This window comes from Camelus dromedarius, chromosome 30 (genome assembly GCF_036321535.1).
Source record: "Camelus dromedarius isolate mCamDro1 chromosome 30, mCamDro1.pat, whole genome shotgun sequence".
Taxonomy (NCBI): Eukaryota; Metazoa; Chordata; class Mammalia; order Artiodactyla; family Camelidae; genus Camelus; species Camelus dromedarius.
Genome location: NC_087465.1, coordinates 7738 through 584453, shown reverse-complemented (window position 1 = coordinate 584453; position 576716 = coordinate 7738). Strand labels below are relative to the sequence as shown.

The window sequence follows — 576716 nt, the reverse complement described above, 5'->3', positions numbered from 1 at the left end:
TCCCCACGTCCTCACCTCACGTGCTGCTTGCGGACCTCTTGATGACAGCCAGTTTGACAGGCGGGAGGTGATACCTTGTTGTGGTTTTGACTTGTGTGTTCCTAATAATCAGAGATGTTCGCCATCTTTCATGTGCCCGTAGGCCATCTGTATGTCTTTTTTGGCAAAAATGTCTGCTCAGGCCTTCTGCCCATTTTTAATCGAGCTGTTTGTGCTTTGAGGTCGAGCTGTGTGAGTTCTCTGTGTATTTTGGAAGTAGACCTCTTGTCAGATGATTCCGGCTTTGATCACCTGAAATTTTCTCACCTGGGCCTTTCCTGTTAATGTTTCATTTTACTGGTTCTGCATTTCAACCCCAGGACTTCTTTGGTTAAAAACAAATTTCTATTCCCTTCTTGATGTTCCTCTTTTGGTGACATGACACCGTCATATTTTCTTCTAATTCTTAAGTGTGGCTTCCTTCAGTTCCTTGAATATCTGTATTTAAATGTATATTATTATATGTTCATATACGTATAAAGTTCGCAGATGGAGTTGAGCTTGCCAATTAGCTGCCCTTAAAAAAGATGATTCTGATTGTCTGTGTGGCCCAGGGTGATCCCTGGGGTCTTAAAAGTGGATGAGGGTAAAGGAGAAGCTTGTGCTGTGACAGAGGAACAACTCAGCCTGCGCTGTTGGCATTGAGGTTGGAAGGGGCTGGGGCCAAGGGGTGAGGCAGCTTGGAAGCCTGAAGGAGGGGCACAGACTGTCCCCCAGGCCCTCCCGGGGGAAATGCACTTGCCATCATCTTGACTGTAGCCCCGTGAGATCCAGGTCACGCTTCTGAGCTGCAGAAACGCGCGGGAGCAAGTTTGCGCTGCTTGAAGACACTCGGTATGTGATAATTTGTTACAGCAGCAATGAGACACTAATACAGGGGGAGTGGAACAGGCCAAGTTAAAACGCCGCAAAGCTCACTGTTTTTACTGAAATTCAGCCACTTTTCTTGAATAAACACTCCGTGGATTGCTGTAATCCTTTGGATAATTTCCAGAGTCCTGGAGAGGCTGATTTTGCATTTCCCCCCAGCGTTCTTGTTGCTTTCACGAAGGAGTGGATCTTTGGAGGTTCTCATTTGCCTTTCCAGAATTGCTTCCATGAGGGTGACAGTTTTAAAGCGGTGTCTGCTGAAGTCCTGTGACATCTGCAGGGAGTTTACAAAGGCGTCCGTTGTAGGAGGCAAAAGGACGGCCAAGCAAGGCTCCAGGCCTTCATCCAAAAAGCGCAGCGCACAGCAGTTCTGTTATCTGGTTGATACACTGGCTTCCACTGAAGTTGTGCTGGAAGAGTTTTCTGTTTATTGAAAATAAACAACTTTGAAAACTCTGCTCTGTCCTCTTGGCCCGCTGCTCACGGGGCTCTTGCAATCACAGTGAGGCTTGTTACGAAGCTGCGGGACGGTCACGGCCTCGGCGGGGACGTGCTTGCCCTCCGTGAGTCAGTGTGTGGTTCCGAGCAGAGATGCCGACAGCGGGCGCCCGACACGGGAGCGTGGACCTGAGCCGTCATCCCGTGGAACCGCCAACCGGCCAGGAGCTGGCGGCTAAATCAGGACGTGCTGGGGTGAGAAATGCCAGTCTGAGCTGAAGAGACTAGACAAGAGCATAAGAAAATGACAGCCCTGGGCGGCAGGAACCGCGGTCACGCCCCAGAGAGGCCTAGAAGGAGCGGTCACACGTGGAATGTGCCAGCTGGGTGGTCCACGCAGCCCGTGGCCCCCAGTTTGCAGGGGCCACTCTTTGTTTTAAGTTCCATAGTGAGTGGCAGCTAAACATTCTCCCAGAACTTTCTGGAGTGACTGCAAAGAACCACGGCAGAGTCCATGTGAGGGGAGGACCCACGGCCGAGGGGTCTTGGGCTCGGGAGGTAAAGGCCCCTCCTGGAAGCAGAAGCTTGTGAGCTTGAGAAGCGTAGGACTGGGACACCACGCTCCCTGAGTGTCACTCTCAGACCTGTTTCACACCCACTTCTAATCAGTAGCTGTGTGATCTCGGGGTGACACGGGTTAATGTCCGTGCACGCCTCTCCCCACCCTGGGAAGACGGCACCGCTCACCCGTCGGGAGCAGGCGGGACGGCGCGTGCATCCGGGCCGAGCACCCAGCAGGGCCTCCCCTCCCTGACCTGCTGGGTCCTGCCTTGGTCAACAGTCCAGTCACAGGAATCAGATCCTGCTGGAAGTGACGTACACACCCAGGGAGCCAGTGTGGCGTCATGTGTGGCACCTGCGTATCCAGCCGTTCTGTTAAGTGATCACTTCCGGATGGATTTCAGGGTGGACTTTTATCTTCATGAGAATTAGAGTTCGACTACTTGATAATGTCCTTTAGAGAAGGTGTGAAAAATCAGCAGACAAACCAACGATTCTCCTCAACGTGAGCCCAGCTGGTGTCGGCTTCAGCTGCAAATTTTTTTGGTAAATTTCTTAGTCAAACTCAACTCTCAACTACTGAAAATGACTACTAGGTGTTTGTAATAATAATAAGCTGGACGGATGCCCTGGGTGGAAGTGTGTGAGGGCTCACCAAGCCAGCTCCCGGGAGCGTGTGACACCGTTCATCCTACAGGGGACAGCTAGGAACCTGCTCCCCAGAAATGTCCCGGGAGAAGGTGACCCCTGAGAGAGCCCTTGCAGCAGGAGGAGGGGCCAGGAGCAGTGCCCTGGAGGCCAAGGGTCTACACGCCCACCGACCCCAGGTGCCCCCTTCACCAGCCGCCTGCTCACCACCCACGCAGACACCCCAACGTACAAGCCGCCCGCTCCAAACACCATCACAAGGCATAGAATGGAAACTACGCTCTCCTAAAGGGCCTCAAAAACCTACTCTCATGCACGGAAACCCCTAACTTTCAAAGAACAGTTTGTGCTCTTGGGAAAAGGACTTTAAGAAAAGTAAGTGAAATAAGCCAGACAGAGAAATCCAACACCGCATGGTGTCACTTAGGTGTGGAATCTCAGAGGAACACGCAGAAAGTCAACTCGTAGACAAGCGTGTGCAGGGGCATGGGCTGGGGAGCAGGTGGAGACGTCCACTCTGGGGTGAAGGCAGTACAGTGACCACAGCTGGAGCACGGTCAGCAGGACCGCAGGTCCCCAGGAGGGCAGAACCTGAAGGAAAGGGCAGTGTGTGAGGGACGGTGCGGGATGCTGCCGTGCAATGCCCCGAGGCAGGTGGTCTGTGCGCACGCCTCTCACTCAGCCCTCCGCGCCAGACTAGACGAGCATCACTCGTCAGCCTGCATCTGGGGGACCGCAGCGCAGAGCCAGGCAGAGCTGGCTGGACCCAGGCAGTGGCTCCTCATCGACTGCTGGGCCTCAGAGGCAAATCTTCCCCTGAATCTTCTCTGCTGTTGCCATGCTTCAGGGAAGGAGCCGTTTTAGATCCTGGCCAGTGAAGAGAGAGCCCAGAGTCCCCAAGGACAGCTTTCCCATCGTGGTCTCTGCTGAGACGAGGCATGCAGCAGCCTGCCCGACACCACCACCCACGTCCAGCGGAGCCCCAGCCAGCCGGAGAGACCGACAGGAGACCCCCTCGGTCCAGAGTCTCCCCTGCGATCGTGCCTCCCCGCCCGGCTCCCTGCCTGGCCGGCAGCAGGAAGATGGGCCGAGGTGTCACAAACAGGCTGCCGGCCGGCAGGAAGGCGCAGCTGGGGACCGTCCGACAGCGGGACTGGACAGCCCACGGTTGAAACCAAAACCAGCCGGCCTGGGCAACCTCATTGTGGGACTTCCCTCTTGAGAACAATGTTGTGATTTTAAGTGCTCTGTTGGGTTACAATAAAATCATCAAAAAATGAAAACTTTCTAGCTCATTAACCCTGATCTCTTAAAATAATAACTTAAAAGTTTGCTGAGGAATGCATTAGGCCAGGCGGCATTTTCGTTGGGATCACAATTCTCGCTGAGAACTCCAGCCTGTGCGCTCTGCTCCCTGGGAACGAGCAGCAGGCAGCAGGAGGGAGACGCCGGGTCAGCGCGGGGGCCCCCGAGGTGAGGTGGCTGCAGAGCCCTGGCGTCTGGGGGCCCAAGACCGGACACCACACCCCTCCCGACCGCCCGCAAGTCCAACTGCATTAGCTGCAGGGGACGCGCGTCCCTGGTCTTGAGGGCTTCGGCGTGTATCCTTCTCTTTACCCCGTCTTCTGCCCCCGGCCGGTGAGGGCCGGGGGGGACCTGCCCCGTCCAAGGAACTGCGGGGTCAGGACTGCGCTGCTCAGTCTCGGGCACCCGGTGGGACCAGGACGCTGGCGGTGCCCCTGCACGCGGACCTGTTACCGGACAAGGTTTCACTCAAAGGAGGCAGAATGACGTGGGAGGTGTGACTAGTGTGGCCCCCTCGCTGGCGTCCCCGCCCCATAAACCCTCCCCCGGCTCCCAGCACTTCCCGGTTTCCAGCACTTCCTGCAGTCCTCCCGTGTTCCCACTTAGGCCGCAGCTCCTGGGGGTGGGACCTAAAAGTGACATCGCAGTGGCCGAGGTGTAGCCAGTGGGCGGTGAGGCACCCACAGCGAGTCTTAGTCAGAGGGAAACGGTCCCTGGAGAGAGGTTCTCCAGGGTGGGAGCTTCAGCGTGTGACAGTGCCTCCTTTGCAAAGAGGCACAGAAGCTGATGGGGCATTTTTAACATTTGCTTCCTCAATATTCCCATATCCTAGTTGTCATGGCCAACACGTAAATATTAACAATTTCAGCTGAAAACGTTCTGTGTATGTTCTGCGCCCTATCCGACCTTTACATCCACTGAACGGATTCACCCCTCACCCTCCAGCGCAGGACGTCTTGGGAGAAGGGGCACAGCGGACTGGAGCCTCCAGCTCTCCCCGAGGCACACTGCTAGGGGCACTCCACACGCCAGCCCCACAGGGGGTGACCTCGGCTGGCCCGGCCACAGCGACTCCGGCATGGACACACCCAGCCCTGCCGAGAAATTCCAGCCCCAGGCTACAGCATCTGCATTCACCCACTGGGGTGTGCGCACCCTTGGGGGCCAGCCTGGCTGCCAGGTGACCATGCAGGTGGTGAAGTGGTGCAGGGGATGCAGGGGGTGCAGGTGATGCAGGTGGTGCAGGGGGTGCAGGTGGTGCAGGGGATGCAGGGGGTGCAGGTGGTGCAGGGGGTGCAGGTGGTGCAGGTGGTGCAGGGGGTGCAGGGGGTGCAGGGGGTGCAGGGGGTGCAGGGGATGCAGGGGGTGCAGGGGGTGCAGGTGGTGCAGGTGGTGCAGGGGATGCAGGGCATTTTGAAGGCAGCCCTTCCCTCATCAGAAGCCAAATCCCCAGGTTCCCTGTTGTTTTCCACCTTCACATAAAGACAAAAGAGCTCATCTTGACCAGACTTTGGTTTTTTGCAAACAGCACAGTTTTAGAACGTGATGCTTCACAGGCTGCATTTTCCCCTGTGACAGATGTGCCTCCCCCAGGAGCCTTTCAGGGGCCTCCTTGCTTTAATAAAACAGCCACAGTCTCTGAGCATCCTTACATGCTGGGCATTTATTACGTGTCTTCTCATGTAACCTTCCCAACAATCCTGTGGACTAGACATCATTATTGTCCCCGTTTCACAGATGAAAAGCTAAAACATCAAGAGGTTAAAGAGTGGACTTGCCCAGCTCACAGCTGGCGAGGGGGCTCTGGGGGTCTGAAGCAAAGCACAGCCCATCCAGGCGCCTGGCCAGAGCAGCAACCAGGGCAGACTTGCCCCGGTCACAACCGCAGCAACCCCAGGGGAGTGATGGCCAGCTTCTCCCCTCCCCACTCCCGCCCCCCAGCCGTGCTGCCTAATTTAGTTTAGTTTCAGAGAGTCAATAAATTTATTATTTTAAAGGAAAATGAAAACATTCCAGAAGAACATTTGAGTATAATTTCGAGCTCAAAAGAACACAAAGATCACTTTACAAAGAAGTTCTATGATGAATGAACTCTTCGTGGGGGGTGGGGAGAAGGAGGGAAAATAAAGTTGGATTTCCTTGGGATCAACTCAGCCCTTTAATTCCGATCCTCGGTTACTAAGAAAACATTCTCCTGAGCCGCATTCCACCCCCTGGTTTTATCAAACAAGAAACTATGGGAACCTTCACCCAAACTGACTCGTACTTTATTCTACAAAATCATCAGTTTTGCTATTGTTCTTTCAATAAATTTTTAGGAAGGAAGGAAAACTAAATTCTCCAGAATTCAAGATCTGGTGACAGACGTTGCTGTCTCCTGGGCTCCCTTTGTGAACAACCTCAGAATAACCAACGGGAGCATGCATTAAAAGAAGAGAAAGAAAAAGAGAGAGAGGGAGGGAGAGAGGAAGGAAGGAAGAGAGAAGGAAGAAGGGAGGGAGGGAGGAGGACTCTAAGCAGAAAGTAATACAAAGAGACATACATTCACAGGGAAAGAGGAAGTGTCAGCTGACCCCCCGTGACAGCTGAGGTCTCGGCTGTCCCCTCTTCAGGCCGCTGCTCCCTGCCACCCACCGTGGGTCTCTCAGGCCTTCCCCTCCCTGGTCCACTTCCCTTCTCACCCTTGCCTGGGAAACTTGCACAAAAGCATCCCTTATCTTCACACTGATGACACCCGCACTTACATTTCCAGCCCAAGCCTCGTTCTTAGGTTCTGGTCCTGAATCTGGAACCATCTGCCAGCATCCCCCTCTTGGGGTGCCTCGCACGGACTGCAGCCCAAGATTTCCCAAACTAACCTCCTCACCCTCCACTCCTCCTGCTACCCCACCAGCTCTGCAGAGCTCCCCTCTGACCTGCAGTCCATCCTGACCCGCTGAGCCTTCCCTGCAGCCCAGCCGCCCACACCGTCCCCAGGCCCCAAGCACAGGGCAAGTGCTTCCTCTGTCACCACCATTTCCCTCCCAGGTGGCCTGACCCGAGCTATTCTCCCTGTCACCCGGCTGAGGTGCGCCAGCCCCCAGGACAGCCTGGGTCCACCTCCTGGGAGGCCCACGCCCTCCCGGCCAGCACTGCTGTGCTGTGCCCCTCCGGACGCGGACCGCTCGGTGCAGATGCTGCCTTGTTCACGGTTCAGTTCACGGTGCCTGGCACACCTGAAAAATCACTCCACGTGGGGTGCGTAAGTGGATGGGCTGGGATGGGGGGTCATAAAGGAAGCCGGGATGCCCCCCTGAGCATCCTGGCCCAATCTGCAGGACTGCAGAAGATGGGGTGTGGGAGGCCTCCCCACACCTCCCCTGGGCAGCCCTAGGCCTGCCTCCTCTCCTTCCCCTCGTTGCCACAACCTTCAGCCAGTCAGAAAGCTGTATTTCTGAACCTCTAAGACTTTGATTTGGCAACCAAGTACATGAGCCTGTTTCACCGGGAAAGCAGTTCTGTTTCATGTTCGTCAGTCCTCACTGCCCTGGCCCCTGGGGATGCAGGGGGCAGGGGGAGGCGGCGGGAGGGGTGCACAAACTCCAGGCAGCGGGGGATGCCGCTCCCAGGGCTGGTCTTGGGCACCCTGGCTCGTCCGTCAGGAGGAGTCGGAGAGAAGCGGGAGGCAGCGTCACCAGGCTGCGCGTGCGCGGGAGGAGTGTGTGGGGCGGAGTCGGGGGCGACACAACACAGTGTCCTGAAAGCATCTGCAGCCAGTCCTCAGGTCAGTCCACTCCCAGCCCCTCCTCTAGGCTGTCCCGCCCGCCCTCAGCCCCCAGGGCCAGGCACCAGGCACCTACGCCCCAGGGCCCACTGGAATCACGAAACTTGCCAGTCCTCAGCCTGCCGCTCCGCCTGGCCAGGTGTTTCCCACAAAAGCCACAACACAGCCACTCCCTCCAGGTAACTGAGTCCAATCAAAGTGCAAACACCAGCTTCCTCCCTCCGGATCTGCACCTGGCCTCGCCGCCCCTCACCCAAGTTTGTGGTTAAGACAGGTGGGCAGCCCAGGGACTACAGTGTCCAAATCAGGATGGCCCCTCTCTCCTCACACTCATCACTTCTGGCCGGGTGACTTACCCTCTTGGGTGTTAGCGAGCCAACCACCTTCTAGATAAAGAAACAACATTCCTGTTTCCTCGGCTCTCAGGTAACGGCTGTCGTCTGCCCCCTTCACTGCGAAAGGCAGACATCTGTTCCTTCATTACTTCAAACTGTCATTTAAATCTTCAGTCACAATAGCCCATTACAAAGGTCTGAGGCGTTCCTCCCTGAGCCAAACCCCAGGGGTGGGACGAGCTCTGGATCTGGAGTAAGAAACTGAGTCGCACACCCCCCATGTCTCCTTGCCGCCCTCCCAGCCCTGAGGCTCCACGTCCTCACTTCCCCAGTGGAAGCAATGACGCAGGCCCCACAGGGCTGTGAGGACGGCGGGAAGAGGAGGTCACGCCAGCCCTCCAGGGAGGCCACAGGGCTGAGCTGCCCAGGTATGGGCTCTGCCATGGCCGTCTGTAACTCTGGTGACGGCCTCTGGGCTGTGGGACTTAATGCCCCACGTTGGATGAGAAATTACGCCTGAATTATTTCAGTCCTGCTCACAGGTCAAATGGGACACAAATGCTTTCCTGTTCCAAACCTAAGATTTGTTCTCCTTTTCCCAGAACTCATCCTTCTGTGTCTTGCTTCATGAGTTCTAATGTAAAAATATTTGGGAGCTTTTTCCCAAAAAAAGCTGCCTCAAATCAAGAGTTTCTATAATTTAATCTGGTTATGAAATCCCTTCGGAAAAATAACGGTGAAAGCTTTTCAGTAGGGAAGTTACATTGTGGGAAAATGATTTTGCTACTTACAAAGTCAGGTTTACTCCTGAACAGTTAAATGCACACCCAGAAATTTAAACATCCTGAGGTGTGGCTCTTCTCTGAAGGTCACCGAGCTGTGCTGGGTTTTGGGGTCTCCTTCTGATGACGTAAGCAGATCAGACCTTTATTACCCAGAAGAGCCACCTCCAGATGCTCCCGACGGGGGTCACGGCTTCGCGTCAGATGACGACCCTTTCACCGCGGCCACAAACATCTCAGCAAATGGAGGCGCTGTTCCAGCACAGGAGCTGCTGCTCCAGATGTGGTCCTCTTCAAAACCGCCTTTCCGTTCTCACGTGAGAGAGTCAATCACAAGTAGTTTACAGCACCGCGAAGAACTTAAGTTTCAAGGAACAAAATACGTAGAGTCTTGGCTTAGCCAGAAAACGATTTCTGTGTTTAACAAACCGTCCTTTGTGGGGAAGATAATGACAACGTGGGGCAGGATCTCCCGGAGGCACCTGAGAAATGCTTCCTGCTTTGTGTTCCAGAAACGGGTCCGCAGTGCCGATTCATCCTGAGGGACTGACTGACGTCCCACATCCGGACCGGAGCCCCCCTCCCCTCCCTGCTCCCTCGGTGCCTCAGTGACACCGGTTCCCCTTGCCCACCCATCCCTGCAAGCTCCTTCCATCTGCGGCCCCGGCCCACGTGGAATCACCCCTAACAGTCCAACGATTCTGTTCTTCCCAGTTTCAGTGCAGTGACTTGGATCTGACCCCATGTGCCCCTGAGCCCAGGTAACAGACTCTCCGTGTCCAACCTGACGGGGGTCCAGGGACCCAAAAGTGTGTTGAGCACCCAGCCCTGTGCTCAGGGTAGCAGGGTGAGGACCCACACCCACTGGGAACCACAGCTCTTTGGGGGCAGACTAGCGCATCCAGATTCTCAACCAGATCTGAGACGGCCATGCCCAGGGGCCGGCGCACAGACAGACACCCTGCCATCAACTCTCACACAGAAGTCTGTGTGACCCCCGAAGAAGCGATTTGCGACCCCAAGATTAGTATAATCAGTGTTTCTTCTGCTGCTCCAAACTCCTCGTTGTAAACCCTGGGTATCGGTGTGGACTGGGACAGAACTGAGGCCAGCGGTGAGAAGGGGCTGGAGTAGGGCCGTGCACCGTCCCGAGGGTTTGTTTACCGGGCTCCCTTAGTGGCTGTGCAAGCTTGGGGTTTTTGCAACCCCGTCCACGCGCAGTTCAGTCATCTCAGGGCTGAGTCGAGCCCGTGGGCCTGGGTATTTATTTATACTTCTCGACCCAAGGTTAGCTCATTTCACAGCAGGAACCATGATCCGTCCCTCAGAGCCCTGCTCTGTGCACGGGGCACACCCGGACTCTGGACAGGACAAACATTTGCAGGAAAACCAAAACCAGTTTTCTCAAGAGGCGCCTTTAAGCAAAACCTTCATCCCTATCTCAGCAAAGGGAGCTTTCCTCCTTGCAAAGGTGATGAAGGAGGCTCCCTGCCACAGGAAAGGTTGGGCTGGATCCCGGTGTGCAGTGCTCCTCCTGCAGGGAAGGACCAGAACTGAGAAGGGAGTCTGGCTCATGGAGGGGCCACTGAGGAGGCCAGACTCGGCCAACCTACCTCCTCTTTCCTTCTCTGTGTGTTTCTAGTCCAGTTGCGCATTAGCTGCCAGGCCCGTTTTGTTTTGTTTACTGTTTCTCAGTATTAAAGCAGATTCAAAAGTCACAGGCAGATCAGATGCTCCCTGGCGAGGGCAGGGGCACACCATGCAATCGGCGGGGACGCATGTACAGGTTCCTCGCTCCTCAGCTCAGGCTGCGGACTGGACAGCAAAGGTCGCAGCATGTGCAGCTTCAGGTCAGACATTTTCTCCCCCTTAGAGATCTTAGCAGCTGTGAAGGGGCCTGAGGGACCGTTTCATTGGTAGGACAAGCACTCGAAGGGCTGTCAGTGCGGGTCACACAGCACAGAGAGGCATGGTCAGTGTTCACGCTCCTCGCCTCACAATGTATGGAGGAGGACTTTAATCAAAAACACTCCACCCCTAGTCCTGCCCGCACAGGGTTTTATTTACTGTCCACAGATGGGAAACACCCGAGCGTGAGACCGTAACCTACATCTGAACATTCAGCTCCAGGACTTCATATACAGCCCTCCCTGGACACACAGCTGTCCCACGGGCACTGCCCACGTCCCATCCAAAGCGTCCCTGACCTCAGGAGCCAGAGCCGGAGAGCCCCCCAACCCCACCCCCATGACTGCCTGGCCCTCAGTCCTCGTCCTCCCGACCCGACCTCCGGCCCAGCTGTCTCCCACTGGCCACACTCTGACCCACCCTCCTGCTCCCCGCTCACAGCCCGGGGGTGCCGCGAGCAGGTCTGTCCACCCTTCTCACCCTCTGTGGCTTCTGACCCGGTCTGGCTGGCAGCTGTGCCCACCCACACCCCCTCCCCAGCCTGCACACCCAGGACACGGTCTTGCCCACCTGCACAGCCCTGACGCGCAGCACGGGACCCGCTTCTATTCTGTGCTTTTAAGTACTTGTCAAACAGACACAGGCATGAGTGACAGAAAGATGTTCTGGACAGAACTGAAAGCATCCTGGGTTTCAGGTCACGTGTCAGGTCAACAGCTGCTTCTTAGGTTTGCGCAAACGTAAAACAACAAAACAGAAACGGAGCTAAAACGACCTGTGGGGCGCCACACCGCCATGCGGCCAAGCAGACCCGCGGCTGCACCCTGAGGCTCTGAGCCGGCGGTGCTGCTCCTGGCGACCAGGGCACGCAGGGAGTCGGTGCATCAGCCTGGCCCTCGAAGGGACGCAGGCACCGGGCCTGAGTCACAGAAGGCCCCGAATGTGTCCTTTCACAGCTCAGAAAGTCCAACAGGACGTGAAGTCAACTGCAATCTGTTTCCTCCACAGCTGCAGACGGCCAGCCCGCGAGGACTGACGCTGGGCTGGAGGCGGAGCGGAAGCCCAGGGCTGCCCGTGGAGCTGTCGGGAGCTGTCTCCTGGCTGGACGCTGGGCTGGGGAGGAGGACACAGGAGGAGAAAGCCAGCCTGGGTCCAGAGGCTTTGCCACTTTCCAGCATGGCCTGAATCTTGCAGGTTACACTGATGACAGGCCTGGATTTGGAGACTGACTCATAACCACTCTAACACAGAGTCTTCATTCAAAAAGTCATTTTCATAGACAAAATAAAAATCAGTGAGTGAAAAGTAAAAGCAAGTCTATTCTTCACTTTGAAAAAAGCCCTAAAAAGACGACCTGGGGGTGGTTTGGACTCAGATTCCCAGCCTCTAGAACACACTTCCTGAGTTTCTCCTCTTCACGGGACACAGGGACTCAAAGGGTCTCTGTCCCTGCGCTGGGGGTCAGAGTGCGCCACACCCAGCCGGGGCTCTCAGCGCTGCAGCTCAGGGACAAAGGACTCCGGCCCGAGAAAGCACTTGCTTCTGTAGCATCACTTCCCTCCTCCCCCAAATGGCCACTGTTTGGATTACTGGTTATTAAATCAGAGGGGCAGAAACCTCAAACCCAGTTCGGTTTTCATGGTCTGCATACTGCTTGCTTCCCTTTCGCTCATTACTCAGCTCGGGAAATTACAAGAAAGAAGTGGCCATTCAGCCCACTTTGTGGGGTTCAATCTCTGGCCACTTCTCGGCCAGAGCCCTTCTTTCTCAGCTCCCTGAATTACTGAAATCGAAAGGGCCCATTTCTCCACAAATACTCCAAAATGCAGAAGGGAAAGCCCCCAAGTAAGAATAAGACAAGAAAACAAGATCCAACATCTGCCACCCACAAGAAACTCACCGCAGCTTTAAGGACACACCGAGACGGGCAGCGAAGAAGTGAAGAAAGACACTCCACGCAAAGGAAACCGAAAGGAAGCAAGAGAAACTGTATGTACATCAGATAAATAGACTTTAACACCAAAGACTATAACCGGAGGTAAAGAAGGTCCTGATGTAGGAAGATCATGATAAAGGGGTCAATTCCTCAGTGAGATGCAACTTTACTAAATGTTTCTGCACCCAGCATAGGAATGTCTAAATGCACAAGACAAATTTTAACGGATGTGAAGGGAGCAAGCATCAGAAGGACAGCAATAACAGAGGATGTCATACCCCCTTTTCAACAGCAGCTCGTTGACAGACAGAAAACCAATAAGAAAACATAGGACGTAAGTTACCTGCTAGATCAGACAGACCTAACAGACATGTGCAGAACACCCTGTCCAGTATCAGCAGGACATGTGTTCTCTCAGGACACGTGGGGCTTTCTCCAGGACAGATCCTGTTAGGCCACAAGACAAGCCCTAACAAGTTAAGATTTATTAAGACTGAGATCACATCAAGCACCTGTTCTGACCACCACGGTAGAAAGCTAGATCTCAATTACAGGAAGAAAACTAGAAAACTCACAAACACGTGGTGATGAAACGACGCGCTCCTGAGCAGCCGACGGGTCAAAGAAGACATCGAAAGAGAATTCTTTTAAAATCCTGAGACAGAGGGAGACGCCAAGACGGTGGAGTAGAAAGATGCATAGCTCACCATCTCCCACAAATGCATCAAAAACCACATCTGCACACGGAGCAACGCTCACGGGACACCCACTGAACTTTGGCAGAACATCTCTTACAATCAGAAATATAAGGAAATCCTCACAAAACCAGGTAAACAACAAGTTTCTACTGTGCAGCACAGGGAACCATATTCAGTATCTTGTAGTCACCTATGATGAAGAAGAATATGGAAACGAATATATGTATGTATGTATGACTGAAACATTGTGCTGTGCACCACAAATTGACACAACACTATCAACTGACTATATTTCAATCTTAAAAAAGGGAAAAAAAAGTCAAAGTTTGAAAAAATAAATACAGACTGTGTAAAAAACATTAAAAGAAAAATCTTGAGACAAACGAAAAAGGAAACACAACATACCAAAACTGCAAAAGCAGTTCTAAAAGGAAAGTTTATAGTGATAAACACCTACATTAAGAAATAACGAGCAGTCCAACTTTAACACCCAGAAGAGCTAAAAGAAGAAAAGCAAGCTAAGCCCAAAGTCAACAGAGGGAAAGAACAAACATCAGAGGAAAGTACGTGAAACTAGGAGCGGTGTTTTGAAAAGACGAGGCAGACAAACCTCACCTGGAATTAGCATAAACGAAGGAGCGAGGACTCAAGCCCATAAAACTATAGACGACAGAGGAGACTGTACGACTGAAAACCCATAAACACAAAGGACTAGGAGAGACTGCTACGAAAAACCGCACACCGATAGGCTGGACAGCCCCGAAGAAAAGGATAAATCCCTAGAAACATACATCCTATCAAGATTAAATCATGAAAAAGTAGAACATGTAAACAGCCTGACTTCTAAGCAAATTGAACCAGCAACCCAAAGTCTCCCCACAGACAAAAACCCAGGACCAGATGTGAATTCTACCAAATATTTAAAACCTTAATACCAGCCCTTCTCAAACTCTTCCAAAACTGGCAGAGAAGAGGACACGTCCAAGCTCATTTTGGAGAGGCCACCAACACCCTGACAGCAAACCAGACAAGGACGCTACAGGCAAAAGGAAAACCACAGGCCAATGTCCCTGATGGACACACGCAAAAATCTTCAGCAGAATCCAAGCAAACCAAACTCAACAGCACATCAAAAGGGTCAGACACCATGGCCAAGGGGATTTATTCCTGGGGTGCAGGCACCGCATTAACAGGATGAAGGGCAAAATCACTCAAGCATCTCAATAGGTGCAGAAAAAGCATCTGACGTAATCCAACATCTTTTCATAATAAAACCCTTAACAAACTGGGCATGGAGGCGCTGGACCTCAACATGGCAAAGGCCACATGTGACAAGCCCACGGCTAACCTCATCCTCAACAAAGAAAAGCTGAGATTTTCCCTCCAAGGTCAAGAACAAGACAAGAATTCCCATCATCACCACTTTGATTCAACACAGTCTGGAAGTCCTGGCCAGAGCAATTAGGCAAGAAAAAGAAACAAAAGGCATTCAAATCAGAAAGGAAGAATTAAAATCGCCTCTATTTGCAGATGACATGATCTATATCTTTTTTAAAAACCCTGAGGACTCCACCAAAACCCTTTTAGAACTAATAAACAACTTCAGTCAAGTCCCAAGATACAAAGCAACATGCAAAAATCACTGGGTTTCTGTACATTAACAATGGTCTATCAGAAAGAGCGATTAAGAAAACAACCTCAATTATTACAGCACCAAAAATATACTCCTTGGGAATGAACTGAACCAAGGAGATGAAGGACATGGACACTGAAATATAAGCCTTTGATGAAAGAAACTGAAAAACACACAAATCAATGGGAAAAGATTCCATAGTCATCGACTGGAAGGTTTAATATTGTTAAAATGTACATACTACCCAAAGCAATCTACGGATTCAGTGTAATCCTCACCAAATTCCATCCTGGCATTTTTCACAGAAATTGAAAAAAATAGTCCTAAGATTCACATGGAATCACAAGAGACTGCAAGTAGCCAAGGTAATCTTAGGAATTGAGAACAAACCTCAAGGCATCATGCTTCCCGATTATAAAATAATTACAAAACTACAGAAATCAAAATTGTTATGGTGTTTGGCACAGAAACAGATACATAGATCCATGTAACAGGATAGCCCCCCCAAAAAAACCAATGCATATCTCGTTAATTAATTTATGAGGGAGTCAAGAACATACAAGGGGGAAAGAAGAGCCTTCAACAAATGGCGATGGGAATTCTAGGAAGTCACGTGCAGAAGAATGAAACCAGACCACTGGCTTACAGTGAACACAAAAGTGAACTCAGAACGATCAAAGACTCGAATGTAAGACCCGAAACCATAAAATTCCTAGAGGAAAACATAGACGGTAAGTTCTTTGACATTGGCCTCGGCAATTTTTTTTTTCAATTTGACACCAAAAGCAAACACAAGCAAAAATAAAATAAAATAAAGTAGGATTACCCTAAACTAAAAGCTTCTGCACAACAAAGGAAACCACCAATAAAATGAAAAGGCCATCTGTGGAGTGGAACGTCTCTGACAAGGGGTTAACATCCAAACTGTGCAGGGAGCTCACACAACTCAACAGCCAAAAAGCAAAGAACCCGAGTAGAACGTGGGCAAAGGGCCCGAGTGGACACTTCTCCAAAGAATGGACATACGAATGTCCAGCAGGGTCTTCACCAGGCGCTCACCATGACGAATCACCCAGGAAATGAACATCAAACTGCACTGAGACGTCGCCTCACACGTGTCAGATGGCTGCCATCAAAAAGACAGATGCTAACTTGTCTTACATCTGCTGGTGGGAATGTAAACTGGTGCAGCCACTGTGGGAACCAGTACAGAGAAAGGCAAACATGCGCAGAAACTCTGCAGTAATTGTACGTGTGACCGTATTTTAAGTGCAAAGTTCGGGAACTGTCCTTGTGACTTTTTCTGAACATTCCCGAGTTTGAACGACGTGGGAGCAGAGAGAGGCCTGGGCAAGGCAGGGGCCAATCCTGTCCACCCTGGCTCTACCCGTCCGTGTGTACGTTGGGGAGGCACCTGGACCTCCCACGCCTGCTGCCTTCAGTCAACGTTCAGGCAGTGCAGTCGAAGTCGGCGCTCTTCCGACCCGCAGAACTCCCGCCACTGACAACCGAGGCGTCGGTGCAGAAGTCAGTCTGCGAGTCTGAACTTATCCTTCACTCCCAGGCGCACTTGCTAAGGACAAACCACCCCCTCCCTCCAGCAAAGACCCTAAAATCCATTAAGAACACAGATGATTGAGTGAAAGTTTAGTCCTTCCCAAGTGTTTGTGAAGAAAGATTAAAAAGTAAAGTTGGAAAGTGTAAGGTTAAAAAGGATGTAAAAGAGAACAGTAAACCCTCACTTGTACTGAGACCTGCATTCTAACATCTTCCAAGTGTCCACAGTCCCCACAGAGGATATCAGTAGACTTCCTGCCTCTGCAAACCCTCCCCCGCCCTGCCCTCCGTGTGTGTGTGTGTGTGTGTGTGTGTGTGTGTGTGTGTGTGTGTGTGTGTGTGTGTGTGTGTCACAGCGCCGGGAGAAGCCTGGCAAGTCTGCCTTGTCCAAAAGGGAAGCGAGAGTGGAGCTGGAGGCCCAGGCTTGAGCCCCTTCAGCTCAGAGCAGGTGGGAGGTGCTCACCTCATGGAAAAACAGGGAAGATGGGGGAGTCCAGCAAGCCCCGGCCTCCACACCACCAGCATCCAAAACGGTGCTGCACAATTGATGGAGACAGTGACAACCCTGGACAGAAGGAAACTGATGGATTATGTCCTGGAAACTTTGCATAAGAAGGCAGGAAATTGGAGAGTATATTTCAAAAAGATTGTCACCAAAAGGGTTCAAATTTTAAAGTTGCTATATAACAAGTTAAAATCTCCACCATCCAAAAAAAATCACTTTCCTAGAAGAGTTTATTCTTTATGATTCTGGAAAACCGACCTTTTATTTGCCAACTTCTCCATTTTTCCTCCAAGAGGAGTAATGCATAAATTCTAACTATGATTTTTCTTTATACCTCGAAACTTGGTTCCCATGCCTCAGATTTTTCAAAGTGGATTTAGGTGCAAGTGCCCTAAATTGGCCAGAGCCAACTTTTATTGAATGTTTACCGTGTGCCAGGACAGCACGAAACATTCTATTGGAACGATGTAACTTGGCCACGGCGGGGGCGCGCGGGGAGGCGACCACTGGCGTCACTGCGGGTGATTCATGAGGAAACGAGGCTTGGAGGGGTGGGCAGGCTACCCAAAGCCAGACAAGGCTCCCGTCAGGCCCAAATCCACGTCCGCTGACACCACAGCCCAAGTGTCCCCCGCCAGAAGAGGGTGGGGGAAAGGGACGTGAGCACAAGGCGGGGACTTAAGTGTGGGCCTTCAGCTATTTCCAGTTTCAGCTCTTTCTGGAAAGGTGGGAGGAAAAGAAAGGTGAGGAGCCTCGAATGGCCCTTTCCTATGTTCCTCGTCACGGGAAACTCAGTACTTCCCTGCTGAACTAAGGATCCGGCTCTAAGTCCCAGGGGGCCCAGGAGGGAGCCCCCAGCTGGCCCCTTGTCCAGCCCGGGCGCGTGCAGGGGCAGCGGAGCTGCTCACATCGTGGGGCTGTCTGGGACCAGGGCCCCCCCACCAGCGACGCAGCTGGGGCAAGCGGAGAAAAGGCAGAGACGGATGAGAACAGGGTGCAAAGCACTCGGGGCTCAACACCCTGGAGCTGCAGGAGCAGTGATGGCCAAGGACCAGCCAGAGAGAGACACAGGCCGTGCCCGGGCCGCTGGCACTGGGGCCACTGCTCCGGGCCCTTCACTGGGAGCTGGCTGGCTTCAGGCAGGGCCTGCCCAGGAGAGGCCGGCCGCCCAGACCCATCCCCACCCCTGACGCTGCGCCGGGCCCGGGGCCCCCTTCCCCAGGCCATGCCCAGGCTGCACCAGTGCTGAGGCAGTGCTCCCTGCTGTCCCCAGACCGGCGCCCTCCAGCCTTGGGCAGCCTTGTCCCGCCAAGGTGGAGCCGACACCAGGAAGGGGGCGTCGCAGAAGAAACGGCAGAGCTGTCCCAGCACACCGGACGCCATCCCACCTCACTGTGGACGTACCATTGTTTATTCCTGCTCTCAAGAGAGCGGGCCCAGCAGGCCTGCAGCAATGTGTCAGGACGAGAGACTCAGCCTGCTCTTCCCTAACCCAGAGGGAAAGCAGGCGCCCTGAGCAGAACAGGGAAGTTCTAGCACAGCATTTTCTCAAGACTCTCTAATGTTGGTGATTTTCTAGCTGCCTGAGACAAGAAAGTGGTGTCTTGGTGGATCAGCTTGGCCCTCCCCCAGGAGCCGGGGAAGAGGCTGGGTCACCTGGTCAGGAGACGTCTCTGCGGACACCGCTGCTCCCCTCCCCTCCAAGGGGATGAGCTTCCTGGTGCTGGCAGCCCGAGGACCAGCAGGGCCCCAGCCCTGGTGCTGGTGAGACTCGCGGCTGCCCCGCAGCCCCCTCTCCCCCAACAGTAATGTCTGTCCCTCAGTCCTCTGGGACCTAAGTGTCACCACTGGCCCTTCCAATAAAAGGTAACTGGGGGGCCCAACACAGACCTAGACGTAAACCAGGGTCGCCTGCTGCCTGAAACCGTCAAAAGATTGATCTGTCTGACCCCATGCTTTGGCTTGGCTGACACCCTCAGTGAGACTTGGTGGAATCCTCAGGTGGTGGTGGCCTCCCCGCTCCTGCCCGCTAGCTCCACGGAGTGTGGACTGTTCATGGTCAGCTTCCGGTGGGAGTCTGTCCTTTCTTTAGTCAGCGTCCATCCAGACAAAAACCAAAGACAAATCCAGAGGGAGACCAAAGTCCTGTCATGTGGGGTCAAGCCGGGAGGCCCTGCACTGGAGTGTCCTGCTTTTAAGGCATAGCCCTGGCCTCAGCCCCTCAGAGCACACTGCCCTCTGCCCCCAACTCCCAGGCCAACTCCTGACCTCCCCAGGAGTGAGGACCGTTGGGCTGTTCTCTGGCCACCCTCTGTAGCTCAGCCACCACCCTCGAGCTAACGTAGAGTGAGCGTTTATTCCAGGCAAGCGCTGCCCTGTGTCCCAGGGCTCCAGTGGTACCCCAGGCTCAAGGTCGGGGGCTCATGAGCAGGTCAGGGGACCAGACGGCAAAGCCACTGTCCAGCAAAGCAGGGGCACAGCTGCCAGAGCCGGGCCACTACTTCACTGCAAGTGGCCCCAGGGGCTTCTCCGATGCGATCACAGAAGCAGACACCAGCAAGAAGGCAGCTGACTGGAAGAAATTTTCTGGTGGAGGGGAGGGAATTCAGGGGATACTGAGGCAAGAACTGCAAGAGGGGTGGTCGGCACAGGAGGGAAGGGGGTGAGAGGTGAGGTCAAAGTGACCAGACATCTCTGAGGTCACCTGGCTCTGGAAGAGACAGCAGGCCCTGGGAGCCGTCAGCTTCGTGTGACCTGACAGCCTGCTTCACCCCGTGGATAGCAGACCAGGGGGACACGGAGGAGAGGACACCAGGCGGGGGAGGGCGGAGGGGCTGCTTCCTGGGCGCATCTGGAGGTGTGATGGGCTGGGCACAGAGGCAGAGATGAGTCAGTGTGACCTCCTGTGGGGCGGGCACGGCCCCGTCCTCCGGACGCTTCAGCTCCCAGGCCCCCTCAGCAGGAGCTGGTGAAGAGGTCGCCCGCCCAGCACACAGGAGCAGGGCTGGCCCGTCCTCTGGCAGGAAGACATTCAAAGGGAACTTTTCCTAGAATTGTGAGTAAAAGGGAGCTGCTGAAATGCAGATTGACTTTACAAGGTGCATACTGGAAATGAGGGCGGTTAGTAGGTTCCTGCAGGACTGAGCGGTGCTCAGCCCTCCCAGGCGGGGCGGGGCGCGGCGGCGGGCGGGGCGGGAGGCAGGCGGGAGGCACTTGAGAGACTTGCCTCAAGGGCAGAAAAGTCCACAAGCACGTCCCACCCAGCCCCCCGCCCCATCTGCGGCAGAACAGAGTTGCCAGAGAGTGAGACTATTTGACATGAACAGAAGGCTGAAAGCACCCAGATGTGGCCAAGATAAAAGAATCCACCGCGCTTGTCAGAGACGGTGGAAAGTGGTATTTCAAAGGCCAACGGGACACACACACCCTGGGCCTTAAAACTAGTAAAGTGTTTCACTTACTTGGTGCCCAGTCCACCCACCTAATGAGGGGCCTGGCCAGACCTGCCAGCTCACACTCCAGTCGGGAGCAGAGGGGCTTCTGGGCTGGTTCTGCCTGTTCAGGAATACCGCGGGCGGAGGCTGCAGCTCCCTCAGCAGCCCTGCCTGACGCCCAGCACGTGCTGGCCCGGGATGAGCCACGTGCCGGGACAGCATCCGTGAGACCCAGAGCCCGGGGGACCAAGAGAAATCACACAACAAGAATGAGCTGACATGGAAAACAGCCCGCTTCTCTCAAAATCACACAAAAAGTCAGAATTCCCGAGTGTGCCTTATCCCCAGCCAGAGCTCTGGAGAACTACAGACACCCCGTGAAACCATTGTGCATGGCAGAGAGAGCAGAACATTGTGGTCTGAGAGGTCTCGCTTTGAGTCCCAAATATACCTGCCCCCAGGTGACCCTCGAGATGCCATCATAACTTTTTGGGCCTCAGTTTCCTGGTCAGTGAAATGGGCACAGCTCAACTCACACCACCGTGTTGTGAGAGTCAGCCAGCCCTGGGAGCTCCTGGTAGTGTCCACTTGCCCCTAAGCTGCTAACTGGAGGGCACACCAGGGTTTCAGGACAGGGAGCTCCTCAGCCAGGACCCTAGACTCAGGTTCTCCAGGCAGGATCACAGGGCAGTCACCACATAGGGAAGAAATGGGGCATCTCTGTCCCAGCAGAGTGGCCTCTGTGCCAATCAGCTTTGCGGGAATCCTGCTCAGAATTTGTCCAGTTTGCAAATCTGAGAGGAATCTTAGTGTCTCTAAGTATCGTCGTAAAATTCACAAAATCTCCAGCTCAAGGCTGGAGCAGCAGATGAGGGGAACCGCCCACATCCCGTCGGGAGGAAGGTGGTGCGCGGTGCCAGCGCCGCTCCCACCGTGACCGGAGCGTCCTCCGCCCCGAGGGGCGTGCAGCGCGCAGAGCGGACCGGCGGGAGCGCGTGGGAGGACATCCTGCACGGAAGACAGAAAATAACGGCGCCGTGGGGACCGCCCCCTCCTCCGAGCCAACACGGGAACTCGGGAATTTCCCCAGCAAGTATCCAGGTCCGGTTCGTCAGCGTGTCTATGTGTTTTCCAAGCAATTTTGCATAATTTTGATAAAAGGAAAGAAGGTACAGATCCAACACACACCCGCGCGCGTGCGCGCGCACACACACATGCACACATATGATGGCGTTTAAGCTTCTGCTCGCGGGGTGCCCGCAGGACAGATGCTGGCGGAGGGCACTGGTCTGTGACCCGGGTGGGGCCGCCCTCGGTACCCGAGCCGCTCCTGCTGTGTTTGGGCCCGGGCTAGGGTGGGGGGAGCCCCCCACAGCCACCCACCAAGAAGCGGCGCCGCGTCGGGCCAGCGCTCCCCTGACCCTCCAGGAAAACTGCTCCCCGGTTTCACCGACTAGACTTCTCCCACCTCACCTGCGGGTTAGACCCTCAGGCGAGGAAGCACCTGTCGGGGGAACTGTCTCAGTGTCTCAGGGGAGACTTATTTTTTATCCCTTTAGGAAAAGTACGTAGGGGTTTTCTGGCACCCTTGGCTGGGGCCGGGAGCCTGTGCGCCCGGCAGACCTGTGCGCCCCCGGCCGCAGCCTGCACTGGGCGGACACCTCCCCGGAGCCTCCTGGACCCGGGTCCAGCGGGTGGACCGCGCCTGCTCGTGTCTGCGTGGCGGCCATCCGCGAGAGGCTCCGCGGATTGATTCACTTCACTGGATTCACAGGTTCCCGCTTTCTCCCCCAACTTCCCACCCAGGACCCTGCACCCCAACACCCCCTGGGGTCTCCGTGCAGACCCCGCCCCAGACACTGCACTTTCCACTTTTCACGATGCAAGTTCATTTTTATTTGACCAGACATTACAAAATAGTCTTCTCTCTAAGCAGCACGCCTGACTTCCACCCCTTCACTGCACCCTCTCTTCAAGCCTCTCCTGCCCCTCTCCTTCCCTCCCTCCCGCCACGCCTCCCAACCCCTTGAGCACAGGCCTGTCCAAGGCCCCCGAAGGCCATCATGGGGACTTGGAAGCCCAGTGCTCCATGGCCCTGTGCAGGGTGGCCCTTCTCCCACCTGCTTGCAGCAAATGTGGCCAGAAAGTCTGTGCTGGCTCTGCCTGCACCCTCTTCCCTCTGTGTCTACAAACCCCCTCCACTTCAGGGCTTCCTGCGCCCTTCCTTCCCTGGTGAACATGACTATCCATCCACCTGCGCGATGGTGAAGTTAAAGGGACAGGAGGGGGGTGATGCTCCCACAAAACAAAAGAATCACAAAGGAAAAGAGTCCAAAATCCTCCGGATTTGGGGCTAAGCCTCCCTCCAAGCACCTCCTGAGTTCCCAAAGCCCATGGAAATATTCTGACGGTATTAATAGGACGCAGATGTTAGAGAAGGCGCCTTAGAATTCTGCAGAACAAATGACCTGACTGGGAGGTCGTCCCATCTCCAGGGACATTCCACAGAGGGCCCAGCTGATGGCCTGGGATTGAAACAGCATGTCACAGACATTCCAGCCACCAGAAAGCGGAACAGGGCTCCTCCAACCACGTATAAATCACCAGGCAAAGGGCAGCTCCCCCTACTCACCCCAGGCTCCCACCCCCCAAGGAAAACAGAGCCTGAGGACAGGCCAGGCTGCCAAGCCAAGCGGCTCAGCCGCCAGCCGCCCTGCGGCACAGATGGCGCCCGCTGACGCCGGCCCTTGCAGTCCGGCCCATGTTTTCACTTCACTGCAATTTGTTTCCGATCTTCAGTCAAATCCCTACAAGGCCAGGATCCCCCAGAGAGTTTATCCTTTGACCTTGTGACAATTAACGCCGAGGCCAAGGGAAGACAGATAAGAACGAAACTCTGCTGGTGAGAGGTGGCTGGTAGGGGACCCGGCGGGGCCTCATTGCTGAAGTCGACGTGTTATTTGTGAAATTATTTCCCATCCAATAAAAAGAGCGCAGTGTCTTTATGGAGACGAGCTGCCAAAGTAGAAAGAAAGTCTTCTTTCAGAAACTGCCAGGCCTGGAGATCCCTGTTACTGTGTGCTCAGAAAAGGACACAGATCAGCCAAGGCCGAGAACTTCCGCGGCCATCGGGGCCCCTTGCTGCTGGGTTTGGCCTAGGAAACCAGGACAGCAGGGAGGGGCCTGCCCAGGCCTGCTGGTCCCACCCCAGGGCAGACCCCAGGTGCTCAGACAGAAGCTGTGGCCGGGTTCGGGAGCCCCCGCCACCGGTGACGTGAGGATGGCAAGCAGAGGGGCTGCGTCTGTTCTTGCCTCTCGGATGCAGCACAGGGTCTCAGGGAAGGAGAGCACAGGCCCAGGTCCCCAGGCCCCACCATCTCCCCCACCCGCCAGGCACACGCAGGCGGGAGGCAGTGACGAGGGAGAGGGCTCTTGTTGATTCAAATCTTGGCTCCTTTTAACTCTCCTCTTCTGCCTTCCCAGGACAGCCCCTCCATGGGGCTGGGTCCCGATCTGAGTCCCAGGCGGGCAGGAAGTCAGCACGTGTGGTGGAGGGGGTGGGGAGGGCGGATACACTGTGCGCACACGGCTCGCTGGGGGAGCAGCCTCCTCTCCTGGAGACTTCCGTGGAGGAGGACACCGAGGCCGAGGCCGTGGGCTGCTCTGTATAAATCACCCCGTCCCAGTGGGAAACAGCCCAGAGCACGACGGATGGAAAGTGCTTCTGCCCACGCAGAGGAGCGGGCCAGCAAAAGAGGCGGGTTTTCAAAGGAAATTCCAAGTTGAAAAGAAACAGCCAAAATGATTGTCTCCCCCTGAGAATTCATCCAAAAGTGAGATGATCACCACCCAAAGCAGCTGAATGTTTGAGCTTCCTCAAAATTCCTCAGGAAGTAAAACGCTCCTTTGATAGTGGATGCTTACCGACTGCCACCAGCAGTCCTGCTTGGAGGTGCCAACGGGGTCCCCTGGGAAGTGCAAGGGATGGGGTGTCCACACACGCAGGGAGCGGAGGGAGCGGTCTGCCCGAGCATGCGGCCCAGGCCGGCTGGGGAGAGCAGCGTCCACACTCCGCCAGAAGGATGCCAGAGGCCAGGAGGAACAGGCGGGCCTCAGGCACAGGGGCTGCCAGGCTTCTGGGGCCTGGTCTGGGGGGTGGAGGGGACCACACTGCAGGCACCAGAACAGTAAAGCATGTCAGGGGCAGACTTTTCTGTCCGAATTTTTTACAGTGGTGACACACAGACAACGAAATTTGCCATTTTAACCTGGTCAGCGTGCAGCTCGGTGGCGCTAAGTACGCTCGCATGGTGCCACCACCAGCACCACCATCCACCCCACACTCTTCCTCCTGCAAAGCAGAAGCTCTTCCCCACTAAACACTCCCTTCCCAGCACCCCCCCCCCGGCTCTGTGTTTCGATGACTCCAGGGACCTCTCGTAAGTGGAATCTCACTTCAAGTCACACCCTCGAGGTTCTGCCCTGCTGTGACACGTGTCAGAACTCCCCTCCTCTCGAGGCTGCGTAATATCCCGCTGGCCGTGTTGACCACGCCTCCTCATCCCTCCATTCCTCAGCAGGGGCGGGCTGCGCTGTGTGCTGGCTCCAGGGAACACTGCTGCTACGGACGTGGGTGTGCAGGTATCTCCCCCAGACCCTGCTCTCAGTCCTTTGGGGTAAATGTCCAGAGTGGGGCAGCTGGAGCCACAGAAACGGTGGTTCCAACTGGAACTTTCGGAGGAGCCTGGACGCTGTTTTCCAGAGCAGCTGCATCACTGTACAGTCTCACCGACAACACGCGGGGGGTCCGATCCCTGTGCTGCGCGGCCCTGTGCATAACCACTCCCGGCCCTTTCCCTTAGCGACAGTGTCCTTAAGGTGCATCTTATTTGAACATACTTCTGCAAGGAGCTTTTGTGTTTTCATGCACGTGTATTCCTGACTCATGTGTGAGGACAATGTGGCATAGCTCATCGTGGTTCCTGGTTTTTAACCAAGCCCCACGCGTCGTGCAGTCCGTGTTCCCATGTGTCACCAGGGTGGTGCCAACCCTAGCCCCAAGTGCTGCACCTTCAGACCCCACACTCAAGGATCCACCTGGGGACGGCCGCCCCACCCCTGACCTGGCCCGAGGGTGCTGGCCTATCCTGAGCAGTGTCGGGTTTGCAGGTCGGTGGGGGTGGTGTGGGTGCAGGAGAGCTCCAGGAGGAGGATGCTCGGGGGAGCACGGCTGGAGGGCTGAGCCTGCAAGCCCATGAGAATTTAGACTTCGGCATCTGAAGGATGGAGCCCTGAACGGTCTTAGCAATCTCCTCGGATGCGGGGAGTGGCCCTGGCTCTTACACTCTAAGCACCATGTGGTGACTGCCTTCCTTCTGGTCCCTCTCTGGTCCCAGAAACTGCCCTGACTGGGGTTGACCCCAACAGGCCAAACCTCCCCGTGCCCTTCAGTCACACTGGGGAGCTCCTGCAACTTTTAAAACCCTATCAAAAGCAATTTTCTAATAAGAAACCACAGCTGGGGCAAGAATTGGGGATTTTGGTCACACTGGCGTGACATTTCAGTCTGTCACTGTCACCTGGGCTCACACTTGGAGTGTGTCAGGGCTACGGGTGGAGTCAGGGAAGGAGGGGCGGAGGGTCTAGAGGGGGCAGGTCTCCTGGGGCTTCTTGGTTCCCACCGCAGCCTCGCCCGGGGAGCCAGCAGTGTGGACGGGAGCCGTGGCCCAGGGAGACGCCAAGGCCACGCAGCAACGGGAGTAAGATACATGAATTATATGCGAACTAGAAATTAAAGTTCTGGACACTCTGTGTGCTTGGCTCTCCAGACCTGAGTTTCTTTATCTACAAATGAAAGTGACCACCATCGCTACCCGCTGTTCTGAGTGCCAGGCGCCACCCTGACTGTACGGAGGTTCCGCCAGGCGCGCGTCAGACAAGACCGCCATCACCAGGCAGCCCAGACCTTCGTGGGGAGAGACGGCAATAAAAATAAATATATTTCACACCCCCCAGTACACGCATCCAGATGTTAGCCGGGGACTCCCAGCTCCCAGCTCCCTAAGATCCGGAGAATATTAGACTCTACCTTGTGCTGAGACTTGTAGGAACAAACCGTCCAGGAATCTCCCCAAATTGTGTGAAACAAAGCTTCAAGGAACTTACCTGTCAAGGTGATCTCTGCCCCACGTCCTGCCTGCTCTGAATTCCTGTCCATACATATTTCACGAGCCACACCTTTCCTTGGTCTGCACACACACACACACACACACACATACCCACACCCACCAGCAGAGACAAGGTTTCACTGAGCATTCGGGAGCTATGGGGGGGGGGGTCACAGAGGAGCCGTGCAAACGTCCCTCTACGTCTGGTTTTCTGTGTTTGCTGCATTTCCTTGCCACCAGCTGTGCCGCAGGCGTCCCCTGGCCCCGGCCCCACCTCCCCATCAGCCCACTTGCTCTCATGAAACCAGTCCCAGCAGCTCCCAGGGCCCCGGGCTGGGCTCCTCAGAGGACCACGCTGTCCTGTCCTCCTCTGACCTCCCCAGGCCGCGATGCTATCCAGCGCCCCGTCCCTCCTTTGGACCACAGTCCCTGCCCATCTCTGCCCCGACGCGGGCCCTGGGAACTCATGCCCTCCACCTACACAGGAAAGGTGGGGCCCGCTCCTCCGTGGACCAGGGTCCTTCAGGCAGTCTCGCAGGCCTTGTGGGCCCTGAGGTCTCTGTCCAGCCACCCATCTCTGCTGATGCAGGCGTGTGGGAACCCCCATGGACAAGCTCCCACAGAGTGAAGTCCCAGCAGAGCCTGGGTGTTTTGTTGGCGGCAGGGCCCACCTGGCCCTCCACCCACTCCTGAGTAACAGGTCCCTTCTCGAGGCTTCAGCCTCTGCTGGGACGTGACGTGTCTGCCCGGCTCTCCCCTCTGAGCTCCAGACCCTCCTTGCTTCCTTGGGTAACAGAGTGCGCCCCACTCCACCTCCCATGAGGACCTCATGGCCTCCACTCTCTCTCGTTTTCTCTGGTCCCGTTTAGAAATGGCAGCCCCCAGCCAGGCAGGCCAGACTCATGTCCTTCCTGACAGCCCTGCTCTTGCCCAGATCTAAGTGACTCTGTGCTGAGACTCTCGGTGCGCGTGCTCCATGCACAAGACGCTGTCCACTCTCCTCAGGACAAAATCCAGACCCCTCCCCACAGCTTCACCCTGATCCCTCCCATCTGCCTAAAATGCCCTTCCCCCTTTACCTAACTCCTCCCCACCATCTACACCCGCGCTCAGGTGGATCCAGGTCCCCGCTCTGCGCTCCGACGGTCCATGCGCCCTCCTTTGACTTGTGCAGCTCAGTAGCGTGTGTGTTGCTCTGAGCGGGGTCGGCACACCACTGAGAACACGCAGAGCCCCCGGCCACCCAGCTGTGTTGGAGAGGTCACGACGCGGCGGCTGCGACACGTGGCGGGCACGCAGGACCGGGCGCGCGGGCCGCAGAGCCTCCAGTCCTTACCCCCTTCGCGCTCAGCCCGCTTGTGCACGTTCGGTAAGTTGTCTCCACTGGACAGCGGCCCCTCAAGGCCCCACCCGTGCCTGCTCCTCTCGCTGCCCACCCTCCCCCGACACTCGGCAGGACCAGATCCGAGTGGTCTGAATGCAAGGAGGTGGGGTCACAGCTCCCGTCCAAAGGTGTCTTCCGAGGGCTCCAAGCTGGTGGGTAAGATGGTCGTCTCCCGGCTTCTTGTCCCCTTGCCTCCGTGGCGAGCCCCTCGCCCCACTGGCAGTGGCGGAGCCTCCCAAGAACCCTGATCTTGTGAAGAGGGAGGGGGCACAGGAGCAGGCCATCTGATCGAGGGAACTTATGCTCCACGTGTGAGTAAAGTGATCACGTGAGGACCGAGAACAGCCCCGTGGGCACATCCCACACAGTCACGCAGCCCGAGAGGGTCGGGGACCCTCACTTTACAACACAGGGAACCCTCCTGGGCTGTGGTCACTTGAAGAAGCCCACTCACATCTTCTGGCTGCAGAGTCTTTTCAGTTCAACACGCCGGCATTTCTAAACGATGGCTTTGGGCAGACATCTCCAACGGAAGGGGGTTCCGTGTGCAGATGTGACCGGAAATCCAGGCACATTCCACAGCCCTGCTGGAGACCCTCTGAGGAAGAAGCCTGGTTAACACTTTGGAAAGGAATTTGACCTCCATACACCTTTCCCCATAAAATGCCCGCAAACCCTCTACAGAGACCTGGAGAAGCACATTCGCTTAATACTCTGGCCCCTGCCTTGTATCACGGTGTTAAAACCAGCACGAGCGCCCCCCTGACTCTGCTGGCTGCAGACTGCAGGCCTGGTGTCGCCCTGGAGACCAGAGGACCAGGGCCGGGAGTGGGGCCGGACTGCCTTCGGCCCCCAGATTACCCCACCACTCCGCTCTCCCAGAGCAAATGATTCAAGCTGTCTCAAGAGAAGACCAACTTCACTATCTGAGCGAAAGGGTTCACTCAAAATGGAAATTATGGAGACGACCCCCTAAGCGCTTTGAGTTTATGGAGGAACTTCCCTGCTGCCATGTGTGCTGGACGCCATAGCACCTCCCTGGGCTCCAGACGGCGCCCAGGAAGCGCCGCGCCCCTCCCGTGTTCCCGAGCGGCGACGGGCCAGGCAGCATCCTTCCCAGCTGGTACGGCTGTGCCACCGGTCCTCCGCCTCAGACACGCCGCACTCTGCTCCCCCCGCAGCCAGGAGGCCGTCACCCATCCTTCCTCACCCCCCACAGCTGGAACAATGTGCGGTGAGCGAAACCCAAAGCCTTCGGGTTCTCACCTTGCAGACCTCTGACGTGCCAGCAGCCCTTGTCCACCTGCTGCGTGCTAAGCCCCACTCTAAGTCTGTGCCCAGGAGCTCCCAGTCTGCCTGGGGACGTGACGCTCACAGAGTGCCCACGGACGCTATGTCCCCGTCACCATAATGTTGATGACGCCCCGGAAAACTGCGAGAGGGCTCACAGAACAGATCCGGCCTCTGGAGCGGCCAGACGTGTCATCGCAGCGCACCAGGGGCTGGGGGAGGAGGCGAGGCGGGGGCGCATGGGGGGCCGGCCTGGTGTCCCGACAGTGTCCTGTGCATCTTGGAAGCCACGGGGGACTTTTAGGAACTTCGTCCCCAAGTCAATTCGACTTCATTTAGACTGAAAACTCGGTCAGCAGGAAGGACAGCAAGGGGGAAAGCCTCTCTTTATCTGAAAAGGCGCTGGGGCGAAGGCGCGGTGTTCCTAAGCCACTTTTCTTGGGTTTCTCGCTGGCGTCTCTCATCTGGCAGGTGACACTGTGGTCCAAGCGAAGTCCAGGGCACCATCCCCTCTGCGCCCCCACGAGGATCGGGCAGGAGGCGGGGGTCCACGGAGCCTTCCTGTCTCCTCCTCGGCAGGGGACAGGAGAGTGTGCCGGCCACGCCGTCCCCCGGGCCGGGGCAAGGGCCCTCAGGAAGCTGGACAATACTGGGAAGGAAAAGGAGGAATCCGCGGCCTTGGGCCGGAGCCGGGCAGCCAGCCGCTGGGCCCTGGGCGCCTCAACCAGTCTCGAGAAGAAAAAAATTCTTGGAAGCTGACAGGGCAGCAAGTGAAAACAAAAGATTCTCTCTGGTAGGAAATCGGACAAAATGGAGAGAAGTTTGTTTTGTTTGGGGAGATAAAATAAGCAACAGACCCCTGACCTCGGGTCAGCAGAGCTCAGCCGCCTCCCCCAGCGCTGAGAGCGGCCAGAGGGATGTACAGAAAGGAGCTATTTGGGGAACCTGTCTTCAGCTCCGCACGGATCCTTCTGCCCAGAAGGCGGCACCGGTGTGCGCAGACTAACCAGATCCACCGTGACGAATGTACCCAAGGGAACCTGGCTCTTCTGACCCCGGAGTTCAGCGGGGTGGGGGCTCACTGGATTCTCTGTGTGGAGCCTGGCCCACAGGCAGGGCCCCCAGACGAAGCGCACTGGCCATCTTCCCTGAGTGGACGTCCTCGCTGAGCCAGGCTGGTCCCAAGTTTGCATTTTGCTTTGTGCCCTGCAGACCAAGCTCTGGGGGCCAAAGCTCGGATCAGGGTAACTCCAGACGGGAGAGCTGCCCTGCGCAGAAGACCCGGCCATCCCGCCCCCGGCTGCAGGGCTGTCGTGTTTGAAAAGAACAGACTTTGGGCCATTTGCCGTATACTCTGGATTCCCTGTTTATCCGAGAGCACTTTGCCAGCAGTAATTCACTGACTGCTCCGGAGGGCACCTACCGCGTACCAGCGGGGCGGAGCCGGGGCACTGCAGGAGGCCTGGTGCCCCCTCCCTCCGCCAGAGTCGAGGAAGCTGCAGCGGGGGAGGGCCCTCGCGGGCACACTGTCACACAGCCCGCTCCTGCGGGGGGCTTTCCCAGCCCAGGCTGTTGATCGGGGGAGCCTTAGAAATCTTCTCGGAAGATTTTGTCCCCAAGTACACAACCACCTTCACTCCAGCGGAGGGTGTGGCCATGATACTGGCCACTTTGGACATGAAACCATCGGACCATCTCACAGGCGTGGAATAAACAAAGCTCTCATGTGAGCAAGCAGTTTAGAGGATGAATGCAGTTGTCCAGACGGTCGGGCAAAGACACAGGCATTGGGACCGAGGGTATTTGAGATTCACTGTCAGGGTGAGAGGGCGGGAGGGCTGCCCTGCCACTGTACGCACCCAGGCAATTTTTAAAACATGTACCTACGTATATGGCAGCTCTGTTGAGATGTGACTCACATAGCGTACAATTCACCCAGGTAAAGTGCACAATTCAGTGCCTTTTAGTATAGCCATAGAGTTGTGTGACCAGAACAACAGCCACTCACATAGTGTCCTCATCACCCCAGAAGACCACCCCGCCCCGTCAGTGGCCACTCCCTGCTTACAAGCAACCACGCCAGCCCTACGCAACCACGAGCTCCCTCCTGTCGTACGGGTTCCAGGCAGAGCTCTACTGTGTCTGAGCCTCAGCGTCCCATCTGTGAGGGGAGGACCCAGGCGGGGTGGGTGCTGTATAAGCCCTCTCCGAGACAGCGCAGACCCTGACCATGTCATGAACGATGTGGGGGCCGTGCACAGGCCAGACATGGCATGGTCCTGTGTCTCTCCTGTGGGTAGAGTGTAAAACTCGCTTGATAAGTGAGGACGCAGCACAGGCTTCACTTTGGAGAGAGGAGCCCACCCGCACGTGGCCTCCACGCAGAGCACAGTCCAGGGCGGCCCCGAAGCCCCAAGCTGAATGCACCACTCGAATTCTAAGGACAGGGCAGACTTCCAAGAGACAGTCCCTCACCTGCTCTGGGGCTCAGTCACCGCCCACTCCTAGACTAAGGGGATGCCCCAGGCGGATGAGCAGATGGACCACGGACTTTGCATTTAAAAAGCTGTGTACAATTTTTAAAGGTTGTCTTTCCATTTACAGTTATTACAAAATATTGGCTGCGTTCCCCGTGCTGTGCATACACCCTGGAGCTTGTCTTACACGCAGTACTTGTAACCCCTCCCCCATCTCTGGAGTACACTGCCCCTCCCCTGCCACTGGCACCACTGCTTTGTTCTCTGCATCTGGGAGTCCGCTTCTGTTCTGTGATGTTCAAGGCTGTTACATCTTTTAGACTCCATACACAAGTCATACCACACAGTTACAGTGGCCATTTTTAAGTAAAAATTCGGTGGCATTCAGTGGCATTCACAATGCCACATAACCACCACCTCTATCTAATTCCAAAATATTTTCATCACTTCAAAGTAACAACTCTTACCTATTAAGTACTTTCTCCCCATCTCTTTCCCCAGCCCCTGAAAATCACATTGGAGCTCTCTATGAATTTCTCTAATATGTGAGATTCTGCATACTTCACATAAATGAAATCATACAGTAGGTGGTCTTTTGTGTCTGAACTCTTTCGTTTAGCATCATGTTTTCAAGGGTAATCGGCATGGTAGCGCATATCAGTACTTCATTCCTTTTTACAGCTGAATAACATCCATTGTATGAATGGACCACATTTGTCTGTCCATTCGTCCACTGATGGACAGCTGAGCTGTTTCCAGCTTCTGCTCATTGTGGCTAGGGCTACCAGGAACATGTGTGTGCATGTACTGTTTTGAGTATCCGTTTTCAATTCTCCAGGGTAGGTACCTAGGCGTGGAACTGTGAGGTCATGTGATAATTCCACATTTAACTTTAAGAAATCCCACGCTGTCTTCCATGGAGGCTGCACATTCTACACTCCCAGCAGCACTGTACAAGGATTCTAATCTCTCCACATTTGTGCCAACACTTGTTATATTCCATTTTTTTAATTCTTGCCATCCTAATGGATGTGCAGTGGTACCCACTGTGGTTCTGACTGGCGCTTCCCTGATGACTAATGATAGAGCATCTTTTCATGTCTCCTTTGGGAGAAGTCCTTGCTGGTTCCTTAATCGGGTTGTTTGTTGCTGAGTTGTAAGACTTCTTTATGTATTCTGGTTACCAGAGCCTTCTCAGGTATTTCTCCATTCTGCAGGTTCTTTTCTCTTTCTTGGTACTTTTTTTGGTGTAAAGACTTTCAGGCTGATGGTGAAGCACACGCGAGCCCCCAGGTTGCACGAAAGCTGGCCCAGGGTCCCAGGTCCTTTCGGCTAGAAAGGACCTGCCTCGGCTGGGTCCCTGCCGCTCTCTCCCAAACCCTCTCCTGAGCGCATGAGGGACCCCTTCTGAGTCCTGACAGGCAGAACACGAAGCTCCCCCGTGCCGGTTCCACCCTCCTGCGCACAGGACTCGCGGTCTCTCCGGGAGGAAAAGTACCCGTACCAGAAATCTAAGCGAGGGGGAAACCGAGTTCTTTACAAGGAAAGACAAGCCACAGGCCGGATCAGAAGCCTCCGCGGAGCATCGAAGCCCTCCTCCTTGCAGTTCTCGGGGACGCTCCCTCTCCCAGCGGCACAGACCCACCCAGTGAGAGCTCGGAGGGGATCAAAACCCCGAACGCAGGCCGGTGACACGGAGGCGGTGTCTGAGGAGAGCCGCTCAGAGGAGGCGGGAGGAGTCAGGCCGGGGACGCGGGGTGCTCGCTGGGGCACCACAGACATTCTGTACGTGCGTGTCCGCATTTTCTCGAAATTATCGGGGGAAAAAAGGATCTGCCAAGTATGTCATGACAGCAGCCAGGCGTCTGCAGTGGCAGCAGAGACTTCAGTCCCCGGGCGCACACCGGGAAGCGCCGCGACCGGCGGCCGGGAACTCTCCTTCATCAGACCGGTGCCCTGGGCGGAGGGACCCCGCGGCCAGAAATAGCTCCTTTCCTGCCAGCGACTCCAGATCGCAGTCGAGATAGGCGAGGAGGGGGCGCCCCGGGCGGAGGGGTCCGGGCCGCGGAGCCTGGGCTGGGGGAGGCAGGGCCCGGGCGGACGAGCCGGCCAGGGAGCCCTTGAAAGGATCTCATAAAAGTGCCGTTCGCTGCGCCCGCAGGAAGCGCAGGCGGCGCTGGCACACGTGGCCGCGGTGCTAAATTAACTGTTAACACAAATAATCAAAGTGCGAGACCCATCGCGCGGCTGGCGCCAGAGAAGCTGGGGGCGGCGGGCCGGGGTTGGGCGGGCGGGCGGCGGGGCAGGTGGAGGCCGGCGGGGCGGAGGTGGGGGGCGCCCGGGGCAGGGACCAGGGTGCAGTAGGCAGGGCAGGGACTCCCTGGGGTCCCAGGGTGGGTTTCAGGACGGTGGGGGACGCGCGGAGGGGCGTGGCGGGGCTCGCAGGGAGGTGAGCGCACAGGCGAGCGTCAGGCGCACGCGCTGGAAGCCCCGCCCGCCCTCGCGCCTGCGGGGGGGGGGGGGGCAGGACCGCGCCGCGGAGCAGCAGCAGGAGGTCAAATCCCAGGTCGTCGGTCTCCGGGAAGGCCTCGCGACCCGCCTGGCCTCACGTCTACATGCCCGCGCGGAGGTGGGGAGCAGAGACCTTCCGCGCAGCTCGCAGGGGGAGTCCGGAGAGGAAAGAAAGTATCCGAAACCAGCTTCCTGGGTCCACACTCCCTGTTTCCAACAGTAGGAAGGTCAGAATGTTTCTGTCACGAACTTTTTCCATACACCATGAATGCAGCCTTGCAGACAGAGGAACTCCCTGGGCGGACACGACGCACCACCTCTGGGGCCCCCTTGCCCGCGGGCTGCACAGGGGCCCTGGGCGCCCAGTGCCGGGGGGCCTCCCGTGGCCAAGTAGAAGGGAATAAAAGCCCTGCTCTAAGGAGCTGCAGAGGAGGCACATGCATGGCTGTGTCCTGGGGTGCCCGTCCTGGAATCCTGGAATTGGAGGGGCACTTCCTGGGAGGAACTGCCTTTTGGAAAGATTCTGAAACACCACCTGATTGATACCTAAGCTTGGGTGAGGGGCTCTACTCCAGGCGTGTCCGTAAGAATCAAACCAAGGAAGAATCAGAATTAGTCTGGCAAATAAAGGGCAAACAAGTGAGAGGCAAGCCGGCCAGCAGCCCAGGGCAGCCCCCAGCTCTGAGACGGCCACGCCTCTAGGTGAGAGCAGTCAGGCCACACACAGCAGGGCGTGCAAGGCTGAAGCCCTGGGTCAAGCTAGTGACCGCGCAGAACTGAGCTTTTACAAGATTTTAAAAACCTGATTTCACTTTAGTGCATTTATGTTCAACACATACGTTTATACAAACATAGCCAGTGAACACCAAAAACCCCCTCTTCAGGAAAGGTATTACAATGACAACATGGTGACCAAGAAAACCACAGCCTCTGGCTGGAGTCCCATAACATGTCCTAAGAAAGGGGGGGTTTGCTGAAACGCGCCTCCACTCTGTGGGACGGGTGGGGACACAAGTCCCACACCTCCCGACCGGGGACCCTCCTGAGAGTTGGCGGCGGCACCAGGATGCAGCCAGTGCCCAGGGTTTGAACCCAAGGCCACAGCTGGCGCCTGTGCTTTTTCAACCCCAGGAGAGAGGGAGAGGTTCCAGAAAGGCAGCAAGAAAGCCCCCTCCCCCCCCGCACCCACTGTTCATCCACTGTCTGCTGAGCATCCGGGTCAGGAGCCGGGACCCAGAAGGCAAAGGCACAGACAGGCTCCCTCCGGGGGTTATAGGGGAGGCGAGCTGAAGCAGCTCCCCAGTGGCCCAGGGCCGTCTGGTCAGGACTGTGCAGAGCTCCTGGAAGCGGTCCCGATGGCAGTGGCGACACAGCCAGAAGACGTGCTGGGTAACCCCGGCCACTCCATGGGTCGCCCACACCTGCTTCCACCCTGGAGGAGTCTGCGGGGCCCCCATTTTATAGGCGAGGAGGCCGAGAGTTAGAGGAATTAAGGGCAGCCCACAGGTCTGGCAGGACAGGGCAGACCTGGCTTCAAAGTCATGTCAGGTCTTGAGCTGTTTCACAGCCTGCTCTTCTCCCCTCTGTGTCCTGGCTACAAGGCAGCAGGAGGATCCAGCTGGTGCCCTTGGCCTGCGGCTGTTACGACACTGAGGGCAGGACCTGAGGGCGGCTTCCAGGGCACTCAGCCCAGAGGGCCCAGGGCAGGCCTGCATCCGTCTTTCTGAGCCCAGCAGGGCCACGCGGACTCACGTGGGCCAGTGATGACGGTGCTGTGGCCTTGACACCAGCACCAGGCCCTCCCGGCCGCCTCACGCTATCATTAGGGCAGCCCGGGGTCCCGGCCATGATTCGCTTTATGGAAAGGAGCCTCCAGCAGAAGCGTTCGTGCTCACACAGCTCAGACCTGAGGATCAGAGCCAGGGCTGTGGGCCTCCGACCTGCACTTTGGGCACGTGGTGCACAGCTCCCGGCAGAGCAGGGAAGGAAGAGCCCGAAGTCCCCCTCCCACTCCCAGGTGCAGTGATTCTGGGGTGAAGGGAGCTTCCGATTCAGCTCCTCCTCACAGCCATTTAAGTAGGTCAGTGAACAAGACACTGTCTGGACTCGCTCGGACCAGCTCTGAGCCCGCACCGGGGGACTCTGCGTGAGGCTGGGAGGGGCCTTGTATCTGTACTTCCCAGTTCTCAGGGTGGCTGGCTCCGGGCCCAGGCAGCCTACAGGGCCCTCTTCAGCTCCCCAGAATCTCCTAGGAGCAGCAGAAACGGAGCCACATTCCCAGGCACCTCACTGGCGTGCATGTCATGGGGACCCTGAGCCCGGGGAGGGGCTGGAGGAACCACCTGATAGGAACCACCGTGCGCAGGTGAGACTGTCCCACCCGACTGCTCTCTTGGCTGGGGACCCCGAGGGGCAGTTTGCGCCCACCCCCGTGAGGGATGGGATGGGTGAAGGTGCCTCGTCCCTGGCGCTCCCTGCACGGTGCCTGCAGCTGTGTGCACCCCCAGTTGCCAGTGACAGCTGGGTGACACCCCCAGTTGCCAGTGACAGCTGGGTGACACCCCCGACAGCACCAGTCACAGCCAGCTCTGGCGAGAGCCTCTAACAGCCTCCTGCTCACAACCGTTAGGACTTGCTGGAGGAAGAGATCCCTCGAGGTGAAATTTCAGATTCTGGGAGAGGCAGAAAGCCCTGTAAAGCCGTTGAAAATTCTGCATAATCATAGGAGTGTCCCTCATAAGAAAGCAAACTTTCAACAAATCAGACCAATGTGGTACAGAGGACAAAGGGCCCCAAGACCTGGGCCACAGGCCTGCCAGCCTGAGCGCTGGGCAGGCCCCCCAGGAGCGGCCAGCGTGCCTGCAGGGCTCTGCCTGCTGCGCTTGCAGGACTGTTCGTGGGACCCTCCCACTCTCGGGGAGCATGTGATGAAGGCAGCAGAGAGTCTCTTAAAAACGGAAACCAAATCACCATTCTCCCTCTGAGCACAAGGTCTGCCAGACCGTCCCAGATCCTAGGAACAGTTCTCCTAAAATCTCTTCAAGTGAGCGGCCTTAGATGGTCACACAGGCTCGTGTGTTGGAGAGTCACAGACACTCCCAGAGGCGGGATTTGGTTGGGTCTGCTGCAGGGGCCGCCTGGCCGCCTAGCCAGAGGAGCACCCCCAGACTGGCTCCCCCACAGAACCCCAGGAGGAGCTTCACCTGTCACGCCCCGGGCCATCCTTTCCCAGAGCCCCCGCGGGCCGGTTACCTCCTTCCCTCCCCCTAAGTCCTGCCAGTCATGCTCCCGGAGCACGGGATGTGGCCCCAACATCAGACCCCCCCACCACGCCAGGAGGTCCCAGAGCACACGGCAGCCTTGTGTCCACACGCAGCCCCGCTGTCCACTGCAGACTCTGAGGGGGAAAGCACGTCCTTGGCACCCTGGTGTCACCAAGAAGCGCCAGGCCTAGCACCCAGAACATCCGGGGTCTTCCTGGGCAAACCTTAAGACAGTAAGCGTCCTGTGAGAAAAGTCATGCCCACAGAAGGCCCCCGCCTGCCATGGGACCCCAGGTACCCAGGCACCACACACAAACCCTGGCAGATCGGTTCCTTGGAATTAAAGGCCTGAGACGTTCTACTTGAATCTTAAAATGTCAGAGTTAAGAATAAATCCCTCGCAGGCAGGATCTGTGTCTTACTTCTGTGCCCACAGACACATGAGCGGCACCCGCTAAGGACTGAGTGAATGAATGAACAGCCACGTAACAGGCCAGCTGAAGAAAAGAAGAGAAAAAGGGCAAAGCATTGTTAGTAAACAAGAAATCTGTGTCAGGTTTGGTTTTCATTATGCTGATGAAATGAGATAGTTGCGGCCAATCTAAACAGAGTCCTGTCCGCCCGACTTGAGAGGTGACGCAGAACCGAGAGCCCAGGGCTTGAACACGACCACCTGAAGTCTCCCACTGTCACTTTTCATGGGTCCTGCGTCCGGCACACAGCACGGCTTTCCCTCCAGGATCCACTTCTGTTCAAGCAGAAGCGTGGGGTCAGCTGAATTTGACACCTGTGAGATTCCAGAGGTTCAGAAACTAATGGAATTTAAGACAAAGGCATCTTTTTTTTTTTTTTTTCCAGAAACCTGCCCAGTAGGTCATCATGGATGTCCTGGCTCTAGAGAACGAGGGAGGTGGAAAGAGGTGGAAGGAAACGCAGTCGGCGCCCCGCGTTCTGACGGTGAGCACGGTTCTGCTGCTCTTAACGCCTGAGCTGCGCGCTTGCACGAGGGAGAAGAGCCCCCGCACCGACCGGGCCCTCAGCCAGCAGGGGTTCCTTGAAGCCTGTGCAGTTTGGGGGACGCTGGGGAAGGCCGGGGGGAGACAGGAGAAGCCCCTCCCCGGCCTGCGGCCCTCTGCCCAAGGCTGCCATCCCGTAGGATCACAGGGCAGCCCAGCCTTTTGCTGGCGGCTTGTTTTTTCCTGTCTAGAAATGAAGGGTTTTCCATTTTACTCTCCAAAGAAGCAAAAAGGATCACACATTTACCGTACCCAGCCCAAGGAAAATACTATCACAAACCAAATGAAATCAGAAAATAAAACAAAACGGTAAGAAGTAAAATAAGGCAACCGGTCACCAAACTTTCACACTGAAAAGAAAGCTGCCCTTTGTCTTCCCCGCTCCCGGCATGTTTTCATTCTGACTTCACTGTCGGCAAAGCCGCTGCCTTTATGGGGAGGCTGATCTGAACGTCAGAGCGAACATTAGAATGATCCCTGATGCCGCAGGTCCGCGTGGTCTACACAGAGCCCCCGGAAGACCCACGGTACTGAAGACGTCTCCACCTTAGCCGCGGTGTGTGCGTTCCTTGCCTTGGTTGGACTGGAGCACCTCAGAACTCCACTGCAGTCACTCAGGTCTCCGGAGAGCTCAGGAAATGAATTCACTTGAGATGGATGTAATTTACTTCCACTTTGCTCTGCAGGGTCGATAAGAATCAAATGCTTCAAACTTCAGACTTACCCTCGCCCTCTGCCAACCCCGGTCCCAGCACGCAGGCCCAAGTCTCTCCGTTTCCCACCCAACGTGAAGGGAGACACGGGGGATTCTGGAAGGCTGCCTTTTCAGAGAGATTTCAAAAAGGGTTTTTACAGGTTTTGTGCTTTTGAAGACTGGACAACCAAACAGAGACAAAGTAGTGCTCAATGCAGTGATTTTTCCTCTTACAACTTACTCCTCTAACTTAAAATAAGTAATTCTGCAAACCAGCCGTCTTGTCTGTGCAAGCTGAGCGAGCGCAGCTCCACTCCGGGCACGGCCTTCTCAGCAGGCGGCCTGTGTCCGGCCCCACCATCTCAGATTTCGCGCGGGCCGCGCTGCCCGACGGGACCGGCAAGGAGCCTTTGGTCCTAAATGCAGTGGCAGCGGCCCGACGTTTCCCGGGCTTTAGTGCAGGGCCCACCCTGCTGTTGCGGAGGTTTCGTGTGGGCTCTTTTTTCTACCTTTTATTTGGTGGCAGGAAGGGGGTGGTGAAGCGCGGACAGAAAACAGACTTGATGCTTCGTGGCCACACCTGACCTCTGCTCCGGTCGCTCCCGTCCCTGGGGCGCCTGTGTGGTCCGCACTCCGTGTGGACCTTCTGAGGTGGAGACGCTGAGCCTGGACTCGGTCCCCTGAGGAGAGGATGGATTTCCTCCCCAGCTTTGGTTGAAGGCGCATCTTGGGTGAGAGTCAGCCATCGCGTCCCGGCCCCTCCCCGCGTGGATTTTTTGCACCAGGACGGCCGTGACTCGTCTTGCCTTGTTTTCTGTTCAGAAGCTCTGAGCTCCTCCCCTCCGCGCGCACACACGCTCGCCCCGCTCTGCCGGCCAGTCCGCGCCTCCTGGGCGCAAACCCGGGCCTGGGCTGACTCCCGCTCGGCCTGCGCCCCCACCCCACCCCGCACCCACGGGCCCAGGGCGCACGGCCCAGAGCGGCCCCGCGTCATCTCTGCCTTTGGCAGTGAGCCTGGAAGCCCACCTGCCGCCTCGTGGGACACTTCCTTTAGTCGAGAACAGCGGGATGTTCAAAGGGGACAGTGCAGGGCCTACTGTTGCGCCGCACCCGCCCCCACCCCCCACCCCCACCCCGCCCCGCCCCTGCCCCCGCCCGCGCTGCTCTTCCTCCGGACACACCCGAGCGGTCCCGGAAGGGCTCCGGTCCCCGCTGCACATCCACCCCAGGAGCTGACTGGACTTTGTGCGTCTTCGTTTCTTGATTTACTGAGGAAGGAAAAAGTCTTATCTCTATTCTGGCCTATTCGGCACATTTTCACCAGCATCTGCAGAACCAAATGTACAAACTGTTTCAAGAGAGGCCTGAGGATTTTATTTCTAAGTTGTATCCGAGAGGATTGTTTTTCCACCGAGCCTCCTGCTTCGACGAGCTGGTTTTTCTACGACCTACTCTTGAGACCCTCGTCAAGCCCTCAGTCTCCTTGAGTCTCTGTTAATCAATCAAAAATGGAGTCTGGACCACTTGCTACTGTGGTGACTCCTGCTCTAAAACGCCATTTTCACCAAACTTTGAGTCGATCTCACCATAGTGGCCAGAGCGCCTTAAAGGCGTGGGAAACGGCGGGCCCCCAGGAGAGGGGCCAGGTGTCCGACGTGTGGCTCCGAGGACGGCCGCCTCCAGCAGGGACGCCCCCTTGGGACTTGCACAGAGGAGAAAGAACCCTCGGTCATCCATCCGTCCCGGGGCTTCGCCGTCCCCACCGCTAACGCTGACTGACCGCGCCGGGCTTTAAAAGAACGACCGTTCTCCTCTAGGAAGGACTGTGTTTGTATCCACGTCGTATGTGAAAGGCCCACGGCAAGCCCCCAGAAGCGAGTGTCCCCCCCAGGGCTCTGTCCCCCATCCCGCTGTAGGGGGTGGACATGGGAGACCCTTTCTCACCGTGTGGGCAGGAGTGAGGCCGTGTCCCCAGACACGTGTGGCCTCCTCCCACGTGACACAGGCTGGGAACAAGGTGTCGGTCTGTCCACCTCTCCAAGGGCTCCAAGGAGCAAAGGAGTCAGGGAAGGGTCCTCCTGTGCCCGGTCACCCTGCTGTCACACCCCCTGTGCCCCGGTCATCCTGCCGTCACACAAGCGCTCTCCCCACTCCTGGAGCTGGAGCTGCTGTTCCCAGTGTCCTGTTTCTGCGCAGAAGAATGGGGGCCCCTCCTGGGACACCTTGGTGCCACCACAGTGACACCCTTCACCACCAACGAAACCACAAGGACCAAGTTAGGAAGAACTGTGGTCTGTGTTACACACGAGTGGAGCCCAGGAGGCCAGGCAGCACAGCACAGATGCCAAGGGAGCAGAGGGGCGAGCCTGAGACCAGACTGTTAGCAAGGCCCCAGCTTCAAGCACAGGTGACTCGCCTGCCGCAGAAGACCCGAGAGCTTGGTCATCAGTGTGCGTGGGAAAGACCCGGGTCCCAGTGCAGCCCGCGCCAAGCTGCATGCTCCAGGAACTGGGAGAGGAACATGCAGAACCTCCCCACTCCACCGACGGACATCTGGTTTCCCTGACCGCGGGACCTTGACGCCCTCTAGCACGCCCCCGATGTCACAGCACATCACTGTCATTCTGTCTGCTGTCACTCTCCTTGCCGATTTCATCAGAACACATCTCAGTGCTCCTTTTTTCTACAAATGCTGTGACTGTTTTGAGTTTCCATCACCCAGGAGGAGAGCACCTTTTGGTGCCTGCCCCCCACGGAGGCCTGTGCCTCCCGGAACAACCCAGGACGTCTGTCCCACGAAGCAGCAAAGGAACCTGCAGGTTTGCAGGGTGAGCGAGGTGTCAGCTGGGCCCCCCGAGTATGAGCCCTCCTGCCCGCCGTGCTCTGTGCACCCCAACACTGCCTTGCACTGACTTCAGCCAGTGTCCCCTGGTGAGGCCAGCCAGGGCTTCCTCCCCCCTCCGCAGGTGGACGGCTCCCACACCCTGGCCCCCGGCCCCCAGCCGCCCCGCCCGCCCTCCCACTCCTCCATCAGTCACGCCCTGAAATCCTCCTCTCCCCGAAGAAAATCCCTAAGTGCGTTACCGAACTTTTGTCTTCTCTACTAGTGCTGCTATTTCTTTAAGACTCCGAGACGCTGATAAAAGACGTGGCCTCTGCCCCAGAGAACAGGCACGTCCCCCAGGGCAGCCTCGGAGCCCCGGCCCCTGATGCACTCTGCTCCCAGCCCAGGCCAGGCGGTGCCCGCTGCCCGGCAAGGGGCCCCGCGAGCGCCCTCATGTGGCGGTGAGACCGGGGCCGCGGGCTCACACTGACCTCCCTCCGCCCGGCCTGGAGGAAGCGGACGGACCGCCAGAAGAAACGGGAGGCGGGGAGGGCGGTGCTAGAGGCTGTAGTTCAACCTCATATTTGAGGCCTGGCAAGCGCACCCCTGGGACTCCTTGAAAACCCCCGAATCTTTTTCATTTTGGAGCAGTTAAGCCGACCCCAGCGTCCTGGCTCCAGGAAGCCGCTCGGCTCGGGGTTTTACTGCTGTTTCCTCTCCCCGTGCCAGGACCAGCTCCGTCCCGGCGTCCCGGTGCCTCGGAGGGGCCCACCGGCAGGCGCGGCGGGCGGGGCACATGTGGCTCCCAGGCCAGCGCAGAGGCCCCGATGAGCACGGTAATCAAAGACATCCAGCGGTAATTTAATAGTTCCCACCAAGCACAGACGCCAAGTCTAGCAGCCCCTCCCTCTGTGCTTAACCCTTAGCTCGAGAGGCCGCCCAGAAGGGGAGAGTCATCTGGGGAGTGGCTACCCCGGGACTCTGGTTTTTGGTTCAGCTCTGATGTTAGAGAGAAAAATGTGAGCTTTGGGAACGCGTAGGGATTTATACTAAATGCCCTCTGGAGCTCTGGCCCAGGGGAGCAAGGACCCTCGCCCGCCAGGGACACCAGGCCACCTTCGGACCGGACGGAACGTTGTCCACAAAGTGACGAGGGGCTGCCCTTTGCACAAAGTGTGTGAATCCGACTCTGACCCTCGGTGAGGGACCTGATCTACGAGGTTCCGAGGCCACAGCCCCACCAGGAGGGAGCACACTGAAGTGAGGGTGTCTCCCACCAGGATGGCCCATGACCATGGGGAATCAGCAACCAGGCAAGTGACACACGCGGAACCGTGAGCTCCAGAAGAAATCTGTCTTCCAGTCAGAAGTTCTCCTCTTAAATTACAATGAATTTCCCTAAAATTAGTCACCTACCACCGTCAAAACTCTCCGTATCTGGTAAAATCGCTGGCTGCTGTCACCCGCCTGTGACGTGTCACCCACATGCAGACTTAGGTTCGTCTGAGCCTCTGGTGTCCAGGCCTCCACCAGGCTGTCCACACACAGCAACAAGTGACAGGAGTGGGAGCCCCCGGGGGATGAGGGCCTCCTGGGAGATCACACACCCGCCCCTCCAGGGCCTGCTGTCCCACATCCACGCACGGCCTAACTACTCGAGGTCTGCGTGGATGGAGCCACCAGGTTCCTGTGACTGAGTGACCTCCGCCCTGTCCGCCCACTGAGAACAGGGCCAAGAGGAGGAGGGCTGCCCAGGCCTGGGCCAGGATGGAGGCCCCTACTCCGAACGACAGTCTGCTGTGGGCACCTCCCTCCACCACTCTCTGATGCGCAAAGTCCTCTATCAGACATAAGATATTCAATGCACTTTACGTCATACACACGTGGGTATGGTGTTTACTTGTTAATCTACACCTTATGGGAAACGCCCGTTTCTCTGCACGCCAAGAGGACTGCAGCTGTCCAGGGCGACCAGCGTTCCGTCCTGCAAGTGCCCTCACGGGCAGCACTCCACATCCTGTCCCAGAAGAGAACCACCTCCCACGTGAGACCAGGAAACGAAGTGATCACAACGAGAGAAAGCGCTACATCAGACGAATCTGGGCCTGTTTTTCCCTCTCCTTCCTTCGACATTAAATATTGTCCAAGAGAAAAGCATGACTCAGCATGGACCACCTGCCTCCAGTTTCTTTCTGGGTGAGCTGCCCCCCTGGTAATCAGCCTAACCCTGAAGCCAGTGTCTGTGTTGTCCAGAGGGGGCCTGATCAGCACAGTGTGGACGGGAGCCGCTCTGTCTGTTTCTTGGGCTTCCTAGAGACTTACAGTCTGGCCCCCACCCTCCGCATCCCCGGTGTGTCCGGCGCAGGGTGTCCGGGGCGGGGGCAGGTGCTCAGGGCAAGGGCAGGTGTTCCCCAGCCCCACTGTCTCCCCGACAGGCCCACCAGCCCCTCTGCCCGGAAACCACCATTTCTCAGCAAGCATCGCTCCACTTGGGTGGCAGAGTTGCTCGCACCACCTTTGGCCTCAAGCCTCAAACTCCACCCAGAACTTCCAGTAATCGCTCTGCACACGATGCCCGGGTGTCGCCCAAACCCACTTCTTAACACAGCTCCTCTTTTCCTGTCCAGTCACTCTTCCCAGAGCCTCCTCCGGCAGAGGCCAAACCGGCTGTGACCCGGGTCACGGGGGCTCCAGATCCCATGACCAAAGTCCCAGGCAGATCCAGAAGAGTGGGGGCCGGGCAGAAAAGGACTCAGCTGGGGCCCGGGGCCCGGGGCCCAGGCTCCTCCTCCCCTCCTCCCCTCCTGAGAGGCATCTCCTGCCCTTCTACCTCCACAGGCTTCCCACCTCCTGACTTCTCTCTCAGGTAAAGCAACACATTTACCTGGAACTCAAGACCTCTTCAAGCCAGTGCAGTAATTTTCCAAGCATTTGCATTTGCAGATTTTTATCTCCTCTCATTAAATGAAGGTCTGTGTCTTGTTAAGGGAATGCCTGGTCTGAGGGGAGGATTTCTGGATAAACCCTCTTACGCCTCAAATCACACCCAGTCCCATGTGCCTGGGTCTGCACCTCCCTGCGCCGCGGCCTCTGCCCCGGCTCCCAGCCTCCCCGAGCTGGGCTCCCCTCCCGGGAGACCACACAGGGGCTCCTCTGACAATCCCAGGCTGTCCTCCAGCACTGAGCTCAGGATGGGCACGAAGGAGCCTTGACAGAAGAGGGAAGGGGGTGGGGCCCAGAGGGGCTGGGCAGCCAACGGCTTCCTGTGGCTTGCTAACCTGCGCCGGATCAGACGCCCACGAGCGGCTCCTTGGTGCCTACTTCACCCCTATGACCCCCGTTTCCTCTTCTGGGAAGATTCTGTTACTCTAAACACACTCAACCTTGAGTTGAGGTGACCATTATGACCTGAACAGTGTCCCCCAAACCCACGTGTTGAAGCCCTGACCCCAGGGAGACTGTAGATGGGACACGAGAGTGGGGCCCTAACCCGATAGGGTTGGGGGCCTTGTGAGGGTCCCCCCCCAAGAACCTGCTTGGCCCGGACCTTGATCTGGGCTCTGGCCTCAGACCTGAGCAGCGGGGGTCTGCAGTCTGAGGGCCCATCCATGGTCGCGTGACCGCGGGGTAGGGGAGGGCGACTCCGCCGAGAACTCAGCTCCCACCACAGAGCAGCTTCTGTGAGGAAGCCCTTCCCAGCGCAGCCGTAGGCGTGATTTCACCTCCCTGAGCTAAACTAGGACCAGGAAGGGCCTCGGACGGCTCTGAATGAGAAATCGCTGAACACAACAACATGAGAGAAGCCACGGAGGCGCTGGAAGTAAGGTGGGTGGACAGCCCTCGAAAGCAGACCCTTCTTTTGACACTCAAGCCCCCCTCTGCCTGATTCTGTGGAGCTCAAGCTAAGAAAGGTTCTTGTGTTCTTCATGTTTGGAAGTACTACCCTCAAACACCATTATCCAACCTGAATGACTTTGGAAATTAGCTCTTGCTGGATTTGATAACGCTTCTTAATAAATTCAACTTAAAATTACAAGACAAAATTGTGCTTCCGTGTGACACTTCTAACACGGTAAAGTCACTCATTTCGTCAGCAGCTAACACTGTCGGAACCACAAGTGGTGCCGACGTGCTTTACACCCTCTCCGTGTTGCTCTGGGTGTCTGATCTCTGTTCCCACACAAATGGCTGCAGAGACGCATTTTTTCAGCTCAAACTATACTTATAGCAGAGATTCTGGCCCCTCGTTGCAAGTGCAGAGGAGATTTCCACATTTGAAAATCCACTTAAGCTTTCTGGGTCTGGAACAAGATAGTGTAAGCCCGTTTTTCTCTGCTGTGTCCTCTAAGTGCAACTAAATAAACCTGGAAATTATAAACAGACAATGTGACAAGAGGACTCAAAAGCCTGGAAAGCAGGAAGGGGCGGACTGGAGAATGGGGGGGCTCGAGGAAAAGCAACATGGCTCCCCAGGCATCTTGTCATCTGCTGTGCATCTCAGATGAAGGGCCCCGGAGAAGCCTGCAACTCAGAACCAGCAGAAGGCAAGGATGAAAAACATTTCTCACATCTCTCTCCAGCCAGAGGCCTGGGACCCAACTTCCTCTCCCCAGCCGGGTCCCTGGCAGGTAGGGCAGGCCATCTGCAGGGCCGCCCCCTCCTCCATCAACTGCACGAGGAGACCCCACGCTGCAGCCTCTTAGCTCCTGCCCCAGCCACACAAGGCAGCCCAGACAAGCACTGTCCTCCCCCGAGGGCAGCACCAGCGGGACAGCCAGGGAGCTCCAGAGGTGCCAGGAGGGAGAGCCAGACCAGAGGAGCATGGCAGAGGAGCTCCGAGGACGGACCTGATGCTGGACTAGCACGTCAGTGCCACATGCTACACTGAGCCAGAACAACCTGCTAAACGATCTCTTGAAACAAATGCAAAAATAGAACGTCTCGACAAAGAAACGAAGTTTCAAAAAAAGAATAGAATGGAAATTACAGAAAAGAAAAACACAGGAATCCAAAATTCTAAACTACTTGGTGGGCTCAGTAGTTGAGTGGTGAGAATTGGAGACAATGCACTCAGTGAACTCAAAGACCCTCACTCAGTAGAACTCCCTCAGTCTGAACAAAGACGGAAAATAGGCTTCAAAAATGCACAAACACTCAGGAATCTGTGGGATAATAAAAGATCCAACATTCACATTATTAGGTCACAAAGGAGAGAAGAAAGGAGTGTGGGACAAAAAACTTCCCAAATTTGGTAAAATACATAAAACAATAGATTTGAGACAGTGAGAGAAACCTAAATATAATAAACCCAAAGGATACACACAAACACATCAAAATAGAATTTTTGAAAACTAAAGACAAAGAAAAATATCTTTAAAACAGCCGGAGAGAAATGACACATGACTTACAAAGAAACAAGAATTTATGACAGCAGCTCTCTCACCTGAAACCCAGGCGGCCAGAAGAAGCAGCCCAAGAAATTTCGAGGGCCGAGAGCAAAAACTGTCAACCGTCCATCTTACACGAGTAAACCATCCATGAAGCATGAAAAGGAAATAAGAAATTCTTAGACAAAGGAAAAGGAAGATAATTTCTTACCAGCAGACCTATCCTGAGAGACTGGCCAAGTGAAGCTCTCTCCAAACGTAAAGGCAATGATAATAAAAGAAGGTTGGAAATTTCAGGGAAAAGAGGAACTATGGAGAGAGAGAAAACGAAAGCGAACATGGTACACTGATCCCTGATGGGTTACTTTAATCATATTTTGTGACTGAAGCAAAGTCTGTAACACCCTTTGATATGGTGCTAATGTATGTGGAGGAAATATTTAAGACAACTGAATTAAAAACCAGAAAGAGAAAGGGGACCTGAACTGACGTAAGGTCTATGCTTCATTAAAAGCGATAAACTGTCAGCACCAGTAAGCCGTGGAGTCACTCACGTACACGGCGACACGCACCACAGTCGGAAAGAACTGTGTACATAGTTACATGCTCAAAAATGCTATAAAGAAATCAAAGCGGAATTCTAACAAATGTTCAAATTAGACACAGGAAAGCGATAAATAAAAAGAAATGAGAAGCAGAGAGAAGAGGAAATAATTGACCTAAGTCCTACCATATTAGTAATTACTTTAAATGTAAAGGGCCTAAATACACCAATGAAAGCACACAGGCTTCCATCGTAACTCTCCCATCCAAGCCGTCACCCAAGTCCAGAGGTGCACCTACAAACGCCCCCTGGTTTTCCACGCCGCACCCCAACTCTAGGGTGTCACCTGCACAGCTCCCACCCCACCCAGTCCACAGCCACTCAACCCCAAGTCCATGAACTTCCCTCCACTCCTCTGTCTTCACCCCCCCATCTGCAGTGTCCCAGGCAGCCCCTCACATACAGGAGACCCGGGGAGCTTCAAGGTCGACAGGACCACGCTCGGTTCCATGTCACCTCCTCAGGAGCGAGACCTGAAGACTTTACAGACAACTCTATGCTTTCAAATTGCATTCAGACTAGGAACATTTAAGACTATGAAACCAACTGAGATCACCCTAAAACAGAACCTTTTTTACTTTTTTATCCTTAAAAAAAGCATAAATCATTAAAACCCTAAAAATACGTAGTATCTTTTTTTTTTTTTTTTTGTAAATTTGGTGCTTTTTTCCATAATCCACACAGATTTCAGAGCCAAGAGAAAAGAAGTGGGTAGTTTTTCACAGTGTTACACAGTCACAGGTTTCTCCCTGGACTGACACTCCCCAGGATGGGGCCGTGTCCTCACTCCACCGACTGCAAACCCGACTAGACTCCCCCTCCTGCCTGCACTGTCTCACCTCCCAGACCTGGAACCGATCCCTGACCACGCAGAGAGTGCCCCGACGCCTGAGATCCCTGACCAGGCAGAGGGCACCCTGACGCCTGAGACGGGTGTGTCGGGTCATGGGTGCAGCTGCCTCCTCCACAGGAGTGAGAGCTGAGGTTCACAAAGAACATGGCTGAATACACCTCCTCTTCATCCTTAAAAACCATAAGCTTCCCAAAACAGAATTCGCGACTGTTTTACCATTTGAAGGTTGAGAATAAAATCTTTCCATTAACACTCAAAACCCTGGGGAGGTCAGATCCTATAGCAGGTTCCTCATAAATCACCAGAAGAAGCACCAGGACTCGGAACCTGACTCCTTTGGAAGAATTCTTCCCCAATCAAAGGAATTGCCAGCCACGGTGAGCAGGCGGGAGGGAGAGGGCCGAAGTGAATGAAGCCCATCCACCCTGCGGTGCCCAGAGAGGCCCTGCGCCCTGCAGCCCCCACTCTTGTCCCTCCCAGATGGTCAAAGCTCGGACCCTCTCCAGGGCAGCGGGCCCAGGCCAGGCACAGGGTGAGGCCCTTCCCCGCGCACCCGGGAGGGCGGGTCTCCGTCAGCCGTGGCAGCCCTGGGGCTCACGCTCTTCCCTGCAGCTGGGCTTCCTTCATCCACGCGGAGTGTTTTCCACTCAGTCGGCATCGTAGTCTTCTCCACAGCCAGTGACAAAGCCAGCACGCAATGCAGCCCCACCCAGCACTGGCAGAGGGCCGACCCCAGCCACAGAGAGCCTACCTGACCTCCGCCTCTGGCCACTCCACCCCCCCCCCCACTTCCCTGTCTGCCGGAAAAGGGTCGAGCCGGCCCCACGTAACATTCCCTGGAGTGCCAGGCTTCTGTCCTCCAGTTAACATTAAAGAGGCAGACGTCTCGTTCTGGAAACACCTATGGGCTGGTCAGAACTGCGTGTGTGCAGAGGGACAGGAGTCAAACACCCCAACCAGCACGAAGCCCTGGAGGGAGGACCCCGCTGCCACAGGTGAAGTTAAACGTTTCACCGAATCGCCGTTAACTGCCTTCATTCCCTCTCGGATGGAAATCAACTCGAAAGGGCTCTGTGTGAGGAAGAAACGATTTCCTAACAGTCAGGAGTCTGACCTGCTGGAAAGCTGGCCACCCAGGACAGACTGTGCATCTGTCCCTGCAGACCCCTCCTCTGGAGGACCCGTCCCTGTGGTCTGTCTGTCCCCTCGGGAGCCGGGCCCCAGCACACCTGCCACCCGTCTGCTGGGGGCTCTGCTCCGCCAGCCTCCCATGCACCGTCCCCCTCCTGCCCCCCGTCTGGCCCAGATCTCAGGCCCTTCAGCCGGGCCCTCTGGGTGGGTCGCAGCCCTGAGGTGGGATCCGCTTCTGCCCCCTGAGCTCTGTCCACACCCAGTCGTGGGACGAGGCAGGCTCCCAGTCTGAGGGTCTGTCCTTCACGTGTTCCGTACAGAGTGACCTCGGGCCCTGGAATGAGGAGCTGCAGGAATTAGGTAATCAGACTGAAGCACTTATGTAAACTTGTAAAGGTTTAGAAAAATTAGACTAAGTCATTGGCAATTTATGCAAATATAAGAACTCATGAATTCCACTCCAAACAAATCCTTTCCAGGCACAGTGCAGAGGTGCAGAGTCACCCACACGGGGTCTGTCCTGCAGGGCTCTATGTAAGCATCACCTATTCACATAGGGTTACAGCTCCTTCATTTATTTATACAGAAAGAAATGCATTTTGCCTGGAGACACGTATATTCCCTTCCAAACATTGTATGTATTTTATGTGCATCTATGCACACCACGCACACGTGGTTAGTACGCTATACTTAGTATGCATTACGTGTAACAGTATGTCACGTACAGATGGTCCCTGACGAACGGGACCAGTGCTCTTGTGAGAGAGACCCAGAGTTCCTCCGCCCCGTCCACCGGGGAGGACGCAGCCCCAGACCCCAGACGTCCAGCCCCCAGACCAGGAGGCTGCGGTTCTGCTGTTCACACAGCCCCCGGAGCAGACTAAGTCACTACAAAGGGTCCCAGCCACGCACCCTCTCCTGAAACACATGCACACGGCCCGAGGGCAATACCGACTCGCCGCACTGACCACGCACACAGAACAAAATGTGCACCAGCCCCTCCATCTGGCTCCCCTCCTCTGGGAACGAGCTGTCCCACCCCCAGCAAGGTCCAGTTTCACCAGGCAGGAGGGCACTGGGCCCAGGCTCAGAGCGAGCGCCTCTTCCAGGCCGTCCCTGGAGCACCCCCTGCACAGGTCGCCTCCCAGCCCTCCCCGACCAGGTCCAGCCTCCCCTGGCCTCTGGGCCCCTCCTCCCTGGAGAAACGACCAGCCTCTGTAGCTGGGGACCCAGGGCTGGGCTGCCGGCCGCCCCACATGCTGCTATGGCCCCAGCTCTGACGGCCTCTTTGACTCCGTTTTCACTACTCTGAGACTTCCCTTCAGGCCACCTCCTGAGCGCCACACCAGCGCCTCCTGTCTCTTCACGTGGGGGAAGGAACATCGCTCCTTACATCTGCCCTCCATCACCAACGCCCTCTCTGGTGAGGGTCACCAGCCCCTCTGCTGCAGGAGCACCTCCCTCACAGGCTGCAGGTGCGCAGACCCGCCCCAGGGAGGGCCCCCCACACGTTTACCGCCTGCAGGCGTCACTTCACCTCGCTTCGCACCCACCTCCTCCCACTTGGAAACCCCCCAACATTAGCATCACTGTGGGGAAGAGAGCTTTCAAACACAGTTTTAGTAACTGACTCTGCTCTTCTGCTAAAATCGCTTCTGAATCTACACTAAGCGTTGCTGGTGACTCTAAATTCAAAACTTGCACTTACATGGAAAAGCACTGAATGTGACCGACTGTGAGCATATGCTCAAGAAATGCGTGTTCAAAGGTGGACTGTTGGATGGATGGACGGATGGATGGATGGGCGGATGGATGGGTCCAACACTTAGCACTTGAGGGAGGCCAGCGTCTCTTCACTCTGGTTGCAGCTCCAGGAGAGAGGTAGGAGGCGAGGGGCGTGGGGCTGCCCTGACCCAGCAGAGCCGCCCCTCACCTTGAGGACGCAGGTCATCTCCACAGGGTCTGTGTGTGGAGCTTCACAACGCAGCCACGAGCCACAGGGGCTCAGAAGACTTGAACTGATGGGATTAAATCAAGTGGTCATCGGGGGAGGGCACAGTTCAGGGGCAGAGCACATGCCTAACATGCACAAGGTCCTGGGTTCAATCCCCAGTGCCTCCACTAAAAGAAAGAAGTAAACAAATTAATAAACCTAATTACTTCCCTCCTTCAAAAATAAATAAAACAAATAAATTTTAAAAATAAAATAAAATAAAATGAAGTGGTCATCCTAACAAAAATAACACTGAAGTGCACCCGCCACACGTCTGTGCTCAGTGGCCACCACACTGGAAAGCCTCGTCCTCGCAGAAGCCTCTTTGGTTGGTGCAGGTAAGGCAGTTACGTTCTGTGGGACGAGAAACGTGAGGAAACCACTGAAGACCCCCAGGGGCCCTCCCCCGGGCAGTGACCTGCTCGCCACGGGGCTCTGGCCTCGCTCCAGCGTGACCAGTGCTGGGGTCTTTGGTGTCTGATGGGGAAGGACACCCGGTCTCCTCCAGGCTCCGGGCACAGAGCTCCGAAGCCCCTGGGACTTCCTGAGCGGTGGGAGCGTCTTTAGTCTTTCCTAACAAGGCCTTCAGACAAACCTAAATCTGTGCCGATGGGGCGGCTCTCCTGAGGCCCTGGACGAGAGCTGGCCAGAGAGACCAAGTCTGCAGTCAGCCCTGCAGGCGGGAGGAGCCTGGGCACCACCTCTGAAGCCAGAGTCTGACGTGGCCGGTCGGGTGGGCAGGGACCCTCCACCCGTGGGGTCTGCTCCAAACCGGGAGTCAGGGTCAATTCAGTCGGGGTCAATTGACTGGTCTGAGGAAAACCCTCTCAGTTTGAAATTGAGAAAACAGTCTCCAGCCTCCTCTCTCAACCAAAGGACCAAGGGGCGGCGCTGGGTCCCGGGGTGTCTGTGGGGGCTGCCCTGGGTCCAGAGGGCCATCTACTGTGCAGCCTGCAGCACGAACGCTCTGTGTCGGCGCAGGGTTAGCAGTTCCAAATGCCCCTTCCTTTTGCCGAGTCGACCTCTGGCTGAGCCAGGCCCAGCACAGCAGACAGCGGAGTGCGCAGAACCAGTGAGATTTTGTTCGTACGATTTATGTGTCTGACCTGAGAATTTGGAAAGAGTTTTTCAATTTGAAGTGGGAAAGTTTTAAATGCTTTTGCCAAAAACACGTGGATCACTGAAACCTATTCCCCACTTTCTTTAAATAAAGGTAGAATGAACCCAGAAATAATCACGCAATAACACAGAATGCTTTTCCAGAATCTTTCCTCCAAAGGCCCTGAGCACACACACAGGCTAGCCTGTGTCCCCTGGCCCCCTGTGGGGGACAGGACGGAGAGCTGAGGGGTGTGGCCCATGTCCGCGCCCTCAGGGGGAGGGAGGGGCCGCAGCACCTGCAGCATCTCACTGCGTTCCCTCGGGGGCCACTCCAGCCCCCACAGCCACTCACTCCTTCTGGCAGCTCGTTCCTTCCGTGGAAGCCTGAAAGCAGCTGACCTTCCAGACTCTTGGCTTCACGGCGCCGATCAGCCTCCCTCCCCCAGCGCGGCCCCCTGTGAGCAGTAATCCAACACTGTACTGGTCAGGGAATCCGGGACGCAGGGCCAGGAGGATGTGTGTACCCACACCTGCTCCGCGTACCCACACGTGTCGACACCACTGCTGAAGCTGACTTACGTCAACAAGGAGAGAGAGCGACGGAGCATAAAGAATGGGCTCAGGTGACCAGAGACGCTGGCAAATCTGCAGAGCCGACAGCTGATGTCCCAGCTCAGTTCCAAAGGCCGGAAACTGATGGGGAACCTGGAAGGGCCAGCCAGGCTGGAGAACCCTCTCTCACCTGGATGGCCAGCCCTCTGTTCTCTGCAGGCCTAGATGAGGCCAGCCCACAGCAGGGGAGCCATCTGCTTCACTCACTCAAAGGACCCAAATGGTAACCTCGCCCAAAACCACCCTCAGAGGAACATCCAGGACAACCCTGGACCAGGCAGCCGGGCCCCCGAGGCCGTCAGGACGACACAGAATGAACCATCACGCCGGTGTGCTGCCCAGAGCAGCACAGAGAGGGACTCGGAGTCCAGTGCTCTCAGTCATCCCAGGAAACTTCGGAGGATCCAGCAGCCACGACAGAGCCCAGGTCTGTGAGGCCCACCAGAGACTTCCTTCCTGGGTCCAAACCCCTACTCCGATGAGCTGGGAATCAATGCAGGCGAACGCGGGAGCTGTGGTTCTCGCCACGTGGGTGCACGGGGGGCCCACTTCTGAGCCTCCCCACGGGCCCCAACTCCTGTGGCAGCAGGACCTCGTGTCCCCATCAGGCACACTGGCCCTGCATGTGGGGCAAGCTTTCTTCCTGCCCCCACCCCTGAACGACAGTCGCACTCCCCGCCCCCGTTTCAGGAAAACCACGTGTGCGCCCCACACGTTCCCAACACTCCTGGTGGGAGGGGGCCAAGCGGCAAGGCCCCCAGAAAAGGCAGCACCCGGCCCCACAGCAGCAGATGCCCACAAAATCCTAAGACAGGATTTTCATCCAAAAGAGTGAGTCAAGGCCAGGCGAGGACGGTGCCTGGACTTCGTGGCTCCAGGGCCTGGCTGCCTGGCCGCCTCCCCACCGCACTGCAGATCTGCTCCTCTGAGCTCCTGCTCCGGCTGGCGGACACAGGCTGTCAGCGCCAGACCACAGAGTAGGTGAAAGTTCTGGACGCTTCACAGAAAAGCCAGTCCCTGTAAAACTTCCCGTGTGTTTCTGTTAGCCCCGAAAGGGAGGCTGTGTGCTCTGAGCCACTCCAGCTCTGCCCGTGCCACAGGGCAGCAGGCCATTGGGACGCCATTGAGGGCCCCGGGTGCCACCCAGTCAGGGTCAGTTCTCTTGAGAATTTAACCTTGGGTGTCCCAAGAACAAAGAGGGGAGACTGGTAAAACCAAACGTATGGAAGTCAATCACAGACAGTGCCAAAACCTCTCTGCCGCGGACAGTATTTTCCCCAAAGCTGGGAGCAGCGCGTTTCACTCGCTGTGTGCCCAGGAGGACAGAGTAGGATGCAGATGAGAGTGTGACCGCGGGGGCGTGTTCCCAGAGATGCACCGGCTCCCCTACGGGGATAGCCCCGCCCAGCTGTCACTGTCTCCCTCACGGAGAGCCGTGTGGCCCGCACCCAACAGGAGTGGATAGTAAGACAGCAACACTGCAAAAAGAAAATGAACAATTTAGTGAATAGAATTATCAGGAAAACTAATTTAAGCCGGGACCCACATCACCCTTGCCTGCCACTCAGGGAACCAGCGCTCCCCGGGAGCTGCCAACTTCATCCCAAACCTTTGGTCCGTCCACAGGTCACTCCTTCTGAGGCTTTCCCCACAGGCCATGTGCCTCCAGCAGCTGTGTGACACCAGCTGTGGCTTCTAAGCCCCCTGCTGCGCTCCAACCACCCTGGACATGCCCACGACCCCGCACTGGGCACAGAGTGCTTGGCCTCCCGCTCTGGCGGCCGAACAAGTCCTGTCCTCTTGCTGACTCCCTCACTGAGCTTCCTTCCCTGAAGTGGAAACAGGTGGTAAGTCTCAAATTCACAGGGCAGGTGCGGGGGTGGGGGAGCGCAGGGCAGGATGCCACTCCATCCGCAGAGCGTCCACCCGCGAAGCCGCACCGGAAGCGCTCCAGCCCCACCCTGGCGCCCCCTTTCTGCTCTTGTCCCCCAAAGGCGGCCGAAGCACAGCAGGTTGGAGGCAGTGACATCTGCCGGGCCCAGGCAGTACCCACCCCGATCCACATGGGTTTATGTTCTGGGAGCAGGGAAGATGTTGGGCAAACGCTCTGTGCAGCCCCGGCAGCCCCCGGGCACCGAGAAAGGGCATCAGGCCTGTCTGTGTTCTGTGACTTGCACCACAGGCCCTGGGCGGTTTGGCTTTTCCTCCAACTCCTGTTTGCAAAATAGCTCCCCGCAGGCAGTGAGCCTGGCTGGAGTCGGTGGGCGTCGGCCCCAGAGCAGGTGGTAGGGTGCAGGGTGTGGGCCGAGTGCGGGCAGGGAGGGGCACGGCAGGACGTCAGTCCTCCCTCTGGACGCTTCATTCTCCCCACCAGACAGGTGCTGCAGGGGACTCCCCCCCGCACTGACCAGCATTTCCAGGTGCAGTGGCAACGACCAGGAACTGGGCACAGAGGACTGCGAACCTGCCGCCGGGACAGTCACAATAGTGAATAAAGATGCAGAAAGAAAACCAGAGCCTTAAGTATAAGCTTCATGCGGATTAAGTTTGCAAAGCGATTTATTTCTTGGTGTGCCAGGAAGTTTACATGCAGATGCCCAGATACCACGTGGAGGATTCCTGGTGTTTCTCCGTAGGTACAGAATTTTCATCACACAGTTACAATTCAAACATACAAGTCAAGAAACATAGAAAACTCATTTTTTACCACCAACTCACTAATGTGACTCATGCACATTTGGTATTAAAAGCAGAGTTAAAATCATGCCGTGATCACAAAGCCCCCATGTCCGCGCACAGCTAAGTGATGTCACAGGAAGCTCTCACCTGCGTCTCTGAGCTGACCGACTTGGGCTGCAGTATGAAAGGCGTTCTGCAGCCTTGAGTCTCCCTGCTCATAAAGCAGGAAAGAGAGAGACCCTGGGAACTCTGCCGGGTGCCCGAGTCCACCCCACAATCTGCAGCACCCTACCTCCAGCGTCCCGGGCCATTTTTTAAATCATTCTGAAAATGACCACTGCTCTCTGAGTCTTAGTTGCATGCCTACCAGAAATGAGCACATCAAACTATTTCATCGTAAGATCTCAAGAAAATGTCCTTATTTGAGGGAGAAAAAAGACAAAAAATAACTCAGAAAAACCTGGGACCAAGATAAAATTTCCATCTAAGTCCCTCCCATGAGAGGACGAGACACCTGTTACCTGCTGTCCTCTGACCAGCTCCTTCCAGACGGAGATCACTGCCCCACTCCCACTCGGCTGCCCCGCTGCTGGGAACAGGGGAGCAGGCTCAGCTCTCAGCTGCCAGGTGGCCGGAGGAGGGCGCACGAGGCTCGCCCGCCCAGCCAGGAGGACACGGGGGACCAGGTGGCTGGCCGCTTGTCCAGAGTGAAGTCCCAGCAGCCAGCCCGGAGGAGACCTGGCTTGATTAACAGGCACAGAGAGCTTTCCTGACGCAGCCACCACCACTTCCGCCAAAGTGACCAGGAAACACCTTCACCGGGGGGGGGCTTCAGCTCAGATCCCAGGTTCACAGGAGACAGAGGGACAGCCACGCCCCACAGCAGGGCCCACCCCCTGCCCTCCTCCAGGTGACCTCCCCCTCGGGACAGGCCTGTCCTCTCCCGGCGAGCCCCGGACGCCCAGTCCAGTGCACCCTCAGCTGGACGCCCTCACTTTGCTCAGAAGAGTTTTATCTGCAGAGAAGGTCCCACTGCACGTGACCTGACCCTCCGAAAGGTGCCCCGGGACAGAGGAGCAGCTGGGTGTGCTTCTCCCTTGATTTGAGGGCAGCTTCGTCATCTCAGAACCAGGAGAGTGTTTCAAGGGAAGAGGCAACTGAGAGCATCTTCCTGGGGGCCAGATGAGACTGGGGGAAGCCCCACAGCTTAGACCTCAGGGGGGCGTCATCCGCCAGGCCCTCTGAGGATGAGAGGGCTCAGTTCCCAAGCGAGCAGCCCCTCTCACACACAGTCAAACATGCACACCCACACCAGGTCCTGGAACCCTGGCTCAGGAGTGACTCAGAGGCAGGCTTCCCACCGATGAGTCACCAGCACCAGTCCCTGTGCATGCTGGGTGTTCCTGGGAGGTCTTCCTTGCAAATGCTGGCCAGGCCTGGTCCTGCCTAGCCCATGAGATCACAGCCCAGGGCGGGGCCCCTCTCACCATCTATCTAACAGCGGGGACTGCACCCCACCTGCTCTTGGAAGCCTGTGTCTTCCTGCGGCTCCCGCTGCCCGGGACGCCCCTACCCTTCTCCCACCAGTGACATCGGCTGCACAGCCCTGTTTGGCGCCTCCCACGTTCTCACACTGTCTTCTGACTATTGGACCTGCTGTCCAAAGGTCTGGGTTCCTGAAGGCAGGGTGGATGCTGTCCTGTGTGGTCCTGCTCCGTGCAGAGGAGTGGGTTTCAGACAGGGCGGATGGGGAGCTAGCCACTCCAACTCAGTCCACTCTTGAACTAGAACCACTTCCACCCACTCCCCCTGCCTCAGCTGCTCTGTACACACGCATGTGCACACACAGACACATGCACGCATACACACACACACTGAACACACATGCACATGCCCACGTGTACACACAACACACACACGTGCACACGAGCTTGTCAGCTGGCACACGCGCTCCCTCAGGCCGCGCCCACCCCCCACCCCGGCCCTGGAATTCCCCAGGCCTACTCCCTTCCTAGGGTGAACTAATGTGATCAATTAATCTTTGCTAAAAATGTTAATAATTTTATGTGTCACATCTCTCAATAAACCAATAATATGTGTTAACAGAGCCCTTGAAAGCTCGAACCCAAAGGCCTAGGTAAAGTGGGAACTTCTGGCCCCAAAGGAGGCATGGGGGGTAGGGGTGGGAGGTGATCCTCACACCCGACCTCGCGGTGGGTGGGGGGGCCCTGAGTGTGCAGCTGACCCGGTCTAAGCCCCGTGAAAATTCATTCATTCACCTTCCCGGGAGGGGAGCAGGCAAGAGTGAAATGGAATGGGAAGGTCTGCGCCCTCGCTTCACCTGCTGGCTCTCCTGGGAGCCCAGCTTTAGGGGGGGAGCCCTCACATGGAAACCCTCCTGGGCTGAGATCGGGGCAGCACGGGCCTCTCCGACACGATACAGCCCCGCTGCGTTGCCATCTCACTGCCCACTGCAGTCTCAGGACTCTTCCCAAACACGGGCTCGGGAGCCGGACTCTGTGCCCGATGTCACGGTGGGGCCATGAGACCCCTGCACGTGCCACGATGCCCAAGCTGGCCCCCTCAGCCCTCCAAGCGCCAGAGTGCATGTCAGACATGTGCGTCGTGGAACCACCCCCAGGGCCAGTCTGGACATGGCGTCTCCGTCCCCAGCTTGACACATGACTGGAAACAAAGTCGGCCCTCAGCCCCACCTCCCCGATGTCACAGCGTGCTATGTGTCATCCACGAACGTAGTGGGAGACACAAAAGCCAAACTTCTGATCCACAGCGTCTACTTTCAAGGACACGTGTCTTCTGGGTCACAGAAATCAGAGGAGAGAAAAAAGTCAAATTTCTGAATCAACGAGGGAGGGGAGAAAAATCTCACGTCAGACACCGTGAACGCGCTCACCCGGCAGAAGCTTCCGGCTCAAGGTGCACACAGGGAGGGGGTGAGCTCGGAGGGCGGCCTCGACACTCGCCCATCTCACGTGGAAGAGCCCCCAGCACAGCACTGCCGCGTGGCAGTGACTTAGCATGTTCGCAGGGTGCTTCCTCCTCCCCCCTGTCCAGTCCGGAGTTCTCCAGAGGATTCTCAGCTCTGGGAGAGGGGCCCCGTCCCCTGGCCCTCCACGCCGGCGCTGCCTGACCCCCTCTGGGTGGTCTTTTTAAGACCAGCACCCGCTGCCTGGGGCCTTCCGACGACTCACTCCTGCTTCCGCCTGTCGCTGGGCAGCCCGGGGTCAGGGCGCCCCTCCCTGGCTGGCCCACCTGCCCCCCCAGGGTTTCCTGAAGTCCCTGGATTGATACCAACCTCCCTCTCAGGGAGGCTCCAGCCTTACCTGCGTTGAGTCAAAGGACAGAATACGCACCCTCCTAACTGGTCCGCCTGAGAGAGCCCTGTGACTTTTGAGCCCTCAGGGCATTGAGAGCATCCCTTTAAGGTTCAGGCACAAGCCCTCTTTTAGGAAATAACCCTTCACTCGTGACCTTGCTGGCGTGGGAAAATGAGACTCGACTTGCGTCCCTGCTTCTTACAAACCCGCCAGAGCAGGGCCTGCCTCAGGGACTGGCTGTGTCCGAAGACAGCCGCTCTCTTTTCCTCGTTTTCCCACCACTCGAGTCCTGCAAGCTGCCTCCAGGCAGGACGGTGGTGGACACGGGCAAAGGGGGAAGCAAAGCCAACGACAAAACGGGAGTGCAGGCAGGTAGAGGCCACTCTGTCACAGCCACCAGGTCACGCAGCTGCTTCAGGAGAGACGTCAGGAGCCCAGGCTGGGGCTGAGAAGGTCCCCACGCCGCCGGCAGAGCCGGCGCCCAGCAAGACCCGCGTGACCGCCGCTGCTGCAGCGCCGTCATCACCTCCCTCCTCTTCAGTAATATTCCCTTCAGGTTCCCTCTGTACAATTTTTTAAATGCAATCTTGAGCTATTGTACATTTTTATAATTTACTCTGATGACATATTTCTTTCCTGATTCCACCCAGAGAAGCTTTACTTTGTAAACAGACGGAAGGTTCTGAGACCAACCTGCTGTGAAGCTGAGACCTGTTCCTGGGGAACCAGCCCGGCCCCCGGTGGACAGTCAGCCCCGGACTTGCCCGTGAAGAGCTGGCGGGCAGCGGTGCGGACGTGCACGTGTCAAAGCAAAGTGCACAGACCCACCCCTGGCTTGGTCCTGTACCTCCCTTGTGATGGTTTTAGACGTGGTAAATGTCAGGCGATTTCCAAGTTAGGACCTCATTTCTTAGTATGCGTGGTGTTAAAGGGAAGAGGAAGTTCTAGAGCCCCAGAGGTAAATATTTCATCCTACTCAGGCCTCTGCCTTCACAGCCCAGAGCTACCAGCTTTAGGATAAGCCTTTACTGACAAAAGGCCGCTGCCACCTGCTCCTGGCTGGTGATGACTTCCTGCTTCGCAGGAGGTCCCCTTGGAAAACGCAACATTCTTACCTTTGACGCCCTGCAGCCCACGTAAGTGAGGTTACGGTTGCACGCCTGCATCTCCCTCGGCAGGACAGCTGAGTGCTTCGCGGGGCTCCCTCTGCTGGTTAATGAGGACCCCAGGCACCCACAGGCGCCGCCAGAATGAATCCTGCACAGGGAGTTTTTCATGGAAATCAACCAAACACAACAGCTCCAAAACTGTCAAGACCTGTGGAGGGTCTGCGACCTGCTTTCACCTCCTTAGTGGTTTGTGTCCCTCGGACGTTGAGAAGACCTGAGGCCCCCAGTCAGAGACACCGTCTAGGGCTCAGTGAGCATGTCTGACCCTCTGTGCCCCACCCCAAGTCCCCAAGTCTTACGTGCACTGGGCCGTGTCGTATCTGAGGCTCGCTGCGCGTGGGAGACCGCCGGGTACAGCCAGCCCGCTCCTCATCCCGGAGGGAGGCCCCACCCCACACTCTAGGTTACCCGCTGCAAACACCACGCAGAGAACCAGCCAGTAGGCCTGCGTCCCTACTGTCCCCAGCAAGACCTCAGTCGCAGAAGCCCATGGAAAACTGTCTCCACAGTAACGACCAGATCGTCATTACCGCTCATAACTTAAAGTTCCAATTTCATTAAATCATCGCAGAATTTCTTCTTCTTTTTCATAAATCCTTCCTCTTTTTAAACTTTCCACCACACTGTTAAACTACTTATTTCCCTTTAAAACCTAAAGTAAATACTTCATTACCTTTTATCAAATAACACCTGGTCTACTTGGTTGATTATAAATGAGGACTCATATTTGACAAAGTTTGGAAATTTTTAAAAATAAAATAAAATTACCAGCATTGAGGCTCCTTGTTTGCACATGAACACCTTCCAGAGTCTCTTTTGAAAAACTCAGGGCTACAGGATTCTAAACAGAACAGGCTATTACAGAACGGCAGAAACCCACAGATAAGCCCAGGAACTTCAACATCACAGAATTCAAAGCCTTAGGGTTAGGCAGAAACCAATTATAACATTTTGACAGCTGACTTTTATGTTCCTATTTTAGCATTAGCCAAAAATCATGAACCGTCACAGCGTAACAGCTTTAAATCAAGGAATGGTCGGCTTTCCACCGTTGCATAAACGTGCGGGCCCTGCCTTTACACACGACTGCGTCCAGTGTCCACATACCTCCCGCCTCCACACCTCGCCGTAAGCATGAGGTTGGGGCAGAAAGGATATTGATCCCTCGCTTTTGATCTTGAGGACACTGAGAAGCAGGGAGGTCAAGTGATGGATGGAGGTCGTGCGGCCCCCCTGAAAGCCAGTGGGCTCTTCCGGCCCAGGACCCCACGCGTCCCTGCAGTCCCGCCACCCCGGCGCTCCATCACGGAGGGGCTGGCGGCCAGAAATGGAAAGCCTCACTCAGACTTACTCAAGCTGTGAGGAATTTATAGGCTCTCTGGCCAAAAGGTCCAGGGGAGGGTCAGCTCACGCGGCTGGATGGAGGCCCCATCTGGGTGTTGCTGTCCTCTGGGTCACGGTCCCTGTCCCGCACCCTCATGCCGTTGTCCCCCAACCACCAAGGAGCGTCCCTGAGACCCTCCCCATGAGACCCAGCTTGGCCGGGGGTCACCGGCAGGGAGTGGCCCAGTGTCACCCCTCCACACTCACTCCTCAGGCTGCTTCACACCAATCCCCTGACCACCTCCAGGTGAGGCGGACGCGTGGTCTCCACACGAGTTACACCCCCGGCCCCCCAGAACCTTCCACCAGAAGGTAGGTGCTAGGATGACCCTCCCTCTACGGGTGCGGAAGCCGGGGTTCGGCTGACAGCACGTGTCTGATGCCGCCAGCTCCGAGGGGCGCCCTGGGTTTAAGCAGATAGGCCAGCCCAGTGCCCACATACTCACCCGTGACCCAGAGCCCCTTCCCGTAGGGGACTGTGGGGCCCCGCCCACCACCTACCCTCCCGGAAAGGCACACCTGGGACAGGAGGACCCTGAGAGGTCCTGCAGGGAAGGCACTCAGCCTGTCTAACCCACATCCCTCAAACCCAGCTGCTGCGGGGCTGTGCTGTCTAGGCCCCCAGAGAACGGCCCCTGGGCTCGCACACTCCGCCCCATGCTCCCGGCTGCTGCGGGGATGTGCTTTGTCACATGACTGCCCGATGACACTCACTGTGAGTCAGTTTTGGAGAGACTTTGTTTCCACCTGCAGCTTCCTTTTGGCTGCAAGCTCCCACGCAGCCCAGGGTTTCGGGGTCTGTCCCCGCCCCCTGCCCGTCTACCCTGCCTGGCTCCCCACCCACTGTCGTCAGCGGCACCACCGTGTGCGTCACCCAGTCTAGTCCTTCTCCAGGTGACAGTGCTGGGCGTGAAGGAACGGTGCTGGGGAGACAGAAACAGCAAATGCCTCAGGCGCCGACTTTTCAAGGACTTGCACAGGGGTGCTTACTTCCTGCACAGACAGCCTCGCGCCTGCAGACACTCCGGGGGGTGGGGGGCGCGGGCTCCGCATCATCAGGCAGCTGGAGCCGCTGGGCGGGGAAGGCGTGCAGAGGGCCCCGTGGCCCCGGGATGGTGTCACGACCCACCTCCCGCCTCCCACGGCCAAGCCTCCCAGGGCACCCAGGCCCAAAGTCTGTCCTCACGGCCTTGGGTTCCGTGAACGTGTGGTCAGACTCGACCACCAGCGTCGTGGCCTTTCTGGGCTGTCTGCTGCCCGGGGTGGTTCTCGGGCTGCTTGCCTTTCAAAGCGCATGGCTGGGAGGAGGTCGTTCCACCTCAGGCAGGAGAGTATGAAAGGGTCACTCGGTCCAAGGCGGTGTCCGGGTGCAGGCAGGTGCAGTGCCTTGGGCAGGGACCCAGGACAGAGGGACCTCCATCACCTCCCGCGAGCTGCTGGGTGTGCCCCCAGCATCTGACCTGCGCACGGCAGGGGCCCGTGTGAACCCATGTGCTTCCGCCCACAGAGGGGGGAACATCTCGGCACGACTGCCCATTGGCACCTGGTGGTCCCTGGCCACCCTCAGTCTCACCGTGACGCAGACCCGTACGGAGGGCGCGGTGTCTCCGTCAGCCTCCATCCTGGGACGGGCGGCTGTTCTCTTCAGGATGTGCAGGGTGAGTCCACTCGGCCCAGACACCTGTGTGACTGCAGCTCCACCATGCTCCCCTCCACCACTGCCAAACATCACGAGTGCGTCCTCGCCAGGGGCCCCAGAATTAACCTCGTGAATCCCTTCTGTACCACGGACTTCCCCATGATCAGACACCCACGTGCAGGACAATGTCCGAGCATATTTGTCCAGTAAAACCAGAGTCGCACACCCAGGACCCTCGGGAGCTGAGACACCTGTGGTTTGCCTCTGGGAAGGTGGCCGCATTCCGGGTGTCAGAGTCTCCTACAGACACTGTGGGAGTGGCAGAAAATGCAGACTATCAACCGAACATCATTTTCTTTAATTCTTTAATCAACATAATCCCATTTCGCTGGGGGCAGCAACAGACGCAGCTGAAAACACTCATGGCCCCCAGACTCTTCCGCAGCCTCGTGACCCTGTCTATGAACAGTGTGTGGTTAAATCAGTGAGGCCGGTGGCCCCCTGTCTGGCACAGAGAGGGTGACCCCCACAGACACAGCTCAAGCTGAGGTGTAAGATGCTGAAGTATTACTAGAAACGGCCCCTAAGGAGCCAGGTGAGCAGGACGCAGCAGCAGTGGGGCGAGCAGCACCAGGGACATGCATGTGGGGTTGCTAACGGCTCAGTGCCCCCTAAGACCCCGCCGTCATGTCCCCTGCTATTTCATCTCCAAGCTCAGGTCTTATTTGCAAAGTAAACCCAGAATCTTGAACTTGAATAAATGTCTTTACTCATCTGAAGGCCAACCCCATTTCAAGGGCCAAATATAAACAGCCTTTAACCCTCCTACTGATTTAGGGCAAAGGTACTCAGCACAGCCAATTCACTTAGTAAACACGACTGAGCACCCAACCCAGGTCCTGGAACAGCAGAGCAGCCCACAGTCCAGAAAACCGTGTCTGCATCACAGTGAGCAGAGCTGGCGGGGGAAAGGCGCTCGGGATGTTTATCGGCCAAGTGTAAGTGTTTGGGTTGGTAAAGCATGGCAGTGGAGGAGGTGGTGGGAACCAGCTCCCGTCTTAGGGCAGTTGTGACTCGAAGCGGAGTGTCCGTCCTGGGTCAGAAGGGTCAGTGACTTCTAAAATAATCCAGGGTTCCAAGGTTACTTTAATCAGGACTTCGTCTTCCTTTTATGAATTCTGAACTCCTAAATGTGCTCAGGGTTTGGATCCAAACACAGTTTCCATTTCCATGCCGAGTTAGAAACAACACAGAAGTGGAAAGTCGGGCTCACGAGCACGTTAAGCGCTGGTTACGAGAGACGTCAGCGGTTGCCCTCGTCTTCACACCACGTCTCCATTTCACAGGAAATCTGGTGGCACTTCATCATCCGTGGGCACTTATTAATTGCTTTCCTCTGTATACTTTACAACAGTATCTGTCACTATGGTGATTCCCTGAGAACTGAGCTGCTAAGCCAGCCAGGACTGCTTTCCCCTTCGAGCTAAAATTAACTGCTCGTGATGAACTGCGGCAGGAAACCCACTAACGTGTCTCCTCCAGCAGCAGTCACTTAAGTCCATCCCCACTGGGTGATGTGAACTATGAAGTCTCTGTGCTCAACACCCAGACCCCGCCCTTCCTGGAGCCCCCGCAGCCTGAGCTCCCCGCCCCAGAAAGGCCCCCCCACCTCTGCAGCAGCATTCACAGTCACTTTTAATGAGCAAATTCACACTCGTCCACCTTGGCTCTCCCTCTGAAATTCAATACAAGGGTCCCAGAATAACCCATCGTAAATTCAGCCCGTGGAATTTAAGTACCTGCACACAGAGGACGTCAGCGCCCTCAGCACTGCAAGCAGCCAGGAAGGAATCCAAAGTCCTCTCCTCGAAGGGCGGGGATACTACTGGACGTGATGGTGGGTTTGCATACAAAGTCCCCGACTTTGCACTTGCGCTGTGGTACTTGACCAAGACATTGAAATTAGTGACAGGGCTTCTGGGAAGACGGAGTAGGTGTGTCCTTCTCCACGGCTCCCCAAACAACAGCAGAGCCACTGGGCACTGATGTAAAACCCAGGGAAGGGAGAGGAGAGGCCAGACTGGCTGCGACCTCAGACCCAAGGGATGACATGCCTGAGTCCCCGGGTTCTCCTCCGGCCCGTGTGTCACAGACAGGGCTGGAAACGCCAACGGGCACAGACCGAGCTGCTGTCTCTGGGCAACAGACCAGGAGAAAGGCGGCCCCGCAAGACAGAGAAGCTTCAGAAAATACAACTGTGCTCCAGCCAGCATCGCAGGAAAACCACATCCCTCCCCCACGCCAAGCCAGCAAAGGCGACGCAGAGCTGCACTGTCCCCTCTCCCACCCCAAGGTGCCCTGTGATCCCAGCCCCCACATGGGTGTCAGGGGAGACCAGTGGGGAGCCTGAACTTGCACCCCACCTGGCAGTAAAGGGGCCCTCCCTCTGCCAGCAGGGGTGGGGCCGGAGGAGGCCCAGGGGGCTGTCAGGGTTTTCAGCACAGCCCAGCAGTAGCCAGGCCGCCCGCCACAGCACCAGTTCAGGGCACACGCGGGGGCGGTCCCTCCCCTCACAGCCAGGGACACAGTCATGGAGGCCCGGTGGGATCAGAACTCCCAATCCTCCCGAAGGCAATGAGGAGCTCCCCGTCGGTGTCCAGGGAGTGGGGAACCAGGACTTCACACCCACACCCACCCCACCCAGGGAATCACGAGGAGGCGCCCTCCTCCCCACACTGGGGCAGTGCCAGAGGAAGCAAACGAAAGGCAGAGGTCTCACAATGTAATAAGCCATGTACAGGTTCCAACCTGAATTCACTCGTCGTACCAAAAACCAGGAGGATCTCAAACTGGATGGAAAAGGACAACCTACAGATGCCAGCACTGAGGAGGCACTTGGCAGAACGATCTGACAGACTGTAGAGCAGCCAACATAAAAACACTTCAATGAGCAATAACAACACGCTTGAAACAATAATAAACAGAGTCTCAGCAAAGAGACAGAACATCTCAGCAAGAAATAGAAGAAAGAAGAACCACATGGGAATTTTAGAACTGAAAAATGTAACTGAAATTAAAAAACTCAATGAACATGCTCAACAGCAAAACAGAAGGCACAGAGGAAGGAATCAGGACCAGAGAACAGATCGATAGAATTTAGCCAATCTGAATAACAGAGAAATTAGACTGAAAAAATGTGATACCCACAGCCTCAGACTATAGCAAACACTCTAACATTTGTGTCACCAGAGTCTTGGTAGGAGAAGAAAATGGGTGGGTCTGAAACTCCCCCCCCCAAAAAAAATTGCTAAAAACTTCTCACATTTAGCAAAAGACACAGCTGACAGATTCAAGAGACTAAGTGAATCCCAAACAAGATAAACCCAAAGAAGTCAACACCAAGACCTCTTGTAATTAAACTTGTGAAAACTAAGGTGAAGAAAATCCTTGAAAGAATTCAGAGAAAGTCCACACCCACCTGTAGTGGGACGGAAGCCACATGATCATAGAGTTCTCAGTGGGGAGAGGAGTTCAGAAGAATCACCAGGTGATTCAAGAGCTAAGAGAAAAGAAGAGTCGAATGGGAACTCTACACCCAGCGACAAAGTCCTTGAGGAACGAAAGGGGGACCACAAGGTCCTCAGATGAAGGAAAGCTAAGGGCAGTCGTCATCAGCAGACCTGCCCTAAAAGAATGGTAGTGGAATTTCTCTAAACAGAAAGGAAATGTTAAAAGAGGGAATCTTGGGACCTCAGGAAGGAAGAAAGAACAAACAAAGCACAAATGTGGGAAAAGACAGTAAACTCTTCTCCTGTTGAGTATGTCATATCATGTTGTGTTTTTCTATTATACAGTTGAAGCAAAAATTTTAACAGTCTGATATGGTTCTAAACACACGAGGAGGAAACAGTGAAGGTAACTGTATTATAAAAATGGGAGGCTGCGGGGTTGGAAGTACAGTTTCTACAAGTCATTCCAACTGGCAAAATGACAGCACAGTGGCCTGTGAAAAGCCATGACATGTGTCCCATGGAGCAGAACACTGAAAATGCCACATAAAGAGACACACTCAAAGCCACTACAGGTGATCAAAACACAAGTCTCAGCAAATGTTCAGGGAGCCACGGGAAGGAATGTGAAAGGAGACCAAGAAACGCAGAACAGAGAAAACAATCAGGAACCAAAAATGTAACGACAGTCTTAACCCCTAAGATACTAATAAGTACATTAAATACAAACGGTCTAAACGTAGCTCAGCCATACGCCGTCTGCAAGACACTCACTTCAAACATCACGGCGCAATCACATTGACAGTAAAAGGAAGTACAAAATGTATCAGGCAAACATGAACCAAAGGACCGCAGGAGTGACTGTACTGATTTCTAACAAAGTGGGCTTCAGAGCAAAGAAAGTCACCAGAGACAAAGAAGGACATTACGTAACGATAAAAGGGGCATTCCACCAGGAAGACAAGGAAACTGTAAATGTGTGTGCACCAAATAACACAGCCACAAATATGTGAAGAAAAACAGACAGAGCTGGGAGAAGACATAAGCAATCCATGCTCACAGTTGGGGGCTTCAACACCTGTTTCTCAGCAATTGTTAAAACAATTAGAAAATCCGCAAAGACGTGGAAGATACTAAGGTCACCACTAACACACAGGTTCTAAGCAATGCTTGCAGAAGACTCCGCCCCACAACAACAGAATACACGTCTTCCAAGGACCCAGAGAAAACACACCAGGAGAGACCACAGCCTGTGTGCCATTTACAAAACTTCAACAAACTTTAAAGAATTGAAATCACACATTTTGTGATCCCAATGTTTGCAAACCAGAGATCATTAACACAAAAAGAGCCAAACACTTGGAAACTAAAAGCCCTGTAACACTTCTAAAAGCCCATGGGTCAAAAAGGATCTCAAGGAAATTTAAAAAATACATTGAACCCAATGAAACTGAAAATACAACATATCAAAATTTGTGGGACACAACCAAAGCAGTGCCAGAAAGGAAACAGATGTTAACTAGACACATACATTCGAAAAAAGGAACATTCCAAACCAATAGTTTAATCTCTCACCTCAAGAACCTAGGAAAGAACAAAATAAACTGAAAGCAAGCAGAGGAAAAGAAAGAATAATGATAAAAGCAGAAATCAATGAAAATTTTTTAAGTAATAGATGACATCAGTGAACAGAGCTGGTACGTTGACAAGATCAACAAAACTGACAGAACTTTTAAAGAAGAAAGGGAGGAAGCACCAACAGCGCTACCGGGAAGGAACCGGGGGTCCCCCTCCCCGCAGACACCCAAGGAGACTGCAGCCCTGCAGACACGATTGTGGCAAGTGAGATGAAGTGGGGCAATTCCTCGAAAAACACAAGCTACCACAACTCACTCAATACGAAGTTAATCCTCTAAATACTCTGTGACTATTAAGAAAATCTGATTTATAAATAGCAACTCCCAGAAAAGAAACCACAGGTCCCCGCGGTGCCGCTGGAGAACCTGCCAAGTACCTAAAGCAGAATTACTACCAGTTCTACATAACCACCCCAGAAGGGAGGGGGACACGTCTAAGTTCAAAATCAGACAAACGCCACTGAAAAAAACCACAGCCTAACATCTCCTATGAATGTAGGTGTAAAAATCCTTTAAAAGTACTAGCAAACAGAATTCTGCAATACGTAAAAAGAACTACACACGATGACAAGTGGGTTTTAATTCAAGGGTGCAAAGCTGGTTCAGTACTTTTAAATGTAATCATTGCGATCCACCATATTCACAGACTAATCAAGAAAACCACCTGACTGTACACAGAAAAGCCAGTTGGTAAAATTCAATACCCATTCACGATTTGTTTTAATCTCAGAAAGATGAAAATAGAAACTGTCTCTACCTGTTACAGAACAACCGCAAAACCCTAACACCACACCTCGCGGTGAACAAGCACTTGCCTCCTAAGACGGCGAGCAAGACACAGATGCCCACTCCTCCTCAGCACGGTGCTGGGAGCTCGAGCCAGTGCGATACGGCAGGAGAAGGGAACTGACGGGTGCACAGACCAGGGCAGAAAGGGTAAGACTGTGCCTGCTTGCAGAGCACATGACGGACACAGACAAGCTCAGTGAGTCCGAAGGAAAGCAAAAGCGTCCCGGAGCCGACATGTGAGCTCAGCAAGGCCACTGGACAGAGAATAAAGCACAGAGAAATCAATTGTACTTCTGTGCAGTAACAATAAACACCTGGATCCTTAGATTATAAATACCATTTGTGACCGGTCACAAACAGATGAATACTTGTAACAGAACATACTTGTAGGAGAGAAATTACAGACGCTGATGAAGAAATCAAAGATAATTTAAATAAACAGAGATAAATGGTGTTCATGGACTGGAAGACTCAAATACTGAAGACCTCATTATAATTTCGGCAAGATTTTTGTAGATACAAAGTCACTCAAAAATGTATATGAAATGACAAAAGAACTAGAACAGCTACAGTCTTGGAACAGACTGTGGTGGGAGAAGTCAGGCTCCAATGTCAGGACTTGCACACCCCGTGAGCAAGGTCGTGCGGTGGTGGCGAAGGGACAGACACACAGACCACTGGGGCAGGCTGAAGAACCCAGGCGTACACTCACACATCACATCCAGCTGGTTTCTGACAACGTTGCAAAAGCTACTGAACCCGTCACCTGCTTGGGAGAAACCCCATGGCCTTTCCTCCCAGCAGCGGAGTGAGCGGCTCATTGGTTCAGAGACCACTGAAGTCCACCTGAAAAAGGCAGTGCAGACAGGAGCCGAGCCCAGCCTTGTGACCTTGGAGAAGTCACTGGGCCTCTCTGGTCTTTCTTTCCCCACCTACAGCATGGACCTGAATGTGCCGTTGCATCAAACACCAACATCTGTAGAACTGGCCCCTCCTGCCCTCTGCAGAGGAGCAGTGCTCCATGCGCTGTCTGAGGGCAGGAGTCCAAAGGAGTGAGTCCCGTCTCCCGTCCCTGCTGTGGTCAAGGCTCCACACCCAGGTGGTGGTCTCTGCCCCCAGACTCAGCCCTCCGTCAGCTGGAAGGACTTCAGACGATCGCCGGGCAACCAGGAGTTCCTGACAGCTCTGATCCGCCCCCTGACCAAGGCTGGTCGAGTGACCTGGTGAGAAACGGAGCCACAGACTCAGCCACAACCGTGACAGCTGCATTTCCAGGGTATTTACCGTGTGATCCGCTCTGGTTTAAGAGCTCTGTGGAGTTTGAGTCTTTAAAGCAACCCAGTGCCGTGAGTGCTGATGTCGCCATTTCACATATGGACATAAAGACCACGTGGCGGCGGGAAGCCCCTTACGCACACGGGCCGCCCCAGCGCTGAGGGCGGGTGAGCACAGGCCTGCTCCAGCCGCAGGCCGCGCTCGGACCGCAGAATCCCCGGAAGGACCCTGGGGCTCCCTGCACTGTGTGTGCCCGCGCCCCCAGGGGTCAGCAGTCCAGAGCCCCCGGGCTCCACGGCACTCGCAGCTCACGCCAAAGGCCCCTTCCCTGAGCCCGGGTGTTCGTCTAAAGGCAGAGATGCAATACTCTGCTCCACTTCTTTCTGGGACCCCGGTACGAAGGCTCACTCCCAGCACCCACGCGGATTGTGTCATCCCTCACGATGGAAGGCACACCCACAGGCAGCCTGCACTCGGCCAGCGCCTCCGCCGCCTGGAAGCTCGCTTTGTGGGCGCCCAGTGTGACACTGCAGGGTCCAGCCCACTAATGGCGTAGCGTTTGCTCAATCTGGAGCGCATCTGAACCAAGCCCCCTGCAACGCTCTCCTTTGCTGTATTTCCCGTTGGCTCGCTTCACCAACGTCTGCTGTGTGTAGACAACATGACTTAAGACCGTGGGATGCCGTCTGTGCTCAGCCGCTCTGCGGACGGCGCAGCGTCCGGCCAGCACTGTTTATGTAAATCGGTGCAGCTGACACGGCCTTCGTAAACAGAGGCAGCACAGCACACACGCGGGCGCAGGAAATGCTTGTTTGAGAGCTGGCTCTGGTCCCCGACGGATGAGGAGCTGCTGATACTGCAGATCTGGGCTGAGCCGCATGCCAGGCACCTCCCCTCCCCCGAGGGCGGCCTGGCCCCCGAGCAGCCGAGGTTCTGGAGACGCGGCGGGGTGGGGGTGGGGGTGGGGGACACGGCCACACGACGCCCCAGGGCCCCCGCTGGCCACACAGTCACTGGGGCACGAGGGCTGGGATGCATTTCCCGACTACTGACCACGGCTCTGGACCTGATGGACAGCGTCAGGGGACACAGCCCTCCACGTCACCAGAGTAAGAGCCTCTCCCCTGCCCCTCCCCCCTCTGCCTGCCTCCCCAGGCCTCCACCCACTTGCTGTTCACTATCCTCCTCCCATGTGAAGCCCCTGCCTTCAACCCAGAACTCGGGATCCAAGTAAGGAAGAAGGAAGGAAGGACGCCAACCTGACAGATGGCAGGAAGGAGGAGGTGGGGGGCAGGGCGTGACTCGCCACCCCGACACAGCCGAGGTGACAGCACCTGCCTTTCTAACAAGCGACCAGCCTGGGGGCCGGCGACCGAGGTTGGGGGGGCACAGCACTCTCAAAAGGATGTCGCACCAGGTCCCCAGGCCTCGCCTGCAGCCGTGCAGGGCTGTGATCAGAGAGGTGGGTGGCCGTTTGCCATTGCTTCCTTTGACAGGAGGAAATCATTAGCTCTGGAAAGCACGGTCTGTTTTACGAGAGAAGTATCGCCTCCTTCCCAGAGAGTGGAACAATTGGCGGCAAATTTCGGCCCCAGAACATCGTCAGCGTCTGGAGGCAGACCGGACAGCGTCACACTTCTGGAGCAGAGGCTCCTTCCCCCAGGAAAACACCGTCCACGGGGGCACAAGGGAAATGAAGAAGTCCCATTTCACCCCAAACACACTCATAGTAACAGCACCCCACCATTCATAAGTCCTTTTCTGTACCAAGCACTAAAAACTGGACAAAATAGTTTCACACTAACAAACTGGAAAACACAGTGGTGTCCACTGAGCCACTTCACCTCGAATCGACAATTCTGCCCACACTCATGATCTCGCACGTGGACTCTCTCACCAGTAAGCTTTGTAAGAACATCCATCCACCAACTGACCAAGTACTCATGAAGAATCGAAGATTCAAGGCATAGCTAGGCATTTATCACAGCCAATAAACGATCACAACCAGAGTACCATCGTCAACAGGATGAGGCTGAGCACGCAGGAGATCAAACGTGATCACTTCACGATCAAGATTAGCCGAAGGTCCAGAGGACGGATTACTCAGCAGATAAAAATCTTGGAAACATCTAACCCTCTCTCCTCTTCAGTGAGGAGTTCCAGATGTCCAGACGGGGGGCGGCCAGCTACCACGGCCACCAGACCAGTCCGGAGAAGCCCCTCCAGCACCACGGTCCAGGGTGGGCACTCAGCCTGGGCTTCCCACGGAGGGCCCGCTGGCTGACCCGGAGTGAAAGCAGGTTTCTAAGAGGATCTTAAGAGGACGCTGCACAGTCCAGAAGCTTCCAGAAGACGGAAAACAGACCCTCCAGTCCGGGTCAAGTAAAAAATTTCAGAAAATATTTTTCTTCTCATTTAAATAGACGAGGAACACTAGAAACATCCTAGTGGCCGCTGCCTGCCAATTCCTGCAAAGAAGGACATGCTTGGACAACACTGAGCAGTTACAAAATGTTTACCCGGATAATTCACCCATAATTAGATCACACCACCAGGGCGGGCCTGGAAAGTACCCCTCCAGTTGACCCTCTTCCAACAAGAGTCAACACAACACTCATCTCAAAGGAACAGGCGTTCCTGGGGCCACAGTGAATGGCTCGGTTCCGGCCCTGCCTCCTGGGCACGTGCTCAGGGTTTTGAGTGTCCTGGCCATAAAACAGGGCTGACCAACCGTCCTCTCGGGGCTGGGAGGACGGGCTGGGGACACCCACCTGGCCTGGGCCTGCACACGGCCCGTCGCGCTGGGTGCAGCCACGGCGCAGGCGCCCTGCTCAGTCTCCTGGCCCGGCTGCCTGGTCTGTTCCCAGGACTTCCTCTGTGCACCTGCCCCGGGTGTGTGTCACTGCAGGCACCAGTTATACAGACCCACGCGTCCCACACAGGCTCCTCACCGCCCAGCCGAAGTGCCCCTCCCCTCACGTGTACACACTCACACACACTCACACGTACACACACGTATACACACTCTCACACTCACACTCCAGGACCCTGCACGACTCAGGAGGAGGCGGTCACACAACAGCAGTGCGTGGTCTGCAGCAGAAACGGAGAGGAAACATTGAGAAGCGGTCGCAGCAGTCTGTCACACATGTGCTGGCTCTAAAGACAAACGACGCAAGTTGTACTTGGTATGCCCTTGTTTTTTACTTTTTTTTTTAGTAATTTATTGTACCATAATTTGTGAAAACAGAGGCCTTGGATACATTGAAAACTGGAGAGAAGAAAAGCTGGCCGCCACCGCAGTTGAGCAGAACCTAACCTTCTGTCCACCAAACCGCAGCCCAGCACTGAGGCCGGGGGACCACCCAGGACTTGGGGGGCGTCTCTGTCTCAGCCCCTGCAAGGCCAGCGGCCTCAGTATGCAGACCTCTGAGGTCTCCCGGGGAGGGAGCGAGGGAAGCCTGAGATCCCCCCTCAGGGGCCCTGGGTCTGGCGTCGCGGGAGTGGGTCAGTCTGGCGCCGAGCTCTGGGCTCTGGCAGCAGGGTCACCAAGGGTGGAGCTGAAAGTTCAGGAAGACTCCGGCAAGTCAGGGAACGACCACACCGGAGGAGGGGGCTGCGAGCCTGCGGCTGATAAAAATGCAGGCCCGTGAACCCCCATCCAGAGAGGGGCCACCTCCTCCCTGCCCGCACGTCCAAGGCGCCAGGCGGATGGAGGCCGGCCTCCCCTCCGGGCCCAGCCAGGAGGCTGCAGTCGCTCACCCGCTCTTTACTCTCCCGAGGGACAAAGCCCTGAGGGACTTTAGGACTGCCTGGCAGGCAGCCCCGAGTGCATCCGTGGGAAGGCAGGCCCGACAATGTGCCTCAGATCCAAGCACCCGCCGCGGGAGCCGGCCGTCCAGGACACGCGTCTGAGAGCAGCTGTCTTCAGGCAGAGGTGCGTTCACTCGGCAAGCAAGGGCCTCCACGGCGGGATGGGGGACAGGTCCGAAATTCTGGCTTCTTTTCCCTTTCACACTGAACCAAGCTCACCGAGCATAGGAGTCGCTCTGGGAGCAGGATGAGGGCCTGCAGAGAACGTCACTTCTGTCTTAAAGGAGAAGACTATTTAACTATTTGTTTTAAGCACACGCTGTGCGAAGGCTTCGGAAGAGCCCCGGACTGCTGAGGTGCCGACTGCTCTGCGGGCGGTGCTGCGTCCTCGTGAGGGGAGGACGACGCAGGGGCAGCGGCCGTCTGTGCAGGACCTCTGCACCCGCGGGGCGTGGGCTTCGTACTGCGAGGAGGACTCGGCGTTGCCCACCTTCCTGTCTGAGGCCCAGGGCTGGGGGCCAGCCCAGCAGCCTCAGCCTCGACCCCGTCCACAGCACAGATTCCAGCTTCCGGGGACCCAGGCTCCTACGTCAGACCCATGGAGCCCGGCCCGCACTGCGGTGCCCCGAGGATCAGGGTGCCCGGGCCAGCCGGGCGACAGGCCCGACCCGGGTGGGGGCAGCACGGACCCGCAGGTGGGGTTCTCGGCAGCACTGCACCCCCCGGCAGGCTCAGGAAGAGGGTTCTTTCTGGGGGTTCACCCTCTGGAGCAGCACGCACAGGCTGCTGCTGACGGTGTGGACCCTGAGGGCCCGGGAGGCGCCACGCGGGGTCAGGCTGTCGGAACCAGCCCCCTGGAGCACAGCGTGTCACGACGGCACAGACCAAACGTCGTGTGCAGGCTCCAGGCTCAAAATGTTAGGCAGGTGGGAGCCCTTCGTTAGGAAAAGGAACACACAGTTACAATAGAGAGTTACGCTGAAATTTTACCAGAACAAGAAATCACAACAAGGTAAGTGAGCTCTGGGGACCCAGAGCCTTTCTTCTGAAAGTCCTTCCCCAGAAACCCTCGTGTATCAGTGCTTGCCTGCCTCCCCTCTGCGCCCAGGGCCCCCGCGTCCCCACCACCCAGGAGGGGGCGCTCCTGAGCCACAGAGCCGCCCCTGCGCCGGCGGGGTGGAGCACGGGGTCGGGGCTGGTGCACCGCCTACCCCCACGCCCGCTCTGGCCTCTCTGAGCCGAGCCCACGCCCTGTGTTGACAGTGGCTTTTCCATCCCCAGGAAAACCAGGGGAGCAGAGTGCAAATACCGGGCCCCACAGCTCCGCGTGTGGCATCTGACGTCAGCCTGACACAAACACCGAATGGAAGCAGATGCACGAAACGGGTCCTCGGGGTCGCTGAGTCCGGTCCCATCGCGCTGCCCTGCCCCCGCCTGGCGGCCCCGGGCTCCGCTCTGACTCGGGGAGACTCCAGACCGCGAAGTGCGCTGCAAGTGTGCACACACTCCTCGTCCTGACTGCTCTCTCCAGAGGCTGTTTCCGAGCGCTCCAGTTCCAAGTTTCAGCTCTGTCACATGTTCTGAACTCCAGCTCTTGCATTTACTTTAGGGCTGGGGCACCCCATCCCCGGGCGGGTGGGTGGGCAGCCAAACAGGGAGGTCAGGACTCGGTGTTCCCAGGCAGCCAGGGAAAAGTCCTTCCTCACGTCACGGGTCACAGCTGCTCTGGCCCCGCACGGTTCACCGTCCACCACCGTTCATGGCGCCCGGCGCCCAGGCGAGCAGGATAACGACCACCCGAACAAGCCGGGCGGTGGGTCCCTGCCCCGGGGAGCAGGAGCGGGTGTGCAGGAGCCGTCCATGCAGCAGGCAGCCTGCTCCAACCACCAAAGACTAGCGGTGCCGAGCTGTTTACAGCACAGATGGAGGCCCAGGACAGACTGTCATCGAAGGACTACCAGGCCTAACACAAAATCATTTTATTCACGTCGATACGACCCTCCTACAGCTGCGTGTCTCAGACACACAGGAAGATTCCAGAATAGTATTCAGTCAACAAGTGAACAGAGTGACCCCTTCCACACAGTGGGGTCTTGTCTGACTTTGATTTGCTTCTGCGAACTTCTCTCTAGATAGATACAAAAACACACACAACACACAAGATACAAGGTCTGCAATGAACAGTGAGCGTGCTTCAGATGGAGTGAAGCCTGTGGCGGCGGCTTCATGGGTGTGCACATCTGCCCAAGTTCACCCAGCTGCACACCCGAAATGCGTGCCGTTTCCTGCACAGGAGCTGCACCGCAGTAAAGGTGGGCGGTGGGGCCGGGGGGCTGGCGGGGCTCCGAGGAACCCCACGGGGAGGAGACCGGCGGGGGAAGGGCCAGTGTCACCGGCCCAGGCTGCACACGCCGGGGTGCGGGGGTGTCTCCCGGGGCCTCTCCTCGAGTTAGGGGATACGAAATGCAGTTCCTCCTGCGGTCCCCTCTCTCAAGTTGCTCCAAGTCCCCAGGCCTAGAGCAGTAACGGGGAAGGAGGATGAGGGGGCAGGATAGAGCAGGAGGCCCTGGGACAGACGTGGCCTGAGCTTAGAATCCGGACACCCGGCTTCAGGTGTGGCCTGGCGGCTGAGGGACGGACAGGTGGACTTCCTGGACCCCGACGTCTGACCCACGACGCACTGTCACCGGGAAACCCGTCGGCCACGCAGCATGGCCACTCCTCTCTGGGCTGCAAGGGGAAACAAACTACTCCTTGGCTGTATCTGGCACTTCTAGAGCCTGGTGAGTAGTCGCCAGCTCGCCAGCTTCCGGAGCCGTGCCACCGCCACCGCCCCCCCCCCCCCGCCGTGGGCGGCCACTCCCAACGCAGGTCTCTGCAGCCCGGCCCACCCCGCAGAGCCCCCGGCCGGCCCGCTGGGGTCCACTTCATGGACGACCCTCGCAGGAGAACGCACGCATGTGTAACTGCTGTATTTGCATCCCTGTGTGACTGACACCTGAAACGACAGAGACACGCCCACATTTAAATAACACGCGGGAACTCTGCTGGAACTCACCACAGTCCTTCCTCTCCTTGCTTCTCACAGCAGCAAGCTCTGCGGCCGGACAGCCGGGCCGTCAGGGAGGCAATAGAGAACTGCACGCAGGGCCCACTGGGAAGGCCATGGTCTTCCTGAGACAAGCGAGCGCAGCCGGCGGACCCTCCCTCCTGCTCCTCCCCCTGCCTGAACACAGGGTGACGTCTGGACAAGGAGCCGGCACCCTCGGAATCAGGGCAAAAATGGCAAACCGACCAGGGGGAGTGGGAAGTGCGAAGGAGCCGGGACACAGTGTCTGCACCAGCCCAGGTGGCCTCTCTCTGGACAAACGGAGAAGAGAGAGAACCAACGCTGTTTCAACACGACCCTCAGAGTGTGCTCCTCCCCCAAATGCAGCCCAGCTGTTCTGACGCCTCACCTGCCCACCCTGACCCTGTGTAAGATCTAGATCTTCATCCGCGAGAGTCAGGCGCTCAGCTCCACGTCACAGCCTGCAACCAGCACTGGCCAGGGAGCACCCAGCACTGGCCCGGGAGCACCCAGCACTGGCCCGGGAGCACCCAGCACTGGCTTGAGAGCACCCTCACTGGCCCGGGAGGACCCAGCACTGGCCTGAGAGCACCCACACTGGTTCAGGAGCACCCAGCACTGGCCCAGGAGCACCCACCACTGGCCTGAGAGCACCCAGCACTGGCCCGGGAGCACCCAGCACTGGCCTGAGAGCACCCTCACTGGTTCAGGAGCACCCAGCACTGGCCCGGGAGCACTGGCCTGAGAGCACCCAGCACTGGCCTGAGAGCACCCTCACTGGTTCAGGAGCACCCAGCACTGGCCCAGGAGCACCCAGCACTGGCCCAGGAGCACCCACCCCTGGCCTGAGAGCACCCTCACTGGCCCGGGAACACCCAGCACTGGTCTGAGAACACCCAGCACTGCCCTAGGAGCACCCAGCACTATCCTGGGGCCAGGGCCACAATGACGCCCTCTGTGACTACCCACGTGGCCAGCTGAGGTGTCAGCTCTGATTCAGAGGAGAGAGAGCAGATAGGCCTCTCCACAGGGAGGGAGGGGCGGGCGTGAGACAAGGTCTAACCACCGAGCCCCCAATGCATTCTCTCCCTCTCTCTCTCTCCCCCCAACACGGCCCACGGCTGGGGGAGAGCCCGTTACCCACAACCCGCATGACTGGCAGTGTGCAAACCTCACGCTGCCCAGCCAGTCACTGCTCCCCTCACTGTGGGCTCCCTGCTGCTCCCACATCAGGGGACCACAGTCCTGCTCTCGGGGTCTGCTGGGCATCAGTCCTCATCAGGGACACAGAAGCTCCTGGCGGTAAAGTCACCGGCAGTCGCCTGTTCCTCTGTGTTGGAACAGGGACCACCTCGACCCCACATGGATCCCCTCAGTGTGTGCAGAGGATGGCACTGTGCAGTCCACATGTGGGACCAAGGAGCCCACGCAGACGAAAAGCTCCCCTCACCGGCGTCAGGGTTTGCCCCATCCACCCAGCTCCCTGCCCGGGCCATGGTGCCTGTTTCCTCTGGCTCCAGACTGCCCAGCCCATCTCCTCCGGCCTCAGCTGGGGACCACCACGTCCCCTCTCACCTGAACCACGCAGGCCAGCTCTGTCCAAGGTGACCTTGTGCCATGCAGAGGGCTTGAAGGACTCCCAAGACCTGCAGGGCCCCGAGACCAGACCATGTGGCACCCTCGTGACATCCAGCCTGGCGGGTCTCAGTCCTCAGAACCGTCACTCTGGCTGACAAGACCCCCTCCCAACTCTTGCCTTTATTTTACCACTTTTTTCACACTCCAGCTCCTGCTAGCGGAGTGACCTTTTGAAACAAAATACAGAAACCTACTCGCGTGCCTGTGGCCTGCTGGACATCTGCACCTCCGGGTGACCTTGTCCGACACGTCGTCAGCCCTGGTCCACCAAGCAGACCCTCCCCTGCTCTCAAGTCTCCAACGTTTCTGAAGAATAGCACGATCAGTCAGTGTTCTCCCAGTCTCCTGTCCTGTCCTCTTAATGTCCTCACCAACACGCATCCCATAATCAGAACCCTGTATTGTAGCTATTTTGGTTTTTGATGAATCATAACCGAGGTTCCCATGTATGAGAGCCCCAGGAAATCAGTCCACACAGTCTCGCAGATCCCGGAAGCACTGAGTCGAAGGTGATAATCACAGAGAGCTTTTAAGTGACACAGACTCGTTCATTCCCCAGATTCCATTAGCAGAAGTAATCTGGGTTCCCATTTAAGGTTTCTAAGTGGAATTTACTTGTGGCAGTGAAAACCAAGAGACAGTTTATCACACACACACACAAAAAGGCTTTAAAATCAAACCAACCAGTATTCAAATATTGATGTTGGCACTTACTAACAGCAAATCACTCAATTTCTATAAAACTCTGCTTCTCATCTGAAAAAAAAAAAATGGAGAAAACCACCACAGCCTGGCAAGACTGACATGAATATTAAGAAAAAGGGCACCGTGTGACGTCTGAACACCTAACCAGGAGTTCCCTTCCCTAGGAAAAACAAGCAGTGAAAGACAATGAAAACGTCCCTAAAGCTATTAAATCTACCTCATCTTGTTAAAGAGATGTCACGTGGATGGCAAACCGCTGGCTTATACGCTTTCTTGCTTCCATATGCTACAAAAGCACACAACCGTGATGCAACAACTGAGGCATTTCGCAGGTGGACGTCTGGAGGACAGATGGAGGAGCCCAGGAGGGGGGTGTCTGCATGAGGGTCAGGCGCCCTAGGAAGACTCCTTCACACGAGAAGAGCATCCAGACCCACAGATGCGCCTGGATCCAGGGAGGACCAGCCACCGGGTCCGGTCTCTGTGCACGGAGGGCCCCTCCACCCAGCCTCCTGCGCTCCTGCCTGGCTCCCAGCGAGAGAGGACTGGACACAGCCAGCAGAAATCAAAGCTGCTTCAATTGACCTCCTCGGGACGTCAAGGGCACACGTCCACTCTGGTTACGAAGGGATGAAGCACAAGCCACAGGCAGAAACTCTCCCCAGTTCAGCGCAATCTAAGACCCACAGCCTAGGAGCTGGACCCATTCTGCTGGTCCTGAAGAGCAGGCAGCAAGCCAGAAGGGGACACAACGCCAAGAATACGCTTTCCGCAAGGGGTCTGGTGCAGGGCTGGCCCAGCTACAGCATCTCTGCCTCCGGCCCAACATCCCAGCCCAAAGGGGCCGCGTCCGGATGCTGCGCAGGTGTGGGGGCTGAGCCACTGCCCACAGGGGGACGCTCAGGTGTGAGGACGGACGGACAGTCACACGCGTGCGAGAACGGTTAACCTACCTTTTCAACCCGCCATCACAACACAGCAGACTCTTGGGTGGCAGAGCACTGAGCCGCAGGGGTGCCCACTCACCGGTCCTGAGGGAGCCGCAGGTCTGTGCCATAGGCGCCGCCGTCCCTGGGAAAACAGAGTCTGCAATCTCCGTTCACATCACTCTTAAATTTGCATTCGTGGGTCTAGACATACCACGCATGGAACACGACACCAGTTCTCCACATCAGCAACAAGACAGGCACTGTCTTGCAAACTGGTTTGTGTTTATAAAAATATAAATACAATAAAAATATGTATGATATTAGATTATCAGATTTTTTAAATTAAATTTAAATTTTCAGCTTTTTGTCAATAATTTTTATTTTAAATGGACACTCATTTTTGAAATTTGCATTTTGTATTTTAATTATTTTTAGTATTTTAAAGGAAAGATATTTTTCCACACAGGGAAGTATTTTCAATTTCTTATAATAGCATATAATGGAAAAGAATTTGAAATGAAAAAATATATACGTATGTATATGTATACAACAGAACTACTTTGCTGTATGCTGAAACCAACATTGCAAATCTTACACTTCAATAAAAAATCTTTTGGATGTAAAAAAGAAAAATCCTTTTGCAAAAACATAAAAAAATAATTTTAGGGAGAGAAGTAAGATGGCGGAGTAGAAGGACGCTTGTAGTTCACCCTTTCCCACAAATACACTAAAAAAATTTTTTAAAGAATTTCACACTTGTTTCAATTTACATTTTTATAAAAATATTTCCATTTTAATAACTGACAGCATTATTATTAACTGAACACACATTATGCAAAAATCTTTATTACAGCTATGTAATTCATGATTCAGCTGAAATAAGGCAAGAAAAAACAAGCTGTATGTGATAAGTATGTATTAATTGTGTGTATTTTACTTTATTATTCATTCAAACATCTACAGAGCACTCAGGTATGTGGAATAGCAACTAAACTCATCTTTGCTGTTTTGCTTTCAGTCACACAAAAACTGTAGCTTCACGTGTTTCTACTTTGTCATTGTGGAGGCGTGTATCCAGAAAAAAGAACAGAGTATGTACGCGTGGTAACCGTCTGTTAGTCTGATTTAAACTTTACATGTTACACGCGTGGCCCGCGAACCCCAGCCATCAGGGAGGCTGGATGGAGGGTCCACAAGATGTGGGGGCTCAGGCCACCAGGGAACCCGGGGCAGAAACACCCCCGAACTCAGAGCAGAGAACTGGGAACTGACGGCTCGCGTGGCTCAGAGAACCGGGCCCGGGAGGCAGCCCCTGGAGACTCCCAGAAACAGCAGGAAACCAAGTGTGAACTAGGCCCCAGACTCTGACTGTGTGGAGGAGACACAGGGAACATCCCCGAGCCGCTCTCTTTGTGGCTTTACTCCTACTCCAGGGCCACGTGGCCTGAAAAACAGTCAATTACACAGAGAAACAGAAAAGTCTCTCTCCTTCCCCAAACTTCCAGAATAATACGCTTTACAAACATTTAGGCATATCTTAATTCTGCTGCGATAAGCAACTTGGTATTCAGACGACCACCAGGTGAAATCCACGGAAAACCCACTGAGCAGAGCTCCAGGAGAGGCTGCAGGAGAGGCGGGCCACTCCTGAGATCCACGGGGTCTTCCCGCACACACGGCCTCTCCACCCCGGGGCGACCCCGTGGGTGAGCAGTCTTTACAAACGCAACACAAGCCCAGGATGAACTGACTTCTGCAGATGGCAGTCGGACCACCAGCTGGCAGGTAACAACACGCTCGTTTTGGGAAGCCCAGACGAGGCCCCACAGCCTCCGGAGGAGGCTGTCCCTGAGCGGCGGTCGGGCAGACACCCACGTGCAGGGGCTCAGCAGGTCCCACGCTAACAGGACGCGCGGCCTGGGGTGGACGCTGCGGCGCTCTGGTCACGGCCCTCCGTGGGGCCTCACCCGTCGTCTCTCAGGGCCCCTGGTCCTCCTGCTGTTCTCCGCGAGCTCACACTTACCTGATTTGATTTCATTTGTTTGGGGGAAGTGTCCAGATGACCTTCCAGCACAGAATGTTCTCCAGGAACCAAGAAAACGGCCCCAGGCGCACCCGACACGGCACAGGCCGCAGCCATCTGCCCCCCCCAGGACGAAATTCCCTCGCCAACTCCAGCCGCTGGCCCTGCCCCTGTTTTCAGTCTCACTGGGGTCTGAGGACCAGGGCAGCTGCGAACCATCAGGTGGTTGTGACTTGACGGAAAATTACGTCACCTTAACGTTGGTGCTCAGTGATGAGCTGAGAAAGCTGCTTCTCTGTGACACCCTGACTCACTGTATTCTTGAAGCTGAGCAGCCATGGAAGCCACGCACGGGACATTTTCATAGGACAGTCGCTCAAACCTTAGGCTTAAAAGGATGCCGAACTCGCAAGCAGAAATACGTAAGAACGCGTAGAGGGAGGAAGGCGTTCAGTGTATAATCTGGGATGAAGCAAATTTTTCACAGGAATAAAAATTCCATTAAACTGGTATATAAACCACAGAGGACAGAATCTGGGGGGTTTGAGGGGTTTTGTTTTTATGTTCAGTTTTGATTTTTTTACCTTTTGGAATAATAAAGAAACTTGAAGAAGATAAAAGTACGCTGGCAACAAAAAAGTGGAGTAACACAAAGGTTTTCGGAAAGATTAAGATTGTGGAGACCGGAATTTGTCCAGCTTTTTGTGAAGCGCCATCACGGTGAGTGAACGGGGCTTACGGGCCCCTCGGCCTGCGCGCTCTCCGCTGGCCGCCGCCCTGCACCGGGAAACACCCAGGTGACGCTGATTCACCGACGCTGAAACCGGCATTTTGTGTGACTGCCACGTGTCACAAATAGAACGCTTCAGCAAAAGATGCTGACTCATCAAAACGCAGGCTCAATTCTCAGCCTTCAGGCCAGACAGAAACAGGTGGTGGCCAGGTCTGGACCGGGGGCTGCAGGACCAAGGTCGCTGTCGAGGACGCACAGCCCAGCCAGCCGCGGCCTGGGGAGGAGGGGCAGGTCGGGGCTGGCCAGGGCTGCGGCCGCAGCAGGAGAGCCGGGGGCCGGCCATCGGAGGGGACGGCAGCACGGCACGGCTCTGTGTAGTGGCGACACTTCCAGGGCCAGGCGGCAACAGGAACGGCCATTAGCTGGAAACAGGAGTTTCCAGATACAAGGGCTGAGACCTTGGGGGACGCAGCAGGGCCAGGCGGGGGGTGACAGGTGATGGCCGGGGATTCACAGGCCGGTCACGTCCCCCCGGGAAAAAGCAGCACCAGCCAGGAACCGGCAGCAGCTCTGCGCCCAGCCACGCTCAGGGCTACCTGCCCGGGCGCCAGCCCAGCGCCCCGACCGGGACTCAGGCAGCAAGACACACGCATCTCCGCCTCCTGCAGGTATAAAGAGCCTTGAACCCTGCCAGGCACCCTCAGGTCGCCTCAGAGACTGGAGGGGACAGCACGCCGCCCGTCGCCCAGGGCAACGAAGGCACGGCCGACGGCTGCCTTTGAGGATGGACTCCCACAGTGACGAAGCAGTCTACGGAGAGCGTGACCTCCGAGGAAACCTGGGCTCACGCGAGCTTCCTGGATCCTTGAGTGACTGGAGTCTCTAAGACTCCAAGGGCGGAGGTCAGTAAGGTGAGCTTCTGGCTACAAAACCTCAAGTCTGACCAGTCACTGGGCTCTAACAGCACCCAGGAGGCGCCCGCTCCGAGGGGAGTGTCCGGGTGGAAGACCCTTTCTGCATGGAAGAGATCCAGACGCCTCAAGCATCTGGACGGGCCTTCCGGTCTGTAAACGTGACGGCAGGCTGACACCAGCTCCTGCGGACTGTGCGTGCAAATGCAGAGCCGGTGGCCTGGGGTCTCATCTGGAGCTCGGAGACAGAAACGAGGACCTCATGCAGGACCAGGAATTATTACTTGTAACACAAAATAGAATTTAAAAAGTAACATCTGTAGACACTTAGATGTGGTTTTTCATCTGGGGACTTGCTGGTCATCACCACGGGTCCTGTAAGGTCACACCCGTTAGCAGAGAGAATTCCACAGTCCAGACAGGGGCTGGTGCCAGGCCGAAGCAACTAGAGGAGTGAAGGGACAGAGGCAGCTGTGGACGCTCGGGGCCAGGAGCACCGCGGAGTCAGCCTCGGGGACCCAGCCTCCCTGCGCCTCGGTCCCAACAACAAACTGTCTCCCAAACTGAGACCCTGCAGGGCCCCTCACACAGGAGAGGACACACAGTCCTGAAGCTGCCATCGGGCCCTCGGGTGGGAAGGACGGGGCTGGGTCTCGGGAGGACTGTGTGGCACTACCCGCCCCCCGAGGGGCAGCCCTGCAGAACCTTTCCAGAGTCCAAGTCCAAGACTTCCCGCAGGGCGGCCCCTCGGTACTCAGTACTCCCGCTGCAGCCGGTTCTCACGAGGCGCCCGTCACCCTCTGGAGCCATGAATGTCTTTTTGCCCTGATTTTCTCTCATCCCCCAGAAGGGAAGCTCCAGGAAGCCCAGGCCACCTGTCTTGCTCGTCTGTGAAGGGAGGGAGCAGGCGGAAGGAAGGAGGGAAGCGAGCAGCTAAAACCGAGACATCCCGTCACACTCCCCCAAACCACGCGGAGCCCAGACAGCGACGCGGCTCAGTCTCGGCGGAGCGCTGCCCCGACGGCGGTGCCCGTAAACATTTACTGGCCGCCATCCAGCCGTGGCCCTGGCGCCATTTTTTAGTGACTGAATTTTTGTCTAGTAAAAGAGAACTGGCACGAAACCAACAATTAAAACATTAAAAGACTGTCGAGTGTTTTATTTAAACTTTTCCCAGTGTATTTTCTCCAGGAAATGAGCATTTCGGCCAGGGACCGTGCTCTGCCGTTTATGACTCATTCACAGATCGCATGTTTATCACGCGCTGCTGATGGGGAGTCGTTACCGTCTTTGGAAGGAGAACACACGGCGAGACAACTCCTTGAAGCTGGCTTTGAAATTCACACGGCAGTCCACCGCAAAGGAGCTCTTACCGCGCGTGGAATTCCCTGCGCCCTCAGTCCCCAGCGTGAACTCTGTCAAGCTGTGTGTTTATGTGCCGTTCACAGCAAGCCCTCCAGATTTGATCACCAGTGTTCCAAATTCTGAACACCCACCGTCTGCCCTCCCGGCCCGTCAGAACTTCTGGTGTTCCTTGTCCTCTGGTGCTGTACCAACCTCTCCTTCATTAGGAAGAAAAGGAAGGAAATAAACAAACCTAAATTCCTATCCCCACCAAAAACAAAAAACAAACAAATAAAAAAAAAAAAAAAAAGAGAATGAAGGAAAACTAACCTAGCTTGGAGGCAACCACCACACACAAGGTATGTTCAGAGGGATTCAAGGAAGATTGTGAGCTAAGAGAAGGTTTTTCTTGACGTTCCGTTCCGCAGAAATGGAGGGGGGAGGGGAGACGGAGGGAGCCCTTGGGGAGGGGCCGGGAGCCAGACCAGAAGCCCGTCTCCTGGGCGGTGCTGACGACGCCCCCAGGGGTCTAAGGCCATCGGCCCTGCTGCGCATCCCACACGTCCTCCAGTCGCCTGGCCCAGTCCCCCCACCCCAACCCAGGCCGTGCCTGGAGCAGGCGCAGGACCGAGGCGCCCACAGCCCCTCCTCCAGGCCCCACCCTGACCCGGGGCGGGCCCCCCACACCCCAGTCACCTCTCACACCTTCCCTGCTGGATGAGCAGGTTCTGACGACGAGGGAGAGAAGTGTCTGAGTCAGAGTAGGAGACGTGTTCAGAAGGACTCACAGCTGGCGTGCTGATGTGACTGATCCGCGCTTTGTGCCCCCTGCCCGGGGACGCGGGGGCCGGGGGACATGGGGGCCCGGGGGACACGGGGGCCCAGTTCACAGTGCGGTCGGGCAGCAGACCCTCCCTGAGGACGCGCGGCTCCTCGAGCTGACCTCTGTCTCCCTGTCCTCCCAGTCGTCTGCGAGGCCCCGCACAGCACACTCCTTCAGACAGCTCTCTAACCAGATCCAGTCAAACCCCTAGGAGATGCCACATCCTAGAGCACCCTTAGCATCCTGCTAGGGCTCAAAGGGGCTCCTGCACGTCCCAGTGTCTGGTCGTCCCCCGGTGCTCACACACACACGGGAATCTCAGCCCGCACACACACAACCCCTCCACAACCCTACGCAGCGTGGGGTCCCCAGTCACAACTGCTGAGCCCGGCCGCTCCACTGGAATCCAGCACACACCCGGCCTCTGGAACAATGTGAGTTCCCCAGGGGTGCGGCCTGTGGCACGAGGATTCCGACACGCGGGTCACTTGGCTAGTGAGCGGTGACAGAATTATCGAGGTTTTCATGTTTTCTTGCTGTGCTGAAATCACCTGTTGCCACTGAGATCGAAGTACCCAGGCCAAGGGTCACTGTCACTGACTTGACATACTTTTTCCCTCCCATGGCCTCCTTCCTGCCCACTGACCCCTGACCCTCAACCCCGCACAGCCCAGCCCCTCACACCTGCCTCGCTCTGTCCTGATCCGCACGCCTCCCCCTCACTCCTCTGTGGAGCTGCCTTTACCCATTCTCCAAAGTTCTTCTCAGATAAAAACTCTCCACACAGCTTTTCCAAGCACTTTCCCAGACGTGCTCCTTCATCGTGGAAACACCACACAGGCTTCACGTCTCCCCTTCCCACAGCCGAGCTCTGTGCAGCATCGCAGAGCTGCGCGCTCTGAGGGCGGAGAACACGGGTCTCGTCTCTGCATCCCAAGAGCCTCCAGCTCGACGTCTTTACACAGAGAAACAGCTGCTCGATGTCACTGACCTGACCATGAGCCATCAGCCGTCCTTCCTCTCTGGAAAACTGAAGTCTGCACACCATCCCCCGGGCCTTCCGAAATGCCCAGCTGCATTTTCCAGGTTCCAGGGCTGTCAATCACAGTCAGGGGAGTTGCCACTCCGAGAATTCCCAGAGAACAACAAGGTACAACATGATATCACACGTCTACTCTCTCCACACGTGTATTTGTTCATGAGTCCGTAAAAACTCAAACAGCCAAAAAACTCAAACAAGTGAGTACATAAATTGGAGCAAACAAACGCGGCACAAAGACTCCATCAGATAAAAACCTTGTTGCCCAAACAGCATTACCCTCAGAAACCCGGGCTCCCACGAGGCTTTGTCTGAACCACTGGCTCCCAGTCAGGATGGGCCCCTCAGTCCATTTAGCAAAGAACGGGTTTCACGTGAACCCCGACTCCAGCCAGGCTACCTTTCCTGGCACAATCAGCAGCCCCTCTTCTGAAACACCTGTTGTTAACTGCAGCAAGATCGTCACCTGGGCATTAACCACGTACTCACCAAGCACGCACTTTAAGCAACTTTCTAGGGACTGAGGATATAACAGCAACGAAGGGGGGAAAGGCAGATACTCTCGAAGAGGACAAGACAGCATCTGCACAGGAGCAACAGGGAAAGAGACAGCCTTGGGGAAAGAGCCCGGAAGCGCAGAGGCCCTAAACGAGACAAATCCAGGAAGACCCACACGGAGACACAGCACGACTCAACTGTCAGAGCAAAAGACCGGAGAGAACCCTAAAAGCAGCAGGGGAAAAGCAACTGACTCCACACCCGGGACCCCCACAGGACCAGCAGAGGTTTTCCTGCAAACTCCTTGCAGGCCAGAAGGGCGTGGCAAGATGCCTTCAAAGTGCTGGAAGGAAACCGCCAGCCTAGGCCACTGCTGCCAAGGCTGTCCTCATCGTTAAACGAGAGCCGAAGAGCTTTCAGACACACAAAGCTGAAGGGGCTTATCGTCGCGAGATTATCAACACAAGAAATGTTAAAAAGAGTTCTTCAAGCTAAAATAAAAGGGTATTAACTAGCACCAGAGAACGTACTGAGGATAAAGCTCATTAGTAAAGGTAAGCATGTAGTTATACTCAGAATGCCCTAATGTTGTAGTAGCGGAGGGCGAATCACCCACAACTGCAGTGAGAAGACTCAGACAAAGGTGTTAAAGACAGCTACAACAACCCGCAGCAGCCTACAGTGATTTGTTAACGAACATGCAACGTAGAAAGACGGAAACCATGACACTAAAAACATAACACGGGAGGGGGTGTGTAAACACGTGGCGCTTCTGTGTGCTTTCAAAGTTGTTTTCAGCTTAAAATAGGCTGTTATAGATACAACATGTTCTATGTAAGCCTCGTGATCACCACCAAGCAAAAGCAAAAGCCTAGAGGAGATTCAGGAAAGGCCACGAGAAAGGGGTCGGAGCGCACCGCGCAGACACACAGCTCGTCCCGGGGAGGAGGGCAGGAGGAGGAGGGCGCGGCGCGGCCACAGGGCGCAGCTCCTGCCTCTCGGGCTTTAACTCAGCTTTTCCTGCGACGACTTTCTCTGCCTCTCAGCGCACCAGGCACCCTTCTTTTTTAAACTTGACTAGTGGCTGCCTGGAGTTTACAATACGACTTACAGTTAGCCTGGGTCCATCAGCACCAGGACACCTGGCGGGGCGGTTCAGGTTCCTCAGAACAAGGTGCTCCGAACTCCTCCCCGCCAGTCCTGTCGCACTGCTGCCACTCGCTTCGCTCACCCAGCTCATTCTTACTATCTGTATTTTGTGCAGACTGTTACTAGTTAGAGGAACTAAAAGTAAAAAAGGTAAAACTTTTTATTTCACCTTTATTTACTCCTTCTCTAACGCGCTTCCTTTTTAAAGGCGGACCTGAATTTCTACCTTATTTTCATTTGCCTTCTCTCTGAAGAATTTTTAAAAGATTTCCCGCAAGGCAGGCTTACTGGAAGTAAATTCTTTCCATCCTCCTTGTCTGAGAAGGACTTTGTTTCAACTTCACTGGTGAAGGACAACTTCACTGGACACAGAAACACAGGTAAGCAGGTGGGTCGGGGGAGGTGCAGCTTGTCCTTTCGATATTTTAGGTATTTCTCTCCACTCTCTTCTTCTTTCAGGGTCTCTGGAGAGACGCCTAACGAAACTCTCACCCTTATTTCTCTACAGGTGAGGTGTCTGTTTTTTCTAGCTCCCTTCACAGCTTCCTTTTTGTCTTTGATCTTCTACAGTTTGACTAGGACGCGCCTAGATGTAATTTTTATTTTGTAATTTACCCTGCTTGGTGTTCTCTGAGCTCCGCGGGATCCATGGTTTGGAAATTCTCAGCCGTCGTCACTCCCACAGTTTCTCTGTTTCTTCTCCTCGTATCTCAGAGGAGTGTTCCACTACGTATCCGTTACCACTCTGTGACTGTCCTGCAGTTCTTGAATAATCTGTTTTTTCAGTCTTTCCTTCCCTTCGTTTTTCAGTTTGGGAAGTTACACTGATTCACTGACTGTTTCCTTGGCCATGTCCAGCTTGCTAATGAGCCTTTTCTATTTCTAGCAATTCTACTTCTTTCTAGAGTTTTGCTTCTCTTGCTCGCATTACCACCTGCTTCTGCAGGCTGTTCGCTCTTCCCGCCAGAGCCCGTACACGTTAATCACGGCTGCCTTGACCCCGAACCCCTGCTGGATCTGAGTCTGGTCCTGAAGCTAGTCCTCGTCTCTTTACTCTGCGTTTTTGGTGTTTTAGCAAGACTTGAGGTTTTTGGTTGAAAGCCAGAGACGAGGCGTCAGGTTGAAGGAAGTGTAGTAAACGGCCCTTTCGCGTGAGAGGTTATGCGCCTGCGGCAGGAGAGAGGCTGCACTACCTGCTCGTAGAGCCCTGTGTCGGAGCATGAATCTCCTCCATGCCCTGTGCTGCCTCCCTTACTGCCTGTGGCTTCCCTGCAGGCTCCTCCCCGGGTGGAGGCGAAGTTCAGCTGTCACCCTCGAGGGAGGGGGATGGGGTCCTAGAGTCCTGTTGTTAGGTTTCTATCAAAACGTCAGAAATACACATGTCACCTAAAACCCTGAAAAAGGAATAACTACCTCAAGGTGCTCATGTACAAATGCTTTATCTTCTGTAGACCCATTCTCAACCAGAGCACACCAGAAGCCTCAACACCACCACGCGAGGTGCTGGAAACAGCACCCCCAGGAGATGTCCACATCCTGAGTCGCAGAGCCTGCGAGTGTGGACTGTCACGTGGCAACGGGGAGCTAAGGGAATGGGTGCAACTAAGGCCGCTGGTCGGCTGACCTGAAAGCAGGGAGATTACCCTGGACTACCTGAGGGGCCCAACATAATCACGGGGGTTTCAAGAGTGGAGAGTGGAGAGTGTAGGCAGGAGAACCAGCGGGACTGACGTGCCGTGAGGGCGCGTGTGCTGCTGGCTCAGATGAGGGAGAGGCCACAAGCCTCCGGGGGTGCAACCCCCAGAGCTGCAGAAGCTGAGGACCCTGCCCCCCACCCCAGGCAGGAAAACCAGGTGGCTACATCTTGCTTCAGCCCAGGGAGACCCTGCCGGACTCTGATGTACAGAAACTCAAGATAACCTGTGCTGTCTGAAACCACGACATTAGCAGTAACCTGCCACAGCAGCAACGGGAAATAATATGCCACAACCGTTCATCTACAAAGTAAACATGTTTTAGAGTTTTTTTTAAAGTAACTTTTCAAATTCTATCTTGAATTTCCAGATTGCTGATAAAACTTTTCAAGAGTGTAAGATGCAAAAATACAGTCACTGTTCTTCTTAGTTTCCCCTCTCCCTCCTGCTGCCTCCAGTCTTAGTTTCCATGTTACTCTGAGTTGTAATTTAAGGTTAAGTTAAAGGACCACAAAATGGAAAGCGGTCACAAGTGGTTCTCTCAGATTCCCTGGATCTCGGCAGCAGAACCACGTGATTGCTTTTTTGGTTTGACCTAGTTAATTCTCTGTTCATTGGTAGCCTTTGAATTATAAACATACGACTTAATAACCACTTTCTATTTTCAAAAAATTGTTAATAGATCTTTGGATCAAAGTAAAACCAAACTCTAATGCATTAAAACTTCTCTTAAAATGAAAGGAATTTTTTCAAGCCTACTTTTAAAAAATAATTTTCTTCATCATGTCCTTTGCAGAGTGGTGCCCCCCCCCCCCCAGTTTTGGGTAGTCTTCAGTCTTAATTAAATCAAGTGTGATAAAATAAGTCAAGGCTAAAAAAAGCTCTTTGGATACATGTCACCAAAAACAACTTAAAAATTTATTTCCTAGCATTAATTGTGCACCTAACTGAAGTCTTCTTATCTTGGTTGTATCCCCGAAAACTATCTGTACGCGTCTCAAGGCTCACACGTCAGAGCAGGGGCAAACTACTAGCTCCGGCTAAAGCCTTCATTAAAAACACGCAGTCTTCTGCATAAAAGACAAAAATTGATTCGCTCATCTAGTCAGCGTAAGAGACGTCAAGGCCTTCCTGGAAAACAAGACTTTTTCTAAGACGAGAATGAAGAACAGACACACAATCCTCTGAAGCGCCGTGAACAGTCGTGTACGGCGTGTCACCTCGCTGTCACTGTGGGGTCACCTGGAAAGGTCGGCGGGCGGCCCTGCAGGAGCACCTGCTCACCCACCCCGGCTCCTCTGTGCCTCCGCAGAGCTGGCGCCCAGGACGGGAGCCTCAGGAACAGGGGGACGAGGCGGTGGAAGGCGCTGACTCGGGAGGAGGGCGGCAGTTGAAAACTTCTGGCAAATGCTCAGACCTAAAGCGCGCGGCAGGGGCGGTGACGCTGGACTTTGAACACGTCCAGTTTGCGGCAGAGGAAAGAGCACAGCAGAAATGCCCCTGGCCCTCCGTGCTGAGCACGGGGATCTGACCGCCTGTGACATCAGCACCGAGATCTTAGAGCCAAGCGTGACAGCATCGTTCTTCGAAAGGAGAGCACGGGGTTGGTCGGGACCGGGGAGTGAGGCCCGGGGCTCAGCCAAGGGACCAACCCGTGCGCAGCCGGCGGGGAGCGGGGCCGGGCCGGGAGAGCGCGCCTCTGAGCGCAGGTCCTCGGCCATGTCCTCGGGAGTCTGCCCTGGTTTCCGGCTTTGCAGGGGACAAACCAGAAGTCAAAACCTAATTCTATTCTCTCCTTTGAGGCTTCGAAGACAGCACAAAGCTTCCGTTTCCAAAATAAGACCACAGACATCATAAAAGACGGGTGCTTCGGTAAAAGGCCCCCACCTCACCTCTTGTCCAATTTTTTTTTTAGATAAATTTTGTGCTTTTCTATGAGAGATCCTTTATTCACAGAAGCTAAACTGCCAGACAGTGACGGGAAATAACTTTGTACAGAAGAAGGAACAGAAAGGGTACAGCCCATCAGAGATGTTCCAGACGCATGGCTAGTTTTCAAGGACTTGAAGAGAAAGATGTGGACACACTTGTGAAAAATCTAGGCTAGGGTGAGATTTAAAGCAGTTCAAGGCAGAGAAAAGCGCTGGGGAAATCGCACACAGGCACTATACACACACAGATCTGCACACGCGGGTCCAGTAACGGTGCCGAGTAGAGAAGCCGTGCGGACCAGAGGGTCTGGGACAGGCCCGGGGCTCCTCCCACACGAGTTCAAGAGGGTTTTCTTCCCTTGTGTCTGCGTGTATCCCTGACCCCTCGTCTTCCTCCTCGTTGGCCGTGTCTCAGCGCTGGAGTTCCCCTCCCTCCAGCTTCACTGCGCTGAGCATTTACTACCCAGGACACAGCCACGCAAGGGACTGGGCAACGGCCCAAACATTATGTCACACACACACATGTTGCCCCTGTGCAAGTGCACACTCGTGTCCACACGCAGACACGTGGTCACACGCATACACATTTCCACATGCGTGCCCATGCATGCACACACGCACATGTATGCACACACGCAGTCCCTTGACTATGCGAATCAGGGTCTAATCCCCTACACTATACCAAGTTATCCCCCACATCACCCCCACAGCATCCCCACGTCATCCCCACACCACCCCTATCATATCAGCCCCACGTCATCCCGTCATCTCCATCACCCCAACATCCCGTCACGCCACGTCACCACTTCATCCCCCACATCAGCCCCCACATCACCCCCACGTCGTCCTCCACGTCAGCCTCATGTCGTCCCCCACGTCACCCCCACGTCGTCCCGTCATCCCTCACGTCACCCCCACGTCACCCCCGTCAGCCCGTCACCCCTACGTCACCCCCACGTCGTCCCACACGTCACCCCCACGTCAGCCCCACGTCACCCCCACGTCATCCCTCACGTCACCCCATGTCAGCCCCACGTCAGCCCCACGTCAGCCCCACGTCAGCCCCCCTTCATCCCTACAGCACGGTGGCCCTGGCCCTGGTGTCCCCACATAGCTGAATAGACTGTCGGCATCACTAGCGGAAAGTTACACACGTAAGCGCGAGGGGGGAGGTGGGACCTCCGAGCTGTTCCCCGCTCCTTCCTCGGTCCCTGCAGCCCTTTCGTAAGCGCAGCCTCCCGCGTCACCGGCACATCAGCCTGCGTTCCCCACGCACCACGCAGTGCAAAGAGGCCAAAGGACGGACACACCTGGATGTGTCTCGACCACAGTGCTCGGGACACGTGCTCCTCTCTGCCCAACGGCCCCGAAGTCACCCCAGCGTTGTCGGTCTACGTCCAGGCCGCCAGCACCACAAAAAGCGGGCGCTTGGACCCGAACCTAACGGGCACTGCCCTGACCCGGTGCTGCCCGCCGCCCTCCTCCCGCCGTGCGCTGGGGCTGTGGTTTCATGCGCGGGACTGAACCCGGCCAGTCTAACTACCTCCTGCGTTGTAATTTCAGAAGCTGGAATTTCATAGGCACGGACACTGTTATTAAGCCTGAATCACTGGGAACCTCTGTTTCCGTGCTCTGGAGCCTGGATGGCAGCCTCGTGCACAAAGGCACTCAGTGCACAGCTTCAGCCCAGGAGGGAATTTTTTTCCTCAGAAAATTGAGGACAAACTATTTGGCTGTTTAAAAGCTAAAAATAAATATGGCTTACTGGTTCCAAACTCTGTGGTAGTTCAGCTCCAAGATCGTTGCAGTTTGGAAACAAGTTACATTTGGCAAATAATTATGCCACAAAGGGTCTAACTGCTTTTTCTATTTTAAATAACAAAATAAGAAACAAAGTGTTCTGATTAAAAAGTTAACAGCTGTATAGTAAATTCTCACGCATTTTCATAACGATATTAGTAACCTAGGTGGAGCCTTAAAAGAAGACCCTTTTAGCCACAGAAAATTACCCAACCGACCACAATATTTCACTGAACATTTCAGAGATCAACATACTGCATTTACTCAAATGAGCGTTCAAATCTGGATAAAAACTAGGTTGCGATCCTAACAGGGCCCTCTGTTCAGCGATGCAGAAACGAACAAATGGTTTCTGTCTGCTCGAGGCTCCCCACGAAAAAGAGGGAGATTTAGAACACGGATTAGCAAGTATAAATTAAACAGTTAGGCAATGAAGCAGTTTAAGTGTGTTTTGATAACGCAGCATCTAAGCCGGGCTCCAGGGTCTGCTGCCCAGTCCGCCTCCCAGGAAGCAGGGAGCACCTGGGGGACCCGGACCTGCATCCTTTGCTCCCTGCAGCCCCCCATCCAGGGACAGGGACGGCCTGTGGCCTCCAGCCCGCAGAGGCTCACCTGTGAGAGTATGCTCATTCTCACATTTGAGCTATTTTGATGTCAAAAGGCAATCATGAGAAGCTTTTAATCAAACATTTCATTTCTCTCATGAGGACTCCCCAAAGATGGGCTCTGCAGGGGTGAGACGGGAAGAGGGCTCCGGGAAGGTCAGGAGGTGGGTCTGCCCTGGGGTTCTGCCATCCGCCCTGCATGTCGCTGGGCACAGCACCTAACCTTCCTGGCTGTGGTGTGTTTATCTGTCAACACAGGGCCTGGACGAGATGCTGCGGACCCGTGCGCTCACTCCGGCACCCACGAGAGCGGGCACAGCCTTCAGAAGCCCATGTCTGACGGCTCTCCGGATGGCTCCTCGGATGCTAGGGAGAAATATTCACACCCTGTGGTTCTGGGAAGGCCCCAGGGGCTGCACTCCGCCTCCTGCCTGAACAGCAGCGAAACTTCTCCACAACTGTCGCCCATCAGTCCCCGAGGGCACTGACCACACTGCCGGCCTCCACTTAGGCTGTCCCGCCCCCTCTGCTCCTTCCGCTCCGAGGCCCCGAACCACCATGCGCGCGACCCTGGTGACTCTTCCTACAGCATTGCCACAATCTCTCCCTCTGTCCCAAACCCCAGAGCAGAGACGGGCGCTACACTCCAGGGACATCTGCGCCCCTGGCAGAACAGAGTCGGTGAGAACCCAGCTCCGCAGAGGCTCAGCCTGGAGTCGTGTTGCAACCAGAAGACAGAGGCCAAGACCGGATGGGCGAAGAGGTGGGCAAGACCACTGTGGGGAGGGCTCCCCAGCCCTGGGAGACTGCAGCTTGTTCCCACTGACCCCAACGCAAGGAAGCAGAAGCTGCAGCCAGGGAAACAGAGCAGCTTGGCAGCCCCCACTGCTGGCTTCTCAGAACTGCCGTGTCTTCTTCCAGACGAACCTCGGGAGAACCACAATTTAAAACTGACTTCATCTGGGAGAGCCGAAATTCTTTTGGCAGTTCTCTGGAAGGGGGAAAAGCCAACTAATTCCTTCCCTCCTCCCCCCAGGACAAAAAGAGAAGTTGCAACACAGGCTCCTTGGAGCCTGTCACAAAAACACTCGGAGATCTGCAGAGCTGCACAATGTGCACGTTTGGAGAAGCAATTTTGAGGCCAAGTAAATGTCCAGGGACTTTATTTAAACATCTCTTTGTCTTCCTGGTCAAACTGGCACCTCGGGATCACAGAAGAGGCCCTTGTTTCCACCCATCAGGAAACTGGGTGCAAAGCACAACCCTCCGGACGTCGCAGACAGCAGAGAACTTACTCTGACCTCAGGCGCGGGTGCAGAGTCCTGCCAGCTACTGCCACGAAACAGACACACTAGGCGTAATTGACAGGCTTTCCTCTGACAAACCCTCCCCAGTCTACCCAAAGCAAAACCCCCAACTTGCACAACGTCGTCAGACACCTGTCTCCCAACCGTGTCATACCGCCGCACACTGAGAGTGGAGTGTCAAAACTGGAAATACGCCGAGGAGGACCCTCAGTGCTGACAGGGGCTTCACACAAGAATAACTGGAAAATGACGACAGAGCACAAATGACTGAACCAGGTCAGGTCACAAGGGCAGGAGGGCTGGACAGTAGGTCCACCAGCCGTGAGCGTCCTGGGATGAGGGGGCCCCGTGAACACCAGGGGTCATCTGGCCCAGGCAAAGGGACCAGGGGAGTGCACACCCAGCTCGGGACATTCAGACCCTGGGGTCAGGCTGACCACTGGGCCCACCCCTTCGCTCACTGCTCCATTAGCCAAGCGGGTCAGGGTCATCCCCTCTCCCGTGGCCGGCAGCCCGCCGAGGCCCAGCGTCAGGACCTAAGCACGTGAGAAGCAGAAACTGACGGATGCTGCACACGCTGGTGTCCCCCTACCCCCAGCCCCACTCTGGTCTCAGACCCCCGACCAACAGCAGGGCTGGCGGGAAGCGGTCAGACGTCAGTGCGGGGCTTTGTCTGACCCACCTTGTAGATGATGAACGTCCCCCAGCCAAGAAAATAAGGCTCTTCACTCACAGAAACACAGCCCACTTCACTTCAGAAACACGTGAGTGTGAGTCGTCTGTACCTGATTCACACGTGTGCTCAGAGACACAGGACGTCTTCCCAGAGTAGGAGACGTCCTCACACGTGTGCAAAGATGTAACAGGCGGAGCCCGAGCACGTCTTCCAGCAGTGAGGAGAGCCACGCCCCAGCCGCAGCCACATACACCTGTGTCTGCCTGGACCGGGCATCCTCTCCTGGAACACAGGCTCCTTCACTCTGCACAAGGCAGGTACCCCCCTCTGCTGATCCCTCCAAGCCGGGAAAGCAGGCGTGCCCCTCCCTCCTCCCTCCTGATCAAGCCCGTTCCCGTGGGGCCAGCTGGCAGGACGAGCTGATGGTGGCGCCCAGCCTGAGGCCATCCAAGCCCGTCCACCAAGGCCAGCACCCTGTGACAGGCCAGACCGTGGTCCCTGAGCGCCCAGACCAGGCGCATCCCCACAGGAGTCGGTCCCAGCAAGGTTCCGGGTCACAAAAGAGACACCTGAGCCCAGATGTGTGGGCTGCTCAGCAGGAACCAGAGCCCCACAGGCAGAGCCTCACCCCCGGAGCGCGGCCACGCACGCCCTCCGCATGGAGCCTGGGCCTGAGTCCCCACCGCAGCAGGGCCCAGACTAGGCCGGGAGGGGCTGCTCCATGCAGAGGCCCGTCTACCCCACCGGCCAGACTGACAGCCCTGCCCACGTCCAGGAGGAACAGGGCACCGGCCGAGAGGTCACTGGCCCTCCGGCCACGGTGGGCACCCCGGCTAAGAGCCGCAGCAAACGGGAGCAGAGTTTGAACCGTACGGCTACTCCCAGGCAAAAACAGCGCAGCACGCTGTGCAGAGCAGAGCAGAGTTCCCCAGCTTCCCCAGTGAGAGCATCCACCGGCAGCTCCCTCTGAAGGACCACCTTGAGGCTTTCTAAAAACACAGGCAAAGCTGAGAAGAGGAGACCAATGCCCACAGACAGAAAGCCCAGCCCCTTGGAGCCCGGTCTTGTCTGAAGCAGGTCCCTGAGGGCAGACCGCCCAGTCACAGTGCCGCCGACTCCCCCAGCAGGGCAGGCCGATAGAGCCAAACCGAAAAGGAAGAGGACTTCCCTGAGCGACACCACTCCTGAGCTTTCCACGTGTGTTTACTTGATGTAAACTTGCTCAGCGCATGTCCCAAAGCAGGAAAGGCCTGTGTTCCCCAGGGTCTGACGTCACTGCGGGGAGAACAGTCCTGGCACGGGGACGCTGCACAGGCTGGCTTGTCTGCAGGCGTTAACACAACAGTCAGAGGCTCAGAGCTCCCCTGGGAACTCCACACCCTCTGCGGGCACCTCCTGGTTCTCCTCCAGCGCTCCGTCCACAGGGGCAGGTCTGAGCACCTCCCCAAGCCACCACTTTGAGACCAGATGGCCAGAGCCAAGATCATCCCAGCAATGCAGGCAAATGAGCATTTGCTGGTGGGGTGGTGGTCAGGCAGCCAGAGGGTGGCCTAAAGCTCCCACTGGCCCCTCCCTGGGGGTCAACGCCGGGATGTCCAGTGGCATTGAGGAAGGGGTCACAATCCCGCACAACCCACAACCCCGCACCCGAGAGGGCCACACAGGGAGCTCGTGGTTGTCAGCAGAAGCCCCAGCTGGCCTCCAGCATGTCAGGAAGACTGACCCCGGGTGGGAGTCTCTGATACAGTGAGTGTCTCAGTCCAACGACAGTGAAAAATACTTCCGGATTTAGACAAACACCCCAGCATCTTCCAGACCCCCAGTCTTGGTCTAGGATGGGCCCCAGTCATAAGACTGTCCTGAAGACTGACACTGGGAATTAACAGGGGGATCATAACTTCTCTAGCGTGGCTACAGACCGCTTCACAGTCTGAATCTAGGGCAGAGATGTGGGCTCAAGTAGGACCCCTGAGGGTCGCAGGCACTTTCCAGCGGGGCCTGCAGCCATGGGGTCCAGACCCACAGACCAGACACTCACAGGACACTCAGCATCGAGAGAGTGCTTGCTCTTTGAGAATTCAATTTTTAACATCCTTCTGTCCTGAAACAGCTGTCTTCCTAGACTCCTTGGGTCACAGTGACCATCCACGTGTCAGCAGACTAAGAATCAGAATCTGGATGCAGAGGTCTCAGAAAGGAGAGCAGGCCGACTGGGGGGGCCCGGTCCCGGAGGCCCAGGGCGGGCAGCAGAGCGGGTCGGAGAGAGGACCGCCAGGAGGGAGCACACGGCTTCGTTCAAGGGCAAAGACACCACCTGAAGAGACGGAGACTCGGTGTCACAGGCCCTGTCACTAAAAATTAATTTAAAACCCCTTATCTGCCCATCACAGGACAGCCCTCTCCTCGTTCCAGAAAGGCCATGTTGTCTGTGATCTCAAAACTGCTTTCGCAGTTTTCACTTTTGACCAAATGACCAGTGGTGAATGAACAGGACCCGACCCCTGCTGCTGCGCCCCCATCCTCAGGGTGAAGGGCCAGCCTGAGCAACAGGAGGGCAAGTCAGGTCGGGAAGAAAGGGAACGTGCTGGGCAGCTGGGAATGAGCAGCAGCAGAGAGGGAGAGGGAAGCGATGGCCCAGGAGAGCTGTCAAACCGGTGGATTAACACCAGGGTTTATTAACAGTTCCTACAAGTCACCATGAAAAAAAGACACACAGCAAAGGATTTAAAAAACAGGGAAACCCCCAGAAGGGGCCCACAGAGGTGACAGCCGCGACGGGGCCCAAAGCCCCCAGTCATCAGGGACTCAGGCGGACCCTGAAGGGACCTGCGCTTTCACACAGAAGCGCCTCTCCCAGCCAGACAGCCACGCATGCTACTCTGTGCAGCATCGCCAGTAACGGGGACCACGAGAAACCGAGCTGCCTGCGTGTCAGTCGTGTGGAGGGTTCAACGCCGTCCTGGGGGACCCTACGCCACCCATGCGGACTGACGGGAAAGCAAGTAACACACAGCATTAGGTTTTTAAAATACACTTACGTGGTTTGAAAAGTGTGTAAACACAAGAAAGGAACTTCTCCAGGTCTCTAAGGAGCTCATGTTTTGCTTTTGATTTTCTAAGTCTAGAATGGTGTTTAGAAACCTGCACTACTGTTTAATAAATGGATTTGTTAAAATGAGCGTGATGTCTGATGACTGGGTTAAAACGAACATTTCAGAACATGATGAAATTACTACAGATTCTTTCCTTGGAAAAATAGTATGAAACAAACCCTTTTATTTCTTGAGATCCCCTTAAGCCACAGAAGTTAATAGATGCAGTAATCCTCCTTCTGCATTTAATTACGTGTCCTCCTACTCCCACACCCAAAATTATTTGCTTCATTGTGTGTGCGGCCCTATTTGGAAGAAACAAAATTTCTCAGCAGGCAACCTGACCCGAACAAAAAGCACACGGGGCAGCGGTGGGAAACCGTGACACACGCGCCCGAGGACCCCGGCCAGGGCCAGCTTTCGGTCCGCCCTTGCTGGCAGCCCGAGTTGATACCAAAACGGTTTCCCTGGGCCAGCGTCTACGTCCTGTGGGGTCAGTCACCCTGACCAGCTTCACCCCAATGACGCTCCCGGTCAGGGGCGCCCAAGCCGCTGACGTCCCACGCTGACGGCTCCTCCTGGAGCGACAGCTGGACCGGAGCCCTGGCTGGGGCCCCACTCCTCTGCTGCGCTGACCACGGCGGTGCCAAAGCCCCCCGCGGCTCCCGGGCCCCTCGCCCTGGCCGCCCGCGTCGTCTGGACACGGCAGGCACTCCGGCGGCGCCTGCCGACTGGACACACGAGGCAGCGCGTGCGCGGCCCCTGCCCTGCAGTCCCACCTCTGACCCCCACTCCCGCCCGGGGCCCCCGCTCTGACTGGCGCTCCTACCCGCCTGCCTCGGGCTCTCGGGACACGGCCCCCGCAGACTGCGCGGCGCTCGCCGAAGCCTCAGCCCCGGGACCTGGGTGGCTGCGGGCTCCCACGGGGACGGGCGTGGGCCCGGCTCGGCGGGCCCACCTGTGCGCCGCAGGCCCCGCGCTCGGGCGCGCGTCCCCGCCGGCACCAGGTCGGAGAGCGCGCGTCGGGGCGCAGGCCCGCGGGCACGCATGCGCGCGCGCCACGCGCTGCTCGCAGCCTCTCGTCCCCGCGCGCGGCCCGAGCGAGCCGCGCTCCCTCCCACGGGCAGGCCGGCCGCGCGCGGCGCACGCTCCAGCTGGGCCTCGAGGCTCCCGCCCGGGCAGCGCCCGACGAAGAGCGGAAGGACAGAGGGAGAGAGAAGGCGGACCCCGCCCGGATGGCACACGCCCCACGACAGGGCTCTTCAAAACCAAGCGTATTTTGTTACAGTCCGGAGCCCCCGGAACGCAGGATGCTGGCAGCCCTGCACAGTCCCTGCTCACCCCCATTCTCTGACTTGATTCGTCGTTCCTCTGTCCTGCAAGCCCCTCTGCCGATTTCCAATCTAGTCTTCATCCGTATTTTTTTTCCCGTAAATTTAGGTATTTTTTTGTTTGCACCATAAAGTTAGATTGTAAGCATTTGGAGAGCAGCAAAGAGCGTGGACACGTCCATCCCCCACGTAACCAGTGGGCGTTAGACCCTCACTGGGTGGTGGGTCCTGAGCAAACTCTTAACTGAGTAACGGCCGTTGGAGGCTTTTTTAAAAAGCCTTTTCTATTGTGAAATATGACAAACATGTAGAAAAGTACACAAAACAAACGTCACACTCAGTGGAGTATCAGCTCTCAGTTCAAAGTGACCCCTCTCTTGACCTACATGAAAACCTGATTCATGCGTCCCTTTATAGTTTTACCACATAGTCATGATTCTGTCACCGAAATAATTAATAAACAATCAATACTAAGAATAGAAAAGAATTCTAACTGAGCCAAACTGAGGACTAGCCCAGAAGCCGGCCTCTCAGACAAGCAGGGTTTCCAGCACAGTCTCACGTGTTGTCAGAACAAAGAGCATTAGCAAGTCGAGCATACATTTCTTCAAGTTTAAAAAAAAAAACAGACAAGCGTGCGCACAGCAAGTCAGTGTGGCCTTGGCCCCTGGGAAGGGGGTCTTACCATTGAAGGAGGCCAAGAATTGGCATTTATTTAAAAAAAATTTTTTTTTTAAATCACGGACCTTTACTTCTGGTCAGTGTCCCCTTTTAATAATTAAAGTGGATGTATAGTGCACGTTTGATGGGCCACAAACAGGCTGTTTTAGTTAGCCTAAAATTCAAGTGAACTCATGTTTAAGCCAGCATGACTTCCCTACATTTCAGTATGTGAGCATTTCTTTTATCAATTCTTAAACAATACAGGTCAGTTTTGCTGGATTTTTAAAAACTTAACATAAATAAAACCACACGTATATGATCTCCTGTCTGGCTCTTCTCACTCCGCATGTTTGCAGATCCGTCAGTGGAGTTGTGTGTGCTTGTGTGTACATATGCTTGTGTGTATAACTGAATCACTATGCTATACACTAGAAACCAACATGGTAAATCAACTACACTGCAGTAAAAAAACAAGCACATGCCCAGAGGTGGAAGAGCTAGATCATACAGCAGATGTGTACGTAACCTTTAAAGAAACTGCCAAGCTAGTTTCAGAAGCAGTTGTACCATTTTACAGACCCACCAGCAACATATGAGAACTCCAGTTTATCTACGTCTGCCCCAACATTTGGTATAGTCAATCCTTTATAATTCAGACATTGCAATAGATGTGTAGAGGTATCTAACTTTGGCTTTTATTTGCCTTTCTGTAATGGCTAATGATGTTGACCATCTTCTCATGGGCTTTTTTGCCATCTGTATTTATTTGATACTGAAGTATCTTCCACTTCTGCCTATTTTTCACTAGGTTGTTTGTTTTCTTATTGGCAAGTTTTGAGAGTTCTATATATTTTTGGGACTAAAGATTTCTATCAGTATCTTAGTTTCCCACTGCTGTCAAAACAAACCACCGCAAACCTCGGGGCTTAAAACACACATATTTATTATCTTACAGTTCTGTAGGCTAGAAGCCTGAAATGTCTCATTGTTGAGCTAAAATTTGGGAAGGGCTTAATTACGGCTTTCTGCAGGCTCTAGGGGAGAATCTATCTTCATACTTTTTCCAGCTTCCGGTGGTGACCACACTCCTCCAGTCATGGCCCTTCCTCACATCACAGCACTCTGCCTCCCTTGTCCCCGTTTAAGTCCCCCTGTGATCACACTGGGCCACCTGGATAGCCTTATGTCAAGGTCATCTGATCAGCAACCTTAATCCCACCTGCAACCTGACTCCCCCTTACCATGTGACCTGAGACATTTACAAGTCTAGGGATAAGGAGAGAGACATCCTTGCAGGACCATAATTAGGTATGTGATTTGCAGATATCTTCTTCCAGTCTGTGGCTGGTCTTTTTATTCTCTAACAGAATCTTCTATAGAACAGAAGTTTTTTATTTCAGTTAAGTTCAATTTATGAATTTTTGTTCTATGAACACTGCTTTTGGTTTGTTATCCAAGAAACCTTGTCTAACCCCTTCAAAAACTTAATATTTTATCTTTTTTTTCTTCTAAAAGTTTAATAGGTTTTACATTTCAGTTTATAATCCATTTTGAATTAACATTTTTATATGGTGTGAGGTATGGGCTGCAGTTTTGCATAACGATATCCAATTGTCCCAGACCATTTGTTGAAAAGATTATTCTGCCTCCAGTGAATTGCTTTTGCACTTGTCAAAAATCAATTCTTGAGTCTATCTTGGACTCTCCATTCTCCTCCACTGATCTGATCTGTCTATTGATTCCAATGAATTCAGGCATCGTTAAGTTCTCCAGTTTTGTTCTTTCTCAAGGTTGTTTTAAATATTCCAAGTCCATTGCATTTCTACATGAATTTTCAAATTAGCTTCTCAAATTCTATGCAAAAAGCCTACTGGGGTCTCAGCTGGGACTGTGTAGAATCCACAAATCAATTTGCAGAAAACCAGTATGCTGACAGCAGTGAGTCTTTGATTCATGACCATGGTACATATGATGGAGCCATGAGCTGCCCAGACACTTGGTCAGACACTATCCTGGGTGTGTCTGTAAAGGAGTCTCTGGGTGAGGTTAACATCTGACTAAGTAAAGCAGACTGCTCCCTAATGTGGGTGCATCTCATCCAATCAGCTGAATAAAACAAGGCTGACTCTCATCCAAAATAGGATTCCTCCTGTGTGAGCCATCGAGCTGGGAAACAGGTGTTTTCCTGCCTTCAGACTCAAACTGAAGGCTCGCCTGATCCTGGATCTCAAGCCTGCCGGCCTCCGGATTAAAGCAACATCACAGGCCCCTGGGGGCCTCCTGCTTGCTGACCCATCCTGCAGACCTGGGGCTCTGGCCGCAGAGATTACGTGAGGCAATTCCTTGTGATAAACATTTGTGTGTGTACAATCTGCGTCTGTTTCTCTGAAGGATCCTTACTAACACAGCATCTGTTTATATCTAGACTTCTCAATAATACTTAGTAGTTCCCAGTGTACCCTCAATATTTTAAGATTTTATTATAAACAATATGTCAATTTATGATTTCTAGCAGCAGTTGGATATATAATATACACATAAAATAGAGAAACACAACCTTTTGTTATTGATCTTGTACCCTTAAACATTGCATAGCACATGTATCCATTCTCACATTTTTTATTAATGTCATCAGATTTTCTATACAATGACGTCTTCTGCAAGCAAAGGTAGGTCTACTTCCTTCTTTCCAATCTGGATGACTTTGTATTTTTGTTGACTTTATTTTTGGTTGGTGTTTATGTTTTTGTTTTGCCTTGGTGTGCTGGCTGGAACCTCCAACACAGCATTGAACACAAGTGGTGAGAGTGTCATCTCTGACTTCCTCCCAGCCTTGGGGGAAAACATTCAGACTTCTACCGTTAAGTATGCTGGCTTCCTTGGGTAGAGATAGTTCCTAGATTGCTGAGTTTTATATAAGGAATAGGTGTCAAATTTTTGAAATGCTTTTTCTATACATATTGAAATAACTGTTTCTATTTTAGTCTGTTACGTTGTGAAATACATCAGCTTTCTAGACAGTAGACCAACTTGCAATCCAAGGATGGTCATGCTGTGCTATCCTTTTTATACGCTGGTGGATTCTATTTTTTTTTAATTTAAATTATTTTTTAGGGGGCAGGTAATTAGGAATTAGGTTTTGATTTATTCATTGTAATGGAGGTGCTGGGGACTGAACCCAGGACCCTGTGAATGCTAGGCAGGCACTCTGCCCCTGAGCTATACCTCCCCCTGGTGGAGTCTATTTGCTAAAATTTTATCGACAATTTTTGGAACTATGTTAATTTCACCTAAATTATCATATTCATAGTAGTCTCTTATAATTCTACAACTGGTCTGCCATCTTACTAAGCTCCTTCTGTTACCTATTCCGTATTTCTCCCCCCTCCTTTCTTGCCTTCTTTTGGGTTTTTTTTGTTTTTTATTATCCCATTTCTCTCCTCCATTAGACAAGAAATTATATGCTTTCTACTTGTAGTGTTTACCTTCACTTACAGCATGCGTCCTGTATCAGAACAAATGAGAATTATGAACAAGTATTTCATCTTAAAGTTTTTCATGTTTTTGAAGCAACTGCCAATATATTATTCAGAAAATTCAAACCACTACAAAGCAGAAATACAAGTTATACAGGAACTATTTGACGAGAAAGAGACTTTTTTTTTTAAATGAGCTGGCAGACCTCAGAAAAGAACTGGAAGGAAAAAAAAATCACAAAAATGAAAGCAAAGTTGACAGCAACACAAATGATATTATGCATTGTCAAGACCCAGCGAGACACACAGAGGAGCAGAATCAGAGAACCGAGAAAAGGGAGCAATGAAAGATGTTAAGAGGATCAGGAAGGAAGGAACTGCTATGGAAGAACGGCAGGGGGAGCCCCAGTTACACATAAAAGGAAAACAAAAACCAAGGACAAACTAAATATTTAAAGATATAATTCAAAAAAAGCTTTCCAGAAATAAAAGAAACAAGTCTACAGATTGAAGAGGACCCCCGCTGTCCCAGGGAAAACCGACACAAAGCATTCTACACCAAGGCATATTCCAAAGCACCTGGGCCATCGAGATAAAAGGTCTGCATCCCTTCAAGTGGGGGCCACAGGGAACAGACGCGGCGGCCCCCCGGCCTCTCCACCAACGGTCCGCGCAAGAAGGGGCGCGTCCAAGGGGCTGCGCCAGGAAAAACGAAGCGCCCAGAACTTAACGCGCAGCCAAACTGTCTTTTAAGAACTAAGGCGAAAGACGGAAACGCCTCAGCCCCTTACTTCCTGCCAGTTTATCTTTAAAAGCCACCGAGGGTGAATGGCAGCCCACCCAACACAGAGGGCAAACCACCGCGCAGAGCGCGGCAAGTACCGAGCACGGAGAGAACAAGGGCGCCAGCTGTGGCTGCGGCGGCAATGGAAAAGCGATCGAAACTCGCGAGAGAAAGGGCGTCTAGGGCCGCCGACAGCTCAGACGACACCTACTCGGGACAGGCGGCCAGCCGCTGCTGTGCCCAGCTCTCCTGCCGTCAGGTCTCCGCCGAGCGCCGCCCACAAGCTGCGGCCGCTGGAGCAGGGACCCAAGCACCTGGTCCCCTCACCTTGGTCTGCAGCCTCTAGGAAGGGCTTCCCCACTCGAGCCCCTGGGGCGGCCCAGCCAGCCGGCCCTCGCAACCCCTGTGGCATCAGAGAGGACACTGACCCATACGGCACGTCCATCCGGGAGAATCCTGCACTGCGAGCAAGGCCTCGCCTCTGACAGCAGTTTCGTCTCTGAAAGCCAGCTCTTGCTGCACCCCCGGCCCTGGCAGGCAGGGTGCCCATCACAGCCACTCGGGTACCCACGGAGGTGGCTGGAATCAAAGACAAAACAACAGTGCTTGCAAGGATGTGGAGAACACTGCTGGAGGGATGTAAAATGGTGCAGCCACTCTGGAAAACAGGAGGCAGCTCCTCAAGGATCAAACATGGTTACCTGAAGACTCAGCAGTTCCACTCCTGGGTAACACGCGTGCTTGTAAAACTCGCATGCAAATGTTTGTAACAGCATTGCTTATCACAGCCAAACATGGAACCAGCCCAAACACCCATCATTCTGGAATGTTCTGGAATTAGACAGTGCTGATGTTTGCACAATCCTCCAAGCCTAGTTTAAAAGGTGAGTTTTAGGGTGCGTAATTTACGTCTCGACTTTAACAAGGCTGGCCGGTCCAGTGGAACCTCATCTCCCGGCCCTCCTGGCTGCCAGTCCTGTGCTCCCAGGCTGGGGTGGCACACAGCAGCCCCACAGCTTTGTGCAAAGGGCTTCCACCCCGGGAGCACCACCCGGGGCACGGGAGAGGGTCCCACTGAGCCCTGTCCGGCAGCGTTTCATACCAAGTTAGTTCAAAGGTGGACTGGCCTCCCCTACGAGTCCCACGTTGGTCCAGCCTCTCCCGGGCTCCTCTGAGAGTCAAGTCAAGTCTGTACTTGCGGTGGGCCCGTGAGCCATGTGTCAGCACCCACGTAAGCGAGTGCCTGAACGAACACCAACACCTGGCCCAGCTCACAGTGCACTCACTGTTCTGGTCAGTACAGGCACAGGGACCCTCCCACGACCGGGGAAAGCGCGGAGGGGGCCGGCCAGGCCACCCTCACTGTCTCTGTCCACGGCTCATGTCGGGCCTCCTCCTCACCCTCGGTGGGGACCACGGCCCACGGAACCTCCTCTCCCTCGGATGTCCCACGTCTACCCCCAGAGGGGAGAACAGGCCCCACTCCTCAGACTAAAGGAAAGAGGCAAACGGCCATCGTCCACCATATCACTTTCCAAAACCTGTTTCAGGTTATTCATGACTCATTACTATTTCAATCCAGGCCAAACATAAATATTTAGAAACAGAGCTGACGCCAAAGTTCTGAAGTCATCGTGGGGTTTTTATTTGTACCTTTACTCTTCTCTTAGAGGCAGTTCAGAAAACAAGCATATTTGGTAACAACAGGCGTAATTCTCAGGATGAACACATTCTTTAACTCACAAGTGGCCCATCTTTGACTCCTGCAGGATTCACCCTGACACAGCTGGTTCTGGACAAGCAGCCCACTGCTCCCTTGTCCAGTAACACATCTTGAAATTCAGTGACAAGCTCTTATTTAGAGCCATCATTATTACATAAGGAATTTTTTTCCAAAAAAAGGGTCTCAAAATTATAGAACAGTCTTATTCACCCAAAGAAACAAAGGTCTCAGATAAAATAACAATGTAACTTCAGAAAGAGAAACGTCTGTGGTGCTTGAGACGCCTTAAAAGGCTTTCTACTCAAACCCAAACATACGTGAAGTTCAAACTAGAGAAAAGGGAATGAAAACAAACCGTTTAGTAGCCAACACTGCAGACAACCTCACAGTCACACTTGACTACACAGTAAATTACAAATATCTGCCAGGTATCTATTCGTACTAGTACATACTGATTTGCCTTGGTCATTTAAAAACATTTAATCCCCCCCAAGAAATTTTTTTTTTAAAAAGAAATACACTGAGGTGAAGAAAACCCCAACCCCTCGCTGGCTGCGGCAGGGACAGGCTCAGCCCTCCCCACCGTGCACCCCACAGGTGGCTTCTCACCCTGGGCCCTGGCGTGGCGGTCACCCCAACCCTGGGCGGCCGGGCGTGACGGGGCAGCACACGCTCGGGTCCCGTGGCTGTCCCACCAGGAAGACACCGGGGAGGAAGACGTTAGTGTGAGAGTGAATTAACTGAGGAGGTAAGATCTGAACTTGGCTTTAACAGACCAGAGGACCGTCTGGGGTATAAAACCTGCCTGAAAGAAACCTCACTTGTTCTGCACGAGCTTGGGACAGCGGCGAGGAGGAGAGAGAACCATGACTGACGGGGTGAAGGTCTGGAGCCTGTGAGGCGTGCTCAGAAAGCCTGTCCAATCAGTGGGGTTCTGCAAACACACCACGTGGGCGCCCCGCCGTCTGCACCGCCGAGCGGAGGGCAGCGCTTACACGGGGACATCCGGAAGGGAAGGAACCTTCCTGACATGGCAACCTTAGCGGTGGGAGCTGGGGTGGAGTGACCCCTCCACACACGCATGCGCAAACATGCACATACACACGCTGACGGTGGATCTCAAAAATAGGGCAGGATAAGGGGGCAGAAGGGAGAATGTGGGAAGAGGGTGTGGGCTTGCACGGGCCACTCTGCACAGGGCAGGACGCCGATGAGCCCACACACCAGAAACACACTCTGAGCCCCCCACTCAACAGCGTGCTTCACGACAGGTACACTCCCATCACCACCCCCAAACACTGCTCCTTCACTCCAAGTGTGGCCACAACCAAGAGCAGCACGAGGGCTGGCTAGACAGAGTCCCAGGGCCCGCCCCACACCTACTGGCTTCACATCTGGGCCGCCCTGGAGTCTGAGCCGCACCGGTCTGCCCCCTGAACTGAGCCCTTTCTAAGGACACAGCGTCCACGCACGCCAGGGACACGGCCCTTCCGTGCCCCACGGGACCAGCAGCACCACGAAGCACTCAGTGCCACTCAGGACACGGTGAACGGCCAGAAATCACAGAGCTGGAGAGCCAACTCCAGTCTCCTCTCCCACAGGAGAATACGCGGGCTGGCCGAGCCTCACAGATTTTTTTTTGTTAATGACAGTGAAATTCTTCAATAATTAAAGGTCACCAAACACCAGGAGGAGGAGCAAAGCAATACTTAGGTGCGGCTGACCTTCCATGTAACAGACACGCCACACACTTGTAGCTGTTCCAGAGCCTCAGAAACTTAGTCCCAGGAGGGCAGGCGCTCCCGGAGCGCCGCCACCTGCCTTCGTCTAAGCCCCGGCGGGGGACCTGTGAGAACACACTCCTGGTGGCCTGCAGGGACCTCATACACTTCTACCAAGTTTATGAGTGAATGACAACTAACCAAATGAAGCCAAGTGACCAAAATCTCACAACTGTCAGTGGTGAGATCAGTATTCAGAACCAGTCGTTGAGAACTCAGCAGGGGAGTTATCAGCAAATATTGTTAACTTAACCCACATTTTAACTCTGACAGACAAAAACCAATTGGATGAACATTTACTGAGGTCCCCATCTGTCCAGAAGGCAAGGGTGAGGAAGATTCTCCTGTAAGCACCACATAGACATTTACCAAGACTGGAAACCCCTACTGCAGATGTACTCTGTGGGTGGCGGGATCAGAACTCAGGTGACTTCACTGTGACTACACTCAGGAGAGAAAGCTCAGTGAGGGTGGGGGTGGGGCCAAACTGCACATGTCGTCTCCTTCCCCAGCTTAGCACGTTCCTCAGCACACATTAACCCCACACAGGCTGCACGTGTGAGGTTTTACACTGTGATGTCGTTGAAATAAACACAAGCTTTGTAGCTTTCTTTTGCAGTACAAGTTACCCCTCTCCAAGGGACTTCACCCTAAAGACCTGTCGCTGGAGCCTCCAGCAGGGCCTCTGCCCCAGGTGGGGCGGGGAAGGGCGGTGTGCCAGGCACACAGGACTCGCGGGCCCCCAGAAGCCCACCTGTCTGGCTTCACCCACCCACAGAAGTCAACTTGGCCTGGGGTGCGCCAGCGCTAACGTGGCCCACACAAGCTCACGTAGCCTCTTGCAGAGTCAGCCCACCCTTCAGCCAGGAGTGTGGGCCTGGTGCAGACGCGTGTCTTAACGTAATTTAAGACGGAATGTTCTTAGGGTTATATTTGTAAACGCTGCTGTTTACTCATCATTCTGCATCAGACTGTGACTAAAAACCATTCGCAACAGTTCATGAAACCACACTCTACAGGGCCTCTTCAGAAGGGAGGGAGGGAGGGGTGGGTGTACGGCGAAGTGGCCCAGAGCGACCAGGCAGAGCCCCGGGACTGGCACCAGCCCCCTCACTGCCCCTCGTGGACCCCTCCTCCATCCTGTCTGTCTCAGAGCCCGCTGTACCGGCTTGGGGGCTGTCAGGGAGGGGAGCCAGAGGAGGTCCCCAGGCATGGCCGTCCCCATGATAACCAAGAGCTGATCACACCCGACACCAACCTGCAGCCGCCACAGTACTGTGTATGCTCGATCCTAAGTCAGCAGCCGTTCACAAGGACTTAACACAGGGAGACACATCCTGGAAAACACATCTCAATCTGTCTGCTCAACAGAAATCAGTAGTCTGTGTCACATAAAAAGCTACCTAGTTTCTGGCAGTCATAGTTTCAATAATTCTTAACCCAAACAAATGATTCTAACATTTCTTTGTAGCCAAATACATTGTTTTCCAAAAATGGTATTTCTAATAATCTTAAATAGCTCAAATAAAGAAACATCCAATTTTTGATTTTTAGTTTCAAAAAATATACTTTGCAGATATTTTTAAAAATTCAAAGAATATAATTAAATTATCAGAATACATTTATAAATAATATAACAGCTTTATTACTGTGATGGTCACCACCACCCCACTGGGTGGCCTGGACGTCAACTCTCAGAGGCCAGTAAAGCCAGGACCCTGTGTCGAGGGTGAGGGACAGACCTGCAGATCAGAGTGTGGAAAAGGGAGCAGAGGAAACAAGTGGTGGCCAGAGGGCACAGTACGGGGAGTCTCTGCACACCAAACGGTCCCGGTCACCTCTCAGGAGTACCCTCCAAACTCGTGGCTGGGGCTGACAACAGAGGGAGAGGATAAGGGGGTCACACCCGGGACGGGATGGTGGGGAAGGGCTGAAAGGAAGGCCCCGCACAGCAGGAACAGGACAGGCTGGTCGTAAGAACAGAGGGGGCCACAGGCTGACGGAAAGGGAAATGCAGAGGTCACAGGTGAGGGGTCACCGGGGGGGATGGGCAGCTGCAAGCAGAGGAGGGCCACTTGGTAGACAGTCACCGCATTCAGCACCTCTAACCACCAAGCCTGAGGACCCACTCCACTAAGCCTTAAGATACCACTGATTAAATGTGTCACCAGATTTAAAACGTTATTAATATCACCAACCACAGACCATTTCGTTCCTGTACAGGGCTACAACCGCAGCAAAGTGAACGCCACTAATCCTTCAGAATCAAGGGTTTAAGACAAAGTGGTCTCAAAGTGGAAGCACAACACTCAGGAGTCTTAGTTCTCTGGTTAACAGAACAGAGGTGGGCTCAACGCAGAACTGCACTCACACCAAATGAAGGTCAGATAACACAGCAAAGATTTCTTGTAGCAGTCTGGCAAGAGAAAAAAGGTAAGAAAAATTTTCGGTCCAGCAGCACACCACAGTATAGTCAGTAACAACAACAACAAAAAAGCTAAGAAGAGACAATATTTACATTTCAAGCAGAGATTAATTCAATAAAACATTCTCAATATTAAATTATTTTAGTTTAATTACTGTGCAATTGTGTTAACTTGTTTTATAATTTTATAAGGACTAAGAAGCTTATACATTTGCATTAACAGAGTTCTATGAAGTAAACAATATTTCAACAAAAATAATTCAAGACAATACTGAGTCCAAAAGAATTATTTTTCTCCTTAAAGAAGTCTATACGTTACTCAAGATCAGGACATCCAGGCAGTTAGAGTTTGCTTTTCTTGTGAACTCAATTATCTTCACTTGAGTATTAAAATTAATTTTTTAAGCTTATCGTCCACTTTAAATTTGACCACACAGCCATTACATTTATCCAGGTTTAATCACAGCGGCACAAAGACAATTCACAAGAGTGGCTGCAGCCTGGACGCCTGACAACCAGGGCTTACTCAGACAACGTGGCTGGAGAGCAGCAGGCAATACGTTCCTCTTTGTCAGGTGTCAGCTGTGAGGAAGACCTACTTTTTCCCCTCAAACCAAGGGCTGACAAACCACCAAGGCTGTAAAGCCGCACCTCTGTGTAATAAAGCATCCGCAATCACCATGCTTGCTGATCGCAGAAGGATGAGTCCTTGGACCCCAAAACATGGCATTAAGTATTGCGACTAGATTTACTACATTTTAACGAGGGTGTCCTGTCAAAATCTCTTTTCATTACACTGCACATTTCCCAGACTACTCTGTGAAGTTACCTATTGTTAAAAGCCTGTTCTCCCGCTGGGTTAGAGGAAAGAAGAAGAGACACTGCCCGTCGTCTCCGAGCAGCACTCCCACCGCGCGGCCACCACACTGGGCGAGGGAAGCTGCCACTCTCCATCAGCTCAAGGATTTGCTGCTTTACTGACCCAGGAACCTCACTACCGCCGGCTTCTCGATGCCAGCTCCCAGTCCTCCTCTGAAGGTGTAGTATTAACTTCATTTTGTGCAATCTTTTGGTCGCCAGAATCTCAGACAAAGGGAAGTAGCTGCTTGTCCCCGAACAAGGAGAAGACAAAAGAATGACACGGTGAGTCTACACGTGGAGCAAAGGGGTCACCGCCCGACCTCACGTGGCATTTGGTCAGCTACTCATTGGACAGGGTCAGGAAACCGAGCTCTCTGGCTTTTATCACTGATTTCATGAATGAACTTGCAGGAAAAGTCTCATGTTGATGTTTTACAAGTAAAAATGAAATGGAGCAGACCTTTGGGAATTTTTTTAGGTGAGAATGTCCCACTACAGATGTGAACACCATGGCAACCTCTTCACATCCAGTCATTTTTTCAATCATGTACTCACTCCACGAGTTCCTTAAACTCCCTTAACTTCACAAAATGATGGTTTTGACTTATCACTTATTTTCTGTGTCATCAAAAACCTCCATTAATTTTCTCTTCAGAAAACGCTCACGGTGAACCTTTGTCAGTGCCCCGCTCTACTCTGTAAATAACCAGCATCTTCAGCACGACCTATGGCAAGATTCCCACCTGCTGTTTAGTGACTCCAATGAGGCCTATTAGTTTTAGCATAAAAGATCACCTATCTGCATGCATTTCCTGACTTTTACTAAACACAGTGCTGGGTGGGAATTAACTGCTAACACTCCTGTCCAAGTCTGTAACACCCCAAAGCCACTGCTTTTCATAATGTTTCTATTTTATACACAAAATATACACACTTTCCAAAAACCTTAGGAGTTGGACCCTTTTTGTGAAAACAACCAAAAGCCAATCAAGTTGGTACTGGAAAATCACACTGATACTTACAAGAAGAGTGAAAGCAGTGTCTTTTGGATCCTGGGGGAATCCTGGGGGGCAACCCCTTACATAACCCCAAATCCTATTACTCATGATACAAGACTTTACCACTAGCACTCACATTCTTCACAACGTACGTAAGAACATAGTCATGTGCTCATTAAAAGAGCTAACATAGTTTTGACCAAAGTCTACAATTTCATGATGCACCTTCCAGAACTACCCAAAGCCATGACACACCAAATCTATTAAGGAAAATGCATGAATATTCTCCAGCGCGTCCTCTAAATTTTCAAAACAATATAAATTTCATACGTATTTATCAGTAATAATACATACTTAGTGGGAAGTATTTAAATCAACAAATTGGTATTAAGTAATCCAGACCAATAAACCATGTGCAAATCAAATTAAATCACATTCCAAGCACTTACTCAAATTTGAAGTGTGATAAATTCTTTTCAAAAGACAATTTAAAATTACAAATTTTGTTTGATACAACATTGTAAAATGACTATAACTCAATAAAAAAAAGTAAAAAAAATTATAAATTTTGTTCTATTTTACACCCAAAAGACTCAAATACCATCAACTCTCCTTACAAATGTTTAAGTTCCAAAATCCTGAAAAGTCACATATAAACCTAGAACAACAAACACCATCACTTTAAAATAGTAACAATATTTTTTCAAATGAGCAATTCTGAAAATCAGTAATTAAAACCAGCGAAGCACAGCACTGACCCAGCAGGACAAGTGGTTTACCTCCATGACCTTTATTAACACAGGGTTATCTCCTAGAGTCCTACCTGCCTGGACCTCTCAAACAAATTTCAAAAGCCATTTTCACAGTTCATTTAAGTTAATACCACCCACGCCTACAACCTTAGCCACTATACAAAACAAAGGAAAAACTGCTTCAAAACTGCTGTCTTAGAAAAGCTAGTGTCATTAAGAGCGGCTTCCCAGAAGCTCCTCCTGTAACCGACCAGCACGACCCAGGCTGCCAAGCGTGTCCTGACTGCCGGCGCGGCAGGCTCCGCCCTGGGCAGGCTCTGCCCTGGGCACTGGCTCCGGGCACGCAGACGTCTGTGAGACCCACAGTCCCCAGAGGAGGACAACGCCTCCTGGGCTCGACTCAACCAGCATACGCGGGGGGAAGCCCTCACAGCAGCGGGCACGGGGAAAGGAGGCAGGATGGGAGGACCAGCCCCGGGCCCCCAGCCCAGAAGCCACGTGGCAGCTTCCACACGGCGGTCAGTGCCCACGTGGGACAAGACACGGTCTCAAAGCGGAGAAGGTACTAGAGACTGACTTAGTTCATCAGCGACCACCAGACTCTTACATTTGATGTCGGTGTAATTCAACTTAACATTCAACCATTTAAAATTTTTAAGAATGTTTGCCAAGGTAATAGTTCATTTCAAACCTATTTTAATAAAGCAGACATGCATTAATTTAACGTATATATTCTCTATGTGTCACTTCTAACATCTCTGATAATTAAAGCCATGTTGAGATCAGTAAGTTTAGACAAAACGTTGCCGACTTGAAGGTATCACTGGCCGAGAAAAAGCAGCTCAGAGCCTTAACTATGAACGCACTTGATAAAAGCATGTCACGGTGTGTTTGAGAAGTCTGTCCCTGTTACTCGACCACCTTTCTATTTTCTTCAGTGAATTCATAAGAAAAAAGTATTTCAACAAAGCAGTACACCCAAGTGCTCTGAGAGGAAAACACGGACCAAAAGCCTCGAGTCACTTTGGTAAAAGCAGAGCAGGTGGACTACGTACCTGCCAACGTGGAGGAAAAGCGGGTGGACAGAATTAACCCCAGTCGGCAGGGAGAGTGCCGGAGGGAGACGTTATGCAGAAAAACAGAACGTACATTTGGATAATCCACAATCTGTGATTCTGTAAGAACTGCTGGAACTCAAACATCTTTTTAATAATATTTCTGGTGAAATCAAATTCAAACCGTAATACCTGGGACTCCCCCTTCTCTAAACAAGAAGACAAAGTAATCTGTCCTCTGAAATGCTCTGCAAACCCCAATTCACAGAAGTAAACAGTCTGAGATAAATAACGAAGGTGTGCATAGATGAAAAGCTGCGGGAACTCCAATTTCTGCTACCCTGGGAGGTGCTGTACACACATCAATGTAACAGGAACAGCGCGGTTTCTGATGACACGTTCCACATTTTATTTACAATTTAAGACTAACTGTAATCTCAGAATCACATATCCATACACTTATTTCCTTTTCGTTGATTTTACTTAAACGCAAATGCATGGTTCGCCCGACAAAGACTGTAAACAAGTATTTACCGCGTCTGTTACATGGAGCACAGGGGAACAGCTTGTAACAGAAATTCATCCACCTCCCCCACGACATGTTTTTATTATAAATACAGGTATCAAAACAAACCTGAACATATTTCTGATACTACTAGTAGTCAGCACCCACACCGCTTCAAAACTTAACACAGTCTGGGACAACATTCATTGTCCTGCTACTTCAGACAGTTTCAACGGAAGCTTTCTCACTAAGCAAGATGGACAAAGCACGCCACCTGGGGTCCTCCTTCCCGAGACCTCCACTCTCAGAAGCACGCGCTGCCACAGCTTGGACACTGCCTGCCAGGCTCTCACCTGAGTCCTACTCTGAGCGCTCCAGGCCTACGCTTGAATGACAGAGCCTGAACAAGACAGAAAGTGTGCTGTGTCTTCCTCCTGTGCCTGAAAACATAACGGGTGTACACATGTTAGATACATTCCTACAAACGTCCAGGTCGTGGTCGCCAGCTGGAACTGTCTGACTTAATGTGTGGGTGTTCTGCATTGTGATATTCGATCAAGACATTAACATGAGTAGAGGCTGCTGATTTAAGACAAGTTTGAGATCCACAAGAATTAATTGTTGTACGTCTGTCCTTCTGGTGGTTGTGGAAGCTTCATATTTTCCTTGGACATCATGAGACGTCTTAGCTCTTGAAGTACAACTTTAATGCTATATGAGTTTTGCCATTTTGCTAACACTGGTATGCTCCGTGCGTCCACCTGAAAAGGGGGAAAAGAGCAAAATTAACCACCAAGTTTAAAGTCCTTTGCCACCAATTTACTATACATATTTTACTAACAAGTGCTTTTAAAAATTCACAGCCAGGTTCTTCTTTTACAGAAATGAACATTAGAAAACTACAAGTTCATATGACAGTTAGGGGAAATATTCCTTCTTTAACAGCTGTTCCCTAAAAAGCTTGTGTCATTTTTCTGTGGTGGGTTTCGTGTTTGACAGTTAACATGCAGTGAGCTTTGATCATCAGAAGTAGATCTTATGTTAAGACAGCTACACTGTGAACAGAGTTACCAGTTCCTTCGAGGTGAGATAAGATCAGAAGGCACCCCCATCTCCAGCGACACCACTCAAGGTCTGGGCAGTACCCCCACCGTGTCAGCGGCAGGCGGCACCTCAGCTCTCAGACCCTGCTCTCCAGCGCGCGGCACTCTGTGCTAAGTCCATCTCCCACCGAGGGGGCTGAAAGGAGGGCTGCGTCCCCACGTAACTGCCATCACGTGGCCTGCCTGGCAGGTCCCTGGGAAACCTCACTCACGGGGTCTCCACTTCTCTGACCTCGGAACTCACCCACTGAGGACCACCTACTCCCCTACCATCCACCTCCACTCTGGCACTTGTCCAAAATAATCAGGGTCAATTGCTAAGCACCTCAGAGACACAAGCGTCTACGCATAAAGCAAATGAGCAACAAGGGTGCACTGTACAACACAAGAAATACAGCTATTATTTTGTGAAAAAAAAACTTTAAGTGGAGTATAACTTTAAAAATACTCACGATGTGGTACATCAGAGACCGACCCAATACTACAGTATCAACTATACTTCAACGACAAAATAAAAACTTTAAAAATTGAAAAAAATTTAAACCTGTCTGACACAAGCAGCCTGAGGCTTCGGAGGATTAAAAACACTCAGGATATGAGGAAGGCAGGCCAGTAAAGACGCACAGCCAACACCACACTCAACGTCACAGACGGAAACGAACTCTGAAGGCCAGAGCGCGACAAGGCTGCTGCTGCTGTCCGGGGAGGGTCTGGCCAGGCAGCCAGGCAAGAAAGTGGAACAAAAGGGGTCCAGACTGAAAAGACCAAAGGGAAGCCACATCCACGTGCAGAACACATGGCTGCACAGACAATACACAGGCCCCATCACGGAGACTGCGACCCCACACCGGGGCAAGCTGCCGGCACAGGGTCGGCACACCCAGCCGAGCCTGCGAGCGTGGAAGCGAAGTCCAGAAAACGGCACCATTCACAACAGGACGGGAAAGAGTAAAACACACAGGTAAAATGTAACAAAGCAGTGAAGGACTTGTACACTGAAAACCATAAAACACTGCTGACAAATTAAAGAGCTAAATAAATGGAAAGGCATTCCATGCGAATGGATCACAGGACTCACAGGACACACATGGGGAAAGGACACCTGGACACGCACCCACAGAGGAATGAAGCGGGGTCCCCAGCTCTCACCACACACAGGCTCAAACGGATCACAGCCATGGCAGTGACCTCTCAGAAGGACACAGGAGCAAACCCATGACACTGGGCAGAACACCTAATAAAGTACATTCAACAGAATAAAATGTAGATAAACTGGCTCCATAAAAATTTTAAATTTTTGTGTTGAAAACATCAAGAAAGCAAAGAGACAACCCACAGAATAAAGAAAATTCTTGCAAGTCATATATTTGATAAGGGACTCTTGTTCAGTATATAAAGAACTCTTACAACTCAATAATAAAGGCCAAATATCTCAATTAAAACGTGTGCGAGGGGGACTGCGGTTGACAGCTGCTATGGACTGCAAGACTGCATCCCCCAAACTCCTGTGCTGAAGCCCCCACCGCCACAGACTGGGACCAGGGACTGGGACTGGAGTGATGAGGTTCAGATGCAGTCACAGGCGTGGCCACACCATGAGATCAGCGTCCTTTTGAGAAGAGCGAGACCAGAACCTGCTCCTTCTCCCAGGAGCATGCAGCAAGCAGTCGGTTACCCAGGACGGGGTCTTGCCAGAACAGGACCACGCTGGCACCCTGAGCTCAGACGTCCCAACCTCCAGACTGAGAGAAGCCAGCCGTGGTTGTCTGAAACTCCCCCAGAGTGTGGTGTTTTGGTTGCAGCAGCCCAAACTGAGACAGCAGCTTTCACGGCGGCTCCTGACGATCTTCACCCCTGCGCTCACGCCCACTGCAGCCGCTCCTCTGGGTGTGGGCCAGGCGCAGGGACCTCCATGGACAGGACCCTGGGCTGCCCTACAGCGCTGAGTTACAGAGACGCGCTGCTGCCGCCCCGCTCCCTCTGGCTCCCACTCACCGGCTGCCGTGCTGTGAATGGCTCTGCAGAAAGGCCTGCGCGGCCAGGAACCAAGCGTGGGCTCTGGGTAGCAGTGTGCAGGATGCAGAAGCCCTCGGTCCAAAAACCCACGAAGAACTGAATGCTGTCCCAGCGCGTCCCCCGTTGGGAAGAGACCGCAGCGCAGGCCAGCATGCTGACTGCAGCCGGGGAGACCCTGGGCCACGGCACCCGGCGCAGCTGCGCCCTGTCCTGGCTCAGAGAGACGAGACAGCAACCCCTCGCCCTTGTGCGAGGGTCTGCATAGCCACCTCTCCAGAGGAGGTGAGAAACGGTCAATCTGCACGTGAAGAGCTGCTCACCACCACCAGCCCCTCAGGGGAGCGCATGTCACAGCACCCCGCACCTCCTGGGGGGCTGTCGTCAACACGACACGGTTGGCAAGGGTGTGGAAAAGCCGGGGCCCTGACCCGCCGCTAACAGGAGTGTCAACAGCACGTCCACTCTGAAAAAGTCTGGCCAAAAAGCTAGACAGAGTTTCCACCACCAGCAGTTCCACTTCCAGGGATGAATCCAAGAGAAGCGAGGATGCTCACCCGCACATAAGCCTGTACACAGACGTTCATGACAGCCCAACGTGGGAAAACCCAGATGTCCTCAAGGGACGAAGAAAACAGGAGGTAAATGAAAGCGCATATATCCATATAATCAGGTTATTATTCAACAATAAAAGGAAGACAACACTGACACACACTGCAACACGGATAAACCTTGAAAACACTGGTCAAAGAACCCAGTCACAAAAGAGCACAAGTTGTATGACTGCAAGTATGCGAAGCCCCGAACGGGACATCTATAAAGGCAGGACGGAGACCGGTGCCGCTCAGGGTGTGGGGCAAGGTGACAGCTGACAGGTGCAGGGCTTCCTCCGAGGGACAAAGACATCCTGAAACTGGGTTCTGGTGATGGGCCCACGGCCACGGCGAACAGTAACAGACAGGCCCTTTACGCTCTGAGTGCGCGGTACGAGCCACAGCGCGACAAAACTACTTAAAAGTAGAAAAGAGAAGTAATTTTTGAAGACTTCCGTCAGGAGCAACTGAGACAGGAACGCGGCCCGCAGGGTCCGCGCGCACTCCGAATGCCTCCTCTGGCGCTCTGACCTCAGGAGTGGAACCCCCTTGGCCTATTTTAAACACAGCCCATAAGTGAACAACAGTCTGTAAGTGAGGACAATACCAAGCTGCTTCCAAGGCAGAAACAAACACGTCCAGCTGTGAAGTTAAGTGACAGTAAGTAAACCCAAGTAACTGCAAGTCCTGTGAGCACCAACAGAGGGCACAGAAAGGCCAGGGGAAGGACAGAGAGAGGGGGGAGGGGCAGCGTGGGAAATAAACACCGGGTCACAACAGGCCTGCATCCATCAGTGCACGACGCACAACCACCTCCCAGACGTGAGACCTCACGGCACAAAGCGCTGGAAACCACGTTTCAGTGTGAACCACCCACAGGGAATAATTTCGCCGAGTTGTATTAAATAAATATAAACCAGACTTACTGAAGCAACATCCGTAATTCATCAGGTATTTAAATAATCTCAAAACATATAAAATTATCCTGGCACAATCACCGATGGTCAACGTGAAATTCCACTCTATTTATTTACTGGTCACAAAAGTCATAATTTAAATTCTTAGACATCAATCGAAAGGAAAACTAGGGTCTTAGCTGCCCAGCCTGTGCCCCAACAGCTGGAATCAGTATCTGTGTCTGTTCTCCAGGCCCTGCTGCAGCCTGACTGTAGGAGGGGCTGGGGGGACGGACACGGCCCAACCCTGGGGGGACAACTGGGAAGAACTCAACCAACCGGACTCAAGATGCCCCCCGACCCCTGGACTCAGCAGCGTTCCACTTCCTCCCACGGAACAGCCCAGGCCTTCTGGTCCCTCTCAAGATTAGCACAGAAACTGAGAGTGAGCACTCAAAGAGAGCCCCACGGCAATCTGACAGGTGAATCTTTTCTAAAAAGCCCTGAGCTTGGATTTTCTCCTTCAATTTCCTAGTAATTCATTTTCATCGAACTCGGTAAAAATACTGACCCACAGCTTACTGTAACCAACCGACACTCAGTCCTGAAAAGCCTGAGAAGCCAGCTCTAGGGCACAGGGGTGCTTGCACGGGGTGGTCCCTCGGTGGAAGCTGAAAACCTGAATGCCTGGCACATGAAGAATGGAGTATTAACTAAACAGCAAGAGAGGACGATACAACACAGCACGACACAGCACGGATGAAACTCAAAATTCCCTGAGGCATCAAACACGGTACAACACGGGGACACCGACGTGTGCGGTAAAACCATGCAGCCACGTGTGGAAGCGACAAACACCAAGTCTGCAGTGGGGTGGCTCTGAGGGACAGGTACACACAGAGGGAACTAGTCATAATGCAGCCTTCCTTTAAAAAAAAAAGAAAAGAAAGAAAAAGACGCTGCAAGTAAGACCAGGATGTAGTCAGATCTGACACGGAGGGCGCTGGTTATATCATCCGCTAAGGCTTGTCTGCTGTGTGAGAAACAATCCTTTTAAGACACCAGAAGTAAAAACAAAGAGAAAAAATGATAATTTACAGCAGCCGCTACAAAGAGAAAGAATAAAAGAGTGACTAACAGAGTAACAAAGGGACAAAACTGGGACCAGGGACTCAGGAAAGACTTCTCTGAGAAAGCGCTGCTCACAGAGCCGGGAAGGATCCGTCGGGACTGGCCAGCGTGGAGGAGATGTCCACACAGGACGGACAGAAAGTGCAAAGGCCCTGAGGCCAAAAGGAAAGGGTGCAGGCAGTGAGACCCATGTGCCCCCAGTGAGCCACAAGGAGGGGCGGGCACCCTGTGGCTGAAGCCACCTCAGGGGCAACAGGACACATGTGCGTTTTGCAAAGGTCCCTCTGACTGCTTGCTTTGCAAAGACTGGAGAGGGTGAAAAGGTAGAATCAGAGAGGTTGTGCAGGGGCCAGACGAGAGACAATGGCCAGCACCCCATCAGCGGCAACGTAAACAGACAAGCAAGACTTGACCCAAGTTCCATTTTCAACGAAGACTGACAGGACTCTCGATTGAGCCCGGGGGGCCGGGGGGCAGAGGAAGCGGCAGGATGTCCCACATGGACAAGAAGCCCACGAGAGCAGGTGACTCGGTAGGGGCGGGTCTGACATCTAATCGTGGGTTTCCTAGTTCCCACAACAGTGCAGAGCCCACCACGAATTACTTCATCTGCAGAGTCTGTCATGTGACGACGAAGCAGCAGCTGAGAACAGGTGCTCCTGGGAGAGAAGCCCAAGGAAAACGTCCTCATAGAGCAGAGCTGTGCGTCACGAAAGCAGCTCCCCGAACAACAGCCTTTCTGTAAACTCAGTGTCTCACAACTCTGCTTCTGCCCCCTCCTAACGTTGCCTGACACAGAGACCGCTAAGGATGCGGACCGTAATGCCTAGAGCAACCACTGCAGCACAGGAACAACAACGCCGGTCGAGAACTGCCATTTCAAAAGTAGGCCAAAAATGAGAAACACGTGGAAAAAACAGAAACCACAAAATAAGATAAGTTATTTAAACGTGAACGTATCAGCATATGGCACGAAAAACCTCAGTGGGTAAACTACACGCCGGACAGACTGGCAAGAGGACTCTGCGGTTAGGGAGGGGCCCAGGAGGTCTGGGCCAAGCCTCCAACGACCCTCCTGCAATCAGCGTCATGCTTTCCTCCAGGGCACCCAGCAGACAGAGGCCAGCCCACCAGGGCCAGTTTGGGGCCTGTGTACGAGGCTAGGACGCAGGTTGGCGGGCAGCGGGGTGTGCGCCCTCCACAACCGAGCGCGCTAAGGATGAGCGCGGGGCGGCGGGGCCAGGGTCCTCCCCGCTGGAGCGAGACCCACGAACATGGGAGAACGGACTCTGGAACAGGGGCTGCAGTGTCGGGACGGCCTGGAGGTACCGGTGTGAATGCACGGCTCTGGATGGAGGCTGTGGGTGGACGGGGGTGGGTGAGGAGGACAGGTGTACATGTGCACACACGGTGGGAGGCGAGTAAAAGCACGAAGAGAGTGAGAGAGTGTAAAACATCTCAGGATGCTGCTGGGGGAGGGCAAGCAGGCCAGGCTGAAGAAACGCATGCAGAACCTAAGGACACTGATGGCACTGCTCCTGAGACGGCGTCATCCGCACCACTATCACCGGGTCCCTCCGCACGTCAGGGCACTCTCAACGCAGCATCCCAAGAGCCCGCACTTCATGTCCTTGCCGTGAACCAAACACCGCACCAGAAATGAGGCTATTTCCACTAGCTTCCCTGTGTGAATCAGGGAGTGTCGTTTTGATTCATTTGCTTTAAACAGACGACCAAGCTCAACCACAATGTCTGCTCCTACAGACCTACTTGTTCCTCAAAGAAAAGCCTCCTCCTCATGAATATTCATCCTTTTACTCTCACCAAATGTACCTTAGCCCTAAAGAAAAATAACACCCAAAGAGAAATAATGATCATCTTCTCACCAGTAAGGATTCCCCTGGACCGTGACTACTGAAGTGGTTAATAGAACCCTAAGGGAAGGGCTGCACATACCTAGATTGGCACGTGAAGGATTCTAAGCACAGGCAGGTTCATGAGAGAAAAGTGTAAGATAAACATCTTTAGACTTTCAGGTGAACTAAGATCCTTAAAAAAAAAACCCTTCCTCTTGACTATATATTAATAGGTTACATGAGAATAAAAGGATAACTTTAACTTACCATTCCACTGGAATTATTTATTCCATTCATATTAATTTTGGTTACAAATCTAACTGATGGAGGAGCTTCTGGGTATTTAGGTCCACATTCTACTTTCAGGCTATATATTCTGTTTTCATAATTTGTCTGGAAGGCAAAAATAATAATAATATTCAAATGCTAATAAAGAAAGTTCAATATAAATGTACTTGATATCATGTGTATGATCAAGAATTTACTTGTCTAAAAATTTATATGATGCAAATGGTTAGGAAAAAATGCAGCAATCATACTTAAAATTAGAAATTTTATAAAATTAAAATAATTCTACAAAGTAATATCAAAATGATCAGAACTTGCTTTTGTGGTATAAACAATGTCTGTAACGAATTAAAAGGAAAAACAAATCACTTAAATTCAGATTTTACTAAAAAGTGTACCTTGTAGCTTGACTTGTGTCACATACATAAAGGTCCCCATTTGTCCAGGTCCCTCTATTAATTATTAATAATGCTTCCTTCTGTTCCCATAGGGGTCTGGCTGGACAATAAACCATGATTACCCCACTTGCACAGCAGTCAGTACCTTCTAGCAAAAGGGAAGGCACCGTACCACACCACCTTACAGCACGAACACAGCTAATGCATGCCTCTTATTAGCTAATTTACATTCTTACTTCACTGTGTGGGTCATTATCTAATGCAGATAGACAATAGCCAACTTTAATGTTTCTGTCTCATTTTAAAATAAGGCTTCGTAATCGAGAAGCCAAACACCCCCACACCGCAAACCCGCCGTTTTAAAGCCACTGGACTTCACGCTTCTCCCTTTTTCAGGGCTTATTTTCATGCCTATAATTACCTCTTTCATCCTCATGGCTTCTGCTCATTTGGTAAACTAATCAGTGCACAATTAAAACAAGAAAGTAAAAAAATCAATGAAAGCAACAAACTGAGTACCTGCTGGTTCCTAGACAAGCCCGGGGGAAAAGCAGCTAAGCAGCACGGGCTTCACTTTCCCACACTGATCCACAGCTTCTCTCCCAAAGTAAGAGCTCGCCCAAGCGGAGGTCAGATCGGAGTCTTTAAACTACCGTAATTTAAAGTGTATGCAACAATCTTGTATGTGTGTCATTAAATATTTTAGAATTTTATACAAGAGACAGCTGTACGAAACTCATCCAAATGTACTAGCAAAAGTCTATTATTAATATGCCCAGCACTTGGACAGGTTTGAAAAGGGTTAAACCCAGATGATCTCAAGGAAATCCTCTAGGCTGTGGTTCTCCAACAGGACACACATCAGCTTCTTTAGATAACTTGAATTAAAAGTAACAGTAATAATCCCAGAGAAATCCCATGATGTTAAAAATACTCAACGTACACAGAAGCCATCAGAACTCTCATATTTTGTTGGGTGTACAGAGTGGTATAACCATTTTGGGAACAATCTGGCATCTCTTACCAAGAAAAATAAGCATACACCTCCCCTACGATGTGGCAATTCCAATCCCAGGCATTTTATCCAAGAGACATGGAAACAAACCTAGGTTCACAAGAAGACTTGTAATCATGGCAGCTTTATTTGGAGAGTATCGTGAACAGGACTGATAAGCACACGATGGTGCAGCCACACTGTGAGATACCACTCAGTGATAAAAGGAAACACGCTGCCACGCGTCCTGTGTGGGAACAGTAGAGCTGAACCTGAGGCGTCCCGCTGAGTCCGAAGCAGCAGATTCTAAGCACACAGGCGGCACGACCCCCACCAAGTCCTGCACCAGGGAAGACTACCCTGGGGCACAGGAAGCAGCGGGGGTGGGGGTGCAGGGAATTTCTGGGGTGACAAGAACACTCTGTATCTTGATAGGGGTGTGGGTAGTAACAAGGTGCATTTGTCCAAACTCATGGTAAGATCTACGCATTTCACTATATGTAAATTATACCTCGATTTTTTTTTCCAAATAGAAAACCTCTAACTTAGCCTACAATGCTTAAACATCCTAACTTCTGACACCTTGGATTAATTTTATCGCCTCTGAATTTTAAATTAACAGCCAAGTCTTTCTGTAATTTAACGAAAGAGAAAGATAAAATAGAACAGAGAGTAGTAAAAGGAACTAATGTTTATCAATTATGCACTGTAGTCAGATACTCTCTTATTGTCTAATTATTAATTCATTTAATTCTCTAAACGTCTACAGACAGGTCTAGTACCTCCAGTTACATGTAAGGAAACTTGGGCAAGTTACTAAACCTCTGATGCTAAAAATATTGCTTCAGAAAATTTCACACACAAACATATGGAAAAACAAAGCTGCCAATTATATAAATCCAAATAAATACTAGAATAACATTAAAAACTGATATCCTAATAACACGTGAAAAGTGAGAAACAACTAACCAAGTAATAATGTTAAGGTGAGAATTCTATTATCCTAACTGGGCGTAGATACCTGAAGCTGGGGACAAAACCGTCCTAAATGTTCTGGCACCTTCGGAAGGAAACAACAACTAAGCCGAAGTGCGGCCCCTGCAGGTCTTGTTAAAAGGCAGCTGGGTGAGCGCTGGGACCACTCACCTTGGCCCAGCCCCACGCGCCTCACTGGGGGTGACACAAAGCAGAGGCGTCGGGCAGGGGCCAGTCTGGCCGGAAGGGTGCAGGGTCTCTCCAGCTGTGCCCTCCTGCACCACAGGAAGAGGGGTGCCCCAAAACTACCACCCCCCCACCCAGAGAGAGGAGGCCCCAGCAAGAGAAGCCCCAGGTGGGCGGCAGCCAGGAGTATCCTGTCTCGGGCCCCTGGGAACAGACCCATCCCCAACCCTATGCTACAACAGCCCTGGCCCCCACTGGGCACAGCGGGACCCAGGAGCTTCCTGTGTTCAGTGACACCAGAAAAGGTAGCCAGCTCGGGGGTTCTGCTGGTGACCCCAACTGAGTGAGAGACATTTGGGACTCAGGCTGTGGGACAGCCCACAAAATCACTGAGGCACTCGTACACAAAACACTCAAAGTTTAAAGTCCACTAGAGGTAATGGCTGGAGAAAAACTAAATCTAAATAATTTTAAATTTATACTCCGCCAGGTTGAGACTGTCCAACTTCAAGTTATTCATTAAGTAAGAATATTCATAAATTATAAGCACCTTTTTTTCCTTTTACCAGACCATGGTGATGATGTTCACAGGCAGTGAAAATCAAGGTTTTCATTACAAATACCAAGTTATAAAACATCAAGAATTCTAACCGCCAGTATTATATTTCCTTCCTCACATGTCTCATGGAAAAATGAGAGCCGTGGGAGGAAGAGAGAGTTTGTTAGTCTGGTTGAGTGCACAAATTTTGCAAAGGAATACCAGAAAATATAAAACATACATTAACTGATTCTGTAAAGCTAACATTGCTAATTACCTGGCCATTTTTCTTTTGTAAAAATCAAGAGGAAATCTAAATCACACCCAGCGGCAAAACAGCGAAATGCTCCCAACATAGGTAGCAAACAGTACACAAAACCAAAAACAAAAAAAGAATTTCAAATTGTGTTCTAACAAGTAAAAAACATCATAAAAGACATTATTTCAAAGACTCACTGCAAGGTGTGCAGCAAAGGGGCCTCTGAATAAGGAATGCAATGTAGGAAAAAGCTTCTCAATCTGAAAAAGACTGAGTAAAAGTAAGTCATAAACTTGAGAAAGACCTAAGCGTAAAAGACAATAGGTCTGCTGCCAGCAATGCTAGAAAGTATGTAACAAGAATCAGCCTTTCCTATAAATTCCACAGATGAAGAGAGTTCAGAGCCAGGACGTTCACAGGCGACTCCGCTGTCAGTGGCCGAGGGAGCTGTGCACGAGACACAAACCCACTCAGACACCCTGGTTACCGCACAGCGGGTTAGTAACACGTCGTGTCGAAATACATGGTTTGCTCTTCCCAGAGACCCTCGTCTCCTCACCTTTTCTCCTCTCTATCTGGAATGTTCTCCATCCCCATCTGAAATCCTACCAGCGAGTCCTTTAAGGCTCATTCCAAAGGCAACTTCCTCCACTGTCCAGCCTTGCTGAATTATTCCAGCTAGAAGAAACACATTCTGAAGTCCCGCAGTGCACTTTGTCCGCCAAGGTTAGACTCTGTCCTCTGTATTCAGTTCTTCTCTTCTACAGACCACAAGCTCTGACAGTGGGGACCAACCCCCCTCCCCGGCCTCCGGAAAACCACACACCACACTCTCCAGAGGAAGTGCCAGCAAATGCATACAAAATACACAACAAGTGAGGGATTATCCAGTGACAGGTTATCATGTTTATTTTAGTATCAACAGCAGAAAGCAAAATGCTTACTCTAAAGTAACAATAAATAGTAATAGAAAAATATGTAATTTCCAGCACTGACCCTTGGTGGCCCAATAATCATGCCTGTCCACCTGGTAAGTGTCATGTCTTCGTCATCTTCAAGGCCCCAGCTAACCGTACCATCGCCTACTCCTTTTTGTCCTTCTTCAAGTTCTTCCAACAAGCGAAAATTACGAGGAACTTTAACTCCTATACAAGAGAACGTCAGTGTAAATGTAAAAAGCTCGTAATTATCAGGGCTACACATTTTCAAATTCAGCTTTTCCCAAATTAACCTTTACAAAGTATTTCCCCAAAAGACAAAATTCCCTTTAAAAAGCATTGTGCCCCAGAAAATGCTGAATCTAAAAGCCCTTCAAAATGGAAACACTAGAGAAAACACTGCTTACGTTAACAGCAGTACAGACCATGCATGTGAATGCCTAGTAATCAGCTTTATACTAACATGTACCAACCATTAGGGATCATTGTAAGTGATTACTTTCCATACCTGAGATTTCTGTTCCTAGCCAAGAGCACTGCATGACGAGAAAGTTCATAAAAGCTCCGTTTCACTTATGTATCCCCTCCAATGATGTTTGGAGAGTAGACTTATGCCCCACCCACCTTTAGAAATGCACTGAGAGACACTGTCTTCCAGCAGCAGCCCCACTGTGGTCTCTCGCCGGCGCCCTGGTCCCGCCTGCCATGCCAGCAGCTCCCTTCCCACCTGGAGAACCCATTTCCAGGGGGGTGTAACTTTCTGGTCGATGTTTCCCCAGACTCGTTTACTGTACACTGTGTGCTATTTTAAATAAATTACCCCATTTGATCCTAAAAGCACCCAGTTTACAGTTGTGAAAACTGAAGTTTAAAGGAGTTAAGTGACCTTCCCAAGGTCGCACAGCTGTAAGTGGCAAATCCAGTATTAAAACCCTGTTCTAGACCCAAATCACTGTTAACCATTGTCACATAGAAAGCTCCCAGGCAGTGCACAGGGCCCAGGCCAGGAAGCAGACTGACCCATCCAGCTCCTGGTGCTGATGCCCCGACACGGGACCAGCACAGGTTTCTCTTCTACACAGGGAGAGAAAGCAGTTTCTACCTCACAGATCACTTAAACAAGGTAATCCATCTGAAACAGAATAAATGCTGACTGTGGAATGCTCGTTTCAGTACCCATGTTAAGCAGATTGCAAACCAACTCCTACTCCCCTCCGTCTAAGCTGTGAGAGTCCGAGCTCTCCGCACCACCCTGAGGGCCGGCCCTGACACGTCACTCCAAGCGGCAGATTCCTCTCCACACAGCCCTGGGCAAGCGCTCTTCCTGGGGTGTGCGGTCTCGGCCTCCACACACCCTGCTGCTGAGCACTAATGTTGAAGGAGCGTGATCCCCCTTCCCATCATGAAGTCGCTCCCCGAGAAAAACCCTCCATCTGTGTAGAACTTCGTTGCCTCCTTTTTATAAACAACTCAGTCAGATGACCTTTATGAGCTTCCAGAACTACAAAGCAAACAATGCAAATTAACGTTTCTTTTTACGTAAGTGCCATAAAAGCGACACACCTAGCGACTGCCCAACTTTTCACCATTTCTCTGCACAGCACTTTGGGGAAACAGTTCTAAGATTAATAGAACAATTATTGGCAATGCTAACATTTGAAAGGTTATGGCAGCTAAGACTATTTTGTTTTTAAAGAATAAGACTCAAAACAAACAAAAACCAGGGAGCTCTATTTCCAAGCTCAGGGATGGACACTGGCTGCATCTCACCCGACACCGATGTCTGTGAAGAGAAAAAGCCACCAGGTGGGGCTGCTGGTCCATGAAAGCGACATGTGCGCCACGCTGCCCCGGGATCGCTGCCACCTGAGCCCTTTCCTGTGTGCGGAGATGTGGGTGTGCTGCTCATTACTGATGCTGTTTAACAGCGTCAAAGACTTTAATCCCCTTAGTCTGGGGTCTTCATTTAAAGGAAAAAAAAAAGTAGCCCAGATACCACCCCTTTCTAAAAGATGAAACTCTTAAAATTTTGTCAATTTTTTAGGCCCAGAAGAACCTCAGAGATCATCCAGTCGAAAATCTAACACTTTAGAGGAAAGGGGGTTATCACCGGGGGAAAGATTAGGTGACAATCCTAAAGTCACTTCACTACTAGTTAGTTGACAAACCAAGCCCAAAACCCAAGTCTCCAGCTGTCCACTAACCAAGTCTCCTCCTTTCCACATTGCAGTAAACCCCCACCCATGAGAGGAGACCAAAAATAATATTCAAAAGCAAAACTCTGAATGCAAATAACCTAGAAAATGATTCGTTTTTAATGAATCTGAAGGCTATCAGATTCCTAATCATGTGCCCTTAATTCCCACAATACCAAAAACAAAGGCATAAAGACTGCCACCCAAAAACTAGCATGAGTCTTCTGAAATGCTGTATTTAACAAGAATAAGGATTTCCCATTTTTAATTCATAAATTTTTACCTTTTTCAGTTACGGGGGAAAAGCATAAATAAGACCATAAAAAGTAATGTATCTGTCAATCTACTGACAGAAACATAAGAAATGAAAGCAAATTTAGTATCAGTTTGCAATTAATCATCTAAATTAAGAAAGTTCTGAAATAACACTAAAAAAAAAAAGAGACAGAGAGAGAGGTCCAGGTGAATTCTAGTTCCAAATAACAGCGAACGGTCTGGGATACAAAACCCAAAAATACTTAGAAATAATTATTAACGTTTTAGTGTATTTCTTTTCAGGTTACTTCCCATACATAAAAACGTATGATTTCTATGTTTTTTCCCAGAATGAGATCATAACTCATAATTTTGTAACTTCCTCTTCACCTACTCAAAACTTCAAGGACAACACCTACAGGGATGGAGTGCCTTTCCTCCACCTTCTCTGCTCCCCAGCCCTCCTCAGCTGGTCCTCGTGACATTCGCTAAAAGCTTCACAGGGAGAAGTATTAAATCTCATCATGTAAATTTTGTTCCAACATCATCATTTCACTAAGAAAATTAAGGCTTAAATTACTAGGTTGAACCTTATGACCGAAACTGCTGATATTCATGCATCTTTTTAACCAAATGAAAGTGATTTCACAAGGTTCAACCTAACGTCACAGAGAGTGAGTGGGGGAGGCACTTCCAAAGCCCACGCTCTCAGCCATTGCTCTGCACTCAATGCATGGAGCCAGTCCTGGATGGCACTCATTTCTCTGGCTCCCGCTACAACACCCCCAACCCCTACAAATCTAACGGGACCAGGAACACATCCTGACCAGCTGTGGGGGCAGCTTTACAAAATTACTCTGAATGCTCTTAAAAAGAACCTTTCCGTATCTCACATGCTGGATGTGCTCAAAGCAAAACACTCCTGTTCAGGGACATAATATAACCATCGTTTTACGTTTTTTCAAAGTACTTCTTCTGAATGAAGGAAAACTCTTTCGAGGTATGAAGAGCAGACCCAAGACATGAAGTGACCCATTCAAGGGCATGGCAACCTAGTACTGAGTCACAAATGAATCCACGTTCCTCAACACGGGACAATTCTTTCCATTACTGTACGCTGCATCTTTCAGAAAGTGAAAAAGCAGGGAGACAACAAAGCGTGCACAACCTAAAATACATATATTTCAAAAAATACTCATTGGTGAAATACACTATATAAAGAAAAACACCGTGAAGAAAGTTCCAAAATTTTAAAAGTCCAAGAAATAGGGACTTACTCTCTGACTTTGCAGTGCTTAAAATCATGTATTAACAGAAGCTTGTATAAAAGAGCTATGTGAATAATACCTTCTAATTTTTCAGAATGTTAACACTCAAATATTCGTTTGGTTTTAACATTCTTTTCTTCCTTAATGGGATGAAACAAAATTACAAAAACACTACACACAGAGGAACACACACACATTAGGCAGCAAAGCACGGGGAAACCTGATTTGGCCACATCCACCGACTTGTACATCAATTCACCTCTTCGCTCAGGAAGCCTCTGACTACCACCAGATGCAGTCACCGTGCCAGGGACTAGACACCAGGAGGAGAGGACGGTTAGAGGCAGCACAACACAACGTGAAAACTCCTCTGGGAGCACCTAGAAAGGACAAACCCCAAAAGAAGGGATGGGGAAGGTCTCCTTGAGGAGGAGACTCTTTACATACAACATAAAGAACAGAAACCTCAACAGTACTCAGGGAGACATGAATTAAATCGCAACGACATCCACCAGACTGGCAGGTGAAGACTGGCGAAGCAGCAGAGGAGGAGGCTCGCCCATCTCGGCGGGCAGAAGAGCTGCACTGCTGCTCTGGGAGGACAGCGGTGACACGCGGAGATGCCAGGGCAGCTGTGGGGGGGTCCTCCCACAGTGAAAACTTAGAAACCACGCAAGCACAGCACAGCATAACCCACGACAGACCAGTGCTGCAGGCGAAATGAGAGCGGCAGAGCTACAAGCACCCGTCAGCGCTAAAATGTTAAAACGTGGTGTTTAATGGGTGCATGGTTTCAGTCTTGCAAAGTAGCCAAAGCACAAAGGCGTTTGTGGAATATACTCCAAAGTCAGGGCAGTGATCACCTCTGGGCAGAGGGAGGGGCCTAGGTGTCCTTGGAAGGGTATCACTAATGTTTTCTCAAAAAAACAACCTGAAGCAAGAATAATTTATTGGGGGGGAGGGTACAGCTCAAGTGGTAGAGGGCATGCTTAGCATGCACGAGGTCCTGGGTTCAATCCCCAGAACCTCCATTAAAAAAAAAATTTAAATAAACAAACCAAATTACCCACCCCCCGCCAAAAAAACAATAATTTATTAGCATTTGAGAGAGCTCGGGGGTGGGTGCATGTGTTTCTATGCATTTTTCTAGTGTTTAGTATCTTCCTTTTGAACAGAAAAGGAAGGATAGTTCCAAAACGAGGGAGAGAAGGGTAGGCAGTGTTTGGAGACGGCCGTTGAGTATAATGATCAAAGAGCCAGAACTGCCTGAAGGACAGGTGTGCCTTCAAATTCAGAGGGTACCTGCAGCTATGAGGATGCAGGGGGGTCTGAAGCACAGACCTCGAGGAGCTGAGGCAACAAGCAAGAAGAGCATCGTTGTGACAGAGAGCAATCAGGGAAGAAAGCTTAAATGCCTTAACCAAGAAAAATGTGGTTCATTATATTCTGTAATTCTGTGATTTTCTTTATTTCTTTCCAATAACCAAAATTAAACACCAGCTACTAGCCAGGACCTGTGCGAGGCCGGAGGCCTGGCACTGACAGAGTCTGCGTGTGCATCAGGGCAGCAAGACAAAAATCAGAGCATTAGAAATGCTTAGATGAAAAAGGCAACACGAAATTTTTATAAAGTAGTAGTTCTGCTCTACCACAAAACCAGACAGATGACCCTGGGCAAACAGTGGTTTCTTCTTACACTCTGCACACCGTGATGTAAAATGTGGGACTAGTTAAGCGACATGAGGGACCTCCTGTCCACCCCAACCTGGCTTATGAGCAACACGCAAAAGCCCATCTCCAGGAGGGGAGCCCCCTGGGCTGGGGAGAAAGAAGAAAGCCTGCTGCCAGGCCTCTGCCCTCCATCCCTGGGTTCAGAATCCTTGGTGCACCACGCTATTCCTAAGGCTCCTTCCAGACTTAGGGCTCTTCAGCTACGTGTGTTGGACCACTTCAGAATGTGAGACATGATCCTATCCTAAGAAGTTTTTTTTAAAAAAAAAGCAAAGGAGGAAAAGTAATAAATGTAAGTATAAAACTTTTAAGCTGATTTTTAAACCATTAAAACCCTATAAGATCAATAACCAGCTCCACCGAACAAGCAGTAAATGGGTAATACATATTTCATAGACAAATGTGAAATACAGCTGCTAACCCAACGAGAAAATTTTAAAAACATGCAGACTAAAACAATATAACATTATTATAGTTCCATAAAAGTAAAATTAAAACCATGGTAAACACAATGACGGAAAAAGTGGAAAACTGTATTTATCCACCAATATGCGTCACTGGAAATTGATCATACCTTGCTGAAGAGGTACTTTGACAAAATATAACTAGAGTTTTTCTTTATTTTTGTTTTTATGGGGGGGTTAACTAGGTTTATTTGTTTATTTTCATCTGGAGGAGGCACTGGGATTGAACCCAGGACCTCGTGCATGCTAGGCATGTGTTCTACCACTGGAGCTATACCCTCCCCTCTTTCTTGCTTTTTTGTTTTGTGTGGGTTTTTTTGTAGAATTTTTAAACATTCATATGGTTTGACTGAAATCGCCCCCAGAACAAAGTGCGAGGAGCGCAAAGGGCCACTGGAGACTGCCGTGAACAGTTCCTCCTGCCTCTAGGCACGTGCCCCTCCTCACCAGAGACAGGCCACTTCCCTGCTTGAGAATTTGGGCTGGTCATGACACTTGTTCTGAGCACGTGGCAACAGGGATGCTGGTGCGGTTCTGGGACGAGCCTTTTTGGAGGCCTGGTAGCTTCTGTTTGGTCCCCTTGGAAGCCAACCACCATACACAAGTCTGACCACCCAGACACCGTCACGAGGTGAGGGAAGTCCAAACAGGTCCCCTAGAGCAGCCGCGAGGACAGAGCCGAGGCACCTGGGCAAAAGGCCCAGCCCACTGTCACGTGACATGAGACCCACAGAACCACCCAGTCGGCCCCCAAATCATAAGAATAAATGACTGTTTGAAGCCACGATGTTTTGAGGTGATTTCTCACACAGCAGTAGATAACTGAAGGAGTAAAGGACAGGTGGAAAAGTAATCAGGACGAAAATGTTCAGCAGTATAAAAACATAAGAGGCCCACTGGCATACATTCAGTAAACCACGTCACATACTTAAAACAGCATATAATACCATCTTTAAGTACATGAATTACATTAACTGTGTAAATGAAAAAACAGGTCTACTAGCAACACATACCCCTTGACCATAATTACCAAAGCTTTCAACATACCTCAGTATAGACCCAAAGATAACCTGCAACTGATGCTGCAAACTCACTGGGCCTTTTTACCTTATAAAGATATCAACAGCACATTTCAGCGTAGTACCAGAAGCAACGACGGCGTTCTGTGCTGCCTCCGCACCGCCCTCTACCCTGGACTGCACACACTGCTTCCTCCCAGCACACCCAGGAACTCCCAGTGTTGGCTGTGAACACTCCGTCAAGGAGCAATGCCGAAATCATTAATTCCCATCCCAGATCTTGACTCAAAATAAATTCTGTTCCACAATCCTAAATGGGCCATCACCCCCACTGACTATTTCAAAAAAGCACTTAAAACCCTAACCTAGACACCATCACTGAAAATGACGTCAGAAATGTCAAGAACATACAACTACAGACATGAAGGCGTATGACTTACATCAACATTGATCACAACTGAATTATAACTTCAGATTCTGTGAATTTATACAAGTTTTGATTTAATAATAAAAATTATATTTACATATAACTCAGAAAAAATCAGTATATAATGGTCTTCTGATATGAAGGCTTATCGAGTACAGCAATTTTAACTTTTGTCTCTAAAACAAATATTGCAAAAAATGACTGAGGTTAAAAATTATCTCAATAGAATACATTTAAGTTTAAATTTATAACAAATTGCTTAATATTCAATTAATAAATGAGAAAACATGTTAATATGTTTGTAAAACCCAGTATTTTAAAATCTGGTATGTAGTCACCTCACTGACAGCTTTTTAACAATTTTTAAATATTGCCTTTCATCAAATCTTAGATGGCATCAACTATATGATGAATTTTTCAATTTTCTTTTTTAATCATAATTTTAAAAACTTTAAAAACACTGCCAATTAAACTATAGGACACAAATTCATTTCAGACACTAAAATGTTTTAGAATTGATGAAACATGATAGAAAAGATAAACCTGAAGAAAAATCTCAAGTTAAATGCTGTATAGCTGAAGCATCTGTGCTATGCCTTCTGAAGTAGAAAAACCTTTGGGTTAGAGGATTGCAAAGTACTTCATCCCGTGTTTTGGAGGCATCACTACAGCAGACTGCGAGTTGTGCTCCTGGGACTCCAGGTTACAGCCAAAGCCACCCTGCCCAGCCACTCCCCCACACTTGGCAACTATTCTTACAGTCGACGGGCTGTGCACCAACTCGGACAAGGAGAACACAGGCCACTTCCTGAGTTTATTCAATGAATGTATCTGAGCACAAAATACTCCTTTAGTCCTGCTTCACTTCAGAAAAGTAAACGAAAAGGAAAAATTATGAGTGAAACATTGTAATATACAAAGGGGGAAAGCTAGATTTGACTTAACTCATCTATTTCCTTATTATTAAATCACTTACATGGAAACTGTACCATAAGAAATGACAGCACCACAAAAGGCACTCAGTAAATACGTGGGACTTTACGGAGATGTTTACTTTCAGCCTCTGTCAATATTTACGGGCCCGTCCTGAGCAGGTGCTGCTGACATGAACATACCCCTTCAACTGGGCAGTGGCGGGGGGGGGTGAGAAGAGAACCGTGTAGGCAGGTGCATTCAAATGCAACGAGCTGACACCAAAGAACCTGCTGGACACCTTACAGATACCCCAACGAGACAGACAAACCAGAGGGAACACACAAGTTACTTAAATTCTCCAGGAAAGCTGCTAACAACGTCTACTTCAGAACTAAGAAGGAATGTTTCCCTTAGAATAAATCAGGGAGTGGAAGAAAGTCAGTCAACTACAGCAGCCTCTGGTTCCTCTCTAGCATGGATTTCCGAGGGAAGTGAGGACCCTGGGGAAGATGTGAGGTCTTCCTCTGATGGAGACCACGCACCCACCCACTCGAGTGTGTGAGGCTCTCCTGTGCCTCTGGGAGCTGCAACTGGAGACGACGTAAACTTCCCTCCAGGTCGCTTCTGGTAGGGTAAACACTCTACAAAATGAAAACCTTTTCAGTAACTTAACTGTATCCTCTCAGGTAACAGTCACATCAACAGCGCTTAGTAAACCACACCTGATAATCTAGGCGGCAGCTGACAACAGCATGAACGACAGACAGCACACCAAGCTCTACTGCTTGTACTTTTCAGTAACATTCGGTGGCTAGGCTGAAAAGTCTGTGGCATAGTTACAGTACTTACAAAGAATATACTGCTTGAAGCATGCCTGCTATCTGGCTGCATAACCGTTAATGTAAGGTTAAACCTCTCACCTGGCAAGGCAGGGTTTAGACCCCTACCCTCTGTCACGTGTTCATCATGTAAAATAGCCCTGACCTGGTCATCAGAACCATCAGTTAGAACACGAATGGCAAACCTCTTCTGCTGCTACTCCCAACGTCTGCCCACATCCACACAGCTCCATCCTGCAGACGGAGAAAACAAGCAAAATCATACTGCCCGAACTTCCCATAGAAAGGATGGGTAAGTAAGGCTCAGAAGACCTGGAGGCACACCGAGCATGGCACAGTAACCTCCTAGGCAGCAGAGGAATTAAAACACTGCTAACCAAGTTTCCAGGACACATAATACTGACCACTGCTGAAAAAGGTAATTAGGTTTTATTTTGGTTTCATTTTCAACCCAGATGCCTTACATAGACCTACCATCAAAGAAAAAAATACTCCATTTTTTTTCTGAGCCCTTCATAACTTAGAAGACATTTTATGGGGGTGGGTATAGCTCAGTGGTAGAGCTCATGCTTAGCATGCACGAGTTCCTGGGTTCAATCCCCAGCACTTCCTCCAAGTATAAGTAAACTTAAAAAATCTAACTACCTCCCCCCCAATAAAACTAACAAAAAAAAAAGGCAACAACAACAAAAAGACATTTTACAATCACCTGCATTCAGAAACGAGACCTCCACTGTAATAGTAGTATAATTAAGTGGTAAGAAAAATTTTTTAATGTTTCACATTACAGTATATCCTGCATGCGATCCGATCCTGGGACGGAAAATGCACATGAGGTAAAAACTAAAGAAACCTGAACACATTTAGTTAATGATAAATGTGTCAAGACTGGCTCATTAATTCTGACGAATGCCCCATACTAACGTCAGATGTGAACAACCGGGAATTGAATACAAGGTGCACGAGAACTCTCTGCACTACCTTCATGATCTTTCTGTAAATCTAAAACTATTCAAAAATTAAAAATTTATTTTATGTACTGCACATACTTTTTTAACATTAATTCTTGTGTTAGTGCCGGGATATAATCAAATTTTTGAATCACAAGTACTAAATACACTAATAAATTTCTATTCCCTAGAGTAATGTTTCTTAAGCTGTGTCATGTGAAACCATCTTGCCCCACAGGTGACTGTGTCTTGGGAAAGGGGAACTTAGCCATTAGGTTCTCCACCACAGCCCTGCTTTCAACCATGAACCATTTAAGAGTCTGAAACAAGGTTTCTGCTGGGAAGTGAAGTATGAAAGCCACTCTCAAGCCTAAAAGGGAGTAAAATTCCTAAATTCAGGATTATTCCAAAAATCATAGTTCCTCATGATGGAAAAAGCACTAGATTGAGTAAAAGAAAAAAAAAACTTGGATTCTGATCTTGACTCTGTTACTAGACAACTACGTAAAACCCTGTATTTCCTCAGGCCTCAGTTTTCTCATCTGCAAAACAAGAGGACTGGGTGGTAGGGCAGAGTGCGTTTCAGCTCAGAAGTCTCAGTCTAATTAGAGTCCCCCTCCCCAGTTTTTCCTCCAGTGAAAAGGGTAAAAGCATGTGACTTAAGATGACACACAATAAAAAATGTCTGAATAAAGATCAAAAAATATTTGCCAGGTGTTTTTCCTTTTTGGCCTATCAAACAATTATTTATCAAGATTAAATAAAAAACATGTACAGTACATCTATCTAGCTCACCTAATTTTAAATTTCACAACTACACAGGTACTCTTTCCCTCCCATGCTACCAGAAGCAAACAAAAGTATAGCTAATAGAAAGTATAATTTTAAAATAGTTTCAAAACATAGTCCAAAATTGCTTCTGCACTCCTTTCTCCCCCAGTTGGAGAATACTGTCAATGATATAAAGTACACAAAATGAGTAAGTGGGATATGAAATTGACCAGGGGGGTTTTTAGCAACAGTTTCAAAACAAATCTCAGTGGTTTAAGAAAACATCAATTAACTGCCTAAAATATATTTTTTAACTGTGCTAAGGTATCAAATTTTATAAATCTAAAATCAGTGTAAATGTAACAATAAGATACCTTAAATATAAACTACAAAATGCAAGATTCCAATGTACAATAAATATACTAATAATCAGTAACTTTTTATAGTTTATATTCAACTTCCAAGACTGACTATATGTGGTTAAAGTATCTGCCATTAACATAATCTAATCTTCTCAAAATATTTCTACACTCTCTTATATGTACAATATTAGAGGGGGAAAAAACATGTTTAAATAAAAAATGAAATCCACAAAGTGAAAATTATCAAATTAAAATATACCACTTCATCACTACATTTTCAAGAGCCTATAGGTAGGTACTAAGCACAACTCTAAAAGACATGGCCCCATTCACAAGCACATTCGATTTCAAACAGCAGGGTCAGTAATTAAAATTTTATTACTAAAATGTCACTCTTTAAATTATCCATGCTTTACTAATTGGTTCTGACCTCAAGTATACCGAAATACTTCCCCAACGCTAAAACTGTTCAAGATCTTACTCCAACAACTGTAAGTAATGAAAAAAGAATCTAAAAGACACAATTTTTCATTAAAATGGATGTAGAATGGTTATTACCTTGAAAGTATCAAACAATATACCCTGAAGCCTTCCATTTTAGCGCCTACAGAATTGAAAATTCGTTTTATTATGCAACGATGGCATAAAATATGACACTATTCTATAATCTGGTTTAAACAATAAGGATAAATGAAATCATATGTATTAACATTTTAAAGCTATAAAACAGCCTTTTAAACTTCACAACCTTTTAACGGTCAAATTCCTAAAACCTCAGTGTTAATACTTGAAGTCTGTATTCATAGGAAACCGAAATTGTGTTCAGCACGACACAGCAGTTGAACAGCTAATCTAAGAAGTCGCTTTTTCTTCAATTAGCTTCCACCTCGCTCTGCGCTTTTACTCTGCACCGCAGTTTTTGACTCAAATAAACACAAGACACACTCAGGTAAGAACGGTCCGGTCCGCCTCCGCCCACATCAAGGCGAGTCGGGGGATGGGATCCGCTCCATCCAGGACCCCACGCGAGCCCTTCAGCACCCAGGTGGACGAGGCCCGCCCCGGGCTCCTCTCCTCGCTCCCACACCGCCCGCGGGACCCCGCCCGCCGACCCCCGCACCGCCCGCCGGCCCCCGGCCAAGCCTGGCCCCCGAGCGCGCGGCCGACGGACGGGCACGACCGCCGCCCCGACGGCCGCGCGAATCCTCCCTGCTCCCCGCTGCGCTCCGCGGGGAGCCCGGCGGCAGAGAGGCAGGATTCTGGCTTCTCCCACACGGCCAGGCCGGCCGCCAGCGGCAGGCGGAGGCGCAGCGCGGGTCGGGGTGGGAAAGCAGGCGGCCGGCCGGTAACCGACCTGTGGAGACGGCCATCTTCTCCTGCAGCCGGACGCACCGCCCGCACGCACGCGACGTTCGCGCCACTTCCGGGAGCGCCGCCGCCCGCCCCGCGGCTTCCGGCCGGCGGCTTCCGGCGCGTCGCCGCAGACTCGCCTGGCGGCTTCCGGCTTCCCGAGACGCAGCCGCTAGTGCAGAGTAAGAGGTTGAAGGAAGAGCTCGGGGGAGCTGACTTGAGCCACACACCGGAGCGGAGGGCTAACGCGCGAGGCGGAAATGCTGCGTGAGGGGCAGCTGCCTGGGAGAGCCCGCGCCGGCGTGACGTCATAGGCGTGCGTCCGGGCAGGTGCGCGGACGCCGCGCGGGCCTCCCCGGGCGCAGAGGTGGCGCGCGTGTGTGTGTGGAGCTGGGGGGGCGGGGCGCGCTCTGTGTGGATCGGAGCCAGGAGTTCGCGGAAAGCGTAAAGGGCCCCTAGGGTTACGCCAGCTAGTGCGTGTTTTCTTTTCAGCGTGACATTGGAACATGATTAGAACCTCGGTCTAAGTCTAGAAAGTTCTTTCAAAAAGTGTAAGAATTTCCTAGTAATGAGGGAGCATCCCTGCGCCCCGGGGGAAGCTCCCCGCGCGGGTAGCCTTGCCGGCGGGGACGCCCTGATAGCCGGGCGACACCCGGGACTGCGGCCCCAGGGGTGGGGCGCGGGGACCCGCAGTCCCGAGGGAGCGGGCGCTGACCGAGCTCCGCCCGCCGCATCCTGGCCCCCCTAACCCCCCTGTCCGGCCGCCCCCGGCGCTCACGGTCTGAGCCCTTGTCACGCACACCGAGGGGCAGTTTCTGCTGGGTGGGGACCCTTCCTTCTTTCCGCCCTGCACCCCTGTTTACGCCGTGTCTCACACGCGGCTGAGGTTTGGGAAAAGAGAGCCTTTCTTAATTTCTGAGCTTGGAGGTCCGCTGCCTTGTCCTCCCATTGGGTCCCAGCCACGCCCCCTAATATGAAGTGACACTGCTACACGGCTTTCGTTTCCTTTTCGTGGTAGGGAGCCTCGAAGATGGCTCCCAGTGATCCCTTCCTGGCGTTCATGCCTTTTTTATTAAAGCCTCTTGCCTTTTGTGTGGGCTGGGCTTACTGACCAACGTCCAATGAATAAAATGAATGAAATAAGACCGAAGTGCAGGCATAGAGCTTCTGAGATTATGTTTTTAAAAAATTAGATTCCATCCACATTGTTCTTACTCCATCTGAGGAAGCCAGCTGCTATCCTGACAACTGCCTTACACAGAAACCCACGTGGCAGGAGCTGAGGTCATCCTCTGGCCACTAACCTTGAGAAGGTGAGGCCCTGGTTCATGAAGAGCTGAATCCTGTCAACAAACGTGGGGGTGAACGTGAAAGCAGCTCCTCCCCAGTCAAGCTTTCCTATGACTCTGCAGTCCTGGCCAACACCCTAATTGCAACTCTGCTAGAGACCTTGCGGCGGAGGAACCCAGCTAATGCTTACCCAGATTCCTGACTCACGGAAAATGAGATCACAAGTGTTTGCTGTTTTAAGCCACTACATTTTGGGCTAATTTGGATGCAGCAATAGGAAACTAATACTCTCTTACAATAGCCAAGACATGGAAGCAAACTAAGTGTCCTTCAACAGATGAATAGATAAAGATGTGGTATATACACAATGGAATGTTACTCAGCCATAACAAGAATGAAATAATGCCATTTGCAGCAACATGGATGGACCTATTATGCTCAGTGAAGTGAGACAGAATACATACTCTTATATTTTCACTTATATGTGGAATCTAAGAAATGAAACTAATGAATGTAACAGAAGAGAAGCGGACTCACAGATACAGAGAACAAAGTAGTGGTTACCAGTCGGGAGAGGGAAGGGGGAAGGGCAGCACAGGGGTAGGGGAGTAAGAGGTACAAACTACTATGTATAAAGTAGATAAGCTACAGGGATATATTGTGCAGCACAGGGAACATAGCCAGTATTTTATAATAACTTTAAATGGAGCTTGACCTTTACAGATTGCAAATCACTACAAATACACCTGAAACTAATACAATGTAAATCAACTATAACTTTGGTTTTTTTTTTTTAAGCTTTGTAAATTTCTCTTGAGATTTCATCTTTGCCGTGGGTGTTATTTAGAAGTGTGTTGTTCAGTCTACACTTGAGACTCATTGAAGAGTTTTTGATGTTTGATAATGTTTACTCAATGTTTGTAAGATTAGCTAATGTACAGTAACAGCAGGGAGTTTCTTTTTTCACTGTATAGTTGACAAGAAGTTGTATATATATTAAATGAAATACTACTCAGCCATAAAAAAGAATGAAATTTTGCCATTTGCAACAGCATGGATGAACTTGGAGGGTATTATGCTCGGTGAAATAAGTCAGACAGAGAAAGGCAAATACTGTTTGATATCACTTATATGGGCACTCTAAGAAATAAAACAAACTAGTGAATAAAACAGAAAGTAGCAGACCCACAGATGCAGAGCGCAACTGGTACCTGTGGGGAGAGGGAAGGGGGGGCGATACAGGGCAAGGGACTGAGAGAGAGAAACTGCTATGTGGAAGACAAACTACAAGGATGTACTGTGCAGCACAGGAAATAACAGCCAATGTTTTATAGTAACTAAATGGAGTGTAACCTCTAAAAATTGTGACTTACATACCTGTAACTTATATAATGTAAATCAACTGCTTCAATAAAAAAGTTGGTATGTCGGAGCAACCTTCGTATATATTATTAACATGCAGAGGGCACAAAAGGGAAAGACAAAATATTACCATTTTAGAGAAACATACTTACCAGCAACATGAATCAGTCTTCCCTTGGTGGATAAAGTTCAATTTTCTTTCATAACAGCTGCTGGTTAGGTAACAGAGTAGCTTAACATGACAGCAGCATTGTTCTAGAATCATTAGTATGTAAAATCAACAGTTTGGAAAGCACCTGGAACTCCACATTCAAAGCCTATTTCATGGAACTATTGTTCTTCATGAGAAGTAGAGTTTATGTAGGATTACCTATAGTCTGGCAATCTGATATTGAGGATAAGTGAGCAAAGTTTCACATGCCTGGAAGTTTGCCAAGCTGGCATCTTTTCTTCTGAAGCCTCATCTCATTTAAATATTAATTCTGAGCAAAATTTCACATGTGACAGTGGTTGGATGTATATGACCTTCCAGCTATTCTGCGTTTTGCAGCACACTTCAGTATTAAACTGCAGGCAGGGATGATTCGGCAAGTTCAGGTTCCAGGATGGTAGAGGCAACTGGGGCACAAGGTGCATTGTTGTAAGTGTTTGTAGACATTTACTGAGTACGTGACCAAGGATGTGCTATACCTGGTTCTGAAGCCTCTGTGATTGTCCATAATTTCACTTCTTTGCCTGCATTTACTGTATCCTTTCTTAATTTGCAAGAGTCTTGAAAGAAGCAGTCATTAAACTTTATTCTTGAGTCTGGTGTTGTTTTGCTGTAATAATGCCTGAAGAGGAGGAGGAGCATTTTGCCAATTAATTATTGATTCTCTAGTGCTCTAGCCTCCTCCAGAGCACCACGGCTCAGAGGAAAAGTTTCGTACACTTAAAATACACTTCACTGAGCTTGAGTTTGGCCCTCTGGTTACTTGAGTGTTAATGGGTCTGATAATGTAGAAATAGATCCAGTCCTCAGGGACCTTGTACTGCAGACCTGTTTGAAATAATCACAGCAGATAGCTTACAGAAACTGCTACTACAGATGCTCCATGCAGTTTTCAAATTGACTAACATTTTTTATCAACTGTTACAATTTTCCAGCTAAGTAAGGACTTTGCATTGTTGTGAGATTGTGCATTTAGGTTTCACAGTCCTAAAAGCCATCGGATCACACACTTTGCCTTTGGAATCCCATTGAAGAGCAGGGAGACTGTGCCAGAAGCTATGGGCATCTGAGCAGCAGAAGGTGAAATGGAGACTTGAATTTTATGAGCTGCAGGTTTCACTTAATCAGATACTTGAGTCGGAAGGCTGACGCTGTTCTTTTGAGGCAAATCAGGCCCGTCCTATGTAACTGCACTCAGGTGGTCCTGTGGAAGACTGGGCCTTCCCTGCAGGCAACCTTCTCTTTAGAAATCGTCCCTTCACTTCAGTCCTCAGTGCAAGGAGACTCTGCAAAGAAGAGGCTGTTCTCAGCGACTCCCCTTCAACGGGTGTGTGTGGGGGGATAGCTGGAGTCGTGTGGGGACTGGGGACTCGTCTGTGACAAGGGAACAGCACTGCTGCGGGGAGAGCGTGGTGCCTTGTCTGGGCGACGCAAGTGTCACATAAAACAGGGATCCCTCACCCGGTCTCTGCCAGAAGCTGATAAAGCTGGAAAGAAATAGAAGCAGATTTTAAAGTTTGTAACTTTCCGTTTGCTGTGATAGGGAGTAGTGAGATGAAAGAGTGAAGGGCAAACACCTGTGAGGTTTTAAATTTTGTTTTTAGATTCCACATACAAGTGAGATCAAACAGTATCTCTCTCTCTGACTTACTTCACTGAGCACAAAACCCTCTAGGTCCTTCCATGTTGTCACAAATGGCAGGGTTTTCTTTTTCACGGATGACTAATACTCCATTGTGTGTATACATCATAGCTTCTTTGTCCACTCACCTATCGACGGGCATGCAGGCTGTTTCTGTGTCTTGGCTGTTGTGAACAGAGCTGCAGTGAACGTGGGGCCCACAAGGTTTTGTAAGTTGCTTTTTATCTGGACAATTTGTAGCTGCCTTGGAAAAAGTCTCTGCCTTCATGGAGCTTACATGCTAATGGAAGCAGACAAACAGTAAACTCTTAAATAAATAGATATACGAGATAATTTCCAACCATGGTAAGTGCTAAAAAGAAAAAGGTGTAACGAGGTGAAGACTGACAGAGATGTCTGGCCGCCCTGTTCTTCAGTGCTGGCAGTTAGAACCAGGCCGTCTCGGGAAAGGACTGCTGCTCAGATCATGGGGCAGACGTGTGAAACCTGGAGGGAGCCTGGACAGCGTCGGCAGCTGAGGGCAGGAGCCTGGGGCAGGCAGAAGTGGGCCTCTGGACGGGAAGGTTGTGGTGTCTGTCCTGGGCCTTGAAGATGGGCCAGTTTGGCCACTGAAGGAAATCCAGGGTGACTGGAAGGTTCTGATTAGTCATGGGGTTCCAGAAGCAGGTGGGTCAGATCCCATGGTGTTCTGGTTATGAATGACAAGGCATTTCCATTTTATTCTAATTAGATTAGGTAACCTTTAAAGGTTTTCAGAAATGAGGGATGTAATGTCAGATTGTAGGCATTGCCAAATTGGAATAATGTGATTTCATTTGTTTTAAAAAGATCAGTCCCAGCATTCGAGGGCAAAGGGGATCGTATGTGCAGCTAACTCTCAAAGCCTGACGAGAAACAAGTTACACAGCCCCAGATTTTCTCCCCGCAAGGCATTTATAATTTTGGAGAAAACTAGTCATTTACAAGGAAGAGACTCAGGTGATCGAGTCAACCTCACTGGTAATGGTCAGGTTCACTGACCCCCTGACGTGACGCGCTGAGGACACAGCCTCACTGCCGCGGTGCGCCTGCCAAGTGGTGCCCGGAATCCAACCATGAAGACCTCAGGCCCGCCCCGCCACGCACGCTGGGGGTGAGTTGGGGATTGGTGAGCCTGGGCCAGTGCAGCGTCCCACCAGTGGATTGTAATTGCCCACCTCACGCAAGCAAGAAGCTACTCTGCTGGCAGCTAGAATGAGACAGTTGCCTGCAGCAACAGTTTGCCTCCTTTCAGGTTCTCAAATGATCACCTCAGTGGTCAGTGTTGTAAAAGAACTCACTGTAAACCCCTTGGATGCCCGTGCTACAAGCACAGATGTTAAGCTGGGGGACTGTGGATTTGATAGAAATGAGGTGCGAGACGCTGGTGCTGGTGCACCCATAATGGCCATGAAGTGCTGCACCTCAAAAGTAAGTCACCACAATAATCTTGAAAATCTGACAACTTACGGTTCGTGAGGAGAAGCCTTGGGGTCCTTTTGTTGTGTAGCTGAGGTTTTAATTACAACCAGGACAGCTGCTGATAATTTTAGCACCCAGTATGTTCCGGATGGCAGTGGCCACATAATTTCTCAAAAACCTTCACATCTTGGTGAAGGAATAAACAACAATTTCATATTTTCTTCCAAAGCAACAAGTGCTTTCTGAGACCTGAAAAGGGAAAACGGCCACAAGTGAAAAGAGCTGTGTTAAGTCCAAAAGGACCACCATCACGTCCACACATTGGATTGAAGACGCCAGCAGAAAACCGTCTTATCCATGGGGATGGGCACAACTGTAACTGTTTATGAGTCAACCTAAAAAGCGTAAATATGAAATGAAAAAGGTCCAAGATCTCCTAAGCTGTGGTCTACTTAAACCTGATGTAAGGATAGTTTTTAATATATAACAAGGCAAGGGAAACGAGCAAAGCTAAACAAATGGGACTACAAACTAGAAAGCTTTTGCACAGCAAAGGGAGATCAACAAGACAAAAAGACTGCATACTGAGTGGAAGAAGGTATTTATCAACAGTATATCTGAGAAGGAGTTAATATCCAAAATGTACAATAGAGCTCAAACAACTCAACATCGAAAAACAAAGCACCTGACTAAAAGGAGGGCAGAGGACTTGAATAGATGTTTTTCCAAAGAGGCCGTGCAGATACAGGCAGACACAAGGATGCTCAGCACCGCTCGTCAGCGGGGGTGCGGATCAGGACCACAGTGGGCTGTCACCTCCCACCTGACCGAGTGGCTGTTACCAAGGGACAAGCGACGAGTGTTGGAGAGGGTGTGGAGGACAGGGAGCCCTCGTGCACTGTTGGGGGCAGTGTGGATTGGTGCAGCCACTGTGGAGAGCAGTATGGAGGTTCCTAGAAAAAATTATAAATAGAACTACCATTCAGGCCAGCATTTCCCCATCTAGGTATTTTCCTGAGGAAAATGAAGACACTGGTTTGAAGGGATACATGCACCCCAGTGTTCGTAGTAGCATTATTTGCAGTAGCCAACACTTGGAAGCAGCTTAAGTGCCCATCGACTGGTGAATGAATAAAGATGTGGTCTGTGGAAAAAAAAAAAAAAGACCTCAGACAAACCCAACTTCAGGACATTTACAAAAAAAACTGGTTTGTATTCTTTAAAAATGTCAAGGTCATGAAAAGATAAAAGCCCAAGGCATGTGCCAGGCTGAAGAGGAGACGCCCGAAAACTAAATGCAGCTTGTGACCCTGAAGCAGAAACAGGCTATTTTCATTTTTGCTGTGAAAAACATTGTTGAGACAACTGATGAAATTTTAATTGTCTGTAGAGGGGGTAAATACTGATTTTTTTGATTGTTATGAAATTGTCCTGTGGTGGTTATATAAGGCAAGCTGGCTGTTTGAGGATACATGTGGTTTTTAGGAAGTATTTAGAGGCAAAGGGAAATCCTGACTGGAACGCAGGCTCAGTTAAAAACACATTTATGGATAATGATAAAAGCTGAGTTGAGAAAATGTTAACATTAAAGGAATTTGAGTGCAAGGTAAATGGGAATTGTATTATCCTTACAACTTTTGGGTAAGCCTGAAACTTATTTCAAAAAAGTTTTAAAAATTGAATTGCAGAGGTATTTTAAGATATCAACCCAGTTTTAGTATGTAGCAGTACTTTCTTAAGGTAGATTTCTCCTAACCTCGTGCTGGGAGTGGGTCATTGTGTCTGGGTTCCTCATTCTTCTTGCTGATTGTTGAGCCCTTGGGTGGAGTTGGTTGTATTTGTGGGAGACGCTGGATGGACAGTGTGTTGTGTAAGGTCGATCCAGCCAGTCTGGGTATCTTTCAGGGTCAAAATTAGAAGGAAAAGTTCAAATGCAATTGCATTGTGTTGTAGCATTCATAAGACATGTTTGTAGCAATTGAGCTGAATTGTCCTGGTAAGAAAACCCTAGTGTCCTTATTTGGCTCACGGGAGCGCTATTGGGCACTGACCGCTTGCTGTGTCCTGAGCACTGAAGGTTGGCAGAGCCAGGATCCCAGCCAGCACAGCCCCACCTGTGCTCACAGGCCGCCTTGTAAGGATGGGGGAGGCGCCTCCCAGAGTCACGAGGTGCACCCTCCACACCTGCACCTGCACCTCTGAGGGAGCGGCTCTCAGAATTCAGGGGCAGGTGGGAGGGTGGGCAGAGCTCTTGCGCGAACACACCCTCCCCTCCTCCCTCCCCGCTTTCTGGGGTTCTCGGGGTCCTGAATTTTTACAGGCTCACTCCCCCTTCCTGGGACTCTTCCCTCTAGAGACCCCCAGCAAGCTCTGCCGCTGGGCCCTGCCCTGGGGGTACAAGGCCCTCCTGCGTTCGGAGACCCCCAGACCGCTAGGCGGTTACAGCTGTGTCAGGAAAGGCCGATCCACCAGGACGGAGCCCGGATTCACTCACTCAGCTCTGATTCCCTTGGGGTTGGACTTCACCTACAGCTGCGTAACTCCCACACTGGTGCTGAATCACCAGGTTTAGACATTGGCGCCGGCCGAGGGCTTGATTTGGTGACAGCACCTGTTTCCTGGGTCATCTGCCGTTACAGAGCTGGCAGCAGCACTCGTCTAGCTGGGACCCTGTTCAGAGTGCTCTTTAGTGGAAAGGAAGGCCAGCTCTTGCTTGTCCCCGGGACGTCTGTCTTCCACTTGGGCTCAGGGAACTGGCCTCACAACTCCTGCACACAGGGTTGTGTGCTGCCCACAGCTCGGCTGGGGCCTGAGGACCAGTTATTTCCAGTCACTAGAGCTGGGAGCACAGCTCCCCAGACAGACTCCTCTGCTCCAGGGAGCAGGCTGGGGCGCCGCCCTCCCTCCGCTGATTCTGGAAGTGTGAGCAGCATCCACACCCTGAAGAGTTAAAGCCCGAGCGATTCCTGAGGTCAGAAGACTCAGGGGTTTTCATTCAGCCTCCTCTGCAGCCCTTGGTGAAACCCAGACTAACTGCCTCCTCCATCAGATACAGGGCAGCGTGAACCTGTGAGGACCACGCAGTGAAGGGGCACGCCTGCCGGGATGCCCTCCAAAGGCCACCTCCCAACACTGCGCTGCTCTTGAAGCACTCAGTCCATCACTCCACAGGCACTTCACCAGCAAAGGTCGACTCTGAAGTTACAAAAAAAAGGCCAACCTCATACAACGACCGGCACGTTTCAGGGCTTACTTACTACAGCAGTGTTTCCACATGGGACTTAATGGTGGTTTTGTAAGAATGGCTGCTAGGACTGAAATAATTTTTGAATAAAATGAAGTTAATTACATTTTAGTGAGTTTTGTTTGTGACTTATGTAAAGTACTGCCTATCAAGAATTTTCATGAAGGCGACATAAGCTTTTCTCTTAATGAAAAATAATGCCAGATAATCAAGTGTTCCTTATTCTATCATTTATTGAGGAAAGTTTTCATAGCAGAGTGAAGCAGCAGATGCTGATGAGGAATTCCAACACTTCCAGGCTCACAGCAGCGCAGAGGACAAGCCCGGGGACTGCACTACAGCAGGGACCGGTCCCTCATCACCTCACACGAGTGACCCCACGTCCAACACAGACCACGACCCAGACGGCTGTCTTCAAAGACCGTCATCCTGCTGTCTGCACACAAGTGCCTTTCAGCCATAGAGCTAAAGAAACGGCACTTCAAGAGAATGATCCTGAATGTATGGCTTATAAACTGGAAGAGCTTTTACTTAAAATGTTAACACGGTGAACACGCAGGCTTCCCGGGAAAATGGAACCCAGTTAGAGGACATTCATGGGGCCAAGTGACGACCTGAGGCCGTCCATCCAACGGTGCAGGGTAGTGACACAGCTGCGCTTGGGCATCAGAGCAGGCGCACCGTCTTCCCAGTCACCGTCAGGAAGTCGTCATCCGCCAAGGCGCGCAGGGCCTCCTCGAACATGTCCTTGGTGACGGCCTGCGGGGAGAAAAGAGGCTTCACACGTGCGGCCGCCCTCCCCTCTCAGAGACCACGCCCTTCCTTCTCAGGGCTGCACACACTCTCAGGCCCCGGCTCACAAGTGGTGAACGCGCACTGTGAGGATGGCTGGCGCTGTGGGCTCAGCCGTTCCCCAACAGCTCAACTTTCCTCATTCACGGCAGGGAACCCGAGTATCTCATCCTCAAACAAAGTGGTGTGGGAATTCTGACCGTTATCATCATTTATAACAGCAAAAAACTGTGAACACTAAATGTCCACCAGAGGTTAGGTAAATGACAGTAACACGTGAGGCAGAGTGAACACGTGATGAAGTCGATGTCACTATCAGAGACAATACTAAGAGTGTGTCGATAATTAAAAAGGATAAATAAATAAAACGGTTTAACTGTGACTGCCCCGTCCGCATCCACGTGGAAAGCCCTGAAAGGAGCCAGAGTTCTCACTGTGGCCCCTCCCTGACAGGTGACCTTACCTCTCCTTTTTTTTTTGGTGGTGGTGGGGTATGCGGTGTGTAATTTGGTTATTTGCTTATTTATGACAGAGGTTCCGGTGACTGAACCCAGGGCCTCGTGCAGGCCAGGCAAGTGCTCTCTGCGGAGCTATGCCCCTCCCCATCGTATCTTTTTTTACTTGAACAGTAAACAAAGGAAAGAAGTTAGGGAAAAAGTGTAAAGCAGCCCTAAGGGAAGAGAAAACTCTTAAACAAAAGATACACACGAACACTTACTACATCAGACTGCCCCCGAATATCTTCAAAAAGCTGCTGGTATTTCAGGGCTGGCATTTTGCCCTTGGACAAAATAAGCTTTTTCAGGGCTTCCACCAACTCTTCCTTCCGTTTACGAGAGGTGGCGCTCATCCCTGATTCAAGAGAAATTAATGACATCTCTGCTATAAGGAAGTGAAAATGTTTCAAGTTTCCACAAATACCCCTTTCGTCGTGTCACCAAAACAGGCCCGGGGGCCGTGATCGATGCCAGAACCGGTCCACGTCCCCTAGGCCGCCAGTCCCTCCCTCCGGGCGAGCAGCCAGGTGGGGACCCTCCCGTGGTGAGGACCCACCCGTGGTGAGGATGGAAATGTCCACGATGCCCGTGCGCGGGTCAGTGGCCGACTGCTTCAGGGCCTCCCGGTGTAGGCGCTTGGCCTCCTCCACATCAATCGCCTCGACCTTGCTGGAAAACCGCACCTTGGCATGAGCCTCCGCCAGGCGGATCAGCGACTCCAGCTGCCGGGGGTACGCGGACACCATCCCACGGCTGCTGCCGATCTTCCTCATGTCCACGTAGGCCTGGAAGGAGACAAACCCAGATGCTCACCAGCGTCACAGCCTCGGGGATGAACTCTGAACTCCCGCCAGGCTGTGCGTGTGGTGCTGAGGGGAAGAGGGCCTCCAGGAGGAACTGTCCGCCGGGGCTGTGAGCATGGCCTCCGGAGGATGCGGTGTGGTGGGCGAGGGGCAGGCCGAGGGTGTCAGGGAGCCGGTTGGCCTGTTCACCCCGGCGAGGGTTACCCGGGAAATGCAGGAAAGCTAAGTTGTTTGGGCTGTTCTGTGGATGATGTAATTCTCGTAGGAAAAGATGCAGGTGGGAAATTGCATCGTTTGTAACCTTCCCGGGAGCATTTCCGGGGCCTCCTGTCAGGGTGTGAAGCTCATATGAGGAGGCAGGAATCTTCTCAGGGTCACAGCGTTTGAACCTGACATGTATCATCACGCCCCACTGCCCACTTAAAAGGATACTGGGAAGTGAACATAAGCACTTCTATTTCATTTTTTAGAGAGAAGCCAGCGCAGCCCGGAGGCGAGTCAGGAAGTCCTACGTAGCATCACCTCTATTTCAACTCAGGCACTCTGGTCATAAATTCCCTGTGCTCACAAGTTACTTAAATACGAAAGGAGCACGCAAAGTATCCTTTCCCTTTTCTACGTTTGGAAAAGTCAATTTTGCGATACAAGAGGGAAAAATAGTTGAAGATGGTATGCTATTCTTGCCAAAATAACATGTCTGTGGGGTGTCAGCGTCCCAGCAGTGCCCCTGGCCACAAGGTACCTCGATGAGTGCCTGGCTGGCTTCCTGGCTCAGCCGGGGCTGGATGGTGCTGTGGGCGTAGGCGATGTAGTCCCTGAGCACTGCCATGTCCATGAACTCCTCCTGCACCTGCTCCTCACTCTGGTAGTACAGAGACACCAGGTGGTGGGCCAGGCGCCGGTCATACGCCTCGTCCTGAGGATCCAGCATGAGGAAGATCAGATCAAACCTGAGGAAACAGTGGAACGGTTTTCGTGGTCGGGACAACAAGCCACCTGCAAACTGGCATGTGTGTGACCCTGTGTCCCTCGGGGCCGCCGAGGCTGTCTGAAGAGCCCGGCCCCCAGGTCACCTGCTCCGTCCCCAGCAGGCGTGCTCTCAGCCCTTGGGCCCACCTGGAAACGACGGCACGTTACTATAATTTTGAAAACTGGGAGATGCAAATGAAAACACATTCAACTGTTTTGGGAAAAAGAAACTACTTGTCAAAAAAAAAAAAAAAGTCAAGTAATTAAAGTTGAAAATCCATTTATGAAATACATTAATCTTTGAAAAAACGTGTGATTACATGACTCCCCTTTCAGAACCTTATTCCCTGTACTATAATGGTTCCCTACAGTGGCTTAGACCAAGAAATGGGCTTCTGAAAGGATGCCAAGGTGAAAGATCCTAATTGCATCAAAACCCGAGCAAATGTTAAGGTTTTGCCTTGAAAACCTGTGACCAACCGAATTTGCAAACCTGCACTGGAGTGGAGTCTGTGACGTCAGCACGTGTCTCATCCTGGGACTTCCTTTTCTCAACCTCACCCCGCAGGTCCCACAACTGAGCTAAGTCAGGACATCCGCTCTACAGAAATACACTTTCCTACCTGGATAACAACGTGTGGGGCAGCTGGATGTTTTCAATGGTGGTTTTCTTCGGATTCCACTGAGACTCGATGGGGTTTGCTGCTGCCAGGATAGAGGTGCGGGCGTTGAGCTGGCAGATGATCCCAGCCTGAGAGGCACAGAGGGCCAGTGTGGTTAAAAGCCTCACCCCAAGGTGGGCGGACCTGTAAGCCACGTGGCCCAGCACAGGTGACCCGCTGGAGACAGCACCCTGAGCTCAGAATCACGCCAAGGGCCAAGTTTTAGATAAATGTTTGCTAGGACTGTGTCTCTCTCAGAAACCAAACCCCCTGCGCAAGATTTGGGATAAACTCAAGTTCTCAAATGCGACAAGTGAGGTTAGCACAGAGGAAACAGGACCCTGTAGAAAGTACGCAGAGCCTGAGCTGCAACCTGACAGGAAGTGTGTGCCCACCCCCATGGTCAGGGGATGGCAGGAATGGAGCGAGCGCACCTCACCTTGGCGACGGACAGCGTCTGCTGCTCCATGACCTCGTGCAGCACCGATCTCGCGCTCTCGCTCATCTTGTCAAACTCGTCAATGCAGCAGACGCCGCTGTCGCTCAGCACAAGGGCCCCGGTCTGCAGGACCAGCTGCCGCGTCTCGGGGTCCTTGGCCACGTAGGCGGTGAGGCCGACGGCGCTGGAACCCTTCCCGGATGTGTACTGGCCGCGGGGCAGCAGGTTGTGCACGTACCGCAGCAGCTGGGACTTGCTGGTCCCCGGGTCCCCGCACAGCAGGATGTTGACCTCGGCGCGGAACCTGCCCCTCCCCGTGTGGCTGAAGTCCTTTCTTGTCCCGCCAAAGAGCTGAAGCAAGATTCCCTGGACAGACAGACATGACATTCACCCGCGGCAAAGGCGCTTTCCTTCCCCTCTGCAGCTTTCACAGTTGGAAACGTGAGTGGGTGTGGGGACGGGGACACGGACGACACCGATGATAGTCGGCCAGGAACCCGGGCAGGCAGCAGGCACCCGGCTCTGCCCAACAGGCCGCTCTCACCCTCTGGAGTGTCTGCACCACCGGCACCCAGGGCTTCAGCTCCCGAGTACAGGTCAGAACCCGCATTACCTTCTTGATATCTTCGTGTTCATAGATGCTCGGGGCCAAAGCGGAAGCCAGCCTCTCGTAAATGTCTGGTTTTCTGGAAAGTTCCTTAAGCAGTTCCACTCGCTTCTCTGAAAAAAGTTTCTGCTCTGCTTCTTCATCAAGGCCGTGCAGGCGTTTTGAGTCGGTTTTGCGGTAGTGAATGACGTCAATGTGGGTCTTGTAGACGGACTTCACGTTGCTCACCCGAGGGTTCACTCGGATGGGAACAGCGCGGTAGATGCCTGAGGAGAGAGGCGGACACTGTCTCACCCGCCACCTGACCCAGCCCCGAGCCTGGCCCTCAGCCCGCAGGGCACCTGGGAGGGCAGGGGCGGCGAGGGGAGAAGCCGGGCTCCTGAAGGGCAGATCCAGGAAGGTGTCTGCGAGTCAGCTGGGCCCTGGCTCGTCTGCGCGTGACCATCACCCCACAGTCAATCAGAGACCACAGAGGCCTCCTCGCAGCCCAGATCCATGACTCGCACCCCAAAATAGAATTTTTATTTCTTAAACAGAATGCAGAATCTGATTAATAACTACTTGACTGAAACAAAACCCTAAACCGCTGTGCTAAAGCCTTGAAAAGAAAGGCATTCTAAAAAGCTCAAGTGTGTACAGCTGCTCACAGATTACTTCCCTCAGACACAACCAGTCTCTGGTGTGGGGAAGTGATGACCCGCTGGGAACAGCTGGGCCCGCTCTGCACCAGGCAGCCCCGGCACCTCAGCCTCTCCAAGGAGAACTTGCCCAACAGCTATCCCACATTCACCTCCTTTGTGTTTCAAACGAGAAGCCTGGAAATGCAGGACAGGTCAACTGCTCGCAACCATCCCTCCCCATGGCTTTCTCAATGTTGGACACCCGTCCTTTCATTTACTTAACAGGTTAACGTAAATCTTTCTTAAAACACAAGAACCAGTTCGCAGGTAACATTCTAGAACGCAGCGTTCTCCATGCCTGGGCAGATCAGGGATGGATGCTCAGTGTGGTCTAGGATCTTTACAAGCGCCTCTTCCCAGCACAGCACTGGTTAACACCTGTTCCTCCATGGTGTGTCCCACCCCCCTCCCCCACACACTGTCACCGATGCGGGAGCTGCGCTGGGCAGCGGCAGCAGTGGACGGACGACGGCATCCGGGGCTTCAGGGCGGGACCTCCCTGGAGGCCACACAGGCTTCCTGCCACACGTCCCCTTGGGAACACCTGCTGGGCTGCACTGCAGGGCCCACGGGATAAGAAGGCCCCCTGGGAGCCCCAGCTGTGCCCTGGACCTTCCATGACATATGCAGCCCTCGGCTGTGCTTCAGGGAAAGCAGCAGTCACCCCCGTCCCAGAGCCGCTGGCACAGGTCCAGCCTCGCCAGCACTGACACGGCTAGGCCCAGAACATGCAGCTCTGGGACCACACGGGCTCACATGGAGCTGAAGGAGGGCGGTGGAGGCAGCAGCCCCAAGCCAGCATGTCCCCGACCAAGTCAGACTGCACGGAGCCTGCCCCTCACCTGTGACGTGCACCCTGTCCCCAGGCTGGACCTTGTCCACAAGGTCGTTGTGGGCAAAGAGGATGACCGTGTGTGGCGTCTGCCCTGCGGGCATGTCCTCAGGGGACTCCTGGAGCTTGATCTGAAAGAGTGGGGAGCACAGCTGTCTCAGAACCCCACGAGCCTCCACTGCTGGGCTGAGGCCCTGCAGCCTCACCCCTTTGCATAAACATCCCTGTGTCGGGGAGGGGGCGGCAGCAGAGGGAACTGTTTTCTCCATATTGAGGCTCTGCATAAATGCCTATGTCTCCGGTTCCTTCTGGAAATTGCTTTCAGCAGGTCTCCTGAGTGAAGCACCTCCAGGTCCCTGCACCTCGAACACCTGTCTGTCCCTCAAGTGACGTCCCCTGACAGGCACCTGCCAAGCTGCTGCACACTCTCGAGGACACAGCCTTTCCCTTCATTGTGGGGGGCTGTACACACCCCAGTGAGCCTGGAAGGGCCCTGGGGGTGGAGCATGTGCTTCACCAATCACAGGCAGAGAAGGTGCAGGTTAGGGTGTCTGGGGTAGAGAGGCTGCGTGTTCTCAAGGGCCAGACAGCACATGCAAGGGTCCTGAGGTGGCTTCTGGTGGTGAGATGTCAACAGGTGTCTGGGCAGAGGCCTGTGGGGGCACTGGGAGCCTCTGGGCACCCCTGACCCCCGGCTCTCAGCCGGTGCCAGTGTGAGATGGAAGCTTATGTCAACTTTTAATTCTTCCATTAGCGATAAAGCTGAATGCTCTCCACACGTGCTAGTGTTTTCCTTACTGACTCCCAATAGAGGAAACCACTTTTTACAGCATTTTGAACACACTCCCTAACAGTAAAAAAAAAATTGTTTAAACATTGTAACAAATGAAAAACTTAACTCCCTGTGCATACTTGTCACTTCAATCACAGAAATGATCTCCTGCCTCTCTCCATTCATTTCTATGGTCGTTCATCTTCATTTCAAGATTTCTATGATTAAGGAGGCAAAAGGGCCAACTTCCTACACAATAAAGTTTGTGAGAAAAACCCTGGAAAACCTCTTCGGGCCTCTCCTTACCAGGGGAAGAGCTGCCAAATGACAAACTTTAACCAAATGCTTTTTTACTGATCTTGACGTTTTATATGCTTTTGCCTGAAATACTAAAAACACAGTCCTACCATCTTAAGTACTTCCCATAGAAGCATCGTGTATGAATTTTGACTTAAACTGAGCAGGCTAATTGGACCTGTTACAACCCTCAAGCTGCTCCCTGGAGAAGGCACATCCCTGTGACGAGGGTCTGAGTCTAATGTGCGGGGCTGGTGGCCGGCAGAGCGGCAGGAGAGCCAGCTGCGGGGCGGGGCACGCACCATCTGCTTGTCGGAGAAGACCGAGCGGTTGTGGATGAGCGCCATGCTGTGGGCCGTGTGGCAGCGCTCGCAGGCGCAGGGCTCGGCGATGCGGCCGCGGTCCATCTCCACTCGTGTTGTGTGGGCGCAGACCTGGCACTGGAAGAAGGCCTCCTGCATCTCCGGGATCAGCTGGGACGTCCTGATCACCATGCCGCTGATGGCGATGAGCTGGTCGATGTCTGCAAGGCAGAGAGAGGGGGCAGCTTGTCCACTGGCTGCTGCCCACGGCCCGCAGCCCAGCCAGGCGGGGTCCTCCCTGGGGCTGGACACCTGCCAGGGCGGGTCTGGGTCTGCTGTCAAGTCTGGGAGAACCTTCCTGGAGGTGCAGAGGGGCTGGGTCGGCTAGGGTCACAGGCAGGCTGCAGTGGCCAGGGCATAAACATCTCACTGGGCACCCTGAAGTCTGGCCTAGGATGCCCCTCCTGTGTCCACCTGCTTCCTCTTTACCCGAGACTACTAATGCCCGCTGAGCGAGGCCACCCGGAGGCTACTCGGAGCCGACCAAACCTACACTGTAGCTGTACCGGGGACTCCTGCACTGTTTCCGTGTCGGGCCACTCGTCTCTTGCTTTCCCAACTAGACTTCTTTCTTAAGCTGTAGGTGGGGGATCATATTTTATACTTCTGCACTGATTCTGATAAGAGCCTACTTAATAAAATAACTGTAAAATCGTAATAATTGGGCAAGTTCACCTCAAGATAGAGAACCATCCCTTTTACATAACTTCAGCTCAGTTAAAAGCAGGACCAGAGGACCCGTAAGCACACAGAGTAACTGAATCCGCTACGAGTCTGCCAGTTTATGGTCCGTCCACCATCACCATCACCTCCAGCTCTCCTAAAGCTTCGTGATGAAAGGCGGTTTTGTTTACTTTCATGTAAGGTACTTCCTGCTGTGACTATCACCTTCTGGATTCAGGTTCCTCATGTTCTTGGTCTTCAGTGCGTTGAACGGTCTTACTTGAATCTGATGTTCCAAGATTGAGTCAGGGTAACGGTCAAAGAAGATCTCATTGACAGCCATGTCGAAAGTTGGGATAACTTCCTTTAAAAACAAATACAAGGATGTCAAACTGTGTTCGTACAATCTCAGGGTTAAATAAAGCATTGCATGTTAGCAAAGTATAAAAGCAAAAGAAAATAACATAATCCAAAAGCGCTGCCCTGTGAAATCACACAAATGCTGTTTATAAAGCCTTGGGTGCAGCGAACCCCTCACCTCCGCCCGCGCGCACCTTGGCTGGATGGTGTGAGACGCAGCAGCAGTGTTTGCAGGACGTGCCAGCTGACTGCTGGCTTGTAATTACCGGCAGCTCTTACTTTCACGTCTCACCTTTTCTCCATAAGGACTGGTACCAAAATAGGTTAAATCAATTTATTCAAGTTTGTTAACACCTGCTCCCCATTTTGCAGATAAGGAAACATTCTCCGGGAGGTGGAAGAGTTGGCCCAAGGTCACACAGCTATTAAGCAGCAAAATCAAGATTTAAAACCAAGTCTGTTTGCCTCTAAAGCCTAAACGAAAATCAACGCAGCTGATGCTTTGTTGATAAAACCTGACCCCAAACAGAGACATGGGACTCTGGAATGGTTAATGTATCCCGTTAGAGACAGCAGAAGTATGTAATGCACTTATGAAACGTTTCCAACTAAGCACTTTAAGTCATCAAGCCTAACATGCAATGAATTGTAAGAATCACCACCGTTTTAAATACCGTTACACCACCAATTAAACTAAGGCATGCTATTGACAGTAACACACATCCCAATTTAAAAAATTACAGCAAAGTGCGGAAAAATGTTCCTGTTAAAGGAGAGGGATCATGGTCTTCTCGAGAAGTTTATGTGCTGTGGAGGCAAATTCCCTGTTACTGAGGAAACCCTGCAGATACTGTAGACATTTGCCATGGTTCACCAAGATCAAAGGGCAGACTCTCACCTGTGGATAGCAGGTGAGCTGTCTGTATAGGTTAGCGTCGAATGATTTTATGTGCTCACAGTTCACGTTTAAAAATGGCTCCCCAATAACATTAATCTATAGAGGAAAACAAACAAGTTATTTTCTAATTGTTTTAAAATATCTAATTAGAATGTTTAGCTAAGCGTATTTGATTACCTCCCCAAGTCGCTGCATGTACAGAGGTTCAGTAACGTCTATGCCAACATTTTCTTCTTCTTTAGCCAGAGGATCAATAAAACGCTGAAGAAATCTCTTGATGTAGAGAGAAAAACACTTAAGCTTAATGCAGTCAGGACTGGAAACTGTTCAAAATAAAAGGTTATAAACACTGGCGTGCATGTATCTTTTCAAGTTAGCCAAGACGTGGAAACATCCAAGTGCTCATCAACAGACAACTGGCCTAAGAAGATGTGACATACATACAACAGAATAGGACTCAGTCATAAAAACGAATGAAATATTGCTGTTTGAGGGAAAAATGGATGTACTTAACAATTCTTACACTTAATGAAGTTTGACAGAAAAAGACAATACTATGTATCTCTTAAAATATGACACAGATGAATGTGCATACAAAACAAAATAAATTTATGGTTAACAAAGGGAAGGAAGAGGGATAAATTAGAAGTATGGGATTTACAAACTACTACACATAAAATACAGAACAAAGATTTTACTGTATGGTACAGGCAACTATTCTCAGTCTCTTACAATAATCTGTAATGGAATACAATCAGGAAACAATACATGTGCGAATGAGTCACTTAGCTGTATACCTGAGATTAACACAATATTGTAAATCAACTAAACTTAAGAACAAAAAGTTAGGAGCATGTCAGTATTCGGAGGCAGATATGGCTTTTTTCTTCTTAAAAACTACACAAACATCAACAATTCTAACCCATGTAAACACCGACCCGTTTAAGTATTAGGCGTACTTGGATGTGTTCCTAACACCTGTTTCCCAGTACTTCTGGAATCCCGATGGATGACACATAAACCTCACCTGAAAACTTTCTTTGCATGCTGCCACGTTTACATCTGTCCCCCAAATCACGAGTTTTTGGCCCAAAGACTGCTCGCTCGCCACTATATCCTCTGCTGCCGGCTGCAAAGAAAAGGGCAAAGGGCAGGTTCGTGGGGACCGCCCACCTCCCGCCGCCCACGCGCGACCCGGGCGGCCCCGCACTCACCCCGTCAGAATGCAGGTCCACCTGCAGCCCCTTACGGGCCGACCCCAGGTCGGGCCTCTGCCGCACGGGCGTGCCGCGCACGCCGCTCCTTGGGGTGCCCTCCACCCGCGAGCTGGGGGTGCCGTAGGTCAGCGGCGAGCTCACGTCCAGGTCCAGAGGAGCTGAGGACCGGGCCCCACGGGCGGTAAGCGCGGGGACCCGACCCGGCGCGCCGTCCCCCGGGCCCCGACACCCCAGACAACGGACCCCAGCCCGCCTACCCGCCCTCCCAACCCCCCCCCCCCGACCAGGCAGCGCACCTGCGAGCGGCGCGCGGGGCGGGCTGCGGGGCTCGGCGCCGGGCGACGCAGGCAGCGGCTGCGGCTCTCCCGCCGACGGGGGGTCCTGGCCTGCGGGTTGGGAGGGGGACGCATGGCGGCGTTGGCGCGGGTGGACTGGGCTGCGCGGGCGCTGAGGGCTGCACTCGTCACCGCCCGCCCTCCCGGGACCCCGCGAGGCTCTGAGGACACCCGACACTCACGTGGCTGCGTGGGGACGGCCCGCCGGGGGCCGCGGCGGCTCGGGGTGGACGCCGGGGACGACATGGCTGCGCGACAGGAACGCGGGCTCGCGCGGACCCTCCGACAGACCCCCGGCCCTCTCCCCTCGCTCCTGCCTCTCTACCCCTCCGCCCCACGTCCCTTTCCGCCCTCCCCGCTGGCCCGACCCAACCCCACCTGATCGCGCTCCTGCTCCGCTCCAGCTGGGCCCGGGTTTCCCGCCGGCGGCACCGTCGTCATCGTCGTCTCCGCCCCCCGCGAAGGCCCACCAATCACAGAGGCGGCCTCGCGCGGCCCCGCCTCCGGGAGGCACCACTGCGCAGCGCAGGGGGTGGCGGGACGGCGAACTCGGCCGGGGCTCCCTTGCCCGGGTGGTCTCGCCCGCGACCGCTGGGCGATTTCGCGGGAAATCTGGGGAGCCCGCGGTTCGCGTTCAGGCGCCGCCCTCCGAGGGGCGTCAGTAGGAGGCTCCGCTCCTTTGTTCCGCGGGAATACGAACAACACCCCCGCCCTCCTGACCGGGGGCCAGCGGTGGCCCCTGACCCAAGCCTGTCTCTTTCTGCCCCGGGCGCTTGGTCAACCCCAATTCACCCCTGCCCTCCGCATCTACTTCTGGGGGTCGAGCCGTTGGATTCCTGCCTCTCCCCAAGTTTTGACGAATTGTGCTAAGTGTACAGTGGGCCACACATTCATAAGCCTGCCTACATTTCAGCGCACCTCTACGTCGCTATTTTACAGGGACACCCTCCGCGAAGGTCTTGGGCAAAGGGCCCGGGCACGGTGTGCGCACGCGCCGGGAGCCCCGCCCCTAGACCTGCAGTGGGCCCAGTCCCCGCGACTGCGTCCGCGGCACTTCCGGGCCCCGGACTGCTGTGCGCACGCGCCGGGAACCCCGACTCCCGTCCCCCGGGGTACTTCCGGGCCTGGGCAGCGTGTGCGCAGGCGCGGGCTGCGGCGGGCGTCATGGCGGATGCGAGGTCCGGCGTACGGGACTCCTTGCTGCAGCTGCAGGAGTTCTTGTCCGCCGCCGACCGCAGCAGCGCCTCGGTGGCCGGTTGGCAGCTGCTGCGGGGCCTGGGGCAGGAGTGCTTGCTGAGCTCCGGCCCCGCGCTGCTGGGTGGGTACGGTTCCGGGCTTCTGAGGTCCAGAGCAGGGTAGCCGGCGCTTGTGCGTCGTGGGCGCCTTGGGCGGTGTTTGAACTGGGTCGTCGGAATTTCTGTGAAGCGTGTAAAAGTGACTTGTTAGCTGCCTCTTTTCTTAATGGCAGAGGAAGGGTATTTTAAAACCAAAGGTGGTAAAAGTGGCCTAAGTTTGGCTGTCATTGCTATCCACGGCGAGGAGGGAGGACAAGAGGAAAAGTATTTCCTTCCATCTCAGTCTCGCCCAGACCTGCCAGTACCTTTTCCAAGCCCCTTTGTTTGCTCTCCCTACTTTTGAGAAGCAAGTCGTGCCGTTATTTAAGCTTTGTAGCAATGCCTGGGTGAGAACGTCTTTTCTGCTTGCAGTAAAACTGCCTCTCTTCAGGACTTTTTAACGTATATTACTGTGTGAAGATTCTTCTGTTACTCCCTTTCAAAACCACAAATGTGCAGCCCTTCTCCATGGTATGTCCCTTGATTAAAAGATAGGTGAGTTTTTTTTCCCCCCAAGAGATCATTGTTGAATAAGGTGAAGAAATAATGTAAGCAAAACCTTAAGTGTTGTGTAGGATCTGTGTGTTATCCAGGGTGTATTAATGGGGAAATTAAAAATCAGCAACATTATGTAAATGCTTCCTAGTCTGAGTTCCAAGTTAGAATTCCACTTTGTTCTTTTAGTAACTTGTTTGTCAAGCAGTTTCAAGGTCCCTGAATGTTCCATATGTGTACTTTCACTTGAGAGAATTACAGGACTGTATTAGTTTCCTATTGCTGCTGAAACAAATACCACAAGCTTAGTGTTTAAAGCAACACAGAGTTGTCAATCTCACAGTTCTGTAGTTGGAAGCCCAACACAGGTCTCATCAAGCTAAATACCAGGTAGCAGGCAGGGCCACTTTCCTTTTTCTGAAGGCTCTGGCGGAGAATTCATATTTTTCATTCTGGTTAGCAGAATTCAGTTCCTTGCAGTTGTGGGACTGAGGGCCTCTCTTTTCCTTGCTGGCGTTCTGTGATTCTAGAAGACAACCACAATTTTTGGATTACGGTCCCTTGCCTCCATCTTCAAAGCCAGCAGCAGTGGGTCCAGTAACACGCTTGGAATCTGTCCTCTCCTGTGTTCCCATCTCTTGTTCCTCCCTCTTCCGCTGGTGAGGGCCCATGTGGTTGCATTGGGCACAGCAGGTGACCCAGGAGGATCTCCCCAGTTTAAGGTCAGCTGATTAGCAACCTTAATTTTCAGCTACCATGTAAAGTTCCTGTATTCACAGCCGTGACACCAGGAGTTAGGGCTCTGGCATCTTTGGGGCCATTATTCTGCCTACCTCGTTCCTGTGGAACGTCTAGAATTTCCTTTTACCTCGTGGAAATCAGAAGCCTTAGGCTAGTGTTTCATCACTAATAAGACTAAATTGAGAACAGGGAACACCTTTGAGGGGGTGTGTGGAGTACTTCTTTGCAGCTCTCTTACTGGTTTTTTTGGTTTGTTTTTCCTCCAGCATTACAGACTTCCTTAGTGTTCTCCAAAGATTTTGGTTTGCTTGTATTTGTTCGGAAATCACTTAGCATTGATGAAGTAAGTTGAAGATTTTCATTTCATTTTTCTTGTGTATTTCTTCATGTTGAGGTGATTTGTATTCTTACTCACATTTACTATAATGTTTATTTTCTTTATTGTAGTTTCGTGATTGCAGAGAAGAAGCTCTAAAGTTTTTATTTATTTTCTTAGAAAAAATAGGCCAGAATGTCACACCTTATTCTCTTGATATTAAGGTAAGGATGAGAAAACATTGTATTATGTAAATAGCCATTTTAGCTTATGGTGTTCAAACTTTAAGCTTGGCTTTTCATTTTATTTCTGCCTCTCTTGTTGGGCAGTTTACTTATTTCTGCTTGACTGTGTTAGAAATGAAGTGGAGTATGTATTTTTTTTTTTCAGTTTACTAAGCTGAGTCCCTTGTCAGAAACTTACATTGTATTATGTCATATGCTGGTACTGCTCCTCTCAGATGTAGTTTTCGCTATTGTTGATTATAAAAGAGCCAAGTTCTTATTGATGATTTTGGTGTGTCTCCTTTTAAAATCTAGAATACTTGCACCAGTGTTTACACAAAAGATAAAGCTGCTAAATGTAAAATTCCAGCCCTAGACCTTCTTATTAAGGTAATTTAAAAATACTTCTAAGTGCATGTATTTTACATTAAACATGTAACTTAAACTCCTTTTGGGTTATGTTTTGGGTGAGATGTAGGGTGGGCTCGGATCACACTGCTGTCAGGATAAGATGCACACTTCCCAGCCATCACCCTTTTGCCCTCAGACCTTTTGGGAGGCAGAGGGAGAACTGGGGGCCGTGAAGGAATGATGGGGAGGGAAGTGAGGAGTGGGCTTTCACTACCCAGACCCTTCGGTCCTGATGCTTCTAGGAACTGCGCTCCCAAACCCTCCCACAGGAACGGATCTGTGTGCTGTGTTTTAAGTGGTCGGTGGGGCTCACTCCCACCTGTGTCGCTCTCTTAGCTGCATCTCTTTTTTTGTGTCTCTATTTTAGAATTCCTTTGGGTCTTGTTGGTCCTTAAGTGCCTCTGAGAGAATGGTTCTGGTCGTGTTACTGTTTTCTTGGGAAGGTGAAATTAAGTCTATATCCTCTTCCCCTCTGAAAGCCCGGTTTTCCCTCCACCTCCCAAACAATCTGGCTCGGTAGGAGTCCTGAGAGGCCAGGTGTGAATGCCCTGGAGACACGTGGTTGTGGAGCTTTGCTGTAAGCAAACAGTGCAGTAGATGGAAGCCTTTTGTTACTTCTTTAGACGATGCTAACTTGTATTCTTCTAGTTACTTCAGATTTTGAGAAGTTCTAGACTCATGGATGAATTTAGAGTTGGAGAGTTATTTAGCAGATTCTATGGAGAACTTGCACTGAAAGCAAAAATCACAGATACAGGTGAGGTGTTTTAAATGTTACTTAACATTTTAACAAATTAAGAACTTATTCATGTAAAACTTAGGTTTTTCTCCTAAGGATAACAAAACACAGTGTGTGAAGACTTCTGCTTATAAAAATTTTAATCTTTGCAAAATGATTTCTTTAAATAGAAAATTCACAACACATGTCAAATGTAATTTATAGTAATTTGCATAAACAATTAGGAAAGTGTGTAAAACTAGGTATTTTGTAAGCCTCATTATGAAACTATCTTGAACTTAACCTCTCATTTTCTTATTCATGCATTTTTGTTCATTTAATTTATCTAAATGTAATTTTAGGCCTTAATTTGTCTACAATTTATCTTTCAGTTTTAGAAAAAATATATGAGCTCCTAGGAGTATTAGGTGAAGTTCATCCAAGTGAGATGATAAATAATTCAGATACTCTCTTCCGGGCTTTTCTGGGTGAACTTAAGATCCAGGTATGAGAAACTTTACGACATTCTCCTCCGCTTCCGTGTGTTCGGTGTATTTTTCTCTCTTAATGAAGTCTTCTTCGAACTCCCCTTTCAGATGACATCAGCAGTGAGGGAGCCCAGACTCGCTGTTGTGGCCGGGTGTCTGAAGGGGCTGTCTTCACTCATGTGCAACTTCACCAAGTCCATGGAAGAAGGTAGTGCCTGACAGCACTTGAGTTTCTTTCTTTATTCAAAAACTGATAGTCAAAACGCATTACCTGTTTGTTTTTTTGAACTTTTAAACTAATTGTGGACTCACATGGGGTCGTGAGAAATAATCAGGAGATTGTGTATGTGCTTCCCCTGCTGACGGTGCCTTCCATGACTGTGGTGCCACAGCACAGCCTGAGGAAATCTGTGGACTCGGATTCCTCTAGTTTCACGGGCACAACCATGCGTGTTTGTGTTTAGTTCTGTGTAGTGTTTCCACGTGTGGGTTTGTGTGTGCGCCACCACAGTCAAGATCCCGAACCGCCCGCCACTGTGAGGACCCTTCCTGCTGCTGTTTCATAGCCACAGCCGCTGCCGCCACCTCCCGCTCCTGCCTCGGCCACTACTGACCCGTCTCCATCTTGAACTTGATCATTGCAAGGTTATACGTGTATCCACTCACCCACCAGTGGACACTTGGGTTGCTTCTGCTTCTTGACTGCTGTGAATAATGCTGTTGGAAAATGGCTGTGCACGTATCTGCAGCCCCTGGCTTTATTTGGGGGCGTATGTACCCAGAAGTTGGATTTCTGGACCTTGTGGTAGTTCTGTTTAGTTTTTTGAGGACTCGCCATAAGGTGGCCCACAGGGCTGCACTAACTTACACTCCTGTCAGCAGTGCAAATGCTCCCTACCTCCTCACCATGACTTGTCATTTTCCGTTTTCTGTAACAGCCACCCTGACAGGAGTGCAGCGGGGTCTCTGGTCTGCTCTCCATTTCCCTTACGGCTGCTACTGTTGAGTGTCTTTGCATGGCCTCCTGCTTACTGTGGGTCTTTTCTGGAGAAATGTTGATTCAAGTTCTTTGCTGACTTCAGGCATCTGACTTTCAGTTGTTGAGTTGTAGGAGTTCTTTATGTAGTCTAGTTATGACAGCATTATAAGCATTAGGAACTTCAATTCTTTTTTAAAGGCAAATAAAACTTCTAACCCCAAAATATTCTTTAAGAGAAAAAAATTTCTATTGGCTCTTTCTTACCATTTTTGTTCAAGTAATTGCCAATTTTTTCTATCTCCTGTATGTGTTTGCTTTTACTACGTTGGAACTTAAGAAATTGCCAATATCCAATGATTTCAACCTGTGAAAAGAGCAGTTTAGGTGTTTCAGCCTGTTTGCACTCACCCCTTCGTGGCTGCCTCTCACCAGGAGCGCTGGGGCAGCTCCACCTGGTTGCCTTCTAGCTGCTCTCTGATGTCTCCCGTATCCTTGGCCAGTTTCCCTTCTGTTAGGTTCCTGCTCAGAGACCTCCTGGTATTTTGGCTTTTTGAGGGGTGTGGGAAGGGGGTCTGAGATTCTACCTCACTTGCAGAAAGCTCTCCTGTCTGTGACCCCTCGATGCCGCCCCTCTGCTGGTGACTTCCTCTGGCTTCTGTGTCCCCGCTGTTGCAGCGCTTGCCGCCACCTGCTCTGATTTTCCTCTCTGTGCCCTGACTGGGCTGCTGGGTGACGCTGCTTGTTTCTGCGTCTTTGCCCTGAGCAGCGCACCTGGTTCACGTTTGGTGAGCAAGAAAAGTAGTAGCACTTACTGCTCACTTACTGTGTGCTGAAGACTGTTGTAGTCACACTGCACGGAAATGCCTGTAATGCGCTCTAAGGTAGGTGATACTAGCTTTATGCTGCAGGTTGGAAAGCTAGAACTAAGAATAGTACGTTGCCCCAAGTCACTCAGGTAATGAGATGGACGGAGTAATGACTCCAAAGACATCCTCATTCCAACCCCAGTGCCTGTGCATGTGTTGTGTCATGTTTTTTTTTATAAGAACTTTTTATTATTGTATAGAAATGAAGTTATATACAGAGAACAACTGAAGTTGAATTAAACTCGTACAAATATTTAAAATACTATCTTCACACCTACTGCAATATATAGGACACCGAAACACGTATACATGGGAAATAAAATAAAGCAAACCCAAAGCGATTGAGTAACATCCTGCAGAGTCGACGCATGCTCAGTAAACCATCGCAGAGGATTCCGCGGTGGTGCGTTGAGAAGCCAGGGCAGCCAAGGTGCAGGTGGGGTGAAGGATGCTCCTCAGCTGACCTTGATGTGAGGCTATCCAGGTGGCCCAGTGTGATCATGGGGGACTTAACGGGGATGAGGGAGGCAGAGTGCTGTGATGTGAGGAAGCCAGCTTTGAGGATGGGGTAGGGTGCGGCCCGGGAGTTGAGTCACCACTGGACTCAGGCCCCCAGAAAGGAGCACACCCGATGACACCTGGACTTTGTCACTTCTACTTTGTAAGTTGAGGTATAGCTGCAGTACAATACTGTGCCAGTGCCGGGTGTACAGCATAGACCTGACATTGAAACACCTGCCGGAGTGATCACAGGACATCCGGTAACTACCTGTCACCGTACAAAGTTACTATGATGTAATGACTGTATTCCCCGTGCTGTGCGTTACATCCGTGTCACTTTCTTTTTTTAAAATTTATTTTAACTTTAATTTTTTAATATTTCAGAACTTTTGTGACATTTTATAACTAGAAGTTTGCACCTCTTGTATCTCCCTCACCTGTTTTGCTCTCCCCCCCCACTTCCCTCTGGCAGCCGCCTGTCGGCTCTCTGTATCTGTGAGTCTCTCTCTGCTTTGTTACAAGTTTATTCATTTGTGTTTCAGATGCCACATGTGAGATGGAGTGGTATTTGTCTTTCTGTAACTAACGTCACTTAGCGTATGGCAAGACCTCATTCTTTCTTATGGTTAAGTACAGTTTCTATAAATATGTGTACGTAATATAATCACATCTTTTATCCATTCATCTATCTGTGGGCACTTAGTTTGCTTCCACATCTTGGCTGCTATAAATGATGCTACTGTGAACACAAGGGTGCATGTATCTCTTCTGATGAGCTGTTTCATTTTCTTTGGGTAAATATTCCAGAAATGGATTGCTGGATTGTATGGCAGCTCTACTTTTAGTTTTCTGAGGAACCACCACACTTTTCCCTAGTGGCTGCACCAATTTACATTCCCACCAGTGGCGCAGGAGGATCCCTTTCCCCCACGTCCTCACCAGCACTTGTTATTTGTTGTCTTTTTGATGACACCATTCTGACAAGTGTGAGGTGATAGCCCATGTGGTTTTGATACGCGTTTCCCTAATGAGTAGTGATGTTGAGCACCTGTTCATGGGTCTGTTGGTCATCTACACGTCTTTGGAAAAATGTCTGTTCAGATCCCTGCCCATGTTTTCCTAAGTGAGTTTCTTGTTTTAATTGTATAGTTGTGTTAGTTTCAGGTATATAGCAAAGTATTCATTTATACATATATATATTTTCTTTTTCATACTCTTTTCCATTATAGGTTATTACAAGATACTGAACATAGTTCCCTGTGCTATGCAGTAGGTCCTTTGGGTTCATCTGTTTATCTGTTTTACACATAGTAGTGTGTATCTGCTGATCCCAAATTCCTGGCTTATCCCCCAACACCCTTTCCCCTTTGGTAACCGTAAGTTTGATATTTGCCTTTCTCTGTCTGGTTTACTTCACTTAGAATGACGATCTCTAGGTCCATCCATGTTGCTGCAGATGGCATTATTTCATTCTTTTTTATGGCTGAGTAGTATTCCATTGTGTGAATATACCACGGCTTCTTTATCTAGTCATCTGTTGATGGACATTTAGACTGCTTCCGTGTCTTGGCTACTGTAAGTAGTGCTGCTGTGAACATTGGGGTGCAGGTGTCTTTTTGAATTAGAGTTTCCTCCAGATGCAGGCCTAGGGGTGGGCCTGCTGGATCATATGGGAAGTCTATTTTCAGTTTATTAATGAGCCTCCATAGTTTCCATAATGGCTGCACCAGTTTACATTCCCACCATTGCTGTGAAAGGGTTCCTTTTTTCCCACATCCTCCCCAGCATTGCTTATTTGTGGACTTTTTAATGGTGGCCATTCTCGCCCGTGTGAGGGTTACCACGTTGTAGTTTTGATTGGCGTTTCTCTAGTAATTACTGATGTTGAGCGTCATGTGCTGCTGGCCATCTGGATGTCTTCTTTGGAGAGGTGTCTCTTCAAAGTCTTTTGCCCATTTTTTGATTGGGCTTGTTTTCAGTCGTATGAGCTTGTTTGTATATTTTGGAAATTAATCCCTTGTTGGTCGTATCATTTGCAAATACTTTCTTCTATTCTGTAGGTTGTCTTTTCGTTTTGTGTATGGTTTCCTTTGCTGTGCAAAAGCTTTTAAGTTTAATTAGGTCCCATTTGTCTATTTTAGCTTTTGTTCCCATTACTCTAGGAGTTGGGTCCAAAAAAAATAACTGCTGTGATTTATGTCAGAATGTTTGCCTGTGTTTTCCTCTAGAAGTTTTACCGCATCTGGTCTTGCACTTAGGTCTTTTAGCCATTTAGAGTTTATTTTTGTAGGTGGTGTTAGAGAATTCCCCTGCCCCCTTTTTTTAGATGGGACATTGGTGTTTTTGATGTTGAGTTGTATGAGTTCATTGTACACTTTGGATGTTAACCCCTTATTGGGTATATCATTTGCAAATTTTTTTTTCCATTCAGGAGGCAGCCTTTTAATTTTGTTCATGGCTCTTTTTGCCACGGAGAGGCCTTTCGGTTTGAATGGTTCTGTTTGTTTATTTTTGCTTTTGTCATCCTCTCCTGAAGTGACAGATCCACAAAAATATTGCTGAGACCAATGTCAGAGAGTGTGCTACATCTGTTTCCTCCCAGGAGTTCTGTGGTTTAAGGTCTTACATTGAAGTCTTTCCTCCTCTGAGTTTATGTCTGCACATGATGTGAGAAAGTAGCCCAGTTTGGTTCTTCTGCACGTGCTGCCCGGGTTCCCCTACACCGTGTATCGAAGAGGCCATCTTCCTCCGCTGTGCACTCCTGCCTCCTTTGGCAGAGGCTGAGGACTGTGTGAGGACTGGTCTCTGGCCTCGCTGTGCCTCTCCACTGGCCCCGTCTCTCGTGTGCTGGTCCCACACTGCTTTGACTTCTGTAGCTCTGCAGTGCAGTGTGAAACCGGGGATCGTGTCTCCAGCTTTGTTCTTCTTCCTCAAAGATTGTTTGCCTATCTGGAGCTTTTTGTGTTTCCGTACCAAGTTTATGATAACCTGTTCCAGTTCTGTGGAAAGGGCCATGGGTGTTTTGCTGGGGGTGGCATTAAATCTGTGAGTTGCTTTGGGGCATATGGACATTTCCTCAGAATGAGTTCTTCCTACACGCAGTACGTCTCCGTTTATCCTTCTTCGGTCTGTCTCTCTGACGTCTTAGAGTCTTCAGGGGACACCTCTTTCACCTCCTTGGCTTAATTATTCTTAGTTGTTTCGTTCTTGCAGACGCAGTTGTAAATGAGACCTTCCCAGTTTTTCTTTCTGATAGTTCGCTGTCAATGCGTAGTGTAACTTCAGCTTTATGTGTATTAACTCCATATCGTGCAGCTTTACTACATGCATTTATTGTAGTAGTTTTTTGGTGTGGTCTCTAGGATTTTCTGTAAATAGTGTTATGTCATCTGAAAACACTGACAGTTTTACTCCTTCTTTTCCAGTTTGGGCTTCTTGTTTCTTTTTCTTGTTTAACTGTTGTGGCTAGAACGTCCAGTGCCATGCTGAATAAAAGTGGCGAGAGTGGGCATTCCTGCTTCCTGATCTTAGAGGAAATACTTCCAGCTTCTCACTTTTGAATGTGATACTGGCTGTGGTCTGTCACTTGTGGCCTTTGTTATGTTGAGGTGTGTCCCCTCTGTACCCACTGTATTGAGAGTTTTTATCATAAATGGGTGTTGAATTTTGTTAAAAGATTTTTGTGCATCTTTTGAGATGATCGTATGACTATTATCTCTTTGTTGAAATTCCTCCTGTGTTCCTGCATTCTTCTTCTGAGTTCAGTGAGCATTTTTGTGACCATCACTTTGAAACTCCTTCCTGGAAGGTCGCTCGTCTGTGTGTTCAGTCCTTTTTTAGGACATACTCCTTGGTCTCCTCGCCTTGCCTGCTTCTCTGTGTCTGTGTGAATTTAGTAGGTCGGCTGCACATCAGTCTCTGTGTGGCAGGTGTCCTGTGGGCCCCCCAGTGCAGCCCGGTCACCAGAGCCGGGCGCTCCAGCAGTGTCCCCTGTGGGCTGCACGTGTCCTCCGATTGTGGCTGGCTGCATTGCTTTTCATGCACCGTGTGTGTGCGTGGCCTCCAGTGTGGTTGCTCCAAGGCCTGCTGACCGCGGTGCCAATGCTCTGCTGTGCGGGGTCAGCCCTTGGTGGGAGGAGCCACTCTGGGGCCACACTGGTGCTGGCTGGAGGTGTCTGACACGGCAGGAGGTCCCTTTGGAGGGGCTCTGGAGCCTGCTGAGGGCGCCCGCCAGGATGGGCGGGGCTCCGGGGCTGCCATGAATGAGTGCCGGCTGTTTTGGGTCCACAGAGACAGAGCCCCGCGTCCCGCCTGACAGAGGCACCTCCCGTGGAAGGGTTGGTCGGTGAAGACGGGAGGAGGGTGCCACGCTGGCGGCTAGCGCTGAGCACTTCCTGAGGTTTGTCCGGTCGTGACCTGTGACAGCTGCTCTTTCTGTGTCTCCCCAGATCCCCAGACCTCAAGGGAGATTTTTGATTTTGCTGTAAAGGCAATCCGTCCTCAGGTAGGATTCATATTCTTCTAATTCTTTCACACTTGGGGCTTGTGATTGTCAAACATTGATGGTAAATTTTTTTTTAATAGATTGATCTGAAGAGATACGCGGTGCCTTTGGGTAAGACTCTGTGCTTGATGAGGTGGCGTATTTCAGATTATTAAGTTGATGCCTTGAGTAAACTTTTGCTTAAACTCCAGGTGAAAGTCAGTGGGGTGACACGTGTGATGCTCCTCTGCAGACACTGACCGGAGCTCTTGGGTGCTGGTGGAGATGCTCACACTTAGGGATTTCAAAAAAAATTACTTCAGAGCAACTTTTGGGGGGGTCCAGATTGTTTGATTCTGGCTTCATCTAAACAAGCCCTGATCCTGCCACTGACCCTTGTTGTGGGGTCACTGGCCAGCCGTCTCATGAGGAGGGTGGGGCGTCAGGTTGGGAAGGAGCCCTGGTCATCAGGCTGCAGTGATGAGGAGCTGCCTGGGCTCTGAGTCGTCCTGCTGTCAGCAGGGTGCTCTGTGTTTGCAGCTGGCCTGGGCTTGCTTGCCCTTCACGCGTCTCAGTTCAGCACCTGCCTCTTGGAGCACTGTGCTTCCACGTTTGAAGTCCTGTCCAAGTGGTGCAGCCACACCAACGCCGAACTGAAGAAAGCTGCGCATTCAGCTCTGGAATCTTTTCTGAAACAGGTACTTTTTAAAATGTTTCTATGCAAAAAATTTAAATTCCAGTCTTGTGCATGCACGTTGAAAAATAAATACAAGTTGCTCCATTAGCTTCCATAGTACTTAAAGAAGAAAGCTTGGTCCTCCGTCAGCCGCACGGGTGGCCCCAGGTCTGGAGGAGAGCTCGGATGCCAGACCCCATCAGGGCCTTAGAGCTGAGGCTGGACAGGAGTGGCAGTGAGAAGGCTGGGGGGGGGAGGTCAGGGCAGCCAGGTTGGCGGGCGTTGAGACAAGATGCTGGTGTCTCCATTGCTTCTAGATAGAGGAGGGTCCACCTGTGCCTGCATTTCCGTCCAGGTGGAACATGGGTGCGGAGGGTGAGTCAGGTTGGCAGTGCGTCTGTGGCAGCCAAGGAGCGTGTGCTGGTGGTCCTGAGTGCCCGAGGTGGCTGGAGAGGCCTGCAGGTCAGGTAGTGGTGGGAGTTAGGCTCTCTGGGTTGGCTCTGATGGAAATCCTGAATCACAGTGTTAGGGACGGTGGTTAGTTCACTAGCTGGTCCCTGGAGATCCAGCCCACTTGTGGTGCAGACAGTGTCCCACGGCCGGGGTGCTCTCAGCTCGTCTGTTGGGCTGAGAATGTTCATTCCCAAGTACTTCTGTGGACACCTGTCTTCATTTCTCTGGAGTGAACCCCTGGAAGCAGAACTGCAGGGTCGCACGGTGGGTGCTTGCTGAACTTCATGAGAAACCGCTGAGCCCTCTTTTGAGCTGGCTGTACCGTGTTTCTTTCCCACTGCTAGTCCCAGTCACCCCACGTTTTGGCAGCACCTGGTGTTGTCCGCCCTTGATTTTAGCCCTGTGATGGGTGCCCAGCGTCACCCCACTGTGCTTCTGATTCGAGTGTCCGAGGGGACTGTTGGCTGTTTCTTTCCCTGCAGTTGTTTTCCATTCTTGGGTCTTGTTTTGTGGAGTGTTCGTGCTGATGTTCTGCTGGTTTCAAAATCAGATTGTGTGTCTTTGTTAACAAGCTGCGAGTGTTCTTTATGCGGTCGGGGGACCCATCCTTGTCTAAAAGTTTTGGGAGGACATGGGGGCTTTGTGTGGGTCAGGGCGTGTGTTGCTGGTTGGCGATGCAAAGTGGACGTCTTCTTCCAGCCTTTCACGATTACCAGGCTTCTGTCCGTTCTCGTCTCCAGCAGTCTCTGTGGAAATTAGCCGTGCTTTCAGATGCCCGTGGTAGTCTCGCGTTGGGCGGCTGTCGCTTTGTGTGGTGAGTTGTGGTGACCTGCTCCTCAGTGCTGCTTTCCCTGCCTCACTTCATCTAGACTTTATAGTTTGTACCTTATTTTGAGAAATGAGAGGCCTTGTCTTTCTTCCTGATTGTGAGTTCGGAACCCTGTTCTCTGTTGTCCTGCAAGGGGCCTGATCTGTTGGTGACTCTGACCTCACTGGCCGTGGGCCTGCCCGTGAGTCACAGATGAGTCTGGGGATGCATTCTGCTTCGTCAGGGCCGTAACCTGGAGCCCCTGTCCTGTGCCTGCGTCTTGCTGCGTTTACATGGCCCCTTTCCGCCCCTGCTCTAGGAAGGATGCGTCGCGTGCAATGACAGTGCCACCTCTGAGCCTGGTGGAGACGAAGCGCACTTAGGAGTAGAAACTGCGTGGAGCTGCGGCATTGTGCTGGCAGTGTCTGACCGCAGTTCCAGCCCTGTCACGTTTGTACAGATCCCTCTGCCTCCTGTAAACGTCTCTAAACACTGTGCGATGGCAGGTTTCCTCCGCGGTGGCTGGCGACGCAGAGGCACACAGGAGGGAGCTGCAGTTCTTCATGGAGCAGTTCTGCAGGGTCATCAGGAACACGGACGCCAGCAGCAAGGACTTATCCATCGCCATCCGCGGCTACGGACTGTTCGCGGGGGTAGGCGTGGGGTAGGGGTTCCGCCGGAGGGCCAAGGGGATCCGGTTCCCTGGTTCTGAGCAGCGTCTGACTCTTGTGACGATGCTGTTCTTATTTGCTGTGTGCTGGGTGGTTCTCTCAGTGCTCGCTGTGTCCTGGGGTCGTGCGTAGGCGTTACCTCAAGTACGCAAGCTCTCCTGCAGGCTTTTAGGGATCTCAGTCCACTTTACAGATGAAGAAACCGAGGCCCAGAGACATTGGGTAACTCATGAAAAGACACACAGTTACAATGGACAGAACGAGACAGAACCCCAACGTGTAGGGTAGAAATGCCACGTTTCCCTGCTGCGCGGCCCTGCCTGCCACCTGTGGAGGGAACTTGTGGTTGAGGAAATGTGCCACCTTAGCCAGGGTCCTGACGACCGACAGGGCCGTTCAGGGAAGTTGAGAAGAGACGTTGCCACCCCCACGTGTGAGGGAGCGGGTCTGTTCCCAGCCGCTCACCCCTACGTGTTCCACCCTGACACGTCCTCATTTCCTTCCAAACAGTCCTTTCCCCTTTTTAGAAATGCTTCCTCTCCATTTCTCTCTGCTGCTCCTTTCAGCATACTGAGGGCAGAGGAAACGGTATGTGAGGGGACTCAGAGACAACCGAGAGCAGGAGTTCCCAGCTTCATACCTGTGGTCTAACCACCATGGACATGTTCGCAGTAGTTAGGTGTGAGCACAGGGCCCAGGTAGGTGTGCGCACGACTTAGGAGGCTGGAGTGTGGTGGACAAGGAGGAAGGGAGAAGACTCTAAAGAGATAAAGGAGCCAGAGCCTCGAGGAGACTGGACTAGACTTGAAGTCTGAAGCAGCCTCTGGACACCTGCAGCTGGGCAGTGGGCGGTGCAGCCAGATCTGTGAGTTAGGAAGGTGGCTCTGGGTGCTGATGCCACGTGGTGTGGTGGCCTGTCCCAGTGGGGGTTTGGTTCTGTCCCTTCTCTGGGCGACCGGCCTCCCGGGGTAGGGACGGCGCCTCATTGGTCTGATCACTTCCGTCTGCCCGGTGCCTAGAGTTCTGGTGATGATCTCCAGATGTTTTGTGTGCTGTTAAATATTTAGAATGTATTTATAGGTTATTTTCAAAGCATCTTTATAAGATGCACTGTATTTTTTCACCATTAAAAAGCTTGTTGATGTTTAGTCTATGATAATGTGGCTTAACACACCTTAAGTATCATTACTTGATGTTGGTGAAATCGGTCAGCATGGTTTTCCGTTTCCTAAAGCCGTGCAAGGCTGTAAACGCACAGGACGTTGACTTCATGTACGTGGAGCTCATTCAGCGCTGCAAGCAGCTGTTCCTCACTGAGGCGGAGACTGCTGAGGACCACGTGTACCAGATGCCCAGTTTCCTGCAGTCCATCGCCAGCGTCCTGCGTCACCTTGACACAGTGAGTGAGGGAGTTCGCTCAAGGAGGACAGTGTTAACTCCTCCATCTCAGCCTCTCAGACATTGTGAGGCGCAGGGCAGTTACATACCTTCATTTCAGGCTTCACTGGTGACAGTTTTCATTAGTATTTTGTATTGGTACAATTTTTGTCATGAAACTTTACTTCTTGTTCCCAAAGCGGGAATAATTGTTTGTTACTTTTAAAAATCTTTCTAAAAGATTGATTGCTGCTTGGGATAGAATTGCACCCAAAGTATCACTCAGTTTTACTCTGATTTTTTTAGGCAATCACAACAATGAATGGTAAGCCAATACCAGTAGATTAGATCATCAGCCAGGTTTATCATTTCTCTGACGTGTGTCTAGTTGCGTTACTTTGACCCTATTTGTCTTGCCCCTGTTTTTATCCCCTCCTCTGACGGCTAGTCTGCATTCATTTCTGGTAGGTTCCTGAGGTCCATATCCCTGTTCTGGAACATCTCGTGGTCGTGCAGATAGACAGCTTCCCACAATATAGTCCAAAGATGCAGTCGGTGTGCTGCAAAGCCATAGTGAAAGTTTTCCTGGCCTTAGCAGAGAAGGGACCCGTTCTCTGGAATTGCATTAGCACTGTGGGTAAGTTCGGAATGCATTCTTGTTTTTATGGTGATGAATGATGAATACGTAACATACTGTGTGATATAGATAAAAAACATCTGGTTGTCAAGTTCTTTTGTACCTTTGGATGCCTCTTGGAGGACTCCTAATGTTTTGGTGGACCAAGATCTCCATTTCTATCCTTTTCAAAAAAAGTTTTTTCTCTGCCTTTTGGTTTTGAGTCCTAACAGTCTAAAATTTAAAACTACAGATATTAACAAATGTAGGAGAAAATTGAGAAGTAAGTTAAATTTTAAAAATGACTCAATTTTGTTGAGTGGTTGTATTTTTCAGTGTTTCTTTCAATTTTGTTTCTATTTTCTTTTTTTTAGTGCATCAGGGTTTAATCAGAATATGCTCTAAACCTGTGATCCTTCAGAAGGTAAACTGAACCTATAATTTGAAAATTAGTCTTTTGCTGTCTGGAAGGTTAGAGATGTTGGACTTTGCTGTTTGTGAACATGCAGAAGTTGCCCTTTTATTTATTAGCTGTGCTTTACATTTTGGAGCGTGTAGGACGTTGTATCTATGAACTTTTTCAAGTGAATAAACGTCTACGTGTTGAAACATCCTTAAACATAACCTTACTGTTACAGACACACTTTTATGAAAAGGAAGATTTCCTCTTGAAAGTCTAGGACAGTATACTTGGGCACATGATGGAAGGCAAGTCTTAGGTGCTTGAAGTGACAGGAAATAGGATGAGACAGGGTTCTGTGTGAGAAAGTGAGATTGATTTTTTTATAACACAGGCCTGGGGCAGTGTTTTGAAACATTTGTTAGTACATGTTAGTCCAGGCTAGAAAAATCATGACTTTTTTCCAGCTTTTTCAGTATGCCTTCACAGTGTGCTGTCTTCCTTACTCAGTCAAGTTGAAGTCCCTGGCTGGTGGCTGTTGTAGCTCGGAGAACTCTGAAAATCAGAGCCCCAGCGTCAGCTTGGGTGTCTGTCCTCCCACCAGGGTGCTGAGCTTGAGTCTGAAGATGACCGTGCGTCGGGGGAAGTTAGAACTGGCAAGTGGAAAGTGTCCATGTGCAAGGACTACGTGGGCCTTGTTAGAAGTCTCCTGAGCTGTGACCAGATGACGGTAAAAATGACAGTTGTAAAGCCAGAGAGGTGCCCTGGCCCCTCTTTGCTGGTCTCCGTAGTCGTGCACTTTGCAGACTCAACTCTTTCAGAAGTACATGTTACTAACTTCCAGTAGTTTTTTTTTTTTTTTAAAGAACTTCAGGTAATGAAAAATTAAAACAGTATTAAGTTAGGATAAAGTGAGACTGGAAAAAATCAATTAAAAGGAACAAAATCATAGCACCTACTTAAAATTAATTCCTGTAGCTGAGTCCTTATTTTAGCTTAAGAAGCAGCTGATGCTGGGTTGTTCTTTCTGACAGGCCAGCTGAGGGGGTGGCAGAAGCGGGGCAGTGTGACCACCATGGGGGAGCTGCGCTCTCTGTAACAGTTAGAGAGAAGCCAGCTGGCTGATGGGCGTGCAGGGGCTGGTGCACAGCGACTGTTCCCCGGGGCGAGAGTGCGGCTCCTGCCTCCAGGTGCACCTGCTGTGGGCCAGGTCATGACCAGGGAGTGATGCCCAGAAGAAGCACGTTGTCAGCAAATCAGACATCCTGTCCTGTGAAAATTGCAGGGTTTTTTTTTTTACTGAGGTAGAATGGTAGATCAACGTTAATGGTTTACCTAAAGTATTTCTTTCTTACATGTGTTATTAGATACGAGGGCTTTGTTTTTGGAACAGTAGAGTATTTTACTTTTAAATAATAGATTTAGTACTTTTAAATCCATTCTGAGGATGGATGGACATTTACCCATGTGTATGTGCATATGTGGTTGTGCATATGTGCACGCATGTGCATTTGCACAAGCTTCAGCATATGTCCGTGTGTCGCACACAGACGTGTGTACGCACAGACACACACGCTCATTAGGGTGAGTTCTTTGACGAGCGCTGGCCTGCACCTCACCTGCCCCTGCGTACTTAGTGTGCGTTCCGCGCCTGGGCTGTGTCTGTGTGGCGCTGTCCCGGGAGTTGGGGGAGGTTTCTGCATTTTGCTGCTTTGGTTTGCACAGACGTTGCCATGATGTTAAGTACCCATGTGCATCTGAATGAACCATGATACCTATACTGATTCTTTTTTGTACAACATTTTGAAATTTACTGTTTTTCTTTACTTTTAAAGGATTCTTTTTTAGCAGATGAAGCATTTCTCTCTCTGAATTCCTCCCTTCAAAGTCTGAGTCGTTTGCTATATGATGAATTTATAAAGTCAGTTTTGAAGATTATTGAGAAATTGGATCTTACGCTAGAAAAGCAGACCGTCGGGGAACAAGAGGTTAGATTTGTCAATAATAACTTGCATCATCATTATACCAACTCTCTGCTGCAGTGTTTGGGGCAAATAGCACATTTGTAAACAGGAAATTGGCTTCTTTGGTGTTGATACGTGTCGTCGATGCTTTTCAGATGAATAGCCTGAAGTGTAGAAAACATTATCTCCTAGATTGTTCAGAAGTGATTTACGTGTTTAATAAGTTAAAGCAAAATCTTCTGGAAAAGTTGTCATGAGGGTAGTTTCTCATCCCAAGCAAGAGTCAAGGGTCCGGTCTTGTTTAGTGTACAGGCGGCTTTTTGTGGAAGGCGGGAAACCTGGGCCTCCTCTGGTTTATGGCCAAGGAGATGCCAGGCTCTGTGCTTGAGGCGGGGGCTGTGGGCAGAGGCACAGACGTTCTGCACTGCTTTCCTGGCCTGGGGCAGAGGTCAGACCTGGCGTGAGGCTGCCACGCGGAGCCTCTGTCTGCTCTGAGGGGTCTGAGTAACAGGCCAGGGTGTGGGCTCCGTGGAGAACACGCAGGCTGCTTTGGGGTCCGCTGGCTCTGGAGTGGGTTTGCGTGTCTGTGATAGTGCATGTCATCCACTGCCCTGACCAGAACCTTGCGGTTAAGGGGGTGCGGGGACAGAGGAGGGTTCTTTGCCATGTCCATGCTGCTGCACTTGTCATGTCCTGTGTCTACACGGGTGACGGGTGATGGGGACGCCGGTGTGTGGTCTGCTGCTCTGGGTGCATTTTGTTTATGCACCTTAAAAATCATGTCATTAACAGACACGCCCAGAGGGTCTCACCTGGGCTGTTGGCCCCACACCTGCGTCTGTGTCTCCTGCTCCCTGGGCGCGTTCTTGGTTCCTCTGCAGAGGGTCAGCTGTCCACTGTGTCATCCTTTCCCACTCGAGCCTTGTCCCCTTCAGCTGCGAGCCTGACTGCTTGGTCAGCGTTTCCACCGGAATCTGAAACAGACCTGACCCTGGTGTGCGTGTACCACCACCATTAATTATGGTGGCTGCTCCTCTGCTTCTTGGTCTGGAGCGTCCAGGTCCTCCATCCGGTCCCTGCAGCTCCTTTGAGAAACTGTAGCCCTGTCGTCTTTCTGTGTCTGCACCTTCCTTTCTCTGTGTTGCATCCCCGCTCTCCTGTGCTGTGGTCTGCAGGCCACTGTTCTTGTCCACTGTGCTGCTGGGCCGTCTCCACCTCCTCGCTTCTGTGTCCCGTCCTCTTAACCCCGGCCCTGGGCCGCAGATCCCCCGGTGAGAGACTCATGCAGTGTTTCTTTGGTGCAACTACTTTCACAGATTGGCAGTGCAGCTCCTGGGGTGTGGGTGGTCCCAACTTCAGATCCAGCAGCAAACTTGCATCCTGCTAAACCTAAAGACTTCTCAGCCTTCATCAACCTGGTGGAATTTTGCAGGTATTTAAAACATTCGATTCGTTTAAGAGTGGAAGTGATCAATTATTGGCTATAAAATGGGAAAGTCACTTGTGTAGATGTAAGAAATGAATTAGTAGGACTTAAATATGAAATCGCTTATATGAAACTTTAAAATATATCTAAATGTAGCAAATTTACCTTTTTGAAAAAATATATTTAAAAGATCTTTAGGTAGTAAAAGTAAGGAATATGGATACACCTGAAAATGCTCTATAATGGATTCATAGGTTATGATTTTTCCTTTTAGATGCAGGTACTGGGAATTGAACCCAGGACCTGGTGCATGCTAAGCACGCGCTCTAACCCTGATCTGTACCCTCCCCCCCATTATGATTTTGTTTTGATTATGTCCTTTATAATTTCAAAGCTGAATGAAAATAGTATGAGAATTTCTACATTAAGCTTTAAATCTGTTTTTACAGAGAGATTCTTCCTGAAAAACACGTAGAGTTTTTTGGGCCGTGGGTGTGCTCCTTTACGTATGAATTAATTCTGCAGTCCACACGGCTGCCGCTCATTAGTGGTTTCTATAAATTGCTTTCTATTGCTGTGAGAAATGCCAAGAAAATAAAATATTTTGAGGTGAGTGTTTCTGGGGAGACATTGAACATTCCTGTATTTCTTAGTTTGCACGAGTGTGTGCATGCATTATGAGATATGAGGGTATAGCATATTGCGGTTTTAAAATCTACTTATTTTATTACCTGTATTTTTAAAAACTGATGATGTGAGTGGCAATTGGATGATTTAAACAGTTAACTAAGCGTTTTTCTGTTCTGATTAAAAGCACTTGGTTAAGTGTGTTAGATGCTGGTGCCAGGGCCAGCATCCCAAGCCTCCCTGGGGAAGTCTTATGTCCTCTCCAGGCTCATCTAGTTGGAAGGCTCAGTGGCCTGTGCCCTGGGCCCCTGGGGGCTCTGGTGGTGAGCAGTGAGCAGGCGTCTCAGCTCCCAGGTGTGCTGAGCGGTTGGGGGAGTGGGGCGTGGACTTAAGCTCCTGCTTTGATCAGCCAGCACCTTCCACCTCAGGCTGGTTTCTCTCTGGCCTCTGCCTGAAGTGTTTTCAGGGCTGATTTCCCTTCCTCTCTGCTCGAGGCCCTCTCTGCAGAGTGAAAGTGGGGTCCCCTCAGAAGGAAGGCTGGGAATTGCCAGATCAGGACCCAGAACTACCTGGTTACCGTTCACTGAACTAATTCACTGTTTTATTTGACAGGGAGTTGGTCTGAGGAGTCAGAAGCAGTCTCCTGAGCACCCAGAAAAGTGTTCTTGCTTCGCTTTGTTTGCAAAATTTGGTAAAGAGGTAATTTTAAATTTATCCAGTGTTATCATGGGCTATTTAAAAATGAATGTATGTTGGAAAAAATCCTGGTGATTATAAATGGTCTAATTACTTAAAAATTGGTTTGCTTAATCCACATGGGGATTAAGGGACTGAAAAACATTAATAGAGTAAATCACTGTGCTTCAAAGTCCCCTGAGTTTTCTCAAAATAATTCGAGTGATGACAACTCAAAGCTAATAGATCCTTTAGCTTTTCCACATGATGGGAGTTAATAACTTAACAGATGAACTTTCCTGAGATGAGTACTTCGTTTTCAAACGAACATGGCTGCGTCAGATAAGGCTGCGTGATTATTTTTTTGTATTTGAGAAGACTGAGAATTGCAGGCCATATTCAGGTGCACAGCTCAGCTCCTGTCTCCTTTCTTGCAAAGGTGTCAGTTAGAATGAAGCAGTACAAGGATGAACTCCTGGCTTCCTGCTTGACCTTTGTCCTGTCCCTGCCATACAACATCATTGAACTCGACATCAGAGCCTATGTCCCCGCGTTGCAGGTGGGTGCGTCCCACGCGGAAAGCACTTCCTAGAAAGCGTGGAAATTTCCTGTGGCTGTCACAGTGGGCACTCTCCTGCCAGGCTCCCTGGTTCAGGGTCTGCTGCTGCCACGGGACGCTGGCAGGGTGCTTGGAGCGGAGGGCTGTGGGACCAGCCTGTCCCGTGCGGTGGGCGTGTGGTGGCACCAGCCGTCAGGCACCTGCCCTCCAGCCTGTCTGGGTTCTGGCAGAGGAAAGACTTCTCATTAGAGACAACGGTCTTAAATTCCCTGCGTTTCATTACTTTTTTGTGCTACCATACAGATGGCTTTTAAACTGGGCCTGAGCCATACCCCGTTGGCGGAAGTAGGCCTGAACGCGCTAGAGGAGTGGTCAGGCCGCATCTGCAGACATGTGATTCAGCCCTATTATAAGGATATTCTGCCCAGCCTTGATGGGTATCTCAAAACTTCAGCCTCATCAGGTAAGGTTTGGAGGAGCTGTGACATGCGTCTTAGAATGGCGGTGTTGTGACTCCTGGGACTGTGTATTTGTTCCTTCGTGACTTGAGCCCGGCACATTCAGGATACGTCTGGTTGGGTTTCTGTGGCCTCCCAGTTCATTTCAGTGTGATTGGGACATAGGAGGTATAACTGAGGTATTAAACCTGCTTTTTATTTTACTCACTTACGTCCTACCAAGATTTATAAAATCTTCAAGGGTAATAACTCTGCCTTAAGTATCTCGCACTCCTTATAGATCCTAACGTACTGCCTTGCGAAAAACCTTTTGTTTAATGCGTCAAACTGGGATTGAAACTATAAGGAAATCCAATAGTAATTTTATATTTTGACCTAATCTCACCTGATTTTTATTGGTTTTCAAATGTAACTGGTGAAGCGCTAATGTTGATTAAGAAGAACAGGCACGCGAGAAGTAGGGGTGGGGAAAGGTTAAAAAAAACTCGTCTGGCCAAGTCAAGAAAAGTAGTACGTAGAGCGAGGGGCAGGAACTGCTTGACCAGAGCGCAGCGGACATTGTGGTTAGTTGGAGCACGAAGCAGGGTCCACTGGAGAAGGACGCTGAGTGCTGGTGAGAACTTGCATGTTTCTGTCATCACAGTAGGAAGTCGAGTGTCAGTTTGTGAAGTTTCATCTGTGTAAATCATTATTTTGTTGTCCAGTTTAAATCCTGTTGGTTTGGAAACCGTAAGTGAAAAGTACGTGACAGCTGCACTCAGGGTCTGGTTTTTACCACACCTTGGTACATACTCAGATTTCATGAAGGAAGAGTCAGCTTTGGGATAGGAATAGCAAGTGTTGTTCAGAGACAGAAATGCCAGCTAGTTGATGTCTGTAGCTTATGAATTTAGATGTAGATTTAGGCTTTTAAAATTCACTTTTTATGAAGAGTGCTGTTGTTTGAGTAGTTCACTAAATGTACATGGGCTTGACGTCAGAAAATGAATGTACCTTTGAGCAGATATCTTCGTGGTACTTTTATTTGCTTTTTTGAGTTTAGTCTGTCAATTGGCTCATTGAAAAGATTTGTATTTCTTTTAAGTTAAGTTGATTACCGCAATTCTCAGCAGAGGATTTGTCTGTTGAACATGTGCACTCAGATAATTAGAGAGAGAGGAGGGAGGCGTGGGTCAGTCTGCATCTCGGCACCCTGGTCTGGTGGTCGCGTGGCTGTTAATTCCGATGGGACTTCACGATCCCCACACACCACTCAGGTGGTGGCGTCCAGTTTTGGCTCTGGAAAGAAAACTTTTGTATTTGTAGATTCTGTAAAAGGTTTTGATTCTTTTTAAGAAAGTTTAATGGAAGCTACACTGTGAATGTTCTTATTCCTCATGGAACTCTCACTGTGATAATTTTACTGTCCTTCGGTGATTCCTCCGAATCGATTATTACTGTCAAAGTGGCAAAGTCGTGGTTTTTCCAGCACCATCAGCCTCACCTAGTTGGCCCTCCGCCGAGAGGAATAACTTTTTCACCTGTTTATTTCTTTATGTTAGTAGGGACGTGTGGCTTCTTCCCTTTTCAGCAGGTCTAATCCTTCTCTGCTCTCTCTGACTTTGGAGCTCAGCTTGTCCCAGATCTGACCTGTGGGTGAGCGGTGGGAGCGGCCTCGCTCCCCTGGGCGGCCCCCTTGCCAGCCTTTCCTCAGTCCCGCCTGCCTGGTCTTGGGCATCAGCCCCTGTTCCAAGGAGCCATGTTTCTTTTAGTCAACAGTGGTGTTTAGAACTGAGACAACCACTATTAATGTTTTTCGCTCTAGGAGTTTTATTTTCAATTGTAATTTAAATTCGGATTTTAATGTCTGTATGGCAGTGTGTTCCCTTGTGTTCATCAAGTAAATGAATGGTGCTGTTTACAATGGGCTTTTGTTTTGTTTTGTTGGCAGATGAGACCAGGCATAGCTGGGAAGTGGCAGCACTTTCTCGGGCCGCCCAGAGAGGGTTTGACAAAGATGTGCTGAAGCATCTGAAGAGGACAAAGAACGTTTCGTCAGTAAGAAACCCCTTGTATTTTCTCCACCTTCAGTGATGCAGAGGTCAGATGCTCATGCGTGTGAAAATTAAAATTCTTCATTTAAAGTGTTAGTTATTCTTACAGTTAAATTGGGATACAGTCTAGAAGTAATTTCAGTGTATATTTAGCAATAAAAATGTGGGCTAGGGCAACTGGTTGTTGTCTTGGTCTTGCTTCCTTGTTGGTGCAGCGCTGTTGTGGGTGTCTGAGGTGCTCACTCACTGGTGAGCTCTGAAGCACGTCGTTCTGTCAAGGGAAGCTCTTGGCAGCTGGGTTTTTCAGTGGTAACCGCGTAGGAGCGGTGTTCTAGATGCGGCGAAAGTGATGTAAACAGAGAAAACTGAACTCGCGCGGGGACAGTTCCTCTCTCAGGCGTGCTGTGAGGAACGAGCTGTGAAGACCTTGGTGTGCAGAACTGACACTGCAGGCTAGGGGAGCGTCTCCCCCTGCCCGGTGGGCAGCTTTGATCGGGAGGCCCGACCGAGACGAGAGACGCTTCTGTCTGAAAGTTTTCTGCTGTTTTGTCACATGTAAGAGAAGCAGGGCAGTTGGAGGGCATGTCTCCAGGTTGTGCGTCTCTTTGCAAACACAGGACCCCGCCCCCAGGACAGGGGTCTCGCTGTGGCCCTGGGTCCCAGGGCAGGGCCGGCGCTGCTGTCACTGGTGACGTGTGCACTGTGCGGTGTGGGAGGTGCTGTCGGACCCTTCGCACCTCGTTAAACCTGGGCCCCGGCGCGCAGGCGTCCGCACCTCCTGCGTGATGTGACAGAGCGGGGGGTGCTGGGCTTGGGGTGCTCTGAGCCGGGAGCCTGGCAGCCCTTTTCCTCAGCACCACTCTTGTGATGGGGGAGTCAGATAGATGCCGCTGTTCAGGACCTGGCAGACGTTTTCTGTAAAATAAAGGGCTTGAGAGTGAGCCTCACTTGAAAGAAAACATCTGAGAACATTTGTTGCCAGTGGTAAAATTAAGGCTTTTACATGGAAATTAAAATCCTGTAATGCTCACCACGCACTTAACAGCATCTCGGTGCTTACCACGTGTGATCTTTTCGCGCGTACACTGAAGCGTGGCAGCACCCGGAGAAGCCGCGTAACCTGGTGAAGCAGGGTGTTGAGATGAGCAGGACGTCATGCCCCCTGGTCACACGTGGGTAGAGACCCACTCAGTGCAAGACAGACCGGTGGGTCCTCACGCAGTAAACTGCACAGATGCACTGACTGCACCGTAACTGAGCTTTTGGGCACTACTGCTTGTTCAGGTCGGGAGCTGTGTTGGAGAAACCACGGTTACCTAGAAAGACAATTAAAACACTCCTTTTCCAGCTGCAGCCACAAGTCTGTCACAAGTGTGAAATTGTGAAACTGCCACTTGCCTGAGGTTGTTTATTTGGGAAATACAGTTACTTTTCCTAAAAGTATGTCATTTGTAACATGTAACGGATTTAGTATTTTTTAATAAAATGATAACTATTTAACATCTAAGTTTTCACTCCTAATGTGCTAAATACTCGTAAATACAACCCATGTAAACAAAAGCTCTCTGGGGACCCTCAGTATTTTTTAAAGCGTTCTGCCAAAACTTGGAACCGCTGGCCTAAGAAACAGATGTCTGAGTGCGCTGCTGGAAGAGATGCGGCTTCCTTTCATGAATTTGCAGCCGAGTTAACCGCAGTGCCGTGCAGGGTGTGAGGATCCTGAGTCGTTTTCTTTCATGTCATGACTGTAATTTTTAACTCGGTCGTCACCATGTGTGTGCGTTTGTTCCCTTTGCAGAATGAAGCACTGTCCTCAGAAGAGATAAGGGTTAGAGTCGTACAAATGCTCGGCTGTCTCGGAGGACAAATAAACAAAAACCTCATAACAGGTAACCTTTCCTGAAAATAAGTTGACCCCTGTAGATGTATTTGTACTGCCATGTGGATGCATATTCTCATGTTTGTGTTTTCAAGTAAGATTACAAAGAGTCATATTTTGCCTCGAGGAACGCTTTGACTGTGCCCTGCAGCCTGCGAGGTCCGTCCACACGCCACAGTGCTGTCAGCTCATGGGAGTGCTCTAGCGTCTTTTCCTTAATTTTTTTTTTTTTTTTACCAAGTACCTGTTATGTGCCAATAGGCAGTTTTTAATTTAATCTTCAGAAACTTTTCATTGTTATAGCAACCTTTAACAGTTATTGAATATCATTTGGCAGACACTGTGGTAAACACTTTACATACATTAACTTTTTTTTGCCAAGAAAATAGCATTTTAATTTTGAAATGTATCAGTCTACATTAATCAGAGCATTTTCAAGCAGCTAGAAATATGTATCTAAAATAAAGAAGTTGTAACCATAAATCATAGCAAAGCTGGCAATATAACTAAATTGGAAATGAGTTTACAAAATAAATGAGAACACAAAAACATATAAAATAAGTGTGGTGCTCATTGCATTCTTTTGGGGATTGTTGTGAGCGGGAGAGGAGAGAGGGGTGCGTGCAGTGGGAGTGAGATGGCGGCATGTTCCCGCTGTTGGAGCGCGGCCCCTGACACAGGTCAGCCTGTGCGCAGTGACACTGTCTGCTGTCCTCGTCAACCTGGAGTCGCACATCTTGACTTTCCAGTGGCATCCTCATCATCAGTAGTCGAATGACAAAGCAGCGTTACTGCGTCACGAGCGCTCCGCCAGAACCTCCTGCTGGGGCTGGTGGCTGTTCCTTACCTCATCGTTAGACACGATGTGCAAGCTTTCTAGTCCCTGATAACATTTTCCCCTGTACAAGGACAAGCATTTATTGAAGTTAGTTTTAAAATTTTTGTTTTGGTTTTGTTTTTTGAATTTTTAATTGCAGTACAGTTGTCTATAATGTGTTAGTTTCAGGTGAATAGCAGAGTGATTCAGTTATACACACATATGTGTATCTGTTCTTTTTCACATTCTTGTCCATTATAGGTTATTATAAGATATTGAATACAGTTCCCTGTGCTGTACAGTGGGTCCCTGTTGTTTATCTTTTTTATATATAGTAGTTTGTATCTGCTAATCCCAAACTCCTAATTTAGCCCTCCCTCACCCCTCTTTCCTCTTTGGTAACCATAGTTTATTTTCTGTGTCTGTGAGTCTCCCATTTTTTGAAACAGAATCTAACGACACTCTAATATTAATTAATCGTTGTGTCAGGAATTCAAAGTTATCTTTTTTATATCTTGTATTCTTAATACTTGGATATTTTTAGATTGCTTTTGATTAGAATCACCATTTTTGATTAGTAAAAATTTATCTGTACTTTTATTTTTAAACTTTCATAGAAAGTGGACTGGTCACGTTTGGCATTTAGGAACTTAGAACCTCTATTAGGAAAACAAGTGTTATAAAGAGGTGTTTACTTAAAATATTGTTCATCTTTCATTTTCCACAGAATAAGCAGCTTTTACTGAACTTAGAAATTAAACATTCCAGACTGTTAGACTTGTCTAGAAGTGATTTTAGTTCAAGTCAGATTTGGGGGTAGTGTGTGGTGGCCACTTCGGGTCAGTGCCTGTCTGAGGGCCGGTTTCACTAGTGACCCTAACAGCCGAGTGAAAACGCGCTTCTGGTCTCTCTGAACAGCTGCGTCCTCCGATGAAGTGATGAAGAAGTGTGTGGCGTGGGACCGAGAGAAGAGACTCAGCTTCGCGGTGCCCTTCCCAGACATGAAGCCTGTCGTCCACCTGGACCTGTTCCTGCCTCGAGTCACGGAACTGGCCCTCTCGGCTGGAGACAGACAAACCAAGGTACTTCTGTGCCTCCTCACTCACTAGTCTGAGTCTGCTTGTGAGACGCGTTGTTAGGACGCATGGATACGTACTTCGTCACTTCTGGATTCTGTGTAGTCTAGTAATTAGAAACCATTCTGTTACCAGAAGTCTGTGTCATTGATAAATGGGAGTGAAACGCAGGTTGTCCCAATAGGGAGTAAGCTGGAGGAGCGCTGATGTACCAAAGCCCTTCGTAGGAGAGGGCACAGGGCGAAGGGCGTCTAAAGGTGACTTTTAGTCTGTGCTCTGTTATCTCCTCAGCCTGAGATGAGAAACAGGTAGTCTCAGGTTTGTATCTTAGTTTGTGTGTTTCCAAAGTTTGTGCTTTAAAAGTAAAGTTACTAGAAGTGGTGGTCGAGAGTGCGCTGACAGGCGAGCGGAGCTCTGCAGTGCAGCTGGAGGGACCCGGGACTGCCCTGGTCCCGGCGTGTAAATCCCCCAGATCTCCACTCGCACCTTCTGGACACAGAGCAGAGTGCACAGAAGTGCTGCTTCAGCGTGTTGCACTGGCTGCGCGGGGTTTCTCTGTGAGGGGCCGCGTGGAGAGAACGTTGACGACTCAGGCTTGTTGGGCCCCTGGCCTGTTTCAGGTCGCGGCCTGTGAGCTGCTGCACAGCACGGTCGTGTTCATGCTGGGAAAAGCCACGCAGATGCCTGACGGCGGCCCGGGCCCACCTCCGCTGTACCAGCTATACAAGCGCACCTTTCCTGTGCTGCTCCGACTGGCGTGCGACGTCGATCAGGTGAGTGCATGGTTTTGAATTTGAAACAGTTGCAAAACATAGGGAAAAAAAAAAAGTCTGGTTCAAGCTCCTCATGGCTGCACTTGGGAACCCTGCCGCCTGGCTGCTGCCCCTCAGGGACAGGACCTGGGGTTGGGACTCTTCAAAGCGCCTGGCGGTTTTTGAATATGTGCCACAGAGTTTGGGGGGAAGAATCACTGTTGTTGATAAAGTTTCTGAGAGTTGAGCATCCAAAGCTGAGTTTGCTGTGGGTCCTATCACGTTGGGGCTCACAGTCCCCCAGGAGTGAAGGAGAGGGGAGAGCAGGGCCGGAGTTGGGGAGTGTTGGCAAGTCGCCTCTTCCTCGAAACTTTGTGGACTAAATTCTCCATTCCTGCCGTGACCCAGGAAAAGTCAAATTCTCACTTAATTTCATGAAGCTAGCAGAACCCTGATATCAGGGTGCACATGCGAAAAAGAAATCTAACACAAAATTCGTTTAAAAATGTAAATGGGAAATTCCTCAGTGTGGCTAGGAGTGAATACAACCCAGCAGTGTATTAAGGTGAACGTGATTAAACAGTATTTGGGGGTGACACTGGAAATGTGTCACAGAAACAGATTTCAGAAGCAGTGATCCTCTCTGTGTAAGCCAAAAAGGCGTTTGTTTTGGTAAACCAGGAATAGTTTAGTTTTATCTTTAAAATGAAGAAGAACAGTTACGTGAATGTCACAGCCAGTCATCCCAGCCCTGCAGCACTGGAGCTGCCTTGGGCTTTGGGGAGGGATGGGGTGGGCTGGTCGCAGGCACCTCCAGCCCCTCGGAGCAGCGCCTGTGCGGAGTGGATGCTCAGGATGGCCGCCTACGTGTTTACTCAGCTGCCTACACTGGTCAGTCTCCAGGCCTCTCATCAGGCCCTGAGGTCCCTGAGGGCCAGGACGTTAGAAAGGAAGGAAAAAGTATTTTGACTATAATTTTTTAAAAATCTGGAAAGCTCAGAGTATTAACTGGTAAATCTAAGTATTAATAAAGGGTAAGGCTGATGAATTACAAAACAGGCTCTAGCATGCCAGAGCTCTCACACGCCTCCTTGCTAGTGTCGACCACCGGAGAACACGTACAGTCGACAGTATTCCGTTCATAACAGCATTGAGAGTGTAGCAATAAAGCGCCGAGAAGTGAGCTTCAGTGTGCCAGGCACACGCGTGCCTCACCAGGATGAGATGAATACGCTGTGCACCTGAGGAGTCGGCTTTTCCCAAGTAACTCAGTAGATCTGGTGTTGTCCCAGCAAAAAGCCTGGGATTAATTTCATTTTGAACATACAGAGTAATCTGAAAGAATAGTTGCTGGAGCCTAACCAAGAACAGTTTTGAAAGCGGAGAGAGCTGAAGGGAGTTGCCCTGACAGATGTTACGAAGCCGTGTTGGTCATAATGGGGCTGAACTGGTGCACAGATGTGTCGCTGGAAGAGGCTGGCAGTTGGAACGGGGACCAGCTGTGTACATAAAAACTACATGTGGCCGCCGAAGGGGCTTTTTAAGTTAGTGAGAAAGGGATCGTTTAATAAATACTATTAGTGCAGTTGCCTAGCATAGGAAAAATTAATTTCAAATTAGAAAGATTTGGTAGGAAAAACAACTATAAAGATATTACAACGTGGTGAATTCTGGCGTGTCCGTCCGGCTTGGGACTGTCTTTTTAACTGATGAGCTGTGCTAATTAATGTGGAAACGCGGCGGTGAAAGTGAAGCCTCTTCCCCCTGGGGAGAGGCGCTTCGCCCTCTGCAGAGAGAGCCGAGCGTATCCTAGATCTTTGCAAAACACGTTTTCACAAGTGTGCGTGTACTGTTTGGTAGATAAAAAGCAGGATCATGACACTCAGAAGCACTTTCTTTCATGTACAAAATGTGATTTCTGCTGCTTGCGTGGATTTGGTTGCCATTACATCATAGGCGACTTTCCATAAATTTTCGCAGGAAGAGAGATTTTCAAACAAGATATTGGAGGCAGATATATAGAAGAAAAATGTTAGTGTATTGATAGTTTTGACTTTGTAAGTGTTCAAAACTACCGAATGGCACAAAACCCACAATTTTGACATACACATAATGTGGGGAAAATTTTTGTCACATTTCACTGAAGATAAGATTTTTAAAATGGGCAAATGGGTAAAGAACAAAAACAGGTAGTTGATGAACAGGGAAGACATGGCCAAGAAATACGTTTCAGTTATTCAACCTTTTTAGGAAATAGGGAAGTTCAAATTCAGATGATAGATACCGTTTGCAGCTGCTGTCAAACACATTAAACATTGGCGGTGTTTGGTGTTTCCAGGCACGTGGGGAAAGGCCTGCGCGTCCTGGCAGATGGTGCTGTGGGCCGTGGAGGCTTGGGGGCAGCAGCCCTTGTCCAGGGAGGGGGAGCTCAGAGTGGTGTGTGTGAGACACTCATAAACTAGGGGTGCCTGCGTTTCTGACAGGATCCTGGCGACTGGATCATAGTGTATCCATACGCGAGGTACCAGGCAGCTGATGAACATACTGATAGAGCCTTTGTGTTTATATGAGAAGTACTCAAAGCTAAGAGGTTACAAAAGTGTGCGTTTATTTGTACACACATGTGCATGCATGTATTTAAATGTGCACGAATGAAATATACTGAAAGTTAACAGTGATTCTGAGTGTTACCAGTGGTTCCCTTTGGATGTAGGAATGTTGATGGTTTTCTCCACTTCTGTAATTTCTGGAGGGTGTGTGTGTACATATATATAATTTATGTACTAGGAATAAAAAGTTTAATTTCTTTGGGGAAAAAAAGTGATGCTTTAAGACCAGGCTGAACTTCCAAACTGAAAGGTAAGGCCCTTCCTTTCACTTTCAGTCTAAAAATTGCTTCAAAGTTTAGAAAGACAGTTTTTGGAGAGAAGTATCCGGCTGCAAGAGGACTCTTGCTTAGTGTGAGCTCCAATACGTTGCATGTGATTGTCGACCTGGTGTCGTCACGATGTGGGTGAGCTCGGTGCCAGCGGGGATGTGAATGCCCCTGGGTTTCCTGGGGATCCTGGAGGCCCGTGTGCATGAGACTGAGAGATGTGTGGGGCATACAGGTGGGGGATCTGCTTCAGCTGTGCTGGGAATGCTTTATTCTCCCTGGAGGAGAGGATCAGTTGCGTAACCGTTTGTCCCAGGCAATTCCTCTTGTCCAAAAGGATAACGAGACTTCTGTCCAGGCGTGAGAGACGTGGTGGGTGGTAAAGCCAGAGACCCCTGGTGCGCTCTGGGCCCTGGAGGGACCGTGCGCATTTGGGAGGGTTGGGGTGGGAGCCCAGAGTCCCTTCCGTCCAATCTCCAAGGAGTAGCTCTCTTTCTCCCTCCTTTCGGCAGGGGGAGGAGAGGTGCCTCTTCTGTGTGTCCTGTCTGCAGGACAGCTCTGAGGTCTGCAGTGGACGGTGACCTGCCTTTGGTTGTCACCACAGGGTGTGAGTGGGGCGTAATTGAGTAACGATGATGCCTGTGGTCCTGGAGGCCTCCTGCGCACATTCAGGATCGAATTCATCAGGACGAGTGTCTCAGCCAGCACATTTGCCCCGCTATCCTCCTCATTAGAGGAACCGTCGGTTTTGTATGCATATCTTTCTTTGCTGGACTCCTGCGAGGGAAAGAAGTTGGAACGTGTTCATCACGGAATCTAACTAGAGACACCACTGTGGTGTTACCGCTGAATTTTGCTCCTGCCGTGTGTGTAGTGGAACTCTGTTTGATACGAAGTTAACGTGGAGAAAATAAATTCTGATGGTGGTGTTCCTTCAGGTGACGAGACAGCTGTTTGAACCTCTGGTTATGCAGTTGATTCACTGGTTCACCAACAACAAGAAGTTTGAGAGTCAGGATACTGTTGCCTTGCTGGAAGCGATCCTGGTGAGTAATGTTGGTCCTGCTGGACCCACACTCAGCTTGAGCGGAAGTTCACTGTCAGGGGTCAAGATGGAACACTTGGCGGGGCTGCGTCCTCCCTTGTAGAGAATCTGTGGGGCCATTTTTTTTTTTTTAACATTTTTTTATTGAGTTATGGTCGTTTTACAGTGTTGTGTCAAATTCCACTGTAGAACACACTTTTTCAGTTATACAGGAATATACATACATTCATTGTCACATTTTTTTCGCTGTGAGCTACTGCAAGATCTTGTAGACCTTGTATGTATTTCCCTGTGCTGTACAGTATAATCTTGTTCATCTATTCTACATTTTGAAATCCCAGTCTGTCCCTTCCCACCCCCCACTCCCTTGGCAACCACAAGCTTGTTATCTGTGTCTATGAATCTGTTTCTGTTTTGTATTTATGTTCTTTTTTTTTTTTTTTTTTTTTAGATTCCACATATGAGCAAACTCATATGGTATTTTTCTTTCTCTTTCTGGCTTACTTAGAATGACATTCTCCAGGAGCATCCATGTTGCTGCAAATGGCGTTATGTTGTCGGTTTTTATGGCTGAGTAGTATTCCATTGTATAAATATGCCACCTCTTCTTTATCCAGTCATCTGTTGATGGACATTTAGGCTGTTTCCATGTCTTGGCTATTGTAAATAGTGCTACTATGAACACCGGGGTGCAGGTGTTATTTTGAAGCAGGGTTCCTTCTGGACATATGCCCAGGAGCAGGATTTCTGGGTCATATGGTAAGTCTATTCCTAGTCTTTTGAAGAATCTCCATACTGTTTTCCACAGTGGCTACACCAAACTGCATTTGTGGGACTGCGTTTTAATGAACAAAATGCCAAATTTCATTACTTAAGTGATGCTTTTAAATATCTGCAAGCAAAAATTCACTTTTTTTGTTTTGCTCTCCTTTTTGGGGAGATGGCTGTAGATTTGACAGGCTTCACTTGCATTAAGGCAGTGTGTGTGTGCGGGTGTGGAGGGTGAAAGGGGAATGAGAATGTTCTTAGACTTCTATGAGTTGCGGTATCCTCTTTTTTTTTTTTTTTTTTTACTATCTGTAGTGTAATAGTTCAGATTAAAGGGAATTTTTTGAGCTCATGCAGTTTTCTCCTGCATTCTGATTCAGTTAACTAACAGCCCCTAGAAATAGCAGCTCTCTGTTTGCATAGAACGATCCTGAGATTGCAGACTTAGAACTGTTAGGACTGGTCAGAGGTACACTGAGGGCAGGAGCAGTGGGGTCAGCCAGGGCCTTCCTATTTTTTCACACATTTTAGTTTTCTGAACCTGTGGGAATAACTTTGCCATTGATTTCTTTAAATGTCCTCTTAATTGATTTTAGCTGTTACTTCAACCTGTAATTTTGTTTGTTGTGCATCGACTGCAGAATCAAAACCCCCAGCGGAAAATATAGCACGTTTGTCCAAACAAACGTCCTTTAATTCCACGTTTTTGCAGGCTGGCTCCCACTGGAATCAGTGTCTCACCTTCTGTTCAGTCTAGGGTGAGATGTGTCAGTCTGGGCATCAGGACGCTGCATGTAGCACTGCCGTCCACCTGTCTGGCTTGCCGGGTGGGTCCTGGGCATCCCAGTGGTGTGTGGCTGTGAGCAGTCCTACTGCTCTCGGAGACCCCTTGCTGGATGCCACCTCTGGGCTGTGGTCGCTGCTGAACATTTTAAATCAGGATGGTGACATGACTGCACCTGCGGTTTAATCCCCTGCAGTGTCTGCCAGTGACTCCTGCCTGGGACAGATACGTTTAATTAAATTTAACTTGCAGCTTATTTCATTCAGATGGATTTCGTCTAATGTTTCCATTCCGCTTTTGATCCTTGAAGGCAGCTTAAGTCAGGACTTCACAGGGAGTCGGGTGAAAGATGGTGTAAAACGGGACAGGTGCAGAAAGAAAAGGTGGAGGGGAAGCGAGGGCTGGTGTGACCCTCGGCATGGCCGCAGTCCCCGCGGGCCGGATTCCCACATCTGTGCCACTGCTCCGAGGGGCCCCCAGCACCGCCCCCCGGTTCCGGGGTTCTTCCCCCTTCCTGAGTCCCGGTGAGCACTGTCTGCAGAGGTTTGGGGGTGTCAGAACCCCCGTTTCAGTGTCTCCGTACTTGTCCGGTTAAACTTCTCCTTCGTGCATCTCAGAGGGAAACAGAAACATCCACATTTCCTTAGCCTTTTTTCCAGGTGTTGAGGGATGGGCCCCCGTGGAGCAGCTCTGTGAGAGTCCACCACGTCTCTGCGTGGCTTGTCTCTGGCGTCACAGCTTCCCCGGGCCAGCAAGGACGTGAGCCTCTACCCTCAGTGAGAAGGCTGCTACGAGGTGGCAGCAGCCTGCGTTCTCAGGGTGCAGTCAGCTGTGTTTCTCAGGGAAAGGCTGCTTTGTGGTTTGTAATTAAAGTATTCTTCCTTTTTTCACGGATTTTTCAGTTTCTTAATGTGTTTAAAAGGAAGCGTCTCCACTGTGTCGGAAGGAGCTGGCTATTAGGCCAGGTTCTAGACAGTCAGGTTGCTTTGACTGGCGCCTGCTTTTCCTGAGCGGCTCTGAAGCAGTGTTCGTGACATGTGCCACTTGTGCTCAGAGGCAGACCGGGATATTCACTCAGTTGTCATTTTGTGCTTTGTTTCAGGATGGAATTGTGGACCCGGTTGACAGCACTCTAAGAGATTTCTGTGGCCGATGTGTCCACGAATTCCTCAGATGGTCCATTAAGCAGACAACACCACAGCAGCAGGAGAGCAGCCCAGTAAATACCAAGTCACTTTTCAAGCGACTGTACAGCTTTGCACTTCACCCCAGTGCCTTCAGGAGGCTGGGGGCGGCTCTTGCCTTTAACAGCATCTACAGGGAGTTCCGGTGGGTGATCCTCCAGGGGGCGGGGGGGGTGTGTGTGTGTGTAAAGGTCTTTATGTTCTTGGTGGTGACTCTGTGAAGTGGCTCAGTGTTTACGATTCCACGTACTCATGTATCAAGCATTTACTAAGTGGTGACGTTCTCGGTGCTGTGCTGTTTTCTGGAGATTAAACAAGGAGTCAAAATGCAGTTTGCATTCAGGAGGCTCAGGAAGTCCTGAGAACTGCATTCAAACATGGATCTACGCACTCTGGAAAGCACAGCAGGAGGTGTAGTGCAGGGTCTCCTGACACAGTTCACGTTGTTTAGGGGGGCTCCCTGTACTGTTTACACTTGGGGTGGGACTTAAAGGACGAGGGAGGCAGCCCGAGCGTTTCAGGAGGGGACAGGGCAGAGAGAGACAGGACGACGTGGAAGGAATGAAGGCGGTGCGCTCCTGGCTGTGGGGTGTGAGGTTTGGGTGGGAGCGAGAGGAGACTGGCCGGGAGCCTCTGTCTGCAGAGTTCATGGTGAAGGGGACTTCCAGAGCCCAGTCTGTGCAGTGGTGGGAGCAGGGAGGGGCACACTTACTGCTCCTTAAGTTCACCTGCCAGCAGCTGCATGCAGAGTGGGTCTGGGGGCCAGGACGCCAGTGCAGGGGTTGCTTCACTTCCAGGGAAAGACGGTCCCTGACCTCAGCTCGTGGAGCATCTGTTCACTGAGTGTTGCGGGGCCGCATGCTGCAGGGAGACCAGATGTCGCCCTTCCTGAAGGTGGCATTTGACAAAGGGGTAGGGAGTATTTCATCAGTCACACAGATGAAGGTGAAACTTACAGCTGAAATCGGGGCTTTTGAGCAGGGGTACCTGACTGCGGAGGAGTCCTGTCGTGAGGAACCTGACCTCGTTTAGTCAGAATAGCTTGGTTCTGGAAGTGGCAGCTGGGACAGCGGTGACCGAGTGTGACCGTGCGTGGTGGCTCACGCTGCCCAGAGCACCTGTGGTGACGGTTCTGTAACATGTGGATGTTGGACTGTGTTGCGCACCTGAAGCTGATGCAGTGGTGTATGTCAGTTCCACCTCCACTGAAAGCCCTAACCTGTGTAGAGTTTACAGACTCATGAAAATGAAAGAAGTTCCTGCACACTTAGCACCCAGGTTTAGAAACAGAATATTATCAGTATTTTGGACCCGCCCCTGCCCTGAGCTCACCGTTCTCCTACTGGAGGTCACTTGTTCCCATTTTGCCTTTCGGCTGGGTTGCCTGTGTGCACCCCGAGCACTGTGCTCCTGGTCCTGGAGAGCAGCTGCCGGTCGTGGGCACGGTGGGTGAGGTGGGTCGGGGTCTTCACTGTCCGGGACAGGATCCTGGGACACCCCGCTGAGCAGGGACTGGCATCCACTTCCCTGGGAGTAACGGGAGCCCGTCCTGAGGAGCTGGGTGGACCAGGTCCCTTGTTAGTCCTGGGAAGCAGAGCCCTCCAGGGATGTGTGAGGGAGACCTGCAGCTGACGTGAGGAAAAATGCTGTCCAGGGACGTGCACTGCCCTTTAATTTCTGCCCGCGGCTGTCCGAGTCAGAGCACGGTCGGCATGCTGGGCTGGGCCTGCGCAGGAGGGAGCCTCAGGAAGGGGGGGTGCTGCTCTGCCCAGCGTGTGCAGGCGCAGCACCCCCTCCCCGTGAGAAGCCGTCTGCGCTGGACGGGCCGCAGACGTCACTGTCCACGTGCGGCGGGTCTGGCTGTGAGAGGCCCAGTGCTGCTGTTGGTGCTGACTGCCTGTGGAGACGTGGAGAGCTGTCAAAACTACTGTGTTTTACATGAATGTGGATGAGGTACCAGGTTTCCTTTCAGCTGCATGCAATTTTAATGAGGTGCGTGGAGTGTGGTCAGAACAGCGGTTTTAAGGTTACGTCCTGTGAGTGGAACTGCAGGTGAGGTAAGTGCTTATATGGGAAAAAGCCAGGGCTCCTGGGTCTGCTCTGGACAAAGCTGCTTCTTTGAGAAGCGTCTTAGGTTGTTTGGGGTCTGAAAACACGTGAGCCGCTCTTCAGGACAGGTTAGTGGAGGCGCGCTTGTTGGCAACACGGCCTTCTTCCTCGTCAGGCGTGTTTGCTGCGCTCTCAGCTGAGGCGGCGTCCCTTGTGTTGCAGGGAGGAAGAGGCTCTGGTGGAACAGTTTGTGTTTGAGGCCTTGGTCACATTCATGGAGAGCCTGGCCCTGGCCCACGCGGACGAGAAGTCCTTGGGTAAGTCTCGCCCGCGCCGTGTGCCGCCCGCCTGCCTTAAGGGCGGGTGAGAGCTCCTCCCGGGGCCCCGGGGTGCTGTGCCCCGGCCAGGGCGATGAACGCGAGGGAGACGCGCCCTCCCTCCCAGACCCGGTTTGTGTGGGGCCTCTGGGCCTCCTCCCCCAGGCGTCACGTGCCCCGGCGGTCCCTCAGCTCAGCCCCTGGCGGGGGGCCCCACCGAGGGCACGGGGCGGTTTTCTCTGACGCTCCGGTGAAGCTGGCCCGTGGCTGTGGTGACACGACTGAAAATGCGGACTGCACAAGGTGAGGAAGGTCGTGACCTCGAAGATGCGGTCAGGGCTTCCTGCCCGCTCCTGACCTCAGCGAAGAAAGTAGTAGTTTCGTCGCAAGGTTGTGCTGTTTTGACCTTATGTAAGACGTGATTTTAAAATACCAAGTCAGGAGTAGGCTAACATGGCTGAGGAGTGATAAGTTACAGTCTTTACGGGTACCTCTGGGTCTCAGGGCCGGTGGTGGTCCCCACGTGGTCTGCGGGTAGGTCGGGCCGGGTCCACACCTCACAGCAGCGGCCACGAAGCCCCCTCTCACCAGCTGAGACAGACAGATTAATAAGCTCTCTTGTGCTTCCTGCTGGCAGCCCTGCTGTGAGCAGAGATGCATAAGACTCAGTCCTGACGTCAGTGGCTCAAGAGTTACTTTATCTCGACACCATGTGTATGTGAATTTTCTCAGAAAGTGAAGCTTTACTCTTAAAAATCACTGCCGTATTTTAAAAGCATAGAAAGAACCCTTTCCCTGGGTAGTAGAGGTCAGAATGAGCCGTGTGAGGCCCCTCCCCTCAGCGGCCCCAGGCCTCTGTGGGTGGCGTTGCTGCTTATTTCCGTTCTCCTCTACAGGAGCCGTGTCACTGAGCTGTAATATAGTTTAACCTACGTGAGAGGAAGCGGGGCTTGAGGGACTTGCACCCCTTATATGATGGATGGAAGTACACAGGCTCTGGCCTGCTTTGTGGGTCTCGTAACACCTGCAAAGCCTCTCGGTCGCAGAGCCGCGCGTGGGGGCTGCGGGTACCGCTCTGTGCGTCTTCAGTACGGGTTTCGTTTTTGGACATGCAGTGTAATTCATTTATTTAAATTTCATATTTTGAGGGATGGAAGCGTATGGACTGTTTTGAATAAATCATCTCTTTAATTAAAAGAGTAGGCCTGTAAACCCATAGACCCTCTTTGTCAGTGCACCCGCTGGCCCTCCCCGGAAGCTCACCTTCTCGTTGTGCGCAGGCACCGCGCAGCAGTGCTGTGACGCCGTCGACCACCTGGGCCGCATCATCCAGAAGAAGCACACTTCTCTGAACCAAGCCAGAAGACGGCGCCTGCCACGGTACGTGATGTTCCTTTTCTGTTTCTTTTCCCCGACATAAAACTGTTATCAGTTATTGAAGGAGAATCTGGGAGGAATTTTTGGAAGTATGAAGAGTCAGTTTTCCAAAGTTGTTAAAAAGCTTGACGTTTGGAAGTGCTGTAAGGTGTAATCTTGGTTGGAATGGTGGCTACAATACGAAAATTAGTTTTGAAACGTTTATTTTATTGCACTAATTTTGAATATGAATTCTATGTGGAGTTGCTTGACTGAAATATGCATGGACTGTCACGGAGTAAGTCTGATGAACTATAAGAACTGAAATGATGAAATAGTAGGGTTTTGACACACGTGGAATTACGGGATTATGAAGTGAAGCCACCCAAAACCAAGACTGGGTTAGTGACCGGCGATTCCCAGTCTTCACTGCCTTTCTGTCCCGGCAGGGCCTTGTTCTCAGACAGTGGGGAGCGCCGGGCCCCTCTGCGATCTCCGTGGGGCTCTGGGGGGCCCTGGTGTCTGCTGGCCACGGTCACTCTGCAGGGGCGCTGGAGACTGGTGACTGGGCGTTAACATCCCCTCTGGTTTTACAGCTGAGTCCTCCAGATTCTGCCGTTGACTTGTGGGTCTCTTCACGTCATTTGTGCTCAAATTTCGGCATCAGAATTACCTTGAGGTCTCATTAAAACAGGTTGCTCGGGGGAAGAGTGCAGCTCAGTAGCGTGCATGAGGTCCTGGCCTCAGTCCCCAGCACCTCTGTTAAAATAAGTAAATAAACCTAATTACCAGCCCCCCAAGAAACAGTAGAAAAAGGGAGAGCCGCACAGCTGGCTGGGCCCTGCCCTCAGTCAGCTCCAGGAGGTGTGGGGTGGGGGTGAGCACCTGCCTTTCTGCGGGGCCTGCGTCTGATACTGCTGCCAGGGACCACAGCTTCAGAAGCGCTGCTTTAAATCTTAACCCCCTTTTGTTTTCAGGTGCATGGAAGAGGAAATGTGAAAGTACTGGGTGCTGTTCTTTTAAGAAATGCTTTTTAATTTTTCCATCAGTTGAAAAAAAAGGATGCCTTTTTACATTTGGATTGTATTGTAATGATAATATGTTAAAAATGAATTGAATGCCTTTTATTGAAAAGGTTTCTCCATGTTTCAGGGTGGCAGAGTCAAGTTTGTGGTGCTCAGACTCTTGGGTCAGCAGAACGCTGCCTGTCGGGGCGTGTGTTAAATGCAGTGTGCTCTCTCCACACAGTGGGTTTCCACCCGCAGCATCCTTGTGCTTATCCGACGTGGTCCAGTGGCTTTTCGCCAGCTGTGGGAGGCCCCAGACAGAGTGTCGGCACAAGTCCATAGAACTCTTCTATAAACTTGTTCCTTTATTGCCAGGTACCGTGATCTTGATGTCCTGTAATGGTGGGCTTTGCTTTTTTGCCAGTCGTGTAGAGATGCACGTATTTAAAACATGATCTTTTCTTTATTTAGGTAACAGTATGTTTCTAACAAATACAAAAAAGTGTGTTCAATAATCATTACAGATCATTTATATGACAGGTGCTAAATTATGAGTGTACGTTTCTCAAGGATTTCTCATAGAGGGAAAGAAAAAAATGCTGTTTTGCTGTTAGAAGATACAGAGAAAGTAAATTTAAAATTCCTCAGTGGTTTTTTTTTTTCCACTGTATTTCGCTTTTCTCCTCCGTTTGAAAGAAACCGTGGTATTCAGTTGAGATGTAGACGTCCTGTTAATAGTTAATGAAGAACTTACTGTTTTCTTTCAATGTGTAATAACAGGCTTTCAATAGGCTCCTGGGTCTGAATGACCCCAGGTCACTGGGGTCAAAGGGAAGCAGTGCTTTTCAGTAGCTCTGGCACAAACCACTGACCTGTGCCTACAGGCCGGAAGCGACTTCTGAGTTTCTCAGGAGTGAACGGACTGTTCTGTTTTCTGAAGTATCAGCGAACCCAGGGTTGGTAGGACCTCAGGCGTGGGGAAGCTTGGCCCAGCGCAGACCCAGGCCGTGGCCCCTTCACGTGCACCAGGCCCCTGTCCAGAAGCAGGACGTGCTGTGTGTGCGTCCCGGGGAGCCAGTGGTGTTCAGAGGATGGCCCTGAGCACCCCCCGCGGCTCCCCTCTGGTCGTTGCGGACGTGGCTGTGGCCGTCGTGCTGCTCAGTGTTGCGTGCTGTGTGTGGCGGTTGTGTCATCTGCACGGTGTTTCACTACTCAGATCACAGTGTGTATGTGTCTGCTGTCACTGTAATCTCACACGTACAGAGAAGTGTGTATCTGTGGGTTTGATGTAGAGAGTTTAAAACCATTGTTAGTGCTTTGTACTTGCTTACTGCTTTTAGTTAATGAAGTTTGTTTTACGTGTTGTCGTTCTCACGATGAAATCAGTTGAGAGTGGGTGGGGTGCAGGGTGGGGCCTCTTTTTTTATTTGTAAGGAAACCGAGGCCCAGGCGTTAGGTAAGTAGGGCCGCCTGTTGGCCAGCGCCGAGGTTTCCAGGTGGCTCCCCTGCCCTTCTCGTTGCCTGCAGGGCTGCGAGTGTTTCAGTGAGAGGACTGGAGCGCCACCTCCCCGGTGTCCTCGTGAAACAGGACGCGCGTGCTGGGAGCCTTCCCTGCCCCCGTGTGACTCCTTCCTGACCTCCCCGGCTCCCACCCTCTGCTGGGTCCTCCCCCAGCGAGTTCTGAGGGACGGTCTTGGGTGTTTCTTTAGACGAGCGGTCCTCTGTCCTGTGGGAGTGTGGGGTGCCGGGTGCCTGGACACCCAGGCCTGTGGGATGCAATGTCAGGTGTGGGTTGTGCCCTGCCGCGTGTCAGGGCCTTTGGATGCTGATACCTGAGTAGGGTGTGGGCCGTGAGCCGGAGAGCGGTGGGAGGAGCGACCGCCGTGCTGTGTCCTTCTCCTCGACGTCTGCTGCTGCCCTCTGAGCTCTCCCTCGCCATGGAGTTTACATTCCTTACTCCTCTTCGCTCATTGTTGTGGTTTGATTTTCTTTGTCTAGTCTTAGCAAGAATAATGGAAGGTTTAACATTCCTGAAACAAACCTGAAATGTGGTACTAGTCTTTTACTGATGTAGCTTGTGATAGGTTTTTTATTGTCAAAAAATACCTGTTTCTTCTTTTGCATCAGAAGTACGTGACTGTTGCGGATTTTTCGCCAACTTCATTAGAGTCAGAGTGGTTTGACCTTTTCAGAGCCACTGGTTTCAGTGCATGCAGAATACACTTCTGTTTTTTTCTTTAATTTGGAAAATGACTAATACCTAGAAGAAAAACATCTTTTAAAAAGCAGATCATTTGACTTTATTTAATAAACACTGCACTTACTGTGTCATGGGTGCCTTTCTGGTCACTTTTGCAAATGTTAGTCACTTCAGTTCACTTAATCTTGGAGCTGGCCTGCTGGTACTGTCGTGGGTCTCAGTGTGGATAGGAAGCCGAGGCTGGGGAGCTTGGCCCCCATGGCCGTGAGCACAGGCCGGGTGGGGACCTAGTGTGTCCCTGCTCTTTGTGTTTGTCCCTTAAATTAGTCCTTAAGAGAGAAATATTTGAAGAAAAGACAGGCAGAGAGCATGAGTTTCATAGATGTTCAAGTGCTTTCCTGCTGTTTTAATGATGTTTACAGAAGCTAAAGAGAATGGCTGTTGGTGGAAATACCTTCTTGGCAGTTACTAGTGGGCAAGTGGTGAGGGCTGTGGTTAGAAGCAAGGTTGTCCCGGATCATTTTGGAATTTTACTGCACTGGTCAGGTGTTTGTGCGGGATTTTTCTGGAAACTACGTTTGAAGTGTGAAGATAATGCTCGTCTTGTTCTGGTCTGATGACATTTTTAACGTACCAGACTTTTAACTCTTGTTTTTTTTGTTATTGGGAGATGTTGTTTTTAAGTATAGTGATTACATGATTTTAGTTACATGAAAGTTACTTATATACGTGCTTTCATCTTGTTTCTTTTTTCAGGCAACAGATCCCCTTCCTGGTGGCTGAGAGACGTTATCGAGAGAGAAGGCATTTCCTGGGTCGTCAGCACGTTCGAGGGGGGCGGAGGAGCTCCTGACCAGCCATCGGGCATCCTGGCCCAGCCCACCCTCCTCCCCCTGCAGGGCCCGTTCAGCCTGCGGGCTGCCCTGCAGTGGATGGACATGCTGCTGGCGGCGCTCGAGTGCTACAACACCTTCCTGGGCGAGAAGACGCTTGGGGCAGCCCAGGTCCTGGGTGGGTGCAGCCTCCCTGTCCTCACCGTCCAGTCCAGCCGGGAGTCATCCTGGGGAAGGGGTCAGAGGGGCCTTGATGAGACAGCTGGCCGCCGGCCAGGACCGCAGCACCGCCCCAGGACCGCCTGCCAGAGCTCAGGCTCCGGGCACCTGTCCAGAGTCACTGCTACTTTCCTCCCTGGTCATGGGTCCAGGGGCCTCTGCAGTTTTGAGCCTGGGGCACATGGAGTCCTTCTGACTCGGCCCCGTGCTCTGCCTGTCCCAGCGGCGTCGCTTGCAGGGTGACTGTGTGGCGGGAGGAACTGGGCCCCTTGCAGGAGCATCCCCGGGACAGAGGCCGGGGCAGCCTGTCTGCGTCTCCTGGGGTCTCCCTGGACCCCTCTCTTGGGGCTGAACTGAGACTCGCCCCTCAGAAGGAGGCGAATGTTGGTTAAAGTTCCGCCGGGGGATTGGGGGCGGGGCTGGGGGTTCGGGACAGAGCCCGCTGGCTTCCAGCTCCAGGTGGACGAGGCGGGCACTGCTTGGGGCAGGAAACCGGATTTCTGCTGCCCATCCTGGGAAAGCCTGACTCCAGTATGAGCACGACCTGGGCCATTAAGTGTGAGGTTCTCAGAAGGGTAGGCCAGACTGTGAAGCTTTAAAATCAACAGTACTAGCTGTTCAGTTGCAAATAATGTCTTAAATTCACAGTTTGAGGAGGTCTCACGTGTCCTCATTTTGAAAACTTAAGGAAAAAGTGTAGGAAATACGCAGACCTTCTCCTCAGTCACACTCCCTGATGAGAAACACCTTAACAACAGTGTTGTGTGTACTTTTCCTGTACGCGTATTTAAGATTTTTTTTGATTTGTATACGTGTGTGTGATGAATTTTAAGATTTTTAGTTAATTCAATCATTACACACACGCTTTAATGTAATTTGCTTTTTAGAAAGAAAGCAATTACACTGGACGCCCTGTGTTGGCACACACGCCTTTATCTGTCAGTACACAGACTGCCAGGCTCTGTGCCTGTACCACACTTGGGTGGCCTCCAGGCTGTTTATTCACGTGCCCTGTGAGGGGAGGGAGACGTTAAAAACAATTTTCCCTCTTCCCAGCTTTAAAGTTGACCAACGGTTTTTTCTTATAGCTTTAAGTAACTGGAAAAGTTGAACTTCGGTCTGCTGTAGGTGTCGGCATTTCATTATAAAAATGTTAACGTTACTTGAAAAACATGTATTCGGTGGAACTTAAATACCGTAGTATTTTCATATTCAACCTTTTCAGCTTTGAAACAGTTTCTTTCCTGGGAACCTGCCAAGTCTCTGATGTGCGGCGACTGCTCTGCACCCCACCTGTTGTGTCCTGGTGCTGTGCGCTTCCGTGCTTGTGTTCTCACTCGCCAGCTGGCTGAGCGTTTGCTCCGGGTTATGATGTGCTGAGTTCTCTGTGCATTAGTTGTTGGTGCGTGTTGTGTTTGTTACCACCACTGCGCGGACGCAGGAAAACCTTGATAAATCGTTATTGCAGATAAAAAGTAGAATTACATGAATAGGATCCTTTTTTTTGTTTTATGTAGATTTTGGTACTAAAAAAACCTACGCACACAAACAAGTGCCGTATTTGAAAAATTCTAAAATGTGCATTTTCCCCTTTTACTGTGTCTGGTTGGAGCGTGTTGTGCTGCCCGTGGTCTGTTGGATTCAAGGATATTTGGGGTTTGAAAACATAATTCTTTACATATTTTCTCTCAGTTCTTTGAATATATATAGCCACCTGTCATAAAAGTTATTTTTAATGATCTGTTGGTTGGCAGTTTGATTAACTTTCTTTAAATCTGATAAAAACTGAATTGGAAACCGTAACCTTGGAGGATTCCTTAACCAGTCACCACCTTCGCTCACTCCCTCAACACACACAGCCTGTTGTCACTGTCCCTTCGTGTGGGGCTCCGACGTCTTCACGGTGGGATGGTTGCCACGCTCAGAGTGCAGGAGGAGGCCGGTGTATCCATCTTCTCTGTGTCACGCAGGAGGGCGGCCATGAACGGCAGAGGCCGGAAGGGAGGCGTGATCTGAAACTGATTCCCTCAGACGGCTGGTCACGCACACCTGTTTTGGGGCCACTAGCCTGACGTGTCTCTTCGTTGCCCCTTTGAAGGACAGTTAGGTTGTTTTTCATTATTAAAAGCCTTGCCCAAGTGAACATCCTCAGAAGCACGCCTTTGCAATTCCGCCATCACCTCATGAGGATAAAATTCAGTGCTGGATCAAAGTGTATGAGCTTTTCAACGTTTGGTAGAAATTGGTGTGCATATTTTTTTAAAGCCTTTGTTACGATTTACCAAATTGCCCTTCAAAAAGAGCGTGTTGATTTATGTGCCCTTAAGGAGTGTTTGCAACGCAAGACCTCACTTTGTGTAGACGTGTTATGACTGTGAGTCTGCAGTTGGCTTCTGCTCGGGTGGTGGTGATTTTGAAATGAGAAGAAATAACTGCCGTTTTATTCTGCTTTTATTGAACTTTCAGCATTTTGACTGAAAACGTATCATGCCTATACTTAACGAAGGAATTTTACATTAATCTTAGTGGGCTCAGAAGGAAGCATATGTAAATATTTCTTTTCTTTTAATTCTTAAAATCTGTTAATATTTCAGTGTAACTTTTTCCAGGTGCGGAGACACAGTCTTCACTTTGGAAGGCGGCGGCTTTCTTTTTAGAAAGCATCGCTCTGCACGATGTCACGGCGGCAGAGGAGCGCTCTGGCCCTGGGGCAGCCGGCGACAGGCCCGGCCCCCAGGAGGCAGAGAGGTTCACGTACAGCAAGTGCACGGTCGCGGTCCGGCTCCTGGAGCTCTCCACCACGCTGCTCAGCGCCTCGCCTGAAGGCTGGAAGGTAGGCCCGCCTGCAGAGCACGCGGCTGCCTCCTTGGGGCTGCCTGCTGCTGAGAAGTCACCTGTTCTTGGAAATGGCCGAGCTCCACACACACCTGAGACCCTCACCGTAAAGGCCAGGTAGTTTTCCCCAGGGTTTTACCGGCAAGTGCGTTTTACGCCGTGATCACACATCCGCCTTAGGAAGCAGGCGTCAGCCGATGTCTTAAAGTGTGTCTGTGAGCCTCGTGCCCACAAGTCACCCCTGTCCTGCGCCCGGGCGAGAAGCCCACGGCCGCTCCTGGGCCGGTTTCTCTGGGACAGCGCCAGGTGCCTGTTCCCAGTGGGCCGCGACACCACTGGGTCAGGTCTTCCTGCAGAGCCCACAGTGCCGCTGCCTGGCCTGGCGGGGACTTTGCCAGCCCCGACCCTGGCCAGGCAGAAGCCTGCTCGCAGGCTGATGGCTGCGTGGATTTCCCGGCGCCGACTGGTGGTGTGTCTGTGCAGCTCCTGAAGGACCCGTACCTTGCCAACCTCATGACACTCCTGGTGACCACGCTGTGCGCGCCCTCGAGCCTGGGCTTCAACGTGGGCGACGTCGCGGTCATGGACCACCTCCCCCACGTCTGTGTGGGCCTGCTGAGGGCCCTGAGGGCCACGCCGCTCCGGGCCGCGCTGGAGACGCGCCTCAGGGAGGCGATCCCGGCTCAGAGGTGGGCCTGGTCCTGCCATTCGTGGGGGCTGCAGGGACGGTCTCTACGGTCGCAGGCAGGTGCAGTGTGTCTCACCCCTGCTCGACTGGTCCTTCCCGGAATCTCGGGGGTGAGGCTGCTTGGGGCTTGGCCCCGCGCTGTCTCCTCCGTGGGATCCATGTGGGCCTGTGTTGGGCGAACCTGTGTCCGCTTTCGTGGGCAGGGCAGTGAGCTGGGTGCCTGGAGGCTGGGGATGCGTTACGGAGGGACACACAGTTTTCATTTTACTTGACGGTAAAGTCATGGTTCTCCTTCTGTGTCTCTGCATGGCCAGCATGGAGGAGCTCTGTGCTGCTGACCTGTGGGGCCCGGACGCGCACGGAAGCAGGGCCAAGCTGACATCTGTCCTATCCGCGTGCAAGCAGCTTCACAGAGCCGGCTTTCTGCAGGCCGTCGCCCCGGCTCAGGTACCACGCCCGCTGCCGTTACGCCCCTCAGCTGCTTCCGCTCGTCAGCCAGTTCATCCATGCAGAGCATGCCAGAGCAGGTTGCAGACATGCCTGCTCCAGACGCGTCCGTGTTGCCTAGAATACAAGGAAGGAAGGGAGTGTGAGGACTTAGGAATGTAACGCGAGAGTCCCCAGCAGCTTGTGAGGGCCTTCGGCCCCGGCTGCTGCCGCGCCTCAGCCGAGGTGAGAGGCGGCGTCCCCGACACCTGGAGGCAGTGCCGGTGTTTCCTGAGTGCCAAGTGCAGGGTTGCCTTTCTCCATAAAACACTCTGCTGCTGGATATTTCAGTGTTGCTCCTCTTCAGTCTGCAGATCAGCAGCACCCTCTTGGCACAAAGCTGCTCTCCCTGGTTTTCAGAAGCATCGCGCCTGGAGGTGAGCGGCAGTGCCTGCCTTCGCTGGACCCCGGCTGCAGGCGGCTGGCCGGGGGGCTTCTGGAGCTGGCCTTCGCGTGTGGAGGACGGGTAGGAGAAACAGCCCCCGCGCGCGTGCTCGCCCGACCCTGTGAGGTGGAACTCACTCGCAGGGCTCTAAAACTAGGAGCTTAGCTGGATGAGTTGTTAGCTGCACGAGGACTTTAACTGATTTATGTGAGGTGGCTTTTTTTCTAAAAGTTTTTTGGTTTTTTTTTTTAAGAAATAGAACAGCATTCTTCTTAAGCTGAGGTTTTGTCTGTCCCGGTTCATTTCTGGAAGGGCTCTAGGCAGAGGGCACTGTGTGGTGAAAGCTGACCTGCACTGACACAGCGACCTCCTCTTCCCTCATCCTTGGCGAGTCTTTGGGCGGCAGACTTGGGAAGGGCCCTGGGGGAGGGTTCCGGGCGCTCACAAAGTCCTCAGGGCCCTTTGCACCGTGCAGGGTCCCCTGACTCCACCCGTCTTCCCTTCTGCTGCCCCTGCGTCCGCTCAGTGCCCAGGAGTCCCCTTCCTAGATCTCCCCTCAGAGCAGCAGCCACAGGATGTTCTAGAGCCGTGGAGACTCAGGGGCCAGGGAAGAGTTCTTACCCAGAGTGAGACCTAGAAAACGGAGCCACGTGGAAATGCCCACGACGCAGACGTGGCCCCTTTAGACTCCATGCTTGTCCACTTCGCGGTTCACAGTGTCCAGGGCACCTCCGTACCATCACCCTGTTCTGTCCTCTCTGCAGTGTGAGTGCCTCGTCGGTCTCCTCCTGGACAAGACGGAGGTGTGCATGCCGTCCTCAGGGGCCTTCCAGAGGAGCGCCGTCAGCTTCTCTCACGGGCAGTACTTTTACAGTGTGTTCTCAGAAACAATCAACGCTGAACTACTGAAAAATCCAGATCTTGCCGTGTCGGAGCTCATGAAATCCTCTGTGGACAACCCCAAAATGGTAATGGGATTCTCCTGCAACAGTGCTGCTTACAGCAGGGTTGCTGTATTCCTGAGATAACGCATCATTAAAACAAAGTAAAGTCTCTTCCTGGAGCTTTAAATACAAAATCAAATTATGCAAAAAACAGCCCCTGTGAAGATTAGTGATGTTAATGGATGTGAGACATCAGTCACTGTTTCTGATCTCGGGGCCCCAAGTCTCAGGGCTGCTGTGTAGGGATGGAGCTTCGCCGGGACCTTCTTTGTGCACCTGGCCCGAGGCCAGCCTGCTCCGGGTCCCACCAGCTTCTGCCCAGTCTTCCCCGCGGCTGAGGCCTCAGGTCCCACGTGTTCCTGCGTGGCCCCTTCGCCCCCACGGAACCTCTGCAGATCAGCATTTAGTATTTGGGCGACTTTGGCTTGCTAAATGTATAAAGTCATGGAGCTTTACCTGGTCTGTAGGCACTCAGAAATCGTTAGTGCCGTAGTGGCGGGACTGCCTGGGGTTAACAAGCTTTTATTCCGAGCAGTGTTTGTCGCCTGTGGGTGGGGGTGGTGGGGCGTTGGGGTCGCTTTACCCCAGGAGTCTGCCTCTAGGAATTTGCCCTTGAAAGTTAGAAATAACAGTTGAGCTTTTAAACTGTTCAGCCTCACGGGGAAGCTGATGGGTTAAAGCCGTGCTCACCTCCTCCTCTTCGTCAGTCCCTCCGGTGCGACAGAATCAAGGCTGTTGTTTTGTTTTGTTTTTAAAAAGCATGGTCTTGAAGGGCACAGAAAAGGAGGAAAAGCAAGAGGGACAACATTTTGGAAGCTGGAAAGCAGGACAGGCAGTGGCAGATGTCAGAGTCGGAGGAAGCTGCAGGGTGGCCTTGTGGTGGGGGCGGGCACACCGGAGGGAGGGCGGGGAGAGCTGGGCGGACGTGGCTCCCCCTCTCCTGTCCTCGGGGCTCCCGTCCTCCGGGCTCCCGTCCTCGGGGCGCACAGGAGGCTGGAGGCGCTAATTCTGGGCATGGTTGAGGGTAAAGACACCTTTTTCTACAGAAGCACCTTTCGTGGGGTTAGAATCCCTGTTTATAATACACGTATTTCTTGAAGCAACAGAGTGCAACTTGAAAGGCTTTGCACCATAACAAAGGCACTTTATTAACTCCACTGGTGAGAATTCCAGTCTGTTCTTTTAAAATATATATATGATTTTACTGAAGTGTAGTCAGTTTACAATGTTGTGCCAATTTCTGATGTACAGCACAATGCTTCAGTCATACGTGAATATACATATATTCGTTTTCATATTCTTTTTCACCGTAGCTACAAAATATTGATTATGGTTCCCTATGCTGTACAGTATAAGTTTGTCTGTCTATTTTATATGTACTAGTCAGCATCCGCAAATCTCAAACTCCCAGTTTATCCCTTCCCACCCCTTCCCGCCCGGTGACCATAGGTTTGTTTTCTATGTCTGTGAGTCTGCTTCTGTTTTGTAAATAAGGTGTTGTTGTTGTTGTTTTGTTTTGTTTTGTTTTTTCAGATTCCACATATGAGCAATCTCATACGGTATTTTTCTTTCTGTTTCTGGCTTACTCCAGTTAGAATGACGATCTCCATCCGGGTCCATCTATTTTGCTGCTGATGGCATCATTTCGTCCTTTTTCATGGCTGAGTAGTGTCCATCATGCACACACACCACGTCTTGTTTATCCAGTCATCTGTCCATGGATGTTTAGGTCGCTTCCATTCAGTAGCCAAGACATGGAAACAGCTGAAGTGTCCGTTCTGTACTTTTATCTCCCAAGTTTACTTTAGTTCCTTAACTTTTCTGATCTTGGTCTCCTGCTGGTTTTTTTTTTTTTTTAACTGCCGAAGTGTGTGTATTCCTGTATTTTGCCCATTTGTCTGTTGGGGTACATTTTCTTACCGATTTGCAGGACTTTTTTGTGCAGGAAGGGCAGCGGACCTCTGCCCGTCCCGTGTGTGGAGGGCGCCTTCCCTGCTGGTGCTTGTCCTTCTCACTTGGGCTGTTGGTTCCGTGCAGAAGTAGTTGGTGTTTTCTGTAGTTAAAGAGGATGCTGGCCGTGTGTTACTGCGGCCACTCTTAGAAAGGCCTTCTCCTTCCCAGTATTGTCTTTAAAATCTGCCCATGTTTTCTTCTGTTACTTTTTATAGTTTCTTTTTTAAACAAGTATAAATAATGCAAAGGGCACTTTAGAAATGACGTTTTTTCCCTAAATGCTTACTTACTGGACATTCATTCACTAATGCATCTGTTCCTCACTAATTCAAGTTCCTAACTTTTTCAGATGCAAATCTCTGTACAAATTTGGGTCTGAGGTTGTATGTTTTAATTTGTTACTTAACCACCTGTTTCTCATCCAGTACCACATTGTTTCAATTCCAGCAATTGTAAGATACATTTTAACATTTGGTAAGGCAGTGTTTCTTCTTAGAGTTTTTGTTTTTAAGAATTTTTCAAGCTATACTTTTGCATGTTTATTCTTAAGACTGAAATTTAGAATCATCGTGTCACAGCCCTTTCCACAGCACAGAGGGATTAAACCAAGTTGACCTCTAAAAAACTAAGCCACTTTCTCTGTGGGGTGCCCCTCCTTTTATTCAGGTCTTCACCCGCGTTCTCAGGTCTTTCTCTCACACTGTTACGTAGCGCTGTGGTTCTGCTCGTCCAGCTCCTGCACATTTCCCACTAAGGCCATTTCTAGGTATTAGATGCAATTTAGTTGTAAACGGATTTTGCTCTGTATTTTCTCTGTAACAATGTGGTGTATCAGAAAGCCACTGATTTTATTTGTTTATTTTGTAACCATTCATATTAATGAATGTTTTTCTCCCCCATTTTCGTGAGATACACTTAGCACAACGTATTCGTCACAGGCGTGCAGTGTGCTGATCCGACACACGTGTATGTGTGAAACCATCCCACAATGAGTCTAGGCAACAGCATTTCACATAGTTTCGATTTTTTCCTTGTAATGAGAACCTCTGTACTCCTTTGGCAACTTTGAAATATATAATCCAGCAGTGGTGACTCTCGCCTCTGTGCTGTAAATCACACCCGCAAGCCCATTTGTTCATAGCTGGAGGTGTGCACCGTTTGACCCTCTTCACCCATTCTGCCCCTCTGCACACCCTCTCTGGCAGCCGCCAGTCTGTTCTCTGTATCTGTGAGTTGGGTTTTTTAGACCCTATGTGTAAGTGATATCACACGTTATTTATCTTTTTCTTTCTGACTTATTTCACTTAGCATAATGCCCTCAAAGTCCAATCTGTGTTTTAGTAATTGGCAGAATTTCCCTTTTTTGTGGCTAAATAATTCTCCATTTTATGTGTGTCTGTGTCCTGTGTCTGTGTCCCCGTGTGGGTCCCATGTGTCCTCTGTGTGCCTTTGTCCCTGTGTGTGTCCCGTGTGTGTGTCTGTGTCCCCATGTATGTGTGGGTGCACACGGGGGTGATGGTGACAGGACAGCTGATCTCCCCTCCCATCGAGAGGGCACAGCTGAGAAGACAACAGAGAGCAGGTTAAGCATGACTTCGTAAGGGACCATGTTACACTTCTGTGGGAAAGTCTGCATGTTAAGTGCTGTTCTCAGATTTGAGGAGTCGTGAAGTGAGCAGCTGCTCTAGAGCGAGCATCTTCGTTTTTCCAGAGGGGCTTTGACAGGACAGCCCGCTTTGCCGTGTGATGTTAGCCTGACGGTCGGGTTTCTTCTTCCCGCGACTGTTTCAGGTGAGCACAGTTTTGAATGGCCTGTTGGATCAGAGCTTCAGGGACCGCACGGGTGAGAGGCAGCAGGGCCTGAAGCTGGCGAGCGCCATCCTGCAGAGCTGGAGAAGGTGCGAGTCGTGGTGGGCCCCAGGTTCTGCCCCGGACAGCAAGACTGCGGTGTTGACCTTGCTGGCGAAAATTCTGCAGGTATCTTGAGAGACATTGGAAATGTGGCTGTGTCTGTTGCTTGCAGCTCTGTGACTTGCATCTTTAAAAATGTGATGGAGGTTTCTTGGAAAGCTCATTGGCTTGACAGAAATTTTAGGCAAGTGCTGGTGACCTCACATTTTATCCTTTTCCCTTATTTTACATCATTAGCCTGTGTCTTCATTGTTGTTTCCTGTGCTTTAGCTCTTTAGTGCACTTTCCACACATCGACTTTGGGGGTAGTTTTAAGATACTTCAGAGCAAGAATCGTTGAAATACAGTTGAAGTCCAAGAACAGATTTATAGGTCATCTCTGGAATTTAGAAAATTGGCAAGTGTATGAAAGGAGGTTGGGGGCGTAACGTAGAAACGCGCTGCGCTTCTGCTTTCCTCCTTCAGATCGACTCATCCGTGACTTTCAGCGCGACTCACAGCGCGTTCTCCGAGGTTTTCACGACGTACGTTAGTTTGCTTGCTGATCCGAATTTGGGTCTACATTTAAAGGTAAGTGAATAAAAGCATTTTTTTCAGATTACGTTCTCCATTATTTTCCCATTTTATATTTTTGTGTATCAGTGATACTGTCTATTTTTTATTACGGAAAATCTTAAACATACTCAAAAGCAGGGAGACCCGCACAGTGCACCCCCGTGGCCTCCCTGTCCCAGCACGCAGCTCCGCAGCCTCCGTCTGGCGGGGCGCAGTGAGATCTCTGCACTTGGAGGAGTTAACATCTGTCTTCACCTAAATGGTTTAAATTGGCGTTTTTGAGAATTGCTGTTTTAATGAATGAAAAAACTTAAACTGTGGCTCATTTTTCTGTTAGTTGATGATGTGGAATATCTCAGAAATTTTTAGGGACAAGAACTTAATAGATGCTGTGATTTTAAAGTCCTGTAACAGTTAGACTTTACCCTCTAGTAAAACGTGGCCTTCACGTGTGAGCCGCGCTTCTGCTTTCCGCTGGATCGTGAGACCCCTCTTTGGACTCGTCCGCTCAGTGCGGTTCACCGGGTCTCGTTCTCAGTTGGAGGCAGCCGGGGGGCTGGCCGGTGCCTGGGGAGGTGGAAGCAGCACCCCGTGTGCCCCTTAAGGTGATGGGAGTCGGAGTCGGCCCTCTGGTTGCCCCCAGGGTTGCTTGTGCCCCTTTCTCCAGAATTCAGGCTGCGCGGCTCAGCGGGCTTCGTGGAGGGAGACCTCGCGGCAGAGCCAGGCTCCCGGTCCTGATTCCACCGCGCGGCCTGGCTCAGCCCCCAAGGCCCAGACCGTGTCCCGCTGGGCTTGGTGTGTCTAGGGGCCCGAGGTCATTGTGGGGTCCACACGGTGCGCCCTCCGCACGCCTGTGGTGGCGGTCCCCTCGCTCATCCCGTGGTCCTCAGTCGGCGTCTTGCTCCGCAGGCCCAGGCCATGCCTCTGCTCCCATTCTTTGCTGCCCTCCCCGGGGAGCGTCTGGGGGAGCTGAAGCAGGTCCTCGAGGGGCTCGTCGCCTCCAGTTTCCCCGTGACGTCTGGGGAGCTCCCGCCGGGGACCCTGCGGTACAGCACTTACGTGGACTGCGTGAAGAAGGTCAGTTCTCAGTAGGAGCAGCGAAAACTAAACTGCTCTTGTTTTTCTGTTACGTTTCTTGATGAGGAGTATGTGGAACCTCCGGAGTAGAGAGTGTTCTGACTTGAATTCAGTTCAATCCATTTGAAAGCTGGGTATTTGTGGAGGCAGGTGCATATCTGAATCCTTTAGAACTCATGTCCAACCCCCCACCCCGTTTTAAAATACTTTTTGTATAGAAGTGCTGTGAAATACTTTGTGCATAATGTATAATAAGTTTTAAAGAATAATACCAAGAAGAGCTAAGAAGTGGAATGTTACCAACACGATTCAGTTTCTGAAGTTAATTGAGAAGTGGTCGAGAAACAGCTAGTGGTTACCGCCTGGCATATTCAAGGTACCGTGGGAGTTCCCCGGAACCCAGGGGCTCAGCCAAGGTGATGATGACCTCTGTCCTGGGTGGCTCCAGATCGGCCACGGGGACCCCATAGCTCCTCTCACCGGCTCTGTCCTGTGCACGCAGCATCCACCTTGTCCAGCGCCGCCGCTCCCACTCCTGTCTGTCTTGTCCCTTCTAGCTCGTGGGGGCGGGGGGGGGTCTGTTCTAGACCCTGCACGTGTTGACTCTGCGGACACACCACTGGCCACCACAGGCCAGCACGGCTGTGCATGTTGTCTTAGGTGCTGTACACTCAGCTGGAACTCGGGTGCAGCCTGTAGGAGGAATGAGAGTCACCACTGGAGGGCGGGCGGTGGTCCCCTGTGCTTGTGGTGGACGGAGCCCGGCTGGAGGAGCATGAATGTTATCTCTGTCCTCAAGGAGCTTGTAGGAGAGCAAGGAGGAAACCGATGAGTAAAACTCACTGTGGTGGATGCCAGAGTCGATGTGAGCAAGTTGTCTAGAGACGGCCATACTGGTGGTGTCCCGTCCACGTGTTCTTGTTGTGTGTCTTTTCCGTCACGTGGAGGAGAAAAGAGACGCCATACATTTTGAGAGACATGGTCTGATTTTCCTCCCGTCGGGTGTGGGCTGGCCTGAAGGACCCACTGATGACAAAAGCCTGCAGTGGAAGTGATGCTGGGACGTCCAGTCTCATCTTAAAGGCTTACAGCTTGCTCCTGGCCTCTCCTGGGTCCCTGTCTGAGGGGCCTGGCACCGTCCCATGCGAAGACAGGCAGCCCCCGCGTCCTCTGCTCCTGTCCTGTCTGGTTCTTTCCTTTCAAGCAAACAGAGAAGTTGATCGAATAGTAAACAAGCATCCCTGTAGCTGTCTCTGGATCCAGCAGTTTACTTTGCTAAGCTTGCTTTGTCCATGTGTGTGTGGGTCTGCGTGTGTCCGTGTATGTGTATGTGTGTGTGTGTCTGTGTGTGTCTGTGTGTGTATCCATGTGTGTGTCTGTGTTTCTGTTCCAGCTGAAACGTCTGCAGCTCAGCTCCCTGACCCTTCAGCAGTGCGTCCAGAGAGGGAGGCGGTGCAGATGTCAGACCCATGGCAAGTCACGCTCCTCTCACACCCTGTGTTGTGTTGTCCACGGTCATATTTCTCCAGAAGTTCCCTGTTTGGCTGGATTTTTCAAACCAGGATCTGATTAACAATTGCATCGAACTGTCATGTCTCTAGCGTCTTTTACTCTGGAACTAGTTCACCCTCACCCTTATCTTCCCATGACGCTGGGTTTTGGAAGAAACCAGAACACGTCGCGTTTGTCTGACTGTTTCCTCAGGGGGCTCCTCAGCCCCCACCCTCTTCTTCCTCTGAACTGGAGGTTGGTGGTGAGATCCAGGCTGACTTTCTGCGGCTTAACCACTCAGGAGGCACACAGTGCCCATCCTGCTGTTGGGACCTCACGCCTGGTGGCTTGGTTGAGATGGTTCCTGCCCCATTTTGCTATCGAATGGTGTGTTCTTTCTGCAATTTGCAAGTCACCGGTGGGGCGACAGCATCATGCTGGTGCCATCCAAGTGTCCTGCTCCCCAGCCATCTGCCATCCGGCAGCTGTCCCATCCACAGATCCTGAGGACACCTTCAGGACTTTCTCTTAATGTGTGAGTGCAAACCGTCCTGAACACCTGGAGAAAGCGTCCAGTCCAAGAAAGATGTAACCAGCAGGAAAGAGGGGGTGAGGAACGGCGTCGACAAAGCGAGAGAAGGTATCATGTGCGTGAAACCGGACAAGTAAGGCTCTTGGAAGTTAATTGTGCAGATGCCACATTCTGAAAACCTTTACAGCTCGGAAGATAACATTGAAGCTGTCTCCTGGAGAGCTGAGCAGGGGGTTGTGGAGGCAGCAGACGGGACACAGCCTGGAACCTGTGCTGTGCAGGGAGGGCCGGAGCCAAGGAGGTAGCCTCACGAAGGACCTCATTGTGAACTTGGGCCCTCAGCCTGGTTAGAGGAGAAATCTCTGCAGAGCTTAAGAGAATCAAGGCTCAAGTATTTAGTGAATGTCACTATTTGCCAGGCATTCATTTTATCTACAAAAATGACATGTTAGCATTTGTTGATCTTTGTGAAAATGTTGTACTTCTCTGTTTTATTTGAACTGCCAGAAACAAAACGAAAGTAAGCGTCCAGCAAGTTTGTCCTCATCACCGTCACTGTTGTGCTCGTCTCTCCTAGCTCCTGGACGCGCTGGAGCTGTCTCGGAGTCCTGTCCTGTTGCAGCTGATGACAGAAATCCTCTGTCGGGAAGAGCGGCATGTCATGGAAGAAGCCTTTCAGTCCACTTTCAGACGGGTCGCCAGAGAGTAAGTCTTCTGTGCTTGTCTGGGTGGAGCCTGGGAACCACGTACATTTTATTTCTGTGGGAAAGTATCTTTTCTGTCCCCCAAAACGAAGAGTGCAGTTGCCTGCTGTTGTTGAATTTTATTTTAGTTTGTCTTGTTTTTCTTTCTAAAAAGACTTCTATTATCAAAGTGTGACGCGTACTCAGGAGAGTGTCGCTGTACGCGAGCCTCCAGGTCGAAAGGGCGCCAGCGTCTCCAGCTCGGTCTCCCGCCGGCTTTTCCCCTTTCTGCTGCGGCTGTGAGTTGGGGCGGCCCCAGGGACCTGCTCACTTCCCCGTCTGCTGTGTGTCTCTGAAATGGGCGGTTTTCCTAGGCAGCTGTCGTAGCAGAGACTGAGCAGCATTAACAGCAGTTCCCAAAACAGATTTCTCCAGTCGTCTGGAGCACTTGGGGCTGCTGGGTTCTTCTGATTCTGACCCAGCCAGGCCCACGTGGCGTCGCGCCGTTGAGCCCGTTAGTCTGCCTCCTCGCTTGTGAATTTTGCTTCTGTTGTCAAGAACCTGGGGCACTCTCACTGTCTCACACCCCGGATTTGCCTGATTTTTCAGTTCTTCTCATTTGACTTGTTCTCCAGCCTGTGTTTCCTGTAAGTGGAAAGTCGAGTCTGAAAGCCCAGATTTGGGTTCCAGTTTTGGTGGGATTATTTGGTTGCGCGTCACGTTCGTGACATAAGGGGCACATGGTGTCTGGGTGCTGATGCTCGTCAGTCGTGTTCCTTGCAGCCTTTTCCTGGCGGTGTCAGCATCCGTGCACCGGTGTGGCCCCCCCCCCCCGGTCATGGGTTTCATCAGGAGCTGCAGTGCCGTAGACTCTGTGACGAGGAACTTGCCCTCACCACGGGCTGCACTTCTCGTGTTCTCATGAAATAAGGTGTGATGTTGATTTTTAAGTAAGGGCTTGATGCCATGGCTACTTCTGATTGTGGACATGGAGATTTTTTTCTTGATTGGCATCATTTATATTAAATATGTAAATACCCATGTGAATTTATCTTACTGAGTTATAATCTATGTATCGTAAAATTCTCCTGTTTTAAGTTTATAATTCAGTGACTTTTAGTAACTTTACCAAGTGGTGTAAAGCCATCACCACAGAATAATTTCATCTCCTAATAAGATCCTACCTGACCATTTACAGCCAGTCCCATTCCTGGCCCCAGGCAACCACCAACCTGCTTTTGGTCTTTATAAATTTGCCTTTTCTGGACATTTCATATGAATGCAATCACATGGTATGATCTCATGTCTGGTGTCTTCGTTCAGCCAATTTCTGAGCTTCATCTGTGATGAAGCGTGAGTCGGTTGTTCATTCCTTTTTATTGGCATTTAGACAAATACGTTGTTGTTAACCAGCGGTGAACACAACACCACGGCAAGGAGAGTATGCACTTCCTCTGAGCATGTGGCACGCTCTCCAGGGCAGCCTGCGGGTGGCCGTGGAACAAGCCTTCATAAATTGAAAAGGACTGAAATCTGAAAGAGTGTGTTTTCTGACCACAGTGTGGTTGAATTGGAAATCAACAGAAGGAAACGTGAGGAATCCAGAAATATTTCTAAGTAACCAACCAGTTAATGCTTCTACGTAGCTGTTGGAATTAAAGAAGACATTGTAAGAGGATTCAAGGAGTATTTTGGTCTGAATAAAATAAGAGTAAAGCAAATGTATGAGGTGCACCTAAAGCGGTGGTTGGAGGGGAGTTTGGGTCGTTAGCGGCTTTCTTAGAGAGTAAGAACGACCCTACGTCAGTAAGTGAACTTCCACCTGCAGCTGAACGGGCAGGTGGAGGGCACGGGTGATGAAGATGACGCTGGAAACTGGTGACTCGGAGATCAGAAAAGTGGTGGAGAAAAATCAGTGAAACTGAAAACTGGTTCTTTGAAAGCGACAGACTGGCAGCTAGACAAACTAGGGATGACAGAGAAGGTGCGGCGCCTGAGAACCGGGAGTAAGAGAGGAGGCATTGCCACCTCCTCTCAGATGAAGACTCGAAGGGGGTGTTGTGAACAAAGTCGTGCTGACAAATCTAGCAGCTTGACTGAAATGACAGGTGCCCTGAAAATCACAAGTTACCAAAACTACTCGGGAATAAGTGGAATATCAAGGAGGGGTTGTGGAGCTCAGGGACAGAGCCGGTGCCCAGCATGCACGACGTCCTGGGTGCAGTCCCCAGTCCTCCCATTAAAAAAAGGAAGAAAGAAGTGAATAAACGAACCTACCTCCCTCCCTCCCAAGACAGAAAAAAGTAACACCCGATACTGTTCTTCGGGAGTGGGGTGTAGCTCAGGGGCAGCGCGCATGCCTAGCATGCACAGGGTCCTGGGTTCAATTCCCAGAACCTCTATTTTAAAAAAACCCCTAAAATTACGCCCCCATTAAAAAAATTTAAAAAAAGAAAGTCCTAAGGAAGCCATTCAAAAATACAAAACTAATAAATGTGTTTGGTAAGGGTGTAGGATGTAAAATCGTCATACAACAATTAGTGTGTTTCTTACACACTAGCAGTGAACAGCACACACACACAGAGTAAGTGGAGTGTCTGAGAATGTATTTAACAAGCAAATAGTTCGAGTTAATAATTTAAAATCTTCCCACAAAGTAACTAGTATGTATACAACAGGTAAACAACAAGCTTCTGCTGGACAGCACAGGGAACCACATTCGGTGTCTTGTAACTTACAGTATGTGCATGTGTATGCATGACTGGGGCATCATGCTGCATGACTGGGGCATCATGCTTCACCCCAGAAACTGACTCACGTAACTGCCTGTAATCAGAAAAGTAAAATCTCCCCACAAAGGAAGGCTTAGACCCAGACAGCTTCACTGGTGAGTTTTTGTCGAATAGTTAAAGAAGAAATAATACCAACACTACATAAACTCTTCAGAAAGTAGGGGTGGGAGTAACACTTGCCACCTCGTTCTGTGAGGCCAGTGTCACCCTGATACCAACGCCAGAGACGTCACAAGCAAGCTGTGGACCAGTATCCTTCATGACTGCAGACACAAAAATCCTCAAAAGTACATTAACAAACAAAATTCAACAACATACAAAAAAAACTACACACTATAACCAGTTGCAATTTGTCCTTGGAATGCTGGTTTCATACCCATAAATCAATTAATGTTATACACTGTATTAAGGGAGAAAACAGTATTGTAGTAGATGCAGATAAATTTTTGACAAAATCCAACACTCCTTCATGATAAAACTGACAGAAGGTCATCTATGAAAAACCAACTGCCAGCACAATACTTAACAGCAAAAGACTGAAGGTTTTCCCCCAGGTCTGGGAAGCAGTAAATGAGTTCTCTTCTGCGTGGCCCGGAGCGGGCCGTCCTGCCCAGTGCAGCCAGGCAAGCAAGAGACGTGAAAGGCAACCAGCTTAGAAAAGCAAGAGTAGAACCTTAAGGCACCTGGTGCACGGCAGAGTCCGACGGGGCTGCACGAGATCACTGGAATAAGCAGTCACAGGAAGTTTGTAGGCTACAGGGTCAGTATCAAAAAAGCAGTGGTGTTTCTGTGCACGAGCAGAGAACATTCAACACTATTTAAGAGTATGATTCCATTCATAATGGTACCAAAAGTAGTAAAACATTTTGGAATAAATTTAACAAAAGCAGCATAAGGTGGTACACTAAAAATTACAGCCTACTGCCGAAGGAAATTAAAAGAACTAACGATCTAAACAAATGGAGAGACAGTCCCCGTTTCATGAATTGGAAGTTCTGTTTTGTTAGCACGGCAGTTGTACCCAAGTTGATAGGTTTAATGCCGTCTGTGTCAGAAATTCCCCGGGCCTCTGTTTTACAGAAATTGACCGGCAGTTCCTAATATTCTACGGAAATGCAAAATACCCTTAACCACCAAAACAATTTTGAAAAAAAGAGACAAAATTGGAGGATTTTCACATCCCAGTTTTAAAACTTACTCCAGTGGCACAGTTGTCTTTGTGAAAGTTAGTTAATTTTTTTCTAACTTTTTCCATTTTTAGAACTTTTAAAAACAAAACAGACATGCCATCGATAGCAGTCGTCATTCTTTTTGATGCTCAGCTTGTCCCACCTGTGGCTGGTGGGAGTCCCTGGACAAGACTCCTTGGTCTTCGATATTCTTTAGATGCTTTTTGGCTCGCCAGGTTATCCCAGGTTTATCCTGACCTGGAAGCAGCCGTTCCTCCAAAGAGCCACGTGGAATGGTGGTTAGGGGCGGCGACTGGGCCCTCGGCGAGCTCAGGGCTGCTGGGCTGCTTTGCTGGTTTCAGCAGACACAGCTGAAGAACAGGTTGGTTGTTTTGTTTTTTAAGGAAAAGGAAAACATTCTGGTACTTCCCTTTCGATCTTAACATTGTGGATTTCTAATTGTTTACCTTTTTTTTCCCTTTACATTGGAGTTTTTTTTCTTTTCAGTGTTGTTTGTAATAACGTTCCATCATTATTTAGTTGCTTTGCCCTGCAATATACCGAAGAACTTTCAGACATAACAACACCAGCATTACCACTAGGAAGAACCGTGGCTGGGTGAAGTTAAACCTTTAATTTTTTATTGTAATTTACTTGGAATATACTCTCTGAGGATATACAGGTTTTGTGTCCCCAAGTCACGTGACAGGTTTTCAATGTATGGTTATTAAACCAATTAGTTAGATATACTTTGCTTAATTTTCAGATCTTATAAGTGGTTTGCTTTTTCCTTTTGACCTAATTTTCAGTTTGCGGAGGTGAAACGTGTCCGTGGTCGGGAAGTCATGGTGCACCGTGTGCTGTCTTCGGGGGGGCCTTGCCTCCATCTCCGTCCCCTCTCCTCACCTCGTGTCCACTTCACATCTGCAGGTCACTCCACACCAGCCCTGGGGTGCTTCCACTTTCCTCTGTGTGAGCGACTGTGCGATTACTCCCTGTGCGGGGGCGTCACCGTGGTGCAGCAGCCCCGGGCAATGGGCTCGGCTCCAGGACCCACTGCTCAGAGTAACGGCGGAGCGAGTAGCCCTGTGTGTCACGTGCCCTCTACCCACGAGTAAATTCCTTAGGAGCGGGTTCTTAGTGTACGTGGAAGGGTCGATGCATTGGCTCCTGTGTGGAGCCCCCCGGCCCGTGCGGGGGCCGCAGTGTCTGCCCTCCCTCCAGCAGTGTCTTCACCGCCTCGCCGCAGGCTGTGTTGTCAGGTGTCAGATTCTCTCCAGTGCTATGGGTGAGAAGGGGTCTCAGCGTTGCATTAATTTGTGCTTCCTTTACCACGAGTGAAGTGGAGCATGTCCTCATACGTTTATTGCTCGTTTGCATTGTTTTCCAGCAAACCATCTGCCGACCCACGTTTGCTCTTCCCTGCCTCTCCTTGAGCTGTCTGTGTAGGGTGTGCGTCCCTGCCGTGCTCGGGGCAGACAGCTCCCCGGGAAGGTGTGTGAGGACAGCGTCCAGGGCCCTGCAGAGCCCTGGAGTTCCATCCAGCGCGCCCTGCAGCTTTGATTTGTATGACAGGATCGCCTTCAAATCTGGTATTTTTGCCCTGGGTCATAGCTAGCTTCTGAGCACTGAGATTTTAGAACTGGAAAGGATTTTAATGATCACTCAGTCCTAACCTCTTATTTTTATAGCTGAGGAAACGAACTCTGTGTTCTTAATCTATAGATTTATAGATTAAGAATTATGTAGGTGAGCGTTCATATGCCGTATTTCCCAGGTGAGTCAGTTTAGGGCCAGATGTGCGTATCTCTGTGTAGGAAGCAGGGATGGGGGCTCGTTGCTCAGGAGGAGACCGGAGGTTTTTATTTGGATTCTCGAGTTCATGTTCTGGGGATTGTGATGGTCTTCAGACCGAGACTCTTTGAAAGGCCTCCCAGTGTACTCCAGACACGACCAGATCAGAAAGAAAAAAGTCTTCTTCCTGGTGCCTAACCTGGCATGAAGATTCCTGGGGATGAGTGAAATGATGTGGTTTGTGTACAGATGGTTCTTGCACTTCGTGGTTTTCATACACGTGACCTTTAAAGTTGTTTTTCTGACTCATGATCATTGGCATTTACTTTGTAACATAGAAGGTGCTCAGGATATTTGTTTAAAGCGTGAACGTCTGCATGATTTTCTTTTCCCCAGGAGTTCACATGACACACAGTTAGACCTTCTGGAAAGTGTGTACGCAATGTTCCGGAAGGACAGCCTGCTTTCAGGCACCACTCGCCAGGCGTTTGTGGACCGAGCTCTCCTCACCCTGTTGTGGAGCTGTGGGCTGGGTGCTCTGAGCGAGTTCTTCAGCAGAATTGTGGTGGATGCCGTTGACATGCTGAGGTCCAGATTTACAAAGGTGCGGTGCCCCTGCTGTTAAATTAACCGTTGGTGAGGGTCCACGCATCCCTTGCTCAGTGACGTCAGAAAGTGCCCCATACCCAGCTGGGGTGTTGCAGCTCAGGGAGTGCTGCCTCTCCACAGTGGTCACAGCTTGCGGCGCTGCCCGGGGCTGCTGTGACACCACCGCACGTGTGGCTTAGAACCGAGAGACCAGGGCCAGGAGGCAGGAGTCAGCTCCTCCGCTGTCCTTGCTCTGGGGAAGTGCATTCCTCACTCTGCCGGCTCCTGGAGGCTCCAGCGCCCTCCTCCCTCTGCCTCTCTCCTCCCTTGGCCTCCTGCTCCTCTGTCTGACCTTGCTGCCCTCTCCTGGAGACACATGACTGTGTGCAGGGCCCCTTGGGTGATACCATCTTGGATCCTTTGCTTCATTTCGTCTGCGTCATTCTTTTTTGTCACATAAGGTGTCAGCCACAGGTTCCAGCCATTGGAGTGTGGGTTATTCAGCCTAACAGTCCATCTGCCCCAAGGGTTTCCCACTTGCAAAATATACATTTACCCCCTTGCAATGTCCCCCAAAGTCTAGACTCATTACAGCATCAACTTTTAAGTCCAAAAGCTCATAAATATTATTAGCACAAAGTCCTACCTCATCATCTGGACCACAGACATCAGATGTGTGGTTAGTATTCTGGGTGTGAGCCATGCTGGGGCAAAACCCTCTCTGTTTGTAGACCTGAAACACGAGAAAGAAATGACAGACTTCCAAAATACAGAGACAGGACGGGCGCAGGCTGACGATCGTACATGTCCTTACTCCAGGTAGGAGAATGTGGAAGGAAGGAGCTGTTCTTCCAAAGCAATTTTAAAATCAGCCGGCAGATTGCATTAGGTTTCAGCACTGGGAACAGTGCTCTGTGGCCTGACGCCCCTCTCTGGGCCGGAGCCTCGTCCTCAGAGTGTCTTGAAGGTCAGCATTTGTTTGCCGCTGAGTAGCTGCAGAAATCTGGAAACACAGCACCCTTTTTCTCACTTCATTGTGTCTCTGTCCCTCCCACTCCAGTGGGCACAGCGCTCTCAACAGCTTCCTGTGCTCGTGTGCACGTCCTGGAGAGTCACTCCCTCAGACAGCAGAGTCCTCCGCAGATGCGGCTGGGTGGTCCCCTCTGCTCCTGGCTTCTGAGAGAGGAGCATCCCTGAGTCACAGGCTGATTTCTTCAGCCACACCCTCCATCTTCTTGCCAAAGCACACTTTCCTAACAGTGAATCTGCTAATGGCGGCATCTTTACCATCTGGATAGGCTAAGAATGTCCCAAGGCATCAAACTCTGGTTCTTTTCGCCTGACAGTCCTTGTTGTAATTCGTTTGCTGCGCCTCACGTTTTATTAGCAGCAGCAAAGCAGCAGCCATGTACAACCTCCAGCAAATTTGCTTGGAAGTCTTCTCAGCTAAATATTCAAGTGCACAGCCTTCAAGTTCTGCTTTAGCGTGGCTTTGGGACACCATTCAGCTAAATTCTCTGCCGCCATGTAACAGCACCCTCTGAGACTTCGCCAGCAACGGCTTTCATGTCCATATTTCTACACGAAGTATGTTTATGATGGTGGGTGTTCTCTAAGGCATTACTGCTTTCTCTCCCACTGGCTTTCTCTTCCCTTCCTCCGGGGCCTCTGCAGCAACACCTATAGTATCGGGATTTGTAGCAGGAGTCTCTGCAAGGCTGTCTGGGCTTTTTCTGTCAGGGTGGCAACGTGTTTTCTGCCTCCATCCCTCATCCAGTTATAAAGCCACTTACGTACTTTTGTCATTTGCTGCAGTAGCCCCCAACCCTTGGTACCAAAAGGTTTCCTTAACCTGCCGTAACAAATGACCCTAAGCTCTGGGCACGGAGCAGCAGAAATTTATGGTCTCACAGCTTTGGAGGCCGGAGGTCCAAAATGAGTTCCACTTACCTGAAGTCAGTGTTTGCTGCTAGCTGAATAGAGCACATCGATACTGAGACCCATGTTTTGAACCCTGGGCTGTTGCTTATTGAAGTGCGTTAGCATCGTTGTTAAAGTTCTTTTCGATGTAAAGGACGCTGAGTATTAAATTTGACATCAATAAAATATTTTTCATGTTTGATAGGACCAGAGATGATCATTTGTTGTCTTTTTTTTTAGCTAAACGAATCCATCTTTGGCACTCAGATCGCCAGGAAGATGGGCTACTATAAGGTGCTTGAGGTGATGTATTCCCGGCTTCCGAAGGACACTGTTCACTCGCAGGAGTCTAGAGTTAATCAGGCTTTCCACGGCTCGTGTGCTGCAGAAGGAAACGAGCTCACGAAGACGCTCATCAAGTAAGGCTGTAGCTAACTGTGGGTCGTGCTTAGTCTGTCAGCGCGTCTTCTCTCAGTCAGGCCTTTCCTGGACCCCTTGTGCTTGCTTTGCAAGCTAGTGTTGGTTTTGTTTCACATTCCCTAGGGAAGCAGTCTCTTTTTTGGTGCGAGGTAATTAGGTTTATTGGTTTATTTTTAGAGCAGGTGCTGGGGATCAGACCCAGGACCTTGTGCCTGCTAAGCACGCGCTCTACCACTGAGCCACAGCCTCCCTCCAATTTGTTAGTATTTTTCATGCATACGTTTTTATGCAGGTATATAATGTGAGTAACTGTTTAAACACTGAATTTTTATGGTTTTCCTGTGTACAAGCTACTTAGATGGATTTTGATTCACCATGTTACTAGGTAACGTGTTTTATCCTATACACCTATTTTTTAAAAAATAAAGCTTTTTTTGTATATATTTTTTTTATTGAAGTATGGTCAGTTTACAGTGTGTCAGTTTCTGGTGTCCAGCATAATGCTTCAGTCATACGTGAACACACATGTATTCGTTTTCGTAATTTTCACCGTAAGTTACTCTAAGATACCGAACACAGTTCCCTGTGTTACACAGCATGGACTTGTGTATCAAATCTCTCTAACTCCCAGTTTATCGCCTCCCCCCGAAGCTCTTTTTCCTTCATTGTCTTTTTCCTGCTGTTTCCCCTCAGTTGCCTGGTGTGTGGTTAGCGGCAGGGTTTACAGCACAGAGGGGTTTAGTGTGTCTTTCTTTTCCAGTTGTTTGATGTGAAGGGAGTGCTGCCTGCTTCAAGCAGGTGCTGCATGAAGCGACTTCTGACGGGCCCCCGTCACTGTGGCCCCAGGCCCCCGACCCCCCACGGCGCCCCTCGGTGACCGTCACGTCCCCATGTTTGCACAGACAGGGGCCTTGGGGGCTGCGCTGTTTCTTCTTCCTCGGGGTCTTTGCACCCTCACGCCGGCCAGGCCCGCAGCCGATGGCTTCTGTCTCCGCGGCCGATGGCTTCTGTCTCCGCGGCACCCTGGGACCTGTGCCCTTGGTTCACTGCCTCAGTCCACCATCGGTCGCAGCTCTGGTGCCCCTTGGAGAGCCCCCGTGGTGGCTCCTGCCCGATCGTCCTCACTGCACTGAGGCTCGTCCTTCTCAGCTCTGCCTGCCCTGCCGCCAGAGCCAGGACTCCCCTGCTGTGCGAACCGACCGTTCCCTTTCCCTGGGCCTTGTCCTCGGTCGCAGAGGTTGGCAAGCTGCTCTGTGAAGGGCTGGACAGTAACCACTTCCAGCTCTGTGGGCATGTGGAGCGGCCGAGCAGTGTGGACGGGGAGGCGTGGTGGTGTCCATCTACACTGTGCTCGCATGTAATCAGCCCCGAGCATTGTGGACAGGGGCATGGTGGTGTCTGTCTACACTGTGCCCACACGCAGTCGGCCCCGAGCAGTATGGACGGGGGCGTGGTGGTGTCTGTCTACACCGTGCTCATGCAGTTGACCCTAGCAGGCAGGACGGAGGCCGGGCCACTCGGTGAGGCTGTCACCATGGTCACTGCTGCCGCGCCCTCCACCCCGCATGCGGGGTGGCGCTGACCCCTGGAGCCTGTGGCCTTTCCTCTGCTGACTTCCAACTCAGAGTTCAGTTCAGATGCGTGATCGTCAGGCTGGGCTGCTGTCCGGCCCCTGGCCTGGTCTCGGCCTACTTGTGGCCCTCTACGGGTGGCCGCGGTGGGGGCACCCGGTATCCTGGGTGAGTGACGCCCCGCGCGGGGATCTGACTGCACCTGGGCCCGCCCTGCAGGCTGTGCTACGACACATTCACCGAGAACATGGCTGGGGAGGAGCGGCTGCTGGAGAGGCGGAGGCTGCTACACTGCGCCGCCTACAACTGCGCCATCGCCGTCTCCTGCTGCGTCTTCACGGAGCTCAAGTTCTTCCAGGGCTTCCTGTTCAGTGAGAAGCCAGAGAAGGTAGGCGCCTGGCTGCGGGTCCCCGTGAGCTGAGATGTCATCCCCCGCCCCCGCGTGCGCGTCCCGTCCCCTACCCGGTCCCGCCCGCGCACGTTGTCAGCTCGGTGCTTGTCCGACTCTCCTGGGGCAGCGTCATGTAGCACTCAGTGTCTCCACCGCTCACAGTACGGTTTTTGCATCTGCAGAATGTGCTCATTTTTGAAAATCTAATAGACCTGAGGCGCTGCTATACGTTTCCCATAGAAGTGGAGGTGAGTGAGATTTTTCTAAGTTAAAAACTTACCGAATGCTTGCAGAGAAAAGCATGTGTTACGCTGATATATACATACTACGTTCTCCACACTCAAGTCTGCCTTGAGCTGTAAAAACTGGCGGTCCCTTACAGTTCCATCTGAGATTCAATCCCAGGCACCTACGAGAAGTTCATTGTAACCCAGGTCTCCTTCAGCCTGTGAAGGAGAGAAAATGCCAGTAGAAGAGCTGTCAGGGCACATCCCCAAAGCTGTTGTCTGAGCAAGCTCCTCTGGTCAGAGGGGTTGAGACCCCCACCTCAGGATTAGGGCCCTGGGGCCCTGCTGGGGGTCCCGGCAGACCTGGGGAGGGGGCGCCCTGGCAAAGGGGCGACCGGATCTTAGGCACCCCTGGGTGGAGGGGGGCGGTAGCCGCGGCCTGGCACAGCCTGGGGAGAGGGCACTCCGATCCCACACAGCTGCTAACCTTGACCCTGCCTTAGTGGCTCCACTTCAGGTAAGTGGTTACTTCCTGCCTTTTGGAACCAGATTGGGAAGGTTTTTCTAGGCCTGTGTTCAGAGAACTAACAACAGATTATAAGAATAGCCTGGTTATTAAGCATTCAAACACTTGCCGTGTGTTACTTCTAAGCTTTCCAGCAGCTCTAAGATGTGCTGACCTGTTACAACTGTGCAAGTAGGACGTGGCCTGAGGGGCTCGGCCCACACGGGTCCCAGGCCCCGGGGAGCACCAGCCTCGTGGGCGTCTGTGGGAACCCTTTGTGGGTGTTTTTCAGGGCTTTTCCATTTGATAGAAGTTTTGATTAAAAATTAATAACTGTGGGGTTTTGCCAGACTGCTACAAAAATAGAAAATGTGTGACTATGATTCAAAAGAATTTTGAATCGTCTGCTTGTTTTTGCCTGATAGGTCCCTCTGGAAAGAAAGAAGAGGTACACTGAAATCAGGAGAGAAGCCAGGGAGGCCGCGAGTGGGGGTTCAGGTAGCACGCGCCCAGAGTGATGGGGAAGAGTCCAGTGGTTGGTGTTTGTTGTATGCATATTTTAGCAATATTTTAAACATCTCAAAACATTGGAGTTTGAACATTTTATCTTCAAGTGGCAAGTAGAATTGCACTTTGCAAGAAACCCAGTTGGTTGGACTCTGACGGTGTAGACGCATCTCAGAGTCCAGGGGGGGCTCAGGCCTGGGACGCCTTCCACAGGTGCAGGATGGGCTTGCTGTCTGTTTACTTGCTTTTGGATCATGTTTGCCTGTGATTTCGGCTTGGCCAGAAGTCTGTGGAAACACAAGCCCCATCCTGCCCTCCTGCTCCAAAACTCCCCTCAGCCACAGCTCCCTTGGGACAGCTGCCCCCCCTCCCCGCCATCCGCTCGCTGCGCCCTGTGCCCCAGGGCCTTGGCTGTGGCATCCCCTCAGCCCAGAGGTCAGCGTGGCCCGTGACCCTTAGTCTAATGCAGCCTCAGTAGGAGGTTCTCTGCCCTCCCTGCTTAGAATCAGCCCTCTGTCCCTCCACATGCTCCTTGTTTCAATTTTTGCTTAATTTTTCTTCATAGTTATTTTTTCTTGATTTGAGAATAAAACTTGGGTAAGTGTTCTAAATTCCTTATGTATTTTGGATTAGTTGTTTTTCACTGGCTTTTTTGCCACATTTATGTTATTTCTGGGCAAAAACGTGTGACATCAAAATTCTTAGTGTAAAAGGGGGTTCTGTTAGTGTCACATCCAGAAACTGGGTCCGGTTCAAGTTAATCTCTCTGTCCTCACCGGAGAGTGACAGCTCAGGGGGCTGGAGCAGAGGAGGTCCCCCAGGCCCTTTGGCTCTGTTAGCCCGGGAGGTGGGCGAGGACCGCAGGCTGGTGGCGCCCCGGCTGAGCACCCTCGGTGCGCGCACCACCTGGGCTTCCCCCGACTCGAGTGTTTCCTTCTCCCCCGGCAGGTGGCCCCCATTACATGTCCTCCCTGTCTTACCTGGAGGACAGCAGCCTGACTGAGGAAATGAGTCAGTTCGATTTCTCAACTGGAGTTCAGAGCTACTCCTGCGGTTCCCAAGACCCTAAATCTGCAGCTGGTCGTTCCCGGGGACGGGTGATTAAAGAATGTTGTTGGTGTTTGGAAGGGAAGGGGGGCCCAGAGGACCACGGGGCTCCAGCCTCCCCTCTTGGGGGGCTCAGGGAGGGAGGGAGGGCTTGGTAAAGTCTGGAGTCAAATTAGGGAGTTTGCAAAGGTTTTCAGACTCCTGAGGAGAAAAAGGGTAAACTCTTACCTGTAATCACAGCTCAGTAGCTGCACTTCCTACAGGAGGTGGTGACTGAGGCTCTCGGAGACCGTTGCTCTCAATGTGCTGAGGGTTCTGGGGCCTCCGGGATGCACACATCTGGAAGGATCTTTGTGTCTGCGCGGATGCTGTGACTGGAGTGTGGCGGGTGGGGAAGAGCCTTCCTGGGCTGTGGGGGGACGTGAGCTGGTGTGTGGCTGGGTAGTGAGGGGACCGCTGTGTGTCCTCGGTGAGGTTGCTGTCGTGGACGCCAGATCCTGGCATGTACCCACCTCACGGGCTTCTCCCTCCCAGGAGCACAGGGATGCGGTGACCCAAGGCGACATGCTGGAGCTGGAGCTGGATGAGCTGAACCGGCACGAGTGCATGGCCCCGCTGGCCGCCCTGGTCAGGCACCTGCAGAGGGTTCCGGCCGTGCCCACGGGAGGAGAGGTCTGTTCTGCCCCTGCCCCCACCTCGCTCTCCACCATCCTCTGTCGCGTCAGGACGGACGCTTAGCATCAAAGACCACTCCAGATTCTGCTCAGGCCTGATGTCTCATTGCTCACATCTTGCTCTGTCTTTGTCTCACGATGTCATGATGTGAAGCTGTTTTATTCCACTTTCTGAAGTAATTCTGAGTGTGTCATTTCAGGGTTCGGTGCCAAGAAATCTTCCTCCTTGGATGAAGTTCCTTCACGACAAACTAGGGAATCTGTCAGTGTCATTAAACGTCCGTCTCTTCTTGGCCAAGCTTGTTGTTAACACAGAAGAGGTAAGTACTCCTTCTGTCTCTAAAAACCCTTTGCAGTCACGTGCATCTGCTTCAAGGAGCCCACAGTGAAGAGCAGTAAAGGGACAGAGGGCGGCACTGCTCTGAACAGAGCAGCCGGTCTGCGTTACTTGCTCAGTGTCACTCTTCCCTCATTTTCTTGTGAGAAGTCACCCTTTTATAAAGTACGTTGGCAGGTCTCCTGTACCCGCCAGCTTCTTGGTTTACTGTGGCAGAGAAGGGGTGACATCATCCCTGTTAACTCCTCCTGAACAGCAGCCAGCTCCCACGTCGCTGCTCAGCGTGTCCGGTGGCCACACGTCGCTCTGTCACGCGTAGCACTTGGGCAGTGGGTGGACAGTGCTGGGGTCCACACCGCACACGGACGAGCGGTGTGAGCAGAGCCGGCCGAGGGAGGTGGGTGGCCCGGCCCCGTCGCCAGCGAAGGGGGCTCCTGAGGGTGCTGGGGCAGGCCCGCCGGCAGCGGCGCTGAGGCCTGGCCTGGGGCTGCAGCCGCCCTCCTCAGGGCCACGCCTGATTCCAGCTCCGGGGCTCAGGCGACAGGAACTCTGGATTCCACAGCGTCGGCTGGTCGGTTCCTTCTGGGAACTGCCTGTGGACAGTCTCCTGTGCACGGCCCAGTTGTCTCTCTGTGCCTGTTTCAGTGTGTAACAGTTTCCCTTTATGGACACAGTCATTGGATTAAGGCCCATCTCAGTGACGCAGTGATCGTCAGAGACCCCGTTTCTGAAGACGGGCAGTCACAGGTACTGAGAGGCAGGACTTGAGCAGCCTTCGGGGTCCACGGCTCGGCCCACATGGGGTTTCGAGCTCACGTTCCTGCCATGAGGACTTGATGGCAGACAGAAAGGAGCTGGTGTCTGTTTTCTGGTTCAACACGAGGCTGCTGGCCCACCTGTGATGTGGAGCCTTGGGGCACCCCGAAGGGGGCCCTGCGGCGTCCTGCACGCCTGGGGCTCGGGGGCAGTTAGGGCAGCGGTTTCGCAACAGGTGGCCATTGTCTTACGGGGGTGAGGGTTAGAGCTTGTATTCACATACGTTTTTAAAATTTGAACCTTTAATTTATCCTTTTTTTTTACAGTTCAATACCATAGTAATGAAGTTTGTATTTACAATTTATGGATGAACCAACAGACTGACATCAGGAGCGTTCATAGTTTTTTTTTTGACTTAGGAGCACATGATGAGAAAGGATCTGCGACCAGACAGAATTAACTGTGAGAGCAGATGAGAAATCCCCGAGGAAGCATTTGGGAGAAAAAGCAGGTGGCAGAGGTCACAGCAGACAGCCTCAGTTACTGCAGCTTCTGAACTAAAATCAAAGGAGTTTAGGTCTCAGGGATCCTGGGCGTGTGACGTGTGTAACGGGAAGATTCCTGCAACGTAGGAAGGAGTGGAGTGAGAAAAGTCATGTGCACCTGATTTTTATATTCCTGTTTTTCATACACCCTGTGCGTTTGCTCGAGCTTGTGCTGTCCACATGGGACGCGGTTGGTACAGAACACTTTCATTTTTATTTCTACAGGCACAGTCATATCAGAAAGGCTTAAGGGAATGATCAGTGAGAAATACATTTCTCCTGAACCACCAGCAGAGCGTTCAGCTGACGGCCTCCTCTGATGAGCAGCATAGCTGTTGGGGTTTACCTGTTTTGAATTTGGATCAAGTCATAATATTACAGCTGTGCTCAGGGAATCGTATCTTGGTCACGAGAGCCGCCCTCTGACCTTGGGCTCTCGCACTCTCTCCCAGGTCTTCCGCCCTCACGCGAGGCACTGGCTGGGCCCCCTGCTGCAGTTGGCGGCTTCTGAGAGCAGCGGGGAGGGGATTCACTACATGGTGGTCGAGATAGTGGCAACAGTGCTCTCGTGGACGGGGTCGGCCACTCCTGTGGTGAGAATGGGCATCCTCCCTGGAGTGAAGTGGGTCCTGCAGAGCCCTCCGCAGGGGCTCCTGAGATCCGGCAGCCCCCGGGTGCAGCCTGGCTGCCTCCAGCGGGTGGGGGAGGGCGGCTTCCCTGGGCCCTGCCAGGTAAAGCCTTTGTAGTCACCTGTGGTCGGATCGGAACAAGCTCGTGTGGGTTTTAACCAGGGCCCAGACTCCTCAGTACAGTACCCGCTCTCTTTCATAAACAGGCTTTTGGATTAAAAAGTGCTTTCCCAGAATGGAATGCGATAAAGGTTAATGTGGAATTTCTGTGCCTTTTTTAGGGGGTCCCTAAAGACGAAGTGTTAGCGAATCGACTGCTTCATTTCCTAATGAAACGCGTTTTTCATCAGAAAAGAGCTGTGTTTAGACATAATCTTGAAATTATAAAAACCCTTGCCGAGTGCTGGAAGGAGTGCTTGTCTGTGCCTTACAGGTACACGTTTACTGGATGTTGCCGTAGGTTTAAAGTTCTTGTACGTGTGGCGTGCTGCACATGATGGTCACGGTGAACCTTTGTCATCTGGAATGAGGGAAGCAAGGACGTAACCTGAAATGGAGTCTCTTTACAAGGTGTAATGTTGCCACTCACAGGCCACAGCCTCCGTTTGGTACTGGAAACACCTCTGGGGCCATCGCCTCCAGGCAGCCCTCTGTGCCTCTGGGTGTGCGGGGTTCACCCTCCCTTCCCGCCTCCTGCCCGCGGTTACCCCTTTTAGCACAGCCTGGGCAGGCCCAGACTTGCTGCAGATTTTACTGTCCACCAAGGGAGAACGGGGGCAAGTAGTTAGAGTGTAAGAAATACCCACCTGCCCGTGTTCTGGAGCTGGAGGAACCTGGATGTGAGCAGAGGGGCTTGGAAAAGAGAAAGGGTTTCTTACCCTGAAAAGTAGCCACAGAAGGTTTGTGTTTTTCTTCCTGCCTCGTGTACCTGACAGTCTCTACTTTTCCTTTCTGCTCATGTTTCAGGTTAATATTTGAAAAGTTTTCCAGTAAAGATCGTAATTCTAAAGACAATTCAGTGGGAATTCAGTTACTCGGCATCGTGATGGCTAATGACTTGCCTCCCTACGACTCAAGGTGTGGTGTCGAAAGTACGAAGTAAGTATTGCACTGTCCTGATCTGCTTCTTTTTTAGGGTAAAGTGTCCCTGAATCAGCTTGGAGGCTGGGAGTGTGGTTTAATTCTGATAAATGTAAGGACCAGAACCCATGTTAAAAATATTTCTACCTGAATTTAGATAGTTGGGTTTAGAGGTCATTTCGGAGAAGAAATGTGTGAGTGAATTGAATGAAGAAAGTGTATTTTTAAAGATTAAAAATTAGAAAAAATTAGAGTTTGTGTAGTTTTGTCAGACTAGACGTTAGCTGTTTCCGTTCTTGTTTTCTAAGCTGACGCTTTCTTCGTTTACTCCCAAAGGCAGCGTGAGCCCTGGGGAGCCTCATCCCAGGGCCAGGTGCACAAGGGGTGGCCACACGCTGCTGCCCTTCCCTGAGCTCTGCCGCAGCCGCAGCCACGCGGCTCCCACCCCCGGGGTCTCGCACCTGAGAGTTCAGTTACTTGGTAGATTTCAGCACGTGCCCCGAGCTCTCCACTTCTCTGGAAGGTCTCATGGTCTGGCTGCCCCAGGTGCCCCAGTGGCCAGGCAGACAGGCCGGCGAGCAGCGTAGCACAGATTCACGGGAAGCGTGGCCTTACCTGCGCTCAACGTCCTGCTGTCTGAGGCCGGGGAGCCTCCGCCCAGCATTTCCTTCTCCTTTCGCGTGGACGGCTCTACATGGGCTGGCATGTCTGATCTCAGGTCGAGGCTGATGTCCCGCAGGCCCGGGGTGGCTCTGTTCCCTGCAGCAGGTCCTGCGGCCGAGTCGCAGGCTGCGTGTCGTAGCCGCACAGGTGCCTTGGGGCCGTTTAGGCTCCTGCGTCCCATGTGCGCCAGGAGCGAGGCTGTGATGCCCTTGTGACGGCGGGTGGAGGGCTTTATGCGTGTTTTCTTCCCCGTTTGTTGCAGGTACTTTGAGGCTTTGGTCAGTAACATGTCCTTTGTGAAATACAAAGAGGTGTACGCGGCGGCTGCAGAGGTCCTCGGGCTTGTTCTTCGGTACGTTTCTGAGAGGGACAAGGTGAGTGTGCTCTGGTTGTGACTTGACGTGCCTTGATCCCCGTGCCTTCTGTAGGAAACCAAGTGGGCCTTCTGTGTTTATTAATATTTTGCTCTTTCCTACTGAGCTTTTTTGAAGGAAGACATGATTTTTTTTTTAAGCTCTTGGAAACTTGGCAGATATTTAAAGACTGGTAACTCGCTTTCATTGTAAAAGTCAGGACATGAGTGTCTGACCAGCTTTCATTCCTCTGCGTTTGGCCTCAGGGCCCCCTTGGAGGAGAGCAAGCTCTGAGCTCCGGGCAGGCTGAAGGGGACCCACCCAGGCCCCTGCCTGTGTTCTGCCGTGACACAGCTGCCAGACTGAGAGGGCTTCTCAGGGAGGGCTGCTGGCTGCCCGGCCCACACCGCGTCACCTTCAGGCCCCGCGCGCCCAGCACGGTGTGTCCTCGGTGACCGAGGTCACTGAGGGTGCGTCCAGCCACGTGGGCTGTGTGTAAATTGCAGGTTAACTCAAAGCTCCCAGGCCAACCCCCGGGGTTAACTGAGTGGGGCTCCATGCTGGGGCCTGCGGGGCCGTCACCCATCGTGACAAGGCACCCGGTGTCAGACTGTCCTGGGTGACACGCTGGGCCCTCGTCTCCCTCCCCGGCTCTGGGTCTGGCCCTCTTCCCTTCAGTGCTCCCCTGCCAGTACCCCGGCCACGTGGCTTTAAGAACGGCAGTGCTGGTCTCCAGGTTAGTGTCTCCGGCCACCCCTCCGCCTCCCCCAGAAGGAAACAGTGGAGTCTGGGCTCTGTCCTGGTCAGAGGGGCAGGGAGAGACTTGGGCGGTCAGGGGTCCCGAGGGCACCAACCCCGTGGCATACTGCACCCCTGCCCATTTCATCAATTAGGCATTTGTTGGGATTTAGAAGGAAATTAAATTAAGCTGAAAGGAAATAGACCCACTTGGGAGGGTCAGGCTTCACTTATAATTTACTTAGGGATTACCAGCTATTTTTGTAAAATAAAAAAAATTTTTTAACTTCAGAATATTACGACATGGTTCTCATGTCCCTAAATAGTGCTTTGTTTCCACCACAGATGGGGCACATTACAGCAGATCCCAGGTTTAAGCTCTCTTGACTTAAACTTGAACTTAATGGGAATAATAAACCCTTTTGTTTTACATAGTTCTTATTAATACCATAAAATGGCATTGGTTTAGCTCAGAAATTTGGCAGCAGAGTCAGGCCGAGAAGCAAGGGTCCCTCTGGTTCTGGCCACTGACCTGTCTCACCCCCAGGTCGTGGGCTCCGGTCAGGGCTGTTCCTCGTCTCACCCGGCCCCTAGGCTGGCGCTCCTCGTTGGCTCAGGCCCCAGTGCAGCCAGCAGAGGCCAGGCCAGCCAGGAAGCCCATGGGGACTGCGCACACGCAGGCACGAGGTGATGGGAGTGGGACCGGGGCAGACAGTGGGGCTCCCTGAAGTCCTGGTGCATGAGTGTCTGACCAGACACGTGGACACCGACGTCATGGAACGTGTCCTGAGCAGCATTTAGTCTCTGGTTTTACTCTCGCTTGTCAAGTGACTTGCTGGCCGTGTTTTGGTGTCAGAAGGAGGTAATCTTGTCCTCTGACTCCTGACCTGGGGCTTCGGCTGAGCCCGGAGCTTCTGGTCCAAGCCCCCTCTGGGGCCTCCGCCTGGGGACGCTCTCCTGGCTGGTCATGTAACTGCTCGTACATCTCTCTTCAGTGCTTAAACTAAGTTTCCACTTAACGTGTATTTGAGAAGAAACTTCATCTTTCAGATGCTGGCGGAGTCTGTGTGTGAGCTGGTGGTGAAACAGTTGAGGCAGCTTCAGAACACCATGGAGGACAAGTTCATCGTGTGTTTGAGCAGAGCTGCGAAGAACTTCCCTCCTCTCGCTGACAGGTGGGGGGGTCAGCCCCGCCCTCACCTCGCCCACGGGTGGGGGTGGGGTGGGGGTCAGCCCCGCCCTCACCTCGCCCACGGGTCGGGGTGGAGGGAGAAGGGGTGGGTGCCTCTGCTCACCGGCCTTCTGCCGCCAGGTTCATGAACACTGTGCTGTTCCTGCTGCCAAGACTGCACGGCGTGATGAAGACGCTGTGTCTGGAGGTGGTGCTGTGTCGCGCGGAGGCGATAGCGGACGTGTACCTGCAGTTAAAGAGCAAGGACTTCACGCAGGTCATGAGACACAGGTGAGGGGCACGGCTGGTGTGAGCTGTGCGCCGCCCCTTCCACTCGGGGCCCTGTGGGCCGTGAGGACGCGAGTGTGTGCGGTGGGATCGGAGGAGAGGTACCCGGGGCCTCGTGCCTCCTCTGACCCCACACCCGGGGCCCCCCCCCCCCCCCCCCCCGCGTCTCAGGTTGACCAGGGCTCCTTTCGGATTCAAAACGCATGGTTTTGAGTTTTGTACCTGTTTTGTCTGGTAAGGGGCTTCCGTTTATTAAATTTGTTTACTTATTTTCAAAACCGCCTAGTGCTGTTAAAGTAAATGTGGAAAGAGGGTGCTGACGGTGACTTGCCACGCTTCCCCTTCTCCATGCCCTGTTCCAGACTTGCCCGTGTGCGTTCCCACGTGGTGCCAGGTTCTGTCACTGTGTCCGGACTTGCTCCGTTCCGCGCTCCCTGAGCGTCTGCACGTGCAGGGCGCTTGGCTGGAGCTTTAAGCAGGGAGCTGCGGTGAGGAGATGGGTGTGCGCCCCTGGGCACCCAGACTGCACCCCTCCCTGTGTGAAGTGGGGGCCTGACAACACTTGATGTCAGTTTTTAAGGTCATGAATTCGTTTATGTTTACCTTGTTCTGTCTGACATTGTCAGGTTTTATTTTGGAATAACTTTGTTTTTATAGAAGAGTTAAAACTCAGTGCAGCCCCCACACACCCTCACCCGGCTTCCCCGTCCAACATCATCGTGGGGAATTTGTCAAAACCAAGGAGCTAACATTAGCACACTGCTGTTACTGAGACCAGACTTACTTGAATTCACTAATGTCCTTTTTCTATTCCAGGATCCAATCCAGGATACCACATTCTTAACTTATTTTTCATAGTCTAACCTGTAATAATCATTTTCAAGAATATGATTTTTACATAAATGTAATATTACTTGTTATAATAAACTTTGAAATATGGAACAGCATAGAGAAGAACTTTCCAGTCATATCTGAAAGCATAATAATAAAAGCTGTTAAATTTGTTTTTTAAAAATCCCTCTACTTACAGAGACGATGAAAGACAGAAAGTGTGTCTGGGCATAATTGACAAGGTGATGGCAAAGCTGAAGCCAGCGGAGCTCCTGGAGCTCCTGCAGCCGGTGGCAGAGCTGGCCTCTCACCCGTCCACACGGTGCAGGGAGCAGGCATACGGCATCCTCATGTGGGCTCACGACAACTACCGGTACGCCCTGCAGAGACGGTTACACTGCGTTTGCATGGAAGCACTGGGCTGCCAGCAGGCTGGAATGAATGTCATAAATGATAAAACTTAAAAAAAAAAAAAGATAATTAAAGCAAGATTACTTCAGTGTATTGAAATACATCTTTATTTTAACTCATTTTACATACGTGTGGGGAATATTCAGAGGGTGAAATTACTGGCTGAGTTCGAAGTGTAATTGTTCTCGGTTATTATCCCGCTAAGATCTGGCAAGATTAAGGAAAGAAACGGCCAGGGGTCCTTCTCTGGCAGGACCCCTTCCCGTGGGGCGGGGGCCCTGTTCTTCCCCACCTCCTGGACTGGGCCTGCGAGCCAGGTGCAGGAGTGGGAGGGGCAGATCCCCTCCCCTCAGTTCTGGGCAGTGTCTTCAGGGCAGAGCAAAAGCAGAGGACAGGAGCAGTCACGTGCTGTCCTGTTGTTACTGTTCTCAGCGATCCAGAGAGCCAGGCCGACGGGGCCTCCCAGGAGGTATTCAAGTTGGCGAAAGACGTGTTGATCCAGGGCTTGATGGACGAGAACCCCGGGCTTCAGTACGTGTCCCCTGGTGCAGCTGGGCTGGCGGCGCAGGGAGGCTCCTTCTCGGCCAGTGTGGGGTCTTCCCGGGGTGTTGGAAGGGTCTGCCTCTTGTTTTCATGATGTGTCATGGAAATGCACTTTAAATCCATGAAGACCTAACAGCCCCGACAAGTTACTCTGATGTGAGAGTCTGGAAGGAGTGGCGTGGCTAGCACTCTCTGCTGTGCCGTGAGTTCTAGCGTTTCAGGATGAGAACTGGCACGAGCCGGGCGTTACTGTGCCCAATTTCACCCGGGCGGCGTGATCGCACCACGAGTGTCCCGTCGAGCGAGGTGTTTGGAGCTTTAGAAATAGGAGGACTTGCAGGGTCGTCGGTGGAGACGGGAGTGTAGGGGTGACTTCTCACTCAGCCCCAGGTGTGCACATCACACGGGAAGGGCACAGACCTTCGTGTGAGTCTGTGTGTCCGCTAACTTTCAGCTGTACTGCGGTTTTTAATTCATTGAACTTCAAAAAATTGGATTTCATAAACATTCTCAAGTTATAAAGCCTAATCTGGTTTTTAACCAGGTTAATTTGAATATTTTATGTCCATATGAAGTTTTGAATTTTTTATGGCACTAATTTTTGGACTGAATTGTTTTAGCAAGGCAGTGAGAGCCTGTATATAGTTTCTTTTGAGGTTTTCTCAGTTTCGAAAATGGTGGTTATATACTGATCACTGAAACCTCCCCGGGGAGTGGGGGGAAGAGCTCAGTAGTAGAGTGTGTGCTTAGCACACACAAGGTCTTGGGTTCAGTGCCCAGTCCCTCCATCAAAAAAAAAGATGAAAATAAAAGAAAACTTCCCAGGTAATAGAGTTGAGAATAAAATCACCTAGTTTCTCACCTCTTGTTAAATAACAAGTTTTGGAACCTTCCCTCCTTCAGTGCATGCGTTGTTCCCCTGTGGACAGTTTTGCGTGTGGCTTCCCTGCGTTGGCTCTGGCAGGACATGAGCTGCAGTCCCCAGCTGGCACGCGGACAGTCCCCACTGGGAACATGGACAGGCTTCGTCCTCTTCTCTCCTCTCTGCCTTTCAGGTTGATGATTCGGAACTTCTGGAGCCATGAAACTAGGATGCCTTCGAATACCTTGGGCCGCTTGTTGGCCCTGAATTCCTTATATTCTCCTAAGATAGAAGTGCACTTCTTAAGCTTAGCGACAGATTTTCTGCTTGAAATGACCAGCATGAGCCCCGACTTCCAGAGCCCCGTGTTTGAGCACCCTCTGTCAGAGTGCGAGTTTCAGGTGGGTTCTCGTCCCTGTGATCCGAGCTCTCCCTGCTTGTGGTCGGTGTCGTCCGCTAGTGGTAAACGTCTGTCTTTTTCCTTCGGTTGAGGTGTAGCTGACACTCAGCATTGCGTTTGTTCCAGGCGCTCAGTGTGACGATTTGATGTCGTGTGTATTAATTACAGAGTCATCGTTACAGTTAGTTTGGCTAACGTCCGTCACGTCACATAGTTACGGGTTTTTTAATTTGCACTCTCTTGGCAACTTTGAAATGTACAATACAGTGTTATTAACCATAGTCACCGTGCTGAACATTATACCCCAGGACTTACTTATTTTATAACAAAGTTTGTACCTGTTGACCCCTTCATCCATTTCTCCTACCCACTTCGCCTCTGGCAACTACCAGTCTGTTCTCTGTATCTATGAGCTTGGGTTTTTGGGTTTTTGTTTTAGATTTTACGTATAAATAAGATCATACAGTATTTGCCTTTCTCTGACTTATTTCACTAAGCACAGTGCCTTCAAGGTCCATCCATGTTGCTGCAAATGGCGTTATTTTATTCTTTTTATGACTGAGTAGTATTCCATTAAATAAATATACCACATCTTTATTCAGTTATCTGTTGTTGGACAGTTAGGTTCTTTCCATGTCTTGGCTGTTATAAATGGTGCTGCTATGGACACAGAGAACAGACTCGTGGTTACGGGGTGGGGGGTGGGGGGAGGATAAATTGGGAATTTGAAAACTGCACCTCTTGGGGAGCGATGGAAGGGTTAGCTGTCTTGATTGTGGTGGTGGTTTCATGGGTTTACACATCTGTCAAAATTCATCAGATTTTTCATCTGGAATATGTATAATTTACTGTGCAGGAATCGTAACACAATAGAGCTGTGAAAAAAAAGCTAAAACCACAGTGCTGCTGTGACACTGGGACACATATGTCTTTTCAAGTTAGTGCTTTGGTTTTCTTCAGATAAACCCCAGAAATGGAATAGCTGGATCACATGGCAGCTTTATGTTTAGTTTCCTGAGAAACCTCCACCCTCTTTTCCGTGGTGGCTGCGCCGGTTTCCATTGCCACCGTGCACACCACGTCCCACTCTGGTGGGTTCTCTCTTGTCGTGACGACAGTGGTTCTGACGTTCCCTGGTGACGCTGTCTTCCTTCCTTTGCTTGGAGTCCAAGCTGTCTTTCTGAAGCAGCCACGTGTGCTCACCTGCTCTGCTCCCCTCCCCCTCCTGCAGCCGCTTCAGTGAGGGTTCACGCGTGGACCCGGCGCTCCCGTCCGTCCGTGGGTCTCCCGTCTGGGCGGGGCACTGGGAGGGGTTGAGCTTCCCCGCAGGTGGCATCCGGGTAAGGAGTAGAAAAGTGGTGCCTCCCCACGGCGCTGATGGGTGTTCTCAGTAGGTGGATGACTGCTTCGTTAACGCTTCTAAACGTGAAAGGCTCTTCAGCTCCTCTCACGGGCACAGGTGAGGCGCCGCGGTTCTGCTGCCAGGCGGGCGCGGCGCTGGAGTGCGAGCCTCCTGTTGGATGTCTCCTGTGCAGGAGTACACCATCGACCCGGACTGGCGCCTCCGGAGCACCGTCCTCACCCCGATGTTCGTGGAGACGCAGGCCTCCCTGAGTGCCCTCCAGACCCAGGCCCAGGACGGGGCGCGAGGGGCGGCATCCAGGCAGGTCCGGGCCACGCAGCGGCAGCTTGACTTCACGCTGACCCAGAGCGCAGGCGAGTGCTGGGCGGGAGCTGCCCCTCGGGGCGTCGGTGCAGGGAGGTGACGGTGACAGGAAAGGGAGGGAACCTCGAGAAGAATGACAGTCAGAGGAGAAAGGGCTGCGGTGTCTGAAGGACCAGCCCCGGAGAGGTACAGAGAGCGGGGCGGGTGCTCAGGCCACCCACCCCCACCCACCCCTGCGGGTGGTGGGCTGTCACCACAGTGAAGAGCGGGGGCCAGGTCTTTTCTGACTGGGAGAAACGGGGAAGTCTCAGTACGTGTCTGTTTTGTTTCGGTTTTGTCCCGAAAATCTGCTTCGTGCATCAGATTTAAACCTGCTTGCCTGGGCAGCAAAGCAGAGCTGAGCTCGACTCGCTCGCTGTTTGTGGTTTGCTGGACTGTCTTTCTCAAATGGTCCACCTGCTCCCTTTGGCCAGCACAGTGCGAGTTGTAGAGTAAAGTCGTTTTGTATAAGTGCTTCGATGTTTTCCTTGAGAGTTTTCACATTCTGTTGGTTCTAGAAGTCGGACCACTTGGGACAGTTTCAGTGGGAATTTTGTGACACTGATGGTAGAAACCACGGGCTTAGTACCTGCGGGTAGAGACACTGTCGTCCTCACCAGCAGGTGACATGGTTCCTATTGTCAAGTGAGGACTCAAGGCTTGGATGCCCCTGAGGTCCTGTTTTCTTGCTGCTGGGACGTGGCCCCTGGTCTGCAGGCATACATGGCACGTGCTGGTGGGTGGCAGGGCCAGCCTGACAGGCCTGTTTGCAGGGGGAAGAGGCTCCTTCCATTGGCTGACGGGGGGCAGTGTGGACCCACTGGGGGACGACGTGGACACGGCCTCGTCCTCATCCTCGTCCCTGCTGTTTGCCCACAAGAGGCCGGAACGGTCACTGCTGAAGTCGGTGGGACCCGATTTTGGGAAGAGGAGGCTGGCCCTCCCAGGGGACGAGGTGGAGCACAGAGCAGAAGGTGAGTGCTGCCGCGGAGGTGTGCCCAGCCGCCGCCTTGCTTGCCCCGCCTGCCACCCCGTCGCGGGAAGCCTCCCACTCTGCCCGGGCATCCCCGTGTCCATTCCTGGTCCCGTGGCTGCCCCACTCCCCCCTGGGAGCCTCGTACGGCCTGTGGCTGAGCACAGGTCACGTGGCACTGGTTTCCTGTCCTGCACAGCCATTTTTCCTGGGTGTTAGTGCTTATTTTCCTTAGGTGCTTATTAGCTTTCTGCACATCTGCTCCCACGTCTCCTCTGCATTTGGACGGCTGTCTCCTGTGTGGCCCCCGCATCCACCCTGAGCCTCCACGTGGCCGTGGTCTGGGGGCCACTCAGGCCTATGGCCTGCCCTTCCCCTTGGTTCTGTTCATTCTTCCCGTGGGCAGGGGCCCAGGCACCCGTGGGGACAGAGCTCTGTTCTCATCTGGTCTTTTGTGAGGACAGAGTCTTTGCTCTGGGAATGCTCTTAGGGTCTCCTCTTTTAAGCTAGTTTTAGGAAATGTCACCGAAGTGTCCACTTTTCTGGGCGTGAGGGCCCTTTCAGGCTGCCAGCTCCTGTGTTCCGGTTCTGAAATGTTTTTCCTTGGGTGGTTCTGATGGTGATTTCTGCAAGCCAGTTCTCTCTTCTTGGAATCCTGTCTCCACTGTCAGACCTAATGGATTATGCTTCTACTTTTCTTGTTTTTTATCCCTTTTGTTCCCTGTTCTAGGAAATCTCTGACTTGATCTTTAACGCATGCTTTTAAGAAACCCTGCTTTTAATTTCCACGAGCCCTTTTGGTCTCTGAACATCCCTTCAGTCCTTGGTCCGCTGGAATATCTGCTGTGACCTTTCTGATAAGTGATCACGTTCTGAATTTTTTTCTGGAGGGTCTGCTTTTAACAGTAGCTCTTTCCCTGTTGTTTTGGCTCCTGTCTTTCTCATTTGATGCTTTTTCCTCGAAGGTCTGGTGATTCTCGGCTTTCTGCTGTGTTCCAGGTGGGGCACTGAAGGGTGTTCGGAACAGTACCCGCACATGGGGGTGCTGACTGGCCTCTGGGACGTGGAAGCCCTGTTCTCTGCTGGTCAATCACCCAGAGGCCGGCATGCTCTCCTGCCTGCCAGCCGGGGGCCGCGTGGAGGGCGGCTGGGTCCCGGGGCTCCAGACGTCCTCCAGCTCGCCTGCCTCTCCCCTTGCAGGCTGACTCTGCACCCACACCCCCCTTCAGCCTTGTGTCCCGAGGCCCCGCTGTCCCTCCGGCCGTCAGGCTCTGTCTCAGGCGTAGGCCTCACCACCTGTTCTCCAACTTCCAGAACTGGCTGGCCGCCTCCAGGCTGGTCTTTGGGCCTCACGAGCTTATGTTGTTTTAAAAATAAAAGTAAACAAAGGTGAAAAGTAGATTAGCAAATTCTCACTTTTATTTTAGGGATTCTGGGAAGGAGGCAAAGTCAGCCACGAACAATGAACCTGCTTTCTGTTTTTAGGTGCAGATAGTCGGGCCGAAATACTGAGATTACGCAGACGATTTTTAAAGGACCAAGAAAAACTGAGTTTGATTTACGCCAGGAAAGTTGTTGTTGAACAAAAGCGGGAGAAGGTTTGTATCCGCCTCTGGAGTTTGGTTGGTAACAGCTGCTCTATCAGAGGACGTGCACTGAGGAGACAAGCCTGCCTGCTGGCCTGCAGCCTGGTCCCGGGGCCTCGGTCCGTGTGGCCTAGCATATGCATGTGCGGTGGCCCCGAGCCCCACTACAGCCTCTGCCCTGGGGCTGTGCTCCCCCGGGACGCCGGGCTTCCTCCTCGTGGTGGAAGCCTGACCGCCCGTCATCCCTGAGATTGATGTCTTACAGCCTCAGCCCCTCCGACCTCAAGGTCGCAGCCTCGACCCACCTGGGGGCCCACAGGCTGTGGTCGGAGGGGGAGGCCGTGCCCCTGGAGGTGCTGGGCGTGGAGGGAGTGTGGCCGGCGAGGGGACAGTCTGCTGCAGACACAGTCCTGGTGGGAATTAATAGTTAAACACCTCTCAGTGTGGAAGTAATGAGAGACTTTGGTTAACCATAGCTTCAGTGTGACACCCTATCAGTAATTATGACCGACTGTTGTAAAGACTGGATGGTGGCAAAAGAACTGTCTTGGTTCTAATTTAGTTTAAGGCCTCAAGCATGTAACTTCCACATCTGCGTGTGCCGTGGCCGAGCGGCTCTGCTGTGTCTTCCGTGAAAAGCAGACGTGCCTCTGTGCTCCCTCTGTCTCTGTAGCTGCAGCTCTGCAGGGAGGGCCTCGGGGACGCGGCTGCTCCTGGTCCAGTCTCGTCCCGACCAGGCTTCCTGAGGGTTGGAGCCGGGGTCGTGGGCAGGAAGTGCAGGGAGAGGCCTGGGCGGCCGGGCGGCCCTGACACCCCTGCCTCATCTGAGCCTGGTTTACGGCTCTAAAAAGTTTTAAGTCAAGTTCTCTGGTTTCAGAGGAACTCAGATTTCTCTGTGAGACACGTTTCAGTAATCTTCTGGTTTTCATGTGGCCGTGTCATTGCCCATGCGGTAAAGCACGCTGATTGAGCGTCCTGGATGAGGGCTGTCTCGGATCCACTCGTGAGGACACGCTGACGGTCTCACGGCGCGTGCTGCTGACTCCTGCGTGAGGGTTCTCACCTTCCCGTTTCCGTGGTGACAGGAGGTGCTGGCTGAGCTGAGAGTGAGGCAGGACGCGCAGGTCGTGCTGTACCGGAGCTACCGTCAAGGAGACCTGCCTGATGTCCAGATCCCACACAGCAGCCTCATCGCCCCGCTGCAGGCCGTGGCCCAGGTGGGTGCTGGAGCCTGCCCGGGGCGGCAGGGCCTTGTGGGTCAGCACGAGGGCTGGCCTGTCCCACATGTGTCCTGGCCCTGCTGCTCCCGGCTCTGTGAGCCTCTGTCCGGGGTTCTGCTCACACTGATCAGACGGGGCAGTCTCTCTTACCTGCAGCATTCGTTGAATGAAACAACGTGTAAGTTGCGAAGCCACTTAAATCATGGCTTATACAAACCCTTTCTGGGGGATCGGGGTTCTTCCTTCCCTGGGAATTTAGTAGCAGAGGGCTGGGAATACTTTTCTCACTCGTTAGGGGATAAGAATATCAGGAGTGAATGGCGTTTTCTAGCCGAGTTCCTTGACAGAAACAGGATATTTGTCCCTAGAAAGTCTGATTACAATCCCTTTGACTTTAACTGAAATAACTTTTAAAGTCAAAGAGTATTATATGTTAATTATACTAGGTGCTGAGACACAGTGCTCTATGTTTTACTGCACTTGAGTTTGCGGTACTGAAATTGTTTATAATAGGTTACATCTGTGTAGCCCATTACTGTTTCACAAGCTTTTAATGAATCAAAATAATTACATTTTGACAGAATTTGCAGAAGCAGCACACAGTCCTTTGCCATCCCTCCAGCCGCCCTCACAGCTGACGTGACTAGCGCTGTGTGAAGACCTAGAAACTGACATTGGCACTGAAAATATTATTTACTTCTACATTCATGTCTTCACTTAAAAACATAGACAGTGCCTCCCAGGAGCTGTTCTTAGAGGCCGTGGAGGGTGGCGCTGGGGTGACAGAGCAGGGCAGCCTGCCGTGTGTGCGGGAGGCGGCTGCTGGTGATGCCCGAGTTTCATGGCCCACAGATGGGACTCTAGGAGTTAAAGCTGGCGCCTGGTCATCTGAGGGTGCTCCAGGCTCTGCTCCATCCCTGAGCACCGATCTTCCCACAGCCGTGGGCGGCTGTCCCCTGGCCTGGGGCAGGGACCGCAGGCCCAGACTCATTCAGGCCTTGAGCTTTGAAGTCTGCGTCTCTGGTCCTGAAATCCCTGCTGTCATGCCTTTTGTAAGACTCGTGTCAAATGCGTGTCGTCAGGTAAACTCCAGACCTGCCCGTCCATGGCAGCTGCAGCTCCTGTGAAGCACAGAGTGTGTGTGTGGGTATGTCTGCGTCTCAGGTGAAGCTGTGACCTGTCCCCCTGCCTGTCCACAGAGGGACCCGATAGTCGCCAAGCAGCTCTTTAGCAGCTTGTTTTCCGGGATCATGAAAGAGATGGACAAGTACAAGACAGCATCCGAGAAACGCAGCGTGACTCAGAAGGTGCTGCAGGACTTCAGCCACTTTCTCAGCACCACTGTCTTCTTCTTCCCGCCCTTCATCTCCTGCCTCCAGGTGCGACTGCTCGTGCGGGGTCCTCGGGAGTCTGCCGTTTCCCAGGTTGAAACAAGGCTTTTAACAGAGCGGTCGGTGCCCTCTCTCTGGGCCGCCTCTTCCCAGACGGGTCGATGCGGTTTATTTGTATTTCAGAAAGGCACTTATCCATGACAGAATAATGAGAAATGAAACTTGGCACAAAGTTGTCCTGATCTTACTAAGCCAGTCCCTTCAGTGTCACTTGGCGCTGTCCTAGCCCTGCCCACTCCTGTGGGAGCTCCTGCTTGCACACGGGGCGGGGCCTGGTGGTGGAGGGGGCGGGGCCTGGTGGCGGAGGGGGCGGGGCCCGTGGTGAGGGCCCTGGTGGACTGTGCACGCTCCAGACAGTGGCCTGGCTCTGGGATGGTGTCTAGGGCAGCGCGGCTTGAGAAGAGAGCCAGTGCAGACATGCTTTCATAACTACCAGACCTACTTACTAGGAAATTACTTTCCAATGTATGAAGTGTTTTCTTTGCCGTTCAAAATTTGGATCGTTGCCAAGTCCCTCACAGACAATCTTTTGGTTTCATTTCAGTATTTTTGTAAGTACTTCCTTCCCTGGAGTAATTCAAAAATTACATTCTTTAATATCACTTACCAGTAGCTCTCGTTTGTAAGCTAACTGGGTGGCAGTTCCCTGAGATGAGGCACTCAGTGTCCCTGCGTTGCCCTTTCTGACGGGGCGGGAGGCTGCCAACGTCGTTTCTTCGCAGGCGTTAGCTGCTCTGCTGGCCTGTGATTCACAGGTAGAGCCCCTCCCTCAGCTTCTCCCTGAGACGCCAAGCATAAGGCTGAGCAGTTGCATTGATTCAGTCAGTATTTCAAAACAAGTTTCTCTACATCGTATTCTGAAGTGATTTTTAAAATCTGTATTTCTAGTTTTGTTCCTAACATTGATTTAAAAACTAGGTCTTCTGGTTGCTGTTGGGAGAGTCATTGACCGTAAGTAAGCAGGCAGCTTGTCGCCCTCGCTCGCTGTGGGCCCTGAGCCTGGGACAAGCAGCCTGAGGGCCTGCAGGGCCGAACTTGGGCCTAGACAGCTCTCCTGCCTCCTGTCTGGAGCTGCTGTCTGTGTGTCTGTCCAGGCACCGCAGGGCGTGGGGCCGGTGTTTGCAGGAGAAACCCCTTTCAGCCACTTTCCCATAACAGTCAGTGACTCCACACGTACCTCAGCTCGCTGCCCTGCATTTGTGCTATTCGTTGCTTGTTTGAACTTCATATAAAATTTTTATTTCTTTCACCACCAGCACCCTTGTTGAAGGTGTTGTGTGTGCAGAACTGTGGAAAACTGAAGTGGACAAGTGGCCCTTCGCCCGGTACAGTGAGATGAGTGTCCAGGCAGGAGCCCTGGTATTAACCCCACTGGACAGTCAGCACTCTGACATCTGGGCATCACCACTGTTCTGTTTTGGAATTTATAAGAAGTGAAGTCAGTTGGCTGAATTTTTTTGCTTAGCAAATCTTTCTTTATAGAAAAGTGTCGGCAAGATTACACACACAAGTTGATCTTGAACACGGACTTAGAACTGATCTCACTGTGAGCACCTGACTACGTATAAAGGAACTCTGCCCCAGTAAAGCTGTTTGTCTACTGAAACAGTTTCTCTTGGGCAAATAGGAATAAATCTTCAACTGGGTGCAGTCAGGACAACACTGTTTCCCACAGCGTCTGGAACATAGAAGGTGCTCAGTCAGTATTTACAGGCTGAGAGGGTTACTTGAAAATTAAAAATAAATTTGTTTTAAGGTATTATTATCCTACTCAGGCCCTCCCTCTCCCGATGACATGGTGCTGTCTCAGAGCTCCGCCCTCAGTTCAGACGGAGCCTTTCTGTGCTGTTAGTGGAAGCAGGGTTGTTGGAGTCTTGTCTCCTCCACCACCTGTTCCTTCTACAAGTGACAGACATTTTTGTTCGCTTGTTTGGAGAATCTGAGTTCTCCAAGATTCCAAATGTGGAGCTCAGGTCAGCGCAGTGGGAAGAGGTCCGTGTTAGTGGCGTCCGTGCAGGGCACTGCTGCGGGGAGGGGTGGCCATGGCGGGGGGCTCTCCCAGGGACGCGCAGGTCTGCTGTCAGGACAGGGCTGTCCTGCTGTTCGTACTGCTCTCTCTGTCGATTTAGGGTTTTTCATTATTTTTGTGTACGTAGAACTCTTAAATTGCGAGCCACAAAGTAGAGGTCAGTGTGGTGATTACTGGAGTCCTCCGTCAACATTACTAGTCAGCCCGGGTGGACGGAGGTGGGAGAAGCCGTGGGGAAGCAGAGGTGCACATGCTTTGGGGGACTGGACCTGAAATCTTCATGTTTTAGGTGCTTTTCTTGCGTCTTCAGGCTAAAACATTCCTGGAAACTGCCATTGTGTCTGCACATAAAGAATGTGCGTGAACGTCTCCATAGTCACAGTAGTTTTGCTGCTTTAAATTAATCCAGGATTGGAAGAAGTAAGAGGTCATTTCCTCCTTTGAGCTAATTGGATGTTGAGGGAAATTTAATGTAATCACACAGAGATGTTTGGCTGTAACACAGGTGGTCAGACCCTCTTCACTTCAGTTGCATGAAGTGAAGCTAGTGCTCGGCTTGTGTGGATGTGGTCACAGGGCCACAGCCTGACAGCTGCCATCTGTGCCTTTGCAGGAGGTGAGCTGCACACACGCCGATCTGCTGAGCCTTGACCCCGCAGCTATCAGCACCAGCAGCCTGGCCAGCCTGCAGCAGCCCGGGGGCATCCGCCTCCTGGAAGAGGCCCTGCTGCACCTGGCGCCCCGGGAGCCGCCCGCCAAGCGGGCTCGGGGGACACCCAGCCTCCCTCCTGATACTGCCCGATGGATGGAACTTGCAAAGTAAGCCCTGCGCCCCGACCCTGCTAGGGGCCCACAGTGATGGGACACCTCAGCTTCACTTTGACAGAAAAGCAACACATAAAGCTGACAGCAACGTGCTCCACGCCCCAGGAACTGTTGTCACTGCTGCTGTCTTAAACGGGGGAGGCTGGGCCGCGGGCAGGGCAGACTTTGGTTCGTGTCAGAGACTGGCAGTGAGGCTGGCAGGAGTTGTAGGACCAGGATTAATTTTCACCAGCTTCTGGGTTCTTGAGCACATTCCAAATTTTAGGGCTAGACAAGGGTGCCACGTAGGCTACCACAGACGTGCAGTGAAGTTACTGTGACAGTCTAACACGGAACAGGCTCATTTAATAAGTCAGTTTATACACTGTAAACCTATGACCTTTTCAGGTTTTTATTTAAATGCAGTTTAGAATAATTTCTGCCTTCTGTCTGGCTAAAGTTGTAAAATTTAATGGTGACTTCATTTTTAAGACTGTATTTTTATAAAACAAAAATAACATACATCTTTTTTAGCTAATATAATGTGTAACATCTTGATTTAATGTCATTTCATTAGAAAGAAGACTTTAGAAATACTGGGGTATCTGCTGATTTGGACTTTTTAAAAATTTGTCTCATAGACTGTACAGGTCGATTGGAGAGTATGACACCCTCCGTGGGATCTTCAGCAGTGAGATAGGAACAAAGCCGGTCACTCAGGACGCGCTGTCAGCAGAAGCAAGAAGTGACTATTCTGAAGCCGCTGAGCGTTACAATGAGGTAACACTGGTCTGCAGCCATTGTTGGCTGTTGCACTTTTGGCTGAATGGATTCAGAGCTTCATAACGTCTCAGCCTTATTCCCTAGCGTTTACACCAAGGTTAGTAGCGGAGAACGGTTTCATGGTGGCCAAGTGTGAGCTCGTCTTCGTTGTGCCTCTAACCCTTTCAAGAAAACATGGTTGAGCAAGAGAGAAGGCAGAGCGCGCTTCCTAGCAAGCGCTGTGAAACTGTCAGGCTGTTTCGGTATCGGAAACTCTCATGTCATTTCTCTTTGAGTTGGTTTTGGGAAGATGACTCAGCTCGGTTTTGCACATGTTGCGTTTGGGGTGAGGGTGTGGAGCAGGGACGTCCTGGAAGTTCGGGGGCTGTGGCCTGTGGGGACTGGTGGGGTAAATTCTTCTGCAGGTTCGTAAATGTCCCGTTTTCTCATTTTCACTCTAAGAACTTTCTAATAATCCACAGTATGTAAAGTAGCTTATGAGCCATTTAATGGCTTTGGTTTATTAACTGGCTTCATTGGTAGGGCTGCCTCCTGGTGGGGCTTTTATCTTCATCGTTGTGTTAATTCCTCCCAGGTTACTCGGCCCTCTCCTCTGAGATGGCGGTTCTGGGTGTGGGGGCTACTCCACCTCCAGGCAGGCGTTCTCATTTGTGCTGATGTAGCCTCTCCTCCACCAGGCTCTCAACAGACAGGAGTGGGCGGATGGCGAGCCCTCGGACGCTGAGAAGGACTTCTGGGAACTCGCAGCCCTCGACTGTTACAACCAGCTTGCCGAGTGGAGGTCGCTGGCCTACTGTTCCACAGCCATTGTTGCCAGCGAGAACCCCCCGGACCTGAATAAAATGTGGAGTGAGCCGTCCTGGCAGGTGCGTGGAATCCGTTCTGCGGTCACTGAAGGCCCCTTCTGGGTCGCCTGTGTTTCTCATTCATGAAGTTGCTTAAAGCGTTTCAGAACAAGGTGGTGGTTGTGACTATTAGGATATTTGTATAAACCGACTTCCCCCCAAACTCTGTGTTCTTGTTAGACTGCTTACTGCTTGTAGCTAACCTTTCACAGTAAGTGGGTGCCTTAGAAGTGAGCGTCACCTCCTGGTGTGGCCGCTCGGAGGCGACTCCTGCTGCGTCTGTGCCGGGGCAGTAGTCTGGCCCCTCGCACGTCGCTCTCAGCTGTGCTTGGAGCCCCTTGAGCCACACCCGACGTCCAGCTGTCTTTCAGCTCAAAGTAGTTCCCATTTTCTGTAGTTCACATCCTTGTTTACTCTGTGGTTGTAAAGTGAGCAATTTCAGATGAAAATGTTTTTAAAATTGTAGTTTTAGGTTTGAAGCATCCAGCGCCATCAGTTTGGCTCTAAACCTTGACCTGTTAAATTATACCAAAGGTCTTGTGGTGGTAAAAGCACGGGGTGACGCAGGTCCGCTTCCCGGCGTCACAAGCAGGATCTGTGCTCCTCAGGAGACCTACCTGCCCCACATGATCCGCAGCAAACTGAAGGGGCTGCTCCTGGGAGGGCGCGACCAGTCCCTGCTGACCTTCGTGGACGAGGCGGGGGCCTTGGCGCCCCGGCGCGCCCTGCTGGAGCTGCACCACGGCCAGGAGCTGAGCCTCCTCTGCATCCTGCAGGACGACATCGACCGTGCCAAGTACTACGTCGAAAACTGCATTCAGGCTTTCATGCAGGTAACACAGGTGCACCAACCCGAAACGTGCCGTTGCTGCGACGTCTCCCAGTCAGCACCTCATGCACGGCAGTCCACGCCTGCCCTCCTCCCCTGCACTTGTCTCCGCTGACCCCTCCGCACGCTGGCCTCTGTGATGGTGCCTTGCAGAGGTTCCACCTTCTGTCTTCCCTTGGGTTTCCTCCTCTCACTGCAGACCCTCCCCCCGAGCGGCCAGGCAGGGGTCTGCGGGCCGTGTCCCCACCTGGGTCTCTGCCTCTGTTGTCGGCTCGTTCTCTTAAGGCCGCGTCCTGTATAGACTCTGGTAACCTTTGTCACTGGCGTAAATTGACATTCACTGTCTTTATTTTAGTTTTTAAACAAATTTTAGGCTGATTAGTACACTCGAGAGGAAGTCTATTGAAGAAGAAAAACTGGCTTCTGTAGTTGGCAGTCTTACATCACAGGAGGTTGTCATTTTTAAGAATAGGTGTCAACAGAGGTGGTGTGTTCCTGATTTTATTGCTTTTATTGATTTTGTTGAGCCGAAATGTGACAGAAAGCCTACGTTGAAGCAAATTTAGGCCACGTGTCAGCTGCTCTGGTGGCCTGATTATGAGCCTCTTGAGGCAGGCTGCGTGATGCATTTGCAGCACAGTTGCTGTATTTCATATTGTCCTCAAGAACTGTGTTAAAATCTAAAAAGTAATCTGACTTGTAAACAAAGCTGAATAACTTTTTTCCAGAATTATTCTAGTATTGACGTCCTGTTACACAGAAGCAGACTCACCAAATTGCAGTCTGTACAAACTTTGATCGAAATTCAGGAGTTCATCAGCTTTATTAGCAAAGAAGGTATGTTTCATGTGTCCCTACTGTGTTTTTTCCTTTTATAATCATGGAAGAGTGTCGGCATGCGATCTTCTTGTTTAGTGAAAGCACACGCTTCTTAATGTGTGGCTTAGGAACTGCCTGGAGTTTATTGTACAAACACGCACTTTGGGGTGGTCGAAGTAAATGTTTAAAATGGTCGGGTGCTGTTCTGGGCACTGAGGAAGCTGCAGGTCGTGAGTGATCGGCACCACGTGGTGTGTGTGGCACAGAGGCGAGCACAGGATCCCACAGGAGAGGTGGGGACAGAACCTGCCTGGTCCGGGGAGCGGGGCTCACAGAGGGCCGGCCCGCCTGGAGGTGCTGCAGGTTCTGTGGGTGCAGGAGGAGGTGGGGGCCGCTGATGGGGGCCCCCAGGGTCCACGGGAAAACGTACGTCTTCACAACGGTAACGTATTTTAGTTGTAACTCTGAATTCCCATTTTTGTGCTAAATAATTAAAAATAGCTATGAAACACTTTCCAGAGAACTAAAAACTGGCGTTCAGAACTGTCTGCCCAACTGTTCTCAGGTTGAACTTGGAGAATCATCTGCATGCGTGCTGTCGGCGATGCACCGCTCCAGCAGCGAACTCTCTTTTCTTTTATTTCCTAGTTTTTAACCCTCTCACGAGGTGGAGTCTTTCTCCTCATGTTATAAGGGCTTAGATTAGATAAGTCACCTGAGCTCGTATGTGAGGAACCTGACTCCGAGCTCAGGACTGTCTGACCTACACTGTGGTCTCAGCACTGCTTTCCCTCCAGCAGAGAGAAGACCGAAGTGCTCAGCGTTAGCAGCATGGGATCTAAGTCCCACGCGGGTTCTCGTGAACTGCTCTTCCGAGGGCTCGGAGCCAGGCCGTGTGGGTGCTGCCGCTGTGACGCGGCCTTGTGCACCGGCCTGGCAGTGCCGACGGCAGGCGCTGCGGGTGTTCCCATGCCTGGCGCGCACAGAGTTGCCCTGTGGTGACACGGGTCAGATTTTGCCAGCCAGAAAACGGGTGCAGTGCTGTGAGAAACTTGTCAGTTTTCAGCGCTTTTTAGATTTTGGAATTGTGGGTGGAGGACTGTGGACCTGTGCCGAATGCAAAAACTCTTATTTTCTCATCTTTCCTCTGTAGCCTTAAGAAATTGAGTTTCACTGTCAGAAAATATTAAATGGTAACTTTGTGCTCCTGCTGTGAAAGTTGAGACAATGTTTTAATTTGGACAAGAAATTTGAATGAAGTTTCTGTTTACCGTTGGCAGCTGCACATTGTAAGTCGGTCTTTTCACCAACCCGTGGGATAGTCACACTCGAATATTATTTTTAGGTAATTTGTCATCTCAAGCTCCCCTTAAGAGACTCCTGAGAGCCTGGATGAACAGGTATCCGGACGCTAAAGTGGACCCCGTGAACGTCTGGGACGACGTCATCATGAACCGGTGAGATGTGAGCCTTTTGAGCTGAATTTGGATTCTTTTCTGAAGTTGCCAGAGTAGCGTTTCTCTCAAACTGTGATGTAGGAAAACGGGGGGTTTGAGCCTTGTGGGGGCCAGTTTCCACTGCGGTTGTTCTGACGAAGCTCCCTGTGGCTGCAGATGCACCCGTGGGGAGAAGCCAGGGTCCTGCTCCTGCCTCAGGGCTGAGTGTTGGGGGCTGAAGTGGCAGCAGAGCGGAGCTGCATCACAACTTCTTGTTCTGCTGTCACAACTGGGTTTCTGAGCCTCCCGCCTTCTGCCTCCCGCCACGCAGTTGTATTCACGCTTCCGCAGGTCTGAGATTATTTCACGCCCCGGGAAGTCTGCAGGCAGATGGTAACATGCATTTCAGAGACGAGGTTGTGATGATTGTGTGCAGATGCACACAGCATGCGGGACTGAAGGACTGTGACCCCGAGTCGTACCGTTTCCTCTGCTACTACAGCTTTTTAAAAATGTACTTTTTATACTTTTGATTTTTTAAACTTTTAAAACTTTTTATTTTGAGATATGTTCTTATCTGTAGAAAAGCTGCAAGAAAAGCAGAACTCCATTGTGCGCCTTTTACCCAGATTCACAGTTTTTAACATTTTGACATCATGCCGCATTAGCTTTGTTCTCTTTCTCTCTCCACGTACGCGTGTGTGTTCTTTGAGCCACCGCAGGGTGAGCTGCACACGAGCGTCTCTGCCTCTTACCAGTCACCTTCCCTAAGAGAAGGGCGCACGAGAGCCGCAGCGCCGCAGTGGCGTCTGTTTTCATTTCATTCTGCGGCCTCAGCTCCAGTGTCGTCAGCTGTCCCGTTGGTGAGCTTCAAAGCACTTTCTCCTCTCCTGGGATGGGACCCCGTGCAGAGTCGTGTTCGCATTTAGCTGGGAGGTCTGCTCAGTCTCCTTTAGTCGCGGACAGTTAGCTCCTCGGCCGTCCCTCGTGACACTGACACTTCCGAGGCGTTCACCTCAGGTTGGTTTGGTCTGTGTGTCCTCGTGACCGACTTCACCCCCAGGTGATGCACTGGGCCCGGTACTGCTGGGGTCCTCGTCCAGCGGCGCCACATCTGGAAGCACAGTGTGTCTGCCTGGTTTTGCTGGCGATGCCCACGCTCCCCCGTGTGCAAGGCCTGCGCTTCTCCCTCTGCAGCGGTCGTCAGCGTGGGAGACGCTGGAGACGTGCCGTGTCTCGCTTCTCGTAAGATGCTCGCTCACGTTCCTCAGCCCACGTCGTGTAGGGAGCACCCTTCCTTCTCCCCCATCTGCGTGTTTACTCATTTTCTCAAGTGTTAATTATCAACGTAGGAGCATGGATTCCAGTTTATGTCATGGAATGTAGTATTTATTTCGTGTTCAAGTTGTCCCAGATGTGGCTGGTGGGAGACCCTTCAAGCTGATATTCCAGGCTCATCTTGCAGAAGTACTCCCTTTTAATTCTTCTAGAAATGTTAGTTTTAGTTTCTTACCATTTAGGTCTATGGTCCAGTGGAACGTAGTTCTTGTAGATGGTACAAGATGGGGGTAGACGTCCACTGTCTCCATGTGGCTATCTGCTGGTCTAGTCCCACTCGTTCGAAAGTCTTACTTACTGTCATTGAATGGCCTTTGGCACCATTTTTTGAAAATCAGTGACCATGTGTGTGTGGGTCTGGTTTTGAACGCTGTGTTCTGTTCCTTGACTTACGTGTATCTCTTTTCACAAGATCAAACTGTCTTCATTACTGTTGCTTGACTCAGATAGGGTGGGGGTGAGCTCTCCAACTTTGCTTTTCTTCATAAAAAATGCGTTTATTTTATTTGTAGTTATATATACATCTTAGAATCTGCTTGTCAACTTCTACCCAAAAAAACAAAAACCCAGAGTTTGGGATTTGACCGACTGTAGGTCAGCTTTGGGAACTGCCGTCTTAACAACACGGAGTCCTCGAAGTCACGGATGTGGGGCGTGTCTGTTTACTTAGGTCCTGTTTAAGTTCAGTGATTTGTGTTTTTCAGTATGGAGGTCTTCGATGTCTCTTGCCAGATTTGTTCCTAAGTATTTAATGTTGTAAGTGGAGAGTTTTTCTTGTACTTTCCAACTATTTGCTGCTCGCATACTGGTTTTCTCACAGTTTTGTTTTGTCATGAATGGGTATTGAATTTCGTCAGATGCGGTTCCTGCATGTGTGGAACTGGTCGTATCCTCTGTCTCCTCTGTTGTGCGTACGTCTGTCGGGGCCGTGTTGTCTGCAGTGCTGTTCGGGCCGGCTGTCTCCTCACTGACTCTCTGTCGGGAGGCCCGTCCCTTGTTGGATGTGGGGTGTCGAGCGTCACTGCGTTGCTGTTTTCCCTGCTAGCTGTGCTTGTGTTTGCCTGGTACACGCAGGTGCTCCGATGCGGGTGCACACGTATTTACAGCCGTTAAGTTTTCTTGACAGATAGGCCCTTTATTGTCATGGAAGGACCTTCTTTGCGTCTTCTTGCTGTTGTCAGCGTGAAGTCTCCTCTGTCTGATAAGGTGCAGCTCACCCTGCTCCACCCGGGTCACTGTCTGTGTGGAACCTCTTTCTTGTCTTTGCTCTGGTGGTGGTGTCGTCATGGTGGAAGTGAGTCTCCTGTAGGCAGCATGCCGTCGGGTCTTGTTTTACCCGCTCAGCCATTCTGTGTCTCTCACGTGGAGAATCCGACCCCTTTACGTTTCAGGGACTCCTGACGGGTCAGGACTTACTGCTCCGTTTTGCTGGTCGTCCTCTGACGTCTCTGTGGGCATGTGACCTCTGGCCGCTTCCCCTCCTCTCCTCCTGTGTGATCTGATGACCTTCTGTTTGGTGTGCCTTGACTTCTTTATCATGCCCTTTTGTGTACCTACTGCAGGTTCATCCTTTGTGGTTATTACCATAAGGCTTACACAAACTACTTTGTGACACCCGGATTTAACAACTTAACTGTGGTAGTATTCTTTTAAAAAAACTTTTTTTTAAGTTAAAAAAATTTTTTAAGTTTTTATAGTTTTTAAATGTTGCTTTCCATTTACAGTTATTACAAAATATTGGCTGTGTTCCCCGTGTTGTATAAGACATCCTTGAGCCTGTCTTACACCCAGTAGTCTGTATCTCCCACACTTTATTGCCCCTCCCCCCTACTGGTAACCACTAGTTTGTTCTCAGTATCTGTGAATCTGCTTCTTTTTTGTCATATTCCCTAGTTTGTTGTACTTTTTAGATTCCACATCATACAGTATTTGTCTGACTTACTTCACTTAGCATAATACTCTCCAAGTCTATCCATGTGGCTACAATTGGCAACATTCATTCTTTTTTATGGCTGAGTAGTATTCCATCACATATATACATATATATATATACACGCACACCACATCTGCTTTATCCATCCATCTGTTGACAGACACCTAAGTTGCGTCCATGTCATGACGATTGTAAATAATGTTGCTGTGAACACTGAGGTGCGTGTATCTTTTCAAAGTAGTGTTTTTGTTTTTTGCAGATGAACACCCAGCAGCGGGGTTGCTGGATTACGTGGCAGTTCTGTTTTCACCTTCTTGAGGCCCCTCCCTGCTGTCTCCCACAGGGGCTGCACAGTGCACACCCCACCAGCGGTGCCCGTGGCCTCCTTTCCCACGCCCCCGCCTCATGTGGTGCTTGTGGTCTTTTTGGTGACAGCCAGCTGGCAGGTGTCAGGTGGTGGCTCGTTGTGGTCTTGATTTGTGTTTCCCTCAGGATTTATCCAGTTTGAGCTCCGCTAAGCTTCTTGAATCTGTTCCTCCAAATTTGGGGAGTTTTCTGTTACTGTTTTTCAGGGTCTTTTGCCCCAGGTTTTCTCTCTCTGTGGGGTGCCAGTCACACACATTTGAGACCCTGAGGCTCTCTTCACTTGTCTTCAGTCTGGTTTCCCCTCGCCCTTCAGAACACGTTATTTCTGTCGGGCTGCCTTCTGATGCACTGTTGTTTCCTCTTAAGTCAGTCCAGTGAATGTTCTATTTCAGGTATCGTATTTTTCAATAAAATGTCCATTTAGCTCTTGTTACACTCTCTCTCTACGAAGATCCCTGCCTTTTCATTTATTCCATGTGTATTTTCTTGGCCCACTGGCGATAGTTAAAATAGCTGTGTTAGGGCCCTTACATGACCCTTCCAGCCTGTGGGTCAGCTTGGAGTTGATGCCTGCTTCCTTGTCCTTTCCACTGAAAATGGATACGTTTCCTTGGTTCTTTGAATATCCATTAATTTTGGGTTGTATCGTAGCAAATGTGGATGTTCCCTGGCGTGGACTCCCGAGTTCCTGTGCGGCTCCCAGGACGACATTAGTTGCTCTGCCCGGCAGGCGGTCAGCCCGGTCACACTGAGACGTGGGCTCTGTCCTGCTCTCTGCTGCCTCAGGCTCGGCTCAGTTCTCAGTCAGCTCTGCACACACGGCGTCCGGTCGCTGCGGCCCCTGCGGCTTCATGTTGGGGGCTGGGGCTCCTTCTCCGGCTCGGACCCCGTTCCCACTGCCGTGCTCGGTTTCTCCAGGCACTGCGCTTCAGGGCCCGTCGGACCCTCGGTCCCCTGGGCGGCCTCGTTGAGGGCCCCTCATGGAAGGAAGAGAACAGGAGCTCGTCTGGTGGCGAACCTTCCACGGCCGGTGGGCCAGTGCGGGGGGCGCAGAGCTGCGTTTTGACCAGCGCTGCCACTGGTTAGCAGCAGCAGGACACGGGCAGGGCCAGACCCGGGGCTCTGCTGTTTTGGGGAAGAGGGTGCCCTTCCTGGCTTCCTTCTCCCGGGCTGACCCAGGAATGGCAGGTGCCGGAACAGTCCTGCCTGTGTTCACTTTGTTGCTTCTCCGGGGCTTCCTTACTCGGCCGCCTGGAGCGGAGTGTGTTCTTCAGAGCCAGGAGGAGGCCCCTCTCACGGGAGAGGACGTGTCCTCCTGGCCCCCACCGCCCTAGCCGTGAGCCCCGCTCACGCCGCAGCACAGCCTCCTGCCTCAGCCGCCCCTCCGTCTCTGGGCGGTACCGAGCACCTGGTTCGCACCAGCTCCCTTGCCTGGCCCTTGGGCGGGAGGGGGCGGGGAGGAGCGCAGAGCAGGTCCGTGACTGGAGCGGGAGATCCCGATGGCGTGAGACATGCCGCAGCGCTCCCGAGAGAATGGGAGCTAGCCCCTGGGTGAACAGAGGGTTAGCTGGTCACTCACTGGGGTGAATTTTCACGTTAAGGCCCCTCGTCAGTGTTACCGACCATGAAAATAATGGAAACAGAGTCACGGAGCCAAGTCGGGCGTGTGGGTTGTGAATACAGATGGCCTCCCAGCAGTGCGGCCTCATCTGTGCCATTCCGCGTGGCTCTAACCTGTTCGCTGCTGACACCGTCCACCTTTGGGAGGGACCTTAGATTTGGAGGAAAAAGAAAGGCGGTGTTGACCTGACGCACAACCCAGTGTGCTGTCTGCTTGTTAAGAGAGCAGGTTGTGACTGAATCTTTACCCTGTGGAGGTGGGAGCAGTAAATGGCACCTGGGAATTCTGTTGAACTATCCTTGGTGATCTTCCAAGACTTGGCTCATCAGAATGCAGCGTGACTCCCGCGCCGGGCGTGAGCGTCCTAGTCTGAAGACGAGGGCGGGTTTACCAGCCGCGCGCCCTCCGTCTGACCCTGCCCCGCAGCGGCCTGTGTGTCGGAGCCTCCTCTCGTGAGTCTGGCGCTAACTCTCGGTCTTCTTTGCTTTGCGTAGATGTTTCTTTCTCAGCAAAATAGAGGAGAAGCTTAGTCTTCTTCCAGACGGTGGCGGTGTGGACGCGGGCGGAGACGGCGGCTCCGGGGACGAGGTGGACGTGCGGGCCCCTGCGGGAGATGTGTGGTCCCTGATCGCCGGCTGCAGGTTCTCCATGAGGATGAGGATGGCGGAGAGCGCGGGCGAGCAGGTGGGCCCTCTGTCCTCCGCTGGGTCAGGGCTTCACGTGTCCTTCCGTCTGAGGCCAGGGACAGCCGTGCAGTCAGTGTGCTGCCTTTGTGGGAAAGTGAACTTGAGGAAACACTTCAAATTTTACAGAAAGCCTCTGAGAGTTTATCGTCTACCTATTAACCACTTCAGAGTGATTATTTCCTGTTACTTAGAAAGAAAACCTAGTACCAGGTTTGGTAAGTGAATGCTCACCAGTTAGGTATAAATTGTGTTTAGCTTTAGTTTGTGGAAGTGTATCATTTGATAAGATTCCCTTCTTGATGTAAGTGTGCTTTGCTTAAAGGTTGCACATAAACTGTCTGGTGTATTAAACTGTTTTTCATGTAGTTAAACCCTCTTAGAATGTTCCGGGGGAGCTTGCTCCTGCAGTGACCCTACACTGATGGCGACTGTACGGCACAAAATGTTACTCTAGTGGAAATAATGACTGTTTCTGTGTTGTGGGTTTAAAAGCTCATTTGTAGGATTTTCCTTAAGGCGGGTGTTGTGCCAGGAATCTGTGCATTTCAGCCCAGAGCAGCACATCAGTCCCTGCGGGGAAGGCAGAGGGTCAGGCTCCCGAGGACCCGCTCCTCCCCGTCTGTCTCTCCACGTGCTCTTGTCTCAGATCCTCCTTCGTGAGTCTTTGCAGCTCCCGCCTTGAAGCTGGAAACAGCCATGGATGTTTCCTGTCTTCCTTTAGTGAGAGAGTTTCTCACCAACTGTGTCCTGCTGCTTCCAGAAGCACTGGCCATTTCTCCTTCCATCTTATGAGCTCTGGGTGCAGCGGGCCTGGCCGTGGTCCAGGGCGCTTGGCTGTGGGGGTGCAGGGGGCTTCAGAAGGAAAGGCGACTCGTGCTCCCCACTGCTGGGTGGAGGAGGAAAGGGGGCGGCTCCCTGGAGGAGGAGGCATCTGGAATGGCAGGAGAGGAAGGTGCTGAGTCCAGTCACACAGAACCCTGAATGTGAGACCCTGGGAACAGCAGCGTCTGCGTGCGCAGAGGGTTGTTTCCTGATCCTGGTTTGCGGTGGACTGTGAAGTACGTACGTGGCCTGGAACGGAGGCCTGGAGCCTCCAGGAGGGAGGTTGCTGAAGGTCTGAGTAGCCCAGCTGCGGTGGAGGTTCTGTGGGAGACGGACTGCTGAGCGGAGAGACAGACACCACGAGTCTCGAGCTGGGCACTGGTGGGAGTGAAAACAGTGTGAAGTGTCCACTTAAAGAAGGAGACACAACAAGACGGAGGCGCTAGGGGTGACGAGGACGGTTGGGCCGTCACTAGAAGGCGCAGGTCTGAGGAAAACGTCTTTGGAAGCAGAATTGGAGGCATCGATTTAGACGACGTCCAGTAACAACCACCAAATGAAACAGACAGACTGCTCAGTAAAGCTCAGAACTGGGCCTCTGGTGACGCTCAAGTGCAGAGACCTGATGAGGGGAGGGGTCACGTGGACATCACAGACCTGACGCGGTTCAGAAGACACAAGGGAGTCTTTGCCACCAAACAGCAGGAGGTCAGACAACCCAGCAATGAAACGGACGAGCGTCTGGATCGACGTTTCTCCCGAGAAGACGCACAAGTGTCCACAAGCAGGTGGAGAGTCCGCAGGCCGTCGGCCAGGCCCACCATCCAGACGGCTGGGGTCAGAAGGAGGGTCCCGCGTGCGGGGGTCTGGGGACAGTGGCCGTGGAGACGCATGGAGCTGCTCGGACAGGCAGGCAGTGCCCACAGTGCCACTCCTGGGTCTGCACCCACACAGACGTTTGTACACAGAGTCTTTATTTTCACTCAGATTAGCAAAAAGAGCATTATTCAAAATAGCCAAAAAGTGGAAACAGCCTGGGAGTTTGTCTGTGGGTGAATGGCAGATCCAGTGTGTGTCTGTGCAGGAGAGCAGCACTCAGCCCTGAAGGGGGGAAGCTCCCATGCACCACCAGACACAGGACCAGCGCACCTGCTGCTGCCCTGGGAGGAAGTGTGACCGGAGGGTCCGGAGGCACAGGGAGGGCGGGGTGAGGGGCAAGCGCCTGTGGGCGGAAGGTTCTGGAACCAGATGGTGTGGTTGTCGCTCAGTGCGTGAATGTGTTGAAGACGTTGGGCTGCACTGACTGGGAGCTGTGTCCCCACGACTTGCAGAAAGACACCCAGTAACTTACCGTGGAGAGTCCTGGGCCGTGATTTTACTTCTGAATTGTCCCCGTCATTTTCTCTCCTGTACTGTGCAGGGCAATTTCTCACTTGCCATGAAACTGCTGAAGGAGCTGCACAGAGAGGCAAAGACGCGGGAGGACTGGCTGGCGAGGTGGGCGCAGAGCTACTGCCGGCTCAGCCACAGCCGCAGCCGGGCTCAGCGCCGCCCCGAGCAAGTCCGCACGGCACTCAGGACCGTCTCCCTGCTGGGTACGGCCGCCCCTGCCCCTTTCCGTGGCTGGTGTCCACCTGTCTCCTGGACTCCAGAGGCTTTCGGAACTCTTACTTCTCTATCTGTAAGATGAAGTGGAAGTTAAAAATGTTCTCTTTAACACTTAGTCAGATTTGGGGTGTTACAGTTTAATTATTCTGAGAACTTTGTTTACATACAAGAGCTGCCTAGAAAGGTACCAGGAAAGCCTTCTTCCTCGTCAGTGCTCCGTCTGTGACAACGTGGCCTTTACAGCTGAGGGTGTAGCGGACCCCAGGTCTCGTGTATGTGTCCTGGTTGCCCAGCAGGCCCCGCTGAGCGAGTGCCCAGCCTGGCCCAGACCCCACCCTGCGGGGCGGGTGCTGTGAGGGCCAGAGTCAGCCCGCCTGCAGTGCAGACAGAGACGCACCTTCCACGCGGACCCCAGGATGGGAGAGGCATCCGGTCGTTGGGAAGGGGGAGGAGGAGCGTTTGCTGAGTCAAGAGGACACTCAGTTCTCATGGGAGTAGTTGGCTGTGGTTGGTAACAGCCGTGTGAAACGAGCAGGGGTCCCGGTGATCACGCGTCTGAGGGCTGTGTCTGGCCAGGGACGGTCAGCCCACAGGTGGGCGGGCAGTGTGGCCGTCGGGGCTTGCTGGGTGTCGGACGTGGTCCTGGACCTCTGCCTGCCAGTCTCGCTGAAGGCCACACGTCAGTTTAAAAGCGGGGTTACCAGCGTGTGCGCGCAAGCACGTGGGAGCCTTTGTGGGCTCTGTGACAGTGGGAGGTGTTTTGACAAAATGCGGGATGACGCTTAAATAAAAGTTTCAGGGATTTAAAAAAATTTTTTAAAGTATTTTTTTTGGTGGGGTAATTAGGTTTATGTATTTATTATGATTTTTTGATGGAGGGACTGGGGAACTGAACCCAGGACCCTGTGCACGCTAAGCACACGCTCTGCCACTGAACCGTGCCCTCCCCTGTTCAGTGTTGTAATGGTTGAGCCTCTGGACTCTGGTCACTGCTGTGGGCAGAGAACACCTGTCATCAGTGAATTCAGGAATTTCCTCACCAGTGTCTGAAGTTAGTTTCTTAACCTTCAAGACTTCACTAGTTTCTTAATACAAAACAATTTTTGTGCTATGAATACCTTCTTTTTAAATTACAGTACTCACTTCTGAAAAAGTCGTGTGTGTGTGTTTCATGCAACAGGTGAGAACACGTCAAGCTTCTCAAGCAGAGACGGCCAGGCTTTCCGCAGCCGGAACGTTCTCCTGGGCACTGCATACCGGATCCTGGCCGACGCCCTCCGTGGGGAGCCTGCCTGCCTGGCCGAGATGGAGGGGAGCGAGGCCAGGAGAGTCGTGGGGCTCTCTGCGTGCAGTTCCGAGGACACGCGGGAGGTAGTGGCCCTGCGTGTGGCCCAACTGTCCACCGTGCAGGCGCTGTGTCTCACTTCGTGTTTTTAGAACGCACTTGACAGCTAAATGCAGCCAAGTTGCTTGTTGGAAAGTTGACACACTCCACGTGTTTCCTGTTTATCTTAATGATACCATCTCTGTGTGTGTGAGAAATGAGAAGCCTGTGTTGGATTGATGTGGACAGCTCTTCCACGATTCTGTCCGTGGAACTGCCCTTGAGCCGGGCCGATGCCGTGTGGGGAGTCCGTCTGGCCTTTACCGCTTTTTAACTGTTGCCGGCTTCGTGTGCTCTTCTCAGATGGCTGTGCCGACGCTTCCAGCTGGGGCGCGCCCCACTTCAGCTGTGTCCGTGCCTCCTGCCTCCACAGGGCCCCCAGCCCTTCTTAAGCCTGACCCGGGGCTGTGGGGCCCACACTGGGCTGGTCCCTTTCTGGGTGGTTCTCAGGGCTGCAATCGCACTGGCCTCTCGCCTACCCCAGCTGGGCAGCCCTCGCTTCTGCACGTAGCCAGCTTTCGTGTATTTATGGCCCATGGGTCACAGGCAGGAAGCAGAGCCCTTCCAAGAGTGTCAGGCCCACTCACAGGGCGCTGGGTCTCTGGATTGCAGGTGATCGCGGGTCTGTACCAGAGAGCGTTCCACCACCTTTCTGAGGCCGCACGGACAGCTGAGGAGGAGGCCGGGCCTTCTACCCGGGGCCAGGGGCCTGCAGCCGAAGTGACAGATGCTTACATGGCGCTGGTGGATTTCTGTGACCAGCAGCTCCGTAGGGAGGAGGAGGCCACGTCAGGTGAGTGTCGTATTAGCGCAGAGTCTTAGGAGTTTTGCCCGTCCTTCTGGCTTCTTGTTTGTCTTAAATGACACGTGTTCTGAGAGAAGAGGCAGGATGTTGCTGAGCAGCATGGCCTGTGCGCGAAGGGAGTCGAGCTATCTGTCCTTCCACTTGCTAAATGCAGTACGTTCATGGGTTGCTTGTAGCTTTGCTCTTACTGGCTTCTATGGTCTGCCTCTTGCTCCTGGAATAAATTCAGTAACCAGCAGCTCACCCTTGCGTTCCCAGCCCCGGAAAAATCTGAGCTTCGTGCAGAAGGCGTACCTGGTGAAGAGTTTAGCTTCAGGAGGAGTGGTCTTTGTCCAGCCTGAAAGTGTGTGTCTGGTGTTTGTGGAGCTTAAGTAGTTGTTAAAAAGTGAACAATGATGACCACAAAATAGAAGCCAAAAGGGGGAGATGTGGTCGCTGTTAAATCTGTGATTCGTGTCTGTGTGGGTTTGTTGACCGTTCTGTCTCCTTCCCTGTGCCCGGTAGCTGTTGAGTCTGCAGCACTGCGGACATATCCAGCCCTTGTGGTGGACAGGATGCTGAAAGCTTTAAAGTTACACTCCAGCGAGGCCAGGCTGAAGTTCCCCAGGCTCCTGCAGATCATAGCGCGGTATCCGGAGGAGACCCTGAGCCTGATGGCAGAAGAGGTCAGTCCTTCCGTCTCAGGAAGGGGACGGGACAGCTTAAAGACAGGGTCCTATTTGCCTCCAAACACAGACGGTGTGCAGTGACCACTGATTTTCGCTCTCTGCCAAGAGCATACGTCATTTAAATCTGCATAGAGGAGTGTTCATACTTCCGCACTGTTCTGTTCTGTGTGGTGTTGGTAAGAATGCTACGTCTGAGCAAGGACCCTGGGAGATGGAGGGCTGCTTCTGGGCAGACGTCGGGGCTGAGCTGCGTCTGTGATGTCCCAGGTGCCTTTTGCTCCGGTCACTGTTGAGCAGCGAGAGCAGGAGAACGTTTCAGGGGGCACCGGTGGGCCCAACCCGTCATCGGGCCCACGAGGGCCCCCGCCTCTCCCCCAGGGCCATTGGAAGGATCCTTGGTGATTCTGTGGGTGTTTAACCGGAAACCAGGGCCAGGCTGAGCTGACAGTGTAGTAGTGTGAAGGGTGACAGACTCGGTTACTTTGCATGATAGGTCTGTAAGCCGCCCTGGTCTCGGAGCTCTGGAGGGCAGTCCTCCGCGTGCTGGAGCCGTGGGCTTTTCAGTGGGTCCTCAGCAGGAGAGTAAAGTAAAATCAGAAATGCGGTATACGTGGGTTTTTCTCAAACAAAAGGAAAGAAATATTTAAGTTAGGATTTCAGTTTTCCCCAAGTCACATTTATATATAAGAAGAACAGCGTGTTGAGGGGGGAGGGGATAGCTCGGGTAGAGCGTGTGCTTAGCATGCACGAGGTCCTGGGCTCAAGCCCCAGTCCCTCCATCAAATAACTAACCTAATTACCTACCCCCAAAAACAGCAAAAAAAAAGAAAAAAAAAATATATATATAAAATTAAAATAGCACGTGGAGTGTGTGAGGAAACACATGTCCTGTCGGGTCGATGTCCAAACGCCTGACGGCAGTGGCCGTGCGTGGGGCTCCCTGGCCATCCTCCCCCCACTGCAGGCGTTGTCCACGCTCACTCCTGAGGCCCGTGTTCCACCGTGAGAGAAGCATCTAGAAAGGCGCTGGAGGAAAACCTGAGCAAAACTGGTAAACGGTCATGGAGTAGAGAGACAAATCCAGGAGCCGTAAAGAAAAACAATCTAGTCCTATCATGAAAAAATCCACATACAAAGGTAAAAGAAACTGGAGAAAAATATTTGCAACCCATACTAGAGACGGAGCGTGGACGCAGACCGAGCAGCAGAAGGCGGTCAGAGGCGGCGCAGGCTGTGCTGCCCGAGGAATGACGGAACATGCAGAGGAAGTCAGCTTTCACTTCTCAGGTTGACGATAAAGCTTGAAGATGGGCTGTGTCCAGTGCTGGCAAGGATTTTGGAAAGTAGTCAATCTAATGCTTTTAGAAGTGAAAATTTGAGAAATCTTCTTGGAGGGAAATCTAGCGATGTTTTTTGCGATGGTTAATGTTCAAATTACTTTTTACTTTTAGGAATTTACCCTGTGGGCACAAGCACAGAGAGGCGCACTTAGGGATGTCCGCTGTCATATTATTTGTAGTAGCAAAAATTGGAAAATACCCTAAAAATTCCTTGTAGACACTAGAATGAAAACGGAGTTCTGTACGGTTGTTACAAGGAACGAGGTGCAGCCCAGAGCAGCCGGCCAGCGGTGCCTCGTCTGAGCCCGCTCTTGTAGGGAAAGGTTCCAGAGCGGAGGCCTGACTCCCTTCCGTCCCCCCGTTACAGGTCTCGTCCGTCCCCTGCTGGCAGCTCATTGGCTGGGTCAGCCACTTGGTGGCCCTGCTGGACAAGGAGGAAGCTGTGGCCGTCCAGCACCCCGTGGAGGCCATCGCCGACCACTACCCACAGGCGCTTGTCTACCCGCTCATCATCAGCAGCGAAAGCTACTCCTTCCAGGACACTGCGGCTGGTCGGAAGAATGAGGAGTTCGTGGCAAGGTGATAACAAGGAGTCAGGGTGATGGGACCCCCGCAGGGCCGTGAAGACCGCGGGGTCAGCAGGCCAGGGGAGTGAGCGCCTTATCCGAGGGCAGGTCTGGGGTCCTCTGCCCCGGGGGTTATTCACTGTGGGATTTCTTCCCTTTGGTAAACACACTTCACCTTAGAACCTTATCTAGGAAGCGCCCTGCCCTGACGCTCATCCTCAGTGGCCTGCGGTTCAGACGGAGAGGAGCGCTTGGCTGGGGCTCAGGGAGGCCCCTGAGGCCGTCCCATCGCTTCTGCGGGTGACGCTCGCATGGGGACCGGGGCAGAGCAGGCGAGCCTGGTGGACGCAGTGTTTTAGCTGCCCTTCTCTGGCCAGAGCCGACTGGCCTCGTTCTCCTGAGCAGACGGGGTGGAGAAAGGCTCAGCGCGTGTCCCGGCATGGAGGGCTGGCTGTGCACACTGTCCACCCTGCAGTGCCCTGCCCGTCACCGTCTCAGCAGAGGCAGCTGAGCGCAACCAGTGCCTTAAAAGGAAGGAATGGGGAAGGTCTGAGAGTGTGTCCAGCAGGGGGCCTCTTCTCTCGTAACAGAACTTCAGAGACATTTATGAGTCAGACTGTACGCACCAAAACGCGGATCGTCCGCAGGAGGGTCTACTGTCACTAAGACCTTCGCACGCTTGGCGCTTCATCAGTTTCGGGTAGAATTTTTAAGTTGCTCCATCTCTGGACTGTGCAGTCTGGTGTATGAGCACAACTACATAAAATCACAGGCCTTGATCTTTGGAAGAAGTTTGATCACATAAACTTGGTAATTTTTTTGTTTAGGATTAAAGTTAAGCTGGACCGCAGGGGAGTGGTTCAGGACTTCATTACTGCCCTGGACCAGCTCTCTGACCCCGAGATGCTCTTCAAGGTAGTGTGGCGGCTTCCGGTCAGTCCGGCTTAGAGCAGCCTTATAGGCCTGCTTGCAGCCTAGCTTCACCTCCCTTTTCTTCTGCACAGGACTGGACTGAGGATGTCAAAGTTGAACTAGAAAAAAACCCTGTCAATAAAAAGAACATCGAGAAGATGTATGGAAAGCTGCGTGCGGCCCTGGGGGACCCGGACGCTCCCGGCCTCGGGGCTTTTCGGAGGAAGTTCGTTCAGGTGTGCATGATGCAGGCCGGTGTTCGTGTTTGCTGGTTGTTGGTGATTCTGGTGTGAAGGCGTCGTTGAGTTTGTAAACTTCCTTCAGATTCCTGCTGCCCACTAGATGCTGATGGCTGATCTGGGGTCAGATGGTGGCAAGTGGGCCCCAGGTGACCTTGGGGTGTGTTACATTCTGCTCCCCGTGGGCCGGTTCTTAGGTGTGAAGGTTACAGGAAGGATCTGGATGTCGAATGAGGATGGTACCTGCATTAGCTGTAGGCTAATGACCACGTGTGAGTGCGAGCCTCTTCGAAGGCCCACTCTGGTGCCCAGGAGGCGGAGGGTGGCCTGACCCTGGTGGGCACTGACTGCAAAACTGCAGCGTAGCTGCCGTGGCGTAGACAGGCCAGGACAAGGGCAAGGGCGTCGGTTTGGGGGTCTGGATGCGACAGGCTCCTCCTCCCCTTGCCCACGCTGTCTCCCGCCCCGCGTTGCCTGCACCCTCACCAGCCGGGAAGTGGGTGGCCCTCCCTGCCTGCGCGCCTCTCCTGGCTGCGTCGTGCTGATTTCTTTTTTCCCGTTTTGGCCAGACTCCCTTTTTTTTCACCAAACCTCAAGGAGTTTAGGAGCTCAAGGGAGAAGTCGCTCAGCCCTGTGGTCTCTGCAAAGGGGCGTCTTTGTCCCTCTGGGCTCAGTGAGGCTTTGTGTAGACAGACCTCAGTGCCCAGCTGCCCACCCAGCTGTGCGTGGCGCTGCCTTTGGTTCACGCCCTCCAGGGAGGCCCCGTCCCCCCAGCATCCGTGCATGCGGTGCCCACGTGTGGCCAGCCTCTCGGCGTCACTGCTTTGGGCCAGGTCGTCCCCCATCCTGGGTGTCCTTTCACCCTCAAGGGACACCTGCCCACTGGAGGGACACTGGATGAGGCTCTGTGGGGAGACCATGCCCCGAGTTAGACCCTCCCTGACCCCGGGGCAGGCGTCTTCAGCTCGAGGAGTAAGCCGGCGGTTCTGACAAGTGGAGGAGCTGTCTGTTGCCTGCATGTGACCAGGGCTGTGTCCAAAGTGAAGCTAAAACTCTAACTCTCTGCATGCACTTCACCTGATGACACATCCCGGGCCCCTCACACCCCACAGGTCGGCCCCACAGCAGCCCCGCCCAGGGAGCAGGGGCGTGGGCGAGCAGCACACTGGGTCCACCTGCAGACCAGGGAGGAGCCGTGTGTTATGCGGGTCACTTCTCCCCCAGTGGATTGTCTAAAATAGAGCATAGATATCATTTATACCAGGTTTGTGACGTGGGATTCATTCTAAATTTGGAAAAAAATTTTAATTAAAGATGATCAGGCAAATTTTGACAACTATTCAGTTGCCATTAGTAAAAATTTGGTACGTTCCAAGGTAAAGTTCTTAATTTTTAGAATTATAAGTTATCCAAATCATGTTTCTGCTGGTTTATGATCCAGAATAACGACTTGAAAAGTCCCCATTAAGGAAAGTGTCTTGTCTTAGGTTCATTTCTGTGGGATTACTCCCTTTATCCTGTACTTTGTTACCCCTTACCATAGTGGTGCAGGTCAGCGACTGGGCAGTGGACACAGGGGTTAAGGGCTTTCCCGAGTTTAAGGCCCCTGTTAGAACTCGGGCCTGGAAGTCACGCTGACCGCCGTCCTGCCCGTCTTCAGAGGCACAGAGAGGCACAGAGAAGCAAACCGTAGGCAGGCCGTGGGCTTCAGTGCGCTGAAACAATTCAAGGAACGAGAAACTGTCCATCTTAAAAGCACAGGAAAAAAACCTGTGTAACTGGGTACCTGTTTGTGATAAATATTCATAAGGCTAGTACCTTTTCAGACTTTCAAGCCATTAATATTTAAGGTAAATTATTGTTAATTTCAGGCTTTTGGGAAAGAATTTGTTAAACACTTTGGGAGTGGAGGTTCCAAGCTCCAGAGCATGACACCTGCTGACTTCGGCGCTGTCACCCGCACGCTGCTGGCCAAAATGCGCAGGGACGTGAGGGTGCCCGGCAACCTGCAGGAGTGCTCACCCTGGATGAGCGGCTTCCGGGCGGACTTCCTGAGAGACGAGCTGGAGGTCCCAGGTGAACCAACCTGCAGGGGATGGAGGGCGCCTGGAGCAGAGTCGTGCCGGAGCAAGAAAGGGCGATTTCGGAGCGAGAGCGCGGCATCGTGGCAGTTTCTTTCTTGCTTTAAAAAGAATTTTAAATTCCACATGTTTGTCATCATTAGGAAAATCTGTAATTGCTGTGAATAGTACACTCACTGAATGTCTAGCTTACATTTCTGAGTATAACAAGTGCTCAGGTGTCCATCTGCTAATAATGGTAACTGGTGATTTCCTCTGAAACTGCCCACATGCCACCCTGAATAACCTTTCTTCAGAAATAAGATACAGGCAGCCTCAGAGATACTGTGGGTTTGCTTCCAAACCACCACCACAAAGCAGGTTAAAGCAGGTGGTTTCCCAGTGCACGTAAGCTATGCCTACACTGTACTGTAGTCTGTTCAGTGCGCAGCAGCATTATGGCTAAGAGGACAGTATATGTACCCTAATTAAAGGATAATTTATTGCTAGAAAGCCTAACCATCTTCTGACAACTGAGGGGTGCTACAGATCTTCAGTTTGTGAGAACTGTGGTCTCTCTGACATGCAGTGGAATGAGGTGCACCTGCACAAGTGTGGTGCCCTCACCTCCTGGGATGCACGCTGGTCCCACCTGGAGCGACAAGGCGACAAGACATGGCTCACGGAGGGAAGGACGGTGACACTCAGGACAGACACAGCACGGTGGTCAGGCGTGAGCACAGTGTGATTTTCACATTCTGTGTCTTCACCCTGCAGTTTGCCAGACAAAAAATGTTCTAATATGGTGACGTATTCCAGTGATATAAGAAAACATATTTGGAGAAACATTTTGCTATTTTTAACAGTTGTGCATTGGATACTGTGAGTTTCAAGGAAAACACTGAAGATGGAGCCGCCTGATACGAGCTTGCCTCTGCTGGAAGGTGGCAGCTCCAGGCCATGTTTTTCCTGCATCTGGTGTGTCTGCCCCAGCAGAGTAGGAAGCTGACTCCTCTTAGTCAGATTGAGACATAACAGCTTTTTTTCAGAAGTCCGTTTTCTAGAAACGAAAACTTTCAGTAAAAAGTGTTACCATCATAGATTGATAGGTGTGTTTTAAAGTGTGGGGTGTGTAACAGGCAGTGTCCAAGCCCAGCTCCTGTGGTCTGTCCAGGGCAGTACGACGGCCAAGGGAAGCCGGCGCCGGAGTACCACGCACGGATCGCGGGGTTCGACGAGCGGGTAAGTGTGGGGGACCAGCCTCCACGGCTGGGTGGGTGGCCTGGGGGCACTTCCTCAGACATCAAAGACAGGACAGTTAACTTCCCTGCTGGCCTCAAGCGCACGGAGCTGTCGGGTGGGAATTCACCGGACGGAACGTTCACTGTCTTTCCGCGTCAGTCATGACCAACCCAGAGTGAAGCGTGCATGTCCGTGGTCGAAAGTGCGTGCGGGGAGCCAGCTGGGGACTCGCCGGGGACGCCCGACAGCAGCCCTGCGCATCTCCTCCCCCGAGGGTGCACCCTGTGGGGACGGTTGGCGGGCATTCTGGACGGCACCTCATATGTTCCCAACTGTTGAAGGTGAGAGTCATGGCTTCTCTGAGGAGGCCGAAGCGCATCGTGATCCGTGGGCATGACCAGCGGGAGTACCCCTTCCTGGTGAAGGGGGGCGAGGACCTGCGGCAGGACCAGCGCATCCAGCAGCTGCTCCAGGTCATGAACGTCGTGCTCTCCCAGGACGCCGCCTGCAGCCAGCGCAGCCTGCAGGTGAAGACGTACCATGTGGTGCCCATGACCTCCAGGTGCGGCGCAGGAGGCCTGTCGAGTTTCGCCGGGATGGGGGCATGGGGTGCGGGTCTCGGGAGACCTGGGGTTCCAGGTTTCATGAGACAGAGCTGAGCAGAGAGGACGCTTCTCAGCCCGCAATGTTCGTCCTCGGGGGACAAGTGAGGGAGGACCTGGGCTCGGGAGGGCAGGGTGGTGAGGCCCGTGTTCATAACTTGCTCTCCTTTCAGACTAGGGTTAATTGAATGGATCGAACATACTTGCACCTTGAAGGAGCTTCTCCTGAACAGCATGTCCCAGGAGGAGAAGGCAGCTTACACCAAGTGAGTGGGGTCCGAGGGCTCCTCCTCCGCCCTGCTTGGCCCCTGGCCTGTTGCCTGCAGTTCACCCCTGCTCCTCCTGGGACCTTCTTAGGCCCTTTAGTTGGTGCCCTTGGCCAAACCTGGCCTGTGCTTTAATCTGCATCTGGCTGCGTGAACACATGAGATGGAGTAGAGGGTTCCAAAGAGTGGTTGCATATAGCTTACCACAATTCAAGAAAATAATTAATCTTGAAGAAAAGATCGTTGAAAAAATAAAACAATAAGATGGGCAGCTTTTTTTTTAAAATGAAGTACAGTCAGTTACAATGTGTCAGTTTCTGGTGCACAGCGTCACGTCCCAGTCATGCACATATATACACATACATTGGTTTTCATCTTCTTTTTCATTAAACGTCATTACAGGATATTGAATATAGCTCCCTATGCTGCACAGAAGACATTTGTTTATCCATTTTTATATATAGTGGTTAACATTTGCAAATCTCAAACTCCCACGTTTATCCCTTCCCACCCCCTTCCCCTGGTAACCATAAGATTATTTGCCATGTCTGTGAGTCTGTTTCCATTTTGTAGATGAGTTCATTAGTGTCTTCTTTTTTCTTTTTTCCTTTTTTTAGATTCCACATATGAGTGATATCATATGATATTTGTCTTTCTCTTTCTGGTTTACTTCACTTAGAATGACGGTCTCCAGGTCCATCCATGTTGCTGCAAATGGCATGATTTTATTCTTTTTTAGGGCTGAGTAGTATTCCACTGTATAAATATAACACAGCTTCTTTGCCCAGTCATCTGTTGATGGACATTTAGGCTGTTTCCATGTCTTGGCTGTTGTAAATAGTGCAGGCAGCTAACACTTAACAAAGTGTTTTCTGTGTCCTGGTTACTGTTCTCAGTTTGTAGCGTGTGTGAAGTCATTTATTTTTTAAAAACCGACCATGTGAGGAGCGTCCTCCCCTCCGTGCAGAGGAGGTGGCTGAGGTGGGAGGCGTGCGGTGTGTGCAGGCTCATGACTCATCAGTCCCAGGTCACCACACAGGTGCTTTTTAGTTTTCTTTATCTTTTCATATTTTCCAAGTTTTCTACAGTGAGCTTGTATTTTTTAATCAAGAAGGTTTTTTTTCTTTTAACTTGTTTTTTTGTTTTTGAAAAGAAAAATATGAACAAGGTGGCTTAAAGACATTTTGAAGGAGGAGTTGACAAGTTTTGGTCCAGTGGCAGGATGAAGGGGAGGAAGTAGTCCTGAGTGGCTTCAGGGCCATTTCCCCACCATGGGAGCCGTGTTCCCATCCGACTCTGTCCCGGGGAATGGCTGCTGTGCAGGGCGGTGTTCACCACCTTTTACTTTCAGTCATTTGAGTCCTTTGGCTGTCCTGTCAGACGGACCCCCTGGAGTCAGAATCCCAGCTCTCACTCCGTGTGGACTCCCAGAGGCCTTCCCTGTCCCCAGGCCGCCGTTTCTGTGATGGGAAATTACGTAGAAGACACGTGGTAGACACAGGTGTCAGCGGAGTGTGGCATGCTTTTCAAACACGCAGTTGTGTAAACCACTTCCCACCACCTTTTAACCCAGGGCAGCCTCCTGCCGCTAAACCCTTTGCTGTTTTTTCCTTAACTCAAAGGTGGCAGTTTTCCAACCTAACGATACTCATCCAGTTGAAACTAGGAGAGAACTTAGATGGAAATGGAGTGTCTATTTACAAAATTAACTTAGTAGCAACTCAGAAACGGTTCACCTTCAGTGATTTAACTGCTAAGTAACATGTTGTGAAGTTGTTCTATTGTTAGATTTTTGGTTTTCTAAGGAAAACTCATTAAAGCTTTGGATACAAACCTAGAAGTGGCTAAAGATACAAATATCACATTGTGTCCAGCTGCCCAGACACTGTATTTTGTCTGTGAAGCATTACTGGAAACAGCTTTTCAAATTCAATTCAAATTCATTGTCATTTGTGTAAATACTTTATAGAATTTAACATAGACTTCATCTGTATCTGCACACTGGAAATGGAAAAAAAAAAGTGTAGCAATGTTTAAATAATGACAGAAGCAGAAAATCCATCTTCAACAAAGAGCTCGTGGTCCTTTTGTTCACAGTAGCGACTTGCCTGCTTTGTCCTGCGTGAAGGGTTCCTTCCTGGGGTCAGATGTGCAGACCGAGCGCTGGTCACTGCGCCCGTTCAGCCCCTCCTGTTCTGTCTGTGTGAAGCGGGAAGTTTATAGTATCTGGCTTTTGTGCCTGCCTTTCTGCATAGGAAATAGCCATGGTTCTTCAGGAGTGATGAGGAAGGAGTAACGAGGTATTGGAATTCTAGGTCCACAGGAGTGTGGGTTCAGCGTTAGTATCAAGTAGCATTAAGAGGCACACTTACTTTTCCTGCCTCTTCACTGGTTTTCAATGACTTCCTCCTGGTCTCCGGCCCTGAGATACGTGATGCCAGGTCTCTTCCTAAAGCTGATCCTTTGTCCTCTGTCAGCGACCCCAGAGCCCCGGTGTTTGAATACAGAGACTGGCTGACGAAGGTGTCTGGGAAGCATGGCCCCGGGGCTTACCCGCTCGTGTACAGGTGAGTGTCGTTCGGCTTTTCCTTTTTCCTGACGAGCTCCTTCTTCTCTAAGTTGCATGTTCACTTTTGTTTCTCAGACAGTTCTGCCCGACAGGGACTGTCAGGATCTGGTTATTTGATATTTGTTTGAGCTTCAGTAAAACAAAGAATTTCGTATTTCAAGTCACGAGAAGTTTGTTCTGAGACATTTCCTATTCTTAAACCCTAGGAGAGCCAGTCGCAGTGAAACAGTCACATCTTTTAGAAGAAGGGAGAGCAGAGTGCCAGCCGACCTCTTAAAGTGAGTGTGTTTCTGGCCCGTGGCCCCGGGGACGGGCAGGTGAGGGGCAAGCCTCACACCATCTCTCTGCAGGCGGGCCTTCCTGGCCCTGAGCACCGGCCCCGAGGCCTTCCTGGCTCTCCGCTCCCACTTTGCCAGCTCGCATGCCCTCCTGTGCATCGGCCACTGGGTCCTGGGCATCGGAGACAGACACCTGAACAACTTCATGGTGAGCCTGGAGACAGGAGGCCTGATCGGCATTGACTTCGGACACGCGTTCGGATCTGCCACGCAGGTCAGCCCGCCGGCTCTCTGTTCTCCGGGGCCTGGGGTCCCCTCGGGCTCTGGGAACCACCCCCCCGCCCCGAAGCAGTGGCTCGTTGTGGTCATTATCGCTGACCTCCTGCAGGAAGGGAGTATCTTGGTTGTGTGTCAGCCTCGTTCAGACAGGTGGTGGGGGTTGTGATGCAAAGTTACATAATCGGAGCTAAGAAAGCCGTGTCCTGCAGAAAGGGAGGACCGGAGGAGGCTGTATGAGGCCCCGTGAACAAACGTGGTGCGCCAGCCTCCCCGACACCCGACTCTGAGTCTGCGTCTCCGGGGCCGCACACGGAGCTGCATCACAAGGGTGACTGTGTTGACTGCTCCCGGGCACGGGGATCTCGCCTCTAAGGGGCTGGTTCCTGCGCTCCCCGAATGCGAGTAACAGCCGTGGCCGGCGTCTGCTCCTTCTGGCCGCCGTGTGAGTTCGCGTCTGCTGCTGCTTACGCGTCTTTCTTCCTTTTTAGTTTCTGCCGGTCCCTGAGCTGATGCCTTTTCGCCTAACTCGCCAGTTTATGAACCTTATGTTACCGCTGAAAGAAACGGGGCTGGTGAGCAGCATCATGGTGTGTGCGCTGCGCGCCTTCCGCTCCCGCTCGGACCTGCTCACCGCCACCATGGACGTGTTTGTGAAGGAGCCGTCCTTCGAATGGAGGGTACGGTCGTCTCCACGCACGTTTCACCTGTTTTACGAGTGACCGATCTGGCTTCTCCTGTTACCTGATGGAAATGCGTCGTCGTTACTAAATACTTACATTGTTTTGTCTGGCATGTCTCAAAATTAACATTCGGGGTCATTTGGCTTGAAAGTCAGATGAGGCGTAATAACCTTCATCTGGAGAAAAGCGTCATTTCAGCTGAGACCATTTCTAACCCTTTGGTGATGTGGGTTCGATTCCTCTGTGAGACACTTTCAGTTCAGTCTGTCCCACACGAGGTCTTCCTTGATTAAATCTCCAGGGTTCTTCACAACACAGCCTGGGGGCGGGGGCAGCAGTGGCGTCCATCGCAGGGAGTCACCTTTTAAGCCTGAGTGTCGTCCCTACAGCCGGGTCATCGTCACCGTCTCCTGTGCTGCCGTGGGTTTAGCGAAAAGCTGCAGCGTCTCCCCAGCGAGATGCTTGTGTGCTTAAGATCATTACTTGTTTGGTCTGTTTGAATGTGATCATATATTCTTTTGTCATAAGCGGAGAAAACCATGTTCTTTTCCTCCAGAATTTTGAACAGAAAATGCTGAAAAAAGGAGGATCCTGGATTCAAGGAGTAAATGTAGATGAAGAGAACTGGTACCCCCGGCAGAAGGTGCGCTGCGCCAGGAGGAAGTTAGCGGGAGCCAACCCGGCGGTCGTTACCTGGTAAGGTGTGACTTGTTGGGGAGGCAAGCCCACCAGGCGGTCGCTGCTGACGGCCACTGGGCGCCATGTGCAGACGCGGCCTCGCGGACCCGGGGGGGAGGGGCCGGCCCAGCAGGTCGGCCCGGAGCCCCCGCACCACGCCTCTGGACGGCGTGTCACAGGGTGTGTACCTGCACGAGGGACTCAGGTCCCATGTGCGCTTTTGTCCTTTCCAGGCAGACGTGACCCTGGTGGCACAGCCCAAGGTGCAGAGAGCACGCGGGGGTGTCAGCCAGTGTGTAGAGCGGCTCACCTTGGCCTCCACAGCTACAAGTAGGCGTTTGTAGAAATGATTCACAAGGGAAAAAAGTTCAACTTTGCAATTAATGAATAGTAAAAGGCGATCTCTAGTCTGCGGTCTGTTGTTTTTTTGGCAGAGGTGCTGAGACCGTTTATTGGTCTTTCCAACAAATGGTGAAGGAGTGAGGGTGGAACCGCCCCCCCAGAATTAATCCAGATGGATCAGAGCTGTAAGAGCTAAGAGTGTAAAATACTTAGAAACGTGGGGTAAATCTTCAGACCTTGGGCTTGGCGGCCTTAACTGTAAAAGCAAAAGCACAAGCAAGAAAGAATGAAACAGACAAATTCATCAAAATTAAAAGCCTTTGTGCGTCACAGGCTACCATCAAGAAAGTAAAAATACAGCCCACAGAATGGGAGAAAATATTTGAAAGTCATGTGGTTGATAAAGGACTCGCAGGTAGAGTACATTAAAACCCCTTACAGCTGAGTGATGAAATGACCAAAGGACCAGAACAGACGTTTGTCTAAAGAGACACAAGATGGCTGTTCAGCTCATGGAAAGATGCTCAGCACTGTTGGTCAGGAGATTAATGCAAGTCACACCCACCAGGCTGTGGCTGGTGAGGACGTGAAGAAGTTGGAGCCCTTGGATGTGGCTGGTTGGGCTGTAAAGCAGTGCAGCTGCCGTGGAAAGCAGCCTGGCAGCTCCTCAGAAAGTGACCCCACAGCCCCGTCCTAGGTGTGGACCCAGGCGGCGTGAAGCCGTAACCACAGAAGCTCGTGGACGAGTGCTCCGTTTCCCTGAAGACCCAGGCTCCTGACTTCAGGGTTATGGGCAGCAGAAAGTATTCTGTGTGATGAGAGGGGGTGTTTGGATAGGAGTGATAGCGCATGGCTTGTGTTTTTGTATGTGTTTAATCTTTCTCCAGTGACGAATTACTTCTGGGCCATGAGAAGGAACCTGCCTTCGAAGACTACGTCGCAGTGGCACGAGGCAGCAGGGACTACAATGTCCGGGCCCGGGAGCCGGACAGCGGGCTTTCAGAGGAGGCTCAAGTGAAGTGCTTGATTGACCAGGCCACAGACCCCAACATCCTCGGCAGGACGTGGGAGGGGTGGGAGCCCTGGATGTGAGGCCCGGAGGAGCCAGCAGGTGTGGAGCGTGCGGCATGTGGGAGATGTTGTAAACCTCACCTTTGCACATGGCACAGAGAAGAAATCTCGTATCATGAGTTTAATCAGGGTCGTGACGGAGAAGTGAATGCTGGTCTGGGTGGACGATTGGGTCATGATCAAAGATTAGGTTGGGGTTCATTCCCTAGCACCTCCTCCAAATATAAATAAACCAAATAACGTCTCCCTCATTAAAAAAAAAAAGTAAGAAAAAAAGCGAGAATACTAGGTCAGGGTTAAAACAGACCTAACAGAAAAGGCGTATCCAGGCCAGTGCAGGCCCCGAGTCGGACACAGCGGGTCACGAGGCTGTGCTCGGCCAGCAGCTCCCCGTGTAAGTGGCGAAGGAGACCCCGCACGTCAGAGCGACGGTCACGGGGGGCATGGTCAGCAGCACGAGGTGGTCACAGTCAAGCTGATGATGGCCTCTTACACCTAGAAATGACTGCATTTGACACTTAGGGTATTTTTGTAGGTTTTTTTCTTTCATTTTGTTCTTTCTCTTCTAGCTTTGACACTTTATGACAGACTTGGTCTCTAGAAGAGGACATATTTAGGAGAGGTGAAAACCTGGGTCTCGCTCAGACGGACCCTTGCTGCACGGATCAGTCCCATCAGGAAGGCAGACCAAAGTGCTTTCATCCCAGACTCAGGGTGACTTCAGAAATTCTGAGTGTGAAGGCAGCACTCAGCATTCCAACTCTGGGGAAGGAAACGGAGACCCGGTGTGATGTGCATCCTGCTGGGAGGTGACACGCCACCCGGAGCAGCAGGGCCGGGTCCCCCCTTGGCTCCGTCCCGAGCCTGTCCTCCCTGTCTGGAGCCATTCTCTGGTTGGCTTTGAGGTTTTCAATATTTTTTTTCAAATGTTTGTAGTTAGAAGCTCTCGTATGATTTTGTAAATCCTAGAATAAAGAACATTACAGTTTTTTCCCCCAAAGTAGTACATAGCTTTTGTGTAGTTTCAAAAGCAAAAATGTTCATCTTATAAATTACATCATTATATTACTTGACAAATGTATTTTGATAAATACAGGTTGAGTACATTATGGCACTAGAAGTAAACTTTACGTCCTCAAGAAATGGTGCCTATTCAACCAAAGGAATTTCATTTTTAAAGAAAAGTAAGTGATCATGCACATGGAAACTAGCACACACATGAGCAAGTAAGTATCTTTTGCTGTAGCACAGAAGGAACCAGAGTAAGCCACTTGGGACTTGAGTTGTTGTAATACTGTGTTTTCTACGACCGTGATTTTTGCTTGAGTCCTGGTAACGCGGGATTTCGTCATTAACTCAGTCCCCATGTTACGGGAAACCCTGTTCTTAGTGACTACCTCTCACGCCCGTCAAAGTTCATTACCAGATGACGGTGCGTACTCCAGCCTCAAAGCTGTCTGCTTCCGCTGGACCTGCGAGAGCACAGTGAGGTCACCCGCAGGCGCCTGGGGTGTGAATGTCCTCGTCACCCGGAGGGGCCAGATGTACTTGGTTTGGGAGACAGGCAGTAAAAACATCTCTGCTGATCTTAAGTGCATACCAGTAACATGAAGGGTGTTTTTATTATGCTGTTAAGCATTTTAATGTTTTTCAAAGGTGGAGGCCACACGCATTTTCAGGACTTTAAGAGTTTTCCCCCCAGGTGGGGCAGACGAAGCCGCTTTCCTAAACTCAACACGTCCTGGGGAGACAGAGCGGGTCACAGGAGCGCATGTGCAGGCCCCGGGTCCAGAGGTGAGACAGGCAAGGGGAGGGGCAGGAACGCGGCTCAAGGTCAGGTCCACGTCAGCCGCGGTCCTGCCGGACTCGCTTCTGTGTCACAGTCAGCGCAGTTGCCGCTGTGACGTGAATGGTCATGTTCACCCTGGGAGCTGGTTCTGACGGTATATTCAGTTTGCATATGAAACATTTGTTTTTTGACCCGAAAAGAACCCAGAAAGGTTCATACTTAAACTCAGTGAAGATGTGAATGATTCCATGCTTATGAGTATTAATTTGAGTATTTCATGGAACTAGAGACAAGCCCCAAGTTCCCTCAGGCCGGGACGCCTGCACACAGCACACAGTCACCATGATTAGACCAACTTTAAAAACTTTCTAAAGGGGGGTGGTTATAGCTCAGTGGTGAGCACGTGCTTAGCACTCACAGGGTCCTGGGTTCAATCCCCAGCACCTCCATTTAAATAAAAAAACTTTCTAGAAGAAATAAAAACTATTTCATCAACGTACGAGAACTTTGGGAGTGCTGGTGGCTGATGCCTGGGTGCTCCTGCCGAGGCGCACTGACCGTGGGGACCGTGTCTGGGTGGCAGGGAGCGCGCAGCCGAGGGGTCGCACGTGCTTCTTGGACTTCGTGCAGTTGAAGAATTTAAGGGCTGGCTTGTAGAAAAGCAGAGGCCGCTGGGATTTTGTCTGGGGCTGCAGTCACTCTGCAGATGGCTTTGAGGAGCTCTGGTATTTACAGTAAGTCTTTCACTCCACAAACACAGTGTCTTCCTTTGTTATGTCTTTTATTTTTTTCAGCAGTGGTTTGTGATTTCCATTAGTTTTCAGTCTTTCTGACTTTCAGCCTCCTTGTTTACCTTTACCCTTAGCCGCTGTATTCTTTCTGCTGCTGCTGTGTGTCTGTACGGACTGTGTGTGTGTGTTTGTGTAGGTTCCCAGGCTCCTTTCTGGGTTTTTCGTTGCTGGTGTGCTGGTCTTTTCTCCTGAAACTTCTTGCTGAATTAGCCTGTCAGCTCTGGTGCGTGTGTTGTGTGTTCTTCGGGGTTTTCTGTAGACAGGGTCTACGTGCTGCCCGTGACAGAGGCAGGTTTGCTGCTGCTCGTCCAGGTCGGGTGTCTTCTCTCTCCTTGCCCGGTCGCTCCGGCCGGGACGTGCAGCACAGTGTCGAGCAGCAGTACTGACGGTGGGCGCCCTTGTCTTGCTTCTGGTCTGAGGGGAGAGTTCTCTCTCTGGGGTTGTGTGGGTATGATGCTAGCTGTGGGTTTTCATCAGTGTCTTCTGTCAAGGGGAGGAAGTTCCCTTCTGTTCTTAGTTTGCTGAGTGTTTTTATCGTGAAATAGTGTTGAATTTTATCGCACTTTTTTCTGCATCAGCTGGAGATGAACCTGTGTTCTCTCTCTGTCGATGTGTGTGTCACCACAGCTGGTAGGAGACGTGCGGGGCAGACCTGCTTCTGGTATTTTGTCGAGGATTTCTGCATCAGTGTCCCTAAGAGACACTGGTCTGTAGTCTCCTCCTGGAGCTGCCGTCTCGCTCTGCTGTCAGGGTGATGCTGGTTTCATGGAATGAGTCAGGGCATTCCCCTCCAATTCTCTCTGGAAGAGGCTGGGAAGCACCGGCGCTAATCCCTTCAGCGCTCAGCGCTGCGGCGTTACCAGCGGGGCTGTGTGGTGCTGGCCTCTTCCTTCTGGGAGGTTTCTGATTGCTGATTAAGCCTGTCGTTGCAGATCTGTTCAGATTCTCTGTTTCTTGAGTCATTTTTGTTACTTTGTGTTTCTAGGACTTCTCGTGTGTCGGCATTTTTCTGTCTGTAAAGCTGGTGACGGCTCTACTTTCAACCCTGGTATTAGTTACCTGCCTTCTCTTCTCCCCCCCGAACCAGTCGAGAAGAGGAAGTGTCAGCTCTGCTGAGCGCTTCCGAGAGCCAGCGTCTGGCCTGCTGCGCCCCTGCTCTCTCCGCCCCGTCTGCTCGTCCGCTGGCGCCGGGCTTGGTTGGCTCCCCGCTTTTGTTCCTTAAGTGCAGAGTCAGGCTACTCGTTGGTAATCTTTATTTTTCAGTGTAGGTGCTAAAGTGTGTTGAAATAAAATTTACATTTTGAGGCAGGATAGGAAAAATTAAAGGTAAAATCTGTTTGGGCCCCTCGGTGCGCCGCGCAGCACACCCCAGCCGGGTCTCCCCTTCCTTCTGACGCTAGCAATGTCATTTCTGAAAAGAAAGTACTTCCCCGGCTTCGTAGGGGGTCGTGGCCGCTAGCGGGTATGGAGCTGTTCGCGTCCTCCGTTTCCTTACCCTTCCTCCTTGACGTTCTGACGTCACCCCTGCAACGGGGGTGCCAAGGGCTCCGACCTCACTGTGGGTCGCTCCTCCCCTCAGCTCTGTCGAGGCTTGCTTTCTGTATGCGGAGGGATTTGCTACGAAGCTGCTACGTCTTTCTCATGGATTGACCTTTTCATCGGTACGAAGTGCCCATTCTTCGTCTCTTGTAACAAAGTCAGTTTTGTGGTATTAGTAGCCAGGCCAGGCTCCTGTGGGTCTAAAATGCGTCACTTGTATATATAGTTGGATTATGTTTTTATAATCCATTCTGCCAGCATCTCTAATTGGTGAGTTTAATCTAGCCATATATAAAATGACTTCTGATTAGGAAGTACTTACTTTTATCATTTTCCCATTCGTTTTCTATGAGTTTCACCTTTTTCCCCTGATTTCTTCCACAACTCTTTTGTGTTGGATTTTGCTCACGTGTCATTTAAACTCCCTCCTTGTCCCCTCCTCTGTGTGTCTGCATTTTCTCCTGGGGGGTATTATGGTGCCTGTGTTCACAGCAGCGCAGCCCGAGCTGACGCTTGGCTGCGGAAGCCCTGCTCCCACGGCCCTCTGTCCCGCGTGACGCTGCGCTGTCATCACACAGACTGCGTCCTGGGTGTTGTATCCCCATTAACGTAGGTTTTTAATCACTGTTTTATGCATGTGTCTTTTAAATCATATAAATATATAAATACACATACATTTTTATTATATAGTTACCTTTGCCAGTGTGTCTGGGAAAGCCCTGTAATTTTTTGTTGAAAACTGGACATTTTGAACATGGTAATGCAGAAACCGTGGAAGTCACTTTTTCTCGTTTCCAGGGTTTGCTGTTGTTTCTGGAGGGTCACGGCTGCCCACTTGTAAACAGGCTTTTCCAAACTCTTTTTCTGCAGAGAGTGTATGTTCCTTGCCACGTGTGATGCCGGGGGTCTCTGCTCCACTGTTCCAATGATGAGCCAGTGACAGAGAGTTCCCTGAACACCTGGCACCAAAAAGGCCCCTCCTGCACTTGGCAGGTTGGTTTGGCGCTGGGCCGCCCCGCCCAGCGCGCAGCCAGGCCACCTGTGGCTCCACTGGCCCTTGACCTTGGAGCCCAGGGGCCGTGTGCATCCGGAGCCCCCCGAAGCCCTTCCTCCCGAGGACGCTCCTCCTCTCCAGGCTGCTGCTTCTGTCTGCTCTGTGCCGGTTGCCTGTGGGTGGCACGCGTCTGTAAGCTTCTGACACTTGCCTCCTGGAGGCTGCCTGAGCTGAGGGGCGACGCCAAGGGGAGCCTTGGTGCCGGCCCCTCAGGTCACCACCACAGCTTTTTTAGAACGAGGTCCATGTTGCCACTCCTGCCCCTCACCACCAGCCCCAGCAAGCCGCACCAGGGACGTCCCCTGTCCCTGTGGTCCGTGCTGACACACAGGAGGCAGAGGGCAACAGCGGGGAAACAAGTGCGGCAGTCCGCTCACCAGCTGTGCAGCTGCGCCTCGTCTCGTAGGTACCGCCCTGGTTCTGGGAGCATTTGATTAGGATCCAGGAAAGCTCTTCTGCCGTGGTTTTGCCAGCTCATCGGTTGCTCCAGCAGAGGCGCTGATTCCTAGGGGCCCTGCTCCGCCATCTCCGTGACGCACCCAGGTGACCTCTTTGGACTCGTGGTTTTCAAGAACTTCTACACCAGAGTTCCTGTGCGTGGCTGCTGTGTGCAGCTCACTGGGTAAGGCACAAAGATGGCTGTGTCAGAGGCCGGCCACACGGAGTTGCCCACTGAGAAGGGAAGGTGACACCCACGTACAAAGGTCCACATGCACAGGGAGGAAAACGGCCCCTCCAGGGCTGTGCCGAGCCCCCCAGCACTGGGAGAAGCTGCCTGTGGACAGGCCCAGAGGACCGGGGTAACTCCAGGGTAACACTAAACAGCACTTTGTGCGGTGATGGAAATGCTCTAAATCTGTTCAACACGGCGGCCACAGGTGGCCATCAAACCCTTTAAATGTGGCTAACGTGACTGGTACCTGAATTCTAAGTTATTTCATTTAAATTACAGTGGGTTCTTGTTACTCACATTAGTGGCGTTCTGTAAAGCCAGCTTAAACACTGAATTAGTGAACACTGGACCACTGCTCCAGGGGAAGCGCCAGGTTCCTCTGAGCCTCTGGCGGCCACCTTTCCATCGACTGGTCAGACAGCACCTTGTTTCAGGTATATTTGTCGTGATGTATGTTACATCCTGAGGACCTGCTTTACACCTGGAAGCTTGCACCTCCCGACTGGTCACCAGTTTTGCCCACCTTCAGCCCCAGCCTCTGACAACCACAGACCTGTGTTCTAACTGTGAGTTTGTTTTGTTTTCTTCAGATTCCACACATAAGTGAGGTTACGCCCTGTCTGTCTTTCTCTGACGTATTTCACTGAGCATAATGCCCCTAAGGCCCATCCATGTTGTCACAAATGGCAAGGTTTCCTTTTTTATGAATGCGTAACATTCCGATATACATACGGTTTCCTCTGCTTCCCAAAGTAGAGCATTCCTGGCATAAAGCAAAGCATATCCCCCACTTTTCCAAAGTTCAAGTCATGCCACTTCATTTTTACGACAAGTCCTCCCTTAGGACCTGTTTTCACCAACCACGAGAAATCCAGAGGAGTTCCACTTTTCTGAGAAAAGCGGTTAGTGTGCTAATGTAGGCCTTCAGTGAAAGTGCAGGGGTGGAACGCAGACTTCTGGAGAGCAAGGAAACCTGACCGCCTTCCTCCGTCCACCACCCCGTGGCTGGCGATCCACGTACTAGCTGTTAATGGTGCTGCGATGCGCACGGGTATGTATAGCTTTTCCGCTTAGGGTTCTGTTGCTTTGAGTGAAAACGCAGGAGCGGAACTGCTAGATCATGCGACAGTTCTGTCTGTGATTACTTGAGGAGGTAAGTTTCCCACTGGCTGCACCAAGTTACGTCCCCACCGACAGTGAGTCCTCTTCCCCACATTCTTGCCGCCACTTTTTGTGCTGTCTTTTCAATGACAGCCATTCTGACAGCTGTGAAGTGGTATCTCGTGTGTGTAGATTTGCGTCCCCTGATCAGAGCGTGACGGCGCCTGCACGTGTTCTTTGGGAGAGCCTCAGTTTGGATCCTCTGTCCATTCTCTGATCGTGTTGTTTGTTCTTTTGCTATTAAATTGTATGAGTCTTGTACTTCTTTTGGATCTTAGCCCCTACAAATACACAGTGTGCAGACAGTTCCTCCCACTTGGTAGCTGCCGCTTCATTGTGTTGATGGCTTCCTTTGCTGTGCAGAAGCTTGTTGGTTTGATGTAGTAGTACTTGTGTGTTTTTGCTTTTGTTGTGAAATCCAAAAAATCATCACCGAGACACATGTCAGGGAGCTTACTGCCTGTGTTTTCCCCTAGGAGTTTTATGGTTTTAGGTCTTAATGTTTGAGTAGCCAATCTGTTTCAAGTTATTTTTTTCCAGTGATATAAGATAGGTGTCTGATTCCATTTTTCTGCATGTGTTAACTTTTAACTTTTTTGTTGAAAAGATTATCCTTTGCCTACTAGATGTTGTTGGCTCCTGTGTCAGACACTCGTGGACCGTGTGCGTGGTGGGTAATTCTGGGGTCTCTCTGTTCCCTCGGTCTGTGTGTCTACTTTATGCTGGTTCCCTACCGGTTTAATTGCTGTTGCTTCTACTATAGTTTGAAACTAGGGCGTGTGATACCTCTTGTTTGGTTTCCCTCTCTCGTGACTGCTTTGGCTATTCAGGGTCTTTCCTGGTTCCATACAAAATTTAGGACCTTCTGTTCCTGTTTGTGTGAAAATGCCACTGGGATTTGTAGAGAGGTTGCACTGGCTTTGGGCCACATGGAGACTTTAACAGCAGCAGCTCTCCCGGTGCCCCTCCCCGTGTGTCTTCTTCAGTTCTCTTTCAGTGAAGTCTTGAGGGTTTTCACTCCAGATCTTCTGCTTCCTTGCTTAAGTTTACCCCTGTGTTCCAGGCATTCCACTGGTTTTGCTGCTGCTGTGAACAGGACAGTTTTATTTCCTTTGCAGATGTTTCTCAGTGTACAGAAGTGAGGCTTGTTTTTGTATCCTGCAAATTTACTGAATTCATCGATTTTTTAAATCCAACAGTTTTGAGTCTTTGGCGTTTTTAACATATAACTTACATCACCTGAAAGCAGTGGTGATTTTACCTTTTCCTACCAGGTTTGGACGCCTTTTCTCCTGCTCAGTTACTCTCACTAGGACCTCTAGTGCTGGGCTGGATGCTTTGGGGCAGTGGATACCCTTGTCTTGTTCCTGATCTTTAGAGTAAAAGCTTTCATTTTTTTTTTCCCATTGAGCATAATGTTAGCTATGGTTTTGTTACATACGGCTTTTATTATGTTGAGGTATTTTCCTTCTATAACCAATCTGCTGCAGGTTTTTATTATTATAAAAACATACTGTGTTTTTTCAAGGGCTTTGTCTACATCTATTGAGATGATCATGTGACTTTCATTTTTCATTCTGTTTAATGGTGCATCGTATCTATTGATTTATGTACGTTGAACCATCCCTGCATCTGAGGGAAAAATCCCACTTGGTCATGGTTTATAATCCTTTTGATGAATTCTTAACGTTTTGTTGGCTAAAACCGTCTTGAGGAATTTTGCGTCCATGTTCATCAGGGATATGGGCCTAGACTTCTCTTGCGGTGTCCTTGTCTGGCTTTGGTATCAGGGTAACACTGGCCTCGGAGAATGAGTTTAGAAGTGCTCCCTCCCCTTCAGTTTTTTGGAAGCTTTTAAGGAGGTTTGGTGTTAATGCTTTTTTAACGGTTTGGTCAGGTTCTCCAGTGAAGCTGTCTGGTGTCTCCTGTGTCGGGAGGCTGACTACTGGTCCAGTCTCCTCACTCCTTACTGGTCTGCTCAGACTTCCTGTTTCTGGTGCAGTCTTAGTGTACTTACCTGTTTCTTCCAGGTTGTCCACTTTGTTGATTTATGCTTGTTTCTGGCAGCATCTGCAATCCAGTGTATTTCTTTACTGTCCATTGGAATTCCTTGTCTTACTTACACTTCTGATTTTGAGTCTTCTCCCCTTTTGGCTTAGTCTCGCTAAGGGTTTGTCAATTTTATTTTTTTGGAAAATCAGCCCTTATTTTTATTGATCTTTTCTATCATTTTACTGGTCTGTGTTTCATTTATTGTGGCTGTGAGCTTTATTATTTCCTTCCTTCCGCTAACTTTAGGCTTACTTTTTTTCCTTTTTCTAGTTAAGGCATAAAGTTATTTATTTGTGATCTTAAAATTTATGAATATATGCAATTACAATTAAACTTCCCTCATCAAACTGCTTTTGCGGTGTCCCAGGGGTTTGGGTATGTTGTGTTTCCATTTTCACTTGTTTGCAGATACCCTTTGATTTCTTCTTCTGTTTTTTTTTTTTTTTTTGGACTTAATACACTCCTGAACAATCAATAGGTTGCTTGTTGTTTAGTTTCTACTTGTCTGTAGATTTTTCAGCTTTCTTCATGTTGATTTCTAGTTTCATACCACTGTGGTCAGAAAAGATACTTAGTATGATTTCAGTCTTTTTAGATTTACTGAGACTGACTTTGTGCCTGGTCACATGATCTGACCTTGTGAGGGTTTCATGTGCTGTGAGAAAGTGTGTTCTGCTGCTGGCGGATGGAATGTTCTGTAGTCATCTGTTAGGTCAGTTTGGTTTATTGTTTGGTTCAGGTCCATCATTTCCTTGTTGATTTCCTTTCGGGGTCATCCCTCCTTTGTTGAAAGTTAGTACTGAAGTTCCCTACAATTAGTGTAGTGTATAGTTGCCTATTTCCCCTTCATTTCCATTAGTATTTGCTTAATCAGGTGCTCCCAGGTTGGGTGAATATATGCTCTATAATGATTGTTACCTCTACTTGACTGATTGATCTTTGTATCGTTGATAGCGACCTCCTTTGTCTCTTGTTACCATGCGCATCTTTAAGTGTATTTTGTCTGACAGAAGTATCCTGCCCCCGCTGGCTGCTGTTTCCACTTGCATGGGATACCCTTTTCCTATCCCTTCACTTTGCGTGTACGTGCGTCCTGAAGGCTCAGGTGGTTCTCTTGTAGGCAGCATATAGTTGGGTCTTTTACACTATACCTACTTGCTCTGTGCCTCTCAGCCTATTATTTGCATTTGGAGTATTTGTTGATAGGTAAGGACTTACTACTACTGCCATCTTACTATTTGCTTTCTGATTGTTTTGTTTTTCCATTGTTTCTTTCCCTCTGTTTCTCGCTGCCTTTGTAAATTTGTTATTTTCTGAGGTGATATGTTCTGTTTTCCCTTTGCCCTTTTGTGGTTACCATAGGACTTACATAAAACATCTCATAGATAGAACAGTAAATTTTAAGCTGATAGCAATGACTCAAATCAAGATGGTGGAATAGAAGGACACAGAACTGACCTCCCCCCACGAACACATCAAAAATATACCTACATACGGAGAAATTATCACTGAAAACAAACGAGGTGGCAGAAAGACTCCTGTACAACCAAGGCCTCTAGAAAGAGCCACATGGACTCAGGTAGGAAGGTAAGAGAAGTGATCAGGTCGGCACCCGTGCCCCTGGGAGGGACTCAGAGGAAAAGGGAGATGACTCGGGCAGACATGCCCCCTGGGGAGTGCACTTCTGTAGCCACATATTGGAACCCTCCCAGCCTTGGGGTCTGACACATGGAAACGCCCCCTTGGCTGGTTGGATGGCCAGCAGGACTAGCAGGAGGGCTGTGGGATGCCTGGACTCTGCTGGTAAGGCATGTGTGAACACGTGCTGGGTCCCAGAGTGGGCAGAAGAGCAAACTGAAACCACGCTGCCAGCTTACTGGTTTCCTATAGCCAACTCCACGTGCACCCCAGCCTGGGCCAAGTTGATGTTCTAGCAGTTTGTTTGCATCACAGCTCCACAATAGAGAGGTGCCATGACCAAGGAGAAGCTTGGCCATCAGAAACCGTGGTGGCTTAAGCCCTAGGTGGCATCTGAGCAGGGAGCGGGACAGCCACGGCTGGTGATGCACAGGCAGTGCCTCAGAGGCAGACCGGGCCTCTGACGGCAGCCAGACTGCCGCACCCATGCCCTGACCCTCACCAAATACCCACACCAGCACTTTGTACCCCAGCACTGGTCCCCTCTGGGGCTGCGGTAGCCAGTGCTGGGAGAAGGGAAAGCACACCCTTAAAGGGAACTGAGAGATCTTGGGCCTGAGTTTCAGGGATTCTGCTACAACAACTTGGGGCCTGAGCCTGCCTCTGATAGGGTGTGATGGCCACTGAGCAGAAGGGAAGCCCCGCCACACACCTGGCCCCAGCTCTAGCCCTGCCATCTCAAGCCCTGCCACAGACCAAGGTGATGATAGCTGCCAGCACACCTTGAGGGAAGATGTGAATTGTGTTCACATCAAATCCAGCTCTCCCACCAATGCCACTGGGCACACAGACTGTGTAGGGACACTCCCACACAAGGACACCTCTTCAAGACCAGGATAGGTAACTGTTGCACCAAATTTCACAGAGACAGAGAAAGATGAGCAAAATGAGAAGACAAGGGAATTTGTCTCAGTTCAAAGAGCAAGAGAAAACCCCTGTAAAAATCAATTAATGAAACAAACAATTTACTAGATAAAGAACCCAAAGCATTAGCACTAAGAATGCTAATAGATTAGGGAAAAGAATAGGTGAACACAGTGAGAATTTTAACAAAGAACAAGAAAATTATAAAAGAGACCCAAGCAGAAATGAATAATTCAATTAACTAAAATGAAAAACACATTAGAAAGAATGAATAGCAGACTAGGTGATTGACAGAGAAGATGTGTAAGTGATGTGGAAAGCAGAATCACTGAAATCACCCAATCAGACCAGCAAAAAGAAAAAACAGTTTAAGGAATATTTGGGGTAACATCAAGCATACCAACATTCACATTATGGGGGGGGGGGGGTCTCAGAAGGAGGAGAAAGGGGAGAGGGTTGAAAACGTGCCTAATAAAATCATGGCTGAAAACTTCCCAAGCCTAAAGAAAGAGACATATCCTGGTACAAGAAACACAGAGGGTCTCAAATAATCTGAACACAAACAGACTATACCAAGACATACATAATTAAAATGGAGTAAGTTAAAGAGAATTCTAAAGGCAGCAAGAGAAAAAGACACACACACACCCCATCCCCATCCCCATATTGGCTGGTTTTCCTTCAGGAACTTTGCAGAAGGGAGTGGCATGGTGATATATTTAAAGTACTGAAAGGGGAAAACCTGCACCCTAGGATAGTCTACCCAGCAAGATTATCATTTAGAATTGGAGAGAGAACTCAGAGAAGCAAAAACTAGTTCAGCAATACTAAACTGATCTCACAAGAAAAAGGGTCTCTAAGTGGGAAAGAAAAGACTATATAACAAGAGTATCTAAAGAAAGGAAAAATCCCACTAGTAAAGACGTATTAAAGGCTGAGGATCAACCACTTAAATAAGCTGGTATGAAGATTAAAAGACAAAACTTGTAAAATCAAGTATAACTACAATAATCAGTGAAAGAATAAAAATGAAGATAAAATAACATCAAAACACAGTGTGGGGGAATAAAGTAAAAAATGTAGATCTTTACAATGTGTTTGAATTTAAAGGACTACCAGTTTAAAAATAAGTAGATACAGGTCAACATACAGGAAGCCCACGGTTACTACAAATAAAAAATCTACAATAGATACACAAAAACAAGAGGGAAAGGAACACAACCATACCACTAAAAACAAAACAAAACAAAAAAACATCAAACTATGAGGGAAGAAACTAAAAGGAAGAAAAAACAGGGTAGAACTACAACCACCACCAGAACACATGTAATAAAATAGCAATAAATACATAACCAGCAGTAATTAAGTGTCAATGAACTAAAAGCTGCAATCGAAAGACAAACAGTGGCTGGATGAAAAACAAGACCGAACTATATACTCCTTACAAAAGATGCACTTCAGAGCTAAAAACACATCCAGACTGAAAGTGAAGGTATGGAAAAAGATAATTCATGCAAATGGAAATGACAAGAAAGTTCGGGTAGCAATACTCACAGACAGAATAGACTTCAAAAAAGCTACAACAAAAGGCAAAGGATGGCATTATATAAAGGAGACAATACAAGGTATTACACCCAGTAACAAGTACACACCCAATATAAACACCTAATTTTATAAAGCAAACACTAAGACATAAATGGAGACACTGATAAAACAATGAGGGGGGATTTTAACACCCTACTTATATCAATGGACAGATCATTCACACAGAAAAATCAGTAAAGGCAACGTTGGTTTTTAATGACAACCAAAAGTTGGACTTAATGGATATCTACAAGACATTCCTCCAAAAACAGCAGAATACACATTCTTTTCAAGACCACATGGAATATTCTTCAGGGTAGCTAGCCACAAAGCAAGTCTCAATAAATTTAAGACAGAAATTACATCATGCTGAAAGCCTTTACTCTAAAATCAGGAAGATGACAAGGGCGCCCACTCTCACTTCTATTCAACATAGTACTGGGAGCCTAGTCACAGCAGTCAGACAAGAAAAAGAAATAAAAGGCATCCAAGTTGGAAAGGAAGAAGCAAAACTGCCACTATTTAGAGACGACATGACACTTTATACAGAAAACCCTAAAGTCTCCACCTAAACACTATTAGCACTAATCAATGAGCTCAGCAAAGTTGTGGGATAGATGATTACTACACAGTTATCTGGTGCTTTTCTATACACTGATACTGAACAAATCAGAACAAGAAATTAAGGAAACAATCCCATTTACAATCACATCAAAAAGAATGAAATACCTAGGAATAAACTTAACCAAGGACATGAAAGAACTATACTCCTCTAAAAACTACTAAACATTGATGAAGGAAGTTGAAAATGATACAAAGAAATGGAAAGATACCCCATGTTATTTTTTTAAAGTTTTTTTTTTAAAATGCAAGACCTTTTAATTTATTTATTTGGTGGGGGGAGGTAATCTGGTTTATTTATTCATTCATTCATTCCAGAGGAGGTACTGGGGATTGAACCCAGGATGCCATGCATGCCAAGCATGCACTCTACCACTAAGCTATACCTTGCTTCCCCATATACTTCATGTTCTTGGGTTGGAAGAAATAGCATTGTTAACATAGCCATACTACCCAAAGTAATTACAAATTTAATGCAATCATTATCAAAATGTCCATGACATTTTTCACAGTAATAGAACAAATAACTCTGAAGTGTATACAGAACCACAAAAGACCCTGAATTGCCAAAGCAATAATGAGCAAAAAGAATAAAGCTGGAGGTATCACATGCCCAGACTTCACACTATACTACAAAGCTATAAGAGTCAAAACAGCATAGTACTGGTGCAAAAACAGACACACTAATCAATGAAACAAGATAAAGAGTTCATAAACAACACACTTATGATCAAGGAATCTATGACAAAGTAGGTAAGGATAAACAATGGAGAAAAGACAGTCTCTTCAATAAGTGGTGCTGGTGCTGGGAAAACTGGACCGCTACATGTAAAAGAATGAAATTAGAACATTACTTCACACCATATATAAAAAACCAACCAACCAACCTCAAGATGGATTAAGGACCTAAATGTAATACCTGAAACCATAAAACTCCTAAAAGAGAGACAAGATACACAGAAAACTCTGGCATAAAACAATACTTTTGTGGATATGTCTCCTAAGGCAAAATAAACAGAAGCAAAAATAAACAAATGGAACCTAGTTGAACTTAAAAAGTTTTTGCACAACAAAGGAAACCACTGACAAAATGAAAAGACAGCCTCCTGAATGGGAGAAAATACTTGCAAACGATATATCCAGTAGGATGTTATGATCCAAAATTTATAAACAGCTCATACAACTCGATAACCAAAAAACTAACAACACAATTAAAAAATGAGCAGAACAGCATGGACTTACTGTACAGCACGGGGAACTATATTCAGTACCCCGTAATTGCCTATAATGATAAAGAATATGAAAAGGAATATACATGTGTATACACACACACAAGTAAATCACTATGCTGTACACCAGAAATTAACACAACATTGTAAATCGACTATACTTCACTAAAAAAGTTACTTGTATTATATTTTACCAAAGAGAAGACCCAAATAGACGTTTTTCTGAAGATATACAGATGGCTAACACGAATATGAAAAAAGTGCTCAAAATTGCTAATCATCATAGAAATGCAAATCAAAACCACAATGAGATATCACCTCATAACTATCAGAATGGCCATCATCAAAAAGTCTACAAATAACAAAAGTGGCAAGGACTTGGGGAAAAGAGAACCCTTGTGCACTATTGGTAGAAATGTAAACTGGTGCAGCCATTCTAAAAACAGTGTAGAGGTTTCTCAAAAAATAAAAATAGAACTATCATATGATCCAAAGATTCCACTCCTGGGTATATATTCGGAAAACAAAACAAAACAAAACAAAACAAAAAACACTAGTTCAAAAAGATACATACAACCCAGTGTTCACAGTAGCATTATTTACAATAGCTAAGATAGAAACAACCTAAGCATCCACCAACAGATGACTGGATAAAGAAGATGTGGCATATTTATACAATGGAATACTACTCAGTAGTAAAAAAAAAAAAAAAGAATGGAATTTTGCCATTTGCAGCAACATGGATGGTCTTGGAGGGCATTATGCTAAGCGAAATAAGTCAGACAGAGAAAGATAAATACTGCATGATATCACTTATATTTGAATAGTGGTTACCAGTGAGGAAGAGGCAAGGCAATAAAGGGGTGGAGGAGTGGGAGGTACAAACTACTGGGTGTAAGACAGTCTCAAGGATGCATTATACAATGTGGGGAATATAGCCAGTATTTTGTAATAAATGTAACCTTTAAAAACTATATAAAAATTTTAACACAATGAGATGGTAACACTTCACACCTGTCAAAATTGCTATTATCAAAAAATCTACAAATAAAAAAGTTGGCGAGGATGTGGAGAAAGGAAATCCTAGTACGCTGTGGGGCTGTAAATTGGTAGGATTGCAAATTGGTGCAGTCACAATGCTAAACAGTATGGAGGTTCCTCAAAAAACTAAAAATAGGGGGAGGTGCCAAGATGGCAGAGTAGAGACTCACAGCTTGCCTTCTCCCACAAATACACCAAGAATTACATCTACAGACCCAATGAATTGCACAGAACACCTACTGAACTCTGGCAGTGTTTCTCGCTTTGAAATATAGGAGGATTCTCACAAAATCCAGTAAGAGAAAAAAAGAAAAAGTAGAAGAAAATCGGTATGGGACTGGTCCCATGGGGAGGAAGTGGCAAAAGAAGAAAGGCACCCTCATGCTAGGATGCCCCCTCTAAAGTCAGGAGGTCACTGGGGACAGAAGCTGAGCTTCTGAGGCTCAGAGGAGACAGTGGTAGCTGCTTGGCAGACAGAACTAAGAGGAACTTGCATGGAGGGCTCCTGCAATCCCCAGCCCTAGATGTGAGCCGGCAGGGACAAGCCAGAACTGGCTGCTGGAGATCACTGATCAGCCCAGGGAGAGGGCTGGGGCCCACTGCAAAGAGGCAACCTCAGGGGACTGGAGGGCGGTGTGAGATCTGGCTGGGGGTGTGTGTGGAACAGAACAGCCTGGAACCCGCATAAAAAAACCACCACTGCTGGTCTGCTTGGGGTGGGGGAGGGGCACAAGACAGCCTCACCATAGCCCCTGTCTCCATTTGGCTCCACTGTTGGTTATGTTCTCACGAGAAGAGAGGTGGGGCTCGGTCACAGCCGCTGCTGAGGCGGGGCTGAAAGCCCAGTCCATACCCAGAGGTCCTACAGCTTCACAGGCTGCACTGAGATTTGTTTACAGCCCCAGGAAGAGAGGGTGCATTTGCTCCACTGGTGTCTTTGTGAACCTGTGCCTTTTGGACCAACAGGCAGTGAGCAGAGTTCAGGGTACACTGTTGGGGATAGTATGGGTATTTACAGCAGGCCAGAGTATCACTCCATACGCAGAAGCGGGGCTGGGGTCTGTGCTGATCCTGTGGCACATGACGGATTCAGATGTGTGACTGCATGCTCGCTGTGGTGGGCCGTAGCACCTGACATTGGAAGATCTGTACTGGTGGTTCCAAGGGCCCAGAACCTGGGGGACACCAGAGTGGGTGGCCGACACTCCCACAGCTAAGGTGGGGACAAAGGCAGCATCAACAAAGAGTACTTTGTAAGCCTGCATAACACGTGACAGACAACACCACAGAGGGCACTTCCCAGTGGGCATCTCCTGCAGAGGTATACTCAACAACTCTTCTTCCCAGCCAAAGGACTTCAACCCTGCCTACTACACACCACAGCTCAGAAACAGGTCTAGAAACCTCTATTCCAGCAACAGGGGAGCAGACCTAGCCCCTGTCAAGGCTGTGACAACCACAGAACAAAAAAGGAGGCCCCACTTAACAACAACCAGGGCAGGCTCTGATCACCACAGCACCAATCACACCCCCAATTAAAGGGATAACAGCCAACACACATGAAAGAAAAATGTGACAATCATCTATACCAAGAAGAGCCATCACAACGAAAGTATTAGATGCACACAGTCTACACAGGAATGCTCCCACTTTAAATGAAAACAAACAAACAAACAAAAGCCCTTCAAGGCCACAGTAGATAACTGATACTCCCACATCCACAGAGCCAGAGAAAAATATAAGTAAAATGAAGAAGCAGAAGAACCACTGCCAATTAAAAGAACAAGAGAATTCCCCTGAAAGAATGAACGAGATAGACCTCGAAAGTCTACTAGATCATAACACAAAAAGGGGGTGATAAAAGCACTGAGGGAAATAAGAGATTATGAATAGAGACAGAGAATGCTATAAAAAGGAATTAGAAACTATAAAGAGAAGCCAATTACAGTATGGAGATTCCTCAAAAGACTAGGAATAGACTTACCTTATGACCCAGGAATCCCGCTCCTGGGCATATATCCAGAAGGAACCCTACTTCAAAAAGACACCTGCACCCCAATGTTCATAGCAGCACTATTTACAATAGCCAAGACATGGAAACAGCCTAAATGTCCATCAACAGATGACTGGATACAGATGTGGTGTATTTATACAATGGAATACTATTCAGTCATAAAAAGCAACAACATAATGCCATTTTCAGTAACATGGATGTCCCTGGAGAATGTCATTCTAAGTGAAGTAAGCCAGAAAGAGAAAGAAAAATACCATATGAGAGCACTCATATGTGCAATCAAAAAATAAAATTAAATTAAATAAAAAACAGAAAGACTCACAGGCATAGAATACAAACTTGTTGCCAGGGGGAGAGAGGTGGGAAGGGACAGACTGGGAGTTCGAAATTTGTAGATACTGACAAGCATATGTAGAACAGATAAACAAGATTATACTGTATAACAAGGAAATATATACAAGATCTGGTGGTAGCTCACAGTGAAAAAGAATGTGACAATGAATATATGTATTTTCATACAGAACTGAAAAATTGTGCTCTACACTGGAAATTGACACAACATTGTAAACTGACTATAACTCAATAAAATTTAAAAAAGAGAGAAGCCAATTAAAAACAGAAAACCCAATGGCTGAGATAAGAGCCAAGCTGAAGGCAGTCAAAAGCAGACTAGACAATGCAGAGGAACAAATAAGTGATTCAGAATACTTGATAACAGATGTAACCTAATCAAAACAGCATACAGAAAAACAAGTGAAAACCAATGAAAGCAATATAAGGGCCCTATGGGATAATATAAAGCATGCCAATCTATACACAATAGGGGTCCCAGAAGAAGAAAGACAAAGGGGGATTGAAAAGGTATTTGAAGAAATCGTGACTGAAAACTTTCCAAACCTAAAGAAGGAAACATATTCAAGTATAGGAGGCACAGAGGGTCCCAAACAAGAAGAACTCAAACAGACGTACACCAAGACATATTATAATTAAGATGGCCAAAGTTAAAGATAAAGAAAGGATTCTAAAGGCAGTAAGAGAAAAACAAAGATTTAGTTACAAGGGAATCCCCGTAAGGCTTTCAGCTGATTTCTCTACACAAGCACTGCTGGCCAGAAGGGAGTAGCACGATATATTCGAAGTCCTGAATGAGAAAAAGCTGCAACCTAGGATACTCTATCTGGCAAGACTATCCTTTAGAGTAGAAGGAGAGATAAACAACTTCACAGACAAGCAAAAACTAAAAGAGTTTAGCAACACTAAACCCATCTTAAAAGAAATATTGACAGGTCTACTCTAAATAGAAAAGAAGCAGGAAGCTATAGAAACAAGAAAACCATATTTGGAAATGTGATAACTACAATGAATTGCAAGAGAATAAACGTGAAGATGTAAAAAAAAAAAAAAAAAAAAAGACATCAAAATCCTAAAAGGTGGGAGAGAGGAACCAGAAAATACACATTTTTTTCTCTCCTTTTTTTCATTTTTCTTTTTTTTTTTCCTTTTTTCTTCTTAGGATGTGTTTAAGCTTACATGACTACCAGTCTAAAGCAAACAGATATAGTAACGGGTTAACATATGTGAAAAATAGGGGAACCACATATCAAAAGCATACAATAGTCACAAAAACCAAAAAGAAACCAAGCTAATACAAAATAGACTTTAAAATAAAGGCCATAATGAAAGATAAAAGACACTATGTAATGATCAAAGGAGCAATACAGGATGAGGATATTACACTCATTAACATATATACCCCCAATACAGGAGCAACTAAATATATAAAGCAAATACTAACAGACATAAAGCGAGAAATTGATGGGAATACAATAATAGTAGGAGACTTTAACACCCCACTAACTCATTGGACAGGTGTTCCAGACAGAAGATCAATAAGGCAACGGAGATACTAAATGACAAAATAGAACAGCTGGACTTGGATGTTATTTTTAGGACTTCACATGCCCCCCAAAACAGAATATATATTCTTTTCAAGTGCTCATGGAACATTCTCTAAGATAGACTACATAGTCAGGCACAAAAAGAAGCCTTATCAAGTTTAAGAGGATAGAAATTATTCCAAGCATCTTCTCTGACCGCAATGGCATGAAACTAGAAATCAACCACAGAAAAACAAATGAGAAAAAAGCCCACAGCATGGAGACTAAACAACATACTACTAAAAAAACCAATGGGTCAATGATGAAACCAAAGAAGAGATTAAAAAATACCTTGAGATGAATGACAATGAAAACACAACCACACAAAATATATAGGATGCAGCAAAGCATTCCTAAGAGGGAAGTTCATAGCGATACAGGCCTTCCTCAAAAAAGAAGAAGAATCTCAAATAAACAACCTAACCTACCACCTAAAAGAATTAGAAAAAGAAGAACAAACAAAACCTAAAGTCAGCTGAAGGAAAGAAATAAAGATCAGGGAAGAAATAAATAAAATACAGATTTAAAAAAAAAAATAGAAAAAAAAATCAATCAAACCAAAACCTGTTTTTTTTTTTTTTTGAAAGAGTAAACAAAATCGACAAACCTCTGGCCAGGCTCACCAAGAAGAGAAAAGAGCATACAAATAAACAAAATAAGAAATAAAAATGGAGATTACAATGAACACCACAGAAATACAAAAAGTCATAAGAGAATACTAATAACAACTATATGGCAATAAACTGGACAACTTAGAAGAAGTGGACAAGTTTCTAGAAACATACAGTCCACCAAAACTGAATCAAGAAGAAGCAGATCATATGAACAGACCAATCACTAGAAGGAAACAGAACCAGCATCCCTGCAATCATGAAAAAATGCTCAGTACAACTAAGTATCAGAGAAATCCCAATCAAAACGACAAAGAGGCACCACTTCATACCAGTCAGAATGGCCACCATTCAACAGTCCACAAACTATAAATGCTGGATGGGGTGTGGAGAAAATGGAACTCTCCTACACTGCTGGTGGGAATGTAGTTTGGTGCAGCCATTAGGGAAAGCAGTATGGAGATTCCTCAAAAAACTAAAAATAGAGTTACCATATGACCCAGCAATCCCACTCTTGGGCATACATCCAGAGGGAACCTTAATTCAAAAAGATACATGCACCCCAGTGTTCACAGCAGCACTGTTTACAATAGCTAAGATAATCATCTTTCTTAAGAGTGGATCCCTTTGAGTTTATCCTGCTTGGCTCTGTTGGGCTTCTTGGTTGTATAAATCCCTTTCATAAAATTTGGGAAATTTGTGGTCATTGTATTTTCAGATATTCTTTCTGCCCCTTTTTCTTCTTTTAGGACTCCCATTATGCATATGTTGGTATGTTTCATCACAGTGTGCCACAGGTCCCTTAGGCTCTGATCACTTTTCTTCATTCTTTTCTTTTTATGCTTCCCTGATTGGGTAATGTCAGTTATCTTATATTCAAGTTTGCTGAGTCTTTCTTCTGCTTCTTTAGTTCTGCTGTTGTAACCCTCTAGTGACATTTTCATTTAATCTTAGCTTCAGAATTTGATTCCTTTCGATACTTACTTAATCTCTACTGATAGTCTCTGGTGATCCATTATTATCCTGGTTTCCTTTAGTTCTTTGTCCATGGTTTCCTTAGGTCTCTGAGCACATTTGAAACAGGTGATTTAATCTTTGGTAAGCCAAATGTCTGGGTTTCCTCAGGGATTTTTCTATTTCTTCTCTGTGAACGGGTCATACTTAGTTTCTTTGCTTGCTTCATACTCTTCCCCTTAATCCAGACGTTCTGAATATTATAATGTGGCAACTCTGGAAATCAGATTTTCTCCTCTACCCAGGGTTGCTGCTGGTGTTTTCTTCGGATTATTAGTATTTGTTTAGTGACTCTTCAGGACTGTTTTATAACATCAGTATTCTTCGTTGTGCATAGCCATTTAAATGTCTCTCTAGCTTAGTGGTCAGCTTGTGCTTTAATATAAGCGTTACCTTAAATGCCTGAAGCCAAAGTTTACAAGTATAGGGGGAAAAAAAGAAAAAGAAAAAGAAAAAGAAAAAGAAAAAGAAAAAGAAAAAGAAAAAAACTCTTCTGTTTTTGCAGACTGGTTTTGTGTTGGGGCATGCACTCCTTTAATGCTTAGCCAGGCTGTTATTAGTCCTGCCTTAGCATTACCTTCCTGAGTGAGTTGTATGGTGAAGAGGGGTTAGAACTGAAGGACTAGGGTCTTCTCAGACCTTTTCTGAGCATGCAGCCCATCCTGGGCCCATGCGTGTACTTCTTGATCCCCTGGTATTTAAAAAGCCCTTACTCCCCACGTCCTCCTTTCCAAACTCTTCCTTCCCAGGGCTTTTGCCATTCCTTGCTCTGTCCCTCAGGGGCCATGGCAGGTCCAAGAACCCAACCCCAGCTTTTTGAGAATAGAGTCTGTGTTGCTCCCTCTGGCACTAGCAACCTGCACCAGAGGTCATGCTCTGTTCTCATGACCACCATCATCCTGGAGAGTGGGGAAGTGCGAGCTGGACATCTGAAATGCCACGGCACTCTCTTGTTGCAATGCAGCAACTTCTTTCTTCATTATGCATTCCTCTGGTTGTTGTGGGTTTGGGGAGGATTCCAGAGCTCTGCAGAAGTTGACTCGGACAGTTTTGTCAGCTGTTACAGTGGAGGGATGGAACCCACATCACCAGCCTCAGCCACTTTGCTCCTCCTGCATTTTAAATGTACTATTTTGTACTCATATCAAGCATTCACTCTCCTTTAGACATGGATTGTAATAATGTATCACTCATGCATATGTAAACAGGAAAATATAAACCTGTTATGTTGCTTAAGATATCCCTAGACTTCTATCATGTTCACTGTTTGCCTCCTCTGAAATACTTTTAAACTCGAGAGTTACTGATGTTTGTATTTTTCATACAACACTGCTCTCTGCTCCATCCAGAGTGCGGGTGACAGAATTTCTTACAAGAGTGCTCTCTACTGTCATCTCCAGGACTTCACTCCCGGGCAGTGACACCATATGCAGGCAATGACAAACATAACTGACAGCTTGGCCAGTGGTGACTGTCATATGCACCCTAATTTCAACAGACTATTTTAAACTCTGCATCTAATAGTTGGCAATATGTATTTTTTTTTTCTGAGAAACCAGATGAGGAAATGATTAATTTGGCGAAAATAAGTCACAGAGAACAACAGAGAGGTACTATATGGGTAGGGCTCTAGCAGATGGAAGGATCCTGCCAGCCAAACAGCAGACGGGGTAAGCATGCACTCCCAGAAGCATCAGCCTGGCATGAGGCCTGGCAGGTTCATAAGATTTTCAGAGTTGAGTCAGTCAGCTGCTTGAGGTGGGATATGGATTTAAAGAAGTGGGCAGTGGAAGTTCACACTTGGAAATAAACTCCATTCTATTGTCAAAGAACCTTTCAGAAGAATCTAAGGAACAAAGCAGTCTGATGGTAACTTCGTCTTCCAGGTCTCTTGGCAGCTATCTGGAGAACAGCGTGGGGAGAACAGGGTGCAGGAGAGCAGACCCGCCGTGCCTTTCCTGGGTGAGCAGGTGTGACACATGTGCCACCACGGAGGTTGCCGGGGACCTGGGCTGTGGCAGGGCTGACAGGTGTGGGCTGAGGGAGGCTGAATCCACTTCAGAGGAAGTGGGCTGGGAAGGAAAATTGCTTCTCCTGGTGTTTTATTGCCAGGAACGTGAGACACCTGACTCACAGAATCAGGTACTTGTTCCCAGCTCTGCCTAGTTTGTAATCTGGGGGATCTGCCTCTTAAACCCCAGAGGCTGAAGTGAATGCAGAATTTTAAAACCATTACAGTAGGTTTTTAATAAAATATACAGGTTTTAGCAGCACCAGGGATGTATGACTCCAATACCCACATGCCTTGTTCTTTATGCCCTTGTATTTCCTTTTACAAAGAAATATATTGGGAATAAGGTTTCCTCCAAAAGTTTACATTTGTAACCTCACTACTGTCTGACACAAACACACAAGAGCATACCATACAGTTAAAATTATCCCTAAGCCAGAAGGTTAACAGAAGTATCTAATCTGACTGTTGGAGTTGTCATCTGAAGAGGGCGCTAAAGTCACAGTTCCCCTCCTCTTGACACCCGCACTGCTCAGAAACATTTCCAGTTTCAGACTTTAATTTGGAGAACTGTTCTTGCCCGTGTCTTGCACCCTATGAAGCATCCAAAAATGATCTCTTACAAAGACAGAGGTGTGGACCCTCCCCTTCGTGTTAGGAATGAGCTAAACCGACCCACTTCCTAACCCTGACAGAGCCCCAGAGCCAGAGCAGGTGCAGGCATTTCCAGCCCCTGAATATCTGAAGGACGGTGTGTTCAGAGTCCACGGGACGTGGACTGCAGGTGAACACCTCAGCTGAGCTCAACACAGTAACGACCTCGTAACAGGGACTCAAGGCTCCAGAGTTTTCAAGGAATGTTTTCTTACTGGACTACCTCCCTTTGACAGTTCTACACAGACCGCCACAGGTGAAAGATCCCCAAGGCTAAATGATGAACAACTTTGTATTTCTCTTGGATAAACAGACTTAGGGAAAGACAACAAGTGAAGACATGCAAGAAATGACTGGAACATCTACTGTCACAAAAGCTATACTTTAACTTGTTTTATTATATTTTTAAATAGTCTTTAATTTGCCTTCAAATATCATAACAAATCTATACTTTGCTGATCTATGACCTCTTCTTTCCCTCTTTCTGGAAAAGGAAAGAAAATTCTTCACAGGTTCTTAAATCTACACCCATCTTTCAAAAATATGTGCGCAGCATCTCTTTCAAGCTCAGTCCTAATCTGATACCTGAATCTACTAATCATCTCACTGAATTATTTTCAAGAGAATATGGTTCTCCGTATAAGCATTTCTTTCGCACTCCTTGACTGGAGAGGGCTTTAGTGACATTTTTATGGCTTCCAAAATAAATACGTCTTTTCTCTGGGTGTTCCTGGGCTTTACCCTTAATGGGTAATTAACAGTGTGACATGTACCTCGTGTCCCCTGCATAATTCTGGAGCGCTACGTCGTCCTTCTAGAAAACTGATTCAGTATCTATGGTGCGTCATTAGAATTCACCTCTGGAACTGGCCACAGACACTCCCGCGACAGTCTGTGGAACGCCTGATGTTGGGACGCGAAGTCCACGAACGAGAAAGGATGTGGACGGAGGCCAAGTGTGAACGAGGACGGTGATGTGAAAAATGCCTGCCCCAAGTTGTAGGAAACCTAACGAACAAAGCCAGCCCAGAGTCTCTTCCTGCATTTTTCAATGTGAAGAGCTAACCGGTTAATACTTTGTCAGGGCTACTAGTGTAAACCTTATCTTTCTCCTCAAGAAAGACCCCACTGCTCTGGATCCAAAGGCACTTCTTTCTGGAATACTCAACAAGGGGAAAAAAAGAGCCTGGAACTAAAAACAGGACTGAAGACACTACCGCAAGATGGCACTGCTCTAGTGGACCCGGGAGCAGCGCTGGGGGGTGCGGGGCTCGTGGGGGAATGAGCGTGGAGTTCTCGGGGTGATCGCGGGGCTTGCGGGGCTCTCGGGGCTGGCAGGGGCGTGGGGTTCGCAGGTTCCACTGGCCCCAGGCATGCAGGGTTGGAGGAAATACCCCCGGACCGGGCCGAGCCCCGCGCCACTAAGTCGAGACCCCTCCCACATGTGCTCTGCCCCCACTCCCCATCTCGGCGATCGGGAAGCACCAGAACGCGAATTCCCTGAAGCCGCGAGGTAGCGCCCCGGTTCCCGAGTCCCTGCGCCACCCTCCGACGGCGCGCGCCAGCCCAGGCCCCGTTCTGGTTCCGCCCCGGCTCCGCGGGCGCAGAGGACCCGACCCACCAGCAGGAAGGAGGAGGCGCGGCCGAGGGAGGGTCGTTCCCGGCAGAGCCGCGCGGGCCGCGCCGGCGGGCAGGAAGCGCGGGGGAGGCGCGCAGGCGGGGGTCCCGCGGTCCGCGGTCGGGGCGGGGCGTGCGCGTCAGCCCGGCTAGAAAAGGCGGCTCCCGGCCCGCCCGGGAACCGCGCTCGCCGCCGGCCCGACGCCGCCATGAGCGCCGCGCTTTTCAGCCTGGACAGCCCGGCGCGCGGCGCCCCCTGGTCCGCGGAGCCCGCCGCCTTCTACGAGCCGGGCCGCGCGGGAAAGCCGGGCCGCGGGACCGAGCCGGCCGCGCCCGCCATGTACGACGACGAGAGCGCCATCGATTTCAGCGCCTACATCGACTCCATGGCCGCCGTGCCCACTCTGGAACTGTGCCACGACGAACTCTTCGCCGACCTCTTCAACAGCAACCACAAGGCGGGAGCCCTGGAGCTGCTGCCCGGGGGCCCCGCGCGCCCCGCGGTCCCCGGGCCGGCGCCGCGACCGCTCAAGCGCGAGCCCGACTGGGGCGATGGCGACGCGCCCGGCTCGCTGCTGCCCGCGCAGGTGGCCGCGTGCGCGCAGACGGTGGTGAGCCTGGCGGCCGCCGCGCAACCCACGCCGCCCGCGTCGCCCGAGCCGCCGCGCCGCAGCCCTGCGCCCCCAGCACCCGGGCCGGCGCGCGACAAGGCGGCGGGAAAGCGGGGCCCCGACCGCGGCAGCCCCGAGTACCGGCAGCGGCGCGAGCGCAACAACATCGCCGTGCGCAAGAGCCGCGACAAGGCCAAGCGGCGCAACCAGGAGATGCAGCAGAAGCTGGTGGAGCTTTCGGCCGAGAACGAGAAGCTCCAGCAGCGCGTGGAGCAGCTGACGCGGGACCTGGCCGGGCTGCGGCGCTTCTTCAAGCAGCTGCCCGGCGCGCCCTTCCTGCCCGGCGCGGGGGCGGCGGACGCGCGGTGACGCGAGGGGCGCGCGGGCTGCGGCCGCGGTGTCTGGAGCCACCGGGCCGGACTCCCGTGCTCGGCTGGGACTCAAGACAGCTGCCGCGTGGACCCTAAGTTACTGTGACGGCAGCTTCTCTACATCCTACGCCTAGGATGCAGCAAAGGTACATTCGTAAAAGAGACTTTTGGGACAAGCCATTGTACTGTAGATACGAGGAAAAAAGACTTGAGCATGCACACATTTTTATATTGATTTTTACAGTATTTGTAAGAATAAAGACGCGTTAGACCAACCTTGAATCCTGCGCTCGCAGCCCTCCGGAACCCCGGGAAGGGCGCGTCTGTCCGGCGTGCGCCCCGGGGCCGGGTTCCTGGAAGATCGTCTCTTTGCTTCTCAAACAGGCCAAACTACACCTGCGGACGTGCTCGTTAACTTGCAGAGACCCCCCTCGGGTGGAAGGCGCCCCGGGAACGTGTCAGAGACCGGCGGGAGCGCGCCCCACCTCGAGCGGGGGCCCCAGGGGCAGGGAGAGGAGGGCTCAGGTTGTCCGAAAACCAGTCCGACTCGTCTTGGCTTTCATGGGATTTGCTTTCACTTTCTTCAGTCTTGTAGAGTTTCTAGCAGATTTTCAAAGTGCGTAAGATACAGAACGGTCACGTAGGATGGAAAGGACAGTCACAAAGCTACTAAAAACCGGCTACCTTGTCAGTACTTGTAATGTTTCAACGCTTAATCTGAACGACTAAATAAAGCCTTGCCTGTCCCCCGTGAAAGTGGGTACTAGGCAGCCTTTCTTGGTCTTGGCTGCTACGCCTATATTACGTAACCGATTAACCAGGGCCTGTCATGATTATATTGTCATAAGGGAGGAAACTAAATCTTTAGTGTCCAGAGATAATTAATCCACGATTTTACTTTTAACTTAGACGGTGAAAGATAACCAGGCTCTCCCGTTGCGAGCTAATCCTGGCTGCTGGTGCAGGACCCAGCAGGACTAACTGGACCTGGCAGTATCACTGGAGGGTTACCTTATCTACACTTTACGGGAAACAGCTTTAACCTCCGACATAGTTCCCCTGAACATGTTCCAAAAAATACTGAGCTGCAAAACGCTTAAGTTGGATGCTGATTGTAGCAGCGCAGTTAGTACCACGAGAGAGGACAGAGGCTTAAGCTTTGCAGGGTATTCTTTGGGGAATGTTAAAACAAACATTAAAGAAAAACACATTGAATCCTGGTAAAATCTGAACACTTTAAAATTACAATGGAACAAAGTAATTTTTTCTACTATATTATCTAAGATAAATATAAAATGAAGGCCTCAAGCGTATTTAAGCTTTAACAACATATTCCTAATTTTGCAGAAAGGCAATACAAAATATATAACCATAGAAAAAAGTATTTTGATTTGTAGTTTACCAAACTATCTTAACGAACATTTGCCCCCGAAAAATCAAAGTTCCATTTCAAGATCATAAAGTACATTCATTCTGCCCAGAGTTAACAAATAACCACCCTAAACTGCCACCACCTCGCAGCCACTCTGCAAAGTTCACAGATCCTGTGGCCGCGGCCAGTCTTCTGAAGAGGCTCTCCCCTCGCTCAGCAGCTCAACCTCCTCCAACCCCACGCAGCTGGTCGGGTGGGTGGTGAGGGACCGGACAAAACAGGTTAACGGCCCCACCTCCTTCCCAAGGACGCTCTTCACTTCATAACTCTGTGGGGACAAAGGCAGGCTGGTTAAAGCAAACAGCCTGGGACGTTCTGTTCCAGAGCACAGGACACCCACGACAGCAGAAGGCCCTTCTGCGGCCCACAACCCGGCTCTGCAAAGGTGAGAACAACAGGCAAAGGAAGGAACTGCTTTTCTCTGATAGCTGCGTTAGTTTTTACACAAAAATATGTAAAGTATGTTATTGATGTTGGTGGACGCAATGACGCACCTCTCCCAGTTGGCTGTCCTAGAAGAGGTGGGGGTTGGGGGGTGGGGCATGCCCTGTGTCCCAGCCGGAAGCATGCAGCACGCCTGCAGCTGACTCCCACCTCCCCAGTCCAGCCGCACTTCTGGTCCAAGGATTTCCGTTGCCCCAAACTTTCCTCCTTAAAGGACCCCCTTTCTTCCAGAGTTACACTGAGCTAAACACCTTCTGAGGCTGCTGAAAGCTTTCCCTTCACACTGTCCGATGAATATCTTAGGGGACTGGTTAATCCTGGGCAAGTTTCCTCTCTACATGTGTGGCAGGGGCACCAGGAGACCAGGCTGGGAAGGTGTGCTGTGTCCTCCTGGTCCCCATTTTTCTCATGGGGCTGGGGATGAAAATAGAGGCTTATTGGCCTTGTGGGAAACTGAAGCTCTAGGTGGTCACATGTTCTTCCGGAAAGCACCCCCCCCCCCGGCTCCTGCAAGAGGGCAGCATTAGGATCCCTCTCAGTCTGTGCCAGACACCTGATGACGTCTGTGGCAGCTCAGTGCAGTGCAGTGCGAACTCGCCCCTTCCGTTACCGGCATGGTGGCAGAGGGGACTGAGGCTGGAGGGTTGGATGACGTGGCCATTGCTGGCACATCTGGCTCCTTGGCTGGCACCTCACTGCCCTCACCCTGGGTCTGGGCTGGGTGGCCGACTGGCTTCTCATGAACAGAGTGAGGGGTAGGGGCAGGGAGTGTGTTCTAGGCCTGGTGGTGACAGACTCCCATCTTCCTGCCTGCTTGGGACCCAGACTCATGCCATGAGGGGGCCCAGGCTATACAGGGGTCTGGCCAGAGCCTGGGAAGGTCCCAGCCAACAAGGGCACAAAGGCCGGGGACTGACGGGCTTCCTTGACTCCAGCCCAGCCCTTGGGACACTGGCTGCTGCCCGGGGGAGCCTTGTCCAGGCTGCAGGGTTGTGTGAAGGGTAAGACTTGGAGCGCTGAGCCCAAGACGGTACATTCTGAAGCTGGGCTCCCCTGCATGGCTTGCAGGGAGTTCTGGCGTCCTCAGTAGCAAATTCAGGTTGGCGCGACCATGTTTCATGGAGGTGAGAGTCATCGTGAAGACAGGTGAAGGGAGGGAATGAGGGTGTGACTGGACAGGTGGAGAGGCCTCTGCCTGGGGCCTGCGGCCAAGACGTCAAGGTCACGGCCCCCTCAGTTGTTCAGAGAGCTTCTTAGGATCCCACAAAGGGGCCTGACTCAGTGGAGATGGCAGGATGAGGACAGAGACGCTGGTGAGGGAGGCCCCACTCAGGGCTGCACCTGTGTGAGGTCAGGGCGGGGCCCAGGCACCCACCCACCTGGGGTACAAGCACAGAACTCTTGACTTGAAAAAAAGCAGAAAATCCTGTCTTTTATAATGCCAGGTTTGGCAGCTACAGTTTTCTATAATAACTGTATTGTTTATAAATGGAGATTATAGATATTTTATATTTGGGGGAAATTAACAAGGAGAGGTTAAAATAATCACCAGCAAACACATATGCTGGTCATGTGAATGCATGTATCTGTGTGTGTGTGTAAAATGTGCCTCCATCTTCAAAGGTGCAATGTATTTAACTTTTCCTCCTGTGAAGGCCGGGGAAACAAGCTGCACATATCCTGTCCCTGCCATGTCACCCTGGAGATGTGGCACACACACCGCTGTCAGCTCCACCGCTTTCCTATCTGCTGTCTGACCTTGTTAAAGTGCAGGCCTGACCCCAACGCTCCTGTGTCCTAACAAGAAACCGCACATTTGTTCCCAAGATGAAGTCATGTTCTCATGCAAAGTCCTAATCTGATTCTTTGGATTTGGGTCCCAGAAGACGGACAGAATCCAGACTGGGGCCTTGTGGCCCATGTCTGCACCCAGGTCTGTCCTACACCACCGGTGTCAGCTCCCTTCCAAGATCATGCGAAGCCTGAGCATCTGGGGGTGCCAACCCCAGTCCCATCACCGGGCTCCACAGCAGAGCACCCCAAAGGGACACCAGGGCCCTCACCCTCACCCCTCACCCAGGGAACACGTGCACACACTCCACACCGTACATGCACGAGCACACGCATGCCTTGTGAGTAGGATGTAAGTAGCTGGGAAGTCCGGCATGTGGTAGGTAAGGCCTGCCTCCATCAGAGGGAGTAAGCGAATGAGGGCCTCCCCTGGTCTCCAGGTCTCTGAAGAGAGCAGGTGGTTGAGGGCCACTCTCCTGGGGGCCTAGCGAGGGCACCTGAGCAGCTGCAGGGCCAGCATGTCCTGTACACCGCCCCTCAGCCTTCAGCTGTGGGCTTCGTCTGGTTCCGCTGCTGTGTTCTCCTTAAGCGGGATGGCCCCAGCACCTCTCAACGTACCCTGCTCCCGGATCACCCAGACCTGCCGGCTGAAGTGCCTGCTCAGAGCCCCTACTGTGGGCTCTCCCACCCACTAGCCTCACCCAAGGGCTGACAGTCGTAGGAACTGCTGCCCCCGACCCGTCAAACACAGGGCCTCAATCAGAACACACGCAAGGTCCCTGTTGCCCCCACTGGGCCAGCTGCTGACTCTCTGGGTGTCCCCATGGAGAGAGCGACGGCCTTCTCTCTGTGAGAGTCTGTGAGCCCTCTGCCTCTCTGGTCGGGGTGGACTCTGCCTGCTGGGAGGCCGTGGAATGTGGTGAGATGGTGCTTGGTCGTAACTGCTCACTTCCACACAGTCAGGGACACTAGTTTACAGGCCCTCCCGCAGCTGGGTCTAAACGTCAGTCCCCACTGAGCAGCAGCTCTTCGGATGCAGGTTTGTGCTATGGGGGAACGGGGGTCACCGAGCTGCTCTAAAGAGAGGCGTGAGGCCAAGAATCAGCTGGAACTGCCGTCAGACTAGTGATCCTCCAAAATTCCAAGCTTGGATTTGTCCACATTCCGATTTAATTCAAACCGACCCCCGGTGAGGATGAAAGAGTGTAGGGGTTGCCATTTCCCCTGCCCCCATGTGCAGGGGGAGGCTGGGACGGGGCTGGCAAGTGGCCAAGAGGGCAGCCCAGGAGCCTCCAAATTCAGACTAGAATCAGAACCAATTTCGCCTTGGGAGCCTATCAGAGAGCCATGCAGATGGTCAGCCGCCCCTTCATGGCAACCTCACGAGCTGGCCCACAGCTGCCACCTGGATGTGGCCCTGACATGGTCACAGATACCTTTTGCCCCCTGGGGCTGAGCACTCTCTCTGGAGCTCAGCCATCCCACAGCCCACGTGCGAGGCCCTCAAACATCTCTCACAAGGACAGACCTCTCTCGTTCACGAGGGCCCAACATACACTGTGTTCAGGTGGTGTCTTTTTGGAAAAGCACATCTCACACCTCTTTGTGAAGCTCACACACTGACTCTCAGAGCTGACAAGCCAGATCGGGGAAATAACCACCAATCTGGCAGATGCTCAGACTCAAGAATACCCAGCAATTTAAAAAAAAAAGTGTATCTCAGACAATTGTTCCATTAACGTGAAACCATGCCAGGAGTTGAAACCTATGCTAACCAAAGCCGGGGGACAGACCATGTATCTACTGCAAGACCCATCAGGAAAGAACCTCAGTCTCAAAAGGGAAGGGCCCTCGTCAGCAAACGCAGCAAAGCCAGAGCCGTGCGGGGCGGTGAGAGCTCAACCCACGTGCTGCGGCCTTCACTGTGACTGTGGGTGCAGGAGTGGACAGCAGGACAGACAGGCACCTGTGCTGGCACCGGACTCACCCCATCCTCGCTGGCGGCAAACTTCAGGAGCGAAGAAATACTGTCCTGCAGCAGCTGCAATCACAACCAAGGGGCTAGGTTAGGACTCCACCACTGACTCACACCGAAAACACTCCCCTCCCGAGAACTGACGTGGGCTCTACACCACTTGCTTCATCGCAGAGCCCTGAGTGGACTGTGCATCTGACCCCTTCCCAGCTCCCGCCAGGCTGTGGAAAAGGGCACAGGGGTCCCGCCTGCCTCCTACCTGGACCCTGACTGTGCACTGGGGGCGCGAGGGGCAGTCCAGGAAGACCTGCAGGTGCCTCCTGAGGAGCGGAGAGGTAACCAGGCGGGAGCAGTCCCCACAGAAGAAGGTGCCCCTGAGGTTTGGAAACAAGATGCAAGGAAAGCGAGGAGTCTGGCAGTGCAGACACTCCTCGCACCCAACACAGAGAAGGAACTCAGGTCCCAAAACAGGCCAGCAGCAGCCGTGCTCAGCAGTGCGGCCACACACGTGACACCTGGAGGATGGAGGGACACAGGCAGGAGCCACGTCCACGCTGAACCAGTGGAAGCAGCTGGGACAGGAGAACCTCTTTAGTCATCAGCGTCTCTGCTCTGTCTTGCTTCTCCTGTCTCCACATGCAACTCAGTGCCCTGTGTATAAGGCCACCTCCAGGAGGCATCAAGCTGCAGGAGTCACGGGGGGCCAGAGGACCGGCTCGGAGAACTGGGTCGACACTGGGCCCGATGGGGGCGGGCAGGGAAGGGATGTCTGCTTGCAAAGGACACCTGTGCAGTCACCAATATGTCTCTCACCCATGTCTGCCCCGAGTTCTTTTCCTTCTGCCTGATAATAAAGGAGCTGAGGAAACCTGGCACCTCTTGAAGGACAGGAGGAGCTACAGGCACAGCAGAACCGGCGTAGAGGAAGAGAACTGCACTGTGGCCTCCTCCCTGCAGCTCGGCCTGGCCTGGTCCAAGGCATCGGCCCTGGGGTCCCGGCAGGTCGCTGCTGACCTGCGTTCTCCCGGCAGCCCTGCCGCATACCTGTCTCCTGGGCTCTGTTCCAGTCTCGCGCTGCCACACAGGTCACATGCAGGCCAGGAGAAGGCGGTGCTCTCGTCCACGCCAGTCACGGTGCCTGGGCCGGGGAGACAGCCAGGCTCAGGGTGGTTCTGCCCCGGCTTCTCTTTGCTCCTCAGGTCACAGACGGTTAACACCAGGGGCTCAGGTTGTGAGTTTATGTAAATGTTTCTCAGGTTTTTTTTATAAGTTCCTTTTATTGCACAAAATTACAGCAAGTTTTAAAGCTCAGGTGTATTACCACCTAACCAAGTATCTTCATCTTTGCCTTTTTCCAGATGGGCACAGACAAAGCTGTTACAAGCAAACCGTCACTGCACCGTCTCATCCTGCCCCGAGGCTGCTGCACGGCTGTGCCTCTGGGTCATGGCTCCCTCAGCCACGGCCCACACTGGCCACCAGGTCTCCAAGGTGCTCCAGCACCAGGCAGTGGGCATCTGTCCACTTGGCCTTTTCTGTGCTGGGCCCTTTCCTCAGGATAGACTCACACAAGTGGAGTTACTATGTCAAAGTACATGAGAAAGTATCCACAAGAGACACCCTGATGAAGGACTCTTGTCCACAGCGTACAAAGGGCTCTTAAAGCTCAACAAGAAGAATCAAAACAACTCGATTTAAAAATTGGCCAAAGACCCTCACAGACACCAGAGCCATACACAGACGGCATGTGAGCACACGGAAGGACGCGCAGCATCATGTTGTCAGGGGACTGCAAAGTACAACAGCAATGCACCACCACTGCACACGTATGACAACAGCCAGAGTCCAGACACTGACACCACCAAGTGAGAGGACTCGCAGCAGCAGGAACGCTCAGTCACGGCAGCTGGGGGTGTGAAACGGTGCAGCCACTGTGAACAGTTTGATGGTTTCCTACAAAATTAAACATAGTCTTATCATACGATCAAGCAATCACACTCCTAGGTGTTTACCCAAAGGAGCTGAAAATGTATCTCCACATAAGCACCTGCACACGGATGTTCACAGCAGCTTTACTCGTAACTGCCAAAACATGGCAAGACAGCCTTCAGTAGGTGAACAGATACAAGAGCTGTGGTCCATCCAGACAATGGAATATTACCCACTGATAAGAAGAAATGAGCTATCAAGCCTCAAAAAGACACGGAGGAAACTTACATGCAAATGACTAGGAGAAAGAAGCCAGTTCGAAAAGACTACACGCATGATTCCAACTCTGACATTTTGGAAAAAGCAAAGCTACAGTTACCAGGTATCAAGAGGGAGAGAGGGCTGAATGGGCGGAGCGCAAGGCACTTTAGGTCAGGACAGCTACTCTGTATGATATGTAATGACGGCTGCACGCCACACATGGGTCTAGGAACACACAGCACAACAGTGAACCCTGATGCAAGCTATGGCCTCCAGGTGGTGAGGACGAGCAGGCTCATGCCCTGTCTGCTGGGGGCGCTGATGGTGGGAGGCTATGCGTGTGTTGGGGCAGGAGGATTCGGCAGAGCTCTGCCTTTTGCTCAGTTCTGCTGTAAGCCTGAAACTTCTCTAAAACATAGTCTATGAAAAAAACATGAAATAAATACTAAACTGAGAAATGGAAAAGACCCCTCAGAGGTGCAGAAGGGAGGCCCTCTAGGCTGGCCTGGGGTCAGGGGAGGCTTCCTTAAAGGATGGACAGGAGGTAGGGCTGGAGGCAGGGTGGGCATAGCCCACCCGCTACTCGCCAGTGGGGCTAGAGGCCAAGCAGCCACAAAGGAAGGTGAGACAGCTATGACGTCAGCAGGCCAGGCCCGTCCAGGGTCTGGGTGGGGATTTTAGACTTGATGGTGGGAGGAGTGAGAAGCTAGAGAGGAATTTAAACGGGACTGAGTTGGTGTAATTTTCTTGGAATGTGCAGCAGTGCAGATATCCTCGAGATACACTGGCAAATCACACACCATCCCTGTTGAAAAGTGGTGAAATTAGACACTGGGGAAAAAAAGTAAGATGTGATCTAAGTTTCCAGAAAAATGGAAGAGTCGTCCTTCCCATTTTTTGGAGCAAAGAATTCCACTCCCAACTAGAACAAACATTAGGAGAAAATTTATCTGTAGAGGATAAAACAGAATGGTAAGAGCTAAGTAGGTTTGGTTTATTAAAATGCATTCATGCAATGCATCCTTGAATGACTTTAAAGTAAAAATAATACATCTTGATTTTGAAAAGGCTGCCCAGATAATTTCATTGTCCTTGCAACTCTAATCAAGACTGAGTCAAAGGGATGAAAAGTTAAGCCAATAAGAGCTTACAATACAGCCGGCAGGGCGTGTCTTCACAAAGCAGAGCCCAGGTGGGGGCTCCCTCCCAGGGTGTGTCAACACAGAGGCTCCCATGTCCCTGGTAGGTCGGCCAAATGAATTAAGGAAAAGAAAGCTGCTACCTGCCCTTTTAGCCTAGGATACTGGTGGGCGTAAAGAGCCTTCACACTTACATGGGATTAAGCAACTTCCTTCCAATTAAGGAACAGGAAATGATGTCACCTGGGGTCTGCACACCTTGGAAATCCCTACTGACAACCCTAACAGAACTCCCAGGGATGGCTGGGAAGTGTACTACTAAACTGCCAGTGTCTGGGACATTCACTTAAACCAGCATCAGAAGGAAAAAAACAATTTTCCTGAGCATTTAAGAGTTGTGAAGTCACATTCATCACTTGGCTGCAATTTGCTATTAGAAGACTTAACTTCCTTTGTCTCATGTACAGGAATCTCCTGTAATGAGACTTGGGAAGGTATATCACAAGAGGTGACTTTGCAGAAGGTCCTCCCAAGGGTCCAGCCCATAACCCTAACCTTCTCCGGTGAGGCTGAGGCTGGCCCCCCACTGCCCCCCTCCTTCTGGCTGAAAGGCCGGAGCTCAGGACCTTTTTCTCCTAGTTTGAGGTCGACCGCGGTTTGAGGACAGGACTCTGGCCGTGTGTGACCACGCCCCCTACGCAGGGAAGGCAAGACCACCCGCCGCTGATGAGCGGTTGGGACAAAGTAGGGAGCAGTTCAAGGAAGGGAAACCAACGCACACCTGTCCCCAGGAAGAGGCTAGAAGGAAGTCCCACAGCTCCGGGAGCCGATGTCTGCAGAGGGAAGGCCTAGGCACCACCGTCCTGGAGGCTCTCCTTCCTGGGACGTGGTATGGTTCTCAATGAGTGACTCATCAGCTCAGGGAAACACTCTGTCCTGCCGGGTCCTGGGGCTTGGGAAATCCTGAGGCCAGTCCACCTGGGGCTCTGCCTGGCCTTCCTGGGGCAGACCAGGCACCACAGGGCGAGGTGGGGGGGGCCACTGTTGCTTCACAGGAGTGAGGACACAGCCTCGCCTGGAGTTGGCAGAGCTGGATCTGGGCAAGCCCGCAGCTGGCTGGAGGGCAGGGAGCCTGTCCCTCTGTCTATCTGGGACAGTCCCACCCTGGCCTCCACCTTGGCTGGGGCTCCTGCACCAGAGGCCAGGCCAATCCTTGGTTTTTGCAGTTGGGCTTTGTTTTCTCTTAATCCCTAGTTAACTGGCTCTTAACGGAAGCTCTGGATGCTCTGTGATAACATTCTGTATCCACCTGATCCACTCCCCTGAAGTTGTCCTACAGCTGTGGGAGACCCTGCAGAACTTCAGCGAGACCCACCGGGTCTACGGTAAAATGGTAATGAAGGAAAATGATGTTGGTCAGAAACTGGATCTACAAAGGAAGACCATCAGAGAAGGAATAAATGAGGGTAAAGTAAAACCTCTAATCTTTGTTATTCTAAATTGATTGAAAAGGTAAGTTTATTTAAATAATGACAACGGTGTATTCTGTGATTAGAATGGTAGAGGTGTTACAAGGGACTGCAGGCAGGAGCTGAGAGCGCGGGTGCACCCTAAATAGGCGGTGTTTATTTGAGAGCAGACCTGACTGGTTGCAAGTGTACACTGCAAACTTCAGGCAGTTACTAAAAAGTTTTTTTAAATAAGAACAAGTGTTATATTGAGAGAGGAGAAAATGCAATCGGATAAAATGCTCAATTAAAATGAGGAAAGGCAGAAAGAAAGTGGAAAACAAAAAAGAAACAAGAGCAATGAGTAGAAAACATCTAAAAACATGAACGCTATTAACCTAATCATGTAAGTATGCACTTTAAATGTGAATGGCCTGAACACACAAAAGGGTCTGTGAGAGCAGACAAACACTGAGCCCCAGCGACGGTGAGTACAGGAAACTGACATCACACACGAAGACACTCAGACATCAGAGGAAAGGTCCTCCACGCTCCTGCTGGTAAGAGAAAGCCGGGGAGCTATATTAAGTTCAGAGGGACAACTTCAGGGCAAAGGAAGCAGCTGCTAGGGGTAGAGGGGTGCTACCTGGTGGTAAAGGGGACACTTCTCCTAGAAGACACGCCAGTCCGGGGTGTGTGTGCATCACAAGAGACTGTTAACATACGTGGCATATGTGAAGCCAATGATGGGACTGCAAGGAGAGATACACAGGCCCATGGCTGCACTTTATACCCTGTGCTTGGAGGCGTCAGGTCCTCTCTCAGTGACTGACAGATCCACAGGTGGAAAATCCTAAGGACGTGGCTGAACCGAGGACACCATCACTTGGCTCTAACTGATGCATACAGACGACTCCATCCAACAAGAGCAGAACACACCTTCCCCTCAAGCTCTCATGGTATGTCCACCCAGACAGACCACACTCTGGGCCACAAAGCACACCTTTACACATTTAAAAATACAGAAATCATACTAAGTATGCTTCTAAACCACAATGGAATTAAATAGAAGTCAGTAACAGAAAAATAGCTGGAAAACCCCAAAATATCTGGAGGTTAAACAACATGCTCTTAAATAACACACGGGTCAAAGAAATTTCAAGAGAAATTTAAAAATATTTTGAATTAAACGAAAATAAAAACACATCAAAATTTGTGGGATGCAGCAAAAGCAATGCTTAGAAGTTGATGGCACTGAATGTAAACCCTAGAATCAATAATCTAAGCTTTCATCTTAAGAAACAAGAAAAAGAGAAGCAAATTATAAAACAAGGTAAGGAGATTATAAGCAATAACAAAAATCAGAACAGAAATCGATGAAACCGAGAATAGGAAATCCACAGAAAAAAATCAAGAAACCCAGAAGTTGGTTTTTGAAAAGATAAGCAAAAATTAATAAACTTCTAGCAAGGCTTAATGGATAAAAGAGAGAAGAAACAAATTTACATCAGAATTGAAAGAGGATTCCATAGACATTAAAGGGGTAAGAGAGGAATGTCAGAAACAGCTCTGTGCGCCCAGATTTGATAATTAGGTGAAATGGAGAAATTCCTTGAAAGACACAATCAGCCAAAGCTCCGCAAGAAGAAACAGGGGGTCTGATAGGCCTGGGTCTACAGGCAGACGTCTGAGACACTTCAGAGACGGCCCACCGCTGTAAAGTGGCACCGCGGTACAGGGAGTCACACGCACCTTAAGGTTCCCAGGGCATGTAAAAGGGTGTCTGCCCTGTACTGCAGTCCACTAAGTGTGCAAGAGCGTATGTGTAAAAGAGCACATGCCTTAATTAAAAAATACGCTATTGCTAAAGTGTGCTAACTACCGGCTGAGCCTTCAGCAAGTTGTAATCTATGCAACAGTAACATCAAAAATCGCTGACCACAGATCACCATAACAAATATAATCATAATGAAAAAATCTGAAGTATTATGTGAATTACCAAAATGTGACACAGAGACCCCAAGTAAGCAAATGCTGTTGAAAAACAGCACTGACAGACTTGCTTGACAGAGTTGCCACAAACCTTCAATTTGTAAAAAATGCAGTATCTACAAAGTGCAATAAAGTGCAAAAAAATGAGGTAAGACTGAGTTAAAGAAATAGAATCAATAATTCATATCTTCAAAAACAGAAAGCACCAGGCCCAAAGGGGTTCACGGGTGAATTCCACCAAATGTTTAAGAAAGAAATTATACCAGTCCTCCCCAATTTCTTACAGAAGACGTTACCTTCCTAACGCACCCTTCGAGGACAGCATTCACCCAGTACCAAATCCACACAAAAACATTACATGAAAGGAAAACCACAGACCAACATCTCTCATAAACACAGATGCGAACTTCCTTAACAAGATATTAGCAACCTAATCCAACTACATAAAAAATAAGGATTATACCATAACCAGATGGGACTATTCCAGGTTTACAAAGCAGGTTCAATGTTTTTTTTTTTTAAAAATCGATGAATGTAATCTATCATATCAACAGACTGAAGAAGAAAAATCATGTGATCATTTCAATAGATGTAAAGAAAACGCTTAACAAAATCCAACACCCATTCATGATAAAACTCTCAGTAATTTAGCAATAGAAGGGGCATCCTCAACTTGGTAAGGAACATTTACAGAAAACCTAAGGTTGGAACAATCCAATAAAGTAGTTCGTGATTTAGGAAAGAGTGACTCACACCTGAATGATTCATACAGGGGGCCCAGAACAGTGCTGACAACAGAGCAGCCCGTCAAGGTTGGCTCAGAGGCACAGAAGGATCCAGGAGGGAAATTACAAAGGATGGGATGACCCCAAAGATGTCACCATTTTTAAGGATTTGGAAAATAATTAGGGTGTACGGCAGGTAGTGCAAGGAAAATAAAAGTCAATATAAAACTCCATAGAAAAAATTACACAAGAAAGAAAACAGAGAGTAGTATAATATTTTCCTATTAAGTGAAAAATATTTATATAATCATAATAATAAAAACACCATTAACTGATCTTCATATTTGAGAATCAACCTGTAGACAAAGTGCAGGATTTAATTATAGCTACAGAACAGAACACCATCAATCAAATATAAAGTATAGAAACTGGTTGGGGGGTAGAGAACAGTCAGAGAGGGGCAGGAGAGCTGACGTGCTCTTCCTTCAATGTGTAGAGTAAAAAGATATTAGCTTTAGCGGTGAAACAACGAACAAACAAACAAAACCCTTACAGCATATGTCACAACTAATGGTGAGAAAGCAGATGCTTGCTCCTTAAGGTCAGGAGCAGAGCAAGGAAGCCCCCTCTCACCACTTCTATCCAACAAGGAACTGGAAGTACGTGCTAATGCAGTAAGACTAGAAGAGGAAATAAAAGGTATACAGACTGGAAAGGAAGAATACTGTTTTTATCCACCAATGACAGTTTTCTGTGTAGAATACCCCAAAGAATCAACAACAAAAAACTAGAACTACAAAATGCCTGTAGCAAGGTTGCAAGATACAAGGTCAGAATGCAAAAGGCAACTGATTTCTTGTATACTAACAATGAACAAATGGCTTTTGAAACTAAAAACACACAACACCATTTACATTAGGGGTAAAATAAATGAACTACTTCGGTTTAAGTATAATACCTATATGAGGAAAACTATAAAATCTGTTGAAAGATATGAAAGGTCAAAATTAAGAGAGACATATTCTATGTTTGTGTACAGGAAGACTCAATAGTAAATTTTTTTCTAAGTTGATCTACAGATTCAACACAATCCCAGTAAAACCCCAGCAAGTAATTCTGTGTATACCAACACACTGATTTTACAGTTTATACGGAAGGCAAAAAGACCTGAAATAGCCAAGAAATTACTGAAGAAGAAAGAGCAAAGGTGGAGGACTGACACTACCCAACTTCAAGACACATCACAGGGCTTTAAGATACACATTATGGCTACCGAAATCAAGACAGTGTCTTATTGGTGAAAGAACAGATGTAATCAAATCAACAGAATAGAAAGCCCAGAGATAGACTCACATGAATATAGCCAACTGATCTTTGACAATCCAACAGAAAAAGGACAGTCTTTTTAACAGTGTTCAAACAACTGACACACACATGAAAAACAATGAATCTAGAAAGAGGCCTTACACTTTTCACAAAACTTAACTCAAGATGGATTACGGACTTAAGCTTAAAACGCAAAACTATAAAACTCCTAGGAGAAAACCTGGGTGACGTTGGGATTGACAATCGGTTTTTAGGCACAACACCAAAAACACAGCTCATGAAAGAAAAAAATTGATGGGACTTCATTAAAAGTAAAACTTCCAGTCTACAAAAGATACTATTAAGAGAATGAAAAGACAAGCCACAGATGGGAGAAAATGTTTGCAAAAGACCCATTTGATAAAGGACTGCTATCCAAAATATACAAAAAAAGCCTTAAAACTCAACAGTAAGAAAATGAACATCCTGAATAAAAAAATGGGTCAAAGACCTTTACAGACACCTCATCACAGAAGATATATGGACAGCAAATAAGCATGAAAGACGTTCTGAATCACATGTCATCAGGGAAATGCAAACTACACAGCAATGAGACACCACTGCACACCTGTAAGAACGGCTGAAAATCTCAGACCCTGAGAACACTCACTGCTGGTGAGGGTGTGGACAGCAGGACGTCTGATCTGTCACAAAGCTGTACTGGAAGCAAAGCCAACTTCGGTGGCCCTGCCTCCTCCACGGCTCAGGGGTCACTCCATGGTCGGGGTGTTGGCAAGAGACCCTCTGTTAACACGGCCCCTCTCCGGAGAAGTCACAGTGGACACTGCATGTCTCTAACCTTGGGCTATATTTCCTGAAGTTACCCTTTGGTCATCTTGTTTGGCCGCAGAGTTCCTGTCTCGGTCTCTCAGTCCTGTCTCTCTGGATGGGTTACTTTCTATGGTCGTCTCCCCAGCTGGAGGAATCACAGGGTCCTCCCAGTTGTACGGCTGCTCTGTTTAGGATGACGGCCAACATGAAAACGATCTAAACTACAGGAATATGCCCAAAGAACAGAAAATAGATGTCCACCCAAAGGCCTTACATGCATATTCACAGCAAATCAAAAAAATATGCATCAACCAATGAATGGATAAACAAAGCAGGTCTATCCAAACGATGGAATATTCAGCCACAAAATGGAAGGAAGCCTGAGGAATGTCTTAAAAATGTTTCACTAAGTGACAAGAGCCAGAAACACAAGAGCACACAGTGTACGAGTTCATGTCCATGTGTGTCCACAACAGGCTGTCCGTGGAGACAGGTGGCAGAAGAGTGGGTGCCAGGGCTTTGGGAGGGGTGGGGCGTGACTGCCGGTGGACACGGGTTTCTTTCTGGAGTGATGGAGATACTCTGCAGCTAGTTAGTGAGGATGTTGCACAACTGTGTGAATACAGCAGTGACAGCGAGCTGTGCATGCTGTAAGGGTATATTTTATCTCAGTTACACTGTGATTAAAAACTAGACTACCACTGCTTTCAAAGCCACTGAGATAACAAAAGACAATGTACAAAAGTGGCTGCACAACACTGGGAATGGACTAACGGCACTGAATTTCTCTCTTTAAAATGGTTAATTTTATGTTTTGCAAGTCTCACTATAACTTATTATTTTTTAAAATATGGGGTTCTTCAGAAAAATCAACCCTCCTCTCTCCCCACAGGCGTCTGTAGACTCCCCTCTGCTCACACCTCTGTGCTTCTTACTCACGGGCTGCAGCTACGAGTGAGTCAGGGTCCAAACCTCTTTGGAAGCCAGCTCTTCAGGGACGTACTTCCTCATAAAACGGTACTCTAGGCACTGCTGGTGCCTGTGGTCTTAAGATTCCAGGTCCCCAAGGCCTAAGTGGCATGGGCAGTAACTTTCACACAGGGGCTGCGTCCTCACCCTTCTCTGCTCTGAGAAAGGTCAGAGGATGGGATCTCCGCAGGCGTCTGGAGACCACAGGGTGTGGACAGGCTGCCCCAGGTCTGCAGGCATCTGGCCCTCACAGCCTGCCTGCCAGGGGCTCGTCAGCCTCCCAGACTCTCGACCACCCTCACCTGCACTCCTCCAGAGAGCCAGGCAATCATCTTCCTGCCAACCACCAGCCCCTGCTCTGCACCAGAGTCTACTCATGGTGCTGAAAGCACTGCTTCATTTAAGACAAAAACCTGACCATTCCACCTCCTCGGCATGGCCGGGGACAGCAGAGCAAGACAGAACCCGTGTGAACCACAGCCCCGTCTCCCCTCCAACGTGTGAACCTTATAGCTGCCTGGGCACCTCTGGGGGTTTTCCATGTGCCTTTCACCAGCTCTGCCTGAGAGACCCTGACGGCCCTGGGGCCACCAACCCTGCAGTCACTGGCTGCAGCCCTCCACCCGCAGTGGGCTGCCTGGCTGTGCAGTGGAAGCACTGAGTGTCTGCCTCCCCCATCAGCCCCAGGGCTGCCAGGGTGCATCTTATGTACTCCTTTGCTCTGAAGTCAGGTCTACTGTCCCTGCTTCAGAGATGAGACATGGTGGTTAGAGCCTGCTTCCTTAAAGGCCACTTGGCTGTAGCAGTCACATCTCAGTACTAACAGTGAGAGGAGCCGCCCAGAAGAGAAAATCCAAATGGCCTCGATGCACCGAACACACACCAGCACATGGGGACCATGGATCCAAGCACCAGTGGATCACAGCTTTGGCTGTTCGTACAGACCATCATGGGCTCAGGAATCTAGTGGTCTAGGGGTGGAGGGGCGGTCCCCCAATGTGAGTTTTGGAATTTCTGTACACTTTTTGGAAATGACTTTCACAGATGTTCCTTCTCTGCTCGGGTATCGCTCCCTCCGCACTGACTTCGTCATCTTCCCCGGCAACTTCCCTCCTGTCTAAATCCACCCCAGATCTGCTTCCCTCCCCGAGCTTCACCCCCACCCAGCTGCAACCCCAGGCCAACTCTGACTCTGCTGCACGTGCACTCGCCTCTCCTGACACCCTTCTCCCCCCCTCTCACCCCTGGTGCTTCCCAGCCCCCATCCCATCCTGCTCTCCTCCTGCCCCCACCCTCCACCTGCCCCCTGCCTGCTCCCTCCTGCCCTTCCTGCCCTCGAACACTGGAGGCTGTGGTTCTGTATTTGCTGGTTCTTCTCTACAGACTACGAGTCTGGGAGGCAGGAGTCACTTCTGATTCTGCTCCTTATGTATCCAGTGTATGGAACCTGTCAGGTGCTCAACAAACACTTGCTGAACAAGTGAACAGGTGAATATAAAGTAAGTGTGGTATTTAAGGAAACATAAATACCTCTTCCAGCAAGATCGACTACACACCTTGGACACTGCAGATGGAGTTGACCCGAGTGACAGAATCCAACGCATCCAGCCTCACAGGGCCCGGCGGCTCCCAGGCATCGGAGGCCACACCCAGGTGGGGCTTTGGAAGCAAGAGGACAGTGCGTCCAATACAAACGATCCGACCTGCCAACAGACACACCTCAGGTTACCACAGCTCTGAGCTCTGAAACAAGCAAGTTCTCTCTCCAGTAGAGACGTGTCCTTTGCAGCCTCCTGGGAGTCGGGGGCAGGTAGAGCTGAGGGCACCGCTATGGGGGCCCTGTGTGTGTCCAACACTGTGCAGAAAGGAAACCCAAAGCCCCATGCACTAAGCTGGAAATGCACACAAACACTAGGTTCAAATTCGACTCAGAAAGGCAGATTTTGTGCCATGTAATAAGTTATAAAGTGGAAAATACAGTCTAGGCAGGATCCTAGAGTGATTCCTGGGAATAAAGGGCTGACTTATCTGAGCACACAGTCAGGCCTCTGTATCTGCAGATGCAAACAAGTGTGGATTCAAACAATGATGGATAGAAAATATTTGGAAAAAGTTCCAGGAAGTTCCAAAGGCAAACTCCAAATCTGCTGCACACCAGCAGCAGTCCAGAGCACTGCTGCCATGTCAGGCGCTGTAAGTGATCAAGAGATGATTCAAGTGCAGGCTCCACGCAAAACCCAGGCCGCTTCACAGAAGGGCTGTGAGCACCTGTGGATTCTGATGTCCACAGGGGGTTGGTGCCGAGGGAAGAACGCATGTTACAATGTTCTAGCCTTTCCTTTGTTTTGAAAAGTGCTGCTCTAGGCAGTGGCTTCAGGTGGCTCCTGCATCTGTAAAAGCGTGACCCCAACAGACCACATCTCCTGCGGGCGTGTCGGCACTGCAGGGAGTTCTGGTTGTGTCCAGGCGGCCACTACAAGGGTCATGTCCGCAGCAGATTTGGGACGGGGCCAGTGGTTACAGAGCAAGACAAAGGCAGCAAGAACCCACAAAGCCAGTCTATGGCATCTCTCGGTCGCCACATCAGAGCTGTCAGTGAGACGAAAGCATACCCTGGTCTAGGAGGGCATCCCGGAAGAGGAAGCTCTGGGAGGCAGCCTCAGAGAGTGCGTCTTGGACTTCCGGGCCCAGCACGCACGAGGGGGCCACGCACACAGGCATGGTTCTGGGAAGGCCAGAGTTGTCCCCACGCTGCATTTGCAGAGTAACGTCAGTCACCACCAGCCATAGCTCCCTGGGCTCCAAACTGTTTACCTGTAATTCAAAGACACAGTCAAGGCTGTTAATGTAATAGCTACTCTTATATCCAAAATTATTTTTCAAAAGCAATAACCTTAGGTGATTATTATTAACACTAACAGTTTCCGATATCATTTCAACAAATATTTCAAAACATGCCATGGCCTCTGCACGTCTTGGTCACCAGCTGTCCCGGACACAGCCGAGCTCTGTGACGCCCAGCCTGCAGCTGTGTAAGGGGCTCCTTTACTGGGCGACAGTCTGCCCTTCCCAGGCCCCACTCTGCTTGACCTCTGACCCATGCAGGATGAAGTCATGCCCTCTCCCTCAACCCCACGCCCACACACCCAGGACGTCACCATCAGTGTCTCATATTCAGAACATGCACATCCTTCTCTCCTGCTAGATGTGGTTTCCTAAGGGTTAGGGACTGTTATGAACTGAATGTTAGTATTTCCCTCTCACTACCCCCACTCCATATGTTGAAGTACCAACCCTCAATGTGATGGTAATGGCAGAGGGGGGGCCTCTGGGAGGTGCTTAGGACATAATTAACATAATGACTTTCAGCCTTTTCCCCTTGGTCAGAATTCAGGATTCAGTAGATGTAAATGGGGCCAGGATTTGCCTAGGAAGACCCTTGAGGTCAGCAGGGCTGGGCCATGAGAACCTGGCTGGCATGAGGTTAAGTTGGTGTTGCTGGCAGGGATGGTATGGTCAGGCTGAGGATCCCATGTGGCTGGCTGATAAGACTGGGCAGAGGAGGTGACCAGCAAGGTCAGAAGCTGTGAGTTGAGTGGAGGAAGCAGCTCACATGGGAGGCTGATCACATATAGAAAATTAGACAAAGATATATTGAGGAAAATGAGAACCAAGTTTCTCACTGTTGTGTAAGGGAATTATAGATATGGAAATGAGACAATCTAGAGTCAGTTCTGTGGTGATGATCTAGAGTTGGAGGTACTGGTACAAAACCAAGATTTTAGGCTGAGAGAAACAAAGAAAGAATAGATATGGACTTGTATATATGTGTGCTTGAGAACACATGTATTTCCTTGCTCTGTCCACTGAGAGGACCTAGAAGCAATGACATCCCAGCAGCAAATGAGCCCACCTAATACCAGATCTTGGGATCTTGGCTTCTAAATGCCATTCTTCATTAAAATCACCTAGCGCTCCTTAAGAGATGGCTGATTACAGAGCAAAGAAAAATGAGTCTGAAGCATCTTACTGTGTCAGAAAGTAAGGAAGTACTGGAAGAATGATGAGTACACGTCCAAAGGACACAGGAGGCTGCTTGAATCTGGGGAGATCTGAGTATCAAAATAAACAGCAGTTACAGATCATAACCCATTGAACAAAAACTGAATCTACTGGCCCAAACTGAGATAATAGGTGAACGCATATTCAAGTCCAATCATGGAAATGAAAAGGTCCTAATTATAGCCAAAATAGAAAAAATTCTGGAATTACAAAATTACCAATTGACCGCTATCAGAGTAATAATTCAGGCAAGAATCATATAGATGTTAAAAAATGAGTAACAGTTTGATAAGAAATAGGACATTTATATATACAGTCTTAAACTATCTTCCCACAGAACATTTGTTACATAGTTGTTAATTAATAAGTATGAAATACTTATTATTTAACTTTAGAGCAGAGAAGCCTGCAAGACACCATCTTAATCAATTGATAACACAGCACAGCACTGGGACAAATCAACCGTGTGCCTCCTGATATGAACACACTATTTTTTCTGTGATGTTCCTGTTGAAAACGCATAACCTGACTCTATTCATGGCCAGGCAAATCTATATGAAGGGGCATTCTATTAAGCAACTGGCCTCTTCTTCAAAAATGACAAGGTCATAAAAGATGAGCAAAGATGAAAAAATGTTCCACTGGAAGGAGTGGGAGACAGGTCGCAGCACAGCACACAATCCTGTACCGGACTGAGGAGTTATAAATGGTTGTTTTGGAACAATTGGCAAGAAACACTTTAAAAACTGGTACATTTCTCAAAAAGAGTAAAGACTTCTTTCTACAAGATTATCTGAAGGTGAGAATTTATCTGACAATCTTCAAAGATATTAGATTCTCTGTAAATATCCTGGATTTGGCATATTGTCTCTTTTTCTGTCTCCCAGTGAACAAAAATGGTCTCATTTCCTTTGAACTTAACTATCAAATTACCTTTAGCATTGGGATTAAGAATAAAGTCAGAAAAAGACACAACCAATTGATTCAAAGTAGTACTACCAACCTTACTGTTAAAATTTATTGGAAATAGATCTCTTCTACACAAAAATACCCAATGAATTTTTGACAAAGTTGCAAAAGCAATTCAACGCAGGAAGGAGGCCCATAAACAAACACTGACCTCCACAGGCAAAGAATGCGCCTTACACAAAAACCAACTCAAAATGCAGCATGGACTCAGGTGTAAATAAATCTTCTAGAAAAGAGTGTAGAAGGTAAAACTTTGGGACCTAGAGCGAAGTAAAGAGACTTGACTTGTCTTTGACTTGACAATAAAAGCATGAACCATGAGAGGAAAAGCTGATGAATTTGACCACAAAAAATTTAAAGACTTTTGCTTTGCAAAAACTCCTGTTGAGGGGGAGGGTTAGCTGAGTGGTACAGATTGCGTGCCTAGCATGCACGAGGTCCTGGGTTCAATCTCCAGTACCTCCATTAAAGATAAATAAATTAGGGAAGATAAACCTAATTAACTTAAAAAAAAAAAAAAAAAGAGTACTCAGGAAGAAAAAAAAAACCTTATGTGATGAATTGAAAAGACAAATTATAGACCCTGAGAAACATTTGCAAATCACATATCTAACAAAAGCTTTCTAAACAGAATAAAGAAATTAAAAACTCAACGGTAATAATCCAAACCGAAAATGGGCAAAAGACACGTATTAACATTTCACCAAAAAGGGCATACAAATGACAAACACACAGAACGATGTTTAGGGTGGGCAGGGCCGGGGTGGGTGGGTGTTTATAGCTCAGTGGTAGAGCACATGCTTAGCGTGCACAAGGTCTTGGGTTCAATCCCCAGTATCTCCATCAAAAGCAAGAACAAACAAATGGGACCTAATTAAACTTACAAGCTTCTACACAGCAAAGGAGACCATAAGTAAAACAAAAAGACAACCTATGGAATGGGAGAAAATTTTTGCAAAAGAAACCGACAAAGGCTTGATCTCCAGAATATATAAGCAGCTCAAACGACTTAATAAGAAAAAAAAAAAACTCAATCCAAAAATGGGCAAAAGACGTAAACAAGCAATTCTCCAAGGAAGAAATACAAATGATCAATAGGCACATGAAAAAATGCTCAATATCACTAATTATCAGAGAAATGCAAATCAGAACTACAATGAGGTATCGGCTCACACCAGTCAGAATGGCCATCATTTAAAAGTCCACAAATGACAAATGCTGCAGAGGCTGTGGAGAAAAGGGAACCCTCCTACACTGCTGGTGGGAATGCAGTTTGGTGCAGCCACTGTGGAAAACAGTATGGAGATTCCTCAAAAGACTAGGAATAGACTTACCATATGACCCAGCAATCCCGCTCCTGGGCATATATCCAAAAGGAACCCTACTTCAAAAAGACACCTGCACCCCAATGTTCATAGCAGCACTATTTACAATAGCCAAGACATGGAAACAGCCTAAATGTCCATCAATAGATGACTGGATAAAGAAGATGTAGTATATTTATACAATGGAATACTACTCAGCCATGAAAACCGACAACATAGTGCCATTTGCAGCAACATGGATGCTCCTGGAGAATGTCATTCTAAGTGAAGTAAGCCAGAAAGAGAAAGAAAAATACCATATGAGATCGCTCATATGTGGAATCTGAAAAAAAAATATATAAAACAGGAACAGATTCATAGACACAGAATACAAACTTGTGGTTGCCAAGGGGGCAGGGGGTGGGAAGGGACACACTTGGATTTCAAAATGTAGAATAGATAAATAAGATTATACTGTATAACACAGGGAAATATATACAAGATCTTGTGGTAGCTCACAGAGAAAAAAATGTGACAATGAATATATGTATGTTCACGTATAACTGAAAAATTGTGCTCTACACTGAAATTTGACACAACATTGTAAAATGATTATAATTCAATAAAAAAAAAGTTAAAAAAAAAAGAGTGGTCATGGGTGAGAAGGGTGAAGAATACAGAAAACTGAAACTAGTTTGTCTCTCTTTCCTTTTAATAGTCTCTATTCCTCCCTCATCTATCTTTTTCTCCTTCCCTCAACCCTCCTCTTTCACTCCTCTACCTTTTAAATTTAAGACTGAATTAATACATGAGGAACCAGCCAGTGGAGCACCTCGGCTCTTCATTCCAAAGGTGGTAAAGAAGAAAAGTGCTGGTTTCAATTCTTCGTTATTTGAAGCTCCATTACAGCTTCTGCTGTATAACCTTTCTTAGACAAGCCCTTGCTTACTTTGACAGTGTACCTTGAATAAATTCAGCCATTAAAAAAAAAAAAAAAAGTTCAACACCATTAGTTCTCTGGATGAATCTCTGGAGAATTATGCCAATTGAAAAAAGAAAAAAATTTCAGAAGGAGATGTTAAGGGTTGAATTGGGTCCCTCCAAAAAAGGCCTACTGGAGTTCTAACTCCAGCACCTCAGAACGTGACCTTACTTGGAAAGCGGGTATTTACAAACAAGTTAAGATAAAATCATTACAATGAGCCCTAATCCAATGACTGCTGTCTTCTTTACAGAAAGGGGAAATTTGGACACAGATAAGCACAGAGGGAGGCCACGTGAAGACACAGAGAGGGGATGGCCACGCGACTGGCCACTACAAGCCAAGCAATGCCAAGGATGGCCGGTGGACACCAGACCTGGCAGAGCTGGCAGGGCCCTGCTGACGCCATGATTTCAGGCTTCCGCCTCCAGAAGTGTGAAACATTAATTCTCTTCGGTTTTAACCATCCAGTTTTTGGTACTCTGCATAGCCAGGCCTAGCAAACTAATACTGATGGACACTCCATGGCCTACTTATGTAACCACCATAAAATGACAGAATTATAATGATGAGAGCAGGTCAGTGGTTGCCATGGGGTAGGGCTGGGAATGGGGATGAGTGTGGCTATAAAGGAGGCACGAGCAAGAATGAGCCTATTTATTTTAAATGTGTATTTGTTTTTTACTGAAGTATAGTTGATTTACAGTATACAGCACAGTGATTTTATAGTTTTACAGACTATACGCCATTAAAATTTATTATAAGGTAATGGCTATATAATTCCCTGTGTTGTACAACATAACCTTCTTGCATATTTTATACATAGTAGTTAATATTTCCTAACCCTATACAGCTAATTTACGCCCCTCTTCAGTAACATTAGTTTGTTTTCTGTGAGTCTGTTGCTAAGTTTGTTGACTGTATACTCACATTGATGGAGTTTTCTTTTTAGCATGGGTCGATGTTGCATTTTGTCAAATGCTTTCTCTCTGTCTACTGAGATGCTTATGTGAGTTTTTTACCCTCCCTTTCGTTAATGTGATGGCCACACTGATTTGATTTGTGAATGTGGAGCTATCCTTTTGATTCTGGAGTAAATTCAAGTTGATCGTGGTGCATGATCCTTTTTTTATATTGTGGAGTTTGGTTTGCTAGTATTTTGCATCTATGTTCATCAGAGATACTGTAATTTTCTTTTTTTGTAGTGTTTTTGTCTGGTTTTAGTATCAGGGTAATGGTGGCCTTGCAGAATGAATTTGGGAGTGTTCTGTCCTCTTGAATTTTTTTGAAATAGTTTGAGAAATACACGTGTTAGTTCTTCATTACATATTGATTAGAACTCCCCTATGAAGCCTTCTGGCCCTGGACTTCAGTTTGCTGAAAGTTTTGTTGGTCACAAATTTAATTTCACTACGAGTGATTGGTCTGTTCAAATTGTCTCTTTCTTCTTGACTCAGTCTTGTCAGGTTATATGTTTTCAGGAATTTGCCCATTTCTTCTAGATTGTCCACTTTTTGGCATGTAACTTTTGTAGTATTTTCTGTCAATATTTCTGTGGTATTGCTTGTTATTTCTCCTCTCTCATTTCTCATCTCCTCGCTCTTTTCTTCTTGGTGAGTCTGGCTGAATGTTTAGGCTTCATTAATCTTTTCTTTGGCTTTTTTATAGTCTCTGTTTTATTTATTTCCTCTCTAATCTTTATTATTTCCTGCCTTCTGCTGACTTTGGGCTTTGTTTCTTCATTTTTTAATTCCTTCAGATGGTAGGTTTGAAATTTTTCTTGTTTCCGGAGAAAGCCTGCATTGTTATAAACTTTGCTCTTAGAACTGCTTTTGCTGCAACCCATTGATTCTGGGGTTCTGTCTTTCCATATTCATTTATCTTGGGGTATTTTCTGATTTCCTCTTTGATCCATTTTTTTCCTTCAAGTGGCATGTTTAGTCTCCGCGTGTTCGTTCTTTCCCCATCTTTCTTTCTGTAACTGATTTCTAGTTTCATACTGTTGTGGTCAGAAAAAAAATGCTTGATACTAATTCTATCCTCTTAAATTGGTTGAGACTTGCTTTGTGGCCTAGCACATCAGCTACTCTAGAGAATGTGCCATGTGCACTTGAAAAGGTGTCCTGCTGTTTCTGGATGGAATGTCCCATAGATACCTATTGAGTCCAAATGGTCTGTTCTGTCACTTAAGACCACTGTTGCCTTAATGATTTTCTGTCTGCGTGACCTGTCTGTTGCTGTAAGTAGGTTGTTGAAGTCCCCTCCTATCACTGTATTATTGTTAATCTCTCTGTGTCTGTTGGTATTTGCTTTACATGCTTCGGTGTGCTTATACTGGGTGTGTACATGTTAGTGGATGTAGTATCTTCTTGTACTGGTATCACGCCCTCCTTCATCTCTTGTTGTAGCCTTTGTTTTAAAGTCCGTTTTGTCTGATATGAGTATTGCTACCCCCACTTTCTTGCCATTTCCATCTGGATGAATTATTTTTCCATCTCCTCACTTTCAGTTTGTGTGTCTTTAGCCCTGAAGTGAGTCTCCTGTAAGCAGCACACTGAAGGATCTTGTTTTTTTTATCCAATCAGCCACTCTATGTCTTTTAATCACAGTATTCAGTCCACTGACATTTAAGGTAATTACTGATAGGTGTGGACTTACTGCCATTTTGCTACACGCTTTCTGATTGTTTCTGTAGTTCTTCTCCGTTCACTTTTTTCTTTTTGTTTCTTCTCTTATGGTTTCATGATTATATTTAGTGGCATGCTTGTGTTCCTTTCTTTTTGGCTTTTGTGTATCTATTGTAGGTGTTTTGTAGGTAAATCGATTTGTAGTTACCATGGGGTTCATATATGTTGACGCATAATTATATCTACTTGTTTTAAACTGACAGTCATTTAAGTTCAAACACATTCTAAAAGATCTACATTTTTTACTCCCTTCCCCCATACTTGGTTTTTGATGTCATGTTTTCATCTTCACGCTTTTCCCTTAATTGTTTATTGTAGTTACAACTGTTTATACACTTTTTTGTCTTTTAGTCTTCGTACTGGCTTATTTAAGCAATCTTCAACCCTTACTATATATTTGTGTTTCCTTGTGAGATTTTCCCTTTCCTATAGAGTCTTACTTCTTTTCCATTTAGAGAACACTTCTTTTAGGGAAGGGTTGGTATTGATGAATTCTTCTAGTTTTTGCTTCTCTGAGAAGTTCTTTCTCTCTCCTTTTATCCTAAATGATAATCTTGCTGCGTAGAGTATCCTAGATTGCAGGTTTTCCCATTTCAGCACTTCACATGTATCTTGCCACTCCTTTGTGGCCTGCAGAGTTTCTGCAGAACAATCAGCTGATAGCCTTTTAGGGGTTTTCTTGCATATGACTCTGCTTTTCTCTTGCTGCCATTAGAACTCCATTTAACTTTTGCCGTTTTAATTATGACAAGTGTTGGTGTGGGTCTGTTTGGGTTCATCTTGTTTGGAACCCTCTGTGCTTCCTGTACCTGGATATCTGTTTCCTTCAGGTTTGGGAAGTTTTCAGCCATCATTTCTTCACATACACATGCTTAACTTTCTCTGCTTCTATAAATTTTGGTGAAACAGCTACTATTTTGGTCTTGAATGGGTGTTCTTATGTGGGAGGGTCCCTACACGGACTGCATGGACCCATTTTGGTGGGAGGGCTGGATCTGATGATGATGCCAGTCCCATCTTTCCTCAGGCCGTGCTGGCCACTATCACCTTGATGGGGGTGTGGCATGTGCTTTAGGAGCCAGGGCCTGTGCAGGGTATGAGGCGAGACTGCCTCTCTGCTCAGTGCTGATCCCCAGCTTGCGCTGGTTCTGTTCCCTCTGAGTGTGTGTTTTCCCTCTCCCTGTACCAGGACCTCTGCCCCAGAGGAGGGAGTGATGAAGCACGTGGGGCCTCTGTGCTTACAGAGTCAATGCCCTTCCTATGTAGGCATCTGCAGCTGTGCTCAGACGCAGCCCCAGTTGGTTCTTTCCCCAGTCTTGGCCATTCCAGGCCCAGCGCTCTGATGTGGTGTGGAGTGAGCATGGCTGTACAGCTCGCCGGGTCTGGGCTGGGGTGCATGGTCAGTCAGTCATGGGAATCCAGCTGCTGCTCGGGCAGATCTCTCTACCCTGCCTGAGGGTCAGCCAGCACCGTGCACTCATGAATGGAGTCTAACTTCTCCAAATAGCCAAGGGGGCTTGTCTCCTGCATGTAGGACCCCAGGAACGGGGGGCCCAGGGTGAGAGTCCACCCCTGAGATCTCCCTTTTCCTTTTGAGTCCCCCACAGGGGTACAGGTCTCAACCCAATGCTTTTCCTCTTGCCCTACTTGATTACATGTGGGTCTTCCCTGCAGCCTTGGCTGTCCAGGTTTCCTCAGCCAGCCTTTACTTAGTCTTCTGTGAGAACTTTTCCACACGCAGGTGTATTCTTGATGTGCCTGTGGGGGAGGTGAGCTCCATGTGCTCTCACTTTGCCATCCTGATCTCCCTGTCTTATTCCAATTCCTCCTGGAGGAAGCTGGTTTCTGGGATTCTCTTCCCCACAAAAGGAGAACACATGAAGTATAAAGAAACATGGTGGATTGAGGAATCTGTTCCATTGGGCTCCCAGCCCTCGGCACACACAACCACGTGGCTGGCAGGCTGTACCTGTGCTAACAGAAGCCTGTTTCTTGGTGGGAAACTTGGGACAGAAGGGATCTGTGCTCTCAGCCAGCCCGCAGCCAAGGCTCCTTTGCCCAGTGAGGCAGACGGCTACCCCGGGCCTCCACTGGGGGAGCACGGGATGAGCACTGGACACCGCTTCCTTTACCCTGCACCTTTGGCCGGGCTGCAGGGCTGTGGGCAGGAGCCAGTGGGGTGACAGCACGAGGTGGCTGTTTGTGCCTGCAGGTAGTGGCAGCTGCACTGTGAACCACTGATGCCTCAGCCTCACCACCTGAGGTGCGGTTAGGGTGATGGGCACGTGGCAGGTGCTAAGCGTCCTGCGGGAGGAGGAGTGCAGTCAGCCTGGAAGTAAGAGGCAATCAGGGGCTGGAGTGCGTCCTCACTGGGGGCCGTCCCCGGCCTGTGGGGCAGGGTGCTGGGCCAGCTGGTGAGAGCGCTGCCCTGGACTAACATTGGTCACCCTCTCACTCCAAGAGAGGCATGAATTCTCTGTAAAACGACCACTCACGAGCAGAGAAGAGGAAACTCTGCGTGCTCTCGGGTGATTGTGACACAGGGTCATTCCGCTGTGAGTCACCGTCCAGCAATTTCCCGCTGCACTCACTGCCCGTGCCGGACGAGAGCACTTACTTCTTCCCGGTCTCGGCCCAGCGGGCCTGCTGGGCACAAGGAGCCGGGTCTTCCAGCGGCCTCTCCATGGGACGGCCCGTAGCTTCACAAGAGCTCTCAGAAATGGTGAGCACTCTCCTGAGATTCCTACGTTCACTCCAGAAATGAGGCTACAGCTTCTCCTTCCTTCCTACAACTGCCTGTGTCAGAAAGGAGCTCGCAGGGCTGGGCTGAGAGCTGGAAGGGGGGCGCAGCTGGCTCATCCCCAGCACCCGACTGACAGAGGCTCCCCCCACACCCGTCTCCACCCCGCAGGAGGAGTGGGTCTGTTACCGCCTCAGGGCAGAGTGGACACAACTGGACTCAACTGTCCTTCTGTTTTGGTCTCACGTTAATTTCTGAAAGATTATCCTTCAGTGAACCGCATGACACCTCACGAGGAAGAGGTGGGGAGACTGATTACCTGTGGTCCTTGGTAAATCACTCTGGCGTAGAAACTGCAACGGGTACAGAGGCCATCAGTCTGGAAAGGCATTGAGAACGGTGAGTAAGGCCCCCCCATCCCCAGCACAGCCACAGAAAATAACTGAGACCTTGGCAGAAACAAAAACACCACCTGGAGAATTTCTCTTAAGAAGCGGGGAACCGGAGGCTGGTAAAACTTAGAAACGGGGTCTTCGTCAATTACATCAATTTGTCCCAGATTTGGATGAGCAGAGAGGATGTAACAGAAGCTAGGAGGAGGCAGATGAGTTGTTTCCTGTTTAAAATGAAGACAAAAGCAGAACGTGAATGTACTGTTAAAAGACTCAAATCACTGTTAATATAAACCTACTCTAATACACATATTGGTTCACAGAAGCATACTACCTCTCTGGAAGGCTATGTAAGAAACGGGTTATGTTGTTTATCTCTGGGACCAAGCTAAGAACTTCCGTGCTTTTTAACTTACGACCAATTCAAGATTTCGTTTTAGAAATTTACTTTTCAGAGTATATTGAGAACACCATTTAGAAACTCCACCCCTGTAAGTGCTCTAGAAATGGCATTTCTGACCACAGTGCAGCTGGTCCAGCACAGGATGGAGCCATGGTCTTACCTGTGCCAGGTCAGGTACCACACAAGCAAGGTGGCACATGTTCTGCCTGAGGAGCTACAGCCCAGAACAGCTCTGGCCAGACTGCTGGGTAGGCTCAGCATGGAGACAGGGGACTCATTTTAATCAGTCAATTTTGCTACCTGTGAGCAACTCCTGGGAACAATCTGACAAGGAAGCAAAGGGAAATCCCAGGATAAGCAGGAGGTTATTCATGGAGTTTCTGCTCCAACTGGTGACTGAGTGCGGGTTCTGCTAGTGACTGAAAGTGTCTTGTTCGGTGCGATGCTGAGACCTTGGTTGTGCCCTGGCGTGTGGTGGTGGCTGGACCTGCAAGCGGGCCAGTGGGCCTGGACCTCTGTCCTGGCTTATACGCACTGGTCCCGGCTTCTTGGGATGTGGACTGTGGGGTGGCACCTGGCTCAGCACCTGATACCAAGCAGGTGTGACTGGGGAGCTGTCAGCGATGGGCTTACCTCTTCACAGGCCGAGCTGCGGCCAGGTGCTCTCAGAGGCACAACTGGAGGCCACATGGTGTCAATCAAACTGAAAAGGCCAGCCATCCTGGGAAAGAAGAGAGGCCTGGTCAGTGTGCTGGTCACATGCACACCTGCTTCACAGACACCAGGCTGAATGCCCAAGGAGCCACCACTCAGGACGAGCGATGAAGACAGTGGTACACAGACAGGAAGACAGGCCTTAGAACCTGCCTGCAAAAGAACAGGAAGGAGACTGTTCATTAAATTGTGAGGCATCTGCAGAATGAAATGTGATGTAACCATTGAAATGGTTATATGGAAAATATTTAAGGGCATGGAAAGATATCCCTGATACCTTGCTAAATGAAAAGCAGACAGCAAAGTATAATGTCTCTCTCTGAAAGACATAAAAATGTCTTTAGTGGTTATCTGAGTAGAGCTTAAAGGTGATATGCATTTTCTTCCTTTGGTTTATATATTTCCTGTATTTTTCCAAAACAGATATGTGTTACTCATACAATCAGAGAAATGATCAATAACTTATCTAAAATAAATAACATAGCCAGACACAAAAGGACAAATAGTGTATGATTCCACTTATTAGCTCTCCCAAGAGCAGAAAAATTCAGAGACAGAAAGTAGGATGGTGGGTGCCAGGGACTGGGGGAAGTAGGGGTCAGTGTTTAACGGGGACAGAGCTTCTCTTTGGGAAGATGAGAAAGTTCTGGAGATGGATGGTGATGATGGCTGCACAACAAAGTGAAAGTACTTAATGCCACTTAAAAAGGGTTAAGATGTTAAATGTCCATTGACAGATGACTGCATAAAGAAGCTGTGGTATATTTATGCAACGGAATACTACTCAGTCATAAAAAAGAATGAAATAATGCCATTTGCAACATGGATGGACCTGGAGATCATTACTCTAAGTGAAGTTAAGTCCAAAAGAGAAAGAAAAATACCATATGATATCACTCAGATGTGGAATCTAAAAAAATGACACAAGTATTTACAAAACAGAGTCAGACTCACAGACATAGAAAACAAACTTATGGTTACCAGGGGGAAGAGGGGGGAAAGGGATAAATTGTGAGTTTGGGGTTTGCAGATACTAACTACTATATATAAAATAGATAAACAACAAGGTCATACTGTATAGCATAGGGAATTATATTCAATACCTTGTAATAACCTACAAAAAAAGAATATATATGTATCTATACATATGTATAACTGAATCACTATGGTGTACACCAGAAACTTAACACAACATTGTAAGTCGACTATACCTCAATTTAAAAAATGCTTTGGATGGAAAATTTTACACTATGTAATTTTACCACAACTGAAAATAGTTTTAGTTGCCCCACAAAACGAATATATATCAGAAAGGCTTCTTAGATTTTGCCTTGAGTTTCAACAATGTTAAGGTGTAATAATGTTGTTTACTTTTTAGAAAGCCTGTGGCCTTAATAATTAATGTTACATATCCCTATTGCACTGCGGGCAGTCCTGAAACCTCTTGGCCCCGTCCTTTGCTCCCTGCAGGACTCTGATACTCCCGCTTCCCAGCTCGCAGTGCCAAGGGTGATGGGAGCAGGCGCAGGCTCTCAGGGAGGGCGCACAGCAGCAGAAGTAGACAGAACAGCTGACCACGTGGGACGCACGCCTTCTACGGGCTGACATACAAGCCTGGCCGACTCCACGCTCCCCATCACGCTGCACAGGGCTGTGGGCATTTGTTCCTCCTGGACTGAGCATGAGCCTGGGACTGGCAGCTGGGGATGACAGTGGCACGCGGAACTGAGAGCCCCATGAGGCATGTCACCTCTCAATCTCCAGCCGAGAGAGGCAGCTCCCTAACCTTCACCCCCGATGCTCCCGGTCACTATGAGGAGAGGATGGGGGTCCGTCCTGGAACACACGGCGGGCCACCTGTGAGAAGAGAGGCCAGAAGAGCAGAGTGATAGGACGGAGTGGCAGTGAGAGGAGAAACACCCACAAGTAGAGGAAGAACAGGGCTGCGGCTGGCGCAGATTTCGGGGTCCAGGGCGCTCACCAAGCCTGGGGACGACAGGTGTCACGTGGAGGAGGAGGGCAAGCTCCCGGCACACAGAGACCCCCTCTGATGGCCCTGCTCAGGTGGCCTGTTCCCCTAGTTATTTTAGGGTTTTTCCCACCTGATACTGCCTCATCTGGCTCCTCCCAACCTTCAGCAGGAAATCTAAGACCCGAGCCACTCCCTTCTGGGTGTGGGTGGAGTGGAATTTGCTGCAGGAGGTTCAAACCACAATGGTGAGGTCACCCACAAGACAGGACACAACCTGTTCACGGAGTTAATTCGTCCTCAGAGATCTCAGAATTTTTTTTTAACCAAGCATATATTTTGGGTGTAAAATGTTCCTAAAATTCTCCATGTGGTTGCTAATGTCTCCGCACCTACTACGTAGTAGTCACAGCTTTGCAAAGCGTATTATCTAGAGGTGGAATATTTCAGACCAGGGGTTTGTGAAATGCAGTCTCAGGAACTCTGAGCCTCCAAGACCTTTTGGGGGCCTGCAAGGCCAGCACTGTTTCCTGACACTCCGGTTCTCCTCTCACGAGTGCACAGTGGAATTTTTTGGAGGTTACATGGTGCACAGTACACAACAGATAGGATGCGGAGCAGAGATGATAATCCTGTCTTCTATTGGTCCAGACATTAAACAAGGCAGAAACAAGGCAATGCTACTCTTCTCACTACAGTTGCCTTGTTTTAGAAAATATTCTTCATAAAAGTGCTATTTATATTATTATTCAATGGGTTTCTTATTGGGACTTTTAGGTGAGCTAGTAAATACTTAATTTTTTTCCATTTCAATTTCTAATAAAGTAGTTAATGATCAATATAACCACATTTAAAAATCTCCGAGTTCTTAGTAATTGTGAAGAGTTTGGAACTGTTCTTTAAACCTCAGTGCTGCTCATGATCTATCCACCACCTACCCTTCCCCCACTCTGTGCCCTCCTCTATCTTCCAGAGGCAGCATGTCTCACACACACACACACACACACACACAGACAACCTTGAGTGAACTGAACAAACGTTTGCCTTGATAACGGAAATGAGTTTCTTTCAGAGGTTGGACTGACATGACCAGATGGCCAAGGAGATCACGAACAAATCGGCAGGAGCCATGGCAGCCTTGAGATGCTAAGGAGGGAGATAATCAGTGACTAAAACACAGTATTATGCTGGTGAGATGGCAAAATGGGGCAGTCACTTTGGAAAACATTTGGCAGAGACCCAGCAACCCCACTCCTAGGCATCTACCCAAGAGAACTGAAAACTATGTCCACGCAGAAGTGGTATGTGAATGTTCACATCAGTATTATTATTCACAACAGCCGGAAAGTAAAGTGGAAACAGCCCAGATGTCCATCAACTGATGAATGGGTCCTTCTGTACAATGGAGCGCCAGGCAGCCACAGAAAGGAATGGTGTCCTGACCTGAGATACAACATGGGGGGAACCTGGAAAACACGATGCTGATGGAATAAGCCAAGAGGCTCCCTCCAAGAGCAGCGGTCAGTACATGCAAATACAGAGAGACAGACGCAGATGAGGGGTGGCGGGGCTGGGGGACAGGGCTGAGGGGTGGGGAGGGGTAACTGCTAATGGGATGGGTCCCTGTGCGGGTGATGAACTGTCCTGCGATTGGACAGTGATGGCATCAAACCAGGCATTCCGACCCAGAGACCATTCTCTTCCAAGAGCATCCCACCAGTGCCTTACAGACGTGGGGAATTACTAAACATTTTGCAAGGCTACTTCACTGAATTTCAGGAAGATATTTTTCATGCTGTACATAGTTGGAGAAACTCACAAAAGGAAATGAAAGACACATCTGATATTAAGCCTTCTGCACTATTCCTTTGAACCTGCTTAAGTTTATTATGTATTTATGTCAGATAAATTTGTAACTTTGGAATGCCTCCCATTTTACAGGATATCTGCTGGTTATATTTTAAAATGTCCTTCCTAATCTGAATTCTTTCCTCAAGATCTGGGATACAAAATATTAACCAGTACAACTTTGTGTAAAACAAGTTCTTTGCACATGTGTGTTCTGCCTTGGCAGGAGACTCACATGCTCAGTTACTCGGGAAACAAGGAGGCCCGGCTTCAGGCACTTTCTGCAGCTCTGTGGACAGGGCTCAGGCTGGTCTCTGTCCCAGGTGGGGCTTATTACTTTGAAAAATGCCACACAGTCTACTCACTCACCAGTGTGGAGGCAGACGCACCCACATTCCACACACAATCTGTCAGCCCATATTTCTGATAAGTATTTTTTAGCAAATAGTATTACAAGTGTGCTCTGATACTTGAATCTGTTCTATGATCATGGCTTCACATATCAAGTGCCCTCCCTTCCTACACTCTTCCCAGGACAGCCTGTTGGTCCTGCTGAGACTGTCTACGCTGGCATGAGAAGGGCACCAACAAAACCCGTTCACCGAGAGCCGGCCCCGCCCTAGCCAAGAAACCCAGCTGCACACCTGTGCAGACGGCTGATGGCAGCGGCATCACAGGTGTGTCACGACCTGGGCAGGAGGTGACACTAGCACCTGGCAGGGAAACTGCCATCTCTGGGCTCTGCCTCTTCGTGCCTCCCCTCCCCCAAGACGGAAAGACAGGATAGGAGCAACGCTGGCAGACTCTGCTGTCGAGCACTCGGCATGGACTGCCCACGACCAGGTACAACCAAACCATACTGTGCTTCAGGACGCCCCTGGAGAAGAAGGGTTTGCTTTTGGGGTGTTTTAAAGCGGGTTTGGGGGTAAAATACTTACTCTGATGAGCTTTAAGTTCCTCATCTGTAAAATGGATAAAATAATTTGCTTTGAGAGGTTATTTTGAGGATTACATACAACATGCACACCCAGCATGGATAAATGGTAGATCTTGTTTTTATAAACTCCCATTTGACTTTTGAATTTTACTGTTTCCTGGGTGCCCAGTTAATCTCATGCACCTGTAGGCAGATTTCTGGGACAGGAAGGAAACCAGCATCTCCTGTGCTGGGCGTGGTCCAGGGAGACCTGTGGGTCAAGCCAGTCATTTCAAGATGCTTTGACAGTTCATTCACCCTTGCCTGTCAGGTCATAAAGACAAGCCCAGTCACAGACTGACCAAGCAGCCCCACTGTGGGCATGCTGTCCCAAATAAAAAGCACCGTACATGACCTCAGGGTGTGAAAAGACCTCTTAACCAAGTAAACAGAAGCACTAACCATAAAGGAAAAGATTGGCGGCTCTGATAAATTAGCACTTCAGCCAATAACGAGAGCAGAAGGGCAGGCCACCTGTAACACATGAACACCACTGCTGAAGTACGCTGATTCCCCACACACAGAGGCAGGGCGCGCCACGAGGCCAACAAGCCAAAGGCCTGGACAGACCAGAGGAAACCGATACAGGAACTCGCAGAGCGGGGCCCTCGGCCTCTGCAGAACCAGAGGCTGCACTGAGACCCACTACAGACCCTCAGGCTGGAAAGGCACAGAGGCCAGAAAAATAAAGACACCAGATAGCGGAACACAAGCAGAGCAGCAGGGACACTCTACACACAAACAGCGGTGGACACGGGGCTCCCGCTTCTAGGAACAGCGAGCGTCTAATGCAGGTGAAGCAGCCCCCTTGCCACCTGGACGGACACACACTTCAGCTCCAGCCGCTCCTGTAACAGCCCGGTGCCTGGACAACCGCACAGACGGACTGTGATTGATGGCGTGAAATGGGATGAAGATGAACCCCCGGAGTCACTGCACTAGAAACACCCAGACAAGCCTGACCGGTTCGCCCCACACCGCAGTGAAGGCCTCAGCCAAGGTTGACGGGCTGCACGTGGCCGGGCCTGGCGCCTCCTTGGTGGATGAAGGAGCACAACATGGAGCACGCAGGAATGAGGCCTTGTGCCAAGTTCACACACCGGCAGAACCAAACACACGACACAAACGGTAAAACTGGAGACCACGGAGGAGACTGGAGGGCCGTGGTGACTGGGGGACACACAGGGGCAGCTTCAGGGCCAGAGCAAGCACGCCTGTCTCTTCCACTGAGCGGTGCCAGTCACCCACTACACTCCACAACCAGGCAGCGTTCACTGCTGGGTGCATTTCCCACAAACAGGTTAATGGAAAAGGTCAGTAACCAAGGAGACGCGGGTACACGGAGCTCTGTTGCTGTGAAGTGGCAAAAACTGGAGAGGGTCACCCTCAGAGACTGCGAAGAATAAAAGCAAACTGCTCTTCTTTGTTAAGAGAGAGGTTTGTGCTCGTGAAGACAGACGCGGAAGACCACACTCTGGAATGAACACCCAGCGGGAAGGGAGATCACTGAATTCCCTTTGCTTTTTATAGTAACTGTTTTTACAGCAACAACCAATGAAAGCGGTAGCTGTATTACTGTCTCATTTGCAGGCGATGCTGAAAGTCCTGGTCTGAGGCTTCTCCCAATGTGTGGTCCAGGTTTAGGACCTTCTGCCTACCATCTCCCCTGTCAGTGGTTCTAGGGACAGAAGCAAATTCTCTTACTTTATTTCTCTTTTAATATGAAGGAAAATCACCTTTCCTAAAAGTCATACTTTCATTAATAAGTGTCTAAGTAAACAGAAAAAAAAAATCCCCAAGTAAACCTGGAGCACTCATGCAATTATCTGCCATGACGCTGACACTCTTCCTGCTCACTCAAGGTAATTCTAGCATAGACGGCTTACTGCTGTTATTAATAAGATCACTGGAAAACACCAAGAATCTAAACTATATCAACACCTCCCACAAGAAATGATCAGATTTCTGATTCGAGGCCCAGGGATTACAACCATAAAGCAAATGGGAAGTTTACAGAAATGAATTCCCCTAAAACTGGAAGTAATTACACGTTGGTTGTGGCGCTGGAATTGGATGGACCTGGCTCCAGGCCCACCTCACACACGTGGGGCCAAGTTATTACTTAATCTGAGGAGCTGCAGGGTCTTTATTTAAAAACAGAACAACACTACCGAATCTGCCAGCTAACTGGAGAGTTGAAGGAAAGAGGGGCGGGGCTGTGGAGACAGGGAGCCTTTTCTTCCTCCCACTTTCAGCGTCCCACACCAACACAGTCGTCTCACTGGCAAATTTATCAATTTAAGAGTACTCTTCCTAAAATTGAAATGTGTAAGAGTCTTCAATTTGAGAAGACACGCATGAGAGCATGTTTAAATTAAATATTTGTCTTTCATATCTGAGATTAACAAGGAACACTCCACTCAGCTTCTCAATCACACACCCAGTGCTCCAAGATGCCAGCTATGGTAACAGGATACTGACCCAAGGGAGGGGGAAAAAGGGCTGTACTGATACCGGAAACGTCTGTAACAGCAGTTAACCCTCCGTGACTACCCCAAACCACATGCCCGAGGAGCGCGGTGGGGGCTGTGGCGGCCCCGACCTGCCCACCTCCCAGTTTTGAGCAGAACCGCTCCACCTGGATCTGGGATTAACACGGAGCTTCCTCTTGGGATTTCTATTTTTCAAACGTTCCGAAGTTTTAAAACTACTGGCCCCTACTGTTAAATAATTATGATTTTGTAAGAACAGGAGGAGGGAAGTGTTGAGATTCCTAAGAGAAGGAATGAATGAAGAAGCAAAAAAAAAAAAAAAAAAAAAGTCCTGCCCATGCTGAATTCTGGATCCCTGCGCTGCCAGGGAAGTTCACTGGGTGGGTTTCTAACCGGGAGGGATACGGAGTAGCTGCTTTTCTGCTCTTTTATCAGCTCATCTTCCTTCTGGTTTCTTTGATTCCTGTTTTAAAGAACTCGCTCTGTACTTTCAACTGTTACTCTGTCTGGCTGATGAGGAGGAGGGGTCAGCTTCCACCACAGCAGGCATGTGCTGAGACACAACTCAAGAGACAGTGGTTGTGAAGCCCCCTCTCCCCTCTGCTCTGTGATCAGCAAAGCTGCCAAGTTTGGCTTTTGTTTTTTAACAGCAAGTCCCCTCGCGTAAGCCGGGCCGACAGCCCAATCACGCTGAGTTGACTGGGTTCTACTCTGTCCCTCGGTCCTTGGGGGAAGGTGGTGGAGGAAGGCAGAGGGTCAGAGCCACCTGTGAGATTGCTACTAAAAATTATTCTACATTCTCATATGGCCAAGAGCTACTGGACAGTTTGTTTGGGTTCAGACGTCATCATTTATGAGTCAGGACTTTACTGAACACTGTTAACTGCATGGCATTCTACTTCAGGTCAGAAGGTAACGGGAATGAAGTTATGGGTGGGAACTTGCTTCCATGGGTGTCTGCCTGCAGGTCACACCCTGATGGCCCTCTTGGGGAAGCCCACCGGCGCCAGCAGAGCCGAATCAGACATTCAGCCATCCCTGTGAGGAGGTCGCCTCTCACCCTGGATGGTGACTCCTCTCTGTGGCGCCCACGCTCAGCAGATGACTGAGGAGGGAGAGAAACATGCCAAGGACCACAGTCAAAGCAGAACTTCTTTGTCTAACTGCCGACGGGGTGAGTGCATTTTTACCGACAGTTTCTGAAGCACCAACGTTAGGGTGGTAATCCTGGAGGTGGTTAATCTTGGCCTGCACAGTGCAAAGGACTCTCGGGTGGTCTGCAGTCCTCACGCCTCCCCTTCTGTCACCCCTGGAGGGTGTGCTGAGCCTTCTGTGATCGCCAACTCTCCCCTTTGTATGCTTTACTCAGTCTCGATCACTGACAGAGATAACAGAGTAGACTGACCTGAACGTTTTCTTAAGGATTGTTCACTGAAAGACGAAGGTATGACTGATTTAGAGGGGTGCCCATGTTACTAAAAAAATCATTGTCCTAATTTCTGAAAAATAACCTTAATGGTTAAAGTTAAATAATTGTGTTTTCTTTCTGAGCCCTATTCCCTAGCTGGGTCTTTCTGAAATATGTGAAATTATGCCCAGAAGTTCCAATCTTCTCCAACTGGACTTATGAAACATTTGTAGCTGTTTTCATAAGTCAGTGTAAACACTTTTTAGGCAATCAGTTCATTTCCCCGCTTTTTAAAAATTGAAGTGAAATTCACACAACATAAAATTAATCTTTTCAACATGCACAGTTTGGTGGCATTTAGTACATTCAGCACATTGCCGGGTAGCACAATATTGCCATCAGCCCAGAGGCGCCCCCCCACCCATCACAGTCACTCCCTGTCCCCTCCTCCCAGTGACACCCACCCTGCGTTGTCACCACGAGTTTGTCACCCTGGATGCTTCCTGTAAACGGGGCTCCAAGACGTGTGACCCTCTGTGGGCTTTCTTCCGTAGCACGTTTTACGTGGGCCAGCGTCTCCACCCTGTCAGTGCTCTTGAGCATCCCTGCTTCCAGGATTTGGGACATTCATTCTCAGTGACATTTTATTCTCCTTCTAGAAACCTGGGTGGTGAACCTATCAGGAACAATTTAATGAAAGAATTCTAAAGAATGTCCCTTAAAAGAGGATTTCTAATGAGCAAAGACTTTCTAGACCTCAAACCCCAAGAGAAGTGTGTCTCTGTAAGAGGGCAGCCTCTTTGAAGAGGAGAAATCAAAGGAAGGAAATTGCTGCTGAAGTATCTTTCCCCAGGAAGGCTCTCACCACTGCTTACTTCCTGTTGAAGGGGCATCTGTGATGATTCCTGGACAATGACCCTAACCCTCACGACCTGTGCTGGACGATTCCTGAAGACTCCCTCTGTGGCACCACTGAGCATGTGGGTCAGGAGGGTCTCCCAGGAGACGGAGGCCCTGGTGCCCAGAGTCACCGTGGAGCCTGACCCCTGGCCAGTCACCCTCCCTGTTCAAGGCCCTCCTCCTCAAGGTGGGATCCCATCCTTGATAAAGTATCACAACACAACCTCATGCACGTCTCCTGGACCTAGTGAGGGGGACCCAGGGTCTGAGTCCAGGGTGCGGGATTTAGAATATGTACAAACACATACAACTGAATCACTGTGCTGCACACCAGAAACTAACAACACTGTAAATCAATGATACTGCAATACAATTTTTTTTTTTTAGTTTAAGAAAACTGAAAAAAAAAAAATCAGTGGTAATTGGTTCTTCACTCTCTTTCCCTCAATTACTACACAAGTTTCCAAATTTGCAGCCCTGTCCCAACCTCTCCCTCTATTTCAGATCTATTACAGTTACAACAGTAGGATAATCCTAACTCCATTTTCATCTTTAGTACCTCTTCTTCTCCTCTCTTAAAAACTCACAGGGCCCTAATTTTCTCCTGGAAGAATCAGAACCCATAATAATAGGATTTCAGGCTTTATCTAGCTGACCTTTTATTTCAGTGTGTTCTGGTTCAGATAAATCCCAAGAATCTAGCCCAGCAACAACGAGCCAGGAATATATCACCAAGTATGTAAGAAAAAAACGAGTGAGTTACACTTCCGCCTAGTTCTGCTTTTATGTCTTCACAGACGACATCTTCCCAATCTGAGGAGAAATTGTTTTTTCTGCAAGATCAAGATGTTTAAACATTCTCCTCACTCCTCTGACAAAACCTGAGACCAGCCGTTTAAGATTCCATCACTTAAAAAACAACTGCCCTGTCCCCGGGCAGGTCTAGTCTTCAGATCAAACAGAGACAGCGCAAGGTCAGGGCCATATTACGTGCTTCCCTGTCACTCTCAGCACTCAGGTGGCCCCTCTGCACACAGCGAGTGCTGACTAAACACCCCTCAGCAGTCTCCAGTACTCACCCCCGAAGGGCCATGTGAGAGACCTAAATAAAACAGTACCTATAAATTACTAACATAGTTTAGACAGATGAGTGGTTTTTGTTTCAACAAGCTGGGACATAAATACCAGCAGGATTTTGAACTGAAAGAGGTTCCCCTCACCCGCAAAAAATCTGCTTAGCTACATGTTCCATACTTAGAGGGTTCACATATTCCAGGAAATTTGTTTTCCCCTCCCTGTTACTCTACTGCATAAACACAGCGGCATAATAATCAGCAATAAAAAGATGCAGCTCCCACACAGAATTATGACACCAACGTTATGTGAGTTTTCAGCTTGTCTGACCTCTAAACTGTTTGCAGAGGCCACCTGGGAGGACAAAGGTCTAGGGACGTGCCTCAGTCACTGGACAAACAGCAACGAGTCCTCGGGGGGGGGGGGTGGGGGGGAGCAGGCAGAGCACAAGCCTCAGCCATGTCATTTTAAATGGTTTTTTCCATTAAATCCAGGCTCTTTTCCTGACTCTTCTCACTTCAGCCTATCAAGTATGGACACTTGACTCCAAAAATGTGTCAGAGAAATGCAGAAGATGTGACAGCTGTTTTTCTGCAACAGTTCCCGAGAGGGCAGGTGGACAGAGCAGGGCGCCCCGCACAGGGGTCCAGCAGCATGTCTGTCTGTCTGCTCAGCTCCAAGGCCATCAGTCCACCCGAAGCTATCGTGGGAAGCAGTGATTTTCCGTCATTCTGACGGTGGACCAGATGAAACCTGGTAGCTTGGATTTCAAAGACTCCACGACTTAGCCCAAACATAAAACTTCCTTCCAACTGGCAAAGAAGTAATTTTCTGTATGAAATATTGGAATTATATAATTATAATTAATCATTTTAGCTTGAATTTTTGGAAGTAAGGATATTTTGTTAAGATTTATGAGAAGTATATTTTGTTAAAGTTTATGAGAGTTGCTATGAAACACAATAATTTGGGGGGAAAAAAGAAACAACTTGTGTTTACTGGGCTGTGGATGGATGACTGACAATGGATGATATCACTAACAGGCAATTATAACATCCAGCATTCCTAAACTGTTTAATAATTTGTTTTGAAGAATTATAGCTTCCAAAGGAACAAAAAGACAACCTAAATATTTATTTGGATGTTTATATGCCAACATAAAATTAAATATATAAGATAGAGATTAATTCCAACCTAAAAAAAGTATCAAATATTTAGTTACCAACTTAAAAATGGAATGAGTTTCAAAAGCTTGTAAAGGAATTATTTCGAATACTCAGTGCATTTCACATGGAAAAAAAAACACTTCCTATGGCAACACTGCAGACAGCAGCAAGGCTTCCAGAGCAACCCACAAAAACCAGATGAAATATTAGGCACACAGATGGCTGTATGGAATCACGGTTAAAGACCATGACTTCACAGAGCCAGAGCCCCGGGGTCCCAGCCTGGCGAAGTCAGTCCGATGAGGAACCCCCAGCAGGAAGTGTGTCTGCAGGAGCCCCTCTGCTCTGCAGCACAGGGCAGGCCTGCCAGCTGGAGGAGCCCCACTGAGGCCCCCCGTGATGGGGAGCCCCTCACGCCCTGGTGTGCTCTGGGGGGGGACTTGTCCGGAGTGCAGGGACGTCTTACATGGCCCCAATGGAGTTACCACCGTCAGGACAATGTCAAGGCAGCAACTCACTTGCCCCAACTACAGAGTCTTTCCAGATGCTTGTGACTCTGAAACTGGGGGTGAAATGAGGTTCAGCCTTCATCAGGATAAGGTTCCTGTGACCCAGTTAAGCTTTTCACACGTCTAGACATGCTTTCCAAATATCTGGGCAGCCTGCTCCGTAATCTACAAGGCAGTGACATTATAACACAACCCTCCTTCTGTAAACGAGTCAATAAACCGCTCCAGGATCTACACAGGGCCACGTGATAGTCAGACGAGGCACAACATAGGGGCGGGTTAGCGTACTGCCCACAGTGGCCAGGCAGCAGAACTGCCCGGCAGTGCTTCGCTTAGAAGGGCCATGGCCGGACCGTCATCATGCAGACCCCTAGAGAGGGTTACCAATGACTGCTTCCAAATCAGAAGAAAACCCATGCAAACACATGCAAAATGGGTTTCTTCCTCCCTCAGATACTGTTATAAGCTCAGGAGTTACTGTAATTAAACAAAGTAACATCAAGAGAGCTAAAATGACAAGCTACTTGAGGAAAGGGAGGCTGCGGTGAGAAAACCCCAGATACACTGTTTACACTAATTCTCTCTGTGACTGGACAGTTCCATTAAAAATACTTCTGCTTTTCCCTAATTCCTAGACTACGATGGTTACTGGAATGAACAGCCACCGCTGGGGCCAGACCCACGTACCGTTCCCAAAACAACACGAAACCTGACAGAACAAGCTTTCTTGAGATGGAAAGCAAAAAGATATGACAAATGAAGAGTTTTGCTTAAAGCTTATAAAATGCCCTTTCAGTAAATTATATTCTCATTTATATAAAGTGACTCATGCCAAGCTGCCTTATTATTATAGACAACAAAATATACAGAAAAATTTTAGAATTAAAACACATGTACTTAACATTTTTAGTCTTAATTTTAATAAAATTGTGAATCATTACACCTGCATCATTATTTTTGCTGTCCGTCACACGTTTTCTCCTGGAGAGACTTTATGGGCTCCACACAACCGGTAGCCTCATTTTACAGGCAGACTCTAGTCTATTTTCTTTAGAACTAAAATTAGAGACACTGCTGTAGCAGATGGGAAGCACTCAGGGCTCTCACCTTCCTCTGGTGGCCTTCCGCAGAACCTTCAGTCCCGCCAGCCTGCAGGACTTCCCCTCCAGCGCTCTGTCCTTCAGGGCCATGCCGACCAAGTGCACCTCACCGAATAGTCCGCAGGCATCTTGCACGAGAAGGCAAACTCTATAAAAAAGCATTCACATTTGCCCTTTTAGGAGACAGTTTCTAATTCAGGACAAAGATGAGAAATCTCTTCTCCTTCACTAGGGATCCACTGTAAACACCTTCCTAAATGGATGTGCTGGGGTGAAGGACCGTTGAGTGGAAACGTGCACTTTGTAGATTTGTACTTGTAGGTTTGGGTCACTATCCATCCACAAAACAGAGAAGGAGACAGAACTCTGACCAGTGCACTTTAAAGGCACAAGAAGAAGAGCACCTCTCAAATCAAATACATCACCGCTGCCCGGAAAACGAGCATCCTCTCTTCCCATTTCATCCTGTCCGCGGTCGCAGAAACCCTGAGGTTTTGTACAGGTGCCCAACAGCCGTACAAAACATCAAGGCCACTGGTGACAGCGTCCTGCCTGAAGCAGCGGGCTGCACGAGGGCAGGGACGAACTGACTAGGTCGTCTGTCATCCCCTGCCACGCTGTGTCACATAGAACCTCTCGGAGGGAAGTGCTTTGGTGTCTGCCCCGCTCTAACTTGAGAGGCTAAGGCACAGCCACAGGGCCAGGCTCCGTCTTCTGCTGGGAGAGGGTCCTATAGCCGCTCCCACCCCAGGAGTTAACACCTGCCCAACTCTGCTCCGCAAGTGTTCCTGTCTGTCAAAATACACAAAAGTCAAGATAAGCACAGAAATGTCCCCAGATCTGCCTCGTGAAACTAGAGAGAAGTTCTGACTGCTTGTGCTGAGAGGGGGAGGGGGAACGGGCTCACACCTTCACATTAAGTCTGTTCTGACGTTTGCCTGTATCCCAGATGATGGAGGAAGACTGGTCCTGTTTACTTGTCTCTCCAGAGACCAGTTATCACCACCCTCCTCCTCCTTCCGTTCACGCCTTCCCACCCGCTTCTGCTCACACAGCCGGCTCAGGCCTGAGGTGGGCACTGGCCCCACTGGCTGGGAGCCCTGGCCTTCAACGCAGCCCCAACCAGCTCCGGGAGGTGCTGTCTCCTAAGTCACTGCTGATGTGACAGGTCTGCACAGAAAAGGGCCCACGATTAACTCGTCTTTCCTGAATCACCAGAGACGTCTCCCACATTGCATCATATCCAGGGAACACAGTACCACACGGGTAAGCCTGGTACGTGGGAAGTTCCTTAACTGTCAACATTCTCACTTAACCGTAGGAATGAGGGAAGACCTTCCAGAGCTGCATGAGCAGGAAGTGGCCCTGGGTTTGGCCCCGCCCCGGGGGCACTCAGGCCAGTTTTCAGATCACAGTTTTCTCCAGAGTTCGTGTGCATCCATCTTTTCTTTGTGGCTGGACCCCTATGGTTGTGTGCTATGTTAGGTGGTGTCCTGCCTGTGGCCGAGCGATGCTGGTGCGAGCACAGCTGGCGTGCAGAGTCTGCTCAGCTCCTGTGACCAGTCTCAATCTCGCTCACTGCTCGTGGTACTTCTAACGAGGTCCAGGAAGCTGTTTCATCTGCTCATGATGATCGCTTTACGCTTTTTATTTATTTTCTGTTCTGACTGCCCTTCAGGGACTTCAATGTGACCTTGAGAAGAAGCCAGTGACACTAGGCATCTTACCTTGTTCTCCGTCTTGCAGACAGTGTCTTTGGTGTTTCACAGGTAAGAATGATGCTTGCTAGGCTTTTTTTCTTTTTTTGTTAGACATTCCTAGTTTGCTGAGAAATTTTTAAAATCATGAATGAGCTTATAAAATGCACTTTCTGTATTAATGGAAATGGTATGTTTTTATCACCTTTGCTAACGTGGTAAACGACAACTAGTTTCCCTAGTGTTAGAGCACATTTTCTACTCCCAAGAGAGAGCCAGGACCCTACAGCATACATTTTGTGTAGGAGTTTTGTATCTATACCCGTGAGTAGCACTTGACCTTTAGTTTTACTTCTCATATTAGATTTGGTATCAAGATTATTTATAGCAGCTTCGTATAATGAGTGGAGAGGGATTCCTTTTTTATTTGAAAAATTTGTATAAGATTTGAGTGACCTGTTTTTTGACAATTTGAAAAGACTTAGTAATACAATGATCTCACTCATGTGCTTTCTTGTCCTGGGAAGATTTTAACTCTCAGTTTCTCAAATGAGAATTGTACTATTTGGGCTTTCTAATTTTTTTCTTGAGACATTTTGGCAAAGTATATTTTCCTAGGGATTTGTCCCTTTTGTTTACATTTTCAAGTTTATCACATAGATGGAACGACACCCGCTTCCCATGTCACTAGTCGCTGGTGAGGCTGACACTCTTCCTTTTCCTTTTTCGTGTTATTTATTCATATCTTTTCTTTCTCTTTCTGAGTTTCACCATAGAACGATTATTAACCATTTCAAAGAACGAACTCTCAGCTCTGTTTATCCACTGTCTCCTTGTTTATGTTATCAGTTTCTACTCATGTTTATAATCTCCTCCCTTTTACTTTCTTTGTATTTGTTCTATTGGTTTTAAACTGTTTCTTATGCTAGAGGCTCAGCTCATTAATTCTGAGACTTCCTTCTGTCTAAAATGAGCTGTTCAGACTATAAAATTTCTTCTAAATAGCAAATTAATGACATCACATTAAGTTTTGATATTTAGTATTTTTATTATTATTAATCAATTCAAGGTATTTTTAAATATCCATTATTATTTCTTCTTTGATCCATGAGTTATTTGGAAGTATTTAAAACATTTTTTTCTATAAGGATTTAAAATGCACAAATTTTTGTTATTAACTCTAATTTAATTGCCCTAAGGTGAGAGAATCTCTCTCCCATAACAGTTCTTTTACATTTGTAGAGATTTGTTTTATGTCTCAGCACATAATCAATTTTTACAACAGTTTCAAATAAGAATGCACACGCTCTCACTGTTAAGTACAGGGTTTTGTACATGGTTTGTTAGTCAGTTGCTTAAGTACGTTTTTCAAACTTTCTGTGTCTCCACTCTTTTTTGTCTGCTCACCGATTAGTTATTTACTGCTGCAGAGCATCCTGCCTCCGCTCCACAGTGGGTTCTGGGGGTGGTGGCAGCACTGGTCTTCTGGGCTGGCCTCTCCGCCTGGCACTTCTGCCCTGTGGGTGAGCTGGGGGAGGCCATCTGGGCCAGTGTTCTTGGCCCACTGCACTTGGGGTGGAGCTTCCGCAACATGGCCCAGGGGACGAGGGATCCTGCGGGACGGCCCTCCTCGAGTGAAACTGGGCCTGGACTGGGAACGGAGGAGGGGCGGGGCTGTGGCCCTGGCTGTGCTCCCTGGATCAGAGCCCCAGAGCAGCGGTGGCGGATCAGGGCCATAGACTCGCTGCTCTTACTGAGATCCAGTGGGTGTTCTCGATCCCGTGGATGGGTGGCTGCTCCATCTGCTGTATGATCTTAGGCTAGTTTCCAGAGGCTTTACGTGGTTTTATTTATTTATTTTTTTTATAGTTTTCTCCAGTTAAAATGTTTGTTTGCCAAGGAGAGAACCCACTGCGTCTCCACTGTGCTATTCCGGAAGTCAGTCTTCTGTTTGTGTCAACTGACTTCCGTTAGAAATAAAGGCCCTGTGGAAGGCCAGCCTGTGCCAGGGAAGAGCACACAATACCTCTGGAGCCATTATCTGTAAGCTCTGAGAGCACATGCAGATTCTCAGAGTTTGGAGACTTCAGTGTGAGTTGTTCTTTTTTTCCTAAAAGACAATCTGACTTGCTTGGACACAAGAAACGAGCCAAGAACAGAATTGCTGGGTCAGACATGGAAGCACTTGATGCAGTGAGGCCTGCAGGATGCAGAGCCGAAAAGTCAGTGTCGCGAGCTTCTCGGTGACAGGGGCACATACGGGGTTGTCACCGTGCCCCCGACAGCACCCTACCCTTGGGGTGTCTGTCTATGTGCTAACACAGCAGGACCGCCATGCCCAGGCCCTGTGCAGGTGGCCTAGGCAAAGGCCTGGCACCAGTGAATGCAGAGTCATAGGCGGCGGATGTAGGCGGGAAATCACGGTGTGTCTGTGAGAAAGCACAGGTGGGATGGCCCAGCCAGGTCTTCAGGGAGGTGATCTTTAAGCTGAGTCCTGAGGAAAGAGAAGCCCACCGAGCACAAGGCGGAGAAGCATGCTCAGCGAAGACAGTATCGCACACAGAATCTGCGATGATAACAAGCTTTTCCCATGTTCGAGAAGTTGAAAGAAGGCTAGAAGTATGAAGGAAAGAAAAGGAAGACAGGGGAGAGTGGTAATAAGGGGAAATACTTTAATATGTGGGGACTCCAATGCATTACTCTCAAGTTAAAGTCAAAGTTATATTTAGAAAAAATTAAAAATAAGAGAAGCACTTGTAAAGGGGAGGAAACGGGGGTAGGGGAGGCAGTGGCATCACCTGGTGGGCACGTGGGGAGGGGCCTGTGCGGGGGACACATGGGGAGGGGCCTGTGCGGGGGACCTGACAGGGCCGGGTGGTGAATCGCTGGCCCTGTGCAGTGCGGACACTAAGGAGTGTTAGTTAGAAGGCTCTGTTTCAGACCTACAACCCTCAGGATGGGGAGGAGGAAGGCTTGAACAGAGAACTCTCAGAGCCTCCTGGGGCCTGTGTGAGTTCATTGCCCTAATGGATGCAAAGCAGAGCTGCAAGGTGCTCACAGGTCAAGTTCTGCTGGCCGGTATATCTTCTTTGGTGCTAATTAAAAGGAAAAAAAAAAGTAGCAAATATGAAAAACTGGGAGATTTTACATGAAATTCAAATTTCCCATTGTCTCGAGAAGCCTGCAGCTCTGGCAGCACTGGGTCAGCATGCATGGTGAGGCGCCAGCCTGCTGGGTCATACCGTGGCCCGGCCCACACACAAGTGCCGTCCCCAGTCAGCATGTGGGCCTGTATCTCAGGCAGACAGAAGCAAGCAGTCTTGGGGGATGGGTGAGGGCCAGTCAGAGTAGACACTGGCCCAAGATGTCTAAAGGAGGTGGGTGGAGGGTAAGGGGCAGCCTCAGGGACACGCAGCCCAGGTGCCGGCTCGTTTCAGAGAATAGAGCAGCCGTGGACCCCAAGGATGATGGAGAGCCTTGTCCCAGAGGTGGCAAGGACAGAGCTGACGGCCCCGAGTCACAGGGAACAGGGGCTGGCCCAGGCCTGCTCCACCACCAGCAGCTCCTGACTGAGACTCCTCCCTGCAGACCAGGGTCATTCTCTGGAGGCGTTTCCGATTCCCTTGTTCTGAGTCAGTGTGGGCAACTCTAACCCTCAGGAGGCAGTGGCCCACGGGAGCAGCGTGTGGCCTTGCTCAGCAGGACAACTGCCGACTCAAGAACTGTCCTCAACAGCCTCTGAAACATGAACTGAGCTCAGCCAGGCACAGGGAAATGAGGGGCTTGATGCTTTAAAGTTATCGGTGGGTTGGCATCGGGAAGCAGGGTGGGTGTATCCACCCCCCTCCTACCGCAGGACAGGATGCCCGATGCTCAGCAGTGCCACACACTCCGCTGCCGGCACCCCGCCTGCAAGCGGCACACAAGGGAGCTGGCTGCATTCAGAAGTGGTCACCTCAGAAAAATGCTAGAACAGAACAGACAGTGTCTCACAAGGAGTAAGGGGTGTCAGTGGTAGAGTAAGGGCCTCGAAAATGCATTTGTCCCACAAGACAGAGTCTGCCACTCAACATTCGGAGTAACTGTCTTAAATAAGTAAAATGCACTTATTTAAGATCAGTGTTCTACCCGTGCCTAAAACACAGATCTTCCCCTAAATAGAATCCTCCCCCCACCGGCATGACTTTAAGCACGAGGAGCTAGATGGTGGCTGGCCAGGGAAGGGGTGCTGGGAGCTTTAGCCCTCGAGCCATCCAGCCTTGGTAACTTGAACTGGCCTCACCCCTGCTAAATGCCCACACCTAATCTGTGCTCAGAATCCTGGTTCCCTTTGCCCACCACTTTGCTACAAATGCAGTTAATGGACAAGAAGGTGGCTTCCTCCCGTCACCTGCTGGTAAGCAGGTGTGCACAACTCCGTGAAGGGGCTGATCGCTCGCGTGAAGGGCCCTGAGAAAGATGCTCGAGGCAGCATGGGGGTGCCCCGCGCACAGAAAGGACGTCCTCACTTGGGAAACCAGCTTGTGATCGGCCTTGTGGTGCCATACTCACCACCTGGCCCCTACAGTTTTGCCATAAGGAAAGCTCCTCTCTGGGTGAAGCAATCAAGAGTCATTTACACACCAGGGGGCTCCTGTCTCATCCCCAGAGCCCTCGGCCTGTCAGAGGCACGAGGGTGATGCTGGAAGAACGCAGGGGAGCTGGTGCCAGAGGAGACTACACTCCACAGCACGAGGCCGGCAACATACAACAACACAGGTAAGAGGTTCACGGTCCAATCCCAGTCACATCATGCTGGAAGTACAAAGTCCATCGTGGAGTTAATATTTGTCTTTAGTTTCTTTCCTTCTCTTACCAGCTGAATGTCACATATGCTAATTAAAGAATACTTTAAAATTTCCTCAAATGCAAGCATTGTTAACCTGTGAAAGTAAAGAACAAAGCACCAGGAATAAGAAAATCAAAATCGTTGATTCACTGAGAAGGTTTTAGCAAGGCTGTAATTTAATTTTTCTTTGAAGCTTTAAATGCCCCTCCCCAACTTTTCAAAAATACTTATTTTTCCCTTCTTTCTTTCACTGGCTTGGTATCACAGACACATAAATTAAGGAAAGAGAGAAGCAGTGGACGAGTGTGTGTGTTTGTGTGTGTGTGTGTGTGTGTGTGTGTGTGTGGATGCTTGTGTTCCGAGAGAAGCAGAGCAGTGGCATGTGGGTGTTTACACGCGTCATGGAAGCACTTCTGAGCAGTCCACCAAGAATTCCCGGAATCAGAGTCAGTCCGGCTGTTTTATTCTAGGTCAGTGTCAACTGAAGCAGCCTCTGAAGATCAACAAGGACTCTTCTCTGCATGTTAGAATCCCTTCCTAAGCCTCAGTTTAAGAAAGAACTTAGAGGATGAAGTGAGAAAAAAGCAGAGAGAGAAGGGGAAGGAAGGCTGGGGAGGGGGCTGGACTGGATGGGGTGGGGGGGGGCGGGGGAGGGGCGGGCGAGAGACTGCGCCAGGGGCAGGGCCTTCCCAGCTCCAAGCCGCACGCGGACAGGAAACCAGATCCAGCAGGACACTGTGTCCTCCAGGAAAACAAGCAGCCTGCCTCCTAAAGTAAACAGCTAATCCTGCTGCTGATCTTTTCAGCATGAGTTAGCGGGAAGACGTCCACTGCACAGAAATGTGGGTTTTATTCATTTAAAAAATTGTATTTTCCCTTTGCTAAAAGAAAAGTATGACACAGAAACTCTCTAATATCAGTGAACAGGAAGGAATAACAATCTTTCTCTGCTAAAAGTGACAACTACAGGACAGCAAAAAGCCTGAGAAAGGCCTTTTCCACACTCAGACTTCCTCTTTATTTTTGGGAAATACTGCGTTGCTGAAATTAACCAAACAGAGGCCCTGCTGCAAGCCTGGTCTTTAAGGAGGACACAAAGTGGGGACAGACCATGTGGTCAGACCAAGACAAGAGTCAGAAAACGACGTGTCACACATTCACAGAACTTTGCCTCCAGAAAGTTTTCCAAGATACGTGGTCACTCTCACACATTTTTGTCAGCTAAAATTTAGGTTGAGGGAAGCAGCTATGAGGTTTGTCACAGAGACCCTAACATACTCTGCCCTGTGTCCTGCCCACATCACGGCAGACAACTCACTGGGAGCCTCATGCTGCCTCGGCCCCCGTCCAGGTCTCACCCACCACTGGTGCTGCGCACGTGCGCGGCTGCTGCCTGACACGCCACCACTGCAGTTGGGGGCTCAGCAGTCCACGAGCACGTGGACCCCTCGCTGCCTTTATCACCGCCTGCTTCCTACCCACCCCCCTAACATCCAGAAACCACCCACCTGTCCTCTACTTCCAAAATTCTGCGACTTCAGAACACTATGAAAGTGGAATCATCCAGCACACAATCTTTTGGACTGAACTTCTCCCTCAGTACAGTTACCTGCTGATAATCTGAGCTATTGTGCCTTCCACGTTGATAACAGCTTTAGTGACACCTAATTTACATACCATAAAATTCACCCCATTTTAGTGCAGCAAAATACACGTAACATAAAATGTATAGTTTCACCATTTTAAAGTGTACAATTCAGTGGCAGGAAGTACACACATGTTCTCCAACCAGCCGCACCATCCAGTCCCGGAGCATCTCCCCCAAAGGAACCCCCATCTGTTAAGCAGCCTCCCCACCCTGCTCTCCCCTCACTCTACTCTGTGTCTCCGTGCGCTTGCCTGCTCTGACTGCTTCACGTGCAGGGATTCCTGCACTGCTGCAGCCTCTCTGTCTGCTCCCTTCACCCAGCGCAACATCGCAAGGCACAGCCACGTTGCAGCGGGGACCGGGACTGCATTCCTGTCTGTTGCCGAGTAATAATCCACCAAGCGGACATCACATTCTGCTTACCCATCCATCAGCTGATGAACGTTGGGTTGTTTCCACTGTTTCTGCATTTATGAATAGTGCTGCTATGAATGTCAGTGCAGAAATGAGTATCTTCCCTTCTCACGGGGTCACACCTATGAGTGGAACTGCTGGGTCACATGGTAATGCTACGGGCATGTGCAGCTTTTGGAAGAGCTGCCAGGCTGTTTTCCACGGGGCTGCACCATTTTACTAGCCTTTGTGAGGGGTCCAGTTTCTCCAGATCCTTGTCCACATGTATTACTGTCCAGCTCTTTATCACAGCCGTGCTGCCCACCAGGGTCTGACTTCTGTGTCCCTGACGGCTAATCATGCATGTTGGTCACCACGTGTTTCTCGGCATCTGTGTGTCTTCTCTGGACATGTGGTTACTCAAGCCCTCTGACCATTTTTAACTTGGGTTATCTTTTTATGTTGAGTTGTATTAGTTTTAAATATTCTGGATACAAGTCTCCTATCAGATGTGTGATTTGCAGAAAGTTTCCTCTCTTGTCTGGGTTGTCTTCTACCCTCTTGATGATGTCCTTTGCGCACAGCACAGTTTTTACTGTCATTAAGTCCCAGTTATGTGTTTTTCTTTTGTTGTGTATGCTTTTGGTACCATATGTAAGAAACCATCACCTAATATGTATGGTTATGAAGATATATCCCTATGTTATCTTCCGAGAGTTTTACAGTTTCAGTTCTTACATTTAGGATTATGATCTATTTCGAATTAATCCTTGTATATGGTGTGAGGCAGGGTCCATCTAATTCTTCTGCATGTGGATCTCAGTTGTTTCAGTGCTACTTGTTGTAATTACTATTCTTTCCACTGAACCGTTCCCCTTGTCAAAAATCAGGTGACAATACACGTAAGTATTGTAAATTTTGAAAGGATACATGTATCAACACCAGTGATACCTAAAAAGCATAATGAACTATATGAGAAGAGGTCTTAAAAAGAAAGAAGCAGTCTGACCCCAGCAGAGCAGAGGCTTCGACCAGAGCTGTGGTCTCTCGCTGGCAGAGGTGTACGGCCCGGCCGTCGTCCCCAGGGTGACAGACCCCGCCACTGCTGTGCTTACCTGGCAGCTGGCCAGAAGCTCACCTCCCCGGGCTGCCACTTCACCACCACTGTGCAGAGGACCCCTAACGCTCCAAGTTCTCTGTCCACACTCGAGCACCCCCATTCTCTCAGTTGCTCTGCCCCTAAACTGGAGCGTGACCTGATCCCTGGCTTGCAGCCTGTTCATTTGCCCCATGTTTACTCTTCAGCATCAACCCTCCTCCTCACTCCTGCTTCGCTGTCTTGTCCTGCTTGTGAACTTGGCAGATGTTTCCCAACTGGTCTCCCACCTTGTTTCCCTCTAACCACTCCTACCGGTTGCTGCCAAAGTAACCTTTCCTGGGGGACAGAGTTAACCGTGTCCTCAGCTGGTCACGGACCGCCCAGAGCCTCTGCGAGTCTGTGACGCACACGTGTGAGGCCGACAAGGCGGGGCTCCCATAGCCTCTCCCCAGAGTCCCAGCTGGTCGTTCCTCCAAAGTGTCTGTATTCCCTGTCCCTCCACCTGCCTAAGAACTCTCATTCCTCAAAGTCAGACTCAAGTTTCATTTCTTTCATGATTCTCCTCCTGTTCTAAAATTGTAAACAAGTCTTCCTTTCTCTTGGTATCCAAAATGGTTCAGCCTTTATTTTAGTTTTTACCACATTCTACTCTGACTCATTAAAAACTTGAGTAGATCTTTCCTCTCTCCTTTTTTACGGGAAGTTTCTTCAGGAAGGGGTCCTATTCTCACTCCCTGCAGACCCATCCCAGCCCTTAGCTGAGAGCCTTTCGCGTCAGACGATCATATATGCCAATGCACCCCCTGAGTAATCAACAGGCACTGGTCCAGGCTCTGTGGGGGCAGGAGGTACAAGAATCAGCCCCTACCCTCAGGACAACACTCCATGTTGAGGTGCCTTACACAGCTGGGTCACAAGGCGTCGAGACCTCCACGCCGCTACGAAGCGTTGGCGTGGGAAGGAAAGCGTCAGTGTGTGCGTGAAGGTCTAAATTAGAACGAGGTAAATGAGGGGGAGGAGGATCCTAGCTGAGAAAGTTTTTGTTCAACATGTGCCAAATCGATTGGGCAGGCCTAGGCAGACCGAGGTGGTGCTTCTCTCACTTATTCTGCCACTTGCTCTTACTTTCCAGGGCCATCCACTGCGGGCCTCCGGAGCCCAGGGCCTGTGATGAGCTCAGAGTGAGGATGGGGTGCTGCAGGTGGGACTCGGTAGGGCTGATGCACTGCGTCCTTTCTCAGCCAGGCCTCTGCGGGGCGGAGCCCTGAAGCCCTCACCGCACTGCCCGCAGAGGACTGGGCCCTCCTGCCATCTGGATGCCTGAGGCATGTGCCGTCTCAGGATGGGGAGACACTGGGCCATCTTGGCCCTGGTCCGAGTGAGGGAGGAGCTGACAGCCAACCCACCTACACGCCTCGTGCCACAGAGGAGGGTTGCTCAGCCTTAGCTGCTTGGCTTCTGAGTCATGGTTTCACACTCGAAGCTGACTAACTGGCCCAGAAACCAGTCCCATCAGATGCAACGGCTCCTAAATCACTGGGTTTGTGAAGCAGGGGTACACGTTCCACCGGCTCCAACCCCACCAAGTAAAACACAAACCAATGCAGCTAAAGGCACCGCGTGAGGCCCTTTCCTTTCCAAACATCAGCTCTTTTGAAAGCTCTTTTGCAATCCTAAAAATACCTCTTCTAGGGACACTATCACTAAGCAACATTAAATCATCTTAGGATATTTTACAATGAAGTAATTTCAATTTCAAAGACTAAGCCACATTCAGTGTACTGTACTCAGAGTAGACAAGGCGTCACTTTCAGACGACAACTCTATTTCAGAGGAGGGAGGCTCTCAGGTGTGAATCTGCTCCGTTTCTGCCCACCAGCCTTGCGACAGGCCTGCCTTCACACCCGACTCTCCTCCCAGCCTCTCCTGCCTCATGTCCCCAGCTGCCTAGTGCCGGGACACCCACGCCTACGCCCACAATGACCTGCTTGTCCCCACGCCTGTCCGCTCTCCACACCAGCACCCACATGGGGACTGTAGCCGGCTCCTGGAAAGCTCAGCGGTCTCCTCCCAGCTGCACGGCACCCTTTCCTGCCGTCTTCAAGAAAGCAGGGGCCTCATGAGTTCAAATTTGCAAAAAGTTCTAAATACAGGACAAAACATTTTCCCCTTGAATCAGCAGTGAACTAGTGAAGGTCTAAATGAGAGCAAAATAAATGAGAAGAAGAAGGGAATCTTAGCTAGAAAGTGTTTACTCAAAATGTGAGAAATGAACTCAGCAGCCCTGGGCAGACCAAAGTCCAGCTTCTCTCACTGGTTCCCCAACTTGCTCCCATATGAGGGTCGTTCCTACACAGAAGGGATTATTTCTCTTACACAAGTGATACTGCAGGACCAACCCGGGGCGGGGCGGGGCGGGGCGGGGCGGGGAGGGAGTGTGTCTACCCCCACCCCTCCTACTTCACCTGTCAGGCCCGCTGCGTCCGTCTCAGCACAAGACCACTCAGAACCGCTGCTGCGATCAAGGCCCTCGTCTCCCTGGACTCCCATGACCTTGCCATTCATTCTCCAAGGACACAGGCCAGTGGTTCTACACACAAACCCTCAGTCCGGGCTTGTCTGGCATTTTCTTGTGAGATCTAGCTCACGTATCACTGGTAAGAACAGCACACAGTGGCCCCATTAGTGATGGTGATCAGTGTTATTGCTTAACTGAGGTGATGTCTGCAAGATTTCTCAACTGTAAGTTACTTCTTCCTTCTGAAATTAAAAAATATTGTGTGGGACATACTTTCAAACTATGCAAATATCCTATTCCTTATCAAATTTTCAATTCACCTTTTTAATAACAGTGTGGACTCATGGATCCTTACACAACAGGTTTTCGTCAGCCACTGACAGGCTGACACTGGGGCTACGTGTGCACCCTGCTGCTGAGGCTGTCTCTGTCTGGGATGTGGCAGAGACAGCTGGAGCGAATACACCATCTCTCACGTGGTAACACGATCACTTCTGCTCACCATGTACCCATCATGGAGACCAGGAGCTCACACACCGCAGGTTCATTTTAGTTTTCTCCCTCCCTGTGCCAGGGCTCACAGGCATCTCAAACTCAACACACAGCTACCCTGAAACCCACTGCTCTCCTAGCTCTCCACTTCCCATCTCCTTTCACAGCACCACCAGTCACCCTGTGGCCCAAACCACAGAAGGCGTCCAGACTCCCGTCCTCCGCTCCCCACCTGATCCTTCAGGGCCCGCGTTCTCCACCTCCCGACACCTCCCACTGTCTCCAGGGCACCTTCCCCACCCTACCCACCACTTCCCTGGCTTTTCGTGGCACTCACGGCTTCTCCCTCTTCTGACAAAACTTCCAGAGGCCCTGACTTGCATGCAGAATAGAACCGAGGGCCTTGCCACGGCTTCTCTCTCTCTCACGACTGGAACAGGGCCTGACCTCCATACTCAGGCCTCCCCACTGTGGTGCGATGTGTTGGGCTGGCCCAGCCTCACAGCCCTGCATCCGGCCCTCCATCTGTTCCCTCACCTCCTTTGGGACTGTTGCCAAATACCTTCCCAGAGAGGCCCCCTGGATTCTTGCATCAAAACAGCAACCCCTCCACCTTCACTGCCCCTCACCCAGCTGCAGTGCCACTCTCCTACCCGGTGTCTGTCTGTCTGCTGCTGCCAGGCTCCCCAGCGGGTGCAAGTCCCACCGGTGCACAGACTTGGTCTCTCTCTGTCTCATTTACTGTTCCGTTTACACCCAGAACAACACATGACAGAGGAGACACATAGGAACACTTGTTGAGAGCATGAGTGTTTCCATGTGGTCTTCTCAGCTACATTATATAGCAGCTTAATACTGCATCACGGAGTATGTTGTAGTTCAATAATCCTTAAACTGAATATTTAGGCGGCTTATATTTTTTCCATTATTATAGGCATTGCTACCATGAAGAATGGTGTGTGTATCTGTGATTTTTTTTTGTATTTCTCATGAGTTAAGTTCTTAGGAATTGCTGGGTATCTTCATTGCTATGTTATGTACTGCCCTCCAAATGAAGTGAAATGTTTAAAAATTCCAAGAGCAATAACTGTGTCTAAAAACTCATTTAATTTTTCTAAATAACGTATAATTAAAATGTAATGCAACAGAGCACGTCACGAAGTCTCCCCCTATTCATGCCTTCCGTCCTCCTGGTCCCAGGTGCCCGCACACACAGTTGCTGCTGGGTTACGGATCCTTTCAGTCTCTGCGCGCTCCCAGAAAATACAGCACAGCTGCCACGCTGTCCTGCTCCCTGCTTTCTGAACTTAACCACTGTCATTAAGGTCTGGGTGCTAGGTCACAGAGCACCTTTCTTTTCGACAGCTGCGCAGACAGAGAGCTGTGCAGTTAAGTATTCCACTGTGTGTGATTTAATTGTAATCCTCCAAGGCTGACCGTTTAGGCTACTTCCAAACGTGCTATTATCAACAATGGGGCAAAGAACATGTTGTGCTCCACACATGTGCAGGTGTATCTGGAGGGTAAGTTCCCCGAAGAGGAAGGGCTCAGAGTCCAGGTTCACACACACACCACACACGCTCACGTGCCCACGCGGGAACAACTCAGTCTGCCTCCACCAGCCGGAGCGAGGGCGCGTCCCCTCAGCCTCACCAAACAAACGTCGTCGTCGCGAACACTGTGGGTTTCTGCAGTTTGATGAAAGTGTTATTTAATTTGCATTTCTTTGACCACGAGACACTGAAGGTATTTTCACCCGCCTCTTTTTTCCTGGGGACTGAGTGCTCCGGCCCTTAGCTCACCTTTACTCTGGGCTGCTGGCGTTTCCTTACTTCCTGCGAGCACTCTGTTTATCAGAGAGAGTGGCTTTCTGTGATGCAGATCACAAGGTCTGTTCCCACTTAACTTCTGACTTTATCATGCAGACTTAATAGGCTTTATTAGTGTTTTCTTTTGGAACTTCTGGATGTTAAGTCACAGTTAGAAAACTTCCACATCAAGATAAATTCTCCCATGATTTCTTGCCTGGTTTTTATGGTTAAATCTTTGATCCAATTTCCCCCACAGATGACTCACTTGTTTTCATTGAGTTTTACTGAACCATTCATTGAATGGTTAATCTTCCCAGTGCTTTGAAATATATGAAATTCCTGTATATATTTGGAATTTTCTCTTCTGTTCCATTGGTTTATCCATTACATTAAGAGGGAAAACCCCTTTAATGTTAAAAAAAAAAAAAGTTCTTTCATTAATTTCTGTTTCTGATAGCTGGATGCTACCTACTCACCAGGAAGGTAATTCCCTCCTGGGCACAGCGCCTGGATGTATTCCACGTCCTGACTGCTCTCATCCACTGCAACTGTGTCCAGCTTCTCCGGCTCAATGATTCTCAGGTCCCTCTGTCTCGACAAGGACGCAAGAACGCTCGCTCCCATGGCACTCCCCAGAAGTCACCCTCCTCAGTGACTGAGCCGTCATCAGACCAATGAGCCCAGCTGCCATGACCCTCCATCACCCTCATCCAGTCATCCCCCCAGTCACCTCCCCAGTAACTGAGCCGCTGTGACCCTCCATCACCCTCATCCAGTAGCAGCACCTCTTAACGATCCAGGACCTCTGTCTCTACCACTCCCTCACTAGCGCACTCACGGGTCTCCAGTCTTCCCTATCGGGGTCCTGAAACAGCCCCCCTTCCTGCTCCTCCACATCCCTCGTGTGGTCCAGAGCAGCCAAGCTGTCTTCACTGAGCACGGACCCAATCACTTTCATCCACGCCCGAGCCCTGCCAGCCTCTCCTCACACTGGCGTGAAGCTACCTGCCTCCTCTGGGCCAGGTGCTGTAAAGGCCCCAGGGCCATGGAGCCCACACCTCACCAGCTCATTTCTACCCCTCGAACACATCAAGTTCATCCTCCTCTCTCCCTCTGGTGATTCTCAGGCCAGCTCTACCTCCTCACACAGGCCCTTCCTCCAAGAGCTCCTTCCCAGGCTCCCGGCTCCTCCCCGCAAAGCACAGTGTCACTTCCTGTCATGACGGCAAACACTCGTGAGCCCTGAAGCACAAAGGAGAGAGAGAAGACCTCAGCCTCCATCGGACTCGTGCTGTGCGTGGCTGTTCTGTCACCTCAAGCGAGGAGGTAGGGGGGGAAGGCCGGCCGTGGAGGCTGCAATCCCCAGGTCCTTCCTCCCTGGTGGCCCTGCGGTGCTGCCTTGGCCGTGTGATTGGCCTTGGTGCAAATGGGAGGCACCGCCAAGGACCAGCCAGTACAGGGTAAGGGTGGAGCCCACAGGTTCCATAAATGTGAATTCCGTGGACACTGTGCTTAGAGTTTAAACAGTGCAATTAACAAGAGTCTGCAAGTCGCTATGATGAATGACCTCAAAAAGTTTATACAGTTGAATAAAACATATTGTGGGAAAAACCAACTGCCAATAAATTGAAAGGACATGTTAGGCACTGCTCTACAAGGTCATGAGAGCATATAGGTGAATGCATTCCATTTGGGGCAGGAAGGAAAGTCTTTCCATTTAAATAACACCCATCTAATTAATTAATTTGAACACATAGTTCAGAGTTTTTTCATGGCAAATGCTTTTTCTTTTGTATAAAATATACTGAAAGCATTTCAGTTACTGAGTTGCCGCTTTCTCTAAAATAAAAGACCACAGTCACAGAAGCATGGAACACTACAGAATGCAGAACAGAAAACGGAGAGCACTGTATATGGTCATCATGCACATGTTAGTACTTCCCATCACAGTAAGCAGATACAGGCCAAACTCGACTGAAAACACATTCTGTTCAGAAGAGGGTGTGCACAGTATTCTTGTGCTATGGCCCTACACACCCTGACAGGTACTCTGGCTAGGTGTCGGCACAGAAGACCAGCACGCTAGCAGTGGCTTTCACGGCAGTGAATGGAGCAGCAAAGAGGAGCGCATTCCAGATTCAATACGCCAGAGTCCTTGTGTGTGAATGACATCTGCCCCAAGACCTTGTAACCCCGCAACTACAAAGACTAGAAAGACCTGCACGTGTCCCTGCCTTCCACAAAACGACAGTTCTGTCCAGAGTTTTCCATGAACAGACTCATAACTCACAACTATTTCTTCAAGCTTCACTGGAGCTTCCTCTCTTATGAAGGACCTTTTCTAAAATGGGGAAAGTATTAACATTTTACAAGAGTTACTGATCAGAGAGGTCCTGGGGGAAACGACGGTGCTGACCTGGCAGGAGCTGTCGAGCGGTGGTGGAGTGGGGCTGGTCAAGGGCACAGCTTAGCATGGCCAGGCCCTGGAGCTGGGACACCACTCAGACCTCCACTGCGCGGTGCCCCGGGCCCGCTCACTGATACGCGGGAGCCGCTGCAGGGCCTCGGCGCGCTCTCAGCCGCTTCTGCGCAGGCCCAGGGAGCCTCTGTGCTGGGCGAGGGGGAGTCTCTACCCCCAGGGCTGGATGCTGACCAGCAGCGCAGCTGCGCGGGCCCCACATGTGCCTGCTTCAGCACCACCACCTTCTCATTAGGAGCCTCAAGAGCTAGTGAGCCCGTGGCACTGCTGCTCTGTGGCGCTATTTAATAACCCCACTGCCGCTGAGCACGCATGTGGAATGGTCACATTCTTCAAAAATGTCTCACCCAGAACAGGTGCTCAAGCCAATTTGCTGAATTGAATCTTCCTTCAGATATAAAGCAGAAATGAATCTATGATGAACTTCATGACATCACAGAACTAAAAAATATTCAGAAATAACAGAAGTTTATTTAGTGGAGCAGCAAGTAGCACAGAGAAAAGTCAGAATTAATTTTATGTATTTATTAATGTATAAAATATCTATTTGCGCTAAGATTTGTTTATTTCAAAAATTTTTAAGTGCACCTCAACTGTGCATAACCATTACCAGCATCTACTAATTAAGTTGCCCTCTTAAATCAAAGTTCAACAGTTGTAGTCTATCCCATAAAACTTTAGAGGTTTAATATTTATTATTAAGTAATGTATCCAGAAATTTGGGGACTTTGAATTTTTTCAAAAAGATAGAACATTAAGTTAAACCATTAAAAAGAAGTTTTTTATATACATGCTGCACTCCGTGGCTAATGGTACTTGGAAGGAAACTTTAGGACTATGGGGCTTTGTTCACCTCCACTGGCAGAATTCGTTCTGTCACACCCCGCTTTCCCGTGCTTTCCAGAGACAGCGCATTTTTACAAACTGCAGGTGTGTGCCCAGCCTGCAAGAGCAAGTCCATGGGCGGCATCTGCTTACTTTTTGTCTTTGTGTTACATTTTGTGTTACATTAATTCTCACAATGTTTCAAACTTTTAAATAATTCTTGTATTTGTTACAGTGATCTGTGATCAGTGATCTTTGGTGTTACTACTGTAATTGTTTTGGGGCACCATGAACTGGGCCCATATAAGATGGAGAACTTAACTGACAAACGTGTGTTCTTTTTTTTTTTTTTTTTGTTTTGTTTTGTTTTGTTTTGTTTTGTTTTGATAAACGCGTGTTCTGACGGCTCCACCAACCAACCCACCTTCTTCCTTTCCTTGCTTCCTTTTCTCCCTCTCCCCTGAGACACAGCAATATGGGTAACAGGACAATCAAGAGCCCTACAGTGACCTCAAAGTGTTCAAGTGAAAGGAAGACTTGCACGTCTCTCACCTTAAATCCAAAGCTAGAAATGATTAATCTTAGTGAGGAAGGCCCATCGAAAGCCAGGATAGGCCGGAAGCTATGCCTCTTGAGCCAAACAGTTAGCCAAGTTGTGAATGCAAAGAAAAAGTTCTTGAAGGAAATTGAAAGTACCCCTCCAGTGAACACATGAATAATAAGAAAGCAAAACAGCCTTACTGCCGATATGGAGAAAGTTTCACCGGTCTGGACAGAAGATCAAACCGGAAACAACCTTCCCTTCAGCCAAAGCCTCACGCAGAGCACGGCCCTAATGCTCTTCAACCCTATGAAGGCTGACAGAGGTGAGCAAGCTGCAGGAGAGAAGTCTGAAGCTAGCAGAGGTTGGCTCACGAGGTTTAAGGAAAGAAGTCGTCTCTACGACATAAAAGCTCAAGGTGAAGCAGTGACTGCTGATGTAGAAGCTGCACCAGGTTCTCCAGATGATCCAGCTCCAGGAGTTCATGAGGACGCTACCCTAAGCAACAGATTTTCAATGCAGACGGAACAGCCTTCTATTGGAAGACGACGCCACCAGGACTTCCATGGCCAGAGGAGAAGTCAAAGCCTGGCTTCAAAGCTCACAGGACAGGCCAACTGTCTCGTTAGGGGCTGATGCAGCTGGCGACCCGAAGTCGAAGCCAGTGCTCATCTACCATTTGGAAAATCCTAGGGCCCTTCAGAATGATGCTAAGTCAACTCTGCCTGTGTTCTATAAATGGAACAACAAAGCCTGGATGACAGTCCATCTGTTTACAACATGGCTTACTGAATACTTTAAGCCCACTCTTGAGACCTCCTGCTCAGGAAAAAAAAAAGAGTCCTCTCAAAATATTACTGCTCACTGACAAGGCATCTGGCCCCCCACGAGCTCTGATGGAGACGGACAATGGAATGACAGTCGTTTTCATGCTTGGTAACACAACATCCATTCTGCAGCCCGTGGATCAAGCAGTCATTTCAACCTCCTGCTCTTATTACTTAAGAAATACATTTCACAAGGCTATAGCTGCCACAGACGGTGACTCCCCACATGGATCTGGGCCAAGTCAGTGGAAAACTTTTTGGAAAGGAATTCACCATTTCACATGCCATTAAGAACATTCATGATTCGTGCATGGGAAGAGGTCAAACTAGCAACATTAACAGGAGTCTGGAAGGAGTGGATTGCTATGCTCGTGAATGACTTGGAGGGGTTCAAGACTTCAGTGGAGGAAGGAACTGCAGATATGGTGGAAACAGCAAGAGAACTAGAATCAGAAGTGGAGCCTGAAGGTGGGACTGAATCGTTCCAACCTCAAGATAAAACCTTAATGGATAAGGAGTTGCTTCTTAGGGATGAGCAAGGAAAGTGGTTTCTTTCCTTTATTTTTTTAAAATAAGTTTGCTCTTTTTTTTTTTTTCCTTTAATGGAGGTACTGGGGATTGAACCCAGGGCCTTGTGCATTCTAAGCACACACTCCACCACTGAGCTATAACGCCCCCTCCCCCCAGAAAGTGGTTTCTTGAGATGGAATCTACTCCTGGTGAAGACACTCTGAGGATTGTTGAAATGATGATAAAGGATTTAGAATACTACATAGACTTAGTTGGTAAAGCAGTGGCAGGGCTTGAGAGGACTGACTGACTCCAACTTTGAAAGAAGTTCTACTGTTGGTAAAATGCTATCACACAGCATTGCACGCTCCAGAGAAATCATTTGTGAAAGAGTCACTCAATGCAGCAAACTTCATTGCTGCCTTTTTTTAAGAAACTGCCACACCAACCCCAACCTTCAGCAACCACCCCCCGATCAGTGAGCATCCATCAACACTGAGGGAAGACCCTCCACCAACAAAAAGTTACAACTCGCTGAAGACTCAGATGATGGCTAGCAATTTTCAGCAATAAACCGTTTCTTAATTAGGCTATGGTACTTTGTCTTTTGTAGACATAATGCTGTTGCACACTCAACAGACTACAGTGGTGTTTAAACATAACTTTCATATGCACTAGCCAATGAAAAACTCCGTGTGACTTGCTTTACTGAGATATTCATTTTATTGTGGAGGTCTGTGTCTGAGGTGTGCCTGTATTTCTTTCATGCACTTTTATTTCCCTCTTTCCGGTTCTTTCTAACTCTTTTGGTGAATATGAAGGATTCCAGTTGCCTTCAGGGGCCTTCCTAGACTCCAGGGGCTGGAAGCTATCTTGGGTCCCTGCAGCCAGAGTCCCTCCTATGACGAGGACCCGCCAACCAAAGGCAGAAGAGACATCAAGGCAGAGGGCCTGATTTTGCTGCTCTGTTACCAAGCACAACAGTAACAGAGGTCTCAACATCTGGCCAGTTGCTCTGAAGGGTCAAAAGGCAGGAACGAGATGTCATGAGCAACGGCCCTGGAGCTGGTGGAGCATGGAGTCTGGCTGTGGAAGAGCCAGCAGCTCTCACCACGGCCTTGCTCTTCTGTGTTGCTTTGACAGACTTTCCTAAAAGTTCCAAAGAGTCTATTTCTGTGGTTTCCTAGTTATTCTATAAACCTTTGAACCCTCTGATGAGTCCCTTTCTATTTATGTTAAATGGAGTGGACATCTCTGTCACAGAGCCTAACTCCTTCAATATGCAGAGTCTCACCAGTTGTGGAGGAAGGGACTGCTATACACTTCTTCCTGGACAAATCGACAATAAGCAAAAAGGCAGAAACAAAATCATGGGCAAAACAAACCTGTGTTCACTTTTGCAGAAAATGGTATCTCTCTGAGAGACAGGTGAGATCAGGAGTGCACTAGTTCACTTATCTAGCCTAGAAGTCCCTTGAGAGCAGAGACCTCATGCATTTTTTGATCTGAACATTTAACTACATAATTGTTGTGATGACTGAGAAGAAAATCTGCAAGAAAACATTATTTATGTATCAAGAACTACAGCACGTCTACACGGGAACACGTCCTGAGCAAATGCCAAAATGAGTGACACACACAACAAAGGAAGGATATACCCAGAGTATTTTTTCTTTCCTTCCATTTATCGCTTTGTAAAATTTTCATTAGACAATCACAACTAAAATAGTCCTCAGCAAAGGATTCCAAATTTTCATAAAACAGAATTTCTGATGCTAAAAAAAAAAACTCTTACTATTTGGCAACAGTAGTTTAAACACCTAGCTCCTAGCTGGTCAAATAATAATATAGGAAGCATTTGGGAGCGCACATTCTTTTAATATCACAGTCACAGCTCACAGAAGCCACAGCACCCGGCACCAGAGACTCGTGAAGAGGAGTGGCACGTGAGTAGGGGCCTTGGGCGCAGGGATGTCCTGCAATGGTCGAGAGAACCCGGTGATGGGAGCCCAGCAGAGCAGGCGAGGAGGGAGGCAGCCTGGGCTCCATGGCAGAGACTCCCTGAGGCTCACAGACCTGCTCCTCCAGAAATGCTCAGACGCTGTGCCCCTGAAGGAAACAGAGGTGGAGGAGACACTGAAAACTGGGAGACAGAAATGAGCACGAGAGCTAAAGAAAGCTCACGTCAGGACAGTTTCGAGAGGAGGTTCTTTTCCTTGGGCAGACAAGCCCTCCTGGTCGGAGCCACACATCAGCGCTCCAGCCCCATCACTCCTCCTTCCCAAGCTGCTGGCGGCCATGCCTGCTGACGCTGGTATCAGCCCTCTTGTGCTGAACATGAACTTGGATTTTCCTCATCTTCTTGTGTTTCTGGGTACCACTCTCCAGCACAAGGAACTCCTTGGAGAAATGGCTGATTCCAGGGCTGGGTCAGGCAACACACACAGTGAGCCTGAGCATCATGCAGAGCCAGGAAAGGAGAAAGTGTTCAGGACTATGCAGAACCAGACAAAAAGCCCACAAAGATGGAACTCTGTCAGAGACTAGGGGTCAGCACAAAGAGCTTCATGGCCAAAGCTGGAACCATTCGAACCAACAAAATAAATAAAACAGTACTGGATTGTACTTCAAAATATAAAGTAAAAATTCATGAGCCCACACTGACCTAAAAAACTATCATGTAAGTAAGCAAGGAAGGAGAGAAATCTGCCACTGCCATGGGAGGATAAGAACTTGTTCCTGAGGCCTGGGTGCCTTGCCTCAGTCATCCTCCTCCCGAGAACCCGTGATCTCAGGCTAATGAGTAATCAGTTAAATTCCAGGTAAGGGGATTCTACAAATACCTGACCAGTGCTCCTCGAACTGTCAAAGCATCAAAAACTGGGAAAGTCTGAGGGGCTCTCACAGCCCAGAGGAGTGTAAGAAGACACAACAACTCAGTGTGGTGTGGTCCCTGGATGGGGTTCCGGGGCAGCATAAAAACATTAAGTTAAAAATCTAAGGAAATGTGAGTAAAGTAAGGACTTCAGTTAATTTTTAAAAATCACAGCTACACACTTTCAGACAGTAGTATCTGTCTGTGACAGACATCGTATCAGTCCACGGAGACACTGACAACCGTCTCTGCATACCCCAGGGCCTTCCTCCAAGGCTGAAGCCGCCGCTAGAGATGTGGTGGCCAGCACTACACTGGGAAGGAATAATGCTTTTCTGTTTTATTTTGTTTTACTTCACTATTTTTTTCCAGTTTCACTGAGATATAACTGACATACAGCACTGTGTAAGTTTAAAGTGCACAGTATAATGGGATAATATTTTCCCCAACTAGCACAACTATTTTACTGTTTTGTTACTAGTACATGCTTCCTAATTGCTACAGTTTTAGATTTAACCTCATTGCTTGGTATGCATTCACTAACTGCTGTACACTCAGAGAAAGCGTTCCCTCTGTGGATGTCTTGCTGAGGCTGCACAGAAGTGGGTGGGCATGCTGGCCTCTTTTTCCCCCAGAGGGGTCAGAGGCATTTTTGCCCAACAGCCTCTTCTTAGGGTAATCTGTTTAAGATCTGATCCTTGGAAACATGGAAACAGCCTAAATGTCCATCAGCAGATGACGGGATAAGAAGATGTGGTATATTTATACAATGGAATACTACTCAGCCATGAAAACCGACAACATAACGCCATTTGCAGCAACATGGATGCTCCTGGAGAATGTCATTGTAAGTGAAGTAAGCTGCTGACAAATGAGGATGAGTCAGCAGACACTGCAGGACAGGAGCTGTCGGCAGGGCCAGCACAGGTCCCAGTCAGGTGGGAGCACACTCTCCTGCGCCAGGCAGGCAGGCTATCCTCTGGCTCGGGCCAGGTGTGACACTCAAAGAGACTCAGTGCCTTCGATGAGCATCTCTGTTGACATCAGGTCCATAAAGAGCGGAGGTTTTCCTTCAGAGGGAAACAGAGTCAAGACGTGAAGAGTTTTCTCCCTCGCTTTTATATTTGGAAGTTTCTCTTCTTTGTTTTTTAAGCTGCATCTGGGTCTAGCTGATACTCTAGAGTCTCTCTGGACTTGAGGTGATTTCTAACCTAAGTTCACTAAGTGTTTTCCAAGCCATAATATTGCCAAGTACCTGGAGCACGCCTAGTGAACAGTTGCTGGGCGTGGTGATGAAGCAGAAAGCTCTCTCCGTCCGCCCCCTCCCCTAGTCACACTCGACAGTGTCTGCCTGTGCCTGGCCCAGCTTTCTGCGCGAGGGATGGAGACCTGCATGAAACTATTTCTTACACTGATGAAGTTTACAGTCTGGTGGGACCTACAGAAAGATACACTCAGGTGGTTTTTTTTTTCTTTAAAGTACCTCAGGAGATATGTCCCAACATGAGAAAAGTAAAAAGTACTAAAAATCCAAACTATTAGTTTAAAATCTGACACACAAGCATGAGTGAGAATGGCTAAATAAAATAGAGTGACAATGCCAAACACCGGTGATGAAGAGACACTGGGACCCTCACACAATTCTGCCAGGAAAGACGTGCAGTCCTCTGGAGACAGCATGACAGAACTCGAAACTGCCCAGGACTCAGCAACGGGGTTCACACCAACGCCTGTGTGCCCACGTTCACAGGAGCTTTAATCACAACAGCCAGACATCTTGTGACAGGGAAACGTTAAGTCAAACTGTGGGGCAGGTCAAAGGAGCCGGCTGCACTGCAGGCAACCACGCAGGCAGGCCTCCAGGGAATCCCACGGCATGACAAAAGCCACTCCCCGAAGAGCACATGTGCACATTACACAACGCTCATATAACACTCCTGAAAGGAGAAAATGCTAGAAGTGGAGGATGGACCCGCGGTTGCCGGGCACTGAGCTGGAGCGGGAGGGCCATGGGGACGGAGCTGAGTGGGGCGGACATGCACCGGTGTCACATCCCTGTCACCACTGCACGCTCCACAATGAGCTCACATGGAGTGTGATTAGAGACAAAAACCCACCGGAAACAATGGTGTTCAAACCCTACTGAACATAGTTCAGCATTCACTCCTCAAAATTGCCTATGGGCTCCTGCTGCCCAACAATGAAAGTAACTGTTGCTTCTTCCCCCGTGACCACACCAGCAGGGCCCAGACACCGAGGGGGTGGGGCAGGTGAGCACCGAGACCGCCACACTGATGGTGGCAGGCTGCCCAGAGATGGTGTCTGTTGACACGGGACAACGTGGGCCTCTCGGGCCTGCCCCCCGGCACTTGCACTGCCCAGGGAGGTCAGGGACATGTGTCCACACTCAGCTGGGTGTTCTGCTTCCTCCCCTCCTCCCCTCTGGCTGTGCGCTCTGTGGTAGCACTTTACTCCCCAAATGGACGAACAGTTCTACGTGGGATGTCTGACCAGAAGCAATCTTTCTTCCCTCTCTTTTTAACTTTTCTTCCTTCATGTTTGAGGTCTACGTTTCTACATCTTTATATTTAAAAAAAAACTGTTTCCATGTCTGTTCTTAATACGTCCTCTCACACATCAGGTGGCACAGCACAGAGCTCTACCGCCTGGCAGCAGCGTTCTGCCTGTTTTCACTGCCCTGCTGGTTCTGTTACTGTCCCTTTCATAGGAAAAGCTCTGCCACCCACACAGCCAGAAGCAAGAGGTGACATCTAAGGCTCAGGGACACTTACTTTTTTTCTTCATCAAAGAGTCGAAGTAATTTTCTGATTGGAATATATAACTGACTTTTTGTTTAAAAACGTGTTTTGGACATCAAGAAATAATGTTATTAATGTTCCTTTTCCAAACATCTGATTACAGCCACCTGTTTGGACAGCTGCATTCCTCATCAGTGGAGCTAATACCTGCTCACACTTCAAAGAGAAACAGTTCTCGCAGGTTTTCTACTATCAGCTCCAGTGCAGCCCCATCGGAGGGAGAGCGACCACACGCCCCGCCCAGGGGTCCGCGCAGTCGCTGTCCTTCTCAGCGACAGAATGTGAAGTGCCTTGGCTGCTACATGTGCAACGGCAACGGCTCAGAGTCACACAGACCTGGTTTGAGCTCCAGCTCGGCCTGAGGCGGGTCTTCAGCCTCCAGCCCTTGAAGAACAATAGGAAAGCTCCCGCCCACCTGTCCCTGGCGTTGCCGGCCTTTCCGTCACTGCCTCGCAGAGGGTCGCTGGCATGCACCACGTGGGTATTTTATGTGCTTACTGAGCTCCTCAAACAAACAAAACACAAGCACATGGCGTACTGCAGCTCTCAGTCCAGGTCTCCCCTTGTCTCCGCTGAGAACACGGTCAGGTTGAGACCGTGCACAAGGGGAGTAAGATGATTTCAGTGCGCTGACACTCTGTGGGCTCAGAACACAATGTTTCACGATTTCAACTTAAAAGAAGTATAATAAGAAGACTAGAAGATAACGTACAGAATGATTATACAGTCTATAGAATCAGAATGACTTTTCTACTAGTGCAAATTGAAATTTTCTATAGGTGTCATGATGTTGCTTTATCATTAAAATTACACTAAAAATACTATTGGACCAGCTGTCATGTACATGGTCACATCCCTCACGGCCAGACGGGCTGGGAGCACAGCAGGGAGGACCAGCATGGAGCACTGTGCTGGCAGTGGGGGCGCTGCCAAGCCTGGCCCACACCTGGGTACCATGTGTTAACTCTCCACTTTCAGAGTGGGCAAAACTTTGCCTTTGTTTAAAAAGACTAATTCTTGTTCAACTTGGTATTTCACTGTCAGTAGAGTCAATCACGTGCAGGACATGTCACAACTGAATTAGAATGTAAATATGTTTTACGGGCTGTAATGAAAAAGTTGTTAAAAAAAATTTTCCTACCCCCCTGCCACTTTTCTAAAAATAGTCCATTCCAAAGGGTTTAACTCAAAATATGTCCTGTTTGGGTGTTGGGGAGGGGGATGTGTGTACAGAATTCTCTTTTACATCTGTGACTCCTGCAAAAATATCTGGCAGTACATTCAGTTCTGTGTCTTAAGCCCTCCCAGGGCCAATTCAAAATAATATTATAAATGCTCGTGGTTATCATCACTTAACTAATCTAAAGCAACAAAACACTTGGCTGTTCAGTTTTCTCAGATCATCCCTAAGTAACGGCTGAATCCTGGACTCTAGTCTCAGTAGAAAGACTCAGTATGTCCCAGAGTAAACTTCACCTGAATCAAGTAGCCATATCTCACTGGCCTTCTAGAAAATTAACTACAATCATAAATGAAAACCGTATGTTGATTCTCTGAATCTTTAGTGAATTGTGAACTCTGAAAAATCAAGTAAGAATCCATCAGCTCTTCATTCCCTTTTCATATGTTCTGAACAAATAAATCTAAATCTGTTTTTGAGGTTTTTGAGATATGAGTTTCCTCTTTCACCGTCTGCCCTGATGTATTTATTGTGACCATTCCTGCATCCAGTGCTTTTCTGTGCTGCTTTTTAGTTTAAAACTATGCAGCAACATTTGTGCAGTTTTCAAAATTCATTAATACATGAAATATGCAATCATGAGGAGGTAAGACCCATGTGATTGTAGACAAAAGCCTAAGATCTTTTTTGAAGATTCTTTTCCATTATAGTTTATTACAAGATATTGAATGTAGTTCTCTGTGCTATACAGTAGGTCCCTGTTGTTTGTTTATTTTATATATAGTAGTGTGCATCTGCTAATCACAAACTCCTAATTTATCCCTCCCCCACCATGCTGGTAACCATAAGTTTGTCTTCTTTGTCTGTTTGTTTTGTAAATAAGTTCATTTGTGTCATTTTTTTAGATTCCACATATGAGTGTTATCATATGGTATTTTTCTTTCTCTTTCTAAGCTTACTTCACTTAGAATGACAATCTCCAGGTCCATCCACATTGCTGCAGATGGCATTATTTTATTCCTTTTTATGGCTGAGTAGTATTCCATTGTATAAATATACCACAGCTTCTTTATCCAGTTATCTGTCAATCTGTCAAGACATTTAGGTTGTTTCCATGTCTTGGCTGTTGTATATAGTGCTGCTATGAACATTGGGATGCATGTATCTTTTTGAATTAGAGTTTCCTCTGGATATATACCCAGGAGTGAGACTGCTGGATCATATGTTCAGTCTATTTTTATTTTTTTTTTTAAGGAACCTTCATACTGTCCTCCACAGTGGCTGCACCAAACTGCATTCCCACCAGCAGTGTAGGCAGGTCCCCTTTTCTCCACACCCTCTCCAGCATTTGCCATTTGTGGACTTTTTAATGATGGCCATTCTGATTGGTGTGAGGTTCTGATTTGCATTTCTCTGATACTTAGTGACACTGAGCATCTTTTCATGTGCCTGTTGGACCAAAGCCTAAATTCTTATTTCCGAGAACTCTTTCTATGACACCAGTACAAATTTTCTTTAAAATCTATTACAATGACTAAGTTCAAAGTCTTAAGCCAAAGAGCATGACCTTTCTTGTCCCCACTGCTACAAGGCCTTGGGGTCAAGGCAGAGGGCTGCCTGGGAAGAAGAGTAAACTTGGAGGAAGGATGGGTCCACTTTCCCTCCAGCACCAGCCCACCGCTCTGCAGTGGGCCCTCCCTGGGGTACACCTGGTCTTTCGGTCTCTCTCCTGCCCCTCCCTCCCCATCGAGTCCCCAACCCTTCCCCCCTTCCCCTCTCTCAGGATGCCTGGGGTGGTTACATTCTTGCTCTGACACCCACCATCCCCGTGAAGGCAGCCCTGATTCAGGATGACTCTGACACTGTGACCTCCTGCTAGTGGCTACAGCTGCTTTACTTCTTTGGAGTGAACAGGACATGTAAGTGGAGTCAATCCACATCCATGTGAATAAGGACCTGCCCTGTCAGATCAGCTGCACAGGTTCACCCAAAGCGAGGTGTAGTAGGACGGTCACAGCTGAAGGAGAAGCAGTAACCTCGTTGCTAGAACTTCAGCTGACCTGCAGCCTCACAGGCTGGCCTCTCAGCCAGGGGTGTGTGCAGGGAACACACAGAGGCTGTGAGTTCTCTGGGTCCCACTGCTCTGGGGAGGCAGCTCCAAACTGCCCTGGACCAGGCTGGCTCTGCCCTGACACGTACAAGCGACAAGGGTCCTTCACGCAACGGGAGGCTCACAGAGCACTCGCTGCAGCTCAGCCTGTGACAGGACAACGTGAGGCCATGATTCCTCCGCGGGCCCAGGGTCACAAGACGGGGCTGGTCCCCAAGCTGGCCCTGAAGTCCAGACTGTAATGACAAACCCTAGGCTCCCTCCTGCTCTTCTCCTGCCCTCCTCAGGATTCAACACAGCTTTACCCATATTTTTATTTACATTTTTTGCTGTGCTTTCTACTTTCCCTAGGGTTCATTCTCTCAATTGTAAATCATAAATCCTGGTGTAAAGGTTTGATTTTTTTACCTTCCTTTGGCTCATAAATTTGCTGTGCTATCTGTATCATTTTGTAATTCAACATACTTGAGAGACCAAGTGTGCAGAGAAATCCCAACATTTCTTAAGTCACATTATTTTACCACATGTGACAGGGGCTCTTTTATCTGGAAATTAACATCTAACTATATTAAACACTTTGATTTTACACATTCTTTTCTGTATATAGCTCAAAAATACATAAGCATATACTTATACCTTCAAGTGTCATTCTGACAGTGTGGTAAGTCAGAGCCATAGTAAGCATTGGCTGAAAATTCTTTTATCCTACAAAGGACATAGAGGACATAGGGAATTTACCTCTGAATAGATCATGGGTTGGCAAACTACGGCCTGTGGCCCAGTTCTTCCTGCCACCTGCCTTTGTAAGTAAAGTTTTATTGGGACCCGCCCGTCTGCTCGCACATTCTTGCCCAGTTGCTTTCACACAACGAAGGCTGAGGTGAGTGAGGGCAACAGCCTAAAACACTGTGCTTGCCAACCCTGCTCCGCACAAATAGGACAAAATGAAGCCCACCGAGTGCCAGGCATCTCCCCTGTGACCTCATTTACCCCCAATCTGCAAAGTGGATGACAGGCCGGTCCCTGCCACCATCCTAACAAATGCAATTACTGAACCTCCGAGACTGCCAGACCCTGTTCTGGGGAAAAAGAAAGTGTCCAGGGGAACCAAGGACAATTCTGGATCCTGTGGGAGGGGCTGCAACAACTGTTACGGGGAGAATCCCGGCTCTCAAGTTTCCAAGACTTCATCATTTCAAACACCTAAGCTCACTTCTGCAAATAACTTAGGTTTAAAAGAAGAATATATTCCCTAATTTCTGGTGAGACTGATCCAGGAAGTAGCTCAGCCCCACAGGTTCTTGGCTGCTTCAGAAAACAGGCTAAACTGGTTTATCCTTTAATCCCTCAAACAAGCGACACAAGAATCCAATAAAGGTTCTCCATTCAGAATGTTTTTCATGAACATACATACATACATACATACATTCATTTCCATCTAGCTATTAATAATCTCTAAAAGGTTAAATTTTGCCTTCAGAGTTCATGCTGTGAGGAGCTACATCACTACTAACCATTCTGTTTAACTTTTCCAGAAATGGCTGGTAAATTATTCTCTACCCTCTATAAGATGACGACTCCTTGCTGTGGCTGGAGGAAAAACAACTTTCTCCACCCAGTTTTTATAACACTGATGGGAAAACATCCTAGCTCTCTTCAAAAGGATCATCCAAGGAAGGACAGTCTGTGAAGGGCAGCCAGTTTAACAGGGAAGCTATCTATATTTATTGTTTCCAAGGATGATTTGAATAGCACCCAGGCAGTTTCTGTGTTTTAATGGGGCCACTCTTACTCACATCCCATGACAGGCAGGGTGAGTTCACGTAAACACTGTCGGTGGTATCATGAGTAACAAAATCTGTTTCCATCATAAGCCCTTTATCCTGCGTAAGAGACCTGTACACTAACAGACAGCCCAGCGAGCGTTAACCAGCTACAGCTGGTTCCATGCTATAAAAAGACTAATGAAAACACAAACGCTGCCTCTCCACACCACTTTAGCCAGCACCTCAAGGCTGCGCAGACAGCCCTTTCCAAATGCTCTGTGAATGAACTGGCTGGGCTCTTGGTCCTCTTAGTTGTTTACTGAACAGTGTGTGCAGGGACTGCTGGGCTCCGAGGTAGGGAGGGTAGGATCCACATGAGCTACTGGCGCACAGGGCCAATTTTCCAAGTGATCTTGAATCTAGTTCTATAACTAACGGCGCAGAAAAAAATTTCAAAAGCAGAGCTGGAGTACTTTGAGCAATTTCTTAAGCACACATACACACTTTGAATACTAAAGTTTTCATTATGAAAATGTATCATTAAATCTGAGACAAATTAGTGTCTTAACAAATACTCTAAATTCTTAATTGTAAATTCTTACTGACTTGCTTTCCAAGAGGAAGCAATCATCTGACAAAGAAATGATCGCTACTTTAATTCTCTGCACAGATGAAAATGTCCAGACTTTCAGTTATTCTAGAAGAGACTGTGGTGACTTTTCCCCATCTTTTCATCTCACAGGTGCCTGTGTGGGACTCAGAGGACCCTCAGCTTGCCTCAGACCACACTGCTCGGTGGCATGAAGAATCTAGGGGTCCTGGACCCAGCCCGGTTTTCTACTCCCTCTTGGCTGGATGGCTGCATGCACGAGGCTGAGAGTAAGACTGCCTGGCTTGCTGCACAGCATCACAGGTTTTGAGCGAACCCAGCCTTTTTTGTATGAGGCTACTTGCAGTGTCAACTGAAAACTCAGGGAGTTGCTCTGGCTCTTTCTCACGTTCTCAAACAGCTTAGAAGTGTTTTTCAATCCATGAGCTATTCCGCTGGATGAAGGGTTCCTACCCCGGACATGCAGGGCTGACACCTGGTGCCCGTGACGTGAACCTGCAGTGCAGATGCTGATTCCTGTGTCATCCCTGCCCTCCCCAGCTCCAGTCGCACACTGCCGCCCGCCCTGCTCAAATTAATGTCAGGCACCAAATCCCAGATCCAGGAAGTTGAGGGAAAACCAACCAGAAATAAATGCAAAATAAACTACACCTAGCCATATCATTTTCAAACTACACAAAATGAGGAAAGAAAAACCCTAGAAGAAGCCAAAGGAAAAAAACACTTTCTCTACAGAGAAACAAAGGTAACAACTACATCTGACTTTCTGGAAGTCATGCAAACAAGAGGAAAGTGGAGTGAAACACTTAAGGTGTTGAGACAAAAACCCCACCAACCTAGAGTTCTGTACCCTGTGAAATTATCCTTCAAAAGTGAATGAGAAATAGAGACTTGCTCAGACAAAAACTGAAGCAATTTGTTGCCAGTAGACCTGCCTTACAAGAAATGGTGAAAGAAGTTCTTTAGAGAGAAAGAGAATGATGTAGTCAGAAACTAGGATCTACACGGAGGAGGAGCACTGAGGAAGGAGTAAGGGAAGGTAAAAATAAAGACTTTTATTTAAACTCTTAATTGATCTGATAGCTAACAGTCTGTTCCACACAGTAACAGCAACAAGGTATTCAAGTGTGCACACTCACGTTTACTTCTGGTACACACATACACGCATACATGAAATGAATGGCAGCAACAGCACACGGGATGGGACGGAGGAATCAGGACAGTCTTGTTCTCAGAAGGCGCTCACACCACCAGAAGTGGCAGTGTCATCTGAGAGTGGACTTGGATTAGTTGTAAACGTGTACTGCAAACTCTAGGGCAACCACTAGAAAGTAAAAATGTAAGTATAACTGATGTGCTAAGGAGAGAAAATGGAATCATATAAAATGCTCAATTAAACCACAAAAGGCAGAAAAAGAGTGGAGGACAAAAAAGGAACACAGAACAAGGGCAACAAATTGAAAATAGTAATGAATATAGTAGCTATTATTTCAACTACATCAATAATCACTTTGAATGTTAATGGTCTAAACACACCAACTAAACTGAAGACAGAGACTATCAGAGTGGATCAAAAAAGATGACCCAACTGTATGTTGTCCACAAGAATTCACTTTAAATATAAAGACACCTATGGATTAAAAGTAAATGGATGGAGAAAAACAATCCATGCTAACATAATAACACTGTTATAGTATTATGGTACCATGATACCTAAAATAACATGCTAACACTAATACAAAGAGAGCAGGAGGAGCTTCTTAAATTTCAAACAGAGCAGACTTCAAAGTAAGGAAAGTTATTATGGATAAAGAAGGACGTTACCTAATGACAAAGGCGTCAGTTCCCCAAGACACAGCAATCCTTAACATGTATGTGCCCAACAACAGCGCATCAAGCTCCATGAAACAGAAGCAGAGCTGCAAAGAGAGACAGATGAATCCATGATCACAGCTGGACCCTTCACCACCCCTTCTCTCAGGAAGGGCAGAAAGCCAGCAAGGTCACAGTTGAACTCAATGTGCTATCAGTCGACTGGATGTAACTGGCATCTGCAGACCACTTCATTCAACAGCAGCAGAGGACACACTCTTTTCAAGTTTACAAGGAGCATTCACCAAGACAGAGCCCAGTCTGGGCCCTAGAACACATCTGAAGGTGTTTGAAAGAACAGAATCTACACAATGTTTGCTTTCAGTGGAACTAAACTAGAATTCAATAACAGAATGACAAAAAATTCTCAAATACATAAAGACTAAAGACAAACTTTATGTAATACATGACTCAGAAGAAATCTCATGAGAATTTTAAAAAAATTTTAAATAAATGAAAATGGAAACACAACTAATCAAAATGTTTAGGATGTAGCAAAAACAGTACTTAGAGGGAAATTTATACAATTGAATGCATATATAAGAAAAGAAGAATCATCTAAAAATCAGTAATCTAAGTTTCCACCTTAGGAAATTAGAAAAAGAAGAGCAAAGTAAATCCAAAGCAAGCAGAAAGAAAGAAATAATAAGGATTAGAGTAGAAATCAATGGAATTGAAAGCAGGAAATCAAAAGAGAAAAACCAGTGAAACCAAAAACTGGTCATTTGAAAAGATCAATAAAATCTATAAGCCTCTAGCCAGGCTAACAAGAAAAAAAAGAGGACCCAAATTACTAATATCAGAAATGAAAGAGGGGACATCACTACAGATCCCATGGACATTAAAAGGATACTAAAGGAATACTAAACAACTCTATGCCCTAAAATTTGATAACCAAGATGATATGGACCAATCGTAAAAAACACAAACTCACACAAGAAGAAATAGATAACCTGAATAAGCCTGTGTCTATGAAAGACATTGAATTAATAATTAATCATCTTCCAAAACAAATGCGGTTTGGTGCAGCCACTGTGGAAAACAGTATGGAGATTCCTCAAAAGACTAGGAACAGACTTACCATATGACCCAAGAATCCCACTCCTGGGCATATATCCAGAAGGAACCCTACTTCAAAATGACACCTGCACCCCAATGTTCATAACAGCACTATTTACAATAGCCAAGACATGGAAACAGCCTAAATGTCCATCAACAGAGGACTGGATAAAGAAGAGGTGGTATATTTATATGGAATATAAGTGGAATACTCTTCAGCCATAAAAACCGACAATGTAACGCCATTTGCAGCAACATGGATGCTCCTGGAGAATGTCATTCTAAGTGAAGTAAGCCAGAAAGAGAAAGAAAAATACCATATGAGATCTCTCATATGTGGAATCCAAAAAAAAAAGCCAAACCAAAACAAAACATAAATACAAAACAGAGACAGACTCATAGACATAGAAAGAAACTTGTGGTTACCAACGAGGTGGGGGGTGGGTGGGAAAAGACAGACTGGAATTTCAAAATGTAGAATAGATAAATAAGATTATACTGTATAACACAGGGAAATATATACAAGATCTTATGGTAGCTCACAGAGAAAAAAATGTGACAATGAATATATATGTATGTTCATGTATAACTGAAAAATTGTGCTCTACACTGGAATTTGACACAACATTGTAAAATGACTATAACTCAATAAAAAAATGTAAAAAAAAATCATCTTCCAAAACAGAAAGCACCAGGCTCAGATGGGTTCACTGGTGAATTTAACCAAACATTTAAGGAAGAAATTATATCAACTGGCTATAATCTTTCTCAGAGGGTAGAAGCAGCGGGAGTGCTTCCTATCTTATTCTATGAGGCCAGTATTACCCTCATACCAAAACCAGACAAAGATAGTACAAAAAAGGAAAACTACGAACCACCATGACTCTAAGATGCATAAATCCTCAACAAAATATTAGCAAATCAAACCAACAATGTGTAAAAGGAATTCTATACCATCACCAAGTGGGATTTATCCCAGTTATGCAAAGCTGTTTCAACATTTGAAGGTCAATTTATGTAATACATCACAACTAAAAAAGAATAATCACATGATCATATCAACACATGTAGGCTAAGTATTTGACAAAATTTAACACCTACACATGCTAAAAACTCTCAGTAAACTAGGAATAGAGGGAAACTTTACAAGTTGATGAAGACTATACAAAAAACCTACAGCTGAAGTCATATTCAACGATGAGAAGCTAGAAGCTTTCCCACTAAGAACAGGTAAAAGGCAAGGGTGTCCCTTCTCACCACTCACTTTTCAACGTTATACTGGAAGTACTTGCTAATGCAATAACATAAGAGAAGGAAGTAAACGGTATACAGATTGCGAAGGAACACATAAAACTGTCTTTGTTTGCAGATGACATGATCATCTATGTAAAAATTCCAAAAAACTCCTGGAACTAATAAATGATTATAGCAAGGTTGCAGGATACAAGGTTAATATGCAGAAGTCAATTGCTTTCCTATATACCAATAATAAGTATAATTTAAAATTAAAAATACCATACCATTTACGTTAACACCCCCAAGATGAAATACTTAGATATGTTTAGGTATTCTTAGATATAGTAATTTATTACAAGATCTACATGAAGAAAACTACACATTTCTGATGAGTAAAATCAAAGAAATACATAAAACGAGAGATATTCCATGTTCAGGGATAGCAAGGCTCAGTTTTGTCAAGATGTCAGTTTTTTTCAACTTGATCTATAGATTCAATGCAATCACAATTAAAATCCTGGCAAGTTATTTTGTGGATGTTGACAAACTGACTCTAAAGTTTATATATACATGCAAAAGACCTAGAATAGCCAACAAAATATTGAAGAACAACAAAGCTGGAGGATTACACATGAATGTTTATAGCAGCTTTATTCATAATTACTAAAACTTGGAAGCAACCAAGATGTCCTCTAGTCCGTGAAACTGGTACATCCAGACAATGGAATATTATTCAGTGCTAAAAAGAAACCATTAAGCCATGAAAAGACATAGAGGAACCTTAAATGCATATGACTAAATGAAAGAATCCAATATGAAAAGGGTACATACTGTCTGAATCCAATTACACTTGTCCCTTAGTTCCAGGACCCCCACAGATACCGAAATCTGCAGATGCTCAGGTCTCTCATATAAGATGACATGGTAGAGCTGGCCCCTGTATATGGGTTCCACATCCCACAGATACAGAGGGGCAGACTGTATGTGACATTCTGGAAAAGGCAAAACTGTGAAGACAGCAAAAGACTGTGGTTGTCAGGAGTGTGGCAGAGGAGATAGAGCACAGAGGATATTTAGACCAGTGAAAGTATTCTGTATATCATAATGATGGATATACCTCATTTTACTTTTGTTTAAACCCACAGAACGTACATCACCAAGGGTGGACCCCAATGTAAACTATGGACTTTGGGTGACTATGATGTGTCAATGTAGGTTCGTTCCTGATTTTAAAAAAAAGGTATCATTCTGGTGAATGATGTCAATATGGGAGAGGCTATATGTGTGTGGGGAAAGAGGTACATGGGAAATCTCTGTACCTTCCTTTCAATTTTGTTGTAAACCTGAAACTTCTCTAAAAAAAAAAAAAGTCTTAAAAAAGAAAGTAGGGGAGAAATAATGCAATTTTTTGATGACAGAATCAGGATTAAAACAATAAATCAGTTCATGGGCTGAATCTGCCAAAATGCAATTTAACAAAGAGAAATATAAATACAAGGTGTTGCATTTGGGTCCAAAAAATCAACTCCAAAGGCAAGGACAGAGAAGCTCACCAGCAACTTGGCAGGCTCCAATGCAGAAGAACAAGTACGATTATGATGAGAAGCAGGTACTGTGTGTGTAAATGCATATTTAGGGCTGCCATGTAAAAAAAGCAGATAGATCAAGACCACACAGCCCTGAGAGGAACCATCAGTTCCAAGGGTTAGAAGATCTAGGAAGACAGATTTAGGTTCAAGATAGGAGAGAGCTTTGTTGGTGTGAGGACCTCAAGTGCATGAATGGCTGGGGCAGGCAGTGTGTCTGCCCCCAGAGCGTGCAAACCCACTGCAGCCGAGACTACATCAACAAGTCAATGAGCCACTACTGGTAACTCAGGGCCAATCCAACTCTCAAGACTCCATGATTCTATAACATTTGTATTAAAAGACATGGAAACCCAGAAACACAAATTAACCAAACTAAAGCTGAATACTACTACTGCCTGGAAAGAAATATTCAGAGAGCCATCTGCATGAGTGTGTCTTAGAGCACACAGAGTTGACTCCATGATTAAGAAGAAATGAAAGTGAGGTTCAACCATTAACAACACCTAAAGCTGGCCCTCACTTCTGTTTTAGATAATTTATCACAAGGGTTTATTTTAAAATAGATAACACATTCACACAGTTCAAATTCAAACCTCTCCTTCCTTCCTGGACCACCCAGTTACCCTCCTGGACAACTAAAGTTACCCCTCCTTGTGGGTCTTCCAGAGACAGTTTATGCATATAAAGCATTTAAATGCATACTGCATCCCCAAACGCTTTAACCAAACGGTAGTACATTTTGTATATTGTTTTGGACTTTGTTCATTTGTCTTAACAGTACACTCTGAAGATCATTCCATATTAATACAGGAAGAGCATCCACACTCCTTATTTTTAAATGACAGCACAGTACTCCACTTTTGACACTGAGATGGCTCCTAAACTAAATTGTAAGTCCTCATAAATGAAGCTGAAGACCAATGGATTACATAATACCCATTACTTTTAAAGTCATTCACTTAGTTGCTCTTACCTCAAAGTGTTAAACAGCACCTATTTTGTAAAAAAAAAATCTTATACAAAACAACACGTACGGATTAAAAAAAAAAGTAACACCTGTGTAGAGTAATAAATAGCTTCACAGGTAATTATGAAAAAGTAACACATTTATCTTATGTTTACATCAAAACAAAATACTAATATTTTTGAGAGTTTATATTTATAAAATTAAATTATTAAAAATACAGTTATACAAAGAAAAATTAACTCCTGCTAAAATTTAGAAAATGTTCACTGTGCAGCCTACCATCCCTGGCAGTATTTTATTATAGTTTGAGTTTATGCACCAGAAGGAAAAAAAACAGTACAAGTGGTTAAGATTTTGATACATTCAGTTTGGTTTTCCTTTAAGACTGAGTAAGAGCAGCTAAATTGTTCTGGGCAAACTGGATGATGAGAAAGAACATCAGTGATAGCTACACTTCTGTAGAAGATAAAGAAAAGGAAGATATATTATTAATTTTAAAAAATGCCCAGCTGGACAAATCAACTAGAAAAGACATACGGGAGGGATTCTGATGCAAACACAAACCACAATATAAAAGCCTGTAACTCTGTGGTGATCTCTTGCCGTCAGAGGTCCTCACCCCACACACTCAACTTTTACATTAAGGTCCACTGTGGCCTAAAGGGAGTCTCTGAGGACATCGTGCACCCTGAAGATGTCACAGTTTCCAAGGACCAGGGCACGGCTCTGCCTACGTCAACCTCACAGCTTCCTGGCCCCGGGAGTGTATGCACAGATGCCCGGACCCAGGCCGGACACTCACCTTAGTGTCCCCTGCTCCGACATGGCGTCCAGTATTGCCCAGGCCCAGTCTGGGTGTGTAGGTGACTTCGGAGCATGTGGTTACTTTACGACAGGGGCTCTGTTTTCTCTCCTGCTGATGCTACTTTTTGCACTGCAGGGTGACGGGCTGCAGAAGGTGTGAGATGAGGTGTGCGCACTGAACACGACCTCTGTCTGCCTTGCTGTTCACCCCTGCGTGGACACATGCCTACTGCGTCCACTGGACCCTGCCAAAGGGAGACAGTGGGTCTTTCAACGGCCAGAGCAATGCTCTCCTCACCCATCAACCCTGTACTTTCAATGTGGATGTGCACACCAATAATAAATAACTTCAGAGACAACTTGGCAATTTGGCTCTGAGCTTGTAAAAGTCACAAAAGCTCTAGCTTCAGATTCTCTTAGGTACCAAGGGAGTAATAGTGTGGGTCCAGCTTTGACCCCGGGACATTACCAAACAAGAGTGCAAATATAAACTGATTTTTTAGAAACTAACTGTATAGTGTAGAAGCCGGATAAGCATGACCTCAGCCAGTAATCGAGGTCAACAACAGCCCGGGCAGGGTGGGTCAAAAGGAAGCACCCCTGGTGTGACGTGGTGGAAACGGCCCTCACCTTGCCACCTGCCTCTTCAAACCCGTGTCTAAATGTCAGAAAAACACAAACTAAGGGATCTTCCACAAAATACCTAGCCAGTTATCCTCAAAACTGGCAAGGTCACCAAAAACAAAGAATATCTATGAAATTGACAGCCTAGAGTAGCCTAAGACGACATAACAACTAAATGTAACGTGGTCTACGGATGGGACCCTGGAACAGAAAAAGGACATTAGGGAAAATCTGAGGAAATCTGAATAAAGCATAAGTCCCAGTTAATAATAGTAGTATCAATATTGGTTCAACAATTGTGTATAATAATAGTATAATATGTTAAAAATAGGGGAAACACACCTGAAACATGTTTAATATTGTAAATCAACTCTACCTCAGTAAAAAAAATAGGAGAAACTGGGTACGGAGTAAACGGAAGCTCTCCACATTATCTCTGTAAATCTAAAACTATCCTAAATTAAAAGGTTTATTAAAATCAATTAAAAAAAACTAAAGAACATGTTTGTAAATTCTCATTACAGAGAATATTACTGCAAAGAAGGATCAAGCAGAACTGAACTAGTTCTATAATCTGATGGTTCAAAGCAATTATTTTAGCAATGTGGTTACAACACATTCTCTACTAAGAATCGCCACGTTAGTTATTCTCTGATTCTGAACATATGACGCATAATTCAAAAAAGGTGGGACTAGGCTATGCAGAAAAAGCATTTGACAAAACCCAACACTCTTTCATTATAAAAACGCTCAACAAACTAGGAACAGAAGGGCACTTCTTCAACCTGACAAAGGGCACATATGAAAAGCCCACAGCTAACACCGGACTCAATCGTGAAAGATGAATGTTCCCCCTACGAACAGGAGCAAGACCAAGATGCTTCTCTTGCTACTTCCACTTACCGTTGGGGGAAATTCTGCCCGCAACGTGAGAACAAGAAACAAATGACAAATAAATTGGAAAGGAAGAAGTAAAAATATCTCTTAACCACTTACAATAGTTGTTAGTAAAAGAAAGAAAGAAGTAACAAGTGTTGGTGAAGATGTGGAGAAACTGGAGCCCTCATATATAGCTGGAGAGACTATAAAATGGTTCATGTGCTGCAGAAAATATTCTGGTGGTTCCTCAAAAAGTTAAACACAGAATTACCATATAACCCACCAGCTTTACTCCTGAGAATACACCCAAGAGAAATGAAAACATGCATCCATAGAAGGACTTCTAGAAAGATGTTCACAGTAGCATTATTCATAACAGCCTCAAAGTGGAAACAACCCAAATGTCCATCAGCTGATGAAAGGATAAACAAAATTTGATACATCTATACAACAGAATATTATTCAGCCATAAATAGAAAGGCCCCAACATGGACAAACTGAAGACGTGATGCTGAGTGAGACACGAGACACAAAAGCCCACACACCATATGGTCCACTTACATAAGATGTCCAGAAAGCGGACTCGTGGTGACCAGGGGCTGGCGGGGGCGGGGAGGTTTATGGGGGACTATTAGTGGGTACAGAAAATGTGCTGGATCCAAACACAAGTGGTGGCTACACAACACTGTGAATATGCTAAATACCAGAGCTATGCACCTTAAAATGGTTAATTTTATGCTATGCACATTTCACCTCAATTTAAAAAAAAGTTTTAAAGAAAAGGTGATGTGCACACCCAAAATCCACATGTTCTAACAGACATTCAGGGAACCGGCCCCCACGTCCAGTTCCTCCCCAGGCAGTGACAGGGAATAGCCTCTCCTCACGCACACGTCCAGTAAGTCTACTCATAGGCGCACATGTGAATGTCCCTGTGCAAGTGCGCATTCTCTGTGCTGTCTGCACTGGAAGTTCAGAGCGTGCTCTCTCCAAGGAGAAGCCTGCAGCAGGGCCAGGGAGAAAGGCACAGAGCCCCTGGGATGGGGCTTCATCGCTGTCCTGCAATCCTTGGGCCAGACTCTCCCCCACCTTCCAGCCACCCCAAAGCAGACACCAGATACTCTTCTTCAGGAAGCACCTGGAAGAAATTCAAAACTTAAATATAAAGGTACATTGGCAGACAATCCACCATGATGAATGACACTTGCTACCAAGAATACAGCAACCCTTGTGCAAAGTACATCATTTCAGGAAATCTCATTCTAGTCTTTCCTGAAGAGCAGATGATGCATTAATGAGCAGAATAAAAACTGGAATTACTTGCTTTAAAAATATTTAACAGTAAGATTTACTGGTATCTTTGCTGTCACTGCAGTTTACCACTTTTCTACGGCTCACAGAAAGACAGGACTTCAGGAATGTCTGTGGGTTTCCTGCACAGACTGTGTTACTACAGTGCATCGGTGTGCCAAGGCTCCCGATGCAGAGCTGCCTAAGTCACCTCTGTTTTTCCCAAATGTCTGTGTAAGTGGTGAGACACTGGGAGACCCTGACCTTTACTTCACTCTTGTCTTACACCCTCGACGTACAAACACAGTCTGGTCCTCTCTGCCTGTTCCCTCCTGCAGGAGCTTCTGACCCCCGCACTCAAGGGTCCTCAGCAGGAGAGGAAGGACAGGCCAGCACACAGCTAGGACCCCCAGAGCAGCTCTGAGACCGTCAGAGCTACTCTAGATCTGGGAGCCTCCCTACCCGCTTCCCTGCACAACTTAGACCTTCTTTCTTTAATTCTGAGCTCCCTCCTCAGGTAATTAAATTTCTTTTTGGGTTAAATGTTTTCATCCTTTCATCTTCTACCTGTGGCTGATTGATTTTTTTCTTGATTTGTCTTAATTCTGCATTAATTGTAACCAATGCTTTAAACCCCTTCAGTCATTCTCAACTGGATTCTTTTTTCTCCTTATAAACACCCTCACTCTAGAGCAGCTCTTCTTCCTCCCTTGCCACCTCCCAAGAGGCCCCTCTTCTGCTCCTGTACATCCACCCAGCACCCGCTGGGACTCTCATCTTCTGTCGTCCCAGAGCAGAGTGCTCCTGGTGATTCCTGCCTCTCAGCCTCCCTGCCGGTCTCCACAGAGGAGTGACCACACATGTGGCCGGGCCGGTCCTGAGCGAAGAGGCGACACAGCCTCACACCACCCCTCAGCTTCCCACTCGCCACTCCTTCCCCGTCCACACATTCTGTTACGTGTCCACCACCCTCAAGGTCCTGCACCAAAACCAGGGGAGTCATAGTCCTGACCTCAGATGGTCAAAAGGGAGAAGTGAAATTTCAAACAAATGAACGGGCTGATTGAAGCACTGACAAGTACCAGTGAATGCACAGGACCTGGACGTTATTCTCACTGTTAGGCACCTGTCTAGATGCCCCGTACCTTGTCATACCCTTTTTGCATCTGTGCAGATAAACATGAAGGTGCATTTATACCACTGCCAGGCTGACAGGGCGGGAAGAACGAGAGTCCCTGTTCAAGTATCACAGTGTCTCTCTCTTCTGAAGAATGGCTTTGGAGGGTACATTTGCTGTAGTTCTCTGCGGCGCATGGGGAGGATTAGATTCAAGCTAATCAGAACTGCAAGGCCAAGAAGTGAGCACGAGGGTGAGCCAACCAGGACTGCTAGCTGGCCACCCCAAGAGCTCTGGGTCCCAGTAGCGGCTGAGAGGCAGGGCAGAAGAGGTCCCGCAACAGAGGCAAACAGGGAGAAAGGGGGCAACAGGCTGGGCAACCCAGCTCCCTCGGAAATCAAGCTGGGTGTCACACATGATCTCACCATCTGTGCGTCCGGCTCTGGGTGTCACACATGCTCTCACCGTCTGTGTGTCTGGCTGTAGAGACCCGTGGGGCTGTGCCTGCAATGTGGCTGCCCCTGCAGACGGTCCCCCACCGCTCTGCCCTGCGCTGTGCTCTCAGAGCACACGTTCCAGAGCTGTGGTCTGGCTCACGGGAAAGTTCTGGTGTGACCACAACACCTCTCCAGATCACAGCAGCAGGCATGGGAAGGCAGAGTGCAGACCATTAGAGGTCTCCAACCTCTTTTAGGGACAAAAGTTTCCAGTGGAAGGAAGTCAGGAACAGGCAGAGAATTCCATGCCTTTTATATAGGGCCACCTTGAAACCATTCTTGATGGATAACAAACAGGTGCTGGAGAATCACCAAGGCCAGATTAAGATGCAAACTTAGAACTATGGATACACATACCATAGTCGCCTGGCTATGAATCTTCCTAATGTTACAAAGATTTTATTTTCAGAATTGTCTGTATTCAGATCACGGCTGCTGTTGCTTTTGATTTTTTCCTTCAAGTGTGCACTGGTTTTATATGTAAAACAGAACAAACACAGGAGCTCTTGTTGCTGTCTGATACCATCAGTAAGCTCATTAGGAAGATGTGTTGAAGGCACATGTTAGCTGCAAATATGAACTGGCTCAAACCAAGCAGGTTGGTATTACAGAGTGTTTACAGAACATGAACATAACTACTTTCAAATATCTACAGCTCTGATTCTACACCAAAGCATTTAAAATTTCAACCAGCTAGTTGTTACCTGACACGAGACCAATAAAATGAGATAAAGGGTAGGAAAACAAACCCATTTTCTGCCATCCTGAAGGAAGAGATGATACACAAAGACAAACTATCACAAATGCCAAAAAGAGATACGGCTACTGAAATACATTTAGGGACATATACAGTAGACACAATATTTGAAGAAGATGCAATAATAAATACTAACCCTCATAATCCTTACCTGCAAGGAGTTTTACAGCCTTTCAGTGAAGACTGACACCTCTATACCTGACTACAATACAAAGGACTATAATAGTTATAGAAAGTGTTAAGGCTGTCTACTTGGTGACATGTATTTTATAAATATTATCATATTTAATCTTCAAAACCACCATACAAGGCTGATAGTAAGGGTACTAACTGCATGGGGCCATTATGAAAATGAAGAGAGTCAAGACAATCTATCCATCCATCCATCCATCCATCCATCCATCCACCCACCCACCCGGCTATCTTTAACCAAGAAAATACAGCTAATACGTGGCAGAGTTCAAATTCAAACCAACGTTTATCTGCTTTCCAGCATTTGTTTTTCCCATTCTACCATACTGAGGAAGAGACTATTTCCAGGAGACTTCACAAGGCAAGTGGCATAAGATTGGGTAATGAAGTCTGCGTAGGACTTCACGACACTGAGGAAAGTGAGTAGGAAGATGAGCGACTGTTCATGCACCACAGCATCAAATAAGCATTTCTATTTTTCTGCCTTAAGAGAATTAAAAGAACTTCAAGGGCAATTAAGAAAGACAAAGAAATAAGATACCTCCAGATTGGAAATGAAGAAGTAAAACAATCTTCATTCAAAAAATTATATGATTTTACAAAAAATCCTAAGGACTCCACTAAAAAACTATGAGAGCTAATAATCGAACTCAACAAGACTTCAGAATATAGGTCAATATATAAAGCCACTTGCATATCTATACATTAGCAATAAACAATCTGAAGTGAAATTAAGGAACCAATTCTATTTACAACAGCATAAAAAAGAAAATACTTAGGCATAAATTTAACAAAATAAGTGCAAGACTTGGAGACTGAAAACTATACAAAATCACTGCTGAAATAAGTCAAAGATCTAATTAAATGAAAAGACATCCCATGTTTATTGACCCAAAGACTAAATATTGATAAGATGGTAATTCTCTTCAAATTGACATACAGATTCAATATAACCTCTATCAAAAACCCAACTGGTTCACTGCAAAAGAAATAAAAATTAACAAGCTGATTCTAAAATTCATATGTAAATATAAGAGACCCAGAATTCCCAACATAATCTTGAAAAATAAAGTTAAAGGACTGACACTCCCTGATCTACTATAAAGTTGCAGTAATTAAGATCATTGTGGTGCTGGCAAAAGACATGCATATAGAGCAACAGACAAGAACCCAGAGTCTAAAAACACTTATATTTATGGTAAATTGATTTCTGACAAGGGTTCCAAGAAAATCCCACAGAGAAACAATCATCTTTTTAGCAAACTGGGACAGGTGGATACACACATGTAAAAGCATGAGGCTGGACCCCCCACCTCACACTGTACACAAAAATTACTCAAATGGATCACAGACCCAAATGTAAGAGTGAAAACTGTGAAACTCTCAGGAGAAAGTTCATGAGTAAAAGCTTCATAACTTTGGATTGGGCAACATTTCTTAGATATAGCACCGAAACATCAAAAGCACAAGCAACCAAACAAGCAAAAAGAAAAACTGGACATCATCAAAATTACGAACTTTTATGTTTCAAAGGACACTATTAAAAAAGTGAAAAAAAAAAACACCCACAGAATGGGAGAAAATATCTGCAAATTATATACATGATAAGAGACTTGTATACAGAAAAAAAGAACTCTTATAATTCAACAAAAAAGGACAAATAATCCAATTAAGAAAATGGGCAAAGGATTTAGACAGGCATTCCCCAAAGTATACAAATGGCCAAGAAGCACATGAAAAGCTGTTCAACATCACTAATCCTTAAGGAAATGTAAATCAAAGACACGATGAGATGCCACCTCATAACCCCTAGGATGACTAGAATAAAAAAGACAATCATAAGTGCTAATGAGGATGCGGAGAAACTCAACCCCTCATACATAAAACAGTGCAGTTTCTTTGGAAAACAGTTTAATTCCTCAAAGAATGAGAGTTACCATATGACCCAGCAATTCCACTCCTAGATACATACTCAAGAAAACTGAAAAATTACACCCACAGAACAATCCTGTACACAGATGTTCATAGCAGAACTATTCCGATTAGTCAAAAGTAGAAACAACTAGATGTTCAACAACTAATAAGAAAACTAAATATGGTCCCTCCATACAATGAAATCATTGTCATAAAAAGAAATGAAATATGATACATATCACCACAGGGATGAACCCTGAAAATACTAAACCAAGTGAAAGAAGCCAGTCACGAGAGACCATACATTGTATGGCTCCCTTTACGTGAAAGCCCAACGCAGTCAAATGCACCAAGACAGACGGCAGATTAGCGGTGGCTGTGGCTGGGAGAAGGGGAGCTGGCAGGCATCTGGTATGGGGTTCCCTTCTGAGGTCACAAAATGGTCTAATATTAGCATATGGTTGTTACTGCACAACCTGGTAAATACAATAAAAACTGTCGAACTGTACAATTTAAGAGGGTGAATAGCTATGGCATGTGAGAAGAGGGGCAGAAATAAGACAGACCCCCTCAGCTTCTTTTCAGTCGAGGCCCATACCTGCATCTCTTCGTGTGTGCGCTGAAGAGCAGCAAGGACCAGACCTGCGATCCACGCACTTGATACTGTTTCACTCTTCACAGTGATTTACAATGGGAACCGGAGGAACGGCAAAGAATACCAACTATCTGGATGTTAATTAGAAGAACTACCAGTAATAGGCAGAACTGAGAAGAACAGAGGGAAGGACCACCAAGAGCTGTTTTAGAGAGGAACAAAGCAAAAGTTAAGAGCCAGGAAACTGAGATTAAAGGGTTTATTTAAGACTCACAAATGCAGAGCTAATGATTAAGAGGGAATTTACTGAGCGAGCACAGGTAAGAAAAACCTAAGGAAGAAATGGACTATGACATCATTTATGAGGATACGTTAAAAAAATGATGTCCTGCTCTTATAATATCTTTGCAACACGATGAAAATTCTCAAACACTTAAGAAAAATGATTCCAACTTTTCTACAACATGAAGAAGAGAAACTCACTCAGAAATAAAGAACAAGTAACAAGAAGAATCGTATGAAAATGTGATGCTAAGTAGGTCAATGGATGCAATCACTGCCCAGCCTGGTAGGGTGTGGTGGACAGAGAGGAGGAGCAAGGGCTCAGTCACCCTCCAAGCTCTCACCACTGACACATATGCCTCACCGTCCAGCAGGAAGACGCCTGCCACTCCATCTTGAAACATGGAAAAAGAGACCTGAGTCCAGCACCTCAACCAACCAGGTAACAGGAAGAAAGAGAAAGTTCTTAAGAGGTGGAGTGGTGGCTGGTGAGCACACAGCTGAGGACCTTCTTTTCAGGGAACCCAGCGGGCTGGAGACAGGAGTCGTTCTCCCCTGTCCAAACACACACACAAAGGCCTCTAATCATCCCACCCACTACCTGCTAGTTCCTCATTCTTCATTTCCACCGTCAGAAGTCTGGGATGTATTTAACTGCTCTGATAAACACAAACTAGACCAGCTGTAGTTACCAGCACCATCCAATACTGGATGCAGCACTGGGGCTGCGGTTTGAAATGTGTTTCTTACAGACAAACGTCTACAGCCCCGTGGTCACAGTTCACATATGAATGTACAGAAATACTTGTTTCCTAAAGCAAATGAGCATCAATTTGCTGACAAGTGGGGTGAGGTTGGCCAAAGCTTGAAGACCACTGCAGTCAAGCTTCCCCACAGCCAGACAGCAGACCCCAAGCTCACACACATGCTGATTCATAATCTGATGTCTTGTCTTCACTTATTTTAGGTTTCTATTACTGTACAATGTTGCTTATCAGTATTTCACAATTCTGAAATATTCGCACTTGCTTTTAAAGAGCACGTGAGCTGCCCTCTGTTGAGTGCTACTGGTATACGGGCAGCATCAAGGTAAATGTTTTACATACATGATCTCATTTAATCCTCATCATGAACCTGATTACAGAAGGTAGTGTAATTCCAATTTCACAAATAAGGGAACATAATTTGCCCCAAGTCTTCCTGCAAAGTGGTGGAATCAGCAGTTGAACTAAGACTAGTCTGATTCCAGGCCTTTTGCTGTTTCCATGACTGCTGGCCTCAACCTCAATGCATTTTCAAAAGGAAAATGGTCCCTGTGTTGGAAGCAAGAGACAGAATGCCTGCGCTGCAGCTCCACTGTGCTGCCAAAACCTGTCCACGCTCCCCGCCGCCCACTCACTCTTCCAGCCTGGCCAACCAACTCCCACCCCCGCCCCAGCACCACCTGTGCAGACACCCAGGAACGTCACAAGGTTTCAGTCTTCGTCTTCTAGGCATCTTTGCGGCACCATGCTTAGCCATCCTCTCCCACACGGCGAAGTCCCACCATCCTGGGCCCCTGCCACTAGCACCGCTATGTCACTAGCTCGCTCTCCCCTCTCCTGCTCGCTCTCCCAGTGCTACAGGATCTTAGATCTTGATGCTACTTTCCTTCTTTCCTTTTTGTCTGCTATTTCCCTAACGTGGTCTCATCCGTTGCCCTCACTTGGACAGTTTCTAGCTGTGACAGAACAGCTCTGAAGGGGAATAGGGAGGAGGAGCAGGAGGCATCTGCCTCTCCCTACACGCCCTCCAGGGCCTCCAGAGCTTAGCACCATGGACAAATATAAGCTATTCGAATCAGCTAGCCAACAAAATGAATGCACGTACAAATATACCTACCAGCCAGCTGTACCTGAAAAATCCCAGTTATCTCCACCCTAAAATCCTACTCTGAATATGAGATTTGTATATCTGAACTTTTCATCTGACAGCTCTTTTTGGATGTTTCATAGGAATCTCAAACTGAACATGCCCCAAACTGAATTCTCAAGCCTCCCTCCAAACCAGTTTTCTTCATCTCAGTAAAGGGCCCATCGTTCAACCAAGTGATCACACTGAGGGCCATTTTCAGTATTTCCTTTCTACTTTATTCCCCTCCCCATCCTTTATCAAGTCATTGCACACCTCAAAGGCATTCTCTCTGTTTCCCCGTGGTGCCGCGTGAGATTCAGGAGCTGGACTGCCCTGGACCATGGCAGCAGCCTCTCCTGGGTCTCTCCACCCTCTTTCCACAACATTTTCCACCCCACAGCTAAAGTTGTCTGCCTAACAGGTAAAACCGTCCTTGGGGTCAGTGGGCGTCCTTGGCAAACACTGCAGCTCCTGCACATGGCCTCTGAGGCTATGGCCACCCTGCCTCTGGGCCCCTGACTGGCCCATGCACCCTGATGGCACTGCCTTCTCCCTCCTGTCGAGGACCTTTCTTGAGGCTCCCTCTGCCGCACGCATTCTCCTTCATCTGCTTTCCACCCAACTCACACCCATCAAATCACAAATATGTTTGTGTTTAACTGTTTTGTGTGGGACACCCTCAGTAGACCGCACTCCACAAGTACAGGACGGTGCCTGGCTTCGCCACCCAGGCAGACCCAGAACCCGGCCCAGAACAATGGTGGGTTTTTTTTTTTCCCCTGAGTGAAAAGAGGAAGAAATATAAGACTATAGACTGAAGGAAGGGTCAAAAGATGAAAAGAGAGAACAAAGCATCAAGGTACAGAGAAAGGAAAATGTGCCTTTTCCCTGAGTTCAGCTCAAGGAATTTCCATAAAACTAAAATGCAAGATAACTAGAAAATAGTTAAAAAGGAAAGGTTTTGTCCAAACACATGACCACTAAGCAAGTTCTATGAATACAGTGCCCTCACAAAAGACTAACTCTCCCATAATAAATGTTTCTGCAATGACAGGCTAGAAAGAACGTGCATCTCTTGAGGGAGGAAATTAAACATTTGAACCAAAGTCAAATATCTCCAGAAGAAAGGAAGTGAAGACGTCAGAAGGGGAGGGAGGAAGGCAGCGTTTCAGGCAACTGCTGTGGACTGGGAGCAAGGCCGTTCAGTGCAGACTCTGCTGCTTCGGGGAGGGAGTCACCAGGGACCCACTTAATTTTCTTTGCCTCATTTTCCTCCACTATAAATTATCCCCAAAACCAGTGCTCCCTTTGGGTTAAGAAGGCCTGTGGTCTTATTAGTCACACAGGTGTTTAATACTCACCCAACAGCAGTGGGTCCAGATAGAGGTGAGTTCTGGCTCTGAGCAGACTGCTTTGCTTGATTAAGTTTAGGGAGCATCTTCCGGATTGGTGTTTTGTTACCTTTGATTTTAGCTGATTTATAAAACTTACGTTTGTGTTTGTTACTCTGACCTACAACATCTTAAGAAGAAACCAAGTAGAAACGTCTTCTTTAATAGCTTGAGTTAAAGAAAGTCACCCAGAACAATGGACAGGAGACTCTAAAATATTGTATTTCTGAAATCTAAAGTATATTTTTGATAGAATTTCATGGCTCAGACGACATGAGCTTTTTGACAGAATCTATCTGACCCTCTTTCAGGCCAGGCAGGCCTCAAATAAATTTCCTTTAACTTCAAAGCTAACAAAAATTGGGCTGTCTGCTGTCGGAAGATGAGCCTTTACTGATCTCATCAAACAGACTGAGACAGTTTGCTCAAGGTGCCAAGTGAGACATAAAACTCAACTGCGGTGCTTCATCAGGAACCATCAGGCCCGGCCTGGGCAGGAGCAGGGGTCACTGTGGCAAGAGTCTCGTAAGACAGAGTTCTTTCTCTTTGTACAAGCCTTCATTTATTCCAACATGGTACCTTCTGGCTCTTGAGGAAAAACACACAATAAGCAGAGTACTCTTCAGTTCACTGATGGTTAGAAAGTTCTTTGGGGATAAGCAGGTAACGCAGGGGACGGCAGCCTCCCCCAGGCCCCATCGCCCAAAGCTACCAACGGGCAGGAATCGCAACGCAAGTAGAAAAGGCTATTCCAGGCGACATGCCCCAGTCCCCTGATGGTGCTTCCTCCCTGCTGTGTTGCACATGCAGGGCCACAGCAGGACACATGCGCCAAGTGCTTTCCACAGACACGCCTCACATACACCAGCAGAGACGCCGCAGAGAGCTAAGTGTGACGCTACTTCTGTCTGAATAGGACTTGTCAATGGACAGCCTGACAATTACTATAGCAAAGTAATCTAGACAAAACTACTGATCAGTTATACAATAAGACCTTTTTGTACCCAAAAGGCATCCCAGAAGCCTCATCCTCAAACCCAAGGCCACAGAAGTTACTTTTCTGCACAGTCCACTCAGCTCCTCATGGCTGGCTTTCCAGGATGACTTGACCCCCAGATCAGCTGTAATCTGAACACAGCTTGGTTCTAAGTCAATTTCCTCCCCTTTCTTTTGGCCCCCAATATTCTCCACAACCCTGTCATTTGGGGATTCTATATCTCATTAGTTTTCCTTTTGTCCACCTGCACAACGTCAGCAGGCAAGAACCTCTTTGAGGCCCAGCATCCTTATCCGTGAACTGGGATGAATGTCCTCCAGCCCATTTTCAACCTCACATGGGCAACAAGAAGTGCACTTGTTATGTCCGAGTAGCTGAAGGCTGTTTTCTTTTTTCTGAGATTCGCACCCAGCCTGCCGCCAGCCTGCTGTGAGCAGTCTCACCCGACACGCCCGGGGTTTCTAAGGCACAAACCCAGAACGCTCATGTGCGACTGTGGCCACAGATCACCGTCCAATTTCTTCTCTTTGCTCACAAGTGAAACAGGAGCCGGGCAACAGCCTCTCGTCGGCTCCATCCTGAGGCTGTCGCTGGCGCAGCCCTGCCCACTCCAGACCCCTTCTCTGAAGCCTAACATGGTCACGGACCACAAAGAACCTAAGACAAAACCTGTCTAACCTCTAAAGTCCCAGGTAATTCTGTTTAGACTGACCACAAATTTAAGTCCTGCAAAAAACTGGTCCACAACTACAAGATATGTTAAAAACCTAGAGACTGATACAATGGTTTCTCACACACACACATTCCAAACAAAATAAAAATAAACGTTTTCTGTAACTCCAAATGAAACAGTCTCTAGCTCTACACCTGAGGGGGAGCTTGTGAAATTCACAGTACTTTAAAGTAAACTGCTCTTCCCTGGAGGATTCATGACTAACACGGTGGGGTGTCCCGTCCTCCTCCTGACCAGCGTCAGAGGCACCAAACGGGAGGAGGATTGTGAATCATTATTTCCTTAACCTGTGTTTTCTTAATGGGAGACAGAAAAGGGACTGTCCAATGAACTGGTACCTCCAGTCTCTTATAATCAGTCCTACTGCTTCAAGGGCAACTTAACTTAGAAAGAGAACCTCATACCCTCTGACGCAGATAAACTCTCAGTCAGCGCTATTTGTCCACAGCAATTTGAAAACACATAAAATCAGGAAGAGCCTAAATCTGAGTAGAAAAGGTGCCACTCCCACGACCTGCTGGAGCAAGGTACCCAGGACCAGAGGTTTGGCTCTTGCTCTCTGGCCATCCAGCTGCACTGTCCACCAAGGGAGCCACTGTCCATGTGGGGCTACTTAAAATTAAATTATTAAAATCAAATCAAATCAAATTTAAAACGTAGTTCCTCGGCCCACCAGCCGTATTTCCTCTGTGGTCAGCGGCCACCTCAGTGTCAGGGCAGGAGGCAGCATCCCTGTCCCTGCAGAAGTCCTGCCAGGAGCGCTGATGCAGACTCAGCACTCGCAGGGCCACGTACGTACTCAGGCCTCTGAGACACAAAACGACAAGCACTGCAGCAGTCTGCCAGGAGGGCAGCCGTGCCTCGGCTTCTTGAGAACCCCACCAGCTGTTACTTTCAGTAACACGAACCATTAAAGGTAAAGTGAACGTGACAAACTTTTTAGTAGGATTTTTTTATATAAATAAATAAACGGACAAAATCCTCTGTCATATACTGCGTCCCAAATTTTGATGCAAGAGAAAAAGCAACCAAACAAAAATGACCTGTGGCAAATGTGGCCAAGAAACTGCCCAGAGAAGAGCCTTCCAATTTCTCCACTGGAGCCTGTCACTCACCCAGCTCCGGGCGGGTCTTCGCCACCTGCCTGCTGACACCTGCAGGGAAGAGAGTAAACTCTCTGCACCACGACTCGGACCCCAGCACCTGACCAGGTGGCAGCTCCTTGGCTCTCGACCGCATCCAGCAGAGAATCCCTCAGGGGCGCTCGGGTGGGGACGTGCTGCTCTGCTTCTCCTGTGCCCTCGGCCGAGAGACCACCACCTATTACCTGGCAAGACAGGCAAAGGGAACAATTCCAGTCTGACTCATTTGGCCAGGGACACCCAGTAATTACGCTTCCGTGTTGTCCTCTCTGACTGCACAGGCCCCAGGGACAGATGAGAATACGAAGCACACGGCGTGACCTCATGTCTGCAGCAGAGGTTCAGCGAGCACAAGCCCAGGGGAGCCCAGGGGACAGCGGATGCACAGCCCATCTCAGGTCTTTGAAAATACACAGGAAGTCCTGTTACTAAAACACCTTGTTTTATGAGGACGTCATCCCGATGGGACAAAGTAAACAACATAAAAGAAGGACCAGGGTTACGGTGAAGAGCCCACCATGTACAGTCTCGAGCCAGCACTCTGCAGGCGCGTGTGACTAAGAAACACTGCTCCGTCCAGAAGTGTCTCTGTGAGGTGACAGCACCTTGAGTGCTGGGCTGCTACGTTCCAGCACTTTCTGTGTGTGCTGTGCCCACACAACAACATGTCTATGCTCACAGCCATGGAGGCGGCCGGTATCATTACCACTGTTCTCCAGATGAGCACGGTGAGACAGAGGAACTGAGTATCCTGCCCAAGGCCCCCCGCAGAAAGTAGGCGCCCAGTTCCAAAGTCCACATTCAACCATTTAGCTACATGGCAGCCTCCCTGTCACTGACAGGGGCCAAAGACATAGCTCGTGAACTGAGTATCACACGGCTGTTTAAAACTGCACTTTGAGGCAGGGGAGCACTCTGAAGCGTTTCTACCTCTGTTAATGAAACTGATTACCGAGCCCTCCTTCTCGTACAATCCTCCAGACCCTTACTCTGATAGTCAAAGCAGCTTCCTCTTAATCCACACGCACAAAAGAGGAAGAGTTCCTTATTTCCTCACGCCACTGGTCAGGGCCAGGGTGCCCTTCAGAGCTGCCCCAGGCACTCAGGGACCCAGGCGGGTGCCCTGGAGTCACAGGCACGCAGAGCCTGCAGCAGTCCCGGCAGTGCCCTCCGCGCCTGTGCAAGGGAGGCTGAGTGGTTCCCCAAGTTCATCTTGGCAGATGATCACAGCTCAGGGCCAGTAAAATTCCAAAAAGCAATCTCCACTGTATAACCTCAAGTTTATGCAGCTCCTTTTACCGCAAGGGACACAGATGTCATGAAAAAGAAAAACATGATTTTTTTTAATAAATAAAAAATTCTTAGGGAATTACAAAAACAGAAAAAAAAAAAAAAAAGAAAACTTATATTTTAATGAGTTAGAATAAAGATTACATATATATTTACTGAATATTTGGAGGGGCCATCGGTGAACACCTCTATAAAATAATAGTCTTTAAACACAATATTATTACAAAGCAAAAAAACCCTGTAAGTCGATGATAGTTTACCTGGCTTTCAGGTGAGTTACTTGTTAGGCTCTTAAATTTAAATGTCTGAGCCAAAGTGATGCTTCTTTTTGGAAGGGGTGTGTCCCGACCGTGTGCTTCACGTGCTGTTTTTGAATCTTCTTTGGCAACAACTTTCTGACAAAAATAGGTATTCAGAATCACAGGGCAGCTTCCATTTGGGACAATAAGCTTTTGCCTGGAAAAGGGAAAGAAGCACAACAGTTTATTTGCAATGCTGGGTGCCTCAGGCTCCCACCGAGTCACAGACACAAAAGGCAACGACTCGCTGGTGTGGATACAACCAATCACCCCCAGTGACTGACGCCCTCTCACTGTCGGGGTGTCTGGCTCCGTGAGTCAGGAGTGGGTAAGGAGGAACAGCAGGGCCCCAGCTGGGGGCCCAGGGGGATGTGCAGGGTGCCTGGCACCGAAGAAAACCTTGTTGACTAGGAAGACCCTCAGACACTTCACGACCTCGCCTTTCAGAGAACACGACGCCAACTCCCCCTCGTTGTCCAGCAGACATGTCACTCAAACGTCCCACGTCCAAGGAGAGATAGAACAGATCACGTCCTCCTGGTCCCTCTCAGACTGTCTGATGCTCATTCCTCAAACAGGTAGTGCTGCTTAACATGAAGAAAGACTGGGGACTCCCATCCCACTTCTCCTGTTAGCACAACTGATGGGCGAAACGGAAGGCGAAGCTGGGAGGGGAGGGAGGAAGCTGATCGGCCAGGACCCAAGCCACACACAGTGGCATGATCCCCAGGTTTTCTCCTTGCACCCTGGAAACAGCATTGGTGCAGACAAAAATGCCCGAGAGCTCAGTCTCCAACCAGAGACAGGGATGGGGCAGCCCAGTGAGACAGAAAACTTCTAGGATATCACTGGTCTACTCTCAGCAAACATCACAAAAACCGTGACCCTCTGCCACATATGCCAGCAAAGGGCAAGGGGGCCCCAGGTATCCCACCCCTCTTGACAGGGTGACGAGGAGTCTCTGCAGCCCAGGCGGGCTGGTGGGAGTGCAGGTGGACTGGGTGCTAGGACTGTCGCCTCACACACTCCGTCACACTGAGGGACCCAACTCCTTCACTCCCCACCCCCTGGGGTAGAGATGGAGCAGGCCTGGCAGAGCCTGGACTTTTGCCACCGCCCAGCAGCACCAAAGCCACTCCACACCCTCCTCCGCCTTCCCACCACGCGGGGAGCAGTAACAAGGCGAATCCCCTCCACCAGATGCTAGCAAGCCGCAGCCCCTACACTTCCCTTCTCAAAGCAGCGTCAGACAAAGCCACTAACATTGGTTCAGATAAATAAGATCCAGAATCTCATCTCATAACATCCAACTTGCACAGGCTGCCCTCTAAAATCTCTTGTTGTAGTGAGAAACAAGGAAAATCTCTCCTGAATGAAAAAAAACAACCATGAATAGATACCAATGTTGAGAAGACACAGATGTCAGGATTATCTGACAAAGATTTAAAAGCAGCCATTACAAACACACTTTAGTGAGCAATTACAGGAGCACTTGAGACAAATGAAAGAACAGAAGTCTCAGCAAAGAAACATAAGGCCTGGGCAAAGACACAGATTTTTTTTTTTAATGGAAAAAATAGAACAAAGAAATAAAATTACTGAAATAAAAAACTCACTGGCTGGATTCAACAGCAGAATGAAGGGGGCAGAGAAAAGAATCAGTGAACTTGAAGAAGGTGAACTAAATGAACAGAAATCACCAGATACAAACAATAAAGAAAAACAGATCAAAAACCAATGAACAGAACCTCAAGATCTGTGAGAAGGAAGAAGGAAGAAATAAAAATAGATACAGGTAAACACAATGGGGTTTCCTACTCTTGTTGAATTTTTGAAATTGTATTTGGAGTTAAAGCAAGAATAACACCGTCTGACATGGTTCTAAATGTATGCAGAGGAACTATTTAACACAATCGTGTTATAAATGAGAACAGTAATGGGATATATTGATATCTGTATATAAAACGTATAATTATATTACATTTATAATTGTGTGTGCTATTTCTAAATTCCCAGAGTAGGCTTCCTGCAATTTCCTTTTTATCCAAATAAACCCAACATGGAGGAACAGTTTATTTCTGTTTCAAAGTGGACCATAAAATACATTAAAGATGAATTCATGGGATAGTATAAAATATGAGAGTTTCCTCTATAAACCAGAAGTGTAACTCTCTAGACAAGCGTAAGCCTCTGACCTGACCATTTCCTTTTTTGAGGAACAAGTCACTGGAAACAGCAATTTAAAGAAAGAACCACCACATTTCTGGCAGTGGTTGTAAACTTTATTTTCAAGGCACAGATCCCATACTTTTATTCAGTAACAAAAATTCTGCTGAAACTGAACAGAAAATGCAAAGAGGGCGAACAAGCAGGAGGAGTAGCAGGGTCTGAAGTCAGGCTGATCCGGGCTGGGATTTAAGCTCTGCTCCCTACTGTATGCTTTGTCTCCATCAAACTACTTCAGTGTCCTGAGCTATAACTTCTTCAAGTCTGTAAGGGAGATGGTGCCTACCGAGTGCTGTTACTGTGAGATTAGATACCTCTATTCAAACATACAATCCACACACGGAGACACGTAACTACAATGCTTGGAGTACACACTAGCTTTTGTTTAAAATAGTACCTAAAATACTAGCAATTTCTAAAATTTCTAGAGGTTAATAATTTTTCCAATGCAACACAGGGTATCTTGGAAAAATTTAGTTTTCTCTGGGTTCACGGTAGTACATCCACCTCTGTACACAACTGGGTAATTAAAGGTCTTAAAAATGTTCATACACTTTTACTCAACAAAGTCATTGCCCCAGACCAGTGAGATGATCAGAGATGTGGAGAAAAACACTTACACATAAAAATATTAGTCACACTCATTTATCAAATGAAATACACGAAAGAATCTAATTTCTAACAGAAATTAGAAAAGTAAATCATCCAACAGCTATACAAATGAAAGCACTAAAAATCCTAATTCAAAAAAATGTATTTAATAACATTGTGGGTGAAGCTCTTGCTATATTGTTGAATTAGAGAAACAGACTCAGACCTGTGTGAACTATGAGACCCCAAGACGGTAGGACTGTATATTACTAACATAATATTCTCACAGGGAAAAAGTGCTGGAATGAACTGCACCAAAAAATTAAGCAATTTATCCCTACATGAAAGATTATATATAGGTAATTTTTCATTTTCTTCTTTGTATTACTGTGTCTTTTTCCCACAATGAAAATGCACTATTTAATAGATATAAATAAGAACTTAAAATAATCCTTTCTTTATTAATGAACTGCCTTATTACTTGGATAAACTAAGCAAAAATCACTTCCTGTGACTAATTCAAATATGCCCAAACTGACCCAACTAGTAAGAGTCAACATGTTCCCCATCCCTTCCCTCCCTCAGCATCCCAATTCTGTCATGTCTTCCTCCCTCTCTCCCTCCCGAGTTATTTACCTTCCACACACCCACCCATCCAACCCGCCCAACTAGCTGAGAGTCAGCATGCCCTCATCCTATCTCTTCCTCAGCATCCCAGTTCTGTCACTTGTCTACCAGTCTCTGACTCTGGATTTATCCCATGACAGTACCATCTCTACCAAGCTGGCTGGAGTCTAGCACTCAGAAGGAGGCTGTCATCTTTCAGCTACACTGTCCCACTGAAGCATGTTCCACTAGATAACAGCACAATGTTATGCCTGGGCTTCCTATACATGTGGTTTCTGGTAAAGGGTTACACCTGTTCTAGTCAATTCAGTTTCTTGAAAATGAGAAATGGAAATCTTTACAACAGAGCCAAATATATGCATTCACAGTGCAGTGCACAGTACAGACAGGAACCAGATGCCTTAGTGTCAGTTATGACTGGTATCTCTGTCTTCAAGGATCATTCCGCACTGTTACAGGCATCTCCGTAACATTTAGGTAAAAACCTAACATACTTACATATTGCCAGCACTACTTTTTTCCAGGCCAATCTTAAATCTTTATCTTACAGTCTTTTATCTCCTAGTGTGATTCCAGAACAGAAATTTTCAAACTTTACCATGAATCAGAATCACAGGCTTGTTAAAACACAGACTGTTGGGCCCCACGCCCAGAGTTTCTGATTCAGTAGGTCTAGGGTGGTGCTGCCTCATTTGCATTTGTAACAGATTCCAAGGTGATACTGCAGGTCCCACCACCACAGTTTTGAGGATTACTACTCTAGAAAACACACGACTATTACACCTTCCTAACTTTACTCAAGTGCCTAGCATGCCTCTCAAGTTCACCCTTTTTAGCTACAAAACACCTGTTTCACCGTGAGGCCTTGGCCTAAAGGGCAGGAAGCGTCTCAGGGAGCTTTCTGGCTTTGCCAGAACCTGTAGGAAAGCAGCTCTTCCTCCTCTGAGTCCATCACGTCTAGAGAGCTATGGGATGTTAACGCTTTAACTTGCTGACATGGAAGACCTCGCTTTTTCTTTCCAAATTAACAATAAAGCTCTCACCCCATGCAGCAGGGCAAAGGAGATAAAAATTATACCTAACATCTCTGAACTCACAGCTCAAATGATCCACAGAAAATTACAATCTGACCAACAATTTTCCTCACTTGACTGAGTTAACAGAGCCTCCCTCACATCTCATCCTCAGTGTCACAAGTCAAGTGGGTAAGTAACACATTTTTTTTAGAAACTTGCACTACACCATTCCACGCTTCTTTCTAGGTACAAAAATTGTGTTCAGAGAAGCAGTTTGGTACAGCAGGTAGAACAGGAAAGTGAAGTCTAGAGATTTGGGTTCAAGTCTCAGTTCTGTCACTTAGAAGCCAGATGATCTTGACTGCATCACCTAAGTGAGCAGAATCCTTTCTGTGCTATATAGAAGAGTAACAGCATTTATGCTAGAGCATTTTAAGGCAACAATGGATATGAAAGTATTTGATACATTAAAATGGTCTACATAAATGATGTATGTTACTCTTCAAAGACCTTGGCTATATAAAAATTAGTCATCCTAGAGAATTTTCAAATACTATTGTTGCAGAAAAACGTGTTACAGCTCAATTGTGACAGCAACCTGGATCTGGACAACAGACCAAGCAGCTCTCGGAGAGTTGAAGAACTCAGGTTTATTACGCCAGCAAGCCCACACGAACTAACACTTCAAGCTCTGGACCCCGTCTGTAGGTTTACACAGGCCATTTATAGGCTGCCAGTTTTACACTTTGCAACATCATATGCAAATAAAGTACAACAGAAGTTGACCAACCAGGAATAAGCTTTGTAGAAATAGACCAATCATGAGTGAGGCCCCATGCAAATGAAGTACTACAAATGGACCAATCAGAAGTTATGGAAGTGGACCAATCAGAAGTGAGAGTAATAACCAATCACAAGTGAGAGTAATAACCAATCAGGAGTGAGAGTAATAACCAATCAGAAGTGAAGGAAAGTGAGCTCAGGGAACCAATAGAATTCTAGGTGTAAGTTAGCCGCTTTAGAGGCAAAAAGTGAGATAAAGCCTTTGGGCCAGGGAACCAGAGGCCAGTGGGAAGAGAACAGCGGCCCTGCCTAGGGGTCCTGCCAGTCTTTTTATGGGGCTTTCCGCCTCACTATCTTTCCAGTAACAAATCACTTAAAATAATTTAAATGCAACTGAATGCTATTTAAACAAACAAAAAAATGATGCTTTTTTTATTACCAAAATTGAGAAATCTTTGGCATATCATTTGTAACCAGAAATATATGATTTTCCAAATAGACAGGTGTCAGGGCCTACTTCAGCTCTAGGGTGTCTGGCCAGACCTCAGTGTGGGGACCACTTTCAAAGAAAACGGAAACTTAGAAACAGAGGTGAAGGGACAACACCCAAGACAAGCAAGGATTCAGCGGCGGCAACTGGACTTTTGCTTTCGCTTATCCTCACTGGGGCTGTGGGAGAAGAAACTGGCTTGGACCATGCTGAAGAGTCGCAGCAGTCAAGACAACTAAGCTTGTTCTGTTGTCTAGCTTTTTGACTCCAACTGAGATAAAAAGTTGATTAAAAGACCCACTTTATCAAGAAATACCATGGTAACCATTCACATGAATAAGTTAATAAACTGCAAATAGATTCAGATCACTAAAAACGAATAAATGCATAAGGTAATAGCATTCTTTAAAAGGAATTTTAGTAATAGTCAGCATATGTCCACAATATAGGTCATCTCAACAAAAGCTGACCATGTTCATATGTAAAAAAATGTTTTAATGGTTTCACCTTTTGACTTCACAAGGAGAAATAAAAATTGAGATGACACAATAAAATATGACAGACTACAGTATTTGAATAGTGTGTACCTAAAATAGAAAAGGAGACAGACGAATTGAAACATGTTCTTCTAAAATCCACAAAATTTCCCAAACTGAAATTTTAGTACAAAATTTGCAAAATTCAGAACAAAAGTATTCACACTAAATGACAAAGGAATTTGGGAAGACAATGATCACAAAAAAGCTGAAGTTGACACTAACATAAAAGAACTAGTAAATTAAGTTCAAGAAATACTCTCCATCCAAGTCACAAAGCCTATGTTTAATTACCACAAACAGACCTTAGTCCAGCATCAACCAGGACAAACCTCAGTCAAACTAGGTAAGTGTGCAAGACTGGTTAAAGAAAATGTTTTTATTTATAAAAGGAGTAAGAACCTTCTGGGATCACAACTGTATTTTACAGAAGAAGTGAACTTCTCCTGAATGGCACAGCTTATTTCCACAAAGAAATGAGGACAAACAAGAACAGCAGAAACCTCAGAGCATCACATGGCAACCAGAGCACAGCAGAACCACAGCAGGCATATCACACGCTGAAATCACACCACCAGCCAAGGTGAGCCTCCCCAACCCGTGAGACACTACAGTGACTAGAGCCGATTTCTGACTGTTAGAAAGTGAGACTGTGCTCCTGAAAAGGAAAACTTGCCCTCAGACTCTACAGCTATCTGAAGGCTTCAGTCCTTCAGTCCTTTGTTTCTCCTCTGACTTGCTCCTGCTCCCTCCTGCAGACTTGGTCCTCCTGACAGTGTGTCCTCCAGAGAGCTGCTTGGCTCTGGTCCCACAGACGTGGCTGCAGAGGAGGGGTGTCTGGCAGGGCCTCAGACTGCTGTTTCGGTGGAGGGACGGATTCCTGGAGCTTCCTGCTCTGCCATCTGCCCTGATTTCACTCCAAAAGAGAGGACACCTCCTGGGCACAAAAGAATTGGCTCATTTTATAGCAGAGTCCAGAGGGACTATTCAAAATGAAATGCTTATTTCTTTGGAGGAAAACACACAGAGATACAAACTCTTCAAGCAGTAAAATGTGGGGGCTGCTGTAGACTTAAGAATGGATAGATTACACCAAGACATATAGAAAGGGAGGACAGGAGAGCAGCAAGAAAGAAAAGTTGTTTTATCTGATTGTGAAAATCATAAATGGCCATTCTAGATAACTTGGGAAAGTTAGGAAAGTAGAAAGAAGGAAAAAAAATCATTAATAGGTAGACAGTCATATGAGAACGCTGGTGTAAAAGCAATTACACTGGGCTTCCTCGACATCTGTCTCTGAGCAAGCCCAGGAGATTACTAAGGAGTCTGAACTCCCTGGCTGACACTGGAGGGCTTCTCAGGGAAGTGAGACTCCCAAGGGACCCGCCAGATGCAGGAAGGGCTGCAAGCTGGATGAGCTAAAGAGGGCAGTGTGGCTGCCTGGACCCCAAAGAGGCAGAGCGGAGCTCCACATGGCTAACTTGAGGCTGCCAGAGAGCCCTGACCCATCAGTGGAGATGAGCCTGCCCACTGGCTCACCAGTACTGGGTGTGAAAAGACAGATTTGGAAAGGATAATCAAGACTGTAACAGTATCCAATAGGTACAAGAGCAGCAGTCCCTGACAGGAGACCCGTGCAGGTCAGAGTCCAGAAGAGTGCTCACAGCAGGGGAGTCATGAAAGGCTCTTCAGTGCAGCCACCAAGAATGACCCCTTTGATAAGATCGGCTGCAGTTGTGTCAGCTGTGTGGCCTGTCAGCAAAACATAAGCAAAGACACTTTACCACTTTGAGAGTTTTATCTACGCCTATCTCCCCCAAGGGAAATAAGCATTTCACTTTAAACAAACAACTATATATTAAAAGTTACTCTTATCAGAAGTTGGTTACATAAAATGAAATCAACAACTACAATTTCTGTTTGCACTTGGGAAAGTCAACCTGATCAGAAAGAGAAAACTTGGATTTGGGTCCCAGATGGACGATACAAGATGCTACCATGCAGTTTTTTCTATGAAAACTTCTTTCATAATTTACTTCACTTTATTCCTTCACAAAGCGAGCCAGACCCCACGAACATGGCATTCTATCCCAGGCTCTTCCAACCCACTCCAAACAAGCACGGGGATGGTGTCACTGTGACCCCTGTCTCCCGGAGAACAGGTTTCACCAACTGTCAGGACCACCGTCCCTCAGCAGAACATACCATCGTTTTTCTGCACCGTCATAGACATTTTACAGATGGGGAAGCGGAGGCACAGGACAACCAGGTGATGGTCACGGGGGTCCCGGAGCTACACAGGGTGAACGAGCTCAGGTCGCCTGATCTGTACACAGCAGCTGCTTCCATGGAGCACACATGTTCACGTTAACTGAGACAGTCATGTCCAGGCAGAGTAAAACTATTTTTAAAAAGTGTAATATGCAGTTTTAGTCAGCACACTAGAACATAGGTACACGTGGCTAACTGCAACACATTTTTCAGTACTGAATTGTTATTATTCAAAAAATCTATATAATTTTAAAATATCCACTATTCATACAAGTGACTTTTTTCACCTGTTTACACCCAAATCACTTTTATTTTCCTTTTATATTATACAGCTAATCATTTCAAGGGACACTCCATGGTAAACGAGTGCCAGACTACATGAACAAACAAGAGCAAACATTCCTCAGAGACTAAAACAAACCACGTCACCAGCAACCACAAAGGATATTAAAATCTACAGAGAAGACACACCAGTGCGTATCTCACTGCTGGGTACAAGGTTAGTGTGGAGTTCAAGTCCTCCTCAGGCTTAGAAACAGCAGAGCTTGTGCTTATCCAGAGCTCGGTTTGTAAGACAATGATCATCTACGGTTTCTGAGTGTGACGCTGATTTGCCATTATGTGTTGGTATCTGACTGGAATTAAGACATTGTGGGACTTTTTTGGGGGAAAGTAACTTTTGCTTGAGCTCAAGACATAATATTCACATTTGCATGATATGAATACTTGTATCAAAGTTAAAGAAACGAGCTCTGTTTTTAAGAATATTAGAAATTCATTCAGAGAAACAGAAGAATCAAAGTAAAGTATAACTAACTTCTTTTAATCAAATAAGTATTCAAAAGTTTGGTACATATCTTGCTCTACACTGGAATTTGACACAACCAGTTTCTGAGCTGCCTCCAATTTAGGAAGTAACCAAACACAGGCACAGATCTGCCACTGTTTAGACAATACTTAGACACCATTCCTCAATGTCTGCCATTTGCAGTCTCCCTACACTGCCTTTCTGTTACCAGTTCAAAGAAGAGAAGCAGTGCTGGCCTGGACAGGGACCCTCTCAGAGAGGCATAAAGACCTGACTCGGTGCTCAGGAATGTTTCTCCAACTCATTACGAAATGCCTGCCTCCAGATACCAGCTTCTTTCCTTACCCCCGGCCTCTCCACTGCCATGGACCTACATCCACAGCATCTGAACTTGGAGTTAAAGTTCTTTTTCTCCGAGAAATAATGTTATAAATGTGGAATAGAGGAGCTGCAGTTCCATTATCAGTAAAATGCGAGAATGCATCAGTGTGAAACAGACTTTTGGGAGCTAGCCTGGGAACGGAGCCATGATTTCTCTCACTGTTCTTTGCACAAATGCAGTCCAAGTTCTAAGAAAGGAACTTTTGGGAAACAACCCATTCAACTTTAGGGTGTGTACTTTGGGTTCAGAAACTAATAGGTAGCAAGGTCAGGGACATGCAAACGCTCTAATTTAAGCTTAGTAAGTTTTATTCCTACCACTATAATTACCTGTGCTTTCTAGTCCTAAACATTCACCTACAAGTTTACATTACAACATGCAGCGCGGGCATCCTCTGAGAATATCTACCCACAGGACTTCATTCAAGTACAGTACACATGTGTTACTGTACACATGTGTTCCAGAAAACAACAGCCAGGAATTCTTCAGCCCAAATATCTAGGTCCCAGATGACAGTTCTGGCTTGAAAGGCTGCTCACCCTGCAGCCAGAGCACGAGACGGGACTCAGGGTCTCCCCCGGACAGAAGCCAGTGAGGGCAGAGTGGTGGAGGCAGGCTGGGAATCCTCAAGGGACAAGCACTGTGCAGAACGACACCGAGACCCACACACACCCATACAGCCCTCTCGGAACCATCCGGAGGTCAGCCTGCCTCTGGATCACAGCCGTGGCTCTGCACTTGAGGTCACTAGGCCTACATGTTCCATTTTATTAGCTGTGCTCTCTGGTCCGGCAGAGATGAAAAGCTCCCTGGTTGACAAGAGATGATGTAACAGGAGTGGGTGTGGCCTTCAGGGAGCTTTAGGAAGGGGCTACCTGTGTGAAGTCACATAAAACTCATGACCGTGCCTGAGCCATCTCTACTTGTCTAAGAATTTTGCTTCTATACCTCCATTCAGTTCTCATAACAACCCATCAAGGTGCAGAGCGAGCTGTTACATTCTTACGTGACAGGTGAGAACTGCGCCTGACTGCTTTGCTCTAAGAGACGTGTCGTGTTTTCTGCACACTACTGTTACTTTTCCCAAATGGAGAAACACTCACATGCACAGAGTGCCTTGATACCCAACCCCTCAAGAATGTCTCCTGGTGCACTGAGAGGAGACAGGCCATCCTCAGAAAACCACAGGCCTCTCTTCATGAGGAGGCAGCAGCAAAGTTCAAACAATGCACACGGGCCGACCTCACACCAATGCAATGTGTGTCAGGCAGGATCCAAGCCCAGTGTACCCCAGCTGCCAAGAGTACAGAATGTCCCACCACGCTACTAAATGGGGAAAGGACCAAGTCATTACCAGACCACATCATTGCAGGGAAGCACCCATCTCCCCCATTTCCTTCTGGAGAATGGACTCATTTCCCCAGTGAGATGCTGGTGATATGAAAGACTGGAGGGACATCTATTTTTTTTCACCTCACTTGGCGTGCTAGACACACAAGCATCCGTAGATACGTGCTGGATGAATTTTCCTCAGTTCTTTCCGAAAGTCATTCTCATTCTGGAATGGTTATTTCTTGTAATGGAGTGCTACAGCTGGATTCATTTCTAATATATTTTCTAGTTCCTTAGGAGTATATACAATGTCTTCTGAAATCTGTGCTTTAGGACAATAAAATAATGACCCTGAGGACAGAGTGGAGAAGGTCAAAGCAAAGAAGAAATAAAAGATAAGAAAAAGGGAACTGATTGTATCACTTGTTTACTTACAAGCCTCTGGATAAGCTCACAACCATCTGAGGTTTCTAGACCAAGGGCTGGAAGACAGGAACCTGGTATTTCTGAACTATCACAACGATGGAATGTATGCATTTGAAATTTAACCCGGGCAACATATATTTCAACACAAAGTACAGTCAGGATATTTATTTATTTATTTTTATTTATTTGAGTGAAGGTAGGTAGATTTATTCTGAGAGATACATTGAAAGGCAAAAGAAAGGCCACGAGGTGTGGGGGTTGGGCGCTCAGATGAAAAGTAGGTACACACTCCTTAGACAGAATGTGGGCCATCTCCGAATAGGGAGAGAGAGGGGCTGCCAGGATATTTAAATACACAGAATGGAGTAATTCTAGTTGTTTCTTAAAATAATTTAAATCAGTCCTTTTATCATTTTTACTAAAACAAATAGAATAATGTACAAAGTTGATGTTTTAAGCTATTTTCTTCCCCTCTTTATGTTCATGTGCAGTCGACCTAAGCAATATATACATATAAAAGGATTAATTTAACCTGTCTGTGTACCTAACCCTGTGTCATGAGCCTGTACTTTATCATGTCAATTACTGGGTTTTAATTTAAGGTAAAAGCAAAAGGTACCCCTTCTTGTCTTCCAATTAATAGCAGAAAAATAACAGGAAAATTTCTAAATATTTGGAAGCTAACTAACTAACTTCTAAAAAAATTCATGAGTCAAAGAGAAAGATAAGAACAAAAGTCAATGAAGTTGAAAATTTTTAAAAAGATAAAATCAATGAAACAAAGAACTGGTCCATGAACAAAATCAATAAAATTGATAAACCTCTAGCAAGACTGGCAAAGAAACAGAGGAGACACAAATTACCGATATCAGGAAGGAAACAGGGGACCTCACATAACTCTGCAGAAACCCAAAGGGCAGTAAAAGAACACTACACACAACTCTACATGTGAATGCAACATATTTGATGAGATGGACCAATTTCTTGAGAAAACACAAATTACCACAACTCAGAGAATATGAAATAATTACGTGACTAGACCTATAACTAGTAAGAAAATTAAAAATTTAATTTAAAAGCTCCCCAAAGTATGTCTCTACATCTGTACCTTCATTGGAGAATTCTACCAAATGTATGAAGACAAATTAACACCAATTCTACACAATCTATTTCCGAAAAGAGAAGAGGAGGGAACGCTTCTCAATCTGTCTCATGAAGCTAGAATCATATGGATACCAAAACAAAACAAAGACAATACATACACACACAAAAGGAAACTTACAGACCGAGATGCTTTATAAATATAGATGTGAAAATTTGTAACAAAGTATTAGCAAATAGAAGTCGGCAATAAGTAACAAAAAATTCACACACACACACACACACACACACACACACACACATACACACACACAGCCTATGACCAAGCAGAGGTTATTCCAGGGATGCAAAGCGGGTTCAATATTTGAAAATCAGTCAGTCTAACTCACGATAACTGCTAAACAAGAAAAATCAAATGATCACAGGAATCAACACAGGAAAACCACCTGGTAAGACTCAACACTCATTGATGACACAAAGTCTCAGAAAATTGGAAATAAAGGGGAACTCTCTCAATTTGATAAAGATTATCTACAAAAAACCTACAGGTAATATTATACTTAGTGGAGAAAGACTACAAGTTTTCCCCTAAGTTGGGAACAGGCAAGGACATATGCTCTCACTCCTCTTTTCCAGCACAGCACTAGTGGCTGGAGTCAGTGCAGTGAGGCAAGGGGAGGAAATAAGAGGCACACAAATCGGAAAGGAACACTTACTCTTTTCCTACTCGCAGATGGCATGACTACCTATGTACAAATTACCAAGGATTTTACCCCCCAAAATTCCAGGACGAACGAATGAGTTCAGCAAGGTTATAGGATGCAAAATCAACGCACAAAAATTAACTGTATTTTTATATACTAGCAATGAATGCACGGACACCCAAAGTTAAAAATACAATGCTATTTGCAACATCTAAGAAAGAAACGCTCCAGTGTAAATCTGACAAAACATGTATGTGTATATGAAGATACAGACTGCTGATGAAAGAAATCAAAGAAGCAGACATACTGTGTTCACTGAAAGACTTCAGAGAGTAATGATACCAATTCTTCCCAAAATGATGTGTTTAACATAACTTCTATTGAAATCCCAGCAAGATTTTTCATAGATATAAAATTATTCTAAAATTTATATGGAAAGACAACATTTAACTACAACAGCTGAAATAGTTTTGAAAAAGAAGAATGCAGTGGTAAGAACTGATCTACCTGATTTCAAGACATTACATAGTCAAGAGTATATGGTGAGAGGGGAGGGTACAGCTCAGTGGTAGAGTGCATGCTTAGCATGCACAAGGTCCTGGGTTCAATCCCCAGTACCTCCATTAAAAAAAGGGGAAAAAAGATGGTACTGTCAGAGGGACAGACGCACGGCTCAATGAACAGAACAGAAAACTCAGGAAGAGACCCACACACATTAATTCAAGTTGTTTTTGACAAAGGTGCAAAAGTAATTCAATGGAGAAAAGACAGTCTTTCAACATACTGTTCTTGAGAAATTAGGCATCCACAGACAAAAAACAAACCTCCATATATGTGTCATATCTTATATAAAACAACACAGGGGAAAGTCTCTGGAATCTAGGGCTGGACACAAGATTCTTAAGCTTGGCACGAAGCGCACAATTCATAAAAGAACTGCTAACGTGGACTTCATTAAAGTAAAATCTATTTTGTTCTGTGTAAGACCCTGTTGAGAGGATGAAAAGGTCAAGTAGATACTGAGATTAAGGACTCATATATCTAGAATATATTATGAAGCCTCAAATCGTAACAGTAAATAGCAAACAGTCCAATTAGAACATGGGCAAAAGACACACACACACACATTTCACCAGGAGAATACACGAGGGCAAACAAGCACGTCGAAAGATGCCCAGCGCCATTCAGTGAAATACACGTGTAAACCACATCAGCTGTCACTACACACACAGGTAAAATGAACACAGTGATAGCATGAGATACTGCTGCATATGTGGACAAACTGAGTCACTCACGCTGCTGGTGGGAATGTTTAATGTGCAGCCAGTCTGGAAGAGTGTGCAGTTCATTAAAAAACTAAACATGTAACTACTTAGGAGATCCCACAGTTACACTCCGGTATTCACCCTGGAGAGATGAAAGCACATGTTCACACCAACTGGTACACCAATGTGCACTTCCCTCACCGCAGCCAGATGCCCTAACCAGGTGGTCAGACAAGTGTGGTGCATCCACACAAGGAAAGGCTGCTTGGCAGTGCAAAGGAAGGGACTACTGACACAGGCAACAACTCAGAAGGATCCCCAGAGAATTATGCTGATGAAAAAGGCAACTTCATAAGGTTACACACTATGTGATTCCACATACGTAATGCTGTTGAAATGAGAAACAGTAAGAATGGAAAACAGATGAGCAATTGAAGGAATTAAGGAGGGGCGTGGTCAAAGGAGTGGGTGGTCCTACAAGACAAGTGAGGGAGCCCTGCAGCAGGGAGCTGTCCTGCATGGCGACTGCTTCAGTAACTCTGTGGTTTACACTCTTTGGCAGTGTGGCAAGACATTGCCCTTAGGAGAGACTAGATCTCTCTACTTTTTCTTACAGCCGCATGTGACTCTACAGTGATCACAAAATACCAAAGTTTTAATTAAAAATAAATTTTAAAAAGAAGGTACAAAAAATATAAGAATAAAACAAAGGATAGCAATCCAGGTTCATGCACAAAAAGGACTGCTGTGAAGGCTGAAGCGGTGCCTCCACAAAACCTTTTTGTCCCCCAATCCCTTTCACCCGCAGTTTTCAGGTACCACCTCTACCCTGTGCTTCTCCCAGCAGCTCCAGGCCTGCACATCAGTTGAAAGGTTCTGAAGCAGAGGAGAGACGTGATATGACTTTCATTTCAAAAAATCGCTCTGACCACCTTGAGAAAATGAGAAGGACAGCACGGAGCATCCGAGGGCAAGTTGAGCCTGCTCACCCCCAACCACCCACAGGACCCCTCGTCTGTGCTCACCAGCACCCTAGCCCACCCACCCTGCCCTGTAACTGTTCTGACAGTTAGGGCAGTACTGCCTACACAAAGTTCCTCCTAAGGAAATGATGAAAACTCTGCTTCAGTTTCTTGTTGAGATGTCTCTAGACCTGCATTTGGTAAGGAATGTGCTCTGTGTTCCAGCACAACACTGAGTACTTGTAACCAAGTTGACAGGGGTCTCCAGAATGCACACGGGCTCCTTTCAGGGAAGATCAGGTGTAGGTATGTAACCCACGTGCACTTGTACCTGTAAGCATAAACACGTTTTCTTCCAATAATTTTAATCACTGTGAAAATAAGACTAAATGACTATTTCAGAGCTTTTACTAAACGTTCAAGACCTGCTGTACAGCTAATTCTCAATGTTGCTTACATTAACATAAAGAAAAGTCATTTTAAGTACAGTATGTAAAAAAAATTCTTCTGCTCACTACATTTTAAAATTGTTTCAAAACAGTATTATACCGAGGAGCCCAGGTCAGACTCTTACCAGTGGTGCCAGCTTGAGCAGGCTCCTCTCCTGTCAGAAAGGGGTGGTGACAGTTCCTAACTCTTAGGGTTACTGTGAAGGTTAAATGAGGTCTCTCATGCAAAGAATTCAGTACAAAGATGATTTGTAGCATGTTCTTTTAACAGTGTTAATTTAAATGTTAACTGTTAATTTAATTCTAACAGAATTAATTTCCATTACCTATTAATTCACCTAATAACTACTTCATGAATACCTACTTTTTCCCAGACGCCAAGTTTCATAAGACAGTCCCTGACCTGAAGGTATCTACTCTCTAGGGACACTGGGGGAAAGACAAGACAGAAGAAAATCATCACAGACTGTGGTAAGTGGCCCAGATTAATATTGTAAATCATACAGATTAGAGGTATATCTTGGAAAATGGTGTTCTGGAACTAACGATCTTAATGCAGAGTGGAGTTAGAGGAAGTTCCTAAAAGGAGGTAGTGCCAGACCTCAGCCATGAGACACAAAGCAGAGTGCTGGGCTGGGAAGGAGCAGAGAGTGCCATGGACTGTCTAACAGGGTCAACATGCTGCACCACAGTCGTGCAATTACTGTACGTTTTGAATACGCTTCCTGGTAATATGAGCTGTCAAAAAAAAAATCAGCCTGTAGTATTAGAAATGCTTTCTTTTAATAAAGTTGAAAAATAAATTTAAATAACTCTTCTGTTTTCTCTTCCCTTTTCACTTTTTTGACTACAACAAGTCAGCACAGTGGTTTTTAAATAATGGCAACATTTACTGTCCTCTCTGCTGAAGGCCAGCTTACCCATTCTCAGCCAAAGCAGACATCTAGAGAACAATTTTATTAGCTCTGTTTCATTAGAAAACTGTGGTCATACGCTAACCTTGTGACCTTTTTACGGCATCATTCATAAGTGTTTAAATAAAACGCAGCCCTCATCTCAGCACAGTCCCGCATCAGCGAGCTTCCCGGGGTTTATTCACCGCCCACGGAGGGAGTGGCAGCCTGGGGAGGGGTGGCAGTGTGGGGTGGTCAGCGTGGAGTGGTCATTCAGCAAAATTCTCTGACCCACTCTCACCTCATCCCTAAAACGTGGGCTTCCCTCTCCCTGTTAGTTTCTCTCAGGCCTACGGAATTTTTAACTTCTTTTCTTTAGCATTTAGATAAGGATAAGCAGGAAGTTGGTCTAATGCACTAGCAGGGACAGGATCCCCACCCTGGAGGGTAAATGCAGCTGCTAGCAGTCAGTCAGTCCTAACTGGGCTGAGAATAAACAATCGAGCCACCAACAGACAGCTTCCCTTGGGAAAAGAGGATTCTTTAGGAAAAAAGCAAAGCCCTTAGATTGTCTGTTAAGTACCAAACCCCACTTCTCTGGACTGCAGGGCAGGACTTAGAATGATCTCCAAAGACCTGCCATGCACCCCTCACACCTTGACTCTTGAGACTTGTAGAAATCCATTTTTTAAAAAGCAGGGTGGTTTCATGGGTGTATACACCTATCAAAATTCATCGAATTGTACATATGAAATATGCATAGTTTACTGTACAGGAATCAATAAAGGATAAAGGTGTTTAAAAAAAAGGTAAGGAGTTCAGTCAGAACATGGCTCCTATGTTTTGTAACTGTCTGTCATTTCGTAATTAGTGGACACAAAAGGTGAATACACCGTTGAACTAAGGTCTTCATGTACGATCCACAAGTTCAGCAACGATCAGACCCTCAGTACTGCGCCGGGTCAGGTGGTGGGGACACACGGTGGGGGCAGTGGTGAGGGGGCTTCACAATCTTCTCTGGCGTCAGGTCTCTTCCCCACCTTTCTTTTTATATCTGATTCAGCCTTTCTTTCATTCTCAAGTCCTGCCAGACACCTGGCATCTAAAGCCTAGGCTGCTGTTGAAGAACCTGAGCCTCACGGCATGCCCTCAGCTCCGCGGGCCCCTCCATCAGCCACCAGCTTCTCCTCACTCCGCCTGGACCGCACCGCTGTCAGCCCCTGCTCCTTCTGGCAAAGCCCCTTAGTCCCCTTTGTTGTCATTTCTTCCCGCACATCTAGGCCTTGCTGGAGAAAACACACACCCAGATGATGCAGCAAAACCACCTTTTTCTGTGTCCTGTCATCTTCCTTTGAAGTCCCACACAAGGCTCCACCAGGCTTCACCATTTTCCTCAAGCTTTTTACCCTAACCCCGAAGCCCTTTCTCTCAGCAAAAGCATTGCATACGATCTCAGGGGATGAAGCTTGACTTACAATTCCAGTATTTACAAGCTTACGTGAACCCAACCAACTCGCCCATTCATTGAGCAAATATTACTTTTAGCCCTAGCCCCTAATCCATAACCCCTAACCCTAAGCTGATGGACTGCCGCCAACCTCAGTTACCAGGCCCAGAGCTTCCCCATGAGAGCCTTCCCACTGGTCTCTGCCCACCTCCAGCTCATCCCTCAAGCTGCTGCCAGAATCGCCCAATGGAAACACAAACCTGGCCCCTTCTCCCTCCGCTGCTGGCCCAGGCCCTCCCGTCAAAGGTCCCAATGGCCAGGACGCGCTCTCACTCAGGTACCAGAGTTGCAGCAAGTCTGTAACAACAGTCCTCCGTCTCCCCTTGCACTTCCATCAGTTTTCGCTTTATATACTTTGGCGGTCTCTTGTTAGGCACATGCACATTAAGAATTGTTGCCTTCTTGGAGAATTGATCTCTTTATAATTACGTGATGCTCCTCTTTTTCCTTGATAATTTTCCTCACTCTGAAGGCTGCTTTGTCTGAAATTAACATAGCTACTCCAGCTTTCTTTTGGTAAGTGTTAGTAGCTCTTTGCATCCATTTACATTTTAAAAAACTGAGGTAGAATTGACAGATAACATTACATTAGTTTCAGGTATGCAACAAAATGATCAGCTACTTATATACATAAGTGTTATTAACTGTAGTCACCATGCTATACACTACACCCCCAGGACTCATTTATCTCATAACTGGAAGTTTGTACACTGTGACACACCCCCGCCTTCTCCCTTGCCCACCTCATGCCTCTGGTAACCACCATCTGTTTTCTCTATGAATTAGTTTTGTCAGTCTTTTAGAATTCCACATATAAGTGAAATCATATGTTTTTGTCTTTCTTTGTCTGACTTATTTAATTTAGCATATGTCCAAAAGGCCCACTAATGTAGTCACAATTAGCAGGATTTCTTTCTTTTCTATGGCCGAATAGTATTCCAGTGGTGTGTGTGTCTGTGTATGTGTGTACATATATGCACACATTCATCCACTGATGCACACCTGGTTGCTTCCATGTCTTGACTATTGTAAATAATGCTGCTACAAACACTGGGGTGCACATATCTTTTCAAATTAGTGTCTCTGCTTTCTTCAGGAGTGGGACTGCTGGATCCTATGGCAGTTCCATTTTTAGTTTTTAAGGCACCTCCACGCTGCTTCTATAGTGACTGCACCAATTTACATTCGCATCACAGTGCCATGCTTTCGCTTTAAATCTGTCTTTGTATCTGAAGTGGGTTTCTTATAGACAACATACACTTGGATCTTAGTTTTTCCTCCTCTGTCAGCCTCTGTCTTGTACTTGGTGAATTCAGACCACTGATGTTAAAGTGACTGCCGCACAGGCTCAGTGTCTCGCACAGCGGTTACTGTTTGTTTGCTGTTTGTTCTTATCACTGTCTGCACTCTTTCTGCCTTCTGTGATTTTAATTGGACATTTCATTTTTCTCTTCTTTTAGCATATCAAATTATACTTCTTTTTTCAAGTTTAGTGGTTCCCCTTGAGTCTGCAATATACATTTTCAGCTCACTCAGTCCACTTTCAAATAACGCTGTTTTATCATTTTACTGGTCGTGTGCATACCTTATAACAAAGTGTTCCCAGTTTTGCCCTCTGGTCCCTTATTGCGTTGCTGTCATTCATTTCACCAAATACATTGTTTCTACTGTTGTTCTGAACAAACTGTTGTCTATTAGATGACGTAAGAGTAAGAAATATATTTTATTTAACCTATGTTTATTCCTTCTCTAAGCTCTTCCTTTCTTTATACAGATCCTAGTTTTCAACCTGTATCATGTTCCTTCTTTATGAAGAACTTCTTTCAGCATTTCTTACAAGGCAGCTCTAATGTAAACAAATTCCCAAAGATTTTGTTTGTGTGAGGCAGTGTTTATTTTTCAAGGATGCTTTTGCTAGATTAGGGTTTGAAACTGGTGGGTTTTTCTTTCAATACTTCAAGTATTTCACTATCCTCTCTTCCTGCTTGCATAGTTTCTGAGGAGTCTGATGATGCAAGTCTTATCCTAACCTCTCTCTGAGTTAAGTGTTTTCCTCCCTCTTTGAGCCTTTTCAAGATTTCTTCTTTGTCTCTGATTTTCTGTATTTGAATATGATACACCTGGGTATGTATTTTGTGTTATTTATCCTGCTTGATGTTCTCTGAGATTCCTGGATCTGTAGTCTGTTGCCTATCACTAATTTCTGGAAAATTCTCAGTCATTATATTGGTTCAAATATTTCCTTCCTTTCTCGTTCCTCTCTGGTGTCCCCATCACCTGTGTGTCACATCTTTTGTCATTGTCCCACAGCTCTTGGATATTAAGTTCCCTTTTTTCATTCCTCTTTTCTCTCTGCATAGTTTCTACTGACATTTCTTCCAGCTCACTGATTCTCTGCTTAGCCACGTTCAGTCTGCTGGTGAGCCACCAAAGGCACTCTATTCTGTGACAGTGTTTTGATCTCTAGCACTTCCTCTTGATTCTTGGAGTCTCCGTCTCTGCCTGCATCACCCACCCGTTCTTACCTGCTGTCCACTTTTTCCTTTGCGGCCCCAGAATATTAATCACATTCATGTTAAATTACTAGCTAATTCCAACGTCTCCGCCACATCTAAGTCTGGTTCTAATGCGTCCTCTGTTTTTCTTCATACTATGATTTTTCCCTTTTAGAATGAATGTCTCGAAACTTTTTGTTGAAAGCCAGACACGATGTCCTGGGCCTTTAGAGGGAGGCTTTATGGTTTCCTGGCGAGGAGTGACACTTCCTCATGGCAAACATTTTCTCTGGGGTCAGTTTTTGTCTGCCCTGTTGTCTTTGTGTTTCCCCAGAGGTTTCTTCTCAAATGAGGTCTGAGACATGTGGCTCTTTCATTTTTATTCCCCTGTCATCATACAGGCGCCCCACTGATGCCACGGTGGGGTAGGGGTGAGGGGCAATTTCCAGAGCCCATGATCAGGTCTCAGCTGTCAGGGAGCCTGTGCCTCTGGAGTGTGACCTTCAGGACAGCGTCTCAGCTCCTCCTCCACCCCTTTAGGTAAGACGGGAAGACTGGAGGAATCTGGAGTTGGGTATCTCCCTTCCCCCCAGGGTCTGCTGGGCTCCGATAAAACCCCAGCAGAGGAGGCTCTGGTTAAGATGTTTCCCCATGGGCAGGACTTGTTAAGAAGTACAGGTTTCTTTTCCCTCCCCAGGCCTGAGGCCTGAGGGGAATTTTCCCTGATCTTCACTGTGAGAACCTGGTAGGGCTCCTGGAGGTAAATCTCACAAAATTGCACCCCCATCCCCCAAGACAGGGACCCCTGGAGTTTCAGAGCCTCTAGCTCTGACTTTGTCTGTTACAGTGCAAGCTCCTCCTTCTACCCCAGGACTGGCTCCAATGGATGCTTTTGCTCCTGGGCCTCTGCTCCAGAAGCTGAGTCTCTGTGTCCCTTGCTGTCTCCCTGACTTTGGAGACAGTGATCTGTGCGCTATGACTTCAATTCTCTGTTGGATCTAAAAGAACTGTTGATTTTCTTTGTTCAGCTTTTCTCTTGTTTTAAAACAGAAGTGATGACTTCCAAGTTCCTTACGTGTCAGACCAGAAACGAAGTCAGAAGTCCTGTTTTGGTTGCTTCATTTTGGCCTTTTTAAACTCTCCCTGTTGTCCTCCCTGGAGTTTGGATGCACCATCTCTGCAGCATTCCACGGCAGCTCTGGGAAGCTCGTCACGCATCTCTTCACATCTGTGAGTTTGGTTTAGCGTGCCATCTCCACGAAACGTCCACGCAGGAAGCTAGGCTTTTTCTCTTTGTTCACATTCTGCTACCAGACAACAGTCTGCTGGTTTCCAGGGTTTGCTGGTTTTTAGGGCTTCTATCCAAAAGAAGACCGTAGGCTCCCTGTGGCAAAAATTCCTGTCTTAGACGTTCTGATTTTTCTCTTAGCACGTAGCAAAATAGCAGCAAGGCAGCAGGGCTCTTTGATAACAAAAAACTCAAAATTTATTGATATCTATTCAATAAAACATTCAAATTTCTTCCATCTATATAAAACTAAGTCTAAAGGAAAGGTTATGTGGCTCTAGCTCAATGGGCCAGACCAGAATTAAACAATAGAATCCGGGCGGCAGGAGACAGGGAGGCTGCAGTGTCACCAGGGCAGAGGGGAGCCTCCAGACCTGGCATCGCCTCCACACCTTGTTTCAGCTCTGCAGGTGCCGCCTCGGTGAGGAGCACGACTCCTCAGGGCTCCCGAGCTGGCTGGTGCCCCTGTGCCCTTCTCACCTCTAACCCTAGTGAGAAGCAATCCTTCTCATATACAGTCAGCCAAGCTTCGTCGGGTGTCATCATGGGGTGCCTGAGTCACACTGGGCACATGGAATTGTATTTTCTCTTCCTCCAGTTAAAAGAGGTGAACCCTGCAGATCTGATCTACAGATCCAGATGGCAGCCTCCTGGCCTGGGCTCCCTCAGACAGCTCCGTGGCCATGGTTGGGTGGGACCAGTCAGCAGTGCCACCATCCTGCTTTGTGGCCTCTCCCTTATAGAAGTTCTTTCTTTACACACATAACTTTTAAAAGAGGGAGAAACATAAAATCTCCTATTTTTTTTTTCCACCTATATTTGCTACATGGTAGAAGTGGGTTACACAGCTGCTAACCCTGACCCTAGCACCATAAAGAGAGACAGTTTTTGTGTTTTGGGTTTTTCAGATGCATCCTATTCCAGTAAATGGAATATCAGGAATCTCCACAGTCATGTGACCACAGGCAATACACAGCTGCCCTCTGGCACGTATGTAAATGAACTTGGTCACCCTTGGGTTTTCCCCTTTCCTTCCCCTGCTCTTTGTGGAGGACACAGAGCCGTAGGGAGTAACTAGCTGAAGTTTGCTCTGTACTTTAACAGCAGGCAGACAGCCAAACTGCAAATACAATGACTGGATTCAGTTTTACAAGCAAACACTGGAACTGAATTCACCCTAGTCCGGGAAGAATGCCTGCGATCAGAACTAGCAGGAAATCCAATTCAAAGCAGGGCGTGTCACCTTAATTCACACTGTGGCCTTCACACCTTTAATGATGGCCTTTGGAAATAAAAGCTTCCTTCTGTGAAAGGTCCATACAAAAGACCAAATTCTACTCAACGACACCAGAAATAATGTACAGAATGTCTGGATTCCCACAGCCAGGACCCTTGGCAGGGATTGTGAGCACTGCTCTCTCTAATTTGGATATGGGCTGTTACTACTTTTAGAAGATATTAACAATTCTTTAAAAATATATTAATAATGACTAAATTCCTCCAACTCCCTTCCAACCTCTGAGCCACCTCTCACATCATACCAGCCCCTCTTGTTCTCTGGGAAACTGGAATAACTCGACATGGGAACTCGGAGATCCTGAGGGGAGGAGGAAAGGTAGACTAACCTGGGGGCCCCCTGAAACGTGCCAGGAGGTTTATGGGCTGCCTCCCGTGCCCCTAGCTGGCTGGCTGGGGACAGCACTTGAGCAGGGACAAACCCAAGTGCTGAGTCCGCAGTTCCAGCAGGGGGTCAGGAGAGGTCAGGACCTCACCACACTGCCCATGGCCGGGCCTTCCCTACATGACCGACTACTGGAGCCGGGTGCGCGCAACAGCGGGCTAAGTGCCCTCAAGAACATCCTACTCTTGGCATACGGGAGGGGCGTGTAGAAGGAGTAAAACCTTCCCCAACTTCAAGGTTTAGGTAAGGAATAAGAAGCGGGGAATGTTTCTCAGCCACCCAGGGACATTATTTTACATGAATTCTTAATATTTTAGATAACTTAGCCTCAAGTGAACAGTGCCAGATTTACCAAATAAAACAGGATGGCCAGTTAAATGTAAATTTCAGATAAACGAATAATTTTTTAGTGTGAGTATGCCCCGAAGTTTACCCGAAATTCACATTCACTTGGGTGCCTTCCGTAACCCTACTCAAGGGTCAATTCCAATGAACTGATCCCTAAAATGACTTCTGAGTGCTGGGATTCCGGATTGTGAATCAGACCGATGCCAGCGAGCCTGCGGGACCCTGCGGGACACTTGGTCTTCTCGTGGGGATGGGAGGAAGATGCCATCTCTTCACCCAATGGCAGGAAAAGAGAGAGCCTATAGTTCTGGCAAAGACTGAGTCGTAACACCAGGGAAACATGCCTCACTCTGTTTTCCTAAGGAAGCCAGCACGTCTTACTGAGAAGACCACACTGAGGCCAGCCGTGGTGTTAGGATTATTGTAGAAAACTCTGGCAGGCATCCTCAGGCTACACGGCACGGCATCATACAGGGAAAACAGTGGCAAACGGGGTGCAATCCACATGACCAACCCAAGCGTTTACAACTTCGCGCAAGTCCGAGCACAACCCCGACACTGAGGCTGGCAGCTCCACTGGGGGTTCCAAGCAGTTCAAGTGTTACAGCCCCTCTTTTCCAGCCCCTGCAGCCAGTAGGTCTTTTCCGCTAAAGCACAGTCTTCAAGCCTCCCTGCTCCCGAGCCAGGTTCTCAGGCCACACTAATCTGAATTTGGCCACAAAACTAACATCTGTGGCCACGATCCTACCAAGGGCCACCTGTGTGCAATGCCTCAATCTTACTGATCTGGTTTGGGTCAAATAAAATGAAACAGGTTTTCAATAAGATACCAGGAAGCTCACAGAATGGAATTTAGGTAAAAATATATCAAAATAGAACCAAGGTTCAAATTCTGAAAGAAAATCTTGCCTTAAAATTAAAAGAAAATTTAATGTGGCAGAAACATCATTAATTAGGTTATTGAAGACTTCACAAATAAAATAATACATAATAAAGAGCTTTCTCAGAAATAGAATATTACTACCTGGAGGAAAAGAAGAACTATCCAAAAACAAGGACATCCAGCAAACAAAACACTTTCTAGGAGTAAAAATATTAATAAATAAAATAAATGTGGATTTTAAAACCATATTTTAAAAATTCAACAAATACTTTCCACTTTTAATTGTCTTTTAAAAAGAGGAAAACACAAAAGATGGTACACACAACACAGTGGTATTTTGTGATTTTTGACATGAACACATTTGTACCCCAGCCAATCCTGCAAACAGCAGAGGGGAGACTGGTCAGCTTAAGGTCACTCTGGTGGCCAGAATAGCCAGCAACTTCCTCCTTCCCTCTGAGCTCACAGGCCCTCACATTTCCACACTGGCTCTGACCAAGCCTTTAGAAGGGAAATAGGGAAAATAGATGAAATTATAAAATGGTTATTTTCTTCACAAATTTGGGGAAAGAGACCACACAAGGAAACACACATAGGTACATACAGTTATGCTTTACAGCGCAGCTGAGACCAGATGGTCAGAGCACGTGCTTTTTACCTAAAGGAAGGAAGGACGGAGCAGGCAGGAAGAAGACGGTCCTCTTAAGACTAAAACTCCTTCTCTCCTGCTCATACGTTAGTAAGAACTAGGAACATCCTTCATTAACACAAAATTCTGCCCTATCTTGCTGATTAGATTTCCTTCTTCAAAAACTAACTGGAATGCTTCCAAACACGAAACGGAGCTCTCCTCTTTTAGAGCAATAAAAACCTCTGGATGTTTTTTCTAAAATCCTTCTTGCAGATTCTGTATTTTCTTCGTGTACAACACATTCCATAACACCCAAGACAGAAATTTCTTGTTTTAATTATTTGTTCTTGAGAAGAAAGCAGTCAGGAAAGGAGGATGTATGAAGCACAGTTACCACTATTTATTCATCAAAGCGACCTCATGAAATGTCTCCTGTAAACCTGAGTGAGGTGGCACTCACCTTGTCCCTGGAGCCACCCCACTAGTGGATTCCACCATCTCTGCCTCTGACTTCACACCCACTCCAAGGAGACCCTCTGCTGGCAGATGACTTGGATCCAACAATCATTCTCAAAATGCTACACATGCATTTTCCTCTGAAAAAGCAAAGCCTAGAAAAGGCCACGTACACACTGATTCGGAAGCCGCACAGCACGGCAGGAAAAGGTGAAGCCACAGCCATGTCCCTAGAAAACTCTGAGCCTCATCCAATTTGTTTACATTTTTCCTGGGTCACCAACATTCTCCTGTCTCATCAACAGACTATAAGACTCAAGAAAACTTGACATCCCAGGCCTGCTGTGTGCTCGACACTAAAGCAAGTGTAAGACAAGGACGGGGCTCCTTTCTGAAGCCAGGTGACCAGAGCTCCATTCTGGACTCTAGTATGCCCTTTCACCCAGCTCTGCAGACCCCAAGAGTTCTGGACATTCAGCAGATTACCCCGTCTCCCTGACTTCAATGTTCCCATCTGCAAACTGAAGACAGTAATGCCTCCCTTACACTTGCATTAGGTTAAGAGAAGTAACTCACACAAAGCATCACCCACGTTAGCTTCTTTTCAAAGTAAGAAGAATTGTCACGCCACCTTCGGCACACTGTCTTGGGCTATCACGGGTTAGACTGGGAGAGGTGGGAACTAGCTCCGAGACCAAGGGTAAAAATTTCAGGGAACAAAGATTCTCAAGGTTAAATTCTAATATGAACAAAACATTCTTCAGCTTGCTTGACACAAGAACAAAATTCAACAGTTCTACTTTTGTTCAATTCATATCAAGCAAACACTCAACATGTGTGCCAGTTTCAATAGGAAGTAAAGAGATGAACTGAAGAAGGCCCTGCCATCCCTGCAGCTGACACGTTAAACTGATCACTAGCAAGCGAGGGGATCCTTAAAGACTGAGCTGATCAACACAGTACTTAAAAAAAAAAAAAGTCTCATTGTGTTACAAGACATTGCTCTAAAATCCTGTCTTAGAATTTCCTGGGAAAACTGAGAAACAAAACCACTAACTGTGAGTCCAGCAGCAGGCCCTCCACCGTGGGGTCCGTGCAGGGGCCGTGTGCCTGCAGTGAAGTCCAGGTGGCGGGCTCAGCGAGTCTGCGCTGCGCTGAAGGGACAACAGCCAAGCCCACTAGCTTGGTTGTCTTTGAAAGTGATCAAGGACCTTGTTTTTAAATTTTTAAAGATTTCTGTCTCCCAGTCAAGTGTATTTATTTATAAATTATTCATTAACACAGACACAAGGCTCTAATTTGTGGCAAGGTTTACAGACCTTAGAACACAACGAAATAAAATATGGAGCAAAGAAATAGAATCCTATGATGTACTGGAATATAGTAAGTGATAAGGGAAACGTTTAGAATCAGCAGGGGAAAATTACTGAGGAAGTAAAGCTGATAAAAGTATTTGGAAAAACAATAAAATTGATCTCTACTGTGTATTATACACCAAAATACATTTGAGATGCACTGAAGAGTTACATATAAACCAATAAGCCATAAAATTACTAGTAGAGAAATAAGCAAACATTTCACTGATACTATGATTTCAAGACGTCCCCACTTTTGATTAAAAGCTTGGTTTTTCTAAGAAGGCTAGTTAGTGTAGGTGAACATCATCATTTTAGATACCTAATGCATCTGATACAAATATAGCAAAAGACCATGTTGTCAAGGGACTACCTGCTTGGAGAAGAAACTTTTCTCTGTCTCTGTGCCCTGAGAGCAGCGGCTGGGCCTTTGGTCTTAAGTGGAAATCACCTTAAGCAACTGTTTTTGGGCTGAAGTGAAAAGGGCTGATGAGGAGCTCTGCGTCTCTGTTGCAGACTTTGACTTTAACTGTTTACTGGGGCTATTTCAGAATTTAAAAGTGCATCATGTGCTCAACATCACTAGTCATTAGGGAAATACAAGTCAAAACCAGGATGATGAAATAACACTTCACACCCATTACAATGGCTACACACTGATTCGGAAGCCGCACAGCACGGCAGGAAATAAAAGAAAAAAAAGGAAAATATCAAGTATTGTTAAGAATGTTGAGAAACTGGAACCCTTATGCATCGCTGGTGGGAATGCAAAACGGTACAGCCGCTGTGGAAAACTACAACATTGCCTCAAAAAATTAAACACAGAATTTATCATACGATCTACCATTTTCATTCCTAGGTATATACTCAAAAGGAGGGACTGAAACACACCTGGACATCAGTTCACAGCCACATTATTCACCACAGTCTAAAGGTGGAATAACTCAAATGTGCAACAACAGACGAACAAGTAAAGGAACCGTGCTGTTCATCCATATAGTGGCATACCATTCAGCCTCAGGAAGGAAGGAAAGGCTACAACATGGATGCACTTCGAGGACATTATACTGAATGAAACAGGCCAGACACAAAAGGACAAATACTGTATGATGCCTCTTCCACAACTCCCCTAGAACAGGCAAATTCATAGCGACTGATGGCATAACAGAGGTTACCAGGAGTGGCAGGAGTCAGGGAGAGAACGGGAAATCACTGTCTAACGGTGCAAAGCCCATGTGTGAGAGGATGAAGTTCCAGATAGTGGTGATGACTGCAGCAAGTCATCAATGTACTTCATGCCACTGAATATACCTAAGAATATTAAAATAGTACATTTTATGTTATGCATATTTTACCACAGTTTTAAAAAAAAGCATATCAGGGACTATGTGTGTATATACATGAGAGTTTACAGAGTAAAGAATGTGTTTTTGCCTCAAAGTAGAGCAAGCTGATTTATTCAATCAACAAACATTAAATTTCTGCACACTTACAAGATATGCACACAAGAGCAGTTCACACAACTTAGTGCCTAGACTTGCACAGGGTAGTTGGGAACCAGGGACAAACAGCACACCAAGTCTTGTGAGTATGTTACAGAAACACGTGTGCGGTTACTCTGGCCTCGGGCCATGCAGATTACCCGAGGCGCTCGTGTGGATGGCAGGACATGCCCCGGTGCCACATGCCACTCCCAGCATCAGAGCTGACGGCCACCACGCTGGTGCTCACACCATTCTCACACAGCACCCGGCAGGGGTGGACAAGGGCCTTCATCGCCAATTGTTTAGAGAACATACACTTAGAAAGGTAGAAAACGTGAGCTTCATTCTGTTAATAATTCCTCCTAAGCACCCCTCAAAACAGGATGATGACTCCTCTCGCCTGCCCCAGCAGAAGGCTGCAACTGGTGGGCGTTCGGGCTGGACGAGCACTCCCCACAGTGACAGCTTGGCGGGGACCCCACGGCAGGGGCTCTGTTCACAGGAAGGGCATGTGCTCTTCTTTTTGTCAACCTTCAAAATCACAGGAGACAGTTTTAAAGCACGTTCTACGATTCTGTGATTTTTTTTTTTTTAACAAATAGCCATTCAAACTCGTCAGGAGTCCGTGGGAAAGACAGACCTTAGACAGGAAGGGCAGTCATGCTGTCTTGTGAGCTGCACATGTGCCCCAAAGGAAACGATTATTTATTAAATTTTCTCTTAGGTAGCCTGAGTATCTGCACACATACATTAATATTTCCCTCACCTCCCTGATCAGACTGTTTTCTTAACATTGCCTACTCAAATTACTTTCAACCATTAACTCTGACAGCCTCAGAATCACACCAAAAGAAACCAATCCAACAGAATTTAGCAGAGGTCTGAGTATCCCCCTCCTTTGTGCCTTACTGTACCTGTAGATTTCCACTATGACAGCTGTAAAGGAATGCTGCACACATTTATGGACATGTGTTCCCTGCCTGGGTCTTGCAGCAGCCCCCACCCCTCAGAAAGGGAACCAGGAGCACATATTCTGTAGTACCCAGTGCCCAGCACTCAGCACCGGCACCCACCTGGCACAGAGCAGTTATTCAGAGAGTGTTTGTGGAATTGATGGATGAGGACATTTGGGTATGTTAACTTTAAAAGAACAGATATGTATTCAGAAAGCCCCTCTCCCCCAGTCTAGCAGTCATTTCCATACCAAATGAATGAAAAAGAAATCTCAATCGGTAAGTTCAGACTCAGACAATATAACAAACGTTAAACACCCAGGACAGAGCCAAGCACATTAAATGCAACAAATCCTAGTTTTTCTCTTAACTCCTGCCAGCTAATATTTAGTTTTTAGTCAATTGTTACTATTAGATTCAGGGACTTCTGATCACAGACATAAAGGATGCAACACCATAGACCTCTCCCTGGACCAATCCCCCAATGCAGTGGGACATTCTACAGGGCTCACAGCCAGTCACCACCCCAGCCTGAGGGCACGGGGTCACGTGTGGGGCAAAACAGAGAGAACAACACTAGGTACTATAAGCAAAACCACCTGTTTTTCAAACTCTAATAATAGACTGTAGAAAAACACACATTTAGACACACACCTAACCCTAGAACTTTTAGTCATTTTATAGCTATTTGCAAGGGTCTCATCCCAACCAACAGCCTCTCCTCCACCCGCACTGCTGCATCTAAAAATAAAGCAGCACATCACAGAGGCATATTTTGCTTGCTTCAGCCTGGAGCCCAGAAAACCCCCTGGGCCTTACTGCAGTGGGATCCGTGCCCTGTGCACTGTGAGTCAGCACTTCTCCACATTTCTGGAAATTCCTTACCAGCAATATGACCTGCACAGGAAGCCAACTTTCCATTTCAATGTATAACAGGAAGTACTCAAACACGTTTCACCTAAACTGGAGAACTGTTTTAATGAATTGCTGTCACAGAAAATAAGCAGGAATCTACTGAAAGGCATCCATTAAAAAAAAAAGAAAGGAATGAAATGTTTTATTTTAAAATACATAGACAAATCATGATCCGCTAAACCAGTATAATCAATGTGAACAAAGGCACTTCAGTAGCTAGAAGACAAACACAAATTAAGTTTAAAATTTAACTCAGTTACTGTCCAATTTTCTGTTGCACACATTGCACGACTTTGGAAAATCTGTTTATTTTATTAAGAGTCTGCTAAGTTTCGTGTTGAGTATTTGGCTTGGCTAGTCACATAATATACAGAAATAACAATGGAAATGTAAATATTTTGAGGGGAAAAAACCTTCTGTGGCGGGTATTTTAATAGAACGTACGTCTCCCATAATTAATGGATTGAAGTTACTTGATTAGGACAAAATACATTCACAGGTTACAGAGATTTTATGTTGCAGAAGCAACTTTTTGGAAGATTAATAAGAGTTTAAAACAGCCTGTCCATTAACTGCAGCGCCAAGGCCTCAGGGTGCCATTCCCTGTTTTATACTCAGAAAGCTGCTTTTGCAGTTAAAATGTCAGCTACAAGAAGTCGTTTTTCCATAATTCTTAAAGAGAGTTTCAAAACATAAGTTCAATAAAAAGCCAAATAGCTCAGCAATTACAGTCATTAATAAACGTATTTAACATTCGTGCAGCATCAGAATGTAAGACATCTGGTTCTAATTTCAGTTTTGGCTCAGAATAAAAGTGCCTCCCCCACAATAGTTTGATTATAAACTGTTCTTTTGCTCCTCTCGTTTTCTCCTTTGGAAGCTGTTGTCCTTCATTCTTGCTGGAAGCCACCTGACCACTGCCAGGAAGAGGAATGCAAAACATTCCCAGGAGCGGCCGTGACGTCAGCCCCACATTCCACCGCTCTGTGGTCAGGGCTGTCGGGAAACTCCAGCCCGGGCAAAACCCCTCAGAGAAGATAACTGCCGAGGCCTGTGCTAAATCACACCAGGAACTCCTCCACCACATGCTTTAAAGATGGACAGTTAAAGGGAGAGGAGACACAGAGCAAGACTAATGAAACATATTTACTGTTAATCTTCAAAACTGTTGTCTGTTTATTTTTCTTGGGAGAAAAAAGCAAGGAAAAAGTGATTCAACGACAATCATCAGCAGACCAACCACCTCAGGCATTAGTACGCAGACAGGGTAGGACGTTTTAAACAACAAAGCAGTTTGGGTTCCAACCAGCAGACCTTCCTCAATTAAGCAACCCTACAACCTGTCTCCAAACCCTCTTTACAGGAGAAAGAGACGGAGTCCCACTCAAGTATGCTTTAGAAAGTAGCAGATGCATTTTCTCTGAAGAGCAATATTGTACAGAGACAGGAACTGAAAAGGTTACTCGACTAGCTGTTGTCTGTTAGGTGTTGTAATATGTCCCTGACAAACGCACCCCAAGTATGAACCTGGAAATTCATCACAGATGCCACAATGTCCGTCCATAAGCAGCACTCTCCTGTAAAGACCCTAAAACCAAAGTAACTCAGACTCTTCTGCCTTCCTCATGGTATTACAGTAGCCCAGAATAGGAATCAGAATGGCTACGTGCCAGAAATGTCTCAGTAAAATACAAAGGGAGAAATATGAAGACTGAGGGGGATTTACCACCCACCTCTCCACTCTACCCCACCAACCCAGAAGCCATGGAGAGGAAGGTCAGTGGTGCAGAGGCTGCCCTTGGAACAGGCTCCCTGATTTCAATGAGGGAAGGAAAAGCTGAGGCAGAGGAGCTAAGTGTCCAGAGGCAGACAGGCAGAGAACACATGATAAGCCAAAGGTTACGATCTGAGCCACGGGGATAATTGGTGGAGGACAGTTGATGAGGGGTTTCTAGGGCCAGAAGAGCTGGGCATCCTAGGAACCTCCCGTCAGACATGCAGGGTCAGTGACAGAGGCCATGTCTGATCAAGAATGACAAAGTCTAGGGCCTCTCTGCTAGGCCCCAGCCTGAGTCAAGAGTGGTCCTTGAGTCCCGAACAAAAGGAGCAGTTGGGTCCTTGAGGGAAGAACCCTTCAATGACGTCGTAAATCATGTCATTTAACTCTTCCTACTGCTCCTTCCCAAAAGAGCCCCACAAGTTGTGCTTCTGCGGACAGCTGTGCATTGGAGAAAGGGAAATGCCCAGAGCTTTCAGGATTTGTTGGACATCGTGCCCAAGCTAATGTTGATCCCCAAAGTCTCAGCACCTCTGTGCTCTACTTGTCAAGCTGGTTTTATGAGTGACAAACACAAATGGAGTCTGTCTTACAACTGTCTGCCCAGATATGAGTTTGTAGATGGAACACAGACTCAGAAATGGGCAGAACTTCCACATTTGCACCTTGATTCATATACGAGAACTCCTGATATTAGAAGAGCTGAAGAGAAACCCCAAAGCATCTCTTCCCTGCAAAACAGCAACTGAAAGAAACATCGTATCTTCTTGGGGAGTACCAAGATTAATACCACCGTCAGAGACTTGAAAGGTGCACGGTGGTGGTTCCTGTCACACCTCCCGTTGTGGGTGCCAGGCCTGTGTAGAGAATGACAGTGGAGCGTCACAGACTTAACCAGGGAGCAATTCCCGCTGCAGCTGCAGACCTAGCTGGGATCCCACTAGAGCAAATCAACACATCCCCTGATCTGGTGTGCAGCTACTGACTTGAAGGATGAATGTGTGCACATTGTGTGCGTTTTCCTATCCCAACCAGCAGAGGAACAGAAAGCTGCCTGCTTTCACCGTGCCACCCTGGAGCTACGTCAACTCTGGTTCTGCGTCCTAACTCAGTCTGCAGGAAGCTTACCATCTCACCATCCCACAGGACAAGACAGCGTCAGACTGATAGGGTTCTTAGCAGAAAGTAAAGGGCACCCCAGGACACCCCTGTAAGACAAGTATACACCAGAGGACAGAAGATAAAAGAAAAGAAGAAAACTTCGGGAGCCTGCTCTCGGAGGGAAATTTCTAGTGGCACAGCGACCTGGGGCATGTTGAGATAGCTCCTTCAAAATGAAAGCACGCCGTTGCACGTTCCACCCACTACCACTGGGAAAGAAGCACAAGTGCTTCGTATCTCTCACTGGATTCTGGAGGCAACACATGTCACCTTCCCGTTTTCCACTCTGATCTATTTCCAGAGTGACCTCAAAAGCTCAGCACGGAGCCAGGCAGAGAGAAAGCACTTCATGTGGGTCAGGACACAATGCAAGCAACGCTGCCTTTGGTCCTTGTGACCAATGGCAATATCTATGGCTGACTGAGATCCTTGGAGTCAAACAGCCTAGTAGAAGGATCTAAGGTTTGGGGGCTAAGCCATGCTCTATTCAGCAAATAACTATCTTTCTTTTGATATGAAATCCTGGCTTGTACTGGCTCCCTGTGGGTGACGGAACACCTGACCATGGGATACCTAGAGCCATGGGACTTACACGAACTGGGCACTGTATGACTTACCTGGCTGCAGAGGTGGGCACATCCTGGAACACTATCTGCAAGTGCAAGTGGTGTGTACAGCATATTCAGGGTGAAGTAAATTTCACGAACAGGAAGCTTGTACTCTTGCTTCACCTACTCCTGCCACATCTGCCATCCTTCCCTCAACCTACACTTGCAGCCCCATGGGATGTCTCCAGGACAAGTAATCTGAAGCGGAAAACTCAAGCCTGGGTTTCAGATAGGCTGACATGACACGGGGCAGTGGCTGGAAACAAGCGGTTTTGCACCTCCCTTCCAGCAAGGCCCTGAGGACATGCACAGCTTCGTGTGGTGCATCTTCTGGGTCCAGTGTGCCCAGAAATGGCATGGGGCACAGCTCCCACGGACTCATAGGCCATGGCTGCTCAGCTGGCTAATTGGGACTAGTCTCCGAGGACACATGTGATGGTCCACTTGATCCAGAAGCAAAGACAGGTTGCGCTGTGAGCCAAACTGCCTGATGAAGACAGTCAAACAGATGATCACAAAGGTAGAAAGAAGACAAAGAAAGGGCAGGCAGAGAGACAGTTGGGAACAAAGAGTGACAGAGAGTATCTGTGTCCCACCTGAATGCTTCCTGCAGAAGAGGAGACTCAAAACCCAGGGGGATGATAAATCACCTAAAAACACTTGTCTGAGTCTGTGTGCAGGGATCCAGGGCTCCTTCGGTGGGTCACAAGCAGGGTCGTGGTGGCAAAGGCTGCACACCACTACTGACCTGTCTACTGAGAGTCCAGCTTGCCAGGCCCAGAAACGATCCTGAGGGACCACTTGCCATGGAGCAGCAGGTCAGTTACATGGAGTGTCTTCTGTCAGGACAGGTGACAACTTTCCCTCACTGGGACATGCATTCACTCAGCTCTGGTCATGTTCTCCCTGTCTGCTATGCTCTGCCAGCAGCACTGCAGTGAATTCAACACCCCAGGGACCAGGGCAAATGGACCGTGGAGAGGCTCGTACCCACTGCAGAAGTGAGCATTCTAATACCTATGCACACTTCTTTCCTCAGGGTGTCCTGTATATATTTATGCCTGTTAAATCATATTCTCTCTTCCTTCCTCCTATTTTAAACAGTGTGTGTTGGTGGTATTAGCCTATCAGCCATGCAGTTCACTCCATTTACAGAATTACAGATTCCAAGACAGAACCCACCTGCAGCAGGGGAGAAGAGCTCACACATGTGGAGCGGATGCCCCACCTGAGGCGGTGCTGGACCTGCCCTCTGGGGAGAGGAAGACCCTCGTTATGTCTACAAGGGAGGTGTACTACGATGCTGCTTCTGCCCTTCACCCTTTGGAAAGGTGAGGGGTTTATGTTCACATGAAAAATCCCAACGTGCTGGTGACTGTGCTGGGTCACTTCCAGGCAAGCAGCATCCAGATGTGCTCTTCCTGCTTACACAGTTACACAGCCTGGACTGGACTTACTCAGCCTGGACTGGACTCTGCAGGCCACACAGGGCCCTGCTGACAGCCTCCAACGCTGCGAGAATCCAAAGAGATAATAGTATGCACGTGGCTTGAGAAATAAAGTGCAAAAAGCATATATGTAAGGTATACGCTTTTCCATTTCATAGCTTAAAATTGAGAAAATAACAAGTCAGAAGACACCCTAGAAGAGTCAGGAGGGTAACTAATGCTCAAAAATAGTACAAATTAACGATGTTGATACAATGAAGAAGACGCAGGGGCTGCATTCAGACGAGGTTGAGCTGTGAGCGGAAAACAGAATTCACAAGAGTTGAAGGTTCAGATAGAGTAAATGTTAATGTCCTCAGCTGGGAAACCTGGGCCACAGTCTAGTTTTGTCACTAGACCTGCTTTATCACTTAGCTCATAGCAGAGCTGTGCCTCTGAAACAGTGTTACACCATTTAATGGTCTCTGCTTTCTGAAACCCATGGTGCTGAATTCTCCACTATTACTGCAAATGTTTTCATTCCTTTTTCCAAAAAATGTTTTACTTTTTCATGGACCCAGCTACATCTTCTCAGTCTCCTGGATAAGTATCAATACACGGTTGGCTGAAGTTGGGGCAATGTCCACAGTCACAGAACACTGCATGCTTTATTGGCTCACTGGGGTAACGTGTATTCTTCTAGGCGGGTGGGCTGGTTTACTTCCCAAGTACGTTCAGACAGTTGGCAAGGAAGCTGGAGCTGTTCTAGAGGACAGACTGTGGAGTCTCCTCACCAGGATGAGAACAGGCCCAGGGTGGCGCAGGGTTTTACAGGCAAACCTAAAACTTCACAAGACACTTTCTCAGTCAGCTCTAATGCAAACATAAACCTTACCATATGGATGATACCAATCCATTTCCCAGAAATACAGTAGTCACAGATGTTAGTTATCAATGTAGCCGGGTCCATGAATACCTGCATCAGCCAAACAACGTGCTGTGTGCTCTTCAAATCTCCCGTGTTCAGTTTTACCAAAATGATTTTCTATCAGTCATCAGGCATTTATTGATTATCTCCTGGGTAGAGAGCTTTAAGGTGCTCACTGCTCCACACAAATACTTTGTTTGTTTTGTGAAATAGCTGGAACTTCTGATACTGGAAGTTACTAAAGGAAAATGGAGGTCATCTCTTCTAAATGATAACGAAGAAACTAGCAGTGGTCAATACAAATGTTTTCTTTAGTACACTACGTGAGGTTAGAAAATACTTATTCTGTAATCTACCAAAATGCTAACTAAAGAAACAGACTTTGGGACCCGAATGAACCAGCTAGGTAAGGGCACACAATTATTCAAGTCTAGCATAGAAGATTCTCTTCTTCTTATGGAAAAGATAATGGAGTAGGTCACACACTAAGGACTGGCTGACACAAATGACACACAGTGGGTTAAGCTGGTGTGGCAAACACACAAGTCTTTACCTGGTAGACATAATACTCTCTCCCACAAAGAATTTTTAGGATGCACGGTGATATTCAAAAAAATTTGCTCTATTTTATTAGTCAGAATATGGAAAATCTTCCTAGATATTATATTGAAAAGTCTATAAACACTGGAAGTATTTACTGCAACCCGTAACTGAAGCATTGTTTTGATCATTGCTGTTTTTTTTTAAAGCTACTTTTCAACAATGTTTCTGGTTTGCCTTTATAAATTATAATTTCAATATTGCACTGTATTAATCATAGAAGAGTGTATTTAATCCAGGTTACTTTGATAAAGAAATTGCAGAACCTACTATTCAAGATGGAAAGCATGATGACAATGACTGTTTTGGTGCTTATTAGTGGAAATGATGCAAAAGAGCTGTTAGTTCAGTCGGCCAAGAACATGCCTCCCTTTGGCCTGTCACTGTCAGAGACAGTGATCCTTCCTCCAGCCCTGATGAGAGAACATGTAACATCTGTCCTTAACTGTTTCAACATTAAAAGTCACAGTTAATTCCTGATGCTACAGTCAGTTCAGGAAGGAAACAGCACCCACCTTGCTTACTCACTCTTCTTTGGGTATCTCTAACTCATTCTGCTGCATTTCGGCAAGGAAGTACTGTATATAATTACCAAAATTCACTTTGTTAACATAAGGAACACACTTGCCAAACGAAGCCCGTGCCTCATGGAGTTTTTTTACTTGCCTTTTAGAATGATGCCTGAACCAAAGATATCAGTGACCAGACAGACCTGAAGAAACATACACCAATGCCCCATAAAATACTACATTTACATAAATGTCTACTTACATGAAACCCTTTACACTTGCAGAATTAATAATCCTAGCAAGCCTTACCAAAAGATGAAGCGATGAAAAGCTTTAGTTATGCTAAATGAAAAATTATAAAAAGCTCTCATAAGAGTATGTATTATTTACAAGCATACACAGACATTCTCCAGAACAAACCATATGGTCAGTAAATTTTAAAAAATCAGAATCATACAATCTTTTTTGACAACAATGAAATAAAATTAGAAATCAACAGTACAAGGATATGTGGAAAATTCACAAATACGGGGAAATTAAACAACACAGTCCTAAATAACCAACAGGTCAATGAAGAAATCACAAGGGAAATTAGAAAATATTTTGAAAGGAATGAAGTGGAATACACAACATAACAAAACTTATGAAAGGTAAATAAAGTAGCCTTATATTTATAGTTGTGGATGCCTGTATTAAAAAGATTACAAATCAACCTCACCTTCCATATTAAAAAAACAGAAAAACAAAAGCAAACTAAACCCAAAGCAAGCAGAAGGAAGAAAATGACAAAGATTAGGCAGAAATAAGTGAAACAGAAAATGGAAAAACAAAATCCACAAAACCAAAAGACGGTTCCTTGAAAAGACTGACCGAATTGACAAACCATTAGCTAGACTAACCATGAGAAAACGAGAGACGACTCAAATGGCAAAAATTAGAAATGAAAGAGGGAAAGCACTACCAGTCTTACAGAAAGTAAAGGGACTATAGGAATACTTGAAGGGAAGGACATGAACAACTGTACCAACAAATTAGATACATGAAACAATATGAACAAATTCCTAGAAAGACACAAATTACCACAACTTACAGGTAGAAACAGAAAATTTGAATAGACCTGTAACAAACAAGGAGATGAGTCAGTAATTTTAAAGCTTCCACAAACAAAAGCCCAGACCCAGATGGATTCACTGGTAAATTGTACCAAATGTTTAAAGAGGAATTAATACCAACCCTTACTAACTCTGCCCTAAATGAGAGATTAGGGAATACTTCCCAATTCATTCTACGGGGCCAGTAGACACCTACCACTGAAATGTGACCCTACAGAAACTGACTCCATCATTTCCCAGAGTAAAAAGCACTTCCTAAAGGTAAGAAAATTTAATCTTCTATTTCACTTCAAAACTTCATTTTTCCTTGTATGAAGTAAGACTGGAAATTTGAAATCTACTTGCCACAATTACTCTCCTGTAAAATAGTTTAATTTATATATTTACTTCATAGAATTCTGAAATAAATGAAATGGCTTAAGGGAGCACAAAACATTGTCCAACACACAGCAAATTCTGAAATATTACCTTATTTCTTAATAACCATGGTGTCTGCCCCCCCCTCCCCAGAGCCTGGGGGCCTGCGTGGGCGTTTCCTAGGCCATAAGGGCCATGGTAACCTCATCCCAAAATTAAAGACATTTCAATAAGAGAAAAATATAGACCAATATTACCTATGAATATAGATGCAAAACTGCTTGGCAAAATATGAGCAAACTGAATTCAACAACATATTAAAAGAATTATACACCATGAAATAAGTGGGATTTATCTCAGGAAAGCTATGTTGCTTTAACATCTGAAAGATCAATAAATGTAACACAACCACACCAAAAGAATAAAATACAAAAACTACACAATCATCTCAATAGACACAAAAAAGGCATTTGACCAAATCCAACACGTTTCCTGATGAAAACACTCAATAAACCAGGAATAAGAGAACTTCCTCTATCTGATAAACAGCATCTATAAAAATACTACGACTAACGTCATATTTAATGGTGAGTACTTTCGTCTTAAGACCCAGAAAAGGACAACGGTGTCTTCCACTCAACACTGCAGTAGAGGTTCTGGTCAAGGAAGTTATGGAGGGAAAAAAGAAAGAAAGAAAGGGATCCAGATTAGAAAGAAAGAAGTAAAACTCTCTGGTTGAAGATGACATAATCTTGTATAATTTTGTATATTCTAAGAAATCCTCTAAAAAACTATTAAGAGTCATAAATGAGTTCACCAAGCTTACAGGATACAAGATGAATTTTAAAAAACTGTACTTCTATATAATACTAATGGACAATGTGAAACTGAAATGAAAAATAAAAAATTTATTTAAAATGGCATCAAAAAGTAAAGTATTTAGGAATAAATTGAAGAAAGTGCAAAACCTGTATTCTGAAAACTACAAAGGACTGTTAAGACAAATTAAAGAATTTTTAAGTACATGGAAAGACATTCATATTCATAAATAGGAAGACTTAATATTGTTAAGACAGCAACGCTCTCCAAATTGACCTAAAGATTCAACACAATGTTTTATCAAAAACCTATCCAGCCTTTTGGTAGAAACCAATAAGCTGATTCTAAAATTCATATGGAGGTAAAGGGACATACAATCATCAAACAATACTGAAAATGAACAACAAAGTTGGAGGACTCACAATTTCTGACTTCAAAGCATCCTACAAAGCTACAGTAATCAAAACAGAGTGGTACTGGAATAAAGACAAACAAATGATTAACAGTGGCATAAGAAAGGAATGTAACTCAATAGAAATGATCCATATTTATGGTCAATGGATTTTCAACAAGGGTACCAAGAAAATTCAACAGGGAAAGAATATTAACTTTTCAAAAATTGGTGTGGGATAATTGGATATCCACTGGCAAAAGAATGAGTATGTCTGCTATGTCATGTTAGATATGATACCAAAAGAACAAGTGACAGGAAAAAAAAAATAAATTGGATGTCATCAAAATTCAAAACATTTTTTGCTTCAAAGAACACCATAAAGTGAAAAGACAACACAAAAAAATGAGAGAAAATACTTTTAAAACATATGTCTAATAAGAGACTTGAATGCAGAATACATAGAGAACTCTCAACTCAATAATAAAAAGATAAGTAACCCAACTAAAAATAGGCAAAGGACATTATGAATAGGGATTTCTCCAAAGAAGATACACAAGTGACAAAGAAGCACATGGAAAGATACTCAAAATCATTAGTCACTGGGAAATACAAATCAAAACTACAACAAAATACTACTTCATATTTAATACGATGATTATTGTCAAAAGATAGTAACGTGTTGGTGTGGTTGCAGAGAAACTGGTACACTCATTCACTGCTGGTCAGGTGTATAACGGTGCAGCCATTGTGGAAAATCATTTGGTAGATCTTCAAAATGTGAAACAGAGAATTACCAGATGACCTAGCAATTCTACTTCATCTAGGTATAAACTCAAGGGAAATGAAACCGTATGTCCACATAAAAACATGTAAACAAATATTCATAGCAGCATTATTCATAATACTCAAAAATAAAAATGACGAAAATGTCCATCAACAGATGAATGGATAAACAAAGTGTGGTATATGCATATAATGAAGTATTATTTGGCCATAAAAAGGAATGAAGTATTGACATATGCTTCAACAAGGATGAACCTTGCTCCTATGCTAAATGAAGGAAGCTATTTAAATAAGACCATACACTGAATGACTGCATTTATATGAAATTTCCAATATAGGCACATTCATAGACAGATGGTTGTCTAGTGCTGAAGTCTTGGGGGAAAGAACAGTGACTGCCACTGGGGATGAGATTTCTCTTCAGGGTGATGAAAACTTTCTAAAACGGATTGCAGTGATGGTCATACAACTCTGTAAACATATTAAAAAACCACTGTAGACTTCAAAATGGTGACTTGAATGGTAGCTAATTATGTCTTAATTTTAAAAGAAGAAGTTGTCATATACCTCTATGGATTATACCTAGTTTTACTGAAATGCTTTTGAATGATGCCCATACCATCGACAGGGAAAGAAAGTGAGGTGAAGTTCCCAATATGCTGAGTTCCAACTGACCTGGATACAATATAGTAAAATGCTCATTTAGTAAAAGCCAGGTCAATTCCTTGATACATTTAAATATACATTTATAAGAATGCTTGTAGTTAACGTCAGCTCTAAAGTGCACAGTGCTTGATGATGGTGTTGCTACCATGTTATCTATTTTGATCACATCCTTGGTCTACATAATACACATACAAGATAGAAAGATAAGACTCCAAACAGTAACTGTAGAAAAATATTGCCACTGAAATACAATTGCTTACAGATTCCTTGGGATGGCTCTATCTCATAATGGAAACCCTGGATAGAACCCATTTATAACTTCTTGTATTTGGAAGATTTTTTTCACTACCTCCCTGGTAGCCAGGCAGAGAAGGAAATTACAGCTAGCCTAGAAGAACTTGGGTAAAATCGTTCTCAAATTTGGGGATGCTGATTAGAATTACCCAAAAGGTGACTACAAGACACACATGTATCACACACAATTTTCCATTTTCTGTATTCGGTTCCAAAATTAAGTTTTAAAGAATGTTTCCGTGATATATTCCTCCCCGTTCTGCTTTGTGACAGGAATATTAAATTGCTTTATAAAAGGATGTTCTACTTAATAACTAATGAAGCTTTATGTTAACTTGAGGGAAAAAAAAGACTTGTTTTTGCTGTTAACTTCAGATAGTAAACATCGATCTACTAAACAGCCAAAATCTTATCAGAATAATGACATAAAAACACCAAAATCCTAAAAATACCAACTCCTACATGAAAACATATTCTTAAGGAGTTGTCACTAGAAGGACCGTTTTTAAATCCAACGAGGAAAAACACAATGAGATTTCCTTGCCTTTTCTGTCCCTCCTGCACTGACTGGGCAGGTCGTTGGGCCTGCTGGCCTCTGTCAGGCTCCAGGCCTCTGCTCCCAGGACCAGTACCACAATTTTCACCTTTTAGTTTATAGTAATACTGAGAAAATACATAGGCCTTAAAAATGTTGAGAAGAGAAAGGCAAGTCTTCTTAAAACTGCTATTAAGAATTGGTTATGCTTAACACTTTCTTATTTGATCCTGAAATATTAAAAATACAGTACAGTACTTAAAAGGACAACCTAATTTTTGACTCCTATACTGTTAATTTTCTTTCTTAAATGTTTCCCAGGAAATATATTTTTTAAAATCTATTTAAATAATATCTTAAAATAGCTAATAGTGGTATCTGTGGCATTAACTCTGACTTTCTTGTTGGTTTATAGGTCGAAAGGTAGTAAACCACCTGAAACCTACATGAATTAAGTGAGTCTTTCTACAGTGTCATTCCAAATTATAGCAAATTCTATAACTGAAGATTTGTGATGCGTACACAGTTCTTGCTTCTAAACTGCTGGCAATCTGTAAAGCAGGAGGACAGGACAAACCTATGTAAAACTCATATTCAGGAGACCATGGCACGTGCTATATGAGAGGCACTGGTTTTAAAAAACAAAGAGGGTTCAACACTGCAAACAGCCCATCCAGATGGAAGGAATCAGGACAGACTTCATAAGGATGTCTTCAATGCAGAGTTAGGACATTCCAGGCAGAGTGAGGGGGAAATACCAGGAATACTGAGTTGGTTCATTAACTGGGCCACAGAACAAGCAGCAGAGCAACAGAAACTGCACTGCGGAAGTTGAATGAGGGAGTCATCACTTCACACTGAGAGGCTGGCTCACTGTTGTGCACTGCAAGGAACTCCGAGATTTCAGAGCACACAAGCATCAAGGCCAAGTTATGCTTCCAGAATTTCTATCAAGGCTGCGGCAACACCTGCAGTAGGGCACGAAACGGCTTGAAAAAAGGACCTAGAAGTACCCAGAACTGGGTAGGTAACCAGCTGGAGGTCACCATATGACCCAGGCAAGGGGTAAAAAAGTCACAGTGAAAATGAAAAAGAAAAGGAACCACAGAGCCACCCTGGAGAGACAGTCTGCAAGGACTCAGGAACTTAACTGTCACTTGTGATTTGTGCTCTACTAGCCACTGCTCCCCGGTAACCAGGTACAAGAAGGGAATTCATCAGGGCTAAACCACACTGCAGCTGACCTGTTTCTCAGTGATGAGAGCTGACAGATTTTCAAAACCAACCTCTCTGGAGACAAAAGAGCCTTGGTGGGAGGAAAGCACTTAGGTGTGTGGGCAGCGTAGGCCACTCTTTCCACATCGCTCCCTGCTTCTGCAAGCGTGGCTCAGGGAGGGTGACTCTGACGCACAGGGGTTGAGCCACTCGTGTTTCAGGTTAGGGGACAAGGGCTCTTGGGCTTGGAGGACACATGGAACTGATGAGCGGTGGCATCACACTGGTTAAGGGTGGAGGCCTTCTCCTCTCACACTGCCTGGCCTCCTGTAGTCTGGTTTCTTTCCGCGTCTTTGCAGGCTGTTGTGTGCTCAGAGACCCTGACACAGAATTACTTTAAATCTCTGCCAGCGCATGCCCTATGGACTTCGAGAACACCAGGACAAACAGCAGAGAGAGCTGCTCTGAGCAGCTGCCCTGGGCCTCCCACACTTCCTTTTAAGTCACATTCTTTGTTTTCTGGAACTATGGGAGCCTCTCTGCCTCAATATTTTGTACTAGAATATTTTCAGACTTACAGGAAATATGCAAGACACTTTTGCACTCCTGACCTGGATATGCGGACAGGGAACCATTCAGCAGAGCTGCTTTGTCACCCGCTCCCAATACGTGTGCGCACACACTACTGCTGTAGTGGCTGTTAGTTCCCACTATTATGAGCCAGGGAGCTCAACCCCGACCAGACACTGAATCGGCTAAGCCTTGACTTGGACTTCCAGCCTCCAGGACTCTCGAGAGACGAATTTCCATTGTTCATAAGCCACCGGGTCCATGGTCACTTGTTACAGGTGCCGGGATGGAGCTGAGTGGGCACGGTTCAGGCGCCCCTCTCTCAGATGCCCCACTTTTCATCAGCCTCAGCTCAGCTGACTGTAGCGCACAGCTGGCTGATTCCCGCTCACCAGGAACAGAGGCCATCCTGAGCCTGTCCCATCTGCTCTCTTTTTCGTGTAGGCACCACCTCCGTGAGGGCAGGAGAGCCCAAATTTTCAAGCCGAGAGGGCTGATTCCCTTCCACCCTCACCCTCCTGGTGCTCCTAGGACCCAGGTGCTTCTCCCCTCTGCTGCTGTCTCGGTGGCTGTCATGCCAGCTTCTCTGCCCTTCACCTGCTCACTCAGGAACCTCCTCAGAAGGGTGGTCCTCAGCAGCCACAGGGCCCTACCCCTGCTCCGACTAATCCCTCACTATGTTTCTGGTGAATTTTCTAAAACACAGGCCTGGTTAAGTGCCCTGCCACCCCTTCTCCTTCCAGACTGAGTCTGTACCTAGCACAAAGTACAAGCCCTTCAAGGCCCAGAGGCTGCTAGTTTCATCCACGGCCACAGACTTTTCTCTCTATAATCAGTCTCCTTCTCTCTCCTCAGTTACTCACTGTCTCCAGTTCCAGCAAAACCCTCCAGCTCATCCTTCTGAGGCTGCCTGTTTCCTGGGCTCCCTCTGCCTTTCTGCACTACTGGTCGTCTCTCTGCACACTCTTCCACCCACCACACTGTAGCTGGCTGCTCACAGGACTGTCACTGGCAGCTCCATTAGGGTACTGACATGATTTTATCCCCAGTACTCGCCACTCTAAAAATACCTGCCCAATGAGACAAAGAATGAAAGTACATCAGTAGCGTAACTTCCCTGACACCCAAACCAGACAGGACACCACAGTCTAACATCCCCAATGAACACAGATGCAAAAGTCCTCGACAAAATATTAGCAAAGTGAATTCAACAATATTTTTAAAGAATTCTACACCATGATCAAATGGGACTGACCCAAGGGATGCAAGTACAGTTCAAGATCTGCAAATCCATTTGTGACACGCTACATTTACAAAATGAAGGCAAAAAATCATATCATCTCAATAAATGCAGAAAATGCATTTGATAAAATTCACTGAATTATTCTATTGCCTGAGTAGACTGCTCTAGGAAAACATTGCTAAGATTTAAGTCAGAAATGTTTTGGAAGAATTAATATCATTAACATGGCCATACTACCAAAAGCAACCTACAGATTTAATGCAATCCCTACCAAATTACCCAGGACATTTTTCACAGAACTAGAACAAATAACCCTAAAATTTATGTGGAATCACAAAAGGCCCAGAATTGTCAAAGCAACACTGGAGAAAAAGAATGAAGCTGGAAGAATAACCCTCCCAGACTTCTGACAAGACTACAGAGCAACAGTAATCAAAACAGCATGGTATTGGCACAAAAACAGAGATATGGATGGATCAATGGAATAGTACAGAGAGCCCAGAAATAAACACACAGATTTATGGTCAATTAATCTTTGACAAAGGAGGCAAGAATACACAGTAGAGAAAAGATAGTCTCTTCAGCAAGTGGTGTTGGGAAAACTGGACAGCCACATGTAAATCAATGAAGTTAGAACACTCTCTCATACCACACAAAAAAATAAACTCAAAATAAAGACTTAAACATAAGACAAGACACCATAAATCTCTCAAGCATATTTATCTCAGCTGGGTAGGAGGCTCTAATAAACTGTGTTTTCAAAGCTACAAATACTAGTACACATATTCCCACTCCCATTTCTGATTCCTCAAAAATAAGTGGATTATCTAATTTAAAGATTTTCTGGGGAAACACAGAGACCAATGGTCATACTTGCAAAGACAATTTCCACTTTCACCACTAACCATACTAGCCCTGCCATCAAGAAGCTCACAGTGTAGGAGGAGATACAGGAGGGTGACTGCGGGTGACTTTCTGTTAATTGTGCTATAGCACAGGCATGTGAAAGGCACAAGGGGCACACAGGAGAAAGCAACCTGGCGAGCCTTGAGTTGGGAAGAAGGTGGCAAAAAAAGCCACACAGAGAAGGGGCAGGAGAGGTGCGGGTTTTGTCATGTGGACCAGGGGGATATGAAAAGCCACTTGAGTGAGAAAGAACAGTGCTCACAAAGAGGGGGAAGCAGTGTGGACCCTCGGTGGCCACAGTAAGTCATCATCATTTTGAGAACAAGACCAGCCAAAGGTCACCTCTATTCTGACCTTTGCCTTTATTTCACAGATTACCAATATGTTGAAAAGAAAAAAAGAAAATATTAGTTAGTAAAATTAGGAAAAACTTCTTTATTCTGGCTGGGGTATGTGTGGGCACAGCATGTTATGATTCCATGATTTGAACTTCTAGAAGTCGGAGAACATGATTGTTTCCAATGCCTTTTAAGCAAGAATAAATCTATATTATATCATAAAATATAATATTTGTGTTCACTGATATTATTAACCTGATGGGTCACAATGTGTTTGCATATCTGGAAGAATTTGTGTGCTAAGCAGTGTTCTTACAGAGAGAAGCATTGGGAAAGCAGTGGAGTGACACCTGTCACACCCTCTCTGTCTAGGAGCTCACAGGCCAGGAACTTAGGGGCTGTGCTAACATCCCACCCCTGGAAGAGTACGGCCAGAAAGCAGAAATGTTCTAAACAGTGAAACTTTCTGTTTGCTTTTCCAATCTTTACTTTTGTGATAAGAGTACCCACGGGCCAACTGGGAGGCTGCATTAGGCATGAAGCATTCCATTCATTCAGTAATGTTTAATATTTAACCATCAGTTTACTGCTTTAACTGAAATATTCCAACAGGCTTCAAAGTGAGACCGAAACCGGCTCATGTCTCTGCAAGTAGCTGCTTGCGCTGCTGGATCAAAATCGCTCATATGGAGATCAGTGACATCTAGCTTCTCTGAAATGAATCAACCTCACTCTAGACAGAAGAAGTACAGTGTCCTCTGACCTTGGTGAATCATACCCCTCAGATACAAGTCCACAGTCCATCTCTTCCCTAGGACTTCCCCTAGTTTACCCTACTCAGGTTATCTCGGTAAGCAGTGTTGAACTCAATCCTTTAACACCTATAATACTCTACAAAGTTACTTCCAGTTCTCTACAGAATTTTCACTTGAGTTTTCCATAACTGTCATATCCAATCATGTGTGAAGCTGAAGCCTCTGAGCTATAAAATTATAATTATACTTTTGTGTCACAGAGAAATATATGTGGAAATAGTCGGGTTCGTAATGGGCCATTTTATTTATTACCATTTATCTTTAGCCACTTTGTGGGAAAGCACAGCAGGTATCACCTGTCATGTCACAAATGAACATAGTAAAAAAAAAATGACTGGAAATGTGTTTGGCCTTAAACTCCGTCAAGTGCAATTCAATACTCTTTTCATCAAGTTCCCTCAAATCTAAGAATCAACATTTCTCCTTGGTCCCGTGAGACCCTTAACCAGCAACATTCCCTGGATCGCAGTCACAATCCCTCCCTCTGCTGCCACCCTGTCACTGGTCATAACAGTGTCTGTGGTCTAGGTCAGGTCAATGACAGCTGTCCATCAAGGCTTCCTTAGCCTCACACCTGGACACTGCAAGGTGAGAGCCCACCATCCCAGCCTCTCCTCAGAGGGACAGCCCCACTCAGCACTTGTTCCTAGTCCTTATGCACATCTTCCTGCAGAGTCCTGGCCTTGTGAGACAGAACGTGGGCTTGCTAATAGTCTTACTGAGCACTGCCGGTTACTGCCAGTGAATCTTTATGCTTAGGCTTCTTGGTAAAGAATACGAAGAAGACAAAGAGTAACAACCCTAAAGGGCTACTGTGAGTTTACCTGAGACTCAGGAATCGAGCACTGTACCTGGCATATAGTTAACACTCATGTAAACGTTAGCAATTCTCCCTCTTGTACCATTTAGAAGTTTAATGATGAATTAATTGGTTGGGACATCGCTGGAATTTTGGACTCTTGTGAACTGATAGAATTGGACCTTGCAACAAAGGGATGATGTGACCTCTATCAATATACTCATCCTTAATGTTAACATCAAACTAAATTTTACTAAAGATTCTATTTAAATTGGTTTACATACCTACAGATACAGTATGCCCCACATCCACATGTGTACTACAGAAGTATGAATTCTGGTTAGATGACTCACTTGTAAAATGGAACAAACACCTGAGAATGATTGGCTCTCTTAATTGCTCTCTCCTCATTCTGTATTTGTTTTTATTGTGGTAAAATAAATATATATACACAAATAACACAGATTTTTACCATTTAACCATTTTTTAAGCAGACACTTCAGTGGCATTAAGTCATTAGGCATAATGTTAACAATCACCACTATTTCAAGAACTTTATCACTATTCCAAACAGAAACTATGTACTTACCAAACAGTAATTCTCCACTCCCCTCACTCCTCAGTAATCTCTACTCCACCTTCTGTCTCTATGAATTTGCCCATTTTAGGTAACTCATGTAAGTGGAATCAAATAATATTTGCTTTTTTGTGTGTCTGGCTTTTTTCATTAAGCACAATGTTTTCAAGGTCCATCCACGTTGTAGCATATATTAGAATTTCATTCCTTTCTGAGGATGCATAATATTTCTGTGTGTGTGTGTGTGTGTGTGTGTGTGTGTATTTATACTCATTTTGTTTACCTATTCCTCTAATGACAGATACTTGGGTTGTTTCCCCCTTTTGCCTATCGTGAATAATGCTGCTATGAACACTGATATACAAGTATCTGCTTGTGTCCCTATTTTCAGTACTTTTGGATACACACTTAAGAGTGGAATTGCTGGATTATATGGTAATACTGAGTTTAACCTTTTCAGGAAGAGCCAAACTATTTTCCACAGCAGCTATACCTTTTAAAATTTCTACCAGCACTGCACAAGAGTTCCAATTCCTTTACATCCTCTTTAACACTTGTTATTTCCCATGGTTTCTGATCAGAGCCATCCTGGTAGGTATGAAGGGGTATCTCATTGTGGTTTTGATCTGCATTACCCTAATTACTAATGATACTGAGCATCTTTTCATGTATTAATTGGTTGTTTATGTATCTTCTTTGGGATCTAGATGTGCTTCTATGAATGGAAATACATTCTCTATCACTATGTTAAATTACCACACACTACAGAGATGTACGGTAACTCATTTATTACGTCTATCCCATGTTAAAGGCTCTTCAGGTTAGTTTTAGATTTTAAGGTTTTTAGGCAAAACATTTATGGCAATATCTTTTGTACATATTTGAGTATATTTATAGTATAAAGTCCTAGTAGCATAAGTTCTACATCAAAGTGTGTTCACATTAATGTTTGTGACATACTGCCAAAGAGGGAACCAACTTCACTCCCCCCAACATTTGGGAATGATGAATATTTTAAAATTTTTGCTAAAGTATCTTGCTTTATATCTTTAGTACTTGTAAGAATAAATTTTCATGTGCATTTATTACATGTATTTACATATCTGTTTCCTCCTTTTGAGATGATTGTTTTGAGAAATTAGGGCATAAGGACTCCAGAGAAATTGATCACATTAAAAATATTTCAAATATTTTCACTTCCATGGATTTGCTAAAATTGTTAAAGATAGCACTAATATCTGGTGCCATCTGGCTTTGTTAACAAAAGCCTTCCAAACTGTCTTCCTAGAAGGCAAATTTATTTTCCATTGGATGGCACAGTATATAAAAACAGTATGATTTCACTTATTAAAATGGGCAAATACAGGATTTACTTTCACTCTTATTTTATAACCTATATTCCATATATAGAGCAAAAGTCCTCAAAGAATGAAAACAAAACACTTAAGGAGAAAAAGAAAATATTCAAATCAAGTTTAGAAATAACAAGCTCTGTATATAGCACTGTACAATGAATTCCATGTTATTCCTTAAAAGAATGAAAGAAGCAACCACCAAGGGAGTTGCCTTTAAGACCCAGACCTAAAAACACCCCAAAGTCAAATGATAATAACTCATGCACCTGTAAGATCTAAGGAGTCAGGAGAATTTGTAAATTTTTTTTGTAAATATAAATCTTTGCAGTACTACTTACAATACCCAAGACATGGAAGCAACCTAAATGTCCATCAACAGATGACTGGATAAAGAAGATGTGGTATGTATATACAATGGAATACTACTCAGCCATAAAAAAGAATGAAATATTGCCATCTGCAGCAACATGGATGGACCTAGAGATTATCATACTAAGTGAAATAGGTCAAACAGAGAAAAATAAATATCATATGACATCACTTATATGTGGAATCTAAAAAATGACATAAATGAACTTATTTGCAAAACAGACTCACCAACATGGAAAGCAAACTTACGGTTATGAAAGGGGAAGAGCAGAAGGGATAAATAGGAGTTTGGGATTAGCAGATACAAACTACTATATATAAAACAGATAAACAACAAGGACCTACTGTATAGCACAGGGAACTATATTCAATATCTTATAGTAACCTGTAATGGAAAAGAATACATATATGTATATATATGACTGAAACACTATGTTGTACACCAGAAAAAACAACATTGTAAATCAACCATATCTCAATAAAAATTAATAAATAAGTCTTTGCAGATAAGCTTGATCTAATTTTACTTCTCATGAGCCCAAGAAAGAGTCCCACATTCACATAGTCATTTAGCAACCCCTCAAGGCATTCTGTTACAAAGGAAAGAAGAATGAGCCAACAGGAAGCTGATATATGGTCAAGATGAATGTTTAGAAAATTTCAGTATGATTAAAAAAAAATAGAATGATTGGGGGTAAGGATATAGCTCAGTGGTAGAGTGCCTGCTTAGCATGCTTGAGGTCCTGAGTTCAATCCCTAGTACCTCCATTAAAAAAATAAGAAATTAAAAAATAATAAATAAACCTAATTACCTCCACCCCCCCCCAAAAAAAAGAACTGGGTGGCCACTTAGATGATAGACCAGTGGACTCCCACTAAAAAAAATTAGAATGATAGGAAATTTTGGAGAAAAGATAATTAATGGCACTGTATTCTTGAGTAAGATACACAGAGTGACAGGTGGTAATTACAACATTATTCATTATATCCTCAAACTGAAGATAATCAACTATCTGTCAACAAAAGAACAGATTCATCAAGTGCATAAATTAATAGAACGGAATACTATACAGCAATGAAAATGAACAAATCACCAAATGCAACAAAACTAAGGAATCTTGCAAGCATAATATTAAGTGAAAGTAGTCAGGCAAAAGAGAATGCATATTGTATGATTACTGTATGGTTCTATTTATATCATGTTCTCAAACATCTGAAGGCATCTACTGCATCAGAGGTCAGGATAATGGCCACCTGGGGCAGGAGGGAGAGGGAGGTAATGGGAGAAGATAGGGTGGTCCCAGGTACAGACTACATTCTATTTCTTGGACTAGACAGAAATTATGTATTTGCTTTGTGATTACTTGATGAAATGTATACTCATAATCTGTATATGATCCTATATGTATTTCACACTGATTAACACAAAGGTATTAGAAATTTAAATAAAATAAAATAATGCAAGTTACCCTCTGATATCCTCAGCCTGTTAGTGGAAGAATTTAATTAGAGCTGACGATCACTCACTATGGACACAACAAAGAGATCTTAAAGACCTGTAAGTTGACTTCAAGCCTAAGAATTTAACAGATGAGTGAAACTTAAAAACCGCTAATAAAATGCATAGTTAGCCCTTAAAACAAGGCTGCTAAAATTTTCCCTCAGAAGTAATAAGAGTTACTTCTTTTTGTGGTTAAAAACTAACATCCCACAGAGAAGGAAACACAGTATCCTTAAAAGTAATTTCTGATCCACTAATGGCCACTTAGATTTCTGAAGATCAAACCCTATTATGTCTTAATTTATGCTTTTATCCCCTAAAGTAATTATCAAAGAAATGTTAAATTAATGTGTAGTATTACCCTGTTGTCAACATAATGCCTCTTACTAAAATTATATTTCTAAGAAAGATAAAAACAGAAACAGCCAGATTTTGTAACACACCACTTAGGCAGAAATTTTGATGTGGTTGTTTCTTCCTCACCACCTCCCCCCCAGTCCTCCACAATTATCAAAAATTTCCTGCCAGAAGTACAAACGAGCCGTCAGAAAAAGTTCAGAGCATCTGTTACATAAAATCTATGTTGAATACTGGCTCCCTTCCCCTGGCATTACTGTATAATCAAGTGACAAAAATGTTCCTGATAAAAATGTCTTTTCAGACAAACTCATAGTTGGTGACTGCTGGGATCGGTTCCTTTCACTCACCAAGGAGGGTAGATGTGGACGATGTCTTGTGGACGTCCCCTGAGGCAGCGTGCAGTCTCCTTGGTGAAAAGAACCTTCAGGCTAGTCCTGGCGGCCCCACCTTGAGAAGGGCTGTCGGCCTGCAGCCCTGATAACTGCTCACACATGGCGACTTGGATAGTGCATTCCTCATGCAGCTCTAGAATTTTCACAGCTAATACACCAGACTTTCTACCTAGAAGGTGAAGATGAGAACAAAAGCAAAAATAGAGTCTAAAAGACATATAGGCTAAGTGTGAATAAATTATCATGAAAAAGAATCATCTTCAGACAGCTTTCTTCACCTGGAGGAAATGGTCTCTATACTTTACAAAGTAAAACACAGACTTAACATGCTCATGGTAACACCTTTCTTAAAATCAAAATAATCTGATCATTTTATTTAATATACGCATTTTAAGCAACATAAGAAATCGTCTCCTATCACAAAGAAATAAGTCTTACATATACAGAAAACTCAGATCCATCATTTCACAAAGCATGTTTTCACTCCAAAACTTGAACCCTTTCAAAATTCACAACAAAGTGAGTATGTCCAGATCCTCCTCCTTTCTCTCATGCCCCCTCCACCTCATTACCTGCTCTGACTGTCTACTTGGAAATGGCACAGTACGACTGCCCAGCTCCAAGTGTTCTAACGATCACAGAGGTTGAAAGTTGAGGACTTCTGGGGAAAGCTGAGTTAGGGCTCTAGTTTAAATGGGTGGAATTTGATCTGGATTTGATGACTGACCCTCATATTAATTACACTGGCAAGTTACACAGCATTTCAACACCTTGGTTTTCCCATGTGTAAAATGGGGATCACACCACTTGCCTCAATTATCATTTTTAAAAATTAAATGAGATAAATGTATAGCCTATAACCCAGAAATGCCAGATATGTACCCAGGAAGTCTGTCACACGTCTAGGAGATCTAGACAAGGTTGCACATCTCACTGTTGTTTGTAAGAGTAGGAAACTAGACCTGGCACTGATCGGCAGGCGATGGGTAAACTGTGGTGGGTTCTCAGAACAAGACACTCTATAGAAGCTACTGCAAGTGGACCCCATCTGCATGTATCCGCTTGGAGAGATCCCAAAAACAAGAGGGGTAAATAAGGAATGTATAGTCTGACACCCATAATGTCATCTTTCTGAAACACAGAGACCAACACAATACTGTTACAGATACATATGTCACACAGCACATAAATGTGGACTAGCAGGACACACAGAAAACTCATGACAACCGCTGAATCATGAGAGAAAGAGGAGTTTGCCTCAGGAAGGGATCCAGGGGGTTCAAACTTATCTGTCATATTGTTTGTTATAAAAATATGAGAAGCAAAGAGACAGAAGATTAACATGTGTCAGGCAGTGTGCTAGGTGGTCCCGTGGATCTGTCTCCTGCTTCAATAGTGTTTGGATGGAACAGACCCAGGGACTCCTCTTGCTCCAGACTCCAACCACCCTTCCACCTTCCTTCCAGTTGTGACCTCTTGAACCAGCCAGTCTGCTACTCTCTGCCTCCGGGACCAACTAACACCATTTTCTGAGCTTAAGCTCCTTATTACCAATCAACCGTGAGCCCCCAGATTCATCAGAATTATTCCACCAGGTGGAGGCTACGGCGAACCACCCTGTCCACAGGCATCCGTGGGCCTCCTACACCTATGTCTCTCTGGGCTTCTATTTCGACCACAACGATGTGGCTCTGGAGGGTGTGGGCCACTGTTTCCATAATTGAAGGAGGAGAAGGGTGAAGGCACCAAGCATCTCTTGAAAATGCAAAACAAGTGTGCAGTGGCGCCCTCTTGTAGGATGTGCAGGAGCCGTCCCAAGGGGAGTGGGGGTAAAACCCAGGATGCCATGGAAGCCACCAGTCTCGTGGAGAAGAACCTCAACCAGGCCCTTTTGGATCTGCATGTCCTGGATTCTGCCTGCACAGACCCCACCTCTGTGACTTCCTGGAGAGCCACTTCCTGGATAAGGAGGTGAGACTCATCAGGAAGATGGGCAACCACCTGACTAACCTCCACAGGCTGGCTGGTCTCCAGCTGGGTCGGGTGAGTATCTCTCCGAAAGGCTCACCCTCAGCACCACTAGGAGCCTCTGGAAGCCAGTGGCCTTTGAGAAGCTGCTCTGGTGTCAGGGCTCTTGCCTGAAGCCTCTCTCTGCAGCCACCAGGCAGCTTTTTAACCACCCTGGAACACTCTCCCAAGCCTTGGACCAAATGGGAAAAATAAAGCTTTATGCAGTTAAAAAAAAAAAGTGTTATTAATTCTAGATGGTGAATATGCTTAGGTTTTTCTATTACTCTCTGTTTTTTAATTGAAAAAATAAATGACTTGAATGAGACAAGAGCCCTGCTAATAACAGACACCAATATGAGTTCCATTACCACTTTAGCTCAGTGAGTATAAAAACTAATATTTAAATTGTGCAAAGGTTTTGGTCATACAGTTTAATTTCACTTCCATTTCTTTCTCCCTTTCACTTTTCTCCAGTCATTTTCCACTCAATCCTGTTTTCCACGCCTTCCTCTCTCTGAGTGCCAGCAGGAAGTATTAGCATGTGAAGCAAGGACAGGCACCTCCCCTGAGCACTATATGGAACTACAACTTCTGAGGTATGCGTCTATCCTGAGATGATTTCTTCAGGTAAGAAGGAAACGGAAGAGGGGAAGACGTAAACAAGCATGACGCTAAGCTCCACCAGTCACTATGGGGTGGGGGTGGGGGTGGGGGGTGAAAACACACTGTAAAGAAAGGCCCTGACTACGAAGGGAGGACTGGGCCTGCTCTGCCACCACAGGTGTGTCCTTAGTGAAAAGTAGCTCACCCTCAGCTGGGGAACAGGAGGAGAAGTCGAGACAGGTGGGGTCACTGTGGTGCTCACACTGCTCCTCTGGGGCAGGAGGCGCACAGAGAGTTAGCTTTATCAGCAGCAAAGGGGAAGACCTAGGTTGAGGGGCTGCACTAGCCACAGGAGCATTTCAGGACCTATTTTAGGAATTTTTTAAACTTGCACCTGTACTCTGTGCTCACCCCCAACACCGTACTCAGCCACTGGCAGCAGCCACTGTCCAGAGCTCAACCGCCCTGCTAGGGCTTATGTGGCCAGGGCCACCCTGTCAGCACAGCTCTCCCTTCAGGCAGCACAGCTCTCCCTTCAGGCACCAATCCCTGCCGTGTGTGGCTCTGATTAAAAAGTGACATAGGTTTTCAGTGGTCTGCCCGCAACCGTAAAGTCCCCATTAGACCCTGACAGATTTTACAAAAGGCAAGACACTGCAATAAAGACATAAACAGTATGACAGCAGAAATACCTGTATGTCTCAGATGAGTCATACTGCTACTGACCGCAGTTTCTTTGAAGATTTTTATGAGAACTCCTGACAATGTTCTAACAACTATGAGCCCTGATTTGACTATCAGCACAGCATGCCTGGCGACTAAACAGGCTTGGAAGCGCCACTGTGGTTGCATACAGGGCTGCCAACAGCACCACGCTCTCCAGGAAGAACTCTGAAGTCCCTCCCACAGGACCTGCCACAAGCCTGAGAAGCCAGAGGGCTGACCTCCCTGGAGAAAGAAAGCAGCGTCATCTCCCCTTCATCTGAGGGAGAAAAAGCCTGGGATAACCCAAGATGTATTTGAGAGTTATGTATTTGACGCAAGCTTTCAATCTGAGCACAAAAGATCCTGTTTTTGTTTTTTTTTTTTTTTTTTTTTTTTTCAAAAAAAGAAGACTATTTTGCAATTAGATGGAGGGTACATAAGAGGCCGTTCTGTGACAGTGGGGTAACATTGTCCACAAATGCTGTGAAACTCAGCCAAAGTGTCACCTTGTCCAGGAAGTGTTTCCTGAATCCCAGCCAGAGGCAACCATCCCTTCCCTCTGAAACCCTCAATTATCTCATCCACACGTATCTTTCTTATAAGAGCGTCCTCCTTTTAAAATGGAGGTAGTATTACTAGCAATCTTCAAGAACACTGCACACATTACGAGAGAGCACAGAAAGCCCCCAGTGCAAGGCCCGGTCCGTCACTGATGCAGGAACAGCAGCCACTGTCATCACAGTCACTGTCACTATATTAACTTCTCAAGGCATTTTCAAATCTATTATCATACTTGATCCACAATATCCCTATGAAATAGGTCGGGAAGATACTAATCTTCTTTTTTGACAAATAAGAAAACTGAACAAGTTAGTTGCTCACATGACTTTCTTAAGGTCAAAGAGGATTACTAGCAGGTCTTATGCTCAAAACTGAGTATCCTCACAAGTCCCTGACTTGCAATGTCTCTAGGGTAAACGACAGTTAAAGACAGGAAACTGAGGATGCTTTTTTCTCTACATTATTATGCTAAAACACAGGACTTGTCTAAATGTTAAAAAAAAAAAAAGCACATCAGGTTGAGAAATGGACTCCAGTGGCATTTTGCGCTGGCTGGATACAGTCAGGATTTCAACACTGAAAAGGAAAAGCTGAATTTGATAAAGACCAAACGCTGAGGAGGAAGTGCCCCAAAGACCAAAAGGAGAGCACAGACATACCACACAGCACCACAGTGGTTAAGACACAGGAACAGAAGACTCACAGAGAAAATACACCATGGGGTCTAGTCATTTCTACCCACACATATGTTGAGCAGATGAAACACTCTGTAGTTAAAATGGAAAATACTTCACCAACGTTTGCCCAAAGAATGCATGAATGAGTGATTTATTTTATCAGCTAATTGCTCTAAAAAAATTTAAAAGTCTTTGATTTTAAAAGAACAAGAAGCCACACAAGAATCTAGCAAATGATATAAGAACAGGATGTATTTGTGACTCCTGGATTAAATGACTTTATTTATTTATTTATTTATTTATTTATTTATTTATTTATTTATTTATTTATTTATTTTGAAATATACAGGTAGCCAGTGTCTATTTATATGCACATCAATTTCAACCCTTCTCAGCGGGTTATGTTGATGAATTAACATACATTATGAGTACAATTTTCACCAATACTTATACTAGAAATACAACACAAGGAATTAACAAACACTACACAAGAAAATACCAAGTGAAACAAGCTAGTATGTGGAGAGAAATACTGAATTCGTCCTCCTACAGTGACAGAAACACCTGCAATTTTTTTAGAAATACTTTTTACAATATAGCTGTTGCACTTTTAAGTTGTCTCATTGAATTATCCAAACATTGACCACAGAATAATTTGGGATTTTCCGTGTATTATTACCCTCTATCTTCACAGATATTCCAATAGGCTAATCCATACACTGTCCTGCTTTACAATATATGTCCTACTATCCTCTGAAACTGGTACTTTTTCTCTTCTTCAGGCCAAATCATCAACAGGTGCCCACCATTACTTTTTTCCTTAGTCCTCATGCATCACGTGCACGTGCGCACTCTCTCTCTCTCACACACACACACACAGGCTGGGGTAGTGGGGCAAGACAGCATAGCAAAGGTCAGGGATGGAGATCACCTGCTTCCTGTGCAGAGAGGACCTCTGTCCTAAGCAGATACTCTGACCTGGTTGCCACCAGCTGTAATCATAATTCTTCTGCAGCACTCACTCCAAATTCCCAAGATACAATCATTTCACATTTACTGTTTTTAAAAAGGTACCTTAAAAAGTTTTTTCCTCCCAAAATAATGAATGTATCTGGTACCAAAATGGTCTTATTTAGGGTGCTTCTGTTATTGAAGTTTTAAATAGTATCTTTAACCAACTCTATATCCTATTCTATTAACTTTTGATAGGCGGCTTGGAGCTCCTGGCTTACGAATCTCTCTACAGCCTCCTCCCCAGTGCACCACACAACTTAAATCCCACATAATTCCATTTCCATTGTTAAGGTGAACGTTTATCCACAATGTGTCCTATAACCTATGCCAAATCCCTGTGCTCTGACCACAGTCTGAGTCTAAGAGTTAAAAATAATCAACAAATCTATATTAGCACAGCTGTATAAACAGAGTCCAATGCCTGACTCAAGTTGCAGGAATATGTTTCAGTGAGAATACTCCTCTTCGCAAGGTCAAGTGATTTGACTAATTTGTACTAATTCTTATGTCTGATTAGGCCCTTCAAATGCCGTAAGAAAGAAGACTGTGTTCTGGTAACCTGAACATCTGCATTAGAAGTCTCAGCTTTCCCCAAGAGTTCATTCCACCTCTTCAAGGAAGAGATGACTTTTGTTCTGGCCACGACTGAAAGCAGTCTGCCTGAGCCTGGGTGTCAGGGTAGGAGATCAGATCAGAGCAGTCAGGCAGGGAGAAATCGGGCCTAGCCTCACTGTGTGGTCATGAGCTATTTCCTCGGAGTGTGATGGGAAACCAGTGAGGAAGGCATATGGTTTGCTTTGTTGAGAGCAAACTGAAGGCACAAGGGAAGACGTAGGGAGACCAGTCAGAAGACCACTGCAGCAGTCCAGGGTAGGTGGTGGTAGCTCCCGGAGGGGCAGGGGGTGGAAACAGAGGCCGTGAGGAAAGGCTGGAAACTAGATGTTCTCTGAGGACAGAACAAATAGCACTTGTTTATGGACTGGAAGAGGGATATGAGGTTCCAATGTTTTTGGCCTGAGCAAGTATATAACTCAGTACGTGTTTACTGAGACAGGGACAATTTCTAGATGTGCGGGTTTCTCTCTCTCTATCTCTCTCTCTTTGTGTGTGTTGGGGGACAGGACACAGGGGATAATAGCAAAATCAAGATGTCAGTTTTGGGTATGCCTCTTAGTTATCACAACAGGCTGGCCCTAACTGACCTCCTCAGTCTGGTACCTGACCATCATGATCTATCATTCACAAGGCCCAGCACCAGTGATTTTTTTACATGCACATTTAAGGACAGCTACCCTGTTCTTGAACCCTTCAACAGCTATCCACCAAAAAAAATCTAGACAACCATCCATTGTTTAGTAATACCTTTGTTACCAGTAACTTTTCACTGTTCTAGCCTCAAGTTAAACAGCTCTACTCAAGGATCTTTGTTTCTATACCCACACTTCAAGTGTTTCATCACCATCTCCCTGGTGAGCTGGCTGGACACAGCTCTCCTTTTCCATCCAGCAGAGTTTACCACTCTCCTTTATGTCATCACTGCATCTCCTTTTATCAAGATTTTAACACACAAAATGAATAATTTTCTCTTTTAAACCATGAACTCTGTTCTGTACCTGGATGAGTACCAACAAAATAGATATGAGCTGGATGAACTCTAATAAAACAAATTAATGTGAAGAACTTTGGGGACTATTTTTATATTCTTGATTCACTGCCAAACAAGATGCTTTTGACCTACCTCTGTCACTGCAACTGGATTTGATATGCACCCAAAGGATGCACATTAAACTGTGATTCAAGTGATGCTCCAAAAAGAAAAATAAATGAACAATACAGTCCGAAATCAAATCCAAATGATGTTTTATCTATTCACTATTTGTACTGTACCACTTTTTTTTTAAAGAACATGCACTGAAAGTTGAGTTGTATTTATTTGTACATAATTATACTATCTTTTCTTTTGTGAGGTTACAACTATGCTTAATTTTACCAATGATCCCAAACACCTAGCAATGTTATGCTCCTGCTGACTATTCAATTAGTGAGTCTCTAATTAACTACATTACTGTATTATTATTAATGCTTGGTAAATCAAAATTTTAGTTTCTGAGTAAATGTTGCAAGCTACCATCAGATTCATTTCACAGATAATTTCATGGTAAAATTCATAAAGCTCTAAGCAGGAGGGCTATATTATAATACCCAAGAACTAAACTCTGAAGAAATTTACATCTTACCCTGTAAACAGCACAATTATTCTTTGTTTAAAATTTATGTTCCCCCATAAAATTTTAAGTCATCTGGCAATGATGAACAGACACATTTCTTAACCACAACTGCTTACTGAACTGTAAACAATTGTGCTTTCACTTCTTGATTTTACATTTTTTTGCCTTTTCACCCAGTTTAAAATATTCTCCACCAAAAGCCACAATAATTCTAAGCATGAAGCAGAAATCTGAAACCCAGATCTTTGGGGGAAAAAAAAAAGACTAGACAATACTGACCAGGCAACTGGAACACGCTTCACAGCCCCTAACAATACGGACAATCAGAACTAACCAGTGCGCGCCAGCCGCCTGGGTCACCGTGTCCCAGGGCTACCACCAGGCATGCCACCATGACTCATTCTGCAGGGTAGCCTGTATCATTCTGTCGAGGGTGAATGGGCAACAGAAGTTCCCTTTTTTAAAGAAATTCAAGTAAGGGGAAAGCATATAAAGGCTCCTGAAGGCTACAGATCCCTAAGCAAAGCTTATTTTATACAAACCAGAGAAGGGGAAGTACTCTGGACTGAATGCTTGTGTCCCTCCTAAATTCATATGTTGAAGCCCTAACCCTCAGTGTGGCTGCAGTTGGGAATGGAGCCTATAAGAAAGTAACTAAGGTTGAATGAGGTCATCAGGGTGGGGCCTGATCTGACAGGACTAGTGAGTGTCCTTACAAGAAGCGACACCAGACATCCCTCTCTCTCTCTGCTGAGCACAGGGTAAAGGCCATGTGAGCACACATCCAGACGGCTGCTGCCTACAAGCCAGGAAGAGAGCTGTCATGTGAAGCCAACAATGATGGCACCCCAATCTCAGACTTCTAGCCTCCAGAACTGTGAGAAAGTGAATGTCTGTTGTTTAAGCCCCCCAGTCTGGGGTATTTTGTAATGGCAGCCTGAGCTAAGACAGATTTTGGTACCATGAAGTGGGGTGCTGCTGTAACAGATACCTGAAAATGTGGAAGCAGCTTTGTACCTGAGTAATGGGCAGAGGCTGAAGGAGTTTTAGGGTGTCTGCTAGAAACATGGATGTTAAAGGTGATTCTTGTTGGGTATTAAATGGAAATGAGGAACAAGTTATTGGATACTGAAAGAAAAATGACTGCAATGGACTAAATGTTTGTGTCCCCCCAAAATTTATACGTTGAGACCCTAATCCCCAACGTGATGATGTCTGGAGGTGAGGCCTCTGGGAGGTGATTAGGTCAAGAATGTGAAGCCTTCATGAATGGAGTCAGTGCCCTTATAATTAGGGACACAAGAAAGAGGACCTCTCTTAGTCATGTGAGGATGCAGCAGAAGGTGGCCATCTACAAATGAAGAAGGGGTTCTCACCAGGAACCAAATCAACTGGCACCTTGGACTTGGACTTGGACATTCCAGCCCCCAGAACTATGAGAAATAAAATGTCTGTTGTTTAAGTCCCCCAGTCTATGGTATTTTGTTATAACAGCCCAATCTAACACAGCAATTTTTATTACAAAATGGCAAACAGCTTGGCTGAATGTTTCTAGTGTTTTGTAGAAGATGAACCTTGTGAACCATAGGCAGAGGAGATTTCTAAACAAATGTTAAAGGCTTAGCCTCAGTCCTCCTGACTTCTTACAATAAAATGCAAGAGGAAAGAGATGAACTGAAGAAGAAAATTTTAAGCAAAAACAAAGGAGAACTTGAAGAATTGGAAAATTCTCAGCCTGCCCATATTGCAAAAAAATGAAAAAGCGTGTCGGGAAGAGGATGCCAAAGGTGTGGCTAGACTATCACTCAGGAAAGTAACCACGGGATTACAGGAGCAGAAACACTGCCAGTCTTAATAGAAGGAGACAGACTAGAGCGCAAGAGCAATCGTGCAGACCTGCATGACCCTTCACAATGGGAGAGAAGGGCCCCAAAGGCGATTCAGAGATCGTCAGAGCTTCCACTCTCACCACAGGCCCGGGGCAAGGCTGACTTCTTCTCCCTGGTTTTAGAGAGGGGCCGCCATGCCCTCTCCCTTCCTCAGGGGTGGCGCCTGTGCAGAGATCCTTGGGTGAGAGGCCCAACAGAGCTGTAGGGGTGACACTGTCCCCCAGTGGGCCTGGAGGGCAGAGCACTGAACCAAGGGTGGGGTCTTCCTTGAGCCTTAAAATCCAACAGAATTTGCCTCAGGAGATTCTGGACTTGCTTGGGACTTGCCACACCTTTCTTTCCTCCTATTCCTCCCTTTTGGAATGGGAACGTCTGTCTTATACCTGATCCAGCATTGTATTTGGAGGCACGTAACTTGTCCAGTTTCACAGGCTCACAGCTGATGACAAATTCTGCCTCAGGATTAACTGGACATTGGGTCTCACACACATGATTTAGATGATATGCAGATGAAATTCTGAACTGCAGAGCTGATGCTAGAATGAGTTAAGAGTTTTGGGGGTTGTTGGAATGAAATGAATGTATTTTGAATGTGGTAAAGACATGTATTATGAAGTCCTAGGGCAGAACATTATAGACTGAATGTTTCTGTCTTCCAAATCTGTATGTTGAAGCTCCAGTGTAGCTACAGTTAGAAATGGGGCCTCTAAGGAAGGAACTAAAGTTAAATGGGGGGGGGCATTGATTCAATAGGATTGGTGTCCTCCTAAGAAGAGACAGCAGAGGGTGTGATCTGTCTGTCTGTCTGTCTCTCTCTCTCTCTTCACAAGTATACGGCCAGATGGCAGCTGTCTACAGGCCGGGAAGAGAGCCCCCAGCAGAACTAGATCATGCTGGCACTTGGATCTCAGAATTCCAGCCCTCTAGAACTGTAAGCAGTAATGTCTGTTGCTTAAGCTGCTCAGTCTGTGCATTTGGTTGCAGCTGCCCAAGCTGAGCCAGAGGCTATTACAGGTTACATTTCCCAACACTAGGTGGGATGTGTAGGCGACCACCTAGTGTGCACAGTGACCCCTTCCACTACATACAAGGAAAAGTCTTCTTTATTGAAAAACTTCCGCATTTATTTATTTTTTCATGTTGGGGAGGAGGTAATTAGGTTTATTTATTTTTCAAGGAGGTACTGTGGATTGAACGCAGGACCTCGTGCACGCTAAGCATGTGCTCTACCACTTGAGCTATACCCTCCCCCTCGAAAAATGTCCTTATTTAAAAACCTTATTTCATTGGAGGCAATGTTTTTGGCTTGGAAAATAGGATTAAAATGGTGTCCAAAAGTCACACTGAAAACAACTTTTAAAAGGGCACATGGGTGCTAAATATCTCTATTTTTTTTTTTAATAAATTTAACATCAACTGAAAAATAAATAAATGTGTTGAGAAAATTTCAGGAAACCAATTACAAAATAGCAAATTACTAATTGTGGATGGTTACTCGAGTCCTCTAGCATTTAGAGCTCGGACTCACCCTCCTCTAAGCAGTCCTGGAGGCTAGAATTGCACAAGCATCTGTCCAGAACAGCGTACCGACTGGGAGGCCAACACACTGCAAACCCCGTAGTGAAATGGACTGAAGACACACTTACTGATGCGCTGATGAAATCCAGTGTGTCCCTACCACCATTTTATTCTTGATACTTATTCCAATACCAGCCCTCAACCCCTGCCCATTCTGTGAGAACTATTAATAAAGGATATTCTAATGAACAACTTCTCATTCATCAGTTAAGTCACTTTAAATTGGGTCAAAACAGGCAAAATCTATAATTAGCCAAACAGTGCACATCCCGGTAGGAGTACAGTGAATTCACAACTACTAAAGAAAAGTAAATATTTTGGTCATGGGTGCCATCTCCTTCCAAGGACACTGTAACAAACACTAGCAGGGAGGAGAGGAAAAAGAAGAGAAATCAGCTTCAGGATTAAAATGAGATGATATCATAAAAGAGCTTCTCGGGAAGGACACACAAGGAGAGACCAGAGCCTGTGATCACAAGGGAAATTCTCAGGCCCTGGGGGGATATGCTTGAGAGTGACTCTATGTGGGGACAGTAGGCAAGGCCAGGTGGAACAGCAACACAGAAGAAATAACCTAAAAAACAGTCACAAATCAAGTGACCTGCGTGGGTCTTTAGCTCCAGCGGAGTTGGGACATTTTTGCACTCTGGTGTCATGTAAAATTATTAAATTCACCACTGACACCATTCATTCACTCACAAACACTTCCTGAATTGCCAAGCACTGCTTAGGTAAGTACTGCACACCCTTGCAGCACTCTGAGGAGTTACGATTTACCTAAACTCGTGTAATTACAATACAACAGGACCCCGGGAGTATAACTACATAGAAAGAAAAGTATGCGAGGCCTAGTGATCAAGCGTATATCATGAAAGACATAGCTGATCCAGGAAGGAGGTGTGCAGTGCTGTGTCTGTGCAGAGCAGCACAGCAGGGGCCATCAGGTAGGCTGGCAGCACATCTGAGAATGCCCCCAGAGTTTAACAGTGATGAACATGTGCTCCAATACAAGAAGCAGTCAATGTAAAGTTTTAGAGCAGAGGAGTGATATCAGATTTGCCTCTTAGGATGATGACCCTGACAGGCAGAAAACGAGGAAAGGGCAGTGGCAGGGAGACCAGACAGAGACTGACACAGGAGTCCAGGCACAAGGGCGCAGGGTCTGAACCAGTGGCAGATGGGATCACTGAAGAGGTCTGGCTTGACAGACAGGTCAGAGGTAGAATCACTAGCATCTAGGGACCATACGGATTGAAACAATATGTAATAAAGCCCAGTCGAAGACTGCTCGGTTCCTGGGCCAGGGCAGGCAGGTGCTGGGGCCCCAATGGGTCTGCTGGGTATGCAGGACTCTGAGGCACAGGTGGTGCTGGGGCTGGGCCAGGAAAGCCCGCAGGACAGAGTTACCAGACTGCCCGGCAGTCCCGGGGGAGGTGGCATGGAAATCCCAGATTATCCAGGAAGGGGACATGGAACAAGAAGAGGGCCAGGACAGAAGCCTGAGGAACACCTGTTGAAGCTGCACACAGAGGAGGAGTCAGCACAGAATCAAGAAGGAAAATGAACACAGGAGAAGGGAAACCACGGGTGAGACCGTGTGGACGCTGTAGAAGATGGCAGCGAGGAAGGACAACTCCTGCACGTGGGAGAAGTGGCGCCACGCTGGACGGAAGGGGTGTGTGGAGGTGGCTACTCTTTTAAGTCAGTAGCACGATACAAAAGTGGTTTCTGATTCTTTTCAACTGTATAAGGCATTTTACTAATCCAAAAACTTAATTATTCTGCTTGCAAGCTTAAAAGCTTCCTAGTTTGTAACAAACAACTTTACCAGCGATCTGCTCAGAAAGATAACACTGCAGGATCAGCCACCACCCATTCTTAGGTCACCTGCTCTCAGCAGGATTCATGCACGTGGGCCACCTGGTCTGCCGATGCACCCCTCACCATCATCCCTGGGAGACGAGGAAAGTCAAGTCTGGGTAAGCACTTTCAAACAGGCTCCTTCAAGCACCAGGTCCCCAGTGGAAACTATAACCCCTTTGAAAATAAAAATGACGTGAAGAAGTTTAGAAAACTGGATTGGTGAAAAGGTTAAGATGACACACACAAGGTTTCACAGCATGGACAAAGGCCAGTGCAATACTGAAATAGGTGGGAGGGTAAAAATGACAATTGGTTGAGGAAGCCAAAGAAAATGCTGCCTTGCCAGTATCAACATTTTTCTAAAGGTCAGAAACAGGGTTTTGAACATATAGGTAATTTTCATCATTAACAAGGTCCCAATTTAACTCTATGAATGAATTTTTCTTCATTGAGCTACATGAAGAATTCAACAGAAAATATGTCTCACCCACTATATAATTCACTTGGAATGGCCTAACTCTGCAGTCTTATTTTTGGATCATTTACAATAGAAACAGAAATAAAGATTCTTTTAAACCTCAGATCTCTGAGAAAACAATTTGTAGAACTACTATTTTCCTATTCATGTAAAAATAAATGGAGAAAGCATAGATTAAATAAATTTACAGGGGACCTGAAAGCATCATTTAATTCTGTTGCTATCACCAAATCTCATTTCATAGATTTTTTTGGTAGAAAAACTCACAAGAGATAAAAATGGATGTGACAGAAGCAGCTAAGGGGTAACAGGCACGTTCGCCACAGAGCTGAGACTGGTGTTAGTACCCTTTCCTTTATTTCTCGGGCCCCATCATTGTTCCTAATATGATTATGAAATACCTCGAGATTATGAAAATCACATACAAACTCTTTAGTCTTCTGCTACCGTATCCTTAAAATGATCACTGGAAATTACAGTAATTTGGGACATGAAATCACAGCTCTAACATGGGCAAACTAGTATCACAGTTTGCTTCTGACTTAACTTGAGAGTATTAATGTGTGTTCCTCTCACCCCTGGCTACAGAGAACAATACTAAACACCACTGCTGTATTGAAATGTGGGTCTGGATATAAAAAAGGGGAAACATAAAGCTTAGACACTATTAATTGGCTTTCTGGTTCTACTGGCCGAGGGAAGCTGGAGAGAGCACAGAGGCAGCTCCTTGTCCCCGGAGGAAAGGGGAAGTTAAGAGAAGGAACTGCAGAGAAACCTCTCCAGCAACGTGGCACTGACCCGCAAGGAGAAGGTCACGAGCAGTGTCCCTTCGCTTGAAGCAAAGGGTGGTAAGTAAGGGAGATTAAGGACTTTAAGAAAAAAATTTAAATGACTTTTTGAAGACTCTGAACTAAGAATCAGAACCCTCTTTGATCCATGTCATTCTCATTTCGTAAATCTAAACAAACATGCATTGTTTTAAAACCTGTCATATTATGTCAAAAATCCTATGTCCCCACAGAAACTAAAGATTTAAAAGGCATAAAACAATGCCAAAAAAATCAACCAAATTAAATGAACACCCAGTTACATGCCTCGCTTTCCTGGCTTTAAACACTCAATATTAGAAGACTCAGATTAAATCATATATATTTTCTAACAATTATTTTTCAACCAAATAGAGGAATCTTAGTTTACCAACCAACTTGCTTTGGAAGAAACAATCAGCCTAACGATTTCTATCCCAAGACACTTTGTAATTATGAGAAAACACTGCATCAAAGAAACTAGGAAGTTAGATAATTAGCAATGAGACACACACACATCTACACGAAATTCTTAGCTGTTCCTGTACAGAGAATGCTGGCCTGAATGTTCCTTCTTCCTCTCCTGACCACTCAAGTGGGGCGTCTGGCATATGACCCCTTTTCAGGGGGCTCCCAGGCCTCAGGGGAGCCCCTTGGAAGCATTGAGAAAGAGGCAGGAGCCAGATTTCTGGCTACCTGCTCCCAACAAGGCCGAGGGGACCCCACTCCTCGGGTGCTGAGCCACTCTCTGGAGGTTGGTCAGAGGGACCCTAGGGCCATGGGTGGCCTCAGGCCATCTTCTCAAGTCTAGTCTTCTGATGCTTTCTGGGCATCAGGGGCCCTCGATGGTCACATAAGATTCACACAGGTACGAGGGCTCCAGGAGAAGTGCCCGGGGAGACCGTCCTGGCCCTGGGGACTGAGTGTTCACAGCTAACCACATTCGAGGACAAAGAACAACTTAAACTCTGTGCTGCAAAAACTGCCTCCCTGGGAAAACCAGCCTTGTTACTGAAGTTTTCACTTCTTGACACAAAGGTACACGTTTTAGTACCTTGAGTAGAAGTCAGGGTGAAACTCTACCATGTCATATTTTCCTCTCTTCTTCTCTAATTGTGAAGACAATACTCAACTTGATTTTAACAAATTTCTCCTTTTACAAAAAGGAATATTAAAAAAATAACCCTGTCCGAACACCCTTTCCAGTGACAGCCTTTGCTAACAATTTTCTGCAATTTATTTTATAGTATTAACTAACACTTATAAAGTGTTATATAAAGTGAAGAAAATCTAAGAGCATTTGACTTGCCCAGGGGCATGATCCTGAGTATTTTATTTAACTATAACCATCAGAATAAGGAACGTATCTTTCAATTTTTCTTGATACTGTATAAATACAACATTCTTCAGGAGTAACTCATCGTGGTCTTTCTCCTTTAGAGTCCTACAGAGTAACCCTTTATTTCCTTTGGCTTTGTTTTTCTTCTGATTTTCCAAAATGTGCATCAGTAGGTAAAATTTTACAGACATTATTAAAACACCTTCAAGTGTAAACTACTGTTTTGTTTCCTTCTAAGGAATAAAGCTTTAATATTAATTTTAAATAAGGAAACAGGAAAAAAACAATTATGTTATGATAGAGACAGACAGTTCTCTCATTGATGGACCTATATTTGCTGCTTAATAGAAGACTGAAAAAATGAATGAAATAAGAGCTAAAGTAAAACAAACAAATACACACAAGTTAAAATACTAAGGTGACATGTGAAAAACCAAAAAGAAATGAAGCACCAATATACTGTATTTCTCTAATGAGTAAAAAATACTGAAATTAACTGAAAATCACCTATTTCTATTCTTTGAGTAGTGATGATTATAGGGGTACTTGCTTTATAAGCACCTGTTAAATAAGCTGCATGCTTTCTATACTTTTTTCTTTGTTATATTTTGACACAAAACAGCAATTTAAGAAAAGCAAATATTCACATGGTAAAGGCACTTTAAATAAAAATCCGCTGCATCCTAGCTTTTCCAAAGCTTTAAATTGTATTTTTATATTTCACTGCTTGAATATAATGTATACTAAATAAAATGATTCTTATTGTGCTTCAGTATAACCCCAAAGAAACCTTTCAATTATAATGATTTTATACACATGGAAAAATGTTTAAAATATGGGCTATTGAGGTCAACAAGCACATGGAAAGTTGTTTGATATCATTAATCATTAGAGAAATGCAAATAAAAACCACAAGGGGATATCACCTCACACCTGTCAGAATGGCTATCATCAAGAAGACAGATAATGCTGGTTAGCATGTGGAGAAAAAGGAACCCTTGGGCACCGTTGGTGGGAATGTAAACTGGTGCAACCATCGTGGAAAGCAAGCAGTATGGAGTATTCTCAAAAATTAAAAACAGAACTACCACGTAATCCAGCATTTCCAGTTCTGAGAATGTATCTGAAAGAAGTGAAAACATTATGTCGCAGAGACATCTGCACCATCATGTTGACTGCAGCAGCATGCTTAGATACGGAAACAACCTAAGTGTCTATTAATGGATGAATGGATAAAGAAGGTATAATAACACACACACACACACACACACACACACACACACACACACACACACACACACACACACACGGGAATATTGTTAACGCATTGAAGAGAAGGAAATTCTGCCATTTCCAACAACATGGATGGACCCTGAAAGCATTATGCTAAGTGAAATACGTTGGACAGAGACAGACAAGTACTGTGTGATCTTACTTATATGAGATCTCACTTTAATCTAAAAAACAAAACAACAAACCAAACTCATAGAAAAAGAAATCGGATTTGTGGTTACCAGAGGGGTTGGGGGAAGGGGTAATTGGAGGAAGGTAATCAAAAGGTACAAACTTTCAGTTCTAAGATAAATCAGTACTAGGAATGTGATGTCCAGCATGGTGACTACACTTAACACTGCTATATTATCTATGGGAAAGTTGTTAAGAGAGGATCCTAAGAGTTCTCAGCATAAGGAAAAAAATCAATTTTTTCTTTCTCTTCTTTTTGTATCTCTACGAGATGATGGATATTAAACTTATTGTGGTAATCCATATATGTATACCAAATCATTATGCTTCACGCCTTGCACTTATACAGTGATGATGTCAATTATATTGCAATAAAACTGAAAAAAAAAACAGGAAAAATATGAGCTATTCAAAATCTCAGCTAAATTATAATTTTTCTTGCAAAACTTAGTAAGTAACAAAACTTCTCCTGCCCCAAAACTCTGTAGCCACATTCCTTTGATATTCTGGCCTGGAGACTAGACAGAGGCTACAGGCAAAGTGTAACGTGAAGCTCTCCTCCAGGCCTGTCCAGTGCAGCACCCACCCCAATCCTCACAGATCCTTCTCTGTGCCAACCTGTACCTGTAATTTTCCTTGGCTTATCACCTATGTCACCTAATAAAATGAAAGTTCCACGAGTGCAGTGACATGGTGCACAGTGACTGGGACACAGGAGGCTCTCAATAAACACCAGTGGAATGAGTAAATGAAGAATGACCTTTCCCGCGCTTTGTCTGTACCCTTCTCTTGCCACCATCGAATCTCCACCACCACAGTCCAAGCACTAGTAAAGCAGCAGTGTGGGAAAAGAACATCTGTTTCACACAACGAAAGTCAACACAGAAAGATGCGCACACAAAAAACGCACAAGTGATGTTCATGACAATCTTACAGAAAAAGACACTGAGCTTTGTTTGCTTACCTTCTACAATACAATTTAAAGGAGAATCAGGTTTTTTTTAATTAGTTAACTGAAGTGACTTTAAACATCCAGGAAAAAAAGTCTTTGTTTAACAAGAATAGGAAGTGAAAAACTTAAAGATTTAAAAGGTAGAGTCCCTGTCTCCTGCCCCTTCGTTTAACAAGTAATCTCTGACTCCAGGGACCGGAAAATAAAACGTCTCAACACTCTAGGACTTGGAAGCCACCCTGTGGTTGTGCAGGCCACCGTGAGGCTCGGGTGCCTCGGCTGTCTCACGCATGCCGGCGGGAGGAGCACTCCATGGGAGCAGCCCTTGTACTACCAACATCAGTCTGAACTTCAGGGTCTTACTTATCTGCATTGTCTCTGAAAAATTTTCAAGTCTGGCATCCAGAAATCCAAGGAGAAATAATGAACAGCAGATCCCTCCTCCCCCAAATTTAGAGATTTAGTTCTCTAGAGGAGAAAACAACAAATAAAAATCCAAAATTCCACAAAAGAACAACAAAAGCTTAGGGGGTGGTGTGTGTAATAAAATGTGGCACTGGAAAACAGTAAGGCAGTGAATGTAATTTTGAAAAAATCACAGTTGGAAAAATAAGGAAGTAATTATCCTCAATGCAAAAAGACTAGGAAATTAAAATTATAAAACAAAAAAAGAGAAAACCAGAATTCCTGAAATCTGAACGTGTTTACTTTAAACAGATACACTAATAGTACAAGGTTAAGGTGTATGACAGATCTGACAGGTGGGCACCTCTGTGTGAATTTATTTTAAGGAGACTTAGTACTTCACCCAGGTAAGCCTGCGGAGCTGTCTACCACCGAGATGGGACACCGGGCTGGCTAGTGACATACTTGGCTGTGGCAGGGTGCTGGTGACTAGTGCTGGTGAAAGGCACTGACAGAAGCTGCAGTATATTGTGGTCCACACTTTGCAAAGTTTTAGCTGACCATGACTCAGTGGCAAAAAGGTATTAAAAAAAAAATTAAAATCCTACCACAAAAGCTATTAAATGCTAGTACCAATGTAAATAACTAGGTTCATCCTTGGCTCTGATAACACTAATCTAAATTCAGAGTGACACATTTATCACTTTTGAGACACATACATGCATACACGTGCACAGAAACGAACAGCGCAGACCTTCGCAGCATGTCACAGGGTACTCTAAGGCGAGCACTCACATGCACTTAGTGACCACTTCAACATGTTCCATAGCAGTGAGCTGAGGAAAAGGAAAATGCAGAGAGAATTCTGCTCTGGATGACAGTAAATGTTACTGCACTTCACTGATTCTGCTTCTTTCTTTTTTATCCCCCACAACAATCCTCTTTCTGAAGTTTACAGGGAACTTTTAGGAACAAAAATCTTATGAAAAATAATTTACCTTAAGTCCATTATTTATTTATTTTTGGTTTCACTTTGTCGTCTTTTTTTTCCCTTCTTCTTTACGCTCTTCCTGAACAATATAAGGAATACACTGGTTTTTTTCATCCAAGGCTTTCTGTACCTATTTTTATTCTTAAAAACACAGACATCAAACATGCTGTGACTAAGCAAGCCCAGGCGACGGAACTGCTGTGCTCATGACCCCAGGATCAGCGTTTGACGCAGCCTCCGTCTTCCGCGTCTGCGACTACGGCCCCAGAAGAGCATGGTGGGCTGTCTGATGGAACCAGGCCCTGCCCCTCTAGCTGGGAAACAGGGCCCCGTCTGACCACACTCCCTCTGTCTCTAAAACAGGATCACACACCCTAACTGGAAGGGCTGCCCTGAGGATTAAGTGAGATGGCAAACAGGAGATATACTCTGAATATCACTCAATGAAAGCCGGCCACTGACACCCAGGTAAGTGGCAGAGGAGTGCTGGGAAAATGCTTCTCCTCAAAAAGGAAGAAGAAAAATGAGATGGTTCCTGAGAAGAAATCTAAGAAATATTTTTCTCTTGTTTCTATAATCATCATTCTCTACCCCACAGCCACATATTAAAATGCATGTTTTCAAGGGATCACATGGAATAAAGTCCATTCATGGCCTCAAGGTCTGGAGCCCTCTGGCCTGCCTCCCTGCATCTCTGTGTGTGTTCACACGCCAACCACACTGGCCGCCATGCGCAACCCACGTACTTCTTTCTGCTCCTCAGACAGCGAAGCTCAGTCCCTCCTGAGTGTGTCACAAAAAACTAACACAGACAAACAAAAAACCCCAAGAAAATAGGCACACATTAAAATTTATTCAAGTTATAAGAACCATGAGATACTTGTACAGTCTTTGATACTGAAATGTACTAGATAGAAGGCACTAACAAGGAAACAAAATGGATTATTAAATAGTGTGAAAGTTGGAAAATAGCCCAGAAAAGCAAGCTATCCATGAGGGAAGAAAAGAAAATTGAAATCCAGAAACTAAAGGCGTTAAAAAAAACTTTTTCCTTAAAGCCAGAAAGATGTGTTAGAGATACTCACTGAAATATTTGATACTAATATGCAATGTCTTACAAAACTAGACATGCACTTACTATAACACTTGGCAAATGCACCCTTGATGGTTTATGGTAGAAAATTAAACTCCTTTGTTCACTCAAAATCTTGTTCCCATCACTTTCATTTGTAATAGCCCAAACCTTGGAATGTCCCAAATGCCCCTCGCCGGGTGCACAGTGCAGCAAAATGTGCCACACCCTCATCACAGAGTGCGCTCACCAGTAAGAGGAAGGGACTGCACACAAACCTGAATCAATCTCAAGGGAACAGTGCTGAGTGAAAAGAGATGGCCCCCAAAGGTTGCCTTCCACATTATTTCATTTATGTACCATTTCTGAACAGATTGGTGGTTGCAAGGTAAGGGGGGCGGAAAGAGGTGGGTGCAGCTATAAAAGGCAGTACGAGGGATCCTGGTGACATGTGTTGTGTGTCCAGACTGTGCTGATGGGCACATAGATCTATATAGGTGACAAAATCACAGCTCACACATAGATGCATGTAAACTGGTGAAACCTGAGTAAGGCTTATGAACTGTATCTGGATCAATTCCTGGCTGTGCCCGCGCAGCAAGGTTAGGGAAGATGTCCTCCTGGCGGGGAATGAGGTAAGGGCCCTGCATTATTTCTCACACTGGCACGAGCATCATGTAAATCTACAATTATCTCAAAAAGTTAAAAAAAAAAAAAAAAGGCAGAAAGATTTGTTGGAGACATCCACTCAAATATTTCAAATTAGTAAGCAGGCTCCATGTCCCTCTCAACTGTGGAATAATTAAACAACACTCCTCAAATGGATGAAACTTGTGTAGAAAGGACTCAGGCCAAACAATTATAATCTACAGATTAATTCTGTAAACAATAATTCCTCATACCTGAGAGAGATAAATATAGACTCAGTGAGATATGCTATACTTAATGTCTGCAACAAAAACCAAGATGTGGTTCATAAGTTACTGCTAACTCCTAGATTTCTCAGTAACCCAATTAGAAGAAGGGAAAGCCAAGCCCAATACAGCCACCTGGTCAGTCAAAATTAACCAAAACTGAGGAACGCTCTTGAGTGTGAATAAAATGAGATGGGATTCTGACTGTGGTACCTTGCAAACCCAAAGGTATGTCCACACCCTAAGCTGCTCTCTCAGCGGCTTCTGAGCTTCCAGACCTGGCAGCAGTGAAACTGAGCCCAGAACGGCAATGCTCCTTTGTTTCCCCGTCTATCGAGGCCGAGGCTGTCCCAGGGCCGCATGTCCTTCCCGTGCGGTGTCCGGTTCATTGTTAGTGCCTCTCATAAGGCGAGGGTCTACAATTACACTCATTTTTGACAGGGTAATTGAGAGGAGCAGAGAGTTCAGACCAATAATAGAGATATTTTAATAAATCCATCACTGAATTTCAGCTGTTTACTAAATTTTACTTCTTGAGACTGAGGAGAGAGGGAGTTACCTTTATTTAACATTTTCAAGTTTTTCTTTTATTTATTCAGTTGCTATAAACATATAGCAATGAGAAAAAAAATTTTTATATTGAAAGGAAAAAATTCTTCGGCTAGGCCACAAAGGAAACAAAACACCAAATAGTGAAATGCTCTTCCTAATATGTTTATAAGTTTTATCAAAAGTACAGGAAAAAAGATATGAATTATTACAAGACATCAAGGGGAGGATTCATAGATCTGAAAAATAAGAACTTCACCTAAGAGAAAGAAACAAAAATCAAAATCCAAACTCCTAAAATACTCAGACTTCTAAAAGAAAAATCTGTTGGAGATGATCACATTCATATTATCAAATTAATGGATTAATTTTTGGCTCTGGCTTTTTGTTTTATTTTGCTTTTGTCTTGTATTCATGGTATAATTAAATATCCCGTATCTCCAAATTTAAGAAGGGAAATCATAGAGAACATTCCAAACAAACTATCTGGTGCTTACGAGCCAAACTGAAGATCATCTTTTCCCTTCCTTCCACACACTCACTCACACTTGTCTGACTTAGTATTTTTCTAGTCCAACTTCCAGAAGATACTCTCTCAGCTCTATGATTGACAGTTTAGTTAATTCACTGTCATGAGAAATTGTGGTAGCGACTTTCAAACTGCGTGTTGCAACTCATTAGAAGGGTCTTGCATCAATTTAGTGAGACTAGGATTTTGGTAAAAAGAAGAGCATGCAGAGTATATCACATATAATGGGGTTAGTGCTGTTTATTAAATGTTTGTTGCGGGTGTGTGTGCGTGTGTGTGAGAGAGAGAATGTCATGTGTGTATTAGAAGATGACATAAGGTGTACTGCTTACGATGGGTCACAATCACAAAAGTCTGAAAGCTACTGGAATAGACACAGCAAGAAAATAACAGACCCTCCAAGTCAGATCTCTGAGCACCTGGAAGAAAAAAGGCATGAAAACAGTAATAATCCACTGCATATATTTTTACGTAAAAATATTTTTAACTGGCATATTCTCTACTTATAGATGTCAGTGCAAGCCTTACCTGAAGATGTCCTTTGGTAAGAAACACACTGATGTCTCCACAAAGAAATAGCAGATCTCTCTCGATTCTGCAGTCCATTTAGTCTTTCCGCCAGCCCACCTCTGTTCAACGAATCATAATGTGTTAAATTTAGTTAAAAAAAATCTTCAGAATAGTTGGAACATTTGTATTTTATACCCTCCAAGCAGAGACAAAAAAAAAAAAAAAAAAGGCAAACTTCAACTTGTTTGGCATGACATTCTCTTCCTAGAGGCCAAATCCTTCTAGGTTAGTAATCTTTCTTAAGATTTCTTGGAAGATCAGTTTTCTGATTCTTAGCAATTTGGGCTTCCTGAGATCAGTTTGACTTCCTGACTAGTCGTTCTAGTTTACTTACTCCATAAACATGTGCTGATTACATGTTTCCTGTTCTACCCAGCCAAGCACCAGGCCAAGGATCCTAAGAAGGAACTAAGCTAAGCCACGGTGGGCCTTACAAACTGATCAGCAGACAAGTCAAACAAATAAATGTAAAGTGGTTTCAGAGATGTAGGCAAGAATAAAACCTGCACACTGTTGATAGGTAGAACACCCAACTAAAGAGGACTTGGGTACAGACTCATTACTTGGCCCACAGAGATAGCTGAGTGTTAACCCTAAACATATATCAAGAAGACAGCATACAAAGAAGAAAATGTCCATGTGTGGCAGGAAGATGATTCATGACCACGGGCACACAGGCACTTCATAAGAGTCCTTACCTACCAGCAAACAGACAGATGGACAGACAGCAATATTATAAATGCAAAGAAACACACACATTTTTTTGATTCAGTAAACCACCTGCATTCAGGAAAGTCAGCAGCTCCTAACACATCTGTGATCGCAAGAGAAATCAAGATCAGTTGTTAATTACCCATTATGACTACATGCTACATAACTTACCAACATATTATCTCATATAATTACGTTCACTGATCATTTTACTACATTATCTCATTTTATTCTAATAATATCCCTTTGAGGTAGAAAGAACAGAAATCAATACCCATCTCACACATGATAAAATCTGAGCTTAGAGAGAGGTTAAGAAAATTCTCTAATATTGTATAACTAGCCAGATGAGGAAACAGTTATCGAAAACAGAAAGGACTCAGAACAGTGTCTGGCATTTAGTAAACCTTCAAGAAGTGCTAGTCAGTGGTGTTACCGATTCTGTTATGATTTTTACTTGCACCCTATACTTTTTCTACAACAATCAAAAGATCGTATTTTAATACATGTTATAAATATTATCACTACCGCTACTCTGTTTTCCTATAGGTGATTGTTTTCCTACAGGTGCTAATTATTTCTGAATATGTGTGTGTGTGTATGTAAGCAGTATATATAACAGCAAATTTTTAATTCTCACAATGACAAATATGCCAAAGAACCTCTACTTTACACACATGTCTACCTGTACTTTATACCTATGGAAGCCCTTCTTCATATCATTTTGTTTACATGAACTAACTCATCTATACACCCTCTCTGAACAACATGAGGAAAGCAGGTACTACTGTCATTTTATAGAAGATACACTGAGGCGTTTTATCGCACGAGGTAAACATCTGCCACCAGGCTGTCTGGCTGTGTCAATGATACACCTACTGCTCCTTCAAGAATACGCACTACTGAAAAAGGTCACAATGATCTAGGTATTATTTGCCAAATGTTGGTTTTCAATCTTATGACTTTAGAGAGAAGAAAAAACACTAACTACAATCTAAAAGCAATATACGGTTAGCGCCAAGCCCAGAACCCTACAAGTAAACTGGAGGAATGACAGGATGAAAGGTAAAAGGCAAGAACAAAAATGAGTGTAGAACAGTTTTCCACATGCGGGAACATCGGAAACCCTAAGAATCTGCATTTCCACCTTGGTTTTGGTCAGGATACCTCTGCTCTAAGAATTCCTACAGGGAATTCTGAGATGATTCACCAGAACTTAGGAACGGAAATATCATGACCTCTAGCCAACAATCATAATTCTAGTAAAAACCTTTTGTACATTGAAAAAAAAAAGGGGGGGGGGTTCAAGAAGGCCCTGCTGTAACACATGCAAATTAACTCTTTTCTTTTTTGCTTTCTTTGACAAATGAATTTGTTAAGTAATTATAGCATACAGTGTGGTGACTTGATACATATTATACATCTGCAAGGAACACACCCCTCTCAATTTACTTAATTGACAGATCATCACCTCACAGATTTACCTTTTATTCTTTTTGGTGAAAACATTTAAGATCTACTCACTTAAAAAATTTCAATTGTACAATATAGCATTTTCAGTAATAGTCACCATGTTTACATTAGATCCTTCAGAGCTTATCCACCTTATGACTAAAAGTCTGCACCCCTTTCACATGAATATATTCCCAGAAGTGGCATTGGTGGATAATACAGTAGATATATTTTTAATTTTCTTAGAACCTCCACACAGTTTTAAATAGCGGCTACGTCAATTCATGTTCCCGCCAACAGTGCAGAAGGGCTCCCTTTTCTATACATCCTAGTCAGTACTTATCATCTCCTGTCTTTTTGATGACAGCCATTCTGACAGACGTGAGGTGGTATCTCACTGAGTTTTGACTTGCATTTCCCAGATTACTGATATGGAACACCTTCTGATATACCTGTCGGTTATTTGGATGTCTCCTTCAGGAAAATGTCCATTCAAGAGTCTTTAGAGTTTTCTGTATAAGATCATGTCATCTATAAAAAAGACAAGTTTTAGTTCTTCTGAATTGGGATGCCTTTTATTTCTTCTTCCTACCTAATTACTCTGGTGGGGACTTTCAGTACGATGTTGAATGAAAGTGACAAGAGTGGGCATCCTTGTTGTTCCTGATCTAGGAGGAAATGCTATGAGCTTTTCACTGTGAGTATGATGCCAGCTGTGGGCTTGTCATTTTATGGCCTTTATTATGTTAAGGTACATTCCCTTTATATCTAGTTTGTTGAAACTGTTTTTCATGAACAGATGTTGGTATTTGTTAAAGAATTTTCTGCATCTACTGAAATGATCGTACGATTTTTTCCTCCATTTTGTTAATACAGTGTATCATGGTGAGTGATTTTTGGAGGAAGAACAATCCTCGCATCCCTAGAAACAATCCCAAGTGATCACAGTGTATAATCCTTTTAATACATTGTTGAATTTGGTGTGCTAATGCTTTATTGAGGACTTCTGTGTCCATGTTCCTCAGGGATACTGGCCTGTAATTTTCTTTTCTTGAAATGACCTTATCTGGTTTTGGTATCAGGGTAATGTTGGCCAGGTAAAATGAGCTTGGAAGTGTTTCCTCCTCTTTTTTTTTTTTTTTTGAAAGTGACGAAGATTGGCACTAAGTCTTCTTTGAACATGAGACAGAAATAATCAGTGAAGCCATCTGTTCCTAGACTTTACTTTGTTGTGAGAGTTTTGATTACTGATTCAATCTCCTTACTAGTAGTTGGTCTGTTCAGAGTTTTTATTTCATCTTGATTCAGTTCTGGTAGGTTGTATGTTTCTAGGATTCATTCATTTCTTCTAGGTTGTCCAATTTGTTGGTGTATAATTATCACGGTGGTCTATCATGATTCTTTGTATTTATGTGGTACCAGTTTTAATGACTTCTTTTTCATTTCTAATTTTATTTGAGTCTTCTCTCTTTTTTTGTTTAGGTAAAAGTTTGCCTGAGTTTAGCTTTTCAAAAAAACCATTAATCATTTCCATTAGTCTCTTCTATTATCTTTACAGTCCATATTATATATTTCCCCTCTGATTTTTATTATTTCCTTTCTGATACTAACTTTGGGTTTAGTTTGTTCTTCTTTATATGATTCTTTGAGGTAGGAGAAGGGGTAACCGGATGAAGATGGTTAAAAGGTATAAACTTCTAGGTATAAGATAAATAAGTACTAGAGATGTAATGCACAACATGAGGAGTATGGGTAACACTGCTTTATGATGTATGTAAAATTTTCTAAGAGAGTAGATCCCAAAAGTTCTTATCACAATGTAGAAACCATTTCTCAACTTTCTTTGGATGTATATGAGGTGATGATGTTTGCTAAACTTACCATGGTAATCATTTCACAATGTACGTAAATCAAATCACTATGCTTGTACACCTTAAACTTACACAGTACTGTATGTCATTAAATCTTAAAACTGAAAGAAAATAATACATATTTCCACAATACGTATAAAAGGAGATTATTACTATTAAGGATGCAGAACAACTTCCTATGCTTAAAGTCACTGGGAGGTGGCATGACACATGACCAACTGACAGAACTGACCACACAAAATATAAACTTTTATACATTCCCCCCAAATATATGTACACATGTATAAAAGAATTTGATGTCAAAGAGCAAGGTTGGTGGAAAAACTCCATTTGTGTTTGAAAGTATAGAATCAAAATAATAAGAAAAACTCAAACCCTGGTATATAAACTCTGAAAAGAACTTGTACAATTAACAACAGAGAAAGTAAAAGATGAATAACCTCATTATTCCCAAAAAAGCCTTATCATTTTTTTACCAAGGAAAACAAAACCAAACCATATGATGCCCTCACCATTCTCCTATCTCATCTCAGGAAATGCCAGCTCTGTTCTGCCAGCTGCTCAATAAGTCATGTTCTCAGAGGCTTCCCTGACCTGTTGCTTAAAATTGAAACATCATTGCCTTTGTTCACTGCTGTGCCTCCAGGACACGAAATAGTGCTTGGCACACAGTAGGCCCTTAACTGGGTTGGGACTTTCTATAATTGTGTAGGATCGACTTCAAACAGCAAAGACATTCTAATCCCTTTACTTAGCTTCCTTTTCTGTTTTCTCCAGAGACTACTACAAACCACCACTATTCTCATTTGAGGTATAATTTCTTCACTCTGAGCATAAGGCCTCTGTCTTATTTTATATTTAAAAAACAAAACAAAAGGAAACAGTGGACAGGCATCAGCTGACTCACCAGACTACATCCATCCCACTCGACTCAGTCACACCTCATACTCTTCCCTCCACCCCTTTATTCAAGACAGGCCTCCCTCTCCCACTTCCCTTCCTGGACACTGACAGAAATGACCCCTAATCTCGCCATCTCCACTGGGTCTTCCCTATCATTCTTCAAATATCTCACCTTTTCTCTGGGAATTTCTTTAGATACTGGATCCCATTCAAACCCGAACAAGCTAAGCTCCCCACCCCTTTCCTATCTTGAATCCCAGCTTCCAGCAGAAGGGTCACAGCCCCATCTCCACTTCTTGAGCCCCTCGCTTCCTCCCTTAATAATCCACTGACATTGTCTGACACTGGCACTGGGGTCTCCTTGGTGTGCATTGTATTTGCCCTCTCTTGAGGTAGACATACCCTAAACAGATCCAAAACCGTGTTCTTCATTGCCATGTTTACTCTTTTCTACTGTATTCCTTTTTCCTTTAAACTCTCCACTGAGTTTGCTTTTGTGGCACTGTTTCCCACAACTTCTCCTTCTCACTTTCATTGAAGTTGTGTTTTCCCTGATTCGTTCTAATTTAAGACACAGACAAACAGTGTACGACACAGCGTTTGGACATGCAACACCCCCCAACCCCACCCCAGCACACTCCAGGCTCCTTCACTTGTCCTGCTGGGTCCTCCATGGCCTGGCCCCTAGGGTTCTTCACATACACACTAACTTCTTTCCTATGAATCCTTGCTCTCAAAAGTCTTTGCAAGTGTTTCCCTGGCCAATCACAATCACAAATGTAATCTCAACAGTCCATATTTCTATGGACTGTTAAGTTACTTGAAAACAGGAAGAGTCATTTACTTGTTTTAATTGTCTAAGACAGCACCTGGAACACTGGTGTTCAATAAAATCTGATAAACCCAAATAACCAATCTCTATTAAGGAAAACAGTCACATAAGCTGGTTATGACTAAAAAGAGTGAATGCTCAATTTGGATGAAAAATACCACATATCATCTCCAGAAATTAGGATGGGATTACAATTCTACTCTGTCAATCTTCCTTCACAAGTAAACAAGTAAGTATTTCTAAATTAACACTTTAGGTATTTGGGTTTTTTAAGAAAGAGAAAAACTTAAAAAAAAAATTTTAAAAGGTGTAATTTAACCTTAAAAGCTTCTTTGTCTTTGCTGACTTCTCTGGAGTCTTGGGAAGCTTTGTCTGTCTTGGGGGTGCATGCACAATGGTCTCCGCAGGCCTCAGCCCCAGGTTTACCAGTTTCTCCGCAGCCTGTCTCCCACCTGGCCCACGGCCCATGGGGCATCTGTGAGAGGGCTCTGCATCAGTGAACAAGACATTCTCTGAGTCATCAGCTCTTTCACTATCTGACGAATACTCCAAAATTTCTGTAGGACTTGTCTGAAAAAAATTAAGAGAAATGCAATTAAATTTGGAGAACTCTTTATTCAAATCCTATTTATATATGCCTATTATTCTATTCCCTTATAATTATATTTATTGAAATAACTTTGTAAATACACTATCTGTAGCTTAAACTTCTATTTTGACACAAAGTCACAAAATCCAAAATAAGTCATATACCCAAAGACAAGAGATTAAACCAATTATAAGCCAGAGACTATCTCACAGAATCCACTAAATTCAGCACAAATATTTCAATCTTCCTTCAATAAACTAAAAGAAATGTGCCACACGTTATCAGTCTCAAACACTGAACTAATAACACCAACCTGAATGGCTGCTAGTCAATGTAATCTAATACCTATTGGAAAAAAAAGCATTGTTTTGATTTTGAATTTTAATGTGGAGTAAATAATATTCACTATTCGTTAAAAACAAAATAAAAGAAAATTGCCTCTTAAGTGTAAACTGCTTAATTTACCAAAGACATCTCCAAGGATACAGATGAAAAATTAACTTTTTCTGCATAATTCCAATATGCCATTTTCCAGAGGCTAGTTTGAAATTGCTGATATCAACAGGAACTATTTAAGAATGAGTCACTGAGTCTTTTTCCTAACATTTCCCAAAATGTTTCTTCTTTCTTTTACTAAAATTTCTGAACCACCAAATAAATAAAAATTGTTTTGAAAACTAGATTACAAAACAGGAATTCACAACAACAGCCAACCCTGGAGAGAAGAATTAAAGCTTTCTTTTGTGATGTTTTCTGTCTTTGCCCTGACACACGCTAAAACTTTAAAGTATGACAGGTATTTTATTTTCCTGTTACTTGGTTGTGCAGGTCAGTCCCATCTTGTTCTAATGACGACAATTTATCCTTCAACATTCTAACTTTCCAGTATATCGGTAGCCCCTTCCAATTTAATACCTACACTAAATTTTACATTTACGAAATGTAAATTGTACATCTAGTTGAATGGTTCTTCTGTACCTGGTCAACTCATAGTGTAGCTCTGGGGTCCCTCAGGAAGAGCCCTCTCTCCTGCCAGCATGAACTGTGGCCCTGGCACTGTCACAGGCACTGAACTAGAGACAGTGAAGAGGATACAAGCATATGAGGGTTATCACTTGTGGCTGCGTGCGTGTGTGTGTGTTAGCACTACAGTTTTCATCATTTCCTAGTCTATGCACAAAAGGTTTATCACACTTGGCCTTTTTCGAGGATTTTATAGTTAAAACCTTTTCAAGAGCTTAAAAAAAAATATCACCCACCCCCATGTCTCTTCGAAAAACCAGCTTGGGTAGTGACCTGTTACCAGGCACATTTAAAATATGAAAAAGTAAATGAAAAAAATATTCAAACGAAGATCTTAGTTCCACTATCCTTTTCACAATTTCAGTTACATGCCTAAATTACTGCATTACTAAAGTTTAAATACTAAATGCTGCTAATCCATTAATAAGCACAGGGGTCACATGATTCCCACCCCCCAACACAGCTTCTGAATAAATGTTAACAGTCCACAAAAAGAACCTGAGCAGTTTACACTGAAAATTTAGTTCCTTGACACTGAAAACTTATATATACTATCTGGGAACTCCAAATTTAATTCCATCTTTTTGTTACGAATGTCTTCTTTTAGTACTCTCAAGTTTTGCCCTTCCTGCTACAGCAGGGTTTCTCGGCCTCAGCACTGTTGTCATTTCAGGCTGGGTAAGGTGGAAGCCTGCCTGGTGCATCGTAGGGGGTTCAGCAGCATTCCTGGCCACCACCCACTAGATGACAGTAGCACTGCCCCACCAGTAATGACTGTCAAAAATGTCTCCAGGCATCGCCAAATATCCCCTGGGGGATGAAATCACTCCCAGTTGAGAACCACAATCCTAGAAAAATGTGAACAAATAACCAGCCACATGTGGCTTGTGCTGGGGACTCACATGCAGAAGTTGAAGGGACACAGCACTTGGTAGAGATGAGGAGGTCAGAAGCAAAGAGTCATAAACAACGTGGCAGAAGTACTGCTATCGAAGCGTCATTCAGGCACCATGGGAACAAGTAAGAGGAAAACAAGGCCAGGTGGGCACAGGGAAGAGGGAAAGAGCTGCCACCTGAATCACGATCTGCCACCTAAAGCTGAACACTAAGTGTACGTTATTAGGCAGAAAGCGAAGGAAGTACATCCAGGAAAGGAACAGGAGGACCACAAATACGAGAGAATACAGTGCATGCAGGAAAACCTATAAGCAGCAGCAGAGAGAGGGCTGCTGCAGACTACAGCAGGGCATGCAGCTTTATTCTGAGGCCTTGCGGGAGCCATGGGCAGTTTGGACAGAGGCTAACAAGGCAGATAACAGTATAGAATGATCCTCCGAACAACATTCTGAAGAACAGGCTCTACTATGGGCAGGTAGGGAAAGCAGCCTGCTAGCTGGAAAGCTCTTCCATGATCAAAGCAAGACATAGAGAGGATGTAAGTGGCAGTCAGTAGTGGTGGGAGGAAAGAGAGATGGCCTTGAAAGAAAATAAGGAAGGAGACTTAACAACACTTAAGGACTCCCAGATGTTAGGAACGACAGTGAAGACAGAGTCAAAGGAGACCTCAAGCATCTGGTTTGGACAACTAAAGTACATTTACCAGGAAAGGGGATTCAGGGAAGGTATCTGGAGAGGGGTAGTTGCTAATAGTAAATCTATTTTGATATGTCATTAATGCAATGCTTATGAAATAGCTGAGGGAAAACTGACCAAGAGGCAGCGGCTTTATGGGTCTGAGCTCTAAGAAAGGGACGTGAGAGGGAGACATAACTTCAGGAATCCCAAGAGCAGAAACAATGCCTGAAGGTATGAGCGCTAGAAAAGACTGTCCACGGATATCATGTAAAAGGAGGAAGAGGAGGTCCAGGTTGGAACCTTGGGAATATTATCAATATTTAAGCTGTATTCAGGTGAGAAGAGACACAAAAGTGGGTTGGATTTGAGAAAAAAGACATTGCACGGTCACGAGAACTTCATGGGACCTTGGAAATAATGTGCGCCTTGAAGAATAAACGGTGCAAAATGGCCCAGCCACTTTGGAAGACAGTTTGGTGGTTTCTTCCAAAATTAAGCATACTCCTACTATACAATCACACTCCTTGATCTTTACCCAAAGAAGCAGAAAATGTATGTTCACATAAACACCTCTATATGTATGTTTATCACAGCTTTATTCATAATTGCCAAAACGTGGAAGCAACCAAGATGTCCCTGAGTAGGTGAATAGATAAACCATGATATATCCAGACAATGGAATATTACTCAGCACTAAAAAGAAGCAAGCTATCAAGCCATGTGGAAACAGGGAGGAAACTTAAGTGCATATGACTAAGTGAAAGAAGCCAATCTGAAAAGGCTACACACCTATACGATTCCCACTCTATGACATTCTGAAAAAGGAAAAACTATAAAGACAATATAAAGATTGGTGCCAGGCTGGAGGAAGAGTGGGGGAGATGAACAGGTAGAGCACAGAGGACTTTCAGGACAGTGGAAATACACTGTACGATACTATAATAATGGATATATGTCATTATACATCTGTCCAAGCCCACTGAATGTACAACATCAGGAATGATCCCTAAGGTAAATTACGGACTTTGGGTGATTATGATGTGTCATGTAAAGTTCAGTCTTAATAACAAATGGACTACTGGCAAACTATATGGATAATGGAGAAGATCATGCCTGTGTCGGGGACAAGGGTATATGGTAAATTTCTATACTTCCTTTTCAATTTTATTGTAAACCTAAAATGGCTCTGGAGCTGGGATGGGCCAAGATGGCAGGGTAGGACGCTTGTAGCTCACCCTCTCCCACAAATACACCAAAACTCACATCCACGGACCCACCCAGCCAACCAGAGCACCTGCTGAACTCCAAGATAACATCGCCCTCTTCAAAAGACAAAGACGCTACGTATCTGGTAGGAGAAAAGGAAAAAAGAAAGAAGAAAAAGCAGAACAGTGTGGGACCAGTCCCACGGGGAGGGAGCGGCAAAGGAGGAATAGCGCTTGTTTGCTGAATCTACCCCCCTCCAATGGAGAGGTCAGTGGGATGGAGGGAGAGCCTCTGAGGCTCAGATCTGTACGGAGCACCCCTTGTCCGACAGAACTAAGTTAAACGGGCACAAAGGGTCCCTGTGACACCCAGCCCGAGATGCGAGCTGGCAGCGGGGGGATGGGACAGGCTGCCCAAGCTGGGTGGAGGACTGGGGCAGCTGCACTGAGGCAGCCCCGGAGGACTGCAGGGTGCTTCGCGCCATGGCTGGGAGGGGATACAAAGCAGAATAACCTGGGCCCCCATAAATTACAGAAAAAAAAAAAAAAAAAAGTAAAGCAACACCGCGGTGTGTCCTGGGGGGAGGGGCGCCATAGTCTTTGTCTCCTCAGACCCATGGCACCATTACTGGTACTTCTCACAAGAAGAGAGGCAGGGCGCAGCCACAGCTGCCATATCCTCCTGTGCGCAGTGATTAGGTGGGGACGGGGCCGAGACCAAGACCTGAATACACGACTGGGGGCTCTGCAACATCCTAGGCAGGACTGAGACTTGTTTACGGCCTAAGACAGATAGAATCTTTCTGACCTGGTACCTCAGAGAACTCGTGCTGTCAAGACAAACAAGGAGCTGGGTTTTGGCATGGGGCAGGGGCAGGGGCAGGGGCAGGGGCAGGGCTGTTACACCGTCTTCCCCAAGCCTGCCTATGGAGTGCAGACAGAGGTGGAGCAGGCAGCTGCACAGAGCAGCAGAGTGACCTGCTCCGGGAGAGGGTGGGCAGCCACCCACCTTCCTGGCAGGAGCTCAGCACCTGACCGTGGTGTTGGGAGGGGGCACGATCCACCCATCTACCTCTCCCAAGCGCAGCGTCTGACTGCGGCATCGAGAGGGGGAGTGACCTGCCTTTCCACCGTGTAAGAGCACAGCACCTGACCCAGTGTTGGGAGTGGGCACGATCTGCTAGCCAACAGGCACTGGGAGCAGCACTGATGAGGGTGCCAACTGAGGGCCTCTAGAAACAGCAAGCTGAGTTCACGAAACAGGGCAAAGACAGAAAGACTTCTTGATAAAATCATTAAGAGTGCACAGTTTCTGGGAGAATACATCCCCCCCCCCCCATTTTTTTAAAATCTATTTTCTATTACCTTTTTCATCTTTACTTTTTAAACAATTGTATATGTCTACAGTTTTAATCCCTTCTAAGTTTTTAAAAAATCTTTTTATTATTATTTTTAAAAACCTACCTCATTTCATTTTTATTTCTCTTGGTTTTGATCTCGTTATTGATTACACACAGGTTTTAAGTAGTTTTTTTGATTTTTTTCTCCTTTTTTAGAGGTTTTTAAAAGACATCTCAATTCTTGCTATTCTGCTTCAACTTGCTCTTCTATTATTGAGTATACACTGTTTTGAAACCTTTCTTTTCTCCTTTTAAAATTCTCTCGTTTTATCTTTTTAAAAAATCTGTTCTATTTTCTATTACCTTTTAAAATTTTACTTTTTAAACAATTGTATATGTCTCCAGTTTTAATCCCTTAAAAATTTTTCTTTTAAAATATATTTATTATTATATTTTTAAAAGTTTACTTCATTTCATTTTTATTTCTCTTGGTTTTGATCTCCTGTTATGGATTATACACAGGTTTCAAATACTGTTCTTTAATCTTTTCTCCTTTTTTTAAGGTTTTAAAAAGACGTCTCAACTCAATTGCTATTCTGCTTCAACTTGCTCTTCTATTATTGATTATACACTGTTTTCAAACCTTTCTTTTCTCCCTTCTTTTAAAATTCTCTTTTTTTAAAGTTTTATTCCTGCATAGGCTTTAGATAGATAAATAAATAAACTCATTTAAGGACCACAATAGATAGCTGATACTCCGTAAGCCACAGTACCAGAGACATATGAGCAAGATGAAGAAGCAGAGGAACCACTCCCAATTAAAAGATCAAGAGAAATTCCCTGAAAGAATGATAAATGAAATAAACATTGATGGCCTACTAGGTCAAGATTTCAAAAAAGGAGTGATCAAAGTACTGAAGGAACTAAAAGAAATAGTGTTTAGAGATATAAAATATGTCAAAAATGAAGTAGAAGCTATAAAGAAGAACCAAGTAGAATTGGCAAACTCATTTGCTGAAATGAGAGCTGATCTAAAGGCTGTACAAAGCAGACTAGATAATGCAGAAGAACAGATAAGCGACCTAGAAGACAGGGCAATAGAAAGCACCCAATCAGAACAGCTGAAAGAAAAACAAATAAAAAACAAGGAAAACAATATAAGGGACCTATGGGATAATATAAAGCGTGCCAGTCTACACATAATAGGGGTTCCAGAAAGGGCAAAAAGAACAAAGGGGATTGAAAAGGTATGTGAAGAAATCATGACTGAAAACTTCCCAAACTTAAACAGGGAATCAGATATCCAAGTACAGGAAGCTCAGTGGGTCCCAAATAGGAAGAACCCAAACAGACTCACACCAAGACATATCATAATCAAGATGGCTAGAGTCAAGGATAAAGAAATGATCCTAAAGGCAGCAAGAGAAAAACAAAGAGTGAGTTACAAGGGAACCCCCATAAGGCTCTCAGCTGATTTCTCTACACAAACACTACAGGCCAGAAGGGAGTGGCAAGATATAGTCAAAGTCCTGCATGAAAAAAAGATGCAGCCTAGGATACTGTATCCAGCAAGGCTATCCTTTATAACAGAAGGAGAGATAAAGAGCTTCACAGACAAGCAAAAACTCAAAAGAGTTTAGCAACACTAAACCCATGCTAAAAGAAATATTGACAGGTCTACTCTAAATAGAAAAGAAGCAGGATGCTGCAAAAATGAGAAACTCATAACTGGAAAGGAGATAACTGCCATGAATTACAAAAAGAATAAACACAAAATTGTAAAAGAAGACATTTAAATCATTAAGAGTGGGAGAGGGAAGCAAGGAAAGCCATTGTGGAAAACAGTATGGAGATTCCTCAAAAGACTAGGAATAGACATACCATATGACCCAGGAATCTCGCTCCTGGGCATATATCCAGAAGGAACCCTACTTCAAAATGACACCTGCACCCCAATGTTCATAGCAGCACTATTTACAATAGCCAAGACATGGAAGCAGCCTAAATGTCCATCAACAGAGGACTGGATAAAGAAGAGGTGGTATATTTATATGATGGAATACTATTCAGCCATAAAAACCGATAACATAACACCATTTGGAGCAACATGGATGTCCCTGGAGAATGCCATTCTAAGTGAAGTAAGCCAGAAAGAGAAAGAAAAATACCATATGAGGTCGCTCATATGAGGAATCTAAAAAAACAAAACAAAACAAAACAAAACAAATACAAAACAGAAATAGACACAGAATACAAACTTGTGGTTGCTAAGGGGGTGGGGGGTGGGAAGGGACAGACTGGGATTTTAAAATGCAGAACAGATAAACAAGATTATACTGTATGGCAAAGGAAAATATAAACAAGATCTTGTGGTAGCTCATAGTGAAAAAAAATGTGACAATGAATATATATATATATATATGTTCATATATAACTGAAAAATTGTGCTCTACACTAGAATTTGACAACATTGTAAAATGACTATTACTCAATAAAAAAAGTTTAAAAAATCTAAAAAAAAAAAAAAAAGATACACAGAGAAGTCTAGACAAATCCAAGTTTAGAGTTCACACTGCAAGGTAAGAGACAGTTAACAGCAACATGATAGCCCTACAGATTGGGTGCGCGTGTTGAGAGAGAGCACACATGTTCTCTTACATAAAAGTAAATCGCATAACCTATCAGAAGAGTGGGGAATATGTTATAAACTTATTTCTTGGAATAATGATGAATTTGGGCTAATTGACTCATCCTTCCAGTGTGGCTTCCTGGTACCAGTGATGGCTCTGGGTCAGTGGTAAAGTCCATGCCTTCAGACTTGTTTCCATTCCCAAACCTACTGATGAGATGCTCTAAAAAATTAAGTTACTATGATGTTTTAATGCAGTGAGAGCAATTCAGCACACTGGCAAGTGTTCATTCATTCCCAGCCTACCGCTTTAATAATTACTGTTCTAAAACTGTTCAGTGAGTAAACAGCACTAAAGCAAACCCTTTAGAGAGAAAGTCAGCTGGCTCAAGTAATGCACGAAGAGAGGCCAAACTCTGTGACAGTCAGGGTAGTAGTGCGACCAACTGAAACAGAGGACACATACAAGAGCAAAGAAAGGGGAAAGAAGACATTCTTTGGAACACAGGGAGTTCTAAATGAACACAGGACTAGCACAGAAACACAGAGCCACCTGGCTGGAGGCTGGAAATTCAGCTGACTGGCAAAGAGGCCATTGGAGTAGAAGTGACCCAAGACACTGACCTGTAAGATGCCCTCATGGAGGACACGGGTGAGGACAAGACAGCCACAGCACTCTGATTTCTGGGCTCCTTTTTTCAGCCTCAACATAGACAACCTCCCACAGACTGTATGATAGAAATCACAATGACTCCATGACTTTCATTACTTTCAGGGATTCTTTACTTTGATATTCTATAATACTGTGCAGCCAAGATGATGTTTTAAAAAAGATCCCACTGTCTCTACCTTAAAATCTGCCAGTTATTCGGCAATGCAGACATCTAGGCGCTGGCGTGTGCAGAGGTAAAATGGGAAGCACACACGTTCGTAAGCTCATCAAGAAAATCAGGAATAAGAAAACCCTACAATTTTCTAAATAGGTAGATATTCAAAAATATCACTTTTTTAAAAGTAAATTATAAACAACTATCAAATTTTTAATTTAAAAAATCAATTAGCATAATACTTTATCATAAATTTTTAATTTAAAAAATCAATTAGCATAATGCAATTAGCTGACTCAAATCTTCATCTAAATCCATGTATGAAAGTCCACATATGGGAGGGTCCTCCTCTATAAAAACTGCGCCCACTAACAAAGTTAAGATCTTGAAGTCTAATGTCAAGATGGAGCAAAGCCTCTGCGGTAACACAAATGAAACCAATCAGCCAGATGAACCACCACTCTCTAAAGTTCAGAAATTAAAGCTTTTACCTCTAAAATTTATAGAATGGTCACTCACACCAAGCAACAGTGGAATATTGGTAATAAATGATAACCTCTCTATCTTTAAACGACACCTCTGTAGCTAAATACTAAGCTCATAAAACTAAGGAAAGAAAGATAGTAACTAAATCAAAATCATTACTTGAGATAACCAATTACAGGACAAAAAACAGCTCACTTTATTCTATTTCATGCCAAAACAGAAGACTCAAAGCTCTTGGTCTCAGCTCAGGCGAGAAGGCGTCCCCCAGGCTGGGTCCTTGAAGTGCCTTGCCCGCCCGCCTGCCGTGGGGGCAGGTGCTGGCTGCATCCTAACCGGCAGGGCCACATCCTGCAGCGCAGGTTTCTGTTCTCCGAGGCTTCCCACCCAATTACTGGCTGGGCCCAGACCTGCCCTGGGAGGATCTTATGAGATCAGCAAGAGCTAGGCTACGCTAAGTTCACCATGTTTACCTGGTTCAGCTTTCCTTTCTTCAAGTCTCACTACAAATGAGGTCAGGGGAATTTTAAGGAAATAACAAGAGAATTGTAAAAATCCTGCCTGCTTAGAAACTTTTAAATCTAATAATCTTCTTAAGTTGAAAGGTGGGAGCAACAGCAAAAATGCTACAGAAGATATGCAATGGTGGCTGTGACAAGTAAAATCACCAAAACCAAGACAGCTCTTAAAAATTAAGGGGAATGAAAGAGTACTGGTGGCTGATAAGCCAACAAATTAGTTAGCAAATGCCTTCATTTCCACTCTCAATTCTAAAATGGAATTCATTCATTTAACAAATTAACTGAATGTCTGCTCTGTATCAGAAATCATTCTGGGTACAATGCTCTATGCAATTGCGGTGGGCAGGGACACCAAAATCCTTATCCATGTGGTCTTTAAAGTCTGGTGGAATCATAACACGCACCCTCACTCACTCACTCCTTAATTAACATGGGCTGTTCTCTGGCCACGTATCAAGAACTACACTGGTTGTGTGAAAAAGGGCAGCAAAGTCACCAAGAATGGAAGGAGTGTATCAGACTCTCAGCTCCTAACAGAATTTTATTTTCTATTGGGATTAAATATCAATAAAAGCAACTAGACCATAGTTGTCTATAGATAAGAGCAATTCTAGACAACAGAGTTTTAAACTACTAACAGGAGATATACTTTCACTGTTTACTTGGTATGCTTTTTGTGACTGAAACTTTATCCACAACAATCAGAGCCAGCTAGTGAGAGGGAAAACAAAAGCTGTAGATTTTCTCACACATTAAAGAAAAAAAAAAACATCTTTTCTGAGGTAAACAGGTTTAACTAGCTACGCCCATGGTTACACCTCTGTAAATCACCTGGCTTGCCTTTCCCAAACCAAGTATGTTTCCAACCTCAAATTCCAGCCTGATGAGAAGGACAGAACTCTCGTTCCACCAACATGGGTTCACAAAAGCACCATTCTACCTCATCTTAACATGTAAAGCACCTGCTCCGAGGAGCCCAAGGAGGAAAAGAGAAACAGTACGCAGTCTCATTGTAAGACAGAGGGCCAGAGAGAAGGAGCCTGCTGGATGGAGTCAGTGACACAACCTGTCTGCTTCAAACATGTTCAGAGACAGACCCAGCCCCATCTTTCAGCAGCACCACCTCCTGGCAGACCCAGGCAGGGGCGGCACACGTATCCCTGGTCTGCTGGAGGCTGAGAGGCATCCAACTCAAACCTACACTCAAAACGGGGACCTCAAAATTAAGTGAAGCAAAAATGACAGCATACTCAGAAAATTAATCTGTTCATTTATGCAAATGAAACTAGAGGCAAGACACAGACTGCTGCTGGTTATGAGCCAGGCTTTCCTTTTATTCAAGGCAAAGGATTAAAATCCTACACAGACTATGAGATATAAAATAAGCTACCAGGATGTACTGTACAACACAGGAAGTACAGATAATATTTTACAATAACTATAAATAGAGTGTAAACTTTAGAAACTGCTTATCACTATATTGTACACCTGTAACTTACATAATATTGTACAGCAACTATATTTCAATTAAAAAACTAAACTAAACTAAACTAAAATTCTACATAATGGAAGACTGGGTGGGGGCAGAGGGCGGGGATGGAAGAGACAGAGAGAAGAGCCTGGAGAAGATAGAGGCTTTGAAGGAAACAAGCCAGGGAAGTGCCCTAAGGAACACAGGGACAAACAAAAGCAAAAACAGTGAAAAGCAAGTACACAGCCTCACAGGGCCTAGGGTGCACCCTCCAAACATGGGTTCAAGGAGGCACTAAGAGAAATTAAGACATTAAGAGAAAAGGGAGCTCCACAGTCAAGTCAGTTTGAATAAACACGGTAGAATAAAATTAAATGCTGAGATTTCTCAGGAGCCTTTAACACATCCTTCTGCACCGTGACCTCTAGGAGGAGGCTACAGTCTTTCATAATTTCTTCTATCTTCTTAAATATCACATGCCATGCATGGTTCAATGTTTTCTTGACAGCTCACAGTTACTCTCGTGGATAACCATTATTTTGCAGTTCCACATATGACAGATGGGCTTCCTTTCCCTCCACTCACTAGGCTGCTGGCCAGCCTCAGTCCTACAGTGCCCATGTCTGCTCCTAGCCACCTTTCTGATTGACAACCGAAGTCACAGACTCCTTGTCTGCTCTGGGTTTGAAGCCAGGAAACAGCAAGGCTCCATGTTAGACATCAGGACTCTGAAGATGACTAAAATACAGATTCTGCTCTTTAAACATTTATGGCTGGCTACTTGTTCACAATTGAGTGAAGGCAAAAACCTTCACTGTAAAGCAAATCTAACAGCAAGTATTTCAGAGGTCCAAGGACTCCTTCCAGATCCAAAGTTAGCTGCAGAGGCCCTAATCAAACTTCTGGCAGGTGACATCTGATGATACATTATACACACACGAAGAGGCTTCTTCAAAATAATCAAACCTTATAAAAATAATCCTCCCAAGAATCCTTTGAGGTGAAAGAGGGGTAACTAGGTAAACTAAAACAGGCAGATAAAATGATTTATATCTAGTTGCTGAGGGTCACACATGATTTCAGGGAATAAGCTCAGGAATCCCCACTATCCACACAGGGTCCTAAACACACTATACCAGGCTCTGTCCAGCCAAAACAATAGAGGAAATTATATATATAAACACACACACATATTTGTATATACAGTTAACTTCAACAACTACAGGAATAAAGAAGAGCAAAATGAATTTTCTCTAAAGAAGAAATCTGCCCTGTGTATTTTTCCATAACATGAGGGTCAATAAAGGTGGTACAGCAAGCACTTTATATTATTATTAAGAATTTAAAAGGCATAATGTTTCATAATCTTTATTTCATCATTATTCCAATAACTAAAAGATAATATTTAATATACGGTTGGGAATTTAAAGGCCACGATAAGCTGAAACAGTATTATGGCAATAAGTCATCTCTGAACACGATTACTGTTTAACATTTGTGCAAGAACATGAACTATGAAAAAAAAAGTGCCAGGCTGTTTAAGTCTCTATAAAGCTAGAAACAGCAAAGTAGTCCACTTTTAATAAGATACTTGGTTTAAACTGCAAATTCAAGAAAACAATGTTTATCTTGGTGAAATTTTAAAGGCTCATGATAGTATAAAGTTATGCTGGGCTTCGTTTATAAAGTCATGGAGATATTTCTTACTTGAAAGTAAAATAATGCTGACTAAAAATAATCAGTTCACTAAAAGAACATATTTGAAGTATAACTGTAACTAGCAGAACATTTTATATATACATGAAACTATATTTATAACATTGTATCACAGAATTTTTACAGCCAGCAATCATTTTGTGTGTGTTTCTGAACACTTATTATGGGATTTTCAGGAGTGTTAACTCAGCAGGCTGAGTTGATCCAACCACATGCACTCAGAAGGGCTGCTTTCCTCATTGGCCCTTGAATGCCACTGGAGAACTGATCTCCTGAAATATTCAAACTGATAGAGATATTTTTGCACACTCAGTACCTTGATCACACTGTACTATTCTGTCTAGACGATCTGTGCAAGCAATGTAACGTACAGTGAGCATCTGTTTTCCTTCTGGGGGACTGGGTTTTGGTCACTGCAGCCAGTCACCAAGCCCTGGTAGCCGCACAACCAAACCCCACCAGGAACCAGTGAGCTGACAATAGTCTGCATGCGCTTCTACAGTCATTGCTTGAGGATTAAGCGTGTCCTTTGCAACCTCTGGGAGAAGGCTCTTGGAAGCTCATGTCTGGTTCCCTCAACTGCTCCTGATGCACCTTTCCCCTGTGGACAGTGTTTGTTGCCATTTGCTGTAATAAACCACAACCCTGAGTACAATGACCTCTGAGTTCAATGGTTCCTCCTAATAAATCACTAAAACTGGGGATGGTCTTAGGGACCCCATACACACAGTTTATAGGATTTTATTAATTTTAACACATTTTCTATCATTTGAGTAGAGTCAGAGGTACAAACTAGTCTACACAATCCTGGAATCAGGTATGGCTGGATATATTTCTTTTAATAACATATATTTAAGACTTATAGAAGTATCAGTCCCCATCCATGGAAACCATATAAAGTTAGATAAATATGACTTTAAATCAGATCACCATCTAGAATAGGGACTGGCAAATTTTTCTCTAAAAGACCATACGGTTATAGGCTTTGAGGGCCATACAGTGTCTTTCACAAATACTCAACTCTGCCACTGAAACATGAGAACCACCACAGACAGCACATAAACCAGTGGCTGGGTTCCAATAAAACTTCATTTGCAAAGACAGATAAGGGGTTTGATGTGGCCTGCAAGCTCATTTGTCAACCCTGTTCCAGAAGAAGTTAGCTTCAATAAAAATGATTTTCCTCAATTTCTTTTCTAAAGAAAACTACAGATTAAAAAAATAATAAAACAAAAAATAAACAAAGGAAACTACCAAAATTCTTTCTTCATCACTCATTGTACCTTAACATGCTATAATAAAAGTAAAATTCAAATCAAAGGATGAACAAATTTTAAAATTCAACTTAGTATTTGCTGATACCCACTGTGACCTTAGTATAAGACCAGAAGTTATGAAGAGAAAACCAAGTGTAAGTTGGCTCACCGGCACTGGGTATCCCTACGAGGCTGGCTGAGATACCCCACACTGGTTTTCTACTGCTTCGCAACAAATCACCACAAACCTAGCAGCTTAAGACAATACCCATTTATTAGCTCACAGCTCTGTTGTTCAAACTTATCCCAACAAACAGAGTCCAGGCACAGGAGGCTGAGTTCTCTACTCAAGAGTCTTCCAAGAGTAAATCAAGGTGCTGGCTGGATGCTGCTCTTTGGAGCCCAGGGTCCTCTTCCCAGCTCACACGGTTGTGGAAGTTCAGTTCCTTGCAGCTGTGGACTGAGGTCCCTACTTTCCTGCTGGCATTCAGCTGAGGGCTGCTCTCACCTTCCATTACTTTCCACATGGCTTCCTCCATCTTCAAAGCCAGCAACAGATACTCTTTTTCCTGTGGAATCCCCAAATAACTTCCTGCAACTAGTTTTTACAAAGTTGGAAACTTAATTTACCCAGTAACTGGATTCAGTATTGCTCAATCAATAACTCAAAAGTATGCCTAACAAAATTAATGCCCCTAAAAATCACTGAGAGATTTGAAGTAAGTTTTACAGAAAGGATCCTATTTTAAGAACATTTAAGATGACAGATTTCCCGAAATTAATCCAAACTTCTGAGACACTGGACCAGCAGTAACATGAAATCTCAAGCATTAGGGTAATACATGATTTTGAATGAAGTCAAACTGAAAAAAGCTTTTCTATCATGCTAGGTTCTTAGGCATAGTTGTAAGAGCCCCAAATCTATATAAATTCCTACTTTCATCACCCACAACTTGCTGATTTAATGACAACCATCCTTGGGGAAAAAAAAAAACCTGAACATAAGAAATTTCTAACTACTTGAGAATGTAAAACTATTAAAGCTATTTCTTTAAAGGCTCCGCTTCGAAAAAAAAATTGCTTTCTTAATAGCTATAAAGTCTTGATTTATTTTACCAAACCCCCCCAAAAAAGAGAAAACTTCTAAAGTAGACTAAGCAAAATAAGAGAATTATATGCCTTGAGAACATTCTACCAGTTTTGGCTATAAATCCACCTGGCCACATCTATTAAAATTAGGTGTTGTCTATTGTTTAAATTGGCTTTCTTGTCTCCTTGATTAAATTAGGTATAACTGAAAGCTCGGCTGTCTAGAACAAATCAGAAGATTAAATCTCAGCTAAAAGTGAGGACAGCATCTAAAACCGAACTGTCACAAAGAAGCCCAGGGTGGAGACAAACAGGAAAATACCCTCTTCTTGCTGGACAGACATAAAAAGGAGAAAACAAAAGAGACTCTAGACAGATATTTTGACTTCAAAACTACATAAACAATGCACAATAATTAAATCCAAACAATTTGGAAATATATTCAAAATGGGACAATTTATATTTTTATTGTTATTTCTAGGTAAAAAAGATTAACTGCTTTGAATAGATACACTCTTTACTTTAGAAGTTTATATGAACAAATAACATACCTAAAGCAAAATAAGATAATTGGCTTTATTATAATTGGTTTCTATTATGCTGTTTTAACTTCTAGAGAAAAATCAGATTTATCTATTTTATTTTTTCTTTCTGAAATGCCTTTTGCCTGACTTAGTCCACATCTGTCCCTAATCCTATTTGTAAAATTCCCGAGATAGACAGGAGAAAAAAGATGGTTCAGTAGAAACCACCACCATACAGAAAATTGGGTAACACAAATTAACCTAAAGAAGACAATGACAACAGGTCAAGAACAGCTCAACTTCTATGAAAAGAAAATAATAATCATCATCACCATCATCATCATCATCATCATCATCATAATAGTAATACACACACAGCTGAGAGCAGCATTTCAAAGGGAAGCCTCAGACGTAAGCACTTCCCAGAACTTATTTCTCCTGGGCCTGTCCCACTGCATATTTATTAGTATCAGAAGATCATTATCTTTCATGCTTTTAAATTTGGAATTTTAAAAAACAAAACTTACATTGAGTACTAGATTTCAACACAATCAAATATTAACATGAATTCAGTAGAACTTTTAAACAATAGTCATTTGGGCCTACCACTAAAATCCTCCTTGATTTGCAAATCAATGAAATGACTGAGTTATGTAGGATCTACTCAAAATCAATGAATCCATTTCGCTAGACTACATGCTCAACAAAAACCCTTAACTTCTTTCTTTTTTAAAAGAGAAAAAATTTCAACTAGACTACTGCCAAATTTTACGCCTGATTAGTGTTTTTGTTTTCTTCAGGTAACTACCCAGAAGTGGAATTGCTGAATCATATGGTAGTTCTATTTTTACCTTTTTGAGGAACTTCCATACTGTTTTCCACAGTGGCTGCACCAATTTACAATCCTATCAACAGTGCACAGGGTTCTCTTTTCTCCACATCCTCACCACCACTTGTTGTTTGTTGTCTTTTTGATGACAGCCATTCTGACATGAGTGACATTCTATTTCTTCGAGGTCTGGATTTGCATTTCCTTGATTAATAGTGATGTTAAGCATCTTTTCCTGTGTCTCTTGGCATCACATGTCTCCCTTGGAAAAATAGCTATGCAGCTCCTGTACCCATTTTTTAATCCGGTTGTTTGTTTTTTTAATTTGGTGTTTTATGAGTTCTTTGCATATTTTGGATATTAATCCATTATTACATATATCATTTGCAAATCTCTTCTCTCATTCAGTAGGCTGCCTTTTTTGTTTGGTTGATAGTTTGCTTTGCTGTGAAAAAAGTTTTGGTTTGATGGTGTTCCATTTGTTTATTTTTGCTTTTGTTTCCCTTGCCTGAGGAGACAGATCCAAAATATACTGCTAAGAGTGATGTCAAAGAGTATACTGCCTATGTTTTTTCTTCTAGGAGTTTTATGGTTTCGGGTCTTACATCCAACCAAGTCTTTAATCCATTTTGAGTTTACTTTTGTATATGGTGTAAGAAAATTGTCCAGTATGGTTCTTTCACAGGTAGCTGTCCAGTTCTCCCACATCATTTATTGAAGAGGCTGCTTTCCCCAACCGTATATTCCTGCCTCTTTTGTCATAGACTGACCATGTAAGAGTGTGTTCATTTCTGGGCTCTCTATTGTATCCATGGAGCTATGTGGCAATTTTTGTTCCAGCACCATACTGTTTTGATTAATGTAGCTTTGTAGTATAGTTTGAAATCAGGGACGTGATACCTCTTTTTCATTCTTCTTTCTCAAGACTGTTTTGGCTATTCACGGTCTTTTGTGTTTCCATACAAATTTTAGAATTATTTGTTATAGTTCTGTGAAAAATGCTGTTGGTATTTTAACAGGGATTGCAATGAATCTGTACATTGCCTTGGTGTGGTAATTTTAACAATATTAATTCTTCCAATCCATGAGCATCATATGGAAAGATGTAGCATGGTATAGTTTTCCATTTGTTTGCATCACTATCAGTTTCTTTAATCAGTGTTTCCTAATTTTCAATGTAGTGATTTTAACCTCCCTGCTTAAATTTATCCCTAGGCATTTTTTATTCTTTTAAATGCAATTATAAAGAGGATTATTTTCTTAAATTCTCTTTCTGCTTCTTTGTTGTTAAGAGTACAGAAATGAAACATATTTCTGTGCATTAATTTGTACCCTGCAACCTTACTGACTTCATTTATTGGTTCTAATAATTTACTGGTGGTGTCTTCAGGATTTTCTATATACAGTATCATGTCATCTGTAAATTGTGACAGTATTACCTCTTCCTTTCTTATCTAGATTATTTTTATTTATTTTCTTGTCTGGTTGCTGTGGTTAGAGCTTCAATACTATGTTGAATAAAAGCGGCGAGAGTGGGAATCCTAGTCTTCTCCCTGATCTTACAGGAAATGTTTCACCTTTTCACTGCTGAGTATGATGTTAGCTGTGGGCTTCTCATATACAGCCTTTATTACATTGGGTTATGTTCCCTCTATACCCACTTGAGAGTTATTATCATAAATGCTGAATTTTGCCAAAAGCTTTTTCTGCATTTACTGAGACACAGTGAGATAAGTTTTATTCCACAGTTTATTAATATGATGTATCATGGTGATTGATTTACAAATACTGAACCATCATTGCATACCTGGGATAAATCCCACTTCATCATTGTGTGTGACTATTTTAATTTATTGTTGAATTCAGTTTAATATAGTGCTGTATTTTTTTAAAGGATTTTTGCATCTGTGTTCATCAGTGACATTGGCCTTCTTTTTTCTGTGTTGTCTCTGTCAGGTTTTGACATCAGGATGATCCTGGCCTCATAGAATGAGTTTGGAAGCATTTCTCACTCTGCAATTTTATGAAATAGTTTGAGAAGGATAAGTGTAAATGCTTCTCTGAATGTTGGGTAGAACTCACTTGTGAAGCTGTCTGTTCCTGGATTTTTGATTGTTGGAAGTTTTTAAATTACTGATTCAATTCAATTACTGGTAGTTTATTCATATTTTCTATTTCATTCTGAGTAAATCTTGGGGGACTGTACATTTCTAGGAATTTATCCATTTCTTTTAGGTTGTCCATTTTATTGGTATATTGTTTGTAGTAATATTTTATAATCCCTCCTGTTTTTTTGGTGTTGATTGTAGACTGTAACTTCTCTTTCAATTTCTTGTGTCCAGTACAATGTCCCAGTCATGCATATACGTACATATGTTTGTTTTCAAATTTTTTCACTAAAGGTTATTACAAGATATTGAACATAGTTCCCTGTGCTGTACAGAAGAAACTTTTTAAAAATCTCCTTATATATATAGTGGCTAACATCTATAAATCTCAAACTCCCAAATTTACTATTTCTCTTCAATAAAAAAGTCCAACCAGCCACACCACATAACTAAATTTTCCCCAGAATGCTGTTTTCCTTTTCTTTTGTTTTCTTTTAAAAAGTATACTATGTATTTCACCTGGAATTCCCTTCTTCCTTCTTTTCTAGCTGGCAAACTCTTATTCAATGCCGAAAATTTTGTTAAAGCATCCATCATCTATGAAGTTCTTTTCTCCCCCACCCCTGACCTGCTACTACAAGTGAATTTTATAGGGGGCACCCACATACCTACCATCTAGAGTCTACTTTAGTATTTCCCACATGCTTTAGCATAGATCTACTATGAAGTCCTTCCTAACCCACAAAGGGCTTTTCTTTCTGCCACCACTACATATGTACCCATTTCTATTACTAAATGTCTATGTCCTGTTTGTATACATGTCTGTCCTTCTTTGAGACAGTGAACTTGAAAGCCTAACCTAGTTTTTGGATGCATGGCTCCAAGAGTATAGACTGGCATTAAAAAAATTTATTCTAAGAGAGAATATGAAATAAAGTCTGACCACATCACTCACTGAAAACTTCTCATTATCTGCTCCCTAAATAACAATAGCAGAAAAAAAGTTTTCTTCCCACACTATAACTTTCCCTTATGTGTTGGGAGCCCTAGGTGCAACTGTTCCATCTGAACAGCAACAAAGGGAAAATAAACTTTGCACCACTTCTGCAGTTGATGGAGAAGGAAACTAAAGAGGTTCCTTCTGCTTTGGGAGGAGAGCAGACAGTGTTCTTTCTACAATAGATGTCACACAAACGAAAAGATCCTCCAGTAGACCACAACCAAATTTACAGATACTACTCACTGGATAGGTTAAACACTTCTGTTCTGACCCATTGTTACATCTAGGAAACCACCTTTTCAGGAGATAATCATGAAATCAGCTCCTGTGCAGAGAAGATGCGATTAACAGAACACAACAGACCTGAAGCGTAGAACACAGGAGAGAATGGAAGATAAATGGAGATTACTTTCCACTCTGTTAAAGGAAAAGACACCCATACAATGGCGGGGGGTAGGGGGTTGACAACATACCTTAAAAAATAGAAAGAGATAGACAAATCAAAAGAGTCGCTGTTGGAAATGAGTGAATTTAATATGACTGTAGAAAACAGCCCTGAACAATAGGATCTTTTTCAAACTGTGATGAAAACATTTTCTTTCCACATGTATTTTGTTCCCCAGATAGTTAGACTCTTAAACATACCCTAGAAAAGAGGTTCTTTCTATAAAGCATCCCCTTCATAACTGCCTAACATGACACAGCAACCAAGAAACACGAAGCTTGCACTGGGGAAAGTCAACTGGTGATTTCCTGCTTGACTTTCTCAACTCATAGGATGATGAAATGGCCTGTGTTGCAATGCAGTTATGGCTCTGGGTGAAAACACAGGGCATTCAAGACAGAAGTGGCCAAAGACAGTGGTGCCCAGCAGGAAGTTGTTCCTACCAAGGAAATTGCAGTTTCCAAGATGAAGAGGAAGTCAAGAGGGAGAATTAAGTGTCTTAAGAACTTGAGAAAATACTGAAGAAATGACTTGTGGTCTGACATATACTTAAAACCTTAAGTAGTATATTCAGGCTATCATTAATTATAATTTGAAACTTTGCCAATGCAGTTTGGGGTAAAGCCTGCCCACAGAAGTCAAATCATGTCTTCATTAACTGTTAGGAGCTGCTGTTCTCCTTCTCTATTCCTTGAAGAAAGCTTTTCTGGAAAAATTCTGATGTTGATAACGACTTAAAGGGACAGAGGAAGACTGCGCTCACTCATCTGCTCTTACCCAGTAAGAATCTTGGTTATGTTCCTCTTCATTTGAAGATGCCCTGCACTGTCCTCTTCACATACAAACCCTTCCCCAATGAGCTTCTGGGCTCTATGATAAATCATAACTTTTCCTAGGGTTTACTTTCACTTGCCTACAAAATGTATCCTAGTCACAAAGAAAACATTACTAGTCAGTTCCTTGGCATGAATTGAAATAGCCCAAGTTATTGTTTGTAGTTTAATACAACTTTCATGATAAGGTTTAAGGAACCTCTAGAAGTTGTTTCCATCCCTTTCATCTGTGGATGACAGAAACTCAAAAGAAACTTCATGCCCCACCCAATTATCTCTCTTTCAAATCTTTTTTATCATGTCCAGAATTCTTTCCCAGCTGCTTATATTCACAGAGCAGTCTTTTTCCACCATTAAACAAGAAACAGTACTCATATATGTTTTTAGTCAGTAATAGGTTTTATAAATATTTGATAGTGGTATTAACAAGAAGGAGGCTACTAACAGTTTTTCATAAAAGACCATGTGCGACTTTCTCTACTGTGTAGGAAGTGAGTGTGACCATGTCACTTCTCTCTATCAAGACCCACACACAGCATGTTCACCTCTGCAGGAGATGTGAGGCACTAAGGATTTGCTTTTTAATTCTTATTTCTGAAATCTTGTTTTAACATTTAGCATTTTACTCTAAATGGTCCACAATCAAGAGTGGCAAAACCATCCTTTTAACTTCTCAGCTCCCTCTGACTCTGTGAACAACCACTGATAATCATCATCCTACAATTTCTAGTTGGGTTTTTGAGTCACTGTGCTCTAATGGTCCTACCTTCCTTTCGCCTCTTCATTCAACACAACTGCAGAACACCAAGTGCTCTGCGAGACACTGCCGCTGCAGACACTCAGACAGACTCAGGCCATTTACAGACAGGGAATAATCTGCCTCTACAGAGTGCACTACATGCTAGGAAAGGGGGAAGGACGAGTGCTACAGGGTGTGCAAGAAGGGCGGGAAGCCAGGCCCGGGGGTTGGAGGGGAAGGGGGTCAAAGAGGGCTCCCAGAGGGAATGACAGTGAATGTGGCTCTGTGAATGTGCAAGACGCCAGCAGCAGAATTTCTTGCCAGCTACTTAATTAACTTCTTTATGTTCACATATTCCCACTGTCTTAAACATGTGGGTTTACATAATAAATTACACTATCTGTGCCCTTTAAATGCTGTCCCCAAGCTTTATGTTAGTTTTTCTATCATGTGTTACACAAGTATCCACAAACTCAGGAGACTATAGTCACACTGGCTTATTATTAGCTAGTAGTTCTCTAGGCCACAAGTCTTGCATGTTTAAACTGAGTCCTCTGCCAGAGTATCACGAAGCTGAAATCAAGGTACTGGCTGGGCTTAGTTCTCCCCTGGAGGCTCTGGAGAAAAATCTGGTTGTAAGCTCATTCTTTTTGTTGGCAGAATTTAGCCCCTTTCAGCTTTATTACTGAGGTCTCCACTTCCTTGCTGGCTGTCGGCCAGGGTCCACTCTGAGCTCCAAGACGCTGCCACATCCATGCCCTGTGGCCTCTTCCAACTGTGAACAAGTAATATTACATAAATCCCTCTTATGCTTCTAATCTCTGACTTCCTCAGTCTCTGACCTCTAGACCCAGATTTAAAGGGCTCAGGCCCACCAAGGATCAACTCTAGTCTTCAAGTCCACTGTGCTATATATAACAAAACCTAGACATGGGAGTAAACGCCACCCTAGTCAAGTCTCAAGGGTTATGCAAGGTACAGCAGGAAGCAGGGATGCTGAGGCCATTTTAGAATTCCACCTACCACAATTTATAAAGAAAACTCAAAAACGACAAAAACTTGGCATCAAAATACTTAACCATCAAGGAAGAATTTTATGGTACTGATTAGAAATAGGGTACTTGGGTTCTCTCTGTATAATGATTTTACTGTTCAATCCTGAGATTGCAAAAAGCAAAAAATTATAGACAACTCTTAAATCTGTATCTCCTGCTCTTTTATCCTTAATTTACTCACTTACAAAGGCCTGAGACACTTACACTTGAATATCTCACTCAACCTCACATGATAAAACTGAACTACTAACCTTTCCCTTCAGTCATTCCTTTCTCAGATTTTCATTATACCAGCAGGTAGCTAGTGTTCTGGGACATCAGCCTTAGCTTGATTATTTTATCTATATTTTACCCTCTGTTCACTTGGACATCAAACCAAACTGAAACTAACTCATCAATAAATTTGAACACTCTCCCTTCCCCCTTTCATTCTTGAGCACACTCTGTGTCTAGAACGGGGTCATAAGAAACACTGGTCTCCTAACCTAACCTCCCTGGAACTTCCTTTTCTTCTCCTTCTGTCCATGCACACATGTCTATAAAGTCCCCAACACACAACTCAGCTGACTTGGCAATCCCCACAAGGGAACCAGAGCAGCCCTCTTCATCCCAGGACCTAAGACCAACACTCAGCATTCCCTGGGCTCCAAACTCATAGCTGGAGCCCAATAATCCTACTCTACATCGCAGAGTCAGCCTCTTGGACATCTCACCTTTCTAGTCCCATCTCAGGCTCTGTGCACTGCTCTCTCAGTCAGACATGCCTGCAGCTCACGAAGGCTTTTCTGATCATCATCTGCCTCAAGATCCCCTGCACCCACACCGCTGGGCATCAGCCGTATTCTGTTCTGACTCCTGTCACTTCACAGGTGCACTGTTTCTCTCCCACTTTATCAAGATTTCTCTCCATGGATATAAGTGTACATTCATACATATTCTTTTTCATATCCCTCAGCATTTTATGCAGCACATACAAGAAACTAAAGAATCAGTACTTTTCCCCCTACAATCCAATCTACATCTGTAGTCCTAAGCTTTCACCTGTTTTTATAATCGTTACCTCTCCTTGCCTGGAAGAACATCTTTAGAACAGAGGTTAATACAGTAGGCCACCCACTCTGGTCTCTATAAGAATGAGGTAATAAAATGATTAACAGTCCAGAGTTGCATACAAGTCAATTTATTTAATGTTTAAATTAAATATTTAAGACTCTTAAAATAGGAGTAAATGGAAAACAGATTCTAGGACAATAAACCACTTCTTCTAGATGTTGAAAACATAGCAAAAGAAGTTTTAAAGTAGGAAGAGGAATAGAACTTGGAAAATGTACATTTTCATGTGTAAAACTGAATGTGCTTTGTTTCATAAGTAAAAGATGGGAAACAATCTGAAAGTCCACCCAGAGGGGAACAGCTAAATGAACGAGGATATCACCACGTGCTGGGACAATGCGACACCATGGTAAAAAGAACAAGACTTCCTGAGCCAGAGCAGAAAGATATGGGCACACTAAATGTGCCCTTCGTGTGGAGCACGGTATGTCAAGTATGCTGCCTCCCGTCTAAGAAGGACAGGAGACAGATTTTCATATACATTTATTTACATCTCTGGAAGAATTTAATAATGGTGTTGGGCTACTGGGGGAAGGGGACTCTGGGCAGATGGAGCAGGAGTGAGGAGGCTTCCATCCTTGCCTGTGGTGTGTGGACCATGTGAACCTGGTACCTACAGAGGCCAGGCAGAGCTACCTCTGCAAGTGCAGAAATGGGGCAGATTATCCACAGCCTGTTATAAAGCTCAATGCCCAAGAAGAAGCTTGATGCTTCCAGAAATACACATATATGTCTCTACCAGATCCTCTCTTGTGTAAGAAAACAAGTCATAGAGGTAACACGCCCAAACATTTGTAGACTCCTTCATCTGAGATAGGTGCTGTGCTGTACACAGCACAGACACATCCAGGAGAACAGCCACAGGCCTGCTGCGAGAGCAGACAGAAGGTAACTGCACATATGAGGCTGCTCATCCCACAGAAGAGACTGCCCAACCACGCCATTTACAACCATGTGGATGGACCTGGAGACAATTAAGCTAAAAGAGCTAAGTCAGACAGAGGAAGAGAAGTACTGCATGGTTATCACTTACACGTGGAATCTAAACAAGCCAAACTTGTAAAGGCAGAGAGTAAAATGGTGGTTACCAGGGGGTAGGGGGTGTAGGGCAGGACAGATGTGGTGGAAGGGTACAAACTTTCAGCAAGTAGTAAATAAGCCCTAGAGATCTAACAAATGTACAGCATCATGAATATAGACAACAATCATGTATTATAATTATCCAACTTGCTGAGAGACTAAAACTTAATAATTCCAGCCACTAGGAAGAAATGATAATTATGCAACTCAGAAAGCTGCTAATTATTGCTACAATTGCAATCATACTGCAATATATAAATGTATGAAATTAACATGCTGTACACCTTAAATTTATTTATACAGTGTTATGTGTCCAATATATTTCAATTAAAAACCAAATCAATTAAAAAACTAAAATTAAAGAATCTCCATCTGCTACCTCCCTATATGCATGCAGAGAAGCCTGGAAACTCACCCAAGATTTTGCAGTAGTTACAGATCCAAGATAGGCTCTCACGACAAACTCAAAGAAAAAAAAAAACTTAATTATTAAAGATAGAGGTACATTTTAGCAAATATTTTTGGATTATGAGGCCTGCTTTACCAGAAATGGCACTGAAAAGACTATGAGAAACATACCGTGTTTCAGAAATTCAAATCATAGTTTGTAAGATTTGTTACAACTGAAAGAAATGAAACGAACACTGAATATTTTTCAAATGAGAATTCTATCTGTGAGCTAAAGAGAAACTGGGGCCTGCCAACCGGTAATTAAACAACTAAGCAGACCTAACCAGCTAGTGGAGTTAGTTCCTCATCCAGGAGTAGGCTCTACATCTCACATGAAAGAAAAATAAAACCTACTTTGACATTACAGGATCAAAAACATTGCTTGGTGGATGTGAACTTGACTAACTGTGGTGATCATTTTGCAATATACAAATATCAAATCATTACTGTACACCTCAAACTAATATATTGTTACATGTCAATTATACCTCAATTAAAAAAAAGAAGAACAAAAAACCAAAACATTGCCTGAAACCACAGCCAGGGTTCCTCTGACACTGTTGGCCCAGATTAGGCCAACAAGGTGGCAATGGCTCTTCCAGTGAAGCCTAAGCTCCAGAGTCAAGGATGCAGGAACACCCACCACACAGCACTCATCTACAAAGCTCTTCCATCTTCATACATTGCCCCACCTAAACCTGACAATAAGGTCTAATAGATATTACTGTCCTAATTTTAGGGATGATAAAACTGAAGTCAGAGCAGTTTTGAACCTACTCAAGGTCACAGCATTAACACTTTAGATATTTTTATTTACGTAACTGTGGTCATTTAATCCGTTTATCAGCTGTAATTTTTTTTTTTTTTTAGTTTCATCAGCATCATTCACCTCTTATTTTCAATATTAATAAGCACAACGGCATTTAAGCAAAGTGTGAAAAATGTTCACCAAAAACGCTAAATAAATGTTGAATCAAAGTCCTATCCTACCATAAATGCAAACAGAACCAAAGCAATGTTTGTGGTCTGGCAATTCCAAGAACAAGGCTGATGGGCACCACAAGATACTTAAAAGCACAGGACGCAAACCTGCAGCCACAGAAATGTTTTTGGTTTTGCTTTTTGCCCTACAGAATTTTTCACTTTTGGTTTTTACTTTTCTTTGAACTAGCTGTCTACATGTAGAAACTGGAAGATCTCACATAGAGATCTGGATTGATAGGTTCTCTTGAAATTGAGAGGCTCTGGCAATGCTGGAATCACATTCTCGCAAGTAAAGAGCTGGCCAGGACTTATAGCCCCTGTACTGGGTCAGGCCCTCTGGGTCCCACTTGCCCGGGTCCACACGCATTCACAGGCCTCCTGCCCTGTAGCTTGATCAATGACAAGTAAGGTGAGCGGAATAAATTTCTCCAGCCTTGCTGAATTACAAGTGGAGAGTGATTATCATTTGGCTGCTTAGGGACTACTGAGAAATAACCAGCCACATAGCAATGATTTTTGTTGCCTGTTTCCCCATTTCTGTCACAAAGAGTGGTAAACTGTTCCAGGGTCTTTCAAACAGTTTTACACACATGCATACGTACATATGATTTGGTATGAAAGCCAATCCTGAGCCACTGCTGTGGCTTGGTGTTACTGAGCATCCATTTTTTTGGAGTAGGAAGAATACCATGGAAGAGAAAGCTAGTGGTACATTCCAAAATAAGAACTGTATCATTCATGACATACTCTTGAGACATGAAAAATATATGCAACACACACACACAACGACTGTACTTTCTTTAGAGGCGGGATGCTCTCTACCCTAAACTGGAGGACACTTACAAACTCTATAGGCCATAAGGCTAAGTGATCAAAATCTCAAGTTTACCTGCAGTGGTTAAGTTTTGAGGAAAACAGAAAAAAGAATTAAAGCAAATTCATACCACACCTCATCCCAGTAGAAAAGATAAGACATAAAGTCACTGCCCTGTATTCATCAACTGTCTTTTCCATTTTGCCCCTGTAGGTACAGCCAAAATGAGGGCTCCTTCACTTGCTCTGATGCACAGAACTGGGACCTAAGACTCCCAAACCAGCAGAAGCCTTGACTGTGGTGCTTTTCAAATGAGCGGATCTGTCAACATACGGGACTGACAGCATTCCAACACAACAGTAACAGAGGCGATATGAAGTCTTCCTCTAAAGTGTCACAGATAATAACGTAAAACATAACTCTACTAAAACTATACACAAATACAAGGGTCTGATACCACTATGTCTCACTCTCATCACCAGAAGTCTATAAAATCGCAGTCACACTAGAGTTATTGTCTTAAAATGAAAATAAATTATACAAAAATGTTAACTCTAATTACCCCTAGCTAAAAAGACTGCAAAAAAATTACACTGTGGTTAAGAGTTAATAATGGAGAGAAAACTCAATAAGGGGAGTGTGTGTGTATGTGTGTATACGACATCCCAACTTCTTAAATGTAAATAACTATGAGCAGGACTAGAACCCATTTAGAAAGGGGTGGGGGACATATTACACGAAAACAAAATCTTTAAAATTCTGAAGTAATATGAGTCAGAAAGTGCTCTTGAACTGAGAAGTCCTTGTTAGACAATCTAAGCCAATGACATTCCATGTTTAGAGACAACTACAGAGGGAACTAATGTGAATGTATTTAATTTTGTTTTCTCTTCACAAAACTTGTTGTGGGATAGATAAAAGGAGATCTGAGCCTTAAATCTTCATCTTAAATTAAGAATATCTGTTTTAGGTCTTGTCACCAGTCACCACAGGAAAACAAGCCTAACTCGGGAGTGAGCGTACACTGTAAACCTATTATTTTTGACACATGATTATTTGGGAAAAAATAAGATATGTATTCCTTTAAAATAAAATGGTCAGCCCAAAGCCCAGTTTACTTGTAAACAGATTTGATAAATAAGGATGGCAATTCGTACCAGGGTGGAGAGCAAAGACCATCAGAATAAAATATGTGTAAGCCACACACACTTCAGTGAGTAAATACTCACAAATTCGCTGAATCACAGATATGCATATTTATATTTCATGCTCTCTAATATCATTCACTGACCTGCATGCAGCTTTAAAACACTACATGCTCAACACATAAGAAATCTCCTTTCCTTTCTCCTTATTTCCTCCCACTTCCTTCCTCAATTATGTTTTTCAGAACCCAAAATTCCAGATTTCAAATTTCTTTCTTATAAGTGAAAAACAAAACAGAAGCACATATTTATGGAAATGACTTTGAGGTTCTGTGTGCTTTCCCTCTTAGAAATTCGGCTCAAAAACACAAAAGAACCAGAAATCGTATGGTGAGGGAAATAAATGCTACCTTGCTCCATCATACCACAGAAAGAATGTGACCCATGACCAAAGTGAACTGATGGAGTAAAAATAAGATAAAGGAAAGAAGTCTGACTCAAGCAAATGTCCTCCTTCTCTTGACCTTCCTCAACCCCTCCACTTGGTCCTTTTTTCAGGTAGATATCCTAGAACCTAGTGGGATATCTTTAAAAAAATTCTAAGAGACACACCACGCAGAGCAGTGCGCTGAGTCTCCACTACAGGTGAGATAAGCACAGCTAGTTCTGGCTGGTAGCTGGGGAGTGGGTGTTGGGATGTGGAAACATGGTGCAATGACTTTCCCTCTCTCAGATCCAAATACCAAGGTGTGTCAAGGCTAAAAATTTAGGTGGAAGACTCTAAGTAAAAGATGAACAAGAAGCAAACTAGTTTATGTATTCCCTTACAAGCCTGGCTGATAAATTCACACTTCCTCTTATTCCTTAATTTCCTACTTATTTAAGACTCAAAACCTCTTACATGAGCACTCAACTTAAACTGATTAGAATGTAAGGAGATTCTTCTCCTATGATTTAACCCAAAGATTCTGCTGGTTGTCCTCATCTGCCCCTTACCAGTGGAGGAATGCTGGGCAAGTTTTTAATTTGAGACACAGCCAGGTTATCCCATAGGCAAAATAGAGACAGTAATGCCTATCTCAACAGGGTCACTGTGGAAACTGAATGAGAAACTGAATGTAAGCGAGATTCTGTAGCACTCTATGTATCAGGTGGGCACCCACAAAACAGCAGATGTCTTTACAAGTTTTGAAAACTGAAGTTCAGTGCCCCAAATTCTAGGGCACTGAACACTTTATGTATATATTGGTCTTACTTTAAGTCTCAGATACAAACCCTCCCTGCCTCCACCCACCACAAATGTGCTGTCAGTTCAAGAAAGGTTTTCATTAAAACTTCTCCCAAAAAGGTAAGTTATACAGATCATCACCACATATTCAACCGATGGGACACGTCAGCTGTGCTAATGAGCTGTCTACTTGAAATTTAATGATCACATAAAAATTTGATAAAAGGTTCTCAAATGGCCAGGCCCTGTGATCATGCGTACTTATTACACACTCATTCCTTTAACTCATTTCCTTAATTAAGTACAGAATCTTTCTCCACTTAATTTTTCTCACAGTTGAAAATTCTGATGATATCAGGATGCACGTTTTGTTCAGTACCCTCAACTACAATATGAAAGCTTCAGTACTGACAGACACTCTGAGGGAGTCGTCACTGAATGAGAAATTATGCTCCCTCATTACAGGCATAAAGCTGTCTGATTAAAAGTAGAGAAGTTTAAGGGAATAAACACACAATAAAAAAGATAATATCACCAACTCTACTTTCAGGAGAACTGGATGTTTAAACAGCTGCATTCAGTTATGCTTTCACCACAGACACAGGTACCATGAGTATGTGAGTCTTCTGCCAGCAGTGTTCTAAAGTCCCTGCCATCATCAATCTGCATGTCTTGCCTCTCTCCACTCACTCATTCACTCACTCATTCATGATGAGCCCACCCTCAAGAAATGCCATCCAGCTGGGGAGAAAGGCAGGCGAGGCAGTGACTGTTGGCAGCCATGACAAAGGGCACAGTGGAGCAGGAAGAGAGCTGGGGTACAGTGCCCAAACCCTGACCTTCAACTAACACAGCACGCCTCCCGAGGAAGGAGAGAAAGAAGTAGCATGTTCCTTCCAGCATTTAACATTCTAAGGCTTTCTGAGACATTCAGGCACATTCAATCTGCCTTGAAATCTTAATACTGTTCAAAGATCCATGGGAGACTGATCAAGTAGTCTTTTTGCCAAAGGAAGATTTAATGGGGACAAAAAAATGTTTCTTCTGTTCAAGCTTCACTGGAAGACCAGCCAGAGTAACCCATGCTGAAAAATACTCCAAAGAAATGTTTATATAACAGCTTCTGATAACATGTTTGGATTTAAATACTTAAGATAAGCCTATGAAAGTATATGTTTGTGATTTACTTGCTTTATTTGATTATTTTTTATGATATAAAAATAAGTTCCCAAACCTAAATGCTCCATCATCACAAGTCTGACCTGTGACTGTTGTCCATTAACTGGCCAGCTTCTGAGTAAGTGCATAGTGAGCAGCTGAAGACAAGGCATCCTGCCAGGTTCCAGAAAGGCATTAATGAGTAAGAAAGACAGTGGTCAATCACAAAAAACAAAGAAACAGAAATTACCAGGAAAAAAAAAAAATCATGTATTCCAAGAGACACTAATGCAAGCCTTCTTTAAAACCTTTATCAGTATCTACACAAACATAATCACTTTGGCTAAATACTTCAATGAATAGAGGAAAAAGTTATCTTCTGAAGATGTAGTGAGCTAGTTAAAAGGCAAGATATATTTGTTTACTCACTCACACATAAGCAAATTAAATATTTTCAGAAAAAATGTGTTTAAACATGTATAATTTTCAGGCTCTAATCTTTATCTGTGTACTGACTGCATTTTTAATACAACAGAGGCAATGCATTTCAGTAATGGGGAAACAAAGATGGTAAATAAGGAAAAAAGACCCCAAGAAACAGAGAAAGAACCATTCATTCTAATGAATGAAAGGATGAATAAAATCCTTAGAGATGGGTATATTTTTATAGTATTTTTCTTGCTTCTAATCCACCTTTTCCAGTTTTATTTCGCATATGTGACTGAGAAAAGTACTTTCTGAATATTGTGTGTTCTCTTCGGTGGTATAAAGCAATACCTACATGACACAGCAGAGTTCATGTGATACCTATAGACACTTGTCTGGTATGGTTAGGAGAGCAGTGATATTTCACCAGTTCAGGCACGGGGAGTCAATAAACAGACAAGAAGGTGGCATCAGCATCAAAAGCACTGTTTGTATACTGAAGCCACAAATAAAAATCCCTAAAAGACAAAAAATACTAATAATCTTGTTTTAAAACAACTAATTCTCCAGACCCACCTAACATGCCAAGACAAGAGGAATGTTCCTCACTCACTTCAGAACCTACACTGAAACTTATCTGAATGAACTTGACCCTGGTTGGCAGCAAGCCAGCAATCATCGTCACTGAATGACTTAACAGAACACTGTGTTCTTGGCACAAACACACAAAAAAGGTGTCGAAATCCACACTAAAAAGAATCTCAGCTTACATTTTAAAATAGTTTTAAAATATGATGATAAAAGATACTTAAATATGATAAGGGCTTTCAATGTTTTGTACATTTTTAGTTAAGGTAATTATTTTTATCCCTACTTCACTTGACTTACTTTCAATTCTTCCCACAACAATCACTAGGACCCTCCCTGAGCATTGTGAATCCCTGCTCTGGCCCTCCTCCTTGCCTCCTCCTCTGATGACATACCTGGAAAATTCCAAAGCACCCTGCACCAGCATGGTAGGGAGGGACAGCAAGCAAAGCCAGAAACAATGTACTGACTCACTTCCATAGAAAGCCCTGAAGAAAAATGTGGGCTACAGTTCAGTCCTCTCCTGCAGTGCAGTTAACACAGGTAAGAGGTAGTAAAGTTATGTCATTCCCATACACGTTACGTTAACTCATCCACAAAGGTAAGATGCAAATGAGAAGGCAAGGAAAACACAGTTTGACAGGGAGTCTATATACTTTCTTTCAGAAAAAAAGAACTAGTCTTTTCCTTTAGTTTTTGCCATCCTCCTTTTTTTCCTACTCCAAAAATGCCAGCCTTGGTATAACATCAGGATCACTCATTCTCACCGTGAACTACAGCAGGGCACAATCACCTCCTACACTGGGGGAAACCCACGAGTCCTAGAGGGTGCAGACTGAACAAGACTCAAACCACAAACATTCAGCAGTCTACACTGGCAAAAGTCAACAACAAAATGACAGATGTCTGTTTATTCACCCTTAAACCCTTTAATTTTTAGTCTTAATTCTTTACTACTCTTACAGCTCTCTCATCTTACAGCAGCACATATCCAGTGTCTAGGTCAAAGCAAACAGGCATACATAGCTTCCAGCTCTGATGTTGATGGTTTTATGGCCTAGACTCCAGATGAAGCAAGTGATTTTTCTCAACATGGTAAAATACTAGAGATTTTTTGAATACTCATTCTTTTAAAATTATAATAGATTTTAAACCTTACCCTTTCAAAACTATAACATAAGTATTTTTAATAATTATTTCAAATTATGTTTAAGTTTTAAGTAACATTAGCACAGGAGGTTAAAAAATTTAAATATATATGGTTTACCTTCAAACAAAAGCTTCTTTTTTCAACCAAATATGATTTACTCACATGAGTGTTAAAACTAATCTAAATCTTAACACCAACTGATAATGAAGGATACATGGACCAAAACTGTGCCAGAAGTAGGCCTAAGCTTAAAATTTTGCACTAATTAAAAAGTCAATTCTACTCTGTATTTCTATGATATGACCATGTAACCAAGTAAAAACACCGTCACTATATTAATGTTATATAAAAATCATCATGCACATTATAAATTTGATAGAAGTATATACTCTCATCACATTCTACAGTATTATGAAGCACAGAAAGACTTCAATAATTTAGAGCACCTTGGCATAAGAATTATGAAAATTTTACACAAAGACCACTTGATAATCCTTCAGAAACCATTCCATCTACACAGAATGCTAAAGAAATGAACCTGCCTGCTTTCATGTGTGTATCTGTATCTACTATAAAGGCAGTGCTTACAAAACATACATGAATATAAAAGGATAATGGCAACTTCAATTAAAAGAAGAAAGTCGTAAATGGCAGGAATTTTTTTAAAACTTTGTTTTGATAAAATTTTAGACATAAAAAAGAGTTACAAAGATAGTACAGAGTTTTCTATATAGTCTTCACCCAGCTTCCCCTAATGTTAACATTTTATATAATCATGGTAAAGTCAGGAAAATAAAAATTAACGCTGGTACAATATTGTTATTTAAACTAAAGGCTTTAATCAGTATTTCTCCAGTCTTTCTGTTTTAGGATCCAATCCAGGATCACACATGGCATTTAACTGCCATGTATTCCAATTTTCCTCCCATCTGTGATGGCTCTTCTTACTTCCCTCATCTTTCAAACTTGGCACCTTTGCAAAGTATCATTCAGATATTTTGTAGAATGTCTCTCAATACGGATTTCCGAAATATTTTCTCATGAGTAGACTGAGGTCAGGAACATTGCGGTGGTGTATCCTCAGTTCACCACATCAGAGAATACATAATATCAATGTCTTATTAACATTGATCACTTGGTTAAAAGGGTGCCTGCCAGAGTTCATTAGGTGAAGTTACTATTCTTTGCTCTGTAATTACTAAATATTGGGGGGGGGTACTTTAAAGTTATACAAATATATCCTATTTCTCCTTAAGTTTTGCCATTGATTTTAACATTCACTGATGGATCCTGCCTTCAGCAGTTATTACTGTTCTGGCCTAAAGATCGTTTCCTGTTTCCCTCATTCCTTCGACATTTACTGAAACTCTAAGTTGTTCTATGTCTTCTGTTTGTTTACATTTACTTATTCAACCAGGTATCTATAGCAGCATGGACTCTTGGATATTTATTTTATTCTTTGGGTTATAATTCAATATTATCAGCCTTTATCTCACTGCTCCAACTGTTGTTCCAGCTTTGGCCAAATATTAAATATGTCTTTTGGACATTCCTCCCAATATCTTTTTCGAATACCTGAATACTTTCTTATTCTCTGACAACAAAAGATGCTCCAGGCTCATCTTTTATTTTCTCTGCCCTGGTCACAGATTAAACTGCTTTTCTAAAGAGTGCTGATTCCCTTTATTGCAGTGTGGCACTGAAATCCATGACCAGGGCTGCTAGCTTTACTTGTTGTTCACCACTTCTAGGCCCCCTCAGTGGACAGAGATAGAAAATTACACACGCACACACACATTTCTGTATTTCTTTCTTGAACCTATCTACGTGTGTGTATATGTGTATATATGTGTGTATCTATATATATTTTTTTCTTTTCTTAAGGAAAGCACGTAAGTTCATACTGATAGACTGAACTCCAGCACCACACCATGAAGTTCACTTTAGCATTTCCCATTGCTTATTTGTACCTTCATTCTCCTCAGCTCTTAGCATCTACAATAGAAGATAAATTTACTTATGTGATCAACCAGAGTACACAAGCAAAGTATTTTCAAAATTGCTAAGTCATGCAGCTGTGAGAAACAACCATCAACTAGAATACAATGTGTATCTACAGTTTTTTTTGTTTGTTTTTAGCATTACAGTATTTAGCTAGTTACTTAAGTCAGCTCCCTCTTCCTCAAACCCTTGAGTGAAGTTATATCATCCACCACAGTCTGTATTCCCTCCTGGGTTCCCCTCACAACCTGACTTAACTGATTTATGTAAATGTCTGTAGGTTGTGACAAGCACGGACTTGTACATGCATTGCCACAGTACGTGACGGACAGCTCCTCACCTTGAGAACTAATCTCTCTCCTTTGCAGTCAGTCCCTTAGCTCAATCTTGTCAACCACTGATCTGTTTTCCATCCTGACAGTACTGTATTATATACTTGGTTCTGACTTCTTTCACTTAGCAAAATGCATTGAAGATTCACACACGTGGCTGCATAGATCAATAGTTTCTTTTCATTACTGAGAGTGTTCCACTGTGTGGATGCATCCATTTACCTGCTGAAGGACATCTGGGTTAATTCCAGTTTAGAAAGGATATGAGCAAAGCTGCTGTTAACTTCCATGTTCAAGTTTTTGTGAAAATATGTTTTCAGTTCACCTAGATAAGTACTGAGAATTGAGCTTAGTTAGTATAACCCTAAATATGTATGTGTGTGTCTCTGTGTGTGTGTCTACGTGTGTGTATGTATGTATTTATTCATTTAGTTGAAACATATTTGACATATAATATAAAAATTTACACATGTTGATTTGAAACATTTATACTTTGTTATATGACTGCCATTGCAGCAAGTCAGCACTTGTACCATATTACCTATTATTTTTTGTGTGTGTGGTGAAAACAAGATCTAGTCTCCTAGCAAGACTGATGATTATAATACAATACTGTTGTCTATACTCACTACATTTATACATTTGATCTCCAGGACATATTTGTCAACTAGTTGCCAAGTTTGTGCTCTTACATGACATTTGTCCTGTGTCTCCAGCCCCTAGTCCAGCCTCTGGTTAGCCACTATCTCACTCTCTGTTTTTACCAATTTGATTTTTTTAGATTTCACATGTAAGTGACCATGTCTTTCTCAGCCTGACATCTCACTTAACAAAATGTCCTCAATGTTTATCCATGTTGTCACAAATGGCAGAATGTCCTCCTCTTCCCTGGCTGAGTAACAACCCACTGAACAAGCATACCTTGTTTTTATTGCATGCCATTTTATTGCATTTTGCAGATACTGCATTTTTTTACAATTTGAAGGTTTGTGGCTACCCTGCCTCCAACAAGTCTGTCAGTGCCATTTTTCCAATAGCATTTGCTCACTTTGTGTCTCTGTCACATTTTAAGAATTCTCACGGTATTTCAAAGTTTTTCATTATTATATTTGGTAGTGATCTGTGATCAGTGATCCCTGATGTTACTCTTGTAATTGTTTTGGGGTCCACGAACCTTGCCCATATAAGACAGTGAACTTAATCAATTGTTAAAATGGCAGCAAAGGATTTAGAATATTATATAAATGTAGTAACAAAGCAGCAGCAGGGTTTGAGAGGACTGACTCCAATTTTGAAAGAAGTTCTACTACGGGTAAAATACTATGAAACAATATTGCACACTACAGAGAAATCGTTCACTAGAAAAGAGTCAACCAATTATTGTTTACTTTAAGAAACTGCCACCTCAACTTTTAGCAGCCACTACCCTGACCAGTCATCAGCATCAACATCAAGGCAAGATTCTCCACCAGCAAAGGGACTACAACTGGCTGAAGGCACAAAATGGTTAGCATTTTTTAGCAATAAAATAATTTTTAAATTAGGGTATGTACATTTTTTTTGACATAATGCTATTATATTGCACACTTAACTGACTACAGTATAGTATAAACATAACTTTTATACACACTGAGAAACCAAAAAATTCATGTGACTTTGCTTTACTGCAATTCACTTTATAACAGTGGTCTGGAACTGAACCCGCAACATCTTGGAGAGGCCTACATATATTCATAAAACACATCTTTATCCATTCATCTGTTGATATTCACTTAGGCTGTTTCCCCATCTTGGCTACTGTGAATAATGCTGTAATAAACATTGAAGTGCAACCTGTCTCTAGATAATTATCTCTGTGTCGACTGTTTTCATTTCCTTTGGGTGTATACCCAGAAGGGGAATTGCTAGATTGTAATGGTAAATCTATTTTTGACTTTTTGAGGAACATTCAGATTGTTTTCCATAGTAGATGAACCAATTTCCATTCAAACAGCGTACAACTGTTCCTTTTCTCTACATCCCTGCCAACACTTATCTTTTGTTTTATTGATAACAGCCATTCTAATAGGTGTAAGGTACGATCTCATTGTGGCATTTGATTTGCATTTCCCCATGCTTAGTGATGATGAGCATCTTTCCACGCACCTTTTAGTCATCTGAATGTTTTCTTTGGGAAAATACTTCTTTAGTTGGTCTGCCCATTTTTAATTAGACTTTTTGTTTTTTGTTTCTTTGTTATCGAGTTGTATGAGTTATTTTTATATTTTAGATATTAATTCCTTATCTGGTATATGGGTTGCAAATATTTTCTCCCATTCAGTAGTGCTGCCTTTCTACTTCGTCAGTGGTTTCTTTTGCTATACAGAAGCTTTTAAGTTTGATGTAGTTTCACTCACTGACTTTTGCTTTTCTAATTTATGCCTTTGGTGCCATATCAAAAAAATCATTGCCAAGACCAATGTCAAAGAGCTTCTAACCTACATTTTCTTCAAGTTTTGTAACTCAGGTCTTATACTGAAGTCTTTGATCCATTTCAAGTTAATTTTTGTGAATCATGTAAGACAGGAGTCCAATTTCATTTTTCTGCATGTGGTTATCCATTTTTCCCAACACCGTTTGTGAAAGAGACTATTCTTTCCCCATTAGATGTTCTTGGCTCCCTTGTCAAATATTAGTTCATTGTATATGCAGGAGTTTATTTCTGGGTTCTCTATTCTGTTACACTGGTATATGTCTACTTTTAAGCTGATACCATCCTGTTTTAATTACTATAGCTTTGCAATATAGTTGGAGTGTTATGCCTCTGGCTTTGTTCTTTCTCATGACTGTTTGACTACTTGGAGTCTTTTGTGGTTCCATACAAATTTTAGATTTTTTTTTTCTATTTCTTTGAAGAATCCTATTAGAATTTAATTGGGGATTACACTGAATCTATAGATAATTTTGGGTAGAATGGATATTTTCACAATATTAATTCTTCCAATCCTTGAACGTGAAATGTCTTTCCATTTATTTGTGTCTGCTTCAGTTTCTTTCAACATAATCTTATCGCTTTTGTTGTACAGATTTTTCACTTCCTTGGCTGAATTTATTCCTAGATACTATATTATTCCTAGATATTTAGATGCTATTATGAATAGGATACTTTCCTTTATTTCCTTTGCAGATGTTTTATTATTAGTGTATAGAAATGAAACTGATTTCTATTTACCGATTTTTACATCCTGCAGCTTTACTGAATTCATTGATTAGTTCCAATAGTTTGTCAGTTGTCTTTGGGATTTTCTATATACAAAAACATATCATCTGCAAATAATGATAATTTTACTTCTTTTCAATACGGATATCTTATTTCTTTGTCACGTCTAACTGCTCTAGCTAGGACTTCCACCACTACAGTAAATAACAGTGGTAAGAGTGAGCATCTTTGTCTTCTTCTGATCTTAGAGAAAAAGCCTTCAAATTTTCACCACTAACTATAAATTAGCTGTGGGTTTGTTGTATATGGCCTTCATTATGTTGAAGTATGTTCCTTCTATAATCAATCTGTTGAGAATTTTTATCATGCAAGGATGTTGTATGTTGTCAAATGCTTTTTCTGTAGCTAATGAGATGATCATGTGATTACCTTTCATTCTATTAATGTGGCATATCACATTTATTGATTTATGTATGTTGAACCACCCTTCCATCCCAGGGATAAATCCCACTTGGTCATGGCATACCATGTTTTAATGTATTCTTGAATTTGGTTAGCTAATATTTTGTTGAGAATTTTTACACCTATGTTCAGAAGTGATATTGGTCCATAGTTTTCTTTTCTTACAGTGTCCTTATCTGACTTGGTATCAGGGTAATGCTGGCCTCATAGAATGAGTATGGAAGTGTTTCCTCCTCTTCAACTTTTTGGAAGAGTCTGAGAAAGGCTGGCATTAATTCTTCTTTAAATATTTGTTAGAATTCACCAGTGAAGCCATCTCATCCTGGGGTTTTCTGTCTTGGGAGGTTGCTGATTATTGATTCAGTCTCCTTACGAGTGATCCATCTATTCAGTTTTCAGTCTATTTCTTCCTTATTTAGTCTTGGTGCATTTCGTGTTTCTAAGAATTTACTGATTTCTTCTAGATTATCTAATTTTTGTCATATAATACAAAAGCATATAATTGTTATAGCAGTCTCTTATGATTCTATGTATTTCTGTAGCATCAGCTGCAAGGGCTCCTCTTTCACTTCTAATTTTATTTATTTCAGTCTTCTTTATTCTTAGATACCCTAGCTAAAGGTCTGTCAATTTTATTTTTTCAAGAAACCAGTTCTCAGTTTTATTGATCCTTTCTTTTTTTTTTTTTTTTTGGTCTCTATTTCATTTATCTCTGCTATGATCTTTACTGTTTCTTTCCTTCTGATAACTTGGGCTTAATTTGTTCTTCTTCTAGTTCTTTGAGGCACAAAGTTAGGTTATTTGAGATACATTCATTTATCACTATAAACTTTCCTCTCAGAATTGCTTTTGTAGCATCCTATAGGTTTTGGTTGTTGTATTTCCATTTTCATTTGTTTCAAGGTAATTTTTATTTCCCATTTGATTTCTTCTTTGACTCACTGGTTGTTCAGAAGTGTGTTGTTTGGTTTCCATATTATTGTAGATTTTCCAACCTTCCTCTTGTTGTTGATTTCTAGTTTCATTCCACTGTGGTCAGAAAATATAGTTGGTATGATTTCAATTTTCATAAATTTGCTAAGACTGGTGTTTGTGTCCTATCTTATGAGCTATTCTAGAGAATTCCAAGTATACTTGAGAAGAATGCATATTCTGCTACTGTTGAATGAAATATTCCATACATATCTGTTAAATTCATTTGGTCTAAAGTATGGCTCAATTCCAGCATCTCCCTGTTGATTTTCTACCTGGAAGACCTATTCCCTGTTAAAGATGGGGTGTTGAAGTCCCATATTGTTATTGCATTTGTATTGGTTTCTCTCTTCAAATCTGTTAGTATCTGCTTAATATATTTAGGTGCTCCAATGTTCAAAGTGTTATATTTACAATTGTTCTGTCAACTTGATATACTGACCCCTTTATCATGATATGATAACCTTCATCTCTTCTTCTCTTTTTTGGCTTAAAGTGTATTTCATCTGATATACTTAAGGCTACTCTGCTTTCTTTGGATTTTCACATACATGAAGTATCTTCTTCCATTCCTTTACTTTGAGCCTACACGTCTTTAGAGCGAAATGCAGAAGTATCCTCTCTTGCAGATAGTTGGGTCTTGTTTTTTTTTTAATCCATCCAGCCACTCCATGCCTTTTGGCTGGTGAATTCATTTACAATCATAGTAATTAATGCTATGTAAAGATTTACTACTGCCATCTTACTGTTTGCCTTCTGAATGTTTTCTATTTCCATTATTTCTTTTTCCCTCTGTTTCTACGTATCTTTGTAAGTCTGTGGTTTTTCCAAAGTGGTATGCTCTGTCTACCCCCCTTTTTTAATGTTTCATGCATCTACTCTACATTTGTGCTTTGTGGTTATCATGGCGCTTATATAAAACATCTCATAGAGAAAACAATATATTTTATGCTGATAATTTATCTTCACTCAGCTATAAAGGCTCTACCCCTTTACTCCTAGCCTTTTGTATTTTTGATGTCACAATTTCTCTCTCTTAATGCTGTATATTCATTAACAAATTATAGTAGCTGTAGTTATTTTTAATACTCTTTTCCTTTAGCCTTAGCTAATACATCATTCTATTATAGAACTGGAGTTTTCCAAATCTAACTATATTTTTTACCTTTACCAGTGTGTTGTATACTTTTGTGTTGTTTTTATATTGTTGATTAGCATCTTTTCAATTCTGCTTGAAGAACTCCTCTCAGCATTTCTTCCAAGGCAGTTCTAGTAATGATGAACTCTCTTAGTCTTTGTTTGTCTGGGAAAGTTTTTATTTCTCCTTCATATCTAAAGAGTAGCTTTGCCAGATAGAATATTGTTGGTTGCTATTTTTTTTATCTTTCAGCACTTTGAATAAGTCATTCCACTCTCTCCTGCCTGTAGGGTTTCTACTGAGATAAGTGCTGATAGCTTAAAAGGGGTTCCTTTGTAAGTTACAGTCTCTGGCTGCCTTTAGTGTTCTTTATCTTTGATTTTTTAATAATTTCATTACGATATGTCTTAGAAAAGGTCTTTTGATACTGAGATAATAGGGTGACCTATTAGCTTCTTAATTGGATGTCCAAGTCTTGCCCCAGGCGTGGGAAGTTTTCAACTATTATTTATTTAACTAAATTTTCTTCCCCTTTTTTCACTTCTTCTGGAATCCTTGGATTCCAGGTGTTTGAATGTTCACCCTTTAGATCACAAAGGCTTTCTTCACTCATTTTTATTGCTCTTTGTTCTGTTCTAACTGTGTTACTACTACCAAATTCTCTTATTTGATCATCCATCTGCTCTACTGTACTACAGATGCTCTCTACTGTATTCTTCATCTTGCTCATTGAATTCTTCACCTCCAGAATTTCTTTCTGGTTCTTTTTTGTGGCTTCTCTTCTGTAAAGAGTTCATTTTGTTCATGTATCTTTTTCCTGATATCACTGAACTACCTTTCTGAGTACTCCTGTAGCTTGTTGAGTTTCTTTTTAATTCCTTATCAGCTGGGCCACAATATTCTGTGTTTTTGAGCTAAGTTTTTGGAGAATTATTTTTCGTGTATGGAGTGTGGGAGTGTTCTAACTTCACTGATTTACATGCTGCTACCCAGTTTTCCCAACACCACTTGTTGAAGAGACTGTCTTTTCGCCACTGAATATTCTTGCCTCCTTTGTCAAAGATTAATTGACCACAGGTCTGTAGACTTATTCCTAGGCTCTCTATTCTGTTCCATTGATCCATACGTCTGTTTTTGTACCAATACCATGCTGTTTTGATTACTGTAGCTCTGTAATATTGTCTGAAGTCTGGGAAAGTTATTCCTCTAGCTTCGTTTTTTTCCTTCAATAATGCTTTGGCAATTCTGGGTCTTTTCTGAATTGCTGGAGAATTATTGGTATCTTTTGGTGATGGAATATTTTCCTGATTTTTTTTTTTTTTTTTTTTTAGTTCCTTGTATTTTTTTGCTACTACTTTTGCATCTGAAGTATCTTCACTGGTTATCTTCAGATGGGGTACTGTTCCTTGGTGTTGCTTCTATGGGGTTTCCTAGTTTACCAATGACAGACCTGTTCCACTCTTCTTGCTCCCTCTTGTGGCAGAATTCATAACTTTGTGTTTTCTCTTGTTCTTAGAACTCACCAGACTGGCTGCAGGAAACCTCTTTTCTTTTCTAGACAGCAGTGCTATAGCTCCAGGTGGTGGTTTCTCCCTTGCTCATATACCCTGGTCCATTTTTCTAAGACCTGCTCTCACTGCCACACTCAAGAGCCAGCTGCACAGTGTGGGAGGTATGAGTTTAGCACTTGGGGCTTTGGGGGTGCCCAAGGGCCTGGAGGGGAGATCCCTGATTGGAGTACTAACAGAAGTTTGTGGGCAGAATTCTTTCAGCAAACAATAGGAACTGAGCACCTTTAATGCCCTGTAATATTCTAATCTCTTCCTTCCTTTTCTTCTCCCTCCTTCCAGGCATGGGGGTCCCGCCTCAGAAATCAGGGTGCTGGTGTACAGAAATGGGTTTCTCCAGCCATGATACACAGAGCTATGATAGCCAGGTACTCACTCATCATTTTCCACCTCCTTCAGGGGAGAGGTGACCATTGCCATGGCCTGACAGCTTACCCCACACAGTGTCATCTTGGGGAGAGGAGTGGCTTGGGCAGAGTCCCTACCTCTCCTCTGCATCCACTTGTATCTATACCACTCTAATGCCATGCTTGAATGTCTCCACAAGCAGCCAGGACTTCTATAAATTATTTCTCTCCTGTGGTTGTCTATCCAGGTCTGCACTCTACAAGTTTTTCCCCAACTGCACAAGTGATGGTGGTGCAAGCTTGCCGAATCTCCTGGATGCACGGCCCTTACCAAGGTTTTGTTTATTTTTTGGATACTTAAGGGGGCTAGAAACCTCCCAGGTCCCTTGGCAGAGGGTGCTAGAAGCACTTTTGTTCACAAATGTATGTTCAATTCCTCGTTAAAGATGAGAGAAAGGAGGAACGACTTACAAGGCCATGACGCTGACATCACTCACTAACATATCCTTAATTTTATGAGAAACTGCCAAACTGCTTTCAAAGTAGCCGTACAATTTTGTATTCCTAAAAGCAATGTCTGAGCACTCCAGTTACTCCTCATTCCGACTAGTACTCAATGTTGTCAAGTCTTGGGGGTTTCATTGGTTTTTTGGTCTTTCTTACAGGTGTGTAGTAGCAGGTATATTTTACAAATCAGAAAACCACACATACGAATCTAAATTCTTACTTTACCATGGAGAATCAGCAGTTTAGATAACACTGCACTGGCATTTTTATAAGCCAACACTAGCTAGAACTAATGCTACCTTTACATGAAAGTAGTCTCCCCATTATATCACATTACCTGTACATTTTGAAGTATCTCTTCAAAAATGTAACCAATCAGGTTTTAAGCACATGCAGAGATCATGCCCACAATTAGACTGTTAGTACAGTATAGCCTGATCGTTGAAAGGAAAGGCAATGAAGATAGATATCTGCACTAAAGGTAAGTAAATAATGAAATACCAGTGAGCATAAGACAGGTATTAAGAAACGGAGTTTACAATATATGCCAAAAGTTATCTTAAAATGATAAAATGTGGACTTATTTCAAAGCACAACAGAAGACAAATCTGAAATATGAGGAAGAAAATCTAACTTGTGTTCCCATCATAATGAGATAACACATGGCAGAAACTCTACAGAGAGGAAAGCAGTGAGGCCAAAGAAACAGCCCTGAGCTGGCAGCTGGTCAGTCTGTTTCTAACCCTGCACACACCTCCTCTCGGTCCAGACAACTCCTCAACTTCTCAATCCTAAGTCCTTGCACTTTCACTTCTCTAAGATTCATACGATTCAAATTAACAAAAAGAAACATCTCCAAAACTAAGCAAAACCTCCCTCCTTATGCTAAATTTTAATACAGACTTCTGTAACAATTTCCCTAAATATAAAATTTCATATAAAATATCCTTTCCAGGATCATTAGTAATAGGAATGGAGGGTGAAAAATGGAGGGGAAAGAGATAAAACAGAAGGCAGAGGACAAAAAAACATACTGGTAGCACTATGTGGAAAGGACAGAAGACGCTATAGCAACGCACAGCTCCCTGTAAGAAGCATGTTCTCATGTCATTTGTGGCATGGTAGCAGGCAGGGTAGAAAGGGGTGGCTAGAAACTGGAGAATAAGAGATTCATGCAGGAAACAATGATAAACAGGTGAGACAATACTGATACTTTCTGTATGCTGTGACAGAAGTTACCATGGGTGGCAATACAGCTTTAGAAAGGAACTTGGAAAACCTTCCTGGGAGCACACAGGTTTAAGCTGGGTATATGAGGGACAAAAGTTACTAGAGACTCGAGGCTGTAGGACCCAGGAAGACAGTATCAATAATTTAAAAGTTAAACAAAAACAAACTAGGGATGAAGATTCACTTGTAGAAAAATAAGATTTTGTTTTGCATAAAAATTACCTGCAATCAGGTACAACATTTTTTTAACTGAGAAAGTTTTGAAAATGGAATAGTAAATAGTTAAAGAACTTAGGATTATATAATACATTATTACTAATTTAAATGCATGAAATGTTTTATTTAGTTTCAACGTTTTCTTAAATAAACAAAAAACATTTATGTCTATATATCGCAAAAGCCCTAAATTGCAACCAAAGTCATGCCAGTATTATTTCTCCCTTCGGTTTTAAGATAAATAAAAATTCTCCTCCTTGAGACACCTTTAAGAACATAAATCTTACAGCTGGAAAGAGAACACTGCACTACCTCACAGCTTTGCAGTGAGAACTGAATGAAATGGTATTCTCAACGTCAAGGAAGAGCTGTATATCAGCACACTGTTTCAATTTCCCTATTCTAATGCAGTGTACTGCAAAATAGTTCTGACATGAACTATTCAAGACAGCCCAGACCCCACACATTAAGGGCTAGTCCTCCACAAGACTGGCCTCCTTCTGACGCTAGCCACAACTTCCAGGCATCACCAGCCTGACTGGTTACGAATTCAGGGGTTCCTGCATGTGAGATAACTCATTACAACAACTTATAGAGCTCAGGGAAAGTGACACTAAGAATCTTAGTTTTATTACAAAGGATATGTAAAGGGTGAAGTCTGGGAGGATCCCAGATGCACAGTATCCATACACTCCCCTTGTGGAAACAGGACCTATCACCCTCCAAGCACATGAATATACTCACTAACCAGGAAAAGCCACTGAGCTTCAATGTCCAGAAGTTTTCTGGAATTTTATTACTTAAGAATGATTGATTAAATCACTGGCCTCGCTAAAGGTTGGGCAACTGAAAGCCTCAATCCTTTCCATGTGTGGTTCTCCTGGTGAATAGCCTCCAACCTGAAGCTATCTAGAGGCCTACCTCATTAGCATAAGAAAAAAAAAGATACTATCCCTCAGAAAATTCCAAATTCTTTCCGAAAGATGTGCAACTGGTTAGTATCTATTTATCTTTGCCTTGGACCTCAAGTTCCCTTCTCTGGAATGCCTTTCAATCTAACGGACTATTCTTCCTAATGCTGTCTTCAGTCAATTTTTCTACAACTCTAATATATATATATGTATACACACATACGTATATACAGACATTTTTAATAACAGCAAAAAAAGGTTAATCCAATCCAACAAATATTTAATAATCAGCAAATATTTATCAAGTACACTGTACTTGAGGCTGGGAACAAAGCACCGAATGAAAAAGGATAAATTCCCCACAGTTATGAAACTTACACTCTAGGTGAAAAAACAGATATTATAAACAATTTTCTAATTCTAATAAGAGAACAATGGTTATATAAATAATGCTTTACTCTTGTAAAATACATGTTTTACAAGAGGTCAAAAACTGAACTTCTTTGAGATACGTGGTTATATCTTCCCTTCAGAACTTCCAGCCGTATGGGACAATGCCACAAACATATGTATTCACAGATCAAGCCCCATGATCTCCTTTGTGTTAGAAACCGTTTATCCAATTGGAAGGTAAAGAAAGAAAACATAATATAAAATTATCACTAAAAACGATAAACATGTTAAACTAGAAAAACCCCACAAAATTCTACTACAACTAGATTATAATTATGCAAAGACTACATTTACTCATGGATAAAAATTAAAGCAGCAGTAGAAGAACATAAATAGTTATGTTATTATGCTCAAGAGCTACTGGACTTCAACATTTTTAATTGTTTTAAATAAAAACAATGGATTGTTTATTTCATCTAAGTCCTAAAAATGGCAAAGAGTATCTTTATTTTGTCAGTTGTTTAAATAAATATCCATTTTCAAAGGCCTCAGTACTAGATCTACTGATCTTCAGACAAATGAGAAAAAATGTGGAAATTATTAAGAAAAATGAAAAGTTAACTTCACCTAAAGTATGGTGGGTAATTTTTCACCATCAAGTATTTGTTTCCCTCTGGCTACCATCATAAAAACATGGTAAATTAGTTCTCAACAGGCATATGGTGGATTAGTTCTCAATAAGAACATGGCAGATTTTTGATAGATTAGTTCTTGATAGGAATATGATAGGTTAATCCTAAATAGGATCATGGTAATTAGTTCTCAACAGAACCTGATATTTAGACACAAGGAGTGATCTTATCAAAGAACAATCTCAAATATTATTGTCTTTTTGTTTTAAAAAAAAGCACTAACAAAATTTCTAAGGTTCCAAAAATGTAATCCCATGATTTTGTGTCCACTACTAATTACAAGTGGTGAACCATTTCTTATAAATAACAATTAAATTAGAAATGAAGAACAAACATTATACTTGAAATTACTTTAGTGTTTATTTGTGTTAAATGTGTAAGTCCTGTCCATGAAAGGTTTTAATTATTTCTGTCAACACTGTAGTCCCTGTTCTCTACACAGTCCAGGCCCCTCAGAGGCAGTTATCCTGAGACAAGGTTCAGAGATCCAGTTGCGGAAAATTTTCACTCAATGTCCTCATAGTGCCCATTCATCCATGAAGATACACTATAGGTAATATTGTTCTCTAAAGCAAAACAATGCAAGCTCAACTGATATTACTCATTCTGTCCTTTACTCTTGATACTACTCTTCCATCCCTTACTCTGACATCCCACCAACAACTGGGACTCCACCTACTAGTGTAACCTTGAGCAGAGCTACCCCTAGGGTATGTGGAAGTCCTGGGTAAACAATTTTTGTGGATAAATAATGTGATTTTACAAAACTCCCATGGACCCATGAGAGCTATAGTGATCTATCAATGAAGCTTTTGAATATGGAATAGAAAACAGATCCTCAGTATGTATTTAGTGTCTACTCATGCGCATTAACATTCTCACAGTGTCATATAGTCACCATCTCTCTGTTTTTTACTGTCACGTGTGTTATTCCTAACTAATTTCATAATTCCCATCCAAGGAAAAGGTAACAACAGTTACTGCTCCTGATGCTATAGCTCTTAGGACATGGTGGTATTGAAACAACAGACATCTCCTGCGGTTCCTTGACAACATTTAGTTAGTGTGGCTACATCATTACTGATGACACATTTCTTCCACTGTAATGCCTATGAACACTAGCTTCCAATGACTCTCTCAAAGGTTGTTAGATTTTGTTTGTTTATTTTAAGACTTCAAGTCTTCACCAGTGCAAGAATGAGTGAATAATTTGCTTCCTGGTTATGTTAAACTTACTATCAGGAATTTCCTAGCATGAAAGTAGAACAACACATCTTCTAACCATCTCCTCTCCTGAAATCTTCAGGCCACGACCACTGGTAGATCTTTAGTAGACTGTGATCTCCTTTAATGTGGAAAGCACCTCTGTTTCCCACACACCAACACCAGGAGGAGGAAACAGGTTCTCCCAACCATGGAAGGGGTAGGGCAGAAGAATAAGAAATGGAAAAGCTTATTTTAAAATACCTATGGAAATGCAAGAGATCCAGAACAGCTAAAACAATCTTGAAAAAGCAAAACAGAGTTAGGCAACTCTAACCTCAATTTCAAAATCTACTACAAACCTACAGTAATCAAGATAAGATGGAATTGGCAAAAGGACAGACATACAGATCAATGAAAAAGAATTTACAATCCAGAAATAAACCCATACATACATAGTCAACTAATTTTTGACAAGGATACCATGACCTTTAAATGGAGAAAGAACAGTCTTTAAACCCATGGTGCTGGGACAATTGTTTATTCATAGGAAAAAAGAATAAATTTGGCTCCAACTAACACCAACTGAAAACTTAACTCAAAAAGGATCATACATCAATATTTAAAAGGTGAAACTATAAAAACTCTTAAAAGAAAATATAGGTGTAAATCTTCACAACATATTACAGTTTTTCTACTTATGACATAGAAAGCACAATGAACCAAAGAAAAGCAAGTAAACTAGATTTTTTCAAAATAAAAACCTTTGTGCAACCAAGAGCAGTATCAAGAAAGTGAAAAGATAACTCACATATGGGAGAAAATATTTCCAAAACAAGTATGTAATAAAACTTACATTCACAATATATACAGAACTCTTATATCTCAACAGTGAAAATCCAAATAAGCCAAATGAAAAATGGGTAAGAGATTTGAACAGAAATTCAAAAGAACAGTGAAACAGAGAATAAAGAAACTGAATAGAGAAATTACACAGAAAATACACAAATGGCCAATAAGCACATGAAAAAATGCTCAATATTATTAGTCATTACAGAAATGCAAATCAAAAAACCAAAATGAGACACTACTTCACATCCATGAGGATGGATATTATTTAAAAAAAAACAAAACAAAACAAAAAAAACCAGGGGAAATGGCTGTGTTGGCAAGGATATGGAGAAACTGGCAACCTCATAAACTGGTAGTGGCAATGTAAAGTGGTGCAGCCACCTTGGAAAGCAGTCTGACAGTCCCCGAAAAAGTTAAACACAGAATGACCATATGATCCAGCAGTTCTAGGTATATACGTAAGAGAACTGAAAACATGTTAACATAAAAACTTGTGGTTTAATTACAGAGAAGCAGTATTCATGACAGCCAAAAGGTGGAAAAAAATCCAAACGTCTACCAACGGATGAATGGATTTTAAAAGTGGTATACCTGTGCATATTACTCAGTCATAAAAAGGGATGAAATACTGATACGTACTACAACATGGATGAAAACATTATACTTCATGAAAAAAATCCAGACACAAAAGACCACATATTTATGACTCCATTTATTCCAAAAGTTTAGAACAGGAAAATCCATGGAGACTGAATATAGATTAGAAAGTTTTAGTGGGTGTGAAAGTGGTGAAATGGGACTGACTGCTAATCAATGCAGGGTTTCTTTCTGAGATGATAAATATTCTGGAATCAGAAGGTGGTGATAGTTGCACAACCTTGTGAATGAAACTAAACACCATTTAATTGTACATTTTTAATGGGTAAATTTTTGCATTTGAATTATATCTCATTTTTTAAAGTGTAAAGATAGGTATGACAACAGAACCAAATGAACATCTTGAGTATGAAAAGTTCAATAACTAAAATGAAAAATTCACCAGAATAGCTTAATAGTAGATATAAACTGAAAGAAGAAAGTTATGAACTTCAATAGAGATTATACAATATGAAGAACAGAGATAAAGATGAAAATAAACAAACTCACTAAGAAATGTGGGATACTATTAAATGCACCAACATACATGTAAGGGGAATATAAAGAGAGAGAAAAGAGAGGAAGCAGCAGAAAAAACAGTCCAAGAATAATGGCTATAAATCTCTCAAGTTTAACGAAAAACATAAATCTATACATGTAAGAAGCTCAAGACACTCCAAGTTGGATAAACACAAAGGGATCCACACCCAGACACATCATAATGGAAATGTTAAAAGAAACAAAATCCTAAAGCAACAAGAGGAAAATTAACTTATCAGGTACAAGGGAATCTTCATAAGATTAAGAGCTGACTTTTCATCAGAAACAATGGAAACCAGAGGCAGGGAGATGACATAGTCAAAGTGCTGAATTTAAAAAAAAACCTCTCAATCAATTTTTTATATACAGTATAACTATCAAAAATGTAGGCAAAATAAGATATTCCCAGAACACAATAACTGATCAACAGAATCAGACCCACCTTGTAAAATATACTAACTAAAGTTTTTAAGGTTGAAAGTAAGTGATCTCAGAACCCACACAAACCCACACAAACCCACACAAAAAAAGTGTCAAAGTAATTACCTAAGTTTTAAGAAGTACAATGTGTGTTCTTTCTCTTAACTGATTTAAAAACCAATTGCATAAAACAGCGCATACGTAACTGTATTCTTGGACCGATAACATATAGGAATATATTTGTCAATAATACAAAAAGGCAGGTGTGAACAAAGCTGTAGTAAACCAAGGAAATGTCACCAGATGTTAATGTGATTCCATGGGGACAAATAAACAGGACAAGAAATGATAAATAAAAAAGATCATATAACATTCTATAAATATATACTTGCTCTACTTCTCTCCACTTCCATAAAGAACATAAAATTATAGTAATTATACATATACTTATATATAATATTAGATACAACTATTATATATAGTTATATATATAAAACAACCTATTAATAGGCTTATAACATATACAGATATAATATGTATAACAGTAATAACAGGAAGAGGACTAAGAGGGAATAGAGTTAGATAGAAATAATGTTTCCGTAACCCACTGGTAAATTTGGCTAAATTAAGATGTACAAGTTAGGCTTTAGAGCAATCTCTGAGCATCTAACTAAAAAAGATACAGTCAAAAAGTCATGAAAGGGGTTAAAAGTTACAAAAGAAAATAATGCTTAAATTCAAAAGAAATCAGAAAGGACAGAGGGGGAAAAATCCTCGAATATATAAAACACAAAAAGTGAAACGATGAACGTAAACACAACTATGTTAATAATAACACTAAATGTGAATCATATCCGGGTCTGTCTCAATTAACTGCCTTTTCACTTAAGTATAGGTCACACTTTTCTGGGTTTGCATGTGTATGTGTATGTTTGTTCAATAAATACAGATTGTATCCTGGACATTGTGAGTGATACATTTTAGATGCTGGATTCTACTATGCTTTTCTGAAGAGTATTTACTTTTCTGCTTAAAAAGCAGTTAACTTGGCTGTACTCTCCAGACTGCTTTCCCCTATGTAGTTAAAAGCAAGTGATAGCTGTAGTTCTTATATCCTGTAAGATTTATATTCATAATTTGGGGTACCTTCTTCTGGCAGGCCCTACTTTACACTCTTTTAAGCTCCTATAGTCACCGCAACTGTGTTGTGATTTATATCCAAATTTAACCACCCTGAACAACACTGATGGGAGACTGCCCTCAGGCAAAAAGTGATAAAAAATGGAAAACTCTTTGTGCCATTCTCATCTTCCAAATATCAACTCCCTCCAGTTTCTTCCAGCTCTGTCCTTCTGTGTCTTCAAATATTCTTATATTCTTTTCATATTTTTAAATATATATTTCAGAAATATATTTAACATACTTTGTATGTCTAAAATTTGCCACTGTCATTTGCAAGAAAAGTAATCTGACACATGCTACTCTGTATTATTGAAAGTGGAGCTCCTAAGGATTTCTTTTTTTTATTAGAAAACTAGAGGACTATAAAAGTCACACTGGGATGGCTTATATCATTACTTTTTAGTTTATATAGTTGTAACAATAATTCCTACGGCAGTACTTTTTCTATTCTACTCCTTATACCAGAAAACAGACATATTTGGGAACTGAAAGTAAGAAGAAGAAAGAGGAAAATGAAGGGAAATAGAATAACAGGGTGACACTGAAACAGGAGAAAGATTTATACTAAGAAATACTCACAAAGTCCCTGTCTTAGTGTGTCATAAGCTAAAGGTGAGACAATTAAGAAAGGAGATGTGGAAAAATAAGGATGTAAGTTCTGAAACAGATGCCACAAATGATATTGGCACATACTCACTTTCTTAAAGAGAATAAAACCCAAAACATGCTATAATGTTATGAGATCATGAATAGATGGATCACAGATACATGCACACAAAATTATAATATAAAATAACAACCAAAAAATACCTACTCTTCAATACAACTTCTAACAGTCCTCCTTGTTTACCATGAGAACACACTGGAGTATGGACTTTTTTCTTAAGTGTAATGTTTCTATAAAGAAATGTTTAAAATATAATCAAACAAAATCATGACTAAAAACTCCAGACTTCCCTTTACAAGCTTTAAATGGTTAGTTTTTATAGAAACATAATTATATTTTAGACAGGATTTCTAAAATGTGTGTTTCTGATCATAATTAAATTCCTTCAGCTCTATATATGATGTATACATTGGACAGTTCTTAGGCATTAACAATTAGTACATATTTAGTCATACCATTTTACTATAATTCATCAGTAAAACAGAGTAAAAGTGAAATTAAATGTACTACTTTTCAAATTTCCATATAAACAAATAAAAATAATTACAAATATGCTCATTAAATTGAGAAATACTTTTGAAGTTGCCAGATCACTTTCCTTTATTTATATTATATATTACATGGTAGGATAAAATTTTGCTTATTCTAATTTTGTTTAAAACTTTTCCATATTCCATCTTTTGTGAGATACTGAATCATATATTCTGCCTCTATTGTTAAAAGTACAAAGAAAACATGTTTTACAACAATGAATCCATATTTCAGATTTGAAAGTCACATCTGCTTTCTCTTTATAACTACATGAATTACATTCAGATCTCTTTTGTGCCAGCCAGCTTCCGCTGCACACCTTCAACAAAAGCCCACTTGGGTTATGTGATGTTTGTAAGCCTACTAGCCTGTATTGGCACAGGAGTCACTGCATAAAGTACAAGAGAATTACATAACAAAGCTCACCTAATACCAATTTTCTTCACACTTCCTGGAAAATGTACGTTACGTACATAAAACTCACTGCTGTATCTCTGCTGCCCTCTGTAGGAATCCCATTCTTCGAAGACAGTGATACAATAAATTGTGAAAACCCAGACAGCAATACTGAACAATAGGGAAAGTCACATCAATAATCAACTACATTTGTCAAATGTCCTAAAAGGAGACATTATGAACAGAAGTCATGGTCTTTGATTTCCATCATCCTTTTCCTCCAAACTGTTATGCAGCTATGCAATACTCCAAGGAACGTAAGTAATTAAGAGAATTTGCAATCAGACTACATGAGTTAGAACCTCATTCTGCCACTTACTAGCCATGTCTCCGCTGCCCCATCTATAAAATGGGGCTAATAACAACATCTGCATAACATGACCAACACTTAGCAAAGTGTCTGACATATAATAACTCAGGTTTACTGTGTTGTTATTAATGTTATCATCGCTATTACTATTATTGATACTATAACAAAATGGCCAAGACCACAGCTTTGAAGCCAGAGTGCCTGAGTCAGAATCCAAGTTCAATCACTGACTACTTTATAACCATAGGAAAATTACTTAATCTCTCTGTGTTTTAGAATACTTATCTGGAAAATAGGCATGATAATGGCTCCCACCTCACAGAGTTATTGTGAGGTTTAAAGACACTAATGTATGTAGCAAAGCACTTAGAAGAGAGCCCCACAACATTAGAAGCACTTGTAATATTAGCTGCTGCTATTAATTATGAGTTTGGCTGCCTTTACTTAAGGACTAGTAGACCTCTGTTGCACAGAACTGGTGGAATCATGCTTACAGGCAAAACTGTTTCCTAAATCAAAAACCTCTCTCACGCTGAACTGGGAAAGGGATTCAAGATAGACCTGAATTATAATCAATGCTTCCCACTGAGTTAAATTACAACTCTCCTGTCGAATAAGTATCCACCCACAACATATGTTCCATTTCTGCAAACATGCATGAGAGGCAAATAGTATTAGTCTCATGAGTTATATAAGGGAGACTTTCTGTAGAGCCAAGTAATAGTCATAAAATTCTTAATTATGGTATAAGTCTTCCCTCCTCCATGTTATTCAATGTACATGGCTCATTTTAACTACGTAGCTGACTCTGCAGTGCCCTACTCACATCTCCTCTCCTATGTCATCAGAGATACTGTTCCTATTTCCAACTTCCAGCACCCCCACTTCTTTACAGCAGGGCTTCATCTGGCTGCAGGAGTCCATTTTTTCCACCTGTGCAGCAGTCTGTAAGAACTAGAAAATTTTCCTATCCCCTGACTCCACCGAGGAGCAGCCTTCAGCCAATGAATGCAGGAACCTGTATATAAATACTCCAGCTTCCTTGCCCCTCTGGTGGGATAATTCTGATGCTCCCAATACTAAGCAGTACTAAGGTCCAGGAGCCCACAACACAACAGTGGATCCTGATGGATGGCAGTTGGGGCCATTAATCAACTGTGTTCCTCTCAACAGCAGATCTGAGCGCACGTTTCCATGGCTGCACTGCCGGGAATGATGGTGCAAACTGCCACTATCTCAGGACCTGTCTAGAGAACACCTTCCTCCTCTCCAAGGTTGTTCCATTATCAATATGTACTACAGTTCTGTATGTTGACAAACTTCACGTAATGTAGTGTCAAACTAGATGTATCCTTCAGCAAACTGGCTTATTACTTCCTCAACATTTCCATGATGATAACTATAGCTCTGTACTATGTAAGCATACCACAATTTGCATGCATCCATATAAAATTAGGTTACTTTCCAAATATTTTCTCTTGTAAACAATACTACAATAAATGTTCTTGTACATATCTTCTTTGGGGCATATGTGAAAATTCCTCTGAACAGTGACTTTCAAACTTTTTGGTCAAGAATCACAGCAAAACATATGACTGTGATTCAACACATGTATACTAATAAATCTGAACCTAAAGTTTCACAAAAAATACTCTTACAAACTGCCATACATTCTTATGTAGTCTATTTTATTCCACTATTTCTAAAAGTAAATGAGTCAATTATAGCATCCACTAATGGGTCAAAAGCCACATTTTGAAAAAAAAAAATCAAGGATATTTAAGAGCAGACTTGTGGGGTCATAAAACACGAACATCTTCAGGTTTACCAGAACTTACCAAATTACAACAAAATGCTGTACCAGTTTACATTCCAACAGCAACTATTTCTATTGATCCACATTCCTGACATTAGGCAGTGTCAGACCCCCCCCCCTTTATTTTTTTTTTTTTGTAATTTGATGAAAATGTAGTATCTCATTTAATAATTTGTACTTCCCACATGACCAGTGAGACTGAGCATCTTTTCACATGCTTATTAGCCATTCAGGTTTTCCTTTCTTATTTTTCACCTGATTTAAATGGGCTCTTTATCTTTTCCTTACTGTTTTGTAGAAGTTCTTACTACATTCTGGATAGAACCGTAAAATGTCCTTTAAAACATTTTTAACGCAAGCAGTATATGTTCACGGATCAAAACTCAAAACAGCATATAAGGTTATACAGAAAGAATTTCCTACCATTCCTGAGATAGTTCATATAAATACACATTCCTTCCATTTTTCTATATAATTATTCTATATCCTGTTTTTGTTATTTAACAAAGTATTCTGAATATTATTTCATGAGCACATAAACCTACACCTTTCTTGTACTGTGAAAAATATATTATCAATTTCATTGACATATATAACTTAAGCATACTAAACTAGACATATTTAAAGTATTCAACTTGACCAGTTTTGACATGTGTACACTCCTGTGAAACTCTTACTATAATCAAGGTAATAAACATTTCCATCACTCCCAGAACTTCCCCATGTCCCACTGTAATCCATCCATCTTCTCCACCCTCATCCCCAATAAACCACTAACCTGCATTCTCACTATAGAATCATCTGCATTTTCTAGAGTTTTATATAAACAGAATCATACAGTGTATACTCTGCCCCATTCATTTTAAAAGCCTGAGGCTAAACTGTGAAGGTCCAGTTACATGGACCTCGACTTTCAAGCAATGGGGAACCATTTATTGAAAGTGTTTCAATAAATGACTGATAAGGTCATAATGTTTATTAAGATAAATCTAATAAAAAGACATAAGCTAAGAAATCAGTTATGCAGCAACTGAAACAAAACAGTCAAGGCAAAAGGGCCCAATTTAGGGCAGAAGTGGTAGGGAGGCTGTGGTTTTGAGGCCAAATCTGCATGACCTGGTAATGAAATAGATCCAGGCAGTGAAAAAGAAAAGCCATGAACTAAGACCAAAAACATATGAAGAGGATGAGCCTAGGTTTGAAGAGGGCAGGACTTGGGACTCTTGGACTTGCAGTAACTTTAGGACATCCACACAAAGATGTCCATCAGGCAGCTAGTAACCCACATGGAATTCAGGACAGCAACCAGGTAAGAAAAGGATTTAACAGTTGTCAGTATTTGGAACAGATACAGATTGAGAAGAAAACAAAGAAAATAATTAAATCTCTGCTCCTATAATGAGGAAAAGAAAGGAAGAAAAGTGGCAGGACTTAAGGCCACAGAGAACACTGCTATGATTAGGCAGACCATAATTCCCACACTACAGGCCTCCCAATGCCTGCTTGGAGAAATCCATTTTTTAAGTCACTTTCCAATGACAATGTAATATGCTATATTTTAATATACATGACTATTAATAAAAACAAGTGTACTAGATGAAGAACTACATGGAAGAGGTCTTGGGTTTTTTAAACACAAAGCAAGCCGAGGTCTACTCTTTTCGACAACCGTATCTTTCAAAGTTCAGTGCATTTGTATGTTTCTTCCAATATAAGAAAGCAATCTATCTATGTAGATTCTGAGGCATTCAAACAACAACTGAAACTTCTGTGGCAAGGTTTCACAGCTGCCTTGTTTACTACATAATAATTTGCTCACAGTCATACACCTCTTCTAACAGTTTCCTCTCTGAAAACTGGGCAGAATAGCATCAACTTCACAAGACTGTTTTAAGGCTCAACTGGAAAATGTATTGCTATAAACTGAATGTTGAAACCTAATCCCCAATGTGATGCATTTGGAAGTGGGGCCTTCAGGTGTGGCCCTCATGAAGAGATTAGTGCTACAGAGACCCCTCACCCCTCCATCATGTGAGGACAGTGAGAAGACAGCTCTCTGTGAACCAGGAAGCGGGCCCTCAGCAGATAGCCTCCAGAACTGTCAGAAATAAACTTTTGTTGTTTCAGCCCCCCAGTCTACAGTATTTTTGTTCCAATGCACATACATATAATATAAAGCAACTGTATAATATAAGGCCTAGTGTGTGTTCAATATACGTGAACTGACTCTTTTTCTTCTTTGAAGGAAAAGCCAATGATTGTTGTATTTCTCCTTTTTTAAATTTTGAAATAAATATAGCAAAGAAAATAAACGTCTCAATAATCATACCACCCAGGGACACACTGTTTACGTTTTGGAGAATTATGGATGCTTGCCACTGATTCTTATGACTATACTTTATTATTCAAGTGCTACCCTGAAAAGTCTGTCATACCAGTTTATAATTTTAACAAGGTATAAATTTGAATTGTAAGCACTACAAAGCCTGTATGCAAGAGTTTTCACTTAGCTGAGTCAGTCAGCCAACCACCTAACATCTCCACCACGCAGCATTAAGTCTTTCAAACAGATGTGGTTGTTTACAGCAGCTTTCAAAGGATAAATATGTCCTTAGCTGACAGAATATCTCCTCAAAAAACTAGCCAAGAAAAAAATTTTAAGTTCTAAGAAACTGATATTTACTAATTAGAAAAGTTTCTGACACTTAAGAGTAAAATACCAACTTTTTAATTCAGTGATGGCAGTAATCAATGCGAGGACAAATCTGTTACTCTTTCTATTCAAAACAAGAAAAAGGAATTCCTGAAGCTAACTTTATTGAAAGCTTTATTATCAGTACAGAACCTGCTTGTGAAATACCACACAAAACCTGACAATTATAAAGACAGGTAACCTGTGATATGCAGCTACACACAGGAATTCTACCTTTCTCAAAAGAAATGAGATGCTTTTAAAAGTCAGGAACATGAAGTAACAGGTAGTTCAGTCAGTGAATAAAAAGCGAATACTAAGAACAGCTTTTAAGAAACATATTTTTAGTACAATGTGACAATAACAAGTAGGAAATGCTATCACAGAAGACTTGCTTCCACACTGAGGAAGTTCAAAGAGATAAACAGTTACTGGTCCGGTTCACATATTGAAAGGTCAACTGAAACCTTTGGGTCATGGCACCACACTTCCTGGTCTAGTTACATATGGTTTACTCCACGGGGTTTGATGGCAGTCTCAGGACCATCAGTGATCCTTTGGGACCCCTGAGTCAAGATTTTACTGCATGTTTGGTATTTTGCGTTTTTCACTCGGCATTCTCTCATAAACATTTTTACCATATCAATGATAAAAAGTCCTCAAAAACATAACTTTTAATGATAGAAAAATATTATAAAATACAGATATATTATAGTTTTTCTCCTTTTTCATGGTGGTGAAATATACTTAACAAAAAACTTACCACATTAACCATTTGCAAGTGTACATCTCAGTGGCGTTAAGTACATTCATAATGTTAGTACAACTACTGCCACTATCTGCTTTTAGAACTTTTTCATCATCCCAAACAGAAACTCTGTAACCACTTAAACAATAACTCTCTTACTCCTCAGTCCCTGGTAACCTCTATTCTACTCTCTGTCTCTTTGAATTTGCCTATTCTAGAGACTGCAAGTGGAATCACACAGTATTTGTCCTTTTGCGTCTGGCTTATTTACACAGCATAATGTTTTCAAGGTTCATCCATACTGTACAATGCTTCATGTATCAGAATTTCATTCCTTTTTTAATGCTGAATAATAACTTACTGTATATGAAACCGAGCAGAACCCTGCTGTGTTTCCTGCATCCTGTTTGTAGAAAAGCTTTAGCCTCTTAGGACTACCTCAAGTTCCAAAGAATAAATTTCATCAGAGAAGTGAGAAAGTGGAGAAATGAAGGAAAACAGTCAACAAGACAAAATAATAATAGTTCAGTCATTAAACAAAGTTAAGGACCTTTAGTTCCTCCTCAAGGTCTTTGGACATTATCCTGAGCCACATCCTTGAGCTGTTTCAAAGATACTGCAACCCCTACCAAGTGGAAGAAGTTAGCTACATGCTGACCACAGCATGTAGGCTCCAGATGGGCTGGAACCAGAAGGTTGATGATGCTGACTCCTAATTACTTCATCACCAAACAATCAGAAGAATGTCTGCAAGCTGATCAGGCACCCTGCAACTCTCTTGCTCACCCTGTCTTCAGAAACATTTCCCTGAAAGCCATTGGGGAGTTCGGGTCTTCTGTGCCTGAGCCACTCGTTCTCCTTGCTCAGCCCCACACTGGGGTGCCTTATAATGAACACCGTACTTTCCCTCACCACAATCCAACGACGATAGATTAGCTTTACTCTGCTCAGGTGAACAGACCCAAGTTTGGTTGTGTGTGTGTGTATACACACGCGCACGCACACACACCCCATTCTGTTTATTCATTCATCTGTTGATGGATATTTGGGTTGGTTCCACCATCTGCCCATTTAATAATGGCGCTATGAACACTAATGTGCAAGTATCTGTTTGAGCCCCTGCTTTCAATTCTTTTGGGTACATGTTCAGATGCAAAATTACCAGGTCATATGGTAATTCTATGTTTAACTTTCTGAGAAACCACCAAACTGTCTTCCACAGTGGCTGCATCATTTTACATTCCCACCAGCAATACACAAGGGTTCCAATTTCTCTATATCCTCAACAACATTTTTTCCCCCACTTATGTCGAATAGCATACCCACCCTAATGGGTATGCAGTGATATCTCATTATGGTATGATTTGCATCTTTCTAATGACTAAGGATAAAGAACATCTTTTCATGTCCTGGATTGCATGGAAAGGTAGGGAAGATGACCATGATGGAATAACGAGGAGAGGGGACGTGAAGGGAAGGGAAGGGATGGGAAGGGATGGGACGGGACGGGACGGGACGGGACTAGACAGAATACATGAAGCCATGGTTTTCAAGACACTGGACATCAGGCAAGAACAACACTAACTTCTGAAAGTTGGGAAACAAAGAATTGAGCTCTACAATTGTCCCAGCTTACTATCTTAAAAGAATTTCCAAACCACACAGCAGGGAGGGGAAATTGAGGTGGAGCCTGGTGGGCTCCCTGAGTTGAAGAGACAGAGCTGAGAGTCCATGGAGACAGAAGTAGCTGGAGCTCATAGGACAGAGTACCAAAAAAGCCAGATTCATAGAGAACCCCAACAATCCCCAACATGTATTAGGCAGAGCACTGATCAGCATGTGCATATAAAGAAACTACCCTAGACCAGGGAAAGAACCACCTGAAAGCATTAGAATAACAGTGCCAAGTGCTTACACAGGGTCAGGAAACAGTAGCTGTTCCTGCCAACCAGACTGGAAAAACCCATAATTCAGGGCATTACATAGAATACTCAGCTCAGGAAGGTCTTGCTTCAGTAGTGGGACATAAGACTAAGTACTCTCCAGACCCACTTAATAAATCATAAAGCAACACCCAAAAGGATGAAACTGTTTCAGGTAACTGCACCCCAGAACAAAGCCCCAAAATACTTAAAAGACATTTTTTTTTAAATACAGCACCCAACAGCATAAAATTCACAATGTCTGGTATCCACTCCAAAATTTCCAGGCATTTAAAGAAGCAGAAAAACACAGCCTATAATGAAAAGAAATATCAACCAAAATAGTCACAGAAATGACACAGAAGACAGATTTACAGAAAAAGCCATAAAAACAACTATTATAAATATACTCTTCATGTTCAAAACATAGATGAATGCATGATCGTGTTAAGAACAATATAAAATGACTCAACAAACTTTTAGAGATGACAAATACACTGGACAGTATTAACAGCAGGCAAAAAGATTATTATATTTGAAGAAACAGTAATAGAAGCCACCCAAAATGAAACAGGAAGGGGAAAAATGAACACAGCATCAATAATCCATGACATGACATCGAACAGCCTAATCAATATACATATAATTGGAGTCACAGAAGAAAAGGAAAAGGGGAGTCAGAAAAGAAGTGTTGAATAAAGGCAAAAACCTCTCCAAATGTGATGAAAACTTTAAACCCACACGTGAAGAAGAGAGTTAACTTAGCAGACCTGAGACGGGTATCCTTAGAAGCCCCGCTTGTAATGTTGGTCCTTGCCTGCCTCCAGGAACTTAGATTTCAGGAGGGTTCCTACCATTCTCTTAATGATAAGAGTGTTTCCCTGTGCCTGAACTGTGCAAACAATATGGCTTATGGTGACTAAGCCTTCCTAAAGGATTTTTTCCTTCCTAAAATGTTAAATTTTGGCACATACTAGGCAGAGATCACCCCCCAATAAAAACCCTGGGCACTGAGTGGCTAATTAGCTCCCTTGGCAGAGAACACCTTACATGTGTTGTCCAAACTCATTGCTGGAGCAATTAAGCATATCCTGTGTGACTCTACTGGAAAAAGACTCTTGGAAGATTTCGCTTTTGTATCTTTTCATTGTACTAAATCACGGCCACACATATGACTGTATGCTGAGTTATGAGTGTCTTCCTAGGGAATTCCTGAACCCAGAAGTAAGCGTGGGGACCTCTGACACAGCACAGATTCAAGAAGCTTGACAAACTCCAAGCAGAAAACCACACTGAGGCCTATCACAAACAGTTTAAAACAAGTGATAAAGAGAAATCATACAAGATCAAGAATGAGAACAGTTTCAGGCTTCTTGATGGCAATGCCTTCAAAATTCTGAAGAAAAATTATCTGCAACCTAGAAGTCTATATTAATTTTCAATTAACGTCAAAGTATGCTGAATGCATACTCCACACAGGAGACACGTGAAGGGAATTCCCAGAAGGACGGTGAAGGGCGACTTAAGGGTGGCAATGTTCACAAAGCACAGAGGACCCTCAGTTTTAATTGGAGCAGCTAGGAGGTTAAGAGTTCTCCAAAAAAACAAAACTGACAGAATGCTTTCTATGCCGGAAAAATCTTAATGGGAGAGCTAAACAATGGTCCAGTTACTTTTATTGATGGTAAGTAAAACTAGGCATCAGAAACCCAAATGATTAACTCCAACAAAAACAAAAACCTACGGAGGAAAATCACAATTAATAGTTGCCTTGTTATGAACATTATTATTCAGAATTACATAATGCTGAACTAATCTAACCAAACCATGAGATATCTTCCTGGGGGAAGAGAGGGATGGGAAAGTCCCACGTGTAGCAGGGGTGGGGAGTGGGTGAAGAGAAGAGAATTCAGAATTCACCCAGTTTAAAAGAACATTACAAGCATATTATTTAGAAAAAAGGAGTTAAAGAACAAAAGAATCCATGAAGAGTCAAGAGTGGCTGTCCCTGAGGAAGAAGTTGCAAACAAAACACCAAAGGCTGTGACTAACAAATGCCACACACAGAATGGAAAGTTACAAGCAATTCGTTCTTACCTTAGGAAGTTCAGGTAGCATCTCTGCAGGTGTCAAAGAACTACTGCTCGCACAGGAAGCACCATCAGATATTTCCACCGCACTCTCGCAGTCTTCAAATTCATCACACTCACAAGGATCTTCCTTGTCACTGTCAATCTCCCAGTCAATAAGCTGTAGGTCATCTAAAAATAACAATTTTAAACTTAATTTTAAATATCTTTAACGTGTTTTAAATCTATTTTTCCCCAGTAGTTTTAAAAGATCCATGTTGCTCAATAATTTAAAAATATACTAAAAGACAGCCAAAAGTATAATCCTACAGTTATCTGTAACGATCCCATTTCTCCCCACCGTTACCTCCACTGCAATTCTCAGGTAACTACTTCTATTGTTTTCGTATTCTTCTAGAGTTTCTCTATGTTCAAGCACAAAAAATACACTATTATTTTGTCCTCCTTTCTGATACACTTTGATTTTTTTTGTTACTTAACATAACTGAGAGGTTTTTCCCCATAAGTAAACAGATTACATCCTCGTTCTTTTCCACAACACGGTATTCTGTTGCGTAGCTGACTCATAGTTTAATATCTTCTATTAACAAAGAATTTTTCAAAGATTATTAGCCCAAAAATTTTCTATAGATTTCTCTCATTAGTAAGGAAACAAAGTAAATTTAGTTTCTAATTTACGTCATATGTATTATTATCTAGATATTACTTTCGCAGTATTTTAATTTGAAAGTTAATTTTTATATATTAAATAACCAAATGTACTGACTCTAATCTGCTATGCTTAAAGATATGAAAGTAGTTATTAAAAATAAATTAATCTCAGAGGTATGGTGTATAACACAGACCTCTCCTTAGCACAAAGCACAATTACTCCCTCACAAGTACAAGTACTCCCTCACAACTATTCAACAACTCAGAGGTCTAATAAAATATCTTGGCCCTATTTCAGAGGTCTGATAGCAATAATCTCACCTCCAAATTGAAGTAAAATTAAGAACAAAAAAAACTTACAGCTTTAATACCTAAAGGAAATTCAAAATAAAAACCAAAACATGGAAGAAAAAAAAAAAAGGAAAAACAAAGTTAAAAGTATGGTATAAACTAAGCCAAAAATTATCTTCTTTAGTTGGATACTGTTGCTTCAGAAGATGAGGTAAAAGTCCACTGTAATGATGACAAAGGCTGGCAGCCAGACTGCTTTGAGAACCAGACGCATAGCGGCAATTGTCTAATGCATGTCCCCACAGGTAACATCACCTTTACTCAGGAAAGCCAGGCAAAAAAGAATGCATTAGAAATTCTCCAGTTACTGAGCCATCAGAGCAAGAAGCGACAGAAAGCCAAGGAGGGGGCAAGTCCCCTCAGGGCACTGCCCCTGTTGCCAGTACCTACCGTCTATGTCCTCATTCATTCAATAAAACTAGTGCCTACTAAGAGCCTATGGTGCCATTCTAGACACAAAAATGAAAACAAACAAACAAACAAAAAAGCCAGGAGAGAATACAGAACACTGCTCCTCCAACAAGAGCTTTCGTGTGGGCACAATAATTTTATGAAGCAGGCAAGTCAATCACTGTTAAACCGAAATTTTCATTATACAGATGAAAAAACTGAGTCTCCAAAAAGGTTTTGAAATTTGCCCAAAGTTACATAAAAGACAAAGAGGGAGGAAACTTTTTGTAAAAGAAAAATATTTTGACAGTTTTAACTCAGCCTCTTTCCTCTCAATCCCAATTCTCACCCTCAAGGCTCAGAGACTCAAATACAACACAGCTGGAAGAAGGTATGGGAGCATTGTTTGTAAAGGTCACCTGTAGTTTTGATAAGAAAGTGTGTCTGGGAACCACCAAACAGTACTGAAGCACACAGCACTGAAGTCAGACATTCCTGTCTCTAAATATAGTTGGCACAGTTATTAATTATATTACTCTGTTCTCTAAGTCCCCATTTTCTTTTGTAAAATGAGGATACGTAGCTCACAGACTGTAGTAGGTATCAAAGGAAATAACCTACATGACATCCAGTCAAGTGTCTGGGATAAAAGAAGACTCACAAATGGCAACTGAAGGTAAAAAGGAGGGAGGAGGAAAGGAGAGGCCAGGGAAGAAGAGTGGAGAGGAGAAAGACAAACCAGCAGTTGCACACTTAGATGTGCTCCAAGGGATCCCTTGTTCCCTAAAGCTCCTCTTATTTAAGAGAAGTCAACAATTTGTTAACTCATTAACTCACCTTACAGTAATTAGCTCAAAGCATTTTTTTCCGTTCTCAAATAGAATTTTGGAAACTACTGAGTATCTCTTTTAATTAGAAGAAAGTTTTTTTTAAAGTGCCAGCTTTTCTGAGATGTAATTCATATACCATACTGTTCACTCACAGAAATCATAGTTTTAAATTATGAAATATGTTTTGAAGTGCATGAAGACAAACCAAGAGTTACATACCAATGAATTTCATTTAATATGGTTGAATTAACAATATAAGCCCTGTGAGACTATGTATAACCTTAAAATACCGCTTCACTTGGCTATTACTAAAATGTCAATTACGGTTATCACCAAAATAGCACATATAGTGGCCAAAAGAATTTAATCACCTTCAAAAGATGCTGTCGGTATAAATTTAACCTTGACTAACTACGTAACTAACCAATATCAACAGTCAAAGTAAAAAATCAAAGCTCACTTTAAAAGCATTAAGACTTTTTAAAATACTCCAAATGAGTTATGTACCTTAAAATTTGGAAAAGGACATGATTTTCATAATTTTAAGTCTGTGGTTCTCAACTTCGGGTGATTCTGTCCTAAAAGGAACATCCGACAAGATCTGGAGACATTTTTGGTTGTTACAACTGGGGCTGAGTGAGCTACTGTCACCTGGTGGACAGAGACCAGAGATACTACTAGACACCCTAGAATGCACAGGAAAGCCTCTCCCCCAACAAAGAATTATCTGATCCCAAATGGCATCAATGCCAAGGTTGAGAAACCCTGTTCTAAACTGTCAGCATGATACAATACAAAATGCATGAGAATAGAAACTGCAGTAATATTTCCATGACACATTAGTTACGATAGCATTTACCCAAAGTAAGTTAGCAAGGAGACAACATGGGTGTAGCACTATGCACCAGAGGCATGGCTCATCTTACTGTCCTTCACTTTACTGCTCTTTGCAGAGACTGTGCTTTTTAACAAACGTTTCTTTCGAGTCCATGGGTGGCATTTTTCCAATAGTATTTGCTTACTTTTTGTCTTTGTGTTACATTTTGTGTTACATTAATTCTCACAATGTTTCAAACTTTTAAATAATTCTTGTATTTGTTACAGTGATCTGTGATCAGTGATCTTTGGTGTTACTACTGTAATTGTTTTGGGGCACCATGAACTGGGCCCATATAAGATGGAGAACTTAACTGATAAACGTGTGTTCTTTTTTTTGTTTTGTTTTGTTTTGTTTTGTTTTGATAAACGCGTGTTCTGACGGCTCCACCAACCAACCCACCTTCTTCCTTTCCTTGCTTCCTTTTCTCCCTCTCCCCTGAGACACAGCAATATGGGTAACAGGACAATCAAGAGCCCTACAGTGACCTCAAAGTGTTCAAGTGAAAGGAAGACTTGCACGTCTCTCACTTTAAATCCAAAGCTAGAAATGATTAATCTTAGTGAGGAAGGCCCATCGAAAGCCAGGATAGGCCGGAAGCTATGCCTCTTGAGCCAAACAGTTAGCCAAGTTGTGAATGCAAAGAAAAAGTTCTTGAAGGAAATTGAAAGTACCCCTCCAGTGAACACATGAATAATAAGAAAGCAAAACAGCCTTACTGCCGATATGGAGAAAGTTTCACCGGTCTGGACAGAAGATCAAACCGGAAACAACCTTCCCTTCAGCCAAAGCCTCATGCAGAGCACGGCCCTAATGCTCTTCAACCCTATGAAGGCTGACAGAGGTGAGCAAGCTGCAGGAGAGAAGTCTGAAGCTAGCAGAGGTTGGCTCACGAGGTTTAAGGAAAGAAGTCGTCTCTACGACATAAAAGCTCAAGGTGAAGCAGTGACTGCTGATGTAGAAGCTGCACCAGGTTCTCCAGATGATCCAGCTCCAGGAGTTCATGAGGACGCTACCCTAAGCAACAGATTTTCAATGCAGACGGAACAGCCTTCTATTGGAAGACGACGCCACCAGGACTTCCATGGCCAGAGGAGAAGTCAAAGCCTGGCTTCAAAGCTCACAGGACAGGCCAACTGTCTCGTTAGGGGCTGATGCAGCTGGCGACCCGAAGTCGAAGCCAGTGCTCATCTACCATTTGGAAAATCCTAGGGCCCTTCAGAATGATGCTAAGTCAACTCTGCCTGTGTTCTATAAATGGAACAACAAAGCCTGGATGACAGTCCATCTGTTTACAACATGGCTTACTGAATACTTTAAGCCCACTCTTGAGACCTCCTGCTCAGGAAAAAAAAAAGAGTCCTCTCAAAATATTACTGCTCACTGACAAGGCATCTGGCCCCCCACGAGCTCTGATGGAGACGGACAATGGAATGACAGTCGTTTTCATGCTTGGTAACACAACATCCATTCTGCAGCCCGTGGATCAAGCAGTCATTTCAACCTCCTGCTCTTATTACTTAAGAAATACATTTCACAAGGCTATAGCTGCCACAGACGGTGACTCCCCACATGGATCTGGGCCAAGTCAGTGGAAAACTTTTTGGAAAGGAATTCACCATTTCACATGCCATTAAGAACATTCATGATTCGTGCATGGGAAGAGGTCAAACTAGCAACATTAACAGGAGTCTGGAAGGAGTGGATTGCTATGCTCGTGAATGACTTGGAGGGGTTCAAGACTTCAGTGGAGGAAGGAACTGCAGATATGGTGGAAACAGCAAGAGAACTAGAATCAGAAGTGGAGCCTGAAGGTGGGACTGAATCGTTCCAACCTCAAGATAAAACCTTAATGGATAAGGAGTTGCTTCTTAGGGATGAGCAAGGAAAGTGGTTTCTTTCCTTTATTTTTTTAAAATAAGTTTGCTCTTTTTTTTTTTTCCTTTAATGGAGGTACTGGGGATTGAACCCAGGGCCTTGTGCATTCTAAGCACACACTCCACCACTGAGCTATAACGCCCCCTCCCCCCAGAAAGTGGTTTCTTGAGATGGAATCTACTCCTGGTGAAGACACTCTGAGGATTGTTGAAATGATGATAAAGGATTTAGAATACTACATAGACTTAGTTGGTAAAGCAGTGGCAGGGCTTGAGAGGATTAACTTCAACTCTGAAAGAAGTTCTACTGTTGGTAAAATGCTATCACAGCATTTGCACGCTCCAGAGAAATCATTTGTGAAAGAAAGAGTCACTCAATGCAGCAAACTTCATTGCTGCCTTTTTTAAAGAAACTGCCACACCAACCCCAACCTTCAGCAACCACCCCCCAATCAGTGAGCATCCATCAACACTGAGGGAAGACCCTCCACCAACAAAAAGTTACAACTCGCTGAAGACTCAGATGATGGCCAGCAATTTTCAGCAATAAACCGTTTCTTAATTAGATTATGGTACTTTGTCTTTTGTAGACATAATGCTGTTGCACACTTAACAGACTACAGAGGTGTATAAGCAACTTTTATATGCACTGGAACACCAAGGAATTCATGTAACTTCTGTTACTGCAACATTCACTTCACTACAGTGGTCTGGAACAAAACCCACAGTATCTCAGAGGTGCGCGTGTACTTTAGAGAACTGGCTTTGTCACCAAAGAGACCCAAAGTGGAATTCAACCAATTCTAACATGTTGAAGCTTAAACTAACTGTACAAATAATACTAGTAATGCCTATCTCTTAGTTACTGTGAGAATTATTATGAGAAAATGTTTCTAAATGGCTGGGATACTGAGACCTAGTACGATCATAATCAATACTAAGTATTAGAAAAGGAGTATACGTTTTTTCCAATATTGAAATCCAATCTATAACAGAAACTAAATTTCTTACAAAATTATCAATTTACCTTCACTGGTCCCATCCTGTGGACATAAAATATTCCTGTTATCAAATCTGTCTATTCTACAACCATGTCTGCTATCTCTCCGTGGTTTAAAATTTTTATCTTCATCTGACAGATCACTTTCACTGGAACTCCATGTTATAGCTGTAATCCCACTGGTGCCCTCAGATGTAGTAGGTTCTGTTAAAGAAAAAGAAAATATATAAAAATGGTCAGTTGATAAGGTTACTTATCAAGATGAAGTTTTATGCATGTTACTTTTCCCAAGTCACAAATAACACAAAATTGAGATAATAAAAGCAATGTCTTATTTCAAATCTTCCGGACTCAACGCCTATGCACAACCTTGTTAAGATTCTTTGAATTAAAGCCAAATGACAAGAAGAAAAAGTAGTAATTAGAACTGATTAAGTTATAGAAGACAAGGAAAATGACTGGAGCACAGATGAAAACTCAAAAAATAACCCTGAAATAATTGACCAAGCCATAAGGGGAAAAAAAAAACCATAAAACAAACTGCAAAGCCAACACTTATCTACAATAGGAATGCTTCTGTGTGCTTCCTCTGCCATATTAGGAGCCCCGATAGCAGCAATTTGTTTAAAACGCTTAAGAAAACTTTCTTATTTACTTAAACCTGTTATTTTGAGATAACAGTTGCTTCATATACAGTTGTCAGAAACAGAAGAAGCCCTTGTAAGCCTCACCCAGTTCCTCCAATGGTAACATTCTGTAAAACTACAGTACAGCATCACAGCCAGAATGTTGATACCGGTACTGTCAGAGAGAGAACAACTCCATCACCGAGAGCATATCCAGTACTGCCTTTTTAAAGCAAAACAGAGCCCCCTCCCTGCCTCATTTCCTAATCCCTGGCAACCACTAATCAGTTTTGCACTTCTACAACCTTGTCAATTAAAGAATAATATATACATGTAATCACCCATGTCACCTTTTAGGACTGGCTTTTTGTGCTCAGCATAATTCCCTGGACATCCACCAGGTCACTTTCTTTTTATTACTGTGGACAGATCACAGCTTGTTTCACCAGTCACCCTTTAAAGGACATCTGCGTTGTTCCCAGTCTGGGGCTACTATGAATGAAGCCGCTATGAACAATGTGCACATGATCTTATGTGAATGTAATTTTCATTCTCTAGGATAAATGTCGAAGGGTGCAACTGCTAAGTTGTGTGGTAACTGCATGTTTAGTCTTACAAGAAACTGCCGAACAGTTTTCCAGGGTAGCTGAGCCTTTTTACAGTCCCACCAGCAATGTGTGAGTGATCCAGTTTCTCCACTTCATTTGGTGTGGTCACTTTTTTATTTTAGCCATTCTGATAGACAGGAAACTTAGAAGGAATGGAGCGACTCTATCTTGGTGGAACTGAGACAGGCTGGAAGAGGGCAAGGCACAGCCACTCAAGGAATGCTACGGCAATTAACATCAAAATGGTGAAAGATTCAACCCCCAGTAGGCCTTGAGGCTCAAGATGATGAGAGATTTAACTTCTAGCAGATCTTGAGCTTCATTATACGCCCATTGTAATTTATCAGCATGGTGAATAACACGCCCACAGGCACCATGGCAGTCCCAAGACTAGCCACAAAAGGTCAGAGTGGGAAATGGCCAAATTCCTGGGAATCCCAGCCCCCTCCCCAGGCCACTTAGACTGGCCCTTCCACTTATTAGCATATGAAGCCACCAAGCCCATAAAAACTGGCAACATGGAGAGGAGACTGCCCGCACTCTGCCTGTGGACTGTGTACCTACTTTTAATCTGAGCACCCAACCCCCAAACCTCGTAGCCTTTCTCTTGCCTTTCAATGTATCTCTCTGAATAAATCTACCTTACTCAACTGTGGCTCACTCTTGAATTCTTTCCTGTGCAAAGCCAAGGACCCACACTTGGCGGGGCACGTCCCAGGGGCTTGTCCCAGGGGCTCAACCGAGGCCTGGGACACAGCCCTTCTCGTGCCCCACATCTGTTTTCCTGCATCAGAACCAGAAGTCCCAACAGGAAACTTTACTGACACTGATCAGAAAAGGAACAGATATCTAATAAAAAATCAACTTTTCTACTCATATTGAGTAGATAATCGAGTTACAATGCTAAAACCAAAAAAAAAAAAAAAAAAAAAAAATTCTATTAGCTACATTTCAATATACTATGAGATTAAGAGATTAGACATTACAACTCAAGTTTTCCAGAAGAGGAAACAGGCTCAGAAGCTAAATGGTGGGGGATGGGTATAGCTCAGTGGTAGAGTGTATGCCTAGCATGTACAAGGTCCTAGGTTCAATTACCAGTACCTCCATCAAAAAGTAAATAAATAAATAAATAAACCTAATTACCCCCCCAAATTAACAATAAATAAAGTTTTAAAAAATTAAATGGCTTCATTAAATATATATTAATATAACACCTCTGGTACAGTAAACCCTGAGGAAATAACCAACAACAACAAAAAGAAAACTCCTTCCTTCAAGGAATACATGCTCTGAAAGGCAAAACTAATTAATCATGAAAAGAAAAATTAAACACTAGATTAGAGGTATGTCATGGTATACTGATGGCACAAAAAAAGCAGATGCTCCACTTTGTATTGATCAGGAAAGGAAGATTCACTGACAAAATGATGTCTGGAAAATCAACACGTACAAAGGCACAAAAACATGAAATAACAGTAAATATTTACTAAACACTTACTTTGTGCCCTGAACATCTATAGTTGCTAAAGCTGTCTAACCTTCAAAATATAAAATTAAATATAAACCATTCAGAATAACCTAAGAACCCATATTGATTTAAAGAGCTAATAAAACTAAGGTGTGTACTTACTTGCAAAAACCATTACCGATCTTTTTTCATTATTATGCACCCAGAAAAGTAAATCAGGATGAAAGAAGTGGAATGCTACAGACTATCTGTGTCCCCCTGAAACTCACATATCAAAGCCTAATCCCCAAAGTGACGGTGCTAAGAGGTGGGTCTTCAGGAGGCGATTAGGCTACGAGGGTGGAGCTCTCATGAATGGGACCAGTGTCCTGCAGAAGATACCCCAGAGAGACCCCTGGCCCCTTCCACATGTGAGGGTGCAGCAGGAAGGTTCTATGAACCAGAGGTCCTCGCCAGACCCCAAATAAATGTATGGACTTCCGACCTCCAGAACTGTGAGAAATAAATTTCTTCTGTTTATAAGCCACCTGGTGTATGGTATTTTTGTTACAGCAGTCTGAACAGACTAGGACAGGAAATATAATTATCGCTATTTTCAGGTTGTATAATGGATTCATAAACCCATAAATTACAGGCACTTAACTATATAATTTATATAGACAAAACGTCTACCAGGAATTTATCACTCAGTAACCCATTTTATTTGCTGAAAAGGGGTACCCCTGAAATCAAGGCCCATTCCAATGAAATTCCAGGAAGGACACCAGCCAGACTATGAGAACAGTTTGCATTTACAAACATTTCTGGGTGCCCAATGTGTGCCAGGCATTGTGCTGGCATCTGCTGATACAGGCTGAATTGTGGACCCTCCCCCCAAAAAATTCATTCATATTTTAAGTTCTAACCACCAGTATCTCAGAATGTAACCTTATTTGGAGCTAGGGTTTTTACAGAAGTAACTGAATTAAACTGAGATAATTAGGGAGGGCCCTGATTCAACATGACAGGTATTCTTATAAAAGAAGAAATCTGGACACAGAACCGGACACGTAGAGAGGGAAGACAATGGAAAGACACATGCAGAGAAGACAGCCACCTGCAAGTCAAGGAAAGAAGCCTGGAGCACATCCTAGCAGGAGCTGACTCTGCCAGTACCTTCCCTTTGGACTTCCAGCGTCCAGAACTGCGAGGTAAAAAGTTTCTGTTGGCCCAACCACGGCGTCATGGCAGCCCTAGCCCAGCCTGGCCTTAGCCACCCAGGATCCAAAGAAGAGCGACAGAGGAGAGCCTGCCCTGAAGAAGCCTATGATCGAATGGGGAGAAAAACTCGTCAACAAATAATAATTTAGAAGTTTACTAACGCCTCTCAAGGAGATTTCTGACCTCAATAACAAAGATTTTGAGAACATATTTTGCAGGGCATTTTAAGAAAAATATTAAACACTATTTCCTTTTCATTACATAGTTTCATTTTGATACTTTTTTTTAAAGTTCCGCCTTTTAAAGGAAATCACTATCTACAAAGGTTCCAGCCTCTTTTCAAGTTTTTATCTTCCTCCTTGTCCCTCGCACCTTCTGAGGAATGTGCATTTGCTCACTTTTCTCACCCCTTCCCACATCCTCCACTTCCTCCCCCTTTCTCCTCTGGTCTTCAGTGCCTTACAGGTAAGGAAACAGAGACATAGAGACAAGGAGACGGAGTCTCCCGCTTTTACGCACACTATGCAAAAGTATGTTTCTCTACTTCTGATTCCCAGCTGTCAAAAAAATATTACTTCCAAGTCCTCAAAATTTAATAGCCTGTCCTGAACTAAAACTTTAGACATTACGATTTTAAAAAGGAGCCAGTTACAGAACGTGCCTTGGGGCTCCTTTTCTATCAATATTTATCTGTAAGCTTTTGTTAAATTACTAACAATTCTTCCTTGCCTTAACAAGCTGTTTATGCTGTAAATAAATTATACACAGACATAAGCTCTTACAGCCTATCAGCATATATTGATCATTCTATAAAGCAGAAAGTGTAGAAGAATGGGTTGAATATATATTGGGATGGGGAAATGATCCCAAAAAATCCTTTTGAAATTAAATACAAGGTAGCAGGGGACGGCTTGCCATCCACAAGGTCCTGGATTCAATCCCCAGGACAATCAATCAATCAAATAAATAAATACAAGGTAGTAGCTTATTTAATATTTCTTTCTCTCTCCAAGTTGAATTTGACTATACAAACTTTAAATCTCCAGGAAAAGATACAAGCTACGTCTGTATACGAAAATACAGTTAGTTGACCCTTGAACAACGCAAGTCTGAACTGCGTGGATTCACCTACATGTGGATTTTTTTCAAAAACAGGTACTACTGCTGCACAGTCCGCAGTAGGTGAATCCATGGGTGCAGAGAGCTGACTTGTAAAGTTTATTACAGGCAGATTTTATACTGCATAGAGGGCCAGCACCTCTGGCCCCCGACACTGTTCAAAGGTCAACTGTACTATTTTCTCCATACATTATATAATGACAGTTAAGAAATCAGAATTACATTGATCTTTGAAAATCACAGCATTTGGCACTAATAATAATAAAAAATAAATTCTGCAGCACCATCAGAAGACTGTGATATTACAAACACTGTGGGCCAGCTTACTTAATAATATAAGTGTTTCATGAATTTAAAAAAATTACGGGTGTTTTATTTTTCATTAGCATAAAAAGAATCCCCTTAAATATTAGGGAAATAATAATATAGCATAAAGAAGTGTTTAGTGTCTTATTCACAGGAAGTTTTCTCACTCCGCCGGACTCTGAGCAGGCTCTCACATAGCTTTTTGCCACCAAACGTAACAGTAACTGGTACCATTAAGCACCTACTAAGTGTGAACCTTTGAACTAAGCACTTTTTAATTTTTTTAAAGCTCACAGTAACCCAGCGAGACACACAATTCTTATGCCAATTTTCCAGTGCAGAAACTGAGGCTCAGCGTGCTTAGCTTGCTTTCTCGAGACCCCCACAGGCAGGCGGACACAGTCAGAACACTGTGGGGTCAGATTGAGATCTGTGAAGTCTCAGGCCCTGACTTCCCCTGCCCCACCCACAGGATAACTGAGTGCGGCAGCAGAACCAGCAGCCTCCTTGATACCCACCTCTTCTCATCTTCCTTATCAACAAAATACCAATTTTATCTGATCAGCAACATACATGTTTAAAAATCCTTGATTTCTGACATCTCTTTAGTGGAGGTGACCCTATGTAACAGGTTCTGATCAAAGGTAGAGGTCCTGGGGCGAGTACTTGTTCCCAGAGGAAAAGTTTATTTGGAGAAAATCCTCCAAGCCTACACTCTTCCTGAGAATTGGGTCTGGAGAATCCAGCTTCTACCTAGCAACCACAAAAACAAACCCCACACTAGGGCTACAGAACTCAGAACAAGTCTGGGACCCTGGACTTCTTGTTGCAGGAGATAAATTTAACCCCATTTCTTCAAACACCTCAATAGGGCTTCCTATCAGTTGTAACCAAAAGCTTTCCCCAACTAATTTGCCAAGTAAGAATTTCATTAACTAGCAGTATAGTCCTTATACCACAGGTCATAACTGTATTTCCCAAATCAGATTTTTTTTTTTAAACCCTCGTGCTATGACCTTGAACTTACCTACTGGGCTCTGTTGATAACAGTGAGCCCAGAAAGGACACATGAAATTTTTTAATAATTACCTACAGGAGGCAGAAAAAGGGGTAGATGATGACAAAGGTGAGGGAGAGATTTTTCCAAAAAAGTATCTTTTTACACTGTTTGGGTGTTTTCTAAACCATGAATATATTACCTTTCTTGTGTCTAGAGGATAATTCAAGGTGCTCTTCTGTATTAGTCTTCTTTTCAGCTGTTAACGACTGCAGGTAGATAACGATAACAACAATAATAATAATTAATAATGATGTAGTAATTTAGGGGACAGGGCCAAAAACCAACAATATTTTGTAAAACATTCAAGAACTTACACTATATCCCCTTAACATATTTCTTTTCCTTTGTTTATATTTACCAAAAAGTATTCTCAAAGCACACACTCCTCATATACTTAATAAATACATTTTTCCTGAATCTAAATAGAGAGAGAGCTGCCCAACCTTTAAAGTTTATAACAGTGGTGAGCACTCCTCTTTATGGTGTATACTTCAAAGTTAGCATATAAACAAAAATTAGCCTGAATATCTCACTGCTGTAAGATTCTGAATATGTCAGCATTTCATAAATGTACTTTTTATAGAGCAAATGCTCAACCGCTTCATCTTCTAAGAACATTTTCAGCATGTATCCTTTACTTACAAAGAAGTATAGAGGCTCTGCATGACAGAAAGGGGTGAATACTAATTCGCCACAATTTTTAAGGAATTCAAGGATGAGTGAAAAAAGTAATCCACCAAATACAGTGTTCTGAAAGGAAATGAAGAGGGGAATGCCAAAGGAATACATTACAGTGGCCTGAACACTCAGTAACTAGGATTTATCCTTCAGCACTCAGGGCAAACAGTATTACAGCTACCTTACCGGAGTCCCAGCAGTCTCCTGAAATCCTTCTCCACACCGGAGCCATGCTTCAGAGAGGGAAGCAGCTGCCCCTACGGTCCTGAGACCTGCTTTTCTGCACTGCAGTGGGGTGTCTCCTGGAAAGGATGCGTATTCTATATCCCAACTTCTTTTTCTCTGTAGAGACAGTTTGTAAAGGGAAAAAAAATAATGAAAACAACTTCATTATATACACATTAACAATTAACAACATGGAAACCCAGGAATGGCAGCAGTTTTTAAAAGTCTCTGAATCCAGAGTCATGAGACAGCAAAACCAAAAGCGTTTGAACAACACTTACAACTAGACAACACACTCCAAAATGCACGTGAGTGAGGACAAACAAGGACCATCCAAAGTCCTGGACTGTATTACATCTTCTGTTTTGTTTAAAATCTCTACCACAGACATGTATTTACTTCATAAGTTTTTAAATCTGCATTTTACGGAAAATTTTAGATTTGCATCGAGAACCAAATTAAGGTCAAGTACTACGAGCTGATCACCTAATCAGAAATAAAACTCTTCATCAATGCCACTGTAGTTTGAAAAAAAAAAAAGATTAATATATACCATTAAAACTTCCTTAGCTAGGAGGAAAGGAACAAATTCAGAAATTCAGCCATAACACAGATGGTATTTTAATACTTAATAGGTCTAAGCACGTTCCTTCATAAGCAGAGATTCCTATAGTTGGGCAGGACTGCAAGAGGAAGAGGCATCTATCCCCAGGAAGGTGCTACCTCCACCAGGGTGCTGTTATCTGACAGCTCTGAAGAAGCTCACTTAGTTATCTGGAACAGTAAAGACAGTGGAAATGTCATTTGGTCTATTTAGAGGCCACCCCCCCCCCCACATACATATATTTTAAACTCCAGAATACCTCTTTAACACATTAAATCAGCCCAGCTCTTTAAAGAAGTGGGTTATACCAGCGATGGGACAGGAAAGGACAAGAGTAGCCTGAAGTATCTCAAGCCAGAGAGTAAAACACTGCTCAAGGAATAATGAGAACATGTCAAAAGGACACGTGAACCTGCATGAAGGGGCTCTCACTGTGGCCAATTGTGCGCATTCCAGCATCAAATAAATAATGCCACTGAAGGATTAAAACCTATTCAATGAAATAAAAATGAGTCTACATTGGTAGAAACAAATAAGTAAATGATGAATTTAGAAAATCATTAACGAATGCTAAAACTAGTGGATGAAAGTTTGACGAGGATGTACACATGGTCACAAAGCACCGCCCCACAAAGTACTTACTAATTCCAAAGATAAAAAAAAGTAGCTTTACATCGGAGAAACCTAGCAGACACCATCTACTTTCTGAGGAAGATTTTTGGTAAAAAGAAGAGTTCACGTTTTTAGCCCGATGAGACCAGGACGTCTGTAAGCAAGAAGCTCACAAATAACTTGTGAAAGGTAAAGGACACACGCAGGGCACACGCAGCGACTCAGAACGCAAGTGCCCTCACCCCGCGCGTCACCCGGCCGCCCCAACTCGGACCCCGCGCCCACGCGGCGCAAACACCGCCGAACCCCGGCGAGGCGCCGACCGCGCGGACCCCGCGGACTGACTGACCCGCTGCCGCGACCCCCGCGCTCCAGGAGGCGGCTCCTCCTGCCCCGCCTCCGACGCGAGCTGCGTCCGCGCCACAGACGCCACAGATGCCCCGCCCGGGGCCAGCCACCCGCACCCTGCGGCCCGCGGGCCCGGCCGACAGGGAGGGACCGAGGAGGCGGCGCCCACAGCCTACCTTCGCGCTGCCAGAGCGGCCCCGGCGGGACATCTCCGGGCGCGCCGCCTCCTCAGGGGTGCGCCGCCGCCTCAGAACGCCGGAAGGCCGCGCGCCGCCGAACCAACTCGGCGCACCGTGCCGCACCGCGCGCTGCGATTGGCGGGTGCTGGGGCCGGGGGCGGGGACTCTCCGGGCGCACCGCCTCCCCTCGAGGACGTCGCGCCGCGTGCTGCGATTGGTCGGTGCTCAGGAGGGGGCGTGGCCCTCCCCCAGTCCGCGCTGTCTGGGATTGTCCCACCGCGCGGCGGCTGGGAGCCGAGCACGGGCACCAGCTCTGGGGCGGGTCGTGCCAAGTTGCTCCTTCCGCCTGTGACCCGACCCGAGGCCGGCAGAGCGCGCTCTTGCCGGTCCGCAGCGCCGCCATCGGCTCCAGGTCGGGGAGCTGCTAGGCGGGCGCCCCGCGTGGGGTTTGTCAAGCAGGCCCAGCCTTAATAAAAATAAATGTTAACGAAGTGGGCTATGAATTCAACAGTCGGTACTTAGGGAATGGTTGCAGCCGTGGATAACCGGAGGCAGAGGTGTCGTTTCCCCATCTGCTGGGGGCTAGGTGTTAGCATCCAGAGCTGGAATTTTCAAGTTCAGAGCCGCCGGAATCCCCTTGCAGCTTGCTACAGCCGGTGACTGAGTTTCGGACTCCGAGGGTCCAGAGTGGGTCTGGAGAACTTGCATTTCTGACAAGTTGCCAGGTGACCGCCTCCGTTCCGCCTCACTTTGAGAACCCTTAGACCCCGTAGGCAGCTTGCTTAAATATCCCAGCGCTTGGAGAACAGATGTAAAACGGAATACAGTGGGAAGGCGGCCCCGACTGAATAGAAACGGAATTAGGTTACAAAGTCACTAGGTAGGAGTATTCTCAAACGAAGGTGTCTGTTGTAGAGAAGATTAAAATAGTGGTTGAAGCGAACTGAGAAATGTCAGCCAGAGTAGGTGGAAAGGATTCCCATTTTTAACCTCGCCTCTATAGCAGAAGTGGAATTGGGTCTTCTGCTCCGAAAGTACATTCTTGTGCCTTTGTAAGAATGCGTTGTTTTGCAGTTTATCCGTTTTCAGTCTTTCCTCCATAGTCCCTATTTTTTCATCATCTTGTGTTTGAGTTCTGGTGCTCAAAGTCGCAAATGCTTAGTATAAAGTGAGAAATCATTGAATGGTTAAAAAAAAAAAAAGAAACAAAAGTCTTAGCTTAAGGTAGGCATTGCTAATGCTATTACTGTCAACATGTAGAATAAGATAAACTAGATTTTAAATCTAGGTAGTTTAGGAGTTAGAGTATTGGGCCTCTGACGGGGACTCCACAAAGCTCACCATTGTTGCCTTGTGACACAGCTTGGCCATCCTACCGTGTCTGTGCCTCGGCTCTCAGTTTTACAGCTGCAACCAGACCCCTCCTAGCTGCTCCAGCTGTAGCCCCAGTATATTGCCTACCTGTCACTGCCAGCTGAGTATCTGTTTTACTCAGTTTTTGTGGTGTAGAGTGTGCCGTGTCCTCCTTTGGTGTGTGCTGTCCAGTTTTCCCAGCGCCATTCATTGAGGGGACTGTCCTTTCCCTGGAGTAGGTTCCTCACTCCTTTCATGTAGATTGACTGATCACATACCCATAGTTTATTTCCGGGCTCTCTATCTGTTCCTCTGGTTCGTGTCCTGTTTTGGGGCCAATTCCGCACTTTTTTGGTGACTGTAGTTACGTAACAGAGTGTGAAGTCAGGGGAGGAGATACCTCCAGCCTGTTCTCCTTTCGCAGAATCCCTTTGGCTGTTCGGGGTCCTTTGTGTTTGCATATGAATGTTAGGATTCTTTGTTCTGTTCCTGTGAAAAATGCCACTGAAGTTTATTTTATTTTATTGAAGTATAGTCAGTTTACAATGTTCCATTATTTTCTAGTGTAGGGTACAGTGATTTGACCAGGGTTGCTTTGAATTTGAACATCACTTTGGGTAGAATGGACATTTTAACAATATTAATTCTTTCTGTCCATGAGCACAGGGCATCTTTCCGTTTATTTGTGTCTGTTGTTTATTTGTGTCTGTTGTTTCTTTCCTCAGTGTCTTAGAATTTTCAGTGTTCAGGTCTTTCACATCCTTGATTTAATTTATACCTAGGTATTTTGGGGGGATGCAATGGTAAATGGGATTTTTTTTTTAAAAAGTCCTTTTTCTGATGTTTCATTATTAATGTGTAGAGAGACAACTGGTTTTTGTGTATTGACTTTGTAACCTTGTCGCTTTACTGAAATGATTCATTAGTTCTAAGAGTTTTTTGATGGTTTGATGTGGAAAACTAGAAATCAGAAATCACCCTATTTGGACTCCGTTCAGGTCATCCACAGCACCTAAGACACAGTGGCTGCTAATCTTCCAACAGTGCCTCTAAATTACCTGTGGACTCCTACAAGGGTAGTTAGCATCAGCACTTTGGATGAACTGGATCTGGTTAAGGGTTGGCCTCTATAAGGAAATCTGATGTCTTCTCTGCTTTTTTTCACGTGGTATTTACATGGTTGTGTTGAAAAGTGATTTAGTTTCTAGTAATTTCAAACATAAAATATATTAACCAGCATTACATAGTACTCACATTTGCTACCTGATATAAAATACTCCAGTGGGTTTTACCAAAACTGGAATACTCTCTCAAGGAACCAGCAGATAAACCCCAAATGAAGAAATTTTATGGTTCCACCTTATAATCCCATCCACAAGCCCACTTCAACCTTCACCGTTGCCCCAATTTATGGAAATGTCCTTTTCCATTCTGATCCAGTTTTCTTTTTCAGAAACCATTATGATAATTCCCCTCATTTAAAAAACCTTAATGGATTTAAAGTGCACAAGACGGCACAGCCTGGGCCTCTGACGTCGTGCACGCAGAGCACTCTCAGTGCTCATCCCAGCTGTGACGTGAAGCATCAGTGCTCCATTCATTTCCCATCGTGATTAGAGATGCATCACGTAACATTTACTGTTTAAACCATTTTAAATACACAGCACTATCGCACGGACTGCATTTACACAGTTGTACAAATATTCTCACCATCTGTTTCCAGAATTTACTCATTTTCCCCAAGTGACACTCTGTATCCATTAACGCTGACTCCCCTCAGCCCCTGGCAATGATTTTCTTTCTCTCTCTGAATTTGGCTTCTCTGGATACCTTGTATAAGTGGAATCATATGACATTTGTCCTTCTGTGTCTTGCTTATTGCACGTAGCACAGTGATGTCAAGATTTATCCACGTTGTAGTATGTGTCATAATTCCTTAGCTGTTAAGGCTGTGTAGTGTCCCATTGTGTCTACACCACATTTAGTTTATCCATTCATCTGTTGATGGACACTTGAGTTGCTTCCACCTTTTGCCATTGTGATTAATGCTATGATGACCATGGGGGTACCCATGTCTGTTTCAGCCCCTGCTTTCAAGTATTTTGAACATACACTCTGAAGTGGAATTGATGGAATCACATGTTAACCCCATGTGTAAGATTCTGAGGAATTGCCATGTTGTTTTCCACAGTGATTGCACCGTTTTACTTTATTCCTTTATCTGGCAGGATCATAGGGCAGTTTATGGACACATCTCATTTGTTTATCTATTCAGCCCATGATGAATATTTCAATTGTTCTTTCTTTTTGGCCATTGTGAATATTGCTGCTGTGAACATTCATGCACAGTTTTTTTGAACACCTCTTTTTAATGCTTTGATGTCTATACCTAGGGGTGAGGTTGTTGAACCATAGGTAACTGTATTTTAATCTTTTTGAGGAAATGAAAAACTGTTGTCCACATAGTCTGTGCCATTTTCCAAATTCCACAAGTAATGTTTTAAGGGTTTCAGTTTCTCTACAGGTTTGCAAATATTTGTTAGGGTTAGGGTTAGGGTTAGGGTTAGGGATAGGGTTAGGGTTAGGGTTAGGGTTAGGGTTAGGGCTAGGGCTAGGGCTAGGGCTAGGGCTAGGGCTAGGGCTAGGGCTAGGGCTAGGGTTAGGGTTAGGGTTAGGGTTAGGGTTAGGGTTTAGGGTTAGGGTTAGGGTTAGGGTTAGGGTTAGGGGTTAGGGGTTAGGGGTTAGGGTTAGGGTTAGGGTTAGGGTTAGGGTTAGGGTTAGGGGTTGGTTAGGGTTAGGGTTAGGGTTAGGGTTAGGGTTAGGGTTAGGGTTAGGGGTTAGGGGTTAGGGTTAGGGTTAGGGTTAGGGATAGGGTTAGGGTTAGGGTTAGGGTTAGGGGTTAGGGGTTAGGGTTAGGGTTAGGGTTAGGGCTAGGGCTAGGGCTAGGGCTAGGGCTAGGGCTAGGGCTAGGGTTAGGGTTAGGGATAGGGTTAGGGTTAGGGTTAGGGCTAGGGGTTAGGGGTTAGGGTTAGGGTTAGGGTTAGGGCTAGGGCTAGGGCTAGGGCTAGGGTTAGGGGTTAGGGTTAGGGTTAGGGTTAGGGTTAGGGTTAGGGTTAGGGTTAGGGTTAGGGTTAGGGTTAGGGTTAGGGTTAGGGTTAGGGTTAGGGTTAGGGTTAGGGTTAGGGTTAGGGTTAGGGTTAGGGTTAGGGTTAGGGTTAGGGTTAGGGTTAGGGTTAGGGTTAGGGTTAGGGTTAGGGTTAGGGTTAGGGTTAGGGTTAGGGTTAGGGTTAGGGTTAGGGTTAGGGTTAGGGTTAGGGTTAGGGTTAGGGTTAGGGTTAGGGTTAGGGTTAGGGTTAGGGTTAGGGTTAGGGTTAGGGTTAGGGTTAGGGTTAGGGTTAGGGTTAGGGTTAGGGTTAGGGTTAGGGTTAGGGTTAGGGTTAGGGTTAGGGTTAGGGTTAGGGTTAGGGTTAGGGTTAGGGTTAGGGTTAGGGTTAGGGTTAGGGTTAGGGTTAGGGTTAGGGTTAGGGTTAGGGTTAGGGTTAGGGTTAGGGTTAGGGTTAGGGTTAGGGTTAGGGTTAGGGTTAGGGTTAGGGTTAGGGTTAGGGTTAGGGTTAGGGTTAGGGTTAGGGTTAGGGTTAGGGTTAGGGTTAGGGTTAGGGTTAGGGTTAGGGTTAGGGTTAGGGTTAGGGTTAGGGTTAGGGTTAGGGTTAGGGTTAGGGTTAGGGTTAGGGTTAGGGTTAGGGTTAGGGTTAGGGTTAGGGTTAGGGTTAGGGTTAGGGTTAGGGTTAGGGTTAGGGTTAGGGTTAGGGTTAGGGTTAGGGTTAGGGTTAGGGTTAGGGTTAGGGTTAGGGTTAGGGTTAGGGTTAGGGTTAGGGTTAGGGTTAGGGTTAGGGTTAGGGTTAGGGTTAGGGTTAGGGTTAGGGTTAGGGTTAGGGTTAGGGTTAGGGTTAGGGTTAGGGTTAGGGTTAGGGTTAGGGTTAGGGTTAGGGTTAGGGTTAGGGTTAGGGTTAGGGTTAGGGTTAGGGTTAGGGTTAGGGTTAGGGTTAGGGTTAGGGTTAGGGTTAGGGTTAGGGTTAGGGTTAGGGTTAGGGTTAGGGTTAGGGTTAGGGTTAGGGTTAGGGTTAGGGTTAGGGTTAGGGTTAGGGTTAGGGTTAGGGTTAGGGTTAGGGTTAGGGTTAGGGTTAGGGTTAGGGTTAGGGTTAGGGTTAGGGTTAGGGTTAGGGTTAGGGTTAGGGTTAGGGTTAGGGTTAGGGTTAGGGTTAGGGTTAGGGTTAGGGTTAGGGTTAGGGTTAGGGTTAGGGTTAGGGTTAGGGTTAGGGTTAGGGTTAGGGTTAGGGTTAGGGTTAGGGTTAGGGTTAGGGTTAGGGTTAGGGTTAGGGTTAGGGTTAGGGTTAGGGTTAGGGTTAGGGTTAGGGTTAGGGTTAGGGTTAGGGTTAGGGTTAGGGTTAGGGTTAGGGTTAGGGTTAGGGTTAGGGTTAGGGTTAGGGTTAGGGTTAGGGTTAGGGTTAGGGTTAGGGTTAGGGTTAGGGTTAGGGTTAGGGTTAGGGTTAGGGTTAGGGTTAGGGTTAGGGTTAGGGTTAGGGTTAGGGTTAGGGTTAGGGTTAGGGTTAGGGTTAGGGTTAGGGTTAGGGTTAGGGTTAGGGTTAGGGTTAGGGTTAGGGTTAGGGTTAGGGTTAGGGTTAGGGTTAGGGTTAGGGTTAGGGTTAGGGTTAGGGTTAGGGTTAGGGTTAGGGTTAGGGTTAGGGTTAGGGTTAGGGTTAGGGTTAGGGTTAGGGTTAGGGTTAGGGTTAGGGTTAGGGTTAGGGTTAGGGTTAGGGTTAGGGTTAGGGTTAGGGTTAGGGTTAGGGTTAGGGTTAGGGTTAGGGTTAGGGTTAGGGTTAGGGTTAGGGTTAGGGTTAGGGTTAGGGTTAGGGTTAGGGTTAGGGTTAGGGTTAGGGTTAGGGTTAGGGTTAGGGTTAGGGTTAGGGTTAGGGTTAGGGTTAGGGTTAGGGTTAGGGTTAGGGTTAGGGTTAGGGTTAGGGTTAGGGTTAGGGTTAGGGTTAGGGTTAGGGTTAGGGTTAGGGTTAGGGTTAGGGTTAGGGTTAGGGTTAGGGTTAGGGTTAGGGTTAGGGTTAGGGTTAGGGTTAGGGTTAGGGTTAGGGTTAGGGTTAGGGTTAGGGTTAGGGTTAGGGTTAGGGTTAGGGTTAGGGTTAGGGTTAGGGTTAGGGTTAGGGTTAGGGTTAGGGTTAGGGTTAGGGTTAGGGTTAGGGTTAGGGTTAGGGTTAGGGTTAGGGTTAGGGTTAGGGTTAGGGTTAGGGTTAGGGTTAGGGTTAGGGTTAGGGTTAGGGTTAGGGTTAGGGTTAGGGTTAGGGTTAGGGTTAGGGTTAGGGTTAGGGTTAGGGTTAGGGTTAGGGTTAGGGTTAGGGTTAGGGTTAGGGTTAGGGTTAGGGTTAGGGTTAGGGTTAGGGTTAGGGTTAGGGTTAGGGTTAGGGTTAGGGTTAGGGTTAGGGTTAGGGTTAGGGTTAGGGTTAGGGTTAGGGTTAGGGTTAGGGTTAGGGTTAGGGTTAGGGTTAGGGTTAGGGTTAGGGTTAGGGTTAGGGTTAGGGTTAGGGTTAGGGTTAGGGTTAGGGTTAGGGTTAGGGTTAGGGTTAGGGTTAGGGTTAGGGTTAGGGTTAGGGTTAGGGTTAGGGTTAGGGTTAGGGTTAGGGTTAGGGTTAGGGTTAGGGTTAGGGTTAGGGTTAGGGTTAGGGTTAGGGTTAGGGTTAGGGTTAGGGTTAGGGTTAGGGTTAGGGTTAGGGTTAGGGTTAGGGTTAGGGTTAGGGTTAGGGTTAGGGTTAGGGTTAGGGTTAGGGTTAGGGTTAGGGTTAGGGTTAGGGTTAGGGTTAGGGTTAGGGTTAGGGTTAGGGTTAGGGTTAGGGTTAGGGTTAGGGTTAGGGTTAGGGTTAGGGTTAGGGTTAGGGTTAGGGTTAGGGTTAGGGTTAGGGTTAGGGTTAGGGTTAGGGTTAGGGTTAGGGTTAGGGTTAGGGTTAGGGTTAGGGTTAGGGTTAGGGTTAGGGTTAGGGTTAGGGTTAGGGTTAGGGTTAGGGTTAGGGTTAGGGTTAGGGTTAGGGTTAGGGTTAGGGTTAGGGTTAGGGTTAGGGTTAGGGTTAGGGTTAGGGTTAGGGTTAGGGTTAGGGTTAGGGTTAGGGTTAGGGTTAGGGTTAGGGTTAGGGTTAGGGTTAGGGTTAGGGTTAGGGTTAGGGTTAGGGTTAGGGTTAGGGTTAGGGTTAGGGTTAGGGTTAGGGTTAGGGTTAGGGTTAGGGTTAGGGTTAGGGTTAGGGTTAGGGTTAGGGTTAGGGTTAGGGTTAGGGTTAGGGTTAGGGTTAGGGTTAGGGTTAGGGTTAGGGTTAGGGTTAGGGTTAGGGTTAGGGTTAGGGTTAGGGTTAGGGTTAGGGTTAGGGTTAGGGTTAGGGTTAGGGTTAGGGTTAGGGTTAGGGTTAGGGTTAGGGTTAGGGTTAGGGTTAGGGTTAGGGTTAGGGTTAGGGTTAGGGTTAGGGTTAGGGTTAGGGTTAGGGTTAGGGTTAGGGTTAGGGTTAGGGTTAGGGTTAGGGTTAGGGTTAGGGTTAGGGTTAGGGTTAGGGTTAGGGTTAGGGTTAGGGTTAGGGTTAGGGTTAGGGTTAGGGTTAGGGTTAGGGTTAGGGTTAGGGTTAGGGTTAGGGTTAGGGTTAGGGTTAGGGTTAGGGTTAGGGTTAGGGTTAGGGTTAGGGTTAGGGTTAGGGTTAGGGTTAGGGTTAGGGTTAGGGTTAGGGTTAGGGTTAGGGTTAGGGTTAGGGTTAGGGTTAGGGTTAGGGTTAGGGTTAGGGTTAGGGTTAGGGTTAGGGTTAGGGTTAGGGTTAGGGTTAGGGTTAGGGTTAGGGTTAGGGTTAGGGTTAGGGTTAGGGTTAGGGTTAGGGTTAGGGTTAGGGTTAGGGTTAGGGTTAGGGTTAGGGTTAGGGTTAGGGTTAGGGTTAGGGTTAGGGTTAGGGTTAGGGTTAGGGTTAGGGTTAGGGTTAGGGTTAGGGTTAGGGTTAGGGTTAGGGTTAGGGTTAGGGTTAGGGTTAGGGTTAGGGTTAGGGTTAGGGTTAGGGTTAGGGTTAGGGTTAGGGTTAGGGTTAGGGTTAGGGTTAGGGTTAGGGTTAGGGTTAGGGTTAGGGTTAGGGTTAGGGTTAGGGTTAGGGTTAGGGTTAGGGTTAGGGTTAGGGTTAGGGTTAGGGTTAGGGTTAGGGTTAGGGTTAGGGTTAGGGTTAGGGTTAGGGTTAGGGTTAGGGTTAGGGTTAGGGTTAGGGTTAGGGTTAGGGTTAGGGTTAGGGTTAGGGTTAGGGTTAGGGTTAGGGTTAGGGTTAGGGTTAGGGTTAGGGTTAGGGTTAGGGTTAGGGTTAGGGTTAGGGTTAGGGTTAGGGTTAGGGTTAGGGTTAGGGTTAGGGTTAGGGTTAGGGTTAGGGTTAGGGTTAGGGTTAGGGTTAGGGTTAGGGTTAGGGTTAGGGTTAGGGTTAGGGTTAGGGTTAGGGTTAGGGTTAGGGTTAGGGTTAGGGTTAGGGTTAGGGTTAGGGTTAGGGTTAGGGTTAGGGTTAGGGTTAGGGTTAGGGTTAGGGTTAGGGTTAGGGTTAGGGTTAGGGTTAGGGTTAGGGTTAGGGTTAGGGTTAGGGTTAGGGTTAGGGTTAGGGTTAGGGTTAGGGTTAGGGTTAGGGTTAGGGTTAGGGTTAGGGTTAGGGTTAGGGTTAGGGTTAGGGTTAGGGTTAGGGTTAGGGTTAGGGTTAGGGTTAGGGTTAGGGTTAGGGTTAGGGTTAGGGTTAGGGTTAGGGTTAGGGTTAGGGTTAGGGTTAGGGTTAGGGTTAGGGTTAGGGTTAGGGTTAGGGTTAGGGTTAGGGTTAGGGTTAGGGTTAGGGTTAGGGTTAGGGTTAGGGTTAGGGTTAGGGTTAGGGTTAGGGTTAGGGTTAGGGTTAGGGTTAGGGTTAGGGTTAGGGTTAGGGTTAGGGTTAGGGTTAGGGTTAGGGTTAGGGTTAGGGTTAGGGTTAGGGTTAGGGTTAGG

General features: G+C 47.2%; 5 protein-coding genes, 2 long non-coding RNA genes and 2 other non-coding genes across 20 annotated transcripts; 4 read left to right on the top strand and 5 right to left on the bottom strand.

Annotated features, from left to right (window-relative positions):
• Nucleotides 1–117151: 117151 nt before the first annotated feature.
• On the bottom strand, nucleotides 117152–142093 carry UBE2V2 (ubiquitin conjugating enzyme E2 V2). Of its 2 annotated transcripts, none has more exons than XM_031441648.2 (4): nucleotides 141990–142093; nucleotides 129498–129646; nucleotides 125131–125256; nucleotides 117152–118032 (listed from the first exon to the last, which is right to left on the bottom strand). In XM_031441648.2, the coding sequence occupies exons 1-4, from the start codon at nucleotides 142003–142005 to the stop codon at nucleotides 117886–117888; spliced, it is 438 nt and encodes a 145-aa protein (XP_031297508.1). In that variant the 5' UTR covers nucleotides 142006–142093; the 3' UTR covers nucleotides 117152–117885. The 2 variants fall into 2 exon arrangements, with proteins under 2 accessions (XP_031297508.1, XP_010986435.1); XM_010988133.3 differs by lacking the exon at nucleotides 141990–142093 and adding an exon at nucleotides 138634–138926.
• A 9294-nt stretch (nucleotides 142094–151387) lies between these two features.
• Nucleotides 151388–162817, bottom strand: MCM4 (minichromosome maintenance complex component 4). The gene is made up of 17 exons (XM_031441645.2): nucleotides 162738–162817; nucleotides 162542–162607; nucleotides 162321–162410; nucleotides 162022–162182; nucleotides 161835–161936; nucleotides 160985–161080; nucleotides 160808–160903; nucleotides 159775–159913; nucleotides 158827–159047; nucleotides 157466–157586; nucleotides 155950–156209; nucleotides 155337–155702; nucleotides 154859–154986; nucleotides 154009–154216; nucleotides 153020–153248; nucleotides 152685–152818; nucleotides 151388–151933 (listed from the first exon to the last, which is right to left on the bottom strand). The coding sequence occupies exons 2-17, from the start codon at nucleotides 162603–162605 to the stop codon at nucleotides 151841–151843; spliced, it is 2508 nt and encodes an 835-aa protein (XP_031297505.2). The 5' UTR covers nucleotides 162606–162607; nucleotides 162738–162817; the 3' UTR covers nucleotides 151388–151840.
• A 697-nt stretch (nucleotides 162818–163514) lies between these two features.
• On the top strand, nucleotides 163515–283640 carry PRKDC (protein kinase, DNA-activated, catalytic subunit). 3 transcript variants are annotated; one of them, XM_031441650.2, is made up of 87 exons: nucleotides 163515–163677; nucleotides 165196–165272; nucleotides 165377–165469; nucleotides 165785–165859; nucleotides 166529–166637; nucleotides 166991–167103; nucleotides 167195–167294; nucleotides 173881–173936; nucleotides 174017–174047; nucleotides 174456–174613; nucleotides 176359–176505; nucleotides 177758–177922; nucleotides 178369–178537; nucleotides 178891–178940; nucleotides 179521–179646; nucleotides 180752–180904; nucleotides 182197–182312; nucleotides 182756–182915; nucleotides 183546–183632; nucleotides 184048–184167; nucleotides 184471–184630; nucleotides 186556–186662; nucleotides 188457–188547; nucleotides 190273–190436; nucleotides 191051–191203; nucleotides 194996–195103; nucleotides 197757–197983; nucleotides 200110–200204; nucleotides 201485–201584; nucleotides 202809–202942; nucleotides 205524–205778; nucleotides 208429–208652; nucleotides 209138–209343; nucleotides 209657–209789; nucleotides 210136–210294; nucleotides 210978–211181; nucleotides 214902–215087; nucleotides 215487–215591; nucleotides 216486–216653; nucleotides 219254–219381; nucleotides 225511–225718; nucleotides 227863–228041; nucleotides 229833–230001; nucleotides 230187–230252; nucleotides 231162–231234; nucleotides 232192–232340; nucleotides 232825–232962; nucleotides 233165–233284; nucleotides 235055–235195; nucleotides 235513–235664; nucleotides 236198–236329; nucleotides 237237–237348; nucleotides 239116–239240; nucleotides 239378–239527; nucleotides 240555–240728; nucleotides 241199–241297; nucleotides 242365–242572; nucleotides 244107–244287; nucleotides 245050–245250; nucleotides 246735–246847; nucleotides 247921–248052; nucleotides 249255–249434; nucleotides 252089–252294; nucleotides 252921–253059; nucleotides 253740–253928; nucleotides 254516–254740; nucleotides 255465–255573; nucleotides 256901–257012; nucleotides 262744–262933; nucleotides 265178–265352; nucleotides 266546–266736; nucleotides 267362–267542; nucleotides 268059–268219; nucleotides 269930–270141; nucleotides 270956–271043; nucleotides 271133–271276; nucleotides 273151–273355; nucleotides 274514–274581; nucleotides 274923–275143; nucleotides 275357–275449; nucleotides 277927–278016; nucleotides 278225–278296; nucleotides 278369–278570; nucleotides 279064–279252; nucleotides 279812–279951; nucleotides 281163–281386; nucleotides 281916–283640. In XM_031441650.2, exons 1-86 carry the CDS (start codon nucleotides 163524–163526, stop codon nucleotides 281365–281367), a joined length of 12375 nt encoding a protein of 4124 aa, XP_031297510.2. In that variant the 5' UTR covers nucleotides 163515–163523; the 3' UTR covers nucleotides 281368–281386; nucleotides 281916–283640. The 3 variants fall into 3 exon arrangements, with proteins under 3 accessions (XP_031297510.2, XP_031297509.2, XP_031297511.2); XM_031441649.2 differs by having other exon boundaries at nucleotides 281163–283640; XM_031441651.2 differs by lacking the exon at nucleotides 216486–216653 and having other exon boundaries at nucleotides 281163–283640.
• Nucleotides 283641–307472: 23832 nt separating this feature from the next.
• CEBPD (CCAAT enhancer binding protein delta) lies at nucleotides 307473–309038 on the top strand. Its single transcript, XM_064480808.1, has one exon. The coding sequence runs from the start codon at nucleotides 307510–307512 to the stop codon at nucleotides 308278–308280; it is 771 nt and encodes a 256-aa protein (XP_064336878.1). The 5' UTR covers nucleotides 307473–307509; the 3' UTR covers nucleotides 308281–309038.
• On the bottom strand, nucleotides 308785–567438 carry SPIDR (scaffold protein involved in DNA repair). Of its 9 annotated transcripts, none has more exons than XM_064480799.1 (20): nucleotides 567335–567438; nucleotides 565556–565711; nucleotides 564831–564897; nucleotides 558329–558505; nucleotides 552333–552496; nucleotides 489219–489469; nucleotides 483089–483189; nucleotides 459889–460102; nucleotides 406627–406822; nucleotides 405050–405261; nucleotides 352226–352366; nucleotides 338696–338783; nucleotides 337740–337883; nucleotides 337587–337646; nucleotides 327136–327337; nucleotides 326080–326226; nucleotides 314969–315062; nucleotides 314184–314298; nucleotides 313937–313990; nucleotides 308785–309982 (listed from the first exon to the last, which is right to left on the bottom strand). In XM_064480799.1, the coding sequence occupies exons 1-20, from the start codon at nucleotides 567365–567367 to the stop codon at nucleotides 309818–309820; spliced, it is 2781 nt and encodes a 926-aa protein (XP_064336869.1). In that variant the 5' UTR covers nucleotides 567368–567438; the 3' UTR covers nucleotides 308785–309817. The 9 variants fall into 9 exon arrangements, with proteins under 9 accessions (XP_064336869.1, XP_064336871.1, XP_064336872.1 ...); XM_064480801.1 differs by lacking the exon at nucleotides 567335–567438 and adding an exon at nucleotides 567160–567202; XM_064480800.1 differs by lacking the exon at nucleotides 314184–314298 and having other exon boundaries at nucleotides 309842–309982.
• Nucleotides 334917–352058, top strand: LOC105095926 (uncharacterized). The gene is made up of 8 exons (XR_837798.3): nucleotides 334917–337249; nucleotides 337439–341935; nucleotides 342086–342265; nucleotides 343128–343436; nucleotides 347029–347235; nucleotides 348357–348556; nucleotides 349938–350266; nucleotides 351754–352058. It is a non-coding gene; the product is annotated as an uncharacterized LOC105095926 (long non-coding RNA).
• Nucleotides 371980–372054, bottom strand: TRNAS-AGA (transfer RNA serine (anticodon AGA)). The gene has a single exon. It is a non-coding gene; the product is annotated as a tRNA-Ser (tRNA).
• LOC135319688 (uncharacterized) lies at nucleotides 510084–517650 on the top strand. The gene is made up of 3 exons (XR_010378504.1): nucleotides 510084–510309; nucleotides 513527–513693; nucleotides 516811–517650. It is a non-coding gene; the product is annotated as an uncharacterized LOC135319688 (long non-coding RNA).
• Nucleotides 557373–557447, bottom strand: TRNAS-AGA (transfer RNA serine (anticodon AGA)). Its single transcript has one exon. It is a non-coding gene; the product is annotated as a tRNA-Ser (tRNA).
• Nucleotides 567439–576716: the final 9278 nt, after the last annotated feature.

Coding starts and splice junctions, on each gene's coding strand:
- CEBPD (XM_064480808.1), top strand. CDS start 307,510: ATGAGCGCCGCGCTTTTCAGCCTGGACAGCCCGGCGCGCGGCGCCCCC.
- PRKDC (XM_031441650.2), top strand. CDS start 163,524: ATGGCGGATGCGAGGTCCGGCGTACGGGACTCCTTGCTGCAGCTGCAG. Junction 180,905..182,196: donor AGACCGTCGGGGAACAAGAG/GTTAGATTTGTC, acceptor CTACTTTCACAG/ATTGGCAGTGCAGCTCCTGG. Junction 201,585..202,808: donor AGAAGACGGCGCCTGCCACG/GTACGTGATGTT, acceptor CTCTCCACACAG/TGGGTTTCCACCCGCAGCAT.
- SPIDR (XM_064480799.1), bottom strand. CDS start 567,367: ATGTCCCGCCGGGGCCGCTCTGGCAGCGCGAAG. Junction 327,338..337,586: donor TGATTTACCAAGGACCACAG/GTAATCAGTCTC, acceptor TTTGAATTACAG/GTAAACAGTTTGGAGCCCAG. Junction 314,299..314,968: donor GAACAGAGCCCAGGAGACAG/GTATGCGGCAGG, acceptor TCCAAACCTCAG/GGGCACCTTCTTCTGTGGGG.
- MCM4 (XM_031441645.2), bottom strand. CDS start 162,605: ATGTCGTCCCCGGCGTCCACCCCGAGCCGCCGCGGCCCCCGGCGGGCC. Junction 160,904..160,984: donor ACATGCAGCGACTTGGGGAG/GTAATCAAATAC, acceptor TTTCCTCTATAG/ATTAATGTTATTGGGGAGCC. Junction 154,217..154,858: donor CCCCACACGTTGTTATCCAG/GTAGGAAAGTGT, acceptor CTGTTTCCTCAG/GTTTGATCTGATCTTCCTCA.
- UBE2V2 (XM_031441648.2), bottom strand. Junction 125,257..129,497: donor TGATTATTGGGCCACCAAGG/GTCAGTGCTGGA, acceptor TTTGCCTTCCAG/ACAAATTATGAAAACAGAAT. Junction 118,033..125,130: donor TAAATAATTCCAGTGGAATG/GTAAGTTAAAGT, acceptor CCCCCTTTTCAG/GTGGACGCACGGAGCATACC.